This window comes from Agelaius tricolor, unplaced genomic scaffold (genome assembly GCF_023055355.1).
Source record: "Agelaius tricolor isolate 1412-34295 unplaced genomic scaffold, bAgeTri1.0.p SCAF_11, whole genome shotgun sequence".
Lineage (NCBI taxonomy): Eukaryota > Metazoa > Chordata > Aves > Passeriformes > Icteridae > Agelaius > Agelaius tricolor.
The window spans coordinates 4,644,240-5,214,692 of record NW_027269271.1 but is presented as its reverse complement, the minus strand read 5'-3'; the positions used below and the strand labels follow the sequence as shown (position 1 = coordinate 5,214,692).

Here is a 570,453-nt window from a genome sequence, read left to right as displayed (position 1 = left end):
AGTAGGATTTAGGCAGTTGCCCTTTTCCTATGCACATGGTTTTGGTGTTTATTTCCCACTCTTGTTCTTGTCCATAACTCTCTCCTTGCTCCTCCTTCCTTCCTCCTCATGATATCCAGATCAGCCAACAGCAGGTCACACACCTAGGGAAATATTTCTTATTTAAACAAATGAAGCATATACACAATATAGTCCCAAGTGTCATTTTTACACTTATCAATCATGGAATCATGGAGTCCCAGTGTCATTTTTACACTTATTAATCATGGAATCATGGAGTGCCAGACCCTTTTGGGTTGGAAGGGACCTCAAAGCCCATCCATGCCACCCCTGCCATGGCAGGGACACCTTCCACTGTCCCAGCTTGCTCCAAGCCCTTTCCAGTGATCCTTGGACACTGCCAGGGATCCAGGGGCAGCCACAGGGAACAATTCCTTCCCAATATCCCATCTAACCCTACAATCCCCCAATCCAAAGCCATTCCCCTTTATCCTGTCACTCTATGCCTTCTTAAAAAGTCCCTTAAAAAATTGCCTCCTTCATCAGCCATTGGGAATTGTTGGGTACTCAACATTATTTTTTGTGTGTAGGTCAGGAGGATTAATTCCCAGCCTGAAGAAGTACTTTGGTGTGTGGTTTGCTTTGTTTTAAAGAAAAATAAGCGACCGTTATGTGAACTCTTTCTAGACAGAAAAATATTTATTTTAGGGTGAATATTTACAATGTTTTCTAATCCAAGACTGTTCAGATGAAAGCTGATTCAGATTTAAATTAAATTTTCTGTTCAGATTTAAATATAATTTTCTGTTAAAAGTTTGACTCAGTAATAAAAGCATTGGTAATATTCAAATCTAATAAATATACTACACTTACTTTAAGACAATAGTAATGGTTTTTACTTTGGTCCATGGTGCAAAAATTAGCTGACAGTCACGCAGGACTAGGCAGAAACTGCCTGGGATGGATGGATGGATGGATGGATGGATGGATGGATGGATGGATGGATGTCTTGAAGAGCTAAAATAATTTTCTGAAAAGATGCAAAACAGGATCTTTTCTTTCCAGTCATGAAAATGATATTAATATTAGCTGTGGGGAAGCTTTTCTTTTTTTAATGAAGTTCACATTGTTTGTTTTAAAATGCTGTGTCACTAACTAATATTTCACCACTTGCCTTGCTCCTTTCTCGTTCCAGATATCAAAAGACTCGAGTTAAATCTAAAATCTGGCTTTAAACATGCAAGAATAACTTGCTTTCCATCTTTGTGCTCCTGAAGCAGGCTAAACAGAAATTGAAAACCTAGAAAAGCTCCATGCACATGTACCCATTTTAATCTGTGTTGTTTGATGTAGTTTTCCCCTTGTTCTCTGTTTGTTTTGAGGCAATATGAGGCAATATCATCCTCATTTAAATAGGTCCAAGAACTAGTGAAATGCATTCTGAAATTAAACAATATATATTACATATATTAAGCAATATATAAATCATAAAAGAATAAAAAAGAATATAAAAAGAATATATAAATATATAAAGAATATATATATACTAAAGAATATATATTAAAGAATATGTGGATATCCTACTATAATGAGTTCTGGAAAACAAGCAATCTGAGCTCCAGATTTTGTTCTGAGAAAACATTGTGAAAATTTCATTTTTCATTGAAAAAAACCCAACCCTAACCAGAAAATCATCACATTTCACCATCACATTACAGCAGTATTGTGCTATTTTCATAAAATTGCATTTTCTAGTTTATTTTATAGTAATGGATAATTTTAAAAAATTCTTTGTGTCCTGGTTCTGGCCAGGACAAGGTTAATTTCTGCAGTAGCTGGGAGGGGCATGGTCAGGACCCAGACATTCTATAGCCACTCACAGCACTGCTGGAGGTGCAGAGACCTAGGAAATGTGGCTGCAAGAATTGAAATTCTGCTTTTGCAATTGCTGTGTAAGTCAGGATATATGGACTGATAAATCTGCACATTTCTAACCAAAGAATTATTCTATCAATCACAATTCAGATCCTCAGCAGGCAAAAACCAAAACAGTTTCTGATCAGATCATCTTGAATTTCATGTCTCATAAAAACATGAAATGTGGCCTTTTTCTTATAAGGAGTCAGTGCTGTGTGTTACCCTCAATGAATTTTAGTGATTGTTAAAAACCCTCAGCAAATGCATTCATTTCAAGAGTCTAAAATCAAGCTAAATATTCAGCATTAAAATAGAACATTTCTGATGAAATTCAGATTACTGCCTCTTAAAGATTGGAAGCCTTCTATCATATGATAGGAATCTTAAGTCAGGGGGAACATGCAACAGTCTTCACTCATCTGTGTAAATGCACCCTGTTAATAGCTGTAAAATGTTCTATCTGTGTTGTTCACACTTCTTTTCCTCTATGTGCTTTGCACCATAAATCAACTTGTTGGTGTGGTAGCTCTGTACCAGACTGGCACAAAACAATTCTGCACGTGCCTGCACAGTTAAGATTTGAGTTACAAATATTAAAACTGGCACGAAGACACATTGAATGAGAGTTTATGTGTGTGAAAACACCAGTTCCTTCCAGCCAGGACAAGATATACACAGACACCAGATGCTGGTGGCATCCAATTAGCAGGTTATCAAGATTAGAGCATGCTGTTGGACATTCTCAAGGCACTTAGACAGTGAAGGCCTTGCACATCTTAAAAGATGGATTACACTTGACTAAAACTATTGCTTTGGAAATTTTGGACTATTGCTTTGGAAACTTTGGACTATTGCTTTGGAACTATCCTGCCAGCACAGCAGCACTTTTAGGTAAGAAAACTTGAAGTATTATGCAGGGTGATTTCAAAATATAATACAGCATTGGATTATTTACTTAATTTGAGATTAAATGAGGTCAGATGAGGACAGGACATGAGGAGATTCTTGTATACCAGTATGCAATTCCTATCTTTTTTCTGTAATCCCTGTCTGATCTCTTTATGCACAACAATATTCTTGCACTTTGCATCTTGCATTTTTACTAAGAAATAAACTCAGCTGGTAGAAAGGAGCATGATTTCCCTGCATTATGACAGCTCTGTGACACCTGATGGTCTGGTCTATGTAGGATATAAAATGGATTAGGGTTTGGGGTATTTGATCCCAGGTGGTTTCAGCAGGGACTCAGCCTGGCATGCATCCAGGGCCAGCATTTTTGTGTTTAGGGGCTTGTAAATGAGTGTTTCCCCAAATTGGACAAATTTAACTCCCCTGCTTTAATTGCTGCTCTCAACAGAATTTAACTGATTGTCACTTTTTAAATAACAGGAGAATTACTGCAGGGTCATCCACTGGTGCCCTGGAGGTTGTGGATGCACCACCCCTGGCAGTGTCCAAGGCCAGGCTGGATGGGGTTTGGAGCACCCTGGGCTGGTGGAAGGTGTCCCTGCCCATGGCAGGGGGTGGACCTGGATGGGCTTTGAGGTCTCTTCCAACCCAAACCATTCTGTTTGGTTCCTGTATTCCTGATATATTCCTGTGGTTCCTGATGAAGCAATAGTTCTCTTCATAGAACAAATGGAATCACAACTGTTCTGTGTGTGACTGTCACAAACCCTGAATCAACAAAACCACTCCAGTCACAAAGACCAAATACACTATGAAATAATAAAGTCAAGTCTCTTCTGAGTGTATTTCCTTTTGTTCAGACACCTCCATGTCATGTAACTTCCTAGCATGACACAAAGAGTCAAATACTAAGATATTTTTATTGAAATTAAAAACCAAGGCAGTGGGAAGGTAGAGAAAGCAACAAAGCGTCGCTCCTTTTTTTTTTTTTTTAAATTTCCCTTGATTGCTTAAGTCAGATTAAATTTGCCTCAGAAATCAGCTCTGACTCTCCTTGTCTTCCTCAGGAACTCTCAAAGTCTGCTGTCCCCTTGTGACCTGGCTCCCATCAGCCACAGCCAGAGGTGGGGCACATTCCTCCCACACATGGGCCCCTCCAGAAAATCAAGACGCTCCTAAACTTTCTAAGCTCTTTCCCTAGGCCTGAAGGGCTACAATAAGCAAATCAAGTTGTCTGTCACTAAATTACACTCTTTAAATGCAGAATCATAAAATCATAGGCCAGTTTAGTCTGGTAGCTCTACTGGTCAATCCCCTGCTAGAAGCAAGTCTGAGTCATTAGCTCCCAGATCCTTGTTCTGTTGAATAATCAATATCTAAAAACATGGGTTTTCCACAGTGATTTCTAATGTCTCTTGACATTTTATATTTCCAATAAAAAAGCTTTGGGAGGATGTTTGCAGGTTATCTTCCTGGGTTTCTGCAAGGGGATTGATGTTTTATCTGCACATGGTATATTATAGAAACATTTCAAAAAATGAAGAATAAAGGAGAAGGCATCTTCAGAATTTTTTTTTTGAATGTTTTGCTTGATCAGTCTTGTGTTTTTTGGAAAGAGACAGCTCCCTCTCTCTAAAGAAAGTTCCTTTCCCAGTCTGTCCTAAGTAGGATTGCACTTGGTGTTAAAATCTGTCAGTGGCTTAGAGAACCCAGTGACAGGAGTAATTAGTGCCAGCAGGATGGAGCTTCCTAAGTGGGAAAAATCAAGTAAAAGAGATCTGCATGAGAGCTCATTTCTTTCTTCAGAAGTGGAAATTGGTGAGGAAGGAAGACTGGGCTGCCCTGCACGTTTGGCATTGAACTGCTCAGCCTACAGAGACCTCAAAATAATAAGGGAAGGACTAGTTCAGCCTGAAATATTTAATAGGGTTGCCTGAATTATTTTGTTCAGAATTATTTCACCACCAAATGGATTTAACTTTCCTTTTTTGCTGAACATATGAGACAGAATCGTTGCCATCCCTGTAGAAAAAACAGTCAATGTGCTTACAATTTTTCCACATCATGAAGCACCAGTGTTTCCTCCTTGTCTCTCATAATCTTTGCAACTACAAAGGGAAAATAAATTTTAAGCATTTGACCAGTGTTGTTGGAATGGTCCCATATAAGTATATATGTGGAGTGTGTGACTGAAGGATCCCCCAGGTCTCCTGTCAGGCACCATTTATTTGATTTGAAAGAGTTAACATCTAATTTCTTTAAATTGCTCTGAAAATCTAGTTTCCTAAATCCCTTTTCTCTTGAGTAAGGAGAAATCTTAAAAGAGGGGACAATTACACTATAATTATGTACTCATAAAATTGCATAACTATGTAAGCATATATAATTATAGGAGCATCTAATTTTAAAATATTAGAGACCTGGTAAAATTAAGGAAGTAATTTCACAGTGGCTTTGCAGTGCCCATCTGCAATGGAAGAGTCCTTTAGATGACATCATTTGGGATAGAAGATTTTGGGGAAAGGAGACAGAAGGAGTGAAAAAGGAGGAGTGTCAGTGCAATGAGAGCCTGTGTAGCCCACCCTGTTTTGGTAGAGTGATGGGGATGGGCTTTCTGCATCCTCATTTGTCCCTCCTTTAAGTTAAAAATTGAACTTTGGGATGAAGAATTTTCTGATAACTTAAGGCAAATCTTTCCAAGGCTACCTTTTACCAGTATTAGAATATTGGGGGTTACAGGTTAAAAGAGGACTATCTCATCCTTATTCATTTAATTACTTTTTTTCTAATTTCTTCTCCTTTGCACACTAAAACAACACAATGTTTTTGTTTCCTTTTGAACTCAAAGGTTATGTGGTTTTCTGAATTCCACCTTCCACTGATTCATGGGAAGAATGTAAAAGAAGTGTTTTACTCCACAGTAGAGTGAAATCTTTCAACAACACATCTAATACAGACAGCATTTAATGTATAAATAAATAAAGACATCTTTGAATATGGTTCAATTTGTCATTTTGCAAGGAAATTTTGCCTTTTTCTTATTTCCTTGCAATTACCCATTAATAAACTGTATTATGCAGTATTTTACATAGATAAAGGTTTTATATATTAAAATTAGCCAGTAGTTACTCATTTTTCCATCACTTAATAGATATCAGTGCTCTTTCCCAGGCAAAAGTAAATTTAAAAACAGAAGAGCCTGATCCTCTTCCATCTAAGGCATTGGGAGATTTTTGACTGCCTCTTGTGGGATTTGGATCAAAACTGAAAGAATAATTGCAGCATTGGTATACTTTTATTAACATGAAATTATTTCAAAAATTCTGTTTAGTGGATAAAGTAAGTGTAGTATATTTATTATATTTGAATATTAGCAATGCTTTTATTATCAAGTCCCACACTCTTAACCAAAAAGTTTATTTAAATTAGCTGTCATTTGAATGACTGGCTAGAGATTTGATAATGTACTAAATAACTATCTTCATTTTTAAATTCTGCTTTTTCTCAGAAAGCTCCATCAGTTTTTGGAGAGCACTAGAATCCCACATGAAGTGCATTGTGCTGAGCTGTGCCATGAAAGTATCATATCATCAGGGACTTGCCACTTACTTGCACATAATTGTGCAGCAAATTCATTATTTTCACTTGTCTGCAAGCACATGTGTCACTTTTCCATAAACTTCATTAGTTTTCATGACACAGAGGTCTGATAAAACCTGATGGCCATTCTTACCTCTGTATTGATCAGTAATGCTACATCATTTTGAAGCACTAACAATTAAGGGTCTTGCTGTGAGAGCTCATGAGTGTATTGAGTTAGAATGTTTCCCATTAATTTTTTTTTCCCAGTAATAACCTTGGTCCATTTGAGACATTGTTTAATAGCCCATAACTCCTACTTTAATAGGAAACAATAATTGATTTCTACTTGTACTTGAATACTGTAGGCTATAAATTTTAACACATTTAATACCCAGTTAACGATACACCTTTGGATATAGTGATGGAAGCAAAGTCTGGGCCTTCATTGTTTGCATCTGCAACCTCAAAGATTTACAGGGTGTTTATTCAAATCACGGGGAGTACAAAGGAACTAATCATTTTCCTACAGGGGAAAAAAAACCCCAAAGACAACAAAATAAAACCCAAGAATGCAGTTTAACAACAACAGCGCATTGTGATTTGCTAACATTTATGTCATCAAGTGCTTTGTAACACATCCAACCACAAACGTGTAAATAATAAGTACCTGCAGGAGATCAAACTGCACAAATGGGATTCAGGAAGTCATCTGCAAGGAATAAAACCAGGAAGATGCAAAGTGTGCTGACTGGCCAATAACATCATCCCCGTTGCTTTTGCAGAGCAAGGCAGGAAGACAACCTGTTATCACCCATTGTTTAAGCAGGAAATGCTAAGCAGGAGCCAGCCCTTGGCTGTGTGTATTGATAATAATCATCCATCTGCTAGAATCCTTGCTTTTGCAGTTGGTTTGTCAGTATCTTCAGCATTTCTGTCCCACTAGCTCTGATTCCCTAGGTGATGTACTGGTGTGCATACATCCATGAACCAAAGTTTGAGGTGAGAAGGGACCTTTTCAGGATGCTGCCCACCCCCTCTACTCAGCATGCCCATCTAGAGTATTGACTGCAGGGAATGCCCCAACGAAGGCAGGAATGATGAATCTGATGAATCTCCATGTTCTCAGAAGGCTCATTTATTACTTTATAATACTACATTATATTAAAGAATGCTAAACTATACTATACTAAAGAATACAGAAAAATTACTCAATGCTAAAAAGATAACAATGAAAACTTGTGACTCTTTACAGGGTCTCGACACAGCTTGGCCCTGATTGTCAAAACAACTCACAGCAGAATCCAATGGAACAATCACCTGTGGGTAAACAATCTCCAAACACATTCCAGACAAGCACAACACAGGAGAAGCAAATGAGACAAGAATTGGTTTCCTTTTCTCTGACTCTTCTCAGCTTTCCAGGAGAAAAATCATGGGTGAAGGGATTTCTTCAGAGAATGTGAATGCCACACTAGAGCATCTTGCTAAGGACAGAACATTGTTCCAGTTGTGTTCTTTTGCAACAAATCTATGTGCAAGCAAAACATGGGAAATTATATGGAAATTTCACTATGTGTATGCTTAGAACCTCTTGAATTTTTCTTGCACACTTCACTGCTCTACAGCAGGAATTCACTGGGATGTGTAAGAAGCTGATACTCCAGATGATTTAAATGAGTGGAGAACTGAGCTCCTAATACATTGATTCTGTATCTTTCTGCTGATTGACTAATGACATGTAAGTGTAAAAGTTCTCTTTCTTAGGGATCCAAGTGATAGATTTGAATACTTCAGAACTCAAGCTTCACTCTTTCTTAATTGAAAGAAAATTTACTGCAACATAATCTTGTAATTCTGCTTCCTCTGTGGCAGGCGAAGAGATTAAAAATATTGCATGAGTAGTGTTAATTTGCAAATCATCCTTTCCCTGGGAGACAGCCACTTGTGTGAGTTTTCTGGTTTAAATACCTGACAGAAGAAACAATTTTACTGTTTTCTGAAACTTATTTGCTTTTTCTTTTATCAATATCACTCTCAGGAACACGGGGGAAGAAGGACAAAGAAAACAGGGAGGGAGGAAAAAAAAGTAAGAATGAACAATCCTCCCTAACAGTTTGCAATTTAGTAATTATATATGATTGAGCATCCAGTGTCATAGAAATTACTGATTGCATGTGAATCTGCAGGTCAGTGCTTGTTTTGAAATAAGATTTGAGGAGAAACACCAGGGCAGCAGGCAGCAGGAAAATGATCCACCTTCTCTGCCAGTACTCCAGATCAATAGGCTGAGCTCAGGATACAACAGTCAATCCAGTGCTCTGGTGAGGGCTGGGTGATGGGGCACACAGAAGACATTGTTTATGTGATTTTGCCTTAGATTTAGGAATGTTTCAGATTTGGAAAGCAGCCACTTTTCGTGTGCATTGACATTCTGGTCACAATGTAAACAGAATGAGTGGCATGGTGGCTCTGCCACTAAACATTTCAGGTGAATGGAACAGGCTGCAGTGGGGGAAGCAAAGATACCTGATAGATTTGTAATAAAAACAGCAACTAGTGCCTGTAGAACTCTCAGGATGTCAGCTTTGCACCTTAACAATTCACATATATCTGAAGTGGATATTTTATCTAAGTTTAGGCAAGCCCATGGCATTAGAGCTATATAAATGAATCTTTACAGATGTGGTGTCCATTGTTATGCAAGATTTTTGGAACTGGCATTCTGTTCAGGTTTTGATAAGATTGTGCTCAAACCCCCAGAAAGCTTCTGGGAAAATTAATATTTTAGTGGTTTTGTCATTATATTTGTTTTAAGATTGGGTTTTCTACTTTTTTTTATATATTATAGCACTGAATTATTAAATAGATGAAAAATTATGTGCTATGCTAGGGTGGCAGATTTTATTGATTAGCCGTTTTTACTACTTAAAAAATTTTTGATGGAATTTCTGATCCTTTTTTGTATTAAATAGGGAGAAAAAAACCTTAACTGCATTTTATGTACAAGTCCTACTTTGGGACAAGGATGCAGCATGATGATTTTTTTGAGATCTCTCCCTAGTGAATTTCATATCTCTTTTTCTTTCAGCCAAGTGTAGTTACATCAGTTTTTCTGGACATCTATAGAATCAGACTTATCATTTGATTTTTTAATTGTGTTTTTCTGTTGAATTTAAATTGTGCTCTTTGGTGATACTTGACATATTGATGCTGACAATGGCAGTTTAAAGAACCTGCAGCACATCTCCAGTCACAAGGTGCTTTTGCTGACATCACCTTGGAACGTGGTATAATTGCCAGAATTTTTAAGAATCACTCATTTATGCAACTGAGGAAATAAATAGCTGTAATCCTGAGAATCTGCTGTTTGTTTCACAGTTGCATTTTAATTTTTCTTCAGAAGTTTACAAGGGAGAAGTACATTATCTTTACACTAGGAGTTAATGGCTAATTAATAGGTTTTGTGTCACACATGATGATTGCAACCCCTGAAGTCCAGAGAGATTTGCTGCTTGTAAAAAAATGCATACCAAACATATGTGGAGATTCACCATCAAAACACAGCATTTCCTCTCCTTCTGAGTATGATTTACCTTTATTTTTTAACTAAACTGAAAAGTTAAAGCCATCCAAACAATAAAATGAGAGCTGGTTTGGCCTTATTTTATTTCAAATTTGATACCATTCAATTAAAACCATTGTTTATTTCAATTCTAAAGTGTAAAAAAAAAAGTCATTATGAGATCTCAGATGGTTAAAGTTAAATTAAGCAACAATAGCCAGAAATGCTTGGAGAAAAAAGGATTATGAAACAGAATGGATAGACTGTGTGTTATGGGATGCAAAATCAACTTTATTAGATTTGATTTTCATTGTTTTTTTAGTTTTTCAGTTTTTTATTTAAAACTTTTTCAGTTTTTTATTAAACTTGTTTTTTAAGATGTTCTGAGATAAGACACAAATGATGGTAATTAAAAGGGAAGGGGGGAGTAGGAAAGGTAAGAAATTATAGATATTGAAAAAAAATCATTCAGTTGTCTTGCTGTTTCTCTCTGAAATAAGAGATATAAATACTACATAGAATAGAGCTGGACTCTGTTAACACTTTATTTGATAACAAAGGCATTATTACCCTTTCTCAGTCACCAAGAAAAAATCTGAAACACTTGATTCCCTGTGCTCAGGGACCTCTCCTCTATGGCCAGCATTGATCTGCTTCTGAATTATTACATGAAATGTCTTTCTTTTGAACAAGAACAAACAGACATGTTGCTCTGGAGTGGGTAGAATAATTTATTTGCTTTAACAGAACATTTTTTATTTCTTGGCTAGCCTGAAAACTGCAGTGGAAAACCTGCAACGTGGTAGTTGCAGACAGATAGGCTTGAAAGAGCCCTTTGTACACACTTCAGTCTTACTAAGAGGGAGGACAAAGTTCAGGTGTGTTAGCAGTTTAGCTTTATACAGCTTAGCTTGTTTATTCACTCCTAAAAAGACTAAAAAAAGGCAGAGGAAATTGAATTCTGTAGAGACATTTTTGCCAACTGGGGTTATGATGGCTTTTTTTAAGAGTGAAATAGGAAAATCTGGAGATGACATGTGCTGAACTATGGGGCAGACCACATTATTTACCATCTCTTGTTTTCAGTATCTTCCCCCAAAAGGGAAGGGGGAAGAGGAGGAGCACATAGAATAATTCCTGTGATTTTGTAGGTCAAATTTCCTTTCATTTTTTTTCAGGACAAGGCCCTGAGCAACTTGCTTAATGGAAGACATTTAATTGGATGATCTCCAAAAGAGGTTTCTTCCATTCTCAAACATTCCATGATTTTGTTTCTAAGATAAGAGTGGAGAAAGTTGCAAACTAAGTGAGAGCAAGAAAGGAAAGAGTTACACCTGGAACCAAAATGTGGTGTTAACAAAAGGCAGCTCTACACCATTCCATCCTTTGAAAGTACCATACAATTGAAACAGAAAGGAACTCAGGCTAAAAATCAGTTGGTTTTTATGCAGATTTAGCACTTAAGCCTCTGGACATTTTTCAGTGTGTTAGAACATGTTTGTTAATAGCTAATAGTGTTCCAAGGAAAAGTAATGCTTTTATAATACTTGCCTCTAAGTTTTCCTATTTACTTGGCACTCATGACTCTTTCTGTGAATAAATAGATTTACTACTCTAATTGTGTATTGCATGTGGGAGCTGTAAATAATGTCCTCTATATAGAAACAGGAAATAGCTTTCCTGGAAGCTGTCCATGTTTGATTTGGTCTCTAGTTAGAGCTAACAGTAATTCCTAAAGTACAGACTGAGAGCAGATTTGTCCAAGGGATGTAGTGAGGATGCTTAGGCTGATATCATAATACCAATGGCACAGAAACACCAAAAGTCTAAAGAAAGGAAACTGCAGCTGCTTGTACTAAATAACCTGACCAGCCTGAGAGCTTCCACCAGCTTCTCCAACATTTCAATGCCTGGGAAACACACCATGCAATGACAAAAGGCTCTGATTCTTGTTTAGTTCTCTAGGAAGTTAATCAATGAAGCCATTGCTCCAAGGTGAAGAGCTTGCAGACACTGCAGGAGAAAAACTGGACACGAGCTGGCAATGGGAGCTCTGAACCCCCCATGTGAGACCCCACCTGCAGAGCTGCTCCAGCCCAGGGTACCTGGCTCAAGGAAGATATGGATCTGCTGGAAAGGGACTTAGAGGGGGCTATAACCATGATTTAAGGGCTGTGTGCCTGCATACACAGTCAGGGTGTCCTGAATTCCTTTACAAATATTGCAGGCACTTTGGAAAACTTCATCTGATTCTTGGATGATGAAGAATTCTTTGAAATTTATTGGCCAGAACTTTCTCAGGCTGAGATGTACTTAAGTATATTTATGTTTTTAAAATCATACCCAGACATTCTTCAAATCTTAATCTTCTACATTTTCTATCTTAATTGAATTTAAGAAATAGCTTTCAATAGATAGAATTCCCAGAATGTAATGGTGAAGAGAAATATTCCTAAACCAGTTCAATATCTTTGTGGTTATTTCCTTTGAGAAAAGTCCTGAGACAAAAACATGCAGTGGTCATGAGACTGATGCAATCCCAAAAATACATCAGGAAGCTACAGCAGAGATATTAATCTTGTTCTAAACAGAAATAATTCACTGCATCCCCAAATGTGGCTCAGCAACATACGTTTATAAAGTAATAGATATAAATATTGAAAAAACCAAAACTTGGAATAAAATTAGATTAGCAGAATTTTGAAATTGTGAGGCAAATCAGATTAATTTTCTGTGTCTGCTAGATATGAGATCAGTATCATAGGCAACTTTGTGATAATTTATATTATGGACTTTTGAAAATTTTTAGCTTTTGTTTATTGTTGTGTTTTGGGTAGAAGCCACTAAAAATGGGAACTGGATGTTGTTGGATTAAATTTTGAACTCAGTTAAGAAAGAAAAGGCTCTTTAGAAGACCAAAAGTCTCTAATGTTTTCCAAAGCTGAGATAATGCTTTAATCTGAAGTTAGATTAATGAATAGCAAATTTTTGATTACCATTCAGTTTACTGGTGGCCCCATTAAAGTTACAAGAATATTCATAATTTTCAGTTTTGATGTGCCAGTACAATTTATGTTACTGGGGCCTTTGTAGCTGACTTTGATTTCAGAAATAAAACTAAAACCAGCAAAGGTTTTAAGACCTGCATGAAGGCCCCAGTGCAGTTGTTGGTTTTAATATCTGAGGCCCTCATGCACTTGAAAGATATATTCTATTATCTATTCTGCTTTTAAATTTTTAGATAAATTATTCTTTCCTTTGGCTATATTAAAGATTATGGAAATTGACAGATATTTGAATAGTGATTTATTTTTAAATGCCATTTTTATTGTAGCTTTAAAGAACTCCAAATCACAAGGCATCCAGTAATTATATTAAAAACTTTATGATGTCTCTCTATTCCACTGCTTGAAATATAAATTTTCCTTTGAGCAATCCGTAGCTGCTTTTTAATAAGAATATATCAACCTATGGTCCAATATATCCGTGCTTTCAAACCTGTTTGGGTCACTTTACTTTATATAGATCAGCCTGAGAGGTTTTATAAGGGAATTTTAAAATTTGAACTTGTTAATCTAATAATGTGTCCGAGGCAAAAAGTTTAGATCCAGATCTGACTTTTTAAAATTCATCTGGTGTTCTCTTTTAGGATTATAAACAGAAATATTCATGTTTAAAGTGCTGGAAAAGGAAAACTTCTAATTCTATGTTTGCGTCCATGCAAGAAGAAATAAATGGTCAAATGGTCAAAACTTCTCCACCACTGTTAATTTTGTCCTCTCCCTCCCAGTGCAAGAGCTGCATCAGCCCTTTTTTCACCCATTGGATAGCAAGTTTAAATATTTGTGGCTAAAAACACCTAAAATGGAACCATATCCCTCTAGGATGTCCCTTGATGCCCTGACAGAGGGCTCTTTCCTTTTGTAGACTGATCACAAAATGACTCAGAGATAAAGTATTAGCACTACCATTCTAATTATTATTTTTTTTAATATTGTGCAGAAAAGTGATTTTTTAAGAACCACATGGCCCAGCTAAAGGAATATGAGTTCAGTAGATGGCTTATTTTCTGCTTTTCATAGGGTGAATTTATAAATTGTTACTTCTTCCACACAGAAATAAGGTCTAAATATTTTTTTTCTAGATCAGTATATGGCAGTGCTGCTCATCATTGGCATCTTTTACTGATAGTGTAGAGGTGGGGTTTTAACAAACTTTATATTTATTTATATGAACTGTAGAATTCTTATTCTACCCTCATCTCCAGCTTTCATTTCCCATGTTGCCACCTGATAGAATCCATGAAACCACATGAAAACACACTTGCAAGAGCTAAAATTGCTAATTATTTTCTTCTTGTTGCAACTGACACACTGAAGGCTGAATAGAACATTTTTAAAGTTATACATTTGGAATTGCTTTCTCTATCCACCTTCCATTTAAGGTGCTTTTTCCTTCATCCAAAAACAGTGAAGAAAAGTAAATCAGGCAGTATATTAAATGGCTGGAGACTGAATATCATCTACTGTGCAGAACTGAAGAATTATAGCCAGAATTTGGCATAAGGCTTACCTCTAATTCCCGTATACAATATTTTGTTAACATACATATATATATATATATATATATATATATACTACTCTCAGCATAATTCATTTTGAATTAGAAAAGTGAAGGAAACTTATCCAAACCTAAATGGGAAGAGTAGCAAGTCAGAAGGGAATCATCTGGATTGCTGACAAACTGGGACAAGTAATGGCTGTGGCATGGTCACTAATGCAAGCTGAAATAAGGTGCTTGTCCTCTCTTTATGGGAGAGGGACAATTAATGATAAGATCTGGAGCCAGGACAGTCTGTGCATCTGTTCAGTGCCTCAAATGCAGAAGAAACTGATTAGAGAACAATATATTCTTAAAAGGAGAAAAAGCCCTGAGGCAACTCAGTGAGTCCTCAAAATAAGCCTGGCAACAGATGACACTGCACCTCCAGTTTAAACCAGAGGGTCCAGAGAATCATTATCTGGTGGGTTTCTGGTCCAGTTCAGCCTGTCATGTGCTCCCTGAAATCCTTTAAAAAAGCACCCAAGAGCCAAATTCCAAATTCCTGTCTAATAGTCATACCTACACCTTTTTCAGTGGTCATCTGCTCATCTGTGTCCAGGATTTGCTGTTGACCCCAGGTTGCTTTTTTTGCTTCCCAAAGTTAAACCTGAAATAGTAACAACAGGAAGAGAAAAGAGAATGCTAAGGATAATTGGGTGATGTGACTTGAGCTGTATCCAAGACCACAGGAAAGAGGGGATATTTCCAAAGCAAATTTCTAGAGATTCAAGCAGAACCAGACATCCCCCTCAGGGTATAAACTACTTGTGCTGGATGGAGTCAGAACTCACAGATTATCCTGTTGCATCAAAGCCTACATAAAATTTCTACTAGACCAAGCCACAGTTTCTCTGGGAAGAATTGGTTCTCAAATGAAATTTCTGGGTGGCCCTGGCTACTACAAAAAAAATGCCATAAACAAATGTGCAGCACCATCAATATACCACTGTTTTCCTAATCACAAAACCTCACTCCAGCTGCTTTTGATTGCTATCATTATAAATTATTCAGAGCTTGAAAGCATCAATTAATTGTGAAAAACTAGAAATTTAAAAATGCTTCTTTTTAAACTTTGGATTTTTGCAAGCTCTCATTGTCTCCATGAACTTTAGAGTTTGCCTTTCAAAAAAAGGGAGTTGAAAAATATCTGAAACATTAGGGCTTTCCAAGTATTCTCAATCATATTTAGACATGCTGTAAATTAAAATTCACCCATGGCTTACTGGAATTAGGCAGTGTTGTAGCTAATTTAGGCATGTAGACTCTTACTTCTTGTGATTTATAAAGAGGTCAGTTTGCATTGTCTTGGGACTTTAGTACTTTCTTCTGGTACTGGATTATCATTATCAATTTGAAGGATTAAAGGCATCAAAGATGTATTCCTCCATTTTTGTGTTTTGCTTATTGTTTCCATTATCTACCTTTTCTATGCTGCAGAGAAGATCTCTATAGCTCAAAACCTGACATACTTAAACTACTTTTCCCTTTAAAAATATAACCACATTTGTATATTTAATGAGAGGTTTTGAGAGGTCCCTGACTGCTGCATTTCAGTGACATGGGGATATAAGTACAGACAATGTGCAGAAGGTTGGGAGGAGGCAAAGCACTATTTCCAGCCAAAGTGCTGAAAAATTAGCTGCCAAACATCAAGGGATTTTTGAAGTGTATTTTGAAAGTTATCTCTTACTTTTCACTGTCCCTGTGTGTGTAAGTTTATGGTGGCACTCCCAGGCTCACCTTGACAAACCTGCCTTCATTCTCAATAAAAGGTTGCCAACATCTCCTTTATCCCTTTTGTAGGCTGCAACCCACATCTGTAGGACTGTGGTAAGCTGTTTCTCCTCCTTCCATCCAGATCCTGGGCTCATTCTCTTTCTGCTCTTGGGTCTGGCAAGAAAATGGAAGACAATATCCATCTCTAGATGGTGCAGAATCCACATGTTGGTCGTGCAAGGCAGGAACTGTTGTTTCTTCACTATAGATGGAACTGGTTTTCTGTGGACTATTGAAGATGCTGCTGCTTCTCTCTACAGCCACTGGTCACATGGAAAATGGACAAGTGGGCTGCTGACTGCAGGCAGAGATTTCTGTTTCAAAGAGGGCTGAAACTGCATGGGAAGGTGCAAGATAAGTTTGTGTTAGCCAACACCGTGGCATTCACTTGCCAAGGAATTGGCAGGATAAACAAAGCAATCAAAACAAGAGAACATCATTACTGATAGGTCAGCACTCCTCATGTCTTACCCAATTGCTCTACAACCTTTAGGGAGGCTTCTTTTTCCTCTTAATTATTCTGCACTCTGCCATCTTGTGGCCACTGCAGCCAATAATACCTTTGACCTTCACAAGAAGGTCCTCATTGTTGGTGTGTATGAGGTGCCACAAAGTATATCTCCATGTTGTCTACTCTACCATTTGGGTGAAGAAATTGTCCTTGATGGTCTCCAGGAATGTTCTGGATTGCTCATGCCCTGCTGTGCTGTCTCTCCAGTGGATATCAGGGTGGTCAAAAACCCCATGAGGACCAGAGCTGCTCCTATCTGTCTATGGAAGCCCTCATCCACTTGGACTTTCCAGTCAGGCAGCCTGGAGCAGACCTTTACCTTTCTCCTCTAATCCCATCCCATAAACTCTCACTTGTCTCCTCACCCATCCTCTGGCACAGCTTCATGCACCATCAATGTTTTCCCACATGAAGGGCAAGGCCCATTTCCCCTCTTTGCATCATTTCATTCCTACAGAGCCTGCATCTCTCCATTGCAATGCTCTGATCATGGCAGCCTTTCCACCTTGTCTCCATGATCCCAAGACTGGATCCCTACAGTTGCACAGGTTGAGAAAATAGGGAGGGTAGCTTATCTGGGTTTGTTTCTGCACACCCATCTGGCCTCCAATCAGACATATAAAATAATTCTGTTTTGTTTTTTTTTTTATTTCATCCCATTATATTTTAACATAAATCATCTCAGCACAGTCATTGAGACATATAACACACTTTTGATTTAATCTCACTCTGCTGCCTCCTTTTTAGTACTTTTTTCTATTAGTGGGTCACTCCAGCTCAGGATATTCTGTGATTCTACGGTTCCTTTTTCTATGTTACTGAATTGTTACACTTGTAAAAGCATGTTTCACAAAGATTCAGTTTCCTCCACTTGAACTGAGGGAAAACCTATTGAATACCCCTAAATTTGTGTGCCTGCTATTGATCTAAGGTACACGGCTTCACAACAAACAGCTGAAAAAACCCACATTAATCTCTTCTGGGGTAAAGAAACCCATCAGCTTCTTAACGCAACCAAGCAGTGACAGATTTGGGTTGTTTGGCTCATCTTCTCTGTTTACCATACATTTTAAGATATTGAACTATGTAATTAATGATTTGCTAAAATATAATCTCCTTGGATTACCTTTCATTGTCAGTGCAGCAGAAAACATGATCATTCCTCTTAAGGGCTTAGTAAGAGAATTATCTGTACTTTAAAGAGAGTTAAATTCATAGCTTCCTGAAAAGAATTTTATTTTCCCAATTACCTTTTATCTTTCTGCAGTTTTCCATTAGAAGGTAAAATGACATCATCTATCTCTGTTAGGCACCACAGTCCAGAAAAATATTGCTGAACCTTGGATGTCATAGGATTAAATATTTTTTCTCTTCTTGTTTCGGGAATACTGATACTTACTTTTGAAAAGATAGATACAAGCTGGGTGTCACTTTGATTAATTAGACCCTGACCTCTTCTCTTTCCTGTCTAATAAAGAAATCTGAATTACGTTTCAAACAAGGATTACCAAAATTAATCCAATGCACATTTCAGAGAGAGAAAACTGAGATGATAATAACATAAAGATGCAGAAATCAAATGATAAAATAAGTTTTCCCTCCTAGTTTTAGTATAAACTCTAGCCAGCCAAGGATTTGTGTTTTTTAAAAGATGGGATAAAAGTTATTTGCCCTGTTTTCACTTCTGGCACAAGCCTATGTACACTTGATGGTATAGCTGAAAGCACCAACCCAGAGGCACCCTTACAAATCATTTGGCTCAACGAAGAGGTTTAAAAGGATTCTTTCAGGATGTAGAATTCCATAGCAACAAGTCCCCATTGCTTCCAATAGATTCTGGCTGCATGACAAACTGAGTTTTATGTCTGTATATAATCTGTATGACTATGTAGATTACACAGTGTGTGTGTATATGTGTGTGTGCAAAGAATTTGCAGAAAAACTTAAAAAAAATGTCTGCTCTCTTCCTGACTGTGATGCAACCGTAGCTTTGAAGCTCCAATATTGTAAAATCAAGCAACTCCAACGAGGGGAGAGAATGATGCATCTGACTTTATCTTATCAGAAGGCTAATTTATTACTTTATTATACTATAATATATTAAAGAATACTCTACTAAAGAATACAGAAAGGATACTTACTGAATGCTACAAAGACAATAATGAAAATTCATGACTCTTTCCAGAGTCCCAACACAGCTTGGCAATGATTGCCCAATGAGTCAAAACAACTCACAGCAGAGTCCAATCAAGCAATCACCTGTGGGTGAACAATCTCCAAACACATTCCACATGAGCACAACACAAGAAAAGCAAATGAGATAAGAATTGTTTTTTTTTTTTTTTCTCTGAGGCTTCTCGCTGCCTTTCAGCTTCCCAGAAGAAAAATCCCGGGCAAAGAAATCATGACTATAGAATGTGAATGCCACACTCCAAAACATCAGAAGATGCTGTTATAGTAACTGACAGAATTTTACATCCCTCTCACATAATGCCAGAGTAGTTCTGTTGGTCAGAGCAGGGTGCTGACAACACCAAGGTTTTGGAATCAATCCCCACATGGGCCGTTCACTTCAGAGTTGGACTTGAAGATCCTTGTGGTTCCCTCCCAGCCCAGAATATTCTGTGATTCTTCAGAGGTCTCAAATTCTCACCTCTGTGCAAGAGAGAAGCCCCTTTCCCTCAGCTAATGCCAGTAAATTGTGTGCTGTCTATCCACAGAGTGCAGTTATTTAACAGAACACCTGGGGATCCCTCGAGAGCTGGGGTAGCACTCCTCCTTCAATTATGTGTGCCAGGATTTCAGCATGGCTGGTTTCCAGTAGCTTTAGTACCAGACTTTTGTTACTTCCCTTGGGAAATGCTTCAGCAGTTAAAATCTCTCTGTTAGGAAAACTTTCTTTGATAACTTCAGTCTGAATTCACTAAACTCAGGGAGAGAAAGAGAAGTGTCTAAGCCATGAAGTCTTCAGTTCAGGATATGAAGGTTAGAGTTCAGCAAATGTTCCCAGCCTTTTTTAAAAGTTTCCCTAAAATCTATGTAAATGGCACAGTTTTTGTGCTCTTCTGAATGTAGGTGGCCTTGAAAGTGTGAGCTTGAACAGAGATTACTTTTTTGGCTGGGGAAAGGAAACCTATATTCTTTTAAAAACAGACCTTTGTGTGATGAACAGAATTTTTTTGTCTGGTGCATAAAAATACATCCACACATTTTTGCCTATGTTCTCAGTGAGGGTTTATACATCTTATATAACACACAAAATTAGGGATGCAGTGCATCGAGAGCTTAGAGCTACCCTACACAAACTATACATCAACTGGTACTAATTAATTAATTCTGCTCTCTCAGGTCATCAAGTTCAAGCTCTGTCTAGCATATTTCTCAGTATTTCTAAATGTGATATGCTTTCACATAACTTGAATATTGACATTCTTAGCAGGCAAGTCAAAACAGTTCTCCAGTCACACTCAATTTTGAATTTTTCAAGGCTGTAATGGTTTTTAGAAATATTTATTAAAAAGGAAAAGATACAGTTAATGTGAAATTTACAGCAAGCAGTTATTTAGTTGTTTTCAAAACTCAAGCTGTCTCTGTTAATCTTGCAGAAAGTAAACAGCTTGAGATATATGTATATTTATCATAATATGCTACTATATTTGGTAGAAATATATATATAAAAAATTTAAAGGCATGTATATAAAAAGATTCTTTGAGCTTCCTTTTCAAATTGCCTCCAGTTCATTTTCTCCCTCTGGAAAAGTACACGGCTTATAGATTGTATACTTTAAAGCATCAAAAAGTCAGATTCAGAATTTCTAAGTTAAATAAAACTGAAATTCTTCCAAGACTCATTACCAAACAACATTAACTCTTTTTTTAGTTATTAACTTACTTCTTTAAAAGTATTTCTGTGATAGCAAAAAACATTAATGCTTCTGTATCTGTGGTACTAACTACTGTAACATTTATGCCAAATCCTAGTAATACATAGAGCTTATCCTGGATAGAAAAGCCACTGAGCTAAATAGCAGCAGCATCTGACTAAATATTTTTCTAGCACAGAGATGTTGTATAATTAATATAATAAATATCTCTGGTCCAGAATGAAAGTTTTGTTGCATCTTGTTGTGAAATTCCTACATGTTAAATCAGTGCTGATTCATTTTCCAATGTATGAATGAGCAAGCAGACACAGGAAGCTTAGTCAACTTTAATCAATTTTTAAAAACCATTTAGCATCTTTAGTAAAGCATATTGCATAGAGGAGTAATGGCAGGCAAAATGCAAACAGGGAATATATTAGGAGGCAGCAATTAGAGGTTGTCTTGGCCACAGAATTTTTGAAATTGCCACGTGATGTGTTTTGAAATAGTTGGGGTGGGTTCCATTAAAGCCATGCCTTGACTTTCTGTAACTCAGAAGGGTGTTTCTTCTTGTTCTGTACTCAAAATGTGTCATGAAAATGTAAATTGTTACAAAGGGCAGGAAAAACAGGCATTGAAAGAGATTCTATTTCCATCTCTAGTCATTTTCAACAAATTCCCTGCTTATTCCCGGGAATTGTATGCCTGACTACTTTTGCCTTTAAATTCTTCCACTGCTGCTCTGTTACCATTTCTGTGCATCTTGCAAGCAGCAGCTTTGGGTTTTTTCAGAGGCACGGTGCTTGAAAATAGGACAGGCATAAAGCAGAACAGATTGCACAGAGTCTGTGCTGGCTCCATCCTTGGAGGTTTCTGAGCCCTGACTGGACAAAACCCTGAGCAACCTCATCTGAACTGCAGCAGAGACCTTTGGTGGCCCCTTCCGAGCTCAGTGATTGTAGGATTCATCTGAAAACAGGGGAGAGAGGTGGTGGAGGGAAGGGTGGTCTAATGAAATGGGATAATCACCACATCACATTTGGCTGTCAGGAGCAGAGGTGTTTTGGGTGGTTTGTGTTATGATGTCTCTCAGCTGGCATGTTTTTCCCTGATATGTAAGAGTGATGTACCAGAATGAGATCATAGAAGATGTAAGAAGGTAAAAACAGGAGGCAGAGAATGATTCCCCGATGGAATGAATACAAAAAGATCATTAAAAATACTTCTGGCTTGAGACCTGATGTTTTGGAAATATTTACAACAAATCATTCTAAAGATCTGGGATTTGATGCCCAAAGGGACCTTTGGAGATGCTTGTCAAAGCTTGGCAGTGAGTAGAGGATGAGTAGTTGATGTTGCAGTTGAGCTTGAGACAAGCTCAACTTTGAGACAAGCTCAGTGACTTTGAGACAAGCTCAGTGACTTTGAGACAAGGAAAGTGCCTCAAGAGTGCTACTCCTCCCACCCCAGAGATTGAGGTCATTGGGCCAACAACACATTTATAAACCTTGTCAGGAAAGATAAAAATTTAGGAAAAATATACAGAAAACACTTTTTTTTTTCCCCAGCACATTTCCTTAGCTCATTTTGTGCCTTTTGGAATGAAATAATAAAAATAATCCAGTGTGTAGAAAATGACTGTTAATCACTTTAAGCAGCTCACTGTCTACCAACTCTGAAAAAAATAATTCATGTAGTGTTAAGCTCACAGAGCCTGTTGCATTGTGATATTTGGAGACAGAGGTAGCTTGTACTCAGGAAAGTCTAAGCCTGACTGCTCTTGAGGAAGGTGAGACCAACTACCTAAGTAGCTCATTGAGAAAATGGAGAGTTTTATCTTGTGGTAGTGTAAGTTATTAGCATTCCAGCCAGGCTGATTTTACTGAGACTCTCTTTAAGAGCTGTGGTTGTAGCTCTTCTAGTATTGTGTCTTATTGAACAACAAAATATATTCACAAGTCCCCAGGCAAGGTGAGACAAACCTTCCAGGGAGCTGTGGAGAAAGATTTAACAACAAATGGTTGGCATGACCTTCGAATGCCTAAGCTGTAATGTGCTGGTTCCCCTTGGGTGATGCTTTCCTTGGAACTGAAAAACACCCTCGTATAGATCCACCAGGATGAAAAACAGCCTATCATTTGTGGAAGCACTTCTGTACTCCAGGTGAATATTTGCAGGAAGTTTTTAGAGGGAAATAGGGCAAAACCAAACAGGAATCAGGTTTAATGTGAGCAATATTGCTTTTTCTGGTCTGCATTTGTAAAATTGTCTTTTTAATTTGAAATAGTTTTGTAGTTGTCCTGCAGATGAGATCCTGCCATTAGGAAATCTTACTGGTACTTTATTTTCCTTGTCAAAGTATGCTGAAGTTCAAAGAATGAATAGCACTTTCCATTACCCTATCACTTTCTTCTTGGGAGTGGGTTGCCTGGGACTGCCAGGACTGTGTCAAGGGCTCATTAGAAGAATTGGAAAAGAGTATTGGACCATACACTAGAAAGGAACTGCAGAAGAGACCAGAAGATGCAGTTCTACTGATGCTGAGGAAGATGTTGAGCAGATTGCTGTTCTCTTGTCTGTTCTTATGCCTCACAGGGCAGCAGATAGAGCTTTGTTCCCACAGTGGCATCCACAGTTTGTTTGCCCTTTGATTCTTACCCCGAGGCTCTCAATGTGCTCCAGACGTCCCAACCCTTCCATTACTCACCCTGTGGCACCTCTCTGCCTCTGCCTATCCCTCCTCAAGAACTTGGAACCTTCCATCAGGGCACTCCAGTCACAGGATGGACTCATCCCAGCAGGTTTCACTTATGCCAAGGATATTGAATCTCGGCACTGGGCCAAAGTCTTGACCTCCTCTTGTTGGTTCCTCGTGCTGAGTGTGCTGATTCAGAAACGTTTCAGGTGAGGTTCATTACAGCCAGCACCTCGTGGAGCAGATTGAGGGATCCCATCCATGCTCATTTCCTCCAGTTTTGGCACTCCATCCCACTGCCCATCAAAGCCAGCCCCATCCATGCTCATTTCCTCCAGTTTTGGCACTCCATCCCACTGCCCATCAAAGCCAGCCTGGCTTTGTCCCCTTTCTCCTCCCAAGCTCTGTCAATGAGCCCTGCTGGTTCCTGTGCTAGAGCTCTTTTTTCCCTCTGAGAAAGGTACCTCCCATCAGTAGACCAGGTGTTGAGGAGATCCTCCCATGGTCAACAAACCCAAAATTTGCATAGTTTGAGATCCTAAAATTATTATGGGCAGTGTTGCATTTTCCAACATCCATGAAGAGTGCTGGTCTTCATGGATGCTGCTCTGAAAGCCTGGTCTGGCCTAAACAAATAAACATAAAATGATGATCTATTTTAATGTGATGTAAAAATAATACTTTAATAATAATTTATTTCTCATTGAACAGATTATTTTTTCTGTGATGGAATTTGAGTCTTAAATTCTACTGCACAATCTGCTTCTTAAACTAATTCACACAAAACCCAGAAAACTTTATTATTAGTAAAGCTCAACTATTTTAACATAATATGAAAAACAGATTTTAAGTCACTTCTAGTGGTTTTATTCTCATTTTTAGAGTCGAAAAGACAAAGTTTTAATTAAATAAGAAATTTGGCAGGCAATTCTTTAGTCATTAATCTGGTCTGGCGCCTTCTGCTATTTGTATAAAAAATGGATTTGTACAATTTTAAAATTCATTCCTAATAAATGACCAATACTTATGTAGGTTTAATAGACTCAAGCCTCTAGTGCATGGAAAGCAGTCAAAGGCTTTTGAATTAATTGTGTTCTTCACTGCATTACAATAAGGTCCAGTATGGTAACAGATGAGCACCCTAACCCTGGGATTTTTATGGTTATTCATCCAGACTTTTTCCATAGCCCACTATAAATCACCTTAGCTCTGCCACAGAATACTGCAATGTGGGGAACTAAATACCTTATAATCTCTCAGATGTTCAGTGTCCTTAAGATAATGCTTTATGAAAACCAGATGAAGCCAATGAAGTTGAACAGCTAACCAGCAGGACTCTGAAGGAGGAAAAACACCTTCCAAGAAGTTTCCAGGATGCTTTATGAATACTTTATGGAAAAATACCTTCCAAGAAGTTTTCAGGATGCTTTATGAAGCAGAGCCATACTGCAGCCTACCCACTGGGTTTTGCAAGCATTACTTCAGAGCATGGATCTCAGCATGAACTAATTTTCTATTTTTTTTTCTGTTTGAATACCTAGCAGTGCTTATGGCAGTTTAACAGACCAATGGAGGAGAATATGTGCATATTAGTCTTCTGAACTCTATGCTCGACACATAAAGTGCTTCTGTTACCTAAAATAACTCTAATTAAGCCCATTCAGCATTTTCCTACAATACAGCATTTGATGCTGTAGTTTTATCCTACATAGTCTGAGCTTTTCAGAACAGGTTTCTTGTTGTGTCATGGTGGTAGAGGCTCTCCTCAAAATCAGCTCAAAATATTAGTGTGGCCACAATTACTCTCACAAAGAATAAAAAGACAAGAAACAAGGAATGAGGTATAAAACACAAGAAACAAGGAATGAGGTACCTGCATTTCTGACGGATATAAATCTAATTTTAAATTGCTCTTCTCTATATTAAGGTTTGCAATAAGTTCTGTTCTTTTACTCTGTGCAGGATTATAGGAAATAATAGAACAAAGAGAATATAGAGTTGGGGGAGTGGTTGGACTTGATGGTCTTAAAGGTCTTTTTCAACCTAAAAAATTCTAGTATTTATTGACTACATCCTCTTTAAGTAAGTAAGTACTTCTGGACATCTTAGGAAGATGGATCCTTGCCATCTTCCTGAATGCATATTCAGCCCATGATCTTTTTCCAGTAGTTAAGGAAGCAGATATTTCCAATACAGGAAATGCATGGGGAACACAAAGTGGGGTATATTAGACTCTTTCTCTATCTATGGCTCCTTTCAGAATGGCAAAGCCTTTCTAGAACACTGAAGTGACAAAAGTTTTCCTTTGTGTTAAAGAAAATTGAATAAAAACTGGGTGATAGATGAAGGATGCAGTGTATAAACCACACTGGAGTTTCATTCAGAAACTGAGCTCTAATCCATGAGGTAAATACAGATGATATCATTGCCAGATATGGCTCTGTAGGTGTTTACTTTTTTATTCTTATTAAACTCTTGCAGGGAAAAAAATATACATTAATCACCTATGGAGGTGTTTTAAATATATGAACTTTTATTTTTTCTGAGTGTTGGAAATCTCTGCTTTTTTACTTTTTTTTTCCCCCAAAGGAAAAAAATACATGTTAGAAGAAACAGTGAATAAGTAATTCACTTCAGCTAAAGTCTGAAGGTTTGGCTTGATGGAGCATCTCAAAAAAGAGAAAACCCAAAGGACAAACTCCTTCAAACCCTCTAGTTAATGTTTGCCCCCAGGTCTAATTGATCATTAACCTTTCAAATTACTTTACATTATGATTTTCAACTGCCTGGGCAAGGAAATTCTTCAGGGAACTACATATCCATTATGCTGTAAATGCCTTTAAGAAAGAACCTCTGGCATCTTTGTTCTAGCCTGGGGTTTTCTGGTCCATGGGAGATTCCCTGCAGCTTTGGGCCACAGAGTTGTGTGTTTATTAAGGGCAGGTGGAAAGGAATGACAACAGGAAGAAAATCTGGTTTATTTACAATTTTTTTTTCTCATGTGTAATAAATAAAAAGATACATTTTTCTAGACTATATATTTAGCTTTGTTTTGTGATTTATGTTGTGTTCTGTCAAATGGGGTGATTGGATCAGGTGAAAGGGCAACAGAGCATGAAAAATTGCAGCAAATGTGGTGGAGTAACCATCCCTGGAAGTGTTTAAGAAATGACTGAATGTGGTGCTTAGTGTGGTGCTATGGTTTAGTTGACAAGGTGGTGTTCAGTCACAGGTTGGACTTGGAGGTCTTTTCCAACCTTAATGATTCTGGGATTCTGTGATAAGAAATGGTGTCATATTGCCATCAAGTGTCATCCAGGCCTTAGGGGCAATGGAACTGAGTTCCCAAGGCTCAGCAAGAAATGGGAATCCTTCATCAGCACCCAGAAGATTGCTGAGTGATGGAAATTAAACCTGGAAGCAAGAACTGACCTGTAATTCAACCTGGAGGCCAGAAGAGCAAGGAGAGACTTGCTTGTTGAGAAGAAGCTTTTTGTTCTGATTTTCTTAGGATATATGCCATGAAACTCAATACAATTTCCCATGTCTGTAAACCTCACAGAAGTCACTTCCCCTTGTTTCCACATGACTGGGCATGCGGGAATGGTCACACCTGGAGGCTTCAGAAGGGTTGTTAAGGGAGATTTGATATTTCCTTTTCTCTTGAGTAAGAAAAGAAGCCAGAGCTACAAGACCTCTGACAGAGAGGATAAAGTATAGGCAGCTCCTCCTCCCTTGTTTTCTGCTGGATTCTTCTGAAAAAAAAGCCTGTTTCATGTGAACAGTATTAACAAATACTTTCTCATACCAACTGTGTCATAATTTCAGTCAATATGAAGACTTTCCTATTGTTGCAGGCAAAAGCTGCCTAGTTCGTGTAGTTTGCTCTAAATCAGAATTAAAGTGGTTTATTGATTTAGGAGCGACATATCATTCACCAGCAGCAAGAAACTCTGCAACTGTGATCATTCTTAGCAACACAACAGGTAAACAAAAAGTCTAGACACACAATGTCAATGACCACCTACAGAGTTCCAATACTCTTCTATAAGTAGTACCTAAAAGATTCAGCTTCCCTTCCACTTACACATATTCCTTATCCTCATAAATGAGATAATTTTTGGAACAAGACCCTCTTCAGACATCTCTGCATTCTCAATTCAGACACTGCTGACACTTGCATTCTTGTCTGACATGTTGTTATCCAGCCCTTTTGCCAAGGCTGTGCCATGGGATTCGCCATCTCACAGGTGTCAATAACCCCATATGAGTCAATTAACCTGAAATGGGTTAATTCATCTTCATCCCTTTTTTCCCCTGCAGGCTCTTTTCCTTTAATAACAAGGCTTCAGCTATTTCTGCAATTTTTTGTTGATATTCTCCAAATCCTGCATGTCTTTTCCTGTCAGTCTGTCCCTTCTTATATTTCTAATGTATTTTCCCAGATAATTCTCAGAGCAACAGCAGCAGTACAGTCAAGGAGTTGGCCTTCAATGAGATACTGTTCAAAACAAAGGAATAAAATGTAATATTTATTGTTGTATAGGTTTCTTTGCCCATCCCACATATTATGTGAGGGATGGAAGATTAAGAGAAAGAGAGTCAATCTCTAAGGTGCTGAGTTTTCACTCAGGGCAATGGAGAAATAGAGTGTTCCTGTAGACATATTGGCAGATCAGCAGAGGCAGTTCAATGAAGTATTGAGTGTTAAAGACAAATTCTATTGATCTATAATTAGTACTGGACTCACACATGCAGCCTATTAGGTTATTGGACACATCTCTAATATTAAAAGAAAAGCTCATGTTGCTGTGCAAGGTCCCAAGTGTTCAACAATTAACAGCACATTGTTCTCAAAATTTGGTCAGTCTCATCTCTACAGCTCAAAGCTGAGATGTATTTCAAAGCATTAAATCTCTTCTGAAATACTTGTGGATGTTTTTGGGGTTTTTTTTCACTCTTGATGCTAAGAAAGAGATTTACCAGGCCTCAAAACTCATTTTCTCCTCAAGAAAAAGAAAAAAAGAGATCTTTTTATCTTTTTTAAATGTCCTTCTAATTGATCCTTATGGGGGTCAAATAAAAATTAGTGAAGTAATTCTGCATTCATTCATGCAAGGTTATGAAGTGAAGCCATTGTTATCCATCAGAATAGTGGTTGAGGAAGAGAATGAGACTAAATCCCTGACATTGGGAGGCACACCTGGATATTGTCAGGTCCCATTCTCCTGCTTAAGCAGGATAAGCTAGATAGAAATACTTGGAAAAATCTTGATAAATACAGTTTTAGAAATGAGAAATGTCTTTTAAATTTCCTTTTTCATTTTTTAAAATATTATTTCTAGAAAGTATTTTTTTCTGACTAGGAAGAAGCTGATTTAACTTTATTTCTAGTTGTATTGAAATGGGCTCACTTTAACACAATTCTAAAAGGGAAAATACTTGAAAGAATTTTTCCTAGATCTTAATATTTTAAGTTCTCTACAATAAATTAAGCTTTTGTTTAAAGATCTTTGTATTATCCCAGAGACACTAATATGTGGAGCTACTCCTGTAATATCCTAATATGGGAGTTGAAATACTTTATTCTCATTTTGTTGGTAAAGCTCTTCCACAATATCAGTAAACTCAATAAATTCTCCATCCTGATTTAAAAGTCTTATTTGTTGTCTTTTCAGAGTGTCTTTGCAGATTGGAACTTGTAATGAATAGATTTGAAATTTTGACACTGATGGGTAAAATGTGTCAAACAGTTCATGAGCTTGGACTGCTGACATGACGTGCCATAATGAAAAAAATACTAAACTGGCAAATCATATTTTGAATGAAGATTTATATCCTCAAATGAAGCCCTTCTAACTCTCATCTTTGCAAAATTAAAAAAGCCAGAAGAAAAGTAAAACAAATACAAAAATATTGATCTCCCACAAAACAGAAAGTGATTTTCAACCTGTTGTATCCTATATATCAATCAATAGGATGGGACTAAATGGTTATGTATCTGTCAGTGGTTTCTGGGATAGTTACTATTATTTATGACTTTGTGGTTTTTTGGGGGTTTTTGGGAGGGTTTTTTTGGTTGTTGTTGTTGTTGGCTTTTTTTGTTGTTGAAGAAAAGACATGCAAGAGATACAAATCTCTTTCTCACACCAGATACCTCACTGGTTTATGTGAAAATATATCATTTTAAACTCACAGCTGGATAGGATGTGAGCATCATCAGTGCAGGAGGACCTGTGGAGGATGGGGAATGGTCCAGGTACAGCAGGACAGAAAAGCCTAATTCCAGAGTAGGCAAAGATGGTGAAACTGTGTGGGCAAGATCTACCTGTGGCTGGTGAATTTGCTGTCCTGGAGAAAGAGGGGGAAGCATAAGGATGGGGTGTGTGTTTTACAGGTTGCTGTGAAGGGTTTGTTTTTTTTTTTTATGGAGTGCTTTTTATTCACATACTGCTGCTCCCTGCTGAGGAAAGGCTGAGGGAGCTGGGGCTGCTCAGCCTGGAGAGGAGCCCCAGTGAGAGGGGACTCAGACCTGGATGTCCCTGGAAGCCCCTGTGTGGGTCTCTGGTTGTCCTGGGTGTCCCTGGGAGTCCTTGGGTGTCCCTGTGTGTCCCTGTCTGTCCCACAGTCCGTCCCTGTGTCCCCCTGTCTGTCCCCGTGTGTCCTGGGTGTCTCTGTGCGTCCCAGTCTGTCCCTGTGTCCCCCTGTCTGTCTGTCCCTGTGTGCAGAGGCCAGAGCAGGCCCAGGCCCCGCCCCAGGCCCAGCCACGGCCCCAGAGCCCCGGGCAGGGCCTGAGCCCAGTAATTCCCCTCACAGGAGGCAGAACTTCTGTCCTGGGCAGGGCCAGCCCTGAGCAGAGCCCAGAGAGGCTCTGGGGGCTCTCCCTGGGATGTCCCAGAGCCACAGGGACACTGCTGTGCCCTGAGCTCTGGGGGCTCCTCCCTGGGATGTCCCAGAGCCACAGGGACACTCTGCTGTGCCCTGAGCCCTGGGGGCTCTCCCTGGGATGTCCCAGAGCCACAGGGACACTCTGCTGTGCCCTGAGCTCTGGGGGCTCTCCCTGGGATGTCCCAGAGCCACAGGGACACTGCTGTGCCCTGAGCTCTGGGGGCTCCTCCCTGGGATGTCCCAGAGCCACAGGGACACTCTGCTGTGCCCTGAGCTCTGGGGGCTCTCCCTGGGATGTCCCAGAGCCACAGGGACACTCTGCTGTGCCCTGAGCTCTGGGGGCTCTCCCTGGGATGTCCCAGAGCCACAGGGACACTCTGCTGTGCCCTGAGCTCTGCGATGGCCCTGCTGGAGCAGGGAGGTGGCACCACATGGTGGCAGCCTGACCCACTGTGTGATTCTGCTGTGTGATCTCACAAAAGGCAGCCTTAATCAGGCTATGGCCTCTCCAAGATTATTTTTCTCTGTCCTGTCCACTGGCTCTGCACCACAGTCCTGCATGGGGACATGTTTGCTACTCAGAGGCAGAGAGAAGCCAGGAAGTTCTCTCCTGCATTTTGGGTGTGAAGCAGCAGATGTCATGGCCAAATGAAGACAGGCAATGCTGAGGGGATGGGACACAGATATCTCAGCAGTTTTTAGGAAATTCTGCCTATTTTGGCATCAAATTGCCAGAGAGTAGGTTTAGATTGGCTATTAGGAAGAAATTCTTGCCTGTGAGGGTGAGGCTCCTGCACAGGTTGCCCAGTGAAGTTGTGGCTGCCCCATCCCTGGAAGTGTCCAAGGCCAGGTCAGACAGGGCTTGGAGCAACCTGGGCCAGTGGAAAATGCTCCTGCTTGGGGCCAGGGTGTTGGAATGATTTAATATCCATGACAACACAAACCATTCTGGGATTCTCTGATTCTGTGTTGCAGAGAGTGGATGACAAAGGTCAGAAAAAGTGCAGAGCCTGCATGTGCTGAGGCTGTCCTGATGTATGTGCATTGATATGAGGTGGTCAGCAAGACCCTGGAATATGATCAGTGATCTTTTTCCTTACTGTAGCATGCCTGGAAATAAATATAAATAAGTCTGGTGTCAAAGCTGTGCAGCTGGTCATGGTGTGTGTGCCTAAAGGCTTGGACCTGTAGGGGAAGTCCTACAGGCTAAGATGAATATGCCAGGCAGGTGGGACAAAGTGCAGATCCCTGTGGTGATCACAGTGAAGTGTCTTGCAATTGCTGCCTTGAATAACCTTAGAAAGGTTTGCTTTATTTTCTAGTTTATTTCTTATATTTGTCTGTGCTCTGTTCTGGCTGTACACTGTAATAATAAAAAAGTGTTGTTAGCAGCTTGGCAATCCCAGAATGAAATGTTCTGAAATTTTAGACCAGTTGAAATGATTGCAATTCTGGCAATGAGCACATTCATGATTTACAGATACAGCAAAAGAAAATAACAGAAAAGCTACTGAACACCTTTCATTGTTAAGACTTGATTTAACTTTTATAACTAGAATAAGCTGTTAAAAGTTTTTAAAGTACCTCTGTTTATTTTTGACCCATGTCTATACAAAAATAAGTTGATTGAAGTGTCCTGCTGTATGTAGAATTTTGCATTTCATGAAGAGTACAAATTTAGGGAGGGAATCATCTGACATGGGGTTTTTTTCCAAGATTAAGATAAAATTCAATCTTTTATTCTTTATGGCACACAGACCATAAAGAGTTTCTTACTCAGCCATAGGATAGATGCATTTTGACCCAATCTTGAGTCAAGTTTATAGACTCTTGCGTTTCCTTCATTCTGTGGATTTTGGTATCAAACTGAAATTGAACTGATCCTGTCAAGTGAAAACATAGTTAACATAACCCCTTTTCTTTTACCTAAAATGTCACAAATATGTGACAGAGGTGCCCATGCTGCTGTATTTGAGTATCTCCTTCATTCTCCAAACAAGCAGATGAAATGTGGTTGGGACCAAAAACTGGAGTATCACTGAGCAAAGGTTACAAGTGAGCTGTCTGCTGTGAAATGCTTATTGTTTGGTTTTTTTCTGCTTGTCTGTTTTTACCACAAAGTCTTTCACTGAGTGAATAATTCAAATTTCAGATGATGTCTTGTCATTGTGTGCAGTGGGCAACTACCTACTTTTATTGGGTTCTCCTGAAGTAAAACCAAAGAAGGGGGAGAAATTGTTTCGATAACAACATCACTTTGCTTGCTCCTTTGCTTTTATGGTACCTACATACTTACAAAATTTCCTGAACTCATGTAAAATTATGTCTTTGATCTCATTGGGGTAGAATCATAGACTGACTGGGAGGGAAGTTCATCCTGCTCCAATCCTCTGCCATGGGCAGGGACAACTCACACTATCCCAGGTTGCTCCGAGCTCTGTCCAACCTGCCCTTGGACACTTCCAGGAATGCTGATTACAGAAGGTTTTCTAGGCAACTTCCAGATGTTTCTAGGCAATGGAGAGCACTCAAGGATTAAGAAACCTGGTTTAATGAGATACCTAACCAATTTTTTCCCTGCTAGCATCTTATTTTAAACAGGTAGGTATGTCTATGAATGAAAGCAATTAAATTACACGCTTGCTTAAGTAGCTCACTGAAGCCAGCTGTAATGAATAAGCAGAGTGATGTTGTGCTGCTTTTGTTTCTCAGAGCAGGCAGCTGTCATTACTCTGCTTATCTCCATTTTTATGCCCATTTTTATGCCCTGCATTTGTGAATGCATCTCCTGTTCTCAAATCTTCGTCAGTAATTCTTAAAAATAAACAAATCTGGGCAGACAATGATCATTTTGTCACACTTGTTAAAGTCTTTAAGTATCACCTTTCTGTTTTCAAAGACATATTTTAATTCATTTGCTTGTCATTTTCTGAACAGTCTAAAAATAAAGCACAGAATTCTAGAAACATATTTCTTGTGACGTAGTCGATGTAGCAATAATTTTAACAAAAGAATGCCTTCCTACAGACCACAAACAAATTTTAAATGATTCATAAATAATATCAGGATATCATTTAGCCCCCATCACTGTAGGACATGAAATAACACGATGCACACACACAGTTCTCTTAAGGTAAAAAGAGAACTTTTAATTTCTGATTTTAACATTTATATATTTCCAAAAGTGACAGTGGATTGGAGGGTGACAGTGCCACCTCCCCAATGACACTGGACAAACCAACAGTCTATCAAATTTCTCTTCCTCTATAAAAGAATGGAAAACAATAAGTTATTTACATAAAGTGTGTGAGAAAGTTCATTACAAGAATGTAAACATCAGAATGCTTAAAAAACTTCAAAAATCAAGGCGACAAGCCCCTCTGAATGCATTGGCAAATGTGAGGTGGGGAGGGAGAAATAGAAACAACTAGAAAAAGGGAGAGTCAGGGAGAGAGAGACAGTGGGACAGAGAGATAGATTAAGTAGAAAATATCACCATTCCTGAATCCTGAAAACACCCCTTTGGTCCTCTTCCTCTGGTCTGCTCAGTGGTGAGGGTACCGCTCTTGTCAAAATTCATGTAGCAATAATTTTAATAAAAGAATGCCTTCCTACAGCCCACAAACAAATTTTAAATGATTCATAAATAACATCAAGATATCATTTAGCCCCTCTGAATGCATTGGCAAATGTGAGGTAGGGTGGGAGAAATAGAAACAATTAGAAAAAGGGAAAGTCAGGGAGAGAGAGACAGTGGGACAGAGAAGTAAATTAAGTAGAAAATATCACCATTCCTGGATCCTGACCATCCTAATGGTCCCCTTCCTCTGGTCTGCTCAGTGGTGAGGGTACCACTCTTGTCAAAGTGATGGTTGCAGTCTGGAACTGGTGGCAGAAGCCCAGGAAACAGAGTGCAGGTTCAGGAAGGCTCAGGTACTGCGGATACCATGGGACAGAGAGAGAGAGAAACGGCAAGCGTTTCTTACAGAGCCTTTTTAGTGAGAATTTTTAGGGAGTTGCAAGGATGTGATAACTTGTTAAGTATAAACAATCTGCAGGTGGTGTTTTTCTACTCCATCTTTCTGTTGTTCTCAAGGACAGTGTGTGAGAAGATGGTTTTGGTAGTTAGCCAATCAAATAGAATCTATCATATCACTCTTGAATAAAGCCTTCTTTGCTCTTTCTACAATCCTGCCTGTTCCTGTGTCATTTTCAGTGCAAGAGTGACAAGGTGCCTCCCCTGGGGCAGGATTTTACACTGGCCCAGGTCATCACAGGGCACTGGTAACACCAGTGAAGGTGAGCTCGTTACCCATGAGCAGGGATGAGTCTTTCATGCTGTGTATGCCACCACGATTCCCCACACCCACAGTCTGCAAGCACAGCACCTGCTCAGGGGATGGAATGGAGGGTGGAGCTGAGTGGAGACACCATGGCTAGGCCCTCTTAGAATCCTCACAGTGGCACTTTCCAGCTGGGACAGGAGAAGATATCCTGCTGATGACTGGGGAAAATCACTCTCCTTGGACAAACTTGGCTCATTATAACCTAATTGCAACATTAATACACACATCCACCCCAATGTATACCCATTTCCAAGGTCCAACCACCCCTCACTGGGTCTGTGCTCTAGATTTTCTTGACTGTATCTTTAAAAGCAAAGTGAGAGAATTTTACACCGATCAGTAACAAAGGTATGGATGTCTGGGGTCGCTCAAGCTCCACCTAAATGTAGAGAAACCAAATAAAAACGAGGAGAGAATGGGGAAAACTGAAGAAAGACTCCATTCTAACTGCTGGGATCAGCTGACAGGCTGAACTTGTCTTCTCCCCTCTAGGGATGCCTATTGAGTGAGAATCACACTGTCTGCCCTGTGTACTTTTGTTGGGGATTACAGCTTGTCCATGTATTGCTTTGAATGCATTTTTGCAGTCAGACACTATCACCAAGAATCCTTGAACCTTAACCTGTCACAATTTGATATTAATAAAGAGTGTTACTCTGTAAACTGTCACTGTGAATCCTTCCTGGGCACTGGCAGCAGGGAACACACTCAAATAAAGGGGGACAGCTGCTGGGGGCTCTCCCTTGTGCTGTTGGCAGAGTTGAGGAAACCTCCCCTTTTCACATGACCTCACAGATATGGTGTGACATGCAGAAAATTGTCCAGAAAAAGATATTTTTGACCATGTTAGTGTTTAACATTGATTGGTCTGTTAGACTGATGACACAAAGAAATTGATTGGCACTGCCAGCACCCCTCATTAAACTGGTACACAGTTAATTATATATATGATATATATATATATCTCATGATAATAAAACAGTCTTTCTACAGTATATTCAGAAAAATCTTCTAAGTAAAAAATACATTTAGATGATTGTTGTTAATTAAATGTTAGCAATGCTTTAGCATTCTATGCACTGGTTTAAATATGCACATTCAATTCTATTTTTATCAGTTCTGCAAAATGTTGTGGTTGCTTTTATTTTCTATGATTTAATTTCAACTTCTGTGTCCTCTCTTAATATTTCTATGGCATAGTGCCATCTTGGGGATGCTGCGAGCATCTGAAAGGACATGAAACAGACTGAAAGAAAATCAAAATATTTTTGCTGCACGATGTTGTTGGTGGATGCTAGGACACTAAAAATAAATGTGACTGAAATCCAGAACTCTCTAGAGTACCAAGAGTATCACAGCTAATGCCATGTCTGTAGAAATTACCACAAATTCTTGAATGCAGCACGTTACCTGGTATTTTAAACTTGTGAATTCTAGTGTGTGTGACAATAGAGAATCTCAGCTTTTCCTTTAAAAGCACGTTTCTCCTCTAATTAAAGAGAAACACTAATCCTAAAAGATTTGGAAACTGGAAGAGAAATTGTATTCTGCTAAGGACAATGACAATATTTAGACAATCTTTGTCCTGATTTCCAGTAATTAATAGATTTATAAAGAGACAATTTCTTCTTAGTGTGTAAAGGAGGAGTAAAAATACAGCAACATTGTTTTAGTCACATTCTTGTCATTTTTAGCTTGGCCTTTATTAGTAGCTGGCAGAAGTTCAGAGCATAGTTTGAGCTTTCAGGACTGCCTCTGCTTCCTTGATTCCCCAAAGCAAAACCAGACAGATCTGCTGACACAGTGCAGTACATGCACTGTTGTCCTCAAAATATTTCAAGGTTTTATGTCCTGTGGTGCAACCACACTAAGGGACCACTGCTCCATCACCCAAAGCAAACACCAGATTTTCCTAATGTTATTTGTTTGCATAACATTAAGAAATATTCCACTTAATGGAGACTGCTTGTAAGTTCTCTGGAGAGAGATTTCCTAACCCAGCTCCCTGCAGCCTAACACAGAGCCATATCCCGCAGCTCAACAGGTGCTTGAGAAATTCTAGCCTGAAACAGTGCTGCTGCTGGGGCTGAGTTTGCTGTTGAGTGAAGGGCTGGGATATGTACAGGAGATGGTTCTCATTTCAGGAATTACCCCTTTAATCAGCAGCTTTGGGGAATATTGCCCTGCCCAGGTGCAGCTGCTGCTTTTTCCTCTTAGCTGTTGAGTTTGTGAGGTCCCCAGGATGAGGTGAGAGATGAGAATCTGGCTCCGTGTTCTCAGAAGGCTGATATATTATATTATATTATATTATATTATATTATATTATATTATATTATATTATATTATATTATATTATATTATATTATATTATATTATATTATATTATATTATATTGTATTATTTACATTACATATTAAAACTATACTAAAGAAAGAGAAAGGATTCAGACAGAAGCCTTAACAAGAATGATAATGGAAAACTCATGACTGACTCCTCAGAGTCTGACACAGCTGATGGTGATTGGTCATTAAGTAAAAACAATTCACATGGAACCAATCAAAGATGCACCTGTGGGCAAACAATGTCCAGACCACATTCCAAAGCAGCAAACACAGGAGAAGCAAGCAGATAATTATTATTTACATTTTTCTCAGAGGCTTCTCAGCTTCTCAGGAGAAGAAATCCCGGAGAAGGGATTTTTCAGGAAATATGACAGTGACACTTAGCAGCTCAGCAATGTGGACTTGTGCCAGAAGGTGCTACAGTAGGTCCATGTTCACCACCTCACCCACAATTCCTTCTCTGTTTGCAAAGAAGGGTCTAGCAAGGCATCTTCCCTCACCAGCTGTGTCGGGATGTTCTCTTTCACACACTCCAGGAACCTCCTGAATTCTTTTTTCTGCACTCTGTTATGTTTCCAGCAGACACCCAGTAAGTTGAAGCCCCCTATGGGAGCAAGAGCCAGACAATTCTTACAGCAACCTCACAGAGTGTTTCATCCTACTTTGGTGGTCTTTTACAAAATCCCACCAGGATCTCTGGCTTCTCCCTGATTCTCACCCATAAACACAACCCTCTCCTCACCATCACCAAGCTCCAGACCATCAAAACCCTCCCTCACACCCAGGGCTGCACGACCACCTCTCCTTCTTCACGTGGCTCTTCTGGAGAGTTTGCAGCCACCCACTGTGCCACTCCAGTTGTGCCAATCATCCCACCATGTCTCTGTGGCAACAACTGCACCACAGCTTTCCTGCTGAAGGAAAGTATTGGGGAGAAATGCTCCAGGGAAAATGTATGAGAAAATGTGATTTAACGGCTGATTTTTGGTTAATGACTTGGGCAAGAGTTGCAGCAAAGCCTATGGGCTAAAATGGCAAAGGTAGTGAGCAGCAGCTAAATGTTTAGAAAGAGAAGAGGATACCTCACTGCATGACCTGTCAAAGATGAACAAAAAGAGCCTCAATCTGTGAAAAAATTTGTGTTGGTTCATTAGCCACATAAGGTTAATGGTGAGGATGCACAGGCAAATGGAAAAATGAGAATTAACCATTTAGCTTATATAGAAATAAAAAAAAAAAAAAAAAAATATATATATATATATATATGATGTCTGGGGGAGATGCAAGAGGCAGATGTGAAAGAGAAAACAGCAACACTAAGGGTTGGGACAAGAAGAAAGGAACAGCTCAAAAAAGCTGAACCCTGTTATCTATCCTGTAGTTATCTAACTATCTTGTAGTCATCTGCTTAATTTAAAACTATGACAGACAATTTTCTTCTTCAAATTATGAAAGCTGTCATATTTATAGATAAGGCTTTTAAAATGCTTTGGATATCAGAAAGGTTGTGACTCTTTAAGGTGTCTGTGAAATACCCATTGAAACTGTCACATATCAGTATCCAAAATGCAATGATAACTCAGGAAATTCCACAAGATAAGCATCTGAATTAGCTAGGGATCTGAACAACTTGCTTTTTGATAGATATTTAAAATGATATCGTCTTACAAAACAACATAAATTAAACTCTAATTGTATGGAAGCAAATCTTTTTTTTCCTTTCTAATTTACAGTGCTATTTCAACCACGATGTCTCTATATTCACAGTTCAGGAGATTATTCTTCCATTTTAACTAATACTGAATCCTTTTAAGCTAGAGCCTGTTCTCCAAAACAAATGAAAAATTATTAAAACTAAACAAGGCTTTCACAACTGCCATTATTTAAAATTGCTTGGAGTGTCTCATCAGGCATTTTGTGCATGGCATTTCCCAGGAGGTGGTGACAGCCTGGGGTGGTACACACTGCCCAGCTCAGCTGCTCTGTGACTCCCCTGCTACCCAAAACCAGGCCCTGCAAAACCAACACACTTTCCCCAGCGTTCCTTCTCATCACTGATAGAAGCTCTATAGCAACCTTCTGAAAAGAAAATATGTGGTTTCATCTGGTCCCAGCATTGTTTCTTGTACGCTGAGGACCACAAACAATATTAATGTGGTTTTGCTAAGCTTCTTTCTTGCTAATTCTGGTTTCATCAGCTGCCTTGCTTGCTTCTGTGCCACCCCTGTGCTTGTCTTGGAGATTTTACCACTTGCATGTGTATTTTAAATATCTCGTTTGGCTGACCTATTGGATGTTCTTCCCATGGTTATGCTTATCTGTGTAATAAAGTTATTCCATAGGAATCTAATCTGCTGGTTACAGGGTGACAAAATATATACTATATATATATATATTGCTATTTTTGTGTGCTCATATCTGCTTTAAGGCAAGGAAATATAAGATGAGAGCAAGTTTATGATTCTATGATTTGGTAACATTTCAGAGTACTGAAAACATGAGGTATTTGCAACATGCAATAAACATATGAAGGTTTCTTGCAAGAAGACACTGGCTGTGGATGAGAAATTTGTGTTTCATTACTGATTTGTAGTGCTCAACAAAGGAATGTCTACTCTTCCTACCTGAAGCTGTGTATTTTAGAAATACTTATATTGATGAAAAATTAAATCATGTCTTGCAATAAAGAGGAGAAAATGATCTTTGAAAATGGACCAAGGACAAAAAAAAAAAAATAATAAATCTACATGTCCTCTCTACTTACTTTGCTGGCTGGTATCTGGGGCATTCCCTGCTGACTGACTTCTTCCCAGCCATGTATTTTTAATTATCCAACAGCTCCTGAGCTAGCACAGCCATGCTGCTGATTAACGTGACTATAGACAGGGCAAGGGGACCTCACTTGAATAATTATCAGCTTTCCATGTAGTCTAGAGAGGTTTGTAATCCTTGAATTAACTTTTAGGAAAATTCAATGTCCAATGCCAGGAACACATCAGATTGTGTATGACCTTTAGTGCTAATCAGGGAGTTGTATACTAATGAGAGGTGCTTATGTTTGCTTTTTTCCACAGAATCAATAACAGCTTGTTATGCTTAAAGTGCTGCTTTATATGAGGCTCTGATCAGCTGAGAAACACTGTGAATCAGATCCTGTTCATAAATTTGCCAGATATATTAGATTATTCTAGCATTCCTTGATAATTGTAGAGCTAGGTCCACCAGAGCAGTCATAAACCTTACTCAATTTTGTAATTTTAAGTGAAAGTAAAGCAAACAAAAGACCTAAATATTAGGAGCACTATCTATTTTCCAGTTTTCCTATAATTTATGTGTGTCAGTGGAAATTATCTTTTCTTCAGGCCTTCCAATCTTTAACTATCACCTTTGTTTCACCTTATTTTGAAGTAGACATACAGGAACACACAAAGCTTTTGTGCTGTATTTTGTAGACATACAGGAACACAGAAAGCTTTTCAGCTGTATTTTGAAGTAGACATACAGGAAGACAGAAGGTTTTTCTGCTGTTTTCCTAAAGGCAATTTGGTGTTTTCACAGGAACAGCCTCAGCTGCTTTTGCTTTACCCCAGGTTGTCACAGCAGAGCCATGGATCTGGAACATGAGGATGGAGTAAAGCAAAGCCTTTAACAACTGCTACTCACTATCATCACAACTCCATCCATCTGATTCCTGGGGATCTGGAGTTATGCCACACAATCAGGGGAGTCTATGCTTAATTGAAATACCTACTGAATTCAAGGACACAATAGCAAAAGAACTCCAATAAACCAACAACACTAAATACTCAGCAGAGACAAATAATAACATAGCAAGGCTCACACCTGACTCATCACTATTTCCAGGGATGGACTCTTGGAAGACATGGCACCACTCAGACATCACCACCTGGACACCTGAAGAGGAACCTGCCTGACACAAGTCCAGAGGGTTGTTCTGGTTGTTCACCCAAAGTAGGTGCAGCACTTGATTTATTCCATGACATTCCACTGGATTTATTCCATGACATTCCACTTGATTTATTCCATGACTCCCCTTATTCCCTTTTGTGTGCAGTGAAGACAGTCAGGCCTATGGCAGCTCTTTCTGGGAACTTTTCAGGATGCTTTCCCCAAACATTTTGGTTTTACCATACTACATTCACACCATGAATTCTCCTGATATGCCTGTTATGTGGATCACACTGTAAAATGCTACTTTTGACTACTTCATTCAACCATTATCTTTTCATGATCATTATATTTTATTTGCCGTTGTTAATTCCTTTCTAGAATTATTTAGGGGGCTAATACCTTTCTTTATTTTCATCTGGATTTCGCATCACTGATCTCCACTCTATGCATCTTTCCATCTATATTCTTTTATTCTTTTTTTTTTGTAGCTCTGAGGACTACAACTGTAAAGATTATGTGCATATTTGTCTCCTGCAAGGTCACAGCATCAAGAGAAGGCCACTCAGAACTCATCCACAACTCTTTGAAGGACTAATGTCAAAAAGAGCAATCCTAATTAGCTTTCTTTTATTTCTCAAATAGCTGAGATAACTCTCTATGTGGTACATTTGTGCAAGTTAGTGTGGTGTATTTGCTTTTATAATTAACAAAAGCAAGGACACAGAAACAGCAAATTTGTATTAATGCAAAATGAATACATGGAGTTTCTCCTATACAGGAGTTAGTACAAATTCTAGGATTAAAATTATGAGAAAATGACTGGAAGGGTGCAAGTGAAAAAACAAAGCAATAAATAGAGAGTCTTGGTAGTGAAAATATTCAGTTGCTACTCAGGGCAAATTATATAGCAAACCCAGAGCCTGGAGTACTGTGAATAGTTTGAAACTTGTTCTTACTGGTCACTGCAGCTTTCCAAGCTAGAGTTTCCTTTTCTAAATATGTCTGTTACTAATTACCCTTCTAGAAATTCATATTCAGCAAAAATGAAGCAGCTGCAAGGACAGTCAAAGAGCACAGTTGCTCCAATTCTGCCCACATTGATCTGTGCAGCATTTTGGTGTCCAATATAGGCATTTAGGTTAGATTCATTCCATTTTGCCTTTCACAATGAAGGTTTGTAGGTCCTCCAGAATGGTTTATGGGTTGTAGAGGGGTTTTTTTGTGACAGAAACCCTATTAGACAGATGTTTTACAACATGGTACCTTTTGCCCACACAGAGTGGGAGAGAGACATTCTGAAAACTTCTGTCATGTCCCTGACAAGCAGAATCAGAGGTGGTTAAGGCTGGAAATGACCTCTGGAGGGCCTCAAGCAGGTTCAGCTGGAGAAGATCATACAGCACCATGAGCACTTGGGTTCTCATCTCCAAGGGTGGAGATTCCACAGCCTTTTTGGCCAAACAGGTCCTCTGCTCCCTCACAGAACAACAAATACAGCTGCTTTGTCTCCATTTTGCAGAGGTGATTTCAGAAGATGTCAAGATATCAAAACATTGATTAAGATATCTGATTTTTTTATATCCTTCTTTTATTTTCTGAGTACTTTTTGTTGGTTGATGATACAGCCTTTCCAATTTGTGTATTGCAAAAAGGGAGTTCATATCAATTTTTGTTACTGCACACAGAATTATTAGGAGTGGTACTTGCAAGTAAAATTAGTGCCACTGATTTTTTTTCTTTTTAATCTCCAGATAATACACTGTGTAGGCTACTCTTGGTTTTGATGCAGTATAAGCAATATTTTTAAAAATGGGTTTTACACCAATCAATATGAGAAGCAAACACATTCCAGACAACGTGAACAGCAAACCCCATGGACGATTAAAGGACATCACAATAATTTAGAATTTCTGTGCTACAAGTTAATTATTTAGATAGAATGTGAATATGACTGACTAATAGTCTCTGCACCAAGATACTACTTTGATTGAATGGGCTACTCTTGGCATTCTTCCAGCATAAATTTTCCCCTTTTTATTTCTTTTGCCAAAAGTGTAGAAGCAAAACAATGACCTGTAAAAGCTCCAAGTCCTTTGGGACATTTTAATGAATTATATGTATTAAAAAATTAGCTAGTTTTCTGCAGAAAAGATTTAAGATGGGGCATAATACATAATAGGTTAGAGCATCAAGGGGAAGAAGCCCAAATAACATCTGGAACACAGTGATTGGGAAAAGTCAAACTCTGTTAATGAACTTATATAACTTGATGTTTTCCAGGAGGCTTTGACACTGCCTTGGAAGCAAAAAGACATTAATATCCATTTACCAAGGAGCTGTGTTTGGATTAAACTGTGCTGTGAAGATCAGTGGGAGTGGCAATCTTTAGCTCATACTCATATTTAGCTCACATTTATTGAATAAAACAATAAATCTGTTAAAACTGAAAAAGACTACCTGCTCTGATTTTTTCAAATGTACCTTCTTCTTTGATGTAGTGGGAAAATTGGTGCTTGGTATCAGGTGGAGACTTGGCAATAAAGACCTGGACAGCAATTATGAGACCTAAAGCCTACTCAGAAATATTTTTTTTCTGTCTTTGTCCAACTGAGCTCTTTTGCATGTATGTTATGGCATCAGACATTTATTCCTAGGTTTTCCAAATCATTCCACTAAACTTCTCATTCAGTTGGTTTTTGGTTATTTCTAGATTTTGTGTTTATTTTGTGTTTGTAGAACACATAATATGTACAAGATGTCGCCAGGCTCCTGTTCCTGTCTCACTGCAGTAGGAAATTATAATATTAATAATTCCCTGACAGAGATTGTTAGCCAGAGTAGGGAGATTTCTGAAATTTTTCTCATGCCTTTTTTTATAGGGAAGTTGAATTCATCAAAATAAAGAAACTAAAAATTATTAATTTTGTGAGAGTCACAGTTTTAAATCGTGTTTTGGTAATGACATTTTTTGTGTGGCCTTGTGAGACTGGGGCTTCTGATTTATTGGGGGAATTCTGCTTGAATTCCTGAATTTCTCACATTTTCCATACTACAGGGCTATTGGTAGGTAAGAGGGATATCCTGTAGGGAATCCAAGCCTTAGTGGACTCCTGTGCATGTGCAATGAATCTGAGAGCTTAAAGGAACCTCCAGCAGAGCCAACAGGAGCCAATGGCCTCATCCTTGATGGCTTCCATCCAATATCCCCTGTGGAACTGGTTCATTTGAAGTTTTGAATCCCAGTTATTATTGAAGTTTTGAATTCCCAGTTATTCTTCTGTGAAAAGAGAGCAGCTATGCTCCTTATTCTGGGGGAAACAGTACAAGAACACTGAGACCAATCAAAAGCAAAATAGTAGAAAATTTAAGAGTGCAATTTCCTGTATTTCAGCTTACTCACTTGCAGTTACATTGGCCCATGATTCATGGTTATAATTCACAGCTGGACATCTATCACAGAATCTGTTTTAGTTTGTTTTTAAAAAGACATGATATTTTAAAATTTAAATTAATAATTAAATAAAAAATCAGGGCCATTCTTCCATAGGTTTCTTTGGTTGGTTGGTTGATTTGTTTTTTTCAGCAACATGTGCTCATATCTTGTTTGTTTTGTGCCTGTGCCCAAAAGAATACATAATAACCATGGGGTGTATAGGATTTAGTACAAATTCTAGGATTAAAATTATGACAAAGCAGGTGAACAATGGAAGAACGCAATAAACATGTCAGGGAAGATAGTGTAACTATGAGGGAAGTTTATGGAACAAGTTATAGTACGTAATAAAGAAAAATAAACCTGAATTCATGAAAAGTAGAACATGAGAAAAAAGACTGAATCCATTAAACTGTACAAGACAATAGAAAAATATCACTTAGATCAATGATACTCTGTAGGAAAAAACAACAGCAATTACACCAGAAAAGTTGGAAAGATTATCAGTTTGGGGACATTTCTGGGGACAAAATAAAAAAGACCTGACAGGAGACTGGTTACATTCTAAATGAGCGTACTGAATGTGACAGGAGATGTGAGTAAAGAAAATAAACACGATTTTCTGGGATAACTACAATAAAATATAATTATAGGGGTACTCCTGTTTTTACTATAGTGGACTGTAAAGACTATTCTGCTGGAAAAAAATGTTGAGGTCATCACTCAAGGAAATAGCAGAAAAATAAAAACACAAGTTTTTATTTTTCAAGTGTTAACACCTGCTAAATACACCTGTATTATACTTCTTTTTTCTTGAGAATATCTTCAGACATAAATATTAAAAACTCATTACATTTCCAAATACAGCTAACAATAAGGAAACAAAAAGAAAATTCACCATTTACATAAAAAACTTAGTGTTTTGATAGAACAATTGGTGAGTTAATGACTAATGAATAATTAAACATCTCTGACAACATATTAATGGTCCATGACTTTGCCGTAGGCCACACTTCAATCCTTAGATTGCAAATGATTTAGAGGTGCTGATCTAATATTATTAATTTCTTCAAACTTCTTAAGGCACAGATGTTCTTGGGAACTCTTGCTGTATAAAACATTCCACAGGAAAATGAACAGTTGTAGTTCATGATGTGCTTGACATTCCTGAGTTCTGAGGAAAGTCTGACTTAGCAAAGGGTTGAATGTAACTTTTCCTCTTTAATGCAGTGAGGCCCTGGCAAAGGGTGCCCAGAGAAGCTGTGGCTGCCCCTGGATCCCTGGCAGTGCCCAAGGCCAGGCTGGATGGAGTTTGGAGCAACCTGGGATAGTGGAAGGTGTCCATGCCCATGGCAGGGGTGGCACTGGATGGGCTTTAAGGTCCCTTCCAGCCCAAACGTTTCTGGGATTCAATGACTCTGATATTAATTAGATCAGAATCTTTTTGAAACAGTTTGTTCAAAATGCACGTGTATTAAGTCACTGTTATACTACTCTGATTGCTGAAATTGTGATTTAAATTCTAATGTCAGGACTTGCAAGACATCATCTGACAGTGGGCATGTCCACACCAATAAAATCCAAGCAAACAAAATCCCAAACCATTCCTAAATACTCATTTTCTAAATTAATAGGTAAGGGTCACTGTCTTCTGAGGACATATTTTACATCTATTCACTACTTTAATTTTCCTATAGTTTAGCCCTGTGTTTCATCTAAAAGTTTGACTTTTAATTCTCCAGTTCTCTGTAACTGCAGTCTAGGTTGTGTCTTCCACCATTAAGGATTAAATAAAATGTTGGTAATTAAATAGCTGCTTTATATTCTCATTTTGATCCAAATAATCCATATGAGTTTTCAAGGATGAACACATGAGGGAATAAAGGACATACCTAATAATGAATTTACAAATCCTTATTATTTAAGAGCCTGCTAAAATGGTTGCTAAAATATTTATTTAGGACTGTAGGTTTATACAGAAAAAAATGTATGTAATTCTCTGTCAAAACTTGTTAGCCTGATGCTCTAATTGCATAAATAAGAAGAGGAACAAAACAGCAGAGTATTTACATTCCAATGTGTACATATCTGAAATGATTACTTGATTTTCTGTGAGCATCCTGTGAAAATTAAAGCACAGCTGTTGCATGATGAGAATTACAGACAAAAAAAATATTTCCTTCAGTGGGAGCTGAAATCAGTCATTATTTGACAGAAAGAATTCATTGCCTCACTGATTTGTTCCCCTACACTTAATAGCACCCTTCTAACTTAAATCACTTCCAAGCAATAAATTTATGGATTGAATCCCAGCTCAGTGCAAGCTGAGTTGGTTCTTCTGAAGTCAAAGAATTTCAAGTTTATGCAAATAGAAAATCAGATTGTGATTCATCAGTTCAGTTTACATATGCAGGATGTACCCTCTTTCATCCCTAATAACGAGTTCAAGCCTTTTACGTAATTTCGAAGTTTTCAGAGGTGGCTGATCTTTGAAATAACTTCTTAATCAGCATCCAGCTATGAGGAGGAGGCAGACTCCACGTTCTCCAAGTGGTAATTCCCAGCTGCAGAGTGGGAAAACTTTAAAGACCACAAAATCAGACAAAGTTTCATGAACATATTCCCGCCTGCTGTGTCTCTTACTCCTATTTACAACTATCTATGTAGTCAGTACACAGAGCTGAATAACAGATAAATGATCCAGCTTACCCTGGGGAGGGAAATGGAATATAAAAGAGAGAATAACCTGTAATTTTGGTATCATTGCTTCTACTGTCAAGCAGCCCTGCCTCACACTTCACTCAGTGGGGAAAACAGGCCAGCTGAAGTAAGAATAATCAGGCAGAAAATGCTGGAAGGAGGAAAAATCCAATCCAAGCTTCTGCTGGCTCAAGTCTTTAAGAAGAAATTGCACAGCTCATAAAGTTTCACAGGGAATCAATTAACAAATCAAGAAGTGAAGAAAATAAAATCCCACTGAAATGAAAAACAAAAAAATATTTTCCTGGTTTTTATTTCTTTTCAGGCTTTGTGTTATCCTTTAATAAAGACCTGAGATTCAGAATTTTATAGGGTTTCTGAGAAGGAGAACTAAGCCTTGGGAAGAAATCACTAAAGCTGTACAACTGTGATAATTTCCTCCTGTTCTCAGCAACCTCTGGGGAAAATCATAGAAGGACAGAGAAAATAACAATTCTCTTACTTCTATTCTTAGTTTCCATTGCTTCTTGGTCTTGCTTTCCACCAGATCCTTTTTAATGAGCTCTACATTTTGGCTAAGCTTTTATTGGAATGCACTTTTGATATTATTGTAGACTTAATCAAATCTTTTTTCAATTATGATTTTCACAGTGACCTCATCATTTGTTCAAAGGCCTGTTGCAACCAGATGTTTTTCTTGCCTCTTTTGTTAATAACTTCAGTAGGTTTTGATTAAGGATTTTGGGGAATAGGGAGGACAACAAAATTAGGGATTTAGCCTGAGCTGCAGTTCTGTGAAATCAGGGTGTCCTCTAAACATTCCAACAAGGAGAGAGGATTAAGCTCAATTTCAGTTGCAGAAGAGCACTGCACTTCCACTCAGGTGATTTTTGCCCAGGCAAAACAGAAACTGGCTGAATGATCATTGCCAGAAAATAATTTTGATTTATATGAATAATAATGTCACACCTTAAAAAATGTTAGAATAATTTATGCATGGAATAACAATAGATCCATGGAAAGTAATGTACTAAGTATTTGGAAAATGCAGGGTTTACTTTTTTTAATTCAACATCTATAGAATGTAATTATTATTTCTCATTCTTCCAATCAGTTTTTTCACAAACTAGAGTGTAAATTCAGTATGTGTTCCTCCTGCAGGTTAAGTCAATTCTGATAGATTTGTGATGTTTACATTAAAATAATGGAGATAAATCCATCCAGACAACAGTGAACTCATTTACTACCTCATGCAACACTCAAGTGAAACGTGAACCTTGGTTGGGTTGTGTTCTCTCTCATTTTCTAGCAGTGTGGAATACATTTGGAATTACAGAAATCCCCAGGACAGAGTAGAAAGGGGATCTTTCTTATCCCCAAAGTCAGATTTTTTTCCATTCTGCAGAAAATGCAATGTACTAAACAAAAAAAGCATATAAATACACCTCTTTAATAAAATTTATAAAACCATAAATTTCATAAATACATAATGAAAATAAATAACTATATAATATATAATAATATAATACCAATATAATATATAATATTATAATGAAATACAAATATCCTATATAAAAATAGCTACATGCATACATATAATATTTTTGTATATAAAATATCTAAAGAAACATTCTAAATATACATAATACTTAAAAAAACCTGAAATCCCAGGAGATGTAAAGAACACATTCATGCATGGTGTCTAGATACATACTGTGGGTGAAAGACATATGGCAGAGCAATAAAAAAAGAGCTAACAGACTTCTTTAGTTGATAAAATGAAAATTTCTACCTCCTCTCACAGCCAATTCTTGGGATTCATTTTTGCAATTATCTTTTCTCCTTCTGAAATCACGCTTTCTCTATCCTGAAGCTCCAAACCAGCACAGGGAATATAACTTGAAATAATGACAAGGGGTTAAAAATTCAGATTTTAATATCATTTGACATAATTATAACATTTATTATAATACAATGTAATGTGTAAAGAATTATAATTTATGATTTAATAATTTTTTATTGAAGTAATGGATGGAATAATATCCTTCCCAGATATTGCTTTAGTGCAACAATTATATATTCCTTTTAATATGCTGTTCTGTACCTCTAAAATATCAGAAAGAATGGATCAGAGATCTCAGAGAAAATTGATCATGTAAATAAGATAATGGCTTGAGTAAGGCAGGAAGAGGGAGGTGTAAACTTTAATTTGGTTTAAGTGCATATAAATGAGTAAATGATCAGGACATGAGTGATTACCTTGCACAGAAAAAATTAAAAAAAAAATAAATATATATATAATAATTTATATTATATTATACTCTATTATATATAAATATATAAAATATATAGTGCTGCTACCATTCTATGCAAAGATTTTGAGATTAGGCTGCTGCCATCACTGCGTTTCTGCTCTCTGTTTCCTGTGTCTGACATTCCTGGCAGCAGCTCCCTGATTTTCATGGCACTGGAACCCCTCCATCTCAGGAGACTTTGCTCCACTGCTTGTTCATTCATTCAAAAGGATGTGTACAACTTCAAATTCAAGGAAGCTTGCATTAGCAATTAATGGGAAAAAAAATCAATGAGATTTTAGGTAAATTAAAAGTCTTCTAAAAGTCCATGGGATGACGTGCTTGGATTAATCATTGTTAATAAAAGAGCTGTGTTTGTGTTATCAGTTTGTGGTAATGTGATCTTGTTATGAAGTTAAAAACAAATTGTAACAATGGATCCTGTTCCATTATTAGAGAAGAAATGTTTGTTTTTTCAAATGGATTCTGGAAAAAATATTCAAAAACAACTAATTAATGACATACTTATTTAAAGTGTGCATTTTTCCTTTTAAAAGTGTGTACAAGGAGACTGTCATTTGTGTGCTGCTGTGGAATGAAGCTGAAACCTTCTGAACCTTTTTGAAAGCAATTGTCTACAGTGAAGGAAGGAAGGGAGGAAAGGGGGAAGGAAGGAAGGAAGGAAGGAAGGAAGGAAGGAAGGAAGGAAGGAAGGAAGGAAGGAAGGAAGGAAGGAAGGAAGGAAGGAAGGAAGGAAGGAAGGAAGGGAGGGAAAGATGGGCTGAAAATGTTGCCCTTCTCTATAAACAGTGAAAATAAAAAAAAAAAAAAACATAAACAACATAAACTGTCTATAAATAGTAAAAAAAACCCAACAAAAACAAACTACAAACTGTCTATAAACAGTAAAACACCCTTCCCCAGCTCTGTTCCCTTCCCTGGACACCCTCTAGCCCCTCATTGTCTTCTTTGTCATGAAGTCTCAAAACTGAACACGGAATTTGAGATGCAAATCCCTGGGACATGTCCATGCTTGGGACTGACAGATTGCTGTGAGTTGTTGGTTCAACAACATTTTTTAAAGTTGGTTTTGTTTTTTTTTTTTTTTTGTACATACTCTTAATCTCAAAATTTGAACTAAATGAGTCACTTGTGGTGATATATATCTATGACATAGGTCTGTAGACAAGTATGTATAAGGGTTTGGTGTAAAGTGACTGCATGCAAAGCTCTGAAACAAAACTGCCATCCTAAGAGCAATGTCTCAATTCAATTTCATTCTAAACACAAAAGTTTTGTCTGATTTCTCAAAGTTGGTGCCACTAAATCAGTTTATTTCTTATGCACTCCATAGCTTAGCTTTTTTAAAGTCATAAATGAGAGGTCAGCCTACCTAGTTATCCGATTTATACTTACAGACAAAAGAAAGAAAAATTATACTCTTTCTTCCTGATAGTTTAATTCAAAAACTATTTTCAAAGCCAGAAATATATCTTTTAACAGTACCTATACTTTTTTTTCCCTTTTTTGTCAAAAAATCATAGATTGGATGAGTGAATTAATCTAGGTATTTTTAAACATTTTATATTCAAGATAGTGTTCATCAAAGCTTGGAGGAGAAAGATCCACCCCTCACTTATCATTAGAAGATTTTATGCATGTCATATCTAACCTAAATCTTGCACCTTCTTCATTCTTTGTTACAATTCAACATCCCAGATACCTCAAATCTGATTTATTCCATCATTTTAAAGCACTGATACATCTTATCTATATTGAGATGGTTTGCCTTTGATCAATCTTTATCTGAAGCGCCTACTTTCAGTTTCTTCTAATAAGAGGGCACTCTTACAGTATTTTAAATTGTGGAAGGATAAACACAACAGCCAGAAAGCACCTAGGGATTACCTGTTTCAGAGTGGTTTGCCTAAAACACCTTGAGTTTGTTAAAAATTGAATGTGCAGAAGCTCTGCCTCCTTGGTACCCTGTTGGTCAAATCACTGTGTCATGTTGGCCTTGCTTTGGCAAGAACACTCTGCATTTTCCTTGGGGCTGCTTTGGAGTAGCCACAGTGGAAAGAAATGGATGAATTAGGTTTGTTTCTTACTCAGATTTTAGCCAGATTCTGCAATATTTGGTTTTTGTTCCCCAGCTATTCTGCAGTTGCATCAAATCCATGTAAAACCCCTAGTGCATGGCAATTTTTCTGATGGGATGTTACTTTACTTATTTTTACATGAAGATATTAGTTGTGAAAAGCTACCTAAAAATCAGAGGCTCAAAGCCAAGGCCTTGTTCCTGAAGGTGTGTTCAACTGTCCTGAAATTGCTATTCCTGTATTAGTAAGGTTATAAATAGTATAATTAATTATAAATGGCCAGAAATCTTCAGTGACCTTGCTCTATGCATTTGACAGAGAATGATAAAAAGATAAAAGGAAACTTCCTATAACAGCAATTAGCCCAAACTTGTCAATGCTGACTTGCAAGAAAACAGCTTAAGCTCATAAAAATCAGTTGATCAGCACAATTTCACCACCAGGCTCTGAGTTTTCCTGGGATGCTGAAGACAGGGGAATAAACAAACATGAATCTTTCAATCCAAGCTAACACTGAAAGGCAATTTAGTTTTCTTTTCAAAAGATCTCAGGCTTCACCATAGATGAGGTCACATACTCAGAATCACTTTGGCTGCTGTACCCAGACATTCAGTGAGGCAGAAGCCCAGCTCTGACAAAAATCATGCTGGAAATAAGACATGGAGGATTTAGTTTGAAAGAAGAGGTACAAGCCAAGAAGGAATTAGAGTTACAGGGCAGTATTGTAGAAGTTCATTGTCTTTTTCAAAGACATGTGTCGTCTTTTTTAATATTATAATTTTTTAATTACTTCTCTGATAAAACTTACATGGAACTCCAAAGGAATGCAGTCCTTATTGGCCTTTAACTAGGTTTCACCTCTCCTTTTTTGCCACAAGATTACACAACCTTAAAGAAAGCACAAGCTTCTATTATTCAGTTCTTACAGCCATTGATAGAGAGCTACTGCATGGCTGGACTTTCCCCCCATAAATACATATATTTGTCTCATACTCCTCATGAGGAGAATTTAACACCTTAGCAGTACTTTCAAGTAAATAGTCCTTTGAGAGCAATGGCAGGGAAGGGATTGTCAGATTTGACTGATGAAACCTGAAAAGTGAGCCTGCATTTGATGGATTTCCAAGGGGTAAAAAGCACAGACCTTTAGTGTGTCCCAGTGAAATGGTACAGCCATAGAGCTGAATGAGCTGGTGATAAGGAGATAATGTAATAATCCTTGCAGGCTGTCCTCAGCTCTGTCCAGAAATGTAAGCAGCAAGGTGATAGGATCCCAGGCTGAAAGAACTGACTTGTCAATGACAAGCTAAGAGAGTGCTAGAGATGGTAGACCCAAATAACCTGGCTCCATCAAAACATCATTGAGCTAGGATCCAACTATAAGTAGGTGAACACCTAAGTTTGACCTTTAAATATGGATAATTTTTAAAAAAAAAGTTTAATTACCAGGCATAAAAAAAAATTATATGTGGCATTAATGATACAACCAGAAGATCTGAAGTCCCTTGCTGGACATTCAGTACTTTTCATGTGGTCTAAGGGTTCTCTCAGCTCAAAAATCTCAACACTCATTTAGATCAGTGTACAAAGGGATGAATGCATTTCTGTCAATTTTATATTTTCTGAAAAATATTTTCATTAAGATTTCTTCTCCTGAGAAGATAAGAAGCTTCAGAGAAAAAAAACAATGTTATCTCATTTGCTTCTCTGTGTTTTGCTGGTTTGGAATGTAGTCTGGAGATTGTTTACTAACTGGTCATTGTTTGATTGGTTTCATATAAATTGTTTTTACTTAATAACCAATCACCATCAGCTGTGTTGGACTCTGAGGAGTCAGTCACAACTTTTTCATTATCATTCTTGTTCTTGTTAAGACTTCTGTCTGTATCCTTTCTCTATTCTTTAATATAATATCATAAAATAATAAATTAACCTTCTAAAAACATAGAGGCAAATTCACTCATCTCTCACCTCATCCTAGAAACCCCTGCAAATACCACACATTTCAGAAAGATATTTTCCTTTAAAGCTCTGTCTTTTTTGCTGACATTCTACTTCTGTTCTCACTTCATGTTTTAGCCAATATTTGACAACATCAAACAGAGCCTTTCGCTCCCATCTGTATCATGGCCATTGTTATGTAAAATTGTCTGTACAAAAGATGTTTTACTTTTCTGCCCTCAAAAAATGTACTTTAACATTTTTATTTTTCTTTTGAATTCTTCTCTTAAAAAAAAAAATCAGAGACCAGATAAAATACTTGAACAATTACCTCTCCTACTGTGTCTTTGAAGCCTTAGTTATTATTTGAATATATTTTCCTTGTAAATCTACCTTCCACTTGCCAATGGATCTAATGAATAGAACATCAAAGTACATTTTATCATTCCCAAGGTGGTTGGTGTTTCGATTCATATAGGTTTGCATGTTTATATTTTTGTATGATGTTTTATGCCAGAACTAATATAAATACAGCCCTTTTTCAGAAATAAAACTTTGTCAGGAATGTTATGGCCTCTGAGCTACTAAATATTTTGAAAGTGCCACACAAACTTGAAAATATCTTGAGGTACTAAAGAGAAATTCCCCTTCCTGTTAATATGGTGTATCTACTGTCTGCAGATCAATTTATGTTTAATAGATTTCAGAGTTCCAATTGTCTTAACACAGATTATCAGGTTTGACTATGCCCTTATGCATCAGTAAAATGTTTTGGTGGTCACAAGGATATATTCAGCTGCTTTGTGATTTTTAAAAAATATGAAATAATAAAAGTTTTGCATGTCTGGTCCTCAAATCCACAACTCATCGTGGCGTTGTGTCACCAAACACTCACTTGAAGGAATTCTTATTGGCTGCAAAAATTGAGATTAAATTAAAAAGAATGTCCAGTGTACCTTGATGAGAATTCATCATAGCTATGATTTTTTTGAGCATTAAATCTTGATTTGATATGGAAAGATATAAATATTTTTCTTCTTAATCATTAATTGTGGGCTGCCCTTTATATTCCTGGGGCCTCTTGTTCAACTATGAGCTACAAAACACACAAAGCTTTGTCTTTTCTGTCTGTTCAGTGCTTTGGAACTAAATTATTATGCACAACAATAGAAATGTAATGGCAAGCTGTGTGATAGGAGGCACAACAATTCTCAGTGTTGCTTCAATTTGCACCTTATGGCTAGGCAGGAAGTTAAAATAAAGCTAAACTAAGTCTGCAATGCAAAAACATCAGTTGGATATTCACTTTTATTGAACACCAGGAAGATGATCTCTTCTAAATTAAAATTTTGTTTCTAAACAGTAAAACTTTGCAGACCAGTGTAAAAGGGAGGTAATGCAATCTATGGTATGATTAATTACAAGATGCCTAAGCAGTTTTAAGTGGCTTTCCACCTTTGTGAAGGTTGTTGTATCTTAAAACTGATTTGTGTTGACTCTCATGAAAGACCTACCAGAAGTCAATGTAATATAATGCAAAAAATATATCCCAAAATAAAGGGGTTTGGTAATGACCCTTCCTTAACACGAACATTTTTTCTTGACAGAAATATTCAGAATATAGAGAGTGAAAAAGCAGAATTTATATTTGTAGGCAGCAAAAATTCAGAAGACAGAAATTTAGCATTTAAACAGATATGCTTCCAAAAGTGCAAAGTTCTGGAGAATCTAACAGAGAGTGATGCTGTGGAGAGATTTAAGGAACTGTTGGGCTTCATTTCTATGAATCTTCTGGGAAATTGTCAGTTGTGGCTCCAACTACCAATAGAAGCCGTTGTCTTGACAGGTTTATAATTTTTGGAGATCCCTCGTGTTGATAAACTGCACATCCAAAGATTTAACTGTATCCTGTTCTCCTGATCTCCTCTCAGCTCTGGCTCACAGCACCTGCTTTAGATTTCTACCATCTGATATCTCTGATATTTCTGCATATCTGATGACATGCAAGTCATTTAAGCTGAAATCTGACCCTGCCAGTTGAAGAAAATCTCAGCTAAATGTGACCCTATCAGCTGATGATTCAATGTCCTCACAGAGATTACACCCACTATAAGGCTTGAGTAAATTGTTCACTAAATGAACCATTTTAAATGAAACATTTTACTTTTGCTATTACTTTAATGCATCTTTTTATACCTAGCCAGGGTTATATATTACTAATTGCTTGACCCAACACTGCCAACTATATTATTATATACTGGAAGCATATAGCTTTCCTTAATTCTTTCCAATTATTTATAATAAATGATCTGTGATAAAAATCCCTAAAAGGCAAATCTCAATGAAAATTTTAAGACAGTAATTTGGATAATCCTGAAATTAATCTCTGGAGGTGTTTTTCTGCCTAAGATATCTCCTAAAACCACCATCAAGTCAGCCTGGACAGAAATTTTGCCTCAAGAAAACGTAGATGGATGGGGTTTGGAACATAAGATTAACATTTAGTATATATTCACATTAATGTAACACCTAATTAAAATTCCAGTAGGTCCAGCATGAGCCACAGTATCATAAAAGACAGGAAAGAAAAGAGCAGCAGTCTGAACTGAAAGGAAAGTGATGATCTCTGGGCAAAGTAACTCTGCTGGTCAGTAACACACAGAACTTGATGTAAAATTCTCTTTATGCTGAGGAACTGCACAGCTGGCACAGCTTTATTCTCACTTTATCATAAATATGTTGGACGTAATAAAGCAGCTCAGTGTGGACTGTCATTGCTTACCTAATTTCTAAAGAAGAGATCAGATGTCACAGAAGATAACAGGTAAATTATGCACATAATTTTAATTTTTTCTGATTTAGCTCTGTGACAGTGAATTTCACTGTGAACATGCCACAGCTTTCCGCTCAGAGATTTTTATTTTGGGAGAAACTGAATTCTGATCACACATCTGGCATTATCTTTCAGATAGGTTCATGTAGCATTCACTCTGCTTATTTCTTGAAATAGTCCCATAGTGTGTGTTAAACCAGGATTGTTCCTACCACAACCAAAAAAAAATAAATTAGGACATTTTTCTTAAGACCTCAGAAATATATGGGGTTTCAGGTATAATATGAATATATTCCATCACCTCTGTAGAAAAAAACTATACCTATCTAACAGAATTTCATAGTTTCATGTGGCCTAAGAAAGGCTCAGAAAATGCTAGAAGCAGTCCTTTCCATTTTGCTCACTCAAATAATATTGTTATCATTCCAAAAACTCTTTAAGAGAAATTTGAAAGCAAATCCCTTGCTCACTCATCATTTAAACATTGAAAAGTATATTTTTAAAACACTGTTTTTGAAGTGACTGCTCCATTCTCAAATTCACCATCAGCATCTAAAAACTCCTTGAATTTCCACATATGATTTTCTAACATGTTTTGGCCACACAGAGATGAACATAGGTAATATTTTTTTTTTCAGTTTCTTATGGCCAAAAATATTTACAGAGACAAAAAGGAATTATCTTTGGACTCTAAGATACTCCTGCCAGAACTCACAAGTGCAAAAACATCTGAAAATTCAAAATTATGGATTGTAAGAGTGAGACCTAAATTGTTTTCAAGATTGAAAAGTAATTATTTAAAACAAACAAGAACCAAAAAACAAACCCCCAAAAAACTAAACCCTAAAGCTCTGTTTCACATTTAAAAAAAAAACCCTAAAGATAGCTTTATTTGATATCATTTCTTCTCCCTTATGAAGTTGTTTGAAAAATTATATGTATATGTATGTATAATTATATGTATTTGTATATTATATGTATATGTAGGAAAATTTCTTCCTCAAAGCAGGGAAACATCGTCTGTGCAGTACAAAAATTTATATATGGGGTTACACTTAATATGATTTTAAAATGCTTAAATGTTTAGCAGCAAAATGTTAAATACTTAGCAGCTTAAATGTTTAAAATGTTTAGCAATTTTGAGTGTGTGTTTTCTATGGAATGCAAATATTTTGTGTATATCTTGAAATAATTTTTACAAAATTATTTATTTACAAAATGATGTCTCTCACAGCACATCTTTCTAGCTAAAATTCTAAAATCCTTACTGGTGACATTTTTTAACAACAAATTTAACAGGGCACAGGGAAAAGTGATGCAAGGAGGATGGGACAACTGTAATATTGGGAAAGGAGCATTTTGGGAAGAGTTGCAGTGGGGCGTTGAGAGGAGGAACAAAAGGCGGAGGAACGAAATGACCAGGGACGGTTATTGGAGGAGAAAACTCCATAAAGTTGGAGGGCAAAGAGGAGGCAGTGTGGGCAGGCAGGGGGGCTGCTGAGTGCAGGACTGGGCTGCAAGGAGCCAGGGAAGAGGGAAATGATGGAGGCAGGGGCACAAGGAACCCACACTTTCATTTTCTTGCTGTTTAGTTACATACAACCCTTACCTGAAGGATGTTGGTCCAGTCCTCCTTCATGGCTTTGGCATCTTCTCTTTCCAGTCTATTCCCAACTATATGATGATGGGATATTATCTCTAAGAAATACATATTCTGATGATAAAAAGAAATGAAAGTGTGAGGCCTTAGTAAGAGGCTACATTTTAGGTTTTATTTCAGGAGTCCATCTCAGCATCTTCTTTTTAAATAGAGTTATGTTTTGTTGACAGGGCTGCTGTGCAGGTTAAGGCATAAAATATCTCAAAAACCTTTCCTGTCTGTACTGAAAATTCTTGTAAATGAGTGAGATTTTAGGGGATGTACTAGCAATGTGATCACAGTGGCTTTCTGTAATTACACTTTATTATCATTAATGCACAGGTGGGTCACTTGAGCTCACTAGTGCTGTCTTCCTCTGATGAAACACTTGAAATTCCAGTTAGTGAGACCTTGTTCAATCAATCTGTAGCACTGAGGGGACCTGCAGTGTCAAGTTGTTCAGGGCATTTTTAGACAAGTGTTCTGCTAGAGTGTCCAGTGTCAGAGCACAAAAATCATACATCAAACTTTTAAATCCCTTACTATCTCAAAAGGCAATAAATTTAACTTTGTGGAAGGATAATTACCTGCTTGGCTTACAGACATTTTCCAGATTCTTACTGTATTCTTCCAGCAAAAGTTAAGGGAGTGGGTCCCTCTTCAATGCATAATTTCTGACAGAAACTCAGCTGCAGGTATCCAGCAAATCAGTTCTATCAATGTAAGCAGAAAAATGGTTTCATTCTATTCTCAACAATAAATTACTGCAAACTCTCCAATTTAAAAAAAAAATCTTCTCAGTATAGTATTTGTAAACATTTAATTCTTATTAGACTCCCCTTAGGCTTAGGGGTTATTACAGAACATGTGGAAGTTTACACTGGATTTATTTGTTCTGGAATATGCTTAACTAAATTTGAAGGACAGATTTTTCAATACCTTCTGGATAAATATTGAGATACATAGAATGTACATCAGAAAGGCCATTCTGTAGCATTCTTTTCCATGCTGGAAATGTAGGCTATACAATCTTTTCAATCCATAAAGTTCCTCCTTCCATTTTTTTTTTTTATGATTTAGCCATTCATCACAGCATGTGGATATGATGAATACACCAAATGTGCAATATGTTCAGCTCATCAGAAGGGAATTTTACTTTTTAAGCATGAAACTGAAGTTAATTTACAGTTCTGAGAATTCTTAGAAGTAAATTACTATACAAAATCATATGTTGCTACACTAAGACATAAAGCCTTGAAAACATGAAGCAATGCAAGAAAAGGCAGGGTTAGTGTGAGGAATCTTTTCCTACATTACACAGAAATGATTAAAAAGTAGTTAAATTAGCAACTCTCAGAGCATTCCCAGATTTTCCTGCATGGTTCATAGACACAGGGAGGAACTCACCAGTGCTGGACATCTCTGTGCTCCTCATCATCACTGAATTCAGGCTGCTGCTCTGTCTCCCTCACAACGCTCTTTCGTGTCAAAACCCAAATTTTAAATAAACTTCCACATGTTAATGATGAGGAGTTACTTCAAAAGGTGAGGTAATTCCTTGATGGCAGGACAGAAACAGGTGCAGCTCTGAGATCTTGGTTGGGAGGGTTTTATTTACTGTGTGTGAGAAACTCCAAGGGCAGCAGAAAGTCCCTTTGCCCCTGAGACTTTGCCTCCTCTGAGTGGTTCCAGGGGGTGAATGGCAGGGGGTGCAACTGATGCCCTGTCAAGGCTGCCCTAGAACAGAGGCTGGGCAGAGCTAAAGAATAAAGTAGGGATGTATTGAAAGGCCTCAATGGATGCACCTTGGGCAGCACAAGAGCCCAGCCAGGGCTGCACCCAAGATGAACCAAAATGGCCCCAAAATGCACGACCGGGCACGGGGTCTCTCCCTTGGATCAGTTCTGCTCCATTTGCATCTTGCAGTTCATTGTCCCATTCCAGCTTTAGCCCCTGCAGTCCCACCCTGCTTGTTTTTCTCTCTCCAGCCCACAGGGTTTGTGCTCTGGGGCTGAGATTTGGATCATTTGTCCTTGGTCCCCAGCTGGAGCAGGAATTGTTTTGTCTCCCTGCTCTGTGCACAGAGCTCACCATCCCCTGATATGAAGCTCAGAATTACACACTAAAGCAGCAGAGAATCTGAAAAATATAAAAGCTCAAACCTGAGGCATCATTATGAGATGAGCTTTAAATTCCCTTCCAACCCAAAGCATCCTGTGACGCTCTGGCTCTGCGAAGTGACAGATGTGTGTTTCCTACCTCAACAGCAAGATGTCTGACACAAGTGAATTCCAGCCACTTGTTTCCACTCAGCTCAGTCCTTTGTGAGCCAGGACAGCAGCCCTGGTGTCCCCAGACTGGCTGTGCAGACATCACAGGACTCCATGAACACCTTGTGCAGGGACATCCCTGTGCATCTGACCTGGGGCTGCCTCTGGGCAACAACGTTGATGCAGAAACAAAAATGCTGCTCAGTGCAGCCTCTGGATTTGTGCCCAGCCCAGGTAACAGCCAAAAAACTCTGGTCACCTCAGGGTAGTGCTTAAGCTGTCAAGATAATTATGCATTGCAAAAAAATCATAGAATCATGGAAAGGTTGGGTTGGAAAGGAGCTTAAAGATCACCTCTTTCAACACCCAATCAACAATTTAAAGAAATCAAGGCTTTTGATTGTGCTCCAGCAACAGGCAAGGAATTTGATATGGATTTAAGGTTGCAATTTATCCCTGAGGGCTCAAGACACCAGAATTTCATCCATCTTGACCAGCTTTTCAACCCCTGGCCAAAGAAGGGAATCCAGAATGCCTTTCCTCTTTTCACTCACGCATTAGCTTGCCCTAGTTCCCAGGGATTTTTACAGCAAGAACTTAATCTGTGAGGTCTTCTGCTCATTAGAGCTGTGTTTCACATGGACCTACAGAGCACTGCTCCTTTTTTCTCTTGCTTTAAAACCCCTGCAGCCTCAGAAGTTGGTGTTCATGGAATTGCTGCAGGAGCATCACACAGGAGCCTCACTGGGGGCTGGGGGAGAGAAAAGTCTCTGGATTCTTTTTTTCTGAGTGATGGCAGAGAGGAACACAGGCCCTTTTCTTAAAGCAGAGACCTGGGGTGAGAAGGGAAATTTCAGCAAAACAGAGAAAAAGTTTCATCCCTGGATGAAAGACTGGGGATAAACGAAGGAAAAGTTCCATCAGACAAACCAGGTTACATTGTAGTTATTTCCTACCTTATTATTTTTTTATTTTGACATGAAACTCTGCCTTGGAGTCCTGTTGCAATGTGTTCACACATAATGTGTGGAAGAAGAGTCCTTTTTGATAACTTTCATAGCTCAGAACTTTTCTCATCCAGAAGTTGAGGGTACTTTGTGTCCTGCAGGATGTTGGAGCAGATGTGTGTCCCTTTGATGCGCCAGGCACCCACTTTCTAGATTGGTTTTGCATGTAAATAGAAAAGGGAAAATTTTTGAATGGAAAATTAAATAGATTTTTATCAGCAATGCTTCATAAATGGCTAATTAGGGATATTTTTTATAGTACGATTAATTAACAATGCAAATCAAGAAATTAACCCAGCTGAAGCATGGATGACTGAACCAGTTGCAAAAACCTATATATTGAGTTTTCTTGCCTAAATTTTCTTCCACTGGAGTTAAATCCATTTATGGAGCTAATGCAAAAGCAGTGCATCACTTATATTCTGAAAATCAGACTTAAATGTGCAAAGGAGCCTTTCTTGGTATTTTGATACAAGATTTCACACACCTTATGCAATGTCGTGCAACATGAGGTTATTTGAAGGACATCTACTTAGTAATTTTAAAAAAAGGAAAAATATCATAATAAAATTCAGCAGTAAGTTAAAAATCTTTGAGGATATAAACCCCACTCATTCAGTTTGAAAACAGATGTCACATGTTTGTGAGCACAAGCTCCCGAAATCCAGAAAGTGTGAAATTGGTTACTCTGTCATGTGAGTTCATGCTATGCTGAATTTCTGACTGTTCCATAGGTTCCTTCAGAGGAGACACTGAAAGCCCAACTGTAGAAACTTCAATACAGAGAAAGTACCAGAAATTTGTTATATTAAATGATATTATATTCATTTGATGTGAAGGATATTGAAAATACCAAGTGTATTGTATTGCTATGTTTTGGTGTTATCATGCCTGCATTACCTATTATTTCTGCAGAGAAATTTTCTTGTTCCTCTTCTGGAAGATGCCACTATTTTAGTTTTTGGGGTTTTTTTAAATAGTCCCTTCCTCAAGCTACAGAGATGAATTAGAATATTTCATTTAGTATTTATCCAATTTTTTTTACATCCACAATAATGGAGTCCAAGCAAGAAACCTCTTGTGTTCTGTCACTTGAAACAAGGACCAAAAGATTTAGGATTCCTGAAAGGAGTTTCTTATAGAATTAGAAATGCCAAAAAACCAAATAAAAGTGTTTTTTCCACCTTCAGTCCTTGAAGCAGAGTCCCTGCTGTGTTTTTTGTTCTCTCCTGTGAGGTTCACAGCAGCTGGACAGGTAATTCATCCCATTACCATCCCCTTCTCCTGCCAGTAGAAGAAGTGCTCATTAACTGGAAGTGATAATAGCAGTTTGGGAGGACTCTCCACCATTAAAAAAAAATTATTTTATTTATATTCTTTCAATCTTATTGCCAAGGAAAGAAACATGCCCAAACTGTGGTAAGATGGAGCACTTAAGTGACATTCAGAATTATTTAGAGGAAGATCTATGAAATAACTGCACAGTTCATCAAGCAGATGAATATAAATAGTAGTTCCAATGTTTTAAGTTGGCATAAAACTAACAAAACGTGTCAAAAACAGCTGAGTTAAGAAAGAAATAATGCAAACATCATTCTAAGTTGGAATTACAGTGGCTGTGGAATTCTTAAATTGTTCCTCTGTGAGCAAAACATTAAGATGCCATAAATGAGGAAAAAAAAAAAGGAAAAATCTTCCATATTCATTAGAAAGTAACAGTTTCTGAAAACAACATCAAAGCTGAAACAAACAACAAAAAATTGCTGTTTGAAATGGATGGGGCTGGGAGCTTTTCTTTTTTTTACAATTACAGTATTTCTAGTGCGTAAATGTTGAACTCTCCTTGAACAAAACTTAAACTTTTATTCCATTCTGTTCTGGGAAAAGAAAATATTTTGAAAATATGTACCAGAAGCTGGAAGGAACCTCTTTATGCCTTGTTCATGGTTTTCAGTTCTTTAGAATAAATGCAATCATAAAATCATCGTGGAATCATAGACAGCCCTGAATTGGAGCAGATATTAAAGATCATCTAGTTCCACCTACCTGGCACAGGCAGGACACTTTTTGTGAATTAAAAGGAATAAAAAAAGTAGTGATAGATTGAGGAAACGCTGATTTTTCATTGGACTGAATTCAGGTTTTGCAGAATATGGATTTCCATGCCATGAGGTTTTTTTTTACTTCCACATGGTGCTTGTGGAATAAAGATTCTTTATAATTTTGGCTAAGTTTGAGAGTGTGAGCAATTATTCTCCTTTTATCTTTGGCTTAAATTCTTAGCAGGAAGTGCAGGTGCAGATGTGAATGAACACACAGAATGTATATTTGATGACTGTGTAAATGAGATTTCAAAAGGCAAAACCATTCTTAGACATGGTGAACAAATAGGAAAGTTATTTAAAATATTGCTTCCTTACTGCTTTATGAGTCATTTATGTCTTTATGTATCAATGCAGCATAAAAAATTCCAGTCCTGTCCGACCAGGTCTTGAACAATTCCAGGGATTCTGATTCTATGAATTGGGTGTAAAATTACCTGGGCCTTTCTCATCTGAGAGCCATCAGTTAATTTTGGTGCTGTGCTGCTGAATTCATGAAATGGCTTCAGGAAAACATTTGTATTTTCCCTGTTTTAAAGTAGTGAGAAAGGAAATACAAGAAGCAAGTCAAAATCTAATGTCAGCAATAATAATAATATCTTTGTATCTATAAGGAACCTCACTGCTGAAGCATGTAAAAATAGAGCACAGGTGTATCTGTAGCATTAAGGAACAAGAGTTTTATCAGAATGGGGTGTTAGGGTGGCCTTAATTCCATGGCACTTGGATAAAGCATTAAAAAGCATCAATAGGAAGATGAGGCCTCCCACAACTGCAGATGTAAAAGTTTGTACCCCTCAGACCTTACAGAATTAAATTGCACAGACAATTTCAAGCCCAGTAAGATGTGTCTGTTGATGCATTTAGAATAGGCCAGGGAATTTAGATCTTTCTGATTCATTTTGGCTGCTAAATACACATCTGCTGCACAAATTTCTTTGAAAATCTCACAGTTCTTTTTCAAAGATGTGATAATATCTATTTAATGCTGTTGAAAAACTAAAACTAATTCAATAGCTTAAAGAGACTATAAAGAAAAAACATAAAAAAGAACAGTTTAGAATGTGACTTTAAAAACTATTCTATTATAGATGATAATTTGATCTTTTCATACCAATATTTAAAGTACTTTATCTATATTTTTAAAGTTTTTCTTTAAATGGCATATGTTGTTTTTTGATAATTGCAGCACTTTTTGCTTTGAATGAAAATAATTATTTTAAAAATTGGAGCATTTATCTGACTTGTAGCTTATTGCTTTTTGAAATTTGAATATTTCTGTTGATTTTATTGTACTTCATAGAATCATAGAAATTTTTGGGTTGGGAGAAATCTTAAAGCCCATTCCATCCCATCCTCTAGGAACTAGGAGTGTCTGATGGCAGCTCTGACTCTCACACAAACAGAAAACATCTGCATGCTCATGGTAATGCCAGTCTCTGTCTCTATGCAATTTTTTGTGGTTTAATAACGTTTGTTATTAACGTTTAACGTTTAATAACATTAAATTTTAGATTCTCAAATTCTAAGTCAAAGGGCAAAATAAATTTAAATTGCAGTTCTGCAAATAGAGGACATGGCAAGTGCAGCATTTTAGAGGGTAGTGGAAAGGAGACTCCACTGGTACCTGAAATGTTACGCGTGCACTTTGCTCTTTTTGCCTTGCTAGGGTGAGAAATATGGAGAATGTGTGGTTCTCTATAATTCATTTGAAATTTCATCTCCATATTTCCATTTGACAGAGGTATTTTTCCATTTCAGAACAGAAATTGCACAGGCAAAACTCTTCTTTCCTTTGGTGATTGAGTAATTTCAGATAATAGTGAAAATCCTTTTCTTCTCCTGCTAGTAGGAGAATACTTCTGCCTTTGTCCTTCAGCTCATAAATGTCATAAAAAGGGAACTCTTCTCTCCTCAGATCACTTCCTTTCAAGCAGCAACCAAACCAGTGTTGTACATCTGCTCTCTCCTCCTCTGGCTCCAAGATCCTTGATTTTGCAAATTTGCATCCCTGGGGATTTAAAAGCCACGTGGATGTGGCACTGGGGGATGTGCTGGCCTTGGCAGGGCTGGGGGAATGGCTGGACTTGATGGTATAGAGGTTTTTGCCAGCCTAAATGGTTCTGTGATTCTATTGAATATTTGGTTCCTTTGCACAAGTCTTTCTCCAATTTTTCCTCCATTACTTTATTAAGGGCAAAATCATCCACTCTGAAATCCATTACCTATTTTTTTCCTATTCATCATGTCCTCACTGTATATTTTATATGCATTTCATGCAAGGAAATTCAAGTAAGTTGATGGGGTTAGAGTGCACAAAGGTTTTTTTCGTTCCTGACACCAAGTTTGAAATCAGTTCCGACTTTAACAGATTAATTAAAAGGAAAAAAGAAAAGCAGTGAAACAAAAGCCTTTGTCACCAGGACAAGGTCACCAAGCAATCAATTCTCTGCTGCATATTTGACCAACTTCAACTTTTGCTCATCTAAATTTCTCTCACTTTTCATTGTAAAGGCAGACTTTCAGATTAGCAGTCAGTAAGAAATCGTGTCTGAAAAATAAGTGCTTGCAGTAACTTACCAACCCTGATTAAGGACCTATGATTTTTCTGGTTTGAAAATACTTCATAACCCCTTGATTACACCACAGCTCAAGGGCTGAGCATAGCAGAGAAAAGCCTGGAGAGACCATAATTCTATCCAATTTGAAGAGGAAGAGAAAACCCCTTTATTTCCATAATCCATAATTTCCCTATCTGGGGGTTTTTATTGACATATCTTGTAAACAATTCTGATGTGACAGTGCAGGGGACTCAGGCCTTGTCAGCATCATTTAGCTTGCTTTCACTTTTGTCCAGTGGTCAATTAAGAATTGTCTGACTCACTTTGGCTGTCTCAACAGCAGATGGTGGTAAGAGTCTGACAAACCTGCTCAGTCCTGTGAAACCAACAATAGACTCTGGTGTCAAATGCTGCTGGGGGAGGCACGTATGCATGAAATTTAAGTTTCAATAGAGGGAAAGGCATAGCTAAGGAACACCCAGCACACACCTGGGTCTGAGCAGCTTGGAAAGCAGCATGGCAGAGAAATCTCTGCGTTGGATATCATAAAATGTCAGTGTGTCAAATAAAGTCAAGAGCATCCCAGGCTGCTCTAGAAGAACATTCCTGCTGTGTCCAGTTCTGGGGTCCCCAGCACCAGAGAGCTCCAGGAGAGAGCTGACCCTGATCCCTTCACCCTGGAATTTTCTCCTGGGAAGATGAGAAGCCTCAGAGAAAAAGGAAGCCAATAATTATCTGATTTGCTTCCCCTGTGTTGTGCTCATGTGGAATGTGTCTGGAGATTGTTTACCCACAGGTGGTTGTTTCATTGGTTTCTGCTGTGAATTATTTTGACTTATTGGCCAACTAGGGCCAAGCTGTGTCGGGACTCTGGAAAGAGCTATGAGTTTTCATTATTATCTTTTTAGCCTTCTGTAAGTATCCTTTCTGTATTCTTTAATATAGTTTAGTATAGCGATATAATATAATATAATATAATATAATATAATATAATATAATATAATATAATATAATATAATATAATATAATATAATATAATATAATATAATATAATATAATATAATATATATGGCCTTCTGGGAACATGGAGTCAGATTCATCATTCCTTCCTGCCACGAGGGAGCCAGCAAATACAAAGCCCAGCCATGGCCTCAGGAGGGATGGACAGTGACTTGTGTCTGTACAAAGTGGAGACAGGGAGGTGAAGGAGAAGTGTCTGCTGCAATGTGAAGTCTGGGAAAAAGAGCATAAAGTTGTTTTCCCTCTTGTGTTTAAATATTTGTCTTCTTTGCTTCCCAACACCCAAATCAGTAATTGAATGTTTATGTTAATTGGCAATAAACGAACCTAAATTCCCCTAGTCAAGTGTGTTTTGCCTGGAACAGTGCTACAAATAACTCACAGAAAATTGGAAAAAAAACCTCCACTATTTTTAGTTTAACTTATGGACAAGATGCCTGTGTTGAAGCAGCTTCTACTTGCAAGCCATATTTCTGTCAGGTCTCACAAGGAAAGGCAGGAGATCCAGGCTTAGTGAGTTTTACTTGTGCTAAGGTTGTTTTAGATCTAGACTATGTATAAATCAAGAAGAACTGTAGAAAAGCAATGAAGAAAAAGGAGAAAAAAGAAAATGCTCCTGCAATCACAGAAATAGGCTGGACTGTGTTGTGTTGGAGATTAACTTGAACTAAATTACATGATTTCCAGATTGGAGGTTAATTAAGTATTTTAGGAGGAAATGAAACCAGCACAGAAGAGGTAGATTCAGAGATCTCACAGACAGAAGTTGTGTATAGCAGAAAAATGACACAGGCACTCAGTGTCAATTACTTTTCTAGCAGTACAAAGAAAAGTTATTTGTGTTTTAGCAACATTTATTTAATAATTTATTGCTACTAATGTGGGGCCACTCTTTTGCACGCATTCAGAGGCTGGACTTTTGGTTTGATACTTAAAAGCCTTTATCCAAAACAACTTTCTTCAAAACATAGTGATTTTTTTTGAAAAGTACATTTCTCAGCATTTGCTAGAAAACAAATACTGATCCTTTCATTTGCCTACAAATTGTCTACACTCTTCCAGCTTTTTTTTTCCTATCAGTAAAAGACATGGTCTGATTTATCCCATCAGAGTGGGTCTTTCTGATTTATTATTTTTACCTAAAGGGCGATTCAAATGTAATATATATATTTAAATTTGATAAAATACTTTTCAGGTTTGTGGAAGGGCTTTTAGTATTATTTTGGTTGATGTTTTAAATGTTACACGTCTCATGGTTCCACAGGCTTTAGATAGCTGGGTATTTCTAAAAAGTTGTTATGTATGGTCCTGCCAGATTTCCAGAACAGGAAATTAGTAATATCTGTATTGTGATAGGCAGTAATGGTTCCCATCTGTTTCTGACATCAGAGAAAGTTTTGTCTTCTGCATGCTAAAAAGACACACAGCTAAAACTTTAGCTTCCATCTGCTCTCACACCTAAACATAAGCTTGTCTTTACACAAACCCAAGAGTTTCAGAACAACACAGGGTAAACAATGAGTGCAATGATTACAAACAGTGGCAGCACATCCCCTTCTGGTGCCTGGGGGAGATTTTCAGGTTATAGCTTGTGTCCTTGCTTCTTGCACATCATTTTACACAATGCTGAGAAACATCTCTGCAGTCATTGCTGCATATTAATCAAACCAAATGGCATCACTGGGACAGAAACATTTATGACTACACCTCATAAAGGCCATCAGAGAGTTAAACAAGTGTCTGTCACTGGTTCAGTTGGAAAGGGCTAGGAACTGCTAATGGATTGCACAGAGGAAATTGCAGCTGTTAAGAACACTGTTTAAAGAATGCAGTGCTGAAAAGCCTGGCTTTAAATCTCATTAAAATTGTAGCACAAACTGTCAGAACCAGAAAACTCAAAGCTGAGGTCATCACCCTGTTGTTAATGAAAGCTACTTCTATAAAACCAAATGGCAGGAGTGTCACGACCTTAATGTGATGAATTCTGATTTAAGTGCATTTGAAGAAATATATATTAATCAGAAGACTGCATATGAGCAACATAATTCAGTTTAACAAATTATTGGAATGACAATACTTAGTTGAGTTGAGGGATTTCTATAATGTCTGAACCTGGTGTGACCATTTTGAATAATTTTCCATCACAATGTAAAGCACTGCACCAGAGTGGCACCAGCCATAAGAAAGAAGGAAGGAAGAAAATTTTACCAATTGCTACCCATTCATGAAATGATAAAAGTAGAAAAAGGATATAAAGGATAAACTTTTTATGCTTTCATAAAAATGCATTTATGCTTTTTGTGCTTTATTTTTTTACAAAGCCGTTGTTATTTATTTGCAAAGTAACCTATAATATTAGCAGTTGACAGTATGGTTAATGCCACATTTCAGCTGACTACCAGATGACAGAATTATTCATGACTGAAAACTGCATTTGGAAGACTATATTTGAGCAAGGGTACCAATACACAGCATGGAAACTGAACATATAATAGCTCTGTTGTAATTTGAAACAGACTTGGCAGAACAGTTAAATCAATGTTTCTCTCAGGTTTTTGTCCCTATTGCCTTCTCCTTGTCTTCCTACACACAGAGAAAATTAAAAATATCTTGTACATTTGCATAGGTTTTTGATACTAGTTTACAATTAGCATGAAAGCTTTCTAGATCTGCAGAAGGCATTGCAAATTTGTCATCCAAAAATAACATCCTGTCTTGGAAACTCTCTCAGTTCTTTGTGTTCATGTTTATGATGGCTGCTGAGAATTCTGTGTGCAATATTGATGAAGATGTGCCAGGCAATTTATACATGCTGGAGGAAATCAGGAACAGCTGTCTCTCACTTTGTGCTGTCTGTCTGGAAAGGCAGCTCTGCTCAAGCTCTCCTTTAATGTGAACTTAGAGAATCAGGGGACAAGGATCAGGTTTAAGTGAATAGAAAAATGTGTTCACTCAGGTCTGGTGCTAAAGCTGGAATGTGGAGTGGGATTGGGAAACATCACCTCTTCAGCAAAGATTTACTTATTCTTACAAACAAGATATGTTCTCCCCATCACAAATAAAAACAGGAAGATAAGAGATTGATGGTAACATGGAAGTCATATTACTCAGCCTTACAGGCACAAATTGTACCTAATTTTCTGGGAACCAAGAGGTTTTTATACACTTGCCAGTAGGATGTGCCCCAGTGTGTGCTGGGCAGATCATGAGCTGGAAAGGTTCTTCTTCTGTGCAACTTTACTTTTATTTCTTTTTCATTTTCCTAAAGCACTTCCAACCTCTTCTCCTGCTGATATATCCCTTTTAATGATCTATTTTCTCTTTCCAAGTAACAGAAAGTGCTGACCTACAAAGCAGATAACTCCAAATTAATTTTTGTCCTTTGATTAGAACTTGTGCAAGTAGAATTGGAGAAACTTTGGTGCCTGCAAAGGAAGTGGGTAACATCTTTGAATCTTGCATGCCTTTGTCACTCTAAAGGCTTCATCAGGCTCCTGTGAGTCTGCCTTTGTCTACCTCTTTTGCTTAATAATTATCCCTAGGTTAATGTAGGAATTGCCAGAAATTTTAGGGGGCCAATCAAGGAAAAAAAATATGATTCATGTATATGAGTCATATTTTAAACTTACAGGATAAATGGATGGAATAGGATGTATTTGATGCTGTATTTGAAAAAATTTACCACAGCCATGCTGTATAATTGGCTCCAATCTTTCATTACTTTAACAAACTATCCTTTTGTGTTGGTAAGAATTCTTTCAAAGCTTTTCTTACTATCAGATACTCAATATGTTGTGTACGTATAAAAGTGAAAAAGGCCAGTTTCAGCTTCATTACAAAGAAATTGAAATGCAAGAAGAGTTCCTGACATGAAGAAAGCACAGACAGACTTGCTTATAAAAGTGAAAAATAATTTGGCCCTTTTTAAATGAAAATTTGATTCAGCACAGCTCTTCTAGGACTGGATTTTTTAAATGCTTTAAAAAGGGATTACAATCAGTAACACTGACATCACCAGAAAATATCTGATACTCTCTACTGAAGTTTGGGCTTTGATAGAGTTTTATGTTTTCTTGACATTTTTTCTTTTTTCCAGAAGAAAAGCTGCATGCAACACATAAAAAGGTGCCATGGTGTTTTTGTGAAATGGCCACTGGCTCATATCTAAGAAAATTGCTGTGGGTAAACTTTCAGTCTGCTTGAATACAGCTGTAGTGGTCTGTTAGTGCTAAATCTTCTGTTAATGTGTCATAGTTTTACTCAGAGATCCTCAGATTGGCACCTGAGATATGAGAGCAAATAGATGATATTCTCTGGATTTATCAGTTTTTGTTTCAGGGAGGGTTTTTAGGTTTGTTAATGTGTCGTAGTTTTACTCAGATATCCTCAGATTGGCACCTGAGATATGAGAGCAAATAGATGATATTCTCTGGATTTATCAGTTTTTGTTTCAGGGAGGGTTTTTAGGTTTGTTAATGTATCGTAGTTTTACTCAGATATCCTCAGACTTGCGCCTGAGATCTAAGAGCAAATAGATTATATTCTCTGAATTTTTCAGTTTTGGTTTCAGGGAGGTTTTTTAAGTTTGGTTTTTTAATGATAAATAGCTGCAGGAATTTGTGTCTGCACCAGAAACCGCCCCAGGCATCTGTGCCATCTCATTTATGGTTTAACCATCAGAAACCCTGAGAATCTTCAAATCTCGAGGGATTTTCACATCCTTTTACATTTTTCAGTGTTCCTTGGTGTTCCTTTTGAGACACTGAGAGGATTCAAACACCAGATGAGTCAGAAGGCACCAACCACGTGCATCATCACATGTTGCACACACTCACATGGAGTGGGCTCTCCGTGGTCAGCAGCACCACTCCCAGTGGGATGGAGGAGAGATTTGGAACAGCAGAGGTGAGAAAACCCATGAGCTGAGATAAAGATAGTTTAATAAGCAAATAAAAGAGGAGAAAGGGAGGAGGGAGAGAACCCACACACAAGTGATGACAATGATGCAATCACCTGCACGTTCTAGAAGTCACTGAGCAATGGTTGCCTGCCCTAAATCTCCCTCTCCGTTTGTCTCCCACAGTTTCTTCCCTCCCACTTTCTTGCCCACCCCCAGCCTACTTGCTGCAGGGACAGAGTGGAAAAAAGAGACACCCTAGATATTTTCAAAGTTCTGCTCAACAATGCCCAGCACTGCCTTAGTCACAAACCCAAAAAGGGCACTGTGGGCATCTGGTAGGATTAAAGGCATTCACACCTCAGACAGACCCATCACATTAAAAGAAAGCAGACATCAATTTTGACTGAATGCCTTGCAGATTTATGTAATACTAAGTAATTTTTTCAAACTATGGGGCCAAGTCCTTCAAGTTTTACTTGGAGCAAGTCTTAAGATCAGGGCATGATTAATGTTTCTGAAATACTGGAGGGAAAAGAAGACAAGGGGTCCAACTGTTATTACAGATCACAGAATCAGAGAATCACTGGTGGGAATCAAGGTTGGAAAAGACTTCCAAGATCATCAAGTCCAACCTCTGATGTTTATAACCACATGCCAGTCTCAGGGATGATTGAAATCTCCTAGAACCCAACAATGATTCCAACTAGAAGCACAGTTTGACTCTGCCTAGGATTCAGTTCTGGGTGAAGATTTGAGTAATTTCACAAGCTATTTGTATTTTTCTGTAAAACAGTTTATCAGAAAGTCCATGACAAGCAAACCCAACATATCAGCTGTATAAGATTGTTTTTACTTCCTTTCAGCAGCAGTTTTGCTTCAGAAATGCAAGCTGATTAGCACTTGGAGACAGGAACCAAATAAATTGATTTCAGACTGCACCAGAAATCTGACAGGTGGAATACAGTTGTCAGAACTGACATTTAGCTCATGCCACTCATTTGACTGTTTCTTCTGAGCTGAAACAACAGGATTGCAGTAAAAAACAATCAGTACTTCAGGGGACAGTTTATTAAGAAATCACAGAGTAATTTGGGATACCAGCTGACATTAACGTGCCAAATGACCACCTCTTGTTGAGGGTGGGATTCAACATGTGCCTGTCAATGTTTTGTCCACAAAAAAATTAAGAATCACTCTTTTTCCTCCTAAATATTTCCATGGTAGTCAAACCAGGAAACCAGTCCCACAACTACTGTCTTATTGGTTGCTATACTTTTAGCATGGAATTTTTAAAATCTTGGCCACTGCTCACAGGTAGGTGTTGCAAACCCATTTCCAACAGAGATTTGAATTATTAAGGCAGCATCTCTACAAACTCAGCTTCTTTTCATGACCCACAATGTTAGCACACCTTTTGTGGTTCAAGTCTGCCTACACAAAAACCAACTGAAGCTTGTGAGGACATTGACTCTCCTCATTCCTGTGGCTACAACCATTAAACATTTTCACAATAAAAAAAATTATCTCGAGTATCTCTGCTAAATTGCTACATTAATTTTTTTTAAGTCAAAGACATATATTTTATATTCAAAGGGATATTTTATATCTATTTTATATTCAACCCAAACACAGTAAGGGTTTTACCCATTGTTTTGCAAAGGCCATATGCACTAAACCCAAGAGTCTATCTGCAGAATTATGTAGGACTGATCTAGAAATCCAAGCAGTTAAAAAAGGGCTGTATTTTAAAGCCATGAGTAGCAAAATAATTATTATTCTTCCAGTGAGTAGTGCCTTTTTAAGAAGCAGCTGTGTATAAAGACTTAGCTACTAAAATCTTTATCAGAAGAAATGTAGAACATAAATTCAGCCTACACAGAGCTGTGTGGTAATTGCAGGCTTGCTGACCTTTCATATGGAGATCTTCACATTGGTTTTGACTCACTACATCTGCTAGTATGGAAAATTTGGAGCAACTGCTTCAGAAAGTGCAACGTTGTCTTGAGGGTTTGTTTTTGCCACAACCTGTCTGCAAAAAAAAAATTTGCTCTGAGATTTGAATGTTTTGAATGCTGGCCAGACTCATTCTTGTTTTGTTTCCTTGGCAAAACTGCTGTTCTTTTCAAAAGACATAACACATTGTCACTTGTGAAACCCGCCTGAGGGGCATGACAGGGCTCTGTGTGAGAGCTCTGCTCTGTCTCACTGTTGCTACAGAGCAAATTGCAAATATTAACTGGCATTAGCAACAACAGGATAAAAATTCTGTTGTAATACAACGAGTTTTTTTAGATATTTAAAGGACCACAATGCTAATAATATTGGCTGGAAATACACGCAGAACTGAATCTGACATTTCTTCCCTGCCTTCATTACATCAGCTAGAAAGATTATGGCTTACTCTGGTGCATACTGCACTTGCAATGTGGGTAAAAAAAAACCCAAGGAATCAAAGGCAATGGTGGCACATGTAGAAGGATCAGAAAAGAAAAGGCTCTCTAGGACAAGAACAATTTTTGCTGTGGGGAACTGAGCTAGACTTGTAGGAGGACACAGTATGGATAAATGAAGGTAATGTAGAATGTAATCTTATCTCCCAACGAGTTGCAGCTGCACCAATCACTAAAGATTTGGAGCAGGCCTGATCTGAACAGTGCACACCTGTAGCCAATAAGAAGAGTGTTACAAAAGAGTGGATTGGTGGGGTCTGGAGTTATTTGGCTGCTGTAAGGACCAGGAGCAGTCAGTGCCTAGAGGAGCTGCCTGCGAGAAACATCAAGGAGGTATGGAACTCTGGTGATATGGAATCCTTGCACCATAATGATAAGAGAACTTTGGATAGATAAAACAACATTGACATGCTGCTGTTCCCACCCAGCTGCTCTCCCACAACCTCTCCTCAGCAGGACAGGCAGGCAAAGAAAGCCAAGAAAATCTTGTGGGTCAAAACAAAGACAGGGACGACACTTACCAATTATGATCATAGTCAAAACAGCTTTGGGAAAATTGAACCAAATTAATTAAAACCCTGGCTCTGACACCTGCATTCTTTTCTCACCTTGGTGTTGTCTTTTTAAATTTTTTTTTTCCTTTTTCTCCCCATTCCTGGGTGAAGTTTTGCTTGTGGAGCCAGGAGGAAGCAGCTGGGAGTGGCTGCCACTGTCTGTGTCCTTGCCAAGGCTGTCCCTGGCATTTCTGCCCAAATCTGTCCCCCCACACACCTCGCCTGCTGCCAAAACCTTGCCACCTACACCCAGCACTTTGGCTTTCTTGATCTGTTGTAAATATTGTAGAGATATAATTAACATTCTCAGTAAAGCAAAGTCTTCTCATTTGTTCCCATGTTTTATTTGCTGATAACACATTTTAACCTTTTAATAATTTTCTTGCAGAAACCCCACAAATTATGGAAATAGAAGCTCCTAGACCTTTTCAAAGGATTCTAAGAAAAGGAGCATGTCTGCCAAAATGACTCAAAAGAGTCAGATTCCCAGGTGTAGTGTAAACTTTTGAAAATGTTTACAGATACTGACAGTTTTCCAATCTTGGATAAGTGTCTAATCCTTCTGTGGAACAGCTTGTCCTAGTTTTCATTATTTCTGGCATAGGAGGGTAAATTGCATGTAAGATTCATCATTTCCTCCTGCTGCCTAAAATCACTTTCTTTGAAAAATAATCTATGGAAATTACTTTCCACTCACAGCCACCCTTAAACCTGTTCAGGTTGAAAGCAGTCCAGTAAAACAGCAGCTGGAAAAGGGATAAATGGGTTTTTTTTTCTTTCACTGTGCCTTTCCCAATGCAGTTACCTGTACCATGTAAGCACCAAAAGGTGGCAATACCAGCCAGGAGTGATGCCAGAGGGTGGGAAAATGAGGGAGAAGAAAGCAATTCTGTCTCTGTGATGCTGGAGCTTTATGAACTGAGTGCAGATTGAATTCCCTCTGCTTTCCTAGGGCTGGATAAATGAGTAATTTAAGGCCAGCAGGAGGAAAAGTCTGTTACATGTCAGCAGATGGAACATGGTTGAGCCCTGTCTGATATACTGGAGACAGGGTTTTGGTCTATGGTTTCGAACATTTTCTTGTCTAGACCTTTAATATTTTTGAAAGAACCCTCACCTGTTAGCAAACATCTGTTCTTGCCTGGAAATTGGCTATTTCCAATTTGGAAAGGGTGGTTTCCATGTCTGTCTTCATGTCTTTTGTTCTGTTTCCTTGCCCCTTGGAATAAAGGGATGTCTCTGACTTCATTCACCTGTGTTTTACACAGTGGCTGTTTACAATGCACAGAGTTTCTTGCATTTCAGTGAGCATTTACACAGCCTTTCTGTCTCTGTGCACCTTCCCTTCACACCCTCCATATGGGCAGCAGGAAAACAGGGAGAGAGAGAAAGGAAATGCCTTGCTCTTCCCTGCTCCACACTTCTGAACTTTGCCAGGGGGCCAGCAGGGAAGCAGGGAAATGCCACTTCATTGTGCTTGGATTCTTCCAAAAAGCTCTGTTGCAAGGAATAGTAGCTGCTTAATTAAATTACTCAAGGATAATGCTATGAAATGTGCTCCAAGGTCCCAAAGCCATCTGTCCCTGGGTCTTCCCAGCTACTGAGGTTGTTATTGTACTGAAATAATTTCTAAATGCTGTTGAGCACCCTTCAAAAAATAGGTTTTCATTTGTGGATGCCTACATGTCTCTGTGATTTTCTGACAAGCTGTGCAATAAAAATATGTCAATTAGCATGAAACACAGACCTCAAATTTATTGCTTTTGAGTGGTCATCCATGCATCTGATGGCTTGAGATTTTTATCTGCCCTTTTATGTAAATCACTGTCCATTGCAGACCACAGTTCAAGTAATTGTTTTCCTGTTTATTAGGTTATTGTCTGAAATGTGATATGTTTTCAATTTCAGAAATGACATATTTTCTGTTTCTGCGTTTCAGATTTTCAGCTGAATGCTCTCAATAGTGCCAGTAAATAAACCTTATTTTCCCACAATTTATCCTATAAAGAGTTGGAAGAATAAAACCTGCAAAATGGCCAGTGTTCTTGCAGAATTAATCTCCTTTTCCTTTACATATGGCAAACAATCCATCTGGATACTTCTTGCCACCTGACTGTATTCAGCAGGTATAAAAATAATTTATGTTTATGGCATTTGGTTCTTAACTGGCAGCAATTCATGTGGTGAGTGCTCACTATAATTAATATTAGTTACCAAACACACCAATTCACATTAGTAATAGAGATGCAGTTCTTGTGTGTGTTTGAACTGACGTGCCTGTTTCACACCACCCCAAAGCCAGGAATCAGTATCTAAAAGATAAATGTGCCATCAGCAGTGCTGGCTCAAAAAGGAGTTTGAAACTCTTTGCTCACCTGCTATTTACAGAAAAGAGTATGTGGACTGTTGAAATGTTTTAGTATTCCTGCATTTTTCCATGTTATTTTTGAAAAATACAGGAATTTATCTTTTTTGCCAAAATTGTTTTGTTGATGATTTCCTGTTTGAGTTTTAAGACTGCATAGACTATAATTTCTTGTGATCTGCTTTCTTTAAAACTGATTTTTAAAAATATTAAGTGTAAGTTGTTATTAACTAACACTCTGTCTCCATCTATGCAATTCTGTAGATAATCTCTGGGAATAGGATTAGTATGAATCAATTTTGTTGAGGATTCCAAGGCTCAGCTGCTTTTTAAACAAGATGCTATTTTGTGTTGAGACATCTTTTAACACTAAAGTATCACACTGCTCCATGATAAATAAAGAATTTTTACGTTGAATTTCCTTCAGTTGAGTCTGGTACAGGTTGAGAGGTGTGGGTGAACAGCAGTGAGCCCTAGTGCCAAGTTATTGTGTCACTGACAGTGAATTTGGAGTTCACATTACATCAGGGAACTTTGGATGAGAAAGGGATAAACTTAAGTTTTGGGTTTGTTTTGTTTTAGCTTTGTTTGCCTTTTTTTGCATTGGTTGGTTTTGGTGTTTGTATTTTTCAAGTCTAGTTTATTTATGGTGTACTCGAGTTATTTTGTATAAAATAATCTGGTTTTGCAGCACTAGATGGAGAAATAGTCTCTCTGAATTGCAAAGTCAATATTTTTACAACATAAAGTCAGTGAAGCAGTCTCAAATAGGTGGTGCTTAAATATGTGATTGAGATAAAAGAATAGCTCTGGGATAAAATAAAAATTAAAATGTGTCTTAGCTTGTCATGTAATACAGAATTGTTGTAGAAAGTGAAGCCTTCAACAATTTCTGAGCGATTTGGATTATGTTTACAAAAGAAAACCAAATAGATAATGCACACCTCAAGAATATCTCAGTTCTCTAAAATATACTTTTTAACAGTGGCCAAAGTAGAAAGGGATCTGACAACAAATATTATCTAAAAAACTCATGTTGAATTGTATAGTGTCATTTTCCAGTAATATACACCTACATTGCTAAGTACTGTTTCTTGAGAAGCAATAAATAAATATTACAGGTCTTCAAATGTACACATGCAGAATAAAGACTAAAATTATTTTTCCATTCTTTTTCTATCAAATAAATTACAGGCAATGTTTCTATCAATATCAGAATTAATATCTATTTTAATGGATGTCAGGAGCAGCAAAAATTGAAGAAAATGGAAAATTCTTTTCAGGCAGTTTCATGACCAGCAAATCTCAAAATCATGAAATAATTTGCAATCCAGGGTGAAAGTGTAATGCATAAACTGATGGTATTGTTGGCATATGGAATACAAGCAGCATGGTTACCCTTAGCCAGGAATTTCAGTCTTTGGTCCTAATTTTCATGCAAATTTCTCCCAAATAATCTGAATTATAAATATTTTTAATATGTACCTAGAGAGAGAGAGATCTTACAAACTCTCAAAAACAGCCTGCAGGTTAGTTTTAAGGAAAAAATATTATTTTTATGGCATGAAAAAAAAAGAAATCCCATCTTTCCTAGAAGTAAAATGTATCATTCCATCTAAGTACTTGATCCAGATCAATTTTTAAGATGAATGTAAAAAGTCTAGATTTACATGCTGTTGACAGATATTTAGGGCTGAAGGAAACTTAAATCCTTTTTTTCTCCTCTTAAGCAGGACTTAACCCTGTTGTATTCACACAATTTGTTACTGTAAGTTCCACTGGCTGAGCTAATATAAACTCACTTTGTGTATCACTGGGGACTGGTGACCACCATGGTTAGGAGCTGTTCTTTAATATTTAATTTAATGTTTTCTGCTGGCAGCTCCCCCAGGGTGGAATGCAGGGCTTGGGGCACCACATCAGCCCCTCCATGGAAACATCATCCCCCAGGGAGCCAGAGACTGCAGGGGCACAGCCAGGGTGTGGAACAAACATTTAGCTCCCAAAATCATGAAGCTGTAAATTTTTAACACCATCCCATCAGCTGAATGACGACAGTTTGGTCACCCAGCAGAAATCTGGCTGGGTTTAATGAGCAGGGTCCATTTCAAACACCTGTCAAGCATAAAATGTGGTCATTTTGAGACAACATCAAGTCCTCAATTCCCTCTTTTTTTTGTTGTTGTTGCTTAGCTACCATGGTTTTGTGTGCACTAAAAATATCATATGGGGTGATGGACTAATCTGAGGAATAGCTGTAACAAATTACAAAATTCGCTGCAAATGATGGCAAAATTACAAAATGTGGCCACAGTAGGTACAGAATTGAAAATAGTCATAAAAGATGGAAATTGCTTTTTCACAGTTATTCCTGAATCCAGGGTTATATTTCCATACCTGGAAGTCTTCTTAAAGAAAGAGATCATGATTATCTATCTAATTAATATGATAGCAACACTTCTTCTGGGGTTTACCTGCAATTAATATTACAGTCAAGTTGCTGTGTTCATTCATCACTTAGTTTAGTGTCTTTCATCTGATATAGTCAAGGGGAAATGTTTACCTGGGAAATTCCATGCTATATTTCATACTGGCTATCATTGCAATCAATATAATTCATCTATTTAAATAGAGTTTACATGGCACATTTCCAGGGATGAGGCAGCCACAAGGCAAAGATCTTGATGGTTTCTTGAAATGTTATGCTGTCTCTCAGGTTAGGAAGACAGACAGAATTCTAAATTTATGGGTGTTTTGGCCAATTCTTGCTTGTAGCAATGGAATTTTTCCTGTAATTAAATAGGAAAGTTCTGTTTATGCTTTTGTAATCTATTTTCTTCTCTTCCTTTTTTATATCCCATATGGAAGTAGTACTTTCCAGAACATAGTTAACATCTTCATTCTGAAGCCCTCAGTATTAACTGAACAGGTTTTGAGATTATTTTATGCCTTTTTTATGGATGTTGTAACCCTGGACTTCCTTTTACCATGTGAGAGAGAGTGGCCATTAATACCCAAACACAGGAATTAACATTTCCAGGTTAGACAGTGTTCTCAAACTGAGGATGCCCAACAGCTGTGACCTTGTCACTGCTCTGCACAGCACCAGTTGGACATTTATATCTGTGTTATTTTAATATTACATTTTTCCTCTGTCTTAAGCATCCTCAGTTACTTCAGGCTCCCATGCTTCTTGCAAAGTCAACTTTCTGGCTTAAAGGAAAATCAATAAACCAAGATCATATAGTGGAAAGTTTTGTAGCACATAAAGGCTCGTTGAAATGTTGAAGAATATTTAGAAAAATCTATCAGTGTGGGAAATTTGGGCTCCTCTTATCATGGAAACCCTGTAAACTTGTAAACCTGATTTGTACTGTAAAATCTGTGTTTGCAAACAAAATAATAGCAGACATTTTCCCTTTGCTCAGTCTACAGCAGTTGGACCTGCTATTTTCCAACCACTAACTGACTTTGCTGAAAAATTGAATTATTAAAGACAGAAAATCTTGTGAGGCTTTTGATGTCTCCTTTTTGTCATTGCTGTCCATATTCATGAAGCAATCTGAATATTTATTCTCATTCGTGGGTACATCCTTTTTATTTTTATCCTGGTGACTGATCTCAAAAAGCCAAGCATGTGAGATGATAACATGAAAACCAGAATTAAATATTTGTGTTTCACTCTGTGAAGATAAAGACCTTAATCCATTTCCTTGCCAGAATTGAAATGAGAGGATTTGCCCTTGTGTGACCAAGTAATATCCTCATTGACTCCAAGTAACAAATGTTCGGTGTAATCTTGTTTTTCTAGCAAGTCAGGAGATGTAAAAAATGTTAATGCCAGGCAAGATTAGGCATAAACTTTCCAAATCAGCCCAGAATTGCTCTCCATGTGCAGCATCTGGGATCAGAATTCCTTTGAATGCCCTGCAGAGAGGAGGGGTATGCTGGAAATTGCCCACGGCACTGCTTTGGGATTTGCTTTGGGTGCCCTTAATTCCAGTCCCTTTTCTGGGGGGAAGCAGAGAAGGGCACTGAGCTTCTTGACTGAGGGGAGATAATAAGAAACTAAGACTATCTGAACAGTTAGTAAAGCTTGAGAAAGTAGATTTCTTCCACTAGTAACACAGTCAGAAATACAAGGTAAGGAACAATTTCTACGCTCAGAATAGTCAAAGGGAAAGCTCAATGCAGGGGTTTGCTCATGATCTCCTTCACCACAGTTTTCTGGTCAGATATTAGTTATGTCCCATGTAGTGTCCCATTATTTTAGCAGGTTTATTTGTCAGATGTTTTCTTGGGAAGCAGTCACTCTAAGGTTTCTCCCTTTTCCACTTTTTGAAAAAGAGACAGGACACTTAGTTATTTTGGAAGAAATAACAATTATGCACAATTATTTTGGTAGAAACAACAATTAGCTCACTGTTTTTATAAACATCCTTGGTTTGTGTTTTTTCTTGATTACATAAATACTCACAATCTATCATAGAGATTCTTAATCATGCTTTTCACTGAATTTTGTATAAATCTTGGATTATACCACTGTGGCACAAAAAAAAAGCTCTCCTTCAGCCTTGTTCATTCCTTGCATGGCTCCCTAAAAATGTTTTTTATTTCTAAATGTTACTTACTTTTTTAGTTCCATTTAGTTGTAAATTATGTTAATTTTCAATGAGCTATCAAAGCACATAAAGTTTTATTTTCTGATGCTACTTTCATGTGTCAGGTTGGTTGCTAAGTCAAAGTAACTTAATAAAAACAGAGAAGTTTTGGTAGAAGGCATGACATTTGGGGGAAAAAGGCATGGAAGCAGCAGTGTATGGGTGTAAAACAAGTCTGCTGAAAAGCTACATGGGATAACCACATGCTGAAGTTGAATTGAATACATTGATTTAAGTTTGGTAGTGTCCCATTCCTATAACTCCTGTGATACCATGCCTGCCCTCATGCTACCACTTATACAAAGATTAAAGAGGGTCTGAAAGCAATTTTTCCCAAGATTTGTTTGACATGTGAAGCAGGAGACAAGGAAGTGAAGGAGTTTGTGTAAGTGATGAGCTGAAAGCTGCAGTGAGGATGCTTAGGCAAGGAAGACCAGTGCATTTAACAAAAAGGAGAAGGCAAAGAAATAATAGAATTATTAAGGCTCAAAAACACCTCCAAGATGATAAAGTCCAGTGTTACAGGCCTGTAGTTAATTCATCCTTCTGACAAAAACTAGCACAGACTCCATGGTCCTTTTCCTGGTACATTCTTTGTCGTGGAACTGTTGATTTTTCCTTCTGGTGAAAGGCAGGGGGGTGTCCTGACTTGTCTGCTTCCCTGTCCAGAAACAGCACAGGCACGGGAAAATTCAAAATTGCTATTTTCAACAGCCAGAGATTCTTTCTTTTAGAAAATAACTTTTTAATTATAATAATCATTATAATGACAACAATCATCATCCAATAAATGGATACCATAACACACCTCCACCTCCTGTGTACACAAGTGTTGCTGATTCCCAGGTGCAGTACCAGAGGTTTTTAATGTGACATTGCCAGCTTTTGAACTGGATCCAGGGGGAAAAGCCACCATTGTGCCACAGATCTTCTTTTATTCCCACACCAGTAGCAGAGTTTTTCTTATCCAACATTGTTGTTGCTTCAGCTCCCAGGAATCTGCTATTTAGCTTATGTAAATTCTGTATAATAAGACCTACACCACCTTAATCCTCATCTCAGGCAGTGCCAAGTGTGTCCTTCAATGTCTATGAAGATGACAAAACTTCTTCTAATATATAAATTTTATTAAATACACATAAATATACATTTTATAAACTACAAATTTTAAAAATACACAAAAAAATCCCATACTTTCACTTATCTTTATAAAAGCCCTGGAGTTCTTCAAACATTCAATTTTCTGACTTTGCTGAAACATATTAAATGCATGAAAAAGAAATACTCTGAAGCAGAGAAAGAAACAAAAATTAATAGTTTTGGTTACCATTAAAATCCAGTTAAAGAAATTTCCTAATAGGTCACCAACCAAGCTGTCAAAAACCTGGTTCATCATGAAGCAGTCAGCAAGAAGTAGCTAAGTGCTGCCCAGAGGGAATGTATTATTCCAACATTTATTCTATTTATCCTAAAGGCTAAAATAGGCTCTAAATTGTACATAAGGTGTGTCTTTAATTTAAGCATGAAACACTTGCAGTTAATGTAAAGCTGAAATATTAACCTTGGCACTTACAATAGGACAATCAAAGTAAAATGTGTGCAATGAGTACATCCACAAAAAAGCTGCAAAAGGCATAATTAGCACTTGGAATAACAATTTTTTTTAAACCAAAATAAGAATTTAGTTAATGGAATCCATATCAAAAGAGTCATTGCCATTTTCCAGCTGTGTTTCACAAGGGGAAAAGTGAGTAATTTACTCTAGTTCTTCAAAATGGCTCTGAAAGTCTCATTAGAGGAGACCTGACTACATAAAAATCTTTGAACTTGGAGCACAGTTTGTCAAGGTGACAGTCCTAAGTGGAGGTTTTAAAAGCCTCCTTGAGCAAATGATGTCTGATTCTCATTCATTTCTCTGAAGTGCTATTGTCCTTTGCATGTGTGCCTTACACAGGGTCTTTTTTTTTGCAAGGAAATGTTCATTTTTTCCTTGATTGCAATCGAAAGCAGAGTAATCAGAAAAGATGAGTATCAATGTGAGCCCAAAAAAAAAATCTTTTGAAGAATTTAAAAGTGGAAAGACAAAGCTGCCTGTGGAAATGTTTTAAAATTGGTGTCGCAGGGAATAAGGATCAGGGTGAGACACCTTGAAATGAGATTGCAACTATTTTTTACAGTCACAAGTCAATTCCTGCACGTATTCATGTCATCAACCTGGGCTTCTATGGGTAATTCTCCACCCATTTTGCAAGCCAGATATAAATAAAGTTGACCTTGTGCCTCTCTAAATGGAAACACTGCACTAGATTGGTACAGACTATTTAGCATTCTCAATAATTATTCTTGCACAAATTCCCTTGGGGTTTTTTTTTTTTTTCTTCTCTTATCCTCAAAATGAGACTTTTTTTCCTTTTTCACTTTTTTTCATCTTTGCTATATCTTTTAAAAAGTACAGAAATGGGGAAAAATACATGATATTTCTTAAATTATTAAATTGATCATTTCTACAGTGAACATTCTGGAACTTTCAAATCCAAGTTTGGACTCTTGAATAGTCCATTTTTCATCTCTCTCACTCTGTGGTTCTGTTATAGAATTTTTCATCAAACAGGGTAATATGAACATGAATTTGAAAAACCTTAATCATTATTTTCATTATGCTTTTTATAATCAAATATTTCAGATTAAAAAAAAAAAGACAGAGAAAGCAGAAAATAAACACTTCAAATGGTCAAAAGAATATAAAAATGAGAAAAATGTAACCAAAATAACTTTTACTATTACTTCCAATGTTATATTGCCATTAGGGCTTTTTTTTAATCATTAAAGAGCCAGGCAGATTAGAAAAGGAGAAAAGAAGCAGCACTGATATCAATAATTGGCTGCCATTTTCTTTGGTGCAGAATTTCCTTTAATGAAAACGTGGTCTGGCTGTCTTGGTTGGTATTTGTCATCTCCAGTACTACACAAACTTCAGATCCCACTTTCACCAATATTGCATTGTGTGTAATAAAAATGTTACAGTTTGTGAAATATGTCAGAATTTGGGCTCACATGAGAATGTTGAAGTCCAGGGTCTAAAATAACCCAGGTAATAAAACTTTTTTGCTGAAGTTAGTTTAGGTTGGTAACTAAGATGAGATTTGAGGCCTTGTTTTATGCCCATGCTGTCTTTGACACTGATTTTAAACAGATCTGTTATAAATCAGATCTATTATATAATGCCGATTTCATAAGAAAGAGAGAATTTAAATTGAATTTTTCTCTTTTTTTTTTTTGTGTCCTTCCTCCATTTAAAGAGATGGAGTGGAAAGACAAGCCAGATGTGCAGTTCATCAGTTTCAAAATTCTTTGTGACAGCAAAAATTTTTGTTTTCCCTTTTGCTACAATGTTCAGTCCACTACATCAATGGGACATGCAAATAAACAAACAAGTAAAATTACATTTTGAACCCAAATTGCTGGGAGGGAAGAAATTCTTGTGGTATCAATTTCCATGCTCATTCTTCAGCGTTTTTCACTTTCAGGTTTGACAAGACACTGGCAACTCAAGATGTTGAGAAATTTGGGGTGTTTCTTTCTCAAGCCCCTCTCAGAGCATGGATATCTTGTAGTAGGGTCAGAAGGAAGGGACAAGGTGCAGATAAAACCCTGCCCCTTAAAACCTGACAGTTCTTTAATGAAGACATGTGAATATGCATTGGAGCTGTATTCATTGCAGGAGATTGACTTTGGCCCCATCAGTCATGAATTTTGTGCCATGCCCAGTTTAAGATGTTTGCAAATGCAATTTGAAGGCCAGAAGTGCAAATACTGGAAATGAAGGCAGAGCTGTTGATATTTATAAAATATATATGACTTTAAAAATTATTTTTAAGGTGGTATACATCATTAAAATAAAACAATGAAGTCATTAAACTCTTGCCTCCACTCACTAAGCAGGAAGGGAGCTGGCTGGAAAGTCATTCTTTACAAAATTAAATCTATTTGTGTGAGTTCACATTTGGATGTGGAAATGAAAAAACCTGTAAGGCATTTTATGAGTGCCTTGAAAGACTAAGAGAAAAATATTACAGCAATGATGATCTTGATGCTTTTAATGTCTTCTAAATGAAAGTGGCTTTTTAGTGAACCTAACAAACATCTGGAATGGAGTAAAATTTTTGCATATTCAGGATACAAGAACTACCTGAGGATTCTTTTAAATAGGTATTAGATGTTGTTTTTGCTGTTGTTTTGGGCAAAGCAATAATTTAATTATACAGAACAGAGCTTGTCCTTTATATAATGCACTTGGAAGTATTCTGTGCTGAGGAAAATAATTATTAAATCATGATCTCACTGATAATGTTAAAAACTATTTTTGAAAATCCTGTGTAGTTTGAATTTGCTCCTGGAAGTAACAGTTTGCAGAGGAATGTTTCAGATCCCTGTGAAGAGGTTCCAAACTCTATATCAGCATTTTCTACACTATGTACAGCCTTGCAAGTGTCACTGAGGAAGGACAATTCACCTTCATGGAATTATTCCAAAAACAAAACACCAAATATAATGAAGGTGTTTGTAACTTTTGTATTAGTTCTGTGTCTTTGCTGGAAGAAACAAGAAATCCTCTCATTATCCAAGAATCAGCCTGAGATTTGTTGCATAGGAAAATCCTGGCTTGAAGACACAGAATGCAACAAATAGAGTACAAGTGAAAGAGAAACCCTTGAAAACAAAATGCCTGTAGCAGGGATTTGCAAAACTCTAAAGAAAATTTGCATTATTACACCTTTTTTTCCCCCTCCTACTTCCTGCAGAGGGATATCCCAGAACAATCCCACCTCTCTGAGCTCACCACTTCAACTTTCAAAAGTTCTGCTCCAAGCTGCACAGATGAATCACTCAGAAAAGGAATTTCACAATGGCTGAAACATATTTTATAGGCTACAAATTTAAAAAATACACAAATACATTTGTTGCTGCCTGCACTTCTCATCAACCCAGGATGTGAAGGAAGTTTTGATGGAAGTTACTCAGCAAATACTGGCTCAGAGACTGTTCTGCACATTATTAATTTGTGCATAATTTGTTGTAATGGGAGAAGTTTGGTGTTGTTGGAGATGTATTGTTTCAATCAGTCCCCCTTGCCATAAAGTTCACACTTTTCCATGAAGTTTCAGCCCATTTAGGCTCAGGGAATGGCTGCTGGGAAATTGCCCTCAAAGCTTTATCTGAAGCCATGAGAAGCTGAGTAATTAATGGTTTTATTGTGAAAGTCATGCCTAGAGTGTGGATTCTTGTCCTAAGATACATTGCTGAAGAATATTCTGCATTTAGTTACCTGCCTGACAAGTTGTGTATTTAACAGGAAAAAGTCCTTCTGACTGTGATTGATGGTGCAGCTCTCCCTCTGCAGTGATGGAGAAAATAAGCTGAGTCAAAGCAGACCTGGCAACAGCACAGCTCTTCTCTCTTTGCTGTTGCTTCCTCATTTCTCTTCATTTGGATAAGAAGCCTTTGCTTTGAACACACTTATTCCCTATCTACCAACCTCTGTTCTCATGCCTTTTTTCTTTTTTACTTTGAAATTACTTTAGATATATCACTCTATATTGGCTGACATTAAAAAAAAGTGGGGTTTAATAATTTAATTTTTTTTTTAAACTGTTACGTGCCCTTCACTTCAAGCACAAAGCTTTAAAAATAAGAGCCCCTGGTGGGGACTGAGTGGTGTCATTCACCCTTCAGCTTCACTTCCTCTGTGTGTTGTGACATTTTGTTTCAAGCTCTGTTTTTCCTGTGCTGATTTCTCTGGCATTTGGGCACCTGTCAAACCATCACAGAGAGACCACGGGCACATTTGTGCTCTGTAGTTTAAATGTATTTGACAATGTGACTTTTAGACCAAAGGGGCACAGACACACACCTCGAAGTTCATCTTCTGCCTAGAAGGCTTGTGGGGTACACCTGCATGGCCATCACTGCCTGATAAGGAATTCCACAGCTGATTTTCACCAGTCGTTCTGGCAGGGAAAAGGATGAGCTCACAAGGAATCCAACAATGCAGTCCATTCAGTCACAAGGGATATAAAGAAAAGATATTAAGTAGGGAACCTGCTGGTAGAAGTGGGAAAGTTTGCATTTAAAATTAATATATTTCACAACTTCGTCTGCAGTTTATCTGACATTTACATGCAAGCACAATATACAGAAGACTGTGAGTTTATATCAGTATAATCACATACCCAGCTCTATCTATTATTTCATTTTGGTGGAAGTCTGAGACAAGCCAACTACCAAATTTAGAGGCTTAAAAAGTACCACATCTATTTTCATACCATTTCTACAGATGTCAACATATCAGAGAACAGACAACTTCACCCTGCTTTCTTATCCAAGGCACACCTAAATGTCTGCATTTGGTGGAACCTGGAGCACTGCTCTAGATGAAGAGGTGCATTTGAGAAATAGGAAGGAGTTCCTAAAAAATGAATGTTGTTCATTGTCTGGGAACAGCTGCCACTTTGGTTTTGTCCCTGTGAGCCAGGTGACATCTTTTGGTGGTGAATAATCTTTTTATGGCAAACCATTCATTCTTTTATACAATTGTTTATTAACATCATTGTGTTTATTGCAATTTTTTCAGTAAATTGCGACTCCAACTCGTAATCTCTCCTGGTATTTTTCCTCCACTATCAAAATGGGGCCGTTGGAGCAGGCTTAATTTTCCTGCTGAGTTTTAAAAAACCCAGCACACTTATAAATTATCTTGTTTGTGTTTCCCTCTGGGGCAAATATTGGCTGACAGTATTATCCTGAAGCTTTTGGCTTTAGAGAAAATTTTGCTTTGCAGACAAAAAGCATTGTGCATGAGCAAACCACTATGTTTTTATCTTCTTAAGCTAGAAAAGTTTAATAAAGAAAGAGCAAGTAGAAATTGCCTAAGCCTGCTTTCTTTTGCATTTTTCTAATTGCAGCAGGGTCTTCAGAGCTTAATAATATCATCCCACTATGAAAACTGTGGATAATGTGGGATCAAAAATAATAAAGCCACACATGAGTATTTGTGAGCCAGTTGCTGTGCCATTTGAATATTAATGAAGAACTTTGCATCCTTGAGAATTTGTGGTCATCAAAGACATTGTGTTGGATAGGTTGTCTCCCAGTGATTCAGAAGTACCACAGTTATGAATATTTCACTGTTTTGCCAGTTCTTTTGGTATTTTAAAAGATATTCCCACATCAATTTCCTCTGGTCTACAATGAACCTCCAAATCCAAAGGACATTATGGGGAACTTGACTAAAATTTTTCTGTCTTTTAAAAATTGCAGTGCTACTTGGCAAACAGGTGAAGGAACAATATATGTAGAAATAAATAATGGTCTGTTTCCTTTCTGGTGAGAAGTGATTGCTATTGTGGGATTTAGAAATATCCCATAATATGGGATGGGACAACTCATTGTCTTTGTTGAGAAATTCCCCTTTCTAAAGGGGAAGTGATCAGCTGTCCAGGCCCCTTTGCAGTTTGGCAAAGGAACATAACACACAGCATTCCTGCACATTTCCATTCCTAGATGTGAAGGGAATTACAAAAACAAAATCTAAATAAACAGGATTTCAGAATTAAAATGTGAATTCTAGGAATTGACACTCAGGGGGTGAAAATTGTGCTAGGAATGCAGTGAGGCTGACCATCAATACTCACCATGAATCATGGCTAAAGGTTCCCTTTTCCCTTTGTTCCCTTGGCACTGCGTGCACTGGAGGGTTTCAGTTTATTCTCCCTGCTGACCTCTCCCTTGAGTGAGCAAGGGTTTAATTCTGCCTTGGAAACAGACCCAAGGTACCATCTGTAGATTCCCTCATGCACCAAGAGCTTTTACAAAGTTGAAGTAGAGAGAAGCTGCAGACTAGGTCTCTCATTTTTCCTCCTTTTTCAGAACACAATCTGGACTCTTCCCTCTTTTGGTGGCAAACCACATGGCAGATATACATCATGATCCTACAGTTCTGCAAAATCATATGGAAAGGTTAGAAGGAACAGGCAGATGGGCAATGAGAGAAGATGAAAAAAATAGGGAATTTAAAAGGTTGAAAAAAATGGAAACATTTTTTCACACTAAAGTATTTAATCTGCTTAAGATAACATTACCTAATGCTGAAGAGTTAACAGTTCTTTTAATTATATCTGTTTTCTCTTCAGGATTTCTCAAACACCTACAGATTTATTCTAATGTTGTTCTGATACCATTATCCACTGTCTTCTATCTCACTGGGATACTTGGCTCTGTCTGTGTGTAAAGTTTTTCTAAGTAATTAAACATTACCATAATCAAACATTTCCATCAATTAGAGCATTCACATCATGAAGAAAATGAGAGAACTTTAGAAGACTGACTTCTTTGTTTTTAAATGCCAGAACACTGTGATATTTTCCTGGTTTGTAATGATCTCACTTGCATTTTTTACATTACCAGTCAGTATTGTAAGACCAGATAAAAGAGGAATCAAGAACAAAAGAAAAATTATAATCACCCTCAAAACATAAATGCTTACAAAGACTGCTGGTATTTTCAACAAAAGAAATGAAACTCAGGTCTCTCCATATATAAAGGATGTAGAGAACTTTGAAGAATATAATGAATTTTCACAAATTATACTGGAAGATAACCAAAACTGCTTGAGCAACTTCCATGCAAGGAGGGAATAAATAAGATTTCTTTATTTTGGGATACATCTCTGGACAACCAGGACTGCTTTCCCTGACAAAACATACACTTAAAAATAATTCATAGAGTTTATTATAAAACTAAAAAAAAAGCAACTAATAGAAGTAACTCTGCAGAAGAATTTTGTACTGGCAACAGTTATTATGTCCAAGAAAAGAAGCATAAATATACTTATGCCTCATCTACTTTTAAAATACCCAAGCCTGATGGCAATTTTTGAACTGGAACTTCTGTCATTTGCAACAGCTGTTAAGCAAAGACAGAAAGATGGTGAGTGGGGTGAAGGGGAGGTATTTTTAGGATCTCCATACAAATAGCTTGAATCAACAGTGGAGCTAGTTTGGAAATACTTGACAGGAATCATAATTGTGTACTTCAGTCTGTCAATAACCAGGAATAAGTTAACGAGCTCAACTTGCTCATTTGAACTCGAGAACATTTCACTGAGCAGAACAACAGTCACCCTTCCCCTGACAACTTCACAAATGGGAAAATTATTTCCCATTCCCAATGAAAGGAAGAAAGAGGAGAAAAACCTTTAATTATTACTTGCTGTAATAAAAAACAGTCCATGTGGTGCATGATGTGCTTGATTCACAGCATTTCGGAAGCTTTTAAGAAACTCATGTTTTTGTGCTGCTTTTTGCAAAATGCAGAGAAATCAAAGAGGTAATTCCAATGTTATTTTCAAGTTCCTAAACTCAGATGCATGATATTGCATTGTCCTGAGCAGTACAGCATTTCAGGGCACTGCCAGAGCCTAGAAAATTAAGTAAATAATTTTCTGTTACTTTTGCTGTAGAGGATGTTATCTAAATCTGTTATCTATCTGGCATGTTATCTAAATAAGATCTTAGTCAACTAAACTTTAGGGTCCTGTCTGCATATTTATGAACTATGTCAACAAATCTGACAAGTCCCTGTGATTGTCATTATTGGAAGTATGGATATGGACCCATTTCTGAACTGTTTGAAAAGTAATCCAAGAAATAAAATAAAATCTAGTTGCAGTTTAAAAGTTATCCTTGTACTGACATCCTTGTGAAAATGTACATTTGGCTGTTAATCATGTCCTAGAATAAATATCTGACTAAAACCTGTCAATCAATGTCTCTCTTGTTTAATTTTGTCACATCAACACCATTTGGGTAATTTATCATGTTCCAGTAATTTTATTTTTCCTCAATATTATTCTGTTTTCCATTAGTCTCTGCTCTTGTAGAACACACAGCAGAGCTGTAAACTAATTTACACACAGGAATAGATATGTCTGTAATTATGCCAGAGAAGGCAAACCACTGCCATGTCTGATTCTGTTTCCATATTAGCTGTAAAGAGAGAAAACACAGTGGAGAATATAGAGGTCTATAGTAGCAATTAAATGTAATTTAGGTGCTTATTTCCTATGGGAAAGGAGTAACTTGGACTGTGGGCCCCACAGTCCTGTTAGTGCTAGAACAATCTCCCTTTTGTGTTCTTTCCTTGCTCTTCTGCTACATCAATTCACCCAAAGCCTGCCAGATAGAGGGCCTAAAATATTTATATAAATCTCTCAAGCTGGGAAACACTCAGCTTGGCCTAATTAATTTTAAAATGTGCATTTGCTGCTTTTGGAGAGAGATACTGAGAACTGTTTTCCTTTAAGCCCTATGAGCAGCAAGCTGCTTTATTAGGCACAGGGAGTAGCAGGGTCCCTCATGAACATCAGCTGGGCCTGGGGTGCTCAGCCCTTCTGCTCAGCAGCTGTAGTGATCCCAAAGAATTAGGGATCATTCCCTGACACATTTTCTCCATACATCACCATCTCTTGCTGCTTTGTTTGTTCATACTCGGCGATTCTCCTCTGTTTCTGTGGTTTTCACTTGTGCTTTAGGAACTGTCATGCTGCTTTGTGTTAGTCTTTCTTGACACAGATGGAAACATTGGTTAGACTGGCTTTTTTCAAAATAAAAGGTTTTTAGGAGCAAAACCTATCCATAAAGCTTCTTTTTCCTTGGAGGCAGGTGAACCTCATGCTCTGATGCAAATATCCTAACACTGGATGTAGAGAGATCCTGAAAAAGTTAAACAAATAAGAGTTTCTCCCCTGCCTTTTTATTTTATGTGCTTGAACTATTAAATTTTTTACATTTTTTAAAACTCCTGGCTTGCACTGGCTACATCCACTGCTAGTGGAAAATTTGCATTTCATTAACCATTTTGAACAGCCTCTTCTTGTAGGGGGACACAGTATGGGTAAGTGAAGGTGGTATAGAATGTAATTGTACCCCCTAAAGAGCTGCAGCTGCACCAATTACTGAGGATTAGGAGCAGGCCTGATGTGAACAGGCCACACCTGTAGCCAATCAGAAGAGTATTATAAAAGAGTGGATTGGTGGGAACTGGAGTCAGTTGGTTGCTGTGAGGATGAGGAAGAGTCAGTGCCTAGAGGAGCTGCCTACAAGAACCATCAAGGAGGTATGGAGCTCTAGTAATATGGAATTTACAATGTAATACAATAGAACTGTTGCACTGTATGACAACATCTTCTGTGCCTTCATCTAAAACAACCCTCAGAAATTGCTGTGTGCTTGCTCAAAGCTGTATTAGATGCCAGAAAACACATACAAAAAGACAAGAAATTGTTTAAATAAGTCTTTGGTCAATATAAACAGTATATCTGAGCTGAATAGGTTTGCGTTGCAGTGGTTGGTCAAATCTCAGCCTCAGAGAAAGTCATTGCTATTTTGCCTTTTCAGAATATTCTGGAATAATCATTAAGAACAGCAGCGATGCTCATACAGTGCATTGTGTGTTTCTTTGTCTGATTGCAATGCCTTACTTATTGTCTATCAAATTAATGCTTCCTATTTCTGTCTGAAATTGCTTAGTGCAAACACTGCATAACAATAATATATATGAATTTCATACAGCTGTCCAATATGTGGTTTGAATGTTGTTGTGAAGTCACTAAAATTGCAGACAGCTTCCCTAAAGTGGTGCAGAATGAGCACTCCTTATGACAAAGTTGTATTAAAATAATACCTTTGGTTGTGGACTTCTGCAAAACCCTTCTGAAAGCTGGTGAGTGACATGGAAACCCAATGGAAAATGTGAAAGTTGGTCTTTCATGGCAAAAGTTCTGACTATGATGGTGGCTTGGCTTTAAATGTGTGGGGATTTTGGAAAATTAAAGTTAGACAAGATGCTGAAAGCTTTCTGCTTTTGAAGAAGGAACATAAAGCTGAAATGAGCACCAAAAGGATTTAGAGTGGACAGAAGAAACCTTCTGGCAGTCAATGAATGCAGAGATTGCTGCATCTTTGAGACACAGTGAGTTAATAGAAAAAAAAAAAAACCTGTCAAAAGAAATCTGTATGGACTAAGTTCACAGGAAAAAAAAGCTGTTTATAAGCCCTCCTCATTGCTGTCCTTTCTTGCCTAATGCCTGTGAATTTCTCCTGTAAGATTGAAATTGCTCAACTTGTTTTCCATAAGTGAAAAAGAATTTTAGTCACCTTTGAGGAAGAAGTTATAGGAAATGTTCTGGGAAGATTCCCCACAGTAATTTACTTTAGATGCCATTACAATAATGGTGAAAATTACCTGTATCTGTATTTTCACTGCTGGATTTGCAATCTAATTTTATCTGTGAGCTAATTCATATGTTCCATGTTGGTATTTTATTCAAATGCAGAGTTTTCTGGGGACCATAAGCAGTATCAGTCACAGTCCAGTTTCAAATTTTAAAAAAAGTCAATTTTATACTACATACTTCACTATTTATATATGCAACCACCTTGGAGATGGGGCAGAGTGCCCATCATGTCTGTAAATGGCTGATGATCCCTATCAAAATGCAGGGAAATCATTGCCTTTGGGAATGGCAGTGGCAATGCAAATTGTATGAGATTTCAGGCCCTTCCAAGGAGTTCTGTACAAGTTGAGATTCCATACCTTGTTTTAGCTCCTGGTTGAAACTATTTTTTGGTCACCTGGAGAATTACTTCTGTATTCTTGGCCAGGAAGGCTGGAGATTATCCTGTGCAATCTGTCACCTCATTAAATTCCTTTTTGGCAGAAGCATTATTCCCCAGAAACATGATCTTGCTGAGGATTAGTCTTAGGATATTGTAGTGTTATCTGTATTGCCTCTTCCCTAACAACACAGTAAGAAGTAAATAATGCAGCAGCCCTCAGAGAGGCCATACAGCCCCTGACACTTATTGAGAGAGAATTCAAAATAAATATCTATAAATTATGTTTTTCCCAGCTTAAAAACTTCAGCTGTGAAGGCAGAGTTGCTTTCAGAGTTGTTACTTGGTGACCTCGGTGTCCTGTGTTTGAGTATTTTGTGTGAATTATGCCTGCATGTTTTCCAGCATCAATATGAAAAGGGTGTTTTGCACAGACTGATGTTTCATCCTGCTCCTTTCATTATTCAGCCAGTTACTTCACATCCCCATTCACCTCTGAATGCTGGGCATGAGGGAAAGAGAATAATAGTAATTCCCCACCAGTATTTGGATCAATAGTTCATATTATTCAGAATCATTGTAATTTGGCTATGTCTGCCATTTTCACATAATGTTCAACGTCCCTTACCAAATTACATTATTTTTTTCCCCACAACAATAGGATTTTTTTTTTGTCATTTTCCCTCATTTTCTTATTCTTAACAGTGGAAGCAGACTGTATAGTGTGGAATTCTGTTTTATTGTAGTTAAGTTATAAAGAGTGATACAAGAGGTCTCCTTTTCTGCCTTAGTAGCCTAAGTGTTTCAAAGTGAATTCAGGTCTGCTGTTGCATTCCAAGAAGCCCTGCTTAGTACTTCACTTTCTTGGAAACTAATTCTTGTTTTTTGATAATACAGTTCTTCACTTAACAAATACCTCAGAGGGAAAAAGATGATGGTAGTGGTTGAATTTGATAAGGTATTAGTAACACAGAATAAAAGCTGGTGTGTTCTTTCTTCCTTCCATGAATGTGGTGATTTATTTGCAAGAGAGAAAAACTGTGTGCTCAGGTCAGCAATCCATATGTCTCAGGTTGCTGTTGCTCTTCCCAGGTACTGTGGTATCATTTGGAATGTGGCTGTGGACTATTTCTGTGTTGAAGAAGAAATTTTGGATACAGCTGGTCGGTCTGGGGGTGTAAGTCTCCTCTAAGCCTATTTTAAGTGCTCTTAAATAGAATTAACACCTGGTAGTATCCCTTTGACTGAATGGAAATTTGTTGCCAAGATTTCTGACAGAGGGGGAATGAGTGCCCTCTCTGTGCAAACAATGCATATTCTATCTGCTAAAGTGTCTTTCAACTTTCTACAAGTTCCTGTCTGCCATCTACACACTTTTGTTTATGCTACACTACTTGAAATCCACTGACCTGAACATCTGTAATCTCCACTTAGTTCTTGACAGGAGCTATATTTAAAAAAAAAAAAAATCCATGCCTGTTCTTAATCTTATTTTCCTTCCAAACAAATCCAAGACTTCTCAAAGATTGTTAAAGCAACAAAATTTTTTAAAAGCCCCCAGAGAAATTAGAAAATTAATGTATGTACTCATCCATACATACTGAGCCACTGGCTACACCCTCATCAAGTCTTAGCATCATTCAAAAATACTTAAAGTTGGAGAAGGCCTCTAAGGCCATTGGGTCCAAACATAAAGTTTTTTATGCCACCTGCATACAAAATCCTTGCTGAGTCTAATTCTGGGTGGGGAGTCAGGTGTCATAACTCAGGTGAGTGCTGTTTACAGCACCTTTGCTGACACAGGGCCATGCTTGTCCTTCTAATTCCAACAGGAAATTCCACCCTAGAAACTAAATTCTCTTGGAAAAAACTCTTGACTGTCCTTCAGGGCAAGACAGTGCCCAAAATCTCTTGAAGTAATATTATACCTTACTGTAAAACAGCAAGTATTTTCTGAACTTTAACTTGACTTTCCTGTACTAAGCACTTCTGGAACAAACTCTTATTTTGTAGAGAGTAGGCAAATAAGTATTAGCTTATATGTTTTCACAGGGATAACTGAAAATGAGATTATTCTCCTGAGTGTTTAAACAACTTCCCCAAGAAGTTGTGGTTCATTCTGGAAGTGTAAGCTTTGAGAGGATATTCAGGATATTCAGCTCTGCAGATGACATCTGGGAGAAGTGGCACATCCTGCACACAACACCTTTATGAATAAATATCCACAAGTGAGGATGCTTCAGAAACAGAAAAAAACCTGACAAAATGAGATTTGGGTGGAACCTCTTCTCTTCCATGCTGTACTTCTTAATTTGCATAATGGCCTGATGTGCTAGCACAGAACCCTGTAAGAAAGTGGTAGGAATGAAAAGCCCTTTAGAAACTTTGGATTATTTATTCAGTGTAATTTTGGCTGGTGCTTCATATTTGAAGAACAGCTGGGAGGCAGAACACTCAAAATGCAGATAATTTCTGGAAATTTCTTAGGCAGTGTATCATCTAACATGTTGCTTTTTCCTTGCTTCATCTATTGTCCTTTAAGAAATACAAGGTTCTGAGTGAGCCTCTTGGCAAAATGTTTGAATTTAAATTTTCAATATACAGTCATATTATAGACATGCATGCACTAAATGAGAATGTCTGTTGGAGAACCAATCATTCATACATAATGGAAACTATTTCATTTCCTATGCTATTCATTCAATTATTTACATCCCAAGATAGGAGCTTGCTCATAAAACTTGTCCATCTTTATTTTCCACTCTCCAAGAAGTGAAATTCATGAGTTTAGGAGGTAGTTCAAGAATTATGGTAACAAAACTTCCTTAAATTTCGATGCAATCACTTAAAATGTCTAATCCTTAGATGAACTGAAGACAAGGTGTAGCTCTTGTAGTTTAGTTTCAGAACTTGACAGAGACACTGCAGGAACTGGGAAATTTCAGAGAATTCATAGTTTTAACTTAGAGTTTATTTAGAGCAGAAGTTTGGAAACATTAAGATGAGTCTAGGAAGGACTCATTGCTATTAAAAAAAGAGGAATTTGGTGAAATTAGCCCATGCAGGAACAAAACAGAATCAAAATGTCTCAGGGCACCTAGAGTTGTACAGCACAATGTCCAGGTGGCTTTTAGATATCTCTGAGGAGGAAGGCCCCACAACATCCCTGGGGGAGCTGTGCCAGTGCTCACCTTCACAGTAAAAGCAGGTTTCTGCATTCCTGATGTTCAGGATGATGTCCTGATGTTATTCCTGACAAGTAATCTGTGTTTGTGTGTGCCCATTTCCTTTGTCCTTTCCCTGGAGGCCACTGAAAAGAGCCTGGCTCCACCTTTGCACCCTGTCTTTAAAAGTTCATGTACCTTAAGTGGATGATGTGCAGGTTGCCCAGTCCCAGTTTGATTTTAGGAAGCATTTCTTTACAGCAAGAATGGTTAAATACAGTAACAGACTTCCTAGAGAGGTGGGCAGTGCCCAGCTGGCCTGGATGTACAACCAGGACTCCATCACCCCAGGTGCCAAATCTGCCATTTGTACTTGTTGAATTTCATAGTCAGTGGTAGCCCAGTATTCCTGTTTATGACAATCTCTCTTAAGGGCTCTCCACCCTTGAGGGAATCAATTGTTTCTCTTAATTTAGTCAACAAAGTTAGTTTTACTCGATTCCCACGCCCAGGTTTGGTAAGAACATTGAAGAGAAACCAAGGTACTGTGATTTCAATGTCTATTGGTTTCTCCCATGATAAATAAAATTTAAGAAGGAATATATGAAGCTGAAAATACTCAAAGAATTCTGCCATTAATGTTCACTCTGGTGCACAAGAAACAAAGCTGAATCCCTGTCTCCAAATCCTTGGATAGTTACAGTCCTTGATCCCACAAAATTTAACTTTACCTTTTCCTCTCCATCTCTTAATTAATTTTTCACCCAACCTTACTAAAAGCTTTAAAGTACTGAAGAGTTTCTTCTGCAAAACTGATATTCAGTTGAGTTTAGTTGATGCTCAACTACATTTAGTGCATCACATCCCATATAATTCCTGTTCCAGAGCGAAAACTTCCCTTTCTTCTTACTACTGAGGAGAAATACTTAAATATAGTACAATTTCTGCATAAACAATAAAGCCCTAACTGAAGAATATTTTTCACTGACAGTGTTCTTGACTCTTTTGTTTCCTGAGGCTGGGGAGTAGTACATAAAATGTATGAACTGCCAGGAAAACCCTGCAGATATGAGCTTATTTTTAATCTGGATGATGGCCGTTTCATTGTTTATGTATTTAAGACAAAGGCTTAAAATTACTGCTCAGGAAAATATTTCAGATTTTCAGGACTTCTCTTCCATTTGCAATTTTGTAATCTTCAACTTTTTTAGGCTGGTATTCAAATAAATGTTGTTGAGGAAGTCACTAGTGGCAGTAAACTCTGTGATGGTGTTGGTGGTGCCTTGTGCAGGCTGACCTAGAGCAGAGGCCGGACAGAGCTAAAGAATAAAGCAGGGATTTATCAAAAGGCCTCAATGGATCCATCTTGGGCAGCACAAGAGCCCAGCCAGGGCTACACCCAAGATGAACCAAAATGGTCACAAAATGGACAACAGGTCACAGGGTCTCTCACTTTTATAAGTTCTGGTCCATTTGCGTCTTGGAGTTCATTGTCCAATTCCAGCTTTAGGTTATGAAGTCCCATCCTGCTTGTTTTTCTCTCTTCAATCCATGTTGTTTGTGCTCTTGGGCCTGAGATTTGGATCATTTGTCCTTGGTTCCCAGCTAGAGCAGGAATTGTTTTCTTTCCCTACTCTGTGCACAGAGCTCACCATCCCTTAATGTGAAGCTCAGAACTACACACTAAAGCAGCCCAGAATGTGAAAAATATAAAAGCTGAAACCTGAGGCATCACTGGAGACGCCTTGAAAGATAATTCTGTGAACTCTGTGATGAGTGCTACAAGTGGTCTGAACACCTCTATACAGCTTGATTTTAAATAAGCAAACCCTGGAATTCTTACTATGGAGTTCTTGTTTTACATAGAAATGTATTCTGGGGAAGGTAAAAAAGGGAAAAGCAGGTCTGAGTATATTCCCATAAAAAACACGGAGGACATAAAGTATGTTAAATCCACAAGATTACAAGCTGTGTGCTTTGGTCCCTATTCCACTCTCTGCCATGACCTTTGCTCAGTGCAAAGCAAAACCTTCACCCAAATCTTCACCCACCACAAAGGGGGTCCAGAAAACCAAAGAGAACCCAGAATCACCTTCCAAGACTCAGCAGATATTGGCTTGTGAAATATGCACTCGATCACCATTTGGCTCCTTAGACCAAGGAAGAAAAAGTGAAACTGTCTGAGATATTTCTCTCCTTGTCCCAAATATGATGATCAGTAAAATACAAGGAAAACTGAAAGAAGCCATCTCTAAAAATAGCAGAATGTGTTTTAATATACTGAGGCCCTTGTCATATGAAAGCACAGAGTATAAAGAACTATCACACCTTGCTATTATCAGTATAAGAAGATTAAACAGCTCAATTCTTTCTTTTCTTTCCACAACTGAGTTTATCCTCATTCTCATAGCAGACATAAAACAAGACTGGCAGACTTCAAAGACAAATGGAAGAGTTTTATGTTTCATCATTAATGTTATTTGATTGTTTTATCACTTTTCCTCCTTATCCTTCATATGGCAAACAAATTTTTCATATATAATAAATAGAAACTCATAAGATCTCTCTTAGGGAAGTGAATGAAATAAAGTGGAGGGGGAGGTTATTATCTAAGAAACTAGAAATTTTTCTTTTTAGATTTTCTAAATCAAAGATTTATTCTGAATTCTTAACTCTTTCCCTAGCTGTTAAATGGTTTCTGTGACATTCTAGACTAAGATTGAGATTCTTGTATACTTTGCAGTGCATTTGATTTCTAAATTGTGACTTGGAAGCTAATTGCTCACTGATCTCAGGCTCTGAAGCCCATGTAATTTAAAAACAATAAAACTGAAAAATAAGTCCAAATATCTTTCAGCTCATCATCTTGACACCACCTTAGGCTCTCTTACATTTCTTCTCTCATTAGCTGGGACAGTATCTCAGATTTGCTTCTTCCAGAAGATAACTGGATGTAGCTCCCCAGAAACAGCTGATGTTTGTATCTTTAACAGATGCATCTCCAGCCTCTCTGACACCATTCCTTGCCCTGACCTTCACAAACAGTACCTTTTTAATGTCCTTGTGCCTTTGGGGAGGGTCACAGTGTAAGATAGTTTGTAGTCAAGTGTTCACAAGGACCTCGCTTGGAACATGGGTTGAAGAGTCACAGCTAACAAAACTTGTTTTGTAGTAAAGTTCACCCATTTTATTTTAAATTTGTTCTGCTTTCTCAGGGTGTTCTCAGCTCCCCATTTCCCCTCTAAGAATGGGGTTTTTTGTTCAGATATGTGATTTCATTGGGGTCACCAGGTCTCATGTGGAAATGATGGATTATGAACAGGAGGAACTGCAAGATCCAGATTTGACTTGGAAACTAGAAAAGAGTAAAGTCTATCTTTGCTTCCGATGCTTGTGTTGAGCTGGAAATTGTAGTGGCATCAGAAAAATTTTTATTCCAGTGGAATAATCAATTCTTAGGGGAAAAAAAATTCTAAATCCTTTGGAGAACTCTAGGCAACCTGAGCACCTGACACATACAGAAAGATGCTGTGGTTTTGAAAAGTAGAGTCCCCTCTCTCAAATGTAATGTAGCATTTGCAAAAAAAAAGTTTCAGATTGATCCATGAAGCTCATCTTTGAAAAATAATAAGCTCAGAAATAATTTTTATAGATGTTAATTCACCTCAAAGCTCCTTCCTATTCCATTCTGGTCATAAAATCAACAATTACTCTTTCAAACAATCTGCCCAATTAGCTAGAAAAGGGCAACTGAACTGTTAGCTGAACTTCACTGAGCAGATTTTCCTGTGGTAACCTTTACTTTCCATTTTGTGTGCCCTTACTACCTGATTATTCAGTATTTAAAAAAAAGAAAGGAAATGACATTTGCTATTAAGGAATTGCAAGTCCAGAGCCATGTATTCCAGCAGATAATTAGAATTACTCCTAGCACGGTCATAGTAGAACAGTTAGTTAATCTTCCAACAACACAAGTCCAATTTTGACCCACTCTAAAAGTCATAGTTTAATTTTTCTTGGAAGAACTGTCAGACAAAATAAGTACCAGCTCCACCTAGAAAGGAAACTAATCTTTGTAGATTTAGGTATCATTAGCCTTTATGAGCTTTTGAGAAACCAACATAGTTTCTCAACAGGGTGTCTGTACTTTCTTTGCTGGGATTAATAGAATCTATCACCTTTTATTTTGGCTGTTATGGTTGCAATACTTAGAAAATTCCCACATCTCTACCAAATATTACCTTAGGCTGTGCATACAACTGCTGTTTGTCTTCAAAACCTGACAAAAAAGAATTTATTTCTTCTTTAACTCTTACAGATGTTGTTCCCCCATCACGATATTTAGACTCTGTATGCCCAAGAGACTGACACATGGAAAAGCTGCAATGTGGCCCCCTTGGAAATTAATTAATACCCTCCTGAGAATGACCAATTACTTTAATCATCATCACTTTAGGAGTCTTAGAGTGTGTTAATCAATGCAAATTTTTTCCAAAACCCTAAACTGTGTGAATAAATATGTCCTAAAATCTAAGAAGATGTTATTTGTACATTTGAGTAGGTAGAAAATTCATTGATCCTTGCTGTTAAAAAGTATCTACTTTAAAAATCTTTAAATCTTGAAGAAAATGTATTTCCATCAGCTCTAATCTACCTGCACTTTATTAGATATTTTTGTCCTAGAATGGTTTTGTAATGTTGGAATAACAGATATCATTATTCATTTATCTCTTATAAACTATTCCATTAGATGGGAGGCATAAAGATATCATGCAACTCATTTGCATATATCTCAAATGGCCATGGAATGGAATAAATATGGTTATGGAATGGAATAAATATGATTATATATGGAATAAATATCAACACAACATGGAACATGGATGACCAATTATGTTCCATGTTAAAATAGTTTAATATGCTTCATCAAATGCATTCCATAGCAGGAGTTATCCCTCTGCACTAAGATTCAAACTGGCCATGACACCAAATACAGAAGGCAATAATTCCCTGGATTGTACTAAGAATTTAAGAAAATTATGAGAATGTTAAAGTAAGGGCAGCAGAAAACACTGATTTTTATATATATTGTTTGTATTTCACTGCTCCATAGTCTGCAAATTAATTTGATGGTGTCTATTTTTGATTTTCTCTTTCAAAATCTAGGCTTTTGTTTTTCCAGCTTTTATTAATTTTTTACCTTAGCTGGTCACTAACTTCAGTTTTAAAGCATTTTTTCCTTTTTTAAAAATTACTTCTTCCTCTTCTTCAAAATCCCCTTAGTCTTCCTTATGTAGGAAATTAAACTGAACTTTTACAGAATTGTCATTTGCTTTTTCTTCACTGACAGATTTCTCTCATTTCTATATAGTATTTATTTTTTAACAGAATTATTAACCTCAAAGTCTCATGCAGCTGCATGTCTGCCTGTTCAAGACACAGGTACACTGAGGTATAAATAAGAAAGCACTGCCAGAAGCAGGGATGTACTCCACATGACATTAAATATTCATTGGTGTCTTGCAAACCTGTGAGGCTCCAGAATTTTACAGGCTTTTATTGAAGTAAGTATATATCCAAAGCCTGTTTCTTTTGATATAGACAGAAATTCTGCCTGCAATGCATATTAATGAGCATTTTTTACACTTTCAACAACATAATTTTGCATGTTTGCTCTCTAGCTGTCCTGTTACAGAGATGTAATAAATGTATGTAGTAGGGGGAAGAAATTGTATTTTGATAAAAGTTGAGTCAGATTTTCATTATGTAGCCTACTGCCCCTTTCTCTTTTTCCAGGACTAAATCAATAAATGAGAACAATTGTGTGCAAATGGTGTTTAAATTGACTTGGTATGAGTGAAGAGGAATGAATCAAAGCCTGTGTCTCTGTATAAGGGGGCAAAATGTGGGTGAGAGTTTCTTGTTAATGGGATTTCAGGCTGACAGTGGATGATGAAAAGGAAACTATTCTCCTGCTACAGTAAGTAACACTAAGAAATGAAGGGATGGGAACATTCTGTTGCAAGCCTCAAAAGTTTTTCAGGACAAGGTAATTCAAATGATTCCTTAAAACCGATTTAGGTGAGTGGTGTGCCTTTATGACCTTCAGCTTATCTCTCTTATTGACTAATTCCAACATATTAAAAAAATCTATTGGATATTTCTCGAGGAAAGAGGTCTCTAAGAAAGTATCCAAGGCTCTTTCAGCTTGCTGAAGGAGTCAGGACAAGACATGGATAAAATAAAATGAGGATTATATGACAAAGCATTTTAATAGATATTCTCTGTATAGCATGACAGCATTTTCCCAGAAAAGCTTTGAAAAGGTGAGAGATACAGGATAGCTTTCAAATCCATAAAAGTATTTTCACCCTGCAATATTTAACCTTTTTCTTTTGCTTGTCACATGTTTGCCTTCTTTTCCACTAGTGAGAAAGGTTTTTCTTCTCTTCCCCACCTGAAGGTGCCTAGTTCATAAAGACTTCTTATTGTCAGCAGAGATATGATGCAGTTAGTCATTCCTGACAATTAGCATCCTCTGGTTTGACTTCCAAAGAGAAAATGTTTATTTTAAATACTTCTTTTAAAGTTAAGTATGCCTGTGATATAGTATAAGTATATATATGAGTATATAATTAATAATAAGTATATATATAGAAGTGTGTGTATATATATATAATATAACTGTGATAATTTTCATATTTCCTTTGCACTTCATCAAGAGTTTAAAACGTTAATCTTGTGGTGTGTTTTAGAGTTTTCCATGTTATAAGCTCTTATTTTTAAGCATAGATAACAAAAAGAAAAATAGATTCCAGGAATCTAAGTGAAATGCCTCCTATAGGTGTAAAAGTGTATAATGCCTCATATAGTGTATATAATGACTTAATTTATGTGGTCATTTGGAACAGATAATTTCAGGTTAAATATTTGATTAAAGGCTAAGAAAACACACAAATAGGAATCTCACACAAAATAATGAGTTATCAACACTTCTCAGGCATTGTGTCTTCCATCTCATGCTAGTTTTATTTACATCAGTAGCTATAAGGGTCACTGAGTAAAGTCTTTTCAGTGGGCTTAAGCATGGTGCCAAATCTGGTACTCAAAAAATATTGTCAGAAGTGTGATTTTGGCCAACTTTCCACTAACTTTAACAAGCATTGTGTGATACTTGGCTGTCTTGTTCCCTTTTTTTTGCCTAAACCACAACTGCCTACTTCTTCAGAAGATTATAATTAAATATTTTTTCAACATTTCAGAAATTTGGGTGCACACTAAGTATGATCTTTAGGAAATTTCTTTGGAAATTTCTTTTTTTACAATTTTAAGAGGATATCCTCTCTGCAGTTTCCCCCATGGATAAATGGTAAACTATGTAAAATGTACAAAACAGGAGGATTAATCCCCCATTTTATAAACTGAATGGTTATAGTGTGTTTTAAGAGTGATAAGGAATTCTCACAGCTCCATTTGTTAGTCTTGCTATTTCTTCTCAGTTGGGAGAAGCCTTCAACAAAACACATTTGGAATGTTATGCACTATTTTGCTTCATTTCTCTTCCCATTCTATTGCTGGTGTCTTTCATCACCTTTATAAAGACTGCATTTTATTTTTGCCTTAGGCTGACGAGAAGTATGTAGCAGAGTCTGGAGGAAGGCTACATTAGGAAATTTGAAAGTGGTCTATCATAATCAATCTTTCATTTTTTATTTTTCTCCCTGTGCTCACAAATCACATTTCGCACTTCAGAAGGGTTAAGAATTTGTGAGCTGAATTCCAAGATTGTCCTTCTGTGTTGCAAGGAATGCATTTTGCATTCTGCAAAGTGAAAAAGAGCACAAATATTTGGTGGTTCAGCACACACTCATTGTCTTGCTCTGCACTGAAGCAGTTCATGACTCTTGCTCCCTGCTAAGTGTAGCGTAAGGGTGCAATCACTTGAGATATCTGTGATTGAACTCAGCATGGAGAGCCCCAAAGTACTGAAGAGGAAAGCATTTTTCTCCTTAAAATACGTGTCACACAAATGGCACGGCACTTTCCATAGCAGGCAACCAGAAAATGGCTCACTCTCGACCCATGACTAAAGTGTGAGGGTACCTTCTGAAATTCTGGCAAACAAGATGTGGTAGGATGGGCTCCCTTAGGTGGCTGTGGGAAATATTGTGAGTATTTATTGTGTCCTACATCCAACAAAATGAGCTTTAAGGTCCTTTCCAACCCAAACCATTCCTGATTCTCTAAGTTCTGTCGTGATAAGGAGCACTGATTTATAAATGCACTTTAAGCTTTCTCCTACAGGAAATATTCCTCTTCTCCCACATATTGTTTTCCAGCCTCTCAATATTTCAACTTGGTTTTAACAGATGATTATGATATCATCTATTTATCATTTTGTATATTGCACAGTAATAAAATATAACCTATAAAAAGCTCATTGTCAGTGTCAGAACATACTGTTCCTTTCAGAACATATCTGGGAAGAGATTCTACTGTAACTGGTGAAATTCTATCTTTAAACCAGAAGTGCATTTGTCCAGTTCAATATAACAAAAATTTGTTGCTGTGGGACGTCACATCTTTTTTCTGCATAAAAATTTTAATACACTTTTGTATTTTATGTTTCAAGATATCCTTGAAACCCCATTCTCAAAGTGAGTGTGCTGATTTTAATACTGCCAACTACTCAAGTTTAGGTAGAAAGCAAATGCAAAACAATTTTTTGACCCAAGTTCTGTTCACTTTATGTTTGTTCTGTTTTTATATTCATTCCCAGACGTTACCTTTTGAACATCATGTGAAGAAATTGTTGGAGCTCACTCAGCTTGACCATTCTGAATATCATTATAAATATAGGAAATATGAGTATTTCAAACATAATAACCTTTGTATTGATCTCTTAAGCATACTCTAAGCTTTTTATTTGTACAGAAAATTAAGAAATGTTATCCTAGAAGATCATAGGAAGATTATTGAAAATAGTCAAACCTTCCTAAAGTTTTCAGAAGCTGGCGATGAAAAGCATGTCTAAAAAAGCCAATTGCACCATATTGAAATTGAATTTGAAATTGGAAAAACATGCCTTTTGAATTCTTGCTGTTCCTCTGAGTTCCTCTGGGGGTTTTTTGTGTCTAGAAGTGGAAAACACTATCTTTTCTTTTTTTTTTTTTTGTGGTTACTTCATATTTGTACAAAGATTTTCTTAGGAATATCAGATGACTCATTTCCAGCTTTTCCTGCTATAAAATTGAGTGATGTCTGTTCACTGTCACGTGTGAGGACACGCTATGGCTTCTCTAACTGGATTGCCTTTGGTGGAAGCCCAGCAGGCACAGCAGATTAATGAACTCCTTGTTAGTAGTCAAAATGCTGTCCTAACAATGCCAACTGGATGTCTGCTGGAATCCATTTGAGCTGGTGAGAGCTGCAGTTCCGTGAATTATTCGTGTCCTCTACAGGAACCTTAAAAGAGGATGATTAATCAGCTGCATCAGGTGATTGGTTAGTTTTTATTGCATAGTTTTGTTAGGTCAAAAACTTAGATAGTAAAGGCAGAAGACTTGGGTAATAAATGGTTTAAAAGCTCATTGAAATGAAAATAGGTTTCTAGGCTTTTTATTTCACCTAATAAACAATGCCCCTGACAATCTTCTTCCTTGTTCTGCATAAATTGTAGTCCTATATAATTTCATCAAATCAAATTCACAGGCATAGGGTCATTTATGCAAGAACTCAGTCTTCTGTTTCCTAGGTAACAGACTCATCAAGAGATGAAATATGGCCACCCACTTTCTTATCCTCTGTTATTTTTTCTCATGTTAATCCATATAATTCATTAGTTTCTATCTCCTCCTCGTATTTCCCCCTTTACATTTATTTGCTGTGTTTGGTTGGATGATGAACATTTATTTATTCCATCATTTGTACACAAAATAGAACAAGTATTTAGAAAATTTAAAACTTGACAAATAAACATACTAAAGAGTGCAGGTAACCTAAAGGTTGACCCTTTTTGCTCTGAGGGAAGGAAGAAACATATCTTTGCAAACTACAGCTCTGCAGGTAATTTGAGCAAAGCAAGATTGGAAATGTGGGATTTTTTTTAAATTTTTTCATCTTTTAGATCAATATATAGAATTTAGAATTATTTATTTCTATATTATTATATTATATAATTATTTCTATAACATTTCTATTTCAAATTTCAGTTAATGTTTGCTTTTGAAAATAATAGTAAACTAAAATCGGCAGTCACGTTCTGTGTCAAGTCTAAATGTTTCTATGCATGGAAAAATTATTCATCCATCAGATCTAGATAAAGATACATTTGCTGTGGTCTAGCAAAAAAAGTGTAATTGTCAAATCTACTGTATTGTCTCTGGGTGTTGAAATTTTTGAAAACGATGATGCTATCTATATTTTAAAAATATCCTCAAAGGTTCTCATTTGCTATTTTTTGTTCCTGACCAACACCAAGCAAAGAACACCAATTTGTTGTCATTTCATGGCTCTTATTCTCACAACACAGTCTCTTATTCATTTCCTTTTGGCTGACTTCACCAGGCCATGGTATTTGCTCCATGACAAAATCTGCTAAAAGCTCTAAAGCTCCATGATAAAGCCTGGATCATGATAAAGCCTGGTTGTTGTATATCCTCTCCTTAGAATTCATAGTTACAATAGCTGCAATTGATCACAGAATGACACCAAATTAAGCTCTGTTCAGTGTTCCACTGGGATATTTTCTTAGCACTTCAATGCTGGAGAATGAGGTGCAGCTACACCAGTAACGAGGCCATTTGGTTTCCTCTGCTTTCTCAAGCCTTTTCAGCTTGGGGTGTAATCCAATTATTGTAAATGCAAGCACATTGATTGCAAGTACAAAAAAGCCCAAATGGTGTTCTCTAAATCTCTTTGAGGAGAGTGACTCACCCAAATTACATTCAGCTTTAGAAGAGCAAAGATGTTCAGAACATTTGCTCATACTGCTTTTGATAAATACAGTTAATTACACAGTTCTGCTGGGCATTGAAACACCTTCATTGAAACCCAGGAAGCAGAAGAGAACAGTCAAAGAAACCATCCTCTCCCAAAGCCTTATTTGTAATATAAATATTCTTTCAGAATGAATAAGGACTAAAATCAGAAGTTTCAAAGAGTACAAAGGGACTGCATCAAGACTTCCCCAAAAGAGAAGCCGAAGTTTGATTATATGATTTTATCTCAAAGTGCATATGAAAATTATCTCCACCTCATTACATGATATTTACATATAATCCAGCCCATGCTTGTAGACATTTAATGTATCACCCATATTTCATATTTTTCCCCCTTGAAATTAAACTAGGGTTTGAAATTTTTCTGTGTCTTCTTTGAAACACAAGAATTTGTCTTAGGAGGATGCAAGTAGCAGTGTCAGGACAATACCTGATTTAAATGACATCTTGATATCCTTGGGAGCTGCTTAGTGTGTCTGCCTTGCAGAGTCAGCACTCAGAATCCACACATTTTGATCAGTGTGTGATAGTTTGTCACAAGTTATAGACTATTATTTGTCCTAATTAAGAGTTTATAATGCATTCTTAAAACTGTTCTTCTCCTAGTTCTCCATCTTTGCAAGGTTTGTGTTTGCTCAAATGTAAAAGACATAAACTTGAAATGAGAGATGGAAGATGCAAATGTCAAGATTTTTCTCTCATCTTTTCTGGAATATGAATGCCAGCTGCTCTGTTGGAATTTTCTTAAGACTTACAAGCATCAGCAGTTTCTGCACCTTTCTTTTGAATAATTAAAGTTTTAGCTATTTGTAGTGTCAAAACTTTGTACTCTTTTGTCCTAGGTCTTAGGATTTCATCTGTGTGACTATCAACCCTTGCAGCTGTTAGAAGTTCTCTTTGTATCATTGATGAAACCCTCTGTAACCTAGATAGGAAAACCTTTCAAAACTGTACATTGATCTTTAATGCTAATATACCTGTATATATCACCTAATAAATTAATTATCTAATGTATTAATATTACAATAGCTAAGAATCCTAAATGTTGAGTCAGAATTCCATAAAATTCTATATAGCCATCTTTTTTCTTGCTTTTTTTAACCATTTTGAGCCAGTCTCTCATTTCAGTCAAGAGAGAGCAAATTGGCTTTTGATGCCCTGAATGCAACACCCACATCTGGTAAGAATAATTAAATAATGAAATTGAAAATAATTAGCAGCTTAAAAGTAAAATAGGATGAGTGAAACTGTATAAATGTGTTGACATAGGAAGAAAGTCACAGTTCTCTTCCTTAAGGTGAAGGGAAACCAAAAATGAAGATCCATAGGGACAGAATAAAAATAGACTCCACTGCTTAAATGCTCTGAGAGTCCTCATAGGTCTGCAGAGCAAGTGAGAGTTGAAGTGAAAAATATTTTGTTTAAAAATCTTCACTCATGAGTGACACTTTTAGCATCACAGAGGATTTTTCTTCCCTGCTTAGCCTGGGGAGGCATTCTCTAAACCTGACAGGCTTTTTGGTGTTGTAGATATGTGCTTGGGAGTGTGGAGGAATTTTTTGACTTTTTGACTCATGGTGTTTTCTGAGAGGTGAGAGATGAGAATTTGACTCCATGTTCTCAGAAGGCTGATTCATAATTTTATTATATTAAAAGAAATGATATACTAAACTATAGAGAAAGGGTGCATCAGAAGGCTTAACAAGAATGAATAATAAAAACCCGTGACTGACTCAGAGAGTCTGACACAGCTGGCTGTGATTGGCCATGAATTAAAAATAATTCACATGTTTGGATAAACAATCTCCAGACCACATTCCAGATGAGCAAAACATGGAGAAGCTGAGGCTTCTCATCTTCCCAGGAAAAGAAATCCTGGCAAAGGGATTTTTTAGAAACTATCATGGTGACATCTTACACTGTGCTCTGCAAATTGAGCAGGGTGAGTGTGGCACTGAACTGTGGTACAAACCACAACAGGTACTAATGAAAAATAATGCTGGGCACTGCCCAGGCTCCCCAGGGCATGGGCACAGCCCTAGGGCTGCCAGAGCTCCAGGAGGGTTTGGACAAAGCTCCCAGGTGAAGGGTGGGATTGCTGGGGTGTGTGCAGGGCCAAGGGTTGGACTGGATCATCCTGGTGGGTCCCTTCCAACTCAGGATGTTCTATCATCCTATGATGCTTTCTTAAAATACAGATTTCTAGTGTTACCTTCATTTATGCATGATCAGGTACATGTACATGATACAGTGATGGCACAGATGTCTTGCCTGATGATGATGATGATGCAAATTTCTCAGCTGACTGGATAGCAGTGTGGAATGCCCCTAGAATAGAGAAGCAATAACATTACTTCTGTTTATCTCCCATGGTCACCCTGCAAGCCCTCTTCTGTCTACAGTTCCACTCTGTAGTTCTCTGATGAGCTGTTTGTGACAGAATTCATTATGTATCAATGAGTTATCTCCCAAGAATCAAAACTGCTTTCTTTGCAAAGAAGACTTTCAGATACACAGGAGGTTGACTTTCATAGACCTTTCTGCCCCTCCTGACAGGCTAAAGTGCCATTTAGGGAGATACAACCTCTTCACATCTGTCTTGGGAAAATGTTCACTCTGAGCAACTTGAAATGATGTTCAAATCACATTTACTAAGGCAGTTGATTCACTCTTGGTGTAGTAGGTGGAGAATTTCCCTTTTATAAGTATAAATAGTGCTGTTTTCAGCTGATTCTGGGTCTAAAGCTGCACTTTTATGCTTACCTTTACTCTCATGGTTTGTGTCAGGTGTAGCTGCCTCTCTGGACAAAATCTGCATAAATAAACCACAGCTTTTAGGGAGCACATAAGAGAGGGCTGTGTGCTAATTATTGGTTCTTGCCATCAAATGTTTGTTTAAGACCCAGAGACTCAGCTACCAAACCAAATCAGAGCCAGAAAAAAAGGCTTAAAAAGTCAATTTCCTTGCCTTAGGAAGCCCTAGAATCACAGAGTATTTCTCAATATTAGGTACCAAAACTTTAGCCCTAGTGACTATTTTAAGGGACGATCATTAATCTAGAGAAAGACAATTCTGCTATTTATCTTTAGTAAAGCTGAAGCAGTAATTTGAAAAATAAGTCTAAAAGAGAATTACATCATTTGTGTAAATAGCACTGCAAAAACAACTTAGAGACCTGTTTTCTTGGCCAGGGTCTTTTCCTGTACAACCTCAGAATGGCTGGAGGGATAACCAAGGAGAAAAGATAAATAAAATTAGGTTAACAATATTAAAACCAAACACTGTTTGTGAGAGTAAGAGGGAAAGGTTTGTGGTCTAATACATAGGATTACTTTCTTGGTCTTCTTCTGCCTTAAATTACCTGTCCAAGCTAATAAACATACCAATACATTAGATTTCTTTCTAATTGCAATAAGTTTCCTACCAGGCACTTCAAAGAAGCTGAATGAGAAGGCTAGTCTGTATTTGTTTATCTGTAAATTGGGTAAAAAATAAGAACAAATTATTTGCTCTGGAGTTAATGATATAGATATTTGTGATGTGCTTCAGGAAATTGTGAAAATGTTCAATAAATGTCTGTATTGCTATCACAGGAATATGCTTGGACTCCATCTGTGAACACAGCATACCATTTGATAATATATATATATAAAATTATTAGAGCAAGAATGGAAAGAGACCAATAGCTTGTCTAATACTGCAGTGAGAAGATTGAAATTAAAGATTCCACTGGCACTTCACTCATAGTAAAATACCCCAAGAAATCAATGGTTTTACACAAGTCAGGAGTTCTGTAATGGATGAATAGAGAAGATGGTTTTTTTATAAGATAGATGCTATTTGTCCTGTCTTCCCTGGTTTGTAATACATTTTTGCCTTATCACTTTTATTGTTAATTCTGATCCTTGAACTTGAACTGATAACATTACAAAGGGGGGAAAAAAAAGCCAGAGTGGAGAAGGTGATGGATACAGTTTGTGTGTGCATGCCTCAGACAGGGAAACACAAATAGAGAATATGGCAGAGCTGTAAACTCATAGAGAGGAATTTCAAGTGTCCTGGATATGGAGGGGTCTTAAATATCCCACCTGGGGTAGAGGAGACCTTTTCCAGACAGATCACAAAGAGGTTCCTCTGCACTACAAATCTTTTTTTGTCAATGAAAGCAGTGCAGCATTTCTGTTGCAACTTCTCTGAGCAATTGACAGGCCTAAATAATGATATTGGTTAGAGGTACCCTTGATCTTCAGAAAGATATCCTTTAATTAGGAAAGATTATTTTCATGCAGCTATAGAAAAATTTATAGATTTTGCTTTCTCATCAGCTGAAAATAAATTATAATTTGCACAACCACGAGTTTTTCCTTATCTTTGTTTCTCAACTCTTTCCACAGCTGCAGGTGACTTTGCAATTGACTCATGTGCCTTTATCTGTATACAGATTATAAAAGTGAAGGTCAAAGATCAAAATATCAGCTGTAGGGAAATATCAACCTTAACATCAATAATTTGATGTTTGCTTCATCCAGCAGGTATTCCTTTGGAAATTTTTCCCTACTACAACTTGATAGATATGTCTCGCCTTAAAATTATGAGGAAGCAGTTTCACAGTCCTTATCCCAGCTTTGAAAAATACTGAGGAATTCAAGTCTCCACCAAAAAAAATAATTAAACAAACAAAAAACCAAAAAATCCCCAAAACAACAACAAAAAAACCCACAGAAACAAACAAACAAAAAAACCTAGGACACAAATATAGATCATGATTAGGTCAGCACTTTCAAATAAAAGGAAATAAAAAATGTAAAACTTTTCCAATATTTCCATGTTTTACAGGACATAATGACTGCAAAAATTGTTGTGGCTTTCTCACAAACATACACTTCTAATTTTTTTCTCATTCAAGTACATTCAATGGGATTTCCCCATGCTGATCATTCATTCTACAGGAAACACCAGCATTTGTGTGATTGTGACATTTGTGTGACTGTGACACAATTTCCACGTGCTGCTGTTCATGTTGTCTGTGTGAGCACATTGATTTTCTGGAAAATATTCTATGTCTATAAAATATTTATTCATATTATGTAAAATAGTCAAAGTTCATGGAGCAGTTTTCTTTAATAATGATTGTATTTTGTAAAGGATACTTGTGGAGAGAGAGCCTTATTTAAACCAGGCTTTTATTGCTGTTTGTATACAAAGAATCTCAGTGAAAGAGCTTATCAGATAAACTTCTGTCTGATGTATATAATTGCCAACACAACGTTTTTCTATAAGCATAAAGAAAAGCCTATAAAAAAGTTCCATAAATAAAAAATAACTTATTAGCAACCATAATTAAAAAAAAACAAATGAAAAATAAAATTAATATTTATTTTATATAATAAATATATATAATATATTAATATAATATAATAATTTATATTATAATATATATCATATATGTATTTTGATATATTTATATATAAATATATAATATTAATATATTATATATATTAATAATTATATATTATATATTATTAATGTATATAATTATATAGAAATTTAATTTATATATTATAATATATATAAATATAAAATATTATATATAATATATATTTATATATCATATTATATAAATAATATAATAATTAATATTTATTGCTTACAACATAGTAATACAACATTTAAATTACAGGTGCTTTTGATTTTTAGTTCTAAATTAACATTGTAAAAAACCTTCTTTTTACAGCCCTTTGGAAAACAGCACAGCAAGCTCAAATCTACTTAATTCAGGCAAACCAGAGAAGATCCAAAATAGAAATTTCGATTACTCAGTCCTCTGTGGTGCCTTGTATCACTGAACAGAGTTCTGTCCCCACCATTGGCTGTTCTTTTATCTACATAGGAAGGAAGGAAGGACAGAAAAGAAAGTCAAGAGTTGTATATACACACTGTGATAAAGACAAAGGGAATCAAAATATTCCATGGACATGAGGAAAGCATAAATATAAGAATGACAAAAGTTAAAGTTTACTTCAAAAGGCAGGGCAATAACAGAAATAAAGGAAAAGATGGGCGAGAATTATTAGGGATCCAACCTGGAGTCAAGCAGTATTGTGGAAAAGGTGGATGGAATTTTGACTTTTTAGTGGGCTTGAATTTTTACCACTTCTAAATGTCCTAAATGATTTGTACACTGTATTAAGTACAGGGGGTTTGTCATTCCTAGGCTGCAGAAGAATGAGCAGAACAGAAGAGAGGAATTGGAATTAGGGATTTTCTGGCTAACAGTTCTTGAGCTCTAGAACTGTGTCAGGTTTGTTGCTGTGACCACATCCCTATCCCAAGAAAAGTACTCAGTATGAAGTACATAATCTGAAATTTTAAACATTTAAAACTGTTTAAAACCTTTTAAACTGTTAAATTGGTTGGGTTTTCATAGATTTTTCAGCTCTGTTATAATGGATTTCCCCACATTTCCCCTTTAATCAACTTTCAGCATAGAGTAACATAAAATTGTGCCAATAAAAAAAAACACCAGAAGAGATCCTGTTTTAAATAATGCACCTACTTAACAACTGTAATGGCAAATTAATCATTTTTCTGTATTACAAGGTGACACTTCCAGTCTGTTTGGGCCTCAAGGTGTACCTACAGTGCTCAGCAATTGGTAATTGTTCCAAAACCTCCTTTATTCTGAGCTGTGTGAATCCAAGTTTCCCCCAGGCTGTAGACTGAGCACAATTTAATTGAATGGTACATGCATAGACCAGAACTGAATATGAATTTGTATTTGAAGGAAAACATTTTAGTCTGGTATTTACCCATAGGTTAACAATTGGATTGTGTGCATGTATAGCCAGAGATATTTAGTTTTCCCTCTTTTAGTGATTAATGAAGAGTATTGCAAAACCAACAAACAATGAAAGCAGAAGCAACATGCCTTTATTGTCTGCATAATTAAGATCTGTACTTGGAATGTGAAAGATTGTTCACCCACTTTGCAAAACAAAATTATCCTTTTCTTCAAGGAACAACTTACAGATTTACATAAGTGTGCTGCATTTATGAAAATCCATATTTTTAGCTATTTATTTTATCCTGCAAAGATAAATTTTAAATTTTTAATCTAAATTTTTTTTCCTTAAGTATTCATGGAAATTTATGTTAATTAATTCATTTTAATGTCTGGAAAATTCAAATGTGCCAATACTTGCCATAATATGAAGACAATGGAACTGGGTTGTTATGGAAATGTATTCTATTCTGTAATTAAAACAAGTTTCTATAGAAACACTGCTGTTGAATGCATGTCAGTGTTTTCAATGGAAAGTTTTTTCATTTTGTAAGCCAAATAACCTCCAGCTAAAAGTTGGGTGACAAATTCTCAGCTGTCATGAAGTTTACATAATGTGAAGTCAAAATAGCAATTATATTCATTTATATATGCAATTTGTAAGGGGACTGTAGAGCCATGCTCACTTGTTTGTGAGACCTGGAGCCACCTGGGGAGGCAAATTGCTTTGAAAATGCTTTTAATTGAGAATTGCTTCTATAGATTTGGTTTTTTCTTGCCAGAAACTTACTTGTCATAATAATACTGTGTAGCAGTTGCTTGGTAAATACATGTTTTTGAGTCCAGGTTTTGACAGTCCAGTGATATTACAGTGAGGAGAAATTGTACTACAGCTCTAGGGCACTATTTTAGAGCTGAAATCATGTTTCAGGTTCATAATGCAATCAATATTTGTTATAAATTACAAAGATATCCTTAATTAAAGAGAAATTTTTACCCTGACACAGCCTTATGTGGAACACTGGAAAAGATGTGGAATTCTACAAAGAGAAGGGCCAAGTCAATGATTTCTCTTTTTAAAATTCTGTCCATTCTAGGATTCTTTAATAAAAATCTTAACATCAGACTTAAAAATATTTTGGTTGCAACATGCTGATCTAAACTTTAGCAATGTGAATTTTATTTTTTTTTTTTTTTTAAGACACAGGATAATGATCCATACACATGGTTGTGAAACACTTTGAAGGAAAATACACACATGAGCTGTAACTTTACAGGGGCAGTTTGAATTACTGGATTATACAGGATTCCCAAGGCCTGGAATTATATCAGTTAAGTAAAAAAAAACCCTTTGAACTTGGTGTTTTGCTTAAATACAGTTTTTCAGAGAAATTATGGCTTTATAGTGATGATAAAATATTTTAAAGTAAATTTAGATACGTACATTCAGTCAGAAAATTTTAAAATGCCACTTTGGCTATGGATCTTTTCCTGCTACCTGTGATCAATGCAACTGAAAAATGCAAACCTTGTTCCCTGCAAAACATCTCATATCCACATCTTAGACTTCTTGAAAGTGTTCCATTTTGAATGAGAACACTAAACCTCATTTCTGCAACTATCTCCTACCACGGACAATGGAAAATGGAAATGATTTGGAGGCAACATAATGAGACTGCTCTTGAGTTTATGTTAATGTTTTCTCTTTTTCAGTTCAAGCTGAAAAGTGAATCCAATCCATATCTCAGGGATAAGGTGTTTGATAACTGCAATTTTTTTATTTCTATCAGCGCCTAATTATGTATTTAAAACGTTAGTTTTGGGCCACCTGTTTAGAAATTCTTTGTCTGTGGGACTACAAATAATTGAGGAATGGAAATGCAAACTTGTAAATAAGTTTTTAAAAGTCTTCCCACAACCTAGAAAAATACTGTAAATTTCTGTGGTGTAGAATTGGTCTGCACTGGCATCATTTGAAGCACATGAATATTAGGGGAAGTATTCCCAATGCTGCCTGATTTGGCTGCATGCTAATTGGATGGAAAGAGAAAAGGATATAATGCAGTAGCAGCTGCAGGAAAGAGGGAAACAGATTAATATAATACAATATGATATAATAATTATAATATAATATAATATAATATAATATAATATAATATAATATAATATAATATAATATAATATAATATAATAGGATGATATTATATGATATTATATTATATTACATTACATTACATTATATTATGACCATAACATCCAGAGTTTGACCATCCAGCCAGTGGCATATCCTGTAAGAGATCCATCTGTCAAACCCACACATCTTGAGTTCAGAGACAAGTATGTCACATGAAACAGTGCCAAATGCTTTGCACAAATCCACTTAGTTGATGGTCCAAGCACTGCACAAAACAAGGCACATTTGTGATGCCATGGCCTTTTCCTGAGCAAATGGTTTTAATACCACTGTGTGATAAAAGAGATTGATGTCAGGGTAGTGGTGGGTGGTGGTTTCTCCTCCTCTAATGGATCACCCTCCTCCCCTGCTCTAAATAATGCAACTGGAACAAGCTATGGAATTTGCCAAGCTCAGCAGCAGCCCTCACCCATTGCATGAGACTCTGGTGTGCACAGCTGTATAATTTTATGTTTTTTCAGACCACTGCTTAGGGAGGGAGGATAAATTAACTATAGCCATAGGGGAAAGAGAAAGTGCAAATGAGATTTATTCCATTCACATGAAACTAATGGCAATGTATCAAGAACATAACAGGCTTGGTGATTCATCCAGGATAACTGTTCTCTATTTTCTTGAACTTTAAGGCTATTTTTTTAATCTTCTCTTCTTTTTCAGTTTTCCAAAATGGCCTTTAAATTATCTGAGAAAACTCAGAGATGTCATCATACATGATGACACAAGTTATGAGTGGTGAAATTAAAACACTTTTCAGTCTTCTTCTGACTTAAATAGTTCCTCAGAGGGAGGAAAAATATGGTCGTTCTTCAGAGTATTTAGCCTGTACAGTGGCATATAAACATATGTATTATGCTATTCTTTTTCTACTGTATTAAAAATGACTGCAGGGTGAACCTCCATGTTTCCTCCACAGAAGAAATCCCACCTGTTGGCCACAATCCTTCTGTTCCTTGCACTTTCATTCTTATTTCTACACACACCATCCAAACTGGGTATCAGTCCTTCAAACACACTAAATCCCAAGGACTTGTTGTGATGGGAAAACACAAAATGGTTGCAGGCAGGTGTACGAGCCTGAATGAGGGATGTGGGACTCCAGGGGCTCTCCAAAATGCAGTTTATTCCATCCAAGGTGTTACAGCAGTGCAGGGTGGTGGGTGACAGAGCTGTGCCCACAGCTGTCAGCTCCAGCTGCAGGCAGCCCTGCAGACCCTTTGGTTTAGGTTACAATGCATTAGAGACTTTTCTTTTGGTTACAATGCATTATAGACTTTTCTTTGCTGAGCATCTTAATACAGTAGAACCAATCTCTACCTTAACTTGTATCTATAGCCTATCATAACTGCTATCATTACCATATTCATGTTACTGTTCTCCAATCACTAAAGTCAGTACTTTACAGTTTAAGCTGGAAGTTGTTTTTCAGTTTTCTTGCAGTTGAAAATTCTGAGACCTTTCTTCCACTTGCCACATTGGCAGGCTTGTTTGCCTGTGCTATCATCCTGCTTGGTAAAAACATCTTCTTGTCTGGGGTGGGTTTGTCCTTTGCTCTAAGCCATAAAAACCCCTTCTAACTAACACACCCTTTGCCTCCTTGGTTATCCAGTAAGACTGGCTCAGCAATTCTTTTCTTCTATATCAAAACTTCCTTCCATCTCTATTCCTTCTTCAGGTTCTACATTCAAAAATCTTTCTGCTAAGCACGCATATCTGTGAGACTTTCTTGTCAAACTTTCATCCTTCCCAACAGGCAGACATGTCACTTCCTTTGCCACTCTCTTCTGTCTTTTACCAAAATCTGATAACACAGCCTTGTTACCAGAAACCAGTAAAAATTTAACTCCTTACCTCCAAGGTAACATTAAGAAGCAGGCATTCTTTATTTGGCCAGATTCAGGCTTGGGAAGCTTTTTTTCCCTTCAAGCCTTTCTAAGCCTAACTTAACTTCTTTGCTAATCTCACAGAAATTCCTCACCTTGCATTAGCAATCATGTTTTTTATGCATCTTAAAGCATCATAATGGCAATTATTAGTATAGTTACACTCACACTTTGCAAAAACTCAACTAGTCAGAGAATATCCAAGTTCTTTCAGTGTTTCATTTAACCAGTCATTTTCTAATCCTGTTCTTAATTCTCTACCAGATACAGCAACAGCTTTTAATCTCTCTATCTGATTATCCAATTTAGCAGTTACATTTGAAACATGCACACAAGTGTTGTTTGAATTCAAATAACCACACACTCTGTTTTCATATAACTACAATAAATCTGAAGCAAATCTTTTTTCCTAGGCTCATTTTAGTAGCTGCTTGCAGTTGTTCTTTTTTTTTTCAACAAATCCTAATTGAGTTGCATTGGCTAAAGTTTCCATTTGTCCAGTGTCCATCATAAGGAATAATTTCCTTGTATTCCTTTCAAATTTGCATAGCTGTTATTTCCTTCCCACGTGTGTTCCTGCATTTTTTGTCAAATCACTGACTAAGACTCCCCATGGAACTGGATTTTCTACTGAGGTTGGTGTTGGCAAGCAAGCTGAATTCTGTTCTTACAAAACTCTAGGCAAAAATGCCAGTAATACAAATGCTCTCCACAAGAAATAAAATAGAAAACAGTCTTGTTTCCTCCATATTTTCATGCATAAAGGATTATCCTGCAGTTCACAATGACAGGGGATTGCTGGTTTGACCCATGTGGGATGGAGCAAAGGCTGTGATGAACCTGTCCCCACAGGGAAGGATTTCTTCCTGGTGTCTGATCTAAATCTCCTTCACCTTAGAGATACTGGAAAGGAAGATAAAGCTTGAAATCTGAAAAGCAGGGATTTAGAGGTAGTTCAGTAGCATGTAAAAGTTCAGTTCAGGTGCTGCTGTGAAATGTTTTATAAAATAATGGTGATCATCCCAGGCTCTGAACAACCTGCACCAGTGTTTAAACTCCAGTGTTCTCAAAGTAAATTGCAAAGTTTGATTTAATAGTTTCAGCGCTGGAATTAACATAAATTCCTGTCTCAGTAAATTTTTGCCTTAAGAATGCCTTCTAACCACTCGCTGAACAGAATTATATTGCAGTTCAAGGGATAGTTTATGATTATTGCTAAGACCATGTGTTAAATTACTTAATACCTGTATCATCTATATTTGATCTGATATATAGATTTATAAATGTTAGGTGTAGGGTGAGACATACAAGGGTTTAAAAATTAAGTACCCTACTGATGTTTATGATCATAAAAGTAATGTTCAAAGAGTGTATTCTAATAAGAATATGTTAAATGCTATGCTGTAATAACATATCTTTAATTTTCAGAGGGGTTTTTTCCCTGCAAAAACTAATCTAGGTATTTTTTTTTCCTTTGAAAGCTTACATTATTTTGAGGAAGCCTAGCAGATATGTCCATAATAAAATAGTTTTTCTGGACAAATGCTACTATTAATATCTCCAGAACAGAATACCTGTCAGAGCTGAATGAAGTCTGCTCCTAAATACTGAATCATGTCTCTGCATGCAAGTAGCCAGACCTGCCACCCAGCCTGGGCATGGCAGCATTGGAAAGAGCATGTTATCTCTATTAAAAATCTCTTTTAAGCCTGTTGGACATCTTCTTTGCTGAGGTAACATATCCATACCTGCTTTTAAACCTGCTTTTAAACCTGCCAGGTCCCCATGGCACTGCAGCTGAAACGGAGACATCCTCACAGTTTAGGAATTTGTCCTAGTTTATTAAAGACTGATTATTAGCCATGCATTCCAAACTGTGAGCAGCAATTACCAAAAATAATGATGTTGTATTACTTGTAAAACCACCAGCATGCAAATGTAAGTGGTCCAGTACATGCTCTTCGTCAGACCAAATATTCAAAGATGATTCATGGTGTTTATAAGCTAGTAAATTTTACAGAGTCCTAGCCAAGCAGTGTTGCTAATTTGATACACCTATAATGAGCTGACCATCTTTCATTTTCTCTGAAGCTGTTTATTACTGTAATAGGGCCTCTTACTCATTAAATCTTGTCAACATGACTGATGCTTAACACAGTAGCTAAAAGATTATTAAGAAAAATGGCTATCAAGAACATGATGGAATGAACAAACCCTTCTGCTGAAGGTGTCTTTTGGGGAAGAATCTCATTTCAATACCTTGTGAAGATTTGGTTAATTGTTGCCACCCATATACAAGATTCCCAGAAGACTCCAACAAAAGGAAATCAAGAGATTGAATGAAATTTGAGCAGCATAAAAATAACACTATAAAGTTTGCAAAAAGAGTAAGGAGAGTGAAATTATTTCAGCAGAAAGATAAATTGAAAGTACTGAGCAGGAACATCAAGCAGGTCTGCTCCACAAAACAGGGTTTGTGGGCAGCAAGTGGCACAGGTCTCCTGAATGCCCCTCTGCTCACACCTTAACTCCACAGTGGCAGAAGACACTTGTTAAGTGTAGCACGATTTGCTATTTGCAAGTTTTGATCTACAAAAAAAAAAAAAAAAAAAAAGGAAAAGAAGTGGCAGACTTGCAACATTTGAAAATAGATCTGAACACAAATTAAGCCACAACAGTTCTGTTCCATCTCATGAGCAACATTTCTCAGTGCAAACTGGTGCAGTCCTCCAAGGACAGGCTGCTCCAGCCTGGGAGCAGGGTCCCCTCTCTCCTCTGGGTCTCCCACTGGATCTCTGCATCCCCCATGGATCCCCATAGGCTGTGGGTGAATCTCTGCATCCTCTGTGTGTAATGGGATAGAATATAAGAAAGTAAAGATAGTGTAGAAAGTAATCTTACCCCTAAGGAGTTGCAGCTGGGTCAATTATCAAAGATTAGGAGCAGGCCTGACTTTAACAGGCCACAGCTGTACCCAATGAGAAGAAGATGCTATAAAAGAGTGGGGTGGGTGAGAAGGGAACTGGAGTCAGTGGCTGCTTTGTGAAGAAGAAAGAGTCAGAGCTCTGAGGAGCTGCCCATGAGAAACACCAAGGAGGTCTGGAACTTTTGTGATAAGGAGACAACAGCATGGAACCCCTGTGGTGAGATGACAACACCTGTGGATCCCCATGTGCTGCAGGTGGATCCCTGCATCCCCTGTTATTCTTCATGGGCTGTGGGTGGATCCGTGCATCCCCTGTTACTCTTCATGGGCTGTGGGTGGATCCCTGCATCCCCTGTTACTCTTCATGGGCTGTGGGTGGATCCCTGCATCCCCTGTTACTCTTCGTGGGCTGTGGTGGATCCCTACATCCCCTGTTACTCTTCGTGGGCTGTGGGTGGATTTCTGCATCCCCCATGGATCCCCAAGAAGGGGCACAGTTGCTTCACCAATGTCTCACCAAGGCAGCAGAGGAATCTCAGCTCCAGCACCTGGAGCAACTCCTGCCCCTCCTTCTCCACTGACCTTGGTGTCTCCTTGTTGTTTCCCTCACGTGTTCTCACCTCCTTCTCTTCTCTACCTGGAAAATTACAACTGCCCCCACCTTTGTTCTCATTTTCTCCTTAATTCTGGTGTTACCAACAACTCTCATTGGCTCAGCCTTGGCCAGCATCATCTCTATCTTCAGAGCAATCAGGATTGGCTCTTCTGGAGATGGCAGAAGCTTCCAGCAGCTTCTCACAGAAGCCACCTCTGTGACCCCTCTGCTACCAGGCTGTGCCAAGCCAACACAACAGTATACAGCAGAAATAACTTAGGTTCTTTCCTCTGAGTTTTCCTAATTTTTGAATTCACCAGCTGATTAATAGTCCAGGTATCATTATTAGCCATGCTATCATCATTCATGTTGTGTGAGGCTTACATTTCTGAGTGTTCAGTATAAGGTGACTTCAACAAAGGCTCACAGTTATTTTAATACTGACAGGATAATCAGTATAATTGTGATTTATTGGGATAGTTCACTGTTCACTGCATTTTAATAAACTTTTTTAATCAGAATCAGGAATTGGGCTAACATCCTATCTACAGGATGTTACCTAAGGGCATGATCTAAGGAATGGTATAAGTTAGAGTCTTATCTGCTTTAGTTTGGGTTACAGTCAGAGAGTAATGTTGAATTATTTGAACTGAGCAACTGGCACACAATTAGAAAATCTGCTCTGGATTTATGGATCTGGAAGCATAATGGGACCCAATTTCTCTCAAAAGTTTCAGAAGTGATTCATTTTGCTGGATTCATTAGCTACTATTGTGATCTTAACAACAGATTTTTTCAGCACTCATGTTCTCTTTGAGGCATCCTGCTGCAGTTTATGAACAATATTGAATCTCCACTGAGACAGAGCTTAGCTCACCCTGTGCTATTTTTCTGAGTACATGTAAGTTAAAGCTCCTGTTATGGACCAATTAACAACAGTGCTCAGCCATCAGAGGAATTGTTTGATATCCAAGGTAAAGGAAATGGTGAGAGCTGCCCTGAGTGGTTTCTGTGTCTGTGTTTTCTGAACTGTGCCTCATGTAACATACACAATCCTAACCTGTTTTCCATGCCTGGGACTGTCAGGACAATGTGCAGAAAGACCAAACACAGACCTGTCACTGTCATATTTTCTGGAAAAATCTCTTTGCCCAGGATTCTTCTCTTGGGAAGCTGAGAAACCATAGAGAAAAAAAACTCAATAATTATCTGATTTGCTTCTCCTGTGTTTTGCTGCTTTGGAATGTGTTTGGAGATTGTTTACCAACTGGTGATTGTTTCATTGGTTTCATGTGAATTGTTTTTGACTAATGACCAATCATGGTCAGGCTGTGTCAGGACTCTAGAAAGAGTCACAAGATTCATGATTATCTTTTTAGCTTTCTGTAAGTATCCTTTCTCTATTCTTTAGTATAGTTTAGTATAGCATTCTTTAATATAATATAGCATCATAAAATAATAAATCAGCCTTCTGAGAACATGGAATCAGATTCACCATTCCTTCTTTCATCTGGGAACCCTGAAAATACAAGACAGACCCTGGAGCAAAGGAGAGGAAAGTGGGAAGGGAGAGTTTCCTAAACACCCATTTCAATGCCTAAGGATTCTCTTCTTGAGACTCCTGGTGCAGGAGCCAGAGGTGAAGATGCCACCTGCAGAGGTTTGGTTTTTTATAATGTGAGCTCCCTGATGGTTCTGGCTTCCTGCATACACCTCTTTGCCATCCAAAATATTCTGGATGTTTACAGCCAGGAGCTGCAGCAGGGTTTGGACCACTGACAGCTATTTTCTTGGCGTGAAAAGAGCTGTGCTGTCCTAAATTAATGATGTTTCTTGTTGTGTCTAGGTGCACTAAACACTACATTATTGCCCCAACCCTCTTGTCCAGGTCATCTATATCCAAGGCCAAATTATGCACATTTAGGTAGGAAGCTGCAGAGTGGATTATTTCCCTTCAGGCTGTGTTTCAAGAAGGGTTTGTCTGACATATTTACTTGTAGAAATGCTGTCAAGATGTTTTGAACACTGACTCAGAATCTTCTGGCATACCAAACTGCAATAGCAGATAATTTCTCAGTATTTCCTCATTATCAGTAACAATTATACATTTAAGAGTCTTATTGAAGATCTGTTTTTCTGATTAATTTGATTATGATATTTTAAAATCTTGTATCTATACTGGTGATATTTTATAAGACAATCCTAAATATAGTCTGGCAATTCCTTTTGCCAATCTCAGTCTTTTTCTCATTCCTTTCCAGTGGCTGTTTGTGAAATGAGCTCTCATTGATGAAATCCTGGCAGACTAAAACACTCTACAGGCAGATCATCATTGTTTTTTGGTTGAACAGGGTCAGTGAAAAGCAGTATATTCTTGGGTGTAGAAGTGAGCAAGAACTATATTAATCAGACTTCCAATATGTTTCAAGTAGTGCTACAAGCATTTAAAAAGGGATATGTAGAAGATATAAAAGTGCAAATAGATGTATTTCAAACATTAAAATGAAACAATAAAATAAAATAGTTAAATAAAATAAATAAGCTTCAAAAAAAAAATTAAGCTTCTAAATAAAATTAAATAGGCTTCTATTTAATTTAATCTCCTAGCTGTGCTAGGAGAGCAGATCTCTTGGTAGTGTTGTTGCCATTCAGTTTGGTTTGTTGCTCACTTTCACAGTTTTGTCCCAGAACATTCAGTTTCTAAACCAACATGTCAGTCTGATGGCATTGTAGGCAGCATTTGAATCATCCACTGGAAGCTGAGAAGCTGCCTTTGCTCCTTTGTTTTTTGTGTCCCTTGCTGGAGCATCCTGTGCACAGAAATAACCTCACAAGCCCCATCACTGCTGAACCTCTGAGATGTCAGTGCCAAATGTACAACAGCCTTTTTAAAGTGAGGAAGGGATAACTAAAAGGCAGATATCCTGGGACAAGTGAGGAAATCATAGGGCTGAAAGTGGATTATCAAGCAAATTTTCAGAAGCAAGGTGTCACTGTGCTGAAATCACACTCTGGTGAGATCATAGAATCAGAGAACCCCAGAATGATTTGGGTTGGGAGGGACCTTAAAGCCCATCCAGTGCCACCCCCAGCCATGGGCAGGGACACCTTCCACTGTCCCAGGCTGCTCCAAGCCCCATCCAGCCTGGCCTTGGACACTGCCAGGGATCCAGGGGCAGCCACAGCTGCTCTGGGCACCCTGTGCCAGGGCCTGCCCACCCTCACAGGGAACAATTCCTTCCCAATGTCTAACCTAAATCTATCATCCTTCACCTTAAAGATATTGGAAAGGAAGATGAGGTTTGAAATCTGAAAATTGGGGATTTAGAGGCATCCCCATTTCAGTAACATGTAGAAGTACATTTCAAGTGCTGTTTAGAACTGTCCTATAAAGTAATTTGTGATAATAAAGAGGTCCAGTTTTATGTAATATTTTGATTTTTTTTTTGTAATTTAAAATGTTTCACCACCTAATCAAGGGAGAAAAATTTTTCATGAGTATTTACAGTATGAGCATACTCTGACTTGTAAGACAGAAAATTGATATAATCTCATGATTACAAAAAAAAGCAAAGTGCTTTGAAAAGCTGAACTTGTGGGACACAGGCAAGAAAAAGACCAGGTGCACATTCTCCACTCTCTCCTTTGATTTCCATTTACTTTAACCTATTTTAATCTATACAGCTTTATAAATTATTTATTTCTTTATATTTTTTCTGGTGAAAATTATATTAACCAAAGCTATCTTTTCTTTACATTGTTTAATTTTCAAATTTCAAGTGGTTGTTATTCTTTAATTCCAATTTTCAAATGCTCATCTGAAACATGAAGGAAAATTCCTGTGGTTTTCTCCAGAAATAGCAAAGGTAACTATTGGCAGCTTGGTTTATCTGTCTGGCCAGCTAGACAGTTACAGTGACAAAGTTAATTCAAAAAGCATCAATTTATTGATATTGTCACAAATAATGTTCTGCTTATTTGAACTTTACATTTTTATTACACTGGCACATTGATGCAATGAACTCATTTTAATTTGCAGGATCAAGGCCTTTAAGACACTCTAAGAAGAAAAGCATTCAGGTACATTGAATCATAAATCTGCAATGTTTAAAGCAGCCTATTAGTGCTAGTGAAAAGAATGCCACCAATTTGTGAAAAGTTATGGATTTCCTCTCTACAGCAAGCAGCAGGTATGACATTCCAAAAACAGGTGTCAATAACAAGCTCTTTGAATCCGTGAGTGTTGTTGTGTTGGATTTAGGTGTCCAGCTTTCTTAGGTTTTGTGTTGCTGAAATGACTCCTGAGGTATTAAAGAGTCTTTTTCTCAGCCCCACGACTGAAGAAGAAGTCAAGAGTTCTTGGCTTTGGTTGTTTATTTTCTCTTATCTGTTCCATTCTTTCTCTGACCTGCTGAGATCTGTCCAGCAGGTCAGGTTGTGGCACTCTGTCCACCCTTGGGGTGGTGTTAGCTTTTTATACTAAGAACTATGTGTACTTTATTCACAATAATTTTCCAGTACCTATCACCTATGTTAGACAGTCTGTCTCTACCCTAAACCAATCCAAAAGTGTCACCATCCCAGCAGAAGATGGAGGACAAGAAGGAGGACAGGACACACCCAGGTTCCTCCATTTCTCCTCTTGAACCCCCATTCCAAATCCCTAAAATTCTACTTTTTCACCTTGCGACAAATGAACTATCATTCTTGTAGTAGGATAGAATATAAGAAAATAAAGGTAGTGTAGAAAGTAATCTCACCCCTAAGGAGTTGCAGCTGGGCCAATTATCAAAGATTAGGAACAGGCCTGACTTTAACAGGCCACAGCTGTACCCAATGAGAAGAAGAGAGCTATAGAAGAGTGGGGTGGGTGGGTGAGAGGGGAACTGGAGTCAGTGACTGCTTTGTGAAGAACAAAGAGTCAGTGCTCTGAGGAGCTGCCCATGAGAAACACCAAGGAGGTATGGAACTTTTGTGATAAGGAGACAACAGTATGGAAGAATGAGATGACAACATATTCTGCCCAGACTCTTGTGGCCTGTAAATCCTCACACAAAGTTGGTAATATTTTCAAGGGCTAAAATCGAAGGCATGGGTGTTTTTGACTCTGTGCCAAGGTCTCTGAGCCCCCTGCCAGGGTCTTGAGTACTCCAGGGCAGCCAGAAGAATATTCTGGGTTCCAGCACAGCTTCTGGTAGTGGTGTCTCTGCTAGAGGAGATCAGGGGCTGCCCTGTGCTGTTCACAGACAGTTCCAGCTTGTTTCAGACAGCTTCAAATGCACAACAGAGCAACCACTGGATACAGCATAGCCCCACTAGATAACTGCAGGAATGTTTAAGCAAGGGTGAAATTCTGCACAGGAAAGGGAAAAAAAGAATTGAGGAAAAAGTGGACAATAACAGAAAAACAAAAAATAAGATTGAGGAAAAACCACCCCAAATAAACAGTTACTGAGGCAGTTAGAGAAACACCTTTCCCTCTCCTCCTGCAGACTTCAGAGAGAGGACTCTTTCCTGCCCCCTTTGCAGCCTCAGTTTTCTGTGTTTTTGCTGAATGTCTTGGTTTCTTTGGTGAGGCAAAAAGTGATGCAGAAGGCTGGAATCAGCTTGTAATGTTTCTTTGCTGCCATACTTTGTGACCTCATTTTCCTCCACTAATCCTTCCTTGTTACTGGGCTCCTTTCCTTCAGCACAAGTCTCTGGGCTGCAGGCTTTGAGACAGGCACTTCTGGCACTCAGGGGATTTGCAGTTCTCCAGAAAAAGCTGGATGTGGGAACTCCAGCTTTTTCTGTAGTAAATTGTTCTGTGGCTGCCGCATCTTGTGTGCCCAGCAGCAGGACAAGAGGCCAGAGGGAGAAACTGATGTCAAGGAAGTTCCACCTTAATAGGAGGGAAAACTTTCTTCCTGTGCAGTGACTGAGCCCCAGAACAGATTTACTACAGAGGGTGTGGAGCCTCCCTCACTGGAGATATTCCTGTGCCATGGGCTCTGGGATGGCTGGAGCAGGGAGGTGGCACCAGATGAGCCACTGAGGTCCCTTCCAGTGCCAGGACAAGAGGACAAAGTCTTAAGCTGCACATGGGGAGGTTTAGGCTGGACATTAGGAGGAATTTCTTCACAGAAAGAGTGCTTGGGCATTGGAATGAGCTGCCCAGGGAGCTGGTGGAGTCTCCTGTGGCAGGAAGGAAATGAATCTGACTCAATGTTCTTAGAAGGCTAATTTATTATTTTATGTACTTATATTAAAATATAAGTACATAAAACAATATGCTATACTATATAATATATAGTATAATATAATAATATATTATAAATAACAATTATCTATTAATAATAATTATGTTATTATCATTACTATATTAATATTCATATAATTCATATTGTTGCATAATATAATGATATTATATAATATAGTATAATATAATAATACTATACTAAAGAATAGAGAGAGGAGACTTACAGAAGGCTTAACAAGATACTAATGAAAAACTCCTGACTCCTTCCAGAGTCCTGACACAGCTGGCTGTGATTTGTCATTAAGTCAAAACAATTCACATGAAACCAATCAAACAACCAGCTGTTGGATAAACAATCTCCAGACCACATTCCAAAGCAGCAAAGCACAGGAGTGAAAAATGAGATAATATTGGTTTTACCTTTTTCCCTGAGGCTCCTCAGCTTCCTGGGAGAAGAATTCCTGGCAAAGGAATTTTTCCAGAAAATATGACAGTGAGAGTCACCATCTCTGGAGGTGTTTAAGAAAAGACTGGATGTGGCATCAGTGCCATGGTCTGATTGCCAAGATGGTGTTAGGTCATAGGTTGGGCTCAATGATCCCAAAGATCTTTCCCAGCCTGATTGATTCTGTGATTTTGTGATCTCTTACTTGACGGCCAAGATTCCCTTCTTACAGAGCTCTTGATATTTATTTGTTCCATGCTCAGCATAATATGTTTAGAGACTGGAAGGAAATCTGTGTACTATAATTCTGTTGCCTGTTCTGCAATGATACAGTAAATTTAACTCGCTGTGAACACAATTACCCATAATAACTCCATTTCCTGGCACAGAGCTGCATCTCCATCCCAGAGGCACTGTAAAATATACTCTTGCATTGGGCCTGGCAATTTCATTGGCTGCTGGTCAATATTTTCTTCTCAAAGAATTTGCCAACAAGATTTTCCACCAGTGGGTGTACTAAGTATATTAATTTATCTTGTAGGTAATAAATAAACCTTATGTATTATATAATATATGTAATATATTGTATAATATATATAATATATTATATAACATATATAGTATATATATTATATATTATATATTATAATATATTATATAGTATATTATATATTGTATATATTATATAATATATATTATATATTTTATATATTATATAATATATTATATGTATTATGTGTTATATATCATATCATATTATATGTAATATATATTATATTAATTTCATTTTCACTCTCTCATCCACATCTATTGCACTGGGTAACTGAGGTATGACCAAGGTTATTTTGAAGTGAGCATTAGTAAACTAAATGACAATAAATTAAACTTTTAAAAAGATTTTTAAACAACCATTCCCAAAATGTTGATCTAAGCATTTCGCCCATAGCTGTGTTTGCTATTGAAAAGCATTATCAAAATCAAGCCTTATCATGGTGAGAAAAAAAAATGTGCCTGAGGAACATCAGCAGGGAGCAAAGAGGATTAGTCACTCTTGAAAGGTAAAAAAAATAAATAAATGTATAGAACCTAAGGCAAACAATGACCTTAAAAAGGCAGAAATGGCAAATCCTTGCATGAAAACTTTCATGCTCTTGCAGTTTTTTGGTGAAAACTACTCAAAGAAAGTTGGTGAAAAGTGAATTTCTGAAGCAGAACTGTGAGTAGCAGTGAATTTGTGTGTGTGAATGTGGAGATTTTAGCTATAGGAGTTATCAGGGTGTATAACAGGATAAAAATTATTTTTTTATTATATAAGATGAAAAAAATAGTTAGAGGTGAACATGTGACATGTATGAGCCTGCTTTTTCAGGCTGAAAGTTTTAATCTGTTCTTCCTGTTAGTGCTTTGCAATGCCTTCATTGACTGGATTTTCATCCTGAATTCCACGTTCCTGAAGCTCTGTTTAAATGGCAGTGCTTAGGAAAACTGTAAATTGAGAATTGGAGAAAATACTTTATTTGAAAATTAGGTTTTGTAATGCTGTGAAAGGGATCATAATGAAATTTACCAATCAGAAATTTTCATTTTTCTGTGAGTGAAACAAAAGGCTCTCACAAAATACTGAAGAGATTATCAGGGTTTTTTTCCTTAAACATCTTGGAACTGTGCATTTTGCCTCATTTACTATCTTCTCAAGGATAAAACCTTATATAAAACATAAATGGAAAAACAAATATAAAAATTTGTGCAGAATGTACTCTTGAGATAAAATAGACCTTAGTTTAGTGCTAGGTTCTTGAGACATGTTACAGGATTCAATAGAGAAGTATCCCTCTCCTAGAGAATAATTTGGATTATCTAGCAAATGGTTTAACTAAAGTTGATAATTTTCAGGAAGTCCTTAAACTAAAGAAAAGTTTATAAGAAGCTGCACCTATATTAGAAAATTGATTGAATTGTCATCAACATTTATAATTAATGTTAAATTTTACCACATGGATTCTCCCTGTTTATCATTTTCTTCCTGTTTATATTTGCCTTAATGTAATTTTCGTTTCATTCTAAAGTAAATTCCAGGAAATTTTTTGAATAAGTCAGAAAATATGTTTTAGTTATATATATATGTTCTATATATATTTAGTTATATTTTTTAATTATATGTATGTTATATTTAGTTATATATGTTATAACATATGTATATGTTACATATATATTTAGTTATAGATATTTAGTTATATATATCTCCCTATTTATCATTTTCTTTTTTTCCTGTTTATATTTGCATTAAAGTCATTTTCCTTTCATTCTAAAGTAAATTCTAGGAAATCTTTTTGAATAAGCAAAAATATATAGTTACATATATGATATATATATGTTTAGTTTTATGTAGATATTTATTTATATATATGGATGTATGTATGTGTATATATATAACTGAATTGACCTGAATTAGTAAATTGGTTTTATCTATTTGTTGTGACATCAAAAAGATTTTTGCAGGCTTTTAAACACAAACTTCAATGAAATCACATTGAATTCACATAATATCTTGATTTTTCAAATCTTTTGTTCCCTATTAGTGACAGTAAAATAATATAACTATAAATATATAGTTCTGTTGTTTTGGAAAGTTATTTTTGGGACAATGATAGTGGTAGGTTTCTGAAGTTGCCCTTACTACCCAAAACACTAGAAAGATAAAATTTACATTACACCTGCTTTATAAATGCCTTTACAGGCAATGCATGCCTTGAATAAGGAAATTCTAATCATTATTATATCATCAGGATAGATGAAATAAGTACTGGTTTACATTTTAATCCTAGAATATAGCACAGAGAAAGAAGTTACATAATTAGGTTTAAATGTATTTTGTAGTGGAAAAACTGGTGATGGGGTTCCAAATCCCCAAAGATGCTTTTTCATTTGATCATCTACATTGGAAGTCAAAAATTCCGACAGTGACAAAGAGGAGCACCAACTCTAGAGTACTAATTAAAATGTACCAGCTCAATGGATCTTAGTTCATCTTCACATGGAACCTCATTAAGGCAAAATGATCTGTACAAATTAGTCTTTCCAAATAGAACCACTGGCAATTTTTAATGAGGTTTCCATGTAAAGCATCATCTGTCAAATTGCAAAACTAAACCAATCAAAGACATACCATGCTAGATTATGTCTAATGTCTATTTGTTTAATTGGGAGATTGGTTCATCTCTTTAATGCAATCTTGTGTTAGACATGTGACTTCAGAATTTAGTGACCTGCTTGCATCAGTGTCAATATTTGGAAGTTTAAAGAACAGTATATTTAAATTAGTATTTATAACTGTTAGCAGAATAGACTTTAATTTATGTTCTGTTCACATTCTAGTCTTTCTAACTATATTGTTAACAAAGCAGAATAATAAATCTAAAAAAACCCTAAAAAATTAGGAATAAATAAAGCTAAAAATTTTGGAAGATGAAAAGGCTGTCAGGTGCCAAATAAAAAGAACAAGAGTTTAACACATTCTGCTGTAGTCTGTAAGGTATAAAGAGAAAAGAATTTGAACCTTAAAACATCATTCTGGTCCTAAACAGTGGAATAAAAGATAGAGGATTTTAATTCCACTTTACAACTCCCCTCCTGCTCCACCTGTCCCATCCAGAATACAGCCCATCAGGGAAGATAAAGGGTGCAATGAATTTTTCCTGTAGATATTCAGAGAAAAACTCTCATTTTTCTTTTAACACAGGAGTCAAAAAGAATGAAAATATGTGTTAGCAATTATATGAATCAGAAATAAAAGGTTACAATGACTGTTGGTATCTTGATAAAACAATCTGGAAAGGACCTTAGGAGATTTTCTATCCCTTCTCTGTCTCAGTCTGTATCATCTAAACCTAAAGAATTCCTGATAGATATTTAAAAGACAGTTTCAAGAGTTTTTTATTAGAATAGGAAGGATGTTTGCAACAGGCAAAGAAATATTAGTGCATCTTGACTTTAGCTGTTTTGAAATTATGTGGAACTGGTGGACTTTATCTGAGATAATAGAAAAATAGTTTGAACAGCAAGGCAATACTTTGAAGAGAGTTCTGAGGACAGCAGTAAGAATAATTACAGCCACAAGAAATGTGTTTTAAGAAGGAAGACTTAGGCCTGAATAGCCTTACAGAGATCATGTGAAGTAGGTAAAATGCTAATAAAATATCTGCTAGAAAAGGCAAAATACCCATCTCCACACTGGATAGTACCAGAATCAGACCTCTTAAACTAGATCAAGAAATGAAGATATTTGGACTTTGGAGAAAGCATTGTGGTGGGAAGGATGAGTGGATTTTGGAGCAGATTGGAACACTTAGAGGAAACTGTTTATGTTTTTAAGGTCATCTCATGAGAAAGATTTTTATTTTTTTTTACAGGAGCTCTTGATAGTCTTTGTGGCTCTGCCTGTTGGGAAATTCCAGTCCAACACCACCTTTGGCAGCTTTCTCTGTATCATCAAATAATATATTCTGATACATATATTCTATATATATATACACACATCTGTGGAGGTTGCACACCCAAAGTGCCCTCTGTGTTCCCAGGGGCATTCTGGAAGGCAGAATCTATTCTGTGATAGCTCAGGCACCACAGGCTTGGAAGAACGACACAGGCTCCATGAACACCTCTGTGAATGATCCAGGGCTAAATGAAGGCATGGTAAAGTCTGCAATTTAATCTGCAGCCATGTTTACTCTGGCAATCAAACAGCTTGTTTGGGCCTAATGAGGATTTTGTTTTAGGACAATAAATTAATACTGGTTCTAGCCAAATTATTGATTCATTGCAGTAACAACAGTGCACTTTCTATAAATCATGGGCAATTTTTGTTTAGCATTTTTTAACCTCTGTAAAAGTCACTTGTCTTCTTACCTTTTTAAAGTAGTTTTGCCAAAAATATACTTTTGTTTTTTATTTCTACAACTAGCCCATCTGTTGTCATACTTAATATTTCTTATATTAACTTTAATGTATCACCTCCCACATACTGTTTTTGCAAGGTACAAATTGTCCTCCCTGATAGTTTTAAGGCTTTTTTCTTTTTTTTTTTTTTTGCTTAGCTAGTTGTCTTTCAATCATTTTTTGAAACCATCACTCTTTCAGTTTTGATTCCTTCTCTAAATTTTACATGAGAGCAAAATTTGTTTTTCCTGTGTTTAATTGTAAGAGTGTTCTCAAAGTAGTCCCACAGATTTTAAAATGAGCCAGGGTCCTCCAAAATCCAACTCAGTTTTACTTATAAAAAAATAACTCAGTTTTCTTTATAAGATGGTATTAAGCTCACTATTGCTATTTAAGGCCATCTTACAATACACACATATCTCAGTTTAATTGCAGAGATGTTTGATTTAGATGGCAGCCTTTCAATATCTTACAGTTTGAAGTAGGAATAGAAGATCAGTTTAAAATTTGACAAAAAGACAATACAAAGCAAGACCAGGAGCTACAGTTACAAGGCTAAATGACCTAATTTGTTTTCAGTTAAAAATTTAGTAGTAGGAACTCTGCTGAATAAAATACACAGTAGAAAGTGATCCCTTCCTCCAGTTCACTGACAGACTATTGTATCCCAGTACTGGTAAAGTATAATTTTAATATAGAATATATAGTTTTTAAATGTTTGATGTTTATAAAATATTTATTTATAGTTCTGCCTGCCCATTTATCTCAAAGCAATAGAATGGAGAAAAAGAAAAAAAATGTTTTTCTATACAAGAAAAGAGAAAAAGTATTCATGTGTCACCAAATAATTTATTACACAGCAAGATACAAATTCAGAGATTTTTTACTTCCAGCCTGCTGGCTTTAATCTTTGGGTTAACTTCATTTTAGTATAATAAAATATGTCCCTGAAAAATGGAAAATCTAGCAGATTCCATAAAATCTGATTAATTTGAACTATATTCAAAATTCAGTACATAGCAAAAATAAGAACTTAAAATTGCCCTCATAAAGGCCCTGAAAAAAGAATAGAATTGTCTACAATGAGTACATGGACAAGTTCAACAACTCCTAATAGTTATTGTAAACGCCTAAAAACTACACCCTGAGTAAGTACAGAGACACAAACTGAATAACTTCAAAGGAATATTTAAGTGTATGGAATTCTTTAGAAATTGTATCATCTTTAATTACAGCTTTCATCAAAAGCACAGTTGTTGGTGTGATGTGTTCAGAGCTTCAGTTCCTTGCAGTCTTGAGTTTGGGTTCAAAACCTGAGATTTAAATTTTAACTTTGGCTTCTTTCTCCTTCCTTCATTCACATAGGGCACATTCTCTGCTGGTTTCCAGGTTATACTTTTTCATCTCTTTTCTGCCAGTGAAAATAACCAGTTAGCCTGCTCAGCTTTTCTTTTTCATCTCTTTTTTTGGTCTTCCCATTAGAATTAGCTATTCCACCCCTGAGCTCAGGTGAGACCCCACCTGCAGAGCTGCCCCAGCACAGGCAGGAGCTGGAGCTGCTGGAGAGAGCCCAGGGCAGGCACCAGCATGGGCAGAGGGATGGAGCAGCTCTGCTGGGAGGAAAGGCTGGGAAAACTGGGATTGTTCACCTGGAGAGGAGGAGCTTTGGGGTGAGCTCAGTGTGACCTTGCAGTGCCTGAAGGTGTGGTGGTGTTTGCAGGGGTCCCCAGGATGAGGGGAGAGATGAGAATCTTGACTCCATGTTTCAGAAGGCTGATTTATTATTTTATTATATATATTATATTAAAAGAAAATGATATCTTAAAACTCTACTAAAAGAATAGAAGAAAGGAGACATTCAGAAGGCTAGCAAGGAAAAAGAAGGAAATGGAATGAATGATAATAAAATCTTGTGACTGACCAGAGAGTCCAACACAGCTGGACTGTGATTGGCCATTAACTAAAAACAACCACATGAGCCCAATCCCAGATGCACCTGTTGCATTCCACAGCAGCAGATAACCATTGGTTACATTTCCTCTCTGAGGCCTCTCAGCTTCTCAGAAGAAAAGATCCTAAGTAAAGGATTTTTCATGAAATGTGTCTGTGACATGAAGGAGCTACAGGAACCATGGAGAGGGACTTGGGACAAGGGATGGAGCCATGGGACAAGGGGGAATGACAAGGGGGATTTGGGACAAGGGGTGCAGGGACAGGACACAGGGAGTGGCTCCCCACTGCCAGAGGGCAGGGCTGGATGGGATATTGGGAAGAGATTCCTCCCTGGGAGGGTGGGCAGGCCCTGGCACAGGGTGCCCAGAGCAGCTGTGGCTGCCCCAATATTTTAATATTGTTATTGAATCAGCATAACTCCCCTGTATTTCTTTATTCTTTAAACTCAATGAAATCTCTATTTCTAATGTTGATTTATTTTACATTTTTTAGTTTACTTTTTATTATTTTTCCTTAGCTTTGGTTCCTGGAAAACAGCTGAAATCCATTGGTAGGGCAGTAAGAACTGGGAATAGCCTGTACTCTGCCCAAACTACTTTCTAGATAACAGTGCATTGCCAGTGCTAACAGAACAGGCTATTTCACATGCATGGTCACCTTCTTTAACATAGTAACTGTGTTCACCTTAATTTGTATCATTTCAAACAAGCAAAGAAAGTTAACGAAATTCTAAGGTTAAAGAAATCCCAGTTACTCACATTGCTGACGTTGCCAATAGAAAAAAATAGTTTAATAATGTTTACATTGAAATCTTGACGAGTACAAAATTGCAAAATTAATTTAGCATTAAAAACCTTATTAAAATTAAGACATTTTAAAATACATCTACAGCAGCAGCTCTGATTCACAGTGTGGGAGAAGGCAGTTGCTGAGGATTTCTGTGCACTCTGCAGCTGGCACAGCCAACTACAATTCCCAGGAGAGCAGCAAATGGTGTGACAGATTAGTTATTTCAGCAGCCATGCAATAAAAGTTACTTGTGGATTCATAGAAAAGTGCCCTTTCAAATGACCAATCCATCCTATTATGGAGAAAAATCAATGCACCTTGTGCCTTTCAGTTTATTTACATTTCTTTGCATTTTAAGGTGACTTTCCCTGTAGCTATTTGCTTATTATAAAACTAAAATAATATTATTTGTGCATCCTTTGGTCAGTGAAGGTAAGAAGGCTAAACAAAGTTGCATTGATAGGAAATGAGATTATTGGTGGTGGGCTTCTTTCTAATTGATGCAAAGTTCAGGAAATAACATATTCACACCAGTCAAGGCCAGCCCCTTCCTTCCAGTCCCAGGGGAATAGAAAAGTTTTACTTCAGTGTGTCTGAGCCCTGGCCACCAGGCCAGCCCTGAGGCTGTGCTTCCCACCTGAAGTCAGCATTCCACATGGAGTTTATCAAGGTCTAAACACCATACATGAACCTCTTATTGTGTTTAAAATTTTTTTTAGGTTTACAATATTTTTCTGTTTTCTGAAAAAAAAAAAAAAGTTATTCTGAAAATTACTGAATTAATCCTGGAGAACTCCCTGTGATCCGTTTAATCCGATTTTGTCAATTATAGACGTATCATTCTGATACTGAGATTAGCAATTGTCTCTCAACATCAGGAATTTTTATTTTGCATCCACCAAAGTTTCAGAGATTAGTCTGCACCCCCACCTGTTTGTTTAGCCTGGCCCTTGTACCTCTGGCCATGAAAGACTCTCAGCAGTGAGTTCCTTCTTTCTTTCCCTTCTTTCTTTCCCTTCTTTCTTTCCCTTCTTTCTCCCTTTTTCTCTCTCTCCGTTCCTTCCTCTTTGCATCTTCTACTATTAAATAAAATATATCAACTTTTTTTTGCACCAACACCTAGCCTCATTTGATTTCAATGGTGTTTTTTGGGTATATTTCAAACCATTCTGGGTTCAATCCATTTTATTCACTGAGGTTTAGTTTCCTTTGGTCTTGTGTATTTAAACCAGTTTGTACCAGGGAGGAATAGAACAGACTAGTTCAGCTGGGAGGCAACTAAAATAATCATCTAATCCAACTGCTGGCACTGAAGGGCTGGCCAAAATCTAAAGCATATTCATGACTTTTTAATTTCCCATGTGATGGGCAGAGGATTCTGGGCTCCCCAAATGAGCAGTGTCCACAGTACAGCCTGATCAATTTGATATTGGATTGGATTTCTTTGTGCATGCAGTCATGTGCAACTCTTTATACACCAGTCTTTAGTGTAAAATATAAGTTTCAATAGCAAAATGGCCTATTTCAAATTTAAAACTGTTCAATCCCACCTTTAAACATTAGATGGAGCAAAGCCATTCACCAAGCAATCATTGTCCAAGGGTTTAGGCTCCCCTGAGGAAGTCAGTCCCCAAGATACTGTGGGAATGGCACTTTCTAATTGCAGAGATGTTGAGGTAAAATCTTTAAAACACAAAGCAGAGTTCCTCTTTCTTCTCTACTCTCCACTGAGTGCAAGAATTACAGCCAGCACAGTGTCAGGTCCTAAGCTGCATTAACCACCTCTATAAAGGGAAATTATACACTACTCTTACTGTCTAAAGCAATTACTTCTAATAAAGAAAGTATTTCAATTATTATTGGGGGGTTTTTTAAATCCTATTTTACACAGCAAAACACATACATTCGTCATGACATCACTGAAGATTCAGAAGCACAAAGAGCATTTGTATTAATCAAGTGGCAGCAATTTAACAACTACTGGACTGTATGTGGGATGTTTGCTGGAATATCCATTTGTCAGTGAAAGAAATAATATTCACATATCTGAATTTAATACCACTTAAATTTGCCAAACAGGTATTAGAATGACTTAATTTAGCATTTTCTTAATACATTCTTTCCAACATGTATCTTTACCAATGACTTAAGAAACAAACAAAAAACCCTGGCATACCCCCAGTAATGAAAGCACACATGGCATTTTCATTTCTTTCACAATTTCGTTTAAATAACAATAAAAATATTTTTAAAGGCCTGAGGAGGTATTTCTGCTTCTGAAACTGCAGGAGAATATCTCATACACTTTTCTGAAGTGCAAGGATGCACATTGAGAATTCCAGTAGGAATCTGTCATATATATGGTTTTTTAGAAGTTTAAATATCCTAGTGTGTCCAAGATAAAACTGAAAACCCACCAGTTTCCCAATACACTTGAGCCTTTGGATAAGAGGTCTGTAGCCAACATAACAATTTGATACAGATAAATCTTCAAATTCATCAATGAAAAAAATCCAGACAATAGTAGCAAATTAGAATGCCTGCATGCCCCTGTGGTAAAAGCCAGCATGGGTCCAGCTCTTTGCTTTTTTCCTTTTTAGGGTATGGTTTTCTGGGGGTTTTGTGGTTGTTTTTTTTTTTAGAAATTGTATTTAAATTCCTGGGAATTGATTAAACTCTGAAAGTCATTACAGTTCTGTAGCTCCGCAGGTGCCTACTGCCATCTTGTGTACTTTTGTTGCCATGTGAATGGATATGTCTTGTAACTAAAAGGTCTACCAAGATGTATAAAGTGTATTTAGGATTTAGTGGATAAAACCACTTTACATATTAAGGCATGGACAGTGAAACTGGCAGAATTGGAAACACCTGTATCATTTAATCTCTAAAAATTTAAATTACTTAAAATGTAAGTTCTACATTTATAGTGACAACAGACATAGTCTTTCCAGCTTAAAATCTTTCAAACTTTTTTTTTCTGTTATTTGGGAAATTCTGACTTGTGGAATTCTTATTGATACTGGTTGTTCATGTTCAAGTTAAGCTATTTCTTAAATTCCTGGTCTCCCCAAGTAGAAGACAAAATTATTGATGAAAGGAAACATTTTGGTCAGACATAAATCCATGCTGGCTACTTCCAATCACCTTCTTGTGTACCTTATGCTTGGAAAATATTCACAGACTTATTTTCTCCATCTTCCAAGTCACTCAGCAGGCCAAATGTTGCTATCCTGACATCCAGGGCTGTAATTTCACATTTTCCCACTTTCCTACTCTCAATATCCTGACTACCATGGCCAGCCCAGGCAAAACTATCACTAACATCCCAAACATCTCCTCCTTACTTATGAGATCCACCAAAGCACTTCCACTCATCGTCTCCTTGACCACTGGTATCAGGAAGTTGCATCAACACCCTCCATAAATGTCCTGAATTTCTTGTGGCCATCACCACAGTGGTGTCTTGGAAGTTGAAGTCCTTAAGGACTTCCAGCTCCCTGAAAACCAGAGCTGCCAATGCATGGCTTCTTCCCATTATGTAAAGGCAGCCTTACTTTTTCTCTTTCTCTTCTTTTGCTTTTCCTCTTTCTTTGTCACCACAATGGGCCAGGACTGGGTAACAATTTACATAGACTCTCAATACATTTAGAAAAGGTTGATCATATTTTATTAAGAAACCCATTCTTTTTATATCCTACTTCACTACAGGTGGAGTTGATTGGTCTTTAATTAAACATCACCATTGGCTAATTAAGAATTAATTACCCTTTGGTAAACAAATCTCCATAACACTTTCCACATGTTCACAATACCAGGTGTAGCAGGTTAAGATAAGAATTGTTCCTCATTCTTTTCTCTGATCTTCTCACAGCCTTTCCCACAATGATGTCTGGGAAAGTTGTGTTTCTCTCAGTGGCCAGAGAGCTCCTGCCACATTTCTTTTTCTTTTCCTTTGCCTTTTTCTCTTTATTTTCTTTTTCTTTGTTTTGTTTGTTTGTTTTTTTTAATATTTTCTCTGTCTGGTCTAGTTGTGGAGGGGAGTGATGGAGCAACTTTGTTGGGCACCTGGCCTCCAGCCAGGATCAGACCACCACAAAAGCACTTTGAGATCCTAAGGTAAGGAGTAATACAGAAAATATTATTTTACACAAGGGTTGCATTTCTTCAGGAGACACAAACTGTAGTTGTAGAATAACTGGTCTGGCTTACAGATACATGTGAGTATTATAAAACACTTCTTACTTGCCTTGTTAGTTTGTCTGCTAAGAGGGGATGAGCAAAACCAGCAAGGAAATATCTTAATTGCAAAGTAGAATCAGCAGGCATGTGTGGGATTTGTTACAATTTCAAATGCTGTGGTTATGATATTAATTTTAGATAACTTCACAAAAAGCTGTATTCAAAATATGAATGAAAATCAAAATTAAGAAAATACTATAAAATGTTTCTCAGACATTATATTGCAGACAAGAAAAACATTCAATAATTGGATGCATTGACAGGGACCACAACACAGGCCTCTCAGATTAGAAAGATTTTTGATTTATTTTAGAAAGGAGGTTCAGAGACTGGTAATTCACAGTTTATCCTGTCAGGCTGTAAACAGCATTGTTGAGATAGCAAAGTTTGCTTCCATCATGGAGTGAGACAGGTGGGCAGTTATATCTTTAGTTGTACCTCAAGTGTTTGCACTTAAATCCATTAGAATCAATGTAGAAAGTGGTAGTATTATACAAAAAATGGCAGCTCTGGACCTCAGCTAGGATAAAAATGCGAAGACAACCACTTCTAACTCAAAAATTAGCTACCTGATGTGTTAGAACTCTTCCTATTCAATACTTCAAATGAGAGAGATTACAGTGAGGTTGAAAGGCAATAATGGAAAAATCTATGATCTCAGATATCAAAGTCTGATTCATTGTTAAGCCCAGTGAAGTCTGACATGTTTGGAAGGGAGAAAGTGGAATCTCAGAGCTTAAATTCATGCACAGGTGATGTTTTGTTCAAGAAAATTCCCTCGCAGAAGTGACACACAGAATATCCTTGTAGAATGAGCAGGACCTTGTCACTGTCATACTTTCTGAAGAATCTCTTCACCAGGATTTCTTCTCCTGGGAAGCTGAGAAGACTAAGAGGAAAAAAATGAAAACAATAATTATCTGATTGCTTCTCCTGTGTTTTGCTGCTTTGGAACATGGTCTGGAGATTGTTTATCCAACAGGTGGTTGTTTGATTGGTTTCATGTGAATTGTTTTGACTTAATGACCAATCACCATCAGCTGTGTCAGGACTCTGAAGTAGTCACGAGTTTTCATTATCATTCTTTTATAACCTTCTGCCTGTATCCTTTCTCTAATCTTTAGTATAGTATTCTTTAATATAATAGAAGTACATAAAATAATAAATTAGCCTTCTAGGAACGTGGAGTCAGATTCTCAATTCCTCCTTCATCCTGGAGACCCAGCAAATACCACAGGACTCACTTCCACTACTCCTGGTCTTTAGGTACTAGAGGCACCAGCCCTGTAAAGGCTGAATTCATCCAGAATTCAGATGTATGCACCATTACCAATTCTTTCCTAGATTATTTGACAAGTAGTCAATCTGCTTTAAAGCTTTAGCTATTATGTTTATGGACCTGATGGATGAGAGCCAGAAATACTCAAATTCATTATCTGTTACTCTGTGTCCATGAGTATCCCCAGCCATCCCACTCCTGCATGACTCCTGGAGAATTCTTCTCTATTTTATTCACTCTTGGTGCTGAGATCTTGAAATCCCCTCTTAAAAATAACTCTTCTAACTAGACTTCAGTATCAGCTTTTCTCCTATTATGTATATATATCTTTTTTTCCCTTTGGAGCAGCTTTACTTAGCACTGCTCCAGACCAAACCACAAATTACTCCATAAATCTAAAAATTAAAAGGAACAGGAACTTGACCTGTCAGTACACTTATGTGGAAAATCAATTCCTTAGACCCAATTATTGCTAACATGTTTTTAACAGCAGGGATTCCCCCTCCTGTACCTCTGATTTCTTTCTTAATATTGTTTTTTACATTAGCCTTTTTTTTCAGGGATCATCTGCTATTCATATCTGTATAATTTATAACACAGCTATGTCCTAATCTCAGTTTAACCCTTTTAAGTGTGTATTTTGAATTAATTCAGCCAATTAGATTAATTTTTTAATGTACTCTATACAGACAGTCTCCATAAAGTCCTTCAAGAGGATAAACTACCTTGTTTCTGTAAAACAATTGTCTTTGTTGAAGGCAGTATAAAAGAATACATCCCCAGATTTAAGGTTAATTTATTTCTTAAGGAAAAAAAAGAGGCAATTAGTTATGTATGATTGTCTTAAATAAAAAAGAGAAAATAGATTAAATTACTTGGTTTTGTCCTTGCTTTAACTGAGGACTGTTTTTTTTTTTAATTGAATCAACTCTATTTACTCAGAATTACACTTTAAAAGCTCCTATGCAATCTTTCCAAATAAATCCATTTCTTTGTTAATCTGATGCTTAATGGAGACTTTAAACCTTGAAACTATCACATCTTACTGATAGGATATTGCTATGATCAGCATGTGACTGGAAATATTCCAGTCACAATCCCTGAAAGAGTTAAAAAATGTGTTTTTTTGGCATTTGAGGACGTGCTTTCTTGGTGAACATGGTGGTGGTGCTGGGCTGATGGTTGGACTTGAGGATGATCTTAAAGGTCTTTCCCAAATTTAATCATTCTGTGATTCCAAGTCAAGAAAAACCAAAGCCAAATTATTCCATACTCTGAGCTGAAAACTTTGCTGATCCAGAAGGAATGTGAGGGTTTGTTTTTTGGTGGTTTTTGGGTTTTTTTGGTTTTTTTTTTTTTGTTGTTGTTGTTGTTGTTTTGTTTTCCTTTGGTTTTTTTCAAGAAGGATTGAAACAATCAAAAATCTGAGTATTGTAGGAAAAAAAGTCTGAACTCCCAGGGCATGATGGTGCTCTGGAACTTGGACTATTGTCCTGCTCATAGTGACAAATGTTCTAGTATTGAGAAATAGCTCTGAAACTATTTTACCTTGTGAGTAAAGCACTGCTGTTGATGCCTAAAGATTTTTACCTTTTTCACATATTTGTAGCTTTGTAGATTGTTACTATATAGTTGTATAATTTCTAGATTTTGTTTGTTTTCAGAATTAGTTTTAAAGGTATAAAACTTATTTTTGGTTAAATAGATGAATGGGGATATTATTTAGTATTATAAAGTTACTTTAGGACATTTTATTTTTTATTTTTATATTGTCCATTTATGATTAAAACTAATATATTTTATATATATTATATTTTATATGTATTATATATTTTATCCATTTTATATATTTTATCTCCTCAGAAGGGTAATTAAAAGTAAAAGCTGGTTGCCTCTACTAGAATTTATGGTTTATCTCAATTAAAAGAAAAATAAAATTGTTGAGTTTTACTCTAACAAAAAAACTCCACTGGGTTTTATAGTTTATTACATTGGTTTTTATAGGACATCTGTCTGCTGAGGATACAGCAAATTTTGCTTTCCTCTTCCCTGTGGCTGGGAAGAGCAGTTCACCCCAGAGGATGAAGTGGTACCCACAGAGCCCTCCCTCCCTTCTGCACAGGCTGGAAATCAGGGCAGAAATTTAGAAATATTAACTGGCATAACCCAAGACATAGAGCTGTGGGCTGGAGAATGAGAAAGTAACAGAAAAAGCCAGGAAAAAAAGGATTTTTAATGCCAGCTGAGGACTTCCATTATCAGGTCTTGAACCTGCCTCAACCAAAGCTGGCTTGGCATGACATTTCAATTAAAGGTTGAGAAGACTTGTCACTGATAGAGATGAACAGTTTTTAATTAAATATCTCTTGAAAGATCCTATGAAACAAACTAGGGCAAAGTTCTTCCAATAGGCTAAATACAAAATAATGAGGGCAAAATACAGCTTAGTGCAGCCTAATTATTCACTAGCTAATTTCCACAATTACCTTTTTTCTTCCTCTTTTTAAGAATTCAGATGCATCATAAGAAACAGTGCACTGAAAACACCAAGTCACCATTCATTATTGAAGATATGCTACCCAAACTAAAGGGAATAATGCCCCTCAGTTTTAACAGTAGGATTTTCTGCACATAATTCCATTAATATTTGCCAGAGAAAACCAAGACTGTACTGCCAGAATAACCAGCATTTCCACATCTCTGAAAAAGAAAAGTATTTCCCTACAAAGTACTTGTGTGGTTAGATCACCCTTAATAGAGTTCATGTTGGGGCTTCAGCTTCATTAATGATTTAATCTGACAGATTAAAAAATAAATGTGCAAATCAATATTCATGAAGTAGACACATACCAAGCTCATGTCATGGATGTTTTTGTTTATTTTTATGTTTTATTCATTTACATTTCCTTTATAAGATGTGCTTCCAACAAATATCTTTCTACTCACACATAAAAAAGGAAGTTAAAAACCACTAGACACTGACATATCTAATATGATCTCAAATCTCAGAATTCCTGTGTCAAGTAGAAACACAAAATAGCATAAAACTTCCACTAGTGGCAGCTTCTTCTCCATAAAATTTGCTTTGCCAGCCACTTAATCTCCCCATAATTAGGCAGTCCATTGGTAACATGTGGTTAAACTAGAAATTGATGTTGTAGTTAATAGTTTGTATCGAATTATAGCTGCAATAAGCAGTCAAGTCTTAAAAAGGCAACTTTATTTTCTGGTGTTAAATAACAACATGAAGTTATTCAATCCCTGTTTATAGAAAACTCTTCATTCTCTACCTTCCCTAACTTCAACAGATAAAACAGTAACAGTAGATTTGGGATAACTTTAGGGCCAAATGATGTCAAAAAGACATTTTATCTCTCTGCCACTAGGGCTTGAAATGATAAGGTGTTGAGTGAACAGAGAAGTGAGCAGAGGAACTCTGCTGGGGGAAACTCAGGTGTCAGAAACTTTTTCTGACAGAAAGTTCATCTCCTTGAGGGCCAGGCAGTGGTTGGCAGCACCTCTGAGCAGCAAAGCTTTGAAAACACCCCTTTAGCTCCTCTCCCCACTCAGTTACCTCTCACTCTAGTGCCAGCCAATATTTGGGTGTGATGCTCGTGTTCACTCAGCATCACAGCTCTGGGTTATGAGTTCCAAAGAGACACGAAAATGTTCCATTAATTTGTCTCTGTGTTGATCTGTTCATCAACAGACTATATAAAATGACTTAGCAGCTGGTATTTATGGTAGATAATAAAATCTGAAGGAAAACAATGATGAGGAGCTTGTAATATGCTGAATTATGTGCCAGAAGTGCAGATAGCTTGGATGTCTCTGCAAATGTGACAATGGAATAACAAACCAGTGTTTCCTGACTTTTGACAGATAAAATGAATTTTTGAAGTTGTGAATTGGGTTATTACATTGGCCACCTCCTTCCAATGTGGAATAATTCTATGAAGAGAGTTGGAATACTACAGTTAGAAGGAAACTTTAAGGAGCTTTACATCTTTTTCAGTTCTCAATACCAGTCACAAGTTTTGGCGTTGCATTTCAATACACTCCAGTTTTACATACACACTTGGTATATTGGAGTGTCATCAACAGCTAGATACACAGAATTTTAACAGCTCTTGTGCCCAGAATGACTTCTGCAGTTCTATTTGAAATAGACAAAACTGCTGGATCAAGATGCAAATAGTTTGGTAAGTGAAGGAGAAGTGGAAGAGGAGAGAGATAAAATAATCAAGTGATGCAAAGGTTGTCACTCACAACCTCTCAGGAGCAGAGCAGTGCCCTGACAGTTCCCAAGAAAATCATGGCTAAGCCTCCCTAAACCTCCTCTTTTCCAGTCTTCTGCAACTCTTGAATCAGTAGACAGGTTTATATCTCTTTTATTTAACATCCCAACAGTGACAGGTGAAGAACATTTCTGCAAACCATGTTGTCCAAAAGCACAGTGGCTTAAGCATTAGGCCAAGACAAATGATTGGGTTGTGAGCTTCCCTTTAGTCCAGCTGAGATCAACAGCAGCTTTCTGATCCCGTGGATGTGGTGTAGGTTACACACTTCTATAAATGGGCTGTCAAGAGGAAAAATAATGAGTAACTATTTATTCATATAAACATGGTAAAGCTCTTCCATATGAGGACAAACAAATAAATTATTTAGCATCTTTCTCAGGAGAATAAAATCTGGCTTTCTGGAGAGATGTAAAATGCGTTACAAGGGCAACATATTTTGGTCCTCAAAAACAATTTTGGCAATACTCTGCATGGGAATGACATCTACTGATCTGACCACAACTCATGTTGAGAGCAAGAAACCTGCAGGTTTATTCTTCACAAATAAATAAATCTTGCAGCAAAATTCTGTGTGTGATAAATTTAGTGCTCAAAAATGGGTGAGTGCTGCATTTTGAAAGCTAACACAAATATTCCTTAAAAACCTTCTTATATTTCTTCAAATAAACCTTCAAATATTCTTTGAAAACCTAAGTATCTTGTGGCATTTCTAAAAGGAAGTATTGAAAAATAGGAGAATATCACTATACGTGTGTGTAAATGCTGTAAGCTAACTGTAAAAATTACATTACCAAGCAGTCCATTTTGTGCCTATTTCCTTTAATTTTGCCAATTCTAATTACTAATTCTAATTTGAAAACCTGCAGAAGAGAAAAAGGCACCAGGGACTCCCACAGCAGTGTGTTGTGAAATTGGAACCCCATGTGTTTTAAGCCAGGCATTGTGCTGGTTTGGGTTTGTGTGGGTTTTTTTCCAGTGGATGACTTCTTTTTTTGCCTCTAGTTTAATGGGGCTTTGTTTGACTTTCATGATAATTTAAGCATCTGATTGATTTCATATAGAATTTTCACAGCCCTGGGTAAGGTCTTATGGTGCCAAAATGAAGGCATTTATAATCAAAGACATAAAGTGGCAAATGGTCCAGAGGTATTTTTCTATTAGAGAAAGGAATACAATCCAGTGGTTGCAACTGTTGGAAATCCAGTGCTCCTTTTCATTAATGATTTATTTTTGGTGGAGCAAACCAAGACACATGGGGGATTTCCATAATTGCAGGGGAATTCAGGACTGAATAGCTTGATTAAAGAGAAGCATTGTGTTTTGTGGGAATTGAGATTAAATGTTTATAAATAACAAATTGGTAACATAAGTCTATAAACTGTACACTGATAAAATGGCTTGGTCTGGTAACACAATAATTCAAAGAAAAAAGCCAAAAAGAATGTTTTGCTGTTTTGCAATTGTGATACCTGTCTGTGTAAAGAATTTTCTTTCATGGGTTTTTTAAATCTTGGTCTCAATGGTTATTTAGTGCAGGATGATTTTTGCAGAACTTTTGAGGAACGTATACATTATCAGTAGCATCATATTTTTGGGGATAGTGTATTGATCACTACCACCTCTGTTTGTATTTTTTTAGGACCAAGAAAAAAGGAAAATATTTCAAAAGAGATCAGCACCTGTAACATTACTGGTATGTTCCTGTGAAAACCTATCTTTCCAATTACATCACTTTTTTATGAGCACCTGCTCCTTAATATTTCTATTATATTTCTCTTATATAATTAGTCTGGAAAACAATGATGATTCGTGTTATATGCTTATCAAGGAGTTTTTACAAAAAATAAATAAACACAGGACAGGCTAATGGTTTATCAGCTGCCCTGAAATGCTTCCTATTTATAATGCTTGCTATTATATGTTTTCACATATCAATTCTTTCAGAGTTTGAGGATTGTGTTCCCTTAATTGAATGCACTGAGACTTTTGACTTATTCCAGTTAGAACCAGTACCACAGTCTCATCCTCATTACCTCTTCCTTAGTGAAAGTTAAAGCATGGTATTGATTTTGGAGCCTTTTCTTTTAAAGGGTAACTTCACTGTCAAATGCCTCTGTAGCAGATCATCTCCCCTTCTTCCTTATTTGTTTTAATTTAGATGACCACAAAATCTTTCCCCATCTGTTTTAACATCTTTTTTTCAAAGCCTAGTTTATCTTGATTGAAGCAATGTACAAATTCTCTTTCTCTTCTTGATTTTAAGGTCTGTTTTAACATCTTCTTTTCAAAGACTAGTTTATCCTGATTGAAGCAATGTACAAATTCTCTTTCTCTTCTTGATTTTAAGGCACATCTTCCTTCAGCCATTTATTTTATCACTGCCTGATGTTTACCCCTAACAAGATTAAAGGAGGAGTCACTCATCTCCTCACATTCAGAGTCCTCTCTTGTATTGTTTTCCCTCTTGTACATGATATGAGATTAAAGAAGTAATATATATCTGGAAATGAAAAATCCTATATAACTTTAAGCTCCTTCGTTTCCTTCATCAACTTATTCCCTGAAACTCTCAAAGGCTGAATTTCTGAAATGAAAAATGTCATCTAAAATTAAAAAAAAAAAACCAACAAAAAAACCAAAAGAAAACAAAAACCCAACAATCCAAAGGAACAACTCTATGCAACTTATTTTATCTATTCTTACAGTAAATGAGCAGTTTTCCTACAAACTGTCCACTTGTTAAAATTAAATCTGTACTACCATTAGCCCTCTTTTTATTTATTAGATTATTTGAGAATTGGAGCAGCTTCAGCAGTAATTCTTATTTAACATCATTATTCTGTATGTGAAACACTAGTTTTCTCCCCTAATTGCAATTTGGTTGGGGTCAGTTCATCAAACCCAGTGTTACTGAACCACTGAATATCCTGCAATACATTTCTGAGACACAGGTTTCTGCTCACAGCAGCACTAAAATTCTGTCTTCCTGGCTCCTTTCTTTCCTTACCTAATTCATGCATTCCTGCCTAATAAAATCAGGCACAATATTTATGTAACTCTCTTCTAGACATTTTTCCCACCATGACATTCTCTATAAAGCTCTTTTTAGCAGTCACGGAATGTTCAGTCTCCTAGAAAGCCAGTACATCAAATACTCAAATGTTATATAGTCAGTCCATTTTTCTGGGGTTTTAGAGGTGTTTAATGCCCAAATGGTCTCTAAACTTTTAGCCCTGATCCATGAGTGTTATTTGATCTGAAAGTTTTCTACTCTTTTATCCTTCGGGAGCTCACCCAAAATCCCTGAAATTTATGGGCAATATTTGTGTTTCTGATTCCCTGATATCTAGCCTTGCTCCCTGATAGTTGATCTATTTCCCTGGATATTTTAGAATTTAGCCTCTTCTGCTGGGTAGTTTATTAATTTTTTATTTCTTTTGTGATAATAGGACCCTTAATGTGTCTGTTAGGATACAGCTGGGACTTTGGTGGAGGAGCAGGCATGTTTGTATCTCAAACATTGCATACAGAAAACTATTCACAACACCAGAGGTTTATGCCCAAAAAGGAGACAGAGGAGTGGGATAATTCTTTGGGGGGAATTTTGGGGGGAATTTGAGACAGAACCTCTGAATATTTTTTGATGATGTGGTTTATTTTCTTAGCTTCTGTGTAGGCAGGGAAGGTGAATTAGGCTCACATTGTTACAGCATGGTTCAGAAGGTCCCAAGACCCTTAATTAAAAGACCTTTTAAGGAGTTATTGACCAATATAACACTGCTAACAAGGACATTTATGTTTTTGACCCAATCCTTAAATATTTTGTCTTATTTTGCTACAGTGTAAGCTTTCTTAGCCAATCATGTTATGGCACACAAACCTACAGCACTGCATTCTAAACTTTTTGTTTACCTCTGCAACTACTTTTATTTTTTCTATATCTTAAACTCTAAAACTCTAGACTTTCCTTTACTTAATGTGTCTCTGTTTTAAACTATCAATGCACTTTCTTGCCTCTAGCACCTGAGTTTGGAAGCCTTTCCCAAGGTCTCATATCAAATCCTGTGTTTAATTCTAAGTTTTGGCTTAGAGGCCCAAAGTTCTGAGTTCCTTGCATTTCAGATTCCAGCAGAGGAGTCCTGCAAATCTATTTGGATAAAGGGAAAGAGCCTACTGGGGTGAACAACTTCCTTTGTTCTTTCACACCCTCAGCTCCAGAACCATCCCCACAGCAGGATGGAGTGGGATCTAAGGGTTGCTGATAATCTCTGCTCTCTCTCCCTTTCCTGACTATTTCTCTCCTCCTTGCTTTCTCGGGGCACAGCAGGGCTCCCATTCTGTCCATACTCCCTGCTGAGCAGTGTTAGGTGTTCAGATTCAGCTTTGCTTTGTGAGCTTGTTAAAAAAATAATGTGAATTTGGGTTTATAGAGGGGAAGGTATTTGGAATGATATGCAGTCAAGGTCCAGGAAAAACCAGACTGCAGATCTTCATACTTTAATGTTGTGTGTATGGAAACATGAATAATTTGGCTGCTGTTAGGATCACTTTGGCAAATTGTTTTCTGCATTATTGACACAAAGTAAGAATGAATTATAACAATTAGAATGATTGAAGTGTAATATAAGATGGTTGTTCACTTTTGTTTCAGACTAAATGGAGCTGGAGAGGCGAATGTGTTTGTGCACTATCAGTGATTAGAGTTGTTAAGGGACAATAATAGTAAAAATCAAATAATAAAAGACCTTCAGATATAATTGTTTCTTCATTAATGCTATTTTATGCTAATTTGTCAATGGTTCCTGGTGGAACAATCACAGCCTTTTCTGTAATTGCTGAGTACAAATATTATATATCTTTATTATGGATGAGAATTCAAGCAGACAGTGGTAAGGGGTTTGTTCCCCATCACCTTTTGTTGTCTTCTAACTAGTTATCCACTTTTAAAGCAGAAGTACAAGAAAAGAAGGAAAGGGAGAGAAAGAGGAAAGAAAAACTGCAAGAGTTACTACTGCATAGGCAGGTGTGAGAAAAGAAATAACATTTTGCTTCAGCCCAACAAGATTGTGGAGTAAAAAAAAAAAAGGTAAATTGTTAATTCTCTTTCCTACTATATGTTTTGTTTAATGGGTTCATTGCACCTGGTAAGTGTTGTTGGGAATCAGGAGAGAAGCAGGGTTGCAGATGTGACCAGAGGGGGAAGGAGGATGAGAGGGAAGTGGAAGAGAAGAGCAGGAGGTCAGAAGAGAGTGCAAGTTCCTCAGTACCCATCCAATGGAAAGGGGACAGCAGCCACAGGCTATAAAATGTTAACATTTAACAAAGGGGGTGTGTGCTGACCTCTCAGGGCAGAGACAGACACCCAGCTCTGATACAAATAAACAGTTTTTCCTTTGAGGACTTTTTCCCCTCTCAATTGTTTTAAAGAAGTGAGTTATTTCTAACACAGGAAATTCAAATTGTTGGAAGCATAGCTGTTAAAAAGTACCATTGAAGTATCATCTACTTCTAAATGTGAGAGTTCATAGAATCTAGAGATAGAGAGAATTTATTAGGTCATGCAATGCAGTCCTGATGAAACTGCATGTGGTCATTGCAGTTTCATCTTTGTCTTCCTTGTCTTATGATAATCTAAGCAAGATTATCACTTTTTTGCATTTTGCTGGCTTTGTTAGTACTTCAAGTACTTTACTTTTATAAAGACCAAGACACAGTTATCAAAGCTTTTATTATGGATTGCTTATATTTCAGTGATAATCTGTATTTAAGGTCACTTTTCAAGACCTCTTTAAACCATAATGCAGTAATTAATGTCTATCTTCTTAAACAGCAGTGTTTTTGCATTAAGGATTAAGTTACTCCAGAGCCACTAAGAGTTTGGAAGTGGGAGTGTGCCACTGCAGCTCATTGCCACAGAGTTCCAGCACTGTCTGGAGGGATCTGCAGCAAGGCTCTATTCTACTGTGCTCTGACACTAATGGACAAATCCCTGTAGAAATGTGAATTAGACCCCCCCTCTGAGCACTGACTTGCAGTGTGGCCCTGCCACTTCTGAGTTCATCATTTCCCAGTGAATCTTGCATTTCTTTATATCTGTTTGTGACTTGTCCAAAGGAATAGCTTGCACATCAGAGATGGCCAGCATTCTGTCTGGATGCATAAGAACATTCACTTTTGAATGGCATAGAGACATTTATTCAGTCATAACATATCTTTCACAAAGTACAGCCCTCTGCTCCAATTACTTTTTTTTTTTAATTCTTCTGATGCAGAACATTCCTTGGAAAAATATGAATTAAAGAGGAGATACACTAAGGCTTGTAGTCATGAGGAGGTTCTTTAATTTTCTGCTGTCACATAATGTGAAGGTCATCAGAAGAAGGCTGACTTCTGCAATTGATCTGCTACTCTACCAGCTGATCAAAATCAGATGGTCACCAAATAACTTGGCTAAGCTTTGTCTTTTAACTCTATTTCTTGTTTAAAAAATCAAGAAATCTTATTTCTTGATTAAAAAAAAAAATCTTTATTTTACAGCATTACACCCCCACAGGAAGAGGCAGGGGTTTTGGACAGTGGTTCTATGGTGAGACACTAAAAGCAGCTGTGGGGTATCCCACACCTGAATTCAAACCAGCTGAGAGCTTTTTGGTGACTGCATCATGCTGGAATCTCCTGTTCAGCAGTTACACATCATCTAACATGAACACTTCACAGTGATGCTGTTATCTAAAGGTAAATCACATTCTGCAGCATCAGTGACCCAAATCAAAAATCTCTCCAGCCTCAGCACCAACAGCAGCTCCTTCAGCTCACCACTAAGTCATGAGCTTTGAAATAAGGGATTGGGTACAATGTAAGGGGCAAATGTGGAGTATTCAGGAGCAGGAGTATTTGGGAAAAACACCCAACCAAACCCAAAGGAGTCTCTGCATGTGACATCAACTTTGCAAACTGAGAGCAGGTTTAGATTGGCTAAAAGGAAAAGCTTTTCTACAGTGAGACTGGTGAGACACTCAAATGGATGCTAGAGAGAAGTTGAGGATGCCCCATCATTCAAAGTGCCCATTATCAGTTTGGCCAGTGCTGAGCAAGTTGATCTACTGTAAGATCTCCATTTTGCTGCCTTCCACTGTGGAAGTTATACCTGCTCATGGCAGGAGGCTTGGTCTAGAGGTGCTTTAAAGATCAAGCCAAACCATTTTATGGTTATATTAAAGCCTAGTTATTAGAATGGAGAAATACCATTTTCCCATAATGTAAGCAAACTCCCATTGCTTCCAGAAATTTTATAACTTTAATCAAAGTTCTTTGGTTCTAAATAGCATCACTGCCACGAACAAATGCTAATACAGAAATTGAGGAAAATGGGAACTCCAATGCCAAATCTACTTCCTTTCTTGGTTACCATGGCAATATAATCTTCCTGTGGGGGAAAGTGTCTCATGTTATATCTACATAATTGCAGGAGGCCTTTTCAATACCAAAGCACACACTGTCTCAGCTTTCTGTAACACACAGAGAAGGTAAAGACTATTTTCTGAAGTGTATCTGATGTCTGGTTGTTTGGAAAGGACTCTGTGTAAAGATTAGGGATTCAGCATCTCTGGATAAAGCATACAGTTTCAACTCTCACAGACAGAGAGTTGATTTCAGCAGGAAATCTTTGTTTCCTAATTTTGTGAGCAATGCAAGCTCTGATTATTAGGAAAACAAATCAGCAAGCAGCCTGCTGAGCAGCAGGAGTGTCCTTACCCTGCATGTGCCTGGTGCACAGAGCTCAGATGCACAACACAAGCTGATTTGTGGCTTGAAGCAAGAAGCAAAAATGTCTCTTGGATGTGGAGGTTTTTGAAAGATACTGCTTATCAGTTTTTCTGGGTCTGGATTGAAGGCACTTGAGACAGTAATTCGTGTTCATACTCAGATGTTTATTATTTCTTATCAGTAAAACAGTCTCACAACCATGAGTTCAGAAGCTTTGCATTAGAAGGCACAAAATGGCCAACAATCTCTTGTTACAAGGCCTTTTAAGACTGAGCTATCCAATTAAGAGCTGACACCTGGATTATTTTCCCTTTTAACCCAATAACTGATCCCTCAAAGTCCGCGGTGCAGACTTTTCTGCCCAATTACAAAACATCACCCAAAGCCATGAAGAAGAAGGTAAAGAAGAACAACCTACCCTAAAACCTCCATCTTGCTCCATATTTATTTCTATATTCTAAAATCTCAAACTCTGAAGTTTTCCACCCTGTGATATTACACAACTTCTGACCAACTCCACACCCACAATCCCAGTGCTATCAATCAATTTTGGAAACCTTCTTCACAGCCTCAGGGCAAATGCAGTGTTCTCTTGTGGGTCTGTGCCTTTCAGCACAGAAAGCTTAAAATTCTCAGCATTCAGGATTCCAACACTGCTCAAAGACTCTGAGGAGGCATCAATATGCACTGATGCAGTTTGAAGCAGCTGAGTGTAAGGGATGAACCCAGGATCACTTTTATCCTGGCTGGATTTGTTTGCTCAACAAATATATAGTCTCAATCCAAGGTATCTTTTACCTCCAGGCACAACTCATCTAGCAACAGATGTCAACTCATGTGTGAGAAACACCTGACATTCATTTAGTCCAATTTTTGTTTCCCCTTTCCTTCTTCCTCTCTTCTGCATCTTTCCCTACTCTTTGGGTGAATTATTCACCTATTCTTACTCATTGGTAATGTTTGTAGCACACCCTGAGGCATTTCATAAAGATCAAGTCATCACAATTACATCATTATTGATATGATACATTTCCAGTCTAATTCCAGTCTCACTAGAGTGCAAATGATCATGTTTTTGCATCTGTCCATGACAGATGTCCTGGTTTTATTCAGTTTTATTTACTTCATTTTTTTCTAAAGGATGTTTTATTACTTCTAAGTATTAAATTATTGAGGAACAGATTTTTTCCCTATGTGAGCTATAGCAGCAATGAATTATTGTGCTTGACATCCAGAAATAAATTATCCTGGTTTTATCTTTTAACCTGCAAGATGTTGCAGAAATATGCCTAAATGTCAAGTCATTTTGGTTGAATGTGAATGGAGTCACCTAAAATAATTTCAGCACCTTAACATTCAGATAAAAAAATTACTCAGAAGATATCTCTAGATTATATCTGATTTCTTCTATTTGACAGGCAGTAAGAAATTCTTCAGTGATAACTCAGCTACTTCTACAGGGGCATAGCTGGCGTGCTCTGTTACTGTTCTACAGGTAAGAAAGAAATATTTTTTTTTCTGGATTCATGATAGTAAGTTGCTCTGGTTCCAGCCCAGAACAGCAGGACATTGTGTTATAATATCTCTCCTTAGGTCATTGCCAGGGCAGAGGAAAAGGGAATGTGTCTCTTGGGAGAAGGGTGTTGGAGCTGTCCACCACTGTTTTGATTTGTCCCAGCCTGGTGAGCATTTTGCATGTAAATCACCCTCTCTTTGTACACCTTTGTTGTTAATACTGTTGCTGTTACTGCTTCTTTTCTTATCTCATGGCTGTTTCCAGAAAATTTCTCTCAGCTGGTGATTTTCAGCTTTTGTGCCTCCAGCTCTCAACTCTATCCCCAGAAAGGGGAAGGGGAAGGTGGAGATCAAGGAAGCAGTATCAGGTTTGGGAGGGTCTCTGAACAGGGGAGCAGCATTCCTAAACCACAACAGAAATACAGCAAGGGAAAATACTCTATTTCTTCAAAAACTAATTAATATTGGTTTTACAGTGTCTGCTTAACATCATCAGATACAGGAAATGGAAAAAATATTCAGTTTGAACTAGTTCCAACAGAAGGCATCTACTTCATGCTTCTGTATTTCTTTTTTTTTGAGGAAGAGCTAGACCTGTCTCCATGCAGAGCTATGGACATGCAATCTTCAATAAATTTGAGGCCAAACAGTGCAGAACTCTGAACTGATGGTGGCTTGGATCATATGTGCCCACACAGCAATGTTAGGGCTTCATAAAGCACCTGACACATAAGCAGCTAAATTTGTGCTGCTCTGTGTTTAATGAGGGAATTCAAATTCCACTCAATTTTACCTACTGACCTAAAGAAATGTTTCCAGATGCATATGCAGATGTGTGAACAATAATGTAAAAAAAAAAAAAAAGTGAAGTCTCCAAAGATATTATCTGTTTGGATTCTTAAATCAGAAATTCATGCCCTCAAATTTCAACAGGGAATGTATTTGCTGAGGTTCTTACTGTGTAGGTAGGTTGTTAAGTGCCAGATATTAAATAATGACTGCAGAAACTTAAAATTCACAGATATCTTGAAATTAAAGGCTGTAGTTTCCTTTTGAGTGAAATGTTTTATGAGAATAATCTTACCAAAGCATAGCTGATCTATTGCAGAAATTTCAGAAAGTGAGGATAAAAACTCATTTTAAAGCTATTTTCCCACCAGTTTTGATAAGATTGTAAACTGCACAGCCACATAGAATTTTTTTTATTCCTTTCTTTGCATAAGATTAGGATCAGAATAAATAAGAATTGGAAATCCCAGAAGAAACTACAAATCTTATGAGAATTCTATCCAACTTTTTGAGCCTCAAACCAGCACAAATACTTCAGATAAACAAACACTCAGATGCTACTTTTCCCAGCTTCCTGTGTATCTTTTCAGGTTCTTTTATAAAGATATGTTGAAAAATATTTTGCCATTTTAGACACTTGTTGCTTAATGTTGTGTTCTTAAAATGTATAAGATAAAATCTTGCTCCATGCTTTCCTCTTTCTCCCAGGCTGAGTTCCCAAAAATCTGTACAAATGTGAACTTCCACTGTTAATCATTTTCACACTCTCTGAGTAAAGTGAGAGCAATCCTCCCCAACAGTTCTGTGCCAATAAGCACAGGTTGTTTTTGCTTGCAAGTTGACTTTGCTTACAATTGTCTGGATGTGAAGAAGAAATCATTAACAGTGTGGATTTATTTGTGTTATGCTGTAAACTTCAACAAATTCTGCTGGCAAATATACCTTTATGACTACTTTCAATCAATGGACTTTAGGGAAATATTCAGATAAAAGAGATGTACTTGGGAACAAAATCCTGTAATTCCTTTCACCAAAAAATTTAAAAAATTAGCTCATTAGCTATCTTTTTCCATCAGTTTATTTGCTTTGTCCCATCAGCATGTCCATGGGGAATGGATAATTACCAGTGAATCTACTACTAAAAGGGGTATCACAAACATTGACAGGAAGTCTGAAGGACTTTCCTTCTCCTTTTTGGTGGTTACCTCCACAGTTATATCCTACAGTGTTCCTAACCTACAAAGGGCTGGCTGTCCTGAATGCCAAATATCATTCCTGGAAGAAACAAATCAGATCCAAACTGCATAGGTCTGGAAAGAGAAAACATAAGAATTTAATGAAGGTGTTCATTCAAAATATGTAACATGACCTCAAGAGAATCTATCACATAACTCAGTCTGCAAGGTTTCAGTAAGAAGGTGTCTGAATTCCTACCTTTAAAGACAGGAAAATTAGTTTATAAAGGAGGAGATATTATCACCTTTTAAGTTGGTCATGTATCTATTCAAGAATTAAAGAGACTTGCCACGATTTTTAGTTTACAGAATTATATTTTGTGGCCTAATTTATGATATTTTGAGGAAAAGGCTCTATTTCTTTCTCCATCTATGTCTACTACCCTTAATGTGATGTAGTAAATCTCACATGTAAGTACTTAAAAGGGTATATTGATTGACAAAAGCATGTCATAATTCCTTCTGTAGCAAATGGGTAAATGAAGGTACGTATATTGAGTCTCATTAGAAAAACATCCTGTACTTAGTAAATATTCCTCCTGAATAATTCCCTTTAGAAAGCCTTTTTGGGTTTTGTAAACCTTTTCATTAGATGACAAAATTTGGTTGTGGTGATTTGTCTCTCAGTTCCAAAGCAGCAGTTCAGCTATTCTTTGTTTTTACCAGCCAAGGCATAGCAGAAGATGAACACAAAGCAAGGAGGAAGCAGAATCTGAAGTGGAGAAAAAAGCTTTGAGGAGTCTGTCACAAGGAGTGATTTCATCGAAATACCACAGTCCAGGATGCAAGAAGGAAAAGAAGGGAGCCTGATGATCATTCCCAGTCTCTGGCTGTCTGCTGACACATCTGAGGCAGCACTCAGCAGCAGAGAGCGTCTGCACCCTCTGGTGCCTCCTCTGCCCTGTGCGAGCAGTGCACAGCAGCTCTGGCAGGGAACCTGCACTGCAGAGGGCTGCTGCTCTTCGCCTTTTCACCTTTAGCAAATGATGCTCTGAGTCCTTAAACTGCAACCCCAGGACACTCCTCTGCCGAGGGAGGAGCAGCTGCCGCGTCTCTTATTGTTCCCAGCAGCTGAGGAATTGCCAGGGAATAACTTCCAGCACAGACCTTTCAGCTGGAGCTCGCTGTTCCCTCTGCAGACTTCCCCCGTGCTGGGATCGCTCCCCTGCCGTTCTGGCAGCCGGTGACCCCTCAGGTGTGAACTTCCAGCGGCCATCCATCCCTCCATCCCTCCCTCCATCCATCCCTCATCCATCCATCCATCTGTCCCTCCGTCCATCCCTCCATCCCTCCATCCATCCACCCACCCATCCATCCATCCATCCACCCACCCATCCATCCCTCCATCCCTCCATCCATCCATCCCTCCCTCCATTCCTCCCTCCATCCCTCCATCCCTCCATCCCTCCATCCCTCCATCCATCCCTCCATCCATCCATCCATCCATCCATCCATCCATCCATCCATCCATCCATCCATCCATCCCTCCATCCATCCCTCGGGCTGCCGGGGAATCCATTCCCTTGGGGAGCAGCAGGGCTGGAGGCGCTCGGAGCGCTCTGCACTACAAGGGGCACACACCGGGCGGTGGCTGCCGGCACACGGCGGGTGCTGCCCGCTCCTGGCATCTCCTGTCCTGGCACGGAAGGACGGCAAAAGTCACCGATCTTCCACTTACCATGGAAAGCACCGCTCCTTTGGAGAAGTAAAAGTACTTCGTGCAGAAGAATTATTTTAATAAATTTATTAAAATAAAATAAAATTTAATAATTATTTAAATAATTATTGCCTTGTAGCACTCCTGTTAGAAATTTTTAATATTTTTTGTGGCAGTAACTGGTGTGCGCAAGAGTTTCCATTTGTTTTTCTCAAGAAATGCATAATGAATTGTAATACTCAGCTGGCCAAAGATGCTGCTTTCAAGGTCCAAGCCACCCAGTGGGTGTGGAGGGCCTGGCTCAAGAGTCTATAAGTGACATGGGGAGATCAGCACTGAGGGTCAGGCTGGATCCCCTGGTTCATGGGCAGAAAGTAAAAACCCAATATGTACTATACTAGTTTGGTCAGAGGGAGGTTCAAAGAGCTGTAATACCTGTTGAAAGAAAACTTCCAGTATGAAAAGGGAAGATATTTCACTTTGTTTCTTGAATTTCCATCTTATTTAAAGCAAAAAAAAAAAAAGTTCAAAGATAAGCAAGTGTGAATCTCATAGAACTGATTAGTATCTGTGTTTCCTAATTCAATTTTTAAACTTGTGTGTTTTAAGCAGCTGAATTAAAACATGTTGCAGTAATTGTGGGTTGAGGCATGTATTATCTCCATTAATAGTCTTTATTATTTATGAGATATAGGCAATATTCAAATCTTTGCATAAAACTTCTTGGCTAATGCAATCTAAATACCTAAATATAATTAGTGGAACAGTTTGTTAGCATAATCATTGCCATGGGCTGTAATTAACATAAATTTCAATTTCATGACCTTGTAGAAGAGATTATAATCGCACAAACCATCATTGTGCTCAGAATGTTTTCCTCTCGAATGTTGTTTCTTGATGACAATCACCAAAATGTTTTGAAATTATTATTATTATTATTATTGTAGTACTCATCTGCATTCAGAGAATCAGAGAATGGTTTGGGTTGGAAGTAGATATGGTAAATCATCTGGTTCCTACCTCCCTGCCATAGGCAGTAACACATTCCTCTAGGCCAGTTTGCTCCAAGCTCTATCCAGTCTGGCCTTGAACACTTCCAGGGATGGGACAGCCATCTCCAGCAAAGCCATCTCCAGAAAATCTGTGCCAGGGCCTCACCACCCTCACATGGAAAAATTTCTTCCCATCTAACCCTGCCCTCTGGCAGTGGAAAGGCATTCCCCTTTGTCTTGAAACCCTGGACCCTGGGAAATAGTCATTCTCCATCTTTCCCATATGCTCCCTTCAGAAACTAGAAGGCCACCATGAGGTGACCCCAAATATGCCCTGGCTACTGTTCTTAGGGACAATTTACCAGGGCTGGGATTCTAATTTGTTGACTCATACATCTTACATGCTAGTGAATCTTCAAAGGGAGCAAATTCTTTGATTTGTACTCAGCATGCTGGGCACCAGGAGTTTGTTTAGTGGGAATGATGGAATTGGTGGAATTGTGGGGTCACACACATAAAACTTCTGTCAGGTTTGGGCTCATCTCTCAAGGACTAGCCATCCACTGCCATCTTGGTGAAGAGAATTCTATACCCAAATGGATTTTTTCAGGCTGTGAACTGCAAACAATGCAGTGGGGTCCATCCTGCACCACACAAACCTGCCATGGCAGTACTGACAGCTGGGCTGAGCAGCACCACTGGCTGCCACAACCTCAGCAAACAGTATTGGCTAATCAAAGGATCAAAGTCCTAATCAGTATTGGCTGTGTGGGAACTGTGCCAAGGAAAACATTCTGTGGAGTTGTCACATCAATGTGATGAACCCTTTAGCAGAAGGAGGATCCTCATTCCATGGCTATGGATCTCTTAGCTGGAGAAAGGAATAACCAATCTATTGGTTACTCAGGAAAATATAGCAAATGGAACTGCCACTGCCATGCAGGCATTTCACAATAGGTGGCTCAGTAATCCCAGCCTGAGATTAGTTGCTGGCTACAGAAGGAGTTGTTTGCATGTTAGTAAACACTACCTGCTGTTGTCTCTGTAAACCAAGATCGATGCACTGAGACCAATCTTCAATTCTGGAGAAGACTAAACCCCTCATCTGATGTGATAGCCAAAATTAATTAGTGCAAAATAGCTGTTTTGTGATCATGGCTTAGATTTTGTTTCCCAGGTGTCAGGGCAGCTATCAACAGGTGGCAACCAACATACAGGAAGAGTGAATCACCTGTAACCAAAATTATGTTCTGTTCCTAATTATTTCACGGAAATTTTGGGGGATTTGAACACACTCTCTAATACCTGCTCTGTTGATATGGCTGTAAGATGGAATTGTTTTTAAAAAGTCCTAACAAGAGTGCTACAAGGCAATAATTATTTAAATAATTATTAAATTTTATTTTATTTTAATAAATTTATTAAAATAATTCTTTTGCACGAAGTACTTTTACTTCTCCAAAGGAGCGGTGCTTTCCATGGTAAGTGGAAGATCGGTGACTTTTCCCGTCCTTTCGTGCCAGGACAGGAGATGCCAGGAGCGGGCAGCACCCGCCGTGTGCCGGCAGCCACCGCCCGGTGTGTGCCCCTTGTAGCGCAGAGCGCTCCGAGCGCCTCCAGCCCTGCTGCTCCCCAAGGGAATGGATTCCCCGGCAGCCCGAGGGATGGAGGGATGGATTGATGGATGGATGGAGGGATGGATGGCCGCTGGAAGTTCACACCGGCTGCCAGAACGGCAGGGGAGTGATCCCAGCACGGGGGAAGTCTGCAGAGGGAACAGCGAGCTCCAGCTGAAAGGTCTGTGCTGGAAGTTATTCCCTGGCAATTCCTCAGCTGCTGGGAACAATAAGAGATGCGGCAGCTGCTCCTCCCTCGGCAGAGGAGTGTCCTGGGGTTGCGGTTTAAGGACCCAGAGCATCATTTGCTAAAGGTGAAAAGCCAAAGAGCAGCAGCCCTCTGCAGTGCAGGTTCCCTGCCAGAGCTGCTGTGCACTGCTCGCACAGGGCAGAGGAGGCACCAGAGGGTGCAGATGCTCTCTGCTGCTGAGTCCTGCCTCAGAAGTGTCAGCAGAGAGACAGAGACTGGGAATGATCATCAGGCTCCCTTCTTTTCCTTCTTGCATCCTGGACTGTGGTATTTCGATGAAATCACTCTTTGTGACAGACTCCTCGAAGCTTTATTCTCCACTTCAGATTCTTCTGCGTCCTAGAAAAGACCTGCCTCCTCCTTGCTTTGTGTTTATCTTCTGCTATGCCTTGACTAGTAAAAAAAAAAAGAAAAACTGAACTGCTGCTTTGGAACAGAGAGAGAAATCACCACTGCAGCTGAACATGAGCCAGCACATGCACTGGTGTGCAAGAAGGTCAAGGGCAGCCTGGCCTCTGCCAGCCATATGTGGCCAACAGGACCAGGGCACTGACTGTCCCCCTGTTCTGGGCACTGCTGAGGCCAAACCTCAAATCCTCGGGTCATTTGTGGGACCCTCATGGCAAAAAGACATTGAGGGACTGGGGTGTGTCCAGAGAAGGGAACAGATCTGGTGAAGGGGATGGAGAACAAGGAGCAGCTGAGGGAGCTGGGGGGACCCAGTCTGGGGAAAAGGAGGCTCAGGGAGGAGCTTCTGTCTCTGCACACTCCTGACAGGAGGGTGTGGCCAGGTGGTGATTGGACTCTTCTCGCAAATAACAAGATACAGATAAGAGGGAATGGCCTCAAGTTGCACCTGTGGACGTTTATCATGGAATCATTGAATAGGCTAAGTTGGAAAGGAGCCACCGGCATCATCCAGCCCAGCTCCTGGTCCTCCATGACACCCCAACGATCCCATCATGTGCCTGAGCATTGTACAAATATTTCTTGAACTCAGGCTTGTTGCTGCGACTACTTCCCTGGGGGAAGCTCATTCCCGTGCTGAGCTGGAAGGTGCGGACGTGGGAAGTCTCGCCTGCTTTGTGCAGGGACAAACACAAACCGGGGCTGTGAGCCACGGTTCCGGAGCACTGGTCCCTCCCGGGGCTGCGGGCCGGGATGAAGCGAGGGGTAGCCGGGATAAAGTGAAGGCGGCCGGGATGAAGCGAGGGGCGGCCGGGATGAGGAAGTGGCCGGGATAAAGTGAAGGCAGCCGGGATGAGGCAGCGGCCGGGATGAAGTGAAAGGAGCCGGGATTATGAGGAAGCGGCCGGGATAAAGTGAAGGGAGCCGGGATGAGGAGGGGCGGCCGGGATGAAGTGAGACGGCCGGGATAAAGTGAAGGGAGCCGGGATGAGGAGGGGCGGCCGGGATGAAGCGAGGGGCGGCCGGGATAAGGAAGCGGCCGGGATAAAGTGAAGGGAGCCGGGATTATGAGGAAGCGGCCGGGATAAAGTGAAGGCAGCCGGGTGCTGCCGGCAGCGGCCACCGGGGGGCACCGTGGCGAGGCTGTGCCGGCCCCGCTCCCCCCCCGCCCCGTTGGTCTGACAACGGCACGCGTGGCTCCGCCTGAGGGCCCTGTGGGGGACGGGGAGCGACACCGGGAGCGACACCCGCAGGGGCTGGCAGGTGAGCGGCAAGTGTGGAGTTTCACTGTTAGGAGGGAGTATCCCGGAGCTGCTTTGAAGGCAGCTCTAGGACAGGCTGGGAGAGCTGCAAGAGGTCCACTCTGCAGAAGAGAAGGCTCCAGGGAGACCTTAGAGCCCCTTGCAGTGCTTAAAGGGGATCCAAGAGAGCTGAAAAGGGACTTGGGAAAAGGGTCTGGAGTGGCAGGACACGGGGAGGACTTCAAACTGCCCGAGGGCAGGGTTGGATGGGATTTTGGGAAGGAAAAATTCCACACAGGAATTCTTCCCTGTGTGGGTGCTGAGGCTCTGGCGCAGGGTGCCCAGAGAAGCTGTGGCTGCCCCTGGATCCCTGGCAGTGTCCAAGGCCAGGCTATACAAGGCTTGGAGCGTCCTGGGGTAGTGCAAGCTGTCCCTGCCTGTGGCAGGGGGTTGGAAGATGATCTAGGATGATCTTTAAAGTTCCTTCCAGCCCAAACCATTCTGTGATACAGGGAACAGGGAAGGCCCTTTTCCAAGTGAAGTGTTGTATCTCCTCTTGGCTCCCAGCTTGTGGTTGCCAGTTCTCCTGGAAGCAGGCCCGGCCAGTCAGCTGCGATGAGCTGCAAGTTCTCAACAGGACGGGAGTGACAAGTTCACAAGAGGAAGGCTGCAAACAGATCTTCAAGGCCAAGGTAAAAAAAGCAAAGGATTTGGCAAAAGCCAAAGGAGTTGGTTGTGTTAGTCAGTTTTCTGGCTGTTGAAATGACCCCAGGTCAACTTCAACATTTCTGGTTTTGGTTTGTTTTAGTAAAAAAGTAATGTGTTATCTGCAGCATATGCTCTCCAATGCATCTACATGTGTTCCCATCTCTTTGTTGTATATCAGGTTATATTAACTGAAGGCAGAATCATAACACAGCAGTAAAACATTTAGAGGCATAGTTAGCCAGATTCAGGCATTTCTCACCCTGCTGTTAACTGTTTTGGTAACTGTAAGCAAGGCAATATGATCCAGTTACTCCACTTTTCCTCTCTGAGGAAAAGATTATCCTTTTTTTTCTCATATTGAAATTAGCCTTAGATAAAAATGATTGTGTGTGTTGCATGTAGGGTTCATTATTTTACCTTTCTCTTCTGCTGTCTTTCCCCTACTATTTTTCATTAATTATTTTGTTGCTGTTTTCCATTCTGTAGGTTTGAAGAGATTCTAGTTGTTGAGATTATGGTTCTTTGAAGGTGCACTTAGCCCACCTTTTGGATGAAGGAAAGAAGACAAGGAGCTCTAAGACGAGTAAAAAGCTCACTCTAAATAATCATTCAGAAATGTTTGCTGATGCCATGCCATCCCTGAATAATCAACAGAAAACATGTGTTGGAAAAACACCCATCAGTGACTTCACAAAAACACCACAGTCAGACAGGTAGGGAACAGACGCAGAAAACCCCAATTATATGTTCATAACTAAAGGTAGGAAATTGACAGATTTTCACTGGGAATTAGAAACTCCTGAATTCTTGGTCATAGCACTAACAACTTGTAATAGTCTATCTCCTTGCCAAATGTAAATTTAGTATAATGAACTGCTTGCTGCCTGTTGAAGTGCAGGTTAACAGACTAATATTTGCAGTGGCAGGCATATTGTATGGCTTTCCTTTTAAAAAGAAATTGTCTTTGCTCATAGCAATCTTCATATACACCCAGTCTGACACATATTTTTTAGGCTGTATTTCCAAGTAAATGGCTTACATGATGATGCAGTAAGATAATGTAATGAATAACAATGAAGTTAATGCATCCATCCATTTTGCCCTAAGCCAGTTGCTGAATAATGATACAGGGATTCTCACTGACCCCAAGGAGAAACACAGTACCCAAGCTGTTGGGAAAAGCACTGAGCAGATAAAGGCTATTTCCACATTTCTTGCTAGTGTCTCCTTAAGAGTTCATTGGTTTTTTACATTTTAGAGCTATTCTGTAAGTCTCTGTAATTTACAAGTTCTAAATCTAGCATGTATTGCTCTAATGCCATCCTAATAGATTTGAAGTTGGGATCTACCCAGACTTCAGTTTGTCTCAGAAGAAGCAACTTTGATTCTTTGAATTGCATTTTTTAAATTTAGAATGATACTTATGTTCATTTTAATGAACATTTACATTTTGCCAGTTAAAGTGTATTATACTATTATGTTAGTCCTCTTCTGATGCACTTTTAGTACAAAATGAAGCTTTATTCTCTTTCTGTTTCAGACAATCTACAACTTTTCCAGAGGCACGGGGAAAGGTAGATACAAGTTCAGCTGAGAAAGTCAGAGGCCTGCCTGATGTAGTTGGTAAAACTGGTTTCCCTTAATGCTTTATTTTAATTTGCATTCACAGGAGATGTGGTACATGTAACAGGTTTAGCTGAACAAGGTACAGAGTTGTGCTGGTTTGAAAGTCAGCCAGCAGGAAAAATTAACCCCACACAAATACCTTGTGAGAGATTGCAAATTGGAGTTACAATTTAATAGAAAGATTACAGCAAATGCAATGATACAGAAAAACTGGCTGAAAACCACCAAGTCAGAGTACAGCCTGGCACCCTGTTGGTCAGGGTTGCAGTGCTGTCAGAAGGGGTGCTCTTGTGGAAGTCCGGGTCTTCCTCTGGATGTCCAGTGGTGGTGGTGTCCCAAGTCCCCAGACAGCCTAAATTATGTACAATGGGGTTCAGGTGGTACATCCCCCAGTGCAGGGAGGCTCTCAGTGGAATGGAATGATGTAATCCCATGAGTCTTAGAATATTTTTGGAGTCCATGATAGTCGTTTCAGCTGCCCATGCTGCTGTCAGTGCATAATCAGTTCATCATGACCCATTAGCACAGATGACCCTCACTGGATGGGTGATGGTGCTACTTCTCCAGCTGAATCATTTTAAGAATAAAGAAACACCACTTCACCTTGCAGGGTTTGTCTGTCTCGTTTTCACACCCAGCTTGAATCCTGGGGGTCAGATGTGCACTGAAAACCACCCATCATTAACAGCTCAGCACAAAATGAGGTGGAGGGGAGTATAATACCCAGTTTGGTTACACCCAGATTGGGACTCTTTCTCCTGCAGGGCAACAAAAATCAAGCTCAGAAAAGTCCTGATACATTTTTGATGATTTGTAGGTAATTTTGAAGATGAAGAGTCTTCTAACAGGAAAAAAAATCCAAAAACAAACAGTTGTGAAATTGTCAGTCAATCCCAGGTTATGTTTAGATGGTAAATTCCAGTTTTGATGTAATCAGATCTCATTCCTGAAATGTTGCAATTTTTTTACATCGTACCTGAGCTTAGTTGACAATTCCATGCTATTATCCTTCTGAAAATCAGAAGTTAATAAAGGAAATTTTAAAACATGCCTTAGTATTTTTAACCTGCCTTTGCTAAGATTGCACTTCCCATAGAAAGATGTTGCACACAGCGAAAGCCTCGCTAACTACAGCAGTCATAGTGCAGATTTAGGGGTTTATTTTTCCTGCATCCCATGTTCTGCAGCAGCAGTTCCAGGCCATAGAATCCTCATTTCTTCCCTGGCAGTTCCTGAGGAAGCAGGCAGCAGTGCATGGAGGTACCTGGCAGAACGGCGGCAGGAGCGTCACCACGGAGCAGTGACCCAAATGCAGCAGGAGCTGGACTGCATTGGCAGGGTAAGGCAGGAGTTTCTAATCCAGTTTTGAGTGCTCTTCTAAGGTGAGAGCCCAATATTCAAATGATCACACTGACCTACCATTGTAGGAGATGGAAGCCTCTGTTTTGAATCTTCAAGAATCCCTTCAGCTTGAAGTGATGAAATCAGATGAAAAGAGTAAACTTCTGTTTGAAAAGATTGCGTCTGACATGGCTTTGGAAGGTTTCTCCTATGAAGTAAGGCAGCTCAGAGCATTGGCTCAACTTCAGTTACTTGTATCTGCTCTGTGTAACATCTTCTTATGGCTCACTGGAGTCCTAAATTTTTGGGGTTTTACTTTTAAAATTTTCTTTTATATATATATTCACTTTTCAATGAAATTGAGAGTAGATTTTTATTGCAGGGTTTGGAAGAACTCTGGAATATGATCCACGAGGAGTCCTCAAACAGAAGGAAGTGGATTAGGGCAGTGGATGAATCCCTAAAGGAGATTGAAAGGAGTCGAGCCATGAAAGTGAGCTGCAGCCTTAATAACTGTTATTTAAGCATAAGACTGTTATTTGCTGATATGATGCTGGGTGCAGAGCAATGAGTAGCTGGTTTCCACAGGAGTCAGAGGTCTGCCACTAGTTCTGTAGTGTGGTGATTGCTTTCTTTTCACCAATAAAATATTCATTCATTTTACACCCACATAATCAGGAGAAGCTACTGTTTTCCTAGTTTGAAGGTGTTTCTTTCTTTCACAATCACCTATACTAAAGGTGCAAGGAATATGTGAGCTGCTTTTATTTCCCTGGAGGGTTGTGTAGGTCAAACTTTCATTTGGTCTGTTATTTTTGGGGGGGCCATACCTGTTCTGCAGCTGAGAAGGAGCATAGACATGACCTAGCTCGATTTTAGTTTGGGTTGGCTGGGTGTCAGTAGCAAACGTGTTGCAGTTTTGTAGTCTTCAGCCTAACCTGTAAAAGCCATTGGACATCATAGGAAATGTTTGGATAAAAAAATGGATAGACTGTGGAAGAGCTTGCTGCACTGTCCTTGTAGGCAAAGAAAAGCTCTTTGTTCTACCAGTGCCAGTTTCTCCTCTCTTTGTGATTCAGGTATGATGAAAAGGTCCAAGAGTATCACCAGTAACCTTTCTGTTGGATTAGTTACAACAAATGTCAGAGATGAACACATTTGGTTTCATTTTGTGTTCACTTAAAAACAGGCACTGGTGGATTCCCTTCAGACATTTGAAAGGAATTTGGTTTGATTTTTAAATTCATATTGCAGCCTGTCTGCAGAGCACTTAATTATCACAGGTATTAAAGAGAAATCAGCTGAGTAGTAGCAAAGTGGAATGTTTTAGTTACTATTTTTATGAATTACTGAAAAAAACAGTCTTCAAGATAACTAAGATTAATATTTTAAAATTTACTTCTCAATCTGTGTGTCATCCAATTTATTTTAATTCACTTTAATATATTTAATTAATGAATAATTAGTTAATCTAATGGAATTCATTTTAATGGAAAAATTGTTCATGTAGTTTTTCAACTTGGGAAACTGATATTTGAGTTAACTTTGTGTTGTTGCTTTTCTTTATTCTTTTATTGCACAGATAGCAGATGTACTCACCAAATATACTGTGAAACTGGAGGAAATTTCCTTCTTCTTGGCAGCTGATGTTCACAGGCTCATTAATGATAAGGCCATGGTAAATGTTTTACCTGGGGCAGGATAACAGTCTGAATATTCCCAGAATATCTTTTTTTTCCCAGCTGAAATAAATTTTTTCTGCCTATCAATCACTGAAATATAGAGAGATTTCTACTTTGCAGGGTATTTGTTATCATTTGTATTATTTTTTCCCTCATTTTGTGTAGAAGACACAAATTGTTTTGGTTTTGCATGTTTGTATGCTGCTTCTACTCCAGGTTTTATTTTTTTAATGCACAGAATATAAACAGAGCACTGCTGGGTAATGAGAGGGCAACTGCCAAGCTGCTCTTTAATCTAATGAAATCAGAGCTTGAGAAAGAAAAAATGCATCAACTGAAATGGCAAGAGAGAGTCAAGGACTGGAAGCTCATCCAAAAGAACTGTGTAGTTCAGAGTTTCAGGTCAGAAATTTTGCAATCTTATTTCAGACAATGAATAACACAAAGTGACTAGTGTTCACTCATGGTTTCTATGAAACAACAAGTTAAAAAAGTTATTTTTTCTTTATACATATCATGTATGATATCATGTATCCATTATACATATCTTTATTCCATCCTGCAGGGAATTTATGGCAAGTGAAGAAATACAGAATCCCCCAGCTGTGAAAATGGAAATGGAAAACATGATAAAGGAGCAGATTGTACTTAGTGAACAGAGAATGAGGGTTTTGCAGCACATTGGGTATGGCAAAAGAGGATATAGCACAAAGGAAAACAGTTCTTTCTGGAGTTAATGAGGGGCTTGGCTACAAAATGCACTTTGCTTTCTGTCACTGTGTGATTGCTAAATTCAGCAGTAAGACAGGGTCTAAACCTAATTTTCTACAGCTCTTTTTAATGGAAAAAATGCATTCTTGATTTTCACTGCACCAGCTACAATAAAAAGGTTGTGAGATCAAGGGCTAAAAATGCAGAAATGCAAAAGTAAATCTTACTGACATTTGAAACGTGGTAGAAATGGGCAGACAAAGATGGGTGGAAAGCTAGAAGTAGGGATTGAATCTGTGTAATAAATTAAGAGAGAAGTATGGATAGAAATCTAACACTGCTGAATTTGAATATCCATCCTGAACACAAAAGCATTTTTGGGCAATGCATTACAATATTTACAGGGAGTTTTTTTACAGTGGATGTAGGAACAAGGTACATTACAGTTGCTTGTTGGGTAGTAAACAGAACAACACCAATCTCTTTGGTTGATTTTTATTGCCAAGATGGCTGTAAATCAAATAAAGCACAGTAGTATGGATACTCTGATTCATAAGTTTGTATTTTATAATAGTTTTATATACAAATGACTGGTTTGTATTTTAAGACCCTTGACTCTTGTTTCCTACTTTGATAGTGCCATGTTGCCTCCAGCATGTACAAAATCTGACCTAAATGAATGGTACAGAACTCTGGAGAATTTAAACAAAAGTATAGGTAAGTTGGGAAATCACAAAAACAGTCAGGAATTCAAGCAATACTTTCTTTTTTCCTGGGCAATGTTTTGAAAGTGCAGGTTTATTCTTTGTTCCACGTGTTCCCACATACCTTCTCAGCTGCTTTGAGCTGGCAGTAAGACCCAAAGAAGCTGCCTGTGACATCACTTTCCTTTGGCTGGTACAAACACTTGTACATGGTGACATCTAGCAGGAACTGGCTTGGTTAGAATTAATCTGGGGAAATAAAAGGTTAATTTTGACCTGGATCAGTTCTCAATCATACCAAAATACTCCTTTTTAACTCTTGGAGAAGAAGAGGGGAAGAAGTACTGGAGGTAGTTCATTTCTCTGTGTCCTGTAGTGTGCCTATAAACTGCTGTGTGTCACATTCACATTTTCTAAAAAATCCCTTTGTCCAGGAATTTTCTCCTGGGAAGCTGAGAAGCCTCAGAGAAAAGGAAAACAATCCTTATCTCATTTGCTTCTCCTGTGTTTTGTTCACATGTGGAATGAGTTTGGAGATTGTTTACCCACAGGTGATTTTTTCATTGGATTTCTGGTGTCTTTTGGCCAATCAGGGTCAAGCTGTGTTGAGACTCTGGAAAGAGTCACAAGTTATTATTACCTTTTTAGCTTTCTGTAAGTATCCTTTCTGTATTCTCTAGTATAGTTTAATATAGCATTCTTTAATATAATATAGTATCATAAAATAATAAATTAGCCTTCTGAGAACATGGAGCCAGATTCATCATTCCTTCCTTCCACGAGGGTCCCAGCAAATACAATAGCTGTGTATTAAAACATCTTATTTGATTGGTTGTTAGTGTCACTTGGGTATGCAGACACTGCTGGGATCTGTTCCCTGTGCTGAGATTCAGCACAAGGCCTCTGCCATTTTGCTTTTCACACTGCACTGTGAAATACAGAATTTTGACTGTTGTCTGTTCCATATCATTCAGACAAACATAATGCAGAGTGTGTGGAGAAAATACATGTCCAGTATGAGCTGGTCCAGGAAAAATGTCAGGAAAAAGTGCAGACCTGCAAGGTGAGTGTCCCAGCTTTGGGTGTGGTAGCCATGGTACAGTGTGTCATTACAGTAAAATGTGTTTGAGGATCCACCAAGCATTGAGATAACAAGTGAAACTAGTTTTTAACCTCTGTCTTATTCTGTTCAAAGAGTAACCACCCATTTGATTTCACAGTAGTATTTGGTATTTGTACTTGAAATGTGTAAAAGTAATGAAGGGGGTGCTATCCTGCATTTATGTGCAAGGACTCTCAGCCTTTGTGCTAAATCTGTATTATCTTGGCAAAGAAATTCCACCTCTCTGCCTCAATTTCTCCCTCAGTATCAGTTGAATTGTAGTGTTTACTAACAGAATGAGGGGTCTAGGAAGCTGAGTCTTTCTCTGTCCATCACAAGAGAAGAAACACTAAGTTTAGCCATGACCTCTGAAATTCATGCATGTCAATAATTTGCTATTCTTTTCATTTAGATGACCCTGTTGGATATGAACATTTGCACAGCAGAAGATGTTGAAGTTTTGCATTCCAACATGCTTCAGATGACTGAGAAACTAAAAAATAGGTTTGAAGAAGAACTGGAGCACATGGATGTATGTTGATTACATTTATTTTTATCACTCCTTGGCATTAGTCTGTTCTTCCTGTGCTCCCACCTGCAATGCCTTCTGCATCATAGGCTATTGATCTCACATTAGAGAGAGGTTCATAGGATGACTAAACACTGCAGAGAAACAAAGTTTGGTGTGGAAGAGTTCATAATTACTGTGTTCATTATTTGTGATGTATTTTATTTTTATTATAATTTATATCTGAAGTACGTATGACAGAGATGAATGAAGTATGGCCCAATCTGCCAAAAGGCAGAGGAATAGATATAAATGATCCCCAAATGTCTTCCAGTCTGATATTTTGTGATTCTATGCATAAAAATGACTGGGGAGTTGTTCCTAAAGAGATAAATTGTAGAATATGATTCGGTGCTTTACGATGCCAGAATAAACAAAAGTTTTGATACTCTTGGCTTAAAGAATAAAAATCCACATTCTTACCCAGTTTACTTGGATTCTTTTTTTTTACTCTCCACATAGAAGACACAGTGTTGAACACCAGTCATGTAATTCCTTTTGTCATGTTACAAATTCTCTTACTCATTCATGTCACCTTCCAGCAGTTGAAAAATAACTTGTTCACTTGAATGTTTTTCTTTAGAGTGATTTTAAGGAGATGCCTAAATGGCATGAGCAGCACTGTCAAGGCTTGTACAGCTGTGTTCAGGAGGCCATGGATATCTGGGATGTTCATCTACTCCAACTTTCCCAGCAGGAAGATGTACTTCAGAAGAAAGTAGATGAATACAGATTGGAAAAGGATAACATAATACAGGTATAAACATAAAAACAAGGATGTGCCATAATGTAAAGACAGGACTTCTTAATACAAAGAACCCTCTGGAATTCAAAATAGCTGCTATAAAATGAAAAACATACTATCTGACTTTTATATTGGAATTTCTACTTTTCAGTTTCATTCTGTCAGGTGCATTTTTGCTCGATTCACACTGAATGGACAGTCCTGTCTTATTCTTGATATGGCAAAAGTGATAAAGATCACTGCTGCTTTCAGTACAAAGTGGCTGCAAGTTGCTATTATGAGATCTTGTGCAGGTATGGAGTCTGGTTGGATGGCAAGTTCTCATAGTTAAAACAGCCAGCTTGGGGTGGCAATGTCAGAGCTGTTTATTATCTAGGAAGATCTTCATAGGTGATGAGTTTTGCTAAGGTCTTGGTGTAGAATATATGTACATAATCAAATTACTTCATTCTTAAATAGTTATGGAGATTTTAGTATATACTAAACTGTTTTTACTAGCTTTTTAATGTGGCCTCAGGTGCTGAAAGATAATCTGGATACAAATTTGGAAAAAATGAAAATGGCCAGCTGTGAAGAAGAGTTGGAGGAATATTTGAAGAGTGCCCTTTCTTCTTTAGATAAAATTAGAACGAGGTATGAATTTTGTATAGCAAATTCAAAAAGTAAAGCATATTTTAACATGGGTGGTACTACTTACAGCTTGTTTATGCTGTTGTGTGAAGGTATGGAAAAAGACTTCATGTAAGAATATAAAATAATGTACGTATTGAACAAGGTTAAGGCACATAATGCAGTTTAGGAATGGGACAAAGACAGACTGTTATCCTTTAAAAACCATACCACATCAGTATTACTGTGTATACCATCACATCCATGCCTCATTCAGAAGGTAAAAGTAGTAGTTCAGATTCTTGAATCACAGGACTCAGAAGCTGGTCTGCACCATCACATCTGCACTCACAGACTTGATCTCATTCCAAGTTGCAAGGACTAAAATCTTTAAGTAGCCAAAGTATTTACTTTGGTAAGCTCTCGGTTATCCTTCTTGTGATTAGGCATTTTCAGCCCTAAAAACCATCTAAAAACTGGTACAATACTGCTCTCCTTGCTAAAGATCTTAGGTTAAAGATCAGGTTTCATCAGGTGTGAAACCTGAGAGGAAGCAGCTCTGTTCTCACACCTAGGAAGTTTTTTCTGCCTGTTAAATCAGAGGTATATTAGAGGAGCAATATGGACATGAGGGGCAGATTGACACACCTCATCCTGGGATTGTGGTTGGAGCTGGGAGTTTGATGGTTTAATAATCATTCAAGCAATTTTTAAAAAGCCAGAGGTAACAGACCAAGTGAAAATACAACGTAACCTATCTGAACACATACATAAATTTCCCATAATTGTCTTTGTTTAGGAGACAAAGCAAATGTAAATATAAATGAAAACAATGAGAACATTGATTCTTCTTGAATCTAGACTCAGCTTGAACCGTTAGTTTTTATTTTCAAGTAAAATGAAAATAAACCAGAAAGGCTCAGTCACAGCTGAGCACAGTGCAGAACTAACATGGAAGATAGTAAATTGACCTCTCTTATGTAAGCAGTTTGAATGGTTTCCCATCCAAAAGGAAGGATGTAAAAGGCTTTATTATAAATATTTCTGAACTTTTGTGCATTTATTTATTTGTAATGAACTAATCTCTAACAAGGCAGGATGTGATTGTATTCACTATAAACAGATCAATGGCAATGTTCAGCCTAAAGATTTTATGAGATTGATCAGAAAAGTTAGATTTAGATTTAAAGGCACTGTAGTCACACTTAACTTTATTTTTATACATACTTGAGTCTCTTAAACAGTGACCTTAAATTTGGCAGGAATGAGACATTCAAGCAGATTGTAATGAATGAAGTAATGGCTTATCCAAAAGCTGTTTTGTGGGAGTTGATTTCTTACAGTATATCCATCAGCCAGCATTTTAGTGTGAAGGAAATCATCAAACAGGTAAAAAGAAAATTTCTTCTGGTTTAAAACCTTACTGCTGTATTACTTTTTCACTTTAGAGAAAATTTACATTACCTTTAAAATTCAGATTATCTAAAGTACTGTTTCAGCCATTGAATAAAGTGCTTTTGGTAGAGATAGCAGAGGGAAACCAAAACATTTCTCAGTCCCACACTTTTAACTCTGTCCTTGTTACAAACAGAATTTTAGTAAATTCATTTGCCTTTTGAACAGAAAACTACAAGGTAACACATTTACAGTAATTGATTTGAGTGATGCAGATTATTTAGATAGTTAGTGATCTATTCAAGACTATCATATCTTACTGAAATAGATAGATACATTTTGAGAAGGGATATGGATTTCTTAGAAGAAAGCAAATCCATATTTTAAAATGGTGTGGCAGGTGTTTTTTGTTGTTGTTTTGCTTTTAGAACTTCCAAGTCACAACAGACTCCACAGTTCAAGATCAAGATAATACCTCAACAGTCCAAACAGGTATAAACAACTGCTTGGTTGTTTTTCAATCTGTATTTCTTTGGATTGTAACCAGAAGAACTCTGCTTTAACTGCAAGTAAGTAGTTGAGGCTTCAGAAGGTCAACATATGGTGGAGCAGGAAGCTGAGAGTGTTGTGCAAGGAGAGGAAAATCACAGAGTATCCTGAGTTGGAAGGGACCCGTAGAGTTTGTGAAAGTCCAACTCTTGGCCTGCCCAGACACCCCAACAATCCCACCCTGTGCATCCCTGGGAGCTCTGTCCAAACTGTCCTGGAGCTCTGGCAGCCTTGGGGCTGTGCCCATTCCCTGGGCAGTGCAGGCACCCTCTGGGGAAGAACCTTTCCCTGATCTCCAGTGTAATCCTCCCCTGTCCCTGGTCAGAGAGCAGAGATCAAAGCTGCCCCTCTGCTGCCCTCAGAGGAGCTGCAGCTGCCAGTGAGGTGTGACCTCAGTCTCCTCCAGCTGAACCAAATGCCCTCAGCCACCCCTTGTATGGTTTCCCCTCCTGACCCTTCACTATCTCTGTGTCCCTCCTTTGGAGATTCCTCTAATAGCTTTATGTCTCTCTGACATTGTGACATCCAAAATTGTCCCCAGGGCTCGAGGCAAGGACATCCCAGCCCAGAGCAGAGCAGGATGATCACCTCTCTCAACTGGTGCCAGAAGATAGGGACAGTTGTCAAAAGTCAGCTGGAGAAACAGAGCTAACAGAGAAACAGGTGATCTTGGCACAGGAAATTGAAAAACCAGAAGAAGAAGAAGAAAAGGAGAGTATTCCTCATAAAAGTGAAGAAAATGAGCGTGCAGAACAGGAACTAAGCATTACACAGGTAAGTGAGCAAGAGAATAAGTTTGAAGGTGAAGGCAGTCTTGTCCAAAATAAGGAGGAATAGGAAGTCTTTTTGCTGAGAATGAGTAGAAAGCCATTTTTTACTTAGTTTGCTTACAAAGCACACAAGGCTTTAGATATTTTTATGGGAAAATGGAGTGAATAAAACAGTTCACAACCATTCTTTTGGATCTTTTACCCTTGTAGAAACCCTTTGCATAATTTTTTAATCTGTCTTTCAGTGTCCTCAGCCTGTGGTGAATATTTTAAGCTAAGTATTTATACCTAAGTATTAATTTTTCAGTTTCCATGAATTTATTACCATAACAAAAACCCTTTAAAACATTGTCAACTCTGCCTATGTCTTGCCAGCATATATATATATATATATATATATATATATATATATATATATATATATATATATATATATATAAATATTGCCAGCACTGTATAAATGTCCAAATTGAGAATGAGAACATTATTTCAACTATCCTTAGGATTCTTACACTTGCTGGTGCACTGTTGATTCTATGCTGATACTTTTAAGAGTAATGTGATAATTTCCAACAATTTCCCAGAAAGTGGCCAAGAGCAGTGAGGGGTAAAGTGCTGAAATTGCCACAGGGGTTTTTCCCACTGCTAGTGGAAACACTTACACTGTTCTTGGACTTGAACAGACAGGAAAAACTGACATCACAGGGAGTTATTTTACAAAATATGAAGAAGAAGAATCACTTCCTATGTATCTGAAATATGTACTTCTCACGGAAGCCATGTTTGTTGAACTGAAAGAAAGGTGAGCTGAGAACAATTTCTGTTCTTTCCTTCTCTTTATGTGATGGACAAACTTCAGCTGTTTAGAAGAAACATTAGACTAGAGAGGCAAAAGTTATCTAATTACTAATATCTAACTATATATATTTATATAGTTAGATATTTAATTATAAAATTATGATCATACAGTTATTATGTTATTCCACTTTTTAAATTTATACAAATATGAGAAAATATTTACATTGCTTTGTATCCATGGCTGTCAAAGTACTACAAAAACATTTACCTTTACAGAAAATTCATATTTTATGGAAAATTATTTAGTGAGAAAACATATTACAGAAAGACAAATAATTTGCCCAACTTTACTGCAGAGCCATGAAGGTAAAATGGTATTCAGTACTAAGCAGCTAGCTCAAAAACTCTACCAGTATTGTGCAAATGGTACTGAAACAGTACCTTCTTATAGCCAGAAGTTGAATTCTTAGAAATAATATATTCAATAAATTCTTATTTATTATTTACTATTCCTCACTGTAATATTTCTTTTTCAATCATAGGATTCGCTTCTGCTTTTTTGAACACTTGGAGAAATGGTTTGCAGAATCCTTGTCCAACTCCTTTGTCCTTGTAGCTGCCAAGAAAGAGGAGCTGAATTCAATACTCCTGCTGCATCTTAAGTTGCATCAACAAAAGCAGGAGGAGATACAGACAAATATCTACAATGTTCGAGCTGGTATTGACATTTTTTTGTGTTCTGAGCATCACATGTCTTCATTTAGAGATAGTCCTAAGTGGGCCAAAATCTGTTTCAGCAGTAGTTGACTCAGTACTAGAGGACAATAGAAAGCAGTTGAGTGTCTATGAATTTCCAGTATATTATGTTACTCACATATTTTTTAAATGACATTTCTGTTCTATAGCTCTTCCTGGTTTGTGCTGTGTATTTTTTGGAAAAATAGACAGCAGTGCCTTGATTAACAACTGGATTGTAGAAGATGTTGAACATTGTATTGTCAATGTTTGTGAATTCTCATCCACATTGAAATTATTTAACAAGAGTTTGTGGTGTACAAAAAATATTTTTAAAGTGTTGCAGAAAAAGAAATTAGCAAGTTGAGAGAGCCAAAATGTCAGGGCCAAGCTTCTAAAAACATGAGAGGGAGGATTTAACTTCGTAAAATATCACTGAGCAGCTGCAGAGCATCCTGTAATGAAAATCCGTTTTGCATGGGAAGTGTCTGGTTTTTATGGTGAGAAAAAATATTTTGGTTTGTTGGCCTTTAATACATAAGCTAAAAATTCTTCTTTTGAAGAACAGGCAAATAATTTTTCAGTTTCCCTTTTTCTGCAGAGAGGACAGGTGCTTCTTCTGGTATCTTTCTTGAGGTGATGGGCTGACTCTTGATTTATGCAGCTATCATTCCAGAAGAGAGACCAAAACCTATTTTTTTCTTTCCCTCACAAAACCAGGAAAAGTGTATTTTCTATTAAAAAAATATTACCTTTAGTTTTCTTACAAGACTGACAACAGAGAGATAATGGAGATATCAGCAATGACCAAAAAAAAAGGAAAATGCTTAGTGTAAACAGGAGACATTTGTGGTTTGAATGGATTAGGAGCTGTTAAGGATATATGTCTTTCACAGGAGAAAAGTCAAAGAAATGAAATTGAATGTATTTAATTTGTATGTTTTAGTGACTATGAGCTCTGGCTTTGTTTATTTTGCTGCTGCAGTTGATCACAGGTTAACTGGGCATTGTGCTAGCTCACAGTAAAGAGGAAATAATGTCCCTATTGTAAACTTCCTTTCCTCTCAGCGGAGCTGTCACTTCACAAAGAGCACCTTGAGTGCCACTGTGCAATGCTGGCAGAAAGCCTGGAAAGGGAGAAAGCTGAATTCCTCAGATTTTCAGACCAGCTACAGAACCTCAACACAAACTTCCATTCCCTGGTCCAAACCTTGGAGTATGACTTGCTCCACGCTCCTGTGACTGAGCAGTAAGTGTGCCACTGCTGTTGCTGTGCATCCCCCTAGTTAAATACTCCTGGTTGCTGTCTGAGATGTTTATGGTTTGCATTCCAAACCTGTTTTATATCTAACTGCTCTTCAAGGAAGACTACTTCATAAAACTTGAAAACATAAAGAATTTCATTCTCTTTCCCTGATGAAATTAAAATCAATACTGAACACATGGGAATTCTCATCTCCTTTCAAAGTGCTGGCAGTCTTTAAGTAGAAAAGATGTTTCATCTGTTTAGATTTTACCCAGTTTACTGAACATGCACAGTAATTTCAGTTGACTGTTTTTGAAGAAAAGTGCCCAATAGTATCAGCTGTTGCTGATATCTTCCATGGGTTCATCCAAACCATCCCAGCTCGGGGAGTTGCTTTGAGAGTCATAAATCACTTTGGAGTCCTCAGTTTTTCTCATGTCTTTACAGCCAGCACTTGCTGAATCATCCTGTGTGTTCCTCTTCAGACATGTTTTCCCTGTCTTTTATTATTTGCTGTTAGGTCAGCTTCTTCCAGCAGTAATCTGGAATCAGAGCTCTGCAACCAGCTGGAATCAATCAGGGTTACTGTGAGAAGTTACCAGCAGCACTTGGAGGAAGCTTTTGGAAGATTAAGGGATTCCAATGTGGATTTTCTCAAAAGTTGCAGGTACATTGATTTCATGGAAGTGTTGTTTATAAATGATGACTTAGGTCTGTGAATTGGTGTTTGTTGCATAGGCAGAACAGTAAAAGTAAAGTTTATTTTGTTCTTCATCTGGTTTCCTATTTAGAAAAAGAAATGTATCTTGTTAAACCACAATTATTCTGCTGTTTTCATCACATTTGTGTTGTTTCAGGGCTGTTTAGCTGAAATGGTCTTGGAGTAAAATGACTCACAGCCAATTGTTTATATGTTTGCTTTCAGATTATTTTCAGAGAGTGGTAACTTTGCATCTGAGGAGGTAAAGTTTTTCAACGAGTGTCTCCAGAAAGAAAGTAAGCAAATTGACTTGGTTGAAAGTTCAGTCAAGACAGATGTGGAGCAAATAAAATCGAGCTGCTTGAATCAGGTATGCAGATTGATATGATTTCAAATGATGTTTTCTATTGACATTTTTGATGCAATTTGCAGTCAGCCTCCTTTCAGATTAGAGCTGTAAGTCTGTCCTGTTCGGCAGTCACGTGATGGAAAAAATTAGTAGAATGGCAAGTTCTATCATTTGAGTTTTAATAAGTGAAAATTATCTTGTCCTGTCTTTTGTTTCTGACATTCTTAAAGGCTACTGAACTTTTCAAGCAGTGTGGAAAAAAGTTTGCTTCTTTGTCTCTGAGCCGAGCCTTTATGGAGAAGGTCCATCAATATTTGAGAAAGCTACGACAGCAAATCAAATCAGAGGTACAAACAGGAACATCAGAACTTTGCTTAAATTCAATATAATTTTCTTTTACACCTTTGAGGAGATTTTGGCTGAATTCATGGTGGACAAATATTACATAATTCTTTATGTTAATTTAAAACTGGTTTTCTGTCAGTATCCACTTAAAAGTTTATTTTTAATGCTGCTGCAGCTGTGCTGGAACACTATGGCCTTGCAGCACATTGAGAATGTACATCTGAATTCACCAATATTTTTGTGTGGTGCAGCAAACATTGAAGTGCTGCTTTTGTGAATTATTGTTTTCAGCTACTTCTCTGAGTACCAGGGATTTTTAACCAGTTTTTATCAGTGGTTCTATTGGTTTGAAAGTGGAGCCTCTGAAATTCCTGTGAATAGGGATTTTACTTTTCCAGTTTCCTAAAGTTTGTTTCTGCTTTAGGTAGCAAATTCCAATTTGCAGTCAGTCACAATAAAGTCTTACCTGGAAAAGATTCAGCAGAAGAGAGATGCTTATGTTCATTCTACTGCAGATAAAGAAGTAACTTCTAATCAGCACGTAATGGTATTTAATTTGACTTGTTATTAATTGTTATTAAGTTGGTATAAACTAATATTTTTGAGGAAGACTTATGTTTCCTTATATTTGGGGCTGGGCAGAAACACAGAATTTTTGCTCGGAAAGGTCCTTGTCCTGGATTCAGCTGGGATAGAGTTAATTTCTTCTCAGTAGCTGTTACAGTGCTGTGGTTTGAATTCAGAATAAGAATGGTGTTGATAACTCAGTTTTTGCTAAGTCCTGTTTATCCTAAGTCAAGGACTTTTTTTTTCCTTGTCTCCTGCTCTGTCACTGAGGAGGTTCACAAAGGGAACTGGGAGGGAGCATAGCTGAGACAGGTGACCCAAACTGGCCAAAAAAGGGATATTCCAGCCCATGGAGTGTCATGTCCAGTCTATAAACTGGGGGAGTTACCTGGAAGGGCCATTCTGGGTTCAGGAAGAGGGGTCTGGCATTGGTCAGCAGGTGGTGAGCAATGGTATTGTGCATCACTTGTTTCTAACTTTTTTTTTATATTATTATTAATATTAATATTTACCATTATCACTAAATTTCCCTTTACTTTCAATGATTAAACTGTTCCTAACATACAAGTTTTCCTTTGATTCTCCTCCCTATTCCATCAGGGCAAGGAGGGTTGAGCTGTGTGATGCTTCATTTCCAGCTGGGTTTAAAACTCCAACAGTCCTTTTTGGACAGTCAGTACCTGTTTTCCTGTTTGCCAAACAAAAACCTCAACCTCTTATACAATCTCATTGCTTCCACATCTGTGTACATAAACTGGTGACAGAACAAAGGCAAATAATATTGTTTGCAAGAGTCAGCATGTGTGAAAAGGTTAGAACAGTCAGTTTAGTAAATACCATCTGTTTTATCATATCTTTCAGGCTTTAACTGCTGAAGAGTTGTATGCTTTTGCCAGAGAGATGTTGGAAGAGCTGGAAAAGAGGAGCAAGTATCTTGACTGTTTTGTAGTAAAAACAAATATCCCACCTGACACTGTAAGATAACATTCCCATTCTCTGTATTTTATTTAATATTGAGAGAATTTTCATATGTACATGTTTTAATGGCTATTTAGAATTTCTGCTTTGAATTCTCAAATGAAAAGAGAATCTGCATTATGCTGAGATGTCAAAGACACTGTAACATTAGGACAGCCTTTTTAAGAGGCTGAGTAAATCACCAAGTTTCCAAAATGCTGAAGAGATACATGGCATTGCAATGAGTTGCTCAGTTCTTCACAAGAGTTTGTTTTCAAGGTGTAGCACTATTCAGAAGTACATATTTCACAGGTTTCTTTAAATTTTTTTTTTTTTAAATCCCAAATGGATTTTGTTTTTATCAAACGAGTTATGTTTTCTTTCCTCCCTTTTCTGGGAGTATAAGAGTATATCCTTAAACACTGTTTATGTATGATGATTATAAAAATGATTATAAAAAACTACTCTTAACTGCTTTGAAGTGTTTTAGAGCTGAATAGCTGTAACAACATTGCTGTTAGAATGACAAAAAATTTATTCGAGCCTGTGAAGCAAGATATTGTCTGTTTAGAAAATCTTCTCTAGTAGTCAGTCAGTCCATGGAATGCTTTCACTAACTGCCTGCTGTGGTCTACAGGGCTTTGTTTTTCTTTCCATTTCAGGAGGCCCTCACCACTCCTGGCATAGATGGGACATTGCAGGAGCACTCAGCCACTCCTGACGTGGACTGGAGGTCACAAGGTTCCATTGCTCCTGCTCTTCCAAGAGACAGTCTCAGTTCTGAGAGCAAAAGGATGGTGATGGGACTGGATCCTGACAAATTCCCTTTGTTAAATCCAAGTGGAATGGGCACATCAATATTTGATGATTTGGCAATAAAAGCTATTGGAAATTTAGCTGGGTAAGTACTTGTTTGCCTAAAGGTAGTTTTCTGTCCATGTCTTTATTTATATTTTCTTTGCCCAGAACTAGTGAATAGACTGGTCATAGGTAATACTACTAGATATTTCCTAATCAGTCTAAGCTGAGATTGCTTTCTCTTTGAAACCAAGATTTCTCATAGCCAAAAATACCCCTTTGTGAGTGACATCTAGTATACAGTGATCAATTTTAGGTATTTAATTTTTGTCTTCTAGAGCCTTATTATAGTTAAAGGTGACTACCTGCTATGTAGTTGACTGAATATACAAAGTGTAAAATGAAGAGTGTGACAAATGTTTGACTTCCAAATAGTATTTGAATGCAGTTTTGCTTGTAGAAATTCCAAAATTCCAGTTAAACAATCAGTCCTATGAAATTACTTCTATATACACTGTCAGTTGTAAAAGTAATCCTATCTGTTAAATATGATCTCAGAAATTTAACTCATTTAGCACATGATAGGGATAGAGAAATTGCCTAGTTTGCTATATAATATAGTATAGAACATAAAATGATAGGGTATGCAGTAGTACTTAGCTCTTTATTTTTTTTTTCTTTTCAGATTTGACCCATCAAAAAAATACCGAGACCTAAATCGGGGGAAAAAGAATCCAGGTGTGCCTGTATTTCTTTTAATATTTTATTTTCATCTAAATTGTAGTTCCTGGCATTTTATTGCACAGGTCTAGCATGGTCCAGGCCAGTGGCTTCTATGCTAGGAACTCTGAGATAGTTGTGCTTCTCAGCTCTTTCCCTGACCATCTTTACTTAGATAAAGATGATTTGGGGCTCCTAAAGCAATAAAAACTGAAGAATGAGATAATAATATTATAGAGTGCCTGTGTCTGTGATAGCAAAAGAGAAATGGGGTTGAGAAAAGAAATATTGAGCAGAAATCACGAAGTATACAGAGAATCAGGGATCCTTCTCACACTGTATCATCATTACTCAAAGGTGAGCACAGAGGTAACCCCAGATGTTTCCTACCTAGTGCTCCCATCTCCTCATCTCTCTTCTGCAGACCTTGACTCTTCCAGCCATTTCCAAAGCTATCCTAAATCTCTTCCACATCTGCAAGTCCCCATGGCCACCAATACTGTGAATGTAACCCATTCATTCTCTTTCTTTACATGCCTTCACTTTGCTTTAAATTTCCTCCATCTACCATGTATTCTCTGTGACGTTCCTGGGACTCATGCCCCAGCACATAACCTTTACTGCTGTTTCCACTTCTGGGTTACTGCAGGTTACTGTCTGACAGAAATGATTGCTCCTGTAGTTGTCCCCTCCATATTGTAAGGAAGTGTTATAGGAATAAGAATACAAAATATATATACACACAAAAAGCACTTCAGTTGGCATTTGTGCAATATTCTTCTTTCCTTGTTAACTGTAAGCAGTTCTTCCCCCAGCAAAGAAGAGGGTATCTGATGCACATTCTCAGAAGTCTTCTAGCAAGAGGTCATCTCGGGATGAAACCAAGAGAAAAAAAAGGTGAGACCCCTAAAAGGAGGAATTCCATTTCAAATATTCCTATGCAAGAATTTACCTAAACTTTGTCTATCCATTGAAAGATTCTTAGTGCTTGTTTGTATAGCCTTCTTTCCATCTGCTGCTTATCACTTACCTGTTTATGTCCACATGATCAGCTTTATGGGGTTTTTTCTCCCCCAGATTTTGACTGGAAAAATAAAATTCTTCTTCATCTGCTGCTGTTTTGTATTTTGAAGTTGTTGAAATATAGACTAACCCCTAAATCAATGTGGCTTAATTTTTAGGTGTGTCTAAATAGTTTGTCTTCAGCTTTGTCCACAGATTGATGAAATGAGCTATTGTAATAGTGAAAACAACAAAAAATTTTTGAGCAACTGAGAGTAGAAGAGAATTCTGAGAATCTTTTTCCATGGAAATACTGTCTTTATATTGTCATGCTTTAGGAATGGTATTCCCAATTTTGTGCTCCTAGCAAAACACTCCAAACCCCGTGCTGCTTGCTCACTCCCCTTTCCCTGCAGCAGCTGGAGAGGAAAATTGGAGGCACAAAAGGTGAAAATAAAGTTAAGATAAGAACAATTTATTAGAAACAGCAGTGAGATAAAAAAACTAATAGTAACAGCAGCAATGTTAATAGCAAAGTGTGCAAGAGAGGCAAGTGATTCACATGTAAATGCTCACCATGAGCAAACCCCTGAGACTGCACCAAATTCCCCAGCAGCAGGGACCCTTCCAGCCACCCCCACAATGATGAGAGGTAGAGAATCACCTCCAGGTCCTGGCCATATCCCCTCCTGGCTACTGCAGAAATTAACCCTGGCCTGGCCAGACCCAGGACACAGAATACTAGTTCTAGAGTTAGGTTTTATCTAATTTTTCTCCAGTTTCATGTCTGACTAGCTCAAATCATAAGCCAGAGATAGAAAACACTTGTGGATAGTTTCAAATTAATGCTTTTCCTTTCCAGTGAAAAAGGCAGAAAATCTCTTACCAAGGATGAGAGATCCCAGATATTTGGAAAGAAGCCTCCAGAGTCTGAGTAAGTCATGTATTTCCAGAACAAGAAGTTCATCTATAAAAACCCTCTATGTATGTATGTATCTGTCTGTCTATCTATCTCTCTATTTGTCTGTCTATCATTATGACATAGAGTTCACCATTGAATTTTGAATTTAGCCTTGATATTTATAGGTCAAAGTACTTTCAGAGCAGTTCCTTTTTGCAGCATCATAATAGTGAAGATGTAAGGCATCTGGTTCATTCTGTCTGGTGTCTGAAGTGGGAGGTCTTATTGGAGCCCTTTTTGTACATTTATGGGAAGTGGGTGGGGAATTAAAATAGCCTCTCTTTCAATTATTTTCACACCTAAGAAGACAAATAGATTTTATATCTTCATTCTTCTACTCAGTATTCCATTAATGGGAATAAACAAGGTTCCATTCCCCTTCTCTAAGAAAATTATATATTGTTTCTTCATATGTACAGCTATAGTCTATAGAACTGAAATATTGTGTACATGACATGCAAAACTATTCAAATTATTGCTTAAGATGTTTAAGTGTTTGGGAATTTTATTCCATAAAGTGTTTCAAAATAATTCCAGTAAACAGCTAGACCCACCTTGAAATATTTTTGCTTTATCTAAAATGCATGGTAAGCTCTTTGGGCACAGGAATTTGGCTAAGATTGCTTTTTTGTGACACTGACATGGCAGTGCTCTCCAGTGAGCAATTACAATAGTCCCTTGTCCTGGCTGCATATGAAGAGAGTCTGTGCTAATGTGGGGGAAGGTTCTTAGGCATTCTGAACATTGGTTTGTGTATGCTCTGAAAAATGTACTAAAATTAACCTGAACAAAATACTTGAAAAACAATTAATATTGCCAGTGTGATTATTTAACAGTGTGATGATATTTTAATTTTTTTTTATTATTTTTTTGGTTTTCAGTACTTTTAAGGGGATTATTATGAATATTCTCTGGAATGGTAACAACACCTTGCTCTGCCTGGGTGAGGTAAGGAAATGTCATGTTCTTTAGTCAGTTCTGCTTTCATAGGTGTGCTCCTGTGTTAGAGAAATTATTTGCTTCTCTCAATATTTGGTAGACTGTCCAGAAATTTTCCTTTCTTCTTCTACTGTTACTTACCTAGATATGATGTGTTTAAATGTGTTATCAACATTTTTCTGGTTTATCTTTCCCTTCTGCAGGAGTTCTATGGAGACAAGAAGAATCCTTACTTGGGAATGCTTGACGATCTGCCAGACACATTTGAACATTGGGCAGAAATGATCCGAGTGAAACTACTGTCATACCAAAGGCAGACAGATGATTACTACAATTTCTGTCTTGGAGGTAAATTCATTCAGTTAAGACTTGCATTTTCTTGTATGTAATTTTCATGTGTATGTAAGGTGAAAATTGCAGTGAGCAAGAATTACATTGTTGTCGTAATCCATGACACTCAGTGGAAAAACTCCAGTTGACTTTACTGGATATTGAGCCAATATTCTTTTTGTATGTTTTATCAGCTACAAAAAGTGTAGCAAAGGGCACTTGACTAAGTTAAAAGACCTGTACAAAGTCACATCTTTGAGTAAGTGTATGTTTCTCAAAGCATTGCACCTAGAAAAAGGAATGTCAGGGACACAATCTCTGGGAGAAAAAATTCCAGGCTGTTTGTGTCACATGCACACCCTGTCTTTTCCAAAAAGAATTTCAGGATCAGCTGAAGTGGTTTGAGGAGGAGCTCTCTTCTGTTTCCCAGCTGGTTGTGGAAAGTCTTTTAAAAGAACATGAGCAGAAGCTCAGCTCTTTTACTGGTCATATTCAGCATCTCTTCAACAGACAGCTGAAAGATTGGGAAGATATGAAGGTATGTATCATGGGCATTCTGGAACGCTTTGTAGTGTAACCCATGGTAAGTGCATCAGAGTGATAACATTTTATTTTTCTCATTCTCACTGTTTGCTTCAGCACTCTCTGCTGAGCTGACCACAGATACAGTTTTCTGTGTTTGCACTTAGTCTGCTTAGTTCTCCTGGAAGCTTTGGATTTCATGGAACTCTGTCCCTTCTCTCCCAGCTTCCAGCACTGGGCTGCCTCTTTCTAATCTTCTCAGCTCTGCCTGTCATCTTACACTTGGATTGTCAGCTCTGTGGTGGCTGTGACCTTGGAGTATGGCCAGACAGCTCCTACTGTATGGGTGCACTCCTCTGTAAGAACTGTGATGTAGGGATAATGAAATACTATATTTACCATCATTCATAAAAGAGGCAATTTTGTCAAGCGATATCAGAACTGAGAACAGAATCATAATGGAGATCACACAGAACATGCTCAAGTGTCTTGAGATTGTGTCTGAGTATTAAAAATTAGGTTAAAATTACAAATATAGAGATACAAAAAATACTTTATTTACCACATGGTAGGAGAGATGATTTTTTATTGAAAATAAATCCCAAAGTGAGACCAGAGGCCAGCAGAGAGGCAATTTGGTGCACATTGCACTGCAAAGCTTATATCCAGACAGCAAAGAAGTAGCTCCATTTTCCTTGTCTTTCTGAATACCTTTATAGAAAATGTTTGTGGTTTATTTCTTCCTCTTTATGACTCACAGTATATTCTTTACTGAAGGCATTTCTTTCTTACATACTTGCTTCAAGACTACGCACAGGAGAAAATTGCATTACTCCCTAGGACACCCAAATAACTGCCTTCAGCTGGAGGCATTGTGCCAAGAGGAGATAAAAAGGCAAAAAGATCAAACTGATGGTGTTCACCTTAACACAAAGATGCTGCAGGTAACTGTAAAGCCCTTGCTTAATGTGAACTTAAATGTTGTATTTGGCAAGAAGGGTGAATTTTGGATACATTTTTCCTCCCCAAAGGAAACTTGAAATTTTTTTCAGTTTTAAGCAATCCTGTTCATATATTGCTAAACTCTTAAGTGATGTATTGTCAGCATTAGATCAATATAGACATAAATATATCTGCACACACACAACTGCTTAGATACATTTTGGAACTTACTGATATTTTATATCATTCATAGAATCTACTGTCTGTGAGCTTAATAGTGGGGAAGAGTATTGGCTGTGGTGGTGACATCCTCTGGTTAGTTCTCTTACTTCCAGATAACAGATGCCTGGAAGGCATCAGTTTCTTCTCTGTGCATTTCATTAGTGCAAATAATGTCACTTTTCTACAAGATGAAGAACTGAAATAAGCTGAGTTTACAGGAGAGATTCAGGAATCAAAATACTTTTCCCCCTTCATCCCTGGGTTAATTGAAGGTTGGTTCCCCTGCATTAAAGCCTGTTGTTTAGTTCTCTCAGGCCACTTACTCCAAATTCTACACTGTCTGCAGAGTACTGATATTTTTAATTCCATAGTATCTCCTTCTACTCCTCACTCTGCATACAGGCACAGAAACACAAATGCCTGATTGAGAGTAACACCTGGGCTAAGCACTTCCACCCAAAGTACCTGAATTCCAAAATGATCTTTTTGGTTAGAAGCTGTTTTTATCATGTTAACCCAAATGTGTAACTTCTAGGTACCTGTACTCAAAACTCTACAGTTTTTTGATCTTTAGATATCAGGCAATGTTAAGAATACTGCAGAGACACTTTAAGATGCTTTTATATGCAACTTTGAGCCTTATGTCTGTTATCTGCAGCTGCTGCAGAATGGCAGGGTTTGATATTTGTGTAGTCTTTCAGAGCCAAGCTAAAAGGAGAGGAGATCCAATTATCAAAGGAATTCCTCTCACTTGTCTCCAATGTTGCAACAGGATTGTGCTGCTGAGTGTGCTCAGAGCTTTTTTTCTGCACTAGCTGCCCTGACTGAAAAGCTCCTCTTGGACCTAGATGATACCATCACTGTTGATGATGTAAAAGTAGCAGGTAAGAAAAGAAGAGATTGCTTGTTCAGGCCTCCTCTCCCTTGTCAAAGGTTGCAGCAGTCTGTCCCTAGGAAGAGGAGGCTTTTATTGCTATTATTTGATTGAAATTAAAGGATTTGCATAATAAAGCATGCAAAGCTATTTCTTGAGTGTGAAGAGCATTGAGTTGCACAATTATTCCAAAACAGTTGTATTCCTGACATTGTTTTGTTTCTGCTGAGCATATCTTCTGTTACCTCCCAGGAACTGAAATAGCCACTGAGAAGATGCCAACTTTAATGTGTCGTAAACAGTCTGAACTTCCTCCAGGAACCTCCCGAGTTCAACAGTCAGTCAGACGAGGAAGGAGGTAGTATGTAGAGATACTGGACACTGTTCTGGCTAATTCCTCTGCTCTGAACTCATATCAAGCCCTGTCCTAATAGTTTTTTGCTGCACTTGTTGAAACTGCAGCTCATTCATTAGTAATGTTATTGAACTAGTAATGGAGTAGTTTGAGTGGGCAATGATTTTAAAGAAAGGATTGCAATGGATCCAAATAAAAGTGAATTACATATAGTATTGTAGAACAATACCATGTCACTGCTATTGCTGTGCCACTTGTTTGCCACTAGTTATCAATTCATTACATTCAGATCTATGAATAGTCTGTGTATTGTTGTTCAGAAGAAATGAATTCTATACTGTGGAGAGATCCTGATGCTTTAAAAGAACAGGTGGTTGTACTAAACAAAGATGTTTTTAGAGTGAACCTTTTATGGGAAAAAAAATTACATTGATCTTTGGCACCTTAGTCCAAGTAACATGAATTAGTATGATCTGTTCTCTTTTTTAACTTCTTTTCTCCTGAGTTTGATTTGGTTGGTTTGGTTTTTTATAGGTCTTGGCCAGGAATACCCGAGACTTCTGTTCCTGACACTCCAGACTATATTCTTTGCACAGGAACTGCATCAGTTTCAACAGCTAAGACTACCCTGGGCCATCTGGCAGTGGTGGATGCAAGACAAGCTGCATACAAGGTGGGTCTGTGGGCAAGGACTCTTGAGTGGGCTGCTGCTCTTGTGGGTTTGGTTTTTTAAGAAGACAATTACAGAATCTTAGCTGTGTGTGTAAGTTTTTAAAGTACACAATGTTTGCTGATCTTAAGGCCATAATATCTGTGTGAAGGAATCTTTTCTCATGTCCGTTTCTTTGTGATGCTGTCAGAAGCAGACAGGGTTGGTTCCTCATGGAGTCTTCTCATTCAGAGACATGACAAAGGGGAATTGTTTCAGCAGAGAAGTATGGATGGTGTCAGAAACGGGACACTGCATTCTGGCAGCATCATAGTTCCAAAAGCAGCTGTGCCCCAGTGCCATTCCAGTCCTGCTTGTTTTCACTCACCTTTCTTTCTGAAGATCACAAAAGCTGATTTTCCCATAAAAGATGAAGAGCTGTAAAATATTTCATATCTATCTTATATCCACAACTATCACAGATTACTGTTTCCACCATCAAAATAATCACTCTTTCTTCACTGAGTCTGTTGAAAGAATGCAGACAACTCTGCCTCTGACTGGCACAGACAGTGGTTCTCAAAACAGCAGTGCTTAGCAGTTAGGAGAATATTTTTATGTTAAATCACTTGGAGATGTCTTTATACATCTGACCTGGAAGTAATCATACTCCCACTGAACTAAATTAACTTTTTTTTAAATATCTGGTTTTAATAGGAGAATGTAAAATATACTGTCAATGATGGCAAATGCCATCAAAACTATCAATTTGCATGTGTTTTTTATGTATCTAGTTGTGGTGCCCAGGAACCTGATTACAGCACAGATTTGAAGGGAATGTGGTTGTTTGGATACAAATGGTTAGATAAAAGGATTGAATATAGAATGCATGCACACCACAGGAGTGTTTTCCTACATGTGTGTTGCATTAAAAATACAGTACTTTATGTTTTTAGCATGGACTCTTTAAGAATAATAAAGTGCCTTGAGGTTTTTATAGTAGTCTACAAGTTTCTGTCTAGAGGAAATAACTTTTTAGCAGTTTTGTAAAGCTCAGTTCATACCTTTTGAGTTAAGAAGTTCCAGCAAAAGCCTGAGTGCATCCTGTGTTGTCTTGAGAGAAGGCAACTCCTTACTCTTAGGAACTAATGGAAGTGAGATGAAGATCTTGCATTTTAGCAAAATTTAAATATTGCTGATAATTTAATTTCAGAAGTCTTTAAAAGGAACACAGAAGGAACACAGCTAATAGTTAATTATTCATATAGTTCTGTTGTCAAAGGCAAAATATAAGTAGCCTCTATGTAGTCTTCTGACACAATGGATCAGTACGTGGATTTAGGCAAATAAAATTATATTTCATCACTACTAATTTTTTCCTTAATTGTTGGGGTTTTTTATACAGAAATACAAAAGTAAAGTTGAACAGCTGTTTGCCCAGATCAAGGAAGAAAGTGCAGCTCAGCTGCTGGCAATTCAGCGTTGGAGTGATTGGTGGGAAGAATCTGTCCGGAAGATAAAGAGACTCTACATCTGAGATCAGTCACTTTTTGCTGAGCTTTGTTGGTGTAAATTGACAAATTTGTATGAATGTCACTAATATTTGTCCTTTTTTCTTATTAATCTGTTGCATTGAAAGAAGCTAAATTTTGCCTTTTTGTTTGTTTTGCCGTGTTACCACTTGTTTCTTCATATGCAGTCTTAATATTACTACTATGCTCATCTTTACATAATACTGGCTTGGCTTACAGTATTGTCTGGTACCATTCACATGTGTTTGTGCACATGAACCCTCTGTGCAAGGGCACTTAAAGCATATTTATTAGCAGAGTTTACAGGTTTTGTTGCAGTTTTGCCCCTGAGAGCTGGTTTGGTCTGAAAACTACCCAAGGCATGAATGAGAAAACTCCCCAAGGTGTGAAAGAGAACCATCCCTAACAAAGCACCCTTGCATCAAGGCCCCTGTGCCCAAGCACCTCTGCACAGACACCTCTGATTGGAGATGACCAGCTTGATAAAGATACACATTTTATGTTGTCTTGGTTGAACAAGCTTTGACTTGCCTACCCTTCCCATTCCTTGCCTTGCCTCTCCTACCTTGTGTTGCCTGCCCTTGCCTATCACTTCCTTTCATTGATTGCCATGCCTTCCCTGCCCCTCCGTTGCCTTGCCTTATCTATCCCTCTCTTCCCTTCCCTTCCCCTTCTTTGCCTTGCCCTTCTGTTACCCCTTACTTTCCTTGCCATGCTTTGCTCCTCCCTTGCCCCAGTCTTTCCTCTCCCTTTTCCCTTTTCCTGCCTTGTATTGACTCGCCCTTCCTATGCCACTCCCTTGCCTGGCTTTACCTTGCCTCTCTGACTGATCCCTCCTTGCCTTTCCCTGCCTCCATCTTGCCCCTCCTTTGCCTTGCCTCTCTTGTGTTTTCTCACCTTGCCTCTCCATTGTGTTACCTTGCTTTTCCTTCCTTTGCCCATCCCTTAGCTTGCCCTTCCTCTGCCTTGCCTATCCTTGTCCCCCATGACCCCTCTTGCATTGCGTGCCCTTGCCCCTCCCTTGCCTTACATTCACTTTCCTTTCTTTGCCCATCTCATTCTCCACTCTTGCCTTACTCCTCTCTTTCCTTTCCCTTGTCTTTCCTTGCCTTGCCCCTTCTTTGCCCCTTGCTTTACCTACCCCTCCATTGCCCTTTCTTGCCTACCTCTCCCTCGTCTTGCTGTCATTTTCCTTTCATTGCTCCTCCCTTGCCTTGTCTTGCTTTGCCTCTGCCTTGCCCCTTCTTTGCTCTCTACTGCCTTGCCTTCCTTCCCCCTCCCTCCATTATCCTGCTCTTGCTTTCCTTCCTTTGCCTATCCCTTGCCTGGCTGACCTCCTCCCTTTATTTCTTTGCCTTGCCTTAACTTGCTGTTGCCTTCCCCCTCACCTTCATTCTCTTGCCTGTCCTTGCCCTGTTTTGCCCCTCCCTTATTTGGCTTTTCCTTACCTTACCTTACCTTGCCCCTCCATGGCATTACCCCTCCCTGTCCTTCCCTTGCCCCTTCTTTGGATTTTCTGTTCCTCCTGTTTATTACCCACCTGTTTATTCCTACACCAGTCTGCAGTGCCTGGGTACAGTGCCAGGGATACTCTCTTCTTACTATTATTTCTCTATTGCCATAGTCATTAAAATAATTTTCCTCCTCTCCCTGACTTCTTCTGATTTCCCCATGTTTTTGTGGTTTATCTAAACCTGTGGTGGGATAAAAGTAATCTGGAGGTAAATTAATTTACACCATTTATAGACAAATAGTAAGAATTCTTAAATGGGGAGCTGGCCAGAGAGTCTGGCTTTTCTTTTTTTTTTTTTTTTTTCCTGTGAAATGCTCTCCTTTGCCTGCTTGCCTTTGAGACAGGCTTTTTTATGACAGTTCAGCTCAAAAAAGACTGTGTAACAAACAACCTTCTCGCCCCCAGTGACAAGAAAACAGCCTAAAATCAATGCCTACATGGGCAGTCTGGCTGTCCCAGGGGCAACAGGACACAGACCACTGGCTTTTGTGCTAAAGTTGTTTTATTGAAGGCTGTGACCTGACATTCCTTAAGATTTTGCTGAACTGCATCTGAAATGGGGAGAACACAGACAAGCTGTATAGATGCTGGGGGTAATTTAAATGTAATTTGTTTCACACACAACCCAACAAGACAAGCTGTCGTAATTTAAACATATTTTATTTAAACATAAACAATGGTGATACTTAATTAAGCATAGATATTTACTTTTAAAATATTTGCTTAACCACACCAAACCACCAAGCAAACACAATCTACCCCACTTGGCAAGACCAGGGTACAAAATCTGAAGCCAAGCTTAATTCATTTTTGCCAAAGAGCACCATGATTTATAGGTTGATTCCATTGTCCTTCAGTTGTGGGAGAGGATTTTTACACGTTTCAGTGCCTGCTGGATGCTTTCTGATGGGTGGGAGAGAAGCATTTATCAAAATTAGTGTGGGCAGCAGCACAGGGCAGGATTCTGCCCTTCTGCTCAGGTGAGACCTCACTGGGTCCCAGCAGAGGAGGCACACGGACCTGTTGGAATATCCAGAGGAGGCACCAGGCTGAGCAGGGGGATGGAGCAGCTCTGCTGTTATAAAAGGCTGACAGAGTGGGGATTGTTCAGCCTGGAAAAGAGAAGGCTTTGGGGTGAAGAGAAGGCATTGTGCCCTTTCAGTACCCGAAGGGAACTTACAGGGAGAATTTACTTACAACAGCATGTAGTTACAGGACCCAGAAGAATTGCTTACCACTAGGGAGCAGGGTTAGATTAGATATTAGGAACAAATTTCTCCCTGTGAGAGTGGTGAGGCCCTGCCAGAGGTTCCCCAGAGAAGCTGTGCCTGCCCCATCCCCGAAGTGTCCAAGGCCAGGCTGGACGGAGCTTGAAGGACCCTGCTCTAGTGGAAGCTGTCCCTGCTCATGGCAGGAGCTGGGATGAGATGGTCTTTAAACCCCCTTCCAACCCACACCATTCTATAATTGTGTCCCAGAGGGGGCACTCCCATGGGGCTGCACAAGCCAGCAAGCCGGGCTGGGCCGGCCGCGGAGCCGCTCGCTCCCCGCACTCCCCGGGCAGCCCGCAGCGGGGCTGTCGCTGCCGAGAGCGGCTGCCCGAGAGCGGCTGCCCTGCCGCCCCTCCGCCGTCCCTCCTTCCCTCCCGCCCTCACGCCGTGTCAGCCGTGCGCGCGCACCCGCCCGCCCTCTCGCCGCCGGAATGTGGGCGACGCTGTCCCGGCCCTGAGGCGGCTGCGCGGCCCCGCCGGGCTGGAGGCAGCGGCAGCGCGGGGAGGACGGCCCGGCTGCAGCGGTGAGAGATCGCGACGCCGTCCCGGGCCTGCCCCGCCGGGGCGAGCGGGGCGGAGCGGGTGTCATGAGGGGCGCGGGCGGGGAGGTCGCCGCTCCCTCAGGAGAACGGGCGCGGGAGGAGAGGGAGCCGCCGGCCCAGCCCGTGTGACGGGGGATAGACAGATAGATCGTGCCCGCTGACCTGAGGTGGCTCCTCGCTGGCCGCGGGCCGATGGTTCCGCCGCTTCGTGTTATTTGGTGTTTGTCTGTGCGTGTGGAGTTCCCTGGGCAGTGGCGCTCCGGGAGGAGAGGAGCTGGAGCACAGGGCAGGATTTAAAAAATAAAGTTGTTTTCGTGGTCAGGAATGCGAGAGCGCTGTGGAAGCGTTCATCTCCCTGCCTCCTCCGCGGGAAAAGTGAAGTCACTTCCCAAGAGCCCGGACTAGCAAAGTACTGTCCTAAATCTGGGCGTCTGCATGCGTCAGTTTAATTCTGTTTCATTCAATTTTATTCAATTTCATTCAATTTCATCTAATTTCGTCTACGTTATGTTTTGTTTTCGGCTGGTTGTCTTTTCCCTTTTTTTGTCTTTTTTCCTCGGTTGTTTGTTTCATTTCTGGTGGTTTGTTTTATTTTTTCAAGCCCTCTTCCACTCTCTCCCGACCCGTAAGCTGGTACAAAATTCTTGTCTTTAGATAAAAGTACTTGAAAACCTGCTGGTACCACCTGAAGCAGGGACGGCAGTGAAGGAAATGGACTTGCTGACTCTCCTCCTGCACAAGTTCCTGCAGTGTCGTGTGTACTTTGCTCCTGCTGTCACTCTCTCGAAGCTGTGTCGCCACGAGTGCTTGATTTGCTAGTACTGTGAATAAGGAATATCCTACCGCGTTTCACAGCTGTATCCATCCATCGTGTGCCTAGGAGGGGGAAAAAAAGATTCAAAACTCTTCTTTAAAACAGAGAAAAAAAAAATCTAGCGACAATTAAGAAATAACTTGCTTAGGGGTAAGCATTGTTTGTCTCTCTCACTGTCATGCTCTAGTCTCACAACCACGATGTTTTTCAGCTAAAACTTTCAGAAGGGCAGGTGTGCTTTCAGTTTCCAGAGAGATGTCTTGTTGATGGTACAGGCAACATTTTGTTATTCTTTTAAAAGCAGAGAAGGTGCTGTGGCTTTATTTAAGCAAACCTCTGTGATATAGGCCCAATCCTGACTGCCTGTCAGACCAACCTGGCTCCAGATTGTATAAAGGTTTACTGGGCCTATAAGGTTGGTTCTGCAAATTATGCCTCTGCCTAGGTTTTAAGTAGGATTGTAGCTAACTCTGTTTATGTGGGTTAGATGGTAATAATTATGATTAATAACTTACTTTTCAGTTTAAACTTGAAAAGACTACAAATACAGTTACAGTAAGCACAAATTGACTCCAGTGTTGTCAGAATCCTGCCAGTGAGTGTCTGGAGAGGAGCCAGCACCAGCTGATGAACCCCAAAACTCATGAGTGACAGAGCCTTCCACTACTTCCTTCTGTTTTAGGCAGAGGTGGAAAATCATGCTGGGTTAGTTTTGTTTTATTTATTTGATTTTTAAAACAACTGCTTTTTTTTCCAAAAGGACTCAGGGGCTATGAACAGCTTGGCTGTACATATGAGAACTGTAAAAATTGCTCTGTAGTGTTTGCTTTAAGATGGTTATGGTGAAATGTATTGCTTTGTTAAAAATAGCATTCAGTTCTTTAAAAAGTGATTCACAGATTAGGTTGTGGTGGTGTTAGTAAGGGAATTGCAAAAAGATCAAGTTTACAATGTGGCTCTCTTGTGTTCCTGGTGTACTCCCTGGCATTTCAAGGCAGTCTGCATTGTGGCTGCTCCTTCTCTTGTCTCATCAAAGGGACTTCCACAGCCAGGAAGTGAGTAAAAAGAACTAATCTGGTTAAAAAGATGTACTTCTATTTCTCTTTTTTCTGTTCCCTGAGGTACTCTGATTGCAACAACTTCCTGACCCAGCTCACTTGCCTGGCCATGTGGATAGGGCTCAGTCCAGAGCAGGAAGTTGTGTTGGCAGGGGAGAGAGTGGAGCAGTCTCAGGTGTTGTGGTGTCCTTAGCTGGGACCTGGCTTTGTGGTCACTCAGTAAATGGCAGAAGCCAGTGCTGCTAGAAGAACCTACACTGTGGGTTTGATTCACTTGTGGTGAAGGTAGCAATGATAGTAAGGGTGAGGGCTCTGTTTTGTTCTGTCACTACTGTCTTAGATTGATTATGAAGCCATGGTGTAATTTTTTATTGGCTTTTGACAACACTAAATGGACTCAAGAGCCATCTATGTGTCTGTGTTCTGCCATGGGCCCACAGAAATTGCTGTGGGTTTCTTCTTCTCTCTCCTTTGTTCATCTGTTCTGCTCTCTGAACTTTCTGGTGAGTTCTTAATTTCAGGGAGTGATCTCGGCATTGTTAGGGGTTTTTGTAAATTTGTTCAGCTCTAATTTCAAAATAATTAGTTGTATATTGCTATTACCTCTGCTGTAATAGGAAGGCTATTTCAAACTTGACTGACCTTAGTAATTGCACACTTTCTGATTTCTAGTCTAGATTAATTTGTCATGGGATTATACGCATTTTATGCACCCCATGGACTGATAGGTTTTATTGGCACTCTTGATCTTGGTATTAAAAAAAAAAGGTGCTTTTAACAAAAAGGATGCAAAAATGTGTGGAAATACACCATGGAAGGTTTGTTTGCTCTTTGGGCCACCAGCTACACTAATCATTCCTGTAATAATTCTCAGCTTCTCCCCATGAATTTTAATCTTGACCTATTAAGTGAGAATTAAAATGCACCTTTCAGGCATTAACATTGAGCTTCCTGAAGGTCCTTTTAGTGAAGGTTAAGTTGTTTTCAAGTATATTTTGACAAGATGTGTTTTTTGAAACTCATTCCTTTGGCAGTTTGTTCCAGTCTCAATCTTACTCTGTTATACTGGTACAGCTGTTGAAGGAGCCATTATTGTAAATTGCATTGGTGAAGGGATTCTTTGTTCTTTGATGGAGTCCTAGTCCATAAAAAAGACTGACACATTTGAAAATTACTTATTTCACCTTCTTTCTGTATTCTTAACTTTAAAGAGAAACAAAAGCAATGTGCAGATTATTAGAAAAGCTCTGTGGCTTTTAAGGTGTTTATTTAAATTTGCTGTCAGGAGTGTTCCCAGAGGGGACTTTGTGATGCTGGCAAACTAGTTTGTTGGGTGTGACTGTTTGTAAACAGAACATAAATACACAAATGGGGCACCAAAATCTGCTTAGTAAAATAGATTGCTCTGAGAGCTGAGTAAGGCCCTTGTGGAAAACATGTTAGATTGTGTCTTTCATGAAATATTTCTTACTCTTTGGAAAAAGTAGCATAACTGTCTTTCTAATGTTTTTAAGTGGTCAGAGGGAAAAAGCAGCTTTTGCCACAATGAGATGGGCCACAGCCATCTGCTTTCCTGCTCTTGTCACCCCTGTATCATGAGCCAGAATATTGAATAAAGTGTGGGGTTTTAAAGATCAAGTAGGCTTAAAAGTGCAGAATTTTTCTGATGCTGAAAACATGTTCCCTGTTTGTGGGGGAAGCACAGCAGTACAAAGGGAAGAAGTTCTGAGGGCAAGAAGATAAGAGATAGGTACATTTCTGTGTACAACACTGGATGTAGGCTGACTGTATGTACAGGAGAACTGGAATTTTGAAACACATGATTGAAAGTAATAAACCTGATGCAAAACCTGCTGAAGGAAAGTTTCTAATATAGAATAATTGGCAGGTCAAATAGTAAATTCCTAAAACAGAGTCATTTAGGTTGGAAGGGGTTTCTGGAGGTCACCTAATCCAGCTCCCTGCATATATTAAAGTAGGAATAATTTAGATAAGATTGTTCCAGCCTTTAACAGTTTTCTGGGCAATCTGTTTCCACATTTGACTGCACACAGTGATTTTTTCTTTCCTCCCTCCCTTTAAGCTAGTTGAAATTTACTCTCCAATTTGTGTCTGTTGCCTATTAACATGTCAGTGCCCATCATCCAGAAGAGTCCAGTTCTCTTTTCTGCAGCCTTTCATTAGAGAGCTAACAGTAATAAGGATTCTTTAGAGCTCTTTTCTTGAGCAGATTGTGCAAACTCAGTTCCATCAGCCTCTCATTGTACACCATGTGCTCCTGCCATCTGGCCAGCTTGGCCACTGGACCTGCTCCAGAGTGTCTGTGTGAGTCCTGCACCAGGGAGCTGCACTGCAAACACGGCCTCACAGGTGCTCAAAGAGGGCACTGATCCTTCCCTGGGCCTCCTGCCTGAACTCCTGCATGCAGCCCATGCTGTGCTCAGGTGCCTTTGCTATGAGCATATACTGGTGACTTGTTTCCAGAGTTTTGTCTGCTGGGATCTCCAAATACTTTCCTGAAGAAGTGAGTCTTTATCTAGTTCGTGTTCAGCCTGTCTTGTCACAGAAGGTTGTTCTGCCACTGATACAGGACTCAGCACTTGCCTTCACTGAACTTCACAAGGTCTTGCTGGTCCTTTCTCCAGCCTGGCCAGGTCTGAGTGGAGCTGACCACTCCTCCCACTTTGGTGTCATTGGAAACTTCCTGAGGATGCAGCCTGTCCCATCATCTAGATGATTCCTAAAGACATTGGGTGGTACTGCTGGTACTCATTCAGGTGATCCCTACAGGATGCCACTGCAACTGCTTGGATGGAGCTTGGTACAGCTGTGGCTGCTCTTTCAGCTCAGCAGTCCAGGCAAATTCCCAAACACCTCACTGCTCCCTTCCCCCATGCTTGTCTCACCAGTTTGGCTGTAGGGATGCTGTGGGAGACTTGTTAATGGCCTTCTGTGTCCTGTGCTCTTCCATCCTCTGCTAAGCCAGTCATCTCCTTGCAGTAAGCTCTTGTGTTCTTCAGGCATCATCAGTCCTTGGTAAATCCATGGTGGCTCTTCTCTGTCATCTTCTTGTGCTCCTTGAGCAGAGGGATGCCCTTGCAGTAAGCTCTTGTGTTCTTCAGGCATCATCAGTCCTTGGTAAATCCATGGTGGCTCTTCTCTGTCATCTTCCTGTGCTCCTTGAGCAGAGGGATGCCCTTGCAGTAAGCTCTTGTGTTCTTCAGGCATCATCAGTCCTTGGTAAATCCATAGAAGCTGTTCTCTGTCATCTTCCTGTGCTCCTTGAGCAGAGGGATGCCCTTGCAGTAAGCTCTTGTGTTCTTCAGGCATCATCAGTCCTTGGTAAATCCATAGAAGCTGTTCCCTGTCATCTTCCTGTGCTCCTTGAGCAGAGGGATGCCCTTGCAGTAAGCTCTTGTGTTCTTCAGGCATCATCAGTCCTTGGTAAATCCATAGAAGCTGTTCCCTGTCATCTTCCTGTGCTCCTTGAGCAGAGGGATGCCCTTGCAGTAAGCTCTTGTGTTCTTCAGGCATCACTTGTCCTTGGTAAATCCATAGAAGCTGTTCCCTGTCATCTTCTTGTGCTCCTTGAGCAGAGGGATGCCCTTGCAGTAAGCTCTTGTGTTCTTCAGGCATCATCAGTCCTTGGTAAATCCATAGAAGCTGTTCCCTGTCATCTTCTTGTGCTCCTTGAGCAGAGGGATGCCCTTGCAGTAAGCTCTTGTGTTCTTCAGGCATCATCAGTCCTTGGTAAATCCATGATGGCTGTTCCCTGTCATCTTCCTGTGCTCCTGGAGCAGAGGGATGCCCTTGCAGTAAGCTCTTGTGTTCTTCAGGCATCATCAGTCCTTGGTAAATCCATGATGGCTGTTCCCTGTCATCTTCCTGTGCTCCTTGAGCAGAGGGATGCCCTTGCAGTAAGCTCTTGTGTTCTTCAGGCATCACTTGTCCTTACTAAATCCATGGTGGCTACTCCCTGTCATCTTCTTGTGCTCCTTGAGCAGAGGGATGCCCTTGCAGTAAGCTCTTGTGTTCTTCAGGCATCACTTGTCCTTGGTAAATCCATGGTGGCTGTTCCCTGTCATCTTCCTGTGCTCCTTGAGCAGAGGGATGCCTTCCAGGAGGATTTGCTCTATAATCCTCTCATGGACTTAGGTTAGGCTGGCTGATCTGTGGTTGCCTGGATCCTCCTCCTTGCTCTTGGAATTGGTTGTGATATTTGCCTTTTTTCTGGTCAGAAGGAGCCTCTCACAGTCTCATGGCCTTTCAAAAAGTGGTAGAGTGTGATAGCTCAGCTATACTGGCCAGCTCCCTCAAGATTCTTAGATATAGCCCATCTGGTTACATAGATTGTATATTTTCAATTTCCTGAAGTGCTTCCAAGCTTCATCTTTCTCTTTTGAAGGGGACTTCTCACTCCAGCAGACTGCTGCTGGACTCAGGGGTCTGGAAGGCTTCTGAGTGGGCCTTTCCAGTGAAAACTGGGGCAAAACCAAGCTAAAAATGTATGTAATCCTTCTCCATGTACTTTGTTAACAGGTGACTTGTGACTTGTTCCACTGAGCACAGAGAGCACTTCTCCCTAACCTTTCCTTCTGCTGCCAATGTTGATTTTTCCTAATGCCATTTTAAACCTTATGTCTTTGGGCTGCTCTTGGGTAGCTTCTCCAGCATCTGCCTGCTGGGTGCTTGTGAAGCAGAGATCAAAACTTTTCTATCTGGGAATAGGTAAAAGTTCAAAATTAGTTGAAGTGTTGGTTAACGAATGATTCTAACCTCAGCTTGTTGTGGTTGAATGGAAGATTTCAGTTCCCCCTAAACAAGCAGCAAGGAGTATCTCACTCTTGGATAAGGGGGTAAGCCCTGCCTGAGATGTAGAGTGCAATTTGTACCAAGGAGACGAAGCAATGAGAAAAATGATCCACAGCTCTCTTTTTTTTTAAATTAATTTTTTTCCCTCATCACTAAAACAACTAACTCCATGTAGAAATGTACATCTTCAGTGTATGCCTTGCCCCTTTCATTGAAAAGGAGATGTTAATATTTAACAGCAAGATGGGTGGATAAATATTTGATGCCATCTGTACATAAATGCTTCCAGTTGGAATTAATATAATTATTTTCTGTTGATGCAGGAATCCATTTGAGAAATCACTGGGATAAACTAAAATTTTGGAAATTAAAGCATTTTTTATTCAAGACAAATAAGGGAGTGAGTCCTTGAGTTACAATCTGTGCAGACAGTCTGAAATTATGTTCTTGGTTAGTTTAAACCCTCTGCATATGCTTGATGTATCCTACAGTTTCCTGACTGGTGTAAGTGGATTCCTGCTGATGTTCTGGTGATTCAGTGGTATGAAGGTAAAGCCTTGGCTATGTCAGTTACTGGTCTGGCTGCTCTGTCCAAGTAGGGCTTTGGTATGGATAATATGGGTAATATTTTTAGTCTGTGTGGACTAGAAATACCCTCTTTAGCATGCTTGGGAGTTCTGAGGTGTTTTCTGCCATAGTAGAAAGATTTTGAAGTGGAGTTACATTTTGATGCAAAACAGTGCACATTAACTGTGGTAATTAATGGTAAAATTATAACCTGCACATTTGCCATCATGTGTGATCTTTCATTTTACATTAGGCTACTGGCAAACTCTTAAATAGTAAACCTAATTACTAATAATGGTAGACAGCTTCCTGTTTTAATTGCTCAAATTCTTGGTATCTCCCACATGATTTCTAACTGGAGAAGAAAAGGTAAAAGGGCAGTGAAAAGGAAAGAGAAAGGTATTTTTAAGAAGCAGTAAACTGTCAGGACAGGATTTCAGTAAGTGAGTGAATCTAAGAGTGGACCTTGAAGGCCATTTGCTAAATGGCTTAGTAAGGTTTCCATGTCACTCTTGGGTTTAGAAGTGAAATGAGTTGGTTTCTATCATACAGTGTATCAGTGCACAGGTGAGGAATGAAATCAGTGTGAATGGGACTGACAACAAAGCCCTTTCTCAGCATGTGCTATAAAACTTGTGCACTATTAATTCTTTTGATGAAAATAATCAGTTTTGAATAACCAGTCATGACCAATCCACGGTCTTCTCTTGCAAGTAAATAAATAAACATGACTCTCAGAATGTCTCTTGCATTTTGTGTGTGTGTGTGTGTATTTATTATTTATTTATTTATACTTTCATCACCAAAACCTCTGTATGTTCTATTGCAAGGTGTGACGGTACAAGTTTCCAGAAGAAAATTACTTAGTCATTATGGGATAGTCTTGAGGTTACACTTGTTGTCAGTGGTAGGTGACTCTGACTTTCAGAGTGTTGGGCTAAGTTAGGTAGCTGTGCTTTCAGTTCAAGTATTGCTGACCTTTCTGATTAGGCCATGTCTATTGTATGTACCTTAAGTCACACAGCCACAATTTTGGGGGTAGAAAGCAAATTGCAGATGCTGATCTGTTGCAGTTGTCCATGCATATGACTTAATTTGTTTTGTTTTGGAAGGAAAAAGAATGGAAGTTGAGGCTTTGTCCAAGAATCTTATTCAAAGGATTGACTTTTAGTATAAACTAATTGTATAGTTAGTTTTGATAATCTTTGCTACTGTTTAGGGAAATGGATCCTGTTCTGATAAATTGGTTTTTGTTTTAACCAGAAATTAATTTCCTCTTTTGTTCCCTACAGTGTTTATTTGAGAAGTAGTTACATTTGAATGCTTTGCTTTTCTGCTGAGTACAATTACTCAGGAGGTGTTAGAGCCTCACAGTGGTGTAAGAATGGCATGTTTCCAGGTGGGTTTGAATGTTTGGGTTATAAATTTTGTAGCAATCTGCCTTTTCTGAAGTTCCTTCAGTGGAAAACAGTTTAAAGATGATCAATTTAAATATTTTGACTTGATTACTGCACTTTGCAGAGATCTAGTGTCTTGTTAGCCTCTATTTCAGCATAGTAAGTAAGACAGTTTGTACTTCAGTAATTTTAATCTTACTTTCAGTAAGATAGTTTGTAGTACAGTAATTTATACTTCTATTGCCTATGCAAAATATTACTTTTTTTTCTGAAATTTGACAGAATTATTTTGCTGAGATCCACAGATCTATTGCAGTACACAAATTTGTAAAAAATACAAATACATTATAATTTTAAAAGTATGTATGTGTTATTTTTCTCTTTGTCTTCCAACTCTTTATTCTTGTCCCAAGATTTTAATTAAGGGCAAAGGCTATGCTGTGCCTTTTCAGTGCTCAGGCCTCTGCAGGCAAATCAGTGTGAAAATAAAATGCAAATATTCTTAGTCTAGTGCTTTGTCTCTTCCTGTGTGTATTTAGATACAAAGTACAAGGTCCAGAATTTAATTTAGAAGTTGGTGGAGAAATTTGGAGCTGACTAAAATTTGAAAATAATTGGTAAATAATTACTTTTCTTTGTATTTAAGTAAGATATTGGTGCATTTCCCTTTATTAAGAGTTTGAATGCTGCAAGCTGGTATTTTTTTCCTTAGAAGCTTGGATTTTTTTTAATTAGCTGTTACTGAGAAAAACAAATACTGGATTATATGATTTAGACTGACTAACCTGAAATGCATGTGGCAGGAAATGGATTTTTTTTTCTCATTCTGTAAACCCTTCATTTTATTTTGTTCCACTGGTGTATGCTTTCATAATTTCCTGTTACTTTGAAGAGAACTCTCAAATAACTGGTTGGTGGCAGTGCTGCCTGGCTGCTGAGTTTGGTCTGTGTTCTGTGCATTGCTGTGCTCACTTTGGTGCTTGCTAGTGAAGTGTGGTGTTAGCAGAGAAGGTAAAACAATTTGCAGCTTTTTTTAAGGCCATTTTCCACCTCCTGCATCTTCCAGCTACTACTGAAACCTGGGTAGGTTTTCAGTCCTTCTGCTTGAACTTAAGTGTTTGGGAGCGCAGGAGTGCAAAACAGCAGTGGAGTTGAATGAGAAGATTTTGTGTGTGCCAGCAGTTGTTGGTTTTGGAGTTTTTGGAACCGGGGTCAGGCAGTCTGGTGACATTGGTCCCTTCTGTTTCTGTAGACAGTTTGTGTTTGCTCACAGAGGTACACTCATACCATAAGAGGTGTTTTTAAGCCTGCCATACTTGATCCTAATTGTTAAAAATTACTGTTGGCAGTATAAACTCGCAAGAAGTCAGGAACTGATAACTACAATTATTCTTGGACATAACTGTTAAACAATTCTGAGGAAACAAGTAAGGAATGGAAGTCACCAACTGGTTTTTACATTGTTTTGAAGGTTAAATCTTAGTGTTTATTCCTATTAGATGTGGATAAAAACTGTGAGGGGAAATGAGTTAATCAAAATGTCCAAGAAAATATTTTTGTCAAGTTTTGAAACAGTAATGTGAAGTTGGAAGTGCTCCATAGTTTTTTGGAGTAATAATTTGCTATTGACCCTTATAGCTCCCCCTTTCTGATTCTTCTTTTCTTTCATCACATAGAGACATCAGTAAGTAAGACTGCACATAAAGGGATCAGACTGAAGTGGGGTTTAGAATTGAGCTTTTGACAGTAGCCAGAGAAATCAAAGGGTGTAATAAGACAAATTTAAGTGATCCTTAAAATTTAAGTCTCTCCCAGTTTCTCTCTCTGGCCTTTGTGATTCTGTTGTTATTTCTGGCAGTAGTTGAGCTCAAGGGATTCATTGGGGAGTATGGACAGAGCAGGTGAGTTATTGTGTACATTGCCCAGGAAATTCATGTGAGGTGCCACAGCAATTCTGCATTTGCCAAGTGCATTTGTGCAGTTTATTATCATTGCTTTTGCTGGGGCTGCTGAACACCCCACTGATGACTTTGCACAGAGTTGATTCTGACTCAGATAAAGGGTGGGATGCTGTTGCTCTTCTAGGTCACTCTTCATATTCAGGTTAGTGTAGGGCCACAGTTTGGGGTGATTGGGAGTGGGCTGGCCCAGCCTCATCCCCAATTGGTTACAGCTGTGAGCAGCACTGGCAGCAATGAGCCAGGGCCACTGAGCAGCCACCAAAGGGAGCAGAGGGCACACAGGTGCAGTGTGTGAACATGAGGGGATAAAAGGCTGGGCTACAGAACAAGAAAGGCAGCTGCTTGCAGCCCTCTGAGGTGGTGTGGTGGTGCTCTGTGTGGGCTGAAGCTTTCTGACATTGTGTGGTGGCACTCTGTGGATCCTGGCCATCCTGACTGCACCATGTGCTGTGACAGGTTTGGATTCCTTGCATTGAACTCGCTTTCCTTATTCCATGGGTTTGTTCCTGGCAGGGCAGCACTGCCCTCTCTGCCTCTGAGGCTGATTGAGGCACTCTTGCCTTTGGTAGTTGCAATCTCTTACCTGTGTGTTTGACCTTTCAGTAGCTTGTCCATAACTTAACACTCTGAACTTAAAGGAGACAGGGGCAGGATGCTGAAAGCAAGGTTGTAGAAGAGATGGGTTTATATAACCACTTCTTAGAGCATGGCCCTTTTGTTTGACCACTTCACCTTTCTGTGATTTTTTTTTTTTTTTTTACTTTTAGATTAGCTGCCTGTGACTTTGTTTGTTTCCTTAAGTAAAAGTATTTTGTGGGAGTATTCAGTATGTAAACACGGATAGTAAGTTTTTATGCCTGCATTTAATGACCACTATGCATCATTTATGATGAAACTGATGGTACAGTGTGGTAATGTTTGGGAAGTTCTCTGAAACTTTGAGAGAGAGACTCTGATTAAGAAAAAAAGGCATAGTAAACACAGATTTTTGGCTTCTCGTGTCTTCTTTTATGCAATCAAGTGAATATATCAAACTATAAATATGATGAAGCACTTAAAATCCAAACTGCTCTGGATAGCCAGCCTCATCAGATAGGTACTGGATTTGTTCATGACTGTTGGCTAATGTGAGCCAAGAGAATTGCATCAAGAAAATTAATGATTTCTGCTGTGTTTTTGCAAGATTTTTTTGCTGTTATTTATTCCCAGAATGCACATTGCAAACCTCAAGGTAATAATTGTCATAACTTCCAATTCTGCCTTGGAGGAGCAAGGATTTTACTAACCCTGGAGGCAGTCAGTGCAGGGCAGGGAGTCAGGATTTCTGGTGGGTTTCAGTGCTGTGGTGCCACAGGATAAGGCACTTGGTTGGCACAGAAGAGGACTGGCACCTGGGATCTCTGCTGCCTTGTCTCATACTGCTCTTCCATATGGGCTCTTTTGCTCTACATCATGTAATTATTTCTGGACATAGCAGCATGTGAGGAAAATTCCTGGTTGAAATATTCAATTTATTTAATGGGCAGAGGTCGTTCCACTGGCTGCATTAAACCCACACTGTTATTTTTACAGGTAGGGAATAAACCACTGAATAATCTCCTTAAAACAAGGATTGCATCATGCTTATGCTTTCATCTGGAATATAGGTCATTATATTTTTGAGTGGTGATACACTTTGGTGACTTGGCTGGTGATTGGTTTCAATTTGAATGCTGCCTGCAAGCATCATGTAGCAATGACAAAAAAAGCAACTTGGGTTTGCCATCTCCAGCTTTGAAAAATTGCATGCTCTTACTTGCTACTGTATATTTTCCAAAGTTAAAAAACCAATTACCAGCTGCAGAAATTCAAGTGTTAGTTTTCAGTTGATGTTAGGGAAACAGTATGAAAGTGTTCTAGAGCTGCTTTATCCTTGAGGTAGAATGAACTTTTGCTTAAATGAGTAAACCTGTTTGCCAGAACCTGATGTATAAAGTGTGGTTTGCTGGTTTATTTTTGTTTTTAATAAATTACACATACAGACTGGTACCATCCCTATAGAGTAGCAGAAGAACACTGACCTGTTGTACTCTTTGCAAGGGAATAACTGTAGAGGAGGAAGGTTTCTCCTAAGTTGCTGAGAATAAAATACATTTCCTTAGGTTGGTTAAACACTAATTGGATAAGCTAACATCAGCTATGCTTTGAAACAACATGAATCAGTCTGTGGCAGGAAGAGGCAGGTGTGTGCTCTGTTCTCCTACTGATGTCTCTCAGGCCTAAGATTTGTCCACACACAGAAGAAAATTTATTTAAATAATTACTCAAAAGAATCCCACTGCCTTTGTTTTGTGTGAGGTGCAGCTTGTCATCCATGACTCCTGCTTGCTCAAATTGTACAAGTAAACAGAAGGAAGCCCCCAGTTTGCTGGGAGGCTGCCTTTGTAGCCAGCAGCTTTCCTGACATGCTTCCACTTACCTGGCATTTCATCTAATGGTCATGGTGCTTCTGCCACCCAATTTGTACATTTTAGGGCTTGAGATCGGTTTTTTCAGTTTGCCTTGCTTGAGTCATGCTCCATATGCCCGCCATTCCTATGGGAATGGATCTTTACCTCTGTGGTTTTAACTTGAAGCTAAATAAAAGCAGTATTTTTTTCCCTCAAGCAGCTCCACAGTGTGACTGTGTAATATTTAAGTGGTTCAGTGGGTTGTGTGTTACACAGAGGTTCAAGTCAGGAGAGCTGGTTCTCTCCTTTCCACCAAATGTCTCAGTATTCACACTGAGGTGTGTTTGACAAGTGCTGCTTATAATTTATTTGAGGAGAGGCAGATGTAGTATGTTTTTGAAGGAGAACAGACATTTTCTTGTTTGTGGAGCTCTCTTTTGATTCTGTTTTTCTTGAATTGTTGCTCTTTGGCTATGAGATTGATTTTTGGCTATTGAAGTATAAAAAGATCTGGAAAAACCTCTGTATCTAGGCACCCAGTACAACAATTCCAAACAGTTTGCCATCATGAACAGACTAATTATTTGCTGTTGGTTACATAGTGGGGATTTGCTTTGTCAGAGGAGACAGTGTTGCCAAAATAAGCTAGTGGTTGCTTTCTGGTTGTGGGGTTTTTTTGCTTTATTTTTTGTGGCTTTGTTTTGATTTTTGGTTTTGTTTTTTTTTTAAGTTGAAAAAAATTTTGTTCTTAACAGTGCTTTTCTGGAAATAAGGATTTTTAATCTACATGTGTTTAAAATACAGTGATACAGCTCTGTTGCTCATTAAGTTAGTTTTATTCCTGGGAAATCATATCAGTAAGCCAAATAAATGGTTGTTTGTTTTTTCCATTATGTTCTTTACATAGTGTTTCACTGCCAGAGATAAGACTGGGAAACATTTTGTGGATAATACAACAGTTTGTAGTATGAGCACAGAGACAGTTTCTCATAAAAAGATTACACAGAGAGAAGTTGGGATGAAAGCTGAAATTGTGGTGCTTTTGTGGTCAGTGAGATTTAAACAAACTGATTTTATGACATCCAGAATTTTCTTCTGCAAATGTCAGTCAGAATAGAGGGTTTTGGAGCAGCTGGTGAGTTGTACTGTCTCAATGTAGAGAATCATGGAATTTTATCAGGTTGTTTAGTGTTTCAGGGAAGAAGCATTGAAAAGGTGAAGCTTTGTGTGTTTGCAGCACTTGTGGCTCTCTGGGGAAGGTGTCCCCATTAAAGGCAGGGAGCCAGGCTAATGCAGAGTTCAGATACATTTCTGTTCTGTGTTTGAGGCACTGTCCATGTCCTGTTCCCTACGGGCTGAGAGAGTCACCACACCACTGCAGTCATCTGGAAATGTGAGTCATGGAGTGATGGCAAGGCTGGTCAGTTTAATGCTCATTTTGCTGTCCTGCCCTGTATCCTGTCGCTCAAAAAAGGGAATAAATCATGCTTTTTTATGTATATTTCTACTTCAATTAGCAGAAGACCAATTTCTGCATAGCTCTGTTGGACCTTCCCCTTCATAAAGGTCCCAGACATTCTCTTGGGGAACCATAGTTCTGAAAATAGGTATAACTTATTTCCCAGTTTTGGGGTTTTTTTTTCAGTTTGAGATTGTCAGGCAAACTGTATGGCCTTGAAGCCTGCTTTTAATACAAGTCTGTCTTTAATACAGGATGATTTTGTTTCTCTGCTAAAAGAAAGTATTAATTAGCCTGCTCTTGACTGTCTTCTTTCAAGCAGGTAAGAAACTTCCTTTCAAAGCATGTTTCTTGTTGCTTGCTGAAAATAGGTCAACATTTATCTCCCATAATTGCTGGTCAACCTTTATCTCCCTTAATTGCTGCCTTTTCATAGCTCCACATTTTCATTTTCATATTTTCCTTTTCATAGCATCCACATTCTGATTTTTAGGTGCTTATAATACTGAAACAAAAGACTTTCTTACTTTCCACAAACCAACAGGGACCTAGAGGAGTAACTTTGAGATATTTATTGAACACAAACTGGAAGTAAATACAAAAAAGTCTGATGCCTACTTCAGAAGACTGATTCATGTAAAAATTATGTTTACTTTTGGAGACCAGTTTGCAGAGGAAGTTTTTGAATCTATCAGGTCTGCAAAGCAGTTTCCTTCAGGAAAGTCAGTGGCTTTCCAGAACCTTAGATTCTTTCTCCTGGGATGATGAGTGTGTGTTGCAGCAGTGCCTTGGCCTGTGGTGCTCAGCAGTCCCATGGATGTACATCACTGCCTGGCTGTTTGTGTTTTTGCAAGTCTGGGCTCAGTGTGCATGCATGGAAGGGTTATGGAGGGAAGGAATCAGGAGGGTTTCTGTCCTGTGTCCCTGGCTCTGATTCAGTGCTGAGTCCCCCTGGCTGTTCTAGAGTCACTGTTCTTCACCTTTCTTGCTCTTTCATCACTTAGGCTGCTTTACAAAGGCAGCTGTAGTGAGCTTGGGGTGTCTCTCTGGAATGAAGTGGGGAAGCTGCTGGGTTTGAGCCTTCCACAGCTTAGTACTGAACATATGTGAAAGTAAGTTCTGATCACTGGACCCAAAACAGTTCAAGTAGTATGGCTTAGTTACCTTTTATCCAGGACTGTGTATAAGCAAAACACTGGGAGCTGATGCACATCAGAGAGGTTGGCTTGACCAAAACTACATCATAAAGCTCACAGAGAAAAGCACCAGCTTTTTTGCAGTCCTGTTGGCCCTATGACTTAAAATTTGTTTTGGAGCAAGAGCCACACACCATACCACACTTCCACACACACTCTCTCTTAAAACTATGTCTGAATAATTTCTTTGTATTTTAAAAGTTCTTTAGTCCTAAAATCTGTTTGTCAGAAAACCTTTTCTGAAACCCTTATTTAAAAAAAAAATTAATTCTTTTATCAGAGTAGGCTTTCTTTCACTGAATTTAGAAAAAATTCCTCCTGTGCATTTGTTCCTTATTTTTTTTTACATGTGTGTGATATTATTCACCAAAGGATGGGGGGAGATCCTTCTCTATAGGAAGGAGCATGACTGTTCAAGGTACCTCTTTTGTAGCAATGACTTCCTCACAGTAGCAGTACACACTTCTGAGCGTTTCCTGCTGTGAAGAGAACTTTGACAGCAGGATTTGTTGTCATCTTTTGGAAGATGCTGTTGGAGGAGCTGCTCTGACTCCTGGCTCTGAGGATTTGGGAAGGCACCATCTGACCTGAGGTTGCAATCCTTGGATCACCATTGGCAGAACAGAGTGTATTTTTCATTTGGAACTGAACTCCACCAGTAACTTAAACTAAACTCCAACCAGCAGCTCAAACTAAGGAACTGCCTTGGAGCTGAGGCAGCTGAAGTGCTTTGGATTTATTCTTTCCTGTCCCTGACTGGCAGCTCCTCACTGCTGGTTGCTGCCCTCCCAGAAACTTTAAGCTGGTAAAGCAAATGCTGAACCTCATTCCTCAGGATTCTGAGCCAGCATTCAGCTGTTGAGGTCATCAGGGAGTAAACCTGATGTGATTGTGGGCAGAACAACTTCTATATGTTCTGACTAATGCTGTCAGAAATAAATTCTTACATTCTTAACTTAAAACTTTTCCTCGAAAAGGACAATTAAAAGAAATGAAATGCTTGAGTTTAGTAGTAGGAGTCTGCTCCTAGATTTTGTTCATGTCTAGTATGTCAGCTGTCCTTTTTTTCTTTACATGTGTAGGAAAAGGGAGGTTTGAAGTGAATAATTTGGTGGTGAGTAGAAAAGAGGACTAGAGCCAATGGCACAAGGGAAGTGAGAGTGACCATCCACTGACTGCTGGTGACTGGAAAGTCCAGAGTGCATGTCTCTCTTCTTGTTACTAAAGAAAAAACTGCTTCAGATGTTTCTCTCTGCCTCAAAAAATATTAATGCATTATTCTTTTAGAAAGATTTTTATTCTTTTTACTGCTTTTCCTCAAAAGCACTTGGCTGAAGTATTAGATCATATGTCTTTATAATGAAAAAATAGAAAATTTTTCTCTTTATGTAGCTTACTACTTAAGGTGATGTAAATTTCAATAGTCTTCATGAGAATCACAGCTATACTCTTGAGTAAGGTTTGTGTCAAGGGTTTAAATTGTTTTGTTTGAAGAAATGACTTGGTCATGATAGTTCATCTCTGGCATTAAAACCTATTTTTGGTCAAAGACTGATCATAAAATATGGTGTATGAAGCTTTTCCTAAGTGCCTGGTCTGCTTGTGTTTGTGTTTAATGCCAAACCGAAGCTGAAGTTTTGTACTGCAGTGGGAGAGGGGAGCACTGGCAATAGGTTGGAATAGTCTGGGACTGATCCAGTTAGTGTAGTTGTGTGTAGAAAAAGGTGTGTGTCTGCACTGGCTGTGGTGCTTTAAGCTGCTTGTGAAGGCAGGCTTGGAGTACACTCTTAAACACATGAAAGGCCTTGTAACTCAATTTCACAGCATGCTCTACACTTTCTTGCACTTGCTTTTATCTGACCTGAATAAGGAGCTCCTCCCAGTCATCTAATGTTTATAGTAGTTACTTTCAGATTAATATTTAGGAAGCAGAAATTCTCTTAATCTCCATTTACCCATTTGGGCCAAGAATAAGTATTTAGTGCATCAGTATGCTTCTGTATTTGCATGATCCTACTTTTCTTTGGCTTTACAAATGGTACATTTTTCCTCCTTTTATTATTGAAATACTGCTACAGAAAACACTTCATAGTTCACATGGTGCCTGTTGGTTCTTACTTCTTCACAGAAAGAATTGTTGATAATCTGATGTTAGCAATCTGCATTTGACTGATGATAAAGTAAAACCATTTTTCATTGGAGTTTCTGTGTTACTCTCCCATAAGTAGGCTCAAAAATTAAATTTAATTAGACTAGAACACAAAAAACTGTCAAGGTGTGCAGTGGGAGGAAGAGGGGTCTCTGATAGCCTGGACCTTTGCTCCTAATGTGGCTGACAGTCTCCTCTTTTGTTTTTTCCAGTGCTGATGTCACTGCAAAGATAATGATTCTTCAGAGTATATACTGTATTTGGGGACCATAACTAAAGGCCTTTCATTGCCTTCAAAGAGTTCTGTAATACCTGACCTTGGCTTTTATATAGAGGATTTACTTTGAAATTAGTATTTTGAGCTAGATTTGCTGTTTATTGCAAACAAGGTCTTCAGCCGTGTTTTTACAACACTTGTTAAAAAATACATGTAATTAATGTAGTTTGTGTAATGCATTAAAAATCTTGTGTGGTAAAGCTTTGTCTTGTCAAGGAAATCTTTAAAGCAAAGATGCTTTTAAAAAGTTGAAGCAAAACTTAATGCAGCAGTGAGTCCATTATGTGGGCTGGGTGGAACTCAGCTTACATCATTTGTCAGGAAAATATTCCTGCTTGTGCTTGGTCTGGAGCTCTGAAAGTTCCAGAGGGTGTGAAACTGCTCATCCAAATGTGTCGCCACTCTGAGTATTCCAGCTGTTGTTTAGAGGCTTTTTTAATAAGGTGATTTCTAATGAGTTTTTATGCTGTACAGGTCAGTTATCTAAAGAACTTGAATTCTTTTTTCTGGGGTTCCTACATGTGATACCCTCACTGGGTAGATGGGTAAAGCTGTGGCTTGGTTAGGGAAAGGGCAAAGCTTTTTGAGGAGTTGCATGTAAGTTATGCTAAGCCAAGTCTTTGAAAGGGCAAAAGCATGTTAGCTGTAGGTTCAAAAATCATAGAAAATACTACAGTATTGAAAGTTGTCTAGTTCCTACAATTGCTTATTTTGGTTTGAAATTGCTAAACTTTCTGTTCCTGCTAACATCCTAAGTAACACCTGTTCAAAATGGTGGAGAACATGCATGCCTTTGTTCTTTCATGGGCTGTTTTTCTGGTTCCCTATAGCTAGACCTAAGTCAGCATTCTTGTCTTGATCACTGGGTGGTTGGAATTGGAAGAGAAGCAAAAGTGGTGCAGTTCTGCTCCTTGGTGCTGCTGGGAAGGGCAGGGTGAAGCTTAACCTCCTCTTGTTCCTGCTTACAGCAGATGTGGCTTGAGCTGTTCCTCCTTGAGCACTTTCCAGACTCCCAAAGGTGACAGGCACAGATTTTTTCCCCCTGTGCTGTGACTCACCTGAACTCTGACTCCTGAGCACAATACATCCCAGCACTCAACCAGAGCAGTGTTGTTCAGGAAACTGGAATGGAGGTAGACCATATGTTCAAGTGCATGCTCTTTACAAAGTCTGAAAATATATTTTCCCTTTTTTGACACAGAAAATATAAAAATAGGTAAGAAAAAAAGGCTGAGATTCAGCTCTTAATTCTCTAAGGAATGAGGGAAGACATTCTGAGTTAATGTAGGTCATGCTGGCTTTATTTGGTGGATACCTACAGTAGGTGTCCTCATGCTGGCATGCTTGGAATGTTTCAGCTCTGTATTGTTATATGAACTTGGAATGTATAGACTGAACAGTATTTTGCCTTTTCTCTTTGTTTCTAGATTTGGGTTTTTTTTTCTTGTGCAGAGATAGGAAATTTTGTTCTTGGTTGCCATAATATTTATAGTTTTGTTGTTTATGTTTATAATACTTATGTTTGTATTTTTAAATGGTATGGTTAATTTTAACTGTTGCAGAGGGTTTCGGGGAAATAAGGTGAGAAGGATCTGGGTGTGATTTAGTATCACTTTTGACTTACTAAACTAAAGCCCCTAACATAAGTGATTGCTAAATAATGTTTTTATGTGGAGAGCAGTTTTTGGGAAATTAGCATTCAGGTAATCTGTACCTTCACATGACCTTTGTGACACTCTGGGTAAGGAAAATACCTGTAAGAGGGAGAACCAAGGGCACAAATCAGTGAGGTAGAGGAAGCAGACTATGAAGATTAAGAACAGGGAAGTCAAAGCTCTGGGGTGAACCTCTTCCTTTGTTATCTGTATGCATAGATAACAGCCACTGCTGTTAAATCATAGGTATATTCATATACCAATGAAATCAGAGTTTGAGAAATACAGTTGTATAATTTAAGTATTTTATTATTCCATAATATCTTTATATTATACCTATTAACATACTGTGCACAACATCAAAACTTTTTTTTTTGTCATTATTAGGTTCTGGTGGCAGGAAGAGAATACTGACCTGAGATGGAAGTCAAAACATCATTTAGCAAAGCCAGCAGGATTCCTGAGACTGTATCCACATTAATTAAGGAAGAATTTGTCTTGGTTCATCAGAAATCTGAGGATGCCTCTGGAAATGATGAGAAGCCACAGCTAAAGGTTTGCTCTGATTTTATTTTTAAATGTGTAGCAAGGTTTGTATCAATGGAAAGAGTGCATAATTGGTGTGTGGTTAAGGAGAGTTTTACACTGCAATTTTTGTCCTTGCTGGCTGCCAGTGAAATGAACACCTTGGTTTAAACAACTCTGTCCAAAAGTGGCAGTTCAAATTTTCTTTTAATAAAAGAATAATAATTCTTCTTTGGGAGTTAGCTTTGTTTTATTCTGTGGATCTATACATGAGTAAAGGACTTTACAAAGAATTAGATTCAGTTTAAAGCTTGATATTCTTTATTGAGGGATCAGAGACTGTTATCTTAAAAGCATGTAATTAATCTGTATAGGAATAGATTACACCATGTCTTGCACTTCAGTTTCTAATTTAGTTTTCCTGCTTAGTGCTACTTTAGGCATGAGTAAGATCTTTTCTAAAAGTTTTCTAGTTTTCTACATATAAATAGCAGAATATTTCAGAACTTGGGTGCACAGCTGATTGGTTAAATACAAATCTCACCATCTGAGCTGTAGTAGCCAATGTACTGGTTTTGCTCTGCTTGGAACAACAGGAATTTATTCCCCCTGAAATGACAGTAAACACCTAGTCTGTCTTTTCTGTACTGTTTGATGGTTATTTACAGCTGATAATTTCTGTCTATATTAGACATTATCTGCTTCTTTAATCTAGAAAGAGGCTGTTGGACTGGAGGCAGAATCCATGATGCAGCATGGTTTTCTTTTGTCTGAAAAGCTGGTACTTGTGAAAGATTCTATTTTTCTTTTAGGCAGTGTATATCTCCAATTTTTTTTTTTTCATTTCCTTAGGCTTGCACCACTCTTGTGGGAAAATTGGTGAAGCAACTGAAATGGGCTGGATATGACTGAGAAAGTAAAATTTTCTCTAAGACTAATTATAGCAAAGCCTATTGATCTCTAGTCTGAAATGGAGGTTCTAAATACACAAATCTGTTATTCTAGGAGAACTCTGTAGTTTTTTGATGGATGGGTTTTTGGATTAGCAATGAGAACATCTGCATTTTATGTAAGGGAATATGACACTGGTTCGTATTTAATTCAATTTTATTGATTCTTGGTTTGTTGCCTTGTTCAGCAAAGTTTCTTAACTTTTGTAATCAGTAAGACTATATATTTGAAAACTAATAATGAAAATAAAACTACAAGTACCTTCAAAAAAATCTCATCTCCTTCTGCTTTACAGGTATTTTCAAATGGAGATGAGGAGTTGGAGAAGGCAATGGAAGAGATCCTGCGGGATTCTGAGAAGGACCATGATGTCACTGCACTCCCAGAAGGATTCAGGGATGGCAGTGGCCAGGCAGCTGCAGATGGGTCAGCAGGACAAACAACCCAGCCAGCTTTGCAGCTTGTGTTAGACCCTTCTGCTACAGGTATTGCCTGAGTGCTTTCCCCTTCATCACACATGGCAGTGTTGTTCTCTATGCAGTTTCAAGTTAACCCCAAAATGAATATAAAGCTGTCCAGAGCTTCGTTCCAGAATTGTATTGGAGTATACCTAGAGGCCTCCTCTTATTTTTAGTTGAAGATTATAGATAAGAATAGATTATCATCAGATTGATACTTTGAGCTGCTCTGCTTTGGTCAAAATAATGTTCATTTTTCCTTCAGCCAAGGCTTAGTTGGGACTGAGGATTGTATGAGTTGCAGAGTGGATGATAATTGAGGTGGATCTGCTGCTGCTGCACCTCAAGAAATTTCAGGGCAGTGTTCATGGATAGTGCTACCTGCAAATGAAATACACCCTGAGCAAACTGCTTGAACTGGCCCTCTCTGATGGTGTCACCAGGCAGCACTAAGGCTAGCTTAGCATTTGATATTTGCTAGGAGTGATTGTGGTACTTGCCTGGTGTATAAAGTTTTCATAAAAAGGGGAGGACTGAAAGCTTTTAATGTAAACTATATTGTATTGTAGCTTTTTTAGATACATATTGAAAACACGCAGTATAAAAATACATGCATTTTGTTACATATATTAGGAATACAATGCTGTGGTCATTTTTTTGTGCTTTAAACTAGAATTCTTTTTACCTCAACAGCATGCAGGACACTTCTGTGGTGTTCTGTCATTTAATTCCCATAGTATGTGTTGGAAATAAAAGAAATAGTTTATATGAAATGGAAACACCCTTCTCTTAATTGCATGTCTGCTGTATTTCTGAGAAACTTACTGTCTTACTGTTTGACATTCTTCCAACAAAACCCAGCCCTGAGCATGAATGAACAAAGAAATACTTGTAGATATGTTTCTCTTTCCCCACTCCAGCCCCAACAGGAATAATTCAGTTTTGCAGCCTTCATGATTCTAAGTGTTATGGCAGTGTCTAGTAATAAGGAATAGAAGTAACAGGGCACAGAGAAGGGTCCAGTGCTAGGTGGCCTTCAAGGTCCATTCCAGCCCCTTAATGTTCTATGGTTTTGTGATTCTGTGACTGCTTACAAAGATTCAGAATGTCTGTGCTGTGTTCCTGTGATGCTAAAGAGAATCAAAATGCAGTTTGTCCCCATGCCACCCTTGGAAACATGAATTAGATTAGAACAGACTTCACAGTAATACTAAGCTGTCAAATGGATTTCTTGCTATTGGAGCTGAATTGTCTGCTCTCATGTCCTTCCCTGGAAAGATGTAGGAGATTTGGCTGTGGAACTCATTGGAAAGAAAAAATGTGTGGAAATAAAAGCAAATGGCTAAAGAAGTGTTTTCTTCATTTTCAGAAATCTCTGCACCAAGGCCATCTTCTCCCAGTGAACCCCTGGAAGAGGACAGTGTGTTGTTTAACAAACTGACTTATTTGGGTTGTACAAAGGTGTCAGCCCCACGGAATGAACCAGAAGCTCTGCATGCCATGGCAAACATGAAGTCCTCAAGTCAAACTCCTTTACCTGTAACACTCTATGTCCCAAACATTCCAGAAGGCTCTGTAAGGTAACACAAGAGTTTCATTTGTTGCTTAAGCAGACCCATAAGAAGTGGTTTCTCACTCTGTTACTTGCACAGGGGAGTAGAACTGCTTGAATTTGTGCCTGAGGTTCTTGTTGAAGACACTTAATTTTGAGAAATTCCTCTGAAGCAGAAAAATGTGTGCTCAGATTTACCATGCAGTGCATGGCTGGTGCTACCAGCTACCACACAGTGTCAACAAAAGCATCTCTTTCTACCTTAATATCTGGTCAAATATGACAACAAGAGATACTGGAAAGGGAGAGCTGACAATACCTGTGCTCTCCTGACCTCCCTAGTCTGTCAATGCCTCCAAGGTCCATGAGTTGCAGGAGTCCTTCTGGCCTTGGGTTTGCTGCAGAAGTGTCAGTTTGGACTCTCCCATCTATGTTGCAGAGTTGAGGTGCCAGTCTCTGCTCCCAGCCATTGCTGTGCAGAAGCCAGCTCTGACCCATGTCTGCCTCATGATGCCAGTGCTCACAATCTCTAGAAAATATTTACTTTCCCCATGTGAGAAGGGTCTTCAATAGTGATGAGGGAGTCAAAGATTCTTGACCAGGGTGCACTAAACATGCACCTGTAGCATTTTTGCATCCAGAAGTAAGGAACATCTCAATATCTAAGATGTTTATTTCTAAGCTCTGATATCAAGGTAACTGAAGGATATGATTGTATTTCCTTCCTTGCCTGAGCTGTGTTTCTGTATTGACTATCATCTTGGGGAGGTAGAGAAGGACCTTCAAGAATCTGTATTATTTTCTTCCATTTTGTTCTTTGAACACAATTTGAATTTCATTTGACATCAGAAAATAGTGTATTTCTGTACTTCTACAATGGAAACAGTCACCCTTATACAAGATGTAAGGTGTTCCGTGCCTATTTTTACTTGGTGTGGCCACTCAGAAAGGTTGTTTTGCAAGTGAAACAGCAGGTTCCTTTGACCTTTAATTTCAGAGGAGATCAGTAAATGTGGCAGTGCCTAAGAACCTGCACAGAACTGAAAAGTTGGATGCACATGTGACATAACACATTCCATCAAAGCTTAGGTGATACTAGTGTTGGCTTTGAGGAGTGTGTTCATACCTGGTGTCTGAATGCTTGTCCTGTGAGGTTCCAGTTGTGTCCCACCAAAATTACAGTGTGCTGAATCCTCCCAGGGCCCTTCTTGCCTTTAGATTAGTCCTGTATTTTTATTGTTACAGACTTGGGATTTGAGGGGACTAATTTTTATTGGTCCTTGATGTGAATGTGCATATGGACCAGTAGTGAAAAGATAGAGGAGAACATTTGTTGTTCTCTAAAAGTCACTATCCACCAGTCTGTTCTGAAACACCACTCCTGCTTTTAAGTTTCTGAAATATTCTTTGGGTTCTGTGTTTGAGAGTATTTTAAAATTTTGGGTGAAATCTTAGATCTGTGTTAAATACTCACCTGAATGTGGCAGCATTTGCTAAGCTGTGGTGGTATTGTTTGCTAAGTCCTGTTGATTCTGAAATCATTTTCATAATGATTTTTTAAACAGCTATTTAGATTCCCTTTTAGTGTTGCATTTTCTTTGTATACAAATCACATTTTTAGGGTTTTCTGTGATTTCTGTATTTCTTCTTTTGTGTTTTTCACAAGTAATTGCCATTGTTTACTGTCTGATCTAGAGGTACTGTATTTGTCTGTATTATGGCATACAAAAGAAATTAAGTCAGTGTTACAACCAGGAACATTTACACCTTTAATTTGTAAAGCATAACATTTCTGTTCCTACTACCCATCTCATCTTCTTGAATTTAGCAGTAATTAGAGTTTAGATTCTTATTTATCTAATTACAGAAAAGCCTTTTAGGTAGGCCTGTCTGTTTTACTGACCTGTTCCTTTGATCTTCCCTGTTCCTTTTCTTGCCAGAATAATTAATCAGTTGAGCAATTTGGAGATAGCCTCGTTTCCCATCTATAAGGTGTTATTTTGTGTGAGGGGGCAAAATGGGACTTCAGAGAGTGACTGCTTTGCATTTACTGAGAGCAGCTGTGGGACAGAAGAGTTCCAGATCCATGTTTTCTCCTGTGAGATTAAAGAAGCTGTAAGTATTCTGGGGTGTGCAGTGACTGGGAAAAAGGATACAAGTGTTTGAAGAGGTCATTCCCAATGTGGAAATTATATATAGTGCCTTGAAAAATGTGTTAGCACATATGAATGAGTTTTGCAGAATGTGCAACTAGTCATACATGAAACTCATTCATATGTGCTAACACGTTTTTCCAGGCACTATAAAATGATGATTTTAAGTTTTTGCTTTTAGTATTTCAAGAAAATTCCAAATTGCACTGTAATGGGAAGATTTAGAAAGCCTCATTTGGGGCTTTTGCTGACCTTATTTAGGTATGTTTCATACTGAAGTTGCAATGTCTGCCTTTGGAATTAAAAGCAACCATGTTATAGTACTCTCCCCTAGATATTTTAGGAAGAACTGTGTGAGAGTCTGGGAGAAAAGGACTTTGTAGGGTAGAAAAAGAAGAAATCTCCTTGGGTTTTGACATCTGCCAGAGCAAGCTGTATGTTGTGTTGTTAAAAACACAACTTGAAAAGTACATTATGCAGGTCTTCTAATGAGCTGCATTCCTAATCTCTAATTTAATTTATATTAACTCACTGAGCATGACATGAGCAGGGAAGTTATCAGGAATGGAAATAGGAGAGGTTGTTACTGAAATGACTTGGTTATTGAACACGTGATGTTGAGTGCTTTGTGGTACATGAGGCAAGATTTGTGTTCAGTATAGGAGGCAAGTGATTTTTGACCTTCAAAAACATCACAATGCCTCATTCAAAACACCCTCATTTTTGACCAAAATATTAATGATTTTGCTTTTCTGCAGGTCAGCCGAATTTTGTATAGTTTCTCCACAGCTTTCAAGCGTTCTTCCAAACAAGCATCTGATCACGTGAAGGACTTTGTTCTTCCCACACCAGACAGTGATGTGTACACTTTCAGTGTCTCCTTAGAAGTCAAAGAAGATGATGGAAAAGGAAATTTTAGGTAATCAGAATGGAAAGGGAAAAGCAGAAATCTCTTTGGAAAAAGTGCACAGCTGCTTTCCACACACACAGCTTCTGTGCAACAAAATTCATTTGACCTCTTTTCATGAGCAGAAATGCTGTAAATAGGAAGCTGCTCTTTTGATGATTTTCCAATTTTCTTCTCTGTGTTTTTTCTGTAAAAAGATTAAAATTCAGGATACCTTCTTCAAGTGAATATCTCTTCACTGCATAGTTTCTTTTAGGGATGCTCAATGGATGCCTGTGCAAATGGAAAAGATAGTAAGAAGTATTTTAAAAACTTTAATCAAACTGAGTTTCTTGAGTAAATACAGTTTAGTGGTTTCTTTTCATTTTCTAAAATCTAATGAATTTTGAATTAATTTAAAATTAGGAAGCATAAAATCTTTTCTGTATTTAACAATTCATGTTCTATACCTGCTGAAGGATGTTTCTATTCTTTTAGCCCTGTGCCAAAGGATAGAGATAAATTGTACTTCAAGCTTAAACAGGGAATTGAGAAGAAAGTGGTGATCACAGTTCAGCAACTTTCCAACAAAGAACTGGCCATTGAAAGGTAAAAATCTAACAAAATGATGAAGGTTATATTTTTGAAAGAATGGTATTTAATGTGGTTTTCTCTGACTTGGCAATTTATGTGATAGAAAAAAATGTACCAATAAGAGAAAGTATGATTGCACAACAGAATTAATGCCACCAGATGGCAATCTTAGCAAAAGAGTAACAATGGGAGAATGTGTTTGTAGTGAAAAGGAAATTCAAGAAAACAGGCGAATCAAGAGAACCTGCCCCCAACCCTCCCAAAATCTTACTGATCTCTTGACTTAGTTTCAAGCTTTTACTTCAGAATGGAAGCTAAAGTTTTACACAAGAAATATACAGTAAAAATTTTTGTCATTGCTTTTATGTTGTAAAATAGGCTTTTGCTACTTATTGGCTTAAAAAAAAATCTATTTTCAGTGTAATTTTAATTTAAACAGTTTTGCCTTCAGGATTCAGTTAATGAGGCATTTATGAATAGCATTTGATTATTGCTTTTCTCCCCAATGTAAAACTATCTTTCTTAGAAATTAGCTTTTATTTTGGTGGTGTTTAGAATATTCAGTTGGGGATGTTATTTTTATCACCACAAGTTTTGCTGTGTAAAAGTTATTTAATTGAAATGACATACACAGGCTTGTAAGTAATTTGATGTTCTTACTCCTGATAAGATTAAAATTCAGATCTGATGAAAGATGCATGCAGGATACATCAGACTGAGCTTCTGAGCAATTTAATGTGTCTTCAAAAGTACTTCAGAGAGGAAATTACAATGCAAAAAAATATTTCTGGAGAAATTGGTCCCTGATCTAAAGATTTCAAAAATCTTTTGTTGTGATTTCAGGAGATCAAACTTGGTTGAGAGAGAGTGCTCCCTCCTGGTGTTCAGACAGAGCCTGGTTTGAGTCAGGGTGATGCAGAAAGTTACTCTCGTGCATTACTTTGGCCCTTCCTGCTCTTGTGCCCTGTTTGACCTGGGTTTTGCCAGTTTTTATTTGGCTCAAAGCAGCTGAAGAGAGGGTGTTCATTTCAGAGTCATGTGTGGCACTACACAGCTTCAGTCCCACCATGGGGGATGTCAGGTCTCAGTTGTTTATAGGATTCAGGAAGAAAATTCTGGTTAATGGTCAGGGGCTTTAAGGAAGCTGTTGTTAAGAGTGAAATAGCCTTTCATTGTCAGAGATGGAAGGATTGACACTCTTCTCAACACAGTGGTGTTTGCATATAGTTTGCTACCAGTCATACAGGAGAGTGAATCCTGAGTTATGTAGGTATACCTTAGTTTAAAGTGTAGGCTGGTATCCTTAGAACTGCAAAATATTAAAAATATTGGTTGGTTTCTCATTAGTGGTGGAAACTCTTCATGATCACAGAATACCAGAATGGTTTGGGTTGGAAGGGACCTTAAAGACCACCCTGCTCTGTCATGGGCAGGACACCTTCCACTAGATCAGATTGCTTCCAGCCCTGTCCAGCCTGGCCCTGAACACTTCCAGTAACCACAGCTTCTCTGGGCAGCCTGTGGCAGGACCTCACCACCCTTACAGGGGAGAATTTATTCCCAATATCTGATGTAATCCTGTCCTCTGACAGTGTGAGGCCATTCCCTTTTGTCCTGTCATGCTGTTGACTTAATGCTATCAGTTTTATCCATGGGTAGCATTTGTATTTTTATAAATTAAAATATATGCTGTGAATAACAATTACAGTTCTTTTTTTAAATTTTCCTGCTGGTCTAGAAAGTAATGGAGTATGTGCAGCTGCCCAGAGCTGCTTGGTAGCTACCTTTAAGTGCAGAAATCCAGCAAGTCTGAAGTGAGACTGAGGCCCACAACCTGTGCAGGTCATTTTAAATCCTGGATGTGTGGTTGAGCCCCCTCATGTCAGAGGCTGAATGTGCTGACAGCTGTTTCTGTAAAATCCATCTTCTGCAAGTGAGGGTCCTGACCTGGTCTGAACTGATTTTCCTCTTTGAAACAAGAGGGAAGAGAAGCCCTGACTCTTCTTGCAGCAGGATGCTGCTAGGCATCATAAGTCTGCTTCTGTGAGAGGCAGGGGTTACTTGTTCCTGACTTCCATTCTTTGGGAAACATACTTCCCAAAAATCTTGGCTGTCACACATCAGAACTTGTGTACATCTGAGTGATGAGCAGCATCTGGAAGCTGTTGTCTTTGAAAGGCACAAATATTTGGCCATCTTCTGCATCTTGGCCTTACATTTCTCTGTAGCAGCTGTAGCAGGAGCTGGTGATCCCCTGCTGCTATCAGTTGTCGCTCTCTCAGACCTATTTCTGCCCCAGAAACAAGAAGTAGTAGGTAGGTATGCTGTTGGTTCTGCCCAGCTGAATTAGTCTCTCAGAGAATCTGGTTTGTGTGGCTAAATCCAAATCCTGGATCTGAGCTGCCTTGGGTGCTTTACACAGCACTGCATTATAGATATAGATAAACCAGTAGACAAGGATTTGGATTTATGTGCCACTTAAATTTTTGTGATTCTAGTAGTGAAGGAGTATGGAGAACAGAAAATACTGTTGTGGATGTTAAGTGTAATGAGGTAAAAAATAAAAACCATATACCCCTAATATAATAGGAGAAAGCTAGGTGAGGTAGTGATTGCATATCTTGAGACTTTTCTAGTTTGTAGTGTTACTAAAATTTTACTTGCTGGTGTTCATATGTCCAAGCAATATTGTTCAGCATATTACTTAATTCTAAAAGTCAATGAGAAAAACCAGTTTGGTTATCAGAGAACCAAAGAGAAGAGAAATTCTTCCAACAAAACTCTCTGAATTACAAACCAAATTTTCCATAGTATTTCAAATAGCAATTACTTTAATTTTTTTTTCCTTTGATATCTAAGGTTTTTCAAAAACCTGTGCAAGACAGCTTGCTGTTTGTTGCCTATACATAATTCTGTTTGGTGTTTTTATTCATAATGGAGTATGTTCAAAGGAGAGAAAGATATGGATGATTTGCAGAGATCTCAAGCCTGAATTTGTGCCTTCAGTAGTCAGGAAGTTTGTAAAAATATGAATGTCTGAGGAAATTTTTGGTGGTTTTTTTTTTTCTCTTAAAAATATCAAGAGCATTTTCTTGTAAAATGATTTGACTGGAATTCAAGGCCCTGTATATCTCACAAATTCAGATTTTAAAAAATGAAGAGTGAAGTCTTAAAATTGAGCGAATTGTTGTTTCTTGGTTTTGTTTTTAAGGGTCTATGATGCGATGTGATTGTTTTGCAGCAGTGCTATTATGAAGAATAGAATGAATGAATTTGTATTTTTTCCTATGATTACATGAGAACAATTTTTAAAATGAACTGGGGAGAGAGTGAATTTTTTTTCCTGCCAGTCTTCATTACTAATGTGTAGGAATTGTTGGTATCTTTGAACTCATTATTATAAATGGTCTTTAGGAACAGCTGAGTTTTCAAAGGCCAGATGCTAGTTTCTGCCATTTTCATTCTGGAAAATAATTTCATTGTCTTTTCTGTAACATGTGTTGTGTTGTTTCCTGAGTGTTGCCATAACAATAACAAACAATTCTCTGAAAGGTACTCTTAAAATTAGAAGCAGTAGGTGGCTGTCCATTATGTTCAAGCAAACATTCTTGTATTGTGAAAAGCTAATATGTGTCTTTCTTTTATTTTTTTGTTTTGTTTTAAATAAACTCCTCAGGTGCTTTGGGATGTTGCTAAGCCCTGGACGAAATGTGAAGAACAGTGACATGCATTTACTAGACATGGTAATACTTAGCCCTAATAACCTGTTAAATAAGATAAGGTGATTGGAAAAAAAGAAAAAGAAAACCCAGAAAAATGAGCTTTTAATATCTTTTGCTTTGTTTGTTTCTTAAATTCTGAGATATGATATCTACAATCATAAGATGGACAAAACATACAATTCTTGTCAAAACCTGTGGCACCTGGCTTTTGTTCAATTAGGGAAGCAGAGATTAGGTTGTTACAAATAACTGAGCTTTCTGTATTGTGTGAAGCATGTTCCCTAAAAATTCAGAGCAAATAATTGCTTTCATATTTGGGTGCCAGGGAAGTGCTCTTATTTTTCCAAGGGGCTAAAAACTTTGCCTTCATTTGATTTTAAGTTCTTGCCCAGAGTTTGAAGTATTCCCTTGTCTTCTACAATATTCTGTTTCTTAGAGTTGCTTCTGAGAGAACTGCAAAACAATGTGATCCTTTCTGTAATAATGCCAATTTACTTTCTCTCTGTGGATAATACAGCCATTTTCAAGTTATGAAGTGCTAGAGTGACCTGGTTTGGGGCAAATTTGGGAAGAGTTAAACCCATCAGACCTTTTGTGGTTTTACAGTTGTCCCAGTTTTGCCTAGTTCATTTCTGTGCTCATGCTGCTGGTTCTATTTATCAGTATTTAGTTCACTTGTCAGACTCATTTATTGGCCTGATTGTATTTACCAGCTCTTTTTTCTTCCCTGGTTTTATTTGCTGAAATCAGTTCTGATTTTCCCTTTCTTATTTGATTATAAAACTGAATTAATTAGAATGAGTTTTGGAGTGTTGTTGTTCCTCTAAATCTATACAACACCTTTTTACTGTATTTGAATTCCTGTCTTCACTCCACCTTGAATTCTATTTATGTTCATATTCCAAGTACATTTAACTGCTGGATTTAATGAGTTGTTGGTTTATTTCTCCACTGTAGCACAGAAACAGACATTTGTAATTTCCTTTCAAACTCCTTTCTCCGTATTTAAATCTGGAGAACTCAGTCACTCTTCCATCCCTAACTGAATTGCAGAGAGGGAACATCAATCTCCTTTTGTCTACAGAGGCTACCAAACAGGCCTGTGTGATCCATAGGGACTGTTCCACAAAACTTCAGGAAGCATCTACTTGCCTCATACTAGTAATAGTTCATTCCATTAATTCATGTTCTTTAAGGTTCCTAGAACTGTTTCTCATCCCCATGTCCCTCTCTTTGAGCTCAAATCCTGTCTGATTTCATTTTTAGGAATCCATGGGAAAGAGTTCTGATGGGAAGGCTTATGTCATTACTGGAATGTGGAATCCTAATGCACCCATGTTTCTAGTACTTAATGAGGAAACTCCAAAAGGTAGTGGAACCTAATCTGTGTGTTAGTTTTACCCAGCAGGGGTTTGGTGTGTGCACTTTCTCTTGGCAATCACAGTGCATGTCTGAGTTCATGAAACATTATGTTCCAGGAGTCCATTGCTAGGAGTTCTTCTGTATAAGCATGCCCAACACAGAGTTGTGAATAACTGTTCACAGAACAGTGTGTGGTGCTGATTTGGAGATGTTACATTAGTGTTTGGGGCTGATGTGCCTGCCCCTGGTTATTGGGATTTTGGGTCTAAGCATTTGCAAATTGTTATACTCAGCAAAGCAGTATGAGTAGGAGGCATTGGGGTTCTCCTTCTTCTAGTTGTGCGTTGGTTACAAATTTCATCCCCTGCATCTTGGGGCAGCTGGCAATGATGCATTCAAGTGCATGCAGTTTCTTATTGCTGGAACTTAGATTCTCTGATGGGATTAAAAAACTTGGAATGTAAGTCTGGAATTTATTTCCTGTCCTGAGGCAGAGCTCAGCTCATTTGCTTACAGGCATATCCAAGTACCTACAGCCTGTGTCACTGTTCCTGCTGATGGATTTTCACACCACATTATTTCATGTAGCATGTAACAGAACTCCTTACACTTCACAGTGTGACCTTATCCTCTGCATGCTCCTTTTGTTTGATGGGGATTGTGACTTCAGTGGTATTTTCTTTGCATGGTGTCTTGCTCCTGCCTTTAAAACAAGGACATAATATCTTTGTTTTTGAAGTTATCAGATGGTTACTGCACGCTTTCATTCTGTGCACCAGGCATGGAGGGTGTAGAACTCAGAAAAATAAAACAGGTGCAACAGAATCATTGATGGAACAGAAAGGACTATCAATTTGAACAGCAGTTTACAGATTTGAGCTTTGACTAGTTTTTCTCATGCTTGTGTTTCAGATAAGCGTGTGTTCATGACTGTGGCTGTGGACATGGTTGTCACTGAGGTGGTGGAGCCAGTCAGGTTCCTGCTGGAGACCGTGGTGCGTGTGTACCCTGCCAACGAACGCTTCTGGTACTTCAGCAGGAAAACCTTCACAGAAACTTTCTATATGAAGCTAAAACAGGTAATGCCTTTGGTTTTTTTAATTTAGAACATTTGTCTTGTGTCACTGACATAATTTGTGAAAAATACCTTTGCCAGGGTTTTTCTCCTGAGAAGCAGAGAGGCCTCAGAAACAAAATGTAAACAGTGATTATCTGCTGCTGTGGAATGTGGCAGGTGCATCTTTGATTGGTCTCATGTGAATTGTTTCTACTTGATGACCAATCAGGGTCCAGCTGTGTCAGACTCTCTGCTCAATCACAAGATTTTATCATCATTCTTTTCTAGCCTTCTGATGTCTCCTTTCTCTTTCTTTAGTGTAGTTTTAGTAATCGTTTTCTTTTAATATAATATATATCATAAAATAATAAATCAGCCTTCTGAAACATGGAATCAAGATTCTCATCTCTTCCCTCATCCTGGGGACCCTCAAACACCACCACAGTCTCATATGTCCTAATTTGGCCTTTATAAAAGTTAGTGTGGCACTTGCTCCTCAGCAGCTTGTTTCTTTGCACTGTTTATTTCAGGGATGCTCTAATGCATAAGGATTAAGTAGCATGTGTATGGTTTCAGTGCTTTTGTGTCATGGTTTAACCCCAGCTAGCAAGGCCCACACAGCCACTCACTCACTCCCCCATGGTGGGATGGAGGAGAGAATCAGCAGAGTAAAAGTGAGAAAACTCGTGGGTTGAGATGGAGACAGTTCAGTAGGGAAAGCAAAAGCCATGTGCTCAAGCAAAGCAAAACAGGGAATTCATTCACCACTTCCCATGGGCAGGCAGGTGCTCAGCCATCCCCTGGGGAAAAGTGTAACACTGGCTTGGGAAGACAGATGCCATCACTCCAAACATCCCCCCCTTCTTCCTGTTCACCCTCACTTTACGTGCCAGGCATGATGCCATATGGTCTGGAGCATCCCTTGGGTCAGTTGGGGTTAGCTGTGCTGGCTGTGTCCCCTCCCAGCTTTCTGTGCACCTCAAGCCCTTTTGCTGGTGGGGTGGCATAAAGAGCAGCAAAGGGCCTGACTCTGTGTCAGCAGCTGTGGGGCAGGAGCTGAAACTCCCCTGTGTTATCAACACCATTTCCAGCAGAAGCCCAAAGCAGCCACTGTGAAGGAAATAACTCTACCCCAGCCAAACCCAGCACACTTTGTAAAGTGAATTGTAATGAGTCGTAAGCCTTTGGTTTTGTGGGTTTCAACTATTTTGAACCTGCCTATTGAGTTCTCTTTAATTCTCTACAATCTCTAAAGCAAGCCCACTTGACTGGTAGAACTGGCAAATGGCTCTGTAATTGTTCATTGTAAAATCAAAGGGCTGCTGACATTTGCAATATGAGGGCAGATGGCTGTAAGAATGTGGCCTGTTAAAGACAAAGGAACCTGATGCTGAGCTTTAAGAGAGTGAGGCTGGTATGATTGTAGCTCAAGTCCCTTCTGGTTTTGGCACTGGCTGAGTACATACAAGAGTACATCTGCCCATTCACTGTCAATGATGTGTACCTGCATCCTCCTGCAGCCACTGCTCACCTGCTTTCTCCACAGACTGATGTCTTGGTATTAGCTCCAAAAGTGAAGAGCAGAGGCCGGGTTGCACCACTGTTCCAATGCCCACAGCACATGATCTTTGACTAATGGAACCAAAGAACGATTATTTAATTTTACTGAGCCTAATGGGACTGTTTGAGTTGCCATCTTTTTGTGGAGCACAGCAATAGGTCTGAAAAAACCAAGCTGTATTGATGTTACATGGGAAAATTGCTGCTGTGTTTAACACTTAGGGTGTAAATAAATCTCAAGCAATGTTGTTTCTGTATTTCTTCTAGAGATTAGCATAGCAACTTGAAATTTAAGGAAATCTGAGAAAGCTGGCTGTTGCATGCAAATAAGAATATCTGCATTTGGACATTAAAGAAAATACATTTTAAAGTATTCTGTTCTCAGTTGTTTGATATTTATCTTTTATCAGTTCAGCTTGCCTTTTAAATCCCTTGCAACTGTACCATTTTTAATGGGGTAATATGGGTGCTTTCTTTTTCTCACCCCTTATAATGTGACAAACATACACGTCTCCCTTCCCAGAAGAAACACGTGCATTTCTTCTTGCTGCAAAATTCAAAGTCTGTTGTGCAGATCTTTGAAAAAGGAATATTTTTAGTCCTAGTGATCCTTCTGCAAGATGAGGTCCTGGCTGTGTTTGCCAGGATCTCTTTGGGTGACTTGATACAAATCTTTATTTCACCAATTCTCAGTTGCATTGCAGTAGCTGTTCCTGCCAACACCTTTGAAAGATCCTGTACCTCAGGGCTCTGTTACTCCTTGAGAAATAACTCTGCAGATGGCAGTGGGATCAGCCATTTGGGAACTTCTTGGGAAAGCAGTTGAGCATTAAGTAGATTGTAAAAAAAAAAAAATCATAACCCTTCTGAGGAAGGATTCAGGCACATTTAATAGCCTGAACTGAGACGGGTAAGGTATGCTCAGGTATAAAGAATTCTAAAAGGTGTCAGAAATGCAGGTTAATGTGTCATTTAGGATTGTTCTTTTTAGCTGTCTTACTGTATTGCTCATGCAAGTTTTCATTGTTAGAACATGGTGCTTGGAATGGTGGGTTTGTGCTTCAGAGAAAACCAATAGATAATTTTTTTACATTTGATACAGGTGGCTCTTGCAGTTAACCAGAACATGTGCAAAGAGCTGAAGACTTGTAATAATTTTAACATGCAGCAAAACCCACAGTATCTCATGCTTTACTCTCTCAAAAATAACAGCTATAGATACCCATGCTTAATAACATTAATGCTATCAATACTTGATTGATTTAACGAAGTACTTTGTAATTACTCAATAATGGTGTTATGTGAGAATAAAACAGGGATAACAGCTCTGATGTTACCCTGCTTAATTTTTACAGAATTCAGGCTATTTATACCTACACCCTAAAATTCATTAAACTGACTTGATGAGAAATTGAGTCAGCAAACTGGCTGATAATTGGAGCCTCTGCTTTAAGAGAAGTGGGTCTCAATTATTAATCTAAAATAAATGAGGAAAGGTTTCTCACTATAAAATAACTTATATTGTGTCAGTAAAACAATCCCTGTTTAAGCTGCTCATCTGCATCATTTCACCAGCTGGTTGAAATTGCAAGTGTTGGTCAGTAGTTTGTGTATATCTCCTGTGCAGGTATTGTAGAGCCTTTCAAATTTATCATATTTGTTTTCCAAACAAGTTGAGCGTACTCTAACTGGAACTGTGTTCTTTTCCATGGCTAATTTGATGATTTTAGTATGATCCAATAATTACCTTATTTTAATGGATTAGACAAGATGCACAAAGAAAAAAATAGCACAACATTTTGGACTGCTTTATTTAATACCATCATTAGTTTGCAGTTATATACAATTCTCTAAAAATATAGTTATCACTGCATATCACTGAAAAATAACTGTGTTCATAACTGTAACTCAAAGGAAAAACAAATCCTCTTTTTATTTTAAAACTTGCAACTGCTTAAGCTGTAGTTAACTGACTTCTTTTTCATAAGAAAGTCACAGAACTGTGGGGTGGTGTGGGTTCACAGGGACCTTCAAGATCACCTAGTTCCAGACCCCCTGCCATGGGACTCCATTACATTTCTCATTGGAAGGAGTGTATTTTAAATTGTGTTCTGCTGAAGAAAGATACATTTTCCTGGTTTTTAGTGAGTAAAGGAGCTTTCCACAATTTAAGGCTTTTCAGAAGGGTGAGGTTTTGTTTTTTCTGTAGTTTGCTCTTTACCTACAAAAAAACCTCTGAGCATTACTTTTTCCCCCCTCAGGCATTCAGTTCCTGTTTCACTTACTCCAATATCTTTCCTCTTTGTTCTCTCCTCTTTTCTGTAGCTGAGATTTCTTTGACTTAATCTCATTATAGCTGTTTAAATTGGTAAGTTTTTTTAATCATTGTTCTGAACAACACTCAAAATGGTTGTCAAGAGGCAGCTTTGGAAATAATGCAGTTTTATCTATATTTTTACCTGTAAAACTGAGAGAAACAGAACTTTCAGATACTGCCATCTATTTGTGCCAAGGCAAAGAAATCTGAGGCAATCCTGACCAAACTATTGTTTAGCCTTTCATAGCCCTATTTTTCAACCTAATACATACCCCTATTTTCATTTAGTCTGAAGGAAAAAGCCATACAAGTGCTGGAGATGCAATTTATGAAGTTGTCAGCCTGCAAAGAGAATCTGCCAGAGAGGAAGAATTAGTCACCCCAACAAGTGGAGGAGGGCCTATGTCATCCCAGGAGGATGAGGCAGAAGAAGGTAAGGATAAATCAGCACTTACAGTTTCCATGGATGGTATACTATTATATTTCTGCTGTTAATTTACTCAATTAATTCTTGATACAACTGTTTTAGACAAAAAAAAAATCACCACTGTTTTTCTATTAGGAGTAATAGTATTTTTGCCAAGCCATTGTTTGGATGTCTTCAATAGCAGCAGCAGATGATGTGTGTCCATCTTTGTGTGCTTCCAAATGCATTGCTGAGGCACCTGTGCTCTGCCAGCAGGTTAGAAAAATGCTTTTCCAAGGTGTTTTCTTCTGGTCAGAAGTCATTTGCCTTGAATGTGCTGTGCTACTGAAGAGGACAGCAGGAAATTAGGCTTGAAATGGCAGGTTTTAAATGCCTGTTTTTAAGGAAAACAAAAAAAAAATACAACCCTCAGACTCACATGGGGAATTTCCTTATCCCCTAACTGCTTAACATGTGATTTAGTTTCCCTCACTTACATCTAGGGTTTATTAAAACATCTCCTGGTTCAGTTGGGGATTGCTGCAGTTCATGGATCCAGTGTATTTGCCTGCCCCTTCCAAAGCTAACATACCTCTGTGTATTTCCCCCTGGTGGGAATTTTGGGTTTTTTTCCCCTCTTGATGGGTAGAATTTTTTGGTTTTTGACTGTTTGAAGGCCCTTGACCTACTCTTGTCTCTTTGTGCTCTGAGGATTAGCCCATAGCATTCAGAATAGGCTTTCCCTGTGCCATTTTTGATCTGAATGTCTGACCTACCAGGAATTGTGATTGTTTTACCAAGTTCTTCTTCAGATCTCTGTCACTGTTCTGTCAATACTGTAAAAAGTCTCACTCACTACTGTGGAAAAATTCTTCCTTGATTCTTACTTATTGGTAAGTGTTGGATTCTAGCTTGTGCAATATGAGTCAGAACCCTGGGATTAACAGAGGCTGGAGCAGGCAGGTGTGGTTATTCTCACAAGCCAAACCCCTCCACATATCCCAGGTGACACCAAGCTTGCAAAAACCCCACAGTCAGGTGCTGCTCTTTGAACTTTGATCTGATTCCTGAAGGGGAGGGGAATAGGCACAGATCAGCTATGTCAGTCCCCCCTTTGTATCAAGTACCACTTGTGAATGGTACAAATGCTATTTTCTCCAAAGGATTTCTTCTCTTTCATTGGTGTTTGGGATTGCTTCACTGGTCACAGCAAGAATTAGTTCCGATTTGGCCTTTGGAACTTGTGGATCAGTGTAGTGTAATTCAGCTGTTGGTGATTTTCCTTGCTGGATGTGTGAGTTGGAGAGTCAAATTGATCTGAGACTTGTTTGATAGGGTTTAAATAATGGAATAATTATTTTTTCAATATGGCTGTTATTGGGAAGAATGCAGCTGTTCCAGAATGTGGTGAATGCAGCACAATTAGGAATAACATGGCTACTGTCCTCTTGGTACTATTACAGAATGGCTTTATCTTATTGCAGAGAACAAGTATTCCACTGGAGTATGAACCTAAGTTAACTTTGGTTTAGTTCTCTAATGCTAGTTTCCATATTTTAAATGTAGATTACTTCCTAAGAGAAGACATTAAAAATATGATGTGCCTCTGTTCTCATGGAAACCACATTTAGAGTTCTGTGCTGAGAAGTTCTTTATCCTGGAGGATATGCAGGTTCAATGAGTCATTTGCAGTTTTTCTAAATAAATCTCTTCATTCTTTTTTTTTTTTTTTTCAGGGTACTAATTATGATGATGGAAAAAAACCCCTTGAGTTTACAATGTCTTGTCTTGGCCTTGGAAGAAGGCTTTTTCTTTTTCAATGTTAAGTGTGATAGCTACCTGGCTATATGGGTTCTTTTCTTCTCCCTTTTTTAATTTTTTTTTTTTTGCTTTTTCTTGTATGCCCACAGAATATTCTTTAATTGATTTCAAAACCTCTACATGTTGCATTTTTCTTGTATAAGAATGCATTATTTGATTCCTGTGTACTCTGCATGCACACAGATCACTGGGATGTCTTGTGCCATGAGTATATGAATAAAGATGCTCATAAAAAAGAAGGCATTTTCCAATATTCTTTTCTTTTTGTTGTAATGAAAGGCCAAACATGGTACCTGCCAATAATGATTTTAAATAATCTATACTAAAGTTAGGCCTAATGTCTTTGAACAAGTGCTTGTAGAAAATGGAGCTCATATACTCTCTAAATAGCATTCTTAGCTTTTAATACTTTTTCACATTTTAGCTTGATTTTTCATGTGAATAGCTCTATAAAAAAAATAAAGACCTTTGCTAAGACTGTGAAGTTGTTACTTAGAGATATTTCAACCTCACTTTTGTTTTTTAATTACTAATATTCTAACAGATATTTCTGGCAATCCAATCACTTATGGTCCCTTGCTTTGGAGGTGATAATTTAAAAAATAATTTTAATAATCTCTTGTCAAAACCTAAGATGTAAAGTGCACCCCTTAATAAAAAGCTTTCTATTAAACTTGAAATATAATTTTTAAAAGATTCAAATGTATAATTAGGAAATTTCTGGAAAGGTTTCAAATACAGTGGATTTAAGTATCAGCTTTTATTAATATGCAGAAAACTTCACTGTTAACCTTAAGTAGAACCTTGTAAGCAGGTGCAGAGCACAGTTGGTGAACTCCTTTTTCTCCTTTCTGGAGCATTAAGGAAGGAGAGAGCATGCCTAGAATGGATGGTGTGGATGCTGCAGTATTGAAAAAAGCAAAGCTCAGAGAGCATTTTAGTGTAGCATTGTTCTGCAGAGGATGAAGTGGCTGGCTGCACTTGTGAGCTTAAGGATTGGGGGAAATAGCTTTCCAGCAGAAGCATTTAAAGGAGGATGTAGTCCCAGGAATAAATAACAAAGGGAGAAAGGGATGAATAGGTTGGCTGCTTTTAGCAGCAGGGCTTGCTTAGACCATGTGTGAAATGCTGACCTTCCTTTTGGTCTAATACTTGAATTATTAGATTTTTTAATAATGAAACTTGACATTTCAGAATACTAAATAACTCCATTTGAGTTTCTTCTGGAGTCAGGATAAAGTTGGAAGGTTAAGGATGACTGTAAGCAGGAGAAGTTCTGTTCAAAACCAGAAAATACTCTTTAAGCTGCTTATTACTGAGTTGAAGCTACTTTTGCTGAAGCTGTCTGTGGTCCCTGGTGTCTGGTTAGGAGCTCTTGTTCCCATCTGTGAGTTGGCTGCAGAGTAAGCACAGAATGTTCAGCAGATAACCTGAAACAGGTAAAAGATGACTTGCCTACCAAAAAGCTTCTAAACATGAGCTATGGAGTGCTTCTGGAACATTCTCAGATGACTCCCAGGAACACAGAACTGTTTCCATTTGTGGTTTGTTTGCTAAGGAAAAAAAAAACAACTGAAGGAAGTAAAAGTTTTATCTTCCTACTCCTGTTAGCTGTCTGAACACTAAGAACAAAAAGAGACAATAGAAAAATGAACTTCAGGTGTGGAAGCTCAGTGTGGAAATGGTAGGATTTGACATTGAAAATAGACATGAAAGAATAAGGGACCCTGAAAGTTTCAGAAAAGCTCTGGGGGTGTTGTGCTGGTCACACAGAAAGGTGTGTGCAGGAGGGGAGAGGTGAGCAATACTGAGTGATCAGAGGTGATCAGCCAGAGGCAGTCAAAATGTGTGTCAGGTGTTGTGGGAGGGTAGAGGCTTTTTCAGTACTCAGGAAGGCAAAGGAGTAGAGGAGGTGATGTTTTAGGAGTGAATAGAACTACTGAGTATTTAGTGATAAAATAGGGGTTATGATGTGAACAAATGAGGGTGATTGTGTGAGAAAAATTACATGACTAGCGTTGAAATAGTCAACTCTGCATTTTAATCCCAATTAAAAATAGCTTTGTGTACTTCACAGGAACTGTTTGTTATATTAATCCAACACGGAGTAAAGTTGGGTCCTAAAGAAGATCAGTTAAATCTGTCTTGGAGTCTTTTTGCTATCTCCATAAAAATGAACTAATATGTCATAAATCCTAAATTCATGAGGCCATTTGGCCAGTAGCTATCTCCAGACAAAACCCCTTTCTGCAGTTCCACAAGGGAAGAGTTTTAAAATATAGACACTACTAAGAATAGCATCCAAATGAAAAGAAAATATTCCTGACAAGCCTGATGTCATTTTATGGACTCTGTCTGTAAAATAATCCAAAATGGATTATTTTTACACCTTACAAGTTCAAAAATCATAAAATAAACGCACTCAGTTGACTTCTGGAGCTATCATTGTGCTGCTAGGAGGAATGTGATCATGTGATACTTTCCTAAATAAATATAAAAATACTGAGTGTGGAGGACTTGTTATTTTTAATATGGTGGCAGTTGATAGTTACAGTTGTATTTAGATTTGTTCATGCAAGTGTGGCCTTTGTGTTACAAGGTGAGTGTTTGAAATGTTTTGAACTTGAAGCGCTTCTGTGGGCTGCAGAAGTATTTAATTAAATTGCAAGGTTATAAATTAAAAGGAAAATTGGGGATTTTTAAGGTTTTTTTTCTGTTCCAGGAAGTGGAACACACCCAAGGAGTGTGACTTACCCTGAGCTCTTTTATCCCTCTTTTCTTCCCCAGTGTCCACTTGACACTCCTGCACAGTATGTGTGGGAGCACTGTGGGTAGGAATGTTTTCTTTGATAAAATCTCTTCCTCACACTTCCTTTGTGAGGTTCAAGGCAACAGATAATTCCCTAATTCTGGCCTGTGGTTCATGAATGCTCCAGGGAAATCTGTTGATGTCTTTGGTTTATTTTTGCAGAATGCTAGAAAAAGATATTCTCAAATAAAGGTAGGTTTCAGCTCTGTGGGATCATAGTGACTTCTGTTTCTTGGATCTCAGGCTCTCTGTTTTTTTATAACTTTCATAAAATCTCTTCAGATTGTGGTACAAAATAGACACAAAATGAGCATAAATTGGTGTTTTCATCTTGTCTGGAAGCAATTGCAGATTATTTTGAATAATTTGGATGCTTTATTCATTAGTGGCTGTCTTTCCTTGTCTGTCTGTAATCAGTTTGAAAAAGGATTTGCAATCCTGCTGGCTTATTAGGAATCCAAATTCCCTATTGCTAAAGGATCTCCTCAGGTTTTTCAGACATCAGTTTTGGGTGGCCTCAAGCTGCCACTGTTTAGGTAATTGCACATTCATATAATTAAAAAATGTATAAAGATTATTAAAAGGACTGGTTTCAACCAACAGTTCCCCTAACCTCAGTGTGAGATTCTTTTTTTTTTTAGTATTGATCATTAGCTTTCTGGTATTTTTTGAGTGTAACTGCTGTCTAATCTAAGGAATACTGCCTTAAATGCCAGGCAACACAACTTCTGAGTGTTTCTAACACTGATACTTCTTTCTCATTGATTATATCAAAGATGGGAGCAGATTCTAATCTGCAAATTGATAAATTACTAATGCATTGCCCTAGAGTTGTGACAACACCTCCAATTTTATTTCCTTGCCTGTTCCCTGAGATGTCAGGGATCAGACAGCACAGTACATGTGGAACATGTTTGTGTTTACAAGACTACCTCCACTATGCAGCATTTAGTTGGCTTTGTCATCTGTGTGGGAGCAAAACTACTGAACTGAAGCAATAATTCTCCTGCACTTTCTTTTATTCAGCTTTAAGCATTTGTACGTCAAATTTAGAGATGTCACGGTGGCTCAATTTTATGTGCAATACATGAGGGGAGGATCATCTCTTGGATGCCCAGTTAAGGTTTATTTTTGGGACATTTAAAAATAATTGTCATTTCATATGACAGTGATGCAGGGCCTGTGTTGAAAGTACATGACATAGAACAAAGTGTTTTAAAGGTAGGGCGTATCAGATATATATGAGGATATAAGATAGGGCTTGAAATGCAGAATTTGTTGTATTAAAAAGAAAAATGTCATTTTGGCTGTCCATTGCACCAACAGGACAGTTGGTTGTGTTTTGGGAGATTTTTGCACAGTCTTTAACGTGTGAAAACAGTGCATTATGATGTGCAGTGAGGGAAAGGCAGAGGTCATCCAGCTGCATGCTGTGCCACCCTTTCTGTGTTTATCGAATACAGGGTTTGGGATTATTCAGATTTTGTGTTACATAAAGAAGCAATTAAATCTGCAGCCTTTTGCAAGGTAATCAAAATTTTGTGATGTGTCAGCTTTAGGTTTCATTTGACTGATTCTAAGTGAAAAATGTGTATCGTACAACTCATAAAAAGGAAAGAAAATCAAAACACTGGTTTTTTTTCTAATACTGGTTTGCTTTTACTGAAAAATTCTGTTACCTTTATTTTCTGGTTTTGTTCTCTTTACATGTACTTCAGTAGTTGCCAAATGAATTTTTCAAGTTAGTTACGTAACTAACGTAAGCAGAAAGTTTTTTGTGAGCAGAATTCAATGCAAGTTCAGATTCATTAATCTGTGGTTTTTTGCTCTTGACTATTTCTCTTCCCTCTAGATAAGAGACTGTACTGAGGATTGTCATTTCATAAATCAGTTATTTGGAAGGCATTTGAAAATCCTTCTGTGTTCATTAGAATATTTTGTAATGCACTAAAAGTTGGACATTTCTGAAAATCTGCCTTATTTAATACAAGAATGACTTTCGTGACTTAAACTTTATTTCACTCTCATCCTCCCTGGCAGAACTATAGTTCATGCTCTATAATTCCCTGTTACCTTATAAATGAAAATTTGCTCTTTTTGTGGCCTTTCTCACGATGCTCTTTTATCTTGCATGTATGGAAAGGTTCCATGTCAATAACACTATGTCTTGTGCTCTGATAACATGCTGCCAACTTCAGCTCCTCCCTCAGGTTTGTTCTTCTCTTACTTAAAAATCAAACTGTTCATATTTGAATTATTCCAATTCTGTTCCCACCTATCTTGGAGACCTGACTTCCTTCTCCTTCAGACTGCTCCAGCTATATTATTTTTCAGTTCCACCTACTCTTTTTATTTCACATGTAACCGCTTCTAAATTAAAACACGTTAAATATCCTTTTTTTTCCTTCACATCAGTGCTCAAATCTCACCTGTTCATTTTTTAATCTGCTTTATTCATGCTTTTCTACACATTTTGAGGTACTTCACTTACTTACTTCTATGTTCAGTGTCTCCAAAGCAACTCTGTAGTTTTCCTCCTTTTTTCTGTTTTTGTTAACTGAAAAGGGAGTTTGACTTCTGAAATATTGTCTTTATTTCAGATGAACTAGTAGAATTTCCTGAAGAAGAACTTGAACCACTCAGAAAAGCTGCTCTATAGCTATATAATTGGTGTAAAATATGGTTGAGGGGAGTATTGTTTAAAGCCAAATTCTGAAGTGTGATGCAAAAAAATGGCCCACTGAAAAAAACAAGCATCCTAAACCAACCAAACAAAAAAACCCTTTCACTGTAAAACTGGGAAGATGAATAATGAAATTCAAGCACATTAAATATCTCCATTTTTGTTGGTATGAGTCCTTCACCAGAATTTATTTCCTCATGCCAAAAATGGGAAAGCCAATAAACAAAGTTGAGGCTGCTAATCCCTGATGAGAAAGAGGAATGTCTTTGACTCTGCTCTGGGTTAGTTTCCCATAGTATTTTTTACAGTCTTTCCCTAACCTTTAATACTACTCTGAGTACTGGGGTTACCCTCTGAGCATGACCTCTGTTTCTTACACTGGACTACCAAAGTAAGAGATGGGAAAGAAGAGGCCAAGCTTTTGTGTTCCTCTATGTATGGTTTTTTTCCTGTGGGGTATTTGCTTATGCTAGTTATTGTGTGTGTAATTCTTCTGGTTTGAACACTGGATGCCTCAGGATTTTGTTTGAACATCTCTCAAGAAAAAAATACAGACTGGAGGAGAAAACGGGAAATGAGCAGAAGTGTGGAAATAAGTAGAGTGTTCTAGAGAAGAAAAATAAAGGTTAAGGTTTTGGGGGTTTTTTATGAGATGTGCTGAAATTGTTTGGGAGGGAAGAGAAAGTAATTGGCATAAATTGCAGGGTAGAAAAAAATTAGGTTTGAGCTGAGTCAAAAGAGCAGTAAAATCCTTGGAATGAACTGACAAAATTATGTATATCCATAGACTGCTAATCTACTGTTCTGGGAGGCTTCCATCATGTGTAACAGTGGCTTGGGAAGATAAATGGCTTCCTTCTTGTTTTACATGCTGAGCATTGTGTCCTATGGTCTGGAGCATCCCTTGGGTCAGTTGGGGTCATCTGCTGCAGCTGTGTCCCCTCCCAAATTCCTGTGCAGCCCCACCCTTTTGGTGCTCCCAGCCAAACCCAGCAGAGCTCTCACTCAGGTCCTGGAGGCACCTGATCTAACCAGAGCTTGGAGTGGATCAGGCTGCCTGATTTCCAGAGGTCCCTTCCAGCCCAGAATATTATTCCATGCTCATTCCATACAGAACAGTGCTTGCTGTGGGAGTAAGATCCTTCAGGCTTGCTTAGAAAAGGCTCTAAATTCAGGGAATTGATTCATGAGGCATGACCTTTTTGTGAGTTTTGTGAATCATGATGCAATGCAAAGCAAAACAGAAAACCTTTGAGGCTTACTGTGTGTACACACATTCACAACCCCAAGGTTTGCTCCCTTGAGGTGTCTTCCATTGTCCACCTGCTCTGACCAAGTTGATTGCCCAGCTGATGGCTCTGAGAGGTCAGGGTAAGTACAGGAGGAAGGAGAAATACACAGAACATTTAGAAAAAGGGATCTGTGGCTTTCCCAGCAGAGTAAGGGTGGATTAAATTATGCTTTGGCAAATTCTGCTGCCTTATAGATGCTATGGAACATGGAAAAAAACAGTGTAGAAATGCTCAGAGAAAAACACCTAAATATCCCTCCCATGACATCTTTTATTTCTTAGCTTATACCTTAATGCTTTAAGAGGTTAGAATATGTAAATACTCTTTAGAATGGAAACAAAGTAGAGGTTTTTAAGACTGTTTATTCTCTTCCCTTTGCCCTGTTCTATTTTGAAGTTTGACATTAGCGTCTTTTGAAAGCGAGCATATGGCATTTCTAATTAAGGCCTGAGATTTTCTGACTTATAACTGAATAATACATTTCAAACAGTGCCAAGCCTTCCAGATGAAAGACTTTTCTAGCTGAAGCACTGGAGTGTATGTGCTGTGTAACACTGGTCTCCTTTAGAATTTGGAAGGATTTTGCTGGGAATACCAGCTCAGTGAGAAATCCAGGGGTTTGTTACTGTAGGCTGATGTCAGTATTCCTTGGCAAGCTCAGGTTTGGATCCAGTAAGAGCTACTGGGCTTTGTTGCTCACAGCATTCAGTGGAGCTGCATTTTGAAACGTTTTGGTCTGCTGGGGGATTTTAGTCATCTTGATCAGATTTCATTCCAGGCTGCAGGGTTTGTTTGTGTGTATTTTCAGCGTTAACTCTTGTGGAGATGTGCTGGGGTTCTTCAGTCTCTCCAAAGAAAGTCTAATCTCTTCCTTTCAGCATTTGGTGCCAAAATTTCTTCCTTTACTTTGAATACATAAAACCTTTCTGTAATTGTGGTTTGTGGTAAATTCCTGATGTGAGCTGGGTTTCTTGACTTTTCTTAATACATACCAGTATCATTATGTCTCTGAATGCCAAATGGACTCCTCTCAGAGGTTTCCTCCATTGTTTTTTTTCTTCTTTCCATGGGAAGTAGAAGGGACTGCACTTATTGTTGGTCCCTCTGACACAGTTGTGCAATTCAAGAGAGGAGAGAATTAAACAAATATAATGCATTTAGTTCCTTTTTTTTTTGTTTGTTATTGCTGTGTCTGTGTGATAAGTGAGGAAATTGGCCTTTACCCTATTTTTGGTAATTTTAAGGGGGAAGCTGAGTCTTCAAATACATTTTTTCCCTCAGGATACAATTGATTCCTTTGGTTACTGAGAAACCTGTCACTGTGATAGAAAATTTTAATTAAAATTATAAACTTGGGGGTTTTAGATCTTATTTCCATCTTTAGGTCTAGTGAATGCATGCAAAAGATTGGGAAAGCTTAAAATCAAGGTTTTTTTTAGATTTGTGATGCAGGTGGGTGCTTATTTTGTTTGGATTATTTTAAATTATTTTTAATTAATTACATTTAATGTAACGGGAAAGTATTTGAATGGAGGTTGGACTGGTATTTGGGAACTGTAAAGCTGTGCAAACAGGTTCCAAGCTGAAGCCTTTCACCAGTGTAGTGTTCATTTTGAAACACAGTGATTTCTGATATGCTTCTCTCAGGGCAACATTTTTGCTGTTAATTGTCCTTGAAATCCACTATTTGCTGTCTTTGTCCTCACAGCTCACTGTCAAATTCAAGCACTGATATTTTATTAATGACTTGTATTTGACAACTGCTAAGAATATAAATTAGAAATCTGTAATTGAAGTGAGAATGATAAAGATGAAGAGTTAACAGGGTAATTGCACAAGTACTGAAGATCTTCTACCTGAACTATGTTGTCAACATGAAGCTCAAGTGTTTAATGCCCCTGAGGGAATTCAGGGTATTAGATCAGCAACAAGATGTGACAGAGCAGTGTGGAAGAGAATATTGAAGGGATTTGGGGGGCAGATGTAGCTTTGGTTCTTTTTTTGTTGCATTTTAATTTCTGGAGAGAGTTCAGATCATAGGGAAGAGCAACCTTGGAGCCCTCTAACATCAAAGTGTCCATGGATTCAGCAGCCTCTGAAGGTGACAGAGAAGCTGTGGCTGCCCCATCCCTGGAAATGTTCTAGGCTGCACTGGACAGGGTTTGGAGCAACCTGGGCTGGTGGAAGGTGTCCCTGTCCATGGCAGGGGGTTGGGACTGGATGGGCTTTAAGGACCCTTCCAAGGCAAACTGTTCTGGGGTTCTGTGATGATGCTAAGAAGGGCTGTGGCTGTGTCTCTTTTTGTGTTTCCTGCTAAAGACACTGAAAGCTGGAGCCTCTCAGCATCTGGTGTTGAAGTTGCACTTGTTTACTTCTTATCAGTATTTCACTCGGATAAAACTGGAAAAAATCCAAATACCTGCAAGACCATATTTGCCTGAGGACCTGCCATATGGAGTTGGACTGTCCAGCTTACTGTGGGACACTTGGAATTCCTAATGAAAACTTGGATTGGATGGTTTTTTTGAGCATGCTGTTCCCAGGCCCACATGATCCCTTCTGGGTTTGGGTGTTAGTCATATAGTAGCATATATCCCTCCCCTAAGTGTTTAATTCTTAATAATAATGAGCTTTCATTTGAAGCAATCTTCTCTGTTCCATGTACTATGGCCTTTCATGTCACAGTCTTGGGTTTTTTTCTGCTCATCCGTGAGCTTACTTGAGTAGAAAAAATGCTTTTGTGGCTCCGAGGAGGCTTCCTGAGCTCAGGGTACCCAGGACAGCCCAAGGGATGTGATGGAACAAAGTAGCATTATCTACTATGCTTTAGCAGAGACTTTCCTCTATGTGAAGTCTGGAGTGTGACTTTTAGGTAACACTGTCAAATTTCATTAAATGGAGACTTGACAGCCTTGAAGCTTTTCTCACATAATGCTTTTCTAGGTCTCAGTCCTTTCTCTGGTAACACTGCTGCGAATTATTCCCTAGTTCTGTTCTTTTAAACTTGATGGTAACTTCATTAATACACTTGTTTGGTGAAGTCTGCTAAACATTCTTTATGATTCCATTCAAATTTTGTATCTTTTTATGCTTTTAAAACTGATAGATGAGAAAAATTGTCTGAGACTTGTACGTATGTATGTCTAGTGTCTGTGCTCTTGGGTAAACCTATGCATGCTTTTGTTTTCTTGTTTTTTTTCTTTATTTTTACAGAGAGTGATAATGAACTCTCCAGTGGCACTGGTGATGTGTCAAAGGATTGTCCTGAGAAGATTTTGTATTCCTGGGGAGAGTTACTGGGGAGATGGTAATGCTTAATTTCTTACATTAGATTTTAGATTTTAACATTTTATTTGGTTTGTGTGCATTTTATTTGGTTTTATGTGCTCCTGAGCAGGAGGTTTGACATTCTTCAGCTTACACAGTTTAAAAACTAAAATGCAAGATGCGTTGAAGTGTAGTTTTTAATCTTCATTTAAAAGGGACTGGTATAGATAACTTGGGGTTTTTTTGACAAATCTTTCCTGTACTATGTGCAAAAGTCTGTTTTGTTTGGTGTTTGAGAGTGTATTTGTATGTGCTCACACAGCAGGTATGGGTCTTCACAGGCAGAACCTTGTGGTCATTTGGGGCTGGCTGTTAAATCCTGAGGAAACTCAGTGCCAGGATGGGACAGACACAGCAACTCCCATGTGTCCCATCTAAGCCCTGCATGCCAGCTGGTGTACATTTAATTTGTTTAGAAACACTTCTTTTTTCTATTTTTGTAAATGTGCTTACATATATATATATATGTAAGCACTTGAAAAGGAATCTAGAAACACTGTGAATCCTCACTGAAACACTTTCTGTTGGTGTATAAAATGAAGAGTATTTGTAAGCCCAGACTATGTTCTCAACAGTGTTATTTCTGTTGTTTAATTAAGTGCTTCAGTAGCAGTGCATGGAGTGCCAAGAGAGAGAAAAGTCTGTTTGCTGCCTCAGAGAGACCTGAGCAAGTGCCAGAACCACTTACTTGCTTTTCCCTGTGTAAGCAATAGCTCCTGCTGCTGGAGACAAAAATAATCAGAGGCCCTTAATCTGGAACTGGCTGTTTGCATTTCCTAACGCCAGAAAGAGAGGTGAACAGCATTTTAAGGATTTATTTGGGTAATTCCTTCCTTGACTTGGCTACTCTGTAGCTTTGGAGAAACAGCCTCTTACTGCTGACCTCATCTGTATGGGGGTCTCACACAAAGGTTTCTGCATGAGGAATCAGGAGGTTTTACTGAGCTTAACCAAACCCTCTCCTTCTGTTGTTTTTACCTATTCTGTCACCCAAGTTTCTGCCCTTAATCCAAGATCGGAAGGTGCCAATTTTCAATTTAACTTTTTTTTTTAATTAATTTGTCAGTTGATTCTTCTGTTTCTAACCTGTGTCCTTGATAAATACCTGGACTCTGTGGATGAGCATGCTGAAGTAAAAAGACACCCACAGCTCATGGTCTTAAGTTTCATGTATCCAACTGTTTCGACTGGTTACTCAAGTATACTAATCAACAGGAAAAAACATTCAAGACTTTTGGAATAAACTAATTTGGAATCCTAACATAACTTACACATAAATCAAGAGAATTGCTTAATAGTTGAAGCAGCTTAAAATTAGTTTAAAATGGGTTGAGAAATGGGAGATCCCAGCCTGTTTGAAGACTAGTAAACATTTCTTCAGGAGTGTCTCAAGCAGTATTACCTGTGGAGAGAAATCCAAATTTCTAAACTGCTTGAGTTCTTGAATAGTGTCATATTACCTTCTAAGAACAAAACTTAGAGTAACAGGTGAGAATTGGTAAGGATTTGAAAACTAAAAATATATCAAAATAAAATCTTGTAGTGTTGTTGAAAACTGCACCATATGTTAGTAGAAGATCTTGCACTTGTAAAAATGTAAATAAACAAAAATTACATTTCCACTTGAGGAACTGGTGTGCTGATTTGTCTCTTAGATGAAAAATTTCTTGCATTTTAATTGCTTTTTGTCATTTCATTAAAATGCCACTGTAACCTATTGGACTCAGCAGAAACACTGCTCCAGGACTTTCCTTCAAGGATATAAACAGAAATAAGAAAAAGATAATGTACCAAAAAGATAGAACAAACAATGGAAAAGTGATGCTATATCTGTTTATTTTACTATTTACTGCATCCTCAGCATTAAAGTTGCTCTTGCCAGCTAAGCTGCTTTAGCTGACTGCTCAACTATTTCTTAAAACAAAGCAGTAGCAATGATCAATGACAGTCTTTGATCAGAAACATGTTTGTCAAGTTGGAGCATATTCTGTGCATTGTTGCTGCTCTGTGTCCTTGCTCTCTGTTATTTTAAAATTGTATTTATGATTTGTGCTGGAGAATTGCAACATTTTGTAACAAATTAAAGATGTCAGCATCCATGAATGGTGACTCTCCCACGTGATGAAAGAGTAAGGTTGGAGTAAGAAAAGCTTTTATTTTATGCTCACTTCTGTTGTTCTGAGCAAGGATTATGGATGAACAAGCTGATTCCCAAAGAGCCATCCAGTACTTGAAAAGTTGGCTGTGGAAGTTGGTAATGCTGTTCAGCATGGACTCATATTGCTAAAGTATTACCTCTGCCATAAAATGCAAATCTAGGACAGGGCCAGTAAAGTCTGGTTGTTTAATTCTCAGTTGGGATTATATTCAGGATGATGTTACAGCATGGTGTTAGTTGTTGCCTTGTATCGTTTCCTTGGTTTGGCTGAGAATTTCCCTGTTATGTTTTTATGGGAATGTCCCTTTTTAGCTGTTCATTTGATCAGCCCTCAGGGGAGCCCTTCTGTGTTTCTCACATAACACATATGACCAGATCCATATAATAACCAAACTAATCCACAACTAGATGGGATTCAACTTTCTGTTGTATTTACTATATATCTATTCCTCAACATGCATGTCATAATTCTGTAACTGCTCAGAGTATCTGGTCATAGAATCCCTGAATAGCTTGGGTTGGAAAGGGCCTCAAGGTTTATCTCATTCCAACCCCATGTCATGGGCAGGGACACCTTCCACTGTCCCAGGTTGCTCCCAGCCCCATCCAGCCTGAGCTTGGACACTTGCAGGGATCCAGGGGCAGCCACAGCTGCTCTGGGCACCCTGTGCCAGGGCCTCACCACACTCACACAGGAGAATTTCTCCCCAATACCTGTGTAACGCAGCCTCTCTGTCAGTTTGAAACCATTCCCCCTTCTCCTGTCACTGTCTGTGCCTACAAAGGTTCTTTCCCTCCTTTTCATAAGCTCCTTTAAGGTACTGAAAGGCCATGATAAGGTCTCCCTGCAGCCCTTTCCTTCTCCAGGCTGAACACCCCAAGCTATCCCAAGCTGTGTCCATAGCAGAGAGGTTCCAGCCCTTGGAGCATCTCTGTGGCCACCTCTAAACCAGTGCAAGTCCTTTAAGTGTTTAGTGCTTTTAATGTTTCTGTAAATATTGGTTTTCTTTCTAGCTCTTTCTCATCACAAGACTGTTAAGGTAATGTGACTGACTACAAAATGGACTGAAAAAGATAGAAGGACCTAGTTTTTATTTGGGTACCTGAGGGATGAAGATAAGGATGAAATTACTTGTACTGCACTGTGCATTTAAAAATAAAAATAATTATTGTTTTCTTAAAGAATAAGGGTGTTATATAATCACATACTTTTTTTAGTTCTCGGGCCATTTGGAAAAATAGGGATATCATCCCCAAAGCATAGGAAAATGAAACAGGTTAGAGTATCTTTTAAATTTAAAAAGCAGTGATAACTTGTTCATGTCCTAATGACCTATTTCATAGAATGAGTACTCTAAACATTCACTGCAAATCCAGGCTCAAATTGCAGATGATTAATTAATCATGGCTTGCTGGCATTTGGTTAAACAGCTACTCTCACTACTCTGCTTCCAGGACAGCTGGGAAACACCACAGTGGTCAAAGCACTTGGAGAGCACAGCACTTCCTACAGCAGAGAGAGCCAAAAATCAGTCTGAAAATTGTCATGGGTCTAAGAGGGTTTATATCTAGATCAGCAAATACTGTATCTCCAAAAGAGCTTTGCAACATCCATGACTGAAAGCTCTGTAATATTGTGCACATGGAGTGACTTTTGTATTCCTGAATTTCTTGCTGTGTGTGTACAACCAGATAGTAAAGCACCAGCTCAGACCAACAGGCAGATTTATTTGAAATAGTAGGATTGTACAAATGTGTGTACAAGTGTTCCTGGTTTGTGGCACTTGGAACAGACTCTTGGCATGAAGTGTGGAACTAGAACTTCAGTCTTCATAACACTACTATTAAATTGTCTTTTGTTTTCCAAAATTTGTTTTTCTGTACAGCTTAAGTTATTTTAAATTTATTTTTCTGAACCTGAGCTAAATTTATATATTGAACAAATATTTAAATTGAATTGTCTGCACAGATGGCATATTTTTCCCTTTCAATTCAAATTGTTCTTTATTAGCCAGTTTAGTTTAATTTCTGCAAGTGTTTATTGTTAATTTTCCTTAATCTCTCCCCACCTAGAGAATTTGGATATCACTACATTTTGCCACTGGTTCTTACTGTAAATCCTTGCAGAGTTTTTGCTTTCCATCTGACAAACACTAACCAGTGGAAGAAAAGTTTGTGTTGCTTATTGCTGACTCTGCTTTAGTGAATAACTTTAAAGATTTTTAATGTTTTTAATCTTTCTTTTGACCCCTGTAGTTGAAGTATAACAGGAAAATGATCATCTTTGTTTCAGGCACAATAACCTTGTTGTGAGACCAAATGGGCTGTCCACTCTGGTGAAGAGTGGTGTTCCAGAAGCACTGAGGGCAGAGATCTGGCAGCTGCTGGCAGGATGCCATGACAACCAGGCAATGCTGGACAAATACAGGTTGCTCATCACAATGGTATGGGATTTATTGTTTGTTCTTGCCTTCTTTTACTCACTCTTCTTTTCTTTGATTGAAATGAGTTCTGCTGGGCAGCAGTTTTAGTCAGTGGCAGGGCAGCAGAAGAATGAAGCAGTTTGACTTGTTTTAAACAACTGAAATTATGATTATGTGACTTTACCTCCTGCCATGGGTACTGCTGCATGGCATTAGCAGTAGAAATTGCTGAACTATATCTGTAGTAATGCTTGACATTTAGCTTTCTGTTCGCTTGCTGTGATGATGATAAGAACATCACCTTGTTCAGGTGTTTGCTTGTGGGTTTTTTAATAAACTCACATCCATCACTTTGTTTTTTCAAAAGCTTGTTTAAGTATGTCTTCATTTTAAGGGTTTCAATTCTTAAAAAACCTCAAACAAAATGGCACGAAATTGAGTATTTCTTCCTTCTGTTGTTTATTTTTAAAAAGAATGTTAAAAACATTTGGACCTAGCTGGAAACCAGTCTCCCTGCTGTATGGATGAGCAGAGAGGAGAATCCTTTTAGGAATCAACCCCATCAGTGCAGTCAATGAGCTTTCTAAGAAGTCTGTGGAGCTGTTTGGTGTGTGATGGCACAAGGGAGGAGCTCTGTGCAGTGTCAGAGATAATCTCAGTGTTTGGGTTCTGAGGCTCTGCCCCTGCAGGGCTGTCACAGCTCTGGGAAGTGCAGCAGTCTCAGATACCCTTTAATGGCAGAAATGGATGGAGATCATTTCCTCTGCTGCTCAGAGCAAGTGCTGGCTTTCTTACCTGCCTTATGAATTACCTGTCCACACAGAAATTCTGGGGTAGATGCTGTTACTCAGAGTTTCCTTTCCTAATGTTTTCATATTGTTTTGCTACTTGTCCTCTTAATTTGACATAATTAATTATGCTTGTGAAGTTTAGAAGCATCCCCAGCGTGAGAGCTGTCCTGGTGTGGCTACTTTTTTCTTTACCAAGAAGGAAGAATGTTTTGCTAGTGTAAATTTTTCATTTTGATGTTGTAGCTGTGTTATATTTTCCTTAGAAACCATTCACAGGACATCTGTCATCTGTATGGTGCATCAAAGCCACCTCCATTATTTGTTCCTGCTTTCCAAAAGTGGGAGAGACGTTTGTTTCAGGGTGGAGGAGGGAGTGGAAAACTTCTAAAATGCAATGTTTATCTTGATGCTGAGGCCTTGTGCCTTAAAAATACCTTGTAACACTTGGCCTTTTCACTACAGAGGTATTGCAGTGATGTGTATTTTGGAAGATGATATTTCATACAGTATTTAATACGAAATACTGCACTGTTACTGATGAAAAATTGAAATCCTCTGCTGAACGGAAGCATTTATGCAAACAGGGTTTTTTTCTAAAGTGAATGATTTTCCTTCTGAAGTGACAAAACTTCTTCTGTAGTTTGTCTGTCTAAACTGCTGGCAATCACATCATTTGGCAGTGAAAGACTCTTGAAAGGAATGAACAGGAGAGAGCCTGTGCCATACCAAAGGTAGGGCCCATCTTTGGGAAGAGTTAATATGGGATGCTCCAGAAAAAGTGTCAGCTGATTTTTTTTTAATGAATTATTGTCTGATATTTATGTCTGTGAACAGAACTTTTCAGTTTCATTTTGGTGTGTCAGTAATGTGAATTAAGCAGAGATAGTAGTAGAATATGTATTTTAGTAGTATATACTACTAAAATCTTGGTTGTATGTATTTCAGTAATAACCTAATAATAATTTAATAATGTTAAGCTTCAGAGTTATATGGGTATTAATGACTGTTCACTTTCTTCTCCTGTATGAGAAAGCAGAACTGATTTCTTTTATCTGCATTTTTGTTATGCCAATATACCAACAACACAAACTTTATTTTTTCCACAATTATTTAATCTTCCTATCAGATCCATCGTTTTCATCTTGACTCTTTCAGTTTATGTATATGTTTGTACATATTCATTGTCTCCTTGTGTTTTGGTCATTCTGCTTGATGTTTCTCTTCTGGAAGCTGGATGTATTTGTGGGTGCCTTGATTATTTCAGCAATATATTCCTTGAACATATGTGTTCCTGAGCCAATCCCAGGGGAGTGGGGAGAGCTGGTGATGCTCTGCACTTGAAGTCCTGGCAGTGAAGTGGGCTCAATACCAGAAGAAGGAGGTGGTACAAACATCTGTGTACTTGCACCATTGCCTACTGACACCCCACAATCCCCCAGAACCTCTCTCTCCTCAAAGAGCTCCCCATTGCTGCCAGTCCCTGGAGCAGTCCCTGAGGTTCTGTCCCATGGTATCAGATCCTTCCTCTGAGCCTGCTCTCCCAGCCCTTCCCTGCTCGTCCAGCCTGACCTGCACCCCTGGGTTAAATTGATAATTGTGAGAAACAGGGCACTGGAGACCAGTAGAAAAATCTCTGCCATGAATCTGTCACAGCTTGAAAGATGAACTCAATACTTGGAATTATGAATACTGAAAACCTGATTTATGGTTGCCTCTATTGGTGACAGAGCGAAATCTGGTAAAAACTCTGATTTTACTACAGTGTTACTGGTGAACTTCTGGTGAAACTGTGCTCACTGGTGAGAGTTGTGTTGTTGGCAGGCCAAAAATGTGTGCCTTGTGATACTCTGAGTGACAGCAGACTCTCAGCATTTAAATTTAGTTGAGAGACCATGGTATAGACACATTAGCTGTTCTGTTCCAGTCTTGTGCAGCAGTGCTGTGTTAGATTGGCCAGCTATCAGTCCCATCACCTAAGAAATCTGCCTGTGCTTTTATCCTGTATTTATCCATCTGTATGCAAAGTTCTGGAACCTGCTGCAGGGTTTCTCAGCTACAGGAGTGCTTGGTTCAGTGTGTTCTGTAGGAGAGGGTAATTTGGGGCTTGTTTTAGAATCTCAATTCAGCACTGAAAGCAAAATAAAATGTTTCATTTAGAAAAGTCAATGCTGCACTTATTTTCTCCAAAAGGCCTCCATGTCCTCTAGTCCAGAAGTCTGTCAGGAATGATCTGGTGAGCTGTGTTCCCTCTTCCCTAGATCAGAGCATTCATTTTCAGTCTCTAGGTGAGTTTGGAGTTCCAGGAGGGAAGGGAGAAAGAAATCCTTGCGTTCTCACAAGTACTGACAAGCACTCTCTTAGGTCTCCTGCTGAGTTCCAGCTTGATGATTACCATGAGCTGCTCAGGAATTTTGACTGGAGCACAATAATAGGCCTTGCATACAATTTTAGAGAGTGGGAGTTGTGATTTGGCAGCTGTTTCATTTCTGACATATATGTAAATGTGTTCTGTATGATAATCAAAATCTGCCTTACTTCCCTTGCCACGGGCTCTTCACAGTGCTGCACGTGGCACCTGACAGGAAGGGGGAAGTCAAATATACATCAGTAGGGATAAACATGTATTTTTATTTATGTAATTATTGTAAGGAAAATAAAATCAGAGGGAGAAAAATCTGCTTGTGATAATGGAGAGGTAATATTGTACTTAAAGAGCTTTTGTAAAAGCATGTCTGATCTGTTTGTTAAAGAATATAGAAAAATGTGCACGAGCTGAGGTCAATTCATTGACAGAGTGTTTTCTCCTGCATTCTTGGCATTATTTCATCTTCACTGGTTCCTCTCCAGAGACTGGAATGAATTTTTCCATGATGAGTGTATTCAGAGCTCTGATAAACTGGTGGCTGCCAAGCCCCAGTGTAGCCTGTTAATGACTGGAGTGAGTGGTGATTGTCTGCTGCAGGAATCAAGGATGGTGCTCCCCTTGCCCCACTGTGTTCTTGTCAGAGCAGGTGTCAGGCACTGTCACTGTGTGCATGAGGAGAAATTTGCTGTCACATGATGGCAGTGTTATAAATAAGAAGCTTGACTAGGCCAATATTCAAGCAGCAATCAATTTATTAATTAATATGGTAAAGTATGAGCAATACAGAGCTGGGTACAGTGGGGAAGTTTTCCCTCCAACTGCACACCGATACTCGAGGGTTACAGGTATTTATAGGGGTACTCATAAACTTTCTCAGCAATTTCTATTCCAAGTTTTACTCATCAGCAGTTTCTATTCCCAATTTTTATGTCCCAATTCTATACACTACTGTGATTTAGTTTTTCTCAGGATGTATCCCTAAAGGAGTATCCCCAGATGGTGCTGGTCTGGTTTCCGAAAGAAGAAAGACGAATCCCATCTGGTGAGGTCCAGCTCCCCAGATGTGGGTCCACCTTTTAATTACAAGGACTATAAATCTAACAACAGTGATGTCCAGCTTCCCTTGGCCGAAACTATAAATCCTTGAGTTGAGTTCATCTTCCTTTCTCAAGCTGTTTTTCTCTGCTTTATTAAGGTGTGAGATAAGCAAGTTTCCTTTATATATATTCCAAAGCTATAGTTTCAAGGATACAAGCAATATTCTAAAATTATGCTTCAAAAGGTTATTATTGCAAAACTCTTTAAGGATTAACTACAAGCAAAGAGCAACATCCTTAATGCTTTAATTCTAATGCTCCTAAATCAACTAAGGTTAATTGCAAACAAAAGATAGGTTCAAAGGCCTACTTCCATGCTTTACTTTCCTCAGTTATTATTAGAATTCATCTTTATAACTGTCCCATGGTCAGTCTCCACACATATCACAATCACAAATACACACATTGCCTGTGTGTACCTGACACCAAACACAGCTTTGTATTTCACAGCAGTGATGCGGCAACTTAGCCTGAAATACTTGTTGCATCTGCGTGGGGATGGATTTTTTTTATTGTCTCTTACACTGCTTATTATCAGAGTTTTGCTTCTCTGTTTGAGATGGTTTCATTCTTGGAGCAATTCTCACTGCTGAGGGTGAGACTTGTTTCCTGTCAGGGCTGAGTGTAGTAGTGTAAGTAAAATGAGAACAGGAACAGGAGGCTGTCACTCATCTTCTGTAGTTTGAAAACCTTTGGGTGGACTGTTTTAAGGTAGCATTTCTGGTTCTAAACTGTATGATTTATTCATAAAAGACTTCCAGTTTGCAACAGGAATTCCCTTAAGAAATGAACTGTATGTTCATCTAACAGCCTATATAGACTTATTTTAAATGCAGCAGCTGCTGTGGTTTAAGGAAGCAAAACTTCTTTTAAATTTATTATTATCAGTTTTTAAGTAAGATCAGAAAAATAAGCCTCAGATAAAGCAGATGTTGGTAGTAGTGTATTACTCAAAACAATGTAAGTTTGTGTAGGAATGAGAATGCCTGGTTTTGAACTGATGATGACATTGAGTTGAAGTTCTTAAAGAAAGGTGGAATGGCTGTCCTTCCAAATGACTTGTAAGAGAACCAAAAATAGGATTATTTGTTTATTGTCATAATTTCCTTTGGCAATATGAGCATGTGCCCAGGACAGTTAGAGATAATAACTAATTAAAGGGTCAGGCTTCAGAAGACTTGGCCAAAACCCAGCTTTTTCTGCTGACTCTATTTTTGGGTTTTTGTCTCTGGACCAATAACATTTCATGTCACTCCACATGAGAGTGAAAATCCTAAGAATTCTTCCAAGCTCTGAGAGGCATGAAAATAACAAATCTCAGTAATTTAATAATTTGAAAATGGCACTAATCAAGGGTGTCACTACTCCAGCAGTATAATTCTCATGCAATGGTGAGCAATTATAGCAAAGTATTTTCCATTGCTGCAGAAGGTGGAGCAAATGGATTGGATTTGGGGCTGGATGAAATGAATCAATTTAGAGCTAATATATGTAGTTTATCTGTTCAGTTTGGACCAGCATTGTTATTTCTTATTCCTACAAGACAAATCCTCTTTTTTTTAAAGCAAAAGAAAACCCAAAAGTTAAACTTGCAGGTTTCTGGAATTGTGTCTTGTCCAAAATTAAAAGTTAGAAATAGGATAGATGAAAATAGCAAAAACTGTTGTTGAAGTTTCACATGCTTAAACACAATCTTCCATGTCTTGAATTAACTCTGATTATCTGTTTCTTGGAGCATCTCTCTTCAGACTGAGTTTCAAGGACTGAAGATCAACTTTCATGTAAACCTAATGTAGAAATGTATTTATATTTTAAATTTTGAATTTATCCAAACTGTTCAAACAACAAAAGGTATTTGCTTCTTTGTTTCACACTTAATATTTACTTGGCTTTTGAATTTTTATTGCCAGTTTTCATAGTTAGGAAAAGGAAAACTGTGGAGATCACAAGTGAATCACTGTTTCTCTGCAAAGAAGATTAAATGCAGTTGACTTTGAAACTGGTGCCTTGATGTCAGGTTTGTTTGGTTTTGTTCATTTAGTTTTTTAATTTATTTTATTTGTGTGAAGCAAATACAATTTGTGTGAAACAGTTTAGCTGGGAATTGAGAGAATTCCTTACACAGGAAGGCTGTTTTAGTGTGAGTAGAAAATGAATCAAGCTTGTTATTTGCAGCAATACCAAAGGATGTGAAGTTAGCACTAAGGAGGGGAAGAGGAATATTTTTTTTGTCCCAGTGGCATCGTGCAGGGTTGCACTGCTCAGTGTTCTGAGACTAATTAATCAGTAAGGGTGTCTAATTAAAAAGATGACTGTTCACCAGCTGCCACAGCAGGCTGGTTAATGGACTGAAACATTAGAGTATTTTTGTAGGAAATATTTGTGTTCAGAATGCTGCATCTGTTTGTCCTGATTGAAAATGGGGGAGTTTAGGCCTCGGTAGCAAGGAATAGATTTTTTTTTTTTTTTTTGCCTATTTATTTTGTCTCCTTACTAATTAGGAGTTGTCTCCCTTGACTTTTAAAGGAAATAGATATCAAGGATGGCATAGCAGTATACTAAACAATTGTAAAAGATCCTATTACATAAGAATCAATGATCATTATAATCAACATGTGATTTTTTTTTTCAGTTGATTGAAAAGAGAAAAAGCTAATACCTGTTACTTTGCTTTTTGAATATGAGGCACTTGGGCATTAGGCAAAATAATTCTGGAGGAACTGATTGCTTTTTCTGAGTTTCCTGTTTCTTTGAAATTCTGTATATATAGGCAGTTTCTTAGGTTTTACTTCTCCCCACCTTTTCTTAAAGGATAAGGATAAGGATGACTGTTACTCAACTCTTCTCTTAAACTGAGATAATTCATTTCATGGCAAGTAGAGCCTTGATATTTTTATAATGTAATATGGTTTGTAGAGACAAATCAGCTCCTGCTGGTTGGAGTGATAGGAAGCTTCGTTTTTGGTGTAAGCTGATCTGTTGGTGCTGACAGTTACAGTCACCTACTTTGAATTATTTTAGTGGTGCTGCAACACTGTGGGACAATAAAGTATATAGGAACTGAAAATACTTACTAGAAATCAGTGAAAAATTATTGTCTCTGAAGAGTAGAAGTTGATACAATTTTAATTCTTTAAATAGCTTCATTTAAATTCAGACTTCAGATAAAAGGTTTAGTTCATGATAAATGTACCAGGGTACCTAGTTCCACAGCAAATGTTAATGTTTCTCTTACCAACTCAGGAATAAAATGTCCCTAAGGTGAATTTAATTTGCTAAGTTTTGATTCATTTAGCACTCATCTGGAAAAATTCTTTCAATTTTGTGTGCACAAAAGGGAAAATCTTATGCTAAGTCTTCATCTTCAAAGGAATTAATCAGTTTAGTGACAAGTCCCTTCAGGAAATAAAGGAGGAGCATCAATTAGTCATTTTTATTTTTATGTAATCTAAATTTTAATGTTTCTTTATGATACTTGAGGTGGAAAATATTACAGTAGTATTTTCATGGCCTGCACAAAATTATAAAATATTCTACTGCATTAAGAATTTTTCTGCAGTTTCTTTTCCATACATAACCACATATAAGAACACTAAAATAACACCCACAATACAATTCCTGGCTCTTCAGGTGATATATGACCTCTCTGCCCTAAAAGTCACATCAATTGACACATTTATTCTGCAGAGTGGAGTAGAAATGAGATTTGCATGTGCCCTCTTGGAGCCTGTTCTGTTTTTCTGTGTGAGTTTATGATCCATTTTCTGCAAACCAGGGGAGCAGAGTTGCCCATCATTTCAAACAGGGATAAAACCAAGGGAGTATCAGTATTGTGGCCTGAATAGGTTTAAATGATGGTTACTGGAAGAATTGATATTGCACCAGCTAGTGTCATAAGCTTAGGATATATGAATATTGATGCAGATAACAAGTGGTTTTTAAGTAGGATGGAATTGGGATGTGTCATTGCCTCGCTGTTCCCTCAGAGTGTGCTAAGAGCTGCTAGGACTTGGCACCTCAGTGCTGGTTTGAAAATCCCTGCTATTCCTTCCTGGATAAAACATAAATAGATATCCCAGCTGAATTTGAACGTTGGTTTGTTAGTCAGTGTTGGTTCCCTGGAGCAGTAATGATGCTAATGCTGAAAGAGCAGCTGGACTAGAGACATTTTAAACCATGGTTTTCTACATCCCTGAGTAAATCTGGATTGTTTTAGAGGTTCCCTGCAGGGTGTGTTGTCTTTATGGAATTCTGTGGGTTTGATCTTCCCTGTTAGCACGGGGCACTGCTTACCTGAAGGAAAAGGTAATGTCTGTGTCCACTGCCAGAGCTGGGTTTGCTGAGGGATAATTGTGTTTGAGGCAATCAGCTTGCTCTTGGTATTCCTCTTTCCTCTCCAAACCACTTCTTCCTAACCAGCCTCTGTTTTCAAATAAAGATTGCATAACTGGCATTCAGGAGGCTGCAGTGCTCCAGAGCTGGAGCTTTAGAAATCTTAAATACCTTTATTGGAGAAAGCAAACCACCTCTTCCTGACTATTAGTTGCTGATTTCAGTATGTTAATATTTGATGCTTAGAGAGGAACACAAGAATCCAAACATTTGGTGTTTAAAGTCTCTTAAAATGCCTTTAACACCAGTCCTGGTGGTCAGCACTTCAATAAAGCTTGTTTTACCATAGCTGTGAACAGCAGTTCAGAACAATGGGAATAGTAACAAACCCAGCAAGGTTTGAGCTGCATGTGTAGAATATTGAAGTGTACAGAAGTGATGAACACATCTCCTAAATCCAAACTGGAATTTGATATAGGAGTGAAATCTGAACCTTTATGTATGACTTCTTCATGATAAAACCCCCAATGACAGGGTTATTTGTATGTTCTGTAGGATATTCTTCCAAGGGCCTGAGCTGGTATTAAGGTAGATTTTACAGTAATCACTTCAAAAGAGATTAGAAACCTGTAGATCTTCTTTACAGTCTGTATCCATTAAGGAATTTTTTCCCCTTTGCAGTGATGAGTGTGGTTTTACAAAGAAGAGTCATATCTCCTGTCAGGAAACAAATTTACAGCTGCTGAGGTAAACTAACCAGAAGGAGATTGTTAGAAAGAGTATATGCAATAGCAGACTGCAAACAATCTTTTATGTAGGTTTTTGTGGACACAGACAAATATTTTGGCAGCTAGGAATTTTTTTTTCTTGCTGAGGGTTTTCATCAGTTGCTTTTTAAACCGACAACCAAATGCTGATGATATGGAGCAGCACATATTTTAGTCATATCCTGCATATGACAAAGCTGTCTTCAGATGGGTGGTTTGTCTTCAGATGGGTGGTTTGTCTTCAGATGGGTGGTTTGTCTTCAGATGGGTGGTTTGTCTTCAGATGGGTGGTTTGTCTTCAGATGGGTGGTTTGTCTTCAAAGTAATCCAGTTTCAAAATACAACCTTTTTTTTTTGACTCAAGATGCAGCCTGCATTAAAACTAAATAGTCATTAATGGGGATTGCAGTTTCAGCCAGCCTGCTTGCCAAAAGAGGTATCTTTTACTGCATGTTCCATCTCTTCTTTATACCCTTACCTAGCATTTGCAGGGCTAGTCACAGTAATTGTGGGGTTTTATTTGGAAAATTTCCTTCCCCCCATTGCTCTCAGAGAGGATCACTGTTCAGGTGTGGTGTCAAGGTGAGATGGGAGCAAGCACTGGGGCTGGGCAGGATGGATGGGTGAGGCAGCCTTAGGCAGGTTCATTACAGTAACATTGCAGTCTAATTACACTTTTTGGTCCCTGTGTGGCAGAAGAATTGGAGCTACCTTTTGAATCCATGCCCCCTTTCTTTCATGAGTTTGTAAATGTAATTCCAGAAAATTCTTTTAGGCTTTGTTGTCACTTGTATAGGATTTCCTTTCCCTTTCTGCAAAGACTCTCTAATTCTTCTTCAATGGACACTTGAAAATATGTAAACACACATTAAGGATAAAATACACCCAAAAATGCTAGACTGAGTATTCTTTGGTGGTGCATTTATGCATGCATGTGTGTGTGTTCAAAGCAGAATGGCTGCCCCGATACAACAAGAATACTGATGCTGGATGCCAGCAGTGGATTTACACAGCTGGCAGTCAAGGAGTAATATTTGGATGTCTGCTCATTTATTTTGAACTCAAAACCATGTATTTCAGGCAGCCATGCACTTGATTGAGTTTAGGCTATTACACAATGAGGAATTTAATTTCATAGAAAGCTCAGAGCAGCAGTAGCTGGTTGGCTTTTCAGGACTGTCTGCAGTGTCTGGTTGAGTCAGGAACAAGCCTTGGAAACAGGCAGCCAGGCTGCTTTAGCCCAAGCAGAGACACACTTCTGAAACTTGGATTTAAACTCTTGATATTCCCACGTCTAGGATTTATCCTGACTCCTGAAAATGTATGTAGAGTGAATATTGTACATGGAGTTTCCTTTGCAGAAGCTGTTAACTTGGTCATAGATTAGGTAAGATATTTACCAACATATTTTACATTTCTAGAAATGGTAGCTTCCCATGATGCTTGAGAGGGGAGATGAGTTAACTGTGTGTCCAGCCTCAAGAATTAATACTGGGGCTGGGGAAGCAAAACTGCAGAAATCCACATGAATTTTCAGTGTTAATCTTGTTGCACAGCCCTGTGTATTATCTGAATTTCCAGTGTACATCTGATTTTTTTGCTGCAATAAGGAATTAATCTGATTCTTCTCCATTTAGTGTAAGCAAAGAGCCTGACTTTGAGCTGTATTTTTGGCCATGCTAGTTCTGCTTGCTGGAAGCTCTTGTGGATTGTGGGGAGAGACTTTTCATGTGGGTCAGAAAAGAGATATGAGTACTGCTAGTAGCAACCTTAATTTTCAGTGCAGTGATGCCAAAATAAAAGGCACATGCTGTGTTAAAATACCAGCTTACACTGGGATCCTAGCATGTGCTATGTACATGGTTTAAGTGCAAATATTTCCAGTACAAGTTACTGTTTCTAGTCATAATTTCCTGAAGTATCTGTTAAATACTTTGCTTATTATTAATTAAGGCTTGTCTCAGTATGGCTTTTGAAATATTTCACGGTGCACACAGTACTGTTAATTTTAAATAGAAATAGCAGTTTTGACAGTCTGAGAAATAATGGATAGGAGAAGAGTTCTCCGAGATTGAAAGTGCTTGTATAATTAGGAGCCCTGAAATGGTCATCAGGGACATATCTGAAATTTAAAGATATGATCATCTTGTAGTCATAGGTACCTTTATAATTCCATACATACAGAGACAGAACTCTGCTGCTTCAGACAGATTAATTTTGGTATTTCCTAACTTTCCAGTACTTAATTTAAAATCATTGAGTAACCTTCATCATGGAGTCCTGGAATGGTTTGGGTTGAAAGGGACTTGAAATCTCATTTTCCGTGCACTCCCTGCTGTGGTGGCCAGGGAGAGCTTCCACCAGCCCAGGTTGCTCCAAGCCCTGTCCAGCCTGGCCTGGGACACTTGCAGGGATCCAGGGGCAGCCACAGCTTCTCTGGGCACCCTGGTACATTTTGTGGAGCTAGGAAAGGTCACTGCACATCAGAGAACTGATGTATTTGTTTCTTCCTCCTGACTCTGAGAACTTGCAATGTGCAATTTTCTACTCACCTTGAGATGCTCCCTTGCATTCCTTAGAGTTCTCTGGAATTGTACTAATTGGGATCTCTAAAGCAGAATCCCCCCCAAAAAACCCAACCTCTGTTTGTCTCTGAAGCTCTTCCTGTAAATTGAGTCATAGATGATACATTTTAAGCCAGCAGAATGTTTGATTATTCTACTTTTGACTGCCTTTAAAATTCTAGTTGCCATAACAACTTTATTTCTTTATTTTTAGCACATCAGTTGCCATAACAATAAAATATAGCTTTTTGAATGTAATCATTTTCCCTTACTTTTTTTTGCTTTGTTTTATAAAGCACCTTCTTGGGGGGAAATGAAATGTGCCAAAGCTCATCCCCTGTGAGCACTTGGGTTAGAACATTAGCTGAAAAATAAGGCTTTTTTTAATCTAGCCTTATTCCATTTCTATGGCATTTTTTCTGACTACTGAGTATTTTCATAACTTAGGCAGAAAAATGAATGCAAATCATTTTCTTCAAATAATTTTTACTTGTTTAAAACCTTTCTTTGTAAAAAAATTGCTTTTCCTCATTCTTATTTCTTTTAGTTAGTGTTATTTGAAAACCTTAACTGTTAAGAGGATCATTTCTAATATTTTTTTTCAATATACAGAATGTCCATAAAGTCACTGAGTTAGAGGGAGTATTTTGTTCAGCATGTGAATATTCTGTGTTTGGGGCATTTTGATGTGATATATCTTTAAAATATAAGAACAAAGATACTGATTTCCAGCTTCAAGCCATAATCTTGAGCAGAGGGGAGAGGTTTTTGTGTGAATTTAATATTGGTGAAAGAAGTTGGCCTTGAAAATAATCTGTAGATTTGACTTCCCCATTTCCTGGTTGTGTCCTTTCCAAAAGGATTTGTAGATATCAGTGTTGTCTTTATATTTAACCTCTTCTTAGTTCTGTTCAAGTATATATTTGATTTTAGTTTTTTTAAGAGATGGGAGATAATATCAGGTTTGGTATTTCTTCTAGAATAAATGATTTCTTAGCTCACATAACATTTTACATGTGCCAATTTCTGGCTATAAATATAAATGTCCTCATTATCTAATAAGACAAAATTTGCTAGTTATTGGAAGTTGAATGTATTTAGATGTCATTAATCTTGAAAAAGTTATCAGATGTATGATGACTTTATAAATTTTAATTAGCTAATTTTTAACTCAGGGCTGTGGGGGGGAAAGTCAGTAATTCTTGCTTTCAGTGGCATTTTCCTAACACCTCTCATTTCTGGATTCCATGTCTGTGAGTTACCCAGGAATGTACTTCCAATGTTATTGGCAACATTTTCCCTGTAGATCATTCTCAGCAGGAAGCTATTCCTTGTCCTTTCTCATATATGGATATTGATGCAAGTGTGTTTAGATCCATGCTGGAGGAGAACAGAAGTGATACCTCTTCAGCACTTCCAGCTGGGAGAAAGATTTGGTCTAAATGAAGCTGAGCTTAAAAATCCATAAAAAGAAATTGTGCCACCCTTCAGGTTATAAATAGTTATTGTGGCATATCCTTCTCATGTTCCTCTTTCCTGTTTCTTCACAATGTGGTAGAATAGTAATCCTGAGTAACACTTAGTTTAAAATAGTCTTAAAAATCCACTATTTACTTTATTTTTAGCTTTTTTGTTCTCAAGAAGTAGTGGAATTGGATTTACTGGGATTTGAGGTTGGTACCACCTGCTCCCCAGTAGACCCTGCACTAAAACAAATAGCAGCTCTTTAGTTCTGAACTGATTCTGCCCCTACCAACACTTGGAGCTGTGCCTTCATCCCCTAAATGATCCTGGTTGTTCAGTGCTTTTCTGAGGCACCTCTCGTGTCCTTGAGGAAGAACTATTTTTAAAGAAGTCTATTAAAGGAACAGTTTAGGGTGGAATGTGTCAATTCTGTAATCAAGTAAAGCATGAATTTTTGGTGTGAGCAGGCACTCGTTTCCAGCCAGCCTGTCTGGGTTAGCCTGGATCTTCTGGGAGGATGTTCTGTGATGGTTTAACCCCAGCCACATCCATGGGGAGGGGATTTGAATCTGTCCTTGCTGTCTGACTGAGTTTGTCACATAAGAGCTGGCAGTTCACTAAGAACTGCTAGGAGAAAATACTTAGAGTACTAAGAAGAGAGAATTAGACTGAAGTGGAACATCCAGACTTTTGATTTTGAAGGACAGGTGTATGTGGGTTCAATCCTTATGTTCTTAGTAGTTGCTTTTGCATGGGCCCTACAAGTTGGCTGCCTATATTAAAGCTGTAATAAATTATGCATCAGTTGAACTCATTAAATCAAAATTGCTTGCCTTTTAAAAGGTCATGCTGTAGTTTAAGAAAACTGTTTGGCTTGCAGTGTGTGAAAAATTGAAGCAGGCTATCACAATGTTTGGGATTTTTTTTTTTTTAATAGCTTTAAAATTTCTTATTCTAGCTCTGCTGAAATGGAATTACTGTTAATACTGACTGAGCTTATGCTCCTGCCAGGCAGGCTGGAATCCTTTTCAACATATACTTTCTTGGTGCCCACTTGAAATATGCTTTTAGAATACCAATATCTATGGAATGTAATTCCTGGCTTCACACAGACAGAAGTATTAGTAAAAGTACAACTATCTCAAAATATGTCTCTAAAAGGTTTGAATGAATGCAGTACTAAAATCTCTTATGTATTATTTTGAAATATGAAAAATTATTCCCACAGGAAACAGCAATGCTACCTGCACTGTGCAGACTACTATCTACATTTCAGCATTTTTTCATTTACAGTTCTCTTAATTGCTTTTGTCCTGTGATTTAATGTTTTAATTGTCCCTTGAAAGATGGGAGCAGTGGAGGGTAGTAAGTTAGTGTTGTTTTGCCAGTATATTTTTCTTTTTCTTTTTTAAACTGCAGCTAGTGGAGGAGCAGGTGGTTTAATGTAAGTGGCACATGCATGAAACTGTCAGAGGGCACATGTTTAAATTTTTGCTTTTTGTAAACATCCTAAGTTTATCTGGTGCTTCTTATCATATATGGTCAGTCAGTAAATAGCATCCTTCTGTAGCTTATGTGCTGTTGAAAGCAAATCCTCTTTGGCTCCTGAAAAATGTTAATTATCACCATTCAGTTGGCTGCACAGCATTTCCCTGAAGTAAATTCCCTTCTTGATTGATAGTTTATTGCACAGAGTTTTATTTCCATTGATTCAGGGCACAGGACTTTGGTGGTATTTGTCATCTGCATTGAGCTTGTAAAGTGGATTCAATTTGTTCTAGGACCATCAATATCATCTTGAGAGAAGCTAGAATTCAGAAATTCAGGGAAATATTTGCTTTGTATGCATCTTTGAATGGCATCCCTGCCCATGGTAGAGAGGGTTGGAACAAAATGATCTTTAAAATTCCTTCCAATCCAAACCATTCTGTGATGCTATGAAATAAAATCCATGAGATCACAGGCAGTAATGATTAAAAGGAGATAGTAGCAATTTACTCCAAAAACTTGCATAATATTTATTAAATACATGAATAACATTAGGAATAATTTGAAAGTTTCAAACTTTAGAGGCATTTGATGTAATTGTTGCTTAACAGCATGAAAAGACTGCACAATAAACTTGCAAATGTGAATGCCCATCTCTCTCTACTGATCCACATAAAAAAAATTATTTGCCCATTTCTTCTTGTTCTGCATCACAGCATCCTAATTAGCTAACACTTGTGTGATGCTGGCTAATATTTGCATCATTAAAACAGTGCTGGAAAAGGACTGGGCTGTGAGTGCTGCAGAGGATCAGGCTGCATTCTCCTGAGCTGCCCCCAGCCTTGACTCCAAATTACACCAGCCTCTTCCTTCTGCCCCACCTCACATAGCCTGCTCTGCTGCTGCCACCAAATCCAGTTTTTCCCTCATGCAGAAAAGGCCTCTGCTGACATTTTGCCTGTAGCCTGTAGGAGGTGAGAGCTCCACAAGAGCATCTGCATTTCAGAGCTGCAGCTGTGTACCCCTGGTGTCTCTTGATCTTTGTTGCAGCAGCAGGTACATGTGGCATAGCACTGTAAAATGATTTATGGCATTCTTTAGGATCATAGGTTGGGAGGGAGAAGGAAAGGAACTTGTCTCTGATAGCAAAACTGAAAAATGAGTCTCGCAGGTGGAGAAATGGTTTAAAAGTTTCTACAATATACTGTTTACTTCAGTATATTCTGAGGGAATATTATATTCTATATAGATAGAATATATGTATTCCTTCAGAATATATATGTTCCTTCAGAATATATATATTCTATATGTAGAATATATATTCCTTCAGAATATAGATATATTCTATATGTAGAATATATATATATTCATATTATATTCTACAATATACTGTTTCCTTCAGAGCTGACACTTGTGGGTTTTTCCCACTGGCCCAAGGGTGTTTAGTCTTGAGGAGGATGAGGACAAACCACAGCAAGACAAATTCTGAGCTGATGGTGAGACTCACAGGGAGAGTGAGACATTGGAACAGGAGCCCAGTGTGAAAACTCCATCCTTGGAGATGTTCACAGCTCAGCTGAATGTAGAGCCCAGCACAACTTGGCTTAAATTTGGTGTTGGCTCTGACTTAGAACTTTGTCCCCCTGCTTTGAAGCAAGACATGGATTGGGATGGTATCCACAGGGTATGAGGGGTTTGAGAAGCCTAAGCTTTCTGAGAAGAAAGAATGGGTTTATTTATAAATATCTAGACACTTGTTCTATCTCATCATATGCCTGCACTGAGGTCACAGTCCCCGTGTGTTCTGTGTGAGCGCGAGCTCTCCGGCAGGTTTTAAATAGACAGCTGGAGTGGGTGGATCTGGGGAAGAGGCTTTATATTCCAAATAACAAACAGAACACATTTCTGCCTTAAATACAGCACTAATATGACTTCATAGAGCAACTTCAAACACCAGTATGATGTAGAAAACCCTATCCTTGCACACATACACACACGATTTTTTAGGCAACAAATTATTTTCCTTTGTTCTCTGCTACTTTTAAGCTGCACTACAAATGCAAGCTTTATAGAATAGAATTATTCTGGAGGCATTGAAAACAAAACCAGGGTATCCATAAGATACCTGTAAAAGTAAATGCCAGAGGTAGTTAAGATTAAAAATAAAACAAACTGAAAGAAACACCTTTATTCTTTAGGCTTAGGAGAAAGTATATAAAAGAGAAAAATATACTGTAAAATAACAAAAAAAAAGGAGTTGGGCAGAAAAAATAGAGGTTGGTGAGCTGGTATGTATATCAACACTGTCATTCAGGTCTGCATCTAAATAAATAACTACTGTGTTCCTCATCCCACACTCAGCTGGACCTCCTTGCTCTCATCAATGCCTTTCAGAAAGATTTTACAGAAATTATTGTTGTCCATTTAATCCAGCTGACCATCCAATAATTTAGCAAGGGAAGACTTCAAACTGGAAATGAGTGGTGTGATTGAGATGCTGCTTTGTGCACTGCAGGGATTGCTTCTATCAGTCTTGCTTCCTTACAACAAAGGATTTAGCAAACAAATATTGCTATTCCTTTTCAAACAGAATGACTAATAGATTGTTTTCTTGCTTGAAGCTTCTAAATCTCCTTCCATATGGACTTTTTCTGTCTGAGAAGCTTTATCTGGTTTCCTTTCAGGGTCACACATCACCACTGCTTTCACTGCCTTGCTTTGCATATACAAAGCTCCTGCTCCTGCCACATCCCCTCTGTTTTCAGCAGGATCAGATGGTGTGAGCCTTCTGGTTTGTGTGGTGATTTGTACTGTTTGTAGCTGATGTAATTGATAAAGAAGATGAGGAATTGCTCCTTCTGTTGGGCTTGAAGAGTGCTCAGGTCCAGCAGCTGGATGTAACCAGCTATGGGAACATGTGCACCATGTAGGATGCTGCCTTGATGACAGTAAGGCAATTCTTCCACTAGAACTTTTCTCTTCCTCACTTCCTTTTCTTAAAACACAAATTGGAAAAAAATCCTGAGGCAGGTTTTGTTTAAAACTGTGCCAGAGGCCCAAATGTGCCCCTAATCTCAAAATAAAAACACTTTTCTCATAGAGCTTTTAACATGCTGTCTCTGAAACAACATTCTGCTATTGCTATATTTTGTAAAATTCCCTCTGTAACTGCATAGTTTCACCAGGACTAGCTGATTTCTGATTAATTTTCACTTAAATATATTTCACTTATATATATTCCTCTAAATATACATAAAACAATACAACTTAGTGATGTTAGCATGGTGCAATTTATTGTGAGTGGCTGAGGTGATAAAGCCACTGGCAGCTTGCAGCATGACTTTTTTTTAGTGAAGGAAGACTGCTTATATTCCCAAAGAAGTCAAACTTCCCTGCTTCTGAACCCCTTTGAACCTTCAGTTAAAATTTCTTTAGAGGACACATTTTACCTGTGTCTAGAACCAGCCAGCAGAGGTTGCCATTGATTTTCCTGTTATCTGCTCAGCAGAGCCTGGACTTCTCCTAGCAGCCCTGGAATATATGGCTGCCAGGAGTGCTTGTTCTCAGAGCTGAGCACTCTGGGCTCACACAGAGGCACCAGCTGGGGCTGACCTGACACCAAGGTGACTCGATGGTCACTGTGACATCTGGAAGCTTAAATAGTTACCGGTCCTTAAATCTGCGTGGAGCAGGATGTACTCAGCACAAAGCTCCTGTGATCTGCTTTGTCAGGCTGTACCTTTGCTTATCTCATGCCCCTGTGTACCTTTGGGGCTCCCTAATGTCCATTTTAAGGTGTTTTGGCCGTTCACATCCCTGGTGCCAACCACGATCTGCCCTTAGGGGAAGTGGGAGAAGTGCTGGTCACTGCCGTGCCTGTGCACACTGTTTGTTCTCCTCCTCCTCCCCCACGGGGGAGTGGGAAGAAGAGGAATAAAAATTGCTCCCTATTGTTCTGTTCTGGTATGGATAACTGGGGCTTAAAGCTGTGCTCAGGGTCTAAATTTAGTCATTAAGTCTGTTGTTACAGCCATTCACCATTCTGAGGTATTGGAGATAGTTTAATTTTTTCTTAAATCCTCTGCTAGAATACTTTGGAAGGATCACATGCCCTTGCTGCAAACCACTCTTACACTGCTGCAGTTTGTGCTGCTTCACGTTGCTACAGACTTGTCATTCAGACTTGGACACTGGCTCCAGGCAATACTCGAAATACAAGATGTTAACTCACGAGCAGCTTATTAAAATTTTGCCTTTGGTTTCCCATGGAGCTAGAAGGACTTAAATCACTGTAGTTTCTAGTGACTGGTTGGTTAAAGCCTCCAAGACACATCTTCTGCTGGTCAATAGCCCCAAATGCTGTTCTGTGGTTGGTGTTTTGGTATTTAAATTTGCTGTTTCAGTGTCTGAGGATGCATGGAGTGTCTGTAAGATAACTTTGATGCTTGTACTTCTGTGACTGGATTTATTTTTAGGAAGCACAAAGTAACCAAAAGTTCTGAGTACTTAATCAGGGAATAGCTGCATCTGTTCGCAGGAGTAGAGAGCTGAGTTAGTTGGAAAATGATGTGTTACAAATATTTGTATTTAAACAGATGTTCAAGCTATTAGGGTAATGGTAATACTGGTACAGTATCAAAAATGGGTACAGGTGAGTTTTGTGGCATATATGTGTTAAGATTGGAAGTAATTAATTTGGTGATGTAATTACAAAGGGGGTTTATAAGGGAGACTAGAAAATCTGTGTGGCACTGTAGCAGATACTTTACCAAGCTAAACTTCAGCAGGTGATCCTTGAAAGGTGAGTGCCCAGTGAATAACATAGGATTATTTTAGCAAACAATTTCAGTGGGGCAGTGCCGGTAGTTTATTGGGTATGTCTGGATTATGTACGCACATCTCTCTAGCAGGGATGTGTTGGGTTTCTCCTGAGGCACTCGGAGCGGTTTGGGGGCCGCGGGTACCGGGCTCCGTGGGTCCGGTGCCGTTCCCGGTGCCGCTCCCGGTGCTCGGTGCCGCTCCCGGTGCCCGTTCCCATTGCCGCTCCCGGTGCTCGGTGCCGTTCCCGTTCCCATTGCCGCTCCCGGTGCTCGGTGCCGTTCCCGTTCCCATTGCCGCTCCCGGTGCCCGCTCCCGTTCCCGGTGCCGGCTCCCGGTGCCAGCGGCGGCGCCATTGGATGTGCCGGGAGCAGGGAGGGGAGCGGCCGGCACCGCTCCAGCGCCCGGCGGGCTGCGGCGGGGAGGAGGAGGAGGAGGAGCGGGCTCAGGTGCAGGCAATGCTCGCACGGGGGGAGCAGGGAGGCAGCGGCAGCCGCTCCAGCCGCACCGCGGTACCAGCGCTGACTCCCTGACAAGTATTGGACATAGCGGATGCGTGTAGGTGAGAAAGCTTCTCTATTGCTTTAGCAGGGAATTGGAGAAACGAGTGGTTTTTGTACGTGCTCTGTTGCTTATAGACAAAGGGAGCGAATAGGCGGAAATATTCGGGGATGTTATAAAATCTGAAAGGACTTTCTGTACAGCGTGGCGGTGCACGACAGGAAATTAACTCCAAAAAGAATGCTTTCTCTCAAAGTGCTGCGACAGAATTGAACGTTTGGCTTTTCTAGTGTCTGAAATTCGTCCTGAAGACACGGCAAGGACTATCAGAAACATCAGAGAGATCCTGGTACTTTTAAAGAGACTTAAAGCAAATGCCAGCTGAATGACCTTGGAGATGATTTTATGTGGATTCATTAATTTTCACTGCTGGTCTTCTAGTCTCAGGAACTCTAGGATTAATGATGGTTTTAATGTTTTAGGGGCCTTTCAAAAAAAAAGATTGTATACATTTAATTACCTGCCTAATGATTCCTGAACTAATCAAGCATTTACTTAAAACTGCACACAGAAGATGCTTTTAATGTTTTCTCTCTCCGTAGCTGTGAATAAAATGAACAAGGTAATGTCCTGCAGCTAGAAGAACAATTTTTTTAAGCAACTATTTATTATGCAGATCATCTAATAAATACAGAAACCTTAAACCCCTGAGAAGATGAAGCTGAGCAACAGAATAATGGAGTAGTAAACAATGGCAGCTTTTCTAGTCAAATCAGCATTTCATTAGCTTCCCAGCAGAATGCAGATGGAAGTTTCTGAGCTCGTTGTGTGGGGTTTTGTGAAATGATTCAGTTGTTGCTACAGAGGTGAGCAATATCATGGATATACCTATGAACTCCTGGGTGCTGATCCACTGTAGTAGATATGGCAGAGTTTCTAAAGATGATTCTTTTAAATTGCCATTGCTGAAATTAAATTCAAGAGGATTTATTTTGTCTGTGAGGACACTGAATTATGATTCTGGCATTCATAATTGTAATGGACTATAACTGTTTAAAGGAAATGTAAATATTGACGTGAGTCTCCAAAATCTATTTTTAAATTATTTTCATTTTTAAATGAATAGACACGATCTTCCTCATTGTACGTGAGATGTATGTTTTCTTTCTTGGGAGCCAGAGGACAAATCTCCTTCATCCCTCCCACCTGTCTCCCCCTAAATAAAATTCATTATTCATACCCAAATAGTGGTGAGTCTATTGGAATTAACCTTGACAAAGATGTTTTCCTTACCTTTCCAATGAATAGGATGGGTAAGATGGAGTACCATCTTCTGAATCGAACAAGAAAAGACAGCATTAGAGGATGAACTTTTTCCTTTAATCTCCAATCAGTCTGTGATTTAAACACAGACATAAAGATTATCTCCAGTAACTGCTGGTCCAGGAAACCTGAGCTGTACTGAGGTTCCTGCTTCCCTTCCTCTCCCTCTCCCCGGTATATTCCAAAGTAAACAACTTTCTCAGGAAAATAAGTCAGAGATTTCCCTCCCCTCCTTCCCTGGGAAATGGATGTGTCTCTTTTGTCAGTTTTTATTTCTGTTTGTTTTAGAAGTGCCTTGTGTTTGCTAAAGATGGGTCAAGAGCACTGGAGGAGCTGATCAGTGGCCTTTCTCTTTCTGGCTTTTGTTTTTCTTTTCTTTCTTTCTTTCTCTCTTTCTTTCGTTCTTTCCTTCAAGCCAAGGTGTGCCAGAGGTGATGCACTGATGCTGAGGAGGCATCAACAGCCATGGGACTCTAATCCTCTCCCATGTAAGCACTGGCAGTGTCTGCAAGGAGAGACCGTGAGGCGCTGAAACAGAGTTTAGCTGCTGTTCAGCAGGTCACCTGCTCACTAAGGCTCAGATTGCACTGTTCCCTAAGCACAAAACATGAACCAGTCCCGATGGATTGAATGGAGGACTCTGAATATGAGCAGTAGTGTTATGAACATATCTGAGCACCTCTCCTGCCCTCTTGGATTTGGTCACTACAATGCAGTTGACATCTGTATCCTTGAGACAGTCGTTATTGTCTTGCTAACGTTTTTAATTATTGCGGGTAACTTAACTGTGATATTTGTTTTCCACTGTGCTCCACTCCTGCATCATTACACCACCAGCTACTTTATTCAGACCATGGCCTATGCTGATCTTTTTGTTGGAGTCAGCTGCTTGGTTCCTACTTTGTCACTGCTCCACTACTCAACAGGTGTCCACGAGTCCTTGACTTGTCAAGTTTTTGGATACATCATCTCTGTGCTCAAAAGCGTCTCTATGGCATGTCTTGCTTGCATCAGTGTGGATCGCTATCTCGCTATAACAAAGCCTCTCTCCTATAACCAACTGGTCACACCTTGTCGCTTGAGAATCTGCATCAGTCTCATCTGGATATACTCTTGCCTGATCTTCTTGCCTTCTTTTTTCGGTTGGGGAAAACCTGGTTACCACGGAGATATTTTTGAATGGTGTGCTACCTCCTGGCTAACTAATGCCTACTTTACTGGCTTTATCGTGTGCTTACTCTACGCTCCCGCTGCCTTTGTCATATGTTTCACCTATTTCCACATCTTTAAAATCTGCCGGCAGCACACCAAAGAGATCAGTGACCGCAGAGCTCGGTTCCCTAACCACGAGGGGGATGCTGCTGGGGAGGCTGGGCACAGCCCCGACCGCCGCTATGCCATGGTTCTGTTCCGGATAACCAGCGTCTTCTACGTGCTCTGGCTCCCTTATATCATATACTTTCTGCTGGAGAGCTCCAGGGTATTGGAGAACCCAGCGCTCTCCTTCCTAACTACGTGGCTTGCTATAAGCAATAGTTTCTGCAACTGTGTGATCTATAGCCTCTCCAACAGCGTTTTCAGGCTGGGACTACGGAGACTGTCAGAGACAATATGTTCATCTTGTGTGTGTTCAAAAGACAGGGATGTACGGGACCCTAAGCCAAGGAAACGGGCTAATTCCTGCTCCATTTAAAGAAAACTGGTGCATGTAATTAAATGCTGAGTTTTGATAGTATTTGTGGTATCTGGAAACTTGCCAGAGGGAAATGTTTACTTGAACAGCTTGCCGTGGTGTTAAGAGTGAATTTAAAAGGGATCCTGGAAAAGGCAAAGGCAGCTGTAGGAAGGGTCACTGAACTCTCGTGAAATTGTCAGGAGAACAATTCAACAGAGATGATGAAGAAAGTCAGAAATAAAAATCTTCTAAAGGGCATGAAGTAACTAGCACATCAGAGGAGGTTCCTCCTTAAACAAATTAGTTACTATCTTACATTTTCCCCCTCGTAGACGAGTTGTCTTTGTGTCAGAGTATACTGTAGCCTTCAGAATTTTAATGCATTTAAGAGGAAGCAATCAACACCACAGTATGCAGCTATCTGTAAATTATATACTTGAGGACTGTAGTAGATACTGCAGGTAATAATCAGCTCTACCTTTGCTCACGTATTGTACAATTCTCAGTTGTACAAAAATCTGCAGTGCATAAACCCTACCCTGGGCATGATGACGCTTTGGGATAAACTTGGCACCTTGTGGTACAACTTACACAGAAGCTCTCCCTCTCATTTCCCCTTTTTTCCCATGCTGTGCATCCCTCTATTCCATTGTGTGCTGGTGGGTGAGTTTGAGGGCACATGTGAGGTTACCTGAGTTCCAAAGCATTTTTTCTACAGGAGGCAATGGCCCTCCCTGGCTGGCTGCAGCTGCCCATGTACAATGATTTCCCCAGTTGTTCACTCTCTTGACTCATTTCCATCAGCACACAGAGTCTGTGTAGTGCCCTTTAGGGTGTACTGAAGTTTTTCCTTACTGGTTCCACAGGTGCTCCTAATGCAGATATGATAATGGCACACAGCAGTGTGCAGCACTGCTTAGAAAATTAAAAATAACTGACCCTTTACTTTGGGAAATCTAAAGAGCTTACTGTTGTAGCTGTCAGTCTGTTCTGTGAACCTCACTTGCACATACTGTATTTTTTTTAAGAGAAAACATAAATTGTGGTCTGTGCCTAATGTTTTCATAGCACATGGAGTAGGTCAATGCTACAGGATCAAAAAATTTACACTTGCTTTAAGAGAAATACTTCTGTGCAGCTCTTTGTTAGACAAGTGTTCTCACAGGAGGTAAACAAGACAGTTTGGTGTTAAATACAGGCTGAGAGCTTTGGTATGTCCTTTTGTACTGAACTGACTTTCAGGTCCACTGGTGAAATCTTTTTGATTTTGCAAGGGCACACATAAGGTTTGTGTAATAAATTGCCAGGGGTTCAGATGCATGCCAATCAATACAATATTTAAATTATAACTTTGAACCAAATGTAATTTTCTTAGATGGTTATTGGCTTTTAAAAAAGGCCCAATTAGTGATTATTGGTGCCTTTTAACACTGCACTATTATTCCTTCTTTCACCAAAATGCGTATGTAAAGATTGTGCCTATTACTTTTTGTAATGAAAGCTGACCACGTGTGCACACTTGTGGTTTGACTCTAGAGCTCCCTTAATACTGTACTCTTTGTTCTGTTGAGGTGGTTCTGAACCCCTCTACATTTTTTTTAAACCTGTAAGAAAGTTGAAACCATGGAATAAAGTAGTATTATGTCAATCAAACTCAGCCTTGGCGTTAGTTCCCTGATGTTACACTCTGTTCTCTGGGAAAGTCCTTTTGGGTTAGGACTTGAGTGAACTATTTCAAATCCAAATTTCAAAGCTGCTTACTTGATGTCTAAACTGTTCATATTCTGGTTTCTGGCATTGTACATCTTCAAAGTAGATTCATTGACACATTCCTTGAGCTGAGCTGTTGCTGACACCCAGCTCTCACAGATATTAGGGAAAAATCAGTAGTGTCCTTTGCATGGATCTGATAATGTTCCATGTCTACAAGGATATATTTGCTGCCTTCTTTTGCCAAGTTCATGTTTATTTCAGGAGGCTCTTTTAGCTCACTGCTGCTCTGTTTGATTGTATAACCCAAACTCTTCCTACAAACGTGACTTGGATTAATTTAGTTTTGTCTTTTTTTTTGTCATTTTTTCCAAGCAAGGCTTAGACAAGGAGCAATGAAATATCTTATTTCTTACAATTCCCAGAGCTGGTTTTTTACCAGTAAAGTCATTTTATATCTGTGCTCCAGAGCTGGCTGCTCAGAGCTTCTGATTTTCATTGGTGTTTCTGGTGACAAGTTTCTATGGGACCTCCTGGAATCCAAGAGAAGTTTTAAGCAGGTATTTAAAGTCAAAGTGACATTGAGTGAGCCCAGGCTGTGGGCAGCAGATGTGTTGTGACTGTGGTGCTGTAACTCAGGATGTGTCAAACACCTGAGCAAACTCATTTGGCTCAGTTGTGCCTTAGTTGAACCCTGTTTGTGTGACCTCAGCAAGTGCAGTCGATGTGCAGCTACTTCAAGGTTTATTGCCTGAAAATGGTGGGTCAGGGGTAGGGCTTGGCCTCAGGGGCTGCACCTCAGAGTTTGCTCACCCTGAGGGGCACAGTCAGCAATCTGTTCCTCTTTGCCATCATGTTTAGTGTGTGGATTTGTCAGGTGGAACTAGAGATTGCCTTTTTCCTCAGGTTGTTCTTAGAGGGAGAGAATATGAGAGAAATCCAATACCCTGCAACCAGCTTGTAGGTTCCAAGGTTCTTCACCCCCTTTGAAGAGTTTTTTGGTTTGTTGAACACTGGCTTCACGTTGTTGGTGCAGGAACACTAATTTGCTTCCCTGGACTCTGAATTTCAGCTGCTGTAAAGTCACATTTCACCCTATTATTTATAAGTCTCCCGGAATCTGTCAAATGAAACATCCTCAGCAGATTTAAGTATTGCTTTTCTTCTTTCTGTTTCCCAGGTGACAGGATTTGACCTGGTCAGTCATGTGAATCTTTAAATTTAGTATGTGTGTTTCATTTTATGGAAGTGTTTTCTAAACTCACGATTTAAAATTTTTCTTTGAGGGACGTTTTATTACTGTTTACTAATGCTGTCTGAGGATTCCAGCTGGTGCCAAATTCTCTTCCAGAATTAGAAGGCTGGGCATTTTAATGGACTAAAAAAGTCACAGAAATTCCAGTCACCCAATCTGCCACTTTTGATTTTCATTCTGTCATTATATAAAGTTGCATGTTCTTGTAGGAAAACCTAATTAAACAATGATGCTTTTAAGGCTGCCTCCCACTTTCATGTGCCTGAGGATCTTTATGATTTATGAAATACCTGGTAAATAGGAGACCAGACACTGACTAAAGAAGTTGATGTGAAAAAATCATTGTTGATAATACAGGTAATGAAAAGGAAAGAGATGTAAAATACAAAACAACAAAAAAATATGAAGCTATGTGCCTGATAGATAAACAAAACAAATATATATACAAAAAACTCCTTTGGGCAGGTAGATTATGTTGTGCTGTTACATTTCTCTGGAATACTTATGTTTGCAGCATATCAGGGGCAATGTCAAGGTCAATTACCTTACCATTTTTGGAACCTCATGTCTGCAGCCTAAGGAAAAGTCAAAAAAACTGTGTAATGGCAGCAAAAGAACTACCAGAGAAGTATTTTTTTCTTCACTAAATTCTATGTGCTCCCTTATTTTCTGGCTAAGTAAATTTCTTCTTAAAATACTATTCTTTAACAGGAAAGAGAACTATAGTGATGAAAAACACATTGCTATCTTTTAAGGTTTACTTATTGTCTTATAGTAAGATATTCTTTCCCTGTTTCTGCTTAAGAATCCATTTTGTAATTGTGCTTGGTAAAGCATGAGGTACTATGCAGGTTTTATTTTTGTGCAGTCTTTGTGCTTCCTCTGTTGAAAAGTTGGGAAAAGTTGCTTTATTGACCTGCCTTTCACAGGTAGTTTAGTAAGACCTTTTAAAAATAGTGGGTTTATTGGTTTTTTGATTAATTTTCATTTATTAGTGTTTGACAATGAAATATCCTTGAGTACACTTAGTTTTTACATTCAGCAAAAGCGGTAAAATGTCCTTTTATGAGTAAATGAACTTAGCAGTCAATATTAGAAATTGAGATTTAATGATGAGTTATTTCAATAGCTATTTCATTTCAACGTGGAGCTGTTTTCTCTTTCCATATTACATCTGTAGCTAAGCACATAAATATACAGATTCTTTCTTTTTGCTTACACTCAGCAAAAGCAGTAAAATGTCCTTTTATGAGTAAATGAACTTAGCAGTCAGTATTAGAAATCAAGATTTAATGATGAGTTATTTCAATAGCTATTTCATTTCAACGTGGAGCTGTTTCCTCTTTCCATATTACAATTGTAGCTAAGCCCAGAAATATCCAGATTGTTTCTTTTTGAGAGTTTGTGGTGGGATGCTGGGGATCTGCATCTCTGAGGCCAAGCCCTGCTGTTGCCAGGCTGGGAACATCCCTTCAGCACTTTTCCAGCTGGGCAGCACCAGGCTCCTGGAGCTGAGTGTGCCAGGGAGCAGTGCCAGGGCTCCAGCAGCCTGGTGGTGCTCTGGAGGAGGAATGTCAGTGAAGGTGGCAGTGGCCTCCCCAGCCATCCACCAGGACCAGCTCATTTGCAGATATTTCTCTTTTATTGTCCCTGTCACCAAAAGGAGGAGTTTAAGCCTTTGACTTCATCCCTGCCCCTTGTTCTCTCTGGCTCTTTTTCTTACGGATGTATTTTTCTACTGAAGAGCTAAATTTGATTGATTTTGTTGGGTTTTTTTCACTTAAAGTTTTCATGTTATGTCATTTGAGTGCCCAAACCAAACACTACTTTGTTAACTAGGTGCCAATTAATTAGCAGACCTTTCCAGAAATGGCAGCATCACCAAGGTAGTGTTTTCCTGTCATTTGCAGCATTGCTTAAAGGAAGCACTTTCCAAAGATTACATGTTTTTTGCTAAACCAAATATAGAGTTCAAGTAAACCTGATTTTCCCCCATTTTACACAGACATACACAATTTTTTTCTAAGTATGTACGGAATTCATACATAGATCTCAGCATTTTTAACCAAAGCTTATGCCATTACTGTTGATGGCATGAAAGCAATGTAGAAGGGTATTTAAGAGGAGCTTCCTACACATGTTTTTTTCTAGTCATTCTGTAAAGAAATTATTCCTTTCCCCATCTGATATTAGGACAATCCCCTGAGCTCCATGAGCTGTAAGTGCTAAAGGAGTGGGATGTGAGTGGAGAAGAAGCTGTTAATGGCTCCATGCCCCAGCACAGCCCTGGGAAAATACTGAAAACCCCTCATTTTTACATCCATAATTTCTTTAGGCTCCTCCTTTGTGCAAGTACTCTGAAAGGTAGGATGAATCTAAGGAAACCTTAGTGCTTTCAGCTGCACTGATGGGTGGCTAGGAAAAGTAATTTCAGGCAGTAAAATCTTTGGGACTTTATCCCAGTCTTCCACTGCCTGCTGCCAGCCTTAACCCTCTGGAGCAGACTGTGACAGCAGGGCTGCAGGGAGTCATTTTAAACACCATGTGACTCTGTCTGGACAAAAAAAAAAAAAGGTGACTGGGAGCAAAATGAAACTTCTCTAAGTGCAGTGATTACCAGGGAAAAGAGTTTCTTTTTTTCTGTGAGATGTTCATCCCTGCCTCAAAGCTCACAATCTAAAATTGTCAGCTGGCAGTGTTAGAAAAAGAGACAAACCCCAAGCTTTTGAGAAGGGGAAGCTCAGAGATGTCAGTGTCATCATCTCAGAGCACTTCTGCAACTTCACAGCATTGTTCTTTGTTTTCTTTAAAGGAAATGTCTTCTTTTTTTTCTTTCTTCTATATATTATTTCAGTAAGCACAAATTCTTCTCATTATGGAAAAAAATCCATTTAATGAGATATGTAAATGAGGGACAGGGTAGTGGTTTGGGCAAATATAACAGAAGGTCCCAAGTTACTTGTGAAAACATGTTCTACTGCAAATTTCATACACTTTAGGCAGGAACATCTTCAAATACCTGTCCCAGGTGAGGGTTTCCAGTCCTTGTATCATCTCTCCAGTGTTGTTTATGCTTGTGCAGGTACTATGGAGAAGTCCTTCTTGTGGAGCAGCTAAATTTGGAATTGTAAATGGACAAATGCTGTTTTCTGTGATGGATCTGTTCTGCTTTGGGCAGGACACTGGCTGAACCTCCTGGCATGTCAGCTGTTTGGGTTCATTGGCAGCTCTGCACAAACCCAGTTTTGGGCACTGGTGTGGGGCTGAACTTGTGCATGTGCCTGTCATCCTCTGCAGAGGGGGTGAGAGACAGATGGGGGCAATAATGCCTTCAAGTGTCCCAGCAAGCCTTTTTCAGAGCTGTGAGAGACACATCTGGGTGCTGTGAGTAATGAGTTGCTATCAGGTCAAGAACAGAGTAATCTGGTTTTCATCTGTGCCCTCCACATGCCAAAAGGATCTTCATTTGAGAATTTTATTACAATCAGGTAGATTTTCAGGCACTGCATTTTTAATAGGGAGTTTTAATGCCACTGTATGTACAAAAGGACTGTAAATAGTCATATAAGGCAAGGTTCCTGTGGCAGCTTTTCCTGCATTTCAGGGGCTTTGGGGACCACTTTGTGGCTCAAGCTGGATAATTCTAAGTGTGTGCTGAAATTACCAAAGCCAAGCTGGCAAACACAGGCTGTAAATGCAAGGTGTTTGTCCAAAACTTCTTTCCCTGTAGTACTGGATATTTGATATTGTCCAGGCAATTATCTCATGCTGCCTTACAGAACAGAAAGAAATCTAACACCTGTAAGCAGAACTACATGCTGACATAATGAAATTATGTTCAAGATTTTTGATTTTTCAACTCAGGACTCCCATATTTTCTGTGATCTCTACTTTGGGAGCTTTAACCAATTCATTCTTCCCATTTCCTGGCTGTGCTTTACTTGATCTCCAGCTTTAGAATTTTGGAAGTTCACTTTTACATTTGAGTTTTCAGTCCAGTTTTGCTGGTTTGTAGCTGTGTTCTTCACTTGACTCGTGTAAAAATTTTTATGGAGTATTGGAAAGGTCATGTCCTTGAAGGGAACTGCATCCAGTCTGAGATGTACTCAGGCTGCATTTCATTGTGTCTGAAAGAAGGATTGCTGTACCTCCTTCACCACATTTCAGGTGTCTTGGCAAGAGCACCAGTGACAGATAAGTTCTCTAACATCCCCTGAAATATTTGCCTCTGATTTTGTTTGTAAATGTTGCTAACTAAAGAAACTCTATTTTGGTGGTGAATCAGTATTTTGAATGGGGTTTATGGAGCTAATTGATCTGTCTGTAGTATTTCCTCTGGTTCTAATGGTGGAACAAGAAGGTTACTGCTTAAATGCTGCTGGAAGTTCTGTCCACTTCCCCCCTTTTTTTGGGAAAAGTATGTCTGTGATGGTTGGTCATTAATACAATTGGACTTCGTGGATCATCTTATTTTTATGAAATTTGTTGCATTAGTAATGGCTGAAATTTGAAAATAAAAATCATAACGAAGTGCTCGTAATAATGGTATTGATTTTATTTAAAAATAAATTATACTAAGATGAAAATTCTTTACAATGGTATAGAGACATTTGAAATGTGTTGTATGAGAGGAATACCTGCTGATAATTTGTTTTGGGAAAGATTTGGATTCCCAGGGGCAGATGAAATTCAAGAGATTAAGTGTAAATATTAATTCTGAAGAAAAGCAGGTCTTGCTTTTCATACAATGATAAAATGAATTGCATCTGCTTTCTTTCTGTCAGGGAATTTTGGGTTTCTGTACATTAGCTTATAGAGATGGTAGTTTAAGGAGCCATGGCTTACCAAAAAGTGTTGAGATATTAGTAATTATAAAAATAATAATAAGATTACTGGAAATCATCTCTACCATCACCATGATGTGCCTAGACCTTGAATCTCAGCTGTGACTAGTCCATGGTAGCACAGCTGCAAGGAATTCTGAGGAATGGCAAAGGGAGCGTTAGTCTCTAGTATTTTCCAACTTAGAAAAGAGGATTAAGGTGCAGGGGAGTTTGAGAAATCCGTGAGATTGGGATTGTCCTGGGGGAAAACTGGGTATAATTACTCACTGTTTCAAAAAAAACCCCAAATAACCCAAAAAAAAGAAAAAAGAAAGAAAAAGAAGGTAGCACTATGAAAACAAACTGTGTGTATAGTGAATCATGGGATGCATTGACCAAAACCTCTCTGGGTAATAAAAGCTGCAGTGGGTTAAAAATTCAGAGTATTTAGGGAAGAATGTGTCTTTGTATGTGTGTGTGTGTGTGTAAGGTGGCAGTGGGGGAAGTGTCACTATCATCAGCTGTCTCCAACTTTTCCTGCTACAGAAGCAAAATACCTTTTGGAAAAGCACCAACAAAGCAGTTACAAAGGGGACTGCATTGCTAGTTCAGAGATCAAGCATTTAGGGATGTACTTAGAAAAAATATATATAGTGGATTAGAGCCAAGCTATTTCATAGGCAGTCATGGCAGAAAGTGCTCTTTAACCCTATGTAAATAACAGGGGTTTTTAGAAGCCAAAGGGATGCTGCACAAGCAGAGATCAAGTATTTAGGGATATACTAAAAAAAATATATATATATATATATATAGTAGGTTAGAGCCAAGCTGTTTTATAGGCAGTCATGGCAGAAAGTGCTTTCTAACCCCATGTAAATACCAGGATTTTTTGGAAGCCAAAGGGATGCTGCACCAGCAGGGTTGCTGACCCCCCACGGGGTAAGTTGAGTCCCCCAACCAGTCTGCAGTTGGTTCAGCAGAAATCCAACAAGTCCTTCCCTTCACCATGCCCCTGGCAAATTTGTATCCAACCTGCAGGACAGAAGAAAAGGCAGGGACTGCTATGCTGGATTCAAGAAGGAATTAAAAAATCCTTGGTAAAATCTCTTTGCCTGACAGCCTGTTATGGCTGATCACACATAGTTTACAGTTCCCGACAAATAAATGGTATTTTCTCAAGTATTCCTGCAGTCCCCAAAGTTAATAATAAAGAACAGCTAAGCTGAGGCAAGTACCCTAATGAGCCATGATGAGGATCCCATCCAGCAACATTCTTCTACTCCTAATCAGCAGAATGTTATCTGTTTTCTGAAATGATGTGTGATCTATCAAGAAATAAAACCAAACTAGATCTGGAAAGAACTGTCACTGATACATTTATAGAATTGGAAACAGCTCTGCCTGTCAGCAAATCTCCAAAACTATACATCCTTGTTAGTTTTTTAGAGAGGAAGGCTGTTCCATCTTAGTTTTTCATTTTAAAATGGATCAGTTAACATAGGTTTGCCCCTAATGACATTTTCCTATTTGCTTTTAAAGCCAGTATTGATAGTTATGTTCTGTGAATAAAATGTGATTTATTTTATTTTATTTTATTTTATTTTATTTTATTTTATTTTATTTTATTTTATTTTATTTTATTCTTGGCCCATCCTTTGGTAGACTTGAGTACTTCAATCATGAAGTGGATTCTCTATGCTCCAATTTGTTTTCCTGTTTTGCAGCTCCATGTAGACCTGCACCTTCAGGCTAGCTTGAATTGCTCTTCTTCATGTTGTGGAAAAGATGGGAAAATGTCAGGCAAAATTGCAGTTTTGGATGTCAGTGTTTAAGTTATTTTGATGACTGAGTTTGTCTTTTTCATTTTCATAGAGTACAATTTCTCATTGTGCTTGCAGAAGCCAGCAAGACCCTGAGTATTTTTGTTTATTTCTTATAGAGTAATTACTATTTGAAAAGAAAAGTGCTTGTACAGAAAATCTTGATTCAGGTGGATATTTGGATTATACTGTAGGGGTTTTTTTTCTGTTGCAGTTCTGGAAATGTTGTTGTCACTGCCAGTTTAAAGTACTGAAAAAGGAAGGTGTGGGCACTGGCAGGCATTTCTAATATGTCTCCTAACAATGTTTGCAGTCTAGAAATCATCAAAGCCTGGTAATGTTTTTATCCAAAAACATTTCTGCAGCTTTTAAGTGTAATTGTCATTAGTTAGGTACATTTTTATAGAAATCAAACTTAGCACAGGTGAAGATAACTCAGTTATATTCACCCTTCATTCCTGCTGCAAGAAAATTCCCATTCCCTCAGGGGAACCTTGGAATTTTAGGGAAGTTTGACTCAGTTTTGCATATTCAGCCTAACAGAGTGATATGGCATGCCCTAAACTGATTTTTTGCTGCAGCTACCCCTGTGACTCACTAGATCTCCTTCCCAGCAGCCTGGAGTGGAGCAGGAGCATTGCTAATGAAACAAATGTGCATCTGTGTTTGTGTGCTCAGCTGGAGACAATATGTTAACATATGTACCAAAAATCCCATTTCTCATCTCTGTTAAAAAATGCTGCTAAAAAATCATAGACTGTGAAAGAGGAAAGGGAGAGAGCACTTAGCTCTGGTTTGCTACATTGCACTTCACATTTTCTGTCTATTTTTGCAATGAGCAAATTGACAGGCGGGACTTGAAAACAGCTTTATTTTTTTGTGCATGTAAAAACACTGGTTCTGAGAATATTATGCTGTAGTATTTCACATTAGTAAAAAAAATCCTTTAAATATAGATTGTTCTTTGTAAACACAGAACAGCTCAAATATCCACGAGTTATACTTTTAAAAACTTTATATCTCTGCTTTGTGTCTCCAAAGAGTTGGGCTAAATTTTATTTTAGTTTCTTTTTTGAGTCTTCCCTTTCCCCCCAAATTGCACTGCTTTGATTTTTTAAAAATTTAACAGGATATTTAATTTTTCCTTGAAGTGAAATATGACCATATGAAAGGCATTAACCCATTCCATGACTAGATGAAAGATTCAGTCCCTCTTTTGTTGCTGTCAGCTGTTACTTGTCCAGTTTGTCTGATGGACCGTTTGAAAATTCAAAATTAGAGTTGGAATCTCAACTGCTATAGAGTGAGGGGGGGTGACTTTTTATGAAAAACCTTCTTTTCTATGAGACTGTTATCTTAAAAACAGAAAACTGTTCTGTAACTGTTTTGTGGTGTGTAGAGCTTTTGTTGGATATTTGCTTCCTTGGCTGTTGCTGCAAGAAGCTTTTTTTCATCCTGTGAGAACTTTGTGCATAACAGAAGGTTGTTGGCCATACTTCAGTTTATTATTCTTCTGCCTTAATTGTCCACAACAAAATAACCTCATGCATTTAAATCAAGTTCAGGTTGTGGCTTTTGCTGTTAGAAATGGACAGAATGATTTCTCCTGATTCAGTCTCTTTACTTCTTTTGGTTCTTTGCAGCAGCATCTCTGGCAGTGTTTGAGTTCACCTGCTTTCTTATTAATCATTTCCTTTCAAAATTAGGGCAATATTAGCATACATTGTGCTATATTTAGATTCCATTCTTCTTGGAGTTTGATGAATTCACAGTTAGTTTTAGAATGGAATTCAATATTTTGTGCTGTGGAATTGGATCCTGGTTTGGTAACTTCAGGTTTTTAGGCCTGATTCAGAAGATTGGTAGCATAATCTTTGCTCTGAACCCTAATAAAATTACATGTTCATAATATTGATAATTATTTTAGTTTTAACATATAGAAGTATGTCACTAACATTGAACTTAGACCCAGTTGTTTACTTCTTCTAGCAGAGGAGTAGTTTTGATAAACCAGCGTGATTGAAAACTCGCTTTCAACACTGATAGAAACACTGATAGACGCTTTCAACATTTACTTCTTTTTGGTTTTGGTTTGAACTCTTGTTTTTAGAACAAGAAATATTCAGATATGTAGTAAAACATATGTTTTATGTATGTAAAAATGGCAATGTTCCATTCACACTCATTTCATTGTTAGTTAGGTAAGTCACAGGAGGTAAGTATAGGACATAGGTAAGGTATAAGTATATCTAAGTGTGTAGGAAAAGGCAGAAATCCATGCTGAGCTAGGGTGAAGGAGAATGTCCTTCCTCCTCAGGCTGTCCCATGCAGAGAGCCCATCTGGGAGCATGGAATGAGCTCCCAGTTGGGATTGGGATTGGAACTCATCCAGTCGCTGTTACCAACACCTTGGAGCAAACAGAACAAAGCCCAACCAGAGCAATCCTTCCACCAGCACTGACCCCTCCAATGACAAAATGGATTTTAATCAGTGGTACTGCAAAGCATTCATTCCCTTCACTCGGGGTGGGAAGCTGTGGAAAGGTTTAAGTTTGAACTGTGGTCAGAATATTTTGCCTAAAACCTTCACCTTATTTGTGAGGGTGCTTCTTTGTATTGTTATCAAATATTGGCTTCTGGAGCAGTTGTTTTTTACACTTCTGATTAGCTGATTTATTTCTCTCAGTAGGGCAGAGCATGAAAGAAAAGAAAAGCAACTTAGTTATATTCACCTTTACTAGGTTTAATTTCTATAATTTTCTTTTTTTTTCCCTATGAAAATAATTTATTTAGACCTGTGAAGGGGAAAATTACCTAGAAAAGCTTTTTGCTTTTTTAATTCCTAAATTTTTTTGCTAAAAATTACTTAGGAAAAAAAATATGTGGTTTTTTGGTGGTTTCAAACAACCACTTTTTCTACTTGGTTGTGCATTATTACTTTTATCTTGAAGAAAATACCTGATGATCTAAATTTGATCTGTTCTGGCACTTTCTCAGTCTCTAAGCTTATATTCTCTTTATATTGTTTAAACTTCAGCTAATATTTTTTCATATTTCAGGAATAAATCCTCCATCCTGTAATATACCTAAGATAAATCCACCTTCCCCTCTGCCCCCTCATTTATTAAGATATAACCAAAACATGATCCAGATGGGTTCTAAGCAATTTTGCACTTCTTGGTGGTCCTTACTTGCCTCTCAGAGTTTCCCTGTTCCTGGCACATCAGTAACCTCACTGCTCCTCTTCCAAACCTGAGGATTATAAGGTAGATACCCACAGGGAGAGATCTGTACATTTAAAGGTCATTCTCAAATGGCTGTGGGAGTGGCAATAAATAATCAAGAATAGCTAGGGGCTTTTGGAGACAAAAACTGTATCTCATGGCTTTTAGAGCTTTGGATATTGTGAACTTTTTTGAGGTGTAGCAGAGATAGAACAGCACTTGGATATTTGGGGATTTAAAGTAAAATTCTCAAACACTCAAACACTTAAATAGACCTGGCCTGATTTTTCAGGATTGCTGAGCAACCCAAAATCTCATACGGGTGACTCAGCAGCTGTAGTTTTCATACCAAAACAAGTAAATAATCTTCACGGATAGTTTGTAAACTTACTGAGATCTGAAATTTGGTTATTTTCTTCTAACTCATATTTTACATGAGGATTGTTTTTTTAGCCAAGAGAGGGATTACAGTTATTTAACCTAAATTCACTTTCTGATTGTTATGTTGACTCCCTGGAACTGGTTACATTACTGACAGGAACACTGTTATCAGCTAAATGTAATGGGTTCTTTACATTCCTCCTATTTTTCATTCATTTATTTATATATTTAAAATTCTTTTTATTTTGTCATTCCTCTCTTTTTCTCCCTTTTCCATGTAGTTGCAGCCAGGTTTTTTCAGGCTTTTTGAGCAAGCCTGAAACTGCTCCATGTAGTCCTGAGAGCATTGTGGGTGGAAGCAGAATGAGTGGAAGTGTGGAAGAGCTTTTAGAAGAGGGGACTGAAACTGATGGAAATTTGAATTCTTTTCTAGGTTGTGTCTAGGTGGTTCCTCCCAACAGCAAGGTGTCAAACAGCACATTTTGTACTTTTTAGAATAAATTCAAAACTGCAAGTCTCCATGGCATGAACAATTAATATAAAGCAGTTACAAACCAAGAAGGATTTTGATCAACAAAAACTATTTCCAAGACTCAGAGTTCCACTCCAAAAGAGAGATTTTAACTGGGTGAAAGGTTGAACAGTATGGGAGTAAATGAAATCAAGTGAAACAAATACTGGAGCCTTTGTTTGCCATTGCTGGTGCAGTGGGGGCACCCATTGTACCCTCATGGAGAGCTTGGTCTTGCTGGTCTGTGTTTCCATTACACTTATTTCTTAAGTTGCTCCTAATTATTTTTTTTATTTATTTTTTAAGTTGTGCTCCTAATCTCAGCAGTCCCACTTTGTCCAATATCCAGGGTGGGTGACTTACACTACTCTTCATCTATTAGATATGAGATTGGTATAAGAAATAAAATAGGAGGTAACAAGTGGGTGGGAATAAATCACAATTCTGCTCTGTTGGAACAGACAGCAGTTTTTCTCCTATCTCTTTCCATCATCCAGTAAAGATTTCTTTTTAACTTCTTGTTAATGTCACGAAGCAGAAAACATCCATTCTTTCACTCTGTTTTTTTTTCCAATTCCACTGTTTATGGAACAAAACAGTTCTGTTAGAAATCAGAGTTTTCTTAGAAGTCGGTACTGTTGCATTTGTATGTGCTGTCTTGATTTGAACAATAATAGCTGTAAAACAGGGTTAGAAAAGCATCAGCTGAAAAACAGTGCTTGGGAACACCTTGTTTGCTCAGTCTCTGGGAATTCTTGGTGTGAGGCAAGACTGCACCAGTGATCAGCAGCATCCCTTGTCTAAGGAATGAACCAATGCCTCTAGTGGGCCAGGTATGTAAATTCATTGAGATGAATAATGCATTTTTAAAAAATTAAGTTTTCGAACTCCATTTCTTAATGTTGTCCCCAACAATCACGCAATTTCAAGCTTTTATGGGACTGTGTGAAGAAGGGCTTTGCTAGAATTGGTAGTTTTTCCTGGCTTGTGGGGAGCAGGACAAGAGGACTCAGCCTCAGGCTGAGCCAGGAGAGTTTCAGGTTGGACATCAGAAGGAATTTCTTCATGGGAACAGTGCTCAGGCATTGGAAGGGGCTGCCCAGGGAGGTGCTGGAGTCCCCATCCCTGGAGCTGTTCAAGGAACAGCTGAACGTGGCACTCAGTGCTCTGGTCTGGTTGACAAAATGGGGATGGGTCATAGGTTGTACTTGATGATCTTGGAAGTCTTTTCCAACTTAATTGATTCTGTAATTCTGGGAAACTGAAAGCTTAGCAGAGGATTTCTCAGGAAAGCTGTCAGTGTGTTTCTCAGGATAACCAGACAGGCTGGTTTTCAGAGTTTGGAAATTTTCTGCCTTAAAGTGTGAAGAAAACTTCTGCTTCTGATGAGGCTGCATTTTCTACAGATTAACCCCAAAAATGCAACAAAAACCAGTATGAAAAATCTTACACTGACATTACTGGCAAGTTTGTCCCCATAAAAATAATCTGAAGAATCAGAAGAGTGGTGTGAAAACTCTTATCCTGGGGAGTCAGCATGCTTCAGAATGGGCCTCTGTAAATTATGTGTAAAGCAGGAAAATGTTCAGCAATTCCTTTTGTTACAGCCAGTGTTCTAAAATCTGAGGGATGCTGCAGCCTCTGGCACAGGTCACTGATGCTCTGTCTGAACTGTGTCATTCTGGTACCATTAAAAAAGAAATACTCTACAGTGAAAAAGGAACTTTTTGATACCAACTTAACCACACTTCTCAGGCTTCTAGGTACAGTTAGTAGCTCATGTTTATGGCATTTCCAGGTGGATAAGATGAGAATAATATCCAAGCCATATGGTCGGGGCAGTAAAATTCTAGTGAGAGTCTAGGTTGTTAGTGCAGGAAACAGTGGTTCACCACTACATCCAGCTTTCTAAAGCCTGAGTAAAATAGCAGGATAATTCTAATACTTACATGGATGTGCTATGGAGGCTTAAATCAGTGGTTTATGGGATTGTTGTAGCATTGCTTATGGGAAGATTAAAAGAGCAATAAATCGTACTGGTAGTGTATTTATGGAGAATATGGATGGGGATGAATTACTGACTGTAAATAAATGTAAGGTTTTGAAGCACTGTTTGCAGTGTAACTCATGATGCTTTATTCAAAATAGGGAGTTGAGAAAAAATATTATTACTGTGAATAGATACATCTGTGATTGCTGTAGTGCTGTTCCCCAGAGCCTTATGCTGCATGTGATGCCAATTATTGTTGATTATCATGTGCATTTTACTGTCTTCTGTCCAGGTTTAGATGCAAAGGTCCCAGTCCTCCCCAAAAGAACAAGTAAATATTTGAAGTTATCAAGGAAAGAACAGAATTAATTTGTTTTAATAATTATTAAAACACAGCTGACCCCAAAAGTAACAAAAATGAAGGTACAAAATTATGGACAGGGGCATAATTGTCGTTCCCTTTGTGGAAGAAATTGTGCTGTATGTTACTACATGAGAACTAATTTCAATCTTGGAAAAACAAGAGAAGTCAATGACAGAAGGAATTGATCAAAGAGCAATGTGCTCAGTTAGTTAAATATCAAACAGAAGTGTGTGCACCGCAAAGCAGAAGAAGGTTTTGGCCAAAATTTAGAACAAGAGTGATTTTTGTCATGGATTTTAACCTCCCAATCTACCTCTACTCAAGTCCTCAGGACCACACACCCAGAAATAAGAAAAAATCCCACTCTAAATGTAGTGTTCCAGCCTTTTTGAAATACATGGGTGAGTTTTGGTAAGTAACTAGCTAGTTATTCACAAGTACAGCAAGTATTGGCTTTGCAACCAGTGCTGGGCAAGACAGATTTGTAGATGCAAGGATTTAGTGAAAGCACAAATTTTGAAGTAATTTGGTTTTTTTCCCACCTACTGGTCATAAACAGTTTTTCTAACAATATTTAAATGGGCTCCAATTAAAAATGCCAAGTGCTTTTCTCATGTATGTCATTGAAAATCCCCTCTGCTGCCCCTGGCCATGGGTATTGGAAGGAGATACAAACTGAGAGAAGGCTGGAGTAGGTGGGAAAGATTCATTTCCATACGAAATGAGGCTAAAAATACATTTTAATGCATTGCTAATAGTGATGGATTGGTGAGAGCAAGTTTCATGAAATGCTGTCTTAGGCAGTTAGAGGATAACATTGTTCTGTAATTGGGTACTGAAAGCAGTCTTGGCACTTTTTGCTACAAATGTAGGGGAACTGAAAAGATAAAGGAGAGGTCACAGAGTGGTGGTGAAGCTTTTACAAACAGATTTGAAACAGAAACAACACCCATGAACACTGTTAATTAGAAGATGGTGTGTGTGAGTGGTGTCAGTGCTAACATTTAGTCCCCACTATTAAAGCTGCTGAAACTGAGCATGTTTCAGGAAGAAGGCAAAGTTTTGTAAATCCTGCTCAACTGATTCTACAGCAAAACACTTGTGAGAATAAAGGGAAGGGATAATAAATATATTGAAAGTGGAATGTAAAAGGGACTGCTTTTACCCGAAGCCCTGTGTGAGGATTCCTCTGGATATTGCTTTCTTAGCTTTTGATGTAGCTTTTTTTCCTTTCCAGTCTACAGAAGAAAACTTTAAATTACATGGGACTGAAAGCAGAAGAGAAGGCACAGGCTCAGCTGGAGTAATCTGGTGGTTCCCCTGTATTGCCATAAAGTTCTCTATAGAAGAGAACTTTAAATTACATGGGACTGAAAGCAGAAGAGAAGGCACAGGCTCAGCTGGAGTAATCTGGTAGTTTCCCTGTATTGCCATATGCTGCTCTTGGCTTTTCACTAGGAGGGAATAACTGATAGGCCACAGGTCTGAAGGAGCTTTCCTCCTGCCTCCTGTGGCATGCTTGGCTTTGTCCATTTGCCCAGAGGGAAATGATGGAGCCCCTGAGCTGTGCTGGGCAGCACTGCAGGGAATGTGGGTGCAGTGTGCATCAGGATGGCTGTAGATGTGATTCATCTGAGAGGATTGTTCAGTTTGGCCAGTGAAATAGAAGGACAATATTGCCCAGTAGGTGTCAGGTGGGATGCTCTCAGGCTACTGCTGAAGAGCCAAAGGGAAATAGAGGCTGCTTGGCTGCTGAAACCAAGAAGATTCCTTGCAGCAGTGTGGTGGTGTTCACAGGGGTCCCAGGATGAGGGAAGAGATGAGGATCTGACTCCATGTTTCAGAAGGCTTGATTTATTATTTTATGATATGTATTATATTAAAACTATACTAAAAGAATAGAAGAAAGGATTTCATCAGAAGGCTGGCAAGGGAGGAGAAGGAATGGAATGATAATAAAATCTTGTGTCTGAGCAGAGTCCCAACAGAGCTGGGTGTAATGGCTGTGATTGGCCATTAATTAGAAACACCCAACATGGGCCAATCCCAGATGCACCTGTTGCATTCCACAGCAGCAGATAACCATTGCTTGCATTTTGTTCCTGAGGCCTCTCAGCTTCTCAGGAGAAAAAATCCCAAGGAAAGGATTTTTCATAAAACATGTCTGTGACAGTAGAGTTAATTTTCATAAGGAGGGGCATCAACTTCAATTATCAACTTCAGTTTACTTTAATTTTATGACTTTACGTTTGTAATTATTTAAAGTGACTTCAGTTTTTCTCAGAAACTGCTTTGTAATTTGCACTGTGAGAGTGTCAGTAGACTTTCAAATGTCTCATCTTCATTTCTTGTTACAAACCATCTAGCCTGCTGGTGTACTGCATGGCAGCACTGCTTCTCTGCCTCTGTCATCTCCAACAGAGTAGGTGCTGATAGGCAGAAGCCAATTAGAGATAATTGCTTCTTCTGAATGCTGCTGTCTAAAAGAAAATAACCTTTATTCCTGTTAACCTTGGTCATATTTAATGCACGTACTACTGCCAAGAGATTTAACCACCATCAAGTGGAAATGGCACCTGTCTGTTTTAAGAAAGATTTTAGCATAAAATGTTCCAAATCCAGTGACAATGTATAGTGTTCTGTATGCTAAATGGAAATGTAGTGTACTCATTTGTCTTAATTAGAGCCAGTCATTTTCTCTTACAAGTCAAATGTTAATACAGTTTTAATTTGTATACGGTTCAGATTCTTTTAGTATGTAACATATTAAATACATATACATTCACAATTTAAATCAAATGTTACAACTGTTGCACAAAACTTAATAGTTATTATCATATCCCCCATTTGTGTTAAGAACATTGGTATTACTGTGTTCAGTTGGCTGCTGATCTTGTTCTTTAAAGCATGCATCTCTCCACGTTCTGATTCCCCATCATGCCAAAAGGCTTGGGAAATATTCCATGGTTATGTGAAAAACCAGTAATTTTTTCTTAGCAAAGCATGTGTAATTGTGTTAAAATCAAAAACTAAAAGTAAAAACCAAGAGAAATAATGATTTAGAGCACTGCTCAGCCTAAGAATTTGAAGAATAATGATGGTAAAATGAGGATGTCTGAGTCACAGCTGAGGTAGAGCTCTGCTGCTCACATGAAGCTAAAATGAGGTAGCAGCCTCCTTGCCATCAGTGTTAGCAATGGAAATAATATGGGTTCTAGGTAGCATTTACTGATGTGGGAGTTCTTTTATTAGTGAGATGGAGGATTTGCAAACAAAGGGAGGAGTTTCCAGTGAGGCTGCTCAATAAGACAAGAAATATCCCACACAGCACAAGCAAGGAGGTTTGGGGTAATGTATTCACTCAGATTCAATGTTTTCCAGTCGTTGCACAAAACAGGCAAATGGTGTCATCACAGTACATACATATAAAAATTTTGCTTGTTTTGTTACTGTTTGATGTGAGGAAAATTTTGAATCATTGTGAAAGTGTATGCAAAAAGAAGTCTCCAAATTATGCTGAATGCAACTGAGTTGAGTAGTTTTCTGCTCTGAAATATTTCAGGTATTTTTTCAGTTTTCTAAGCAAGGCCCATATTTTGTAGGTCACTGAACTGCTCAGCTCCAGTACCCAGCATGGGCTGTAGTGTAGCTGCTCAAACTTAGGTATTTATGTTCAATCATTTGTTCTACTTTATGTGAAAGATAAATTAAGTTATATCTGTACAAGTCACTGCATGCTTAGACTCAGCTGGTCAGATATATATGTTGTGGTTCCCAGAGTGTACAGCTACTAATAAAAGTAATTAATTTGCTTTGTGCAACTTCCTTACCAGCCCAGGCTCTTGCCTAACTCTTATTCCTTTATGTGGGGTTTAGATTTTCTTGTATGTATATTTGCTAAGAGGAATTATTGCTAGGAATCCTGGAAGAAGGTCTCAGGTGAGAGTTTCTCTTGAAAACTAACCTTGGTTTTATTTCTCTTCTAAAAATACCTCTCTCCTTCTTTTCACTGTTGTGAAAAATTAATTCAGCCCATTTGCCTGCCCAGTCTCTAGCGTGGAAGTGGGAAAAATCTGTCTTGGTAGGATTTACCTGTGCTAATTCCATGTCCACAATCCTTTGAACAGTGCTATTTTCTGTTTCTGTTATTAGATATTTAGAAAGAAATGTTTGGGATTTTTTTTTTTTTTTGTCTTGCAGCACTTAGAAGCTTTCTTCCTGCTTGAAAGTTCTAGAGGGGAAAAAAAGATAAATTTATTTATATACCCATTTCATTAGGCACAAACTGACTCTCTGAACATGTTACTTTGCTACATTTACATGCCAAATCAATTCTGGATATGATCATATTATTAAAAACCAGAGGACTTGGAATCCACAGGGTCTGAGGATTTATTAAGGCCTTGATAAAATTTGTATTTGTAGAGTTAAAAATTAATAGTTACTTGAATTTCTTAAACACATCTCTATAGAAAAATCAGGATTAAAAATTGAGTGATGGAGAACCTTCTTCATATCAACAGAGATTGCTGTTATTTGGGAGAAATCAACCACTGGTTTTGTCTCTTTAATTGCAACAATTGCTAAATAATTGCTGAAAAATTGCAGAACTTTGTCTGTAGCTTTCAGTAAAGCCTTTCATTAGAGAAAATCTATTAACTAAAAAGTAAAGTAGAAATATAAACAGATTATCTACTGTCTGCACAAAATTTGTGTTTGTTGGTCTCTGTTAATGTCAAAGAGATGTATGTTGGTATTAGCAGTCTGACATGGATTACTTTCAAGTGCATTCCCCTTTCTCCTGATTCCTGTCTCCTGGACCTGAGCCCTGACAGAATTACTGCTCTTTCTCCTTAAAAAAAGAACCTGCAAGCTCCTTCTTTTACAGCCTTGTGTTTTGGCCCCATTGCAATATGTTATTTTCATGCACTTTAACTTGATTTAAACTGCAATTTTTTAAAAAGCATATATTTCACTTCTTTCTTTTAAATATAAAATGCTACTTGTGTGTTTGATGCATATAATTTCTTTAAGACTTTCTGTATTCGACTTGGAGATAGTGATTTTTCCAAATTTAGAGTTGAAATACAGCGTATTGTACATACTATTGTCTTTTAATTGTAGGGAGTGCTGAGCAATTTTTAGTCCTTAGAAAATTTAGTTCTTATTCTTCAAATGTGACCAATTATCCAATACAATTCGTTGTGGGTGTGGGTTGGTGTGGATGTGGCACAGCGAGTGGTGACATGCAGTATCCTTTTTGAGGAGTGTGCATTGTACTTCTAAAATACCTGCTGACAATAGCTGCCAAAATTAGGCAGAAAATTGAGAGGAAAGGAGATATTTGAAGCAGCAACTCAAAACCTTGCCACAGATCTGTACATGAGCATCAGTTAAAATCTGACCATAGTGGACACCATCATGCCTATTCTCTTGCCCCATTTTTAAGATTCTTCCTGCTCTCAGGTTTTATTTCATCTCATGAGAGCACTCTAGCAATATTAAGAGGAAGACATGCCCTCAGAGATTTGAGGGTCTCCCCAAGGCAGCACAGATGGATGCAGCACTGTTGACACATGACACTTCACTGTGGGGAAAATGCAACTTCCCCTCGCTTTTGGTTAAGAGTTCCAGCATGGTTTGCTGTCATTTCTGTCTCCCATAAAATCAAGGTCTAGTTTTCCATCAAGACATGAGTAGGAATGTCTCAAACCAGCATGGCTGAGGAATGGCAGAGCTCTGGCTCCTCTCTAGTGCCTCCCCCACAGTTTTTTCTTGCCCTTCACAACTGCAAGTCAGGTTCTGTTGTTCAGTATGGAATTAAAAGTATAGTGGTTTAAATATTGTGTTAGATACTAAAAGCAGCACCAAAAAATGAGGAAAAGCCTTTAAAATGTAATTGTACCTAGCAGTGAACTTGTAAGAGCTGCTCAGCTCATGTCATGAGTCTTTAATTACAGAAGTTAAAAGATTGGTACTTGTGATTTTCCAGATGATTGAAGGCATTCAAAGCTTTTCAAGTCCATGCCACTTCTCAACTCCCCTCCCACCTCTATTTGTTCATTCTCCTTTGGTCGCCTCAGTGTGTGAGTCAGGGAGAGATGAAAAGAAATAATTATCAAAGCAAAAGAACATAGAATGAACAAATTAGGTATTTTAAAAAAATATTGTCAGGATTTGAGCTATACTTAGCATTCCTTTAGTTTTCCAGAACAATGAAGAGTTGCATTATATTTTGAGTTTGCACATATGTGCAAGTTACACGATGCTAAGAATATTCCTAAAAAGCATTTATTGCTCCAGTTCAAAATGTGTAAAAGAGAGAAGCCTTTCAAATCAAACAGCATGAATTTTTTATGTTTTGGGATCTTTGCTCCTTTCTATTCTTCACCTTTTAAGCTTGTGTTAATAGACTGTCTACCAAGATTTGGATTTATTAAAAACAGTTTTTCATGGTAATAGATTGAGTTTTTTCTCCCTCCTTTGTCCATCCTTTAACCCCCTTGTGATGATAGTCTGCTTTCTTTGAATGTTTGAGAAAGAGCTGAATGTTTGAGAGAGAAGCCTTTGAACACTCGCTGGGCTGGATACGGAAGAATTGGATTAAATTTTCTCCTGGGCTTAAGAAGGATTTAAATAGATGTTTCTCATGTCTGAAGGTCCCAGCTTTGAGGCAGACAGCAGATGTGAGATGGGTGTGCTCTGCCTTTCTTGGTGTGCTCACCCATCAGGCATTAAAAATGGTAAGGGTTGTTTGGCCAGAACAAGCCCATCTGAACATGAATCCAAATCCTTGTTAGGATCCTGCCCAGAAATGGAAATTTTTGGAAAACCTTTTGGCTCTAGTTCCAATTTGTAGTGCTGCTTGTGTGTGTTAGTCCATGGCAGTTCACCCATTGTTCTCCCTCTGTCCCTACTTCTGGAGTTAGATGTAAACCCTGTGTTGGTTCTGGCTGGGCTGTGCCTCCTTACATTGTTAGTGGGCAACTTCTCCTTCCTTTCCAGTGGGCTGCTCTCCTGCCTTCTCTCAGTATCCAGGTGTACAGTTTCCCTCTCCATAGAATAAAATCCCAGGATCATTTAGACTGGAAAAAACACCTCCAAGGTCAGCAAGCCCAGCCTGTGATCCCCACCTTGTCACCACAACACAGCACTGACTGCATGTCCAGCCATTCCTTGAATAGCTCCAAGGATGGGGACTCCAGCACCTCCTGGACAGCCTCTTCCAATTCCTGAGCATCCTTTCTGTGAAGAAATTCTTCCTGATCTCCAATCCAAACTTCCCCTGGCTGGGTTAAGGCCATTTCCTCTTATCCTGTCACTTGTCACCTGAGAGCAGAGCCTGATCCCCACCTGGCCACAACCTCCTGAGCCTCTTTTTCTCCAGGCTGAACAGCCCCTGCTCACTCAGCTGTTCTTCATAGGACTTTTTTGTAGGCTTTTTTTCTTCTCAAATTCTCTTAACAGTTCAGTGTTGAAGATGGTTTCAGTGCTGGACACCTATTGTAAAAGCAGGGCATCCCCAACAAACGGAGAAATGACGCATCTGACTCCATGGATATCAGAGGGCTAATTAATTACTTTATTATACTATATTATTCTATACTATATTATACTATGTCTAAACTGAATCTCAACAAGCACTCAGCTGCCCAGAATCTCGTGACTGTCAGCCGACAGTCCTGACACACACACATGTGGATTCAACTGGTCAGTGAATCAAACACCACCACCAGAATCCAATTACCAATTCCCTTCAGGTGAACAATCTTCCACGGTGCATTCCACTTGTGAACAACAAGAGGAGCAGCAATGGGGATAAGAATTGTTTTTTCTCTCTCTGAGGTTCAGAGAATGTGAATCCCAGAAATATCCTTGGGAAAGTGTGCCTTGCTTTTCTCTGTGAAGAGCAACATGGCCACAGATATCTTCTATCCAGGGCATCCAGAAAGACTCATCTATCTAACTCAGAATATAGATTTATCTAAGGTAAAGAAACTTGCTTACAAAACTGATGATAAGTAAAAATGAAAGTTTTTAATATCAATCATTATGATCTAATTAAAGAATTTCACAGAATTCACAGAATGACTAGGTTGGAACAGACCTTAAAGATCATCAAGTCCAACCCATGCCCTAACACCTCAATTAAACCATGGCTCCTAATTTAATAACCTTCCATGGCTTTTTGGCAAAAATTACTATTTTAGTGGCAGATATTAACTCTGAAAGGGATGATTAAAAAGGAAAAAGGTGTTTTCATTGTTTGTTTTCTTGAGGGATGTATAAAAATGATACCACATAAATAATACTAAAATGACACCATGTCAATTTGTATTTGCACTATTACAAATTCTATTTCCACCACTTAATAGGAAATCTTTTAATGACCACTCATCTCTGCTACTGAAGTGCTAAATCATTTCAGTGTATCCTTTGGTTTTATTTTGTAATTTGTGGGTGTTCAACTGACAAGTTTAACCTCAAGTTGTGCCTGGAAGATGCTGTTTTCAAATTGGTTGGTATGTAAATATCCTATGGTACTTTCTGCACAAATATATTAAGGTTTATTTAGGGCAGACCTGTATAAGTAGAGAAGAATAAAATCTGTGTTAAATTAATGTAATTATAGAATCAGTGGTAGGGTTTAAAAATAGCTTGTCTCAGTTGGCATTTGATAAAGGTAATTAAAGCGTGAAGAATAATGATAAAACCCTTTTGTTCTGCTCCTCTCCTGTAGTGCTTCAGGCTTAGTATTTTTACAAGCAAAACACTGATTTCTGGTCTGGAAACCTCACTGTGATGGAAACTTCCTGTCTGATGCAAAAAAAGGAAGAAATTTTGTTAATCTCCTCTAATTACAGACATGATCAAAGAAATATCCTGTTTCCAAAGGTATTGGTTTGAGAGCTTGGTGTGTTTTACCCACTCATAGCAGTGCTGTAATTTTGGAAGGTGTAGTGTCCAGAGGGAGCTAATGTGCTCAGAAAATGTGACCTCTTACTGACTGCTCAGGTTTGAAATGTTAGTGCCAAACACTTCAAGGGCATGGGGAAGGGAAGGGGAAGGTCTTACCCATGTGTACAAAACCTGATGACAGGGGCTGGTAAGGAAGTGAGGCAAACACAGGTATCCAGTGACAGGACAAAAGGCAGTGGCCAGAGACTGAAATACAGAATATTCTGTTGAATGTTCAGAAAATACTTTTTACTGTGAGAATTGTGAAATAAGGGAACAGGCAGCTGAATCTCCATCCCTGGAGATACTCAAACCCTGACTGGATGTGGTCCTGAGCAGCCCTGCTGTGAGCAGAGCTTGGACTGGCCAATCTTCAGAGGTCCCTCCCAGCCTCAACATCTCTGTGATTCTGTTGTAGTCAAAGAACTCTAAAATTGCAGATGAATTTGGCTGTTTATTTCTCTACTGATAAGAGATTTTTTAAAGCTAGTTGATTGTATTTCCAGTTTTCCATGACTTACTATTTCTCTGTGCTTAGACGAAAACTCATCTGTGCTTGTTTTGCTTATTCAGGCAGGTGAATTTATCTTTTCAGGGATGAGATGAAAGTTAAACAAAGGATTCATTTTATCCAATTTGGCAGTCTGAACATATAATTGAAACAAAATTGTTGATAGACTCACTTATGAGAAATTTCAATTCTGCTGGCTGCCTAGAGAACAGTCATGTTCCTATTTCACTGGCTCCACTGCTGAAGCAAAAATTCCCATGTGAAGCAAAAGCGGATATTTAAAGTGCCAAGAGTGCACAAGATAACAGTACGTAGGTTAGAGTACATTAGAGATTACCTTGTCAGAAAGATTGCCTTGGAAAAAATACATGGGAATATTTGCTATCTCCTCCTACTGGCTTGCTCTGTGGGTACTGAAGTGACTTCTTTAGGTACCTCACTACTGACAAATCTCTGTGTGCAGGCAGAGGTGTACGCTCCCTCAAAGGAAGTGGGAAAGCTTTGGAAGATCCTGGCTGCTGTCAGGGGGAAAAATCCTGATCCCCAGCTGTCATCCTCCTGAACCAGTGCCTCTGGTGAGGCCCTGGCACAGGCTGCCCAGGGAACTTGTGGCTGCTGCATCCCTGGAGTGTTCAAGGCCAGGCTGGTCTGGTGGAAGGGGTCCCTGCCCATGGCAGGGGGCTGGATAAAGGTGATCTTCAGGGTCCCTTCCAACCCAAACTGTTCCATGGTTCTGCAAACTAGAGAGCTGAGCTGGAATATGTTCTCAGCCCCCATAGCAGTGACTTTCATTACTTAGGCAAGTTAGTAGCATGATTCCCAGGTGGGATCTTTATTTACCAATTTCTTCTCTTCTCTACGCCAAGTGTTCCTGCTCTTTAGATCTTTAGAGCAGAGATCTTTAAGAGATGCAGAGATAGGACAAACTTCATGTGCCTGCAGGTCCATCCAGGAGGCACAGCCTAAGGGGACAAGATCTGTCTAAAGGACATGCAGTTAGGCCTTTCCCTGGGAGCAGCACTGTTGGCTGTCACTAAGTCAAGGCAGCTGGGTCTAGGAAAGCCAGACAGACCTGTCTGAATCCATCTGAGAGCGTCCTGGTGCTCTGGCTTCCCAGTGTCCATCGCTGCACAGCATGACTAGAGGATATCTCAGAGGAAAATAGCCTGGGTAAGTGAGATTTTGGTATTCTCACATCTCCTTTGTGAAGGTGAGTGGCAGCTGTGTTAGTGGGACTGTGATCACAGAGCTGTTGGTGTGAGCAGTGCTGGCAATTCACTTGGCCTTACCTGGCATTTAAAACTGAGTACAGATGGGTCAGAAACTCCGGCTCCCATTCTGCACCTGTTTGGTTTTATAGGTAGAGGAAATAAATATTTTCTTTAGAATTTGACAGATCCCCAAAAGCTGGAAGACTGCAGGCAATATTGAGCTTAAAATAAATCATCATAAAATGATGTAATTAACATGATCTTTTAGGAAAACATTAGGAACTATTACTAGATTTGGTGGCAAAACAGAGTAGGTTTGAGCACTGCTCGAGGCATTTATATAGAGGCTATAAAGTTACTCATTTGTTCAGAGATACTGCTATGACAAACAAAAGGTTATCACTTGATTTTTTTTTTTCTATTTGAAAAAGCTTTGGGCAGTTATGGTTTATGTCAAACCAGTTTTTGTATCAGAATGATAGAAAATTAAAATTACCTGTACTAAGAAAATACCAGTGTACCAATACAAACAAGCCATGTCCTAATTGCAGAAAAAAAGTGCTTGGCTTAAATGACTTGGAGATTGTCTAAGTATAGAACATAGAGAATCAGAGCAGGATGTTTTCCTCATGATACACTGCAGTTGGCTTGCACTTTGACCTTCTCTTTGTCCACCTAAACCAGGCAGTCCTGGCCTTTTCTTGGGTCACAGGCTTTAGCCTTAAGCCATCCTGGTGGATCTGTGCTGCTCCCTCTCCACTTTGTGGTTACAAGAGATGAAAGTGATGGACCTGACCTCTAGGGTTGCATACAGTGTTCCATGTGCAGCACCACAGGTGCTGAGTACAGAAGGATTACCCATGGTAACATGGGTACATTATATCCCATCAATATGGGAAGAACACAGGAGCAAGCAGAGAAACAAGAGATCAATGTTTAAAGCATCAAGAATATTGGGGACCCAAGGTACTCAGAACCACATAATTTAAAAAAAATAAGCAATGATGTGTGGTTTTTCTGAATCAGTTGGTTGCAAGTCTACAAGGATAGATATAGAAACATAAAGTATGCATTGCTGATTTTTACATAATTTCTAAATAATTATGTCAAAATCTTTATGCAGATGTCACTTTTATTTATGAGCAGTGTGGCCTTAGCATAGCTAAACCAGTAGCAGTTCTGCCTCTGGCCACAGTAAGAACAGAATCAAGCCCAAAAGTATTTAATGATGGAAAAATAAAGAGATCAGCTATCATAGAACCATGGAATGGTTTGGTTTGGAAAGGACCTTGAAACTCATCTGGTTCCAACCCCCTGCCATGGGCAGGGACATCTTCCACTAGGGTTTGTCCAGCCTGGCCTTGAACTCTTCCAATACAGTGTTTTTTTCCCAAATTAGCAATGTTATTTGGCAGTGCCAGACAATAATTTTGTAGTTAATTCAGCACAGTGCATTTCACCAGTGAAATCAGGGTTTTCTCAGCCATGGTGGCCACATGTGCTCAGAGGGATCCCGTTGTTCCACACGAAAGGCGTTACATGAAAGATGTTGAACCACAGACACGCCAGCAGCACGAGGGTTGCTTCTGAAATTCCAGGCTGTCTGGATTATTCTGAAAGAGAAAAGATGCTTTCCTGTCATCTTTTGTCTTGCAGCAGCAGTAACAGGGTCTGCCCCAGAGTCTGTGCTGCTGTGGGGATGGTGGCCAGAGCAAAAGAGCAGGAGAGGGCAAACCCCAGTCTCTCAACTCGCTCCAGTTTCTTGGTGCTGACTCACTCAGATCATTAGATTAGGCTCCCCAGCTGGATTATTTTTGGCTACTGCAGTTGATATTTGAGGTTTATTTTTACCTATTACTTATTTCTATGAAACTGAAAGCAAGGATGGTGTCATTGTGAGAACTGTGTCTGAACTCTACAGTAAGAGAAGTGCCTGCACACACTGTACACAATATTATTCATTGTACTTTTACAGATTCTCTTAGCAGTCATCCTAGTAATGACTACCAAAGCAGCAGTTAATTACAGTGGTCCCATTTTTGCTCCTCACCTCATTATCTGTGCCTGGCAGTGTGCTCCTGCAGGCCTGGCCAAAGGTCTGGCCATGGCCTGGCAGCACAGGGATGGTGTGGGACAGAGTGGCAGATGGCAGCAGCACTATTTATAGCTCCAGCCGGGCTGCCCAAGGTGAGTGCTGCCCAGAGAGTCTGGCACAGTTGTTTTTAGCTATTAGGGCACCAGGAAGGCAATTGCAGATGGGGGAAAAAAAGAAGAAGAGCTCAGAATTTGCATTCCTCACAAGTCACCCTGGAAACGCCCAAGGCTCACTTAATACCGATTTCTGCATTTTCTATCCAGTGGAAGCTATTTTTTCCTCATAATCTCTGCCCTGTCTCCACTGGTTGCCCTGAAATGTTCCAAATCCAGCCTGCCTCCAGCTTTGTAGCCTTGGCCCTGGCTGAGCTGGAAGAATTTATTGTGCTGTGGAAGTTGTGCTGCCATGGCAACTCAGGCACATGGAATTTTAATTGCAAGGCACAATATATATATTTATGAAGATAATTAATAAAAATGCTAAAAGGCTGTTTTTATTACATTCACAGTATCTTCTGTAATGTGCTTTTTATTCTTGTTTGCACAACAGTTAAGTGAGGCAGGGAGGCTTAAAAACACTAATTTTACTGTTTCCATCATGAAGTTTGGTGTTCTGTTTGTTTTTTTTTTAATTTCAAATCAGATCAGATGAAACGTGGGTTTTTCAGTTTTTAACCTATTTGTGTATGGTTGATTTGGGGTTTGATGGCACATTTATAAAAAGCTATAAGAAATATTTCATAGCATCATTCCATACCAAAGCAGCAGGACTTGTGCAGTGGGATTCCTGCAGTCCTGCAGCTTCAGGTGCCTGTCTGATAAAAGCCTGTGAGCAGGCAGAATGAGGAGAGATGACCTGAAGTTCTGTATTATCCAAGGAAACTGCCCTTACCTTTGTTAGGAAAATTAACCCACAAACAGCATAGGTTTGTGTCCAAAAAGGAGACAGAGGAATCCTTTCACTTTATTGGAATAAAGGGAGAGGCCATGGGGCATTCCCCTGGGATCTCTCCAATTTTTGGAGGATGCAGCCTCCTTTTTATCCCAATTTCCTGGCCACCTTTCCTTCTCTCTTTCCCCATTGGCTGAGGTACTTGAGAGGTTCAGACTTCTTGGAATGCCTGATACCAAAGATTTCCCTCTCATGCATAACCCTCCCTTTTCATTTTTAATTCTTATGGAATTTAGAGGTTTTTTTCTTCCCCGTTGTTTCTTTCATCTTTCAATGTCTAATTTCATTTATCAGCAAACCTAAACTTTATTTGTAAAAGCAAATACCTTTTTCCAGTCATCAATCAGTGGAATCCTTCCCATTGTTTTTTATCTCCCAGTGCTACTTTTATGTACCAGCAGACCCACAGCTTGTTTGTAAAGACAAATCCCTCATTCCTCTCACCTTCCAGCCACTCCTGCCTTTCCAGGGCAGGGCAGGTTTTGCCAGGTGCCAAACTTGGTGCTGCTCCTGTTGTGCCAGAGCCCCCCTTTGCTTCCCTCAGTGCCTGGGGCAGCACAGCCTTGTTTTCATGGAATAACATGGAACTGCAGCCACAGCTTGTCAATAACTCAAAATGGAGGCAAAATGCACTGTGCCTGTGCTGGAGGTGAATTTTCTTGCTTCATCTTACTGACAATTAAAGCCCATTGTATTGTTTTGTAATTGATTTTTTTTTTTTTTACTGTAAGTCATGCACTAATTCTGTCTTCTTTTGGGTAATATTATTTGTTATGAAATATTCTAGATAATTTTTGTTTTGAAAATAATTAAAGACAACCCAATAAAAATATAGATTTTTTTAAATTTTTAATTGTATGCAGCACTGACATAGTGATCTAGATGGAGTATATCTGTTTAGTTATTCCAGGTTTTCCTTGTTCCTCTGACCCTCAAGCATGAAGATTTTAATTCTGTAGCTGCCAGCAAAGTGAAATGTCATCTAAGTCATTACCATAATTTTTCCCATGTATGTGCATTATATGAATTTAAATGCTAATGGGGGTATTTTTTAGTGTCTTTTGCCTTGTAAAGTTTCTTTTAAAAATAAAAAACTGAACGGTTCTTCTTTGTTTAAAGATGAATGGTATGATATCAATTTATCTTTATATTGGCACAGGAAAGTTACCTAAATTCAATTCATTTTTATCTCTATATTTCATCATTTACTACAAACTTTCTCAGGTGTTCACAAAATACTACCTCTGTTACAATACATTGTGCATTTATTGTGCTGTCTAAATTATTTTATTGCTGTGTGATAGCTTTGAAATGGATGGGAAAACAAAAATACATTCTGCTCATTAAAGAGTTGTGTATCAAGTTCAACTTCATTAGTTTTGATTAGGATTGAGTTGGTGCCATCTGTGCTGTCAGCGTTGTGCATCTTTCACAGAAAAGATGAGAGATTGGAAATCCAATTCTCTGCTTGGTGTGGTTTGCCCTCTTACTTGGTGTGGTTTTGTACAAAATTAACTTGGCTGGACTCCATTTCTTTGTAGCTGAGGTTTTTATTTTTGGCTTCAGTTACCTGGCAGAGGAATCTTTGGCCAAGTTTTGATCTTCTGTGCCTGACTAGTTACCGTGTAAATTACCTTGTTTTTTTTAAAGCTTCAAGTGTGTTGGTTTCAATGCATTTTCAAGATTAAGAAATACCACAACACGTTACTGCTACATTTAGAAATATTGTCTGTGATAATACTGAAATACATTAAAAAATAGTTAAGGGAGGAAAACATGATAGAATTGGCTGCTAGAGATGCAGATAACTTTCCTGAGTGGAGAGCTAACTAGTATTATAGGGAGCACTGCATCCAGGTAGAGGGCACTGAGATCTCCAAGAGAAGTTAATGAGCAATCAAGCAAAGCCAGCCTCTGTTGATAACAGATGCCCATTCCTACACTGCTTCAGCAGACAGAATATTCCTATAAATATACACATATTTAATAAGATACATAATATTAGACTTATGTATATATTATCATTATATTATGTATAATAATATGCATAATATTTGGGGAGGTGATAGAATGTAAGAGAATAGATAGTGCAGAAGGTAATCTCACCCCTGAGGAGTTGCAGCTGCACTAATTATCAAAGATTAGGAGCAGCCCTACCCTTAACAGGCCACAGCTGTGTCTAATGAGGATGGGTGCTATAAAAGAGTGGGATAGGTGAGGAGAAAGCTGGATTTTGTTGGCTGTGCTGTGAAGAAGAAGGAGTCAGTGCTGCGAGGAGCTGGTTATGAGACATCACCAAGAAGGTATGGAACTTCTGCAGTAAAATGACAACAATATTTAATAAAAATATACATATTTAAATGGTAGCAGTAAGCCCAGCAAGCACACAGGTGATCTGGGAGATTCTGTGTCACAGCCTCTAATGAATTGTTCCAGCTCCTGTTTAGGGCAGCAGCTCCTGTGCTCTGTTCTTTCCAGTACTTTCAGTTGCAGAGGACCTTTAAACTTTTTCCTCCATGAAATACAAAGTGGCACAGAGCTGCTGCTTTTGGTAAAGGTGAGAGGGAGTTCCTTGAGAGCTCCAGCTGCTCTAAATTGGGCTGGCTGCAGTCCTGCCCCCTGGCCTGCCCTGCTGACCATTGCCACCTCCTCTGCTTTTGCATTGCCACTGTGGCTCATGTGAGCAGCCAGAAGAGTCATCAGGGAGCTGACCTGGATGGAAATTAATGATGTATTTTCCTCTGGGGTAGCTGTGGCCTAGATTAGTTCAGTGTGTGATCAGATAAGTGCTGCTGCTGGCTTGGGGGAGTGTGTGGGAGGGGCAGCACAAGCCATGGTCACTGCAGTTGCCATGTGCTCCTTACAGAGCTGGGATACAGGATTGCAGAAGGGAATGGTTAATGCAGGCAGGGGTTAATTTGCCCTTTGACTCAAAGTGGTGCTCAGTATGTTTAATCCCCTTAATTTGCAATAGGATCATAGTTTCTTTGTAGGGTTAAATTGCCATCATTTGGCCTCACAAAATTAGTTCTGAAGTATAAAACACAGTTCTACAATGTGAAATATGTCAGTCACTTGTTTTTAACATATTAGAAGTTTAATAACAATAAAATGGTTATAAAAATAGCAATAATTTTGTATAGCAGTAATTTGAGTAATAAAAATTTGGACAATATGACACAATAAAAACAAAGAGTTACAGACAGTCCCAGGTACATCTTTCTGGGCAAAATAAGCCTGAAAAAGGACCCACTTTAACAGAGGATTAACCCTTAAAAGCAACAGCCTATTGCATATTCATACACCTCATCCATGATGCATAAATTCCATTCAGACACAGGATTCTGTCTGGTCAGTGTCAGCTTCTTCCTCTGAATGCTGACAGCATCTTCAGGGCTGTTCAAGGCAGGAAGAAGTTAATTTCTTCTGATAATGGGGCAATAAATTCTTTTTCTCTGAAAGATTCAGGTGTCCTGTGGCTGCTATCTGGTGCAAGTACCTCATTCCTCTCTTTTAAAAAATATCCCACATACATAGTTTCTATTTTAACATTTTTTTATAACCTAAAACTATATTTAACACACATCTAAAGAAATTAATACAACATAACTTTCTAACACATATAATATTTATCTTAATATTTGTGAAAAGCCAATCATAAAATACTAATTTTTCACATACAAGCTATTGGCTTTAGTTTTTGTGAGTGGCTATGCAGGTTGGACCTGCACACTTTTCCATAATGGCAGTTTTATCCTTAGAAATTAAAAGATTACTTTCATGTTATAGACAATTTTGAGATCTTGAAAACTTCCAGTAGTTCTACTGGCAAAAAGTAACAAGAGAACCCAGGCAGTATCTTTAGTGATTTCAGTCATCCTTGGTGCTTTCTCTAAAAACCCCTTAAAATGTGGATTTTTAGACAACTCCTGGATACAATTTTTTTTTGCTTAGCTGGAATAAATTCCCTTTTTGGCTTTTTCCTTTCTCTTGGAGGTGATGTGTGGGAACCTCTGAGCAGCTTCACATGTTCCCAGCACTCAGGCTGTAATTGCAGCCTGCTGCTAAGAGCTGCTCTTCTCCTCTCTCTGGGAGCCAGCTGGAAAATCAGCAGTAAGCTTAACAAAGCATGAAGAAATATTGGCCTACAAATTAACACTTAAATACTTCAGGGTCTGGGCTGTTGGTTTGAGGGGTTTTTTTTTGCAAACTTCCTGAAATACATGTTTGTTCTCTCAAAAAACAACATCATTGGCTGTTCCTAGGTTAACCACTATAAATGTAAATGTGAAAAATACATTTGCTTTGCAGCTGCAGTGATGGTAATGTACCTTGATCTGTGTTTAAGGTGTGTTCGCTGTACTTAGAATGTAAATTTTTTTTTTATTTCATGAAGATAGAGACTTCTACCAGTCCTAAAGACCTGGTTTGCTGCTTCACCCTATGATGGTCAGTGCCAGTGATGATGTGGTTTATCTTAACCCACATGAGTGTAGTTCTTGAGCATTTATTTTGTATTTTTCTTCCTTTTCTTGCCCAGAAGCTTCCCAGCACTGTTTGTTTCTGTCCTGCAAGGTTCCTCCTATCATCCTGTCAATTATTGATGAGGTCTGCTCTTGGACCATTTGTTTGTTGTGAATAATTTCAAAGACAAATAAAAGATCCCTCTGCAAATTTAATGTATTGCCCTTTTGCAGTGTGTGTTACATTGTTTTCTTGGAACAGTGCACAGGGAGAAACAATCCAAAGCAAAAGCTATTTTGTTTGAAGTTTTATGCATTATGTATTTTTTTTTCTGTGAAACTGCAATATGTGACATGTCTTGGATGACCAAGGATTATAGGAATTATATGATTTGCATATGGAATAGCAAACGCTTTTAAGTTAGTAATTTAGATATTAGTATTTTGGTTGTGTTAAAGGACAAACAAGCAAAAGATGGATTGTTTAATTATATGATGGGCCTGAGAATTAGAGACAGTGATGTGAATTTTGACTCTTCATAGCCCAACCTAAAATGTGCTTCATGGAGGATGGGATCATCCCTAGGTCAGCTGGGAAATACGCAAAGTTGATTTCTCCTGGCCACAGTGAAACTGCACTTTTGTGTGTGTTAGCAGAGGAAGGGTGGAGGCTCCATCTGCTCTATACTGAGCTTTAAGTCATCTTTCAGGTGAAATTGGCAATTCTTATCTTTCTACCCACCACTTTGATTTGTGATGAGCTCTTTAAGCACTAGAGTATATGAAGTAATATAAGGCAACTTAAAAGTTACCATCATTGTATTTTAGATATGATCAATCCCTGGAGTTTTAAACCTGGAACCTTGCTTCCCCCACTTTTTTTTTCCCCCAGGATTCTTATCACTTTAATATCCCATTTTTTGATATGTAGCTGACACTGCTCCTCAGATTGGGCAGAACTTTTAAGTAATTTTTCTACCACTTGCTTTGAAACAGCAAATTTAGATTCAAGAAAACTATAGAGATAATTTAAAAATCTGTCTGGAGACTGAACTTGTATGTTTTGTCTTTTTTCGTATCACACAAAGCAAGGCTAAACTGAAAATAACAGGCTGTGAACTTTAGTATTGTTAACTGCTGATTGAGCCACTGTGCACTGCATTGGGAGATTTAATGGGGTTAAAAAAACTTAGAGAAAATCTTCTTCAGTTATAAAACTAGAATTATCTGTTAAGTTATTAGCTCCCTACCTTACACTGAGACATACATAGTAATTTATTTATTTAAATTTCTATTATGAATAGAAGATCCTAGTTTGATGTTAGATTTGTAAGAAATTGTGCCTCAAGTCAAGTACTTTTTTAATCTTTGGGGATAAAATATTTTTTGATTAAAAGGAAACTTGGGTAATGGGTACTGTCATGTTGGAGAGCAGAAGGCTGAGACACTCCAGGTGTTTCCTGGACACACATTTTTTGGTTTTCCTATAAATAGAAACCTGAATCATTGCAGAAAAAGCTGCAGGTACTTTATGGAAAACTTCCTACCATTTTGTGTTTAGACTCAGATCTGGTTTTATCATATCTGGTTTTATCTAGTTTTGATGTTTTCCATATTTTATATTCTAGCTTAGTAAGACATTTATATAATGGGACATTAATCTTTTCCCTCTGCTTAATCTCTCAGTGAAAAGCTGTAACCTACTTTCTGTAACAGTAAATTTATTTTTCTTTCTTGATCTTGAGAAGGTGAAACTGCTGTTGAGACTCAATACTGCTAATGCCCTGATCAACATTTGTTCTGTCCATTCCTACAAAAACCAGACTCATTATCTTAATAAAGTCATTTAGATGGATCCTTAGACAAAATACACCTGCCTTTTGGGTCATAATTATAAAACAATTTGGGGAAGTTTACAATGCCAAAATGCACATTAAAAATGTTCACCATAATGCTGCCCTGTAGTAATGAGCATATCCACAAAGAAATGTGCTCATTTTGTCTGATTTTTTTCCTAAGCAGGGCCTGTTTGTGAGCCACTGAGTTGGTAGAAATGTCCTTGTGACTGTGCTCTGTGCTTGTATGGGCTGTGTGCCCTCGGGGAGTTTGCTGTGATTTGGGAGCCTCTGTGCTCTGCTGAAGGGATCACACAGGAGGATTCAGATGAGAGGAGTGAGTGGAACTGCATTGTGGCTTTGGAGGTTTAGAATAAAATGAAATAAAGTGGTTTGATTGGAAGAGACCTACAACAATCATCCAGTCCAACTAAATACTTCAGGGCTGGCTAAAGGTTAATGCATGTTATCAAGGGTGGTGTTCAAATGCTCTTTATACCCTAAAAACACTGGATACACCCTGTGCAAGGCAGTGACACGAGATCCCAATCCCAGTGGGCTCTGCAGCTTTATCATCTATGTCAGGGAAGGTCTAGGTTGGATATTAGGAAAAAGTTTTTCACAGAAAGAATAATGAACTACTGGAATGCTCTTCCCAGGGAGGTGGTAGAATCACCATCTCTGGCTGTGTTTAATAAAAGACTGGACATGGCACTTGGTGCTATAGTCTAGTTGAGGTGTTGGGGCATAGGTTGGACTTGATGATCTTAGAGGTCTCTTCCAACCTCATTATTCTGTGATCATCCTGCTCTGAAGATCAGGTTTTATTACAGTGATGTAGTGGGATAGCTGTGTTGCAGTCCTTATTAAGACTTAATACAAATTTTATGGGTTTTGAAATTCTTTTTTTCACTGTTTCTTACACATGAACTAACATTTCAGCAGCTGCCAGCAGCACATGCAGCCAGTATTAAATACGAGACCCCTTGAGTGAGGAGAGATTTCTCCCTCCACCGAGCTGAGCTCCCTGGCAGGTTTTTCATCCTGCCCTGAGGTGGAGGCATTTCCAAGATGAGGTTTGGCCTCTCTGCCACAGTCTATGACAGGAGAGTCCCAGTTTCACAGTTTTGGGGTTGTTTGTGTCTTAATTTAGATGCACATCATATTTTAAGGAAAGGATGTCAGCTCTCCTGCTTGTTGGTACTTTTATTATTGTTATTATTATTATTATTATTAACTTGCTTGCATATGTCAGCAATAATAATGACTTTTGTAAAGTAGTTTTCTCCTTACTTTGCCATTAAGAACAGAATGTATTTGAGTATCATGTGATGTTATTTGGGACTTACTTAATTCTTTGTCCATGCTATGTGCTCCTTGACAATGCTGATGTACACACAAAGCTATCCTAGAATAACCTGATTTGGAAGGGACCCACAAAAATCATCAGCTCTGAGTCCTAATCCCAAGCTCTAGTTGGGACCTTGCACTACAAGGGGTGTCATGCCACTGACTGAGCACAGTGTATGGCATTCAGTTTTAAATCAGTACTAAATAATAGAAGAGAACACAATAAATTGCTTTTTATGTTCTCAGTTGAACTTTTCATATTTAATGTTCTAAACCTTGTGTGGATCTCATTTTTGTAAGCCAAGAGACCCAAACTAATACAGTCTATTAGTCTGTGAATGCATAGATACTGAAAGGCTTTTCTAGAAAGAACAGCCTCTGAAAATACAAAAAAAAAAATCAAATGCCTGTGACTCAGAAATACTGCTTACATGGAAATGTGGTTGTTACATATAAATGGATGTATAAATGAATGTGATGTTACAGAAATGGGGATTCAGAGGTAGTAGAAAGCTATCTTTATTTTAATTTTCTGTGGTATGCATTTATGGACTTTTAAATGGTTCTTCCAATTAATATTTCCTTCACTTTGTGAGGTAACAGTTGTCCATGGTGGTAAAAGTGGCAAATACCCCATTCCCTGTAAGGAACATTGTGGTTTGTTTTCATTTATCATTACAACTTTGCTTTACTCTTCCTTGCCTGGAAGGGTTTATACTGAAATGAGTTAATTGCATCTTATGATGATGAAAGCAGTTGGTTTTATATGTTTCATGGTTATTCCTCGTTTCTTATGGGATGGGAAATCATTGATTTTTCCCTTTTGTATTGCTCATTGGCAGAAATGTCTTGAGGTGCCAAGGAGACAGTGTTGGTTCACTTTGAATTAGCATATTTAAACAGATTCACTTTTGTCATTGAGAGAGTTTGCATGGAAATCAACAGAAATTTTGTGCATGTCTTATTTTGAAAATCAAGATGCACATAGGGTTCCTTGATTTCTGACAAGCAGACAGAATAGTATCCCTAAAATCTAGTTTTTCCTATAAAAGCCTGTATGAAGTGCTTGAGAAATGTTCAAATACACTAAAAAGCAGGAGATAGAAGACTGGTGACATTTGAAATTTAAGTTTGGATTATTTCTGTGTACTCTGCTGTCCTTTCACTGTCTGGTCTGGGTGGTTATGACCCATATGTGACCAGATAAATCCTGTCTGATGTCAGTGCTGTATTGATTTGAATCTGAGGAGCCAGTCGAAAGTGAATTCCAGTTTTCCAACAATAGGAATAAACTGGATCAATATAAAAAAAGCAAAAATAGAGTTTCTTGTGGTGATTCACACATTGACCCACAAGTCCCAATTACAAGCAGAGGTCTCCAGCATGGCCCTTCCTTTGTCCTGTGTGGTGCTGTTCTCTCTGCTGGGAAGAGTGGGGCTTTGGGAGCTTGGGGAAGCTAGATCCAGAAATCTCTGTAGCCTGAATGGGCTGGTTTGCCTTGGAGTTGGAGACACAGAATGAGCTGGTGGCCATGGAAGTTTGTAGCACCCTGAGAAACTTGAGGAGTCAGCAAGGGCCAGTGAGGAGGTGAAGGTTCTGGAACATCTCTGCTGTGGGGAAAGCTGGGACTAGAGCAGAAAAGGCTGGAGGGGATCTTGCTGATCTGCATAAATACCTGGAGGGAGGTTGTAAAGAAGCCAGAGCCAGGCTCTCCTCAGTGGGCACACAGGAGCCTCATCAGAACACGTGGAGAAACTCCTTTACTGTGGGGGTGAGCAAGGACAGGTTGTCCAGGGGGATTGTGGCATCTGCACCTCCAAAGCTGCTTGGAAATGGTCCAGGGCAACAAGCCCTGCCAGGCACATTGGACCTGATGACCTCCAGAGGTTCTTTCCCAGTCAAAAATTTGTGATGCTTGTCCTTGCAGTACTTTTCTTCATTAGTTCATCTAAAGTCGTATTACAGACTTCCAGCAATACACTCTGATAAAACTCACTGTAAGCCTAAGCAGCATCTGCCTAAACCTGCTTTTAGCTATATGTAGTGGCTCTGTGTGCTGCATTCCCTCTCCTTGAAACCAGGAGAAGACTTGAGGGAAGGGCTGAGTAGTCTCCTTGGATCAGCATCTCTAAACTGCTTATGCCCATGCTTCATCCTGCAGCCAACTGCAGGGGTGCACTCACAGTACAGTACACACTGCCTGCTGGTTGCTCAGCAGACACCTGAAGGGATGCAGGTTCAGCAGCTGTCTTCAGTGTCTCAGACACTGTGAAGGATTCAGAAATTGTAGATGAATAGGACTTTTTAAAGTAAATTTGCTTAAAAACCAGGAATAAAATAGAATGAAGTGTTACGGGCACTGATAGCTGGCCTTATCTAACTTTTCCTTTTAGTGCAGTGTTAATGGCATCTTTGTAATTACTTCCACGTTCTGACTGAGGCACAAGCAGGATCAATATAATGAGGAGAAAAAGGAGAAAAATACAAGCACATGAGGCAGGCACAAGCCCCATGTGCTTGTGTATTTCTCCTTTTCCCTGTCTGGTTGGCCTTCATCTTCTGCTGTGCACTGTTCCTTCAGTCTGGAATGAAGACTTACAGATCTTGTTGAAAAGTGAGTTTGGTCTTTTATGCTCCCCAAGAGCCAGAGTCTTTAGTCTGGTGGGCTGATGTCAGTGTTCAGTGGTGCAAAGGGCTCTCAAGTCAACAAACCCACCAGCTTTTGGATTTCTTATAAAGAGAATTGAGAAGATTGCTCTATAATGGAATCTTAATAGACCTGGAAGGTGAATGGTTGTAAAAACAACGTCCTTCCTTCCAAATAATGAAGTTCCTTTTGCAGCAAAGAAAAGGAATGTGAAGGTGCTGTTGTGACAGCAAGTATTCAAGTGAGGTGTCCAGGATATCAAATGATTGCTGAATTACAGAGCTGTTGTCAGGGAGTGGGTCTGGGATGTACCTGTACTGGTATGTAAACATTCCAGCTTCCCTGGGTCTTGCTGAAGTGTTTCTGCCTGGATTATTGGAAGAACTCCATTGTTTAAGAAAATGAGGGACAGGAGTTTCCTTTTTGAAGAAACAAGTCTGTGTACTTCAATGACTACAAGCTTAAGGAGCTTTTAAAAGACAATATATTGGCAGTTCTTTATGTGCATGCTGCTGCAAGGCATTTCCTCCTTGTTAAAATCAGTGTCACTGAATTGGATAAACTTGCAGCATTTTCTCCTTTTATTAATGTTCTGCTAACAGCAAGCAATACCAGATGCCAAAGGTCAGGGTGTGCTAGTAGGGTATAGCTATGAATTTTATTGGAATTCTTCCTTAGACCCAGCTTGTGAAGGACAATTCTGGAAAATGAGACTTGAACTGGTTACATTGATCATGCTATCTTCTGATGGCAAAGTCATCTGAAATTAGGCAAAAGTAGGTCTAATTTCAGAATTTGTAAAAATGTGTTGAAAGAAACCCTGACTAGATAGACATCTGCTTGGTCAGTAATGCTATAGGAAACTTACCTTCTAAGACTCAAGGTTTTCTTCTTTAAGATTTGGTTTTTTAAAGAATTACAATATTTTTGGGGTTTTATACTTTTTGTTGTAAAAATTTCTAGACATTTGTGGAAAATCATAGTAAGTTTTGGAGCACTGTCAATTGGGGTAAATACATAGGAGTTGAGGACTCAAATACACCACTTTTTCCTTTTCCTGTGAAGTTTCACATGAATTTTCCACAACCATTTGATACTGGGGCAGTTAAGGATTGCTTGTTAGAAACAGGCCTTAACCTTTCCAGCTGCTTCTGGAGATTACTCTGACTTGGTGAAATACTCAAATGTCAAATTGCAGATTCATTACAAGAACATTTTTCCTGATCTTTACAAATACATTTGTGGCTTTACCAGAGGAGACATAATCAGAAACCTAATGTAAAAATCAGCAAACCAGAAGGAACTTGGACAAAATTCCTTGCTACATGGATCAATCTGTTGGTTACCTTTTCATGGTTTGTCAGTTTTACAAACTGTCTGTTTGTAAAGTAGTGCCTATACACCTATCAGAGAAAAAGGTAAAATTATCATAATAACTGAGTAATGTGGAATGGAATGGAATAAACTGGGTAATATGGCATTTACTTGGGCTACTCTATCCTCATGTCCTCCAGAGAGCCAACCTTGTGGAGTGCTAGCCATTAAAAACCAGATCAAATCTCAGCCAAAATCCAGTGCTTAAACAATTGTCATCAGCATTTCAACAAAAGAATGCTTGATATCAATACCTGATGAAGATCACACAAACCAAATAAAGCCCCAACATAGTACAATAGAAATACTGTGGGATCTACAAACAGATGTGGGGAAAAAACATACCCAAACCCCATCAGGTGATGGACAGAGCACCCCAGCTCTTGTGGGAGATCAGGGAGCTTCCAAGCGGAGTCCTTGGGAGTAACTCTGAATTCATCTCATTCTGTGCCAGTAGTAAAACATCAAGGCTGGTACATTCAGAAGTTGACCTCTTGCCCAGTAGCACAAATAGTGTTTTTCTTCTGTCAAGGATGTACAGAGAGGATATGGCAGAGTAAGGAGAATAAATTATGTATCACTAGCACAGGAGAGAGAGAGAGTGTGTACAGAATGGCAGAGGGAGAAGAAAAACAAACCACAAAGATAGTAAAGGTCACGGATATCTTTTATTTTTCAGAACAACAGAGTTTATGTAGAATTGTTTTGTGTCTGATCTAATTTTGTTGGGATTTTTTTAGAGAAAAATGCCATCTCCTCTGTTGCTGATTGATGACTCAATCCTGCTAAGGGCTGAGCTGTTTTTTACCTCTGTGACTGCTACAGTATAGAATCCCAGAATGGTTTGGGTTGGAAGAGACCTTCAAGGCCATCTCACTCCACCCCCTTGCCATGGGCAGGGACACTTTCCACTAGACCAGGTCACTCCAGCCTGGCCTTGGACACTTCAGGTGCAAACACAGCTTCTCTGGGGGTCCTGTGCCAGGGCTTCCCCACCCCTCACAGGGAGGAGTTTCTTCCCAAAATTCCCTCTCACCCTGCCCTGTGAAGCCATTCTCCCTTGTCCTGGCACTTCAGTTCCTGATGTTGAGTCCCTCTCCAGCTTCCTTGTAGCCCCCTCAGACACTGGAATGTGCTGTGAGGTCTCCACACAAGCTTCCCTTCTCCAGGCTGAGCAGCCACACCTTTCTCAGCTTTTCTCCATAGGGCAGAAGCTCCAGTCCTCTGATCAACTTCATGGCGTCCTCTGGACTTTCTCCAACAGTTCCTACAGTCATCACAACACATCACTTTCTTTTTTAGAGCTGCCTACAGAATAGTATTGACATAAGTATTAGTATTATTCTCAGACTTCCTTTTCTTTCCACAGTCTTTAAGAACCATGGAGTTGTCATTCTTTGTCATCCAGGTCTACCTTGCCCAGCATCTTGTAGCTAGAAACTGTCAGCAGCAGCTTCTGAGAGGGTTAAAAACCTTATGCTGGACAGGTGGTCAATATGTCCTCATCATCCTGCTCCCAAGTAGTTTTAAGATTGATTTAAGTGTTAAGAGCAACTCTCTGCCAGGATGAGAGAAAATGGCATCAAGTTGGGCCAGGGCAGGTTTAATTTAGACATTAGGGAATTTTTTTTCTCTGAAAGGGTGATTAGGCATTGGAGCACAGTGCCCTGGGCAATGATGGAGTCACCATCCTTGAAAGCATTCAGGAATGTGTGGATGTGGCACTTGAGGATGTGATTTAGAGGTGAGCACAACAGTGCTGGGTTGGCAGTTGGACTCAATCATCTTTCTTAAAGGTCTCTTCCAATCGTAATGATCCTTTGGGATTCTGTGAAATACTTTGACAGCCTTCCAAAGTGAGCATAATTTCCCAATTCCTTGGCAGTCATGTGGGTGATGCAACAGTTCCTAACAAGCTCCTGGCTAGTGCAGTCCCACTGGTAATGTGTGTAAAAGCAGCAGAGTCCCATCCCACCAGCTTTGGAACACCTAGAGAACAGTCTACTTAGAAATTACAGGAAAATTTGCATACCTGGCCTAAAAAGAGACATTTTGTAGATTGTTTCTGAGGATCCTGGGAATTCTCAAAGTGTGGCCACTACCTGCTCAAAGACAGCTTGAGAAGAGTGGGACATAATTTGCTAAAAGATGTTTACTTCCTCTGGGCAGAGCTATATTAGTAATCCAAAATGATGAGAGAAGAGAGACTTTGATACTAAATTTAGCTCCAGGTGTGACCTGCCAGGGCTGCTCAGATACAAACTATTGATCTGGCCCTGTGGCCAGGAATCCTTCTTTTCCTTCTGCTTGGGGAAAGCAGTTTTGTCCAAAGAGCAATAAATAGAGCAGATTGTGAGCCAAAATTGGCAAAGTTCAGCTGACCAGGGTATTTACTGAATTAACCTAAATACTGTGTTGACTTTCAGCATATTGATATGTAACTGTTTAAAAAAAATACTCTAAAGAATAATCCTCTGTTTTTTTCTGTTTCTCTGTTAATTACTACTCTCTGAGTGTTAGATGCTCTCAGTTGAATAAAAGCTGATGCTGATTGAAAGAAAATCTATTTATAGACAGGAGTTGAATGACAAGGTATATGTTACAAAAACACTACAGAAGAACTGAGCATAAGCTAGACATCTTTTATTCAATGTCTTTAAAAGGAAGAGCTATTGATTTTTTTTCTTTTTTTCAAATACTGATTAGTAGGGAACCTGGGATTTTCTTGGATCACATATTCTACTTGGAGGGTTATAATATGCATGGAAATGAGGAGAGGAAAGGGATTGATGATGTGTATAAGATGTGTTGGCACAATGTGCTGTCAGATTTCACTGAAAGCAGGAATTTGGTAGGACATCAGTGATAACAGAACAGAGCTACGTGCTGGTTTTGCAGATCATTTCAAACCCAGGCTGATTGACCTCATCACTTTTGTGTATTCTGTATTTTTTGACTGTTTGTGATTGTGTTTTAGAGGGCTTCAAGTTATTATTCATATTCCCACGTGCATGTGTGGGGAACTGCACAGAACCATAGAGAACTTAAAGGAACAAAATAAAAAATACACCAAAAATCTGTTCCTTTAGCAAACACCTGTCTGCTGAAACAATGTCACAATGTCAGTAACACGCAGCTGGCAAGTCAGTGTTTAAATGTGTGGCTTTTCAGGCTTAGGAGGCAGTTTATTGAGGATACCAGCTCCAGATATCAGCAGTGGATGTGTTTTACATCCTGGATAAACAAGTGGTGAATGTCCATGTTGGCCTAGGAATTTTTACTTTCCATACAACATGTAGAAAAGTTTCAGTATCTAATGCTTAGGAGGCATGACACACCAGATTTCCTGGGCATGGTAATTTTAAATGTTTAAAGCCCATTTTGGTTTTTCCCCATTTTTTTACTTTCTTTGGTATTCTGGATCTGGCTTTTTTTAGCTAGTGAAGAGATTAAGTACAGGCAGGACAACATGCTGCAAAATCAGCTCTTTGAGCCTCACCAGAGGTGCAGACCTTTAAAATGGGCCAAGCAGATGAACTTGAACTGAGTCTCCAGCACAGAGAATCCCAGACTGGTTCGTGTTGGAAGAAACCTTAAATCTCATCTCCTTCCAACCCCCTGCCGTGGGGAGTGATACCTTCCACTAGAAAATGTAAATCATATTTCTATGTGTAAACACATGTGATAAAACCCAGCTTGAATGAGTTAAAGGTCAGAGATAAGCCTTTGGAAGTGAAGTACAGCATGAAAATTGCCTACTCATGTAGATAATGGTATATTCTTGATCCCACTGAGCTCTTTTGTTTTGGGTTGTTTTCTTCCTGGGATCTCTGCCTGGTGGTGCACACAAGGAATAGTGAATATCTAATGAGCTGCTTTCCTTTTCTTTCCCCTTGCTGTTTTTGCTTTGTGTAACCCTGTGCCTCACTGGACACCATTCAGATCAGGATTTGAGGCTGGAGTTATTATTCTCCCATTTGGCATTTCTGCAGGACTCATCACCACAGTATTTCAGTGCTTCAGATGTTAATTGATTTTCATAACACCCCACTGAGATGGGGAATTATTATTAACCAGGGAAATGGAGCACAAGGAGATTGAGGTCAGAAGTGCTGCCCAGTTTGAATGCCAGCTTTGAGACACCTGTTATCTGGTTTATTATTTATTCAGTAGTCATATTAAACTCTTGAATTCCTTTAATTGCAACTGCAATTCTGCATCTCTCATCCTGAGTCAGAAGTTGGAATGCAGTCAGCACATAAGGAAAACTCAGCTGAGCACTTTTGGCATTTTTTTCATTAGGGATGTGCCTGTTTTCATGAACGTAATTTTGGGCAAAAGTGGGGCAAGTATTAAGTCTCAGGAGATTTTTCTTTCTTAATAATTTCTTCTGGCTGATACAATGCTTATTCTTCAGTTCTTGGAACAAAATAAACAAGGCTCTACCTCCAGGAGTCTCTTCTGCTCCCTAATTGTAATTCATCACCAGAGTGGCTCCACTTGTGACAACAAATGAGTAGAGCTTCTTTATGGAGTCTGTGTGAGATGTTCTTAATTAAAAAATTCCTGAAATGAACACATAAAGATTGCCCTGTATTTCTTTATTATGATTGCTTATGTACTCCTAATTTTCTTTTAACATTTATTCAACATAAACAGTTTTCTGTTCTCTCTGGTTTATTTCTGTGCTGATCTACCTTCTGGCATCAATGGCCCATATCCAGCAGCTTCTTGATAGCTGGAAGTGGCAGGAGTGTCAAGGAGTGAGCATTGCTCCTCTGCAGAAATTCAGCTGTTCCAGAAGAGAGACAACTCGAGGCAGAGCTTGTTCAGTAGCAGGGCAGCTGTCACAGCACTGGCATGTGAAGATAATTCTTTTCCTCAGTAGAATATTTTCTCTGAGTTGACAGGAATTTTAGAAGTAAGATCATTAGAACCCTGAATGCCTTGATAGCCATCTCACCTTGGCTTTTTTTTTTTCCTGATAAACTAATCATGACTTTCAGAAGAATAAAAGTGGTCTGAAATCCTAAATGGAGGTGTCTGTAAACTCATGTGCTTTGGTACTTGAGAGCAGTACTATCTACAAATTCTGCCTGGAGAAAGATAGAAACTTAACTAAAGTATTTTTTATTTATTATAAGTAGTTCTAAACTATTTTCCCCCTAGACTAATTTCTTCCTTTATGAGTTTATCATATTTCAAAGATAGGTTGTCTTTTGAGGAGGAGTTAATTCTCCAGTCTTTGCATGTAGATCGTTTTTTGGGCCCATTTAATTATTTTCCTCTAGCTTTTTTAGACACAGCTTTCATTAATAGGGCTGAATTAGGACTGCTTCAGGTTTCTTTTAACTCTGTAAAAGTTCATGTGCTTTTGGGCCTTTACACAAATATTTTTGGCCCTAACTTGGGCATTCTCCTTGTCAAATTCTGTGTGCTCAGTTACACTTTGGCTTCCCCAGTCAAGACAAGAGAAGTACTGAGCAGTCAAGTACAATGTCTCAGCTGGACTGAAAAACCTTGTGTGTGCTGGATGTGGTGATTTTCCTGAAACTTCCCCTGGATCTTTTCAAGTTCATGCTGAAAAATGTCTGTAACAGATTTCTGTAATAGATTGTGTAACTTTGCTGGTAGATCTTAAATGCTGCTTCAGGCACTTTCTCATAATTTAACTGCATGGTCAGATGGATCTGGGAGGCAGACTGGAGTTCTCCAGCCTCTCTGGTATTTGGAAGCCATGTAAATGAAAATAATCATTAAAGAAGTCTGATTAGAGAACTGCTTTTTATAAATTTTTTGTTATTAGTCTGTGTTTGTTTGCTTGTGATTTAGACAGTGTGGTTATTTTTGGTTGCTGATGGCTGCACGGTGCTTAGATGTCCTGAGAAAAATTATGATAACACAGCAAAAGCATAAAAATGTGTTTATTTTCTCCTGTGGTACCAGCTGGCATAATGAAAACATCACCTTTCTTTGTACCCTTTCCTTTCATAGCATATAAAAATGTGCCTGGCATTTTAGAGGGCTGGAACCCCTCTCCTGTGAGGAAAGGATGGATGAGAAAGCCAGGGGAATTCAGCCTGGAGAAGAGAAGGATCCAGGGAAGACTTAGAACTCCTCCCAGTGCCTAAAGGGGCTCCAAAAGAGCTGGAGAGGGACTTGGGAAAAGGGCCTGGAGTGACAGGACACAGGGAATGGCTTCTCACTGCCAGAGGGCAGGGTTGGATGGGATATTGGGAAGGAATTGTTCCCTGTGAGGGTGGGCAGGCCCTGGCACAGGGTGCCCAGAGCAGCTGTGGCTGCCCCTGGATCCCTGGCAGTGCCCAAGGCCAGGCTGGATGGGGCTTGGAGCAACCTGGGACAGTGGAAGGTGTCCCTGCCCATGGCAGGAGCGTGGAATTGGATGAGCTTTAGGGTCCTTTCCAACCCAAACCATTCTGGGGTTCTGTGACTCCACAAAATACAGATCATGCTGCTTGCTGGTACTAGAGGTTTTAATGTCAACCAAAGGGAAGGCCACAGCTGAGATCACTGAACATGAGAATATTGTAGTTGGATAAATCAATGATAGCCAAGATTCAGAGAAGCCATCAACTTTAGGGAGCCAGCACAAAGTGATGTTTGAGCTTCTGGCAGCCATTTCTTTAGCTGCCACTGAAGGGAATGGAGAAATGCAGCAGTGGCTGTCATCTCTGGGGTAGGATCATCTGCCCTGGAGTGACTCCTTGGGGTGTTTTGGATCCAAAAGGGACCTGGAGCTGGGAATTGCTGCAGACTTCTGGCTAAGCCTGCCAGGCAGCTGCATTACTGTGTGGCACAGGCTCACTGTGGAGACTTTATGGAATTAAAAAAGCCCTGAAATTCAGGAGATGACCTGGTTGCTGACTCCAGTAGGTGTAAAGAAGCTATTTTTTATGGAGAATCCTGGTTAACAAGACACAATCTGAGAGCTTAGAAGCTTTTCTGTCACAGAAATACTCTGTTTTCAAGATGAAAGTTATTTGTAAGGGATTTATATTCCAAGTTACAGGAGAAGATTTTGTTGGTTTTTCCTTTAGGATTACAAAGGTAATGGAGAAAAGCACCATTTGATATTTGCCAACCTAAAGGCACAGCACACAGGAACCTGAAGATAATTAACTGTTATAGTTCCAGCTCTGACATTTTGGTACAACTTCCTCATCCACACAGTGGTGTTCTTTAGATCTGTCTGCAGTGATTCCCATCCTTTTCTAGAAATCATTTTCCTTTTCTAGAAATCAAGTGTTTTTAATTAACACTTTTTATGGTAGATTGATATCTACAGCATTTCAAATTAGTAGCTTTAAGCTTGCAAGACAGCCCAATTTTTTGGTGGTTTTTTGGGTTGTGTTTTTTGGTTTGTTTTTTTTGGTGTAGTTTTTTTTGTGTGTGTTTGTTTGTTTGGGGTTTTTTTGTTTGTTTTTTTACTGCAAGAGCAAAACAGAATGTGATCTGTGCAATTGAAGAACTGTTAATTTCCTCAGAGTTCTAAAGCTGAACCTTAAGCCTGCAGGACAGAAAACATGCCATGTTACTCTTGTTCAACTGTCAAGCTATAACTGCATTAGAGACTACTAAGGATTTTCATTTTCTTCTCAAAGCATTTTTGGAGAAGTCAGCAAAGCAGTTATCTAATGTATCCATGTTGAGTACACATGGAATTTTCTATTATGTTACATTTAATTATACTGTTAATGGGTTCATGTGTCAGGATTTTTCTCTTTTTTTTTTACAGGACTCTGCTCAGGAGAGTGTCATCAAACGAGATATCCATCGTACATATCCAGCACATGATTATTTTAAGGATACAGAGGGAGATGGGCAGGAATCTCTGTACAAAATCTGTAAGGTACAGTCAGTACTCTCCATTTTAAAGCTTCATATTTTGTGTGACTTTCTTTTGCCCTGTTAACCCTGTTCTGGTCCAAATTGTTAATCAGTAAGATTTTAAAGCTTTGTTTAGATTGCATGTGGAGACTGTGGTGTTTCTGCATTCCCTTTTACATCCTTGCATTTGGTGCTTCCAAAGGTGCTTGAGCCTCCCCCTCCACTTCAGAGGGAGTGGTGCAGGAGCTCCTCTTTTCCTCTGGGGTGGAGAGATTTGCAGAGGAGGAGAAAAAACGCTGAGAGCAAGCTCTGCTGTGAGGTTAAACCAGAATGTCTGCAGATAATTACCTGGAGAACAAGTTTTTGACCATTCCACAAGCAGTGTGTGAGCAGAGCTTTTCACTCACAGCTGCCAGATCACCTCCAATGAAAAACACTCTTTAATTTTTCCAATTTGCACATGGGAAAGTTGAGGCACAAAATCAATAGATTTGTCCATCTTGTACAGACAGACTTCTTTTTGTTTGAGAGAGATCCAGAAGGTAAAATATTGCAGCCAAGCAGGGACTATTCTGCCTGGCAGTTGTAGATGTTGCTGTGGTTTTGGCAGTCAGTTTTTGTTTCACTTTGTTTTTTTTTCTAAAATTCATGAAATTCATGTAGAATATTCTGTAGAATATTATATAATGTAGAATTCATTCTGTTCACATAGAATGAATGATTGCCTTAGGCAGAGCCATTTCCCTTTCCCTTCCTCTTCCTTGTTGCTGTTTCCACCTCCTGCTGATTACTAGAAATGATGGAGTTGTCAAGCACAAAAAAGTGGGGTATAGTGACAAGTGGGGTATAGTGACAAGCCTTTGGGGTATAATGACACATTTTCCTGTTCCCCAGATAAATTCTCTGGTGATACAAAGATACAAACTCCTATTCAAATAAGAATTTGGATGAATATTAAATATAGCTGCTTAGCTGCTGGGATTGAGTATTGTGAGCAATTCACAGTTTGAAAGAAATACAAAATTAGGGAATAAAGAGAACTTTCAGGCAATGGTAGTGATTTCTTCCTAATCTTGGAGGGCTCTAGAGGGCTACAGGAAACAATTCCTTTGCCAGTCTATGAAAAGAATAACAATGCAGGTAATTGTGGGCTTGTCACTTTGATACCAGCTAAGTGAACAATGATGGAATAATTCAGTTTTTCAAGAATTAAATGTGAGAAGTATGTTATAATGAAGGCCTGGGAGTTTACTGAAAATAGGTGATGACAAGCTAACACAAAAAGCCAGAAGTACAGGCTCCATTGGTGAAGGTGTTTTGACTGGAATTCTGTAGCTCCTGTAGCCTGCCAAGCTCAGAATGTATAAATGCTGGACAAGTTAGAGCATGAACAAGATACACATTAAGGAGTTAAAGACTGGTCAGCAGGTTCCTAAACAAGCACTGAATAAGTGGATTTCAGTCAAAGCATTAGGAATATCCCTTCTTGATTCCATGTACTCTGGTGAGTCACCTGGAAGAAATCAGAAAGTCCTTTCTCATGAAGGTATCTTGGTGACACAGAGAAAAGGGGATGGTAAATAATGAAGTGTAAAGGATGTGGAGATGGATGAACCTCCTGTAGGATCAGTTTGACTTGAGCAACTCAGTGTTTTGCAGCTGCTGCAGCTGCCTTTACTGACAATATCCAGAATTAAAGGCATCTATTCTACATTGGAAAGAGTCTGTCAAGTTCTGTGAGGATGATGTGAAAGAATTTGGGAACATTCTTTGAAAAGAAAAATTCTTTTTCATTAAGGTATCTCAGTCTATTTTGTCTAATAAAGTACAAATAAAGGAGTGAATCTGTCAGAACTGGAAGCAACTGAGAGGAATTATCTGTCCAGCAGGCAGCTTCAGAGGGGCACAGACCTTCCTGTTCTTTAAGGTTGTTTCCTTTCTGTAGGAAATGTGAATAATTCTGCATGTTTGCTAAATCTGGGGGCTTTCCTTGCTCTGAAGGCCTCTCCTGCTCCTGCAGAGAAAGTGGCTGTGGCTGTTATTGCATCAAGGTGCCCCCAGCCTCAGGAGTAATGTGCTTTGACTCCGTGATTCAGAAGGCTGAACAATTGCTTTATTAAAACTATACTGCATTACATTAATACTATATTATAACTATATTAAAGAGATATTATACTATACAAAAGATACTAAAGAAAAAGTATGACTGACTGAGACAGTGAGGACACAGCTTTGACCCAATTGGCCAAGGAAACAAAACAATCCTCAGCAGGATCCAATTGACAAATCACTTTGGGTAAACAATCTCCATAACACATCCCACATGTGCCAAACAACAGGAGCAGTGAATAAAGATAAGAATTGGTTTCTCTTCTTCTCTCTGAGCTTCTCCACGAAAAATCCTAGGAGAGAGAATTCTGTCTCTCTCAGTTCAGAGAATGTGAATGTTAGTTAGTTCTCTTTTCTTGAAGGATCTCGAAACTCAGAAGTGCTGTATCCTTGACAAAGAGAAAGTCATGCAAAAACCCTAGGAGGCCTGTGTGGATGAGCAAGGTGCTCCTGGACAAACTCAAAGACAAAAGGAAGCCTACAGAGGGTGCAAACAAGGGCACCTAGTCTGGTAGGAATACGGAGAATTTGTCCAAGCAGACAGGGATCAGGTTTAGGAAACTAAAGCCCTGATAGAATTAAATCTGGCCATGGATGGGAACGGTGACAAGAAAATATTCCATGGGTACATCTGTGATAAAACTAAGATTAGAGACAGTGTGGGAGAAAATGTTCCTTCCAGTCCAGAAGGAAATGGCAAAACTTCTCAACTTGGGACATGGACAAGGCTGAGGTACTCAATGACTTTTTTGCCTCTGTTTTCCCTGGCAAGTGCTCCAACATCACTGCTGAGGCCACAGAGGGCAAAGGCAAGGACAGAGATAATGAGAAACTGCCCAGTGCAGGAGAAGATCAGGTTTGAGATGATGCAAGGAGCCTGAAAGACCACAGAACCTGATGAGATGCATCTGTGGCTCTGAGAGAACTGGCAGATGGAGTTGCTAAGCCACTGTCCATCATATTTAGTTATGGATGTCCTGTGAAGTTCCCACTGAATGAAAATGGGGAAACTCCCATTTTTAAAAAGGCAAGAAGAGAAGGATCCAGAAGAGGCCTTAGAGCCCCTTCCACTGCCTAAAGGGGTTCCAAAAGAGCTGAAGAGGAGCTTTGGAAAAGGACCTGAAGTAACAGGACAAGGGGGCTAATGGCTTCCCAGTGCCAGAGGGCAGGGATAGATGGGATACTGGGAATGAATTCTTTTCCTGGCAGAGGTTGCCCAGAGGAGCTGTGGCTGCCCCATCCTTGCAGCTCTGGAAGTGTCCAAGGCCAGGCTGGCAGGGCTTGGAGCAAGCTGGGCTAGTGGAAGGTGTCCCTGCCCATGGCAGGGGGTGGAATTGGATGAGCTTTAGGGTCCTTTGCAACCCAAACCATTCTGGGGTTCTGTGATCTTTGGTCAGAGACCTCTCTGGGTGTCCATCATGTTGAGGGCTGCTCTTCTTGTGAAGCATTTTGTTTGTACCTGGAGTTTAATGACCTCTGTCACCCAGCCACTTGTTCTTGATAGAACATGTTCTGCATAGCAGCTTTGCAGTCACTAATTCCCAAACAGCTTTGTCTCATCAGCAGCCTTTGTGCTATTTTTATGTGGTTTTATTTTTACTGTTTTTATGTGTTTTTATTTTTACTGCGCTATTTTTATGTGTTCTTTAAGGTTTGTGAATATTTGCAGGCATCTTTCTGCAGGGTTCTGTGAGTGACCTCACCTTCACTCTCTGGGTTAGAACTGACTTTATTCCTACCTTTGGCTTTCTCTCCTTTAATCAACTATTTTGAGGGAGTAAGGGATGTTCTATAGCAGCTCAGTTCCCTGAAAAGCCTTTGGGTAGGGCTTGGTGAAGGATTTATAAAAATCCTGGTGATCTTAGTGACTCCCTCATTCTTTCATGTGCTCGTTGGTTAAAAGAAGGGTTTGGGAAGCATTGCTCTCTGGTAGAACAGCCACATCCAGTCTTCAACATGGCATTATTCATAGATTTACTGATTCCATTGAAGGTTTTATACCTGCTTGTGCCAGTATTGAGATCAGGCACAACTGCTGGAGAGATTTCCAGGCAGAGTTTTCCAGCATTTCCACTTCTCCTTCATCCTCTCATAGTTTTCTTAAATGACTGGCTGTGACAGATGTCTGTTTGGGTCTGACTGAACCCTGAATTTATGAGTAATAAACTGTTTTCTCCAGTATGTGGGTTTTCAAGAAATATTGTTAAGCCTAATTAATTTGCTTATAAAATTTTCATTCCATTGGGAATAAAAAGTAATAATCTGTGTTGGAAGTAATAATGCGGCAGCTTTGTATTGCTAGAATAACTTTTAGCAGAGGTGCTGAGTACTTATCCCTTTATTCTAATGTGAAAGCAAGAAGTTTGAAGAATGGGATTTTTGAATATGGCTGGGAAGGGTCTGTCCTCAAGTGAGAGGGCAGAAAGCTGAAGAGAATTTTCTTCATTCTCCACTGAAATGAGAGATGATCTGAGCTGTCAGATAAAAAGGAAAATCATTAAAAGCTCACTGCCTCATTTTAACAGGTCTGCCAGTTTTTGTTCCAACTCTTTATCTCCTTTTCAGAACAGTAGGAAACCAGGAAAGATGGGAACTTTTTCTGTTGCAGAACATTTATGTGACAAAGTACCTAAAAATAAACTTCAGGACTGACAGTGGTGATAAGGAATGAAAAGAGTTTCAGATTCTAAGACTGGAGATTTCACTTGAGGACACCACTTAAGCTGGATTTTCACAGAGCAAATTTTGGGGAATCTTTGGGAAACATGCTGCTTCTTGCCTGTGTTCTGTTTAAATACTCTGCAAATTCTAGCTGTATTTGAAGAGCTCAGCTCAGTGTTACAATGCATAACTGAGTAGTGCTCAGTGCCTGCTTCCAAGCTCTGTCCATGCTCACAGCCTGAGGCTCCAGGGAATCAGAGCACCTGGCAGAATTAATCCTCTCAGCTCTCTGCAGTGTGTGCAGTGCAGAATTTAACACAAGATCTGTTTTCCCTAAGTTTTTGTTTAAAGTAACTCCTATTTAACAAACAACCACTGTGACTCTAATGGGGAACAGGGAACCTGGTGCAGGAAAATCAATCAGGTGAGCTGGGACTGGGCAGAAGGGGAAACACACACAATGTTTTTTCAGAAAATGGTAGAATTACTTCTCAGAGGCTCAGAGTTGGTGTTAGTGTTTCTCAGTAAGCTGAGGCCTTGCAGAAGGATATGCATCATTTGTATCAGGATCTATTTTGTTACTAAATACTTCTCCCTTTGTGGATGAGATTTGTAGTTTTTCCCCAATGCTGGTCTTGCCTGCAGGTTTTAGGTGCAGGATCAGAGTGGTAGCTGCTTTGCTGTGACACCAAACACTGTGTTTTAGTTACAGTCTGTGTTTTATGGTACCCACGTTAGCAGAGAGAATAACAAACTGCACTCTAGCAATGCTAACACTGAGTGGGCTCTGTTATGGGGTGGTTTAGTTTTTGTTCCTGTATATTGAAATATGGAAATCCCTTTGAGCTGCTCTTCTGTAATTTTTCCCCAATGCTGGTCTCACTTGCCTGCAGGTTTTAGGTGCAGGATCAGAGTGGTAGCTGCTTTGCTGTGACACCAAACACTTTGCTTTAGTTACAGGGTGTATTTTTTGGTACCCACATTAGCAGAGAGAATAACAAACTGCACTCTAGCAATGCTAACACTGAGTGGGCTCTGTTATGGGGTGATTTAGTTTTTGTTCCTGTATATTGAAATATGGAAATCCCTTTGAGCTGCTCTTCTGTAGTTTTTCCCCAATCCTGGTCCTGCCTGCAGGTTTTAGGTGCAGGATCAGAGTGGTAGCTGCTTTGCTGTGACACCAAACACTTTGCTTTAGTTACAGGGTGTATTTTTTGGTACCCACATTAGCAGAGAGAATAACAAACTGCATTCTAGCAATGCTAACACTGAGTGGGCTCTGTTATGGAGCATTTTACTTTTTGTTCCTGTATATTGAAATATGGAAATCCCTTTGAGCTGCTCTTCTGTAACCAGCAGCTTCTATGCCCATGATAAGCTGTGAGTGATGGGTTATGCTTCAGCAGAGCTGCTGCTTAGTGCTGGCTGAAAGTCTAATTTTCATAGGGGTTTTTTTGGGTTTTTTTATATTTTCATTTCCATTTTATTTCAGCATGTCTTTTCAGGTAGTCACCTGAAATGTATTCTTCCACATTTTTCAATCCTTAGTAACCCCTTAGATTTACAAATGGGAAGTTTCAGTGTTTGTCCAGGTGTAATTATTTGCCAGAGAGCAGATCTCTTTTGTTCCTGCAGAAATCTATTTGCCAATTAGAGGATAAACTCAATCAGTGAAGAATTATTTTTCACCTATTTTTAGTTGTTTATTTTCTTTGCTCCTGGATTGAAAGAGCAGTGCTAGTAAATATTGTTGTCTTGTTTCATTCAAAGGATTTTTAGTGTTACCTTGTTTTCTTCTGTTTACATTGCAATAAGGATCCTTCTCTGTGCATCTGTGTTCAGCAGCCCCATTCTTGATCAATAGTGAAAGATGCAATGAAATTCTGTAGAATTTGCTGCTGAGCCTGTACCAGTGGGAAGGTCAGCTCTGGAATCCTGAAAAATGCTGGGAGTGCTCAGTTTGGGGCCTGCCTGGTTGAAGGTGAAGATTTCTTCATCCCCTCACTCTCCCAGCTCTGGCAGAGGCACATTGTGTAACAGCCTCTTCCTGATATTCCCTAAATGAGTAACTAATGGCTAAAAATACAGTTTTCACTTAATGCAGAAATTCCTTCTGTAATGTGATACATACTCAGTTCTGCACCCATAGGAATATTATTACTTTCAGACTGTTAGTCTTATTATAAATTCAGGTATGGAGTTTTAAATTCTGCTGTTACTAAAATCATTTAGTGACTGAGCATGTAATAAAATACCTTGTTGTGAGAACATTAAAATAAAATTTAAAATATTAAAAATATAATAAAAGATCAATAATTTTAATTAACAATAATTTAAATAATGAGAAAAATAATAAAATACCTTGTTAGGTGAAAAGTCTGCATCAAAGTATGGATGTTTTCCTGAGACCCTCTGAGTTTCAGACACCATGGAAATCTTTTAAGTCTCCTAAAGCAGATTTCAGTACAGAGCTGTGTCTGTGTTAAACACTGAGTAATTTCCCTTGGTCATTTCATAGAGATCATAGAGAGGCATAACCTCTCCTCTTCCTCATTTAAATCTGCTGGCACTCACAGACAGAAGTTACAGAAATCCCAGCTGAGGGTTTAAATTCACCTATCTTTTAAATGCTATTACATAGAATTTTTCTCTGTAGAAGATTCTGATCTTGGGATATTTTCTTCTGTTAATTATTTTGGAGAAGAGTTTCTGCCCAGAGCTGGGTTCTTGGTTCACTTTCCCAATGTGCAGATGGTTCTCAGTCATGGACTTTGAGAAGACTCTGCTTCCAAAGAATTCACTTTCTAATGATGATCTACTAATAACTGCATAGTAGCTCTTTTCAGAATACAGGTGATTATTAAAAAGATGTCTCAATTCTGTGAGATCTTCATTTAGTTAAAAATGAATGAAAACAGGCTTCAAGTCAGAACCTTCATTAAATCCCATTTATGAGACACAGAATATTTAAAATCTCAGTTAACTGGGGAATTGTAATTGGAAGTTCCTCAAGAGCTTAGGAGAATAATAAGTTAAAAACTGTGAGATGTCACAGGTTGTCACAGGAAAAATCTCATTCTCTTGAAATTATAAGGTTACAATGACTGCAGTGGAAATAGGGGATTTGGGATTTTGCCTTGTTTTTATATTTCAGGTGGAAAATGCAAGTTCCTTAGAAGCATAAATCTTAAACAGTTAATCTTAGGCTGTTAGTTAATGATATGATATTATGGTGGTATCTGTAGGCAGCATCCTTATTTTGAGGTTATTCTGGTTAATTACATCATATTTCAGCATTATCAAATCCCATAGGCTGCTTAAAAATAAAACAGTATAACTGGAAATGTGATGTGCATTAAGATTCCAAATACATTTTGCATTGGATAGATGCAATGAAATCCTGCATATTTTAGGGACTTCATTAAAAACTAAACCTTTGGTTGTCAGGATTATGATGTTTTGACTTAAGAGCAGAATCTTTCTTTGTTTGATCTAATTCTGATGCAGGACTAAGCTTGTGTGCAAGTATCTGCAGTGGGCTGCTTGTCAAGATCAGATTTTGGAGAAGGACCTTGTGGAAATGAATTTCAAAAAAATTATTTTCAAAAAAACTTTTCTAAAAGTGGATCAAGCAGTTGTTTTTTTTTTTCATGGTTTTTGGTTGCTTCAAAGGCATTTTAATAATTCCCTCTTTTTACTGGGGCCCTTTGACATTTTTCTCCTATATAGACAGTGTCCACTAATTAATTTCATATTTTTATTTAAACCAAATTATCCAGTACTTGCTGATTTGTAGTTCTGTGGATCAACCTTTTTAGAAAAGTTTCCATTTTTTCATCTCTTCTGTTTTAATCAGGCAATTAGTGATTTACCAGTTTACTTTTCCCCTCAAGCTTTTTGGGTGAATACTTTCCGTTCTTTATAATTTTGCAGTAATTTTATTCCTTTTAATTTATTATTTCTTCTGATATTCTGTTGGACACAGATCCTTTAACACATCCCCTGTTAGGAATGGTTCCAGCAGCATAAAATACCCTGTGATTCTTCTGTAATAGAACAAACACAAGGAAAGTTCACAGGGATTTTCTGCTGGAGCTTAAATACAACTTCCTTACATTGACCGTGTGTTTTCCAAGCAGTGACTTTGCCTTCCTGCTCTGGATGTGTTTGAAATGGATTTAGTATGAGCTCAAATGTGTTTAGGAAGTTGATTATGAGAAACTTTGCTGTTCTTCCTTCATATTTTTGTATTTAACTGCAGAGTGAGGATTTTTTTGTACCCTTCTTGTTTTCCCTCTTTTGCTGTAACTTCAGCTTCTTTCAGAATCTCATGAGAAGTATGTTTTTATTTCTTATAACTTCCTGTACTTTCAATCTATGTCAGTTTTGGAAGCAGTTTGTTTTCTCCAGTGTGTTGGTTTCTCAATACTTATTTTAAAATAACTTGTTTGGATTAATTTGTTGCTATTTTCAGCAAATTATTCACTATAATGCTTCTCACAACAGAGAACCCCCAGGCATTGATAATTTGATGTTCATTTTTCAGCCTAGATTTTTTTTGAAGTAAATTAGAAGTGGTTTTTTATAGTCTGAAGAAATCATAAATCAAATTCCTCATTTGTAATTCTGCACATCTGTTTCTAAGTGGAGCTGGTCTATCAAAACCAGGAGTAATGCATCATTTAGGAAAGCTACAGAGACAAGACATTAGGCATCGACAAACTGATAGATCTGGGCAACAAATAGATAATGACTCATGATGGTGATTAACCAGTGAATGATTCTAGTTAATGAGATAAAATATTCATTTAAGCATCTTAAGTAATTTCTGTGAATTTAGTACTTAGTAGCTAATTAACTTCTTTATGGAGAGCATCCTTTTTTTTTTCCAACTGAATTTTGTATCTGCCATTGTACAATTCTCTGGTTAGATTTTATGTTTGACTTTTGTGACTGTTTTAAACTGGTAAACTGGATTTTGATGGTTCATTAAACATTTTACAGTGATTTCTGGGACTTCTTGAATTTTCTTGTCCACTGAAACTGAGCAATGGGCTGGGGTTATTTTCACTCAGCTCCTGACTAATCCCATCTAACAGCTTTCAAAAGGGTGCTGAGCAGTACAGATAAAGGGCAGAGGGCTGCAAGTCCCAGGTCAGCTTTTCCCAAAGGAAATGTAAGGCTGAACTGTTCAGAAACAGTGACCTTTAAAGGAATACTCAGAATATTCTGCACTTAGAGAAATCCTGCCTCCCAGAGTCATTGCAGAATTCCTCACAAGTCCATAACTTTGGAAAGTGGATTGTCTGATCCTTGTGGCTCCTTCCTCCCTGGCTCTGCCCTTTGCTTTGGTTTTCCCTGGTTGTACCCTCAGTATTTTGCTTTTTCTCTCAGGATGTTCCTCCCTCTGGTGTCAGTCCTGCAGCTCCTGCTTAGACTTCCACAAGTTTCCACAAATTCCTAACATCCTCTGACAGCTCTTTAAAAACAGTATCTGTCTTCTCATCTTGGAAAAGTAAAGGGGAAAGAAAGGTTAGTTATTTTAGTTTGGGGATTTTTTTGAGGAGTAAGAAAAAGCACGTCTGTCATAGCGTAGGAAAATGAGTTTTGTTCATTCTTCAGCATAACAAGGGCATGGAAAAACTGTTTCTGATGAAATCTTCAGGTTACAGTAGTTCTCAGCAGTTTTCTAACCTTAGGTCCTGTACTTGCATAATGTCAGAACTTGTTTTTCCAAAAACAAACATTCACTTTCCCCACAGCACAAACTACCCTGGTTTTCATGCTATATTTGTTGCATTGGTGAATTTCTATCATTAAAACCTGAGCTGAATTATCCTTGATTTAGGTGAAGGGAAACTGCATCCATCTCTTTTTAGGCTGATTGAAAAATAAAGATAATAATTTTACAGCTACAACTCCAGCATCTGTGGAGGGTTGAGAGCGACCTGTGGGTGTTTTTAGAAGAGCCCTGAAAGCACAAGAGTGGTTACAGTTTTACCCCCTCTGTGATTTTAGCCTGAGTAGTGTTTCCTAGAGAATTATGGAATGGCTGTGACTGGAGGAGACCCTAAAGTTCATCCCACTCCCACTGTCCCAGGCTGCTCCAAGCCCTGTCCAGCCTGGCCTTGGGCACTGCCAGGGATCCAGGGGCAGCCACAGCTGCTCTGGGCACCCTGTGCCAGGGCCTGCCCACCCTCACAGGGAGGAATTTTGTCCCAATGTCCATCTAACCCTGCCCTGTGTCCATGGGGAGCATTCCCTGTGTCCTGTCACTCCACTTCCTCATGGAATAAATCTCTTCAAGTTCCTTGCAGGTCCCTTGAGACCCTGGCAGTGTCCTGCACAGCTCCTTAATGGCACAGTTTGGTGATGCCTGTATGCATTTTAAATATGATTTTCTTTTTTCTAGGCCTATTCTGTCTATGATGAAGACATTGGCTATTGCCAGGGACAGTCCTTCCTTGCAGCTGTGCTTCTGCTTCATGTGAGTTAACTGCAGAATGAAAGCTTTGATATTTGAAACCAAGGCAGCTGTAAAATCAGTTGTTTGACAGATATTTGTTGTTATTTATTTGCCTGTATTAATTTTCCTTTTGTTGCTTTTTGGCTATAGTGACTAATGGCTTCTATCTTCATGAATGTAGATGTCTTTATCTGGGAGAAATCAATTAAATTCTCAAGTACTTCTGTGTCAAAACCTGAAACCAATTTGTTACATATTAATTTTTTCTTTTAATTTAGTTGTCACCTAAGTAAGCTCTCTTTGTGTTTATGGGGAATTTAACTCCAGGAGACATTCTCAGAGCAGATCATCAAAGCAAGTAGTCTCACTAATTTTTTGGAAGATTTTTTTCTCCTAGAGACATTTTGTAATATCTTCTGAGGGGAAGCTGATTTTTTAACCTTGATGTTTTAGCCTGTAATCAGAAACTGCACAAACTTTGATCTGTTCCTTCCTTTATAAACACATGGGTATATGTCCAGAGATAAATAAATAAATGCACAATTTTTATAGGTGCAAGGTGCTTTACATCTGATGTCTCAGTGGCAAAGCAGCAGATTCCAATAGTGTGTTTATTGAGGTAATGACTATCTGAATAGGCCACCACAATTCTTACTCAAGCTCTTGCCTCCTTTTTCTCTCAGGTTTTAATTAGTAAAATCAGTCAGGATTGAAATACCTTTTGAAGTGTGGGTTTGGTGTTATGTATGTTACACACACACTTCCCAGGGCATTTGGAACTCAAATTCAGATTAATTTGAGTTGTAATTCCTAGGGAGAGCTGCGATTCCTTGAAGTCTTGAGAACCATGATACACAGCAACAGCGCTGCAGAGAACCTTTACATCTTTTAAGAATAAACCCAAAATAGTCCCATTATTGCAGTCTAACATACACTGTCAAATAGTTTATCTAACAGTTATTTTACAATTGATTTTTTACCCAAAGCAGGATTTTGAAGCTGCACTGGCAAGATGAGCCATTTTCAAAACCAGAGTTATTTAGAAATGTGTGGGTGTCACATTCTTAGCATTTGACTAATACCTCAGCTCCTCTCCCTTAGTGCTGTGCTGTCATTGCTACAGAGAACCAGCTCTGTTCTTAGTTTTTCTGGAGCTGCAGGAAGTTGGACACAGGGACTGTTAAATGGAAATCACACTCATTTTAATGTACCCTTTCTAATATCTGGTTTCATCAGAGGGTATTAAAGTGAAATGCTTAGAGAAGGGGGAAGCAAGGAGTCTCAGTGAGCCCATGTGATTGGGGAGCTTCCTCAGATGCCCTCAAACTCCTCTTTTTCTCAAATTCTCCAAACAATCTGTATGTTGTGAACACTTGTAAGACCCTCCTAACTGTTCTACCCTCTCATGGATTTCCAGAGCCCTTCCTTTCCCTTTTTTCCTGGGACCAGGTTATCCTTTCTCTTCAATGTTTATGAGTTTCTGGCACGGTTGGGTAGCCTGAACCTCCATCCTCTGTTCTTGTGATTTTGCTTCTTTGATGAAATTCTCATCAAGGGTATGCAGGTAACTTCTAATCACAGGGAAACAATGTTGCCAACTCTTAACAATTGTACTGTGAGGCTCACAGTACTTGACTTTTTTTTCTTGTCTATTTTTCAGAGTCATTGTCTGTGGGGGAAAAAAAAAAACACCTAACATTTCCCTTTAAAAAATTACAAATTTCTGGCTTTTGTGATTTCAGAGAAACGACAGCAAAGGGCAAATATCTAAATGCTCAAGATCAGAATGGCAATGCCCAAAATTTGTGTTCTGCTTAAATTAAAAAAAAAAAAAATTTGATTTATGATTTTGAATTCTTGCAGTTGGTAATACTAGAGAACCTCTGTTCACTGAGAGCAAGGACTTGGGGAGCTCTTTGGCCCAGTCCTGACCTCTGTTCCATGTCTTGGGGAAGAGATGGTTGGCAAAGCACAAGACTCTGACAGAACGTGTAGGGCAGATGTGCCTGTGCTTGTGCACCTGTCATTTCATTAGAAATAATTGTCTTGTACCAAAACCCCTGAAATTTACATTCATTGTCTTACAGAGCAGATTCAAGCCTTTTGGTCAGGATCAAATTATTTCTTTCCTTTACTTTGTCTGCAGCTTTTATATGATCAGTGGGGATCATTCCATCCAGATAAAATTGTGATTAAGAGCTTTGAAATTCCTAAGAATTTGTCTTGGGTAAATCAAGCCCAGACTGATAGGCATCAGCCAATCTGGAAATACTTTGTGCTAACCAGTTACTTTCCTATATGATGTCTGAAAATGAAAATGAAACTGTCTGCCTGTGGCCCTGGAGACAGGGCTGAGCATAAGATGAAACCCTGAAGGGAAATATCAAGAGCCTAAAATTCACTTTGAAGAAAATGCTGAGCTTTTATTTGTAGCTGGTATTTGATAAGAAGCTGGCAGTTGGCCAAATGAGGAATACACTAAAAAGTCAAGAGTTATTCTTGATTCTCAGCAATTGTTTTCATTTGTTCCAATCTGGTGCTCCCAAAAGAAAGCACATTTTGAATGTGATGGAAAGGTTGATTTGGGTTCTGTTGTGCCTGTCATGATTGTGTTACCTGAAGGCACAGGGGAAGGTGATGTGGGGGTTTTGTGACAGAGCTTCCCACCAGGTCAGCATTCAGTGGGCTCAAGGCAGCAAATAGAGGTGTGGAGTGGCTCAGACAGTTGTGTTAGTGCCACCTTCCAAAGCACTGTTGGGTGAGACATTTTGGTCAGAATGAAACAGAGATTATGGATGTAGGGCTTCTGAAAAAGTCAGTATGTTAATAGATGGGATTGTGGGAAACCTGACTTCAGAGTTTGATGTCCTGGGGTTTGGATGAAGGTGGATGAGCGTTGTTCTCACTGGAGGTTGGTGGTACCTTAGTTCTCCTGAATTTTTCCCATTTAACCAAGTATCTCTTAGTAGACATCACTATCATGAGTTGTTGCCTTCTAATTTTATTTTCATTCTTTTTTAAAATTTATTTTTAAATTGGTTTTATGTGCCTGAGAGTTGTGTGCTGGTTATTCTCATACCTGTTTGACAGAGAAAATGCTGCTGCCACTTGTGCTGCTGTAGGGATATAGACACACATAAAACTGTGCTATGATCCCAAATTTTCTTCAAAAAAAGCCTTACAGAACCAAATCCAGATGCTCATCAAGGAGAATAGTCCCACTGACATTTTAGTTGGTTAATTCAGCATTCACAGTACTTGGCTGAAAATTCTAATAAATCCCAGCTTCTGAATTCATTGTGCACAAGGTGTTGAAGTGTGTGTCTGTGTAAGGCATGTCCAGCCTTAGCTCTGTTATTAACTTTATTTTTGTGTCTTTTTCCAAACAGATGCCAGAGGAGCAGGCATTCTGTGTATTTGTGAAAATAATGTATGACTATGGCTTGAGGGACCTCTACAGAAATAACTTTGAAGATCTCCATTGCAAATTTTTCCAACTGGAGAAGTTAATGCAGGTGGGGCCAGAGTAACCAATTCTCCTTCAATTTGTTTCATAAATGGAAACACTGGCATGAAGAAGAGATGAATGCTTTGCTTCCAAAAGCTATTGGACAATAAAACCCCCTCTCCTTTTAGAGGTGGGGTAAAGCAAAGTTTAATAGCTGAATTCAAGCATCTTGAGTCAGATTTGTTTCTAGTTTCTTTTGTCTCTGATACACCACTTCTGCAGCTAATCTTTGTATCCAAGCAGGTATTTGCCTTTTCCCCCTCTCTGTTTCTGTTGTTGCTTAGAGAGAATATCTCTGTGCTAGTGTACCCTTTGGACTGCCTCCATCATTGTCCTGCTTCCCATGAATTATGTGGGTGTGAAGAGGTCAGGCAAATCAGGACATCCTGATGCTTATGAAATACCAATCAAGTGTGGACCACTGGGCAGGTTTTATTGTCTCCTCCAAGACTCTGCTCTTTTTTCAGCTGGAATTATTTCATCAAGCAGTTCAGCAGAACTGAAGGGACTGCAAATGTTAGACATTGTTGTTGTGACTAACAAGGAATTACTGAGAGTTCATTAAGCCCTGCCCTCCTGTTGGCAATGGGAAAAGCTGCTTGCTGAAGTCAACTCTCACAGATAACCACAGGTACCTCTGTGGATATACTGAAAGCAAACAGAAGAGACTATTGCCAATTTAATGGCATTTTTTCAGATGTCAAATTGTGCATATTTCATACTTGATGGAGTGGAATTGCATACTAATTAATGTGACACCTCAGCATATGGGCTTCTCAATATTTACTTATGTCCACAAAGATTTTTGTCAGCAAACAAAACAGATTTTATTAACAAATATACTCTTAACAAAGATACTTTACTAAAGTGACCCTGTCATCACTGTTCAGTAGGATTTTCAGTGCTTATTTTGTGTTGTTTGTATGTGCTCCTAGTTACAGAAATGGTCTGCTGGAGTTGTGTGCTCTGTTGCTTTCCAGCTCTGCAGAGTGGCCTGGTTCCTGCAGCCACTGTTTTTGTGGCAGAAGCATTTATAGCAAGACACAGCAAAGAAATAACTTTAAAATATACAGCATGACATAGATTTTACAACTGCTCTGCCTTTCAACTGTTGAAGATTCTGTAATTTCTCAGTATAGTCTCAGTATATTCTTTGATACTGTGATAGAATCCACTGTGGATCTCTTACTAAAAACTGTAACCATGGGCACTGAAATTTATCAAGAAACATCTTCACTGCTCAAAAGAAGCCAGGCTTTCACTTTGTTGTGGTTTTGGATATTTAGCAACCCTGGTCCTTACTGCAAGTGTGGATGAAGAACTCAAATTAATGAGTAACACTGAAACATTTGTTTTTTTCCTTTATTGCAGGAGCAGTTACCAGACTTGCACAGCCATTTCTCAGACCTCAATTTGGAAGCTCACATGTATGCATCCCAGTGGTTTCTCACTCTTTTTACTGCCAAGTTTCCACTCTGCATGGTCTTCCACATCATTGACTTACTACTTTGTGAGGTAAAAAAAAATTGAATCAGAAATTCCTTCCTCCACTCCATCAATGTTTCTTCTTGTTTTATTTTGTTTTGTTGAAGTCCTTTAGTGTTTAATTATAAAAAGTGTGTGTAGTTATGTAGAAACCATGGTTATATGGAGCAGATGATGTTCAGTGAAACACTGGTTTGGTTTTAAAATTAGAACTGTGGATTGCCTCATTTTTTTGCTGAGGGGTCTAATCAGGAATATCTGATGCACACATCTGTTTTTCGTTTAATTTGTTAAATGATTATTCAGAGTTAGGAATTGTCATTTCTTGAAAAGACCTAGTAAGGAAAGCTCTCAAGTGGCCTGGCTCAGAGTGTCCACAGACAGAAATGATGGCCTGGTATTAAACAAAGAGTGAGAAGGGCCAAACACAACTGCAGGAAGCTCCTTCCTTTTGGTTCTTATCCCTGCTGTTCCAACTAGGAATGCACTACTCCAGATACAAAATGCTGTGTGTGCTGTAGATATATCTGCACTTTCTGTTGAAAGCCAGTCAGAATTGGTTGATAATCTAGAATATTTATTTTGGTAAAAAAACAGTCCTTCCTTCAGTAAATGGGAAGTCTATGGCATTAATCCTGCTTTTAAACCTGTCACTGATTTCCTCTACAATTTCAAGGGGTCACAAACATGCGAATGAATAGACAGATAAAATATTTGATAATTTTAAATGGTGAAGGCTTCACTAGTATGAAACACTGTTGACTATAGCTCATTATGTTAGTTTATATTGTGAAATATTTTCTCTGAGACTCTTCAGGCTTGCTGCAGGTGCCTTGGTAGGATTCAGTCCTTGAGACTTTTCTTATTCTGCATATTGGTGCTCAGTTATCAAAGCAAGGTAGGGTAATATTGGCAATGTTTATCTCAGTGTGTCTGAAGCAATTATGGTGGAAAAGAAGGTGAAAATCCAAGGGGAAAGTAAGAGAGTGCAGTGTTAGAACATGCTGGGGAAAGGGAAACTTGTCAGTGTTTGTGGAGGGTCATCACACACAGCTAAAGGAGCCTCTTTTACTACAGCCAAAAATAAACCAGAAAGAGCAAGAAAAGTTATTTCAGGTGAGAAAATACATGCAGACATCTTGGGAAAGAGTGGGGCAGTGGTGGCAGACAATGTCCTGAGGCACCAGTGTGGGCTATCAGAAAAATGCTCCTCAGAGGCAGGAGTCAACCACTCTCAAGTAACAGGCAGGTCTGAGAATTTGTGGGAGTGACATAGATTAAAGTCATATTACAATACAAATCTATAAAAAGTTGCCCCTCATTGTAGACAGCAAGTCAGTTCTGTAGGTGTATGGCCACAGGCAGAGCCAGGAAAAAGCCATTCCTTGAACAGAGGACTGAAGTTGTTTGTCCAGTCAGCCTCTGGAAGGAATTATGGGGGAAATCAAAACATAATTTTTTCTGCATTAAATTGTTCCTTACTTTATCTCTGAACAACCAGCATGCTGGTAATTCTGGCAACTGGAAGGAGAAAAAACAGTGGCAGCTGCTAACACTGAAACATATTCTGCAGAAAAAATCCCCAGAAAAGCAAGAAGCCTTTGAAGTGAATTGTCTTAAGTTTTTAGAAACAAGCTTCCAGCCTTTTCCTTAATTTGTCATAGATACAGATGAATTTTAAGTACCCTTCAAGTTCCTGACTTGTGCTTTCCCCACATCCTTGGTAACAAAATGTTGACATTCTATGCAACTCTTATAGGAAAGAAAAAAATTAGGGGAAGAAAACCATTTGAAACCATTGCTGCTAACTAATAATTTTAAGGGAGCCACTCTGGTTGCCTTGAAAATATTTGAATTGTGGGTGAACAATTTGTGTCTTGGAATAGCTGATCTCTAGAGGTCCCTTCCAACCCCAACCATTCAGTGATTCTATGTCAGGCAAGAGTTTTAGTATTGGCTTGGGTTTTTGATTTTTGATTGTGGCTGGAAGAGTGAAATTGATCCTTTCAGATACTCAGTTTTCAATCCAGAGAGGAGAAATACCTGGGAAGTGCTGTAATTTCCCAGCTGATCAGGGAGGCACATTTCCTTCCCCTGCCTGCACAGAGGCACAAGCTGAGGCTGGAGCTCCTGGGCAGAAGCAGAACTGAAAAAGGAGCTGAAGTTATGATGGGAATTAAGTTTTATGGAGGAATTTTTAAAATCTCTTCAAAATGAGTGTCATTCCAGTCAAGGTCTTCTCATCATTCTCACATGAAATATTGCTTCAGAGCAGTTTGATTTGCACAAATTTGGGATTGGCCAGAGCTTCTGTGTGACTGAGTTAATTTTATTCTGTTGTCTTCCTAGCACATTTTTTTAAATTATTATTATTATCATTTAACTTGTAACCAGGCTGTTGAAGATATGAATAAGCTCTTCAAATTGCTTCAATTTGCAGTGGTGTTAGAATATTACCTGAGTAGTTCTAGGGCAGAATCTGTCACCCATCCCCACACAGAACTGAAATATTTTTGAAATTTTTTTCTTCCCTGTGACAGAAGCTTGAGGAGAATTTTGGGCTTCAGGCAGGTACACCACCACAGTGCCTGGTCCATCTTATAAGGCTCAGCTGCTTGTAATAAAAACACAAACCTTTTGATCCAGGGGAAAGTTTTAATGTGATTACAGCAAACTGTATGGGTTGGAGCCTGGAGATCTTTCTACAAGGCTCCTTTTAGCTGCCTGTTGCAGCTGTTTCATTTGTCTTTTCCCCTTTGCTATTTCTGTTTGCATTGAAGAACAGTTTTGTTGATGAAAAGCAGAGTTGTATTTTGGATTTGTCAGTCTTATCTGTCAATATGACATGATGTTATTGAACACTTCTCGAGCCTGCTCTGTTTCTCTGTCTCTTTTTGTTCTATTTTAAATTATTTATTTAAAGTCATGCTCAGAAATAGCAATTCATTTAGGTAAAGCTCTTGTCACTCAGAGCTGTCCTCAGTGCAACAGCTGCACCTCGGCTGTGCTACAGAATATCAAAGAGTTGACATTTCGCTTCATTTTGTGGTTTAAACTATTCAATTTAAAATGAAAATGTTTGTTTAAAAAACACTAAATAAATGACCTTCAGTAGGCTCTTAGAAGAGAAAAACAACCCAAACCAGTTGGCAGATAATCTGTAAGCGTTTTCAAAATTGTCATGATTTTTTTTTCTGCTTAAAAAAGAAATTTCTTTAACCTTTTGTGATGTATACAGTTCTGCCAAAACTAAAGGAAGTGCAGAGCTCAAGCTGTCATTCCATTATTAGCTGAGAATTTTGAAACACTATGGGCAACCTCCATTTTAGGTTGATCTAGCTATTTTTGTGTGCATTTTTGGGAGATATAAAATACTTAAGGACAGTACTTCTCTCCTTCTAGGCAATATGCAAAAACCTCTCCTGCATGCTGCCCTTCCTGGGCTGGCACAGACAGCTGTTTATTTTAGTGTCATAATACATAATTTGACTATGTAATTTGACTACTAAGCTGCCATTCTGACTGGGTCATGGCTGGATACAAAAGGATGCAGCTAATTATCAGTTTTGAGTATGAAATTATTTAATATTTATTAATATAGCTAAGAGCAAAGAAGGAAAAGTGCCTTTCACAGGGCCACAGAGCACAGTGCAAGAAGGGGGAATTGAAAGCTAGGGATACCATCACTCCTTGGCCTTTATTTATCAACTGTTGCTTTCAGAATATTGTGTACAACATTTTTTATAATATATTTTGAGAAATTGTCTGTTACAATGAAGGCTGATAGGTGTCTTTAAAAATCATGTAAAATGTGAACACCGTGGTGCTGTTAAGTGAGTACTTACTGATAGCTAAAACCTGGCACCACATTGTGGAGATTTGCTTATTTGGGAGCTCTCCTTCCTAATGAAACATTGAAAATCAGAGCAGAATCCCAAGTATTGACGCTGAGGAGTTGATTTCTGTCTTGTGTGTGTCTTGCTGGGGATGGATGTGCCAGGAGACGCCGTCTGGTAGCGCTCAGGGCTGGCCGAGGAGGAGGGACCATCACTGCCTGCTATTTTTTATCTGTCACTGTCACAGTCTTCTGTGATGCCTTCAACAGAGCTGAGAAAGAACAGATGAACATTTCAATTTATTAAACTTCCTCAGGAATTGAGTCAAGAACAAGCCCACTTCCTCTGTAAATCTGCACTGAGATGAAATGGGAATTAAATAGAGGACTGTGCACAGTTGTTTATCTTTTGTGGATCTATAGGGGAAGAAAAATTGAACTTTTTAAACTTACTTGTATTGCCATGTTTTCTACATTTGTTAACCCTTCCAGTTATGAATATTTTAAGAAATCATACAAAACACAAGAAGGGACTTGCTAGAAATAAAATCTCTTATGGTAACAGCATATTAAAAGCTGGGCTTAAATTCTAAGCAGGCATAGATCTGTGCTGGAGCTGCCTGTGTTATTTCAGTACTATTTACCAGAGTGAAGTCAATGCCATACATGTTAGTTGGAAAAGGCCAGGAGCTGTCTGTTTGTGTTCCTTTTAGGAATACAGACAAATAAATGTTGGCATTTAGGCTGTGTCCTTCCTCCTGCCCAATCCCTTTGCATCAGGCCTGCTGGAGAGCTGAGTCTTGCTGAAGCCCTTATCAGCCACTGCTATTTCATGTAAAGAGACTGGGAAGGATTTCTTTCCCAGACTGCTATAATTAGCTTTTAATTAATTTAGAAGGAGGAGAATAGGTTTTCTCAGACTCCAGATGGATGACTGGAATTTGAATGTGGGTGTCCAGTGGTAATGCTGGCTTGCTGCACTCAAGGATCTGTTGACATGTCAACCATCATGATCATTTCTGTTGCAGAAGTGGGAGGTCTGCAATGGAGATAACCTCAGGTTTCCTAGACCCTGATGTTTGGCTTTTATGTTGTTAGATGAGTTATTAAATCCAAAGGAGAAGTAATTTTAGCCTAATTCATGTGATGATCTACAGCTGTAATCCACTGTGGGGGCTTTTCAGCACTAGAACAGAAATTAAGATAAAAAGAAAAAAAGAAGGGTGTAGGATTTGATTGTGTGTGTGCTGCATGAGGAACTTCTTAAAGCTTTTGGATGTGTGTGTGTTAAAAACATTCTGATTATAATGATAAACAATTTTAAGTTCTTTTCAAAGTGAAGGTTACAAGTAGTTAAGGTGCTTGCATGTAAAATTCAGTCAACAGCAGAAATGCTGGAGGTGTGTAATACCATGTTCTGTATTGCCATGGGGACTGGGGACACAAAATGTTCTAACAGAATTTATCATAATTCAGGCTTGGACCAAGGAGAAGAGTGTTCTAATAGAGAATGCAGTCTGAGAGGTTCTAGGAGAGGGCTTGGCATAACCCTTGACTCAAGGATGTCCAGCTGTTCCTTTGAGCATCCATAATTTATGTATCTTCCAGTCACGGTGCTGCTTGTTCATCCCCAAAATAACAAGGCTGATGATGAACACTCAGCATGAGCAAAGGAAAAACAGTCTCCCAAAAGTCTGCACTCCAAGATAGAACTTAGGAGAACAGAAGGTACCTTTTGGGTGATGTTGATAAATTTTGTGGTCCTAAATGTTAAGACTGCTTCTTAGAAATGTTCTAAGATCTGGGTGAAAATGATGAGTGACTGGTTTGAATGACTTTGTTTGGGCCTTAGAGGGGTGACATGTCTAATGCCATGTTCACACTGTGACTCTGGATTACTTTCCCCATTGCTCATGAAATATTTTAGCCACCTGCTAGTTGATGTTCACTTGGTTGTTTTTTCTAGGAATACAGTAAATTTCCATAATACTTACTTAACACTAGTGCCATCTGCTGTATTGGAATAGCAGCATATCCTAAACAGTCTTGGCAAGCTTCAAAAACACTTTAGAAATAACTGAAGGAAAGTATCATAAATGAGAGAGTGATATTCCATGAGCAAATCCAGGAAGCTGAGCTAATTTGGGAAGTGTTTTTAAAGAAGAGGGTAGTGCAGTCTGCCTGTGCTGAAACACTTTCTGTTGCTTTGTGCTTGGAATCTGAGGCTGTTACGGATTTTCTGAATATGTAAAATGAACTTTGCATTTGATTCATCATTGGAAAGGGAAGACTAGTGTCAGGGTTCAGAGAGACAAGAGCCAGGGCTGTGTCGTGGCAGGGAAAGGGAGAGGAAGAGGAATAACACTGGGAAGAAGATCAGAGGCAGTGTAGGGGGGCAGATGTTCATTTAGTGTGGGCATGGACTTTTCTTTGTGGTGTGTGAGCACAGGTAGGGGGGAACAAGGCACATCTCTCTGTCAAGATATGTTCTAAACCCCTCACCTTGTCTGCTCTGAAAACTGGGATCTGGAAGATTCCTCCTCCTTGAGCACATCCAACAGCCATTCCCTGTTTCCATCCCAGCGCTGGAGGACCTGTGTTAAATAAAGAGATGAGACCTCTTTTTCTCTCCTTGTGTGTGATAGCACCCTTGGTGCCCAGTGGGGATTGAGGCCCCCTTGTTTGTCTTTGTATTAATCAGTTTTGGAAAAGGGACAGAAATGTCTAAAACCCCTGCAATTTAAAGCTTTACAAAGCAGAAAAGCAGAGTTAGTGTCTGGCTTGGTTGACAAATGCTGCTAGCCCATAAGCAGTTGCTGGTGAATTAGTAATGTATCACTGCAGAAATACCTCATACAAGGGAGCAGTTTGATATGTGGAAAAGACTTCAAATTCTGTGGCTGTAAATTTTTATTCTTTGCAAACAGCCACAGAAAGTGGAGAGGAGAAAATGTTAATCTTACAGTAGCCTCTACCTTCATTCAGCCATAGCAACACCTCAGCAGCAAATGACATGAAAACCACACAAAACGTGCAAATATTCACTGCTAAATCCCATTTATTTCTCTAAAAGCATCCAAACAAACAAAACTTATGTGAAATCATACTAATACAGGTTCATGATTGCCTGGTATTTATTGTGTGCTGTTTTATGCTGCAAAATACAGAAAAGTGACACTAATCAACACAGAATCCCCTGGTGCTGTTTCTGCCATCTCCCTGGTACCTGCTTCTCTAATAGTTCAATCAACTGGTATTTATTGGCTGTGTGTATTTTTCCTGGAATCATAGATCAGGGGGAGATTTCTGGGTTTTCTCCTTCCCTGTGTGGCAGAATTTCAGGCTGTGTATGTAAATGGAGTCACTGGGGGAAGCCCAATCTGAGAACTCCACTGTAGTCACACATCAGCAGTGAGATCTCTTTGTAATTTGCTTTTTGTTTGATCTTTTCCTGTACTAAGAAAGCTGTATCTGTTGTTTACACAGAACCTGCTAATTGGTGTTGTGCCTTATTTGAACAAGTTTTAACCTTTTTTTCCTTGAGTCATCTTGTCATTGAGCTAGAATAAATGTACAAGCTACACAAACAGCCTAAAAGATGTTAATTAATGTGCATGCCCCTGCAGAGCATGTTCCAAGACTGCCCTGCTTACAAAGGGAACTTTGAGCTTCAGACCATATATTCATCTTGTCAACCAACAAAGATGTTTGTGACATTCCTAAAGTTTACTGTGTGTTCTCAACATATTAGAGTTGCCAAGTAATTGTTTTGTTGGAACCCATCCAAAACATAAATAGAATTTTAATTCTCCTTTAGAGTCTGTAACCCCAATTACCCTCTGCAGTTCCCTTGAAAGACTGTGCAACTGAACACATAATTATGAAACACTTTGGAATTATGAAGCAATGTCAAGTTAACTTCAGTTGAATAGCTAGTCTCTCTTTAAAGAAAGGAAAATTCAGTTATTAGAAAGCTGGAAGAGGTTCACATCATGTCACTGAGACTTCTCAGTCCTTAAGGAGGTGATTATTTGACTCTTTTATCTGTCTTTTTACCTGGTGCTGAACTTTATTTTATCAGTACCTTCACTGTTTCCTTTTACATGTCATGCATATCTAGGGGAAAAACACAGATAAGGGCATTGATGAATTAAATTTCCTTTTTCTAAAAGAAGATACTCACTTCCTTTTTTTGGTGAAGGTGGTGCCAAGGGTATCACTGTGTAACCAGAGAAAGGTCTGTCAGGGGGTCTGGGTTGGAGAGATGCTAATATTGAATAGAGCCTGTCTTCTCTTGAGGCTTCTATCACTAAACAGAAGCTTTAAAACAGGAGAGAAATTCTAAAGTCACCCCCAGTGCAAATGTTGTTCAGATGTACACAACTAAATTGTTTACCCTCACTCAGCTCTGTGCTTGGCTGTTGAATTTTACTCATAGCAAATATTGGTTTGCTGCCCCTTGACTTCCTTTTTCTCTGGCCTCTGGGCAGATTTGCTGGGTCAGATGAATAAATCTGTCCCTCCTCCCTTCAGCAGGAAGCCACAGGCAGCCTTTCTGTCACAGAGGTCTCACTGAATGCAAACTGGGTCCCACAGAATAGCATCTTTACCAGTCTCAGTTTGTTCTTTGTTCCCAGCCTAATTTTCAGGCCTTTTCAAAAGTCATCTTGTTTCAGAGTGCAGAGGGACTCAAAGGGAGGACTCCTCAAAGAGGCTTCTATCTGCAGGAGGAATCTTGGCTTTGGAGGGAGTTAAGAACTGGGAAAATCTCTCACTAGACTAGAGTTAACATCTTAAGATTTCCATTTACTTTCAGCTAGTCTGAATTTTAGTGCACATGAGTAATTTCATTTTTACAGTCTCATGAGAGAGTTTCACTAGTTGCCCATGAGAACATTTCCTCCAGTGGTGGCTGGAAATTACAGGGATTCCCTTCCCTTCCCTTCCCTTCCCTTCCCTTCCCTTCCCTTCCCTTCCCTTCCCTTCCCTTCCCTTCCCTTCCCTTCCCTTCCCTTCCCTTCCCTTCCCTTCCCTTCCCTTCCCTTCCCTTCCCTTCCCTTCCCTTCCCTTCCCTTCCCTTCCCTTCCCTTCCCTTCCCTTCCCTTCCCTTCCCTTCCCTTCCCTTCCCTTCCCTTCCCTTCCCTTCCCTTCCCTTCCCTTCCCTTCCCTTCCCTTCCCTTCCCTTCCCTTCCCTTCCCTTCCCTTCCCTTCCCTCTTTCATTTTTCTGACTTGAGTTTGTTCCTTCTCCAAAACTCCTGAGTTTCATGATCTCTCTTAAAGTTCTCAAGGCCTCTACACAAACTTCAGAAGGTCCTTAAATAACACCTAATTCTGTGACAGGACATGATGAGAAGCCCTTCACCATTCCTGTGCTGTTACAAGTTCTTGTTTATAAGTGTATAATTTTACTCTTGGCTGTTCTTTGTTAAAAATAGCGTTAAGGTAATTATGAACAACTTTCATACATGCAAATCTTTTAAATCTCAAGATGAGATCTGCATGGTATTATAGTCCTGTGGTTTGAAAGGGGCAGTGACCATTCTGGCACAAAACAACAACAAAAAAAAAACCAAAAACACCAAAACCAACCCAAACAAACAAAAAAAAAAGCACCAAAAAAAACCAAAACAAAGCAAAAAAAACCCAAAAAACCATAAAAACAAAACAAAAAAACCCCAAAAACAAACTAACAAAAAAACAACAACAAAAAGAACCCCCACCCCAGATATGGGATATAAACCATTCTCAAGACATACAACATTTATTTCAAAATGCCTAGTTAAGCATATGACCTTTGGTTTTTAAAAGTAATTATCAAAAGCTCATTTCATATGGGCTCCCTTCTCTTTCCCCCTCATGGTTGATTTGTATGGACTTCCATGTTTCCATTATCAAACTGCTGGGGGGATATTGCTACCAATGATTTATATGTCTGGTGCACTTTGGTATTTTTGGTATTTCTTCTAAAATAGCTGAAGAAGCTTAAGCTGAAGCTTATAAATCACTGTGTGGTAAATTAAGTAGGGTTTTAAATAAGAGATTGTGACAAAATGAGCTGAGCCTTCTTTTTCTTAATCATCTTCATTAAACTTGGCTGTGGAAGAAGAGTCTTGCATGAATTAGGACAAATACCTGCAGCAGGCAGATCAGTGGTTATCCAGTGTGCTGTTCAAACGTGGGGTGAGTTTTTTTACTGGTTTGAAATGTGGAACATCCAGCTCCAGTCCACCCAGCTGTTGGCTGAACTGGCCCTGCAAGTCCCCAGTGGGCAGCAGGAAACTGCAGCAATTGCTGCCTCAGCTGCAAATGCTGCATTGATTCAGGACTCCCGCTGCCTTGGAGGGAAGAGGAGGCTGCAGGTGTTTTTCTGGTGCTGAGAGTAGCAGAATGCTGCTCAGGATAGTTGGATGGGGATATTTTAAGTCCTTGGATGTTCTGATTTTAGAGGGCTTGAGCCTTGATCAAGTTACCTCAAGTAACAGGAGCAGGTCTGTGAGCTGCCCCTTGCCTGGTGGAGCTTGAAAAAGAGATGGGGATTCTCATGGCAGGTAGAAACCTATTTCTGCTGCAGTTGCTGTCCATGTGAGGAGTGATGGTATAAGAGGAGTACCAGGAGAGAGTTTATTCATTTGAATTCAGGAACAGCATTAGTTTCAGGCAGATCAGAAAAAAAAAAGTTTAGAAAATAAATGTGAACTAGTGTACATTTATTTATGGTTGTGCCAGAAAATACACAGAGCAGTGATTCCTCAGTAGTCCTGATGCCTTGAGAAGGCTGAGCTAGAAAAGAGGCTGGACAGAGTTAAAGAATAAAGCAGGGATTTATTAAAAGGCCTCAATGGATCCACCTTGGGCACCACAAGAGCCCAGCCAGGGCTGCAGCCAAGATGAACCAGAATGGTCACAAAATGCACAACTGGGCATGGGGTTTCTCACTTTTATAAGCTCCATTTGCATATTGGAGTTCATTGTCCAATTCCAGCTTTAGGTTATGAAGTCCCATCTTGTTTGTTTTTCTCTCTTCAGTCCATGTTGTTTGTGCTCTTGGTGCTGAGATTTGGATCATTTGTCCTTGGTCCCCAGCTAGGGAAGGAATTGTTTTGTCTCCCTACTCTCTGAAGAGAGCTCAGCATCCCCTCATATGAAGCTCAGACCCACACACTAAAGCAGCACAGAATCTGGAAAACATAAAAGCTCAAACCTGAGGCATCAGTCCAGCTATTAGATGCAGTAATCTTACTCATACCATAACAAAATCTGATCAGTTTGCTAAGAATAAAATGCAGTGTTTGTGATAGCGTGCTGATATTCCTCCCATCTACAGATAGTGTGTTTGTTAGTCCTCTCTGCTAGAAGGTGAAAGTTTTGAATGGCATAACTGTGTGGAATTAACTCTTCACATTAATATTTGAAATAAACCTGATAGTACTATGAACTTTACTGCTGCTGGAGCTCTGGTACTATCAGTGTCATGACTGAAAGTCACAACTGGACTTCTATTTTTCTACATTTCTCAATTAAAAAGAATTACATAAAGCCAAACAACTTGAAATAATTGTTATCCCATTTGGAAGAAGGGTTTCCTAGTGCTGAAGCAAGATTCAGTCCTGCTGCAATTGTGACCTCTAGTGGGAAAAACCAGTTTGTTATCAATGGTAATGCAGTGAATTGCAAAGTAATTGAGTGTTGCAATATTCATTATGTCTGATGTTGCAGCATTTCTAGGACTCATTAATGGTACAATCCCTGCAAGGCACTGTACTATCTATGTTAAAAATACAATTTATTCCCAAGAAAGCTCCTGTAAAGTCCCAGCATGTTTTTATAAAAGCTGATTTTTATAGAAACATGGTCTCAGGCTTTCAGAAAGAGGATTGGAAACACATTCAATTGCAGAAGCAGAAATTGCTTGGAGAACATTTCCTTGTCACAAGTCTTGTTGTTATCCCACAACAATAAAATATAATTGCAGTATTATTTGTGTGCAAATCTGTTGAGATGTTTCTAGATACCAGCTCTGGGAGCTATTGTTAGAAAAGATTTATCATGCCATTAAACAAGGCAAGAAGATTTGGAAAATATAATTCAGGAAAATAGTCTGACAACGAAGTACATGGTACAGCAAACAAGAACTGCATATGGTATTTTTCATATTTGGATGAAGACAAAGTTGTTTATAATCTTAAATTATCAACATATGTAGGCTGCAGACTTTCTTTAATCTTCAAATAACTGCCTATTGTAATGTATTTCTCACTGAATGCATTTCTCTACATTTATATTTCCAGCTTTTGCAAACCAGCAAGCAACTACTGGATGTAGACAGCAGCTTGTTTGCCTTGAAATAGTTTTGACTTTTGACTAAACACAGTAAAAAAAGAGGTGTCTTTTGTACTTGTGGGGTTGTCTTTGTTATATTTTGGGGTTTTTTTACAGTTTGAGTATGCAAGATTGTACCTGATAAATCATAGCTAAGCTTGGTTACTTAACAAAAATCTATCATCTGCAATACTTTTTTATTATTATTATTATTATTATTGTTATTGTTATTATTGTTATTATTGTTATTATTATGCATTTTGCTGCTGCCCTGCTGATGCCAGTGTTTGTTATTCTGTTCATGGAAGGCAGCACTGCCAGGCACTGAGACAGAGGGAGGGACAGCCTGCCACATCCCCAGCACCTGAGTCACTCACTGAAGTTTCCCAAAGCCCCAAAAAGCTGAGATCTTCCCCCAGAGTGGGAGTTGGGAAACTGCCTTGGGGCTTCAATGAGGAACTTCCAAGGGTAGCAGGAAAAGGGAGGTGTTCCCTAGGGACTTATATTGAGTTTTGATGCCACAAAATGATAAGTATGAAAAGAGGTTTGTATGCTGGCACTGATTGAAGTCTCTTTCTTCTTATTTTCAGGGTATGAACATAATCTTCCATGTGGCTTTGGCCCTTTTAAAGGTAAGTAATTTTTTTAAACATTTATTTTGTTTTATTAAACTAAAACACTGATTGTCGTAATATCATGTCTAAAGGAACAATAATAGTGGGACCTCTGGAGAAGGGAATGAAGGAGAAATATCCATTTGCATAGAGATGTCTTCAAAATTGCACTTATGAAGATATGCTTTTATTAAACTTAATAATATCATAAAGCTTGTGGAACAAGGGATACAGTCTAAAGATTTAAATGTCTCGTGTAATTACTGTGAAGAAAACAATTCAGATTCATTTCACAGCATATCTGTTTTGTGTCTGGGTTCTTTTGTATAAAACATGATTGACTGGTATCAAATGTATTTGTGATACCGAGAGAGGAAAAGAAATCTCTAATATGGGGAACTTCTGTGTCACCATCATATTTTCTGAAAAATCCTCTTTGCCCAGGATTCTTCTCCTGGGAAGCTGAGAGGCCTCAGAGAAAAAGGAAAACAATATTATCTCATTTGCTTCTCCTGCGTTTTGCTGCTTTGGAATGTGGTTTGGAGATGGTTTATCCAACAGGTGGTTGGTTGATTGGAACATATGACTTGTTTTAATTTAATGACCAATCATGGTCAGGCTGTGTTGGGCTCTGGAGAGAGTCAGGAGATTCATTATCATTCTTTGTAGCCTTCTGTTTGTATCCTTTCTCTATTCTTTAATATAGAGCAGAGCAATTTGAAATTTTAAAGTAATTTCATGCATATTTGCACAGAATCATGCCATCTCCTGAGGTGGGAGGGACCAAAGGATCACTGAGTCCAACTTGAGGGCAGGTGAATTCAGGGAAGTACTGCAGTGTGGGCAGGAGATAGTGCATATCCTTATGGTGAGGAAATGTCCCAAATAACCTGTGTTTTCTGTGTTTTACACAAATTATGTAGAAAATGGGAACTCTCCACCTCAATGCATGTATTTAATGAAGACTCCTATAAACAGGAAATTGGTTTCATATATCTTTCCAGGGAAGTGCTCCTACACAAATTGAAATTTGTAAAAAGGAGGAAGGGAAATGCATGCTCTTTTCTTCCTGTTTCGTGTTTTATTTGCAGCTGTGGGGGCTTTTTAATATGCCATTTTTCCAGGCCAGTATGAATAATGGGTAATCTGGTAGGTTATGGCATGCTGGTGAGAGGAATAGTGAATTTGTCTACAAACAAGCTGGTAGATAAAACCAGCACAGGGAGATAAAAGAAACAATGGGAAGGATTCCACTGATTGATGAATAGAAAAAGATATTTGCTTTTACAAATAAACTTTAGGTTTGCTGATAAATAAAATTAGACATTGAAAGATGAAAGAAACAATAGAGAAGAAAAATCCCTAAATTCCATAAGAATTAAAAATTAAAAGGGAGGGTTATACAATAGAGGGAAATCTCTGGTATCAGGCATTCTGGGCAGTCTGTACCTCTGAAGTACCTCAGCCAGTGGGGCAAGAGAGAAGGAAAATGTGGCTGGGAAATTGGGATAAAAAGGAGGCTGTGTCCTCCAAAAATTGGAGAGATCCCAGAGTGCCCCATGGCCTCTCCCTTTACTCCAATAAAGTCAAAGGACTCCTCTGTCTCCTTTTTGGACATAAACCTCTGGCGTGTGTGGGTTAATTTTCCTAACACTAGTGAGGAAGGGAAAGGAAGAACCCAGCCCACAGCCAGCAGGTTTGCTGCTGTCATGGTAGGAACAGGTTCTGGGAAGAGGCAGTGGTGCCAGCTCAGGGATCTTAAAGCTAAAGAAGAAAAGGAAGAGAATTTGCACAGAGCTGCAGATGGCTGACAGGGTTTTTAGGGAAGGAGAACTGAGTTCAATTTAATTATGAAGGATGGCTTTGGGACCACCTGCTGCTGTGAGAGGGAAGGGTTGAACCAAGGTTAGCAGCAGAACAAGTGTTTAGAAAATCTAACTTTGGAAATAATGAAATAATTCATGGGTGTCATACAGCAAATAAGGAATCTTTTCCTGCTGAGCAATTAGCCCAATTTAAATTAACCCAATTTAACCACAAGTGTTCTGTCTTCATTTTACATATACCCCATGACATGCTGCTTCTCCAGTTGAATGTTTCTATTTGGATATTCCAGAGGAAAATTGTGGCATTCACATTCTCTGAAAAATCCCTTTGCCCAGGATTTTTCTCCTGGGAAGCTGAGAAACCTCAGAGAAAAGGAAAACAATTCTGATCTCATTTGCTTCTCCTGTGTTGTGCTCACCTGTGGAATGTGTTTGGAGATTGTTTACCCACAGGTGATTGTTCCATTGGATTCTGCTGGGAGTTGTTTTCACTCTTTGGCCAATCAGCGCCAAGCTGTGTCAAGAATTTGGAAAGTTTTCAATATTATCTTTTTAGCATTGTGTAAATATCCTTCCTATATTCTTCAATACAGTTTAGTATAACATTGTTTATTACAATATAATATCATAAAATAATACATTAGCCTTCTAAGAACATAAAGTCAAATTCATCATTCCTTCCTTCATCAGGGCACCCCACAAATACAATAGAAAATTCAATAATTTAATTTGTCACTCTTATTTTTAAATATTTCTAAGTTAAAGAGTTGGGTTTAATTCTGCTTGTGGCAGTGGTAGTACTTCTTCTTGCATGTGTGTGCTGTAGCTGCCTGTTCTAGCAGTAATAGACACTAAATGAATGGCAAAGGAGGTTTTATGTGAGAAAGTATTTCTGTAGTGCAGCCAAACAAAGAAAATTGAGGTGAGAAAGGTAAGATTCTAAATCAGAAACACTCACCTAAGAGCACAGTTCCACAGGGGCATGGAGATGGAGCTGGTGCTTACATAAAATTGAATTAACATTCTAATTTGCTTTCAGCAAGAATTGCTCTTCTGTTAGGGAAGAAAATAGTTGAGAATGAAGCCATTTTTGTCCTATTCAAATGTGTTCATAATCTCTCCTAATCATTAGGAGCAAAGTGGTTTAGTGTGATGCTCATTTCAAGTTATAGAACCTGAATGTGCTGCAGAAAAACTGCTTTAAAAACTATTTCAAAGCTCTTGTCTGCTCTGATTCTGGAGTGAATAAAAACAGCTCCTAAGGATTTGTCCTTTGTTAAAACAGAGCAATTATTCGCTCATCCACAACCTCTTGGATTATTTTAAATTTGGATAAGGGAATCCTTCATCAGTGGAATACTGGAGCTGTTATTGTGTAAATGCCATTTTCCTTGCCTTTAGTGAAGTGTGTGAATGCAAATCCCTCACTAAACAGCAGTGGAAAGAAGCTTTTATCTGGACCTCTCCTGCACCCAGGGCTGTGTCTCACAGGGAGTGCTGTTAGTTTGGAAATGACAGTGCTACTTCTGTGACCAATTGCCTGAGACATCTCAGTGCAGTCATCCTTAGAAAATAAACATTTGAGACACGCAGGAATCCTTCCTCTTCCCTTCTCCCACACTCTGAGTATGCTTGCAGCAATGAACAGCTAGAGAATTAAAGCTCCTTAGCTGTGAAAGCCAAGTTTGGGCATTAATCTGATTTCTTATCAAAGGCAAACATGGATTTCTGTTCTGTAGCATCCAAATGTGCTGCACAGCCTGCTCAGGGTCCCCAGCTGGTGGCACTGTCTCACACTGGGAGTCATTGATTTGCATCATGTAGGGACTGCATCTGAATTACCCTTCAGGATCCTGAGCTGCTGGAAATCCTGACTCCTCACCTCTCATTTTCTGAGCAGTGGAAAATGCACTGAAGCACTGGCATGTGAGGAGAACCCCAGTGTGGAAAAATATAGCATAAAAATCTGTGGTTTAAAACAACAAACAGCATTGATATTTTCATTTTTTAAATCCCAGTTAAGGTGATTAATGACAATGACAGAGGAAAATATACTCTTCCAGTGCCAGCACACTTCCTAATCCCATGTGTCATCAGCTAGTTTGTTTGTTTGCTGGAAATTAAAAGCATTAAAATCCTCACATATGCTAAGAAAAATAAATAAATTGTAAGCTTCCTTTCTTATTTTAGTATTTCATAAAATCATAGAATGTCCTGAGCTGGAGGGGACCCTCAAGAACCATCAAAGTCCAGCTCCTGTCCCTGCTCAGACACCCCAACAATCCCACCCTGTGCATCCCTGGGGAGCCTGGGCAGTGCCAGCACCCTCTGGGGAAGAACCTTTCCCTGATATCCAACCTAAATTGTGGTGTTGTGAGGTCCCCAGGATGAGGTGAGATGAGAATTTGACTCCCATGTTCTCAGAAGGCTGATTTATTATATCATGATATTATAGTAAAATATGCAGCACTAAAACTATACTAAACTATAGAGAAAGGATACAGACAGAAGGGTAAAAAAGAATGAATAATAAAAACCTGTGACTGACCAGAGTCCCAACACAGCTGGACTGGGATTGGTCATTAAGTAAAAACAATTCACATTAAACCAATCTAAGATACACCTGTTGATAAGCAACCTCCAGAGCACATTCCAAAGCAATCAGATAATTATTGTTTACATTTCTTTTCTGAGGCTTCTCAGGAGAAGAATCCTGGGCAAAGAAGATTTTTCAGAGAGTATCATAGTGACATGAAACCTCCCCTGACCCAGCTGCAGCTGTTCCCTTGGGTTCTATCACTGGTCACCAGAGGGATTTCACTGATTCATTCTTAAATCTTTTGATCTTTATAATCTTAGAACTTGGCAAAACTAGCTAAAGGCAAACTTTTTGTTTTGGAATTAGCAAACTGAGGCAGGGATTAAAATACATGATTGTGCAGAATTCAGGCTCTAGATTCACTACTGTTGTGGCTGCTGATTCCTGAAAAGGCAGGGAAGAGCATATGGTCACTGGAAATGTAAGAATGAACCAGAGGCTTTAAAAATAGGTGCATGTCCAAACCTTTCATTTTTAGAGTTCATCTCCTCACAGAGTTTGTGATTCACAACACTTAACATTTGGCTTATTGAGTTTTAATCTGTGTGACTGTTAAAAATGTGTTGCTTAATGCTAGAGGAAAGCCATAGTTCTGATCAGGAAGGTTTATAATACTGAAAAGAAAATGGGTAGAAAAGAGTGAGAAATGTTTTTGTTACTGCTTGTGTTTTCCAGCCAGTGCTTTGTTCTCTTACAGAGATTTACTCTGGTCCCTATAACATCTTAAACCCTAAATCCTAAACTTTCCTAAATCATTCCTAGAATTCAGGTCAAGGTGAGCAGCATTTCTAATGGGGCTTGTGAGTTCTGACACTCACTCCTCCTCTCTGCATGTGATAGGAGATATCTGAGGGTTACACAAACAGGAGTTGTGTTTCTTGGTTCTTTCTGCTGGCACCTTTCAGTCTCAAAGCCCTTTGTGTCAGTCAATGTCCCAGACATCAGGGAGCACTATCCCAGTTACAATGGCAGGGATGGCAGAGATAGATTCTAAAAGAAAATGTGTCAAAATTACCTTGGATAAGGAGGGTTATTTATTACCTTTATTGCATTCTGTATCTGGACTGAAAAGGACCTCCTGGGCTGAAGAACTGCTTCTCTGCTTTGTTGTGCCCTTATGTGACACAGCATCTATTTCAGAACCTGCACCAGCAGCTTTCAGAACTGTGCTGGAAGGCCATTTCTCTTAGTCCTGGTGAGATTTATTATTGATGGTTTTACCCTCAGCTACTCTTACATCAGCATTGTCCTTCAACTTAAACAGTTCCCTTCCAGCACCACTCCCACTTGCTTGTATCACCTTGAAATGTTGATAGATCCCATTCTCATTGTTTATTAAATAACCCAGTGCTCTCAGTGTTGTTGAACTCCTGTGCATCTTCTGCATCACCTCCAGGGGTGACTGGATCTTTAACAGAGGTCACATCATGTTGTATTTTCTTATTTCTAAAGATTTTTGCTCTGATCACTCTGAGGACTGTCTTGTGCTCTTATGTTTGTGTGAAATATTATTCCTGACTAACCAGAGAGTTCCTCAAATACTATGTCCCCACCTTAGAAGGGAATTTGTGTAATAGCAAAAATTCTGTATAAAATTGGGCTGTACTTCTGTATACATTTACATTTCAATTCTTAAGGAGCACATCATCAATTGTAGGTTTTCTTTTTTTCACATTGTCTTCCTTGGGCAGACATCTGACCTAACCCCTCTCAGATTTTACCCAGATCACTTCTCTCCTGAATTACGACTTGCAACAGAACCTTCAAATCAGATCTGAAATTTTGTTCTGTGTTAAAAGCACGGTTCAAAGCTTTCTGCTTGTGAGAAGTGGAGGTAGTCAGAGCAGTCATCTGTCTTTGAGCACCTTAGCTCCTGCTGATCATGAGAAAGTTCTACCCATTCCCTCAGGGATGTGTGGCTGCCAGGGGAAGCTGAAATGACCAGTGGGACATCCCTTGGGACTGTGCCTCCCTTTATCATCTGCTCCTGAAATTATCACTTGCCACAATCTAGCCTGGGGCACTAAGGCTTCAAAAGTAGTGTTGTCTTTTAAGGAAATGAAAAAGGAAAAACACAAGGGGTTCAAGTCATCACAGCAAGTAAGAAAATCGGGTTTATCCTTTATATGAAAGCAAGCAATATAAGAAAAAGTTTGAGTGACCAGCTTCTTCCATATCTTACAGAAATTTTGTATAATCTTGTTGGCTAAACCTCTGAAGCCAGTGAAGACTGCACAGGTGCTTGTTTTAGGTAAAACTTGCATATTGCCAATGCAGATAATTCAGAAATGTCAATTGCCTTTGAGTCAGGAATGAAATTCTGGCAATTACTGTAATTTTTGGAGAGGTACCAGATGAAAAGTGCACTAAGACTGTAGGTAACATGACTTAGGCCTTGTGTTGAAGAGTTAACGTGGTTGTTTGATTCTTGCTCTGTTCTTTCTTTGCATTTGCAATGGCTTGAGGAGCCTGAACTGATTTTTAAGTCAGCATTGCTTTAGGCCAGGAGTTGACAAAGTGACAATCTGGACTCCTTCCCAGCCAGAACTGGATTTGATTCTAGGTGAGTTGGTTTAGTCCACTGTATAACTGCATTATATTTTCAAAAGACTCATCTCAAGAAAAAAATCAGAAATGTCCACATTAGAATCTAAGGCAAAATAGATGTCCTTTATTTTGATACCCCCTTTTTTATATTTTCTTCATGTAACTGATCTCAGGGTAAGAGCTGACACCTGAGGAAGTGTAGAGGATCTGACTCTTTGGAGCTAGAGATCAGAACAATCTCTTCTCATTTAAGGCCTTCTGCATTGAGCAGAGCACAAGAAATTCAGGCTTTAAGAGGCTCTCAGATTACTGGGTTTGTATTTCTAGTTTCTAAATTGAAGATTTCCTTAAATGTTAAGCTTTGCTGGGCTAAATAATTCTTCCCACAGACCTACTCCCTCTACCCCAAAAACCTGTCCTGGGTGACTTGTTGGAGATGATCTCTTCAGAAAGAGAAATCTGTGCCTGAAAATGTCCAGAATCATTCAACTTCCAGACCACTGATTTTCCAGCCTTAATATAACAAATTTTCTATTTTTAGAAGTCCACATTTATTTGTGTGTTGAAAATCCATCCTGTGCTGATTAGTTACTCTCTCTGCCCATTTGATCTTCTCCTCACATCTAAAATCAGTTCTATTCCAATTAGGTGAATGTTCACCCTAAGTTTGGAATTTTGAGGTGGAGACATACTCCCTTTTCAAAAGGAAGATTGATAGCAGAGAAAATAACATGAAATTTGTTGACCTGAATTTCTTTAGCAACACTGAACCCTAATTTAGGTAATAATGACTCCTACTATATCATGTGTTGGTAGTTCTAGATGTTAGAAAGATAAGATGGTGTTTTCAGGATTATATACAGTTCTGACTGAAACCATTATTTTTATTATAATTATTTAAAATAATTATTAAATATTTATATATAAAAATAAATATTTTAATTATTTTGTTATAATTATTTTAAGTATAATTTAAATATAGTGTGTCTATCTTATGTACCTAGCAAATCTTATCATTCTTTGGGAAAATATTTTCTCCAAGTATGTAATTGAAGTGAATGAAAACATACAAATCATCATTCCACACCAGCCTTGTACTGGCTTGTCTGCCCCAGTGTCTCGTTGCCAGCAGCAGATATGTGGCAAAGACTTCTAAGGATTTTCTTTTGCCTCTGGCAATTTATGTCCTGAAAACTCTGAGAAAGAAGTGGTGTCTCATGTTTAATAATTCTGCATGGATTGTTATTTCATGACTTTTTTTTGTTGGCTTTTTGAACACATGTAAGTGAGTACCCCAGAGATTTTCTCAGTTTAATGATGATTTTGTTTGCTTTGGACCCTGTGACTTTGATGTGAGGTTCCTGTGTCAGCAGGCATTTTGGACACTTGGTATCTCTTCACTTTCTCCACTACACTCAGCACTTTAGAAGTCTACATATCCCTCATCAGTTTCTGTTTTCCAGGCTTAATAATCACAGTCTGTTTGTATCTCCTCCTTTTGGAGCCTTCTGATTCTCTCTAAATATTTCTCCATCTCTGTTATTCCTTTTTTGAAAAGGGAGGATCAGCATGGTGAATGATACCAGAGAAGAATCCCACATGAAGTTTTTGAAGAATAATGGTGTTCTCTGGTTAGATCTCTGCTCTTTCCATGTTAGCTCCCAGCATTTGATGCATTTTGTTGACCTGCACTGTGCACTGATCTGATATTTTCATAGGGCTCTCCTCAGTGAGCCCCAAGATCCATTTCTGAGTAGCAATTGTCAGCTCTCAGGCTATCATTTATGTGGAAAATTGATGCTGTTCTCCATATGCATCAATTTAGATTTACCTGCTTTGACTTTCCTTGGCTGTTCTACTGCCCAGTCACACTGAGTCTTTTATAGCCCTTCTGCAGTTCTCTATTGTAACCCCTGTCTTTAAATCCCCTGAATAATTTAGGAGATCTGCACACAGTCATCCCATCCTTCATCCTCTTCCCAAGCTGTTCAAGAACCAAGCAGCATGGATCCCTGCTGGAACCTGCTGTGGAAACCAGTTGGTTTCATGTGTTCTCTCTGTGTATAATAATCAAGGTGTCGCCTTTGCTAAATCCAGATTACACAGCTGTAATTAGCCCCGAAGAACAGAAAACACAAAGTAATTTCTGCTAAGAGGGGTAAATTCTTACTGTGGCCATGATGTCATTCCTGTGGGTTTTCAGAGCTGTTCTGGTGCTGAATGTCTTATCCTTTGACAGGAGTAGACTGATGTCACTGCCATGTTTTCTGAAAAATCCCTTTGCCAGGATTTCTTCTCCTGGGAAGCTGAGAGGTCTCAGAGAAAAATTATCTTGTTTTCTTCTCCTGTGTTTTGCTGCTTTGGAATGTGGTTGGAGATTGTTTATCCAACATGTGAATTGTTTTAATTTAATGACCAAACAACAGCCAGCTGTTTCAGGACTCTGGAAGAAGTCACAAGTTTTTCATTAGTATCTTGTTAAGCCTTCTGTCTGTATCCTTTCTCTATTCTTTAGTATAGTTTTAGTATAGCATGATATGATATAATATATGATATAATATATAATATGATATATAATATAATATAATATAATATAATATAATATAATATAATATAATATAATATAATATAATATAATATAATATAATATAATATAATATAATATAGTATAATATGCCTAAGAACATGGGGTCAGATTCTCAATTCCTCTTTTATCCTGAGGACCCTGAAAATACCACAGACTTCAAATATAACCTTTTTTTTTTTCTTCCCATCTTAGTCTATTTAGCTTTACAAAGTCAGTCCTTTTTACCACTGAAATACAGAGATTTAATATTTTAAAATACAGAGATTTATAAAGGACTGCCCATCAAGATCCTTGGTATCTTGGTACAGAATTTAGATAATTTCAAGTAATATTCTGTATGGTTTTGTTTACTATGAGACTATTTTGGCATTAATTTCTTCTGAGTTCAGTGGGTCTCTGCTGTGTGAGTGTGAGCAGCTCTGAACTGCATCAGAGCCGTGTGAGTGAGCAGGCATTTCATGGACAGGAAGGCCAGAAACAGAATTTACCTGCACTTACAGACCAGATAGTCCATGAGATGGAAGTCAAAGCACAAGTAATGTGTGTTCATCCTCAGATATTTTAGTTTCTGCCTTAGTTGCTACCTTTTGGGCCATTTTAAGGTTTTAAATTCACTTCAGTCAGGCCCTTCTGAAGAATTTGGGACAGTAATCCAATGGCATACATGAAGGAAAAATCACAATTCCTAGTCAGACATGGATAAAAATAAGTTATAATAAGTTATAGTGTTCAGTGAGAATATGGAAATAAATAAGAATGGTAGGAAATGTAAAAATCTGAATGATGGTTTACAGTTACACTGTGTGAAAGGAGTTGCTGAAAAACATGGAATAATGGATTTCAGCTGATAAAAGTAAGGAGATTTTTTGGTCAGGCCTTGGAAGTTTTTGTATTTGAAACCTCTTCTTAAAAAAAATCCAGGCCTGATGTAGAAAATATAATGATGGTAGTAGACTACATCTCTTGTGAAAGTAATCCTGCAGGTACTTTTCTTCATTCCTAAAAATTTGCACCTCATTTATAACCTGAATTCATTTGGTTTTCCCCTCTAACTATTGAATCCCATTACAAATCTTTAGACTTCCAGACTTTATTGAATCATCAGTTAATTCCATTTTTCATAGGCCTAGACCTTAACCAAAATGAACCAAACCTGAATTTCTGTGAGGATTTTATTAGCTGAATAAAGTCTGACTTACACAATAAAGAATTAAAGGCTTTTGATGCTGCTGGTGCTCTGAATTCCCCATCCTGTTCCCTGTTTAGCCCTTGGGTCACTGGTGGCTCTGTGCCTGGTCAGTTCTGTAATTCTTCCCAGCACCCACACTTCCAGAGCTCTTACTTCTTCCTTTTTTAATGTTTTAAGCAAGGTTTTCATTCACATAGAGCAGCAGAACCTGATGTTTCTTGAATATCACACTTCCCAGCATGTGTTTAACACAGAATTCAGAAACAGGCAAAGCTGCCTCCTTTCCTTTAAACCCTTTCCCTACAAACATTTCTGATATGTAACCTGTGCTGGTTTGGGCACCTGTGTGCAGAGTCACAGGCTGAAAAACAAACCTGAATCTCTGGAACTGCCTGTGGATGGAGCCTGGAAAAAATGGGAGAGTTCCCATCCTGCCCAGAGCCTTAAACTGGAATGAAATATGTGTTGGTTGTGGCTTCTGTGCACAAAGCCCTCCGTGAACACCTGCATCTCAGCCTGGCAGAATTGCAGCAGCCTCTGCAGAATTTCACCTGCAGAGCACTGGTTTGTAGGCTGGGGGATTGAAATCAGCTGGCAGAGCACCATCTGTGCTGGCAGCCTGTTCACTACTGCACATCTGCAGGGCCCTCAGCTGAGGCAATCCTGCATCATCAGCCTTGAGGCCCCACTGGCATCCTCTGGTGCCTTGCACCTCTGATTTCTGCTTTAATGCTTTTCCCAACTCCTTCATGTGGCACCTCAAGCCAACTACTTCAAATATCACTCCCTATCCCCCTCTATATTCCAAGATTCTGTATTTTTATATATATAAAAATACAGAATCTTAGTATAATTATACCCAGTTCATTTTCACTCGATGCTTTCCATATTTTAGGTATTCATTAACATGTTTATTCCTTTAAATCAGTGACCCCATCCTATGGATATTTACATTCTATTAGTATTTGAAGTAAATATGTTTTGTTCTTGATATGTTAGGAAAATGATTTTTAGAGTTTAAATATACAGTTACAGAAGTGTTTGCCATTGGTGTGGTTTAGAGGTTTCTCGCAATATTTTAAATTATGAGCTTTATGCTAGAAATAATATGAAGTATTTCTGTCTGTTGCAATTGAAAAGCAATTGGAAATGGGTGTTGTTCTGTTACACACCCCATTTTATGGTGAGGCTAAAACAAAGGAGCATAAAGATGTGGAAAACACCAGTCACTTGTTTTTAAAATTTTAAAAGTTTAATAGTAATAAAATGGTTATAAAAATAGTAATACCATTAGAGTAATAATAATTTGGACAATTTGGATTAGGACAATATGAGACAATAGAAACAAAGAGTTACAGAGAGTCCGAGTACCTTTTTCTGGGCAGCACGAGCCCGAAAAAGGACACACATTAACAAAGGATTAACCCTTAAAAACAACAGCCTGTTGCATATTCATACACCTCATACATGATGCATAAATTCCATTCAAACACAGGATTCTGTCTGGTCATCATCAGCTTCTTCCTCTGAATCCTAACAGCGCCTTCGAGGCAAGCAGAAGTTCTTTTCTTCTGATAATGCAGCAATAAATTCTTTTTCTCTGAAAGATTCAGGTGTCCTGTGGCTGCTATCTCAGTGTGAGTCCTTTCTTTAAAAAAAGCATCCTACATAGCATAGTTTCTATTTTAACATTTCTTATAACCTGAAACTGATTCTAGCAGTGTGTTAACTGATATTTAACACACTACTTAAAAGAATTAATACTTTCTAACACATCACATGTAATATTCATTTGGATATTTGCGAAAAGCCAATCATCCACCGGGCATTTTTCACAAAGCCGCGTTTTCCCAGCCCAGCCGTGTGAGCTGGAGCAGCACCTGCGGGGCTGCGTGTGGCAGATGGCCGAGGCAGGTGGGCTGTGCTGTGCACAGGGAGGTGCCGGGCCGCTCCAGGTGTGACATCATTGCATTCTGCTCACAAACGTGCGGCGCTTTTCTAGAATCCATCCAAACGCGTGTGCTGACATCACTCACTCCCTGTCTGCCCATCGCCTCCGGATTTAGAAACACCTCCCGAGAGCGCAGCGCTGGTGTTTGCATGGCTGAGGCTGAGTTTCACCCACAGGCGGGCCGGGCTGTGTGTGGCTCCCCGGGCGCATCCGCGCAGCCTGGCCCCTCTCCGGTGGCCATTGGCAGGGTTAGGCTGCCCTGCCCTGCCCTGCCCCACCCACACCGTGGCTGTTTCATCATTCCCGAGCAGGCTGCATGTACCAGCGATTCCATCGGCCGGGAGGCCGATCCCTCCCCGCTAGGGAGCCTAAAAGGATGCGGCTGATGTGCTGCTGATGGAACAGCCAGAGCCCAGCCGAGAGCTGGCGGAGGGTGGGAGCCGTCCGTCCGTCCGTGCTCACCATTGGTTTCTTATTACGGCATTCTCCCCCTGAGAGGCTCCCGGTGCCCAGGCACCCCCTCCTCCTCCTCCTCCTCCTCCTCCTCCTCCTCCTCCTCCTGTTTCCCCTCCTCCTGCTGCTCCCAGCCCCCCTTTCCCACCCGTTCGTGGCTGATGCTGAGCTGTCGGAGCAGGATTGCAATGAGCTCATCCTTTTCTCTGTGCAGCCTCACAACTGCCCGGGCTCTGCTGCCCTTCCCGGCTCCCGCACACCCGCACTGAGCCCCCGCAGCTCGCCCTTGCTCTGCTCCCAGCCCAGCTGCTCCGTCCGTGCTCGTTCCCTGCCATTTTCCTGCTTTTTATGTGCATTTTTAGATCCATGGTTTCTCTGGTTTGTTTTTCAAATCTCCTTCGGACTCTGGCTGAGCCAGCACGGTGGATCATATTTTTCCTTGATTCTTAGCAAAGATGCTTTTCTCCTCCTGAGAGGCTAAAGGGGCGTTGCTGGAGCAGCCATCCAAACCCATTCCAGAGACTGGAGGCTGGCTTTCCTCATCTTGCACTTTTGGAAATTGCCGTTCACAAAGCCTGTTCTTCTCACTCTGGATTCTTACTACTTGCTGCTCATGGAAGAAGGGGTACCTTGCAAAAGCCCGGCTGCCAAGCTCACCCCACCTGCCAAGAAGTCCCAGGACATGCACGACGAGAGGAGCAAGCTGGTGAATGAATACGCGTGTCGGGTGCTGGAACTTCTGGGCATGGGGCATCGCCTCTTTGTGCCTCGGCTGCTTGCGGTGAGATCACCTTTTCATGAAATGAATTCCTTGGGAATTGGCCATTCCCCCTCCCAGCCCTGCCTCTGCCCCCAGGAGGGACGAGAGGGCTCTTGTTTTTTCCTCTCAGCTCTTCATAATCCATCTCTTAAGCACTGAGTCCTTCTTTCTGATGTTAGCTCAGCAAGGCTGGACACTAGTCCTGCTAATGGGGACCAGTGCCACTCCTTAATTAGCTTGAAGGATCATCAGCCAGGGCTGAATCATAAAAAAAATCATCTTTCCTAAATCCCTGAGTGCTTTTGTTCTCAGTAACGATTCCAGATAAGCAGTGTGCCCAGTCACCTTCTAGGTACTGATGCCAAGTGCATTAATGGTCAGCATTTCAGATTTTATACTTTTCACACCATAGACTGGCTTTACAGACTCATCATTTAAAAATCAGACTGTGTTGAAGCATTTTGGCTTTTGGCTGTTTCTGTGCTTGGTTTTGGAAAGGCAGTTGACAGTATGTAAAAAAGTTGAAAATGCCTGTGTAGAATGATCTGGGAAATAAATTGTTAAGGGTGTTTTCATCCATCATGGCAAATGCTGTCTGTGTGGGGGGTGCCTGCAGTTGGTGTGCCATGCTATGGCACAGAGAGCACGCTTTTATCATTTCTGCTGCTGTACAAAGCAGCCCCAAACCCATAAAAGAGTGGCAAATCCAGGAGTCAGTGCCTAGACCTGGCTGTGTCTGCTCAGGGTGCTGTAACCACGCCTGGCTGCAGCTCTGTCCCTGGCCTGGCACACCAGAATGGCATTTCTGTGTGATCCATGGGAACAGAGTCTTTTCCTGCTCCCCCCCATTATTTCCTGTGGTGCCTTTCCTTTATTCCCACACCCATATTGTGGTTATACACAGTGACCTGTCCATTTTTTTTCATCCTGCTAAACCCATCTTGGTGCTGCTCAGGATCCACAGGAATCCATGTGCTCTGTGTGTTACAACCTGTTCAGTGGTACAGACAGCGTGGGTGCTTGGAACACTGTGTCCCTGCTCTGGGAGATACCAAATAAAAACCAGAAATTCACATTACTACAGTGCAGCTTGATTTGGGGATTTACTTTAGAATTGAGTCTAGTCCCTGATGATGTGTGGTTTGAGCTGTTGGGTGTGTTATCATTATTCCAGTTATCTCCCAGTGTACCAAAACACTCATCCTGCTGATGGTTTTTCTTTGGGCAAGGGCTGCCAAATCACCCTGAATTGTGCTGTGATGAGCTCTAAGGAAAGCAGGGACAAAACCACCGAGCCCTTTTTCACCTGGCTTAACCAGGCTTTGTATCTGGCCCATGGAAAACACCAGGCAATTTCACATCCCTTATCTTCCAGGCTTTGCTGAGTGGCATAGTATTGTTTATTAAAAGGAAATAAAGAGTGTGAAAAAGGTAAAATAATACAAATAGTGCTTTGTATAATGAGAGAGCCTTGACTTGCAGAGTCAATGTGATTCCCTGTCAGGTTTTATTAGTCAAATGTGCCTCTCCTGACACACAGGCCTTTTGACACACACCCTTCTCAGAAAGGAGAGACTATGTTCTGATAATATGTTAAAAATGAGACATCTCTGAGGACCAGGAATTTGTACTTTAATCAGTACTGAAGATCCTTCAAAACATCAGTGTTTCATAAAATTAAACACTTTTTTTTTTTTTTTTGAATGTGCATACCTTCTCTCTCTGCTGTGGTTTTGGGGATAAATGCCTGGGGTGGGTAAACCATGTGTCATTGCAGTGTTATATGATAAATACAATCTATAACTTCTATGCCAGTCTTAGAAAAATTCTGATCACCTCCTACCTGAGCACACTTCTGGCACTAGAACAGCACCAGTCCAGGGGTTTGTTCCCTTTGGAATGACCCAGAGTGGGTGAAGCCAGGAGATTTTCTTACCCACCTGCATCAGTTCTGTGTGTGGCAGAATGAACTTTGCCATGTAAGTTTGGAACTGCACAGAAAGGCAGGGGGGAAGAGGGATATCACACAGCATGCACAAGATCAGTGCTGTGGCTGTGGATCCCAACTCTCCACTCACAAACCTTGAGGTGGTTTTTTTTTTTTTCCACAGCATTTTTGTACCAGTGGGTTAACAGAGAGCATGGATTTAATTTAGGAAAAGTGTTTGATAATATAGCATAAAAGATGCCAGCAAAGGAGTTTGGTGTATTGCCCTAGAAGTGTGTTCTGATGTTACTGCAGCACAGTTTTGTCCACCAAATTTTGTCCACCAAACTTGCCCAGGCCTGGAGCCCAAGTTTATCCAGCTCAGAAGGTCAGGGGATTTACATTTCCTCTGTGAAATGGAAATTTCACTGGGCAGCTCTCAGCTCTGTGGCTCCTGTCAAGGGGCAGCACAGAGCAAAGTCCTGCAGCATGCAGCACTGCACTCTGGGTCAGCAAGAAATAGCTGGTGTACCTTGGTTTTACACTGTGTATCTTCTTTAAGAAGTTAAAACCAGAAATTTTTTTAAGAAGTTAAAATCTGTGTGATATAGGCATTAAATAACAGAAGATACTTTCATATTTTAAATATTATATCTATATATTATATATATAATACTTATATATATTATCATATTATCATCTTATATATAATCTATACTATATATTTATGTAAACAAATACTGTATGTATATAAATACATGTAAATATATGTATATAAATGTATATACATATATTTATGTATATAAATGTATGTATATACATCTGTACATTTTATGTACATAAATATATATGTGCATATATTTATATACATAAAATCTAAATATCATATTAGTGTATATGTATATAGGTATATACATGTAATAATATATTAATAAAATTCATATTTATGTATATAAATACTGAAAAATTGGAGGATACTTACAAATATTTTGAGTGTACCAGAAGCAAATTTAATAGTAAAGCATGGCCAGGTTCTTTTGAGTCTTCAACTTCTTGGCCTCACTTCTGACACACGTTCAATAACGTGTAAAACAGGTGGTTTATGCTCACTGACATTCTACGGGAATCTAAATAGATACCAAAAATTCCATGGAAATAAGTATTTTTTATCTGTTTTTATGAAGGAGGAAGAACTAAATTAAGGATGTGCAGTGTGGTTCATCCAAAATTTCTTCTGTTATGTTAGTTCCCAGGTGGGAATAAGAGTTTTGATAGACTCAGTAATAAATGAAGCTGTAGGATTAATAATTGAAGACAGAGAAATTAAATTAAAGAAAAAATCCAATGCTTTTCCCTTTGTCTTAATCACAGTTTCCTAAATAATTTGGTAAAAGTAGTAGTAACATTATTTATTAAAAAAAAAAAGAATTAACATCGTTTAAGTCTCTCAAATTCTGTTCTTGCTTTTTGAACATTTGCTATTTTTCCAAACTTTACCTTTAGATTTGAAAGCTTTGCTAATACTTTTGGGAAAGGGCTTTTCCTAATTTTCAACTCATTCATTTAAGATAATTTTATGACTATATTAAAATACTTAAGTGATGTGGGAAGAACATTTGAGAATCCATTATTTAGTCAAACCCTAGAATGCAAACTGAGCCTTTGGGTCATAATTCTGACTGAGTCTCTTTATTTGTTTGGGTTTGAAAATAGATTTTAATCAAAAATATGTTGATTTAAAGAGAACATCTATAATAATAAAAAACTTTCCTGAAGTTCCCAAATGCCCAAAAATGCAATGCACCTGCCAAACTTTAATGATTAACTCATTAAACTTACAGATTATTTAGTAAGAGAAATCAGCTGTTTAGAAATCAGCTGTTGATGAGTTTCAGGAGTTGAATGATTTCAACCAAGGATTTACAAATCTCTGCCTCTCAAACAGCTGCCAGAAGTTTCCAGAGAAATCTTTATAATTTATTGATTGAAGTCACAAAATATCAAGAAATGTGAATCCTGAGGTGCCAAAATTTCTATTTTTCACTTTTTTTCTTGTAATTTTAATAGTGAAACTAGTATTTTGATGAGCAGATGATTTTAAGGAAATGAAAATATTTTCAGTGAAGTAGAAGGAACTGACATGTTTGGGCTCTATCACTCATTTAACCAACCTGTACAATTTGATGGTTTGCAGTTTTCATAGCTATAATCTCAGTTGAGCAAACTCTCTTAGAGAAGTTCTTATTTCCATGATCTTATGGGATTTTCTTTGACTATGGATTTTTCAGCATGGAGAACTCGAAGTTGTCAATAGTTACAGTTGAATAAATATGATTTTGGGGGGACTGTTAAAAATAGTACTCTGACAACAATTCAAGCAGAGGCCTGGGAAAATTAAATCTGATTTGAAATGTTTTGCGCAGAATTTCTGTAAAGGAAGGGAAGAGGAGGGAATTGGATGTGCAGGAGCATCCCAGGAAGGCAATCTGGCAATGTAATTGGGAAATCTGTTTGAATTGGGTAGCGATGGCAGATACCAACATGGCTGAGAACAAAGGAAGAGAGATGAGCTGGCTATCAAAATAGAAATTTTTCCTAATATCCATTAGATTAGACATTAGTAAAAATTTCTTCACTGGAGGGGTGCTCAGGTATTGTAACAGGCTGCCTGGGGAGTGATGGGGTCACCATCCCTGAAAGAATTCCAAAGATGTGCAGATGTGGCCATTAGGAACATGGTTCAGCAGTGGTCTTGGCAGTTCTGGGTAAGTGCTTGGGCTCAATGATCCTAGAGGGCTTTTCCAACCTTAACAATTTTATGATCCCATGAAACCTTTACTGCTTTTCCACCACTGTTATCCACTGAACTTCCCTGGAAGCCCTTGGGCTCCAGCACGGGTTTGGCAGTGGTTCTGGGCACAGCCAGCTGCTCTCACCACATCAGCAGCTTCCAACAACCAGCCCAGTGGGGGTATGATGAAACAGTGATCTGGCTTTAAGTGTGGCAGGAGCACTTACAGCCTCAGCAAGACTCATCCAGGGGAAGGGTGATGTTGGCCATGGTGGATCTAATTCATCCCATACCAACTGCTTGGGCTTTCTGTCAACACTTCAGCCTCATCAGATTGGGCCTCAGCCAAGTTGTGCAGCTGCCAATGATTGTGGCCAGGATCAGATGGGATGGTTTGTAAAGCTGAACATTTCATGGTTGTGGACAGGGTCAGATGGGATGGTTTGTAAAGCTGAACATTTCATGGTTGTGGACAGGATCAGATGGGATGGTTTGTAAAGCTGAACATTTCATGATTGTGGATGGGATCAGATGGGATGGTTTGTAAAGCTGAACATTCATGGTTGTGCATGGGATCAGATGGGATGGTTTGTAAAGCTGAATGTTCCATGATTATGGCCAGGATCAGATGGGATGGTTTGTAAAGGTGAACCTTTCATGGTTGTGCATGGGATAAGATGGGATGGTTTGTAAAGCTGAATGTTTCATGGTTGTGGACAGGATCAGATGGGATGGTTTGTAAAGCTGAACGTGGACAGGATCAGATGGGATATTTGGTAAAGCTGAAAGTTTCATGGTTGTGGACAGGATCAGATTGGATGGTTTGTAAAGCTGAAGCACTTGGGGGTGCTGGTGGTTTGTTTCTCATCAGCACCCTCAAGGTAGCTCTTCCTGGGTCCCTGCAGTGATGACCCAGCCTCTTCTTCAGCAGTGAACAACAGGAGGATCAAACAGATCTTGGGTGAACTCAATAAGGAAAGAAAAGAACAGAGCTGGACATGGACTTTGGAAAAGGGCCTGGAGTGACAGGACAAGGGGGAATGGCTTCAAACTGCCAGAGAACCGGGTTGGATTAGATATTGGGAAGAATTTCTTCCCTGTGAGGGTGGGGAGGTCCAGACAGAGACTGAGAAGCTGTGGCTGCCCCACCTGTGGAAATGTCCAGGGCCAGGTTGGATGGGGCTTGGAGCAGCTTGGGATGGTGGAAGGTGCTCCTGTCATGGCAAGGGGTTGGAATGAGGTGGCTTTGAGGTCCCTTCCAGCCCAAGCCATTGTGGGATTCTCTGGATTCAAGTGGATAACAACATAATTAAGAATCAGACTTTGAACTGATGTGTGTGTAATGTACCCAGTGTGTGTAATGAGGCAAAAAATGACACTGGGTGTTTGTTACTGATGAGAAAGCAGAGGATGCCCACGTGGAAATGTTGGCACACATGGAAATGGTGGTGGTGGTGGTGGTACATAAGCAATTAATTCAGCACTTAACCAAAAGTGCCTGTGCTGCTGCTGAGGTATTTGCAGTTACACACATTACACAGTGTAGATCTCCACCATATGAGTACCTCTGTTGACAGAGTTTTGTTTACTCTTTTCTGGGCTAAAACCCTTGAAATTCACATTTTTGAGATGATGTTCTGAATGTCTTGTCAGGACTTTCAGGTTCTGTGAACCATTTAAAGGAACTGTCCCTAGGCTTGGGATTTGGTACCTTCTGAACTCTTGGTGCAGGTCTCAGTAACCTGGAGGGTGGATACATTTGTCCCTGTGAATCACATGGCTCTGTCAGGGACAGGAGTGGATTCATGGTGAATGTGTAACATCTTCTGACCTTTTAGACTTCATACCACTGAGAGGTCCAGTAGCCTGGCAGATGTAGAAATAAACATGTAGAATGTTTTCTGGCACAGTGTTCTTTGAGAAATTGTGTCACAGACTTCAGCACATTGACTTGCTGATGCCTTGTATGAATCATGTGCTTCTGCTCTTCATGTCTGTGACTATACATACATTAAATATATTTACTTTGTCTTTTTAAGGCAGTACCATGAGAATCAGAAATGGTCTAATGCACAAGCTTTCCAGGAAATATAGTAATTTCTCCTAGGTTTTTGTTGTTTGCTTGTTTGGGCTTTTTTTTTCTCTTCACTGACATCTTGACAGGCTGAGCCAGAATCCTTTTCTTACCTGGCAGGTATAGAAGGATAAAATCCATTCCCATGTTGCAGTCCTCTGTGCTGCCCTGCCTAGGATTCCTTGGATGGGCTTTAGCCTCTGTTTGTTGTATGAAGCAGAGTTAAAAGAGCTGATTTCAAGGAGGATGACTTAGAGCTAATGTGAATATTGGTGGTTTGGAATGCATCCAGTAAATGACAAATCAAGTAGAAGAGCGTGACTGCATGTTCCCAGGGTTTATTGTAGTTCCCTGTGTTTAATTGCAGACCTCCAAAGAGGACCTTCTACAGGCTGATTTTGAAGGAGCTTTAAAATTCTTCAGGGTTCAGTTGCCCAAGAGGTACAGAGCTGAGGAGAACGCCCGGAGACTCATGGAACAAGCTTGCAACATTAAGGTAAGGATGGACTTCATTGCTTCTCATTCAGCCAGGAGTTTGTACAAGATGAGTCAAATGCAACGTTAAAAATGGCAATAGCATGGGGAAAGTAAAGAAATTAAATCACTGGTTTATTGCTTTTATATATGTTTGTATAATTACACATACACCCCTTCTGTCTTTAAAGAAAGTGAATCTGTGACCTTTTCTCTCTTTGTCTGCTTGGGTGCAAGCTAATAATTAAACCAGAAAAACGGTGCATCATCAACAATTATCAGAACTCACTAATTCCTTATTTGTTTTATAAACAGTGACTGCAGTAAACCAATAATCACTGTATGATAATCATGCAAACAAAGCTCAGATATTATTTGTTTTGCTCAGAAGCTGTTTAACTGCTGAGTGCTGTGTATAATACCTTTGAATTGAGGTAGAAATGAGTTTTGTTTGTATATCAAGCTTACCAAGACAGAATATTTTTTTATATTCTACCCTACCTAAGATTCTGCTGTCAGAAGTCAGGCTACTCTGAACTTACTGACTACAAGTATTGGACTTCAACCAAATTAGAGAAGCATGACTGTAAGCTGTTGAGGGTGGAAACCTGTTGAAAATGGCTGCAGAGTTCATAAAGTGGTCATTTGGAAGGTCCTGGATTATTTTTTTTTTTTGGTTGAAATACTTATTGCTATGGAGGGGCTTAATGTTTGATCTTGGAGAAAAAGTGTTTTAGGCATTTCTTGGAATGTGAGCTCTGATGGCAGTGCATGTTTGGTGTGCCCAGTGATGCACAGAGAGCATCCCACTAGGAAGAATATTCCTGCAACACTCTGCCTCTTTTTATCTCTCTCAATGTATTTGTTAATTTCCCTTGTGCTGCTTAATTTCATCATTTATTAAGCAAGGGCTTTTTCCCTTCTGCTTAAAACACTGATCTTATGAAAAAAATAGGTCTTGCCATCTGAATGTTTATTCCAGCCAAGGAAAAGAAGATCTGTGCAAATGTTTTAGTAAAATTGTACTTGAATTTCAACTCTGCTGCTGAAAGAGAGTATTTGTGAGTACAAGGCTGCAGTTTGATATTTAGTGTTTAGTGCTTGGTTGTTGAAAATGAGTAATTGAAGGACTTAGCAAGTACAGGAGAATTATCTTTCTGCTACTTACTCAGTGTTTATTTTCTGATGGGAGGTTGAAGTCTTCATGGTACTTGTTGGAAGAGCTATTTGTCAATTTTCTCATGCCTTTCCCCTTTTCTTGTGCATTATATTGTATGTCACATGATGTTATTTGTCATTAGTTTTTCATTTAGTACTGGATGTGTGTGTATGTGATGTGCTTTATTGAGGAAATATTTTGAAATGCACCTGAGGCAGATGCTCAGGGTTCAGCACCTGGGGCCAGTTGTGGGAAGAGTGTGACATTCTGAGCTGTTAGTTGACAGGAAGGGGTAGGGTTTGACAGTGAATTAATTCACTGCATACACAGGATTTCACACACTGGATTCTGGTCAAGAGAAAAGCTCAGGTGAGTGTAGCAAACGTGGAGTCAAGTCACCTCTTGTGTGTTAGAGAAGTGTGTGGGGATTAGTAGAAATTGCTGAAAAGAGAATTTAGAGGCAGGATCTGGGGTTCTCAGGGGTAGGGAAAAGGGGAAGGTTGAAGTCACCTTCTGCTGTGTCAGTACCTGCTGCTCTGGTGTGATTAGAGTTGGGCTCTGCTGACTCCCTGAGCATACAACTCATCCTGTAAGAGACTTCAGGACCTCAATGTGAGGAAACTCAGCACAAGACCCCACTGGAGGGAAGGTAAAACTTAAATTAAATGAGTGTGTGTCCCCAGACCTGCACCCTTGTCACAGGTGCCACTCATCCCCATGGTCACTGGAGCATCGTCTGGCCATGGTCCCTGGGGTGGGGTGAGGATGAGGAGCAGTGGCTGTGGAGTCCTCAGTGTGTCCCAGGATCCTCTTAACTGGTGACAATAAATTGGCTTTTGGACATGGTTTTTGTACTGTCTAGGAAGGACAGGAACATGTTGCCTGTGAAAAACGCCAATCACTTGTTTTTAAAATTTTAGAAGTTTAATAGTAATAAAATGGTTATAAAATAGTAATACAATTAGAGTAATAATAATTTGGACAATTTGGATTAGGACAATATGAGACAATAGAAACAAAGAGTTACAGACAGTCCAGGTACCTTTTCTGGGCAGCACAAGCCCGAAAAAGGACCCACATTAACAGAGGATTAACCCTTAAAAACAACAGCCTGTTGCATATTCATACACCTCATCCATGATGCATAAATTCCATTCAAACACAGGATTCTGTCTGGGCAGTGTCAGCTTCTTCCTCTGAATCCCAATGGTGCCCTCGAGGCGGGAAGAAGTTCATTTCTCCTGATAATGGAGCAATAAATTCTCTTTCTCTCTAAGATTCAGGTGTCCTGTGGCTGCTATCTGGTGCAAGTCCTTTTTTTTTTTTTTTAAATATCCTACATAGCATAGTTTCTATTTTAACCTTATGTTATAACCTAAAACTATATTTAACACACTATTTAAGAGAATTAATACAGCATCACTTTCTAACACAACACATATAATATTCATTTGAATATTTGTGAAAAGCCAATCATAAAATACGCATTTTTCACATTGCCCTTGGTGGTTCTGGAGTGTCCATCTGTGGAGACACTCCAAACACAGATTGCCCTGAGTGACTGCTGTAGGTCACCCTCCTCCAAAGGGTGGTTTAGACCCGATGTCCTCCAGAGATCACTTCCCACCTAAACCAATCCATGATTCTATAATTAGACATTAGAACCATTGAATTTATTTACCACCAGGTGCTAATAATTGCAGGAGCTGACATGCTCAGACAGGAGATTTTAGTCTTGATCATCACGAGTGGTGGAGTCCCAGGGAGCACAGAGGTTGCATGAAGAGCAGTTGTCTGTCTTGTTGAATGCAGCAAAACTTGTTCTGTTAAAAAAGGCCATGCCAGACCCTTAAACTGCTTTTTGGTGCTGTATGAAAGAGGCACTGTGTGCCTTTCCACTGCTTATGGGCTCTATTAGTACTTGTAGACTAAACAATAGATGGTTTTAGAGCACGTATCACACAGTAAGTGAATGGAGGATTTTCTTCAGATTTCTCAGCTAATGACAGAGGCATAAACATCTAAAACCAGAACTGTGTTGTGGCCAGGCTGCATAGTGAGCTGTATATTTTCCAGTGGTTCTTTTAATTTTGTTCCTGCATTACTGCAAAACAAAACAGGAGTTTAACAGTAATAAAAATCCACCTCTCCTTATTTACTTTTTTCTTGAGCTTTAGCTGAGCTACTTCTAGTCCTGCAGAAGATAAATTTAAAACTACTTGGTGTTTTTTCTCCTTGATTTCACAACTTTTCAATTGAGTTCAGGATGTAACCCTTGGATTTTGAAAGTGCTGTATTGGAAATAGTTCTATCACACTGCTTTTTGAAAAAAAAAACCAAAAGATTGGTATCTGTCTTTCTCTCAAGAGTAGATCTACAAATACAAAAAAAAAAAAAGCTGCTATTAAATGAAATTTCTGTGTAGAATGTGCTAGAGAATGTCTTTTTCAATTAAGAATTATTTTTGGTGGTTATTCACTAGGTCTGGATTTCAGTCATTTACTAGTAAATCACTGGGAACATCAGTGGAATTAGAATGAACAGTAGTGTTTTCCTACAGAGCTTGTTGGGTCATATTCCATTGTTGAAGAGCATTTTGAACTAATTCATACTATGAAATAATAGGGCCTAAGAAATAATATAGTCTGGATGTGTAATCATAGAAGGATTTTTATGCTTATGCTTGGGGGAGGGAATTTTTTACTTTCCTCATTTTTCTGCCTTTACAAGAGTTTTTCTGTGTCTCTGGAGGCCCAATTTGATAAATGAATGAATGAAGACCCTCTTCTAGATTTCATGAAGGTTAATCCTAATGATGCTCTTTCATGAAAACATCTGACAAATTCTTCATGCTCACAGCATCTGCCTCAGTTGCCTTTTGCATCTTCTTGCAGTTTCTCTTGCATAGACCTCTGTGTGTCCTAAAGAAGTTGTAATGAGCTTGGATTTTAATAGAGAAGTCACATCACCTCTGTTCTTCCACCTGGCTTCAGGCAGGTGAGGAACAGGAGAAAGTCTCACTGGGAGATCTACTCCATATGAGCTTCCCTGGATTGTCATTTTCCAGTGAATTCAGGGAGTTGTGCCCATTTCTCCATGACTGTCCCGTGGCATTTGGAAATGGGAAATGACAGAGCTGACATTCAGCATGTGGTAGCTCTGGAAATTCAGAATGTGTTCCATTGCAGCTCTGGAAATGCCATGAGGTTGAGTGTACCAGATGGACAGGTGGGGACATCCTCAGAATTACCTGTGGGATGTGCCCCTGTGCCCAGGGAAGGTGAGGTGAACACATGGGATGAGATACACAGGAACCTGCAGGGAAGGTTGTTCTGTAGCATCTCTAGAGACACCTTCTGTTCCTGGCTCAGGCACTGCAGTTGGGCTCTCATCTGTCCCCATCCTCAGCAGCAGGAAAGATCTAACACTGAACTTCTTCTAGAAGTTTCTTCCCAACCATGTAAATCTCCCTTCTGGACAATATTGGCCCCCAGCAGCATTATGAGATTGCTGCTCTCAGCACCTTCAGTGAGACCAGCAATTGGCCCTGAATAAAAACAGTGCCTTTTCCAGTGCAAAGCAGCCACACACATTTTTGTCACCTCTCACGGTACTGCCAAGGCTGTCACCCACAGCTGGAGCTGGCACCAGGGCTGTGGATAATAGCAGAGTCAAGGAGAACAGGCTACAGTAGCAGGAGCTGTGCTAAGCTTGTTCTCATTCTAGAATTGTTCCTTGGTGACATTTAAAGCAGCTTTACTTTATAATGTTGCCATTTCAATGTTTTCAGTTGAGAGTGGTGATTTGAAGCTCACACCTTGCTGCTGGGGATGACTGACTTGTTTCACACCTCTGTTATCTTCTATCTGGATGTGATTTTTTACAGGCATGGTTTAACTAACCTATTGACTTATGTGAGTTTCAATGGGTAAGATTAAAAATAGCTGGTTTGCTCTCTTCTCTCTAGAGCATTCCCTCTCTCTGTGCTTATCTCTATATGTGTGTACTTATCCAGATACTTGGGGATCTTGCTATCATGGTAAGACAACACAGAATGCAAGAGAAGAGCAAAGGAGGTCACTGCAGAAAGGCCCTGAAACTCCACAAGCATTGGCTCTACCAGTGTTGTATCTATTTAACCTTCCAGTATAAAGGACAGGTTAAAAATTGCTCATTTATCAACTTCTTCAGAAAAGGCCAAACCAAATTGAAAAGGATTTGGTTTAGATCTGTAGAAAACCCTGTCATGCTTGTATGCAATTTCTTACTAAAAGCCAATGATCAATTGCCCTTATTATGTCTGTGCTGTTATCTCTGAAGTGCAGATCCACTTGTCCTGGTGACAAGGGTCATGGTTTTTAATTCCTGTCCTGTTTGCAGCTCCAGCTTCCTTCTTTCTGCTCAGCTTTGTGGTGTAGGGCACTGCAATGAGCCAGCATCTGGAAATCACATTAAAATGCCTGCAGTGGAGTTGGATGTTCAATGTGATTGTAATCTTGGTAATAAGTGTTAACACCATAGAAAGGAATGTTGTTAATTTAAAACAGTAGTTTGAGCTTGAAATGTTTATTTATTTTAACTTATAATACTTATTTAATATTCCAGTGAGCAGGCATGTTGCCCAGTAGTGAGGCTGTATTTTCATGGTGTTTAAGCATTAGCAAAACTGTTCAGTTATTTTATTTGGTTTGTCTTTTTTTCATTTGCACTGAGTTGGTATTGTAAGGGACATCAGGTGTGTCATGAATTCTTCCTCAATAGGAAAGGCATAGAATGCTATTATAATTATTAGTTAAGTATATTATTATTAAAGTATAATCACATTTTAACAATTTAAAGCAGTTCTGCAGCCTGACTGAGTACAAGTATTTTGGTGTCTTTGTATTAGTCACTGGTTGACATTTGCACTTGTGAGCAGTGGCATCAACCAGAGCAGTGTTGCAGATAAAAGTTTTCCAAGAACTGTAAAAGTCTGAGGTGGAAAAGTTGGTACAAACATTCATTGTCTCTATCCCCAGCAGTTGTATCACTTTGCCCAAATTCTTAGTGGTTTCATTCAGCAAGGTGAGGAGGGCACCTGAAAGCTGCTCCATGGTTCAGCAGAGCACCTAAATCATTTTGTTCCCCTTGGTGCCATCAGGAGTCAGGGCTTTCAGTGTGACACCAGATGTTTCTGTTCCAAGTGGGAGCAGCAGAGCATCCTCAGCAGGGCCTTCTGGCCTGAGCTTCTTGAATCTGGCTCCTTCCCTGGGTGAAAAACAGCAGCTTTCCATCCTTGTGTCTGGAAATAGTACAGAGAGCAGGAGATGGAGATGGCACTGTTTGACAGCTCTGTGTTCTGGCACCTTTGCCAGAATGTGTCTAAAATAACTCATCTCTAGAAGTAAGAGGAAGTGAACCTTTCTCCCCAGCTGAACTCCAGTCCCAGGTTGGCTGGAGCATTGACTCACCCCCTGTGAGGTGACACATGAAAATATCTCATGCAAAGTTCTCTATTTGCAGTGGTCTCTGTGTTGAGGATTAGCAGTGTCTGCAGTTCCTACTGACAGCACAGTGCTCATATTAGTTTTTTAGAGGAGAAACTCAACTCTCTCTTCCTTTGGAGGAAACAAACCCAGTAACTGATTTTCCCCAAAAATGCCTTGAGTTTGACTATGGAGAAAGCCTTATGGTAGTGCCTGGCAGGTTATTCTTATTCTCCCAGTAAGATGGTGTCCTTTTTAAAGACATTTCTGTGATGCAAAAGAGGCGGTAGAGGAAGAAATGTATCCCAGCATCAGCACTTACAACCATAATTAAAAGGAACAAACCCACAGGATTTCACATTTTGTGGAGAAAGAGGTGTAGGTAAAAGTGCAGCTGCAGAAATGCCTGGAAACAAGCTCTGCACCCCATGTTTATGCTGGCAAAGTGTTCCTTGATACTGACTTAAACATCAACAAAACTGTTGAGACTTAAGATGTCAACATCTCCCTGGAGGTGGGAATTCCTCTGTGCTTCTCTTGGATATCTTTCAGGCAGTCAGGTCTGAGGGAGCAGGTAGCAGCTTGGCATAAGCAGTGTAGTAATTCTGAGGAAATGTAATTTTTTATATGCAAAAGACACTGGGGCCAAGGCATGACCCTTGCCAGCCAAAGTTTTGGTGTTGTCCATGACCCTGAAAAATATTATATCTTTATTTTTTTAGAACTCAACTCCTATGACCTGAGAAACTCTGAATTCTCTCCTCTAAACAGCAGAGGAAGAAGCTCTGTTGTCTGCTGGGAGTTCAGGGCACCCACAGAGAATTATTTTTTATTTCTTAAGTCTAGAAGTCTTAGAATACATGCATTGGGAAGTGATTGTGTTTAGAGAAAAAAATTGAAGCTGCCTTTTGTCTTTTTTGATCAGCCAATATAGTATGTGTCCTTCTCAGAAAAGCTGTGGTTATTTCATTCCTGCACATGTAACAGAATAAAAAAATTGAAGTTTTTGGAAACAGCCATGGGTGGGGTTTGGTGTGGCTGTCCCATCCCTTGAAGTGTCCAAGGCCAGGCTGGGCAGGGCTTGGAGCCACCTGGGCCAGGGGAAGGTGTCCCTGCCAGGGCAGAGGGGGGAACAAGAGGAGATTCAAGATCTCTCCCAACCCAAACCACTCTGTGATCCCACTCTGTGATCCCACTCTGTGATTCTCTCTTGCAGAAAGCTCCAATAATCCAGAGCCAGTGCCCACAGTGACCCAGGAAAAGCAGAGATTCACTCTCAGTGTAGCCCAGTCAACAGTTGGGATGGGACATTGGGTTCATTCTGGTTTTTGACAAATTAAGGAGGTGACAAATTCTGAGGAGGTGAGAAATTCTGAAGCACTGTGCTATGCTGAGACCTAGAGGTAAACTTGTAAAAATAATTGGGAGGAGAAGGAAAAGAAAAGGCAAAGCCTAACAATTTTCCCTTATTTCCCCCAGGGCTTTTGCAAGCAAACAGAAGAGGCACTGGGGGTACTGTCTTCATGTATTTTTGCTGGTGTTTGATTTCTCAGGCACCTGCACTTGGATTTACTTCTCTGCTTTGAAAATGAGGGGACAAACCAAACTAAGTATAGGAGACAGTGACTGCATTTCATAAACAGAACTCTGCAGGGACAGCAGCTTTTAGAGCTGAAAGTCTTATTAATAACTTGCTATTACAAGCCCCAGGCATTGTTTTTGGCATTATTGACACTGTTGGAAATTAAATTCAGCAAGCAGTTACTTGGCTGTTCTCTGAGCACTGTGTAGCTACTGGAGCAGGACTGTAGCTGGGTGCTTTATAAGGGCAATATTCACATTTTTAGGATCTTCTGATTGCTTTGCTTCAGGATTCTCTGGTTTCTGGTTTCCTACAGTTAATTGCTTTCATTTTTAGCATATTGTAGCCTTGTTTCTCTTGTGGAGATTGAGTGGTATGGTAAACATGGTGTTACATTGTTTATATTGTTACATTTGTTTATGTTTGGGCATAAGTAGATTGCACCTGGCTGGTACCTCATGTCAAGCAGCAGATGAAGATCAGACCTCCTCATTGGGTTGCCCTAGCTGTCTGTTATTCTTTCAGCTTCCTTTGCTTAATTAACTAATGCAATTTCCTGGACAATAATTTTTAATCAAAATTTGATTCTGCAAGTTAGTCAAAAGCCATGAAAAAACTGAAAATCTCATCTCCAAGTTATTAATCAGCATAATAATTAGCATAGATGCAGAAATCCAGAGAGGAACTGTTTACAAGGGCATGGAGTGAGAGGACAAGAGGCAGTGGCTCCAAAGTGAGAGTAGATTTAGATGGGATTTTGGGAAGGAATTGTTCCCTGTGAGGGTGGGCAGGCCCTGGCACAGGGTGCCCAGAGCAGCTGTGGCTGCCCCTGGATCCCTGGCAGTGCCCAAGGCCAGGCTGGATGGGGTTTGGAGCAACCTGGGACAGTGGAAGGTGTCCCTGCCCATGGCACAGGATTGAAACAGCTCCTTTTTCATCTCAGAAATCCTTTGGTTAACCCAGAGCTCAGAGCACAAGATCAATGCCCTTACAGTGCATCCTTGTGAGGAACAATGTGATGGCAGTCTGAGTGAGCCACCCAAGGTGCTCCCTCTTTGCACAGCAGGCAATGTTGATTCTGTTTCAGCCAGGCAGGAGCAGTGGGAAGAGCTGGAGAAGGGATCAGGGCTTTGCTTCTGTGGTATTTTCTGTGTCTCCTGTCAGAGGAGGAATTGATGAATCTGACTCCATGTTCCTAGAAGGCTAATTTATTATGAAATTAAATTATATTATATTATATTGATATTATAATATGATGTGATATTATAATATATCATATCATAATTATGCCATACTAAAAACTGTACTAAAGAATAGAGAAAGGATGCTTACAGAAGGCTAAAAGATAATAATGAAAAACTGGTGACTCTCTTCCAGAGTCCTGACACAGCTGGCTGTGATTGGTCATTGAGTCAAAACAATTCACATGAAACCAGTCAAACAACCACCTGTTGGATAACAATCTCCAACCACATTCCAAAGCAGCAAAACACAGGAGAAGCAAACGAGATAATATTGTTTTCATTTTTCTCTGAGGCTTCTCAGCTTCCCAGGAGAAGAATCCTGGGCAAAGAGGATTTTTCAGAAAATGTGATGGTGACATGCTTCCTACCTGAGGGTGACATGTTCCACTTGCTCCTGTGTGCCCCAGGGCACCTGTTGCAAGCAGCTGGATTGAATAATGCTTTAGCAATTGAATAATGCTTTAGCATCTGAGCACCTGCTTGCCTTACCTCAGGCTCATTTCTTCTCCCACTGTGGATGACACACAAAACTTTATTGTCAGGCTGTTCCTTTTGATGATTGTGCAATCTACCAGACCTGTCAGAAATAAGGAAAAAATTCAATCACCTTGTCACCACTGCCTTACTTTCAAATGTTAAACAGTAAGTGTGATGTCTTTTCTCATGAGGCAGTGGTGAAGGAGATTTCTCTCACTGAAAGGAGCTGTATTTTGGTGCCACAGAACACAGTGTTCTTCATTCCAGCTGCTTGTCCAGACCATCATACTCAGGTAAGCTTGTAGGGACACAAATCCTGTTGTTTTAAATAGCAGCAGGAAGCTCAGAGGCAAATTTGGCCCTTGTTTTTCTTGTAATGCAAAGTGAAATGTAGGTTTGTGTTGTAATGAACTTCCTCCAAGAGATCTTGCTTCTTTTTCCCTTTTCTAAGCACAGTGTGAAGCAGGGCATGTTCCTTCTGCAGGAGGACGGACATGTGGTGGGAAAGGAGTATTTTCCTTGGCACAGTTTGTGTTTCCCAGAATTCTAATGAGGGGTTTGCAAAGGCATTGACTCTCTAGTTGAGGGGGATCTGCTTTAGCCATGTGTTTTTTCCTTTTGTCCCAATACGCACCAGAGCCACCTTCTCCAGCCAACACAACAAATCCAAGTGCTTCAAGACTTGGTAAAAACCACTTCTGGTCAGGGCTGGGGGTGTAAAGGGGAAGAAGGTGAGCCTGGAAAAGCTCCATCCCTGCTCTCTGCCAGCAGAGGAACTCCCAGCCTGGAGTGCAGATGCTCATCCCAGGGGCAGCAGTAATTGCTGAGGGCAGTTGGGAGCAGGGCCAGAGCCCATCTCATGTTTCACTGCTCTCATCCATCAAGCAGCATCTCCTTTGGTGGCTGAGCCTCTAATGGGAAGGAGCAGCACATTTATAGATCCAGCACTGGGCTGGGAGCTCACACAGGGGCTTGTTGGGAGCCCAGGGAACAGCCAGGAGTCCCCCTCTGGTTTTCTTTAGTCTTTCTTTATTGTGACATCCCCAAATATCAGTAATGATCCTGTCTGACAGAAGGGCTTTGCCACACAGGGTGCCTGTTTAAAGAACACAGCTGTTCACCTGTATGACTTGTGGATGTTCAACCTTTGATCCATCGTGCAGGAATATTATACAAGATTATATACTGCCATAGGAATTTGGGGGGAAACTGCTGGAAAGGTGAAAAAACCTGAGAAATGTTCAAGTCCCTGGTGTAAGGGGTTTCACACACCTGTACTCACTGATGAGGGCTGGAGTAAAACAAGCTCCTGTTGTAAGGTCACACAGGTCTGGGGTTTGTGTTTGTGCCCTTTTTGTTGCTGTTATGATATAAAGTGAACTGTAAGGATTAGGAAGATAATTTGGAACACTTCTCAGAAACATCACTAATGATGGCTCTTAATTTTTTAATGTGCCTCACCTTGTACTAATGGACTTAAACCAGCATTTTATGCTGAAGGCAAATTTGTTGCCATTAGAAAAGGAGGTTTGTCTGCTCCAGGAGTGTAAGAACATACAGCACCTGTAATGGAGGAAAGTACTAAGCTTTTATTCTTGTGACCTTGTTCAAATAGGGTGTAATTACAATATAATTCAATTCTGACAGTCTGGAAACCATGGCAGTTGACATAAAGTGACATTTCAGGAGAAATAGGCATGTGTTTTAGTACATCTCTTTCTGTCTCTTAAGCATTATTGATGTTATTTGCTCTTCCTGCTTCCCTTGCTCCACTCTTAATACACAATCAGAACACCAGATTCTGGAAAATGTGCAACAGTGGATCATAGTTAACCTTGTAAATAAAATCCAGTGTGCTGGACAGTGAGGTGAGCTGGTTGCTGTATGCCTGCTGTATTTGTGTTAATATAGCAGTACTTTTTAATCTCCTTGGAGAGATTAAATCCTGGCATGCACACCTTCAGGGATTCATTTAGGAAAGCAGAGAATAAAATTCCATTTGACTTTTTGATATGGTCTTTGGTTCTTGTGACCTAAACCAAGACTCTCCTCCTTCAGTAATGGATTTTGCTCAGGCTCAGGGAGCACAAACAGTTCCAGCAGGTGCTTGACTCTGCAAATACCCCGGAGATGTCACAGCAGGACTTTGTCATCCCTCGATCAGAGGAGGAAAAGCTGCAGCTGTGAGCTCAGGCACAGACAACTCCAGGCAGCAAAAAGGAAAAGTGACAAGGTGTATTTTCCATCTGTGTACTTCTCTAGCACTGGAATCACCTTATTCCCAATTAGCTCTTACAGCATATGGGCTGGTTTGTGTGCACTAGGAATATCTCAGTGCAGTCAGTTATCTCTGTGTCTCTCCCTTCTGAGACTGGTCGTTACACCTTTGATGAGTCATTTAATAGGCTCATTAAGGAAATGGAGGGTATCTCATCTAAGTGTTCGCTCACTGAGCCACAGTCGCCTTCCTTTCAACCCCAGACAAAGAAGGAAACAAAACATTGCCAAATGCATCTCTGTGTGCAGCTCCCAAGGACACAGAATTCGTTTTTAAAGTTGTAAAGATTGAAAGCAGCCATCCTGCTCTGTCCTGTGTAATCTCCTACCTATGGAACTGGGCATGGCTTTTAAACCCTCCACCCCATCACAGGAAAAATGAAGTGGTGTGATGGGGTACTCAGGGGGATAAAATGCAGGTGAGAAGTTTCCCTGCTCCAAGTAAATTTGGTTCACTGGTAGCCCCCAGATGGTTTTCACAGTAGCTGAAGTGCCACACAAGTACAAGTTATCTGTAAATAAGGAGTGAAATGAGTTATCTCTGTGCAGTGTGTGTATAAAGCAGGGAGCAAGGCCACTGTGTTTTCCCTTTGCTCCTCCTGCTGGATTCCTGGACAAGCTGCTCTTGTGGTGGTGGTCACAGGGGTCCAGGACAAGGGAAGAGATGAGAATCTTGACTCCATGTTTCAGAAGGCTGATTTTTTATTTTATTATATATATTATATTAAAAGAAAATTATATACTAAAAGAACAAAGGATTTCATCAGAAGGCTAGCAAGGAATAGAAAGGAATGGAAATAAAATCTTGTGACTGCTCACAGCCTTGACACAAGTGGCTGTGGTTGGTCATCAAGTAAAAACAATTTCACATGTTGGGTAAACAATTCTCCAAATCACATTCCAAAGCTAAAGCTTCTCAGTTTCTCAGGACAAAAGATCCTAAAGAAAGGATTTTTTCATAAAATATGTCCATGACACTGCTCAGCCCCTGTGCTGACCCAGCCACCATCCCACACCACCCTCAGTGGATCTTGTGCTTGCTGCCAGGATCCAGCTGCATTTAGCAGTGGGAAACAATCAGCTGGTACACTCCAGCCCCAGATTAGGTGACCCAGAGAAATATTTTATTCAAAACTATTTAAGTCCTCCATGAAATGTCCACATGGTGTTCTTGCTGCTCTCATTGCTCACTTCTCTCTAGTAGCTGCTGTGTATATAATGATCCTCTTCTGTGTCCACATGAGGCTGTTCCAGAAGGCTGGGGAGGAATTACCTGGCCAGAATAAATGGGTTTATATTGCTGAGATTCAGTTACTTAAAGATTCCCAGGGTGCGTGTTCCTTTAGTGAATGCAGAGGTAGCATGGTGATAAAACCTGAACATGCAAGGCTGGGGAAATGTTTTAGGTAACTGCCACTGAAAACATGCTCTGTGGTCAGCTGGCACTAACATAGCCAGGGGAGTCCAACAGAACTGGGTTTGAGCTATTTAAGATGGTTAATAAGTAATTAACCCAGGAGGTGACTGTAACAGCCATCATTTGAATCAAGATTGAATGATTGGTTTCCCAGGCATGCTCTGGAATGTATCAGTTTGCTGGCAGGACAAAGCCTCTCAGCCAGGTCCATTAACAATCCCTGCATTCAGGAGCCCCTCCTTAAGGATGCCTACAGGATCAGATTCACCAGTTACTTCTTCTTTCCTTACTGCTGCCAGGAAAAGGCCACCTCCCCACATTTCCATTCAATTTGTCTTTAGCTGAAAAGATGCTGATTTCATGCTCTCTTACCCTGCAGCAGCCAGCCTGTTGCTAAGATACTGAAAAGGCCGGGGTCTGGGTGCTTTTTTTCAGCCCACTGCAATTCTTATTTATTTATTTATGCATCTTATTTACATAGCTAAACAGATCTCTTTCCCACTGCAGAAGCAGAGCCACAAGGCTCCAGGTTGCAGCAGGGTGCCTTGACTGGCATAGCTGCTTGTCCAGCACCATCCTCTGCCCTGTTTTTCCTGCTCATCAACTGAGCAAACTTCTCAGGATATTTGTTGAGCTGGAGTGGCATCCAGGAGTGTAATGGAAGTATGTTTTAAAGGCATGGCTGGCCATGGATTGCCTACCCAGTGTTTGATCACAACAGTCCTTGATGGAAATAAAACGGGTCAGAACAAAGATGGCTTTAAGCCAATTTTTCTTCTTACTTTATTTCTGGCTGCTTTAGTTTCAGCAGTGTCCACATTCCAGGCTTGTTGTAGCCTAACCAGCTCTTCCAGAGTGAGGAGATGGTTATCCTTCCCTAGCCAGGGAGCAGCCCTGCTCTACAGGCAGCTCTGCAGGACCAGCTGCATTTTTGTGGGGTGGGGCTGGGATCCCAGCCAGGGCACAGCTCTGTCTGAAATGGTATCCAGGGCAGGAGCAGGCTGCTGATGGAGTGTGCCTGCACAGAGAAACTGGCAGAGCATTTATTTATAGTGGCTACAGGTGGATAGCTGAGGTGTAATGAAAACGTTGCTGTGCCATTTGTTCCAGATGTGCTCCCCACACCAGAGAAGCTGGAAGTGGTTGGTGTGCTCTGTTCCATCCTGCATTGCTCAGAGAACCTCCTTGGCAAGCAGGGAACCAGTAGCACTGATGTGAGTGGCTTCTCACCACCAGGAAAGCATCAGGCAGGAGTACTGCACCATAGCCTGGCTCTGCTTGGCCCATTTTTCTTTTGTGAAATATGCCAATCACTTGTTTTTAAAATTTTAAAAGTTTAATAGTAATAAAATGGTTATAAAAATAGTAATATAATTAGAGTAATAATAATTTGGACAATTTGGATAAGGACAATATGAGACAATAAAAACAAAGAGTTATGGGCAGTCCAGGTACCTTTTCTGGGCAGCATAAACCTGAAAAAGGACCCACTTTAACAGAGGATTAACCCTTAAAAACAACAGCCTGTTGCATATTCATGCCCCTCATCCATGATGCATAAATTCCATTCAAACACAGGATTCTGTCTGGCCAGTGTCAACTTCTTCCTCTGAATCCTGACAGCATCGTCCTGACTGAGCGAGGCAGGAAGAAGTTCATTTCTCCTGATAATGGAGCAGTAAATTCTCTTTCTCTGAAAGATTCAGGTGTCCTGTGGCTGCTATCTCACTGCAAGTCCTTTCTTTAAAAAAGTATCCTACATAGCATAGTTTCTATTTTAACATTTTGTTATAACCTAAAACTATATTTTTTTAACACATTACTTAATTAATACATCATCACTTTCTAACACAACACATATAATATTCATTTGAATATTTGTGAAAAGCCAATCATAAAATACACATTTTTCACATCTTTTTTTGCTGAAAGCACTGCCACACTCCTCAGTAAAAACTTCAGAGACAATTCAGAGCCTCTCAGAAGCCCCAGTATTTTGCACCTCCTGCACAATACTGGAGCTTGAGAAAGAAGTGAGTGAATCCTGTAGATATTTCTTTGGAACAAACAGGGACCAAACTGGCTTTTCTCCCTATTTCCTTTTTGTTTCATGAGGCAGAGCCAACATTCATGAAGCTCAGTCTCTGGACTATACTTGTTCAACAGATGTTGCCTTTTGGGCCTCTCCTTGCAGCCTTTGGCTGTGCTAACTGACAGCTTCTTTGTCTAACTGCTGTAGTTTTCATTGTGGAATTCTTTTTGCTAAAAAATCATTTTTCTGCTTTGATGATCCAGCTATTACGTGAGTCTCTGGAGAAGAACAGAGAGAAGGACACAAACACTTGGGTTTGTACATACAGCACTGCAAAACAGGGGTTGTGCCCAAGGCCAGATGTCATTTTTTTTTACATTGAAGTGAGATGAGGAAGGTGATGCTTTAAGTCCAGATTGAATTTTCTTCTTATTTACTTTAAGCATTCAATGACCCATTTGGAAAGCTGAATTATATCTGTGTGGCTTGGCATGCTCATGATGTATTCTCATTTTTTCAGAATAGACTCCTGGTCTTGTCATTTATGGCACATCTGTCACTGGGGTGTCCACTGCTTAACACCCAGAGGGGGGTGCTGATTATAAAGCCTTTGCTGACCAGCAGCTCCATGTAGTTTTTTAATTTGGCTGAGATTTCACAAGCCAAGCTGTGCTGTTTGTGTCAGGTGTGGGTTTTGGTGCCATTGTTCACCCAGAGCTCAGGTGCTCTGGCAGGTGGGGAAGTTACCTCATGTATTCTCTCAGCTGAGGTGTGAACAAAGCTCTGGAGACTTGGTACCAGCCTGAATGGCCAGGAATAACTTCTGCTGCCCTCAGAGGGTTTTTCAGGTACGTTTGAAAAGATGAGTCAACACATCGTAATTTCCTTTGTTGAAGATAGGAAGAATAAGATCTTTCCTATGGGGTGATGTCAGAAAATTAGGGAACAGGAGATGATGTTTAACACCTAGAAGCAGAGAAGGGGCTGGGATGGGTGTGGATCTCTGCATTTCTCATTCTGGCTCTTCCCACCTGGCAGACTCAGCTGTCACTCTTGAACTTTCAGGGCTCTGGTAAAATGTGGGGTGGTCTGCAGAGCTGAAAAAGGGCAGAGTAACCCTGAGCTGCCAGGGGCATTGCAGAGACACAGCTGCCCTGGGGCTGATCACTGATGTCTGCTGCTCTCTCTTTGGTGGGAGTGGGCCCAGCCAGCTTCTATACCCTGAGGTCCTGTAACTCTGAAAGATTCAAGAAGAGCCCAGGAGTGCAAACAGCACTGATAAACAGAGCACAAGTTGTGCATTCTTACTGGAAAAATGAAAAGCATTTTTAAAGTGAGAAAAAATCATAGTATTGCCCAACAAAATATCCTGGATGTTTTGCCATGCACTGCTGATAAGGGATGGCCAAAGGCACTTGCAGACCAAGGGTGTTCCATCTCCAGCTCAGAGTGGGCTTTTTCTCTTGCTGCTCTTGCATTTAATTAGCAGAGATAAGAAAAATGACTCAGACCTGTTTCTGGTCTTTCTCAATTTCATAGTTCTAACTAACATCAAGGAAATTACCCTTTGGGTTTTAGTTTTCCCCATGAGATACCTTTACCCTCGTATCAGAGTGAGCAGTGTCAGGCTCTATCACAAGTGTCACCAGTAGGACTCATTTTTTTCACTCTCCTTAAAGCTGGGGTGTCCAGTTAATGTCCTCATAAATCAGTTGCCAGTCCCCAGGCAACTCTTCAGTGCCAGGAGTGTTACTAAGTCCATGTGTATTTCTCTGGGAAGGTTCTGCAGTGAGAAATATTTCCAGAAGAAAGATACTGTGTGGCATTTCAAGAAACAACCCTAGCACCTTTTTCATCTGTGATTCTATATCTGAGAAAGGTGATCGAATCCTTCACTGCTTTCATAGAGGAATTCTTTTTAAAGATGTCCCTGCTCATTGCAACAGGGTTGGACAAGATGATCTTTAAATGTCCTTTCCAAAGCATTCTGTGATTCTGTGACAGAGTAATGGGAAACAGAGTTATTCTGTCACAAGTGAGAGAAGGACATCTATAACCCTGGAAAAAGCAGTATGGAGGTACCTGGACTTCCATGACATGAAATTCACTGTAGACAGCAGCATAGCTTTTCTTTTTCATCTTAGTTTTTACTTTCTTGTGAGCTGAGGTTTGTTTTGTTTCATTGACTTTCCAAATAGTGAAAGTAATGATGGGAGATCATATAAAATATGTACTTGGGAAATATATTAAGGAATTTTATTGTGATAGAAGCCTCTTCTAAAAAACATTTTGCAAATCATTCTAAATTGTATTGCATCCTGTTTTTCTTTGTTTGATGGGGTTTTCTTCCTTTAGATCAAGCAAAAACTACCTCTCACTCATTACCAGCACTTCCTTTGCATTTCTTGCAAAATTAATTTTGCACAAACACTTCCTCTACATGCAAGACATTAAAAAATTAAGGACAGATTAGAAATTATGGCTCAATTTTGTCTCTAAATATAGGCCTCTAGCTGGACATTGAGAGGAGTCAACAGGAGCACTGGGAGTGAGGGAGCTTCTAAGAGAGCTCAGCCCTTGCACTTGACCTCAGCTTAAGCAGCACTTTGTGCCCAGCCTGAGCACGTGGCTACAAGGAGAAAATGTCCTCCTGCCCTGTGGACATCTCTGCTGAGCTGGAGCAATCCCTTATGTTGGTATTTTTTTAGGGAGCCTCTCATTTCTTTTAGTTGAGTTGAGTATCATAGTAGTAAGTAATACAAGACCTAGAGTCAAGATTTTAAATAAAAGACAAACTTGGGGAGGGTAGAAAAATATATGGAAATCTCTGGTTTCTGAAGAAATACCTGATTATCACACAGAGCTCTTTGATACCTGGTGGCAGCATTTGCCTTCTCTGCCCCTCCATACATACCATTTGAGCTCTTAAAATAAGCTTATTAACAGTCAAATCAAGACAGGGTGATCTTTAAATGACATGTAAATACAGAAGCTTTTCTCATTGTGTTATACTGAAGCATTAAATGTAGATGCAGATTTTCCCAGTGGGAGACTAGATCAGCACAGTTAAGTACTGGAATAGTTTGTCTCCCAAATCATCTTGTGAGAACAGAATTTCCCTTTCACTGGACTGGATGATGATGAATAGGGATTTAGGGGCAGAGGATTATGTGGGGTGTAGATTAGTGGATACTACTGGTAGTCTTGTACAGCTGATCTGCTTGCATGGTCCTGATCTTCCTTTCTCCCCTGGAGCTGACCTGTTCCAATTGCCAGGGACTTTGTCCAGGGGAGTACAGACTTAGCTGCTTTCTGCCTTTCCTAGCAAATGGGTCTCAGGTCAAATGCCTTCTCTGTCTCAGCTGGCTGTTTGTTACCTTTGGTATCAACAATTACCAGCAAGTGCTGTTTGCTGGATGTTTTTAGGCTGCACTCAGTCCTGTGACCTCCAAGTTAATGCCTTGATTTTTAACCCCAGCACTGAGGGACACGCCACTCTCCTGGAAGGTGGCACTAGTTTGTACTTTTAATGCAAAATGCATGGAATGATCTCATTTCAGAGTCATCAGGCATGCCTCAGTCTAGACTGTGTCTCACAGTCCCACTGACTGCTAAACCTCAGGGAAGGTGCCTGGACTGCTCTGCCTGGTTTAGCCCAGCCTGGCTGACACCATGTGCCATTTCCTGCTCAGCCACATCACTTCAGTCTTAATTGCTCCTTATCTCATCTTTCAAGCAATCACAGGGCAGATTTATTTTTTGTTTTGGGAATATGCCATTACCATCGTGCTGTTTCCATACAGAAATGTCTCAGCTTTCCCTTAGGGCTCCTGTCAGGGTGTCAGTGAGGCACCAGCACAGCCAGGGAGAGTTTGTGCATGGCCAGCTGCTGTGGGATTGATGAGCAGAGGATGTGCTGGGGTCCTTCCTTTTTCTTCCTGTTACTTAACTACAAGAATTTCTCATGGCATCTGGCTCTCCAGCCTTTCCAGCCTTTCCTTCTTTCCCTTTTTTTTTTTTTTTCTTGTCCCAGACTGAAGGTCAGGTGCAAAGTGATGGTCAGTAAAGATACCAAAATCTGAGCTGAGGCAGGGCACTTGAGGTCATCTAGGTGAACAATTCACTGCATTCTCCCTGTGCAGCATGGCTGCTTCAGCACTGCAGCAATCTTGACACACAACATCAGTAATAGTACAGCTTTGAGGTCTCCATTTTCCATTATTTTTACCTTTATTAGTCTTCCTTAGGGACATAGGTAAGGACCCCTAGCCCCTCTTTGGGAAGGGAATGAAAAACATGAAGAGATGGAATCCTGGGCCCTGTGTGAGTATCTTCCTGTGACAGATGTTGCTATTTAAGGTGCTGATTAATGTTAATTAGTATCTTTTGTTTGCTCTAAGTGAAAAGACAGCAGGCTATTTGGGTGAAATCCCTGAATCAACCTGTACTGAAACCAGGCCAGAAATCCATGTAAATCGTTGTAAGTGCAAAGCATCCCTATACAGCTCTTATGCTAATTTTCTTGGATAATATGCTTGACCCATTTTGGTTTCTTTTCAAATTTTGGTTTCTTTTCAATATCAAGTGAAGCGATAAAAGCAACAAGTTTAAAATATATTTCCCAGGTAGTGTTGAGTTTGTTATGGAATTTAGCTCTAAATGCTGTTTGTGTGGTCTGAATGCCACACAAGCATTATTCAGTTCTTGGATTAGCAGCCCCAGGGAATATCAGGGACACTTGTAATGGCAAACAGGTTGTTAATGGTTGCTCATTCAGCTGTTGAGGGCTGGTGATTTGGCTTGCACAGCTTTAGGAGACACTGGTCATGGCTGTGGGGCAGGTGTGGGAAGGTCCCTGGCCCTGCTCTGGAGCTGTCACCACTTCTCTGAGCTGGGGAGTTGAGTTGCTTCTGGATGTCTGCTGTCATGGAACTGCAAGGAGTTAAAAAAGGGTCCCCAAAGTGAAGGGGTGACACAGGAGACAGGTGGCAGAAGCCTGCTGGTTTTCAGGAAATTACGCTCCAAGGCAGATCAGGAATTTCTGCCCGTTCCTTCTGCATGGTTTCTGTAGTGTTCTCTCTATTCCAGACCAGCCTGGCTCACTCAGAGGGCATTAGGCTGGAGGAGAGTTTGCCTGTTGGGGAGCTCACTGGTACCACCCCTTGCTTTTCCAGACAGGAAAAAAAGAAAAACAAAACCATATTTTGCCAAAACAAAAGTATGGGGAGAGAGGAAATATGCTCAGCTCAATTAGTTACACTAGGTAAATAAAAAGTATGCCCTAAATATCCTGTAAAATCTGTTTAGAATTTTAAAAGACTCACACTAAGATTCAGTATTCCTTTACTTGCTATCAATTCTGGCTCAGGGATGTCTGGTTCTTTCCTTGTTCCTTTGTCACCTGTCACACCATAGCTCCTTGTGGGGCTAAGCAATAAAATCCCCTCATAGTTCAGCTGGAGTCCTGTGCTGCCTTTGCCACTGGAAAAAAACATGAACAAGCAAAAAGTCAATGCAACTCTAACCCAGATTCTAAGCAGGCAAGAAGGAAGTTGGTGAAGCAAAATATTTCTGGCAGACAATTCACATCTGAAGGAAGCATAGCTGGAGAGAGGAAATTACTTCTGTTGCCCTTAGAAAAAGCGATAGTGGCAGGATAGGAAAGATGGATGAACGCATGAAGTAAAATGTGAACTTAATAAATTAAAAATCAAAAGAGGTTCATGAATTCATTTTAAAAGGTTCAAAATAATCTGGAATGGACTGAGCTGAATAATGAGCATGTACCTGTAGGCTGCTGTCCCAGCTATGCTGCTGTTTAATCTTCTTCGTGTTTGTGTGACTCTAGAAATCAAGAGGCAGATTTATTTTGGTCATGCCTTATTTAGCTGTAGTTCTAAGTTATGTAAAACCTGAAATGAAGGGGAAACTTGACCCAAACCCTTAAGATTTCAATTGCTAATAACCACCTCAGTGAGGAACAGAGCTAAGACACAGAACAGAATTAGTTGAGAATGAGCTTAGAGATACCCAGGGAGTGAGCTCCAGTAGGCTGGGCAGTGATTGGCTGGACTGCTCTTCCCCCTTTGGAGTTTTGGGGTGTGGCTGATGAAGAGTTTTACTTTCTTTCTTTAAAGATCATCTAGAGGAACACTGTGGAAGAAAATCCTTATGCAGCAGTTGTCGCTTGGAAGCAGGAGTAGTAACATGCAGCAGATTTGGGGAGGCTGGGAGAGGAGAATTTGGGTATTTGGCATCATGAAATGAAGATTCCCAAGTCCTCAGCTCTTCCCTGTGTTGGGATACACAGTTCCATGGAGGGGGAGTGCATCACCGTGTGTCAGGAATGCCTCAGCAATTCCAGCCATGCTGACCTCTGCCACCACTGGGACACCACATTCCCCTTCTCCAGTGGGATGGCTTTGCTGGCTTTAATCTGCAGAAATGAGTTTACACTTTTGCTAGCTAATAGGGAGGATTTGCCCCTGTAACTGTATGTGCTAAAGCACATCAAGCTCAGATTTTTCCACACATTTGGAGAATTATTTTAGGAGAAACACAGGTGCATACACCCACTTCTTTTGGGAAAAAAAAATAGGCCATGCTAATTTGACATTTTAAATAATAAAAATAAATCTTGGAGAAGCAGTCACCGATCAGTCAGAGCCTGGAAACTGCATTTCTGGAATGGTGCAGGTCATTCCTGAGAGCCATGGTGACTCTGCATTCCAGCATCACGTGGAATCCAGAAGCATGTCTAAAACTGGAACAGAGCTCCAGTTTCTGCTGCTCTCTGATGGTTGGCAAGCCCTTTGTGGGAGAGGAGAGAATAGAACTGTGTGTGTGATCCACAGAGTCTGACTTGTAACCAGGTGGTTTCACTAGCTGGATGTGGCTGAAAAGGCCCTTCCTGTGGGTTCAGAATTACAAGAACAGCTGATACTATCATTATTCATTCCCACTGGGGGGGAAAAAGACATGTAAACTTATCTTGAAGACTGCCAAATGCCATTCCAAGTGCTCTGAAAGGGGTTTTATGTTTCCTTCTCTGAAGACGGCTGTGATCTTCCCGGATTCATTAATGCATGAGAGGCAAATCACAGAAAGGGCCTTTGTGTTCCTGGAGCTGTGGCAGGAAGGGAGGCTTACCAAGGAGCTGCACATACCTCACTTCCCCGTCTGTCAGAAGATCCTATCCCTGTCAGATAGCAGCAAGACATTCCTGGGGGTGGAGTGAGAATGAATTTATCTTGGGAGTGAGCAGGATTTTGCTTTGCTAGGAGAGCTGGTTTGCTCAATTCAGGAATTTTCCGTTCACCTCTATTAACCACCGGCATATAAATCCCAACAACTGCAATTAGAGCTCCTTACCTTAACAGGTTCACAGTTTTCTGCAGCTCACCTGTCCTTCTGCTGGCTCTCCTCTGTCTCCTGACTGCTTGGTTGCACGGCTTCTCCAAAAATTCCTGCTTTAGAGGTAGGATTTCACAGCTGTGTCATGGAGGGGGCTGCGTTCCTGGTCCTTGAGGAAGGTAGATGTGGTGTTAGGCAGAGACTGGCTCTTTGCTGTAAGGAAATATGAATTTTTTGCGTGGGTTTTATTGTCTTTGGGTACCCAAAAACCCCAGCAGAGGGGAAGGCTCTGTATGGAGGGGCTGGGAGGAGTGTGTAGTGTGGCCTGGGGAGGTGGTGGAGGGCACCTGTGCTTGCCCTCTCCCTTCCAGCTACTCAGGTGTGAGCAGGCTGCACTTGTGCCTGGCTGGATGTGTTTGCTTTGGTCAGTTTAATTCCAAATATTTCATTTACCTGGCTTGATAGATATAATTTTGTGTGCTGATTCAGGGTACAGCACAGGCTGTTATCAGGGAGGATCACAGGATTTGCAGGCAGCTCGGCTTCATTAGCTTGAAACAACTGAAAAACATTCTATTTAAAGAGATGCATCAGCCAACGTCACAAATCAGTTGTTAGTTCTTGCAATTGCTAGTTAGAACATGCCAAAATCGTAAGCCCTTTGTTATGAATAGGTATGAGGATTACTGAACTAATTATACAATAATATGCAGATGTACTTCTGTTAAATAACTGTAACCTCTCTGTCTAAAGAGGAAAAGAAAAAGGTAAATAATTCCTTCGAAATGGAAATGCCTGTTGGCTAAATCAGGGGAGGGGTTTGGCTAGCTGCACCCTTGGAGTATGTTTGGCAATTTGCATCCTCCACCTCCTGCCCTTGTTGCAGCATTAAATTGGTCTCTCATTAACAGGGCAATGTTTGCTGTTCCACCAGCTGCTCCCTCCCCTGCCTACCTGGCTGCTCCTGCCGGGAGCCCCTGGGCAGGTGCCAGCCCTGGCTGGGAGGGATTGGGAGGGGATGTGGGAAGGGACCCAGCCCCAGCAGCACTCCGGGGAGGGGCACCAGCAGCCCCACGACCAGAACTCGCTCTTCAGGAAGATCCCAAACCCCCCAAGGCAATGGAGGTGAGGAGGAAGCAGCGTTTAAAGGCTTCAGAAAACCTGAGCTGGGCTTGGAACAGCAGGTAGGGATTTTCTACAGGTGACACAGAAAGACACCTTCTCGTCAGCCGGGCTGGAATATGAAGTCTTTCTACTGCGGGAATTAATTAACTCACTGGAAAAAAAAATACCTTTGAAGAAAAACAAGGAAAAAACGAACTATAGGTGCGTTTCAAGGGAAAAATATCTTTCTTCATCCTGCAAGGGTTAAGCATGATCAGAATCTGCTTTAGTCTCAAGAGTTTAACCTCAAGTGCTGCATTTTTTGTTTGCCATAAGCCTATTAGAACTCTCTGTTTCCTAGCAATAACATGTAATTTCTCCCCACTATATAAGTGGAGGAGATGTTGGGGTTTTAATCCTGCCCGCTAGAGCTGTTGCTCAAGTTTCCTATTCAAATGCAAATAGCACCTGGTGCTATTTAGATAGCTGCAATCTTTGATAACGATACTCCAGGAAGAGAGGAGAAAAAAGCAAGGTGGGTCTGACTATTCATTCTGGGAAGCAAGAGTGTAACCATATGCCACACCTACCTGCACTGGACATTTCGATCAGATTTTTTGCGTTCAGCACGGACTCTTTTTGGAGACAAATGGATGGCTGCAATGATTTCTGTTTCTTGAGCAGGTTTGATTTTTCACCAGGAAGAAAAGGCTTCCAGAGAAGATAAAAATGTAGTGGATGGAGTTTTACCTTGCCTGATTGTCCTGAAAGGAGTTTCTTCTGGGACGTTTTGTTTGTTTCTTCAAATCCCATATTGTTTTCTAGATTTTCATTTGTAGTTTTCAGAGTACTGATTCTTAATTGGTTTTTTTTTGTATTTTTTCCTTGTGCTGTTTTTGCTCTGTGTCAGATAGATAAAAGAAGTGATGATAAATTAATTGAGAAATCAGGAGCAATTTGGGAGGCTGCTCCGCTATTTAGGATTCACAGACAAGAGATAAAATATTACTTCTAACCTAAAACAAGACCAGTGCCAGATCTCAGTTCAAAACCTTCTTCTGTAGAAAGTTTTAATTGCATAAATTGTTTTCATTTCACTTGTGGAGGCACCAGTTTATTCCAGAAGGAGTTTTACAGCCTGTTGCATTTTTCAGGGCTGTTTTACCCGTTATTGCATGTGGAAACTGAAGGACGCTTTTTTGGAGGGTTGTGACTTAATGCCATCATCTTCCTGCTAAAATCAAAGTATCTACAGGGCACAGAATGCAGTTGAGATCTGCAGAAAAACAGAAATGATCTTTTAAAAGAAGATTTTAAAGGAGAGATTTAGAAACTGGCAGAAAATTTCAAGGAGTGCTTGAAAGAAACCAGCATTATACCGTTCTCTGTGAATTTACAAATAATCCAGAAGCAGCAATTCGTTGGAAGGGAAGAAGCAGCAATTTGTTGGAAGGGAAGACTCTGCTGACAGGAATATCAGCTTTCATGGGAGAAAACTGGACATAAAGAATGAACAATTGCTACTAAACTGGAGAAGCACAGCCGTGATTTCAGTGCTGTCTGACGGATCTTGCCTTGTTTAATACTAATCTGTTCTGTCTCCTGCTGCTTCATCTTTGGCCTAATACTGGAACTAAAAGAGGTTCCTGCCTTCCTCCAGACTTGAGCAGAGCCTTTTGCAAGGCTGGGAGTGGGAGCAGGTGTGCCCTGTGTGCCTCCCGTGATACCGCAGGCGCCCTTGGGAGGCACACCCCATCTGCTGGGTGATGTTTTCTCTCTGGTGACACTCCTTCCCCAGGAGCATCTCCAGCTGGGTGTGAACAACTGACAGGAGCTGAGCCTCGGGCTGGGAGCTGCTGAGGGCAGCCAAGATGATGGAAGAGGTCTCCATGGTGGTGGCTTACGATGCCCACGTGTTTGGGCAGCTGCGGGATGAGGACTTGCTGGCCAGGCTGGTGGCAGGCAGCAAACCCAAAGCTGTGGTAGGTGCTCCTCCTTTGCCAGTAATGCTCAAAGTTTACCATTCAGTGCCCTTCTTTGTTATTCAGTTTCTCTCTTTATTCCTTAGTTTCCATTTTATTACTTTTTTCAGAAATTTGCTGTCATGCGTCAACAAAATGAAAATAATCTATTTCAGAAGAGATTATTAAAATCTCTTTCTTAAGTGTCGAAGTTCTAAGAAGTTCTAACTCCTTCTAAGTTTAGAAGAAGATTATTTGCTCAGTAGGGTCATAGTTAAAATAATATTTTTTTACATAATTGGAACAATAATCCAATCTAGCTGTAAACTCTTAGAATGTAAGTCAAGAGGTCGGGGTAGGTGCTGTTTCTGGGGTGTAGGTACCCTCATCATGAAATCTGAGGAGAATCAGTCCCTTCCTTGGGAATGGTGATGTTCCACTTTTATATGTTTTGAGATCAGCATAAATAGCTGTAAAAACCTTTTAGTTCAATGACATGTGCTATTTATGGAGAAATAGCATATTGCTTTCTGTAAGTAACATGTAGAGTGTGGTCATCTCCCTCTGTCATGGAGATCTCAGTGCTTGGAGGGAGCTGCAGGCTCTGAAATTTGGTGCAAGAGTTCAGTTTTGGCCTCAGATCCTACAGCTGAGCCCATATTGGAGCCAGGATGCCTAGAAGCAGTCAGAGAGAGTGTTTTGAAATAAAAATGTATGTATAGGTGTTGATCTTAATGTGCAAGCAGGTGCAGTTAACATTTCAGGCTCCATACAAATTCAGCAGCCCAAAGTGCTCATGGGTGCAGATTTGGGGCTGGGTGTGTGTTTGTACCCAGTCAGTTCCTCTGCTGGGACAAAGGAAAGTGTTCTCAGAAAAGGAAAATTTGCTTTATTGTCTCTTGGGTAAAGCATCTCTGTGCTTGTTTCCTGCTCAGGTTTTTCTGCCTCTCCATGCTCAGGAGATCTCAGATGCATGAAGTATGGACGAAAACCAGAATTCTGCCCAATCCCTTTTATTATGATGCCCAATCCCTTTTCCCTGTCTCTGGCCTTCTTTAGGCCAGAGTTTTCAAGGTCCATTACAAAAGTTAGATGATAAATCTAGAAATTCAATATAGACAAAACCATGCTCTAAGATGATGTGGTCATCATGAGGGCTGGGCTCTGAGCAGACTTTGATTATAAAGCCTATCAGGAGTCACACACTTTTCCCTTGCTGGATATTTTTAAATATGTGGTGTCCTTTAATTCTCTGTCCAGCCACAGCCTTTCCTCTTGCCCTGCCTGAGCTGCTGGCTGTGGTTTTTGTCCTTCAGACAGGACCTGGTGTTGCAATAGGATTAACCAGAGCCTGGTACTGGCAGCCCTGGGAGAGCCTTAGGGTGAGTTCCTTTCAGCAGAGGCTTTTCCTGGGGGATTCCTGCCCTGAACTGCTGGGTGTTCTACAGCCAGCACTTGCAGTTGCTGAATTACAATCTCAGTGGTGAGAAGGCCTCTCATGGTGGCTTAGCTTGTGATTTAACCCTTTGGGAAGTGCTGCCAGGATGGGCTCAGCGATGGCTCTGCAGGTCAGGGCAGCTGCAGAGCACGAGTAACAGGAGCTGTGTTCTGCATCTCTGGATGGCTCTGGGTCAGCTGTGAGTGACCAGGAGAGAGAGGAACTGCTGTGAAAGCACCACATTACATCTCCAGATCATTTCTGCCACTCTGAAAACAACATGAAAAACATTTCTCTGTGAACTAACTACTTATCTCCTAGTAAACAGAGAACAACCATGGGAGGAAAAGTATCATTATTACTTTTATTTAGAGGATCTGACTAATTGACTTTACTGTAAGAGTTTGTTCTGAAAAAACTTTTGTTTTTTCCTAGAATCAAAGTGTATTAACATATTTGTGTATTAACATGGGACTTTGAGCAGCCTGGTCTAGTGGAAGGTGTCCCTGCCCACAGCAGAGGGTTGGGACAAGATGGAATTTAAGGTTCTTTCACCCAAACTATTCTAGGATTCCATGTTTAAGTGCATTATTCTAGTAAAGAAATTAAGAAATATGGTTTTTGTTGGGTTTACATAGGAAACACCTAACTGCTTTTTTAACTGGTTTTTGTAGGATATTAACTAAGGAAATAATGGTGCAAACAACCTGCAGAGGTTTAAAATGAAGCTCTCCTCAGAACTGTGATAGGAGTAGACAATGCATGAGGGTCTGCACTATGAAAGGACAGGACCTGATGGCTCAGAAAGTTTATTTTGGTTCTCTGCTGCCACACTGAACTGTGGAACAAGCTGACAGTCAGGATAAGTTGGAGCAAATTCTGTTGACTCTCTCACAGTCACTTCACCAGCTTGCACAAAGGTGTGGTCTGTACACAAAGGGATGTTCTGCAGGAAGGATTTCTGCACATTTTGTTTATTCTAAGAGTTGATATTAATAGCACAGCTATATTGCAATCTGGGGTTCATCTACTGGGTTTGCAAAATGAAGTTTCAGTTATTTTGAAAAGCTTTTCTATTACACCGGTCAGGCTGCAGGGAATAAAAACCAAAGTTCTGTGAAGATTTTCATTCTGTGGCTGGGATTGTGTTGTTGGAAGGTTTCTGGCATTGCAAATAACTCATTGCAGTTCCTTTGGCTTGTGCAATGGGCTGGGGTGCACAGGAGTCTCTCCTGCACAGAGAGCCACGAGTCATGGAGTGAGGTGACAAAGGGTTAATGCCAAAACCAAACCAGGCCAGGTGAGAGCTGTGCTGGTCCCTTGTGCTTTAGGCCAGCCCTGTGTGACCTTCTGACACAGCCAGTGCCATGAACTTGGGCACAGTCAGAATTATCTGCTCTTATCCACCATCATCTGCATCCACCTGAATTATCTGTGTCCATCCCTTCCTTCACTGGAAAGCACAGCAGTATTTTTATAATGTTGTTCTGAGGCTCTTAAACAATTAAACAGGATGTGGATGATCTGAGATGAGTTTTTGTTAAATATCTTTCACTGTGTAATAGCAATCCCCCAACATATATTATAATAAAATTAGCCATATTGCAGTGTCACCATGAAATGCAGTTGTTTTGCTGTGTGGTTTTGCTTTCAGAGTTTCAAGTTGTTCTGAAACTACTTTGCACAGACAGGGAGAGCAGCATATATAAGTGGGCTGCTGTGTAGTTTTTGCAAGAATTGAGCAGCTTTACTGTGGGGAATTTCAATTCTCAGTTTATCTGTAGAAAACTTGGACTCAAGGGGTTATAAAAATGCTATTCTAAGTGGTATAATCCTCTTAATCCAGAGCTGAAGGACGTTCTTGTGGAAAGCTTCATTGTATTTCCATTTTCCTGCCTGCCTTGCTGTGTTTAGCTCTCTATTCAGGGGAATTATCAGCCATTTCATAGAAAGAATTTGTGGTTGCACACTGGCAGACCCTGCCATAAGGATTTCTAAGCTCTCAGCTTCTCATCAAAGCTGAACTGAGGAGGTTTAGAATGGGTGGGTGAGCTGCAAAGCAGGTGAAGGACTTGGGAGGCCTGGGAGAAGTGCAGTCCATGGTCATCCATGGGTTGAAGTCCATTTTTGGGGGCTGACAAGGGGGCTGTGTTCAACCTCTTCAGGCCAAGACACCAGAAGGGGATGCACCCTGTTTCCCAGGGGGCAGAAACCAGAGGGTCAGTGCTGGGCTGAGAGGAGCTTGCTGAGGTTCAGCAAGTGCAAAGGCAAATGCAGAATCCTGAGTAGGATAAATCTCAGAATCTCTGCTGGTCACAGTGACCCTGAGATGTGTTAGAAAGTCTCTTTTCCCAGCCTGGCAGTCGAAGAAGGAGTCAGAACTTCTCTATTCTCATTCTCAAGGTTGTTTATTGTTTCTTATCTATAAAATTCTCTCTCCAACCCACCGAGGTCTGTCTGGCAGGTCAGGTTGAGGCACACTGCCCATTCTTGGGGCAATGTTAGCTCTTTGTACTAAAAACTACTTGTACACTATTTACAATAACTTCCCAATATCCATCATCTATGTTAAACAGTGAGCTTCTACTCTAAACCAATCCAAAAATGCCAACATCACCCAGAAGATGGAGGCTAGGAAGAAGAAGGAAGAAGGACAGAGCACACCCAAATTCCTCCATCTTGGGACCCCAAGCCCCCATTCTAAAAACCTCAAAAATCTATTTTTCACCCTGTGACAAACCATTATTCTACTTAAACTTTCTTGACTTGTAATTCTTCATATAAATGTTGGTAATTGTTTTTTCCAAGGGCTAAATCAAAGGCACAGGGGTCTTGGGCTTTGTGCCAAGGTCTCTGAGCCCCTTGGGCTGGGGCTCGAGTCCTCCAGGGCAGCCAGAGGTATTTGGGTGTGCCCTGTCCTTTTTCCTTCTTCTTCTTCTTGGTCTCCATCTTCTGGGTGATGTTGGCACTTTCATATTGGCTTAGAGTAGAAGCTCACTGTCTAACACAGGTGATAGGTATTGGGAAGTTATGGTAAATAAAGTACATGTAGTTTTAGTATAAAAGATAACACTGCCCCAAGGATGGGCAGTGTGCCTCAGGCTGACCTGCCAGACAGACCTCAGTGGGTCAAAGAAAGAATTTTATAGATAAGAAACAAAAAACAGCAATTTCCTGGGTTCCAACAGATAAGCTCCATCATCTCTGCAGGATGGGGGCTCATCTCTGCACAGCCTGAGTGCAGGCTGGCAGTTCTGGTGGATAAGCTGTGCTCTGCAGTGCCCAGGGCTGGCTCTGCACAGACACGTGCCAGTGAAATTTGTCTCTCCCTGAATCCTCCTGAGCCCACAGAGACCAGGAATATTCACAGGTTGAAGTGAGTGGAGTGGAAGGCAGGCTCAGACTGAATGGTGAAGGATGGGAGAATTGGGGCATTTAGCCTGAGGAGGAGAAAGCTCAGGAGGGATCTAATTGTAGCCTCCAGCCACCTCAGAGAAGTTCACAGAAAGCAGAGAGGCAAACTCTGAGGCACACAGTGACAGGACATTGCATTATGACAGATGGGCATGGATTTGCAGTTCTGGCTCAGCACAAGGGAAGCAGTTCTGTCCAGGAGACCCTGGCATCTCCATCCTTGGAGGCCTTCAGGAGCAGCATGCTCTGGCTTTGAACCTGCCCTGCCCTAGCAGGAGCTTGGTTTGTGTGCCCCCTGGAGCCCTTCCAGTCTCAGTTTCTCCTTGAATCTGTAATTCTGCCTGGGTAGAGCCTTGCAGTACAGAGTCCCTGGCAGCACTTGAGCTTTTGAAGCCCATCTCTCCTGGAGCTGCTGCCAGAGGAGGAAGGGAGTTTGGGGGTCACTGTTATGGCAGCTGGCTCTTTGCACAGATCCAGTCCTCATCTGAACCCTTTCCTTTCCAGCACAAGGAGGGATCCTGCTTTCAGGCTGTCTCAAGGAGCTGTCCCCACCTCAGCCTCTCCCTCCCCTGTGGGCAGGAGCTGCCAGGTTCTGTCCCAGCCCTCTTGCCTTGTCTTTGGAGCAGCTCCCTTGTGCTGAGCATTCTGAGCTCTTAGATCTCTCACTGTGAGGCATTTGCACTCTGCATGAACATTTTGGGGGCTCTGCTCTACATCCTCTTTAGTTTTTTCCCCAGCTGCCTCTCCCAGGACAAGGTGCAATATTACAATATTACAATATTGGTCTCAGTGAACAATCCAGGGCTGACCTTCCCTGGTCAGCTTCCTTTCCCCTATCCTTGAGCAGCCCTTCTGCTGCAGCCTGGCTCTGACAGCAGAGTTACATGTTGACAGTAAGGTTATTTCTGTTATTTCCTCCCTTCTCTCTGTACCAGTGTTTATTCCCAGTCCCACACTGCTCCCTGTCCTCCTGAGCAGCTGCTTGTAGAGCTGAACTATCAGTGCTATTGATGCAATGAACATTTTCCCAAATAATTGGATTGAATTATTTCTGCAGGTTTATTCTGGTCAGCTTGCCACCCAGCAGTGAGGTGAGAGGGAGAGGGCTGTGGAGGAAGAGCTGGGTCTTGCCCAGACAATGGCCAGCTGCTTTCCCAGCATGTGCCTCCCTCTGCCCCATCCTCTGTCCTTCCCATCTCCTCATGGGACTCCATCCCAGCTCCAGGCTGCAGTGAAGTCCTGTGGACATGTGCTCTGGGGTCAGCACAGGGCTGGGTTTCAGTAGAGGAAGCTGCTTCCAGAAATTCAAATGTATGTGTACAGTTCCTGGTTCTTCTTCTGCACTGTTCTTTCTGTGTGTCAGTTGCAAATTCTATTAGTTGGATTCTATCTTCCATTTGCAGGCCACTGATGTAGTGTTTGATAGTGCTGGATCTTTGATGAGGCCCAGAAAGACCCAGAATGTCATTGCCCAAAAATGAAAGATGTCACTGGATAATAATTCCCTTTCACAATGGCTTTTTGACCCATTTCCTGAGCTTTTTAATTCATGCTTGATGCTTGTTGGATATTCCTCGGAGGGTCTGGCTTTTAAGAAAATAAATCCCTCAGGTGGTAGTGAAGCCAGTGCTAGAGAAGACTCTTAAAAGTGTAAAGATACTTTTATCAGACAGTGTTGGAGGTTAGGATTTTTCCTTTTTCTTTTTTTTTCCTTAGGAATTTTCTCCCATTTGCTGCCTAAGAGATGATAAAGACTGTACACAAGAGAGCCCTAGCTGTTACACATCTACAGTGGATAAATATTAGGAAAGCCTATGTATTTGCTTTGGTTATGTAGGATTTATTTGTCAATATGTAGGATTTCTTATTTGTCAAATGACTTTTTTGATGGCAGAAAGACATTTTGGGATTCTGAAAAGCATCTGCCAGAGGCAGCCCATCCTTTCCTTGGCCCTTTTTTGTAGGTGCAGGTTCCCCTGCAGCCTCTCAAGCACAGGCACTGTGGTCAGTGCAAAAGTACAGCTGGTGTTTAGAGTTACAGTGCAGGGAATCCAAATTCCATTCTCTTTTCCTGTGGTGCTGCACAATGGGGCTCATTGAACATCTCTCTGTCTCAGCTTACTCTTAGTTCAGTGTTTTGCTAACTGAGCCTAACTAAGCAGATCTTTAAACAGCAGGGCTGCAGAAGAATAATGGGCTCTACCTGGCTCAGTGGATTTTCCTGAATGGAAATGCATTGTGGAGATTAAAATCTGACAAAAGGATCTGGTGTTGGAAATGATCCAGCATCACTGACTCTGCTGCTGCTGGCTTGAACCACAGTCAATTGTGCAGGTGCTCTGTAAATTTTGCAACCTGCCTTTCTCTTGTCTCTGTAAATTCCTTCAAATGTGCCACTGCAATTGAGACATTTTGATAATGGACTAATGCAGAGAAACCAAACAAAATTCACAGCAGTGCTGGTTTCCTTTGCCTTCAGTTTGCTTTCAGGTTGGCTTTCTGTAATCCTGAAGATTCTCTTCAGGAATTTGTGAACCTACAGAGCTGGCAAGGAGGTGACTTGCAGCAAGAAGAAACATCTCCCCCTGCATGGAAGGGATGCCCAGGTGTGCTGGGGTGGAGCTGGTTTGCTGTGACCAAAAGAGCATTTCTCTCAGTTCTGTTTCCAAACACAAGGTGGAGAGATGCTGTTGTATATAATCTGTGGGCCTTTTATTGTGCCCCAAAACCCAGGGTTGAGATGGTGCAGAAGGAGCTTTACAGTGTGGGGTGGCTGCAGGATGTGTGGGATGGATGGGATAGGGTAGCATGGTTTGAACTCTGCAGGGAGGGCTCTCCCAGGGCTTTCAGACTGGTAAAACAGCCTGGTGCCAGTGAGCCCTTCCCTGCATGGTGTCAGAAGGGGAGTGGGGAATTCTTCAAGCTGTGCTCCAGCCTGGAATTTCTTTTTAGGCAGCTGATGTCAATCCTACATTAATTGTTACAAATGGATGTTGCAGATTTTCTGTGCAGAATACCCATCCCAAGTAGAGGTTATTAGAGAGAAATTACAATTTTCCCTTTCAGATTTCATGCTTGAGGCTAAGATCTCATTGGAGATAGAGTTGTTCAGATTATACTGCATCATAGCTGAGTACAATATCCCATTCTCCCCCTTTAAAGTCCAATCCAGGAGACAAGTCTGCTGTGTCAGCACAGTACTGTGGGGTTGGTTCTTTCTTTTTCATTACTGCCTCCTCCCAGGAGAAAAATAAATGGCTTTATCTACTTCTGAGCCTTATTCCTAGACAGATATGGCAGGATACTCTGCATTGCTTTTGGCCAACCACATTTTAAGGAAGGGATGATACAGTTGCTCACAGTTAGGACAAGTTAGAAGAGTAGCACTAAGTCAGCTTTTTCATCTAATTTTGTAACACTGCAACCTTCATTGGGCTTAATAAAGTACTTAAATAGAGCTGTATTCCTTAAAATAGAGCTGCTTCCTTCCTGGAACTTGATGTAGTTGTATTTCAAATATAAAGTATTAACTGGAACAAAATAGCACAATTTTGAATGTGAACTAAGATGCTGCACGTGATTGGTAATATTTTATTGCTAATCTGCTGAGCTTCTGTGTAAAGCTTACAGAACCAAGCCTCATTGTGGAATTTCTTCTGATACCGTTTTAAATCATAAGGTGAAGAAAATGATGGAAACTCCCATCTCCTCCAGAGAGAGGCACTTGTGGTGTGGTTTGTGAGAGCCTCTTGTGGCTGTGAGCAGGGGCTGAGCTGGCCCAGCATTCCTGAGCCAGGCTCAGCTGGAAATGCTCCTGCTTTGCAGCAGTGGGGAGAGCCTGGCTTGGGCAGGGCAGGTGTGTGGGATGGATAAAAGGGAGGCTGGGCTGGGCTGCTCCAGTGTCTGTGGTCACTGTCAGTGCCCACCCAAAGCAGGCTGGGGAGGCTCCCCCCTTTGCAGGGGTGCAGGACCCCCCCCTCAGCTTGAATTACCAAGCAAATCCATCACCAGGGAAACATAAAATTGTGTCACTTGCTTCAAACAATGAGAAAGGAAGGCACTGCACACTTTCTTAATTGGCTTTTTTCTTTTTTTTTTTTTCCCTCTTTTACACTGAGGCAAGAACTTGAGAGAACAAAATGTTAAGAGTGAGGAGCTAGAGAATACTGGCTACGTTTTTATGTGGTGGGACAATGTATTTTTGGACTGTTAATGCAGTGCTAGATAGAGAAATAAAGTGGGGAGGTTAGGATTTTTCCTAACCTAAATAGATCCTAAACAGATCCCCTGCTCAGTTTGGCATTGTGGTAGTGCTGGAAATCAGAAATCAATAATAGGATTTCACTATCTGGATCAGCCTCTGGCTGTCTGCAATATGTTCAGGAAATCACTTCCCATCTCTGCTTCCATTTCCTTGGCTGTCAAATGAGCACAGCCATAACTGCCTGCTCTGAGTGCTGCATTAGAGCAATAAAACACAGGGGAGAAGGAGTCACAGGTGTGATTTATGAATCCAGCAAGGTCAGGCTGCAAACAGCTGAAGGAATCACAGAGTGAGGGAAGGCTCTCCTGGAGCTGAGCAGGTGCTGATGTGCACTGTCCATGCCCAGGACTGCCAGGAGTTGAAGCAAATCCCTCCAGCCCAGCCTGAGCAGGGGCAGCTCAAAGCAAAGTGGTTTTGTTTCTCTCCCACCATGCTCTGAGTCCTTCAAGCATTTGGTGCCACTGGGTTTTTTCAGGAAAGGGTTTTGCTTGTTCAGTTCTTCTGGGTGGATGTTTTATTATAATGTTTTATTAAGATGCTCTGCATGGGTGTTTCCCCACATATAACTACTTATAACATGATTTTATACTTGAAGGCAATAAAATAAAACAACTCAATGAGATAAGATATTGAGATAAACAATTATGAGGAATGTTTATACACTGCAAGAGTCTCCTAAATTTGATAAGTATCAGTTCAAGCCAATATACCCCATGGTGCTAAAGAAAGAAAAAAGAAATCAATATTGCAGAAGCTTTTACAGAGAATTTATGAGCACTTTGTTCAGGATCAGTTCATGAAGACTGAAGCATAGCTAGCACTGTGCTCTTACTTATGGAAATGCTAACTGAGAAATCCTTTGTTGAATTCACAATCTTTTTCAGGGAATTAAATTGGGAAATAAGGCAATGGGCTTTTAAATTTTTTTTTTCCATTTATTAGTGTATACTCAGAAGAAGAAAATGCTGTAATATAAATTATCAAACTCCTTTGAGAAATGTGGCTGAATAGACAGTAGCAGTGTGGTCCCTGCCAAAGTTCTTGGGCATGCTTGCTCCAGTTTCTATTTTACAAGATAAGTGGAATAGTTGGACTGGTTTGTGGTAGGAGTTCCCCTTAAGATAGATTTTCACTGTATTTAGGTACTTCCCAGTTAGGGTTTGTAGCATAAATAGATATTAACATGCAGCAGTCCCTATCACCTTTCAAAGAGCTGGAAGCTGTTTCCTATGCCATGCCTGATGCTTGCATGATCTGATGCTTGTTTCAGGTACTATTTACTGTCAGTGTTCCCAGGAAAGTGCTGCTGTGCTGATTCCTTGCTGGAGAAGGTGCCAGGCACACCCTGGCCATGCCTCAGCCCAGCCCATGGCCAGGGTGGTGCTGAAGGAGGGAGCTGATCCCTCCAGGGACCCAGAGCACCCACAGGTGCTCCTGCTCACAGCTGGGAACTGAAATACAAGCAAGGAGAGCCCAGAGATGGAGCAGTGTTGATGGAATTGATTAGCAGGCATTCAGAAGTGGTTGGCAGCTGTGACAGGACACCCCCCAACACCCAGTGCCAGGCTAAAGGGAGCAGCACTGCTCACATAAGAACAGGAGGGTAGAGGGTTCTGACTGTGCAATCTTTGCCTTCACTTTCCACCCTTATCTCCCTACTTGCACATACAAAATCAATTTACAGACACAAAATCTATCTTACAGCTCTTGTTCCTGCTGATGGCTGGATTCTTACTGAGGCACTCACAGGGCTGTGTGAACAGGAGTCTTGTCTGTCTGTGTAGTGAAACTTAGTTCTTATATGCACTTTAAAGGTTTCAATGAAAAGCATCAAGAATCAGGAGCATCTTTGGTTGAACAGATCATCATCTAAGTTACACCTGTGTTGTGCCTTTCTGCCATGCTGCACCACAAAATCTCCCTCATATTTATCTTTATGTCCTGGTGGTTGCATAGTGGAGCACAAAACTCCACAGCAGAACCTGAGAGCTGTGTTTGGAGGGTGTCCTTATCACACCCAGCTGGAGAGCCTTGATCTGGTTCTCTAAATAAAAGTCCAGTACTTCTGGTGAAAGGAGGGGATGGAGAAGCTTTGGACATGTGATGGGTTTATTTCATTGAAAACACTATACTGAAATTATTTCTAATTCTTATGACTATTAAATAGCCTCAATAGTTTCAGGCTGCAGCCAAGCCAAAGCTGGCTGGGTTTGTGTTAGGAGGATTATTCAGTTGAAATGTATAAAAGCATCTCGTAGTCACTTTCATTTCATGGTGTTTTGTGTCATGAAAGTGAAATTTTCTTATATGTTTGCCCAATGTACTTCATTTATGTTTTTATCTTTACCATTCTCTCTTTGTTTGCTTTAAGGGGGTTGATTTCAGATTCCATAGTAATTGTGGGATTTGGTGCTGCTTTATGAATGCTTTGCAGATCATGGCTTTCATGTTTGCTACTTGCACCTCCCTCTGCAGCAACACTGAGCACTTGCTTGGTCCCTTTGGGTGCTGCAGAGCAAAGAGGCATTGGGCTGACAACCAGCAAAGAGAAAACAGCTCCAGAACTACACAGAAGCTCAAATCTCTGCTCACTGGCTGTAGTTTTTGCCCTAAGGCAAGGTGACAGTGGCATGTCCTCCCAGCAGGAGGCAGCTAAGCACGATCAATACAGGCAATAGGAATATCTGCATGACAGATCAAGGAGAGCCTGTGTTTGTACTCCTGGGGGTACATGGCAGTAGGGATCTCTCCACCTGCCAGCAGGTGATCTCAGTAATGCTGCCAGAGGTCTCCAGGGACAGATGGGAGCACTGCATACCCAACCAGAAGGTGAGGGCAAAGCAGAGGCTCCCCATGCTTTGCTGAAAAGAACACAGGCTCCTTCTGATCAGTGTTTGAAGTGGAAGTGTTCCCAGGATCCAGCAGCCTGGGTTTTGACCTTTCTGCATGGCTGTTTACCAAATTTGTTTGTGATTTCTCTGAGCCACCTCTCTGCTGGCTTGCGCTGCAGCATCTCCATCTGTGCCTAGGAGGGCTCTGATGCCAGACTTCATGAGGGCATTGGTCACAGGCTGTAATTTAGACATTAATACTCTCTCAGCAATAAAACCATTACTTGGATCTCCCCCAGGGAATTGTCTGGTCCTTTTGTATGAGCACTCCTTTGTTCTCATCTCACTTTTAACAGTTGTCTTGCTAGAGCATTGTTTCGGTGAATCATATGTATCAAAACGTGTTTTCCTGTTCTCCCACTTGTCTGTGCTTTTTTTTCTTCTTGTTAGTCTTACTAAAATGTCTCCAGTTCTGTTTCCCTTTAAATGTCTGAATAATTAGCAGCAGTGGGCACAGAAAGATTTCTGTGATGTGAGCTGTATTGGTAAGTGTTTGACAGGGCTTAATGACTAGGGGAGGGGGGACAGTGGGGAGAGCCTTTATTCAGCAGCAGCTCTCCAGCACTCCCTCGGTTTCCTGTTGGCAGGGAGAGCTTTCAGTCAGCTTTTCCAGCGTTCCTCTCATTTTTAAATGCATGTTTCCCAAATCTACTCCACAGGTGCCAACAAAAAAGCTGAAGAAATATGAGAGAGAGTACCAAACCATGCGAGAGAGCCAGCTGCAGCAGGAAGATCCTATGGACAGATACAAGGTAGGGAGATGCTCTATGGGAATGTGGTGAACCCCACCAGGAGTGAGCTGTCTCCAGCAGTTGAGTAGAGGTGTGTGTAGCATGCTCACCTCCCTGGGATGTGCCAGGGATGCAGACCTTAGGGAAGCGAAGGTGAACTCATCCCCTTTCTTGAATAAGCATTTTGAAACTTTGGGCTTAGTCTTTTTTTTTCCCAAGAATACCTCAATCACAATTTATAACTCTTAAGACATCTGCAAGTAGCCACATATAATATTTTTCTTCTTTCAGTTTATATGTTTGTAGGTAACTCTCCTGCTGTTGCACTTTTACGGGAGATCTTCATGAGCCGCAGAAACAAAGGGTGATTCAGCTACAGACACAGAAAGGAGAAAATACACATTGTTCTAGTGCAAGCTGTGTGCAGTGGCATCCACAGAGACTTTGGAAGATGAACTCTTCCTTGGCTGATATGATCCTTATTATTCATTCCTGTTTATACCAAGCTTCAGTAATTTTTTGTTAGGATAAAACCAATTGTGGTGGGACCCAGAGCTCTTCTGGGGTCCTGAGGTACTACTGCAGTAGAGTTAATAGTGATGGATATTCCTCTTCAAAGGAGCACAGAAAGAAGGTTCAGTTGTTAATATGATAGCTTGATAGTTCACTGAAAAAGAACAGTTCTACAATTTCAGCTCAGCTTTGCTTATCTTTACAATGTATTTGCTTTCATTGTCACAGCTACATTCTGCTGCCATAGATTTTGTGTGCTGGAGGCTCTGCCTCTGGGCACAGCCTTAACTGAGAGTTTGGGATCTGGTTATTCCTCACTCTGTTTGGAACAATTCAGTTTGCTCCAGGTGAAGCTGCCAGGGGTGCCTGCTGCCCAGGATAGCTGGGAACTGACATTTCTTACATATCCTGGTACTGTTTGCCTGCTGTTCTTCATTGTGCCTTAATATGTTAGTGCCACTGTGGTGGTTGTGGGGTCTTCAGGGCTGGGGAGGGGTGGATAATCAAATCACACAGAGTGCAACAGGCTTGACATGGCCTGTGAACATAAGAAAAGTGCACCACATTCAGGAAATGGAGATCTGTGGTGAGAGAGTGTGCCTTAATTCATAAATGTGACAAAGGAAACTTACAGGTACAAAGTCAAACTGACTCTTTCTTTTTTTTTTTTTTTTTTTAAGCATTTGTCTGTGAGAAAATTATATTTTAAGTGTAGGTTTTTTTGCTGTCAAAGGGTGGAGATTTTATTGTTTATGAGACTTAGGAGTGCTGTAGCTGCTGAGAACCAATAGCAAGCATGACCTATTTGGAAAAAACCACAACTGGCTGCTGATTAACTCTTAAGTATTTTCCTAGTGGTTCACTTATAGTACTGTGGAATTAAAATAATGCTTAGGAAACAAAGAAGGGTTCTTTAAAGCTCAGTGGAAGCATATTAACTAGTTAATCCTGGTCAATGCACTGTGAAGAACATTATCCCAAGCTGCAAATGAGGATATAGGAAGTGACTCTTGGGCCACTGTTGATGTGAGTCACTGTCACAGTCAGGATCACAGCCCAGGGTTTTGGCTTGTGCTTCTGAAACTCACTGTGGATTTTTTTATTAAGCTGTGTTGGGTCTGATCCTCTTAAGGATGCTGTGATTAGACAGTCCCTGTAATAGGTTAGTTGCATATTAACTTCAAAGTCTGGACATGTTTTTCAGTTGATGGAAAAATGCTTGTAAATATTCTTTGTTCCTTGTCTTGCTTGTTAGATTTTATTGATATGTGAAGTTAAGGTTTTGTAGGAACTGACATTTCAGGAGTGTTTCCAAAGGGCAGCAAGAAAATGTCATTGTGTGGCTCCTCCCAGCAGCACGTGGAGAGGCAGCCTTGCTTTTTCTTGTCCTTTAGGAGAGCACTCTGCAGCCTGCATGGTCAGAGATGCTTTTCATTTGGGCAGCACCTCTGCAGGGTCCAGCAGCCAGCCTTGCCTGCAAGCACAGCACTGCTGTCAGCTCCTGCTCTCTGGGCTGTACCCTACAACCTTGTCATTTTTACAGTTTCCCCTCCCAAAACAAAGGGAGGATTTGCTGCCTAGGAAGAAGGGGATGTTTCTTGCATGGGATCACTGGAGTAGAGATCCCTGCAGAGCGTTCCTCATATGGGTCAGGAGGGAAAAGAGCTTTAAATCAATTGATAGTTTTCAGCTCTAGTTGTTAGAGTTGTTGTTACCAGCAGGAATTTGCCAGGCCCACGGGCTGCAGGGAGCTGCAGAGATGAAGGATGCCTGAGTGAGGCACCTCCCTGTGACACTGCCCTCAGAGGAAGTCCCTGATGGCCTCTTGAGAGAGAGGGAGATGGGCTGGGACTGCAGTGCCTGGCCCAGGAACCAGCTGTGTTTGCCTGACAGGTTCAATTCACCTGCTCCCACGAGCTGTGTTAAACACAGCAGCTCCTGCCCAGCACGTATTTTATTTTACATGTTGGAATTTGATTTACCAGAAGATCAGTATTAAAGAGTGTCATTATTTTTGGTGTTTGTTTCGTTCTGTATTTACAAGTATTATTTAGGAAAAGTGCAAGTTTTTCTGGACGTGTTTTCACTTTATTTTCCATTGTTTATAACAAATTATCATATTTTTGTCAGATTTTTAAAAGGTGCAAAAGTGAAATATGTTCTAAATTGTTGTTCGTCACCAAATTTTGTAACTTTTAGTTAAATTACAAATTCCCTATAGAAGCTAGGAAGAAAAGTGAGTCATATGTGTAGAAAAAATAGTAATAGATTTCAGGTTGATGTTTTTCTAAATATTATGGAGTTTTATTTCTGTGTTTGAGACTGCCTCATGTAACAAGATTTGGGTTAACTTGATGAGAAAATCCCAGAAGTGAGCCTGGGAACTGATTTAAAACAAAGAGGATGTAGTTGTACAAAGAAGGGCTGGAGTTTTGCAAGCAGATGCTGCTGTTCTGTTCCACCTTTTCCTCTGTCACCCTCCTTGTGCAATGGAGAAGTTGTGTGAATAAATGTGTAATTTGGACATAACAGCCTTCTCTGTGTTTGGAAGGGGAAGCAAAAATGAATACACTGATCATTTTTATTCAGTCAGGGCAAGTGAATGTTAACCATGAGGAAAATCATGATGAGTTTTGCTGTGGGACATTGTCTGTTGTTTATTTTAAAATTGTGCTGGGGCACTTTGGGCAATGCTTCTCCAGAGTCACCAAACAGAAAACACAGCTGCCTCCAGGAGCCTCTGTGTTGCTTGCCTTGAGAGGCTTTCCTGGATCACTTGCTGTAAAAGCTTTTTGGCTTTCTGAATGGAGGTTCACAGGATTTTCCTTTGGAGCTCCTCCAATATCAAGAGCCCTTTCCATTGGGTTTATGAAGACCTCTGTTTGCTCACATCCAGAAAGTGAATTTTAATCAGTGTTTTCATTCCATCGTTGGGCAGCTGTTCACACTCACAGGTCTGGGGTTTGGATGTCTTCATTTAACCCAGCCAGCTGCTTGCTCACTCCACCACAAGGCTGGGGGAGAGAATCCCCAGAATAAGAGTGACAAAACTTGTGGGTTTGTGGTTGAGATGAAGACAGGTGAATGTTTAGCCATCTCCAGGAGAGCAGGGCTCCATCACACATAACAGTGCCTTGAGAAGCCAAATGCCATCACTCCAAGGTTCCCCTTCTGTGTCCTTCTCCCTGCTTTACACACTCAGCGTGGTGCCACGTGGGCTGGGCTGTCCCTTGGGGTCACTTGGAATCAGCTGTGCCTCCTCCCAGCTCAGTGGGTACCCCCAGCCCCCTCACTGGTGAGGAGCTACAAGAAGCAGGAAAGGCCTTGGCTCTGTGCAAGCCCTGCTCAGCAGTAACCAAACCATCTCTGTCCTATCAACACCTTTTCCAGCACAGAGCCAAAATGCACTAACCACCATGAGGGAAAGTAACCCTCCCCGAGCCAAGGGCAGCACAGGGTGTTGCTGAACAGAAACAGAATTGCTTAAGGAGGTTGGTGACTCATTACACCCCACTTGTACAGCACAGAGAGGATGCATCATGGCCACTAATCTCCTCAGGAATTGCTCCTTGCTGCAGCCTGGAAGGGAGCAGAGGGTGGAGTTCAGCCTTTCAGTCATCCTGAACTGAGGCTTGCCTACTGCTTTCGAGTTTGTCATCTTCTTTCCACCCAGTGTGTGATGGAAGTGGGAGCATCTCTCTCTAAAACTCTTAACAAAAAACCCAGTGAAGAATAAGCAACTTTTTTTTTTTGTATTAGAAATTTCTTTTTATCCCGTTTTCACTGTGTTTACACCAATGGTTGAAAGCAGTAATTGGTCTGTGACTTTACAGGAGGTAAGTTGATTTGTGTTTGTGTGTATGAGCTTTGTTTGTCCTCTTTGGAAATGCAGTATCCTCCTTTTAAAAGCTAACCTGAGTTCACCAGCCACCTTCAGTAACCAGGAGGAGGAATTTGGGAAAGAGGGATCTGTTACTTTACTGACTGTAGAAACTGAGCAGTTTCTGAGACTGAGAAGGAAGTGGTTGTCATAGTAAATGTAGTGTTGTGGAGAGGAGGCAGGAAGCTGTCTGTTTACACCAGGGACAACCAGCAGGTCTGACTAGTTGGCTGATGCCATTACAAATGCTGCCTCTGATGTGAGTCCTGCTCTGATGTGAGTCCTGAGCTCCATCTGCTGAACTTTGTCATTGTGAGCATATTTCATAAAACTAAATATTTCACAGCCTATAGAAATAGTTTGCTACACGTAGAGAGCGCTGTTTGCTCTTTCTGTCTTCACTGTGTCCTGTTAGTTTTTATTTAGACTTAGGCAGACTTAAGAGTTTCCTCCTGAGTAGGGAGGCAGTTTTACACTGCTGGACCTGGGGGGAGGAGCTGAGAGAGACAAACCAGCTAATCAGGCATTCTGCCCTGGGTGGAGGAAGAGTAAAGGTGGTCCTGTAAGAGCCTTGCAGCTGGACATTCAGAGTTTGGTGAATGAGCTAAAAGCATCTTGTAGCTATTGACTGGATGCCCAAGGTAAGAGATCTTTATCTCACTTCCAACCTGGCATGTGAATCCTGGTTTAAGAGGAGGATAGTGCATTTCCAAGCACAGAGCTTGCTTACCCACTTGTCTGCAAATGCAAAGCAGGAACTCTCAGCTCACACTGCGTGCCTTGCTTGGCAGACACTGAAGCTTTTGGCAAAGACAGAGCAAAAATGGTAAAGCCAACTCGGTTATTTTGTCAAAGTCATAAGAATTTGCTGCTTTCTTCCTCTCAGCAACATCCCTGTGAAAAGGTATTGGTGCTGCAGAACCTGGTCTGACTCAGGTCTCAAGTTTTAGGTGAACTCAGGTTCTGACAACCAGCAGAACCTATAAAAATAAGCATTTCTAAGATGGTCTGAATGAAATACAGGAATAAAGATGTGTTAGAGATTGTTGTTAGTATTATCATTATTGACTGCAATTTGGTTTTACACTTTAAAGCTTATATTATGTTTAGAGAAAAATTTTACTTTGATTTTTAAAATTCATTGTCCCAAACAGACTGAAGTGCATTTAAAATAAGAAAGATCCCCAAAGTTGTGTGTGTTTTAGCAGTGGTTATTTTAACTGTGTTAAGACAAAGGCATTTTATTTAGCTTCTGTACAAAACAAGTTATTCAAAGTACAATCTTTTGGAAGGGAAACCATCTTACTTCCCTGGGCAGGGCAGTCCCTATTCTAGTTACACAATAGGGTCACATTAAAAAGAGAAAATTTGTAGAGGTTCCACTTCCTGCCACAGAGGAAGTTCCACACAGAAGAGACCTTTTTTTGCATCCTCTTAGAGCTCCTGGTTTTGTTTAAGACAAACATGCAAAATCTGCTTGCAACAGAAATAAAAATTGCAATTTCATAGCTGGTGAGTAGGAAGAAGTGAAAGCAGGTGAATAACTTATGCAAGAAATCACATTTTGTAGGAGTGCATTCACTGAACAACTCTTGAACAATGTTACAAGTGCTAAAATATATGTTGTTATATATCATTGACTTTACTGATATATTTGGACTTTCACTGTTTTGTTTTGGAGAGTTACCTTTCAAGTGAGAATAAGTCCTTTTTGAAATCTCAGCATATAGGTTATTGTTTTTCCACCTGTGAGTTTCCATATGAACGTGGTGCTTTTCCTTGAATTTCCATAGTACAGAGATTACTTTTGCAGCCTGTTTTGGTACGAAAGACATACAGTGATGGAAAGCCAGCACAGCATTTTTGTCCTAAAATCCATTTGGAGGAAGGCACCTCGGTCTGTCCCACCTGGCTGTGTTCTTCTGAAAATGAGAACTTGTATTTGATGTTGAACCCTTAGAAGGCCACTGACCCACAGGCATCTTTTGAATATGGTTCTGTTTCTCAACCCTAGAGCAGCAGTCACAGATTTCTAAAAGACATGAATGACTGTTGATTCTCCTGTTCCTTCACCTCCTGTGGTTAGTGCTCCAGATAGTCATTTCTGCCTGTGTGGAGTGGGTAGGGAGGGCAGTGAAGCAAGAGCCTGCAGCCTCCAGGTTGTGCATTTTGTGTTCCTGTCACTGCCCCCAGCAGGTGCTGGGCTCAGGGCTGAGCTCCCCTGTCCACCTGGCACTGCAAGGTTCACTCAGGTGTCACTGGCAGGAGGCACAGAGCAGTGCACAAATGGTGGCACAGGATGTTGGAGCTGTAGGGAGTTCCCTGCTGAATGCTGTTCTTGGCTGGCCCCACAGGAGAGGGGAAGTTGGCACTGCATCACCTACAAAGTGCACTATTTTTATGGATCCCTGCAGACAGGATTTTGTAAAGTGGAGCAGGACAGCTTCCTACTTTGCTTGGAAGCATTATTATAAGTAACTGTTAATTGGTCCCTGTTCACTGCTGCTGGGTGGGATTTATCTGCCTGATTCCTTTTGATGATGAGCAAGCAGAAACCAAGTGCTTTTGTGGAGAGGTCAGTGTTTATTTTTGACAGGGAAACACTACAATCAGTGTGTCCCTTGCACAACACAAACCAGTGGGATGGAAGTGGAATACCTGCATTTGCACTGCTGGCTTAATTCACTGTTGTTTCCCAGAGCAGCAGTCCTGTCTTAATGTGCACTCCTGCCTTCTCAGTGTTTGGCACACACCATGCATTGCTCATTGCTCTTCATGAGGATTGATTTCCTTTCCTGGTTGTTCCTCTCTTTGCACAGAGGGAGAACCGCAGGCTCCAAGAAGCAAGCATGAGGCTGGAGCAGGAGAACGATGACCTTGCCCATGAGCTTGTGACCAGCAAAATTGCCTTAAGGAACGACCTGGACCAGGTAATGGGAACAGAGCTGGCTCCCAGCTCAGGCCTGGCAGCAGCAGTTGGAGCAGCCCTGCTTTGTGCTCAAGTGAAAACATGAACACGTTCAAAGTGTGATTATTTTTGCCTTTATTTTCCTGACAGCCTCACTCCTAGCTGCACTCAGCTGTATTTCCATGTGCCACTGTAGGCATTCAGTGGGGTCTGGCCAAGACTGATTGCAGCTCCTCCGTTGGGGATTGTTTAGAAAATGTAGGCCATAACCTTTAGGCAGATAGCAGAGAACAAACATTTCCTTGAAAAAGGTGCCATGTAGTCCTTGGGAGAGTAGTTTCAAGCATTGCAAAATGTCTGTGTGGATCTGTTTTTCACAGCACTTCTAGTACAGCCAACAAAATTCAGAGATAATGAAGTGGCACAGCACCAAAAATTCAACGGGCTCCTGGGTGTTCACTGATAACTGCTGGTGTTCCCTGTGGAGACTGGAATGTGGAGGGCAGCAGCATTCAGAGCCCTTTGCCCCAGACACAATGGTTTTCAGAGAACCACACATTCAGCCCTCTCTTTCTACACTGCAGGTGCTTGGAGAAACTGGAATGAACACAGAAAAGGAGGAAAAATCTGTAGTTCCTTCAAAGCATATCTTAAACAGGTCTTTGATCAAAAATATCCTTGTAATCCCTAAGTACTTTTGTTCTAAGATGTTAACCTCATCAATTTTCCATTCTTGCACCATTTGTTTTCCTTTCTCCCATACAGTCTTATACACACTAAGCACTGAAGAAATCCTTAATCCATCTCTTCAGTCACAGAGATGGTGGAGCTGGTTCTGCTGCCCTCAAACACCACTAATATCCTCATTAATCATTATTACTGTGTCAGAAAGATAGGATTATGCCACCACAGTGGTAGAAAACCAGACTTGAGCTCAGAGACAAGTTCTATATGGTTACTTGTTTCCAATGTCCTTTTCCCCCCTGTAATTTCAGCAATGTCAGTGTTAATTGGCCACAACCATTTCCTGTCTGTTCCTCATTACTGAACAGGAAGGGTGGTGACTGCTATGTGTGTTTCCAGCTGGGGAGGCCTACAGAATAAATCAAACATTGAGAAATGTGTGGATATATTGGAATTTCTCTCCTGATGATCAGTGAGGACAGTGCTCAAAAAAGCAAAGGATTCCCAGTGTCACCACAAGCTTGGTCCTTCCAGAGAAAATTATATTCTCAATTATCAGATTTCTTCATGTAATACTTATTTGCACCAATAAACCATTTTCCTGGCGGTCCTGTCCCTTACACTTGCCTTTGCCTGAACACTTTGTAGGGTACAATGCACCTAAGTATTTTACAGTTATGCTTTCCCTGCTGCCAGATTAAAAAATGGGATGAGTTATTTGAAGTTACACAGGAGGTAAATCATGCTGCCCTCACTTAGATTAATATTGCTCCCAACAAAAATAATATTCTACACATCACTTTTTGTGCTAGGATATAATATCTGTGTTTATGTGCCACCTGGGCGTAGGTAAACAATTGGCCAAAGGGTCCTTTTGCACAGGTGTTGAAACAGTGAAATAATTCAGTAAATGGGGATTTCATATCAGAAAGTTGTGTGAGCCATTAGAGGGCAGGAAAAGGCAATGCTAAAACCTGAACCTGGTGTATTTCTGAGCTGTACATCCCAGTGTGTGTGTACTGGCACAGAGAACACCTGATTTACACAAGTGTCTCTGACTCTAGGCTGAGGACAAAGCAGATGTTTTGAACAAGGAACTTCTCGTGACCAAACAGAGGCTGGTGGAGACTGAGGAAGAGAAAAGGAAGCAGGAAGAGGAAACTGCTCAGGTAAGGCATTCTCCAGCTTTTCCCATTTGGTTAGTAAATGCAAGAAAAATGATATGCAGAAAAGTGTGGATGTGTTGCAATTGTGAAAATGATTTTGTCCTCAAAATGCACTTTCAAGTAAAAGTTAGTAATTTTTTTTTCCAAAGTACATTTTTCAGTAGTTTTTGTTTTTTGTTTCCTTGAGCTCTGATTGTTTAGTTTTTCATAGCTTATCCTCTTCCAAATATTGTAATGATTGTTGTCACTGGTGGTGAGCAATCTCAGCGAAGGAGATGTGATCAGACCTCTTAAACATCTAATGGAGGAGATGGAGGAGTTGTTGCCTTGTAAGAGCCCATTCTGGATTCAGCTGCTGGATCACTTCAATAACGTTCCTGCCTGAAGCCAACAGCAGAATGGGGGGGTGGGGGTTGGGAGAATTTTGCTGAGTAGACCTGGTTTCTACTCAGCTGCAAAATACTCAGTCTTTGTTCTGTAATCCCATATATCTAACATGAAGGTTTCAAAAGTGATACCCTGATTTTTATTTTTGCTATTTGGCAACAGTGACTGCAACAATTAATGTTAATTCATTGTGTCTTTCTAAAATGGAGCTCTCTCTTTGCCATAAGTAAGGCAGTGAAGGCTTTTTTCCTCCTGAAAGTGCTCTCCAAGTGGAGTGGTTCTGAAGGAGGGATGAGTTAGCTGTGTTTTCACTCAGTGCCACAGACCCAAACAGATTTTTTTTTCCTCCTGTTATGCAGATGACAGTGTTGAGAGATTCTTCTTGTTCCATCTCCAAACAAACAAACAATCTGGCCAAACCTGCTGTGAGAGTGTGCAGAAAAACAAGAACTAAATCAGTAAACCCCACTTAATAGTAATGCTTTTCTTTGTGTTCTGTGGGCCATGATGTACCACCATTTCACACAGAGAATGGGAATTAGGTTACAGGAGAATTCTCTAACCAGACATAAAGGGTCACAGTACAGACTTCTTGGTTATCACTGATAGAATCAGTATTTGTAAACTGAGTAAATCAGACACTTGTCTGAGAGCTGGAATTTCATGAGCAGCAGCTGTAGAGCTGTTGTAAACAAAGCCAGACACAAAGAAAACAATCAGATTTTGAGAAGTTCTGTCAGTGTAATGTGTAACTTCTCTCCTGCAATTCCTAGCTGAAGGAGGTCTTCAGGAAGCAGCTGGAGAAGGCAGAATCTGAGATCAAGAAAACCACAGCCATTATTGCAGAGTATAAACAGGTACCATTCCAGAGACCCTCTCTCATATTTCTTCTTTCAACCTGTTACAAGAGCTGAATTTTCAGCATTGCAGATCTCATCCTTCAAACAAGCTCCACCTCTCAGGCTTTTGGAGAGCAATGTTGTAATTTGTCATAAATCTTTTTGTGGCTTTCCTAATAGTCTCCCAATTAGGCAGTCAGGAATAACCTGTCTTTCAGCTAATTTTAGTACTGTAGGGTCAATGCTTCTGTACTTTGTGACATAATGCAGTACAAACATCATAAACCAACTCATCCATAAAATGTCCCTGTCTCTGTGTTCTGGTTCTGTATTGAATACTGCTGGGTTTTTGTCATTATCAGCAGCAGTGGAGTTAAGGGGGGAATGCATATACTGAGTGAGGCAGAATTTAAGAAATGTTTGTTCTAGCAAAAGCCACTGTTAAGAAACACACAGATCCTACTTCAGCACAGTAAACTTGAGCTAAGGGATTGCTTTCTCTGCTCCAGATTTGTTCCCAGCTGAGTACCAGGCTGGAGAAGCAACAAGCAGCCAGTAAGGATGAACTGGAAGTTGTGAAGGTGAGAACAATGTCTCTGCACAGGGGGTGTTTCTAACACAGGTGTTGCTGAATGCCAAGGGTACAGAACTGAAATGGGAGCTGAACTTAAAGCACATCAATGGCCCCACATGCATTTTTCAGAAGATGTAAACAAGGAAAGGGTTTATTTCCTTTCACGGTTCTTTTTCTTGCATCAGGCAGTGTGGAACTCTCAAACTGAAGTGCATTTAGTACTTGCCTTTTATTTTTGCTGTTAAAATATATGCTTCTGGTAAAAAATGTAGAGAAAACAGTATCTACTTGGATGTTTTGATTAACTGGAAAAAAAAAAAAAGAAGACAAAACATGTTGTTTCTCTGGTGTGCACAGCAGAGGGATTGGAATTGGCCAGATTGGACAAAGTTTATACATTTGAGTTTCTGTAATTTAAATAGAATTGGTTTAAGTAATTAAACCAAGTGGCACAGCTAGGGCCATCCTCAGAATATCCACAGGGGTTCCTTTCCCTTCTCTAACCCCCTTACCAGGAATACCTACATCAGAGTTAAAAATTTCCTGATAGGTGATAGTAATAATAATAATAATAATTCTGAGTAGGCAGAGTTGTTTACCCTCTGCTGTAGCTTCTACATATTTCTTTAATACTCAAGCTGAACTGGATTTGTTACTTTTTAGTGACTTATCAATAATGCTATTGATAATAACATAAAATAATTCTAGGATTGATGTTCCTATATTCTGCTGAAATAGCTCAATATCCTGTTTTAGTCTGTGCAAGCCAGGCCAGCTGTTTCATCTACTCAGACATAATTTACTCTTCCTAGTTGTGCTGACATAAATATTACAAAGTTTTGTAGCAAAAAGACTCTAATATAGGAGCAAAGTCTGTGTGCTTAGAACATGCTAAGTAGATTTTAGGAATTTTTATACTGGTTAACATACCCTGGAAATTGTTCCTGAGCTACTCAAATTCTTTTCATGCCAGTTATAGAAACTGCAGTACTGGATGGTTTGAGATTGAGGCAGTCTGACAAATAAAATGGCTCTTCCAGGACGTACAGCAACTCCTGTAACATGGATTAAGAATGAGCTTTCTGGGTATTTCAGGGCAAAGTGATGGCCTGCAAACACTGCAGTGAGATTTTCAGCAAGGAGGGGGCACTGAAGGTGCCTGCTGTGAGCACGGACAACAAAGGCATCGAAACAGACGACGAGAAGGATGCACTGAAGAAGCAGCTGAGGGAGATGGAGCTGGAGCTTGCACAGACCAAACTGCAGCTTGTGGAAGCCAAGTGCAAAATTCAGGTATGTGGAATCCAAGTACAACAGGGTGGTCACCTTAACCTCATGCTCAGCCCAAGATTATTTTGAATCATACAAAAAATTGTTCCAGGTACAGCAGGGTGGTCGCCTTAACCTCATGCTCAGTCCAAAATTGTTCTGAATCACACAAAAAGTTGTTCCAAAAGGGAGCTTATATACCTGCGTGCCTGAACTTTCAGGAAAAAAAGCTGTCTTAAAAAGAAGAGGATGATTTTGTTTGTGTCTAAATATCTTGTGCTGTTTCAGCAGTTTGAATGTCTTCTCTCCCCAGTGCCTGGGAGATTGCAAGGGAAGTGCCGGACTGCAGGGACTGAGTGTGAAGAGATGCTTCTTTGTTAATTAATGATGTTTTGATCAATTCTGACTATTCTGCTTTCTTAGGAGCTGGAGCACCAGAGAGGAGCCCTTATGAATGAAATCCAAGCTGCCAAAAACTCTTGGTTTAGCAAAACGCTGAACTCTATCAAAACGGCCACGGGCACACAGGCAGCGCCGCCGCCGCAGCCGCCGGTGCCCCCCAGAGAGGGCAGCACATAGTCCAGCCACGGCCGGCCCCAGAGCACAAAGAACAACACAGCCCAAACCTGGGAGGATTCTTCCACTGGCCCCTCCTCCTGGGCAAAGGACAATGAGGCAGGAGTGCAGGCTTGAAGTGAAATTCTTCAGTGTTTTTCATTCATTTTCTGATGTGACCCTTTTTCAAAGGGGGGGAAAAAAAAAAAGTCCTGGTTTATGTTGAATTCGTACTTCCCATACTGCCTTGCTGAAAGCCACGTTCTGATACCTTCATACTTTTACACTTTATTTTATATGACTAGATGTTAAATAAATATTTCAAAACTAGGTCTTTAATACACATCTAATTTGAAATTGTTATTGTCTTGCATAGAAGGTTTTTCTTCTGGAGGAAGAGAGAGAATGGAAAATGTACAGTACTGCAGCATAATCTCTCCCTAGAAAGCACAGTGTAAGACATTGAGGATAACTTAGGCCCTGGGACCATCTCAGAAGTTTATCCCAGCAACTGCATCCTGCAGAGAAGCACTTTTTGTAAAGCTTAGGCCATAGCAAAGGTAGGCTTGTGCTCTCCTGGCACAATTGCTATGAGCTTCCCTTACAACTTCTTCATTTGGATTGGTTTTTCTTCAGAAATACAAGTAGTGCAGTTTTTGTAACACTGTTGTTTAAAGGCTATTTACAGTCCAACTGGAATTCCACATCAAGTTCCCTAGTTCCCTTTTTTAAATTCATGTTTCTATTAAGAATTCCAAGGAATAATGCCTTCCAGTGGGATAAAGGGAGAACCCTTTTGACAGTTACTTGGTGTTTTTGCTGAGAAGCAGAGTGGAGACCTTGCATGGTTTTGACCTTTTGTAAATCCTGTGCAATAAAGGGTAGGTTTTGTGAATAAAAGTAATGAAAACCCTGCCCTGGGTCTATATTCAGATTCCAAATTTGACACAGAAATGAGGTATCAAATAAAACACCCTAGAGGCTTGTGCTGCACTGATGAATAAAATACCATAGAAACAAGATCTGTTTGCTAGAAGTGTTTGGTTAGGAAACACTTTGTTGGTATTACTTATTTTTATAAAAACAAGCATTTTCAAGTGGAATACAAGCCCTAGACTTTCCTGTGGGGGTAGACTTCTCTGGTGATTCCCAAACCTGTCTGGTTGTTTTATATCTCTTAAGGTAAGAAAGTTCAAAAGCATTTGTTTTGACTAAACATAAAGTGTTCATAGAAATACTTATTTCATGGAAAATTAAACTATTGCTTGAACTGATGGAATATTTTTTTAATTATATGTGTCATGTCTGAAGATGGTCTTGCAGGTAAATGTCATTGCTGGACTAAATGTTGTGTATTAATTGTTTCATTTACAAGATTTTTCCAGGGACACTAGTTCTGTTTTGATCTTTTTTTTTTTTTTTTTTTTTTAATTCTAAGGAATGCCATACCTTGTCAGTTTTGTACAATAAAATTTAATAATACCCATCTTGTGCTTTGTTGTCAAGCATAATTGTGAATTATTTTCAACAGGGTAGTACAAGTTTAATGTTACCAGTGTCAAAGGAAAAATTCCAAAAGGCAGTCAGCTGATAGAAGTAGAGATTGAAATATAATCACCATCCTGACACAATTCTCTCTTCTAAGAATAAGGGGTTAAAAACTTTAATATTTTAAAATGTACCTTCAAGAACAGTGATTATCTGGAATTATTAATACAGATTAAGGGGGAAAAACAGAAGGTATTTCTTTTGCAAATGTTATCAAAGGTCTTTTTCCCTTGTCACTGTCTTGCTCATAATATTTGCATAAATGTTTCCATTCTCTCAACTGACTAAACCCAGTGTTAGTCATTCACTTACCAGTTCTGCTTCACATTCAGAATGTGAATCTGAATTCATAATAAATCTGAAGTGACATTTAAGGAGACCTGGTGAACATCTGATTGTTGCATTTGGGAGTACTGTGCCCATGAGGGAAACTGGTTATTTAACAAGTGTCTGAATTTCTCATTTCTTTTATCTTAAATCATACTTACAAGTGGATTTAAAACCATGATTGGAAAAGTTGAGTAAGAATGAGTAAAGAAATCTGTTAGGCTGTGATTCCCTGAGCAGAGGAGTTAAAAGCTCACTCCTGCTCACCCATTGTACAGTCCTGTCCCTTGTCCTTATTGTAGTGTGTACTGGAGATAATTAAAAACAACAAAAGAAGATGTGGGTGGATTTATCCCCCTACAGTTCATCTTTTGTCAAGTGAATGAGATGAATCACCTCAAGGGTCCAATGAGCAGATCATGGGAGTGGGACTTCCCAAATTCATCAAGAAGGAGCTGGTAAATAAGGTCACCATGTTTCACAGAACAGCTTTGACACAACATTCATTTTGGCAGTGTAGCTGCTTTCTGACTTTGGAAGTTGAGTTTTTGCTACCTGCTAGCCATGATGATTTCAAACCCTTGTACAGATGGAAGCTGGCTTACCTCACCCAAAGGAAGTTTCAGAAAGCAATGACCCAAAAGGCACTAAACAAGTTCCACCTTCAGCTGTAGATCCAAGGTAGCATTTGTAGCAATGGCATTTGGAAGAGTAATATTTAGGTGGAAATTGCATCTTCTCAGCATTACTGAAAGAGTAAGAAAATAGCTCTATGACATTACCTTATGAATATTCAGAATGAAGGAAAGGAGCAGGACTCCATGATTAAAGCAGGCAAGCTGAAATTCTATCTGCTGACTATAGATACTATTGGGAAATTTAGTTTCCTGCAAGAAAAGAGATCTCTTAGTGACAGAACCACCTACACACATATCCTTGGTGGATTTGTCAGGGATAGCTGGCTTATTGCTCAGCTTTTCTGCAGGAAACATCATCAAGGTCTCACTGAAACTGTTGTTTCCATGTGGCACTGGAACAGCTAACATAGCTCCTATGTCTGGAGTGATCACCCTTTTTTCCCTGAGTCTGTAGTAAACTATGTGTTCAGATCAAACTTTTATTAAAATTAATTTGAATTTTATAAATATATATGTGGAACTAAAACCTATTTTTAAATTTTATTAAGAATGCACCATTCTGAAATAAAGTCTTTACTTTCATTAGGAACAAACCTCCAAAGAATATTTTTACTACAACTTTTATCTTGTTGGACTATAATCTCTTCCTGAGATGCCCAATATGGGGGGCAAAAAAAAAGAAAAAGTCCTTTTTTCACTTTAAAATGTTGGTTTTCCTTTGACTGTAATACTTTACAGGCTAAATGAAGCAAGGCTGATTTAGTTATGTGGTACATTTGTGAGCTAGTCTTGTATTATCTTTGTGAACCAAACTTAATATTCTAAAGTAATAGGACTTATTCCACTTAGTTTACGTTTCTAAATGTACCTGGAGAAGAATAAAAAGAAAAAAAAAGAAAATACCATGGGTAGAGAAGCCAAGAAACTGTGAAATCCCTGAGGTGCATCTGCAGTAGGGTTTGGCAGGAAAGGTAGTCAGCCATGTAATCAGTACTGCCAGTGGACAAACCCACCCTTGTCCCATCTGTTAATGAGGATTTAATTGGCTACAGCTGAGTTACATTGCTACAACTAAGTTAAAGTGCTTACACAGGTAAGCAGTATTTTTTTTTCGTTGTTAGATGTTTTAAATGATTTCTCTTAGTTGGCCCTCAAAATTTCTTTGAAGATAAATGGTCATCTCTGCCACAGTGTTAAGAACAACTTGAAATAAATCGAGCCATTTACCAGAGGAGATGGAGATAAAAAGGCAAGAACTGCAGGAGTTCAGCCCCTTCACAAAGCATGAAGCGCCCCATTGACTTCAGGGCCGTGATGCCACTCATTGACTGAACATGGTAGTTTAGGGGTAAATAAAAACCTGCATTTATTGGCACTAAAGTATCAATATTTGGAAGTCACATGCCATGCTTTCTCCACAGGATCAAGATGGGGCTGTTCCCTTTCTCCTATTAAGTAGCTGCAGTGAAATCCATGAAACTACTTGTATGTGTGGGAGAACTACAATCAGGTGATTTTCATTTCCTCAGAGGATTTTTGTTTACTGTTAGACTCAGGGATAATTGGCAACTTCTGCACCATCTCCTAAGCCTAAACACCCTTGGCTTTGATACCAGAAGCCCTCTTACCTTACAGTGCTGGTGTTCTTCCAGCTGCTGGAGAGCAAACCATAGTAAGTGTCATGTCTGATGGATTGTGAAGAGAGGGCAGAGATGTTCCCCTCAGGTCTGAGGGATTGCTGTGGCTGACAAGCCCTCCCTGTCCCTGCTGGATCCTGCTGAGGGGGCTGCACCAGATGTGCAAGCACAGAGGTTAAAACTAACTTATTTGTCTCTCTATTGTGCTAATATCCTACTGGGAACTGTCCCATTAGCTCCTTCCAGGTAATAACACTAAGGAGAGACGTGATGAAACACTCAAGTTTGGATCTCTCAGGTGTTAGGGGAGGTGTAGGTCACAGCAGCCTTTAGAATTGAGCTAATCCACTGGTGGCTCTTGGGAAACACAAGGAATTTGCAACTGAATAAATAATGTTCAGCATTGATCAAGACCTGATCCTTCCCAGGTCAGCAGTCTACACTATTTATTTCAGGATTGTGACTTAACACATACAGGTCAATTCTCCAGGAATACAGGGCTCTCCATTTCTCCTGGATCCCAATGGCTTTGCTACTGAATGTATTTCATGCTATTTTTACCTGAAAAATAAAAAATGGGTACAGAATTAGAATTTTACTTTTTATTATTTTCTTATTCCGGTGTGACTTGCTTTTATTTAACCTGTAAAGGAATATATATGTATCTTTGGAGAACTATATCTTACATATAGAATAATATATAAGAAACAGAACGACAAGGGGATAAATACATCAAAAGGATTTGGTATCATAAATTTCATTTGATACCACCAGAATCCTGGGCTGTACTAATTTCCTTACAGTTTCTCTTATTTTTGTACTTTATCTAATACATGGATGGTACTACCAATGCAAACCACAGCAGATGTTCCCAGATTTTTCTTCAGATCTCAATTCCTGCCTTTCAGTAATCCCTGGTTTTGCACCCTTGAAAGCTGTGCCAGGAGCTCTCTTGAGCTTTAGGAACTCCTGCTTTCCCATGGAAGAAGATGCTTGGGCTTCTTTGAACTAGGAAAAGATGACATATGAATGCAGAAAATTTCTAATCAAGCATAATCCATCTCCCACTGTGTCTGCCATTGAGGTGGATTCGCTCCAGCACACTGAAAACAGAGCAGCTCCAAAGCTCTGACTCCACGACAATGAAGTTTTCCAGATTTGGGGTTGCCTTTGTGATCTGAGTGTGTCCCAAGTTCACAAATCCTGAAGAGTTAGGAAAAACAGAGAATCATAGAGAGGTCACACTTCCAGCTGAGAACCATTCAGTACTACCACTACTTGGGTAACATATCCATGTATTATATAAAGTACAAAATGAAAATATAAGTGTAATGCTTGTTATTAAAAGTGCAATTCAATGTACCTGGTCACAACAAATGTTTACTTTTTTAATTGTTACAGAATTGTTCAGATCAGTACCTTGTTATCATTGTGTGAACGATGCCTAGTAAAATAAATGGAAATGGAAAACAACTTGGGGATAAGATGCTTATTTTCCTAAGCCATTTGCTTAAGCAGCAGCTTAAATGTGTTTGCAGGAAGAAGCAGCTGCTGTGTCAGGTTTTCTGACGCAGTTGTCACCAGCAGCTCTGCTGCATCAGGGTGCAGTGACTTGGCAGCTAGGCTGTCCAAAGGGGGTGCATGCTAATTCCAGCCTGTTCTTAGGATCATGTCCCTGTTCACAGGGAGCTGTGCCTGAGAGCCGAGGGCTCACCCTGCTCCTCTGCTCCAGGGCCAGCAGAGAGGTGTCCAGCACAGAGAATGCTTCTCCTGGAGGTTGGTGACACACAGCAGTGGGATAATGGTGGTTGTTAAGGACTTGGTGCTTCCCTGGAGTACACAAGCCTTGAGGCGGCGAATCTGCAGGAGAGACACAGGGGGCAGAGGAAACAGCAAGAAACTGGCAAGTGACTGCTAAGAGAGAGGCAGGGCTGAGCAGGAACAGCACAGAGCAGAATGTGTCGCGGTCAAAAGTATCCAAATGCTTTATAAAACCCTTTTTCCATGTGAGCAACTGCTCCAGGATTTATTTTCCATTAACTGAGAAGAACTGCCGTTGTTCCCAGATAACAGCAAAAGCACACAGTACTTCAGGGGAAGATAAGGCAAAGAGGGACAAAAGCTGAAGATTAAATTTACCAGCCATAACATTTTGTATGGATTTACCTCCACATCACTGTCCAAAGTGTTTGTCAGGAGAGGAGGCAGCATCCAGATGCTGCTGCAGCTTCCTGCAAAGGAGAGCTATGTGGAGCTTGTTTTTACATGACAAGAGTGACAACTCTGCCCCGTGGAAGCTGCCACTCAAAGGGAAGTGCCATGTGTACAGAAATGCTCATTATTTAAGGAAACTAAATAAACACTTTAAAAAAAAACAAACTTAAGGAAAAAACAAACTACAGATTCACTTCAAATGCATTTCTATGTTAACAAAAGCATTTCCTCCTCTAGCCAGAACTTAAATTAGAAAGGAATATAAATTTAAATTGTAAAAATAAGAGCACTTGACCACATAAAATACCACAACTATAATATAAGACCACTACTGAGTGTGGAGAAACTCAAAGATTAGTAGCTAAATTAATTTTTTTTTTCCTTCTATCAGTTGCTGCTACATGGAAAAAATGATAAGGAAGTAATTTGAATAAACAACTGTAGGGACACAGTTTGGGGTGATTGGGAGTGGGTTACAGCTGTGAGCAGCAGGTGAGCAGCACTGGCAGCAATGAGCCATGGAGTGCCCAGGGGCACTGAGCAACCACCAAAGGGAACAGAGGGCACACAGGGGCAGTGTGTGAACATGAGGGGATAAAAGGTTGGGCTACAGAACAAGAAGGGAGGTGCTTGAAGCCTTCTGAATTTATAGGATGTTATTCTGTATGGGCAGATGCTTGAAGTCTTCTAATGAGGTAAGGTGTTATTCTGTAGGGGCAAATACTTCAAACCTTCTGCAATTGTATGGTGATGCTCTGTGTATCCTGGCTGTCTCAACTGTAACATAGACTGTGACAAGCAAGTCCCTTAACCAATTTAAAAAAAACCAAAACCATGCCATTAAAGTAAATTCCAGCTGACCATATTGTATTTCCTGGATAACGTCAACTGTCCTGTCTCCAAATGCTATTCCTGAGGATGGTCAGGCTTATGCTTAGTCCTATGGAAATTTAGATAACCACAGTTCATTTTGCAGATCTTTTCTCCACTGCAGGTCCTGAAGCACTGCAGCAGAGGGTTATAATAAACACCTCAATGCAACAGCTGTTAAAACCACTTTGGGGAATGCCAACTTGAACATAAATCTTTGGCATCAGGGCTTGTATGAATTCATTTTTTGTCAAATTTCTTCTTCCCTCCCTACCTCTACAGATCTCTTTACAGATTAATTCCTGGATGTTCACTTTAGAAGAGACAGAAACCCAGACCCTAAGCCCATGTATCAGCATGTGAGCTGACATTCCTCAGTTTGGTGAAACAGGTGTTAGAACTGGCACCTTGCTTTGGAGAAATGGACTTTTTCAGCACTGAAGGGCTGAGTTCTGCCTTGGGTCACACTGGTTATAAAGGACATCTTGGGGCAAACGCTGCCCACTCTATGCTCCTGCTGAGAGTAAGAATGCCATTGCCTTCCTGTTTTCTTCCAGGGACATTTTAATGCCCAGTGGGGCTATAGAATTTTTTTTTTGTTAGTGCTTACTGAGCTGATTTAGTAATAGTGTCAACAGTCATGTTTTTCTTTTGATGAGGAAAATGCTTAAAAGAGAATTTTAGTATTACACCAGTATATTTTCACATGTGTATAGCCAAATGCTCTGTAAATAAAAGCTACATTTTCCTTGCAAATGGTTTGATAACCAAGTCTCTTACTCATAAAGTCACTCCCAGAGTACACATTGTGACATTACAGGTCAGGAACAATTTCCCAACAGTAACTTACTCTCTGGGTTTGTTGTAGAAAGCTTATTATGTATTTGTTCTGGGGGGTCTCCCTCTGCAGTGATGTGTGTTGAGGGCACCGTGCCATCCACCCAACTTCTACTGGATATGGTTGTTTTTTAGTTGATGAAATCTTAGAACTTGAAAGCTTAAACCTTGCTGGAATTGATCTTGAAGGTCTTTTTCTACTTTAATGAAAATGAGGAGCAGACACAGAACAGGGCACTTAGTTTACAAGCCCATCTTCCTTTAAAGCCCGGGAAGAGAGAATTCTCCCCCTTTGATCATTATTTACCTCCACCACATGAGCCTGACACTCATTTCCCGAAGAAAGAAAATAACACTTTATTTTGCAAAATTAATCTAGGATCTTGATAGCCACGAGCTCAGGGGCACCTGCTGTAAAATGAGGGAGAGATTTGTGATCGCCAATATAAAACCCAGCCCGTGCCCACCTCAGCCGCCCCTCACACTGAGCACCCCGGGGGACGGGGAAGCTCCTGGTCCCGCCCTCAGAGCCCGGGGGGCAGGGAAAACTGATCCTGCCCGTCCCTCAGAGAGCTCGGGGTGGGGAAACTGATCCTGCCCGTCCCTCAGAGACTTCGGGGTGGGAAGCTCCGGGTCCCGGCGTCCCTCAGAGGCCGGGGGGTGACGAAGCTCCTGATCCCGCCCGTCCCTCAGCGTCCTCGGTGTGGGAAACTCCTGGTCCCGGCTGTCCCTCACAGCCCTGCGGGCGGGAAAAGCCCCTGGTCCCGCTGTCCCTCAGAGCCCGGCGAGGGCGGGGGAGAAGCTCCTGGTCCCGCCCGTCCGTCAGAGCCTAGGGTGGGGAGAAGCTCCCGGTCCCGCCCGTCCCTCAGAGCCCGGCGAGGGAGAGGCTCCCGGTTCCGCCCGTCCCTCAGGTCTCGGCGGACGCAGAAGCTCCGGTCCCGCCCGTCCCTCAGGGCTTGGCGGGGTAGAAACTCCCAGTCCCGCCGTCCCTCAGAGCCCAGGGCAGGGGGAGAAGTTCCCGGTCCCGCCTCCTCGGGGCCGGAGCGGGCGGGGCCGGGGCCCGCGCGTCACTTCCCGCGGCCGGAAGGTTCCAGAGGTTCCACGGGGAGCCGCCATGGCCGTGGCGCGGGAGGAGGTGAGGCGATTCCCGGCTTTGCTCCCCGGGCGCAGGCGGGGTCCGGGGCGAGGGGCAGCGGTGGGGTCCCGGCTGGGAGGCGGGAGCCGTCAGTCCCCGCGTTCGCTGAGGGCTGTGGAGGTCTCACCTTGCGGCGGTGCTTGTTGAGGGAGCTCTGCCATCCGCCCAGGTTCTTTTGCTTCCCGCTGGTTTTTAATGTATGAAGAGTTAAGCACTGAGAGCTTAAACCCTGTCTGAATTGATGGTCTTGGAGGCCTTTAACAGTCTCGTGCACTGAGATGGCCGTGGTTGAGCAGGGCAGTTGCACCCTTCCAGCCCGACCCATTCTGTGAATTAGGATTTTATGGTTGTATGTATCCACAGGAGTGGACAGGGGGTAAGGAAGGGATGATTCCGTGCTTAAATGGTTGTAGTGGGAAACTAAACTACTGACCTGATAAAGCTGAAATTCCAGCATCTGGAATACGTGAAGTTGTCATAAAAAGCTGCGAGCCCTGAGCACAATGAATGTATCTAATGTATACGTGTGATTCTTTGTTTTTGAACCAGTTGCAGAAAGATTTGGAAGAGGTTAAAGAGCTGCTCACGAAAGCCACTAGGAAGCGGGTGCGTGATGTCCTTGCAGCAGAGAAACAAAAGCTGGAGCTGGAAATCAAGAATCAGCCTCCACCGAAGCCAAAAGATGTGGCAGAGGAAGAAAAGTCATCGCTGGGAGGATACACAGTGAAAATAAACAATTATGGTAAGATTATTTTTCTGGAGCTCCAGCAGCTCTCTGAAGAGATGGCAGGGTGGCATTACTGGGAGTTAGAGTTGCCATTTAGCATCACAGTGAAGGCTTAATTGTTTATTCCACATCTCCACTGTTTTTTCCACGTTGGAGACCCCACTTTAAAAGCTACCACATGTTTACTTGCCGTCTAAACCCCAGTGTATATTGATCACGTTTGTGTGATAGTGTTTGGTGGGATGATGCATTAAGTATCCTTGCTGTACCAGCTGGTATTTTTCCATTGCTTAGTGTTTAGCAGGAGTGTAAGAGTAAGCTTTGGCTTCTCTGCTCCCCATGTAGGTGAGAGGAGAGGGAATTGCTCAAGATGCAGGGAGTAGGGGAAGAATTGGGTCAAGGAAACTGCAGCAGAAGCAAACAGCTGGCTTGACTCCCCCTGCACAGCCTGGGTTGCTCTCTTTTGACCTGAGCTGATACATGGGTTTTCTCAGAATTTGCAGGGATTAGGGAGCAGGGCTACATGGGGGGACCTCCATTTGCTCTCAAGTTATTCCTGAATAATTCATGTTTTCCTTTTATTGCTCTGAAAATTGCTTCAGTAAGGAAAAGACCCTGGTTGTTCTAGGGGACTTTGTGGGGGAAGCTGGAGCGTATGAAGCTTATGGAGGAAAGGTAGAACTTAATCCCTTTTTTTCACTTCCAGGTTGGGATCAGTCAGATAAGTTTGTTAAGATTTACATCTCTTTAAATGGTGTCCAGAAGCTTCCAGCTGAGAATGTGCAGGTGAATTTCACAGAGAGGTGAGTTCATCTTGCAGCACAGCAAAAACACTGAAATGCAGGAGTGTTGGATTAGCCTTTTTTTCCTCCACTCCCTTTTTTTCTTTTTTTAAACTTCACTTGTATTAGCTTTTAGTAGCACTTGAGGGTATCAGGGTGTTTTCATTTTACAAGTGCACCTCACCATGCTTGACAGGGCACATAGTGTTAGCTCTGGGTATTTGTGGTTACAGAACTGAGGTGTACATTGAGGACGTTTGGTTTTCCAAGTTTGTAGGTAGAAAGGATCCTAAAGATCTTGATTTGTTGTGACTCTGGATTGGTTCTTTTAATTTCTCTGTTAAAATAGAACTGAACATTTTGAGAGGCCTGGGAATAAAGTAATTCAAGCCTGTTGGCCTGTTTTCCCAAGAAGTACTCTACTTTCCAAAGAAATAGGAAAGAATAGCCTGGTAAACAGTTTTCAGGCAATGTAATGATTGGAATATTTGTGCCTTCCCTCCCTCCACTTCCTGGATCCAGGTCATTTGATCTGCTGGTGAAGAATCTGAATGGGAAGAACTACACCATGACCTTCAACAACCTCCTGAAGCCCATCTCAGTGGAAGGCAGCTCTAGAAAGGTCAGTGCACCTTGTCTGTTAGAAGTCCCTGAGGGCCCTCACAGAGGATCCTGTTCATTGCCTGGCTGGTTCAGGAGACTCCATTCTTATGTTCAGTGCCTCCCTTCTGCTGCTAGGTCTCTGCACTGTGAACATGAGTCTTACTAATCTGTGATTGTCATAACTGCAGAATTAGTCTCTGGAATCCTATTTCAGGAGATCATGTCTGGATATTTAATAGCTCACCAACAGGATTTCAGAAATAATTAAGCAGAAAATACCACCAAGTGTTCATTTGCATCTTTGTGCTTTTAAATACCTCTGAGAAATTCTTTGCGATTTTAGGAGATTTGTCAGCAGACTGAAATCTTGGGAAGCTTAAATAGGCTTAATTCCCAAAGCCAAGTCTGGAACCTGCTCTGCCTTAGTAAGGGTGTGTTGCTCCAGAACTGAATGCTGGTGTGGTGGTTTAACCCTAGCAGGATGTTAATTTTATAAGGGAGAAATTAACTCTATCCCTGCCAAAACCAGGACAACTGGTGACGTTGTACTGCTGCTGGCTGGTGATATCTGTACTCTGCTGCTTGTGGCACCTTCCCAGGCTGAGGTGTGTCACATACCTCCTGGGAGTTCTCTGTTGTGCTTGGTGACATCAGATGTGAAGAACTGCTGGTTCATTTGGAAATTGGCCAAAAATGAGTACAGAGTGAAACTGAACCAGCTGAAATAAACGAGGGTGATGCTCTGGTGATTTTTAATACAGTATGAAAGTGAGCAGTGGTCATGTACTTGTTAAGCCAAGCTAAAGCTGCAGTCGACTTTTGTCTGCTGTGGCAGGCAGGAGTTCTTTGTGAAATTTAGGTCAGGGTTGCAAGTCAACAGGCTCTGGAACTTGCAAACATGTTGCAAGATTAAGCAATATCCCAAAACTAGTTTATTGTCCTTGGAGAAATAAATTGGAGGAGCCTCTACTTCAACTTGGCATGCTTGGAGAAGTCCAGTAAATATAGTCACTCTTTACCAGGCAGCCCTGGGTGTGTGAGCATCCTTCAAATCACTGGACAGTGTTCCTGCAGCACGTTATGTTCTTCTGAATTGGCACTGTAAATCTGTACTAGTGTTATATTAACCACATATGTAAGTTGTCCACAGTGGAGTTAATACTTTGTACCCTGAGGCTGAGTATATGCTATAATTTTTGTATGCTACATAATGCTGGATAGCTGAGAGAAATGTTTCAGCAATTTGAGAGTATGGAAGAGGCTTATCTTACAGGCTGACCTAACTCATTTTGACTGGCATCCCTTTATGAAGCATTCTGAATTCATGCCTTGCTGTTGTTCACCATACAGATAAAGACAGACATGATCCTTGTCATGTGTAAGAAGAAGCGGGAGGAAAAATGGGATTGTCTCACTCAAGTGGAAAAAGAAAGCAAAGAGAAAGAGTAAGTGTCTTTTCAACCCTCCATCTTGTTTTCCATTTCCTGTTCTCTGTGTTGTTTTAGGACTGTTGGGAGAGATCTGTACTGACTGTGCAGCTGTTCTGAGGATTTGTGGTCTGGGGGACAAGCCCTGAGATGTTGGAGGATTGTTAGGTTGGGATTTCTTTTGATATTTGTAGGACTGCAAGAAATACACTTTGAGTAGCTGCCATTCCTCCACTGTTTTATTGCTAATGATGAAGGCTGCATCATAGGACGTGTGATTGGGAAGAGCTGCACTGAAAATTCTGAAGGGAATCAACCAATGAAAGATTCATTTGCATTTTGATGGCTGCATTCATTGCAAAAACGGCATTAGTGAGGGGACTGTTTTTACATCAAGTGTGTATTATGTAGAAATACGTGGGTAGATCCCCTGCAGCTCTACTGGTCAAAATCATTATTGTCAACTGGGTGTGAAGTGCCTGCACAAAAATCCCAGCATCAGCATGCCTTTGGCAGAGCAGGTCTTTGTTTACTTAGATGGTTTTCCACAGTCTCAAGCCAGTTTGTAACACTTCAAGTGCTTGGGAGCAGCTTAGACATGCACAGGTATGAGGGTGCTAAATGACAGCAGGAAACACCTGGGGACAAGAGACTTTATAAAATATATATATATGTGGATCATATGATGATTTAATGTTATTTTATATGTATAGCCACCTTAAAGAATGAGAACACTTTTGAGAATTTTATCTCTGCCAACAACAATTCATTTTGTGTATGTTTTTAGGGTGATTTGCTAAAACTGATCAGGCATAAGTACCTGAATTTCGGGCAAAATCGCCTTCTCCACTCAAATGGCATCACAGGAGATTTAAGAGGAAGTGACTTGACAATTAATGCAGTTTTCTGGAGGGACAGGGTCACTTTGTTAAACCTGTATCTTGATTTACTGTTTGTCAAACGAGCGGCTCCAGCAATGCTGCTCCCAGGCAGGGTCTGTGAGCCGATGTTAGCCCTGAGCATGAGGAAACTGCTCCCTCTGCTGATCTGTTTGCATCTCCTGTGGTTTTGAGCTGCACTTCACTAGGACTACCTACGGGATTTTGGAAAATGGGATAGAGAGGGCATTATTTATAGTCGGGTCATACAGGCCATGTCCTCCACGGTGCTGACTGCGGGTGGCACTGTTCATCACCGGAGAAAATTGCTTTGAAATGCAATGTGTTAAGAAGTCAGTTAACCTCTGGAGATCATCTGAAAAATGGGAAGCAGAAAAAGCCTTTTGGGTTGTGAATGTGCTTGATGTGGTCATTTCTTCTCCATCTTTATTCACCTGTCATGTAACACAAGGCAGGTATTGGCACTTTGTCTGTTACATTTCACTTCTGCTTCCTGCAGTTAATTTTGGGAGTGCTTCCAGGGTCATGTTTACTGCAAAGTGCTTCACATTAAAATACTGTCCCACCCCATGGGACATCTCTAGGTACACTACTTAACTTGCCCTTGGTTTAAGGGCAAGTTTCTTAGAATTCTTCCTATTTAAAAGCCAACTGAGACTGCCATGATCTAAAGACTTTGCCAAAGTGCAAGTCCCATTCCCAGGCTGTTTCAAACAGTAGCACTTCCTTTTGTTGGGTATTCCTGACCTTCTCACGGATGTGTCTTGCAGGAAGGCTGCCTATGACACCGCAGATCCTAGTGAAGGGCTTATGAACATTTTAAAGAAGATGTACGCGGAAGGGGACGATGAGATGAAGCGCACCATCAATAAGGCCTGGGTTGAAAGCAGAGAAAAGCAGTACAAAGGGGACATACCAATGGATATCTGAAAGCACTCTAAGGGCCGCCTTAAAACTGATCTTCCATGTGAGACACGCTGTGCTGCAAAGATCATCGTTTACATAACCTTCTTCCAAGCAAAGACAGTCATTTTCCATTTCAGGTTGGAGAAAATATTTAAATAAAATAGCTTATAAAGCATTTCCTTCAGTCAAGTGGTTCAGCATTTCCTGGGAAGTGAAGCATAGGGTATATACCCAAAGCCTCTCCGATGAGAGGGGAGTGCTGTGAGACTGAGAACAATGTAAAAGGAAAGGAATCTTAAACTAGAATGGGTCAAGGCCTCTGTTGCCAGTGGCAGCTGGACCCATGTGGTTGCTGGGGCTAGTGTCATGTTCACTTCACAGGGTGTAGCTTTCTGATTAAAAATGGGAAAGTGCTGAACTATAAAGCATGTCACAAAGGGAGAACTGCTGAAGAAAGCAGAAATCTAAGCATTTGATAGTTAAGCAGAAACAATATGGTGTTAATCCTGTGGTATTCAAATTTAATGATTACTCTCAAAAACTATTTCTGTCTAATAATACTGTTACTATGAATTTTGGAAATCAGCGTGCTTGGGCTAGCTGTAATGAGATGGCATCTCTGAGATGGCATCAGTCAGGATGCAGTCTGCAGTCATCACAGGAGACCAGGGACAGGGAGCTTGCCCTGGCTCCAGCAGTGTACAGTAGGAAACAAGGGATAAGCTCCACTTTGTCCATCAGCTTTGAAAGGGTTTTAAGGTAAGAGAGTAAGTATATTGAGATGGCTTATACAACAAAATATCACTCAGCTGGGTGTGAGGGGTTGCTGTCAGTTTCCTGCTAGTGGTATTTGGCCTTTTCATTGCCACCTCTCAGCCTCTGCTGGGGTGGGGGACATAGCAGCCACTGCCCCCCCTTTACTGCAGTGCTTTGAAGAAGAGTACAGGGCAAACATGACCTTAGCAGCAAGCCTGTTGTTAATTGTGTCCTTCCTGCCCCCTTCTCATGTGTCTCCCAAGGACAGATTTGTTGTTACCTGTGAATTAAGGAAGCCGTTACTCTCCTGTTAGGGTCAGGACTAGGGCTTCCTTGCCACCTTGTTCTTGAAGCATGGGACTGAGCACTGCACTATGAACAGGAGAAATACCAGCACAGTGTAGTTTGTGACAGGTCCTTTAGCCACGTTGTCTGCTCGTTAATACACGTATATATTGAGTTAGCATAGCAAGAGTATCTGAACCTGAGGCCATGTTTTATTCCCACTCTGTGCTTGCCCTTGTTCACAGCAGAATACCACTTTGTCCTGTTGTGCAGTTTTACTGATGCTTTTACCCAAATTACCATGATGAACTTACCATATGATGGCAACAAAAAAAATTGCTTAAACAAGCCTTGTGCTGTATGTCTTTATTTCTAATATTGCCCATACCACAAACCTCAGCTTAGTTCTGTACCATCACATTGTGATTTTTTCTCACACTCAAACTGCCTCTGACACAGACCAGTTCAGTGCAGTTGTGCTGCTCCTTGTCAGCTGATAGCAATTGTAATCCAGTGAGTTTAATGAATCAGCACAACTCCTCCTTCCCTTATTAGTTTGACATTGATGCTGGGCTCTGAGGCAGGACAGTCTTGCTTTAATTACCCACACAAAAGAGCCAGGTTCGTTTCATCTGCCTGACTGCACAGGCACGTGCAGATTATTACCACATGGCTCTCTGGACACCGGACATCTGGGCGTGGTCAGCAAAGTGGCGGAAAACAATTCTGCTGAGCCTCCAGCGCCGCTTAACGCCCCGAGGGCGGGACGTGAGCACACAGCGGTTCCGGATCCTCACCGGGCAGCTGTCCCGCGGCAGGGCGGCGATCTCTTTGTCGGCCACCTCCTAAAACACGAGCACTCAAGTTTAGCTGTGTTCCCTGGGATCTAGAGGGGCCTTACTGCCACACCTCACAATCCAGATGTTTACTAGGTACCATCACAAGTTTCTCTACCACTTCATGAATAAGCTTTGCTATTTAATGGGGAGCTTTCACCTCACTCAGCCCACCCTTTCTGGGCATTGCAACAGTGAATGTAAACTAATCCACATGGAGACCCCCAGATTAATCCTATTACACAGACAGAACAATCTCAAGCCACTAATTTTAACCAGTCAAAGCAGCTTGTCTCTGTCCCTCTTCCTGGGTGGGCTAGCCCTCTAAGAGACCCAACATTTAATCTTATTACAGACTGAATAACCTCAAACCAGGAATTACAGTTAGTCAAAAACACACTGGGCTTTCTCCTCATGCAGGGTAGGTTAGTCCTTTCAGATGAGCTGATTTTAAATATATGTTGTTTATTAGCTGCCTGCACTGAGGTAGCATGCTAGGATTTCAGTAAAAGGGATCTCATATAGGGTTCTTTGGAAGGTGTTACAGGATCTTCTTTTGGGGCTTTTTTCTGTATTGGTTTTGCCTCGTAAGGACATCCAGCACCAGTCAGACTTGCCCAAGAATGGTAAAGTCAATACATAAAAGCAAATCCATACACTTTTTCTCCCAGAATGTGTAAGTATCATGGTGAGATTAAATACAGGAATAATCTGATGCGTGCAGATGTTTTTGGTGCTTAGTAAGGCAGGCTGAGAGCAGAGAAATCAATTTTTAAGAACAGTTTTAAAACTCAGCTCTGATGCAGGTTTCACATGCTTGTAGTTCAGGCAAGAAGTAAAATTAAATATTCCTAATAGCACAGATTAGTGGTTTGAGCTAGATCAGGAATTCATATTTTTAAATAAGGGGAAAAAAGTCTAGAGTTTATTATTCTGAATTATTGGAAGTAAAGAAAATAGGTTTGACAATATATGTTAGGGGCAGTGTATGCATGTGACTTCACTGTATTTAGTGTTACATATGCTGCTTCCACAAGCACTGCTTTCAAAAACCCCAAACCCAATGCACACACCCTCCAGTCAGGTGAGCACACTCTGGTTGTAAACACCCCCAGAAGGCTGAAGTCACTATGGAATATGACATGATTCTGTGCTGGTGAGCTGGGGAAACACACCACCTGTGACCTGGGACAGCCGTTTGGATCTAGAAAGTGCCTGCCACGGCCCTGAGCACACCAGAGCAGCAGGAGCCTCGTGTGGCTGGGTGCAGGCAGCTGGCAGTACCTGCAGCTCCTTGGGGAGGATGGAGTTCTTGCGGATGGCGTTGATCCGCAGCCTCTCGTCCGCGTACTCGTAGGCCATCTTCCTTCTCTTGACGTCCCGCAGCATCCTCCAGTCCACGTAGTAGCTCCGCACCTGCCTTGGGCAGGACGACGGGAGAACCTGATTGAAAAAATAAAATTTGTGATACCTGCCTGTTGCATGTAGTTTACCCTAATCAAGGATGAATTGTTATTTCCATAAACCATGGACTATCCAGAGTTGAAAGAGACTGACGAATATCGAGTTCAATGCCTGGCCCCCACAATCCCAACACGTGTCTGAAGTGTTGCCCAAACATCCTTTGAGCTCTGGCAGCCTTGGGACTGTCACCACTCCCTGGGGAGCCTGTTCCAGTGCCCGGCCACCTGCATGGGGAAAACCTTTCGCTAATATCCAGCCTAAGCCTCCCCTGACACGGCTCCAGCCGCTCCCTCGGCTCCTGTGTCTCCGGTATCGTTTAACTCCTGGATCACACGTTACACTTCTTACACATCCATCGCTGCCTACATCTCCCTCACGAGGGGCAGCACCGATCCTTGCTCTCTCTGACGAGTAACAGTGATGCCTTGAGAGCTTTAGCTTTCATACTTTCCAGATTCCCTACTGCATTAGTATATAACTCTGAACGTCATATAAAGTGTTAGCAAGTTCTCTTCACAGAGAGACACAAAGAAGCCCGAGCTACACCGAACTCTACATAACCCCGGACCCGTGATGTTCCCGCGCCGCGGGGACAGGGCCGAGCCCGCAGCGGTCAAACACTACCCGCATCTCCCCTGCCCGCTCCCCGGTGCCTCCCCTGGGCGGATAGGGTCCCGGAGAGACGCGGGGAAGCAGAATAAGAGGAACGGAGAGGAATGAGTGGGTCTGACCTGCCGAGCCGCCCTTAGCGCCCAGCACAGCGCGGCCGCCGCCATCTTGCCGCTGCGCCGCGCATGCGCGCAGTCAGGGCAGAGCCCGCCCTCAGGCCGCTCCCACCCCCTCCCAATGCTGCATTCCCAATGTGCATTCCTCGGTTTTTTAACCCTCTGCGGCCGGAATTGCGGTAAGATCCCCAGCCGCACCTGAGGGGTGCGCTGTGTTTATCATCTCAGAGCTGCTGTCAGGTCTCGCTGGCACCTCCCGTCATTGGAGGCAGCTGGGTCTGCCACAGGAACGTCAGAGTCCGGCCTTGGCTGCAGCAGAGTTATCCCAGGCTGAAGGGGAGCGGCTGTGAAAATGACAGGGAATTTATCCCAGCAGGAAAATTGACTCAAAGGCATCGTCCTGCCCTTGTGGGGTCCCTGTCTGTGAGCCCATGGTCCATGAGCGTCCTGACCGCTTGTGTTGCTGCGGGACAAGAACCTCTGGGCCAGCTCTGTTCCTTAGCGGCGTCTTTTGCTTGTTTATCACCTAGGACTGTTCCTAAATTCCTAGGTTTATACCTGTGCCTTGCAGGGGATTTTTCTCCTGGGGGGTTTTGAATTGTAGAATATTCTGAATTGGAAGGGACCCCTAAGGATCATCGAGTTCAGCTCCTGGCCCTGCACAGGACAACTCAGAGAATTCCACCGTGTTAAAAACGCCAATCACTTGTTTTCAAAACTTTAAAAGTTTAATAGTAATAAAATGGTTATAAAAATAGTAATACAATTAGAGTAATAATAATTTGGACAAATTGAATTAGGACAATATGAGACAATAAATACAAAGAGTTACGGACGTCCAGGTACCTTTTTCTGGGCAGCACGAGCCCGAAAAAGGACCCCCACGAACAAAGGATTCACCCTTCAAAACAACAGCCTGTTGCATATTCATACACTTCATACATGATGCAGAAATTCCATTCAAACACAGGATTCTGTCTGGTCATCATCAGCTTCTTCCTCCAAATCCTAACAGCGCCTTCGAGGCGGGAAGAAGTTCATTTCTTCTGATAGGAGGGCAATAAATTCTTTTTCTCTGAAAGATTTAGGTGTCCTGTGGCTGCTATCTCAGTGCGAGTCCTTTCTTTTTAAAAAAAGCATCCTACGTAGCATCATTTCTATTTTAACAATTTTTATAACCTAAAACTATATTTAACACAGTACTTAAGAGAATTAATACAGCATTACTCTCTAACAAAACACATATAATATTCATTTGAATATTTGTGAAAAGCCAATCATAAAATACATGCATTTTTCACAACTGTGTGCCTGAGAGTGTTGTCCAAACTTTTAGTAATATCCAAACCTGAATAATCATAACCCCCAACAGAGAAAAACAAATGGGAAATTCTGCTTCCATTGTTTTTGTTCAGTGAGAGGAACTGTCCTGTTCCACTGACTGCGACTTCTCTTAGGCAGCATTTAAAATATGTCTATTTCCTGATTTCAGGGAGAACATGCATCACGGTTTTGATGTTGAATTCATAGTTTTCTATCAGCTCATTAGCTACATTCAAAAAGTCATTCGAGAAGCTGGTTCTCTCAGTTTGTCAAGCTGCTTGCTCTGTGTGTGCTAGTTGTTTTACTCATATGTTTGGTATATTATACTGGTCCAGAAATATGTAATAACCTGGAAGAAGTAGCTAGGTTGGCTGGCTAATCAAATTTTATTAACCATGCTGCAGTCAGCAACTTTCCTAGGTGCTTACTGTGGTAGCTTTCTGCTGTTTGCAAGGGCAGAATTTCAAGCTTTGTTCTCTGTAATCGTCTGTAACTTGCTATTTTTCCAGATTGTGAAATTAATTGGTGTATATATATCAGCAGAGCAGATAAAATAGATGTGATCAAGGGGGATTTGAATGTTACAGCGTGCATTCTTTTCTACAATATTTTGTATATTCTGTATATATCAATATATAATATTTTGTATATATCTGTATATGTTGTATATTCCCATTTTGTGCTTATTGGATGGTCCAGGTGTGGAAGGAATGGGTGAGAATGCAAAGGAGAACTTCAGCCAGGGCTGACTCCCTCACTTGCTCAACAGCATCACCTGTGTGATTGGCACTTCCCCAGCTGAGACTGGCAAGGATTAATGATGGATGTTGATATTCCTCAGGCTGCTACCATCTTCTGCTCCCTCAGCACAGCTTCTGGCTGCAGTCAATCAAAGGAACTGTTCAGAATCTGAGGGTTTGTCAGCTAAAAACTGGGCTCAGTAATGCACCTGTTTAAATAACCCTGTGGGTAGTTCCTGAGGGATTTTTGAAAGTATTGTGCTGAAAAAATGTAATGTTTAACTGCTGCTGAGTTTGATTTATTTTATTGTTTTTATTTTCTCATGTACTCCACCTGAATTTCTCATCATTAATATTACAAATGTGCTTGTTGATACAGTAGTCTCAGTAACCATCCTGTGATTCTTGCAAACATGTACAGAGCTGGAGAGGCTCCCTGGCTTTTGACTAGTAGCAGAGCATAAAACAAATGGGAAATGGTTCTTCCTGCTGATGGGCGAGAGCAATACTGAGCAGGGGAATCGTTCCCAAAGCCAGCCTGCTCCTTAGGTGGTTTGTAAGAGGGAAACGCCCCGACGCCTCTATTGGTTCCTTTCATCTGGTCCGTGGGCTCTTAAACACCCTGCAGGGACTGCTGCTGCTTTGCAGCAGAGTGGGAAGAGGATTTGGTCACTTTTTGGGTTGCTCAAATTATCTCTGCAAGTGGTGCCTGCATCAGAAGGGCTCTGAACTAGACAGTTCAAAGTACTTGATGGGTAAGAGAAAATAAATTTTAATTTCTTTGAGATTGCTGTTGCTTGTTTTGAGGGAAAAACTCAGTTTGTCTTTGACTTCTTAGAGCAGATGCCCTCCAAGGATTTTGCAGCCTTACACAAACATCAATAATCCTGCATTATGGGCATGTATTGCTATTATTGCAAAAGGTGCAGTAGTATTTAATGGGTTTTGTTAAGCCCATTGTGAAGGGTTTAAGCTTTCCCAGGTTGTCTCCTCCAACCATATAAAACTACATATCTGCTAATATAAATGGGAGTTTTGCCTTTGGCTCTAATGGACCTAGGGTTTAACCTAGAAGGGTTTCTTTTTAGAATGCTTGTTCCTAATACATGATGTTAGGCAGATACCCTAAATCTTCAAGCACTGGGCAGTAGGATGGTAAAAGACTTACAGAGTTAGATTGTTGGAAACTTTCACAGAAATATTCCACATTCTCTCCAGCTTTCGTTGTCCTGTGCTTTCCTCTGCAATAATTGAAAAGATGTGAACAGGGTTTCTTTCATCCCTTCCCTTAAGAGAATATTCTTTGCCTGGTAGATCTGACTGATAGGCATTCTTTCCTTTCCCTAATATGGTGTTATAGCCAGTTATATGTATGACATGATATTCTCCACAAAAAGTCAGCTAAACCCACTCTTTTTAAGAGCAGGGGGAAAAGAAATCTCTTTATTATATGATGAGGAAGCCAAAAAAGTTGTTCTCTTTCATTATGCTTGACAGAAATGCTTGTGTTCAGGGTTTTTTCCTCTGGAATGATCTCTAAGCCCAGGAAAATGTTGAGCTCAATCTGTGATTCCCATGAAGCCCCAATTAGTCACAAGATCATGTTACAGCCCAGAATGCTATTAATCACTATGTGCTGAGCAAAGGGATTTTGTGCATGTGTCTGTGTGTTTGGGACCTCATCTCCAGGGGTTTGGAAGTAAACCACACACAAAACAAAGCTTTGGGGGTTTCCTGCAATGGACTGTGATGAGAATCTGCAGAATTTAGACATAAATTTGTTCAGAGCTTTGAGGCAATCTTTTCTATTTTATTTGTTTCAGAAGTCTGCACAGGAGAAAAAGAAAGGTGAAGCTGGTTTCTGTGTCCCTTGGAGGGAGAGGATGGGTTGTGGTGGGAAAGCAGAGCTGGAAACAACTTCTCTCCCTGAGCACCAGAAGAAACCCTTGGGTGGCAAACTGACCAAAACCCCTGTGCTCTGTCTCCCTGTGCTGTCAGTGGGAAGGAAGGAGGGGCTGGGGGAAGAAAAGGTGTTTTAAGGGCTTAATTTACTTCTCATTATCCTCCTCTGATTTTGTTAGTAAAAAACTCACTCTGTACTTCTAAGTTGAGCCTGTTTTGCCCTTGGAGTGTTTTCTTCTGGTCCTTCTTTCAACTCATGAACCCTTTTAAAATTTTTTTTACTCTCCTCTGCCCAGCTATAGCAGGAGAAGGCAAGTGAGAAACTTTCTTGAGTGCATAGTGTTTGGCCAGTGTCAAACCACAAAACTTGCTCATGAAATGCAGCTGATAGATTGTTTAATCAGCTTAGGATGAGCTCACTTGTAATTAAAATCAGGTAAACTAGATGGTAAGCAGATATTCTATATGGACTGCTTTCAAGGTTTGCTTCAAGACACCAAGGAGCTGTCTGTCTCATGGCAAAACAATTGAGGTATTGTTGGTGTCTGAAATACCTAATGTGCAGCAGATTTGCCCAGGTCTTCTCCAGGCACCAAATGTAAGTTTCCATCAGTACTCAGTCAGAAAAGCTCAGCTTTCTGCCTCTGCTGTGGAGAAGCTGCATTCCCCAGTGTTGGGGATCAGTTGACATTTTTAATTAACTGTGGTAGTTATAATAAAAGAGGGGTTAGGCTTGTCTTTATCTTCCTAGATGCATTGGTAAGGGAGAGCTTTATGAGAATTTCCTCATGCCAGTGTGGGTTTAGAAGCTGGAAAGAGTCATCTAGGAAATGATATTTATTACTGGCCACATTATTTATTTCTATCTAATGATATGCTGTTAGATCATGCTGATAAATCCAAGATGACTACAGGCTGGGAACTCTAGTTCTGCATTTTCTTAGTCAAAATAAGTTTGAAAAAATTTCATGCTTGGCCATGTGGCAAGTCATGATCCTCATTGCAATGTTTTTCTTTGTTTCTGTTCTAGTCCTTTCTCCCCAGAATATGCAGGTGAACTCCATGGAGAACTCCCTGGCTGTCAGCTGGGATCCAGTGACTGATGTGGACAATCACCTCCTGATTATCCAGCTGGGTATGAAATGTTGGTGAAACAAATCCATGTGCCCAAAGAGCAGCTCAGCTGTGAGATTGTGAGATTCCACCCTGGCCCCACGTGCAATCTCACATTGTCACAATTCCATCACATGTGAAGGGGATTGCCAGTGAGCCCAAGCATCTGGAAGCAAGTACAGGTAGGAGCAGGTAGAACCTACAACCTCCACATTGTCATTTTAAGGCTATTCTTCTGCCCTGTGTAGACTCTTGATTTTTTGGAACACGCTTGACTTGTGTTTTCAAGCTGTTCTTGACAGACATGGGGGCTGCAAAGCTCCTTAAAAAAGGAAAATAATAACTCCAGTGCTCATATTCTTATGTAAACCCCTGGAACTTAGGAGATGCAAATAAGCAAATACCAGCTACTTAAAGAGCTGCCACCAAGCTCTGATTCATCAGCTAAAATAGCAGAACCTGAGGGAGTCTGAGACAGGTCTGCAGGAAAGGCAGAAAGGGGGGAGCAGCAGATGGCTGGCAGTGCAGGCAGACAAAGGGTAGGCACTGTACCCCTTTGTACAGCTGGGAGCTGGGAGGGGGCAAGCCAGAAGGTTTGGTGCCAAAATGATTTTTGATTTTATATGTTCTTCATTTATTTGTAGCTCTGTAGACTGTTGCTGTATAGCTATATAGTGCCTGGCTATCTCCAGCATTTTCCCTACTCCAATAGACAGAAAGACAAAACACATTCCAAAGGCCCCAATCCTAATCTTGCTTCCTCTGGGAGCCAAGGATGAGCTATTCTCCCAAGACACTTTCCTATAAACAGCTGGAAGAAGAGGGGCTCCAGAAGAGTTTGAACCAAGGGGGGGACTTGCCTTATCACCTGTGTTTCTAATTGGTGATTCTTGTAATTATGCTAATTTGCTAAACTTATAAAACTGTATTCACCCTATGTGAGGTGGGCATTTTTCCATACTTGCCCCTGGAGGCCTCCAGTTAAAGACCAGCTTTAATATTACCTCCTATATTAGCACTGTCTCAAAATGTCTTGTTTTATTTCTGGATCTTTAAAGCATCTAGGTAATGCTCAAGCTGGTACCTATGGAAGGTGAGACAGGTAGGCTGCAAGCTCTGCCTGCAGAAAGAAGTGGAGAGTTTCATCTAAATGGTAGCACATTCCTTCTTTCTCCTGGTTTCCCGTGGATGCCTTTCTTCAAAGGCTGTTGAGGGAAACCTGAGTGCTTTTGCTGGCCAGAGCAGTAAGGCAAAAATAAAGGAAATGTGTACATGGAATGGTTTGAGTTTGAAGGCACCTCAAACATCATCCAACACAAACCCCTGCCCTGGTTGCTCCAAGCCCCATCCAACCTGACATTGGGCACTTCCAGGGATCCAGGGGCAGCCACAGCTTCTCTGGGCACCCTGTGCCAGTGCTTCACCACACTCCCAGGGAAGAATTGCTTCCTAACATGCTATGATAGATGTTTTAGGGGTTTAATTCAACTGGAGATAGCTATCCTGCTCTTTGAAATGCTGTCTCAGGAGTCAATAGCCCAACCAATGTGACAGCCAACTGAGTGACAGAAAATACCACCACTGTCTCAAGGAATAAAATGGAGGCTCCCTTAGACAGGTATGGGAATAAATCACACAGACTCCATTTTTTCATGGTGGAAAAAGCCATTTTTTATTCACATAACTCCTTTTTATACAGTTTTAGACTTTGTGTGTGACTCCAATTGGTCAGTAGCTTTCTTGTCAATTACTTTATTGGTTTGTAACAGGTTGTTATTCTGTATTAATTGGTCACTCAAACTCTTGGTATCTATGTGCAGGGACAGTTGTTTGTGAGAGATAGTTTTCATTTTTCCAACAGTGTAAAACAGTTTATACAGGTGCTGGTTGTTTTTCACCCAGGAATAGATTGTTATGCTGAAGAGCTGCTCCCACCCAGGATTGCTTTCACATGGGAACTTACCAAGTGCTAGCTTGACAAGGCCAGCCACTGATTTCATGAGACCAGGTTTGATTTTTAAGAAGCCTTTTTTTATATAATTTTTCCACTTTACTGCAACAGACAGGTACATGGGGAGATACACCTTGGCTGGTGGGAACCCCAAGGAAATAGAGGTGGGCAGTGAAAATGGCATGATCACCTTCTGGATCTGAAGCCAGACATGGAATGTCACCAACAGCTGGGCAGAGGAGCAAGAAGGCAAGCACCAGAGCTGGGACAGGTGAGCTGTAGCAGCACTGGAGGGAGTTTGAAATTCAAACTCCATCAATTCTACTTGTTTTGGTAAAGCTTCTACTGCTTTGCATGCATTTTTGGTGAGGTGAAAAATCCATGTAATTCTTACTAGTGTGGCTGAACAGGTTTCCAGCTCAGACTGAGTCCTGTTGTGGACAGGCTCTATGGCAAGGGACCAGTTACTATTAGTACAGGGAACCACAGCCAAAACTCAAACCTCATAACCACCTGCAATGTGTAGTTCATGCCTTGCCCTTAACATGCTATAAACCATAACCAGGCATTTCTTTGGAGGACTGTTGTAGCATTTCCCAACAGGACAAGGGGCTCATACACATTTCAGACAGATAATCATGGCAGAGTGTTTGTTAAAAAGGAAAAACATGTTTATTTGGCTAATAACATAAATTAAGAAACCTGTGGAAAATCAAATCCCCCAAACAGTCTATTTCCTTGCTGTCCTTTGGTGACAGGCAGTCTCCATTGGAAGGGTTCTTGCAGCTGAGTCTGCAGCTAGATTGGAAAACCTCTTGAACCACTGCCTTAATGAAATTTTACAGTTCAGCAATCCATGTGTGACTGTGAGTACAGAAGCAGTTTCTACTGACTATTGACAAATATGTGCATTTCTTCACAAAAATTACCTGGAGCAATATTTTTGGTGCTCAACTCAGGATGTTAACCAACACATTTAAGCATATAAATTAGACTAGACATAACAGGAGATGCTTCAGGGGAATTTGTAGGGCTGTCTGAAGCTCTCACATGAGGGGATCAGTCTAACAGGGATGGAGCTCAGTCAATCCCCTACTTTTAAGCTGGTTCATTGTCTCAAGCCAGCCCATTTTCTCACTGGGCAGCTCCTGCAGCATACAGGGAGTTCAGTAGTGAAGAGCAGAGCAGCACAGTCTGTACTCATCTGCAGTGCAATTAGACCTAAAGAGCAAACTTGATTTTCATATCACACAAGAAAATAATTTGCTTGGTTTTTCTTGCCACAGGTGAGCATCACATACTGCTAACGAGCTGAGCTGTGATTTATTCAAATTCCCAATTCCCAGCATGTGCTGCTCTAGGATGGTACAAACAAGCCTAAGCATCTTTCATTAAAATGAAAAGTAATGTATTTTCATCTCACAAAAGAGCTGAGATTAGGACATGCAGGTGGTACATCACATTAGTACATCACAACTTTTACCATAGCTAATGTGTGGTAAATCACAGTGCAGCTAAGCTGGTGTGTGGTAAATTACACTGTGGCTGTTGAGCATTTGTGCCCTGGAATTTAGAGGTCTCCAGCAGGATAAGAAATGCTGTTCCAATAATTTGAGAGGCATCTGCAAGACCTTCACTGCTCAGGCTGCTAAGATGTATTTAGTAGTTCAGTGAATTAAAAAATTCTAATAAACCAAACAAAAATAGTTGTTCTCTGTAAAGGTCATGGGTTGTATGGCTGTCCTCAAAGGGCCACATTACTGCAGGCTGTTGTCTTGTGATATAAAATTAGGACTCCTGAAATCTAGTGCCATGTTTCCATCTGAGAATTGGGCAGGGAAAAGATTATAACAGTGGGAGCAATTTGAAAGTGACAGAGAGCTGCATTTCACAGATTCTGAGCAGGTGATTTGGGGTGTTTTTTTTGGGGTGTTTTTTTTTTTTTTTTTTTTTTTTTTTTTTTTTTTTTTTTTTGTTAATTCCCAAAACAACTTGGACAAGATGTTGTTGTGATCTTCAGAAGGCAAAAGCCATTAACACCATATTCTGCCCGAGCTCTGTCTCTGCCTGGGCAGTGGCTGTGCTTTTCTTGCTCTCAAAGAAAGAGCCTTGCTCTTGTAGCTGTGAGGAGGAGACCTAAACCCCAGCTGAAATACCTCAGAATTGGGCACCCCCCCACTTGCTAGTTCAGGCCCACCCTTGACAAGAAATAAAGCATGAGAGGTGGAAGAAATGAGCAGGGCCCATGAGGAGAGGGAGTAAGAGTAGCCCTGTTTGGACACTCGTGTTTTTCACAGAGCTGTTCACAGAAACCAGCAGCCCCTCTCACCCAGTGCAGGGCAGAGGATGTCTGGCCCTGCCAGAGCTCAGCCACCTTGGCTCTCATGTGCAGATATGGTTACCAGAGTAAGAAGAGTAAGAATGGCAGGGCATGGGAGCAGTTAGCACACCTATTTTATCTTCCTTGCACTGTATCCAGCAGTACAAAATGATTTGGCTTCACAAATACCTAATGGTGACTCACTTAAGTAGCTGTTATTTACACTGCATGGTCAAAACACACTTTACAGCTAAAGATAAAACTTCTGTTAGATTTACCAGTTTGGGCTGGAGAGAAAAAACAAGCAAGGTCTTTTAGGTCTTTAGCCATAGAATCATTTCCCAAATTTCATTTGTTTTTCCAAATGTATCTGATAGTCTAATAAAACAGTGGTGCCCCCCTGCACCCATGGGAACTGCCAGCTGGCCTTTAAGGGCAGTGCTGTGATACTGCAGCCTGAGGCTGCCTTTCCTTGCTTCTAAGGATGGATTTGGTACCTCTTAGCTCCCTCTCCTGTCCAGCTGCAGATACATAACTAGTGAACTTGTCTGAGGAGGTTTCTGGGTTGTTTCACTTAAAGCAGTTGTTTGGAGCTCTCCCAAATGAAGCACAAGTTCATTAGATAATGGAATACCCTTAACTCATGAATTTACAGCATTTTAAACAGCATGGGCTGGGCACTACAGTGCTACTGTCCCTGCTCTTACATTTGGTGGTTTGATTTCTTCCTCTCTGCCTTTTTATCTGCTTCAAGCAGTAACACTGTGCAACATTTCCTGGGAGGAGCCAGCCTGCTCGACTCTTCTCATTTATCTAAGACAGACAAAGCATGGCCTTGTGTTTTTCTGTGGCCTTTTTGTGACTGCATTATTTCACTGATGCATTATATTTTTTGTTATTATTATCTTCATAGCATTCTTCAGGACCAGGCTTTTGTAGCCTGGTTTATACAGAAAAGACAGACAAGAACATCCCCATAGTCCTCCAGGGAGAATTGTGGAAGAGCAGGGAATTGAGATAAATTATTCATTTATAATTTGATATAAACTCATGTGTACTTCAGGGCTGGAGCACTCTTCCCTGGAGGCCAGCACTGCCCACCAAGGACTTCCTCTGTACAACATGGAAAGCCACTAAAACCTTACTCATCAAATTGTTTCCTTAAGATGTTCCCAAAACATATAAAATATAGCAAGCACTGGATGAAGTTAGGAAGAAACTGCTTCCAGTGTTGCTGCTTTCAACACATTTTAAAAATTAATTTATCCTGAAGGAAGTACTGCAGCCCCCTTGCTGGCACCTCATAAGATGCTTTTTGATGACTGTTGTTGACTGGAAAACTCTTTGATGCCAGTGAAGGAGCTGCTATCCCATGTCCAGCACAGGCTGAACTGTAAAGCTCTGGGTTTCTTTGTATCCCTGCATTTACTAAAGAAAACTGAACCATGACAGCAACAAAGCTGTGAAGTCATTCTTGATCTGCAGCAGGGGAACAAAGGGTAGAGGCTCTCAGCAGGCCACATGAGAGCTGTGCTCCAGGGCTGGGCCTAGAGCCTAAACCTGTCCTGTGTGTGAGTGCTCCTCAGAGATGAGCCTGATGGACACTCCTGGGCAGACACGTGAGGAGCTCCTGGACCCTGCACATGTGAGCCAATTGCTGGGCTCACAGAACATCCCAAACCACATCTGTAGAAGGTTTGCAGTGTTTGGCCTAGGACTCTGCTGCTTGCCAGCTGTGAAGGCCACTGGTGTTCTTTAAGGCAACTGCAGTTCAGCCCAAAACCTGCACTGCAGTTTGTGTCTTTCATTTATGCAGTGGTGTAGCAGGACTTCCCCTCTGCCACAGAGGAGCTTATCTGTTCCATCAGCTGGTGCAACAGCTCAGAGCATCTTCCCCTCTTGCAGCAATCTGCTAATTGGTGAGATAACCCAAGATATCTGTCAAGTAGTGAGTTATCTCTGGTACCAGGGAGGTGGAATTCCCAGCTGACCACAAACATCTTGCCTTGAGAGCAGGTTGAAGGGAGATAAGCCTTGAATTTCTGACTGACAGACACTTCACTTTACAAACTATAAAAGCTACACAAAACTTTCACAAAGAAGAACTCTTTTGCACATTCCTTGTGAATGTGTGGGGACCTCTCCTCAAGGTTTGGGATGCTGGCCCCGAGTTACTCTTCTGGAAATTGAGTTCCATCTCTTGCAGCCCTTGGGGACCATATCCTTGGGCTAGCTCCCAGGCAGTGGGGAAGATCAACAGCTGTGGGGGCACAGCAGGGGCTGTGTGTGCTTTCTGTGCTTCTGTCCCAGCACCCTTGTCCATAGCAGCTTCCCAAGGTGAAGTGCCTCCTCCTGCTTTGCTGCTGGACAGTTTTTCCTGCTCTGTTCACTCGGTGAGCTTCCTCTGCCTGTATCACAGACTGCAGAACAGAAATGCCTCCAGTGACATGTGCACCATTTACCTGACCAGGGATGGCAGCAGGCTGCTGCAGGTGCACTGTGACATGAGCACTGACAGAGGCAGGGGGATACTGAGTGGGGCTCTGCTCCTCTTCCTGCTTTTTGATCAATGTAATAACATGGACATGATACAAATGTTAGTTGAAGCTCCTTTCTCTCTGCTGCACTCCTGTGTTTCAGCTCCTTCCTGAATGCAGTAGTATGTCTCAGGGAGGGTGGTGGCTGGGGTGATGTGATGTACAGTTAATGCAGTTCAGCTGATGCCTGTTGGTGTTTTCACTGCTAGTGCTGTGAGCATGCACCTCAGCTCTGGCCACACAGGAGCTGCTGAGTGACTTAAAGGAATCTGAAGGCAGAGGCATGGATGCCTTGAGGTGGGGAGTGTGTGTGAATGTGGAGCAGTGAGGTCAGAGGTTCTCTGATGGCAATCTCCCTAAACTACCAGAGAAAAAGATGAGCTTTTTCACCTTTCAGTGATAAGAGATTTTCTCCACTGAAATAAATTCTTGTGTGTTACGGTCAAGCCCTGCTGATCTTGGTGAAATTTAGAAACCCAAATGCATTGTGGATCTTGCTTAAGCTTGTTTTGTCTTAAGTGTTCAGATCATGCTCAGGTTTGTGGGAAGAAAACTGTAAAATTTGTAAAATTAAGTATTTGCCCCAGTGCTTATGTGCAGCCAGAAAATGCAGTGTGTGAATCAGAGAATCCAGCATTAAATAGGGCAAAGTTTTGGAGCAAGAGTCTTTAAATGTTCTGGGGAAAATAATGTTGTAGTACAGCCAGTCTTGTGCTGGTTAAAGTTGTTTGTTTCTTCTGATATTTCTGTCTCTACCAGAAACTGAGATAAGACAGCATAAACTTGGCAAATTGTTACAAAGCCTCAAGCAGAGAAGGAGGAGGCAGGAAATAGCTGATTTTACCAAAATGGTCATGGGGTGAGAATCTAAGACTGCAAAGGTGAACAGGCTTCCTACTTAAAACTTTAAAGAGTAATTGTCTTTTATTTCTAGGTCTTGACAAGCTGCACAACCTCACAAGCAGCAGCTCCATGTGGGTTTGTGGGCAGCCAGAGAATCTGTCTGTGAGTTCCTCTAGGCTGCCTCAAGCAGGGAGAGATCCAGGCTGTCAGTGGGGAGTTAGAGAGGCAATGCTGGTAAGGAGGGCCTGGTACTGGTGCTGTCTCTGCACAGGGAAGCAAATGCTGGCACCTGGGTATTTGTATTGCCAGTAGAGTGGGAGCTCCTTAGGTCAGGATGGATCAGATGTGGTTCTCTTTGAGGAGCAAAGCTCAGGGAGACTGAGGAGAGTGTGCCCATGGGCCTGTCTCATGCTGAAGAGAGGAGAAGGAGTTGCTTGTTCATGGGGAAGAGAGGGCTGTGTGACCCAGGGAAATGCGTGAAAAGGCAAGCTGGGAAGTTTCTACAAAGTACCCTCTGCTGATGGGGCAGCAACTTCTGGGGCTTCCCAGCTAAGAGGAAATAAAAGTGTTTTTTATCCAGAGGGAATTTGCTCAACAGCAGTGCTGGCTTCTGCCACTGGTAAATCCCTGTTGTGTCCACAGTCTTCCATTTATGCTTTAATACCCTCTTGCCATGAGGTTTATATCTTCAGCTGGAGGATCCACCCCTCTAATAGCAGTGCTTTAGAGATTTGTGTGCACACCTATCCTGTGCTGTGGCTTTTCCCCTGCCAGGCCTGCTGTGTCCCACCTGAAGGGTAGATAAGCTGTAGTAATTTAATTATCTGTGGCTTTGATCCCTTCTTTTAGGGCATGCAAGGACCCACCACAGTGGCTGGAAGTTCACAACATGGAAGGGGACAACGATGTGCTCTCAGCAGCTGTGCCCTGACACACCACAGTGCATGGTGGCACAAGAACTCCACCTGGCCAAGCTCAGTGGGAAGCACGGGGAGAGCAATCACTGTGAGGTGAGCAGCAGAGCTGCTGTGCTGATTATCCCTCCATAGCCTGGAGAAAACACACAGAGCTGTGCTTCCTTCCTGTCTTTCCTTGGAGCAGGAGGGATTGCCCTCCAACTCATTTCATTAGAAAGCAAAATGATCCATAACAAAACTCACAGCTCTCACTCTCTCCTCCCTGGATCCAGAGGACCTGAGCTCATGGCTCCCTGCTTCTTGTGGGCAGAGATCCTTGAGGTGGAGCTGTCTTGGTCTCTGAGGGGAACACCTAAAGGAGCACTCACTAGGAACCACACTGGGTGCTTGCTCACTGTTTGATGTAGCCTTTCCCTTGGGTTTTAGTGCACACCTTGGGGAACATCTCACTGTACAGGCTTAATTTGGGATTGAAGGTGGCTCAATCCTGTTGTGTTCCAAGCTAGACAGAGGTTTGATCTATATTAAGAGTGGCTGAAATACTGATTATAATTAAAGTCTCTGTTTATTAGAGGATTAAATGGTATTTGAGATAGTGGTAGACTCCTAGCACCTGGTCTGGGCACTTTAGTAAGAGAAATTCATTGGTGTTTTCCCAGGGTGTGAAGTGGGAGTCATGGAAAGGACATGAATTCTCCACCCCTTTTATCTGTCCTCAGTCTTCCAGTAATGAGCCAGTCCTGGGCAGGAGGAAGAAATCTTTATCAGAGAAGAGGAAAAAGATCAGGGCTTAAATAGAACTCTCTGCAGAACAACCCAAAGATAATGACTCAGTATTTCTTAACAAAGTTTGATTCAGACTTTCTCCAATGCAAAGGAGACAATAGCTGACCAATGTGCACCCAGGGACATCTGGATCTGCAGGCCAACCTGCTAGCAGCCTTTGGAGCTCCTGGTGGGTGATGTTCCAGATTCTAGGAGAGGGCTTGGGGGGGATCCTGCTTGTAGATACTCTGATTGGCTAAGCATGACAAGAACCTGCTTGATCCAATACATGCAACCTCTATGAACTTTATGTCAAACAAGCTTCAACACATGTTGTTCTTTCTGAAGCCTGGGCTGCAGATTCCTCTTAATTCTGTCCTTCTCTGGTGCCATCCACTTCAGACTTCCAAAAACAAATTTGAACCTACTAACAAATAATAGCCCCCTAGTTTACATCAGAGTGAACTTTTCTCAGGCTATCACCTCTCCCTGCTTTGGTCTGCAGTTCTCCTCATTATTTGGGCACATTCCCTATTCTTCCTGCAGAACTGGGTTTTGGGAAATGCTGCCAGTCTGCTGGCAAGGCTCATTAACCCATGTGTGTTGTGTAGACTGGGTTCCTCAGTCCCCAGTATCACATCTCTGCAGGTTAAAATCTTGCTATTTTGCTTGTGCCATTTTTCCCAGCCCAGAGAAAATACAAAGGAGATGTACAGTAGATTGATGTTCACTCTCCAGGGTGAGGCCCAGAACAGGGTGAATGTGAGGTCCACTCCTCCTCCAGGCTCTGCTCACCATCCCAGACCTACCTCTCTGTACTGCTTGCTTACAGACAATTAACCAAATTCCCTATGTGACTGCTCCATCTGCTGCCTTCTGCTTTTTCATCAGCAGTGTGGCAGGTAGTGATGCTGAAATGATAACACTTGTCATCCACCTCTAAAATGAGCATCCCTTGGAGTTAAACTAATCCTGTGTGCCCCAGTGTATGGTTTCACATTTGACTGCCTTTTAAATTTTTTTTTTTATTTTACTCACAGCCATAAAAGGTGAGGGTTTTTGGTTTTTTTCCCTGAGAAGATATTAAAATTCTGGACAGTCAGCTCCAGCCAGGGAAGAAGTATGACCTAACCAAATGCTTCTTGCTCAAAGGCTTCCTTGTCTGGGCACACTGGGACATGGCTGTTCCATGTCTTAATGGCCTTTTCTATTGCAGTGCTAAGCTGAGTAATACATTTTAAAGAATCCTTCCCAGACTTTGGAGAAAGTAAAAAAATTGCAAATTTCTGTCTTCTTTGCTTTGGGTGGTAGAATTGTTTTTCTTCCTATTTAAGCATTTTGCGTGAAATGGAAACATTACCCAGGTCTGGAGTGGGACTGTGCAGATTAGATCTTTGGGGTCTGCTCCAAAACCAAAAACCAAATAAAAAAAAAATATAAAAAAATAGGGATTGTGCTCTCTTTGTGACTTGGTTTGTGAAGTGCTTAACTGATCTGTGCTTGCTAGGACCTGGCTGAGGAGAGGCAGCAGAGAGTTGTGTCTCAAAGGTGAGGACTATATTCTTCTCAGTACTTTCAGGGCTGTGCCTCTTGGGTGGGCAGGTGAGCAGAGACTCATCTGAGTGTGCTAGGCTCTCCAAGCCCTGCTTTGGGGGAAGGAGGAGACTAATGGTGAGAGTAGAAAGGAAAATTGCACTTGAAGTGTTTTGCAGGCTCTGTGCTAAGAGCATGAGAGAAGGACATGGGAAAGCATTGAGGGCTCTTTGCTGTGAAGTGTTTTCTCCCTGTTGCCCACTTGTCTGTAGGCAAGGACAGATTTCAGTTTGTTATTCAGTTAAAGGGCTCAGTGGAGTCATCAGGGTGGTGATGAGGGAGAGGAGGACTAATCTCACAGACAGCCACTCTAAAACGAAGTGTATGCTCTAAAAAACAGCAGGCATGATTGTCACCTGTGACTTTTTCCTGTGCAGCAGCAAAACACAATCCCATCCTAAAGCTGAATCCCCCCTGGGAGCATTCTCTTTGTGGTATAAGCTTTATTTTTGAGCTAAAGGCAAACGAGGCAGCTTATTTGCAATTTCTGAGGAGGGTCTGTCTGGCACTCCTAATGTTCCTCTCTCACCGGGAAGGGCAAAGTGAGAGCTGCTGGAGAAGCGCTGCAGAAAGTCAATATTCCCGAACAGCCACAGGATGGCATTGTCTCTTCAGGCAGGAGACACTTCCCGGTATCCAGCTGGCATCTCGAAAGGACCTTTTTGGGGTTAACTGGAGCCTGTGCTACAGCCCGGGAGGCTGGGACTGCTCAGATGATGCAGTTTGTTTGGCTTGAGGGACTGGCTGTTCTGGTTTTGAGGCTCAGGATGGTTGGGGTAGTGCCATAAAAATGTCATATCCCTTTACTACCCTTGTTTTGCTGTAATATGTGGCCCTGTAACAGTGATGTTGGAGGGCCAACACATTCTCAAAACCTCTACCTCACTCTAAGATCGCCTAGAAGTTTATATACTGATTTGCAACACATCCAGGGCAGAATTTTAATCCCAGAAGGATCCTCACTGCTTTGGCATTGCTGTGTTGATGAGGATTGTCCTGTAGCTGGGTCCTACCAGCCAGGACCCACCTGTTGTGATATATCTGCTGTTTCTGGGACACTAGAGAAGAGGAGGAGAGGATGCCTCTTCCCAAAGATACTGTGTTTCTGTGTTGTTGTGATTTGGAGAGAAGCCTGAAGTGTCTTCCTGCACTGGACACTTGCTTGGAAAGCAGTGCAGTTACTTTTGGTCACTGCTCTATGCTTTGTTGGCTGAATAAATAGTGGAATGGTCAGTGAGGATCCAATTCTTCCACCACAGAGAGATTTAATGGGCATTTTTGCTTCCCTTCAATCTTTAAACTGCTCCTGGATGCTAAACTTCACCTCAGCCACTGCATATCTCTAACCTAGGAGCCTGGAACTATCCTTACCCCTTGCAGCTCAGACTACCCAAGAACACCTTACCCTAAATCCAGTGTCTAACATCTGGAGAGAGGCAAGAAGCTCCTTTTTCCTCCAGGAAGTGTGTGTGCCTCTGCCATTTCTAGCTGCTCATCTGTGCTCCTGCACTCCTCTTTCCCCAGCCTCTTCCGGAGCCTCAGCTTTGTGGGCAAGGGGCAGCTTGGTGCCTCATCCGGATGAGAAGCAGGTTTTTATTTTTTATTTTATTTTTATCATGGAGGCAGAGCCCCGTGGTGTAGGATTTGGAAAGGCTCTGCCCAGCAGGCTGCAGACACCATGAAATACTTGTCTGATCAAAACCAACTGGGGTTAACTAGTTCTGTGCTGCTGATCCTCTGTAAGAAAAAACAAACCTGCAGCCCACCTCCCACAGCACAAACCTTTTGTTCTTCCCACTACTTCTTGCCCTTGGGTAGAGCAGCTTGGCTGTGCTCATTAACAAAGCAAGGCCATTAACTTGATTAAGTTAAGCTGTTTCTTTAAAAAAAAAAAATCTCTAAGCCGCACAGCTGGCTGCAGGCAGAGAGTGCACAGCCTCTGCTCTGAGCTCTCCCTGTGTCTTATCTACAGCCAGGACACAGGTACAGGAAAGATTTCCCCAGAAAAATAAACACATGACCAAGAGATCGAAATACAGTGTTTGTTTGCAGTTTAAGAGTCATTTATTTTTGGTTTCAAAAAAAAATTGCACAAGATTTGTTTTGTTGTTGTTCCCTGTTGCATGGACTTGTTCAGGAAAATGGAAAGTTGATACTGAAATGCAGCTGTGGGCGGCAGGGCTGGGGTGTCTGGAGAGCAGGGGCTGTGCAGTGGAGTTTCTGTACTGTGCATCTCTGCCCCCTTGGGAATGTGGGTGCTGCAGGGTTCCAGCTGCCCAGCTGGTGGATAACAGGTTCTGGTGCACCTCTGGCTTTTCTGCTCTTTTGCTTTTTCCTCCAGAAGGAGCCAGTTCAGTGCCTGGTTTGGCTCAAACAGCAGACACCAAGGAAGCCAGCCCCATGCTGTAGGGAGTGTGGAGGCTCAGACCATCCACTGGTTGGATGGATCAGGGCAGGGTTGTATCCTGGTCCCTCTCTGCCCAGCCCAGGGGTGCTTTGAATGATGACTTTGGGGAGCCCTTGAAATTCAGACCTAGCTCTGAACTCCCCAAAGCCTGGATCTGGAGATGTGTGTGTTATCCAAAGCTCACATTTTCCTGGCAGTTCTCTGGTTCTTGCAGGAATTGGTTGCCCTCACTTGAAGAGTTACTCTGCTTTCTGGAGAAAAGCCCTCCTGCAGGAAGCCCAGCAGAGCCTCCACACCAGGCAGGCTGTACTCTGACAGTGCTCACTGCCTCCATGCCCCTGCTTGTTTGGCTGAGCCTCTGGCCTCCCACCGTGTTTCCCTTTACTCTGATTTTTTTCTTTATTCCTCCAGGCAGCACCACCCTGCCTCCAGGGCTGCTCCTGCCTCTGGATCACAGCACCTGCATGGGCTCCTCTGGCCACCTGGTGAGTGTGGAGGCAGGAGGGCTGAGAAAAGCACTTGGATGGGGAAAGGAGGGAAGAAAGGAGGAATAATACAAGTGCAGTGCTGGTTCTCCAGGATCTTGGCTAGACTGGGAGCTTGGGACAGAGATCAGAGCTATTTCTCCATTTCCTAGCATGACATGTGGCAAACCCTAATTTTTATACCATTATATGTTGCTTCCTGTTTTGGAGCAGAAGGGAGTCACTAATTTCAATGGTGACAAAGCAAACTGGAAAATAAGGCACATATGGGGTCAATTTAAAGGGCTGTGTGAGGAGGAGCCCAGCCTCATGGCTGCTCCCAGCACAAACCCTGTGACACACAACCAAACCCTGTGACGTGATGTGACCATCACAGCTCTGCCTGCATTGGACAGAACAGGCTGTGCTGGGACTGGGTGGCACAAACAGCTGCTTCCAGCTGCTGGCTTTGTCCTCCAAGTGAGGGGAAGGTGGCATCACCCTTGCCTGGGCTGGAAGCAGCTGTGCCCAGCAGCTCTGTCCAGGCTTGCCCACGTGGGTTTGGCTGCTTGTTCCCCAGATGCCTGGCTCTGGCTGGCAGCTCTGGGCTGCTCCAGTAGCTTAAGGACTGCAAGAAAATGGAAGGAAGACATCCAGTCTGCAGACAGGGCAAAACCCAGATGTGATGAGGCTTCTCATCACACACATGCATCCCTCAATGGAAAAAGAGATGGGGGAGACAGAGCCTGGTGGGGCAGAGTGGGGAGCACAGGAGACTCCCAGCTCAAGGGACATAGGATGGGAACACAAGCCAGGGTGGGGCAGGTGGGAAGCAGAGCAGGGATGAGAGCTGTGTGTGGTCCTGTTAGCTGCTGTGCTCAGCTGAACCATCTTTCCAGAACACAAGGACAGAGGGAGGTGCAGAGTCTGGCTGTATAATGTATCCCTGTGTAAGGGATGACTGTGCACATGGAATTTACTTTGCTTCTACAGCACATTCAAAATCCCAGAGCTGGTCAGCCTGACAGCCATCCAGAAATGTTCAGTGCATCACACAGAGCTGGCATCAGCTGGGGCAGCACCTGCTCATGGGTCCGTGCGTGTCTGACACATGGCACAAGGGCTGCAGGGAGAGGAGATTCCTGATGTGCCAGGAAACCATGTCTGCTGCTTCAATACTGCTTCCATGTCCCTGGCCCTGCTCCAGAGGGGCCTTTGGTCCTGCTCTTCTTTAGTAGTCATTCAATAAATAACTCTAATGCCCGTAGCAAAGCTTTTACACAGCCTCAGGTTGTGTTTCTGCTCTTGCAGTAGCATGGTGAGCTCTTTAATGGCAAGTTTGTATACAAGAGTCTTTCAAGGAAGGTATTTTCTTAAGTGCTGGTGCAAAAGGGCTGGTCTGGCAGCATCCTCTCTCCTGCCTGCCTCTAGCCCAGGTGGCAGGGCATCCTTCTGCTGTGCTGCCTTAGCATGGTGTCTGAGGTCTCTAAGGTTGTGCTGAGGGCATCTAGCTTCAGGTGCTCACAAGAGACTTTGGTTTGGTGGCCTGGTAGATGGCACATCTTTGGGCTGTGGGGTAACTCAGCTTTGAGCCCATAAAGCAAGCTGGGTTTGGACAGTGGGTTTGGAGCCTGGACAGTGAAGCTGTGCCATCTCCATGGCAGGGCAAGCAAAGGAGGTGTGGCTGTGCCTGCTTCACTCACAGCAGTCTGTGCTGTGCAGGGGGAGTGTGCAGGTGCCTTGGTCTGTGGGTGAACGTTGTCCTGGGCACCCCTGTGTGTGTGCTGGCAGCTGAGTGCAGAGAGAGAGCCTGGCACATGCTTTGCTGTGTGCCAGCCCCACGTGTGTGCACCGTGCTCGTGGCAGGAGGGACACAGGAGCCGCTGGCAGGTCACCCTTGTGAGCTCACCTGTCCTTTGCAGAGGTCTGTGCCCCGGGGCCTGCTGTCATGGTGGGAGAGAAGAGGCTTGCACAGCCTGTGCCTTGTTCCCTGTTGGCCCTTCAGCATGCTGGGGTCAGCCTCTGTTGCAAGTCACCACAAAGTGGCAGCAGCTTTGGTATCTCCTCGCCCCTCCTGGTGCACAGGTGAAAGGAATGGTGGCATCTCAGAGGAGAAGACCTGAACACCCTCCTGTCTGCTAGATGGGCAAGGAGGGTCTCTTGTCCAGCAAGAGCAGCTTGGGCTGAGCTGAGATCCACAGGTCCTCTTCATCCTGCTTCTTCTTCTTCTTCTTTTTCTTCTTGTTCCTCTCAGCATGCAGCTGCCCATTTCTGCTGGGGCCACCTTTCCCTGTGCTTTCTCCCCTCCTTCTGCAGAAGCAGCAGTGGCAGCAGATGAAAATGAAGGCAAGGAGAACAACAAAGGGCAGACCCAAGAGCACGGCCAGGCAGACGGTGTTGAAGACGCCTTCCTCATGCTTGGTACGGATGAGCTCCAAGATGGAATTAAAGAAAGAGCTGATCTTCTGCTGCATGTCAGCTCCTGAGGAGGCCGCCTGTGCTGCTCCCTCTGCTTGAAAGGCACCTTGAGATATGCTCAGCTCCTGTAAGCAGCTAGTGGGCTCCACGAGAGTCCTTGTATGGTGCCTGCAGAGACAAGAAACCAGATGGATCAGGTGCTAGCTCCCTCAGCAGTTCTCTCCATGGAGCTGCCAGAAGCCTCAGCAGGGTAAGATGTCTCCTGCCTTGGAGGGGCCTGGAGCCATGGGGGATGGACTGTGCTGCCTGCTATGTCCCTTTGGGTGTCTTCATCTGAGAAACACAGCCTCCTATCTCCTGGGGTTTGTTCTTGATTGTGGGGATGGGTGAGGAGGAATTTAGCCAAGCACAAATCCTGCCTCTTTGAATTTACACATCAGCCCTGGCTGAGCAATCACAGCACAGAGCTCTTATTAGCCCTTTGTGGGGCTTGTTTTGTAGCAGATGAAATATTGTCTGCAGAAGAAGCTCTAGGAAGTGACTCTAGAAAGGGACTTTTCCCTGATGTAGACCAGTGATCATTGTGGAGACACAGTACTGCCACAGGAGCCAGGACTCCAGGTGTCACAGGTCCCTCCTTATTCCCAATTTCCCAGTCCTGGGATAGGGTATCTTTGGCCAGGCTGTTCCTCAGGGCCCATGGTCTGGGATGGGCAGCACAGAGGCAGGGTCTGTTCCTGCTGCCCTGGCACCCTGGGCACTGCCAGCAGGTTTGGGGTGTGGGCTGTAGCTGACCCCCCTGCAGTTTGGATGAGGACTGTGCTCAGTGAGACTCACAGTTGGTAGAGCCCAGTGAGCAGCCCTGCACCCACAGCTCCATGTGCCCAGGGCTGGCCACAAAGGCAGCAGCAGGGGAGGATAAGGGTTGGCTGGGGTGGAGGAGTTGCTGCTGCTGTGCCTCACCTGGGAATTGCTCCAAGGGTTTGGGTAGGGCTGAGAAGCATTTCTGTGGCTTGACGTAAGGTTTTCCTCTTCCCTCAGGGAGGGAGAGGTGCTGCTGAGTGCCAGGGCTCTCAGGGAAACCCTCCTGCAGGGACAGGGAGCTGCTGCCTCTGCTCACATCTTTCTTCCCCTCCTGTGGCCAGGCAAAGCATCTGAGTAGAGCAGGGGCTTTGTGCTACAAGTTTGCAGTTCTGGTTCAACACAGGGGGTCACTAAATGGGAGGCTGTACAGATGAAGAGCTGGCAGGGGCAGTATCAGGCTCCAGCACCCTATTTCACCCTTGCTCAGCAGGGTCTTTGCCAGCCTTTGGGATTCAATCCCTGCAGCCTCTTGAGGGAATGCTTAAATCCCCACGTGCCCAGGAGGGGAAACTGAGGCACAGTAAAACGAAAAAACTTGAGAGGTACAGCCTGAACACCAAAGATGTCCTACAGGGGTTGCTCCACCTGTCCCCTGTAACTCCTTATCTTTTCTTCTGGCAGCTCTCACAGACCTTGGGGACCTTGAGGGAGGGACAGGAAAGGGACCCAGGCTGGTTTTGGCTGAATCCTCCTTGTCTGCAGCACTGCCCTTCCTTGCTTTGCATCTCATTTATTCCTTGTTTGGTACCTGCTCAGGGATGCTCTCTTGTATGGAGAGTTTTAGGATTCTCCAGCTAGCACCACTGTGCTTCCCTCTGCCTCACTGTGCCATTCCACCCCACTCCTAAAGGAAGACCAAGCCACCAGCCTCACCCAAAAAAGCCACAGGTCCCACCCAGCCCTAACCACAGCTCTTGTGATGTTGCTTGGGGAGGAACTCCTGGGCAGCCCCCCAAAAAAGCAGCTCCCAAGGGAAAACCTGCCTTCCAAAATGCTGTCCTGGGACCTACAGAACTGTACAGGGTCTGGTGTCACTGGTGTCCCCTGGCTGCTGGCTTTCAGACCTGACTGTCAGGGCCTCAGGAGCTGAATCCCTCAGCATAGATGCCAAGCTCTCAATTTGGGATTCCACAAGTGCTCAGATTCTGTTAAAAATAAAGGGTTTATCTGTGTCCCTCAGAAACAGACTGACCACTGTGGATTTATTGTTTTGATTTGCATGAGCACACAGCTGAGCTGGCCCCAGTCAGCTGATGGTTTCTCTTTTGAACATGAATTTCTCTGGGTGCTTTTCTAAAAAACTCTCATTTGAGATTTTTACAAAATGAAATGCAGTGCTCTGGGAGGTGGTTTTGGCTGGAAGAAGTTTATTATGATTATTGTTATTACTACTATTATTAATGGATTATTGTCCAGTCTGCTGCATCAAAACTGGCTGTTCCTCACATTCCCTCATTCCACTATTCAGCAGAGGACAGAAATATCATCAATATCCCCACCTGAGAAATCACAGGCTACCACTCAGAGACTCAAATCTCATACAACCTCTGCCTAGCCCCTGCCTGTAACCAACTGGGAGCATCCCAGATCTGCTTTTGCTCACAGGGGAGATAAGTGAGAGCCACTTCTTAAAGCCTCCTCCCTGTCCTGACCTTCATCTTCACCTAGGTGGGTTTTTTTGGGGCAGCTGTAGTAAAGGTTACACTGCAACATAAATAAACAGAGCAGCTTTTCTTCAGTGTAATCATCCATGTGGTGCAGGTTTGCCACTTATCCCTAAGGATCCTGACAGCTCATTATCCAGGCAGGAATACAGGATGCCTATGATACACTGGACTCCAAAAAAGAAGTAAAAACCCATACAATCCCCAAACAACAACTGCCTTAATTTCAGACAAAACAGGATGTACAGCTTTATTCCTGCACTGAACTGCTTTATATTTATTGCCTCTAAACTTCTGGGTAGGGAAGGAGGGCTGGAACTTCCTTTCAAACTTGTATTTAATTGTTTGCAGAGGAAAAAAGAATGGGGAGATAAAAAAAAAAGCAAAGCCCTTTGATATGTTTCCACTTGAAACTGGAGCTGAATGCACTGCAGAGGCCCTGGCTGATTGTCACTGGAAGTGTCCAGCTCATGTCACTGGGCACTTGTGGCCACCCTGGGCAAGCTGAATATGCATCCCTTGGAAGGGGAAAGTGGAGGTACCTGCCCCTGCCCTGACCAAGCAGCACCCAAATCCCAGGGCCATCTTCCAGCATGGCCATGCAGCTGGTTTTCAAATGCCTTTTCTTTCTGGTGTGTGCATTGCTTTTTGTTTTCTAAATGAAGGGATGTCTGTGTGCTAAATAATGGGATTCTTCAGTTTCATATTAAAAAAAAAATGGGAGGGGAGGGAAAAGTAGAAAAATTGATGAGTTTGGAGGCAGCAACTCCAAGGGCAGAGGGGTTACCCAAGGCCATCCATTGCCAGCTGAAAACCTGAGAGCACCATGAGGAGCTGCATTTAGGAATATCCATGCTGCTGCTCAATTTGGTGTGACGTCTCCCCTTAGAGAGGGGATGAACATGCTGTGGTCCAGCATGGGTGTGAACTGCTTGCTGCAAGCATGTGGAGCTGCCACTGGGAGGCCAGCTGAATTTTTTGGGTCAAGATATGGGACCAAAAAACAGGGCCAGGGAGGTACTGGGAGACAGGGCTGTGTCTCAGAGAGGGCTGTGAAGCATCCTGCTGAATGAGCTCTTTGTTTTTGGTGCTGGCAGAGCCAGGGGAAAGCTGACATGGAAACTGGCCTGGGAACTCCTGTGGCCAGGGATGGATGGCTCCAGCTGATGGCAGCTCTGCACGACAGGGCTTCGTGCCACTTGTGTAAGTTTTAATCAACATTGCACATCCAGCATGAGGTTCTTTAATCCACACTGGCTTCCAAAGAGCTGGTTTGCAGGGTGGGGAGCATCTGCCACTCCTCTGCAGTTATGGGAGGCCGTGGGTGGAAAACAAGGTCCTTTTGAGGGACGGCTTGCGATGGCACCACAAACCATTGCTGTGCAGGGCTTGCCTGGCTGAGCTGGAGGGGTAAGGGCTGCCAGCCTGTGCATGGGGAAACCAAAACAGAGGGGGTTGCCTTGGCAATGCTGGCTTGTCCACATCCTGTGCACTGCAGAGCAACCGCAGCGACCGGGGATGGAGGTAGAGTTTGCAGAAAAGCTGCAGTTTACTGGAACTGCTGTGCTGTGTCACCGTGGCACAGGGGACAGCGCTGGAGGTCATTCTGCCAGTTAAGTTCTTTAGGCCCAACCCTCAACAGGCTCTTGTGTCTTCATGAAGTTCCCTCCAAGCTACCAAAGCTCAACCCGCTCCTCTCAGCTGAGATGCCGCCTGACTCAGGCAGCAGTGCTCTAAGGAGCTCCCTGCATCCACAGTGAGAGCAGCAGCATCTCTGGGGGCAACTGACCTGTGGGGTGTGCCCCAAGTATTTCTGGATTATCTCAACACTCCTGTGCTCTGTGGCCAGCTGCAACTCAGAACTTGTGGAGGTGACATGAAATCAACTGACCTGCAGCCACCCCCATTTCCTTCACGCAGATGAGAGCGCATTTTGTGCAGCTGATGCTAAGGAGTCCAAAGCAGGAATCACATTATTAAACAACCATTTCCGTCTGTTACTGGCTTTATGTGAGCTTTATACCAACTTTCCATTGCAGTGACAGCTGTGGTTCAGGCAGGGAGAAGCTAATTTTTGTTACAGCCTCTGAGCTCCCTGATCCACCCAGCAGGGACACAGCTATGCTGTCACACAGTGGCACCTATTTTCCCTGCTTGCACCTGCAGACTTGAAGGAAAACTGGATGAAACCTGACACCGAGGGTGAGCAGTTTCCTTAGCAGGGATTGCACGTTGCTGTTTCGGAAATGGTGACTAAGAAGGGTTTTGCCGCCGGTCTCGGAGAACTCGCAGCAGGCTACAGAGACCTTCCTCAAACGTGAAAGACAAACACCAAAAGCCACCACCCAGCAAACACGACAGGCTGAAACTTCATCTCGTTCCCACCACCATCGAACCTTCCTGCCAGAAGCCACGCGTAAATGCTTTCATTCCCTAAAGGGAGTGATTTGGAAAACTACTGATATGGATGTTGGATAACAGGGTTAAAGTGAAACTATTTTGCAAGCTGCTGCCTGGAGCCCACTCGTCATCGCCGTCTGCACAAGCGCGGCTGTCGTCGGCCCCTGGATCACCGAGACTGCGGCCAAAAGATCAGTTTTGAGTTTAGGTGAGCGCCACTGTCATCCCTGGATGCAGCGGGAGCTCCTCGGAGCCACCCTGGGCTCCTCCAAACCACGGACCGGGCAGTGCTGCCTGTCCGGGCGGGCAGAGCCCCCAGCCATGGCCCTCCCTGGGCTCGATCACTTGTGGCTTTGGTTACAGGAGGCTCAGGGGGCTGCCGGGGAAACAGTGGCTGCCCCATCCCTGGGAGTGTTCAGGGTCAGGCTGGACGGGGCTTGGAGCAGCCTGGTCGAGTGGAGGGTGTCCCTGCCCACGGCAGGGGTTGGAACGAGGTGTCCCTAAAGTTCCTTCCAGTCAAACCGCTCTAGGATCCTGTGCTGTTCAAAGCCACAGTGGTTTTGGGTGCAGCCCCAAGAGCCCGGTGCCAGGCGGGCTGTCCCGGACACACGTCCCCGGAGAGCTGCTTGCTGCTCATCGCTCTTTCCCCAGTCGCCGTTCTCACCCCCTCCCCCCGGGCTGCGCGAAGCAGATGATGTGGCCTTAAAAAAAATAACTAGAAGGCGAGGAAAGCCCTGGATTTGAGTAACACAGCACCCAGGACAAAGCCCAGCCCCGGGGTCGCCCTCCCGGGTACTCCCCGGACCCCCGACGTACCTCAGCGCCGCGGCCCCGTCCCGCCCGTTCGTCCCGGCCGGCGTGAGGCGGCTCCGGGCAATGAGCCGGGCCCGCCCGCCCGCCTCCGCCCCCGGCCCGGCCCCCGGCCCGCCCGGCCCACCTGGGCTCCCCCGCCCTCGGCCGAACCCAAACGGAGGGACACGCACACGCACTGAGGGGTTTAGGCTGGCAGAGAGGCGGCCACGGGGCACAAACCAGCCCCGAACCTCCTGTGGGGAAAGGGAGGGAACCGAGTGTGTGGCTCGCCGGGCTTTGGTGCAGCCCAGGTTTTCCCAGAAGGGTTTTTGGGAGCCAGCAGGGAGGGTTGCGGGGCGGTGATGGCGCTGCTGTGGTGGGAGGGCAGGGTAGAGCTCCAGCTCCCCGAGAGCAGTGCCAGGAGTATCACCCTGGACCCCCTCACCCTGCTGCCTCTCACCTGCACCCAGCATGCCATCGGCACCACCCTGCGTGCTGTCACTCCTGCCCTGCCATCACACCCACCCTCTGTCCCTGGAGAGGCCACACTGCGGCCAGGCAGGGGGTGATGGAGCATCCCTGGGACTGCCTGAGGTGATGCAGCATCCAGGAGCGTTAAGGGTGCTGTACAGCCATGGATAATGATGGATGTTTCAACCTGGCTGTGCAGGGTTTAGTGGTGGCCTTGGCATTGCTGGGTTAAAGGTTGGACTTGATCACCTGAGAGGGCTTTCTTGACTTAAATGATTCTGTGATTCAATATTTTCAAACTGTGATCCCAGTTCCATTGGGATTGCCACCCCCACTCTTCGCTTGCTACTTTCTCTCCCACTTAGTTCTTTTTCAACACCATGGCAGTGATACTCAGAAATTGCTGAATCCCGGCTGCTTTCCAGTCCAGGGCTCTATGGCCTCCACACAGTGTTGTGATGCTGACAGCTGGGCAAGCTGCAACTAGAAAAATGTTCTGCTGGAATTTTTCTGGTTGGACTGAGTCCTTTTGCATTGCAAAATCCCCACATTTGCCCTCCTTGCCCTCCTTCATACTCCAGAGCCAGTGGCTTGGCTTTACTGCTTTAGCCTTGGTGCTGATTTGTGGAACTGGGCTAGCCAGGGCTATTGGACCCTTCAGGGCTCCTGGAAAACAGCCTCATGTTCCCAGTGCTGTGACTTGGCAGCAATGCAGTTCTGGGAATAGGAGGGAAGAGGGATAGAGAGTGGAGGGATGGAAGTAAGTTGGCTGCCAGCCTCTTACTACCCTCCTGCTGCCTTCACCCTAATGCTGGAGTTGGAGAGGTAAGAGATCCTCAGAAAGACACATTGTAGGCTACAGCTTGTGCTAGGTGCCTCCTCGTAGCCTTGGGGAAAGTGTTTATGTCCTGTGGGAAACACCAAGCAATTTTTCCCTAAAGATTTGCTGCTTAATGCCAGGAACTTTTCCCTTGGTTTTATGCTGGAGGATGAAGATTCCTGGGCTTTTCATCATATGGCTTACTGCATCCCAGGTTCTCATATCCCAGTTCACCCTATTCCATCCCATCTCTCCATGTCCCAGCTCACCCCATCCTATTTCTCCCTTGTTCCCTGACCCTATCCCAGCTCTCCCCCCTCACTGAGCTGCAGCCATTCCCTCTTTTGTGGTACCAAATCCCTCTATGAAAACACCCATCCCAGGGCACACAAAAGCCACCTGGCTGCAGACAGTCACCTGAGGGATACCTGGCCACTCTACAGCACCAGTTAGCATAATACCACCTTTGAACCCCCTCTAACAGGATTGACTAAAAACATTTATTATCAGAGCTCTCTGAGGGTGAGCATATCTGAAAGCATTAGGCTCAAGGGTGCCTGTCCCTGAGCATGGGAATGTGAAAGCCCAGCCTGTCCCTGGCAGCTGGGATATTTGCTTCATTCCCTGGGCAAACAGCCTCACTGGGGCTCCACACTTCCCTATCACTAATTTAATTTGGCAGAGGCCTTGACAAGGGAGGGGCTGCTGGCCTGGCACCTTCCCTGGATTTTCAGGGGCCCCCCCTGACCACAGTGCCTTGGCAGCCTCTTGGTTCAGGCAGGAGTGCTGTGGTGATGTGGCAGAGGGGGTGGGCACTGCCAGTGCTGATGTCTTGGAGTGCTGCTACCTGTGAAAGAGTCTTGATGCCATTAAACTGAGCTGGGAAGCATCAGAGAGACTTTAAGAAACTGAGAATTAATGCAAGAATGTACAAATATAATCAGTCCACTGCTCTAAGCCAGCATCCTCCTCCCCATAGCTGACCTGTAAAGGTCCCTTCCAGCTCCAATTCAAATTCCACAATGGTCTATAGGAGATGTTTTGAATTAATCTAAACAGCATGTGATGTTTGACCCTGTGGATGTCTCCTGCAGCAAGGTGTGCTAAGGCTCCTTCCCTTGTGGCATGAAAAAAAGGTACATTTGCAGGGATTTTGAACCTGCCACCTCCTTGTTTTGTTTGGCACGTAGCAGATCTGGGATCCAAGGAATCGTGCTTTGTTTCTCAGAAACTTTAATGGGCGAGAGGAAGCCGTGACTCAGCTGCTGATGAATCACTGCAGCTCCAGATTGTCTCCCTGCTTGCTGGTGCCCCTCCAGCACAGGAACTGAGTGAGTCCATGCCAGGCAAGCTCCTGTCCCCTCATGGGATGTCAGTTTGAGCCCAGGTCTCAGACCAGCTGAAAATCAAATCCCACTTCCAGCTCCTGTTTTCCATCCATCCTTCCCAAAATCCTTATTTCCATGTGATACCAAAAGCCTTTCCCATGCCAAAAAGCACCCTGACAGCTTCAATTTCCTCCTGAGACCCCCCTCAACCCCTAATTTGATTTTGAAAACACTACTCATTTTACACTGAAAATAGAAATGTCTCTTGCCTCCCCCTTATTTCATTGGATTAATCTAATTTTGTCACCAGTTTGCCCTGTTACACAGCTGTGAGCTTTACTCCTTGACAACACCCAGCTGGTACCCAGGGTCGGTTTATTTGGGATTTTCTCAGTATGGTGGGAGTGGTAGAGCGACTGCAGACATGATCACACCTTTCTTTCCCAGCTGCTTCCTCTGCTCCCTGGTGGTGATTTCTATTTGCAGACACTAGTCTGGCTTAAAGTAAGCAATGGAAAACTCTGCTCCCAGAGAAACATTCCTCTCATTTTTCCCCCATGCTTCTGCCTTTTCCCCTCCCTCTCCCCCTCCCACAAAAAAAAGCCTGCAGTTTCAACACCAAAAATAACGCACGCCCCGGTCGTGGGCTGGATAAAAATAGCAGCTCCTGGTATTTAGCAGCAGCAATGGATTTTCTGGCTTTGGAGGAAAATCAGGAGGAGGGGTGGGATGGGATGGTGAATCTTGACGCACAAGTGGAGGACAAACACAAAGCTGGTGTTTTGGCAGAAGCTGCTTCATCCCCTCCTCTCCCTCCTTTGGTCCCAGCTGGGCTCTGTCCCCTCCAGGAAGGGGGAGCTCTGAGGGTAGGTTGGGCTCAGCTGTCCTAGTCCCACCTGGGGCTGTTTTGGTGCTGCCCTTAAGTGTTGGGGCTCAGTCCTATGTAGGCAGGGATGGGGGCAAATGCTGCTCTTAGGGAAAATGCCCCAAAGCTGATGAGTTTTTGGGGGTGCCTCATGCCCACTCACCACATGGGAGGCTGTGCAGCTGGGCTTGCCAAAGTGAGGTTTGCAGGATCATCCCTCCCTGGTGCTTAGACAAGAAGAATGCTGAGGTGGTGATTGAGAGGGGTCCTCAGGTGCCTCCTCAAGTACTGCTGGATGCTTGTTGACAAAGCTGAGGCGTAAGGGACCTGTGTGCAGGTGAGGAGGAGGGTGGTGTGTGTCTGCTCAGGCTACAGCTCAGCGTTTGGGCTGTTTAGAGCTGATTGTTTTGTGTGTGAGAGCCCTCAGGAACTCCTTCCTGAGGAAATCCTACAAGGCAGCACTGGTGGCAGGCAGGGGGGAGAGGAGACACACTGGGAGGTGGGGAGAGCGCCGGGCTGGGCGAGTCCCGGCAGCGTGCTGCTGCCTTCCCCTCTGCAAGCACTCAAGGATAGTCATGGGAAAGGCAGGGAAGGAAAACCTGTTGGTGAATGGGGGGGAAATGGGGTCAGCAGCAGCAGCATCCAAGGGCTGCATTTGTGGAAGGTGTGAAGCAAGGGCAGAGAGGTGAGTGATGCTTGGGCACAGTCTGGTGCCCCCAAGGAGCAGCAGTGCCCCCAGTTGTAGGAAGCAGTGGCTCGTGCCTCCTCCAGCCACCCCCAGGGGTTTCCCATGCTGGATGGGTGTTGGATCTGATCTGCCAAGGTGGATTTTTAGGTGAAAAACCGGTTGTGCAGGCCATCCCCTCTGTCACAGTCGTTCCTTTGGTGCCTCAGTCCCGTGCTGAAGAGGAGCAATCCCTCAGTGCTGGTTTCCCCCAGAGCCAGCTCAGGCAGGCGGGGAGAGCCAATCCTGCTTTGTAATGATATGCAGATGCCAAATTAATAGTAGTCTTTTGATTATTTTCATTATTTGTTCCCCTCCATAAGCCACTCCCATGGGGGAAGCTGTTCCTGGAGATTTGTGGTGAGCTGATGTCCCTTGGCTCAGGATCACATGAGGATTTTGGCTGGTGGTATTGCAGCCATTGGAATGTTCTGTGCTGCCCTCGGGGCTTAGCTCCTGCCCGGGGGTGGGACTATCTGACCTTTGTTCTTCACACTTCAAAGTCTTCCTGCTCCTCATCTTGTTTGCTACCGGGGGCTCCGTGGGGAGGATGCAGCTGGGTGTCAGGGCTGGGGCAGGGCAGCCTGTTGGGAACTCACCCACCCTCCAGGAGGGAACCGAGAGAGAAATGCAAATTGTGCTGGGTGAAGGAGGGGAAAAAACAACTATGACCTTCCTCCTGGGGGTGTTTTGCCTCTTTCTGCCCCTCTGTGAGGGAGAGCAGGTTCCTGTGTTTTGAGGGGTAAATTCCTCTCAGACAGGGGATAGAGGCAGCAGAGGGGCAGTTGTGACTGAGGAACCAATCCAAGGGGGGTACAGGGAGATGCCATCTGTTTTTGGCCTGACTTGAGTGCAGCCAGGGGACATTGGACCAGGAGCAGGGACAGACACTGTCCCCAGGAGTGGTCAGTACTGCCCTGATGCTCACCCATCCCCTCTGCTGCTCCTCTCCCAAGTGCCCGTTTCCATCGCCTTCTGAAATTCCTAGAGGGAGGATTTCCTACCTCATCCCACTCCTTCTCTTGCTTTTAAGGAGGATTTTTCTCATGACCGTTTGCAGAGTTACTCCCTTCAACTCCGTCCTTTGTTGTGACATGGACAAATGCAGGGGACAGCATGGGGACAAAGGCCTGTTGTGGTGAACAGAGGCTGTTTGTGTCCCCACCACATCCTGGTGTGCTCTGCTCTGCTCTGCTGGTCAGCAGCCACGCCTGGCCCTGGTCCCTGTGCAGGAGCAATGCCAGGGAGATAACCTGACTGGGAACAGGAGGATCAGCCATGCTGCTGGGAGAAGCCTGCTGCAGGATTGCTGCATCCTTTGATGTTCCTACTGACAGCAGAAAGCAGCCCAAAAATACTGGGAATGGAGACAAGTGCTGCTATAAGGACAAGGGCAGGATGGGTTCACACTGACAGAGGACAGGGTTAGATGGGATACTGGAAGGAATTTTTCCCTGTGAGCATGGTATGGCCCTGGCACAGGGTGCCCAGAGAAGCTGTGGCTGCCCCTGGATCCCTGGAAGTGCCCAAGGCCAGGCTGGACAGGGCTTGGAGCAACCTGGTCTGAGTGGAAGATGTCCCTGCCCATAGCAGAGGGGTTGGAACTAGATCATCTTTCAAAGTCCTTCCCAACCCATTCTAGGACTGATTCTGTGCTTGTTGAAACAAGTTGTAAGCAGAAAAATTGCTGGCTATATCACAGGGAAGGGGGATAAGCCTGGAGTCTGCTATTCACAGCATTCCTCATCCCAGGGAGAGGGGACACATCAATAAAATTTAAATAATAAAATTTAAAATCCCTGCATTTAGATTTGATGTAAAGACATAATTTAGAATTTTTTTACACTCTACATAACTAAACATTAGAGCCTGTAGCCTCAGGAGTTAAAATATAAAGATGGGAACAACAGTTTTAAAAGGGATGATGAACACATGCCATCTTATGAGGGGAAATTAAAATCTGAGAATGTTGAAGATGCTGCTATAAAAATGACATCTCCTAAGTGATAAAGCAGCTTTGAATCTATGGCACAAAGCTGCCCCTTCATCAACTGCTCCAGCCTTGCTCTGGAGCCATTGCAGCTCCTCCTGCCACACTGTCCTTCTGGGCCAGCATTTCCCTCATGGGTTTTTTGGGCTGAGGCTGCAGGATGTGTTGTTGGAAATGTGTTGCTTGAGCTCTGGGTTTGGGATGGGTGCCCAAGGTCCTTGCTGAGGACCTTTGTACACCCTCCTGATGTTTGCTGTTGGAACAAAGTTCCTGAGCATCACTCATGCAAAAAGGGGACTTTGGTAAGAGGGCTGTGATGAAATATCTCTGTGTAAAGTGCACATGGGGGGGCTGTGGTGGCTGGAAGTGCCCAAAGAGGAGTGTGGCGTGCCTGGGAAGGCATGCTTCTTGGAATGGCTGGAAATATGAGATCCCACCACATGCAGGACCATGTCTGGATTATGGTGATGGCTCTGAGCTGTGCAAGGGCAGGGGGGCCAGAGCCATGAGGGTGGTGGGCATGTGTGATAGGGCAGGAGCCCCCCAGGGTTTAGTGTGATGGGGCAAAACACTTGCCTGGCTTAAATCAAAACTTGTAGTGTTTAGAAAAGGGCTTTTGTCAGCCCTCACTCCCTTCTCATCCCATCTGAAACATGGAGTTGGGCCTTGACTGTGATTTTGGGAGTGTCCTTTGCAGAAGGATGCTGCAGCTCCCCATGTGCCTGCTACCTGCCTTCTCTAGGTACCAACCTCTGAGTGATACACACCTGCCTCTTGTTATTGGTTTTTGCAATAGGAAGACTGTGCTTCCTCCAGGTGAACTATTTGTGAGATTCTCTGCAGGAAATGGAGGCCCTGGGGGCTTCACTTGGCCCCAGCCATGCTGAGGGTGCACAGTGGAAAGTGTTGCCCTTCTCTTAGAGACCATCCATAAAACACCCTGGATGACTGTAGGGACACAGTTTGGGGTAATTGGGGATGGGGCTGTGGCTGAGCCTCATCCTTAATTGGCTGCAGCTGTGAGCAGCAGGTGAGCAGCACTGACAGCAATGAGCCATGGAGTGCCCAGGGGCACTGAGCAGCCACCAAAGGGAACAGAGGGCACACAGGTGCAGGGCATCAACAGGAGGGGTATAAAAGGTTGGGCTGAAGAACAAGGGTAGATGCTTGAAGCCTTCCAAAATTCTATGGTGATACTTTGTGTATTGTGGCTGTTTCAACTGCAGTGTGTGCTGTGACAGACAACGTCTTGGCCAAGCACAGTGAGACTGGGATGATGAGTACCAGCACAGGTAACCCTTCCTCCCCATCCCAAACACATCTCCATCCCTCAGCTCCTCCATTTACAGGCCTTGCATGAAGGGTCTTCCATGGCACTAACTACCTTCAGAACAAAAAAAGTTCATACAGTCAAGTCCCTCAGGCTTCACGCTTTGCTCTTGGTTTACTAAGGGTCGTGGCCAAGGTGGGACATCCCCTCTCTCACAAACTTCCTTTTTTGTCTCACAAATCCGAGCAAGAAAGAGAAGTTGCCACCAAGAAAACTCCCCTGTTTTGTCTCTACTAAGTCAAATTTAGAAAATATTGAAGTGGTCTGGAGGAAGAGCTTCTTTCAAGCTTTCTCATCCTGTCTGGCTACGTGTTGAATGTGAAAACTTTAAACAAATAGAGGTTTAGGTAAAGTCTTCATGTGAAATAAGAGAAGAATTTCAAAATCCTCTGAAGTTCATCTTCATCCTAGAGATCTTTGCTAATCAGTACTGGGGATTTTTTGGGTTTTTTTTGTTGTTGTTGTTTCCCACTGGGAGTATATTCTGCTGGAACAAGCCTTCCAATCTGTTTTGTGGTGGTGTGTCCATCATGTTGGAGACAGATTGCTGTTTAAATCACGCAACTGGTTTTCACGGAAGATTTTGGGGTTGTTTCCCTTTGCTCCCAAGCATTCATACCACAGCTTTGCTTTTTCTGGCTGCAAACTACAGAGCCAAGAGCCTCTGTAGCTCATGAGAGCAGCTAAATTTATTAGCAAAATGTCTCATGCTGGGCTGAGGCCAAATCCCAGCTCCCTGCCTTCCTGTGCTTAATGGACCGACTGTGCTGACCCAAATTCATGGCCACATTATTGCTATTTATTTTAACAGCTTAGCTGGGCTGGGGGAGACTTGGGAATCTTTGGTCCCACCTTCTGCCCAAGGCAGCCCTGGGGTTGGATGAGGTTGCTCGGGGCTTTTTCCAACCTGGTCTTGAACACCTACAAGGATGGAGCTGGGATCACCAGCCAAAGCTGGGCTGCCCCAAAACTTTCTCCCACTGTTTATTTGTTACACTGCATGTGCTGGGTCTATCAGCTGCTCTATTCCTCCAGGTTTGAATGTGAATCCATGCTAAACCCCCCCCTTTGGTTATCCCCCCCATGGGATAACCAAAGATCAGGGATAGGGGATGTGTGTCCCTTCTTGGCATAAAGTTGGGGCTGAAATGTTGCTGGGCTTGGATGCACGAGGCCCCTGGTCCCACCCCACTCTGGACAAGCACACAGCTCACTCCTTCAGTATCTTTTATTAATGTATAGAAAATGCATTAAAAAAAGGAACTATACATAGCCTAAGAGCGGTCAGGACTAAAAATACTAGTTAACAATGGTTAACAAGCGTTGATCCCATTCTCCAAGCTACATTTTCATTACAGGGTGGGGAAGGTTGTTTAATATATTATTATTTATTTATATTATAGATTTTATTTATGCATTTATTTACTTTTCTTTTCCCCCTCATTTGGTTCCAGTGGTTTGAGTTCATCAGAATCTGAGGCATTTTGTTGCCTCTGCTCTCCCTTCTTATTTATGTTTTTAAACTTTTTTTAGCATATTAAGAACATTTCCAGGATAACACCTGTACACAGGGGGCTGTTTGTTTGTTTGTTTGTTTAGGTCTTTCTGTCACCATCCTTCTGAGAAGCCACTGACATCTGAAGAACTGCAGGCTGGGTATTGAGGCAGGTCTAGGCATCAGGATCTCCCAAGGGAAGGGCCTTTCCCTCCCACTTACCCCAAATTTCCCTTCTGGAAGGGGCAAGGAGCTGCCACCACCATCAGGGTTTTAGGAAAGGGGAAGGTGACCCTGGAGGTGCTGGTGGTCCCCAGGGGACTCTGTTGGGTTTTATGGCCATCCCAGGGTGCTTGGCTGGCAGAAACAGGGATGGACTTCTTGTTTGGCCCCAGAACAGAACCCTTTGTTAGTGGGTGTAAGCATGAATTAAAGGGTTTTTTGGGGTGAGAGTTCATTGCTGGCAGTGTTTGGTAAAGTCAAAACTTGTGGGCATGTCTGGGGGGGCACAGGACAGGGGGTATGTGGTCACCCCCAGATGTGATGGTGGGGGCACAGCAGGAGGGCAGCTCTGAGCTGGGATGGAGGTCATGAGCTGGGATGGAGGTGAGGCACCAGGAGGGTACTTTGGCTCCTGCTGTGCTTTGTCAGGCTGCTCTGAGCCTGTTGTGGGCATGGGGACACCACGGGCTGGGCCCTCACCAGTGCATCTCTGGGAGTGAGGGTGGCATGAGCCGTGCCTTCCACACCCAGGAAATTCACCTGGGGTAAGCATCCCTCTGGGAAGGAGGCAAGAGTGCATTTAGGCTGGTACTCAGCTTTGAGATGCCCTTGTGGCCTGGTTTAGGGCAAATTTGGGAGAGTAAAGTAATGCAAAGATAAGGAGTAGAAGCAGACTTCTCCCCAACCTTTGTGTGGATACTCTCCCTGGTACCTTCCTACCAAAACCCAGTTACCCTTGGGGAGAGCCTGGCCTCTCTCCTTCTTGAAATTATTAATTTATAGATGCTATCACTTTACTAAAAGCAGCTTTTCCTTTCAGGACTCTTTTTCTCTTTGGTTATGTTTCAGTGCAGTGTGAAGGAGAAGGTGGGCTTGGAGAATGGAAACAGAGGGAAATGAATATTGAGCAAGAGATGAAAGTCCCTTTGTGTTTCCCTCTAGGATTTTGGGGTTAGAAATAAGAGATGGCTTTGAAAGGCTGCAAGGGTCATGGACACACATGGTGTTGCTGTGTGAAGGATTTGATGTGCTGCTTCCTGTTACACAGAATGGCATCTCACAGCGGACAGTGTGGTTTGGGTAACAGCCTCATGCTCCTTGTTGGGCTCTGGAACAAGCCTGAGCCACATAAACCCAGGGTGGCAGTGGAGCCACCAGAGCCCAGTGGAAGTTCACATGCTGAAGCTAAGTCTCTCAAGGTGAGCACTGCACCAGATCCAGGCTTGGTTTCTGGGAATTTCAGGGCCAAACCTGGTCTAGCTGGAGAATGAACTAGCTCATCCAGTGATGGAGGGTGAGAAGAAACTTCTTAATTATGGGGCCTTCTGGAGCATCAACATTAAGCACAAATTTGCTGGCAGGAGCTTTGTAAAAAAAAAAAAAATAAGGCAATACAGAAAAATAACTTTCTGGGAAATTGTATCTTGTTTAGGGTCAATGTGAACAGGAGACAATGGCACAAATGACTGGGTCATCATTGCTGGTTGTGTGCCTGGGCTTGGGTTGGGTTATCACCAGGAGAAAACCATGATGTGTAGAAATCTTTCCTTTAAGAGACTGTAGCAACTGTCTTTCACCAATGCCATGGAAAGGCAATGTGCTGGTATCACATGAGAGGTCAGGGACCAGCACTGATGTATAATAGCACTGGAAGATTGGATATTGTCCAATTTCATACCTGACTATGCAGCTGGGTCAAGTGGGCTGACTCATCCTGGTTACAGGACTTGTACAAAGGATGAAAGACATGAGGAGGGAGGGAGAGATATATGTCAGTAAACCTGTTGAGAGAATAATCAGCCTTTTTGAGGATATTCTTTTGAACCTCCTAGAAAAGCTTGGCAAACTTTGATTTTTTTTTTCAAACTTTCTATTTGAGTCTTTCTTTTGAAAAGAGAGGTTTCTTGCCTTTCACTTGACTGTGAATGATAAATGTTTGCATGACATCTCTTCCTTTCTCCTGGGTAGGTAAGAAAACAGCACCATCCACTGCCAGTTTCTGCTGGTTGTAACCACTGCTCCATTACAGCTTTTGTTGGGATATTTCTTCCTACAAATTCTTGATGGTTTGGAGAAAAATTTACTCTGCTGGTCTATTGAAAGCCTTCTTAGGCTTTAATCAGTTCCATCTGCTGCTTTTTGTTGGTGTTTGGGTCTTAAAGCAGGGGTGGGTGCTCAGGAGGCGTGACATGCCACCATCTGTGACAGCAGCCGTGTCCTGCAAGAGATCCCATCACCTGCAGCCTCTGACTCACCTGTTCCAAAACTGGTTGACTTGTTGCCTGATTTGATGCCAAGGGGAAGTAAGAAGGGATGCCTCATTTACATATGAGATGTTGCTGAGCATCCTTTCTCCAGGTCAGCTTGCAAGCTGAAGGAATGGGCCATGTATCTGATCTTGACCTCAGTGTTAGCTGTGATTTCATGTGCCGGTATGTGCCATGGAGAAGGAGGTTATGTTTCCCATTTAATGCTCTTCTTCAGCTCTGCAGCCATCACCAAAAACGTCAGAACATTAAGGAGTGTGACCATGAAAGATACACTGGCCTGAATTATAAGCTGCTGCAAAGATGCCTTTATGTTGCCATCTGAAAGATGTTTTTGAGACAAAGCAGCTTCAGTGTGATAAAGCCAGATTAGCAGTGTTTAGCATTTGTAATGTTCCTTTGGCTGCAAATCCAGTGATGAGCTGCATTGTCCTTGGATGCATGAGTCCCTTCTTGGAGACCAGGCCAGTGACAATGCCCAGCATTGATTGGAGTCCTTGGAGAGGAGTGACAAGCATGGTGGTCATTTGGGCTCTGTGGAGGTGGAGACAATGACAACAGGGCACAGACAGAGATATCCAAAGGGTCCATCTTCCTTGAGTTAAGGATGGGAAGAGTGAACTTATTAATTCTTCCAAGGGCCTTGAGGTGCTCCAAAATCCAAATGGAATCCCTTCCAGGAGGGGAAACAGTTGATTTCCTGTTAGAGAGCTGGCAATTCCAAGGCACTGAGATTTGTGTCCCTCTTGTGATGGCATTGTAGAGGGATAGTGTAGGAGAAGGAAGGAAATGGGCATTCCTCAGCTTGCACTTGTCTTCCCTTAGCTGCATTGGCATAATTCCCTGTGTGCATGGAGGGCCATCAACAGGAGCACCTGAGCTGTGACAGCTGCTGGCTTCAGGTTGGGCTGCAGTTCTGTGATATCTTCTTATTGCTGCTCCTCCTCTGAGACTCTTGTTTGGGACCAGTGACCTCAGTGAGAGAGAGCATGATGGAATGTAGAAATAACAGAGGAAAGGGGTCCTAGATTTCAGGACCACAAGTAGGGATTCTTCTCCCAAGTCGTCTAATTTAAGTCCTTTCTTCTCCATCAAGTTCAGCATAACCCAGGCAGATGTCATGGACCTGGAGTGGGCTGAGTTTAGCTTGGAGGAGTGGATAATGAAGGCTGGGGCTGGTGGAGTAGTTCTTATTCCCATACACCTCATGCACACGAGGATGACTTTGTGATGGGACCAACACATGAGCTGTGGACTCTCTGCAGTTTGCCTACGTATGCAGATATTTGCCGAGCTCTCCTGTGAAAACTGGGGATGGGAGGAGCCTTTGCTCATCCTCACTTGATCCCCAGGTGTCCAGAGCCTGCACATAGGGGAGAGATGGGCCTCTGCCTGCTGGAAGAGTTGGTGTCTACAGGATGGCATGAAGCTTGGGACCTCTCTGCCAGGAGGGGACAGGGAGGCAGGGAGAGGACGGGCATCCCTGGCCATTGCTGGGCTGGAAACGGCCACACCAAAGTATCTGTGGGGAATGTTTCTGCCACAAGCCTTGTGACAAATATTTCTAACAGGGTTTGCTGGGGATTTCTATGTCTTTTAAAAAAATATCAAAAAATCTGTCTCTTTCTCTTTCTTCTCATGTTAAGGGCCAGAGTATTGGGATAGGGAGACTGGAAATTTGGTATTTCTCTGGGACAGATGCAAAGCAATGAGGTCTTTCCTTTCCCATGGCCTTTCCTTGTGCCATGGTTCCCTCCAGCACTTGTGAGGGGCAGCTTGCTATCTCAGACGAGTAGTAAATTTTTTTTTCCCTTTTCATATTATAAAATACAAACAAATGACAGAAAAGGTCAGGTGGTGGGAGGCAGGAGGGGTTCAGCTGGCTCAGAGCTGTAGGGACCGTCTCTTCCTCCCAGAGATGTTACGGTGGTTGTAAGGTCGCATCTTCATTTCCACAAAGGGGATGGAGAACTCGTGGCCTTTCCAATGGTACCAGTTAATCCCCTGCCAGGAGGGAGAGAAAGGCAGAGGGTAAGGAAAAACCCTAACAAGAAACTAGGGTGGGAGAGGAAGGAAAAAAGTTTGATTTGTGTAGAGAAGATAGAAAGAAAAAACTTGCTACTGCAGGAGCAAGCAACTCCCCTGCTTCTATGGCTTGATTGTTTTTTTTCCCACTGCTCAAAGGCTGGTCAAATTTCATGTAGGTAATTTTTTTAGTCTAACACACTACAGCAGATGACTATGGCAGTGTGTGTGAGGCACAAAGCCTAGCTGGCTTGAAGGTGGCTCCCTTTGGTGGGGTCATGCCACCAGTTCTGACCATGGTGCACCAATCACAGCACCCCAGCCCTAACCTAGGCTTGCTGGCATGTTCCCCTGGAAGAGATTCCAGAGGCTTTGAAGGCCTTACCTGACTGTGCCGGGACTCTCCGTACTTGCCGTTGAGGTTGGTGCGGTGGCAGTTCTTGTACCACCAGGCCCCTTTGTAGGACATGGCACAGTTGGTCACAGCAACATCGTTGTCCCTGTCCTTGGTGGAGAAGGGGCGCCCCTGGTGATAGGTGAGGGAGTCTCCTGTGGAAAGAGGTGCTCTCAGAGGTGATGGAGTCTGTTATCTGGTCATTTCACAAGGAAATTGGGATATTCTGGGTTTGTGGTAACCGTTTCAATCAATGGCTCAAACAGCTGACAGTCTGGGGATAGCTGGAATTAACTGGATAACTGAATGTTAACTGGAATTGTTCACAACTGGCTCATCTGAGGTCCTCTGCTGTCTGTTTAGGATCAGTGCAGACCATAGCAAATCTTAGAGACTTCTTGGCTTTGTCAGATAAAGTGCTTGGGTGTGTGTTTGGATCTGAATTTCAGTGTTTCAGAAATTAATTCAATCCCAGATTTTGGCATCCCTGATTTCCCTAGGCTTGGCTCTGCTGTATAACTTCAGGATGCTTTCAGCCTCCTTCTTTCCTGTTAGCCAAAGGGAGCTTTTTCTCTCAACAGAGACCAAATATTCATCTCTTGAACCAAGATGCTTGGCCACCTTTTCTCTCTTTGGATAATGGAAAGAAGTTTTTTGGAATGTGTGTGATGTCTTATTCCACCAAAACCTCTAACTTCATCCTCACTGGATAACTAGACAGCTGCTTTTGTGTGAAAAAAAAGCCGGAGTAAAATATGGTGAATTGAGTGATGTACTTACAGGAGACATTCTAAATATGCTCCTTGGTAATCCCTAAGGACATATGAAGTGGATCCATGCTGGCTGTGTGCAATCCAGCCATGGAGAGACTGTTGCTGCCATCCTTGGCAGTAGAGTGGGTGCTTTGTGCCCTGGGATTTGAGGGTAGAGCAAGTGCTTTGTTGCACACCATCAAGATTCCTGTCACCTCTCTTCCAGTGGCAACTAACTGGTACTGAATAAGGAAATTCCTGCATCTTGGGTATGTTGTGGGGTTCCACCTAGTACATGGTGGAAGTTCCATGATGGGGGCTTGCACTGGGCATGTCTATCCCAGATGAAGGGGCTAGAGTTGTACCCCTTCTCCCTTCTTGAAGAAGAGATCTCCTGTGCCCTCCCTCCAGTGCCCACTCTCTTCTGGTGGGCAACTCTAACTCCTCTGAATCAACCAAGCAAGCAGGTGTGACAGTGTCCTTGCAAAACTGGGCAGTGTTTGGCCTTTATGTGAGGAAATGACTCAGAGGGTTTCAGATTTTTCCATAGCTGTGGAAAGGCAATAAATACAGCCTCCAGCACGACATCAATAGCCAGCTGTGGCTACTGCCAAGTGAGATGACACCTCTGATGGTTGACCTGGTTATTTGAATAGCAATGCCTCTGATATTAAATATCTAATCCCCAATGGAAAATTCAGTGTCCTTACTGGGATTTATCAGCCTGGTTTACACGATGGACTGCAGGAAGGCAGAAAGGACTATGGGTGTTTGTCTCACCGCTCTAGACAAGTGAGATTTCATGTTGGGATTTCCTTTATAGTCTTGGACCAACCAGTCACAGGATTTCCCAAGATCCTTGCTAGCAAGGAGGCTGCAAGGATTTCCCAAGACCCTTGCTAGCAAGGAGGCTGTACCTGAAGTGCCATTGTAGTCCCCAATGCGCAGTTTGTAGAGGCTCCTGGAGTCACCAATGGAGAATTTGTCATAGTAGGCATATGCTGCCTCCTGGCCATCCCTCATGTCTATCCGCAGCTCGTAGCGCCCTTGGGACGTGATCTTGTGGATGTTGTCCAAGCCTGTCGAGACAGTGAAACACCCTGTGGGACCTGGTGCCCAGATCTGCTGCATGAACAAACAAGGAAAGCTCTAGGCAAATAAAACAGTAGTGGGAAATGAGAGCAAGGAGAGGAATCAAAGGGCAGCAGCACTTGTGGTGAGTTTGAGTTTCTCCTGGCACTGCTGGGGTCTGGATCTCTGTCTCCACTCGAGCTTCACTTCCCTGTGTCTGTGAGCAGTGGGTTCAAGGCCCAGCTTCAGATTTCTTCATGCTGCTGAAGCTTGGAACATTCAGCTGTTGAGCTCTGGTGCTACTGTTGTTGTTAAGCTCCCATACAAGCCAGAGTGTGCTTATGCTGCAGGTCCCTTTGGCTCATGTTCAGGTTTTGGAGGAGCACACTCAATTTCAGAGCTGTGCTGTCTCCCACTCACTCCTTTCCTGCTTTCATTGGACTTCTGGCCACCAGTGCAACCTATAGTCATGCAATGGACAATGATGGGTTTTGGTCCATGAAAACTGACAGCATACATACCCCCTCCTCTCCTAGAGAGAGCAAACTAGGGAGCTGCTAACCTTCACAATGTGCCTTTATGTGGTGTGCCTCTGCATGAGTTCCTAAAGTGAAGGGCAGGGAATGAACAGAAGGAAAACTGTCTGAGGGAGAACATAGAGGAATGTGGTGAAAGGCAAAGAGCCAACAGCTGACGGTGCTTATGGAACTTAAGTTTGACACATCAATGAAAGGCAAACAGGGAAGGTCATACCCAGCCAAAACTCATCCTCCAAGTTTCCAAAGCCAACGCGGTAATCTGCCCATTTCCGGAAGAAATCGGTCAGCCCGTTCTGCCGCCGCTGGAAGACCTGATGTGGAGGGAGAGCAGGGGGAAAATCATAATGAGGGAGATGAGAAACAGCTTTGCCAGGCTTTGGACACACAAAGGTAAAGATAATAATTTTTCTTTCCATTGTGCCTTTCAGGGGAGAAAAGTGCAATGCCTATCCAGTTAGTGTTATTGCAGGCATGCAATTAATTCATGTGCAGGTGTAGAAACAAGAGATATTAGATAATGTCCAAAGCAAATCAATGGTAAAATAGGAAGGATTTGGCCTTTAAGGTTTCTGCTTTAACTAGTACATGGTGCCTCTGGTTTTCTAGCATGTAATTCTGCTTTGAGCTGGCTATTTCTGTGATATCCAAGGGGATGTTCTGAAGCAGAGTGAGAGGGAAATTTACTGGCTAGAAATCAGCATTTGAGGAAGCCCATTTTTTTTGGTTTTGACTATACATCTAGCAGGGTTTTGTGTAATGTGTGTAAGTAAGAGTTTGACACGAATAAGATCAGAGCACCATGGCATTATTTACTTACACTGTCAGTCCATCTACGTCAAGACAAGCAGTGTTTGGGCAGCTCAAAAGCCAAACAGGCATTTGTTTCTAAAGTTCTCCTGTGCAGACTCAATTGGGGTGACGCCTGACACCCTCCTTCTGCAGGCAGTGTGAATCATTCCCCGTGAAAGCTACCAGCCATTAATTTCATTTCTAGAACAATAAATCAGCTTCACTCACAGATTTTGCTCTCCAGAAGCACTGCAAACATGCCAAATAAATCAAAGGGCATTTCTCCAAGTGTAACTATTATTACCGGAGCGTGGGCCATTCCCTGCAGCGTGCGAAATGAAGCGTGTGATGCTGAGCCTGCTGTCATGCCCATGCTTTGCTGGTAGGGGCTCAGTTACTTTGTGGTGGGGACAACATGCCACATGGATACTCACAATCCAGCCCCCTCCATCAGTGGTCATGTCACAGTACACGGGCACCCGCTGGCTGAGGTCCCCGTTGATGGAGATGGTGTAGACCCCGCTCAGCGTGTCTCCGTTCATCAGGTGCTGGGCACAGTCCTGAGGGTTAGCAAACACACGTCCTCCTGCAAAAGCAAAGTCAAAAACAAAGGTAAAATTCAAGCAAAGAGACACCTTTTCCCCATGCTTCAGGCTCCACTAGTTACAGTCCAGGAAAAGTCTGTCTTGGCTCCTGCATTCCAAGTAATTCCATGAGGCAGTGAGACTTTATATCTGCTGTTGAGCTCAGAGGACTTACTGGAAAAAAATGTGTGCATATATTAATTATTCTTCCATATGTCTTATACTGGAAGGGTGCATGGTAATGTCACAATGAATGATGAGGGATGTCACTTCTTGGACTATCTTTCTGCACTGTGTCTGAAACCCTGGGGTTTAAGCTGTCACCAGCATATTTAGACAGCTGTGAAAATACCAAAAACCTGTTCTCCTCTCAGGACTGCCAGCTCTAATCAAGTTTTATAACAGTACTCATTCCAGGGGGATTCTCCTGATTCTCCATGAGCTTGGAAATGATGGTGGACTTATGCTGAGCTAATTGTCACTTGCAAGCTGAGCAGGAATGAGGCTGTGTGAGATGCTAGAGGTAGGTAGTATGGGCTGTGTGGCTGTGATACAGGTGTTCTCTAATGAGGAAACATCTTATTTTGTGGTCAGAGTTTAGGAGAGTCTTAATTATGACAGTTATTCTGGCAGTATTGGAATATCAGGTCTGGGAACATTTTTTTCTTATTTAAGACAAAAGAGGGAAATAAAATACATATTTTTCTTTGTTGTTGGTATGTATAGATGATGGAATAAATAGTGCAGAGCTGGCAATGTGGATAAGGTTTTCAAGGATGTCTCTGTAACAAACTGAGAAGGTGTGAGGGACCCTCAGATCTTTTGTGCTGTGTGTGTCCATCACAGTTGTGCTGTGCCCCATAGGACCAAGGCACAGCCCTTGTCTGTTGCTCCTCACTTGGGTGTATTCCCCCCACCTTGTGACCTGAAGACTTGAAAGTCATTGCTATGTCCAAATGTTGAAGATGCTCTCTTTTTTTCTCCCCATCTTCATGGTCTGTAGCACAGCCTGGTGAGACATTGTTTGTATTTTATAGTATCCAACAATGGAAACTTCTTCAACAACAACCACTTTGGGCTCCCCTGTGGAGATTGCTTGTTTCTTAATTTATATTCATATCTTTAAGAGCCAAGGAGACCTTGAAAGACATTTCAAACCACTATAAATTATAAATACTGTATCTGTTTCTTCCTTCTGTCTCATCTGTATACAATTCCCCAAGAACCTTATGCAAACATGAAACAAAAGAGGCTGAGCTATTAATATGTCAGGGGGAATAGAAGAACCCCGGGATGTGTATGTAAGCAGAAGGAAGCAAAACAATTTAAATTAAGCCTGAGTGGCTTTCTTTACTTTTTTTTTTTTTTGTCATTAAAGACAAGTCCTTGTTCTCTGCAAAGTGCCTTGATGCATTGCCAGAGTAAACTGAGTTGCAGATCTGGATGCTTTGATGAGAGATGCTGTCCATGGATTGCATTGCCTTGGTGATAGCTCCTGGCTGCTTCTGTCTCATCAATATTGGGGTAAGTGGGGAGAAACTGACTTGTTGCTAATGCCCATCTTCATCTTCAAAGCAAGTTAAGTGTGTTGGATGCTGCATCAGCTGACAATGGGGACTGACGTTGCTGAGGTCTGACACTTCTGTTTGATGTCAAAGGTGCTCTCCTTGCCTGACATAAGTGGGTTTCTGCTGCTTTATCCCACCTGAGAAGTTGCCCCCATGCAGGTTCATCCCTGACTCCCAAGCAGCCTCAAAGATTACATGTCTTTTTCTATCACCTGCCTGAATTGTACTGGATTTATGCACATGTGTAAGAGGCAAGAACAAGAGGAAAGCATGTTTTGTAGCTGTATTAGAGAAGTCATTTCTTCTTTTGTTGATGTATATAGTTTCTGTTACCTCTTAAATGCAGGTGAAGAGACCTTTGCATGTAACCAAGATGTAGAAGTGTATCCACAGCAGATTCAAAGAAAATTCTCCTAATTTGAGAATTAAACTGGCAGCACAGATGGGAGGAATTTTGATGGACATCATCTGGAGACTTCTCAGTGCTGTTGATGCCCAGGAAAAACATGATTGGATTCCTAGCTCTGAGCAAGATACATTCTGCCTGTAAGTACCCTGGCCTAGCCATGCTTTTCAAAGAGGATGAGGCACAATTTGCTTTGCATAACTTCTGTTATGAATGGTTGCAGAGGATGGGAGCACTGGTGACATTCTCTTGCAAGCTTCATTCTTGGTAGAGTAAGTATTCTGTCTCTGAGGGTCCTGGTGACTGTGGATGTCCAGCTTTTGATTTCAAAACAAAACCATTCCCATTACTTTAGTGCCTTAGTGGACTGTGAATGCTCCAGAATGAGAGTGGGGAGGAATAATGTAATTAGATAAAGTGCTGGCTCTGCTGTCTGTGACTCCACTGGTGGTGGTGGAGGAGAGATGCACTTGCTTGGTATTTCCAGGGATACCCCAACCCTGAAAACTTTCAAGGTCAAATTCAACAGGGCTCTGAGCAACCTGATCAAGTTAAAGATAATCCTGCACACTGCAGGAGAATTGAACTAGATGACCTTTAAAGATTCTTTCCAACCCAAGCACTCTGATTCTTTGATATCATGTCCACAACATGGCGACACTCGCTGGGTCCTCTCCCAGCAGCATTCCTGTTGATATGTGTTGCTGATTTTAGTGAATATTTTTTCTTCTGTTTATGCACTTGAGGATGAACATGGACAAGGCAAAGGGCCTGGTAGATGGCTCCTGGTCTGAAGCTCAAACCCCCTTGCCCTGGGCTGGGTCTTGTGTTTGAATCATAGCTCCTTCAGCCATTAACATTTCGTAGCAAAGCAGCGCCGTGGGTCATGGCATTGTGAGTACCCCTCTTTGGATCATGAAGGAATGCTGCCTGAGGAGGGAAGGTCACTAAGAGCAGTCCATTCCTACCAGCATGATATGTGGGCCAGCCTGCATGTGTCTGGGTGGATGCAGAGCGAGTCCTCACCTGTGGTGAAGGTGGTTGAGACGAGGCCGCTGCGCACGGCGTTCTGGGCAGCCTGCAGGTGCACCGTGTACTCCGTGGTCTCAGAAAGCCCCTCCAGACGGATCCACGTGTCCTCTGCATCCACAATCAGCTCCTGTACATGGGTCCCAGAAGGAGGCAGACACCAAGAGCAACAGATGAGAAAAGCGCTGGGGAGCCTAAAGAGCAAGTGAGGAGGGAAGGGAAGCCACAAACTGCTGCAGCCTGGCTGAGGAGCAGTGCGTGATTGCTTAAACCCCTGGGCTGAGCAAATGTGAGTTCAGCCAATACAGCCAACATTTCAGAATGGTTTGGGTGGGGGAAAGCAACCTGGTTTGGAGATGGATTTAAATATTTGCAGTCTGTGTCCTCTGTCAGCTGGGTCTGTTGGGACCTGTGCCTTCAGTACCAGACATGACTGATTGCCCAAGCAGTGCAAGAAACAGAGCTGGCCAAACCTGGTTATCAGCCAGTTTTGACTCTGTTGATTCCTGTCATGTTAATTTTTTGGTTGTTGGCCAGTGCCACACAGCATTATTGGGTCCCTTTTGCAAAGCTATTATCCTCTGGCTGCTGAGAGCCAATCACACCAGCAAAGGAAATCAGACTGTTTGCCATGACATATTTCTGATGGTGTTTGTTGCAGCTCCTCCAGACAGGCAGATGTGGACACACTCATTAAATAATCAAATGTATTGTATTGCAGAATTAATTAGCTCTCTGTGCCTGTCTTGCTTTTTGCAGGAAGGGCAAATGGCCTTTTTAGCATCTCTGCAGAATAATATTCTCCTGCCTCAGCTTGCTTGTGTTTCACAAGCTGTGAATTGCCCCTGTTCCTCCAATCTCTCCAGGTAAACCCTCTATGCCCAGACCAGTAGGTGTGCATCAACATTTGACCTTAGGCAATCTCTTCTTGCTTTTTCCTATCATCCTGCTTAGCAGGAAGCAGTGTCTGCCCTTCTGGCCTCCCTGAGCCACTGAGCATCATTCTTTTGCTCTGTTTGGCTTCTCCTGCTTTTTTTAACATGGTCTTGTTACTCCCTGACTGAATGAGGCTCTTTGGTGTGAGGTCTGAGGCTCTTTGGTGTGAGGACTCACTCACCTTCCTGCTGCCATCGCTGGATCTGTAGGTCATGATGTAATTCTCAATCTCTCCTAAGGGAGGAACCCAGGAGAGCAGGGCGCTCCGTCGTGTGACTTCGCTGGCTGTCAGATTGGTTGGAGGATCCAGAACTGCAAGAGTGGATAGGAACACAGGGAAGTGCAATTTCTCACACACAACCACCTCAACCCTGCTTCCCAACTCAGTACACTGGGATTCAACCTTGCAGCACTGAGCTACCGCCCAAAGTCATCCTCACCCTCAGTTTCAAGATCTCATCACCCATCCCCAGTCTTGAACAGAGCTCTGCAAACCCTCTAGAAGTCCTCTTCTACCTATGTGCCACCTTAAGGGTAACAGCTGTGAAATTCATGTGCTATGGGACCTGTCAAGCAAAATGGGTTGTTGTGTTCTTCTGGACTATGGCCTTGGGCAAAAAAAAAGACCTGGTCAGGTCTTGCTAAGGAAACCATAGCCAGGGGAAATCACCAGAAAAAAGGGATGGATGGATGGATGGATGTTGAAAGAGTGAAAATAATGGTTGATGCTTGTTGATTAAAATCGTGTTCTCGTGTTGTGCCCTGTGCTGGTATTTGGGATGGTGTTTGTGTCCTTTTGGCTTGTGGCTACCTCTATACCCACACGAGCTATGTAACAAGAGCTTTGGCTCAGCCTTGCTGGCTGCTTTTCCTGGGGTGAGTGCATGGCTAGGGATGAAGGGTGAGGGAAGGGATTGTACATACGAGTGGTGAAGTTGGTGCTGATGGTCTGGCTGGTGAGAGGCCCGCTGGTGGCATACATAGACACTGTGTAGGTGGTACTGGGCAGCAGGTTGGTCAGCTGGTACTCCTGGTTGTCTCCATCCACGAGAATTGTTTCTCCTGCAACTGTAAGAAAAAAGGGATGAGATGGGGTATGTGACCATGTTGACAGGGGTCTGAGGATGAGGGAAGAGATGAGGATCTGACTCCATGTTTCAGAAGGCTTGATTTATTATTTTATGGTATATATTATATTAAAACTATACTAAAAGAATAGAAGAAAGGATTTAGTCAGAAGGCTAGCAAGGAATAGAAAAAGAAAGAATGATAAAGGCTTGTGGCTCGGACAGAGAGTCTGAGCCAGCTGACTGTGATTGGCCATTAATCAGAAACAACCACATGAGACCAATCACAGATCTGCCTGTTGCATTCCACAGCAGGAGATAATAATTGTTTACATTTTGTTCCTGAGGCCTTTCAGCTTCTCAGGAGAAAAAATCCTAAGGAAAGGATTTTTCATAAAACATGTCTGTGACAAGGGTAGACATTCAAGGTGGTTCTCCAAAATGTGTCTCTGGATATGACCTCATGACAAAAAGCACTTCTATTGCTGAAACAGTGGTGCTGTTCAGTCTGAAGGGTGATCTAATTTTTCCCACAATCTCTATAAAACCCCAAGGCAAGGGCTCCTTCCCTTCTCCCTCTGTGAAGGGCTCCTACTGAGCCCTGGGCTTTGGGATGGGAGAGAGGCAGAGGTGAGCTGAAGCAGAGCCCTGGGGTACCTGCACGGCGGGTGAGGATGAGGACGTAGCTTTCCACCTCCGACAGCGGCGGGTTCCACTGCAGCAGCGCCTCGGTGGGAGTGATGTTGGTGGCTGTGACCCCCAGGGGGACATCCATGGCTGCATGGGGGAGAGATCCAGAGAGTCAGAGGCATTGGGAGACTGGACTATGAGCTGGAAGGGCTTCTTGTGGCATATTGCTCTATGCCCTGCCCTGCTGCCCAAGGAGGAGTTAGTGTGCCCAAGCTGGAGTGCAGAGATGTTGTAGTTTGTGTTATTCTGCTACCTGGGCTGCTCTTCCACTCTTTTCTAGATGCCCAGTCTGGCTTGTCAGGGATTTTCTTTAGGCTTTGAGGAGTCTGGAGATAGCAGAAGGTTTTATTCTTGCAGCATATGCTGCTTGTGACAGGGCTTCCCTAGGGATTATTTCTGGAAATCTGTACTCTGTTTAGGAAAGGTTGTCATGATTGCCCAGCAGCATGTTTCTGGCTTCATGGTGCCTGGTACACAGGTTTATCACTTTTACCCATGACTACCCATGCATATTTGGGATAAACTTTGCTGAGACATACTTCAAAAGCCCACCTTAGCCCTTCTGAGCCCTGCTTATCATCTCCAGCTTGCATCCAGCTGGTGTGAGGTCCAGCTTGCTCTCAGCCACCTGGGTATTAGTGCAGGCAGGGACTGCCAGCCCTGGGCAGGATGGAGCTGACACTGTTTGGCTGTTCCCTGCCCACCAAGAGCTCCTTCTCACCTGTGTATGCAGTGATGGAGGCCAGCTCACTCTCCTCCCGGCCCCGCACGCTCTTCAGCTCGATCTCATACTTGGTGGCAGGCTGCAGGTCCTGGAGGGTGTACTCAGTGGCAACCCTGGAGATGGCCATGCTCTCTGTCCTTCCTGCAGAGATGGAGCCAAGAGCTTTGACTTCATGGCTGGCCCCATCCCTGGGGCTCAGGAGGGGCTTGGGAGGGCTGGACACAGGACACTGGAGGTAACTGGGTTTTGTGCCCGCAGGTGCACTCCTCTGTGCCCAGCACCCTGCTGGCCTGGCCTTTCCAGCATCATCCACAAAACTAGGGCCAAGGGAGATGAGGTAGGTGAAGCAGATGAGAGAGCTGGGATTTCAGGATTGAGCCCTGAATTTAACCATCTCTGGGGAGGGCACACTGCTGGGGGCCATTCTGTGTGCCCCTCTGTGCCGAGCTGGCTGCAGTGGTCCCTTCCCATCCTCTGCCCTGGAGCCAATCCCAGTTACTGCTGGCTTTGCCCAAGGCACTGAGGTGCTGCCTGGGTGGGGATGACCTAGTGGCTTGCTTGGGCCAGCAGATGGAGGGAGGGCTGGAGCTGTGAGCTCGGGGCATGAACAGGAGTGGTGTGGCCCCTTACCTTCAGCAGCACGGTAGGATATCCTGTAGTGGTCAAAGGCAGCAATGGGAGCACTCCAGTAGACCATCATGGACTCCTGGGTGACATTGCCCACCCTGAGGTCCCTTGGTGCATCAATTCCTGGTGAGATGGACCACAGAGAAAAGCTGTGGGAGGCAGGCCCACTCCCCATGCCCCTGCCTGCCCTCCCCTGTGCCTGCTGGGGGGTGGCCCGTGGTACCTGTGGTGATGGAGCCCACGACAGGCTCAGAGCTGATGGTGCCATGCACGGCCACCAAGGACACCAGGTACTCTGTGGATGGCTGCAAGCCCGTCAGGCTGGTGTGCCTGCGGGTGCCATCCAGTGTGACCTGCTGGGCCTCCTCCTCCTCGTCCCGGCGGCTGTAGGTGAGGATGAGGCGGTCTGCTGGTGGGGATGGGTCACTCCATGTGACATTCACACTGGAGGATGTCAGCTGGGAGAAGTGCAGCTGTGAGATGGGCCGAACACCTGGAAGATGGAGAGGAGAGATGCAACTCCAGCCATCTGCAGATCCTTACCTCCATGTTTTTCCCAGTGCTTGAATGGGAAATACTTAAAAGAGGTGGCAAAGCTGAAGATCTGGGCTCTCCATTGATCTGAAACTCTGCTGGGATCAGAAGGCAGAACCAGGAGGGGGGAAATGGTGCTTTTCTCAGCTCCACTGCAAGCATCCTCCATCCCAGACCTATACAGTGAGTAATGGAACTGTCCCACTGCAGATGGTATATGTTGTCTGCATTTCATGACTGCAGACTTTTCAGCCAGAGGTCCTCGTGAGGTCCCTCAAGGCTTCATTTCTTCTTATGGGCACACAGACCACCCTGCCCACAGAGGACGGCATAGGGCTATCTGTTTCCCCAGTTCTGTCTTGTCCAGCAAAGCAAGTGTGTTCAGTTTTGCTGGCCAAAGGGATTGTGCCACCACAGTGGTGGGGCCATCCTCCTTTTGAGGTCACCTGCTCCTGTGTGGACACATTGACCCCAGCTCTCATCCCCATCACCAGCTCAAGGGTTTTAATGCCAGGGATGCAGTGAGCTGGCAGAGATGCCAACAAGGTCTGTGCCCTTGTCCCCATGCCAGCTTGTGCTTCCCTACCTGTGAAGGCATCCACGGTGGCCTCCAGGCTCTGCTGCCGTCCCCTCTCAGCGATGATGGAGATGGTGTACTCTGTGCCGGGCTCCAGCTCCGAGAGGGTGAGCTGTGACTCGTCCCTGGACACTGTCACTTCCGAGGCCATTCCCGAGGCAGGGGTGAAGGTGACGCGGTAGTGGTCGATGGGACCCGTGGCTTTGGTCCAGGCCAGTGAGATGGACGTCTCAGTGGAGGCTGTCACCAGCAGGTCCCGCGGGCTGTCAAGCTCTGTGGGAGAGGGTTGGTGCAGAGCTTTGTCCCCATGCACAGACTGTCCCATGGGGGCGTCTGAGCCATAGCAGCCAGCTGTGCTTGGAGCAGGCAGTGGGGCCAAACTCACCAGTCCTGGCATTCATGGTCGCTGGCACACTCTGCTGGCTGTCCATCACAGCTGAAATCCCAATGCCATACTCTGTTCCCGGCACCAGATCTACCAGGGAGGGCAGAGAACACAACAGGGTTTGAGAGCAGCACCTGGCAGAGTGACCTCAGGGCTCTCCAGGGTATCCCTCAGGTCAGCAGTTCCTCTGCACATTGCAGAAGAGCTGAGTCTTTTCAAAAAGCCCCGTGGATGCCATTGGACAGGGAATTTGGGTTATTTTAGCTCAGAAACAAGCCATTTTTAAAAGTTGTTGCTGAGGTCTGCTGCAGTTGCTGGCGGTGAGACAGAAGCTCTTGTGTGTGTGAGCTGAGATGGAAATGATAAAGTAGCTATATTTTTTTTCCAAAGTGATCAAATATTGTCACAGGGCTGGTGTCTTGGAGAGAAATAAACTATGCAGAGTAAATGAAATGCACATTAATTGAGAAAGGTGCAGTCTTTCTGGGAGCTGAATCAAGCCCTGTTCTTTAGGGTGGACATATCCTGAGGTGCCTCTCTCAAGGGACTTGGGAATTGAGCTCATCCAGCTCCTTTCCTCTTGCACTGCTTTATCTCCTTGGAATATCTCTTGCCTCTGCCTGTCACTTGGCTTGGCTGCTGGTGGCTTTATTCCCCTCTTCCCTGTGCTTCATGATCTTTCCCACAAAGCTAGAAAAATCCATAAACTTTCCAGCTCAGCCTCTTTGTGCCTTGCCCAGGGGCAGCATCCCCTGGAGCCACCAAAACCTTTCCCAAGAGGTCAGGAGGGAGGGGAAACTCTCCTCCCCTGCTTTTCTCTTGCTACAGTGCAGTCTTGGTGATGGGGAGAAGATGGACCCCCTTGACCCTGCTCAATAAGTGTCAGAAGTTTTCTGGAAAAAAGAGCCTGGCAGAAGGTAGGAGAAGGAAGAAATCAGCGGGAGGATATAAACCTTTTCTCTCCCAGCTCTTTGGGATGAGCAAAATTATGGTTATTTCTGTGCAAATGCTGATTTTTAATAGAGATTATGGGTCAGGGCCAGGCTTGCTGCACTTTTAAGTGTAAATCTTTGATAAACTCTGCTCAGTGCCATTCCTCACTGCTTTTCCTGCAGGTAGATGAGACTGGCTGAAAGAATTGCTGGTTACTTTCATACCATGGATCCCATCAGGTCCTGGGTGACTGGGAAAAACCCCAATGGGTTTTGCACAAAGTCCAACAAGACTGGAGGCCATGACTACTCTGTACATCAGGAGCTATGGGAGATGCTCGTGTGCCACCCACACTGTAAGTATCATAGCTTTTTTTTTTTGCTAGCAGAATGGCTTTTTCATTATTTTCTGCTATGACTAGGTTGGTTTTTTTTTTTTTAATTGGTTTGTTTATGACACAGTAAACTGGGGACTGGAAGCAATGCACTTGTGTGATGATGGAGGTACTATATAAAAAATCTCTACAATTGACTTAAGAATCTGCATCTCTGCAGCTTTCTTTAGTTGGGTTTCTTGCAGTCTTACGTGAGTCTGGAAGAGCCTTGGCAGCTTTTTCAGTTTTATTGAGAAAAACAAGAGACTTTAGGCTCTTGCCATATATTCCAAGTCAAGCTCAAGTTAAGCCATGGATATTGTCAGTTTGTGTCACTGTTGTGCCTCTGCCCAGGGAGGGGGATTTGGCCCATTTTTAATGCTTCTTCTCACCTAGAAAGCCGATAAATGTCCTAAAGGAAAGCTAGCAGGAGTCCAGCACTGAGTCTCTGATCTCATCCTATTTCTCTCTATGCATCCTCATCAAGAACACAGAAGAAATCAGCCCTGATGTTGTTCTTCTTTCTGCATTCCACATTTTTCACCATAACTGCTCTAATTGCCTTGCTGCCCTCCAGCCTTTCTTGTGACTCTGCTGCTGTATCTGTAACTTAACTTTTGGCTTTCCCACTGACTTTTCTCCTATAACTTCATATGGCAGATTCCTGAGCCCTTGAAAGTCCTGGGAAGGCAGAGAGTCAACATGGGAGAACCTGTAGTCCATCCATACTGAAGAACTTCAAGATGAATATGAACATTTCTGCATATAATTCTTTTCTTTGCTCAAAATATGCCACTGGAGCAGCAAATCCATGAGGTAAGCAGTTCTAGTCAAAAAGCAAGGAAATCACATCTCACATGGTGCTTTGCTGTGTTGCTGCATAAGGTGTTTGGGGCTTTCCTGGCAGTGGGAGGTGGGTGGTGTTTGCAGCCCCTCTGCTGGCCTGAATAATGTACCACTTAAAGGACTTGCTCAAAACCAGCATCTCTAGATTTGGGTCTGCTTTGAACCCAGTTTGGAAAAAGGCACAAAACTCAGGCAGCCTGGCTCCCCATCACTGCCCACGGGACATCATCACCCATGGCTCTTTCCAAACAAGCAAAAAAAGAGAAGAGTGAAATAATATTTTCCTGTAGATCAGCCTAAATAGACTTCTTCCTATTTCTCCCCTTGCTCCTTGCCAGCTCTGTTTGCCACCTGGACAGATGACACTGTTGAGTCAGGGACAGAAAGAAGACTCCAGGTGGATCAGAAGGCAAAAGGGTTTAATGAAAGTAGCTGGGTCTTTTTGCAGTGTGACTCACTAAGGTGACACTTGATTGGTCTCAAAGTAGAAACATCTCATATTATTGGTGACTATGAATAGCACCCTTTAGAGAACCATATCTATAAACAATGGTTACAGAAAGAGAGATAGTTATTGTTTGAATTCTTTCATTTAAGTTTTCCACAGCTTCTACACAGCTTCCCAGGATTTTCCTGGGAGAACCATGTCTCTCTCTGTTCAGAGGATATATAATTACTACAGACAGATCCTTGCTGGAGGTGTACCCAGACCCAGACACAGGGGAAAACAAGCTCTATCCCAAGGAAAACCTTCTCTCCAGTAAATAGTAAACTCTCAGTAAACCTCAGACATGTGCCAGCACAAGGGCAACTGTGTCTTGGTGCTGATTTGGGATCTGCTTTGCCCTACCTGGCTGAGAGGAGGGGGAGGAAGGGCACTGTGACCGTGTTCACAGGGGTCCCAGGATGAGGGAAGAGACGAGGATCTGACTCCATGTTTCAGAAGGCTTGATTTATTATTTTATGATATATACTATATTAAAACTATACTAAAAGAATAGAAGAAAGGATTTCATCAGAAGGCTGGCTAAGGATAGAAAAAGAAGGAATGAATAACAAAGGCTTGTGGCTCGGGCAGAGAGTCTGAGCCAGCTGACTGTGATTGGCCATTAATCAGAAACAACCACATGAGACCAAGCACAGATCCACCTGTTGCATTCCACAGCAGCAGATAACCATTTTTTACATTTTATTCCTGAGGCCTCTCAGCTTCTCAGGAGGAAAAGTCCCAAGGAAAGGATTTTTCAGAAAATATCATGGCTCCAGGACGCGAGGGCGCGTGCGTACCTGCGAGGGTGGCGCGGGTGGTGGGGCCGGCGTGGCGCGGCACCAGGAGCTCGTGGTAGTGCTCCCCGGCCAGGGTGCTGTAGACCACCCTGTAGCTCTGCGCCTCGGCCTCGCTGTTGTCCCAGGCGAGCTCGAGGCTGGCAGGGCTCCGCGAGCCCACCCGCAGGTTCTTGGGGGCGTCGATCTCTGCGTGACACAAGGGACAGAGGCACGGTGTCACCGTGGGGAACGCACCCCGCAGCCCTGCCACAGCCAGGGGGGACAGCCAGGAGATCCCCCCTCCTCCCCTGAGCATGGCCTGGCAGGAAGGGCTGGAACATTTGCTCTCATCCCCTGCTCCCTCCCTGCTCACTCCAAGCACAGGCTGGGCGATGCCACCCAGGAGGGTGACACAAATGCTGGCAGCGTCCTCGGTAAGTTGGTTTGGCAGCTAGTTCCATGTTATTTAAAAAAGAAAACTCTTTTCCCCCATATTAAGGTAAAAGAAACTGAGGCACTGTAAGAGGAAAAGGGCTCTGTGGTAGCCATGCATTGGCCTGAACTGCTCTTAGAAGAAAACCTTGAGCATCTTTACAGGCTCATTCACACTCAGACACTGCCCAAAGGGTTTGTTTATTGGTGCTGCTCAGGCTGTGTACTGAATCTGCTCTGGTTTGCACAATAAACCCCTCTGGTGAGCAACAGCTGGGGCTGGGCACCAGTGGACAGTGAGTAATGGAGATGGATCCGAGTTTGGGGGGGTGCTTTTATGTTGCCTTTTAGAAATAAAGCAAGGAAGGCCAAGGCAGCAAATCAGCTGGGGTAAGCATCTCGTCTGAAATATTTATCTATAGAGATATGTACACACACAATTCACGTCCCACAGTTATTACTGTAGGAGCCTCATAGCCAGCAGTAATGTACATGACAATTTATATACCATAAAGCAGCACGGAAATACACGCTCTGACTCCTCCTTTATGGCACGGTAAATTAAATCCCTTAGCTATCTGCAGGCTTAACATTCATTAAAGTTTTACTGACCAGTTAGGGTGCTCAGAGAAGATATAAAATAAGATAACCATGTTTCTGCATGTGCTGGTTTCAGCTGCTTAACTGCTGATTCCTTGGTCAAGGCACCTGCCTTGGCTCTTGATGCCGAGTGGGAGCAAGTGTTCCCTTGAACTCAGACCTGTGCTGAGCATTTTGGTGCCTTTGAGAATTGTGCATTGAGCTGTGGGTGCTCTTAAGGATGTAAACTGCTGAGTTCTAGAGTTCTAAGCTGTGGGTCTGAACAGACACTGGAGCTGGTGGGGATGTGTGTCTCAGGTAGCTTCAACCTTGATGCTGCAGCAAGACATTACCAAGATGGGGCTGGTTTGGGGTTTATCATCTAAATAGGGGGCGTTGAGTCCATCCATGCCTCATCACTGGCATCTGGGATCACCTGGAGTGCCCTGGGGACTATATGAGCATCCCTGGGGGGCACAGGGCATTCATCACAGCTCTCTCACTAACACCCATTACAGCTGTAATGCAACTTGTGCCCTTCTCTTGAGTTGGTTGTTGACAATAATTCCTCTTTGACTTTTTATGGTGGTATTTCCCAGGATTTGGGAGAGTTGGATGGGGAAAGCTGGAAGCTTTGGGGACACCAGAGAGGACCTTTTGTAGTGGAGGTTTAGAGTCTAAACAGCCACTAGCAGCAGGAGCGGGGACAGAGGGCAGTTGTAGGGTGTGTATTTTAGGGTGAGCTGAATCATTTGCTCTGCCTGCTCTGTGATGGGATGAATGCAATTGCCACCATTTTCACCTGCATCTTAACCACTGTATTTTCATCCCACTTCTTCCTCCTAGCACACCAAACCCCAGCTCACTTGCGCCAGCAGAAAAAGAGGCATCACCAACCCCCCAGATGCAAAAACCCCTCAGCTTTTCCTCCTTGCTGCGGGACAGCCCATCTGCAGACGGCAGCAATCCACCTACCCATGCTTGCCAAAGAGACTCAAAAATTCACGCCCAAAAATCCATTTCTCCCAGCAAGGGCAGCTCTCTACCTGTGGTGAACTGTGCGAAGGCGGGGCGGCTCTCGTTGGCGCCGCGCAGGGCGCTGACGGCAAGGTGATAGCGGGCGCCGGGGCGCAGGGCCTGCAGGGAGTACTGGCTGAGGGGGGGCTGCAGGCGGAAGGTGGTCCTGCCGCCCTCCCCGTCCGCCAGCCCGTACTTCAGCAGGATGGCGTCCACCTTGGCGCGAGGAGGGCTCCACTCCACGAAGGCCACCGTGTCCGAGACGTCCCGCACCAGGATCTGCGTCGGGCCGTCGATGACTGCGGGGGGAAACGGGCACCTGTTATTGCGGGAGAGTTGGATGGGGAAAGGTGGGAGATTTGGGGATGCCAAGGTTCAGGGATGCTTCAGGCTGACCTTCAGAGCGGCTGGAATTGGGATGTGGGGACAAGGGAAGAGAGGTGGTGTGGGCAAGAGGCATGACCCTGAACCCAAGATACTTTGGTCCTCATGGTTCCCAGTCTCTTGTCCCAATCTCCTGGCTCTTTCCTGAACCCTCTCCACTTTCTGCAGACACCAGAGCAGGACCCAGCAGCTCTCTCATTGATACCCATTACAGCTATAATGCAGCTTAAAACCTTCTCTTGAGCTGGTTGTCCACAATAATTCCCCTTTGACTTTTTAAGGTGGTATTTCCCAGGATTTGGGAGAGTTGGATGGGGAAAGGTGGAAGCTTTGGGGACATCAAGATTCAGGGATGCTTCAGGCTGACCTTCAAAGCAGCTGGAATTGGGATTTGGGGACAAGGGAGAGAGGTGGTGTGGGCAAGAGGCGTGACCCTGAACCCAAGATACTTAGAGGGTTTGGTACTCATGGGTTTGCCCAGTCCCTTGTCCCAGTCTCCTGGCTCTTTCCTGAACCCTCTCCACTTTCTGTGGACACCAGAGCAGGACCCAGCAGCTCTCTCATTGACACCCATTACAGCGATAATGCAGATCGTGCCCTTCTCTTGAGCTGGTTGTCAACAACAATTCCTCTTTGGCTTTTTCAGGTGGTATTTCCCAGGATATAAAACTCCTATATCTAACTGCAACACACGTTCTTTGCTCTTAGATAGCTGCTTGTACTTTTGCATTGAAAAAACATGTAATTTTCCTTTGTGCCCAGCTCTTCAAACTATCCAAACAACTTTTATTGATGTTCTTCTATGCAATTTACTCTTTTCCGATCCTTTCCATCATTGGCAAAATTTATCAGCAACAGTATTATGTCTTTTGAAAGGTGTTGACAATGTGTTAAATAACATGGGGCCAAGGACAAGATCCAAGTGTTGAGAACTGAGGAATGTCTCTAGAAATGTTCCTGCTTTGGTGCCAGCTCCTGGTTTGTCCTTAAACTGAGGAATCAGCTCATAAAGCTGTTGGTGGCTTGGCAGTGGGAAGAGAAGAGAAAATGCAACTGTTCTGGTGAATCTTCATAACTAGCTGGGTGTGGGGCTATGGTTGGTGTCCTAAAAAACCTTTCAGATAAAAGGCTTTTAGAAAAATCCATGCCTGATATCTACTGGGAGACATTTTTGGACATTTCTGCCTTTTTTTTTTTTTTTTTTTTTTGGCAGAGATTTGGGGCCTTCCTTCTTCCATACCCTCCAACACTCAACCTTTGGACATCCTGGGCTCAAGCCTGGCTGATGGATGCTTTGAGTCCAGCAGGACTGGATGGATGGATGGATGGATGGATGGATGGATGGATGGATGGATGGAGCCAAGCCTTGCCATCACTCCTGTGCCATGGCAGTGCTCATGCATGAAGCCTGCTGGGCAGCCTGTGTTATCACTTAGATGATCACAAGGTGGGTGAAAAAGCCCACTTTAGTTCTGTAATTCAGACTATACCATGTATACACATACCTGATATAATGACAGTATATAAGGGTCTGCTGAATGCTGCACCTCAGGGTTGGAAGTTTTGGGGGATGAGCATGTGGCAGGGGTGGGAAGCACTGGGGGGGGTAGAAAAGGACATGGAGGAATTTGCAGTAGTGAGGTGAGGTCTGGGGGCAAAACAGCAGAGGAGGGAGCCCAGCTGGGAGTCCCAGTGTTCAGGTAGGAGCTGTCTGTCCAGCTTGGCCAGGACCAGGTCATGCACACCCTCAATGTCCAACATGCTGTCCAGCCACGCAGGGGATCCACATCTACTTAGCTGTATGGCATAAAACCATGCCTTTGCTGCCTGATCCTGGCACAAGGTGTGGAGGAAGAGCAAGGGTGGTGGGGATGAAGCTCTGGGGGTGCTGCAGAGGAAGGCAGACACAAGCACAGGGATGCCTCCATGGAGCACAGATCCTGTGGAGCAGAGGGCTCCACCTGCACTCCCTGCAAAGGTCAACCCTCGAGTCTGAAGTACCAGCTTCTATTTTTGCTGACTTCCCAGGGAAAGGAAGTTTCTGCCTTGACCAGGAGATGTCTCTATTAAGCCACGCCGAGCTGAACACGGAGGCAAAGCAGGAGGAGAGGACTGTGCTGGGGAAGATCAGCCCTGCAACAAACTGCTGCGGTGGAGGGACCCTCCCTTCACTCTCAGCGCTGCCTCAATTAGCAGCACCTCATTACAGCCCTCCGGCAGCTATTTAAGTGCTGTTTCCTCTCGGAACAGCTTAGGTGGAGCTAGTAGACGTCTGCCTGGCTTTCAAGGCAGACTGCACCAGATTTGGTGTGAAGAGACTCCTCTCCCCTGGGAGCTCTGCCCATCACTGCATCTCCTTCAGCAAGAAGACCCAACTGAATTTTCTCTGGTCTACAGGAAGGACCAGTGAGTGGGCAAACAAATCGGTTAGGAAGGGACATGCTGTTGCTCCTGGCTCCCTGCCCTGCTGCCTGATTTGCCTGAATAGGTGGGAGTTGAGGGCATTTAGTGGCACAAAATCAGGTGGGAGTTTTAATCTGCAATGTATGAGTAAGTAATACATTTGTAGATATATTTCTTGAGGGCATCTAGCCTTCAAAATGTGAGATTACCAGAGAAGAATAATTTATCCAGCTATACAATAAAAGCAGAACTGAGTCTTTGCTCCCAACCCCATTAACCTTGCCACAGCTTCTGCACTTGTGACAATTTAGGAGAGGGACAAAACACTGCACGAAGTTGCTGCAATGTTGGCTGCAAGTTTCATCCCTGCCCATGGGACTTTATTTTTGGGACCTGCTGTGCTGCCCCCGGGTGAGGCTCACTCACGGGTTGAGACGCTGTCAGAGGTGGGAGGGCTTCTGGCTTGTTCCTTCAGGGCCACCACGGTGACAGTGTACTCCTCCCCCGGCTTCAGCCCCGTCTGGTTGAAGGTGGTGACGGTGCTGGGGAGCTGGGCAATCACACCACCCTCGTTATTCTGTCAGGGAATGAAACAAGCATTAACCCTCCCTCACCAGCTGGTGTTTTGGGGGGGACTGATGCACAACAGGAGGTGCCCCCCATGTTGCATCCTTCCACAGCACACACTGCATCCCCAAATCACATTGTCACCTTGGCACACCCCAGCATGGAGGGAGAAAGCTGGGATGAAGTCACCCACCAAGCGTGGAGTGCTTGTGTTGTTGGGCTGCAAAATCCTCCCCATCCCTCCTCCCTCCCCAGCTTCTGTGTATTTGTGCCTGTGCTGTTCAGAAAGAAGAAAGATGATTAAACCAAAACCTTGGCTAGGCTTGTTTTCCCTGCTCTTCAGGTGCCAGGAGCCTTTTGTTGTTGATGTATAGGTATGAAGCTGTGAGGTCTTTATTTTGCTGTCACCTGCTTTTTAGCCATCTTTAGTACACTCATTTATGCCTTGTGGTTTTGCCCTGGAAAACTGTGAGGCTTTAAACGACTGCACATGTCACCTTTCCTGCCAGAGCTTGGACAAAGGATCTTTTCTTGCTGCTGTCTTCACTAATAACATGCTAAACAAATCTTTGCACATAACTCTCAATTCATATTCATCCCTTTTCTCATTAAACAGGAAACCTTCCATTTTAGCCATCAGTTACCATTTTACCTTTCCTAATTTTCTTTGCTAAATCTGTCTTTTCTTTGTCTTTTTCCCACCCCATCCCCAGTGCAGGCAGCAGATGGGCAATCCTGCCTGACCCAGCTTTTGTGGGGGTGAGAGCATCACAGAGACCATGGAAGGAGAGTGGAAAGAGCTTTGCAGGAAGTTGCAAGCATCCTCACTGGGCTGCTGAGGACCAAATTAGCATCTTCTCACCCAGTTTTTGGGAAGACAGGTCAGTTTTTCTCATAGAGGTTGTGATGCTGCAGTTATAAATTATAACTCTGTTGTTTTTAGCCTTTGGGAATGGGTTTTGGGTTTGTTTGAGGTGTGGCAATGTTTCAGCATATACCCAAGCAAGCACTGCTTGCAGGGCAGTAAAGGACACAGCACCCTCTGCCTAATTTTAGGGGAAAAGGCAATGATGGAGACTCTAGAAAGGCCAATTTTGGCAGCTGATGGGCAGGAACATGACTGTGACTTTATGTCTTAACTCATGGATTTGAGAACTTTAAAGCCCAGAGAACTACATTCCTTCCCTACCCAAAACCCTGCATCCAGGAACAGCCATCCTTTTGCATCTTATCTGCCTTTAAATCCCAAAATGTTTCCATGTATTTTTAAGTTTAAGCTTAAAAACAGAAAAAAGAACCAATGGTTTGCATTTATTTGCTTCACGGGGATGCTGTTCAGCTAAATTCCTGAGTAATAAAATGTTGGAATGAGCTATTTTTTCCTACCAAAAGCTTTACTCTGATATTTTTCAGCTTTAATCCTGAATGATCAGCTGATGGTGACTGCAAATTATCCCAGGGTCTATACCTGCATTGCATGAGCTTCACCTTCTGACACAATTTGCATGTGGATGTAGCCAACATCACATCAATAATCTCCCAGCAACTCTTTGGAGATGACAGAATTGAGTTATTTAAGGCAATTGGGCCCTTGTTTTGTGCTGTGCAATGATACTTCATAGTTAAGAGTATTTAAAACTTTGGGGCCAAATTCTGCAGTTCTCCACTGCCCAGAGCTGCCTTTGATTCCAGTGCAGGTTTTTGTACAAGTGACAACATCATAATTGAGCCCTTAATCAGCATTTCTTTTACTGCTGGGGCTTGAATGCTCTTATAAAGAGGCTCCATGTACAATTGAAGCTGTACTTGTGGCTAAATGGTGTAGAAATTATGAATATAGACTAAATACTTGATGTACCATTTTTGTTGCTGTGCACAGAAAATATGGGGTATTTAGGGCAACATTTTTATCCTTTCATCTTTTCTGGCAGGGTTTCTACCTGCTCGTCACTGCGATTAAAATTAAAATTCCATGGCAGGAATGAACTGTGCATGTGACTTGAGGGGGGGGCTGAAGGTTCTTGTCTGAGAGCCAGCAGCTGCTCACTTTGATCCAGGCTGCTTTGGGGAGCTTAGTGTAGAGAGCAGGGCAAGGAAAAGGAGGAGGAGGAGTAGGAAGAGTCATTGCAGAGGAGATGGAAAGGAAAAAGAGGGTGCGACAACAAGAGTGAGGCTGGAAGGATTTTTTTCACATCACTGGATTTTTTTGGGAGGGACATTTCTTTGAGGACATGCATTGACACAAAAACTAATGGGGAAATGCAGGCTGGCAGTCTGAGGAGTCTGGTGTGCAGCACAGAAATGGAAGACACAGGCTGGGTGTTTGGGGAAGGGGATAATTGGAAATGAATTTAGGATGCTCTCACTGGGTGCACCCCGCAGTGCCAGGGGTGTGGCAGCAGTACCTTGGGGATGAAGCTGATCTCCCAGCCGTCCAAGGGGAAGGAGAAGGGCTCCCACTGCACCTCTGCTGTTGTCTCTGTGATGGTCTTGAACTTCAGCCCCTGTGGTGTGGCCAGGTCTGCAAGGGAGCAGGGGGTGGTGAGCAGAGCGGGGTGGGTGTGCACATGCTGTGCCCACCCTGCTCCCCGTGGGTATTTTGTTATCTGGGCAACAAAAACAGGGAAACTTTTGGTATCTCTTAGCAAAATTCCTCTTTCCCTGCTCCACCCGTGGGTTGGAGGGAAAAGAGGGAAATGCCTGTACCTATGGACACTGAAGCATCCCACTGCATTATCATGTGAACAGAGTGAATGATGGGTCTGGATAGTTTCTGTTTTTCCCTGCCCTCTGTATCTATCCTTATCTCCAAGAAACCCCTTTGGAAGCTGGCATTACAGCTTGATACTCCTGTTTTCCTCTGTGCATCATGGTCCTGGCCAGGACTGTGCTTCTCCTGATGCACAGCAGCATCCCCTCTTGCTGCACCATCATGGGGAGGCATCACAAGGAATCATCTGTCCAGGAGGGAGAGGACAACCTGAGACTTCTGTGTTATATTGTAGTATTTTCTCTGAGGAAAAAAAAATTTATGCTTTGGGCCACATTCTGGGGGCTTCAATCAAACTCTGGAAGCTTTTTCTGTTTTTTTTAGACATTCAGATTTTCATCCAAACTGAGTCTTTCTGAAGAGGATAGACACATTTCTTCCTTTCCTATATCCCTATAGTGATACAATTTTTTTTTTCTTCTTCTTTTTGAAGGCTCAAGTTTCTGCTGCTAGAAGGTTTTTATGTAAAAAGTGAGCCAGCTTGAGCATCCCCTCAGGACACCTGGGCAGCAAGCAACAAGTGCAGTAGGATACTTACTGGTCATCACCCTGGAGGTAACAGGGGTGCTGAAGGCATCACTGATGACTGCATAGATGCTGACATTGTAGGCAACACCTGGCTCCAGATCTGTGATGGTGATGCTGCTCCAGTCCCCAGGCACCCTCTGCTGGAGCTGGGTGCCCCCTGGCACGGCAGGCTGGTAGGACACCACGTACTCAGAGGCTGCCCCGGGGCTGTCCCAGGCCAGCTCGATGGAGCTGTCGCCGATCCCCGTCACCCGCAGGTTCTCAGGGGGAGACACTGGTGGGAAGGACAGAGGGATGGAGAGTGTCAGTGTGTGCCTGGCTTATTCTTCCACTCCTGTGGGAGGCTGTGTAGGTCTGCTGGTGGGCACAGACTGGGGGTTATGTGATACCTGCGGTTGTCTGGACAGTTATAACAAGGTAAAGGCTCAGGAGAACCTGTTGCACTGTTCAGCCCCCATGCTGGGATGTGTGGGGATTTATAAAATTAGAGAGTTTTGGGAAAATTGTAAAAGATAGGTTTTACAGACAGTAGAATAGTGATTAGAGTTAAGTAGTAGCTATAAAATTGGTTAGTAGAAAAATTAGGTAAGAAGTAGAAAAGTTAGGATCAATAGAACAGTGGTTTGTGTGCTAACATTTGTTTAGAATAATTTTTTAAGTTGTAGAAAAGTATGTTTAGTAAGATATTAGGAATTTCTAAGCTTAATAATGGAGTTTTGTGCATTGTGTTTTAAGGCTTACAAGCAGGTATTATATTCTAAATAAGCAAGCATTGTTTTAACCAAAGGTATGTGTGCTTATAGTGGTTGGATGTAACCACTGTCAATGTGCTTTTGCTTTGTGTGATTGGCCAAAAACTTTTAAAGTAAGTTGTAACATTAAGTTCTTTTTCTGCTGCCTGGGATGTGAGCTGCTGGCATCTTCTCATTGTCATAACCATGTAATGAGGCTGATGCTGGAAAACAAACAGCTCAAGGCACATTCCTAGCAGTCTCATCCTGTTTGTGATTTGTACATAGCCCCAGCTGGCTGGGATGAACCACACCAGCTTTTTGCTCACCTCCCAGACTGGAAGCTGGAAAATAAACCAGCTGATGCTGGAAAATAAACCAGCTCAAGGCACATCCCTAGCAGTCTCATCCCATTCATAATTTGTACATAGTCCCAGCTTGCTGGGATGAACCTCACTAGCTTTTTGTTCACCTCCCTAGCTTTTTGCTCACCTCCCAGACTTTTGTCCATGGTGTCTTTGGGGACAGGGATAACAGGGGGGAGGGGACTCAGTGTGTCCTAAGTGATGCTCTCTGCGGGTATGGAGTTGATGCTGGAAAATAAACCAGCTCAAGGAACATTCCTAGCAGTTTGTGATTTGTACATAGCCCTGGCTGGCAATAGGATGAACCTCACCAGCTTTTTGCTCACCTCCCCTGGTGTCTTTGGGGACAGGGATAACAGGGAGGTAGCCACACTGTGGGACCTCAGTGTATCAATCCTAAGCGATGCTCTCAGCCAGGTAAGGATTCCTCCCAGCTCCACGGCGCTCCTAGGGGACTCTGGGCACCTGGAAACCCTTGCTTATGCACCGCTTAACCCTGGCACAAGCCCCCGCCCGCCCTGCTCTACCTGCGGAGCAGTCGTGCCCGCCGTAGCCCCTCTCGCAGACGCAGAGCCCGTCGCGGCAGAGCCCGCGGCCGCCGCAGCCGGCGGGGCAGCGCTGCCGGCCGCAGTCCGGGCCGCCGAAGCCCTCCTGGCACTCGCAGGTGCCGTTCACGCAGCGGCCGCGGCCCGAGCAGTCGCGGGGGCAGCGCAGCTCCGAGCAGTCGTCCCCGGTGAATCCCTCCTCGCACACGCACTCGCCGTCCACGCAGAGCCCGCGGGAGCCGCAGCCGGCGGGGCAGCGCGGCTGGGAGCAGTCCTCGCCCCCGTAGTCGCTGTCGCAGATGCACTGTCCCTCCAGGCACACGCCGCGGCTGGAGCAGCCCCCGGGGCACAGCGGCTCCGAGCAGTTGCTGCCCGCCCAGCCCTCCGTGCACACGCAGCTGCACGACTCCAGGCTGAAATTCCCGTGGCCGCTGCACTGAGGGATGTAATCCAGCTGCCCTGCAAGGATGCGGGAGCGAGGGTCAGAACCCGGCGAGTGGGAGGCGGGAAAAGGTCGGGGTTGGTCTCGGGTCAGCCCTCGGAAGGGCTGGAGAAGGTGTGGGGCAAGGGAGGGATAGTTCTGTCTCTGGTAAACTGGTGGCTTTGGGGCTGAAGGGGGAAGAATTGGTGGGGTTTGGGTGGATCTTTCCCTAGGGAGCAGTGCCCCCATAACCTTGTGGTGCAGGTGCTCCCTTTGGTTTCTCTCCAGCTCAGCACTCAACAGGCACTTCCCTAGACTTCTTACTGGGGAAAAACTTCCCTGGAGAAACCCTCTGCACCAGCCATGACTCCTCTGGTCTCACATCTACCCACATCTCCTTTTTATAGCTGAGAGATCCCCAGCTGCTTTCTCTCTCCTCTACAAAGTAGGTATGTACCCAAAGGCATCAAGCATCCTCATCGCTATCCTGGTGAACCTGACTGGGACAGAACTGCTGGCTTTGGGCACACTGAGGTTGTGGAAAAGCAGGGACAGCACAAGGCCAGCACCTCTAATGCCCCCTCTTTACCTGGCAGCCTTGCACAGGATGCTCTGGGGTGAGGAGGGATGATGGGGATGAAGGCAGCAGCCACTGACACTGCTAATGCTCCCCTGTTTTGCCCTGAAGTAGAACCATTGCTCCATCAAAGGGTTTATCCCAGGCAGGCTAACTTTTCCTTGCTGATTTTTACTGCTTTTCCTCATTTTTACTGCTTTTCCACCAAGGAAGGACAGAAACCCTTTCTGTGCTTCTTCCAAACCTTTGCACCCCAAAGACCCCCAGGCCCCAGGACTCTGTCCCCAGCTAAATTTTCCATCCTAGCTGACCTTTCTGAGCAGCTTTTCCAGTGGGGGATGTAGCAGATGCACATGTAAAAGCAGCTCAGTTACATGCTGTGCCAGACAGACACATTTGGGTTACTTTGCAGGACAATTCCCACCCAAACTGCAAATGTTGGGAGTGCCAGTCAGGATCTCTTCAGATCTCAGCCTCTCGCTGAGTTATCAAAAGATAAGAGAGGATGCTTGTAAGTGTGCTGGAGAAAAGAGGCTTTCCTGAGGGAAAATTGCCTTGGGTGGTGGGGTAGGGATCCTGATTCCTTTGCAGTGCAGTGAATTGAAAGCAACTCTGGTAAAAATAAATGAAATTATTCCAGTTTTAGCTCGGCACATCTGTGATGGGAGTGGGGACTCCACCAAGCAATGAATATTTAATGGGACTGTCTATGCATGTTGCAAGTAACCCAAATAGGCCCATCAGAGTTTCAAATTAATTCCTTTAAAAAAGGTTTCCCCATTGCATTTCCTGTGTGATTTTAACCCTCACTTTGCACAGACTGGTGTTTCCTGTTTTGCCTTAGTTATTAATGCAGCTGATGGATGTGGCACTGGGAGGGATGTGGGCTGAAGCCATGGCTGGGAACACATTGATTTCCACTGGCCACATGATAGATGCCAGCCCAAGCCACCCTGCTGTGTGTCCATCCTTGTTTCTCCCTCCCTGACCAGCACACCTTTGGTGGAACTCTTGATCTGAGGATTGATTGCACCCACTTCATTTTAGTGTGTCCTACACACAGAAAAATGTGTCCTTCCACTGGAAAAATCACACTAATAGCTTCAAAACTTTAAAATAAAAAAAAAAATGCAGTGAGTATCTTGGGGGTAAAAGGGTTAGTTTTAATTTCTCTTCCTTTCTGTTGCTGTTCTTGGTGTGAAAAGCAGTTTTCCCCTGGAAAGATGCTCTATGTGCTTCTCCTTGCTTAGTGTTTTCTTCCCTGCAAGGAGCCCTGGTGTGCTGAAGCCACGAGCAGGGCTGGGCTGCATTTGGGATGGATGCCCTTTGGGACAGCCCCTCTTCCTCCAGACAAGGAGAGCTATCAGTATGCTGGCTCCTGGGCCATGGAAATGCAGCTGCCAGCCCAAACCTTCCTGACCTATGTCATTTCAGCTGCGTGCTGCTTTCCTGACCCTGGGGGACAGCTGAGGTGGAACGAGGGGCTGCCTTTAATGGAGTAACCCTTGTGGGACCTCTTGGAAGTCCCCACAAAAGCACTTATTTTTATTCAGATGGAGTATCATGTTGATGGTATTGTGCCTTTTTTTTTTTTTAATTTGCTTCTTTAATGTATTTTTTAATCCTTTTTTTTTTTTAAACTCAGCTTTTCAGATGTGTTCACTCTCCCTGCAGAGAATGAAGGGGCTTATTGCCAGCTCCCATGGGGCTGCCTTCAGCCCAGGAGAGCAGCAGCTGCATCTCTGCCTCCTGTCCCACAAGCAGTGGCAGATATCTAAGAGTGCTGGGAGGACTGCAGAGTTGGGAGATCCCCCTGCTCACCCCTAACCAGCTGTAAGTTCATCCCCAAAGGGAGTTCTCTCTCCTTTATGGAGTTTTCATAGCGAGTGTGGCATGGGCACTCAAATGACCAAAGCCCTCCCAGGGCTTTTCCTGCCTTAGAGGACTTCAGCTAAGTCTTTTCACTAAATCCACAGCCCCATCGTGGGTAAACACTGGTTTTCCTCTGTCACACTCTGAATGGCACCATCAGGTTTTGCATTATTTCTCCTGCCTCTCACTCAAGCCCTCAGCCCCCAGCAAGAGCTAACAGGATGGCGTTACTACCTGTGGCTGCATTTTCTTGGCAGCAATTGGAGGTGCATTGGTCCCGGAGGATGGAGACCTCCCTCTCCAGCATCTCAATCCTGCTCAGCAGCTCCTGCAGAGATGGGAGGGAGGTGGAGCACTTGCAGGCCTGCTTGGGCATGTTTATCCTGTGGGTGAAGGTGACCTGGCTCTCGCTGTCGGAGGTCTGCTCCGTGTACTCTGCCAGCCGGTCGTCTTCTGAACTCACCTCCTCGCCCGAAGACTTGAACATGGAAGAGCAGCAGCTGTCCAGGGGGATGTTGATGTTGTAGATGTGGTGGAAGACCATGGGCTGCTCTTTGGTGGGTGGGCTGCAGTTGGTGAGGCCAGCTGCCTCATCCACCGCTGTCCTCTGGGCCGGCTCTGTCGTCACCTCCAGGCGGCACTCAAACGGCTTGAGGACAGCGCCCAGCAGAAGCAAGTTGAAGCTGATGACCACACTCCTCAGGATCGGGTTTTCACCATCAGTCCCCATTTTCCTGGGAGAAGGAAGAGCCTTCCAAGCTAGTCTTGGTCAGCCAAGAGTAGGGAGGACCTGGGAACACAGAAGCAAAAGAGCATGGTTGGTGTTAGCCTCGAAAGTGTGCTCAGCACGGAGAGACAAAACCTTCTTGCCACTTATCTAGACACATGTGGGGCCAGTTTCACCCACAAGCAGTCCTGCTGGCTTTGGTGTGTAGGGACACAGTTTGGGGTAATTGGGAGTGGGGCTGCAGCTGTGAGCAGCAGGTGAGCAGCACTGACAGCAATGAGCCACGGAGTGCCCAGGGGCACTGAGCAACCACCAAAGGGAACAGAGGGCACACAGGGGCAGGGCATCAACAGGAGGGGATAAAAGGCTGGGCTAAAGAACAAGAGGAGCAGATGCTCGCAGCCCTCTGAAGTGGTGTGGTGTTACTCTGTATGGGTTGAAGCTTTCTGAAATTGTGTGATGTTGCTGGAGCCTAAATCAACCCTCAATGGAACCCATGGCTGGTGGGAGCACCTTGTCATAGCCCTTGAGCAGTGATAAAGACAGATTCTTGTTGTTGTTGTTGTTTTTCTTTTTTTTTTTTATTTAGGAAACAATTAATCTGGTGCTATCAAAGCACCAAATACTCATCTCTGGGTTACTTACCACACCTTACTTTGCCACCCTCTGCCAATGCTGCAACCTTGAGCAATTGCTACCTCTTGCTTCTAATGCTGCTCTGGAGCTCCTCTCCAGCTCCCTGGGGAGTATCCCTGCTTCCCCCATTACCCTGCTGCTGAGTGAAAATATATATTTGCTGGTTTCTCTCCACAACAACACCTGGAACTCTCTTTTTTTTTTCTCCTGGTTTTAAGAAAAGCAAGAAAAATGGAAATAACTCTGCAATGGGATGGCTCTGACCATGCTCACAGAAGACAGGCTCTGTAAGTTGCAATTTGGGGCTGCATTCTCAGACCCTGAGTCCCTCAAGTCCTTCTCTGCTTTCTGGGCTCCTGGGTGGCCTTGGCTGACCCACAGGCATGACAGGGGAAGGGACAGGGACTAATGAACACTGACTGCCTCTGATTGACTCGTTGGTGCTCAAATCTCAGCACCCCCTCCTTGGCCTCTCACTTGGCTTTTTGTGTGTGCTCAGAGTGGAAGTAATTGTGGCCATGGGCCAGCTGCTCTGAGCCAGGCCAGTGCTGCAAAGGAAAACTCCTTGCAGGATTACAGGAGCAGCTTAGGCACGGGGAAATGAAATCCTTCCTCTCCCCCTCTGTGCATCCAGCTTGCCTCAAGAGAGACCTCAGAGCCTGTTTGTGAGCACAGCTGGATGGGGGAGAGGGGTTCTGTGTGGGTGCAGGAGTGTGAGGGAGTGGGAGATGGATGGTGGGTAAAGGAGGGCGAGCAGACACACACAGCACTAATGACAGTGAGCAGGGTGGTTGGGCACTTAACCACTCTGTAACCCACAGACTGAGCCCATTCATCTGCTGCTAGGACCTGCCAGCCTTATTGATCTGAATCTCTTTATCAGTACATTCATTACAGCTGCCCAGCTCTCCCTTCTGAGTGGCAAGTCATGGCATTCCCTCCTGCTCCTTGGGCAGGGCATGATGCTGTGGGAGTGCTGGCATCCCTGCTGGCAGAATGATGCTAAGGGGATTTCTTGTAATATCACTGGTTGGGCTCTTAGTTGTGAAATGGTGAAAAGTCACCACGGTTCAGGCTGGCCCCAGCTCAAACCAGGCTGATCCACAGGGCAGGTGGATGCTCCTTGGAGTCCTCCAACCCAGAGCAGGCCAGAGATCCCTATTAATCCTCAGCTTCTTCCCAGAGGCTTGGGCTGGCAGTTCTGGAGCCCTGCCAAGTTTGTGAATGCATTCCTGAGCTCTGTCATCTCCATTCCCTCTCTGGTCCCGCTCTGCCTCCTGCTCCTGGTGTCAACAGTTTGCTTTTCCCTAAAGGACCCATGAGGTCATCCAGGGTGGGCTGGGAGGGCTCTGGGGCTGCAGGAGCAGTCTCACAGCTTCAGCTGTGTCTACCTGGGAAGAGAAGCTGCATGGATATTCCTCCTTTGGGTTCCTCATTTTCCTGTGCTCCTGATGCTTCCCAGTCCAGCTCACACTGCTGTGACAGAACCATTCAAAACCATTGATGTGGGGAACAGAGCCAGGACTGGATGTTTTTCATCCCTCCTTCACAAGGAAAAGAAGCCAATTTCTGTGTAATTTAATGTGTAAAATAGGTTGCACCAGAGCAAATTCACCTAGGTTGCTTTTAGTCTTTTTTTTTAATGATGGCTTTGTTGTCCCCAAGTTCAGCTAAAGCTCCCAGCTGCAGCTGGTGGCCTTCTGGATGGCTTTGATCCCTTCATCCCTAGAGGTGGCCTTGGAAAAGCTCCCACCCAGGGCAGTGAAGGCAGCTTTGGGCCTGTCATTGTGCTGGTGTCTGCTGTCAATGCCCTTCTCCTTCACTTTCTGCTGGACTGGGACAATGCCTCTCCATCCCAGAGGGGCCTCTGTGTGACCAGGATGGGACAGCTGATCTCCAGGTGCCTCTGGCACAGCACAAGCTTGGGGCTGCTTCTATATTTTACCAGAACTGGTTACCTTTGGTTTGTTTTGCCTTTTTTTTTTTTCTTCCCTCCAGTCCCCCTAAAATATGGGTGTGTGAATTAAAGTTCAAATTAAAGAGTTATTACAGTTAATTATGAAGTTTGGCAGGCATTGAGCTTTTGGCTCCAAAGCATTTCAACTTTGGGGAGCTGTGAAAGAATCAATCTGCTGCAATTTCTCTGTGGTGCTCAATAAAAAATACAGGCAATAGAAAACTGAGAAAAATATTTGAGGGTTTTGCCAAACATGTACCACAGCAAAGCTCTCTCTTTCCCTCCCCATCAGCCTCTCTCCATCCAGGATTTGTGCCTTATGGGCCAGCAAAGGAAGAAACATAAAAACCCCATTAAATCCACAGCACATCCACCCTAATTATATCTTTTCAGTTATTTTTACATTTTGCTGATGGGCTGTATCTGTGTGAGCAGCTTTATGAGGATGAATGCAGAAGGAAACCTGTGTGTGGGGATGCTTGGAGCAGCTGTGCTGAGAAAGTCATTAATGGTGGGGAAAGTCATTGGGGGGTGGGGAAACAGCATCCCCCCAAAATGCAGCATCTGCAGCCCTTTTTTTATAACTTAGCAATGTGAATGTAGCAAATGCAAGCTGGGCTCTTGCAGGATGGCTGCAGAGACATCAGATCTGCACAATGACTATGATGCCAGCAGTTTTATCTGTGGCATTTTGTGGGGACAGTTTAACATTTGGATGGTCCAATAATATTTCTAGTTTCGTGGCAGTTTTGGTGAATTGCTTTGGTTAAAAGAAAAAAAAGTCAAATGTTGCCTGGGAAGCTGCTTGAGAAAAAAAAACATTTTAACACACAATATATGGCTGAAGAAACAAATATTTTTCTAAGGCACTAAAGGTGTGAAAATGAAGCAAATAGGGTTTTTGTTTGAGTGAGAAACCTTTTAATCCACCCAGAGCATATAGAGAGGGATATGTCTGTATATATATTTATGTACATTTATTGCATTCCCTTTTTCTGAACACCAGGTAAAGCCAAGCCCTGCTGTCTGGTGCAGATGCCCAACTGGAAAATCAGATCTATTTGCAGTTCAGGCCTGTGCTCATCCTCAATGCTGACCAACAAACCATCAAGAAACAGAGTTTGCTGCCTGCTTCCTTGGCATGACAGAGGCAGGCAGGTATTTGCTGGCAGCCAGCAGTCCCTGAAGTGTGTGATCAGAGCTGTGGTGTGTTCCCTGCTGGAGCACAGCTGGCAGGAGCCAGAGCTCTGTGATGGATTTGCTCCCACTGCTGTTAATGGTGGGAGAGACCCCAGGGCATGGTGAGGTGGGAATCCTCTGAGTGTATTATTGGGATTTTTTGTCACTGACGTATTTTATGAAAATCCTTTTGATAGGATATTCTCTTGAGAAGCTTCAGCAAAGAAATGTAAACAATAACTATCTGATGGCTGTGGAATGTGGTTTGGAAGTTGCTCACCAACAGGTGCATCTTTGGTTGGTCTTATGTGGATTGTTTTTAATTAATGGCCAATCACCACCAGCTGTGTCAGGCTGTCTGAGTCAGTCACAGGTTTTTTATTATCATTCTTGTTTAGCCTTCTGATGTCTGCTTTCTCTTTCTTTAGTATAGTTTTAATATATCATTTTCTTTTAATATAATATATATCAAAAAATAATAAATCAGCCTTCTGAAACATGGAGTCAAGATTCTCATCTCTTCCCTCATCCTGGGGGCTCTCAAACACCACCACAGGCTTTTGTGTTGAAAAGTGTCCTGCAGGCTTTCCATAAGCCAAAACTGCTGATGGATGGATTTCAGGGCTGCCAAAACCAAGTGCTTGGTGCACATGGTGCCTGCTCCATGCTCTGGCAGGATGCAGCCCATGCAGCTTTCCTCTGGGGTTCACTGGGAAGGAAATTCAGCTCCATGGTGTCCCTGGTTGGCTTCCCAGCCTTAGACTTGTCATTCCAAGGTGATCACACAGCTGGAAAACTGATGTGGATTGCATTGCAAGCTCAGAATCCCAGCTCTGGAGTTTTTTGGGATCTCTAAAGTGAGGCTGAAGGACTCTGGTTTAGGACAACTCATCGTTCCCATCCCCCAGCATCATTATTGCCTTGACACTGAAATCCCTCCTGGGTGCCATGTCCTTCAGCCATGGCAGGTGAGGGTCACCCTGGTTTTTCAAGTTCTTCTAAACCTTCTGATGTTTACATTCTTGTAATGAATTTTCTGACACACTTTATGTAAATAACTTATTGTTCTACATTATTTTATGGAGGAGGAGAAATTTTATAGAATGTTGGTTTGTCCAGTGTCCTTGGTGAGGTGGCACTGTCACACTCCAATCCACTGTCACTTTTGGAAATCTATAAATGATGGGAGTCAGAATTAAACTTTCCCTCTTTTTGATGTTGGAGAGGCCAGTGTCCATGTCATTTTATTTTGTATCCTAAAGCAACAGGTAAGGGTGTGTACATGGCAAGGCACTGGCACCCAGGGAAGGGGTCCATCACCATCCTTGGAGGGATTTTAAAAACCTTGTATATATGGCACTTGGAAACATAGTGGTGTCTCCAGCTGCCATATATACAGGTTAGTGGTGGGCTTGTCAGTGCCAAATTAATGGTTGAACCCTGATCTTAGAGGTCTTTTCCAACCCAAACAATTCTAGGATTCTCAGACCCTGTGGTGTGTGCCTTACTTTTGCTTTGCTTTGTGATTCAGCAAGAAACTCTTGTGATTTTCCTGTCCCACTGGAAAGAACTTGCACTTCCCACTGGAAAGAAGAATTTCTTTATTGCAGCAGCTGCTAATGGAGAAATAGTGGAAATAATTCTCCTCAGCAGCTGAAACTGCTGCAAATTTGTGTCATTAGACTGGTCTGCAGCAGTAGGATCCTCCTGAGCAGGTGTAGAGGTGCAGCACGTCCTGCAGGCCAATTCCCTGCTGCAGCCTTGTGAGGGGAAACAGCCCTGGTGCCCAGTTAGGACTGATCTACTGATGGGCAATTTGTCTGTTTAAAAAGGGTTTCATTGTGTTAATTCCAGGGGGAGAGTGAAGGTCCTTGCAGTGTGTAAGTAAATGAAGCCTTCTCCCTTATCAACTCCTGCACCCTCTGCTTAACTGCAACCCTTATCACCTCTCTAAACACAGCCTGTTGCAGGATTTTGGGGAAATTAAAGGAGGTGGAAAGCTTAGAGAAGCAAACCATCCACTCTAACAGTGGTTTCTTGATTGCCAGATCCTGTGGATTTATGGGGCTGAAGCTGAGGACCAACAAGGAAACGTGCACCACGCCAGAAAACCACAACTGAGTGTTTCCTTTTCCATCCCATGCTGTCACCATCAGCCCTCAGAGGAGAAATTATTTTCACCCTGCTGACCAGTGACATGTTTAAGGATGAAATACTTTGAAACTTTTACCAGTTTTCCCTAACTATATGCAGATGAATAGATGTATGAGTCTCCCAACTGACTGCAAATTCTGCCAGTTTAAAAATTCACACACACCTCTGTCATTGCCACCTACGTTATGTATTGCTTTCAGTACATATTTTTTTATTGAATTGCCATGGAATATATCAATAGCCTCTATAAACTCCCACAGGAAAGCAAACACCAGCTTAGTGCAGAGGTTTTGGGGGGAATCTCCTTTTATTTTCACAATCAGTCTGCATCCAGCACGACTGGCTTCACATCACCTCAACAGCTGCCTCCTGTGAAGTCTGCGAATCACCAGGTTAAGTTTTATTTTAGTGAGGGTGCCAGCTTTAATCTGAGCCTATCCTAGCATTTTAAAGATGCTCAAATTTTGGTGCTGTCTTTATTTATATATATATATATGTGTGTGTATATATTTATATTTATATTTACAGGTACGTTATCAGTGTGTGTTTAAACACACGCCACAAAGGAATTTTTGCTCAGTGCAAAATTGGCTTCTGTGACTGGCTTGCCAAGGTGGGCACCTAATTTTACACTGAAGACCAAGGTGTGTGCCCAATTTCACAGTGAGAGCTGTTAGCAGTGAGCTTGGTCTGGCCACTGCTTCCCTCTTCACCAGCCCCAGTGCCCTGTGGGCAATGCTGGGATGCAGCACAGGCTGGGAACAATGGGGTGGCACAGGATGGCTCATGGGTAAAGGCTTCCCTCTCTTCTCCAACACAAATATGAAGACCTAGAAGCACCCACAGTGCCCAGTGTCCTGCAGGAAGGTGACCCATTCTCCTCTGGGTCCAGGTGTACCAGCCTGGTCCAGTGGTGCCTCAAATCCCAGCTCCTGATGGGAGTTGCTGCCTGCTAACACTGAGCTCTTCCATGTTGGGAGGGATGAAAGTTTGACAAGAAAGTCTCACAGATATGCATGCTTAGCAGAAAGATTTTTGAATGTAGAACCTGAAGAAGGAAGAGAGATGGAAGCAAGTTTTGATATAGAAGAAAGGAATTGCTGAGCCAGTCTGACTGCATAACCAAGGAGGCAAAGGGTGTGTTAGTTAGAAGGGGTTTTTATGGCTTAGAGCAAAGGATAAACCTCAAACAAGAAGATGTTTTTACCAAGCAGGAAGATAGCACAGGCAAACAAGCCTGCCAATGTGGCAAGTGGAAAAAAGGTCTCAGAATTTTCCACTGCAAGAAAACTGAAAAACAACTTCTAGCTTAAACTGTACTGACTTTAGTGATTGGAGAATAGTAACATGAATATGGTAATGATAGCAGTTATGATAGGCTATAGATAAAAGTTAAGGTATAGATTGGTTCTACTGTATTAAGATGCTCAGCAAAGAAAAGTCTAGAATGCATTGTAACCAAAAGAAAAGTCTATAATGCAATGTAACCTAAACCAAAGGGTCTCCAGGGCTGCCTGCAGCTGGAGCTGACAGCTGTGGGCACAGCTCTGTCACCCACCACCCTGCACTGCTGTGACCTCTTGGATGGAATAAACTGCATTTTGGAGAGCTGCCTGGAGTCCCACATCCCTCATTCAGGCTCTTACACTTCCACACCAACTTGTGAGGCTGGGCATGTGCTTTGAGATGTGACAGGTGAGTGTTTGGTAGCCTGGCCCTTTGAGCACTAGGATTTGATGTCTGTTGGGGATGGCCTCAGCTGCCCTGCTGCCAGGACAGCCCTGTCCTTTGGGATTCCTGCCTTGGCAAACTCCTCACATCCACACTTCACACCATGCATTTATTCACAGGGAGCTGTGAAATGAATCTCCCTCAGCAGGCCTGCATGTTGCAGAAAGGTTCATTTCATCCTTACATGGTGTCTCTGGGAGTTTAAGGCGTTTCACCAGGGAGGGCTGGGGACAGAGGCTGGGATAGCTCCTGCTGCTGTTCTCACCAGCACCTCCATTTGCACATAGAGGTGTTTCTGGGTCATCGCTCCTGTCCTGAGCCCGGGGAGAGTTTAACTTTCTGAAGAATGATTTTGGGATGGAGACAGACCTTTCAAGATGCTAGCCTTCAGTGCTAAAGCTCTGCACTGTGTTCCCAAGCCCTGTGGTGGCCATTGTCCCTGCCCCAGCAGCTCCTGGAGTTCCACTGGAGATGCTGAGAAGCTGTAAATGAGAAATTAGCTGCAATTATGGAGCATCACAGGGCATAAATACCCTCTAAATCCTCTTTAATTACATGGTAGCACTTAATTACATGGCAACAAGAATGTAAGCACAAAAATAAATATGATTTCAGTTTTATCTTTAGCAGAGGCACTGGTAATTAATTTTGGAGGGTGATGTAGGACCTGCGTGGTGTGGACTCCACTGACACAGTTCTGCAAAGGTGCTGCTGCCCAGGAGAGACAAACCTCCCTTCTTCTCCCTCTCCAACAGCCACGACTTGGTTACCTCTTCCCATTCCCCACTCAGTGTCATCCCTCTGTCTGTCTGTCTACATGGTGATGCACAGGCAGAGACTTGCAGATGTCAGGATAAGGCAGGACCTGTCAGTGAAGTGTCCACTCATCCTCCTTGTCTTAGGTGGGAAGATGTGGCTGGGGGTGTGTTCTATCCCCATCTGTCAGAGGTGGGGCAGTTCTCCTCTGTTCATTGGGCAGTTTTCTTTATCTCTCCCACAGCCAATCCTCCCTCCAGGAGATCTCTTCTGTCCATGGGCCATTAATTATTAATTATCTTCTGTTCATGGCCACTGAGTGTCCCTGCAGGGCTGATCCAATCCCATCATCCCATGGGGAGATGCTCCGCCCAGGGGAGGAGCCAAGCATTCCTACCTGGATCCAATCTGAGCTTTGGGACAGCCCAGCAGCCTTTGCCCAGGGCATTGCCAGAGGAGCAGCTTCTGCTGCCCTGCATTGCCAGAGGGAGCCCAGGCCCATCTCCAGCAGCCCTGGAGCTGCAGAGGAAAACTCCCCCCTTGTGCAGGATCCCTGCTCCAGCAGAGCCACAGCTGGCACTGCAGGAGGGCTGAGCCCCCATGGGATGGGGCTGTGCCACCCCCTGACACACAGGGGGACAGGGCATGGTCTGACTCTGGCAGTGTTGGTTTGTACTATTCATTTGTATTTTTAATTTTCCTAGTACAGAACTGTTATTCCTATTCCCATCTCTTTGCCTGAGAGCCCTTTAATCTCAAAATTATAATAATTCAGAGGGAGGGAGGGTTTACATTTTCCATTTCAAGGATATTAGGCTGCTGCCTTTCTTAGCAGACACCTGTCTGTTCAAACCAAGGCACTCCTGCATGGAGAAAACCAGGCATGAGAGCCTCCATGGTGACACTGCTGAGTCAGGGATGGAAAGAAGACTCCAGTGTTCAGGTGGATCAGAGGGCAAAAGGGTTTAATGAAAGTAGCTGGGTCTTTTTACAATGTGACTTACTAAGGTGACACTTGATTGGTCTCAAAGTAGAAACATCTCATATTATTGGTACTATTGGTGACTATGAATAGCACCCTTTAGAGAACCATATCTATAAACAATAATTACAGAAAGAGAGATAATAATTGTTTCAATTCTTTTCTCTATGTTTCCTACAGCTTCTTCACAGCTTCCCAGGATTTTCCTGGGAGAACCATGTCTCTCTGTTCAGAAGATATGTGATTTCTACCCCATGGCTCATTCATCCCACCTCACTTATGCTGTGAGCTCCCATCCCATGACCAGCCATGGGGATTTGGATCACTCTCAGCCATTTGGGCTTTTTTCCCCCTTTGCTCCCAGCGTTCTGCTTGGGTGCAGTGAGTGCTCGTGCTTATCTGGCTGCTGCTTGGCTGTCACCTTGCATTAGAGCCTGCAAATCACCCCAGAGCTCCTCAGGGCTGAGCTGCAGAGGATGCAAACCTGGCTTGGGATGCCTCTTTGCCAAAATGCTGCCACCCATTACCCCCAGCACAGACTGAGCATATGCCTTGATGAAGATTAAGGGGAGTGCAATGAAGCACAAAGTCACCTTGAAGAGCTTGGATGCACCTTAGCCTCTGTCACCCCATACAAAAAACCACCTCATTTAAATGGAGAGCAGTGCTGTGGACCAGCAGAGGAAGAGCCTTACTATTTCCTTGTTTTTTTAAACCATAATTAGTGCATTGCAGCATGTTCCCCTGGGAACTCTGAGCAGGAGCACACAGGAACTCGGTTTGCTTTCAGTAAGAGCAGACCCACCTGCTGAAGTCAAATAAGCACAGGTTTTTTTACTTGCTCTTCGGTTTGCCAGGTCGTTTATACCCTTACCCAAAGTCAGGGGGGTGGAAAAGGAATGCTCATCTGGTGCATTTTTGATTAATTTCCCCTTCACATGTAATTTTACACCACAGAGATGAAGCAGAGCTGATGTGATCACAGTTGAGTATGCTGTGACTTTCCCCTCACCTGCTTTATAAGCCCCATACTGGAAAAAATTCAGATTTTCCTTTCTTTTTAATGTATTACTCAAACTAAACAGCACGTCACAGTCAATTTGCATGCACATGCAACCTGGCAGGCAGCAGCAGGGATTATGCTGTTTGAACCTTCCAATAATTGATATTTTCTACTTGCCTTCCCATTGTAATTTCCCTGGAATGTCAAGAGCAGCAGCAGATACTTGTGGAACAGATTTGAGGCTGGAACAAAGCTGCCACGGTGGACCTGGCTGAAGGGTGATTTTCCTTGGGCAAGGCTTGTTCCAGGCCCCTTTGGGGACCTGCAGCATCTCCTCAGGAGTGGGAACAACCTTTGGTCAGTGACCACAAGGAGCCTGCAAAGATTTTCTATCACATCCCATTGAAAAGACAGAGAGAAGATGAGCAAGCTGGAGCAGAGACATGAATCACAGTCCTGCTGCAGAGGCTTCATTTGATAAATAATGTATATGGAGTTTCCAGTGATAACTGCTTTCTTCCCACCCAGGCAGCCGGGCTGGGTTTGGATCTATTCCTCCTCCCAGGCAGTGTGACAGACCCTGTTTTGTCAGACAGGTTCATCTGGGGCTTTTCTCACCACTGTGGGTGTGGAAAGGAGCTGGCATTCCCAGACAGGGCAGGAGGAAAGAAATTTGCTGGGGGTGCACATTTGGGAGATCTCCTGAGGTTAAGGGGTGTATGGCTGAGAGGAGATGCGTGGCCCTGGGTCAGAACCCAGGACATCCCTCTGGCTGTCCTGGATGTCTCCAGCCCCTGCCAGGGGGCTCAGAGACCTTGGCACAGAGCCCAAGACCCCTGTGCCTTTGATTTTGCACAGAGCCTTTGATTTTGACCCATGGAAAAAATTACCAACCTTATATGAGGATCTGCAAGCCACGAAAGTTTAAGTAGAATGATAGTTAGTTTGTCATGGGGTGAAAAGTAGAATTTTGGGGTTTTTAGAATGGGGGTCCAAATGGAGGAATTTGGGTGTGCCTTGTCCTTCTTTCTCCTTCTTCTTGGCCTCCATCTTCTGGATGATGGCATTTTTAGATTGGCTTAGAGTAGAAGCTCACTGTCTAACATAGGTGATAGGTATTGGGAAATTATTGTAAATAGTGTACATGTAGTTTTTAGTATAAAAAGCTAACACCACCCCAAGGGCAGGCACTGTGCCTCAACCCAACCTGCTGGACAGATCTCAACAGGTCAGAGAAAGAATGTTATAGATAACAGAAAATAAACAGCCTTGAGAACCAGAACAGAGGAATCCTGACTCCTTCTTTGACTGCCAGGCTGGGAAAAGAGACTCTGACACATCTGGGGGTCATCCTGACCACAGAGACCCCCGAGAGCCCTGGGCCTGCACATGGGCACCAACACCAGGATGCTGCACCCTGAGCTGCACCCTCACCCTGCTCCAGCCCCGTGCTGCAGAGCTGCCTTCCCCATCCCAGCACCAAGGCCACCATGCCACCACTGAAATAATTGTTTTGTCTTCAGGGATGCTTTCCAAAGAGTCCATGGCACCTCCCACAGGTGGGTTCCCTCAGGAAAGATTTAGCTGTCACCTCCAGGACCTTGGGGGTGAGCAAGGATTATCCTTTGTGATCCACTGGAGCAAGGATTATCCTTTGTGATCCCACCCTGCTGCTACAACAGCATGAAGTGAGGTGTTCCCATCACCTTCCCTGCCCAGTTTTCCTCCCCTTAGAGCATTTCCCCATCACAATGGGACAATCCAAACTACAATCCTTGTCCTCCCTTGTGTGACATCTCAAGCCATGGAGATGGGAAAATGGGGGCTGAAGGTTGGCCTCTTTAGGGAGCAAAAAAAGGAGATTTCCTTAGGTTTTGTCCTCCTGCCAGCTGTGATAGCCTCCATGGACATGTCTGGATCTGAGGAGCTGGCTGGTCACCTGCACGGAGCCACTACAAGAATATAAACTGGCTTTCATCAAGGCACACCAGAGAAAATACTGTTTAGTCATTTTTATAGCAGGCCTTGAAGGCTTTGACTGGAGTGATTTGGTTAAAAATAGATTCGTTTCTGTTGGAATTTGGTGGAAAACCTGGGCTACCATATTAATGAAGGTAAGTGAGAAAACCCATCTCTCTTCCCATTTTACATCTCTGTGGAAGAACTGGAAATAGCTTCAGCACTTTTACTGCAGAGATAAAAAAGATCCTTGTGAGGGGAAAATAGCTCTAGTCAGTGTGGGCTTGCACCAGCTAAAGACTGGAGTTAGGTTAGGGTTTTATTGCCCTATAATAGGCAAGTGGCTCATCAAGGAATGGATATAAATGCAAAACATAATTGCATGGAGCCAGTGCACAGCATGAGAGCTTGGAAGCCAATCCACTGCTTTGCCATGTATTATATGTGAGAGCTTGGTTCTGCTCACTCTAATTCTCCAACTTGTATTAGTTCACAAGCAAACACTTAAAATCAATTTTAAGGCTGTTTTAATGCTGAAGAACTCTGTGGAGATCTAAGACTCAGGATGAAGCAGAGCTCCCACATCCTGTGACAGACAGTGATGAAGTCCCTTCATGAATGGGTCACAATTCACCTTTGGATTGACTCCTGTGGTCCCCAGTGTCCCAGAATTTGGGCTCAGCACTTTGCATTTCCAAGACTTTCATAATTTCTAATCCAAAATTAACCAGAGTCAGTTGAAACACGCTTTCTTTGCTGTCCTGTTCACTTCTGATCAAAGCAATAGATAAATGATGACAAATGACACACTGTGGCCATTTCAGTAGGGCTTGCTGAACTGAGAAATGAAATCTCCTGGGCAGCAATTGCAGCAGTGGAAACAGCCAGAAATATTTATATACCAGTGCTGGAGCACAGCAGTTTAGAACTGAGGAATTACTGGCTGCATCCTATTCCTACAGAAAGTGAGGAGCAAATGCCCCTTGATGCCTGCTGGGAGTGGGACAGCCCTGTCAAATCAGGCAAACTCAACCTGCAGATTGAGGTGGATTTGGACTGCTTCTCACACACCTGAAACAGAGCAAACCGGAGAGGGTTCAAAGGGATTTAATCCAAGGAATGGGCCCATGGGAACCTCATGAGGTTCAACAAGGTGAAGAGCAAAGCCTTGAGTCTGAGCTGGGGCAACCCCTGCTATAACACAAGCTGAGCAAAGAAGGGATAGAGAGCAGCCCTGGGAAGTTCTTGGCAGATGAGAGGCTGGGCACAGGCTGACAGAGAGGCTCACAGCCCAGACACTGACTCTCACCCTTGGTGGGCAGTGTGGGCAGCAGGTCAAGGAGGGGATGCCCACCCTCTGCTTGAGGAACCCCAGCCCTGGAGTGCTGCACCCCTGGAGGGCACCTTTACACCCCTGGAATGCTGCATCTGGCCCAGGGGTCCTCAGCACAGGGAAGAAAACCTGTTGGGACAGGTCCAGAGGAGGTCATGAAGAAGCTCTGAGGGCTGGAGCACCTCTGCTATTCAGACAGGCTGGGAGAGACGGGAATGTTTCAGGAGAAAATGAGGCTCCAGGGAGACTTTAGAGCACCCTCCAGTGCCTAAAGGGGCTTGAAGAGAGCTGGAGAGGGACTCTGGACAAGAGCCTGGAGTGACAGGACACAGGGAATGGTTTCAGAACTGCAAGAGCAGTTTCCTATGGAATACTGAAATAACAGCCCACAGAACAGCACCATGGTGGTGGGAGTTTACTTGGTGCTGCTGTCAGAGACTCAACTGGTTCATGCCTTAAACATTGCTGTGAAGGAGTTTTGTCCATGACAGCAAGAACTGTGTAAAGAAACCACATCCTTGGAGATGCCTGCCTGGAGCCTTGGGCTGTGGGTTAAACTGCCTGGATCAGACAAAGGGCACACCCTGGATCCACCATCTCAGCTCTGGGGAGGGGCAGACAAGGCTGGGGGCAAGGAATGCATCCACAGGAAAGCCAGACACAGCAGGAAACCATCCCTGGCTGGGTTTGGGCTGGGGGAGCACAGCCCACAGAGGCCAGGTTTGCACAGACCCCCCAAAACGAGGGGAGGAGGAGGTTCTGGGTGTGGGGGGGAACCAGAGGCACTGAGCTCCCATCCTCCCTTACACAGAGCAGCCCTGCTGGGAGCCCCCAGCCCCACACAGAGCTATCCCCACATCCAGGGGGCATTCCTGTGGGGGCAGCTGCCATATTTTCTGACAGAAAAAATGTCAGAACCCATCAAAGAGCCCCCAAAATGCTCCCCAGAGGCCCTGCACCCCGGGACTCCCAGGGTGCAAAGTGATGGCACAGACCCAGAGTCAAAGTGCATCCCCTGCCAGGAGAGGCACCTGGGCATCCCCACCTGGCCCGAGGTGGGAATATACATTAACCCTTTGCATCCTGTGCTCTCTGGGCACCCTCAGCACCAGAAAACCAGCTGGAGGATCATCTGGACACCAGTGGGATCCATGGAGGGGTGACATGTTCCTTATTCTGTCTCTGCTACTCTCTTTCTGTCCCCCCACGTCTTTCCTTTTTTTTTCTTCACCCCTCTCTCTGTCTCTCACTTGCTATCAAATCAAATCCATACTATTGACTTTGGCATATGGTCCCATTTGCACCTTAATTCAGGCAGAGGCATTTCTAAGAACTTTATAAATTGGACCATAACAGCTGTCAATCTAATTTTCCACTCTAGACAGATATTTTAGAACTCAAAGCCCTCTTACTTCGGTGGAACTTTCTGTGTAGCACTGTTCTTTCTCAAAGTCCAAAATACTCCACTAAAATCCAGTGAGAAAGGAAAACAGAGCCCTCAGACATGGGCTTGGCTGGGAGGGTGACAGGGATGACTCCACTGCCCAAATTGTGGAAAACAAATTAATTTTACAGTCTGGTCTGAAATTTGGGTGGGTTCTCTTCCTATCCTGGCTGGCATTGCCATGTCTAATGTGGTATTTAGCTGCTCTCTAGGAGATACAACTGAGCTGTGATGTCTCTGATCCTTGTCTTCTTTTATAAGTGGAGTACACAGAAAAAAAATGTTCTTTCAATGCAAGCCTTGGCTGGAAGATCAATAGCAGTTTGATATGTTTTTTTTTTCTTTTTTTCCCCTAATATTCAGTTTTGTAGGGCTTGGGGAGTATGTGGAGAAAACTTTATTTTCATGCAGCACATGGACACGACGAGTTTTGCTGCTGGGTTCTGGGCTTTTATCACAAATATCCTGTGGCCAGGGGCAGGCAGCAAGCCAGGACTCCCTGTATTCATCTCAGAGCCCTTCTGCCCAAAGAGATGGACACCCTAGAGCTGGAGCAGGGCTGTGTTTGCCCTCAGTGTCCTGGTGTGAGGGTCTTGTACAGTGCTGCAGGATGCTCTGACAGAAGGTTTTCTGCTTGTAAGTCATTTTCATCATTTTCATAATGATTTTGTTTCCCAGCAGAGAATGAGTCTGCTAGACCCAAGCCTGCCTTGGCTGCTCTGGAGAAACTAAAGAAACACCAAGCATTGCTAAGAGTTATTTTGAAATTCCACCTCCTTCTCCCTGTGCTTCTCCTTTCTCAATCTGCTGCAGGTCTGGCAGGTGAGATGGGTGATTAGAGGGGTGGTGCCAGCCACAGCTAATTAGGATCAAATCCTTCAGCCTGTGTGTCTGCACTAATTTCTGTGCTCATTTTTGCCAGCTGGGATGGGTCAGGGGCAGAGGATCGTGCTGCAGGAGGGGTTGGTGATGTTCTGCACTAAGGAGAGGAAAGGGGGATGTTTGTTGGGGCTTGTGCTTCAAGAGGAACATCTCAAGTTTGCTGTGGTGCCCATGGGAAGTTCTCTTTCACAGTGGGCAGAAAAAATGCCAGAGGACTCACTAGGAATGCTTCTGTCTCATTCCAGAGTGTGCATCAGCATGGCACCTGTGTGCTGCCTCCCTGGGAGTCACAGAGGGGGAAATGCATCCATCTCCTGTGGCCCGGCTCCTGTGTTTGCAGTTCAGATGTGCTGCTTGATTTTCTGCTGTCTCATTCTCTACAGTGCTGGGCTGTCTTCTGTATCTCATATTTATATAAAATATCAATGTATATATTTTCTATTTTTTGAAAATATATATAATATTTATGTTTCTTGGAGGATGTGTGGTTAACCCCTGATCTATGCCAAGCCAGGGTCACAGAAGGACACAGCAGTTAATCACAAGTTTGGAGAAGATTCAAGTATTGTCCTTACATCTTCACACCCTGAGAAAAATGACATTTAAAAACCAGCATCCAGCCTTAACCTTCTCACAGCTGCCTGTTATCTAGAAGTGCTCTATTGTTGGGCCACTGTGGTTGTGTTCACAGGGGTTTTAGGACAAGGGAAGAGATGAGAATCTTGACTTTATGTGTCAGAAGGTTGATTTATTATTTTATGATATATATTATATTAAAAGAAAATTATATACTAAAACTACACTAAAAGAATAGAAGAAAGGATTTCATTAGAAAGCTGGAAAGGAAAAGGAATGATAAAATCTTGTGACTGGAGAGTTTGAGACAGCTGGATTGTGATTGGTTATTAATTAAAACAACTGCATGAGATTAATTACAGATGCACCTGTTGCATTCCACAGCAGCAGATAATTGTTGTTTATATTTTGTTTCTGAGGCTTCTGTAGCTTCTCAGGAGAAAAATTTTAGTAAAAGTATTTTTCAGAAACTATGTCTGTGACAGGCCACAGCCACAGGTGCACCCATGGTGGGCCCACCCATCCTGCAGCAGAGGTGCTCATGGTCTGGGCAGGCACTTCCTACCCCAGGGAAATGCAAGTTTATGTTGGGTTTAAAAATGATGGGATTTGCTGGTTTGGGGAGCCCAGAGTTTTGAGGTAAAAAGTGTTGGTGCCAATGGGATCCATCCACCCAAGAGCTGTGGGGGGTTCACCCAGCTCTGGCTGTGTCTGTGATTATGTTCTTGTCCACAGAGGGTCTTCATGGAATCACAGAATAGTCTGGGCTGAAAGGGACCTCACAGCTTATCTCTCTGTCCCTAACATGGCAGGGACACCTTCCACCAGACCACACTGCTCTGAGCCCTGCCCAACTTGGACATTTCTAGGGACAGCCCATCCACAGCTCCTCTGGGTCACCTGTGCCAGTGCCCTCCACTCTAATTATGGAAAAACTTCTTTATTTCTAGTCTAGGTTGGGGTTTTTTGGGGCGATAGATAGAGACTGGAAACTTGTCTGCATTTCATGTCAGCCTTCCTTGAAACATGACAAATTACTTTTTTAAATTGCTGTGACAGCAGGAACTTAAATCAAATCTTAAATAGCCATAAAACTGTATTAGCTGTGAAAGTCCCTCCTTCCTGGGGCTGGGAGAAAGTGCCATGGCAGCTGGAAGGGATCATCATGTGTTGCCAAATGCATGGAGAAATGGAGCCTGGGAACAATCTGCTCCTGGGCAGCAGCTCTGAGCCCTGCTGAGGGGAGGGGAGCATCCTGAGAGCTCCAGCCCCTGGCTCCAGGCTGGAGCATGGTGTGGGTTGGAAAAGGCAGATGGAGGAATATCAAATCAGCTCACACACTTATGGACTCCTATGGAGTTCAGCTTTGTGTAGTTTTGGTTGAGAAATGGCCTTGAGGCTTGAGTTTATTTTAAAGGAAATCTCTCAAGCCATGTTTCAGTGGAATTTGTTTTCTAAGTAACCTTAAACTAAGGGGAAGGAGGGGAAACTACTGCAAAGCCAAATTTTGGTGGGTCTTGGCTTCCTGTTGCCAAATGTGGCTGAAGTGCTGCTGCCACCAGAGCAGAGTGACCTTTGTGGAGAGCCAGATGTGCCTGTGAGCTGAGCCTGCCAGGGGAGGATAAATCTCCCCCATTCAGTGCTCCAGAGAGCGAGGCAAAGCCTGCCAGGAGGCAGCACCAGCCCAGAACCTGAGGGATGCAGGTGGGGATGTACAGCATGGTGATCACTGGGGCTTGGCATGGCCTTTGGGATGTTTGCTGGGCTTACTTTTCTCTTTCCTCCCTGAAAACAGAGGGGAGAGGGCATCCCTTCAGCAGCTGCACACCCAGCACACCCAGTCCAGAGCTCTGCTTCCCACTCTGGGCCTTGCCTTCTCCTCTCCCCTTATTCCCAGGGTCTCCTGGGGGCTCTGGAGCAGGGCTGAGGCTAAGAATACTTTTCTCCCTTTGTAATTTTATTTTTAGATGCAGCCCTGAGGGTGCAGTGTCAGAGCTGCTGGTGTTTGCCTGGAGGATGACTCAGACTGAGCTGATGCCCAGGTGAAAGAGCTCCTGGATCCACTGCAGGTGTTTGTCTGTCTATCTGCTCATGGGCTCTTCAGCAGTGTTGGGAGCAGACAATCTCCTCCCCAGCTGTGCACAGAGCCCCTCCAGGTGGTGCCATGTGCTCTGCAGCCCCTGTGTGTGTCTCTGCTTCTGCACCACAGGAGGAAAACCAGGTTCCCTGGAGAGAGGGCAGGATGAATGCCTTGATTTCCACCCAAAGCAGCTCCTGGGGTGTCCCCACCCACACCTGCATGTAGGGGGATACAGTATGGGTAAGTGAAGGTGGGATAGAATGTGATCATATCCCCTAAAGAGCTGCAGCTGCACCAATCACTAAAGATTAGGAGCAGCCTGATCTGAACAGGCCACACCTGTAGCCAATAAGAAGAGTGTTATAAAAGAATGGATTGGTGGGCTCTGGAGTCAGATGGCTGCTGCAAGGACCAGGAACAGTCAGTGCCTAGAGGAGGCGCCTGCGAGAAACATCAAGGGTGTACGAGGCTCTGGCAATATGGAGTCCTTGCACTATAAGGATATAGAACTCTTGCTATATAAGACAACAAATGGTGACCCCAACGTGATTTGGGACTAAACTGTATTGCCCTGTGGATTTGGGATGACCTGTGGATTCAGGGAACCAGGATTTGAGTACTAAACTATCGGCAAAATATATCAATTACAGCTATTAGTGTTTGTTAAATATGGGTACTTTGTCAACTGAGAAAAGCTATAAAACTGAACTAACATATTTCTGTACTATATAATATGCTGTTTGAACACTTGTATAACTCTTAGTTCTAAATGAAATATATGTCATAATGTTAATATGTACTTCTGGGAATGCTGCAACTCTGTGGTTAAAAGAAAAAGGGGGAATTGTAGGGGGATACAGTATGGGTAAAGGAAGGTGGTATAGAATGTAATCATATCCCCTAAAAGAGCTTCAGCTGCACCAATTACTGAAGATTAGGAGCAGGCCTGAGCCTAACAGGCCACACCTGTAGCCAATAAGAACAGTTGTATAAAAGAGTGGATTCTGGAGTTAGATATCTACTGCAAGCACCAGGAACAGTCAATGCTTAGAGGAGATGCCCACGAGAAGCATTGAGGAGGTACAAAACTCTGGCGATATGGCACCCTTGCACCATAATGATAAGAGAATTCTTGATATATAAGACAACACCTGCACCCCTGGCAGCATGTGGAGCTCTCTCTGCAGCTCCTGTGCTGTGTTTTAAAGTGAGGGGGCTGCCAAGGAGCATCCCTTGGAGGGGGGTGTGTGAGTGAGTGACTGGGGTGGCTGCTCTGCTTTGCTCACCCTGAGCAGCTCCAAGGCAGAGTGACAAACCCAAGGGCCAGGTGTCCCCCAAGGCCCTCTTTATTAGGGACCTGTGATGCTGCAGGAACTTTAAAGGCAGCCCCATCTCTGCAGGATACCTCCTTTGTATCAGAAAACCTCCTTCTCCTCCTAAGATTAAGGCTGAGATGTTTTTACTCCCATTTTTGAAATGTACACCAGTAAAGTTTCACCAAGTCCTTTCCTACTGGCTGTTTTATAAAGCAGGTTGTATCTCTCACTGCTTGGGCACCAAAGCAATGCCATGTAAACCCCCTCAGTCTGTTTGTCTGTCTGAAAAACCCTGAACTGGAAACTGAAGATTTGTGTTCAGTCCAAAGCTGGGTCCCAGTAAGCTCTTGGCTGTGAAATACCTGATTTTTATTGCAAACTGAATGGATGGAGAGCCCAACTCTCAAATCCTAACTAAGAAGTAAGAAGAAACCATAACTTTGGGGAAATGTATCTTGAGTGATGTTTCCTGGCCTTTTTTATCCCCTTGAAAGCAGCAGATCTCAGTAGAAAATGGCTTTCTTGCTGGTTCTTGTGGATCATACTCTATGAAAGGGCAAGAATAATTCTCCCTGCCCTAGGAAAACCTGCTCAGGTTGAAACCACTCCTAGAAAGAGCTGTGAAGTCCTGCAGCTTTCAGGGTAATCCCATTAGCTGCACTGCTACTGCATCCTGTAGGATTTCCCCACAGGGTATGGCTTCTCTGTACCCCAACACCCAGGCACCTACAAAAACTAAAAATAACATCATTTCTTCTCCTAAGAATGGGGATTTCTCCTCCATTTCAGAAGCACCCTGAGGTTATGTCCAGATGTTAATGCCTTCACACATTTGAGTTTTCTGCTCTCCTGCCTCACTTCAAGGCTGTCTAATCCCTTGATGGCAGCAGATGTGTCCCTGTGACAAAGGGAAATCGTGGATGGTGCCACCAGCAGCAGGAGCTGCTCCCTTTGCTGCAGACACCCCAGTGCCTCTGGTGCCAGCACAGCCCTCACACACAACCCTTGCACCCAAATTTGCATCCCTGGCTTTTCACAGAGCCTGGGAGGGCTTTGGCAGGTGCCTGGAGATCATGGAGACAAATCTGGGAACTTTAGTGAGAAACAGGTGGCGGAGTTCAGTTCTTACTCCATGGGAAGAAAAGTCCTGCTCTGATTCTCCCTGTGGCAGCCAGCACCAGGCCAGAATAATGTTTTTTAGGCTTTTGTTCTCTGTCTGTATCTTGTCATCCCTGGAGGGAAATCCCTTGGAGAGACTGTGCCAGTGGTGCACAGAGTGGTGGGAGCCCCCAGGCTGGGCATTTCTCAGTGTGGATAACAGTGCTGCAGCATCACAGGCTGTGGGCAGAGAGCTCTGAGTGAAAGCAGTCTCCAAACAGCTTAAATGCTTCATTCTAGGGCTCTGGACAAGCCATTGATCCTTTCCAGCTCTGTGTCCTGCTGCCTTCCCATGCACTACCATGGATTTTCATGTATTTTTTTCTCTGCAGTAGGTTTTTTTCAGGTTTTTCTCCTCCATCAGGCAGTGTAAGCAGCTATTTTCCAAAATAAGCAGCAAATACCCTGATCTACTGAAATCCTTGTACAAACTCCTGCTGATCCCCCTGGCCTCCCCTGTGCTGGTGATAAGGGACATTTTCCTGGCACAGACCTCCCAAGGGAGAGCTGACTATTTCACTTCCTCTTCAAACCTCCACTGCCTCCCGTGATTTCTATTACATAGCACTGCTCACAAAGTTTCCAACTTGTTATTTATCAGGGCTGGAGCCTGTGGGGATGACAAAAATGGGAGGTTTTTCTACAAACTTCCTCAGGCAGCCAGAGCAGGTTAGTCATTAAGGGCTCTGTGCACGAGTTCATCCTGAAGTGGAGCAGAGCTTCACTCCCAATTTCCCCTCCTATCCCTCACCCTTGTTCTGCTCTCCCTTTGGGAGACCTGTTGCAGTGAATTTTTTTATTCCCCCTCTGTATCTAGCAGAGTTTGATTTGGCAACTGTCCAGCAGAGCAAGGACTTCCAATTGCTTTGTCCTTTGGTGATTTAGGTTATTGCAACTTCATGGTTTGCTGTTGGGAAAGAGATTAAGAGAAAAAAGTCCCATCTGTGACTGAAAATGGACTTTTAGTGATAAAAAATGTCCCTGGGTTATCTCTGAGGCTGCTGCAATCTCCAGCATTCTTCTTTTCCCATTTTTTCTCACCCTTAATATTTTTTCTCCTGTTAGGGCTCCTATTTATTTCCCTGGTTCTTTGCATTTGAAGGATATTTCTTGTCCCTTTCTGCTTGGATGTGTACAGATGGTACTTCAGGCCATTAAATACTGTGTGCTGAAAATGGGCAAAATCCAAAAGTCTTGAGGAGCTCTGGGTCAAATGTGCTGAGAGGTGGCTGATGGAGAGAGGCTGATTTGGGGACCAACAGGACCAGAGACACTGGATATTTGATTTGGGGACCAACAGGACCAGAGACACTGGATATTTACTGTTGGTGAGGGAGGTCAGGATCACCTTGGCAGGAAAAAGCACCTGGTTCTGCTGACAGGCTACCAAAGGAAGGAGGTGCCACTTATCCACAGGAGAACAGGGGAAATGCCAACAAAATGCAGGGAAAAAACTGTGGTGGTGGGGTCAGAAAAGGGAGGAGAAAGAAAAATAGCAGGGTGATGTCTGTGTGAGTGTTGGCAAAATAAAAAGGCTGATGTAGACAGGACCCTGCTCAGACAAGGGCTTAAATAGCATTACAGGGATTTGGGAGGATGAACAGGAGTTGCTGGGGAAGAGAAGTGAGGAATGAAGGAAAGAAATGTACCAAGAATGGGGTGTGTTTGTCCTGTAGGTTAGCAAGGGGCTGGGAACAGCAAATTAAAAGGGGTGAGAGTGAAGGGACAGAGCTCATGTGGGTTAAGAGGAGGAGGTGGGTGGATGTGAGTGACTCTCAGAACCCAGAACCTCCAGCTTGGTGGTCAATGGCATCTTAAACTCCCTTGTGAGCGATAGAGAGGACAGAGCTGTTCAACTCCCTGGGTGTGTTAGGGCAACATCTCCTCTCCAAGGAGGATGGCTGGAAAAGCTGCTATTTTGAGCTTGGTTTGGAATAATAGAGCAGAACTGGCTGAAAGGAGTGGAAGGTGATTTGGGAAATAAGTCACGAAATAGCGGAGCCAAGAATGCCGTGAGAAAAGGAGTGAAAACAGCAGAGTGAGGATAATGGGCTGCAAAAATCTCTGAGAATCAGGCAGCAGCCCCTGGGAAAGTAATCCAAGGGCTTCAGGAGCACAGGGAAGTTGGCAATTGCTTAAAGGGAGTGTGTGAGGGGCACCACAACAGCCCATCCCAAGGAACAAGGGGAAGGTGCTGCAGGGACTTGATGGATCTGACACAGAGAGGAGCTGCAGAAAAGGGATCTGATGCCCTGATGCCAGAGACCTGGCAATGGGACCACAGAGCAGCAGCTGTGCAGCTACAAATGGGAGACGTGAGGGTGCAGAACAAGCTCCAGTAGTTGTCCATGTTAAGGCTGGGCAAAACCCTTTTGGAAATGCACAGGAAGGAGGAGAGCTGAGGAAGGCCCCAGAGTGCTGCTCAAATGAAGGGATTCATTGTGGACTTTGCTTCAGCCTTCCCTTGCACCCAGCTAATTAGGACAGGATGATTAAAGGGGGCAGGAGTCCAGTTTGAATAGAAGAGAGCAGAAGAGCTGCCAGGGTATTTAGAGCAGCCAGGTGTGCTGGTGTTAGCAGCCCCTGCTGAACTCCCCCTTGGGTGTACTTCCAGAGCTCATCCAACCTGGAAGTGTTCAGGGTTTTTCCAATATTGCTGGGAGCTGCAGTGGGGCAGCTTCAGGAGTTAAAGGCTCCAAAATGGAGCAGTGCAAGAAGATGTTATTAAGCAATGAATGTGTAAGAATCTGGAGGGTAATGAGCTTAGAAAGTGACACCTGGCATGGGTTTGTCAAGGGCAAGTGAAGTGAAATGAATTTGTAATCTTCTCCTCTGACAGGAGAAGCAGGTTCGTGGAAGGGCAATGGTGCTGGATGGTTGGGATGGGGCTTGGCTGGTGGAGAGTGCCAAGCAGCCTTGGGAGGGTGATCTGCTCTGCTAGGGACCTTGAGCTGAGCTTCAGGGGGAGTTGAAGAGCTGTCTCATCACACAGGATATAAAACAACCACCTCAGTGCACTATATCATCAACTGCTTTTGAGCTGTCCCCCTATGGCAGGTGGTGCCTGTGCTGCTGCAGGATGATGTGCTCGCTTTTGTGCCCAGCTCTGCCCTTCCCAATTCTTGCCTGTGGTCACCAGGTGGTCCCCATCACCCTCAGCTCTGCTGCAGTGGCTCTTCATCCCCATCTTTGTGCTGGGCTGCCCTTACTGGGGGCATGAGCCCACCAGCAGCTGCTTTCCTCCCATCCCATCCCATCCCATCCCATCCCATCCCATCCCATCCCATCCCATCCCATCCCATCCCATCCCATCCCAGTCTCCTCGGTTCAAGACCTGAAGGGCAGCCCGGCCCTTAAGCAAACATTGCAGGACTTGCCCAGGTGATTTGTCACAGTGCTTTTTATGGTCCCCTCTGCTTTGTAGCTCTTGCTGGAGCACAGCCTCCCTCCTCCCCAGGATCTGCTCCTCCACCTTGCCTCTCCAGGGACGGTGCTCCTGCCGTGCTCGTGGCAGGCCTTCGTTTGTCTCAAGGATTGACCCTTCAGTTATTATTAGCCTCATGGTCACCTCCAGCACAGCCTGTCGTGATGAATCAGAAATAGAATCTTCCCTGCACCACAGTCCCGGTTAAACCGACCATCCCCTTCTACCTGCTGCAGTCATCGCCTCATTATAACTCCATTACCTTTAACAACAACCCCATTACCATCCATTATCTTTCTTATCATCTCCTTTACAAGGCTGTTATTTGCACCTCCTCCTTTACAGCCATCCCCTCTTCAATTACGATTCCATTATCTTTATTACCACCCCATTACAGTCATAATTATTCCCATTACAATTTTGAGAACTGCATCTCCATCCAGGCTAGTCGGTGTCTCCATCAGCCCCATCTCCAGCTTCTCCTGCTCCAAGCTCCTCATTGCTTTCCACCACCTTCCCTGCATTCCTAACTATCCCCAAGCCAATGGTTATATTCTAATTATTTTTCATTATGGTTTTATAGCCTTTTGCTGTTATTGCTTCCTTCATCAGCCATTCTCATCTCCTTAAAGTATCATAGCTGCAGTGGGGACTGGAGTGGGAGCTGAGGCTCAGGTCAGTGATGTTATAACTGATCTGCACCAGCCCTGAGCAGGTAATTACAGCCCGTCCCTGTGCTCTGCAATTCCAGCACCTCATCTCCATTGCAGCCCTAATTACTGATGTTATCTCTCTGTTATCTCTGTGTTATCCTTCAGCTCATCTCTGGTGCACGAGATGAGGAATGGGGCACGACCACTCCTCCAGGCAGGGGTGCCCCTCCACCTTGAGAGGAACAGTGGATTTGTCTTTACAAACAAGCTGTGGGTCTGCTGGGAGATAAAACCAGCACTGGGAGACAAAAGAAACCATGGGGAGGATTCCACGGATTGATGAATGGAAAAAGATATTTGCTTTTACAAATAAACTGTAGGTTTGCTGATAAATGAAAGTAGACATTGAAAGATGAAAGAAACAATGGGGAAGAAAACCCCCTAAATTCCATAAGAATTAAAAATTAAGGTTATACATTAGAGGGAAATTTTTGGTATCAGGCATTCTGGGCAGTCTGTACCTCTCAAGTCCCTCAGCCAGTGGAAAAAGAGAGAAGGGAAATGCAGCTGGGAAATTGGGATAAAAAGGAGGCTGAGTCCTCCAAAAATTGGAGAGATCCCAGGGGAATGCCCCATGGCCTCTCCCTTTATTCCAATAAAATTACAGGACTCCTCTGTCTCCTTTTTGGACATAAACCTCTGGTGTTTGTGGATTAATTTTCCTAACAACCTCCTGCTTGGGCAGAGGAGCATCCCTGACCCTGCCTGATTTTCCACCCCTGGCTCTGGACAATGGCTCTAGGGACCTTTTACCCTTTACAATTAAAAGAATACCTGTGTGCCATTAGCAAAAGTGGTTTTGTCACAAGGATTCATAAATTCTCATGGTGCAACACGAAGCATCACATCCCAGAGAGGCTGTGGAGTCTCCTTCCCTGGAGAAACTCAAAAGCCATTGGGACACATCCTGGGTAATGTGCTCCAGGAGGGCCTGCTCAAACAGGGAGCTGGACTGGATCACCCCAGTGGTCCTTTGTAACATGAACTGTTCTGTGATCCCATTGGTGTTGCTGTCACCATGGTTTCAGCTGTGTCCCTGTGAAAAATCCGTATTTTATGATTGGCTTTTCGCAAATATTCAAATGAATATTATATGTGTTGTGTTAGAAAGTGATGCTGTATTAATTCTCTTAAGTAGTGTGTTAAATACAGTTTTAGGTTATAGCATAATGTTTAAATAGAAAATATGCTATATATTAGGATATATGCTATATATGTAGGATACTTTTTTTAAAGAAAGGATGCTGAGATAGCAGCCACAGGACACCTGAATCTTTCAGAGAAAAAGAATTTATTGCCCTCTTATCAGTAGAAATGGGCGCTGTCAGGATTCAGAGTAAGAAGCTGATGATGACCAGACAGAATCCTGTGTTTGAATGGAATTTATGCATCATGTATGAGGTGTATGAATATGCAACAGGCTGTTGTTTTTTAAGGGTTAATCCTCTGTTAAAGTGGGTCCTTTTTCGGGCTTATTTTGCCCAGAAAAAGGTACCTGGACTGTCCGTAACTCTTTGTTTTTATTGTCTCATATTGTCCTAATCCAAATTGTCCAAATTATTATTACTCTAATTGAATTACTATTTTTATAACCATTTTATTACTATTAAACTTTTAAAATTTTAAAACCAAGTGATTGGCGTTTTCCACGTGCCCACCTCAAGAGCTGCCAGACCTGCCTCTGCTCCATTCCTGCCTCTTTCATCTTCCAGAAGCCACTCTGGGGGCACAGGAGCAGCCCTTGGGAGCTTTTCCATCAGCACTAAGGGGGGAGAAAAGGCTCCTTGAGTGGCCTGGAGTGGGTTGGACCCTTTAGGATGCCACAGAGGGGTTGGGTACCTGCCATATCCTGACCCAGCAGAAGACAAGAGCCCTGAGAGCAGGAGCAGTGCCCCTGCTCCTTGAGGGGACACTGAGGGATTGGAGTGGTTACAGAGAGAGCCAGGAATCTGCTCAAGGATGGGGAAACTGCCAGCCTTGGAGAGCTCAGTCTGCTTAGTTCATCACCAAGATTGAGAGCTGGCTTCATGGCTTCCTATAAGAACTGTCAAGGCAGGGGAAAACTAAAAAAGGTACTAAAGAGCCCTTTAGTACAGCACAGGAGCAATGCTGGGCCCTGAGGCAGGCAGATTTGGGTGACTGATGCAGGCTGAGGGGAGTGAGTGAGAGCAATGGGCATCCCCAGGGCTCCAGGGGGTGGGAGCGATATTCCAGGAGGTGGGAGTGATATTCCAGGAGGTGGGAGCGATATTCCGGGCATCCCTGAGCCCGGCGGGCGGGGGAGCTGGGAGCAGCTCGCAGGTAATTACCAGCCCTGCTGTAAGAGGGGATGTAGTGGTGTCGGAACGCCCCTGGGTTGTTTCCCACAATCGATAAGCTTCATAAATAATGTATCCCTCGGGGGGGGAACAGCTACCTTGCGCTTATCAGATTTTGTACTCGTTTGGCTTAGCCACGCTAAGAGGGAACAGGACTGGGAGGGAAAACTGAAGCTATAAATAAATGCAGGGCAGTGTAGGGGCAGGCACAGGCAGGGAGGCCAGGCTGGGTCACCCCCATGCTGTGCAGCTGCCCCACAGACACCTCCGGGGAGCTCTGGAAGGGGAGAGATGCTTCAAAGCTAATGAAGGCAAAGGGAGCTGCTGTGAAAAATGCGTATTTTATGATTGGCTTTTTGCAAATATTCATATGAATATTACATGTGTTGTGTTAGAGAGTAATGCTGTGTTAATTCTCTTAAGTAGTGTTGTTAAATACAGGTTTAGGTTATAAGAAATGTTAAAATAGAAACTATGGTATGTAGGATACTTTTTTAAAGAAAGGACTCGCACTGAGATAGCAGCCACAGGACACCTAAATCTTACAGAGAAAAAGAATTTATTGCTGCATTATCAGAAGAAAAGAACTTCTTCCCGCCTCGAAGGCGCTGTCAGGATTCAGAGGAGGAAGCTGATGATGACCAGACAGAATCCTGTGTTTGAATGGAATTTATGCATCATGGATGAGGTGTATGAATATGCAACAGGCTGTTGTTTTTAAGGGTTAATCCTCTGTTAAAGTGGGTGCCCTGACTGTCCTTAACTCTTTGTTTCTATTGTGTGATATTGTCCTAATCCAAATTGTCCAAATTATTATTACTCTAATTGCATTACTATTTTTATAACCATTTTATTACTATTAAACTTTTAAAATTTTAAAAACAAGTGATTTGGCGTATTTCACACTGCCATGCAGAGACAGCTAGCAGCTCCCTGCACCACACTGTGCCCTCCCCTGCAAAATCTGGGGGAAATTTTCCTAATTCAAGCTTGGTTAAAGGTACCCAAAGAAATAGAGATTAAGCACTTACTTAGCATCACTTCCCTGCTGTTTTTTTGCTTCACTTGCCTAAGAGAGCTGAGCTTGCTGCAAACCACGGGCAGTGCCCTGCAGGAGGGATGTGGGGCACCATTGCTCTGCCATTCCTACAGGGATTTGGGAAGAGCATTTCAACACCCAGCCATGGCCTCTCCACAGCTCGGGAATAGCCTGGGAAAGGCTGAACACAACACAGGACAGCAGGAAATGTAAACTGCTCTGGGATCAAGGGAAAACATTTAACTGAAAAATTGGGAAGCAGCATGAGGATGGAGACTGGTTCTTCTGGCTTTTGGGTCTAATCCATACCCACAGTTTTCCTCTTAAAAAGCATAGCCTGGGATTACCTGAGAGAGCAGATGGAGGAGCTGCTTCTCTACCATGACCTGCCACCTGCACTTTGGGTTTTATACCAAACAAAAGGAGCGAGGAGCTGGCAGGAAGCAGAGAGCGTGGTGGAAAACAACCCTGGGATTAAAATAACACCCTCAGTCGGCCCTGGCCAGCAGGTTTGTGCTGCACAGCTGGAGCCAGAACATCTGGGAGCTTTACAAATGAAAAGAAAACACAGGTTCCCTCGCTGTAAAACACAGCTATGATGGGCAGCAGAGCACAGAGGCTCTCCCCAGCTCCAACGAGACGGAAACTTTTGGCGAGCTCAGTGAGTGATTCTGGGGTTGGAGTGAGGCAGCACCATCTTCCACAGAGCCCCTTGTGAGGGGCTGATCCTGAATCTACACTCCCTGAGAGCAGACTGCCAACAATCCATCACCTCCTGGCTGGGGCCGGGGGCAGAAAAGCTTTTCCCACCCATCCTTTGCAAGGGGATGCCACAAACTGCTGGGCTGAGGAGGGAGAGCCCCTGGGAGCCCTTAACTGCAGCTCAATTACAGCAGTGCTACAGCAGCTGAGGGATCATTCAGTGTCTCCAGACTGAGCTTTGCTCCTTGCAACAAGACAGAAAGAAACCCCCACGCAGATGCTGCCGGTGCTGGGGACATCTCTGATGTGCCAAGAGCTGCTGCTGCTCTTTCCTTGCAAAGCACCAGCCCCAGGGGCTTTGCTGACAAGTGGTTTTCTGCATGTGCCTGGCCTGAGAATGCCCATGTACAGCTCTGACTGTAGGGATAAATTAATATTTGCTCAGCAGCTGTGCAAGGGGCTGGGTTTGCTCCCTTCTGCCCCCACTGCTCCCCACTGGCTGGGAAGCTTTGCTCTGGAGCCTGGCTGCTGGAACATGCAGCTGCTTCATGGTTTAAATTTCACCTTTTTTGGGGCTAGCACCATCTTCTGATCTAATTTTTGCTCCAACCTTCAACCTTATTATGCCCCATCAGGGACTGAGCCCTGCTGCTGCACTGGGAGCAGGATTGCATTGCAGGGACTGACAGGAGCCAACCCGTCCCCATCAGGGCATCTCTCCATCACCATCCCTCAAAAAATCCCATGCTGATGTGGCTGAGGCTTGTTAGAGCTTTCCAGCCCCCATCAAGGCTGCTCTGGGAGCTGGAGCCCAGATGGTCTGAACAGATTACTGCAGCCTCCTGGGCTATCCATCCCAGGCACTTTGGCAGGCCTGAATTTCCTCCAAATGACAAAATGACAAAAATAAATAAAATCTCTCAGCATTAAATACTGGGAAGCCCGTGAAAAAAAGCTGTGTACACAATGAAAACAAATATATGGTTAAATAACCTCTCTAACAGTATTTCTATAAAATGCCTCTCTAAATAATGGCAAGTGAAAGGCTTGCTCTGTCCTGAATAACCTCAGCTGGGGAAGATTGTCTGTATCAAATCATTGCTGCCAGCCGATTAAAAATGAATTAAACTGAATGGAAAACAAGTCCCAAAACATCCCTTCCCCTCTCCCAATTCAGGGGCAAAATAAAAATAGCAATAAACCCCAAAGACTCCAGAGCAAGCACAGCAGAAATCATCCCAGCCTGAGGGTGAAGCAGGTGACAGGGACCTGGGGTGGGATGAAATGGGATTAAATAGGATGAAATGGGATGAAATAGGATGAAATAGGATGAAATAGGATGAAATGGGATGAAATGGGATGAAATAGGATGAAATAGGAAACCTGGCCATGCTCACTCCATGGAGAGGTTGCAGGACCAGGTGTAAGAGTCCTAAGGGATAAAGGGGATGCTGATACAGATTAATTAAAATAACCTAAATAACCTAACCTAATATCCAGTCCCTCGCCTCTTGAACAGAGCCCTTTTAAAATTTTAAAATAAAAATAAAAAAGAAATAAAAACAATAAGATTGGAGTCAGCTGAAGTGACTTTTTAACATTTCTCTCTTATTTTTAGCAAGCCCAGCAGAGCCTTGGCGTCAGTAGATCCAAAGGAAAAGCCAAAGTCCCAAACCTCAAGTGTCAGCCAGATAAAACCATCCCAACAAGAGCTTGCTCCAGGACTGAGAGCCAGCAGGAGACGATTTTTCATGCAGCAAAATCCCATGCCAGTGTGTTTCCAAAGAAAACATCCCCAGCAGTATCACTGTGAGCACTGAGAGGGAAGCAGTGAGCAAATCCTGTGTTTGGTGCCCCCTCTCTCCCTGTTTTCCCCAGGAAGACTCAGAATAACAGAAAACCCTCAAATGTTTCTTCTCTTACTTATTTTTTGGTTGTTCCCACTTTCTCAAGTATGTTCTCAATAACTGCATAGGAATTGTTGGGTCCCACCAACACCCAGCTGGTGCTCCAAGGTCCTCCCTGCCTTGGGATGGACAAGAGGCATCCTAGGCTGGAGCAATGAAGGAGAAAGGTCCCAAAATTTTCCTCCACTGAAGGTGTGCTAGTGACAGTGCTGCAATGTCCCTGTGGTCCCCTGCATGAGCTGGACACAGTTTCAGGTCTCAGGGTGGGACTGCTGGCAGGATTCACATCACCAACACTTCTTGGACACCAGCATCTTGTGAAGGACAGTCCAGTTGCTACCTCTAGGAGGAGTGTATCACACAGATGATTTCATTCTTTGCCTCTCACTGTGTGCCTCTGATACAATAAAGAAGAATAATTGACAACCAGTGGGACCTGCCATGCTGACACTTTAATGACAGCCTATTTTGAGACACCAGAACTGCAACTCAGTGGTTCTAGAAGTTGTAAAAACTGTTGTAAAAAACTACTTTTAGTCCAAGTGGTTGTAAAAACTTGTCTCCAGTGATGAGGGGAGCATGACTGCTGCCAGGTCCTTGGGGCATGGGTGTCCCAGCAGGGTCCTGAGCAAGGGGATTGTCCCTGATCCCCACCAGCATCTGACCCTGTGGGATGTGTGGACACCTGATGGCTGTGGGGGAGAGCAATGAATCATCAAGGTGGGTTTTTTTCCCACTCCAGACCTGCTGTAAAAAGTGCATTTAATCCCCTAGCCAGTGTCAGGGAGAGAGGGGAGTAAGCCAAGAGCAGAGCTGGGCATGGAGAAGCTGTGGCAGGGGAGATTTGCTCCTCCAGGAGATGCCAAAAATGCCTCTGTGCCTGATGAGGGGATCTGCTTTTTCACTCTGCCTCTCTCCATCTTTCCAACACCAGGATACCCCTGCATTTTCTCCACCCTAAAACCAGCAGAACCCCCCATGATGAGTGTTACTGGGAGCAGCATGCATGCAGACACATTTTGGAGCATCTTTGCAGGGTGCCAGGTGATGCCACCAGCAGTGCAGCCTGCCAGGGGCCCATTAAAGGAGGAATGAGCACTCAGGAGCTTCTTGCTTTGTTTCAAACAGCTCTTGCCACTCAGGGCATAGAATTCATGTCTGAGCAGATAGCTGGGAAAATAGGAAGCCAAATAAAGCTTGGTGGGGGAACTGAGCTGCATTTGGGACATGCTGGGGTTTGATTGTATTTCTGTGCCCTCCAGAGATGCCAAGTGGGCCAGCACCATGGGTACCACACTCCCTGACCTTCAGCTCCTGCTGGTGCTCTCATTCTGCTTCTTATTTATCCCCCTGCCTTTTCTTTTGAGTCCTGCACATTTACCCAGCCCTCCAGGCACCCACTGCTTTATTCACTGTCTCTCCTGCCCAGTCTCTACCTTGTGCTCCTGGTTAGAGCCTTACCTATTTATATCCTTAACCTCTGCCTCCCTTTCCTGTCTCTTTGCCCACACATCAATCTTGTTATGGCCTCCATCAGGAGGGAGCCACTGCTGCCTCACCTCTGTGCCCTCTCTCCTGAGCCACCCTCAGCTCCATCTCCCCCACACTGCAAGATGAGCTGGAAAGCAAGATGATGAAGGAGCATCAGGTGCAGGAGCTCAGCACCCCACACTGTGGGAGCATCCCCTCCCTGATGCACTTTTTGTCTGATTTTGGGGGTTGGACTTTGCTCTGTGTACAGATATCAAGAAACTGCAGCTGACAAACACCCAACCTCCTGCATCCTTTCCCCTGGGGATGCTCCACCCTGCAGAGGACACTGGTTTTGGGGACAAACTCACATTTCAGAGATGTCCTGAGGCTGGCACCTTTCCCCAGCTGCAATTCCAGCCTGGAGGATCATCAGCTCCCATTCCCATTGTCCCATTCCTGCACCCCTCTGGCTGCCTTGGTCCCACAGCTCCCTGCCTTCCCTGGCCTCCCTATTCCCACTCAAAGCTGCCTCACAGAGTCCAGGCTGTAATTTTGGTGCCTGCTCTCCCTCCCCAAGTGGTGGGAATTTTCCTCTTGCTGATTCACACCTCTGGCACGTCACATTGGATTTTTTTTAGCACTGACGCTGGCTGTGCTCACCCCAGGGAAAGGCTAAAACCCCAGGCTGCTGCTGCTGCTGCTCTGGGGACTGGCCCTCTGCCAGCCACGTGCTGCCAACTCAGCCAAAAAAACCTGCATCTGTGCTGAGCAAACCCAAAGAAGGGGTCAAATAAGGGAAATTTCAGGGGTTCATTTTCTCCCTGCCTCCCTAATCCCAACCCTGGGCTCCCAACTGACTCCTCATGCTGAGTACAGCAAACCTCCATCCTCAAAAAATCCATTTTTTAGTATAAAAACCCTCTGGCTTTTCCTTCTGGACCAGTAGAGTGGCATAAAATGTGGAGGGCCCCATGGCCATCACCTGCATCCCTGGTGGGATGGAGCCATTTGCAGCTCTGGAAGGGTTTTGGGCAAGGGGAGCACCCTGAACCTCCCATGGGCCCCTTTTGTGGGGTTCAGCAGCTGGGTTGGGTTTGTACCTCTGCTAACTCTTCCTGGAAATCATAATTGTGGGAATGTCACCCTTCCCTCTGCTGCTTCTCACCTCCCTACACATTCCACCTCTTACAGAGGGATCTCACCAGCAGCAGCACCTCATGCCACAACAAGCACTTCCAAAGGACTCCTCAATTAATTTGCTATGTTGGGAGCTGTCTTTTGCTTCTTGCTGCAGAAAAGGCTCAGGCAGCATCCTCCTGCCCAAACAAACCCAAATTTCAGCATCCCTGCCCTGCCTGCTGGCTTTGCCTGGCATGGGAAAACCCCACTGAGCCTTTTTGGGCCACCACAACTCCGTGTCTGCGATGGCCATCCCAGGTGTCATGGACATGTTTTATGAAAAATTCTCTTGTTAGGATCTTTTCTCCTGAGAAGCTGGGAGGCCTCAGAAATGAAATGTAAACAATGGTTATTTGCTGCTGTGGAATGCAACAGGTGCATCTGGGATTGGTCCATGTGGTTGTTTCTAATTAATGGCCAATCACAGCCCAGCTGTGTTGAGACTTGGGTCAGTCACAAGATTTTATCATTCTTTTCTATTCCTTTCCTTGCTAGCCTTCTGAAGAAATCCTTTCTCCTATTCTTTTAGTATCGTTTTAGTATATCATTTTCTTTATTATCATCATTTAATATTAAAAATATATATTACATATTATATATATAATATATATAATATAGATTATATATTATATATATTCTATATATAATATATTATATATATAAAATATATAACATATAATATGTAATATATAATATATGATATATAAGATATATAATATAACATGTATAATATATATGTTATATTATAATATATATTATATATAAGATACATTATATATATTATATATTATAATATATACTATCTATTTTATATAATATATAGTATATAGTATATAGTATATAATATATATATTATATGTTATATGTTATATATTATATATATTATGTATATTATCATCATTTAATATATCATAAAACAATAAACCTGCCTTCTGAAACATGGAGTCAAGATCCTCATCTCTTCCCCTGTTGGGGTTGCCTGCAAATCCCACACGTGGTGACCCCTAATGAGGAACATTCCCACACCAGGGGACATCTCCTGTCCCCCCCATGGTCCTGAGGAGCCCAGGGAACAATTCTGGAGCCACCAGCCCCAGGGTCGCTCACTCAGAGAGGCTTCAGCTGCGGGTACAGCTCTGCCGCGGTGCAGGGAGGAAGGCCAGGGAATGAAAATACAGTAATTAACGGGTGATTCACAGGGCGGTGAGCGCGCCTGTGATGGGGACATCACGGGACACTTTCCATATCAAATACACCACAAATACATCATGAATGGATGATTCTGGCTCGTTTCCCCCCCATCTTTGCATTAAATAATTTATTTCCAAGCGAGGAAAAAGGGAAAGGAGAAGAAAGGACGCAGGTTCCTGTGGGTGATGGTGGGGAAGGCTGGTACCCAGCAGTGTCAGGAGTTTGCAGTGCCATTGCCGTGGTGAACCCAGGGCTAGGACAGAACAGCTCCAAGGGGAGCAAGGGGGAGCTTCCCCCTCTGCAAAGCCCTGCAGGAGATGCAGCAAGGCAAGGAGTTCCCTTTCCCTGCTCGTATTATTGGGGTGTCACCCACTGAGCCCTCAGCGTGCAGCCCAAGCCAGCAATTAACTGCACTGCTGCCTCTCTCATCTGGAGTGAATATTTTTATCAGGCCCAACTGAGGAATGTATTTCTACAGCTGTCTGCAGGATTCAGGAGGAAATACCCCCAAAAACCTGATTTTTCAGCCCAGTTTAATTTTTAGCCTCATGAGGCTGGCTGGTGGTCCCTCCTGAGTTACAGGTGAGAGTCTAGAGCATCCCAAAACATCCCAGCCTGGGATGCAGGGCTCATCCCTGGGTCTGGGCACAGCCACGTCAGCAGCTTAGTGGGATTTGAGAGAGGATTAGACACCAAAGGGGATAACAAGAGAGGATAAAAGATTAGTGGGGATAAAGGACCCTGGCACATGGGGATGAGAGGCAAATATTAATTGCCTGGGGTTGGGGAGGCAGGTTCCCTCTGGGACTGTGATTTATGGCTGGGGCCAGGTACACAGAGCAACTGATGTGGCTGCAGCCAGTGCCTTTCCCTAAAAAAAAACTGAGATTTTTCCCCAGTTTGGGTAGAGAGGTGCACACATTCACGGGCAAAAAGGACTTGAAAGGGAAAATAATTTTGAAGAAAGCATCCCCAGCTTGGGGTCAATTTGTACTCCAGAGATTTAAGTCTGTTGGAGTCCTGTTTAATGTGAGCTCAGTGTTGGCACTGAACAGGTAAATGATGAAGCCTGCTGTTTTCTGTGGTGTGGCATCCCCCAAATACACTTATTTTAGGAGGAAGGGAGCCCATGCTGGGCTGAAACTCAGCAGCTCCTCTGGGCCAGCTCTGCAGGGCCCCTGGCAGAAGCAGGAGCAGAGGGATGTGCTGCCTGCCCCACCTCCCTGCTGCCTCTTGTTCTTTTCTTTTCTTGCCAGGTTGGGGAAACACCTCAGGATTGCTCAGAAATGATGTTCAGTCCACACACCTTGGATCCCACACTGGGAGGATGCAGGACTGTCCCAGGGGCTGGGGGTGCCAGGCCACCTGCCAAAACTCAACCAGAGCTCTGCCTGCCCCTGGGGCTGTGGGACCCAAACTCCTGCAGGCTTGGGAACTAAAGCTGCCAGTGCCAACCTGTCACATTTTTCATCTTTTATGGAAAATCCTTTCCTTAGGATTTTTCCTCCTGAGACACTGAGAGGCCTCAGGAACAAAATGTAACCAATGGTTATCTGATGCTGTGGAATGCAACAGGTGGATTTTTGACTGGCCCATGTTGGATGTTTCTAATTAATGGCCAATCACAGCCCAGCTGGCTCAGACAGAGAGTCCAAGCCAGAGCCTTTGTTATCATTCCTTCTGATTCTATTCTTAGCCAGCCTTCTGAGGAAATCCTTTCTTCTATTGTTTTAGTACAGTTTTAATGTAATATATATCATAAAATAATAAATCAAGCCTTCTGAAAGATGGAGTCAGATCCTCATCTCTTCCCTCAACCTGAGACCCCTGTGAGCAGGGTCACACCCACCCACCTCATGGCAGGCAGTGGCTTCATCAAGAAGCCATCAGGGCCAGGTGCCATGGGCTGTGTGTGGAGTGATGGGGGTGCCAGCACTGCCTGTGTGTGGTTTGGGGGGTCCCTTCTGTCCTACAGGGTGTGGGTGGGATCCCTCCCCAGCATGGGGGGTCCACCCAGGGCTGGATGGCTTCAGAGCAGCACTGTGGGGAGAGGAGGGCAGGGAGCTCTGCAACCTAACCCTGACTGCACTCAGCATCACCCTGTCCCAAACCCTGCTGCCTGTGGGAGAAGAGCACATCCCTGGGGCAGGGCCAGGCTTGCAAATGCAAGGATCCTCACCCATGGGCTGCTGATTTGCTCCTGAAATCCCCCCCTGCCAGGCAGGCTGCACAGGAGGGAGCTGGGCAGGAGTGAGCAGCACCCAGACGTGCGGGATGCAGGGACAGCACTCACACCCCTCCTGCAGCTGCCTGCAAAGCCAGCACAATGCTTTATTCTCCCTGGGGCACCCCCAGCTCCATCTCTGCCCTGCTCTGCCCAGCCCTGGGCAGGGAGGAGTGCTGCTGTCCCAGCTCAAGGGGGACATGCACCTTGCCCAGCTCCCTCGTGATGCTCCTGGTGCTGCTGGTGCACTGTCCCCATCAGTGCTGTTGGAAATCTGCTTTTTCCAGCTGCATCTTGCTCTGCCCTCGCGGGATCCCTCAGGAATTTTCACCCCAGTTTAATTTTAGCCCCCAGGAGGGTTTCTCCTGCACTTACACCAGGATGTGACTGGGACATGCAAGGCTGGAGTGAAAGGCAGCTCCGCTCCTGCCCAGGAGGATACAAGGGCTGAGGCTGGGGTATGATGAGTGAGAGATTGCCTGGGATTTAACAGGCTTTTTAAAGAGCAGATGTAAACCCCAGCCCTTGCTCTTTAGAGTCATTAAATGTCCCCTGGTTCATTCTGCAAAGGGTAGGCACATTAACCTGCTGGCCTGGCTGCCCTCTGTTAACCACATCCTCATCACACCAACTCCCCTGACATTTGAAACTGCTCCTTTTTCCAAGCCCACTGCCTGCTCTCATTGCCAACCCAATGTTTTGAGGCTGGGCATTTGCCTCTTGTCATTCCTGAGGATCTTACAGCATAAATCAAACTATGGAGGAAGAAGAAATAATCTACCAAAGCATGAGGAATAATCACCTCCATCACAAAGAGATTAATTTTTGCTTGAATTAATACACTGAAAACTGCAGGGAGAAGCCCTCCCTTGGGAGTGAGGGGCAGGGCAGAGCATCACCCCTGCCAGGGCTCACAGTGCCTGTTCCACCTCCCATTTCTATGGAAACCTGCCCCCCTCACTCCTCCTCCTGCCTGCACTCTTGCTAATTTAAGGAAATCAACTTTCTGCTCTCTGAGGAGTTGCCTGGATGGAGACAGGGCACTGGGGCAGGCAGGGATGTCCCAGCCCCTGACAGGGCCATGCAGAGCTCAGGGTGGGTGCCTGCTCCTGAGCAGGGAAAGGCAGGACTGCTCCTTATCTCAACACTGCTCATCTGCTCTGGCTCCTTCCCATGACTGCCTCTCCTCTCCTCTCCCAACGCTCCTTATCTGTTCTCCCCCCATCTCCATCCCCAGCTTTGTTTGCATCACTAAAACACTTGTCCAGGTCAAATGATAAACACATTTCCATTGATTGCTGGGAAGAAAAAGCCCTCCAGAGCAGCAGGTTCCTTGCTCTGGGAATCAATAACCTCCAAACCCCTCCATCGCCCTCAGGGGGGAGGCAGGGCTGCATGGAAGATGTGACACCTGAGGATCGTGTGTGACATGAGGAACCTGCAAATGCCCCTGGCCTCTCCCAGGCTGCCCCCACGGAGGACAAACCCTCCCAGCTGTGCCCCAGCCCTTCAGCCCCTGCATCCTGCTCCTCCTGCCTGGGGCTGGGCAAACATCCCCATTTCAGGCTGGAAACCAGGGATGCAGGGAGGGGACAGCAGTGAGGGGCAGCCTGCTGTGCTGCTGGAGGGCCCCAGGCTGTCAGTGCACTGCCCATGGGGGAGCTCCTGTGCCTCTGAGTGAGTGATTCAGCTGCAAAGCCACAATCGATGGAGAGGAATTTAAAGGGATTAGAGATTTTGCCACTGCTGCAAATGTGGTGCTCCCCATGGTGGTCTCCCCTCCTGGAATGCATGGGATTCATGAATGAGGTGTGTGACCCGTGCTGAGGCCCCTGGGTACCTACAGGATTCATTCAAGAGGCTTTTTTTAGACCCAAAATGCTGAACAGCACAGAATTTACTGTGCAAAATGATGCTTTGCCCCCCTGTCCAGTCAGTGCTTCATCTCCTCTGTGGCAAAACATACAGGAGGCCAGTGAGCCTCACCATTTAGTGCAGGGAGAAAACAAATTCAATTAAAAGAATAAATAATGAATGAGACATCATTAACAGAGACATAAAAATTATAAATAATAATCTGGGAAGGGAAGAAACCATCCCAAGTGCTCCACAGGGCCCATGTAAAGCACCAGAGCCCTGAGCCCAGGGAAGCAGCAAAGCAGGTGTGGTGGAGCATAAGGAGCTGTAATGAATTCAGAGTTTCCACCAGGCTTTAATAAAGTCCTTCTGCAGAGGCTATTAAGGGAACTAAGATGAGAGGTGAAAGTTTGTTATGGATTAGGAGCTGTCTAAGAGAGGAAAAGATGAAAGAGCTGAGAAGTGATGAAGGCACAGGATGAGCTGGGGAGCCTGGGACACCTCCCCCCCTGGAGAGGGCCCTGGGCCATGCTGGGGCTGCAGGAGGATGAGCTGTGCCCCCTCTCAGGAGCTGGGCTGGCTCTACAGCAGGAGCTAAAGCTCATTCATTGCCAGGGTGGGCGCTCATTCAAAAGGAGCCCTGCCCTGGCTGCTGGGGATGCTGGGGATGCCACCACCCCCACAGCATCCTGCAGGGCTCAGCAGGGCAGCCCAAACCCCCCAAAGGGCTGCCAGGCTCCCCCAGCCCAGCCCCACTGCTGCTGCCAGCCAGGGCCCCTGGAGCACAGCTCCATCCAGCAGGGATTCACACCCAGCTCCAGCCTGATTTCTTGGGGCTGCTGTGGGGACACTTCTGCCTCTCCCTGGAGTGCCAGCTTTGTGCCTATCCCGTGCTGAGAGGGCTGGGATGACCTTTCCCAAGGGCAAAGAAGCCTCTGGGGTACCCAGAAGCCGAGGGTGGGGTTACACCCCCAGTCCCTGCAGTGCCCCCAGCCCCAGAGAGAGAGCTGCAGCCACCCAGTGCCTCCTAAGCCTGCCCTGCTGGATGGATTTCTTAAATTGGATTGTGACAAACATTTAATACCTAATAGAGCTCACACCAGCACAGTTAATTAAGAAGGTGACTAATCCAATTCACTCGTGGGAGAGCAGAGAGTGAGGGAGGGAGGGAGGCAGGGAGCCTGCGTTGGTGAGGGGAGGGAGCAGGAGAAAATCACTTCAGCTTCCATCACCTGGTGTTTCATTTGGTGTGTGCACACACACCATGAAGAAGGACTTTCCTTGCCTGTTGCCAGCTCTGGAGCTGCTGAGCAGAAGCTGAGCTGGCCCAGGCTCTGTGTGAGCTTCACTGGGGTGCCAGGCCAGCTGAGGGTCGGGGGTACTGGCACTTGGAGCCCCCTTGGCCATAGAGATGCCCTGGGTTTTATTTTAGAACACCCTCCAGGGGATGCCGAGGCACAGACACTGCAGAGCATCCCCTGCTCCACACTGGGACCGGTCCCAGGCAGAGCCAGCTGTGGCAACATCTGTATGCCACTCACAGCCCGTCCCCCCGGAGTTGATAAATAAAACAAGTGGAGTTATTTTGGCCCCGGGGACAGGGCTGTCTCCCGGAGCACAGAGCAGCCCTTTCTCCGACTCTCAGTGCCGCCCGAGTTCATTGTCATTCCCCAGTGGAGAACAGGACGTGGATTGAGCCGAGGTGCCCATCTGGAGAGCCGGAGAGAGACTCTGTTCATATCAGCGCCCAATGGCATCAATGGCGCTTTTAAATGAAGCCCAGGGGCGAACAAAAGCTCGGAGCGAGGGAGAGCGAGTGGGGAAAGCCGGGGAGGGCTGGGATGGAGCCGGGGAGGGCAGAGGGGAGCGGGGATGGAGCCGGGGAGGGCAGAGGGGAGCGGGGATGGAGCCGGGGAGGGCAGAGGGGAGCGGGGATGGAGCCGGGGAGGGCAGAGGGGAGCGGGGATGGAGCCGGGGAGGGCAGAGGGGAGCGGGGATGGAGCCGGGGAGGGCTGGGGGCAGCGGGGATGGAGCCGGGGAGGGCAGAGGGGAGCGGGGATGGAGCCGGGGGAGGAGGGCGAGCGGGATGAGCTGGAGAGGAGCACAAGGGGAGGAACACAAATGGAGCAGCTCCGTCTAAAGGGTTTCCTACAGAAAATGAGGCAGCTGGAGGACTTTGGGGTGCGGGCAGCAGTGCCACCAGCATCAGGTAGCAGGGATGCTGGAGCAGCATCAGCCCCTGCCAGCAGCACCCAGCGGGGCAGAGCCCCGCACCCTCATCACTGCAATTGGTCCTCATTAAGCACGGCTGGCAAAAGGGGATGCTGCCTTAATAGCATGACAGGCAGACGGGTTAAAATTGGAGAGGAAAAGAATAAAAAACGAAGCATCCCAAAGGAAAACCAACCAACCTGTGCCCAGGTGTGCTGCCAGTGGTTTCCGAGGGCACCTGCACTGAAAGCACCTGCGGGGAGCCCGGGGTTGTGCTGGGGTGATGGGTGCATGTCACACCGAGTGATTAATGAGGAATTACACCACCAGCTCATCCCTCCTGCGGCCGGAAAAGCCCCCAGGGTGCTCCCAGCATCCTCCCCCTTGCAGGAAATAATTACTTCGGTTAGAATTATTTACCAAACGAGGCAATTCTCGGCGTGCTATCTCGCAGCCGTTCGCCTGGTTTACATTGTTGCTAGTGCTACGCAATAAATTAACTGCGTAATTAAAGACGAGTTTAATGCTGATGCTTTGCAAAGGGATTTTCTTTTAAGTCTCTCTGCGAGCAGAGCGCGCTGTAGGTGAGGGGCTGGCAGGACACCGATCCCCCACGACAAACGTGTCCCTGGCTTGCCCAAGGGACAGCGAGCAGATCGAATCAAATCAATCTGCATTTTAATTACCGACCACGCTCTCTCCGCAGGGAGCGGAGCCGCCTGCAGTGGGAGCAGCCAGAATGGCCTCGGGCAAAGCTCCCTGCTTGTCCCCGTCGGATTCAGCAGGGACACGGATGGGCTCCATCCATCGACGGGACCTATTCCCCACGGTGGGGATCAGCCAAGCGAGGCTGCAAAACCCCACGGGGATTCGAGGACTCGTCCACCCAAAAAAAGGAGGAAAACAAACATCGCACTTTAGGAATCCACGTTTTTGGTGATTTCTGCTGACTAACATGATTTCAGCCAAAACCAAGGAGCCATCAGGGAAACAGCTCAAGGGCTTCCCTAGGAAATATCTCCTTCCTGGGGATGAAGCTCTTAGGAACACGATGGGGATGGAGATCCAGCACAGGGACCACTGTGTGAGCCAGGGCATGCCCTGCTCCTCCTGCAGCTCCTCCATCCTGCTCCAGCATGGTGTGAGCAGGGCTCAGGGTCACCTCCCATGCCAGCCATGAGAGGAGAGCCAAGCCCAGCCTTTCCCATGCTGGCTTGGTGGGCACAGCCATCCCCCAGGGCCTCCTCCCACTGCCAGCAGCCCAAATGCATCAGTATCGAGTGGGCAATCAATCCCCAAACCCAGGCAGCCAGGCCAAGGCTCAGCAATGACAGCAGCTCTGATGCAAACAGAGCAGCTTTCCCCTGGGACATGGCCACACTGGGTCCCAGGATGCCAGGAGGGCAGGGCAAGGCTTCTTCCTTCCACCAGGGAGGGTTTCTGCACTTCAGAGGGACATCAGCACCCAGGGGAGCAGTTCTGCTGCCAGGCCCCCTCCAGCTGCACCCCAGCCCTGAGTGCCCTCAAGTGGGACATTCTCCCCAAAGGAGTGGGGAAAGAGGAGGGAGCTGCCCTGGGGATGAAGGACAGAGAGCTGAATTGATTTCTCCCTCCTCTGATGGCTCTCATGAGCGGAGGGGAAGGAGAGAGCAAATCCCTCACCTCTGCCAAACCATCCTTCAGGAGAGCAGCCACTACCAAAGGACTTTCCTCCACTTGGAGCAGCTACAGGCATTTCATTTCCCCAGAGTGTGCGGGATTTGTGATCTCCAGCAGCAGAGGGATTTCTGGCTGGTCCAAAGGAACATCCCACACCCAACCAGGTGCCAGTTAAACACCCCTGGATGATCTCTCCAGCAATGATCCACACCACCACACCCTGGCAACAGGCTCCAGATCTCATCTTCCCCATGGTGAGCTGCTGGAGCTCCATCCACCTCGAGGAAAGAGATGGGGAGCACAAATCCCTCCCCAAAAGGTTTATTTAGCAGCAAAGCTGAGAGAGAGAGAGGCAGGGAGGCCTGGGGTTGGAGCTGGGATGGTTTCTAGCATGTCCTGGGTCAAGCTGCCCACAAAACCAAACAGCTCAGCAGGAAAATGTTTGGATGAAGATCTCTGCTCACCAGACCTAAAGGGACCTCAGCAGGGACCTTCTACCGTGCTTTTTCTGGTGATTTTGGGGGAACCCAGACCCCTTCCTAAACCCCAGCCACCCCAGGGAGCACGAGGGGAGAATTTAGCATCCCACCAGTCAACCTGGCAGCAACCACCCCCAGAGCACCAAGCCCCACACAGGAGGAGGAGAAGATGGGACATCCCCCAGCTCTGATCCCCCACCTGCTCATCTTCTCCCAGTCTCTGCCATCCCAGATGCTCAGTGCCAGCAGGACAAGCTCTCCATGGTGGCTGGTTAGAAGCACTGTGTTTTACTGAAAGCAGCTGCTGGGAGCCAGGATGCAGCTTTGCTGCCTGCACCTTGCCAAGGTTCCTGCCCTGGGGATGGGAATTATGGAAATACCAGGCTTTGACATTTAAAAGTATCAAGGAAAATAAAAGAGGGGGGGAGGAGGGAAAGAACCAAACAATTACCTGGGGCTCATCAAGGAGCTGCTGGGAGAAATTGTGATGGCTAATTATAAAGGGAAAATTAATTCCAGCTCTGGGATGAAGACAACAAGCTGGGGGAAAGAGGAAAGTACAGGAGGAGAGGGGTCTCAGCCTGAGGATGGGATGTTTGGTGCTGAGATTTTGCCAAGGAAGGATGTTCCTTTGAATATTCCCAGTGGGAAATATTGCTCAGTGACATTCCTTTGGCCAGGTGAGGCAGGGATGATGTAGGGGGAGATGCCCTCTCAGTGCCCATGGAACCCAGCTGAAGCACCTCCCCTTGGGGCTGTGGCAGCCAACAGGGAAAATCTTGAACTGAGAGTCAGCTGAGATGGTGCTGGGCATCCCAGGGCTCATTTCAGGCACATCTGTAAGGGAGACCGGACCTGCCTTGTGAGTTATGATGACACCTGCTGAACCTGCCCTCTATTTTCTATATATTTTTTTTTCACATCCTATCCCCATCCCTTCTGATTTCCCTACTTTATTTCTGGAGCAGTGGGGTGGGTGGGGGAAGAGCAGGAGCCAATGGTGCTGTCAAACAGGGGGTGCAGAGAGCCTGAGCCTCCAGCACCTACTGCCATGCACTCAGCAGCCACCTCCCATGACCCCAGCCAGAAACTGGGCTGAGACACAGCTGGGAGCACCCAGCAGGCCCAGATTTCACCCTCTCTGGGATTTTGACCTGGCTGTGGGATGCTGCTCCCCTGGCTGGGACCACCTTAGGGATGGAGCAGGATCTGAGGCCATTGACATTTTGTTTCTCATTAGTGGCACAATTAACAGGCGAGAGGATTCCAGGCTCTGGCTGCATCGTGTCCCCGTCCCTCAGCTGCCTCCTGCTGCCTTTATCTCTTCTGCCTGGGCAGTTCCATCAATGAATTGACTTCTTCCCCTGCCTAATTTATGTCTCCTTTATGTTTGTTTATATAATAAGGTTAAACATCTACTTTACACCCTACATGCTTGTAGTTGTTAATTAGCCTTTTTCTTGAGTTTTATTGCCTTTGCTACGGGCTCTGGCAAGATGAACAGCAGCAAGGAAAGGGCTGGGAACCCCACGGACACCCTGTGCCAGGGCAGGAGCTGCAGCCCCCCAGCCCAGCAGGTTTGGGCACCTGTTACCCCCCAGGAGCCGTGGGTGAAGGGGTCAGAGCTGCAGCTGTGTCAGGGAAGGGCTCCCACAGGATTGGTTTCCACTTCTCAACACAGTTTTGAGCTGTTTTAGGGGGATTGGGGAGCTTGGAGCACCACCATCAGGAGAACAGCAAGAGATCCATGGTGGCAAATTGTCCCTGCAGCTTCACCTTGCTGATGCTCAAATCCACCTGACAAGTCCTGGGAGCAGCTTTGGGGTGCAGGGCAGGGCAGAGCAGGGCTCTGCACCCCACAAACAGCCCCACGAACATGGGAGCCCAGGGGAAACATCAAGCTCAGCCCAGAAACAAACTCTCTCTTCATCCTTGTTTGCCAGGCCTCACAGCCAAACCCAGCAGCAGCACCATGAGCCCCAGCAGCCAGCAGGGCTTTCCCTGGCTCTGTGGTCCTAGAGATGGATCCATCCCCCGCCAGGGCCCATCTCTGCCCTGTGGCTGCAGGAGAAGCCCAGCTCCCGAGCAGACACCACCTCTGAGATGCCCTGGGGGGAGCAGGACCCGGTGGGACTGGCGGTGCTCTCCTCCACCCGGCCTCCCCTACAAACCCGGGCATTCGTGGCTCATTGCTGTGAGCACCTGAGATTCAAGGACACAGCCAGGCTCATGCTCCTCCGGGGGTGCAGGAAAAGCCCCTCTGAGCCTCCTGCCTGCCTGCCAAGCCTCCTCCTCTTGCCCGTTCCTCAGTTTCCCTGCCTGCAGACACAAGTCCCACGGGGATGCAGGGGCAGGAAGCAATGCCCAAATCTGACCCTTCCCTGAGCCCTCACCGCGGGAGATGTCTGCTCTCAGCTGCCCAGCCCATACACAGGCAGGAACTTAAAGAGGCGAGGTGCTCCCCATTTCCAGCCAGGACGGCAGGACACAGGGATGTTCCTTCCCTCGAGCCACCTGCCGCTCCAGAAAGGGTCCCCGCACTGGGCTCAGCCTTCTCCGCCTCTCCGGCTGGATGGATTCTGTCAGAAGCCGCAGCAGGTGACTGCTAATGAAGCCCGCCTAATTAATGCGTTCCTCAGACACGCCCTCGCCGTCCCTTCCTCCAGGTGCTCCACCCTCCCCTCCGCCAGCCGTGACCTGGCCAAGCAGGCTCCGCTCCCTGCCTTTAAAAGTCGCAGCTGTGCACAGGTTTAGGGAACAGCATCCTTCAGCCCAAAGCTCTCTCCTCTTCCAGGGGTCAGCTCTCCTATGGAAAGGCAGCCTTGCTGCTTGAGCAGGCAAAAACCGCGTTCAAACTTTGGTGAATTGAAGCAGAAAGCCGGGGCTAAGGCTCAGCGGAGCCTGGGTGGGCTTCGCGTTCGCCGACAGCATCCAGGCGCAGGCGGGAGGGATGGAGAGGCTGCTCGGGTTCGTTCCCGGCTCCCGGAGTTGGGGATGCTGCTGCCCCCGCGGGGAGTGGGAGTCGTGGGCAGAAGGGAGGGAGCGGGCTGGGAAGGAGAGATGGAGCCTGGCATTGGCGGGGAGAGGGTGTGAACGAGCCCCCCAGCGCTGCCTGCAAGGATGCAGCAAGGAGCCTCCTCCGCCCACGAACTGTCTCCGTATGACGCAGGTGCCGAGAGCCAAATTTCTTCCATCTCATTCCAGCCACAAAAGGAACTTGCAGAAAGTGCAGGCAGCCTTTGCCACCCCCCAAAAACAACCAACAGACCCTCTCTCTCCCCTCGCCCGCGGCCGGGCCGGGCAGACGCCGCGGCGCGGCGGGGGAATAGCGGCTCTGCCCTCCGCCGCTTCCCTCCGCGCTCAACTCCCGGCCGAGGGATGGACAGGGGCAACACACACGGCAAAGAGCACGGGCAGCCGGGGCCGGGCGCGGCTGGGGCAGCGGAGCGCGGAGAGCTCTGAGCTGTGCCCGCGGAGCGCGGGGCAGAGCGGCGCGGAGCTCGGAGCCGCGGCAGACGCGGAGCTCGGAGCCGCGACACGGAGCTCGGAGCCGTGACAGACGCGGAGCTCGGAGCTGTGATACGGAGCTCGGAGCCGTGACAGACACGGAGCTCGGAGCCGTGACACGGAACTCAGCGCCGCGGAGTGCGGAGCCGGGGCACGAAGCCCGGAACGCGGAGCTCAGAGCGCGGAGCGCGGAACGCGAAGGCGGAGCGCGGAGCTGTCCGCGGTGCTGAGCACACTCACCGGGCCGGGCCGGGCCGAGCCGGGCCAGCTCCTGCTGCTGCCGCCGGGATGCGCGTGGGGCGGCCCCGCTCCGCGGGTGCCCGGGCTCGGCCTGGCGCCCTCGCTGGCACCGCAGCCCCTGTGGCTGCTGCGGCCGAGAGCAGCGACCCCGGCACTGCCTCGCTGCCGCTCCGTCCTCTCCTTAAATTTCAGCAGCTTGGTCCCCCCCCCCCCCCGCCCCCCGTTTTTTTTCCTGGCTCTCCCCTGCTCTCCGCTCCCCGCTCCGGGCTCTCCCGCACGCTCGCAGCCGCCTAGCGGGCAGAGGCGGCAGGCAGGAAAATCCCACCCGCACAGCCGGGCGGCACCGCCGCCGCAGCCCTCCCACCGCCCGCCGGGCCCCCGCACCCCCTCTTTATATAGGATCTTACTCTTCTAGTGTATTAATTACAATCGACTTCCAATCCTTAGAATCTGGTTTAAACCCAGAGAAGAGTAATAAACATAATCCTATTCATACTGGCCCTATCACTGACTCCAAGCATCCTCCTAACTGCACTAAACTTTTGACTCGCCCAAATAACCCCTGACTCAGAAAAACTATCCCCATACGAATGCGAATTCGACCCCCTGGGATCTGCTCGACTCTCCTTCTCAATCTGCTTCTTCCTAGTAGCCATCCTCTTCCTCCCATTTGACTTAGAAAACAGGAGGGTGCTCGGGGCACGGCCGTGGGAGAGAACGAGAGGGAGAGAGGAGAAAAGGGTAAAATGGGGTGCAAACAAAGTGAGAGCCAGCTGAGTTTGACCTCTCAGCCTTGCTGGGGGTCTGGGTGCAAATACAGGCACAGGCATGGTCAGAGGGCTGGAATAGCTCTGCTGTGAAGGAAGGCTGGCAGAGCTGGCCTTGGTCAGCCTGGAGAAGAGAAGCTCCAGGGAGACCTCAGAGCCCCTTCCAGTGGCTATAGGGGCTCCAAAGAGAGGGCTTTGGACAGGGGCATGGAGTGACAGGACATGGGGGAATGGGAGATACTAGGATATAGATAGGATATGAGGAAGAAATTCTTTCCTGTGAGGGTGCTGAGGCCTTGTCCCAGGGTGCTCACAGAGGCTATGGCTGCTCCATCCCTGGAAGTGTTCAAAGCCAGGCTGGATGGAGCTTGGAGCAGCCTGGTCTTCTTGGGGTGGAATTACATGGTCTTTAAAGTCCCTTCCAACCCAAACCATTCTGGAGTTCTGTAATACCACAGAAGAGGTGTGGATAGTACCCACAACTCTGGGTTCTGACACCCCCCAGCCCCCCAGAGTTTAATTAACATTAGGGGGGGAAGGTTGTTACCCAGCTGGAAGGTTGGGGTATCAGTTGTACGTGACAGGACAGGGGAACAGAGCTGCCTGGGGAGGAGGGAGCAGGTAGCCACAGCATATTTGGAGCACTCTAATTCCTTTTAGCATCATAACCTACCTGAATATTGAAAGCAATGAGCCTCCAAAAGCTTTTTGCTCAACAATGAGTAGCACTGTTGACAGTAGAAGGTATTTTTTCGCAGCTGAGCTGGTGAACCGAAGTTGAGAAGAGCAATTCCACCTGATTTTGCACAAAACTTGGATAGGTTTCTTGGCAAGCTACTTCCTCAGGTTAGAGACTCTGTCCTGGTATGTTAAAACAGACCTTTTTCAGTCAAAGGAACAAGGTGGTCCTAAATGGTCCATGACTCCTCAGGTACAATTTCATGTCCCAATTTTCCCACATTGCTTTGGGTAAATTACCTAATTTACCTCCTACCCCCATAAAAGGGAAGCTCAATGAGAAGTGTAAAGGCCATTAATAGTGATGAGCTGTTCAGCTCTGTAGGTAAGTGATGAGCTGTTCAGCTCTGCACACGTGGATGTGTGGGGAGTCCTGTGCCTGCCCACAGGCATCCTGCACAGAGTGAAACCCACCACCCTGAGGAGGCCAGCAGGGATTTGGGGATGGTCTCAGACACTGGAGATAACTAGATCTGGCTGAGCTACGCCATGAGTGCCACCAGTGAGGTGGGACTGGAACTTTGCAGACTATTGATGCCTTGAGAAGGCTGACCTAGAACAGAGCTAAAGAAAAAAGCAGGGATTTATTCAAAGGCCTCAATGGATGCAGCACAAGAGCCCAGCCAGGGCTACACCCAAGATGAACCTAAATGGTCACAAAATGCACAACTGGTCACAGGGTCTCTCACTTTTATAAGTTCTGCTCCATTTGCATATTGGAGTTAATTGTCTAATAGCTTTAATTGTTAATTGTCTATTGGAGTTAATTGTCTAATAGCTTTAGGTTATGAAATCTCATCCCCCTTGTTTTTCTCTCTTCAGGCCACGTTGTTTGTGCTCTTGGGCCTGAATTTTGGGTGGTTGTCCTTGGTCCCCAGCTACAGAAGAAATTGTTTTGTCTCCCTACTCTCTGAAGAGAGCTCATCATCCCCTCATATGAAGCTCAGAACTACACACTAAAGCAGCACAGACTCTGAAAAATAGAAAAGCTAAAGCCTAAGGCATCACTATCATGCAAAAGTTGGAAATGAGGTATTTCAGCTTTGGCTTTACAGATGAACCAGCATGACCAAAATCCCTTACCTTCCTTGGACCACACTGATGGAAAAAAGCCCAAGGAGCCATATGTAAGCTGGAACAGCTGATCAGGCCCTCCTGGCTTTCTCCAGCGGGAGGAGTCACTGCCCAGCCACAGCAATGAGCCTGCAAGTCAAAGTCAAGGGCAATGTCCCCAAAACCCACCTGTTTTGAGTGTGACCACACACTAAGGAGTTTCTCAGTCAAGTCCCTCAGAGCAGGGTGCCTGGCTCCCTGTGCTCCAATTCCTGTGAAGGTTATTCCTTTTTGCAAGGGAAAAGCAGGGTCAAGCAGAGCCCAGAGCTGTCAACCCTGCTTGAGGGTCCTTAATGAAACCTTAATGATGCTGAGGAGAGATAGACAAACCCCCTTGCTCTTAAATGCACTTCAGAGCAAAGTGCACCCCAAAATGGGACACCAGCTTGTTTTGTAGCCAACACAAGTTTTCCAAGGAATGGTCTCTGGAGGGAAGAGCATGTGGTTTGCACGAGGCATGGATGGCCTGAAGGGGTCCCTGGGGGCCATGCTGGGAAGAACTAGAGACTTTAATTTAGAAAAGTTGTTTGGGAGATCATTTCAAATCCCTTTTCTCTCTGTTTTGCTCATGCTCACTTTGGGACTCTGGGCAATAATCACCCACACAGCACAGGCCCCCTCATGTTTCACAAACCTGCCTTGCTGATGCCAGTGGGGATTGAGCCTCAGGGGTTTCCATCACTCCAGTGACAGGAAAAGCACTCTCCAGTGAATGAGACCCGCTGGACTGGCCTGAAAGCCCCAGGATCCCTTCCCTGTGCAGTCTTGGGGGGATGCCCAGCAGTGAAACGCTGCTCTTCCCATCCCTCCCCTCCTGCTGCTCCCCTCATTCCATCCCTCAAAAAAAAACTTGTGTGGAAACAGATCTGCAGCCAGCGCCCGCCCACTTCCCTGGGCTTCAGCATCCTTGCCGCTTCCCTGGAGGTGCGTGGCAATGGGAATTGTGCAGAAGAAGTTCGGGAGATGGCTGTTCTTCCTTCTGGGAGGGACGCTGGGGAGCGCAGCGCCGGCGAGCAGCTCTTGTGAGGGGCTGCGTGTGCGGAGCGGGGCCGCCCCCCGGCAGCGCCACCCTCCCGGCAGCGCACACAGGAACCGAGCGCGGCTCCCAGCCCCAATTACCACGAAATTAAACATATGTCTCCACTCACCCAGGCGAGGAATTAGATGTTGATCCGTCCTGATTCCATCTATTTCAATTATAGACAAGGACAGGCACCGCCTTCCCCTCAGGAAGGCTGAATAGTCCCGGAGAGGTCTCCAGCCCGCAGGGCTCGGTCTGGGCAGGGCAGCATCCCAGGCACTGCAGCCCCTTGGAACCCCACGGAGGGGATGCTCAAGGCTGTGGAGATATTTGGGGACCTCGGGTGGATGGGGGTTATGGTGGGGGGAAGTTCTTAGGGCTCTCTGTGGATTCTTGAGTTTCCAGGGTGGAAGTTTGGAGCTCTGGGGAGATACCTGAAGCCATGGATGGGTGCTCAGGGCCCTGGCTCAGAATAAGGGGCCATGGGGGGCTGGCAGCAGGAGCTTGCAGGATGCACAGGGGCTGTAATAAGAGGGAGCAGCACACTGTGATATAAACTAAAGCGATATTAAAAAAGGTTTGACTGTGATCACAAGAGCAATAAACCCTTCAATCAAAGCCTCCAGATTATCTGCTGTCATAGAATGTGAGCACTGGCAAGGGTGTGGAGAATGGCAACAGAGCCAAAAAACTGTCCCACAAAACAGATGTGAGCTTGATGGCAAGGCAGCTCAGGTGCTGTGTTAGTCCATAGCACCAGGGCTTCAATCCTCCTGGGGATGGGCTGGGAAAGCCACTCCCCAGTGCACTGCAGAGAGCTCCTTCAGTGCAGGTTGTGTTTCCAAAGGAGAGGAGAAAGACCTTGAGATGCTCCAGTGGTGGGAAATGCAGGCAAACTCAGGTGGGTGAAGTGATGACCTGTGCTGCCCCTGAGGCTGTGTCCAGCTTTGGCCTTGTGGGGAGAAGCAAACACCTTTGCTGTGCAGCCAGGGGAAGTTTGTCTTGTAGTGACCAAGCAGTTTCCAATGTTTTACATGTGAATAAATATCAATATTATGGAACAGCATGGATGGGGAGCCCAGCTGCTGCAGCAGGTGTGTGTAGCCAACATGCCTGTATATGTAACACCCTTTTAGGAGAGGAGGCTTTTCAGAAAACATCCCATAGACCTGTGCTCAGGGATCACCAGGAGCACACAAGAAACCAGATGGATTCTTTGGTTTTGCATGTTAAAGACAGGCCCAGCTTTGATGCTGAGAGCATGGAGACACATTGATCCTTGAGGGGCACAAGGATGTGGCAGCTCCTGGCATTAAGTGCTGGTCTTGTCCACCTTTCTCTGTCTCCAGCCCCTCCTTGAGCATGCTCAGGAGAAGACAGAGACCCATGGGGCATCACTGAGGTTGGGCTAAGTGACTGCAAAGCCCTGCCCCATCCTTGGGCTTCAGGCTGCTGCTGGCAGCAATTTCTCTGCTCCTCCCCAGCATCAGCTGTGTCTCCCTGCACTTAACAGTTGTTCTATTGCCACTCTGTGCTCAGACACATTCCCAACCCCCTCTCCATTGTGTTTGAGATGTTTGGTGCCCAGCCACATGGAGAGAGGGGACAGAGCTGTCACCCTGCAGGGGCTCTCTCTTCTGAGGGTTCCTCTTGGAGCCCAGAGGGAGCTGTGGCCAGGCTGGCAGGGCTGTGGGGCAGACATTGCCCCTGATGGCTCTGCCCAGGGGGCTGTCACCCCCAGCCTTAAAACATTGGCTGGGGAAGCCACCAGTGGCTTCCTTGGCTCAGCAGGATGGAGACAGGCTGCAGGCAGGAGCAGGGAGGTTGGGCAGGCAGGGATGAGAGCAGATCCATTGGATAGAACATCTCCTTCCTTTGGTAAACTGAGGTTCTTCCATACAAAGCAAGCTGAAAATCTCCCCCTGCTCTCAGGGCCAAGCCAAAAATAGGGTTTATCTAAGCCCAGGCACATTTAGCCTGGCAAAGCACAACAGTTTCCAGCTTTCTAAAACACCCTGGGAGCTTTGGGACATTGTCTTCACCCCTCTGTCCCACTGCCCACAGCAGCAAGGCCTTGGATGCTCAGAAATGCCTGGAGCCCCATGGCAGGTGGCTCCAATCTGGCTTTTGTCCCTCTTTGCCTGTTTGGGGTCATGGTAACACTTCATCATCATCATTAAAGCAGCATCCCTGTGATGAGCCTTTGCTTTCTCACCCAGACATGCAGACCATCTCTACCAGCAGAAAAAATAGCTCTTAAAAGCACAGGCAAGAGGCAAACATCCTCTGTGGGCTCAAAACAAGTGGTGCTGAAGCTCCTTGGACCCTTCTTTTGGAAGCTTTTGCCCAAATTCCTGCCTCCCAAGAGGCACTGCTGACACCCCCCACCCCTGCCATTGAATCCCATGGCTTTGCATCCCACCAGAGGAGGCTCTGCAGGCCCCCAGGCAGGCAAACAGCTTTGAAAAGAGCCATGGGGGAAATGGATACACAGGAGTCCCTGGCTACATGCAAGGATTTTAAATCCTGATTTCTTATGGCAAACAAGCATTGTGTGCTCTTGGCACAATCACTGCTTTGGTGCAGCCCAGCAGGGACAGCCTCCCCGCCCCTGTGCAGCACAGGCCAAGCCCCCTCCCACCCCAAATTGTCTCCTACCTCCTCCCCATGAGAGCCTGGGGGTGCTCCATGCCTGGGACACACTGCACTGGACGTGCTGGGATCTTCTCCCTCCTCCTCCTCCTCCTCTTCCTGCCTGTGGGGCACAGGCAGGTTCCCAGCTCTGGTGGGGACTGCAGCACACCTCAGCAACATCAGGACATTACAGATTCCTGGGGTTTTTTAAAGTGCAAAAATGCCCTTCAGCGCTGCTATTGCCATGCACGAGGCTTTTTAGATGTCACAGGGATGTAGTGAAATAATTTAAACCCATGTTCAGACCTTAAATCTGGTATTAAAATGAAACTCTGGCAGCTCCAGAGCTGTACAAAGGAAGGAACCTTAACCCCATGTCTCTGCCTTGGGGTAAGGCCATGCCATTGTGCCTTTGCCAGCAGTTTGGGCCCATCCCCAGTGCTCCATGTGCCTCTCCAGGCTCACTCCTGCACACCCACTTCCTGCAGCAACCAGCACACATGTGGGGTTGGCATGGAGGCAAGATTTTACCACTTTACAGTTTGGATAACACTGATCCCAGAAGCAGTGAGGGCAAGGCAGGAGTAAAAATCCCAAAATCCATTTATTTGGGATGGGTCACCACCCCAAATATCTCCTTTGCCAGCAGCTCAGTGGGTCCTGCCCAGCTGGAGGGCATGAAGGGGATGCTTGTCCTGCAAGGAACCAGCACACAGGTACTGGAATTTCCATCACTTGGCTGCACACAAGTTGTTAGGAAAAAAGAAGATAAATAAAGATAAATGGAGGAGAGCTGAACATGCTGGCAACCCTTCTCTATCATTCCTTTTCTTCCCTAAGCAGATCAAATTATGACCTGGAATCACTGAATACATATTTTATTATGTGGATAATTTAAAGGATGAGGACGAGACAGGGAATTCATAAGGTACAGTCATGTTAGAAGACAAAGAGTTCCCATTAATCTCCTACAGGGAAAAAAACTGAACAGGAGGAAAGCAGGGGGTGGGGACAGGTTGTAATCCATGCCCTCCTCTCCTCTCCTCTCTGGGGCATGCAGGGATGTCTTCTCCACTAGCACCAGGCAGAAGCTGCTTCTTAAGATCTCACAAAACAGATGTGGTGCTCTGAGCTCTTCCTGGCCGCACTGCCCTTCACTAGAAACATAAACCTATCATTGCTCATGCCATTCCAAGAGTTTGGAAATCAGCTCTCCTCCTCCCCTGCCATCCCCACAGCCCCAGGCAGGGCTGTCCCCTGTCCCTGCCAGGACTCAGAGCCCTCCCTGGGGCTGTGCCATCACGGTCTGCTGGGCTTTGGCCCATTCCAGCCCAGCCTGGTGCCACTGGAGCGTGATGCTCTGCTGACTTTGAGGGGTCAGCCCCACTTCCCTTCCCCTCAGCATCCCCTGCCCCAGTCAGGCACGGGCTGCTGTGCTCTCTGCAGATCAATGCCAGCTTCAGGATGTTTTTTGGTCACCACAGGACCAGGAAAGAGCTACTGGCTCTTGGTAATTGTTTTTGTAACTATTAAGCAATAAACAAAATAAGTCTCTGTAGTTTATAGCAAATCTCCTTATGCTGCTTCAGCAGAAGTAACCAAAGAACTTAAGTCAAAATCTGAGGAATCTAAATCCTCACTTGTGTCTTCAGATGGATCCCTGGCTAAAAACGGAGTTGTGACTGAGGAAAAACCAGCTTCCCAGATGAATGGGAATACAGGAGACATCAGGGCTTCCAATCAGTCTGATAGTGCCCTGAGTAATGACTCTAAAATGTGCAAAATGGGAGCTGAGCCGTGGCACCACGCTGGGGGTGTGAGGGCTCATCCCTGGAGGCAGGACCCTGGTACATGCCTCTGACCCAGGACCCTCGCAACGGGACAGGAGCAGCTGCTGCCCTGGTGGCTTCAGACCAGCTCCTGCTCAGGTCTGAGGGATAAAAGGAGTGTATTTTCCCTCTTAAACAACCTAAACGGTTTTACAGAGATTCTGACAAGTCAGATTAAGCACTGTAATCAAGACAAACTTGTTGTTGAAATAAGTCCCCTAAGGACAAATCCAGAGCTGCTGAGCATGTTCCCAGCCCTGCCCATCTCACAGTGGAGAGAGCTGCTGGGATCATCCTGCAGCATGAGCTGCTCATCCCCCAGTGGTCACTGTGGGATGGAGGAGGGGACACACAGGTTCCACTGCCCTCACAGCTCCATGGCTGAGCCCATTCCAGCCCAGCACTGTGCCTGTGGCTCCCTGCAGACACACCGTGCTGGGGGCCCTCTCTGGGAGGCTCCTGATGTTCAGGGGGTTATGATGAGTTAATCCTGGAACAAACACTTCTAATTAATGGATTAAAGGCTCCTGGGGCTGCAAGGGCACTGTCGCAGACATCTTTTATGGAAAATCCTTTCCTTGGGATTTTTCCTCCTGAGAAGCTGAGAGGCCTCAGGAACAAAATGTAAACAATGGTTATTTGCTGCTGTGGAATGCAACAGGTGCATCTGGGATTGGTCTCATGTGGTTGTTTCTAATTAATGGCCAATCACAGTCAGCTGGCTCGGACTCTTTGTCTGAGCCACAAGCCTTTTGTTACCATTCCTTTCTATTCTATTCTTAGCTAGCCTTCTGATGAAATCCTTTCTTCTATTCTTTTAGTATAGTTTTAATGTAATATATATCATAAAATAATAAATCAAGTCTTCTGAAACATGGAGTCAGATCCTCATCTGTTCCCTCATCCTCAGAGCCCTGTGAACAGTCACAAGGGCACATCAGTGCTTGTGGGTTTGGGACTGGTGTTGTGCTCATGCTGCTGGCTCAGTTTCAGCTGTCATGTGCTATTACTCAGGGCTCCTAAAGACAGCCTTTACCTCCAAAATTATTTCCCAAATTCTCATCTTCCCAAATTATTATCTGAGACAGTGTGCTCCCCAGTTCTTGGATGGCTGGAGGCACTGGAAGGATTTCAGGGAGGATGATGGTGTTAGAGATGCTCACAGCACTCATACTCCTCTGTTATTCATGCAAGTCTCCACCCCCAAATTTTGGGAGTCAAACAAGAGCATTGAGGCAATACAACTCCCAGATGAACAGACTTGGGAGACATTGGAGAAGGCAGAACTGAGAGATAAATAAAACCTGTCTCTCTCTGCATGGATCAGAGGTTTCAGGCAAGCAGCTATCAGATGAGATTGGCTTTGTCCCCTCACTCCCTGATGAGCTATTTTCCACCACAGCCCACTGATGGCAGCAGGCACACTGCAGACTTTCTGTTCCAGGCAGATGAGAGGCTGTGATGTGCATGTGGAGCCTTCCTTCACCTGAAATGTTCATGATGCAGGGAGCCCTGAGAGATGCTGTGGGCTGGGAGAGGTGGAACCACCTTCTGCCTATCCCCTGTACACTGGTCAGGAAAGTTCATACTAGTTTTCTTTCTCACTGTTTATCTCTAAGAGATGTCAAAAAACCAGCACTTTCTTTCCTTCCCCTCCTAGGAAATTATCCTTGCTGCTGGATGTTGGAGGGCAAATTGTTGTCCTGCCTGTGCTGAGTAACAATGGCCAGCCATCAGCCAGAGCCAGATTTAACATGTGAAAGCTAAGTTGAAGAGATTTAAAACAGTTTTTTGACAAGACCTACTTAATTCAAATGGCTGGTTAACACACAGAGCAG

General features: G+C 41.6%; 7 protein-coding genes and 3 long non-coding RNA genes across 28 annotated transcripts; 5 read left to right on the top strand and 5 right to left on the bottom strand.

Moving 5' to 3' along the window:
• The first annotated feature begins 164,418 nt into the window (after positions 1–164,418).
• On the top strand, positions 164,419–194,302 carry CCDC180 (coiled-coil domain containing 180). Of its 6 annotated transcripts, XM_071435909.1 has the most exons (38): positions 164,420–164,617; positions 165,163–165,287; positions 165,790–166,016; positions 166,844–166,926; positions 168,159–168,268; positions 168,357–168,485; positions 168,653–168,763; positions 169,853–169,948; positions 170,191–170,354; positions 170,518–170,637; positions 171,301–171,380; positions 172,342–172,430; positions 172,882–173,001; positions 173,621–173,794; positions 174,300–174,415; positions 175,654–175,780; positions 176,215–176,278; positions 176,877–177,109; positions 177,789–177,907; positions 178,446–178,621; positions 179,707–179,887; positions 180,405–180,551; positions 180,810–180,954; positions 181,164–181,280; positions 181,703–181,825; positions 182,707–182,820; positions 183,465–183,703; positions 184,286–184,338; positions 185,136–185,217; positions 186,185–186,256; positions 187,165–187,231; positions 187,426–187,570; positions 187,930–188,090; positions 188,881–189,018; positions 190,011–190,122; positions 190,365–190,470; positions 191,002–191,140; positions 192,522–194,302. In XM_071435909.1, exons 3-38 carry the CDS (start codon positions 165,919–165,921, stop codon positions 192,651–192,653), a joined length of 4,482 nt encoding a protein of 1,493 aa, XP_071292010.1. In that variant the 5' UTR covers positions 164,420–164,617; positions 165,163–165,287; positions 165,790–165,918; the 3' UTR covers positions 192,654–194,302. The 6 variants fall into 6 exon arrangements, 4 of the variants coding, with proteins under 4 accessions (XP_071292013.1, XP_071292010.1, XP_071292011.1 ...); XM_071435910.1 differs by lacking the exon at positions 169,853–169,948; XM_071435911.1 differs by lacking the exon at positions 181,703–181,825.
• Positions 194,303–194,804: 502 nt separating this feature from the next.
• LOC139594180 (uncharacterized) lies at positions 194,805–196,332 on the bottom strand. The gene is made up of 3 exons (XR_011680525.1): positions 196,137–196,332; positions 195,182–195,273; positions 194,805–195,064 (listed from the first exon to the last, which is right to left on the bottom strand). It is a non-coding gene; the product is annotated as an uncharacterized lncRNA (long non-coding RNA).
• Positions 195,815–429,693, top strand: RABGAP1L (RAB GTPase activating protein 1 like). 12 transcript variants are annotated; one of them, XM_071435916.1, is made up of 28 exons: positions 195,864–195,956; positions 210,726–210,793; positions 215,065–215,226; positions 216,136–216,303; positions 217,520–217,709; positions 219,052–219,262; positions 221,175–221,349; positions 222,146–222,306; positions 222,772–222,882; positions 226,544–226,610; positions 227,856–227,958; positions 228,864–229,030; positions 233,174–233,318; positions 245,110–245,203; positions 249,675–249,825; positions 322,219–322,332; positions 333,493–333,567; positions 336,936–337,061; positions 338,426–338,569; positions 351,285–351,326; positions 372,380–372,508; positions 411,224–411,316; positions 418,508–418,618; positions 420,345–420,449; positions 421,607–421,690; positions 422,182–422,253; positions 423,342–423,539; positions 423,939–429,693. In XM_071435916.1, exons 4-28 carry the CDS (start codon positions 216,169–216,171, stop codon positions 424,092–424,094), a joined length of 3,159 nt encoding a protein of 1,052 aa, XP_071292017.1. In that variant the 5' UTR covers positions 195,864–195,956; positions 210,726–210,793; positions 215,065–215,226; positions 216,136–216,168; the 3' UTR covers positions 424,095–429,693. The 12 variants fall into 12 exon arrangements, with proteins under 12 accessions (XP_071292014.1, XP_071292021.1, XP_071292019.1 ...); XM_071435915.1 differs by having other exon boundaries at positions 215,062–215,226; XM_071435920.1 differs by lacking the exons at positions 210,726–210,793; positions 215,065–215,226 and adding an exon at positions 196,629–196,938 and having other exon boundaries at positions 195,841–195,956.
• GPR52 (G protein-coupled receptor 52) lies at positions 269,939–274,646 on the top strand. 2 transcript variants are annotated; one of them, XM_071435927.1, is made up of 2 exons: positions 269,939–270,052; positions 271,730–274,646. In XM_071435927.1, exon 2 carries the CDS (start codon positions 271,922–271,924, stop codon positions 273,005–273,007), a length of 1,086 nt encoding a protein of 361 aa, XP_071292028.1. In that variant the 5' UTR covers positions 269,939–270,052; positions 271,730–271,921; the 3' UTR covers positions 273,008–274,646. The 2 variants fall into 2 exon arrangements, with proteins under 2 accessions (XP_071292028.1, XP_071292027.1); XM_071435926.1 differs by having other exon boundaries at positions 270,047–270,857.
• LOC139594181 (uncharacterized) lies at positions 385,309–393,987 on the bottom strand. The gene is made up of 3 exons (XR_011680526.1): positions 393,927–393,987; positions 393,464–393,620; positions 385,309–385,963 (listed from the first exon to the last, which is right to left on the bottom strand). It is a non-coding gene; the product is annotated as an uncharacterized lncRNA (long non-coding RNA).
• A 3,356-nt stretch (positions 429,694–433,049) lies between the features above and the next one.
• Positions 433,050–440,009, top strand: CACYBP (calcyclin binding protein). Its single transcript, XM_071435907.1, has 6 exons — positions 433,050–433,276; positions 433,826–434,018; positions 434,710–434,806; positions 435,308–435,407; positions 436,739–436,833; positions 438,485–440,009. Exons 1-6 carry the CDS (start codon positions 433,256–433,258, stop codon positions 438,642–438,644), a joined length of 666 nt encoding a protein of 221 aa, XP_071292008.1. The 5' UTR covers positions 433,050–433,255; the 3' UTR covers positions 438,645–440,009.
• Positions 440,010–440,012: 3 nt separating this feature from the next.
• Positions 440,013–442,807, bottom strand: MRPS14 (mitochondrial ribosomal protein S14). The gene is made up of 3 exons (XM_071435908.1): positions 442,693–442,807; positions 441,782–441,940; positions 440,013–440,506 (listed from the first exon to the last, which is right to left on the bottom strand). Exons 1-3 carry the CDS (start codon positions 442,735–442,737, stop codon positions 440,324–440,326), a joined length of 387 nt encoding a protein of 128 aa, XP_071292009.1. The 5' UTR covers positions 442,738–442,807; the 3' UTR covers positions 440,013–440,323.
• A 17,917-nt stretch (positions 442,808–460,724) lies between these two features.
• Positions 460,725–469,777, bottom strand: KIAA0040 (KIAA0040 ortholog). Its single transcript, XM_071435897.1, has 2 exons — positions 469,724–469,777; positions 460,725–464,147 (listed from the first exon to the last, which is right to left on the bottom strand). Exon 2 carries the CDS (start codon positions 464,033–464,035, stop codon positions 463,700–463,702), a length of 336 nt encoding a protein of 111 aa, XP_071291998.1. The 5' UTR covers positions 464,036–464,147; positions 469,724–469,777; the 3' UTR covers positions 460,725–463,699.
• An 8,663-nt stretch (positions 469,778–478,440) lies between these two features.
• TNR (tenascin R) lies at positions 478,441–560,723 on the bottom strand. Of its 2 annotated transcripts, XM_071435900.1 has the most exons (23): positions 560,514–560,723; positions 512,981–513,307; positions 512,752–512,845; positions 509,630–510,106; positions 508,017–508,280; positions 507,114–507,229; positions 504,568–504,718; positions 501,384–501,653; positions 499,348–499,533; positions 495,909–495,998; positions 495,533–495,796; positions 494,636–494,905; positions 494,416–494,535; positions 493,783–493,926; positions 493,029–493,148; positions 492,229–492,372; positions 491,486–491,616; positions 490,366–490,498; positions 487,216–487,367; positions 486,207–486,303; positions 485,300–485,461; positions 483,622–483,785; positions 478,441–483,215 (listed from the first exon to the last, which is right to left on the bottom strand). In XM_071435900.1, the coding sequence occupies exons 2-23, from the start codon at positions 513,245–513,247 to the stop codon at positions 483,096–483,098; spliced, it is 3,936 nt and encodes a 1,311-aa protein (XP_071292001.1). In that variant the 5' UTR covers positions 513,248–513,307; positions 560,514–560,723; the 3' UTR covers positions 478,441–483,095. The 2 variants fall into 2 exon arrangements, with proteins under 2 accessions (XP_071292001.1, XP_071292000.1); XM_071435899.1 differs by having other exon boundaries at positions 512,752–513,307.
• On the top strand, positions 497,033–508,035 carry LOC139594173 (uncharacterized). The gene is made up of 4 exons (XR_011680522.1): positions 497,033–497,196; positions 497,875–498,030; positions 505,422–505,589; positions 507,912–508,035. It is a non-coding gene; the product is annotated as an uncharacterized lncRNA (long non-coding RNA).
• Positions 560,724–570,453: the final 9,730 nt, after the last annotated feature.

Bases quoted from the DNA above. Each gene is read 5' to 3' on its own strand.
- CACYBP (XM_071435907.1), top strand. From the start codon at position 433,256: ATGGCCGTGGCGCGGGAGGAG. The intron at 433,277-433,825 runs GTGAGGCGATTC...TTTTTGAACCAG, and splicing joins TGGCCGTGGCGCGGGAGGAG to TTGCAGAAAGATTTGGAAGA. The intron at 434,807-435,307 runs GTGAGTTCATCT...TCCTGGATCCAG, and splicing joins CAGGTGAATTTCACAGAGAG to GTCATTTGATCTGCTGGTGA.
- TNR (XM_071435899.1), bottom strand. From the start codon at position 513,247: ATGGGGACTGATGGTGAAAACCCGATCCTGAGGAGTGTGGTCATCAGC. The intron at 501,654-504,567 runs GTGAGTGAGCCT...TTCCCCCCGCAG, and splicing joins CTCTGACAGCGTCTCAACCC to TCATCGACGGCCCGACGCAG. The intron at 499,534-501,383 runs GTAGAGAGCTGC...TGTGTCACGCAG, and splicing joins CTTCGCACAGTTCACCACAG to AGATCGACGCCCCCAAGAAC.
- GPR52 (XM_071435927.1), top strand. From the start codon at position 271,922: ATGAACCAGTCCCGATGGATTGAATGGAGGACTCTGAATATGAGCAGT.
- RABGAP1L (XM_071435913.1), top strand. From the start codon at position 216,169: ATGGAAGTCAAAACATCATTTAGCAAAGCCAGCAGGATTCCTGAGACT. The intron at 226,611-227,855 runs GTAATACTTAGC...TTTCATTTTTAG, and splicing joins ACATGCATTTACTAGACATG to GAATCCATGGGAAAGAGTTC. The intron at 423,540-423,938 runs GTATGTGGAATC...CTGCTTTCTTAG, and splicing joins AAGCCAAGTGCAAAATTCAG to GAGCTGGAGCACCAGAGAGG.
- CCDC180 (XM_071435909.1), top strand. From the start codon at position 165,919: ATGTTTGCTGATGCCATGCCATCCCTGAATAATCAACAGAAAACATGT. The intron at 181,826-182,706 runs GTATTTAATTTG...CATATCTTTCAG, and splicing joins CTTCTAATCAGCACGTAATG to GCTTTAACTGCTGAAGAGTT. The intron at 183,704-184,285 runs GTAAGTACTTGT...TTTTCTTTTCAG, and splicing joins GCTATTGGAAATTTAGCTGG to ATTTGACCCATCAAAAAAAT.
- MRPS14 (XM_071435908.1), bottom strand. From the start codon at position 442,737: ATGGCGGCGGCCGCGCTGTGCTGGGCGCTAAGGGCGGCTCGGCAG. The intron at 441,941-442,692 runs GTCAGACCCACT...TTTTTCAATCAG, and splicing joins CGCTAAGGGCGGCTCGGCAG to GTTCTCCCGTCGTCCTGCCC. The intron at 440,507-441,781 runs GTACTGCCAGCT...CTCGTGTTTTAG, and splicing joins TCCTCCCCAAGGAGCTGCAG to GAGGTGGCCGACAAAGAGAT.
- KIAA0040 (XM_071435897.1), bottom strand. From the start codon at position 464,035: ATGCAGCAGAAGATCAGCTCTTTCTTTAATTCCATCTTGGAGCTCATC.